The following is a 576,716-nucleotide window of genomic DNA, read 5'->3' as shown; positions in this document are numbered from 1 at the left end:
CAGATTGTGTCAAAGCAACTTTCCAATATCAAAATAGGAAAATAGTGTAAAATGTAAAATGACAAGATTAAACACTCAATTTTCAGTTAAAGGCATTTCATTATTGAATTCAATGATGTCATCGTCCAGCTCAGTTCAGTTTAAATGGTATCTGTGCAATCGAGTCGACGATATTGCTGGAAATTAAGTGTCCTCAACTAAGCAAGCCAGAGGTGACAGTGGCAAGGAACCAAAACTCCCATCGGTGACAGAATGGAGAAAAAAACCTTGGGAGAAACCCGTCTCAGTTGGAGGGACAGTTCTCCTCTGGCCAGACGAACCAGCAGTTCAATTCCAACTGCAGCAAAGTCAGATTGTGTAAAGGACTCATTTGGTTCCCGTGGTCTTGTCCCGATGGCTGTCTAGGTGACCAGGTCCTCAATGGGGATCCGTCTCTGGGGCTCATCTAGGTGTCCTGATCTCCCGCTGACGTTGAGGTCATCTCCAGTTGCTGATCCACCATCTGATCTGGATACGGACTGGATCGGGTGTCTACGGTGATCTCGGAATAAGAAAGAAACAGACTAATATTAGCATAGATGCCATTTTTCTTACAATGTAACAAGCACATTGGGTGTTATGGGAAGTGTTCCCGGTTCTGGCTGACCTAATTAATGCAGCCTAACAATCCTTTAACGGATTTGAATATTCGAAACGTATTACTGTATTATGTGTAAGCCAGGTTAAAGAGATGGGTCTTTAATCTCGATTTAAACTGACAGAATGTGTCTGCCTCCCGAACAGTGTTAAGTACATTGTAAATAGGAAAAGGTTCTGCCGCCCGCAGTTGATTTTGATATTCTCGGTATTATCAAATGGCCAGAGTTTTGAGAACGTAGTGGACGTGGAGGACTATAATGCGATAAGAGCTCACTCAAGTACTGAGGAGCTAAACCATTCAGGGCTTTATAAGTAATTAACAAGATTTTAAAATCTATACGATGTTTAATAGGGAGCCAGTGCAGTGTTGACAGAACCGGGCTAATGTGGTCATACTTCCTGGTTCTAGTAAGAACTCTAGCTGCTGCATTTTGGACCATCTGGAATTTGTTTAAGCATGCAGAACAACCGCCCAATAAAGCATTACAATAACAATGCTTAATATATGCACACATATGAGAGCAGGTCATTTGTAACTCTAATGAGAGCAGTCTCAGTACTATGAAACGGTCTAAATCCTGACTGGAAATCCTCATAGATACCATTTTTCTCTAAGAAGGAATAGAATTGTGAGGATACTACCTTTTCTAGTATCTTTGACAGAAAAGGGAGATTCAAGATCGGTCTGTAATTAACTTGATCTTTGGGGTCAAGTTGTGGTTTTTTAATGAGAGGCTTAAGGTTTTGGGAACATATCTTAATGACAATGACAAATTAATAATAGCCAAAAGAGAATCTATGACTTCTGGAAGCACCTCTTTTATTAGTTTAGATGGAATAGGGTCTAACATAGACGTTGTTTGTTTAGATGATTTAACAAGTTTATACAATTCTTCCTCTCCTATAGTAGAGAATGAGTGGAATTGTTCCTCAGGAGATCTATAGTGCACTATCTGTCGAAGTTATTTACCCATAACTGGCCCTGAATTGGGCCAGTTATGGCCCATGTGTGGCTCTGGTCTGAAATCCAAACCTGGTCCACACTAGGACCGTAATTCATTGCAGTATGTGGGCCAAGCAAAAGCTGATTGTGTGGGCCAGAGCTGGGCCAGAGAAAAATTGCTATGTGGGCCGGAGCTGGGCCAGAGAAAAATTGCTATGTGGGATCTGAGGTCCTGTATGACCATACCTGTATGACCATAGCTGGACCAGATGGGTTCCACATGTCAGCCTCAACAAAACCATAACCAAGCCACTTGATACACACCCCTCCCAGATGAATAGTCACAACAACGACAATATTCTGAACAAATATTTAATCATGTTTAATCAGCAAACCAAGTTGAATGAATCTCACACCTAACATACAGCATTATGGTCAGTTCACACTTTCACAAAAACTATAAAAAACTATTAAAAAAAAAAAAAACATGCTTATTTGTTTTGCTTGGTCAGTGTGTTCAACCTGTTGGAGTATGGCAGTGTGAATTGGCTTTTAGGTGCTTTGGAATACAAAACAAAAAACAGTAAAAGAAATATATATTTGTTTAATGTTCACGCAATTAACACAAAATTCTTAAATAAGGTAGTTTCTCTATTTTTGCAACATTCAAGTGTTCATGTTCCTGAATAATATCTGCATAAACCCAAGTCTGAAGAGAACACATAATATCTAGTAGACAGCAATCCTTGCGAGTGAGAAGTCTGGATCTTGAACTGACTTCTGTCCAGGTTATCCGTCTTCACGAACTGCCCTGAAATACAATTCAAACAAACAATGTAGTGTGAGGCTCTTACGTTCAAAATTCTGCTGGACTGAAATTTAGTCTTTGGTGAACAGTCTTCAAGAGTGCAAATAATATTTTAAGTATCTTTCAGGCTCGCGTGAGGTTTCTACAAGCAACAAAGTCTGCTTGAACAAAAACTTCACTACATTTAAAGTTTAGAAAATAATATACATATAGAACGTTACAGTTTGAAGTGAGGTGTGTTCACAGTACTCTGGTTCCGTCTTACCGTTATTCATTTTAATTTCAAATAACTTTTTTATTATCATCTGTGTCTTTTTTGAATTATGATTGACCCCTCTGTAGGTTGTTGTGTATGAAGTGTCCTCAGAGCAGAGTTAAACAAGATGGCCTTGTAGGACATACAGGAATATTTGATATTTATTAGATTTTTTTGAGGTTTTACTTACTAGTCAGACGGTTCATGGCGCTTTGGAGATGTTCTTTGACAGGAGATCCGCTCCGCTCCAACTCTGCAGCACAGCCATCAGCATGGAAGAATAGGAACAATATTGTCACATTGCCAACAAAATTTAGTATACAGTGTCAGGATTATTAGAAATAAACAAACTACAGCAGAGGTCAAATGCAATAATAATAATATATAAAACATGCAAAAAATCTTAAGAGAACAGAATTCATATTTTTAGGTTTTACAGATGCATGATGATATAGTTGAAATATATTGTGAAAAATTCATATAAAGTTATTTAATAAGATTTCTCAGATCACCTGTGTTTCCTGCATCTCTGTCAGCAGTTCCCATTACAAAATTTCTTGTAACGTCCCCTGTTTTAGGTTTTTTTTTTTTCTGATGCTCCTGAAATCACAGTAAAATTGATCAATATTTGTTTGCAATGAAAGTTCAAAACGTGTTTGAAATAGTTTCAGCCCATTAGTTCATGTAAGTGACGTCATCGATTGACCCCACAGTGCAGACTTTTAGGTTAAATTAATTAGCTTATAGTGACTTCCATTTATCTATTGACAAAGTATCAGCAAAACATTTACAAAACTATCAAAACCGCTCATCTACACATAAAAGGTGCTTAAAAGCTCAAACGTTCATTAATAAGAGCTCAATCTATAAGTTAGCTTACCTCTAATTGTTAGCCTCTATAGAGTCTGGGAATGTGTCGTCACAGCAGCAATGCATTCTGGAAATTTAGGTCACGGGAGCTACAGCAGAGACTGAGTGGTAATGAATGTAGACGTTTTATATTATTTAATGTTTATATTATTCTACTTAAGATCGCGTTGCAGTGGTTAAGGCTTACTGTATCATCAATTGCCATATCCCTTTGCACGGCCGGTGTGAAAAACGTGCTTTCTCCGCGTTATAATGCCGAAAAAGCAGAGGTTTTACCTGCAGACATTGATGATAAGGGCTATGGCAATTGATCATTCCAACGCAATCTAAGTTGAATCATAAACATTAAATGTGTCTACATTCACTACGGAACTCAGATGAAAATTAAACAAACTCGATATGGTAAACATCTAAAATAAAATGTGGCTTTATAATTCATCTCTGTAGATTTAATATATTATAGATACAGTGATTTGCATTAAACTGTAAGCCCTCACACCACAAATAGAAGGAAATCATATATGGAAATGTTATTTGTGGCAGCTCGTTAATACCCGGCCACTTTTTGTACAGATTAAGTTTCGTTCATTCATTTAATCTCTCTCATCATTGTTCGGCATCGCTAGTAGGAATCTTCAACTTGGTTTGGTCAAGTCAATGTATTTATTTGCATAGCATCCACAATACACATCGTTTCAAAGCAGCTTCAAGTTCTGTTACCTCTATAATGGCTTAACTCTTAACACTGAGCAGTTTTACCGAGCTATATTACGATATAACAATGATCCGCTGTTTGATATCTAGCTATAGTGTATTCTCCCCTTACAAAATTAGCCATGGTTTTGCTACTCTAACCATAGTTTATCCATGGTATTTAATAAGATTGTAGTTATACGAATGGTAATACATACACCAAAAACACGGTCGCTACACGTTTACTATAGTAAAACCATGGTTAATTTTCGTAAGTGTTTTAGCAGTTAGCATATATCAGTACCACTGTAGTGAAGGAGACTGATTAGTAATGAATATTTGCAGCCTCTCAAACAAACAATAGAGCGATTTTTTTTTTTTTTTTTATTTAAAGAGATTTACATATTAGTCCGTTTTATTCTAAGCGTATGTAAGATGTTTTTCAAAAAATATTAATGTAAAACAGTTGGCTTTTTCTGTGGTGATTTGCATTTGTTTACGCTGTGTGCTCCTGAGCGTGACCTAAAACATGGCGGAATCCGACGCGGCGTGACGTAGGTTCCCATGCTCTATAACTAGTTAACGGTTGTGATGCTAACGGTCTTTTAGAAGACACTAAACCACTCCTGTAAAGTAAAGATTCAACAGAAACGTGTCAATTACATGTAAGAAAGTGTCAGGAACGGTTGTATGTATTATTTGTGTAACTTTAGGGACTAAACTTACCTGAAAGCAGTGAAAACAGCAGAGAGACAGCCTCTCGCTACTTGTCAGCTGAGTGAGTTGATGCCCTGTTACCATGGTAACCTCCTCCGCTCCAGTTTAAATGCGATTTGAATGCTCAACATGCGCGCCCATTGGACCTATCCACACGAACGCGGTTATTTTCAAAACCGCAGCTTTTTCTATGCAGGTTGGCCGTTCGGTTTGTCATCAAGCAAACGCTGCACCAGGTCACTGAAACCGAACATTTTGAAAACTCCTGCCAGGGTGAAGATTTTCAAAAACTCGGACAGCAAAACTTTTTTTGGCTTGTGACGTCAGAGCCTGCGCTGTTATCTCCACCTACTGGAACCTTTTTCAGGCTTCTGATTGGCCAACATGGCCTAAAACACATCAAAGTTACGCATTTACATAAATAGTACATAAATGTCAATAACCCGGTACCACCTCTGCCAAACCTGGGCCATGTTTGGCCCACATGCTGTATGCCAATGCCGGATGAATGGCAGGTGAATATATTATATATACATATACATATATATATATAAAACAACAGGATGTACTATTCTATAATATACTATATAATATCATATATCATATGAGGCATGAATATAATTTTGCATATATGTAAACACATAATTAAACAACATGAGCTTTATGTTATGTATTTTAAAAATATATTTTAAAAATATATTTAACAGTGTTTCATATGTGTGCATATATTAACTTTCTGTATGGGAAAACTATATTTGACATCTGGGCCAAATACTACATTTGACATCTGGCCCATGTCTTGTGTGGCGTCTTAAACCCGGTACCATCTCTGCCAAACCCGGGACATGTTTGGCCCACATGCTGTATGCCAGTACCGGATGAATGCCAGCTGTGCCAGATGCATGCCAAATCTGGGCCAAATTTGTTTGCTGACTGGGCTGTTTAACTGATGCTAAGGCCAACAAGAGAGCAGTCTTGAGCGACATGAGCTGCAGGTCAGCCGTTTGAAGGGGCTCAAAAGGAGGGCCCGTAGGACTATAGATAAGTCCCATGTCGGCACAGTTCTAGGACGAGGCAGGTTCAATCTCCGATTTCCCCTTAGAGACTTAACATCCAAGTCACTTTTGCTGATTGACTGGCCAGCTACAAGAAAATAATTCATCCCTGATCTCCCTGATAATTCATCCCTGATCCCTGACCCCTTTAAGTTCAACCACCGCCAGGTTGGCCATGGCCTTGCCAATAGCCTGCGCTGTCGCCTTGGTAGTGCACAAGGCCAGTCCTGGCACTGTGCGCAGCTCCTTGAAAGTGTTGGGATCTCGGCCAGACTCGCCTAAGTCACGCAGAAGTTTGGCCTGAAATACTTGGAGAACCACCATCATATGCAGTACTGAGCTGGCCTGGCCAGCCACTGCATAAGCCCTGTTCACAAGGGCGGAAGTAATCCTGCAGGGCTTGGAAGGATGCGCTGTAGCCTTGAGTGCACAGGCCGGTGTTGGGCAAAGATGAACCCAAGCCTCTCGCAACCAACGAGTTACATTATCAAATCAAACACCAGTATCAGAGTAAACAGGAGTTTACCCATAGTGTCAAGCGACACAAAGGGAGAGACACAGAGGGAGAAACATTGCTGGCTGTTGTGTGATGGCAATTTAACCTATTACACAAACAAATGTGTGCAGTGATCTACAAATGCACAGGATGCAATTCTCAGATGAATGTTTTGTTTGTGACATAAAAAGATACTTGTGAATGTTTTTATTTGCAAATCTCACTTTATTTTTTGTGAATGTAATTAATGTTTGTGAAACTCTAAGATTTATTTTTGGATCTCATTCTATTTATTTGTCAATATGTTTATTTTTTATTAATCTCTTTAGATTTATTTGTGGATCATAATCTATCCATTTGGAATTATACAACAATTCTACACATTCATGTATTAGTTTATATTTCAAAACTACATTTTGGTGTCAGTAAATGTAAATTCTGGTGTATCTGGTGTATTTGGATTCTTATTTTTTCTCCAATATTCCACTGTAGTGCAAATTGTGTATTTGTGTCTTCAAGCATATTTTGGAAAGTATGTTGTACACGCAGGTCGCACATGCACATTTAAATCTCTTGCAGTAATTAGTTTATCCGCAAGGTGGCAACCCTGCTGTGGGAGTATCAATTCACAAGGTAGCCAAAGAAAAACTGCATAAACAGAACGAACAGGAACGTGGGTTAGCTACAGCGACAATGGACGAGAGATTGTGCGAAGAGGTTAGAAAATACCCTCATTTGTACAGCTGTAGCATGAAAGAATACAAAGATATTTATATGGGTTTTAACTCGTGGCAAGAGATTGTGCACAATGTCCCTGATCTCCCTGATAATTCATCCCTGATCCCTGACACCTTTAAGTTCAACCACCGCCAGGTTGGCCATGGCCTTGCCGATAGCCTGCGCTGTCGCCTTGGTAGTGCACAGGGCCAGTCCTGGCACAATGCTCCAAGGACTCATAAACAGCTACAAAACTTGCATCATCTTGAGAACAACACCTTCCAGCCACTAGAGTTAAGCCAATATAAACAGATGAAACTGCTTGTGGAAAAAAATTTTTTGGTTTGATTATTTGTATACATAGGCACTGGGCAAATGCAGGCTATTTTTATTTATTATAAATCTTTGCTTATGTTATCACTGTAATAATTCCCCACATGGTCTTGAATTATGAACTAGTAAATGAATACAAGTTTATGTAAACATAAGAATGAATTATTTTCTCGTCAGAAATTATATCGTCCGCTGAATCAAGCCATGCATCGCATGGAATTCTTCTTCTGAGGTAAATGTAACGTTTATTCCTAAACCTTATTCTTTGGATGATAGCATGCGCTATGCGTGGGTGTGACTACATTACAATGAGCTCAGGTGGTTTCATATGAATTACATAAACATAAAATAACTGTTTCATTCAAAATTAGACATGTCAAGCATTCTATAGACATGTCTCTTGTCTATGAGGCAAGCATTTGCTGAGTTTTGCTTCATTTTTGTGAACCGAAACTCCAAAAAAAAAAAAAAAAGTGCAGTAGTTTACTTGTTGCATTCTGTACTTGATGTATAGCTTCAATTGCTGTTGTTTGTAATAGCGAATGAAATCTTGTTACCTGTGAGGTTTTTCTTAAATAGGCCTAGAATAAAATGAACAGCTAAAATCATAACATTTTTTTTTCTATGTCATTTTAGACCACATTCAGTAGGCTAAAAGTCAAATGATGTTTTACTGGTTATGTATAAGGTTATTTCTGTTTTGTCAATAACATGCAGTAGCCTTGAAAATATAGAAAATATGCTTTATTTTATTATTATTATTATTATTATTATTATTAATCTTGTAAGCGCCACTAGCAGCCTACACGATAAAGCCACAGGATTCTTGTGAGTAAGCTTGGCTTGTCTGCTGCTTCCCTTCTACTGAAAATAAACTGAGCTCGCAGTTGTCGGGTACACGGTGTAGTACGGAACATGGACGAAAGGGGCATTTCAGGGCAGCTCACACATTTGAAACAAATATTAAAGCACAATCTAATTTTTTACCCATGAAAAAAAAAAGATCTAGTTCAGTTTTTGTTCAAATGACCAGAAGGTACATGGACCTGTGAGTAAGAGTAATATCCTATCAAAAGAAAATAAAGAGTTAAACTCTTTACATTTCTCATCTCATTACATTTATTAATTTACTTTAGTACAGCAGATAGCTATACAAAACTACTTCATTACATTATAAACTAAATAAATTATTAATATGAGGGTAAATCAAGCGTAACGTTAGTTCTGGCAGGTCACCTTAGTCAAGCTCGCATCAGCTGACTCTCAACTGATCCCCATCTACCTATAGGAATATGATACCTATCTAAGCATCCATATATAAGGTCCTTCAATATTATCAGCAGTTTTCGCATTGCTCAATAGCTAATTACCCTCATCCATCCCCAACTCCTCATCTGTCAATCAGGATTCAGCCTTCTGATTCTCCTTTGAATCAGACTAATTCTAAATTGTATACATAAAATTACTGAACTTTAACGACATCTGCAATACATTTGTTGGTTCTGTTTACCCTGGGGGGCTATCGCTGCTCTCCCTGCTCTCATCCATGCTAGGCTGCATGGATGTGCAGGGAGTTCTTGCCCAGAACAGAACCATACCGCCAATCCAAACTGTATGCTAATTGTCAATCATCTTTGACGATAGTGGTTCTGACAGAAATAGAGTGTAATGCCTTAAATAACATTACACAGTCAAAATTGGCACCTTAACATGGTCAAACGGTGCGTGTTGACATGGTCAAATTTCACGTGTTCCATTTAAAGTGTTTTGGCCCAGTCTGCCTTCCATAGGCATTTGTTCCTGTCCGCGTTCCATACTTTGTTGACACATTGGTTTCTCATAATTAGTCATGAGACTGTGTGTTCTTATACTATCAGAAGACACTTCGCTTAATTATTCACCACAGCATGTGTTGTGTTCCAATGACAGACACTTCAGACCAGGGGTCACCAAACTTGATCCTGGAGAGCTGGTGAGGAATTTAGCTCTAATTTGCTTCAACACACCTACCTGGAAGTTTCAAGTATACCTAGTAGGCTAAGACCTTGATTAGATGCTTCAGTTGTGTTTAATTAGGGTTAGAGCTAAACTCTGCAGGACACCGGCCCTTCGGGGACCAAGTCTGTTGACCCCTGCTTCAGACTGTGAGATTGCGTACAATTAAGTGAGACGCGCACGTTTATTGATCGAAGGTGAACTTTTGTTTTTGCTTTGTAAGAGTTTTCCACAAACACAATTCATTCACTTAATGAGTGTAATCTGTTTTTACAGCTGCTTGATGCAACCCATCAAAAGGCTTATTTAAATATGCCTTAAAAATTATTAAAGGTCCAACAACGTGTTCATATATTTTCGATGAAGAGTGCAAATGCAAATGGCTGTGTATTTATTTGTGTTTTTATCTCAAAGGGAACAAAAAGAAACCAACTGTGTGTTGTCAGTCTCCCCTTTTCCTCCTCCTCTCCGCAACACACCACGTCCACTTTTGTAGCGTTTTTCAAAACTGTGGTGAGAGCTAACCATGCTGAAACAGAAGGTTTCCTGACCCTTTAAGGGGTAGTTCACCCGAAAATGAAAATTCTGTCATTAATCACACAAATAAAACTAAAATAACGACTTTATTCAACTTATTCTTCTCCACTTCACCCCAGGACCATTTTGGAGCGCATCACAACGTGATATACGCATACTTTCCTCTGCACATAAACAAGGTACAGTGCATGCATGTTCTACGTCAGCAGCACCACACGCAAAAATTGTTGAATAAAGTCATTATTTTTGTTTTCTTTGCGCACAAAAAGTATTTTCGTAGCTTCATAAAATTACGATTTCCTTACTATGTTTCTGTATCTTGACCATGGTAGTACCCTTGCTGTCTATGGAGGGTCAGAGAGGTCTCAGATTTCATCAAAAATATGCTAATTTGTTTTTCTGAAGATGAACAAAGGTCTTACTGGTTTAGAATGACATAAGGGTGAGTAATTAATTACAGAATTTTCAGTTTTGGGTGAACTATCCCTTTAACCCCCATTTGCGCCCTGGGCACCAAAAATGGCTCCCCGCTGTTCCGTGTGAGTGTGAGTATTTTTATAATACTTGGCCTTCACATTACTTCACATTTCTTTTCTTTTTTTAATAACTCTGTAAGTAACTTGTAATTTTATGTTTCAACCACAAATAGCTAGAAAAATGCATCCCAATAACTTAAAATGAATGAATTTACACTGCATTCTATTAAAAATAATCCATATGTAACTGAGAAATTTACTAATAAGAGGGGAAATATACTTTACTACAATTTGGGTAGGCTATCTTGCTTCATATATTTTAGGGATAAATGAAGGAGAGTGAGCCGTCAGATGTGATCTCATCTACAACCAAATTTCATATTTGTTTCCAGGTTTTCCACCAATATCAGAACAGAATCTAAATGCCACTTAAAATCTAACAACACTCTCTTCCAGTGTCTTTTCTTGTGAATGAAATGTTGTCATTTAATGAGTGTGTAGTTTTAAACTGTACTTTGTCTCCATCTGCTGGTCAGTTTTGAAATTTCAAACTGTTGTTCCAAATGTTTTCCTGACATTGTGTGCCGTCTATCGTCTGTATCCATTGTCGGTAATGACAAATGCATAGATTTGCAAACTATGTCTGTCTGTCTTTCTTTCTCTTTCTTTTTCTTTTTACAACTCCACATGAAATCAAGTACTAGCTCAGATTGCACAATACTGCACAAAGCCCGCCCAGCTCAAGCAGCTTCTTAAATTGCACCTAACTTCCTTAAAGTGAAAGTAGACTTTCTCCAACTCTTCAGTCTCAGCAAGCTGTAAGTACACTTCTGTTGATTCATGAACTCAACTTGCTCGAACAGCTTGGGCATGCTAATTGTAATGTGGCATGATTGTGAAATAAATTTGGTTTTATTAATTATTGAAACTGGTTTATAAATTTGTTTTTTTATATTTAAAGCAGAAATGAATGCATTCTTTAAAAAGTACAATTTTATCTCAGTTCAAATATTCTTATCCTGAGTAGCCTCTATCTGGGCACTTTCTCCTCAATACTTATATTTTGGTGTTTGACATTTGAAAGTACTGAATCAAAATCGACACAAATCACTGACTGCAAAGACAAAGGCCCCTTTGTCTTGCTCAATAGTGATACAAGTTTAACTTCATTCCCTATTCCTTAGAAACAGTTGGGAACTAAACCATGCTGCTTTTGTGTGAATAGCCAACCACCTGAGCAAAAAAAAAAAAAAAAAAAAAAAAGTCATCATAAATACATCCTGAACAACTGCATATTAATAGATAAAATATAATGCTATTTTAGCTGAAGAACACAAGCATTTCCTGTACATTTTTAAAGTGCCCCATGATGGATTTTTGAAGATTAACTTTCATGCAGTGTGTAACACAATGAAAACATCCTGCAAAGTTTTAAATCTTAAAGTGCACCTTGTATAAAGTTACTGCCTGCGTCCCAATGTGCATACTATCCATCCTAAATTCTATGTGAAATTAGTAATTTTCAATACTATTTAGGGTAGTTAGGGTAGTATGCACATTGTGACGCAGGGACAGTCTCTCGAAACAAAGAGTCGACGAGTCGTTTTTAAAAACGAATCCAAGCCGTTTCATGCTGATGTCAACATGAAACATTAGCATATTGCCCGCCCACTTGTTGGTCTTTTCGCATTGGTCTGAATGAAAGTGCAAATTCATTCTTTGCCACTAGGTGCTGCTTTTGTAGCGGCAAAAATACCGGTTTTCCCGGTAACACTGTACACAAAACAGCACTGAGCTCACAAACACTGCTTTACAGGCATGATGAAATGTAAGTGAGACCAATCACTGCAAAATAGCATCACGCAAAGGAGGGGTTTGGAAAAATTAATAGTTGAGCGAATCGTTTGGGAGTCCTTGAGCAAGTAAGGTAAAAATAAATGCATATTGACAATAACTGGACCCTATTTTAATGATCTAAGCGCATGGTCTAAAGCGCACTGTGCAAGTGCACTCAGGGGCGTGTCAAAATCCACTTTTGCTAGTTTAACGACGGGAAAACGGTCGGCACGCCCAGGCGCATGGTCTAAACGGGTCCCTATTCTCTTAATAGGCTTGTTTGAGATGCGCCTCGCCTTGCCTGAAATGTAGGCGAGACTAGGTGGCTGCAGTGAGTGAGGGAAGGAGTGAAATAAGCGCAGTCAAGACATACAGTTCTGCCCTCTCGAAGTGGAACAGATACGAGATCAAAGGCAGATATTGCATTATTCTCACTCATATGCTGTGCTGCTGATAAACATGATATAATTTCAGTTCTGTTGCTTTTATATGAACACAAATATGATGAACAAGACACTCAAAGTGCTTGCTATTTAATTCCATAGGAAAGGTGTATTTATCATCCATTTTTATTTGAATTCAAACGTATTTTAGATTTTTATAGAAAATATGACAACAATCACACCTCACGCAGAGATGGCACTGTCAGTGTTTGGGAATATTCATGCACAATTTAAATACATAATAGCATGAAATCACATTAAAAAAAATACAACATTTTAGAAGAGAACGCAGCATCACGGTTGTCTGAACCGATGAGCATTAAGCTGCGTCGTCAGTCAGTCGTTTCCCATCATGCTTTTGATCAGCGCAGTTGGTGGAGAGCAACTGCGCGCTACTGCTCAATCCGACACAGCCGCCTCGCCGCTGCGAGAGTTTTTTGGCACACGTCAGCATGACATCAGAGCAAGGCGGACGTAACTCGGACACTTTTCTAAACGGCATGCTTCTCGCGGTGATCACACAGCAAAAATATGTTGGGAGATTTGTCACCATGGGTGTTAAAATGAACACTTTCCGGGTGAACATACAGGTCCATCTTTGCTAGTGTTAAAACAACACTGACGAAAGTGTTTATTATACGAACACTGTGTTAGTGTTTAATTTTAATCACTAAGGGTGGTAAGAAATTATTACTCACAAGTATACACATTTAACACTTTATGGTGATTAATCCTACACACCCAGTGTATTTATTTAATGTTGATTTAATGTAAATACTTATTTTAAAATGGTAATGCAGATTAAAACATATACCTACACTGCAAATTTTAAAGAGTGAATTTAACTCCCTCAACTGGTGAACACTGCACCAATGTTCAGGTAAAAATATAAAAAAATAAACCCACAAAACAATACACTTTTACAATTATTAATTTTTAATTGAAACATTGTAAATCTTTTTCCCTGAGAAAAATGTTTTCACATTCAATGTTTTCAATGCATGTAAAGAACATGTTCTTACAACAATTAAAACATCATAATGTCAAAGCAAATCAGTGCAAAGGCACAAAATACATATTCTTATTTGGTCCATATGTACACTTAATGTCACGAGGTTTATAATGCTTACATTTATCAGCTTAAACAACAGCATCCCATTCATTAGCATCCAGGCAGAATGCATGTTAATGCTAACTGAACAAAGTCTGTGCTAATGGTGTTTGGACCTTCTTGTAAAGAGTAGTTTTCAGCAAGACGAGATGTGTTTCTCCGCAGTTTTCAGCCAAGCAAGATACTCAACTCCCACTTGCAGCACCACAAAAGTGCTCCTGTAAAATAAGAGAAAAAACAAAAAGGATTATTTCACATCCATTTATCAGGTGAAATGTCAGGGACAAGTATCACTTACAATATAAGAATAGTTAACCCAAAACTGAACATTCTGTCATCATTTATTTATACTCATGTGCTTCCACACCTGTAGGACCTTCTGTCTTCTGAGGAACACAAAAAAATAGATATTTTGAATAATCAACAAAATAAACTGTCATACATGGCATCTGTGGAAAGGCATGAGTATAAGTAAACATTTACTGTTCACTTATGGTTGGACGACTACTCCTACCAAAATGATTGCACATAAATGGGACAGTACATAAATAAATTACAATACAAGCATACCAAAAACTTACATTTGATGCATTTTTTATGAAACATTTTTAGAAGGAGATCAGACTCTTTATTATTATTGTTTAATAATAATAAAAATTAAGCATGACAATCAATCTTAAAATATGCAATTGTGGCTTACCCATGTCTCTGGTATGTGTCCTAACAAAGCTCTTCTCATTCCACTTAATGTATTGGTGTCTTCATACTCTTCAAGCACATCATCTCCTTTCGATTTTTCTGTTAAACCAGCATGAACCATCTGTAACAATATTAAAGGAACAGTTAACTTAAAATTGTAATTCCAAACCTATAGGATTCACATTTGCTGAACACAAAACACGTTCATGCTTTAAAAAAAAAAAAAGATAATAAAGTGTCTAAAGTAGTTTATGCGACTCATGTGCCATATTTCAAGACTTGTGAGGGCACAAAATCACTTTGAATGACGAACAATTTAACTCACTCAGTGTTTTCCTTGAGAAGACCGACTTCCCTGTCCGCTCCGCATCTGCAGTGAAAGAAAATGTCTCTCTGAGAAAGGTTTATAGCACACAACACATAAATATCGCTATTAATCAATATGTGATGTAATAAAATACAAATTTTAAATGAGGTAAAACACTTACTACTTATGTTTCCCCTGTTAAAAGTGGCTTCCGCGTCAGTGCATAGCCATTCAAATGCATCTGTGAGAAACGTTTAGGCTCGTTTAGGCGCGCACAGCATACAAATATCGTCATAAAGTAATGTTATTTTATAAAATACAAAATGTAAATGAGGTTAAACACTTACGTTCCGTGTTTTCCATGATAAAACCAATTTCCTGAGGAAAAGTTTAGGAGTGCACATCACACAAATATCGCTATAAATCAATATGATGTTGTGAAATACATATAACGTTAAATGAGATAAAACACTTAACTTTCGGCGTGTCCCTTTTAAAAAGAAACGTCCTCATCTGGTCCGCCTCGCGAGTGGAAGAAATGTCTTTAAAAAAAAAAATTTAGGCGCACACACCTCATAAATATCGCTATAAAACGATATGATATTTACAATACACATATTGTGATTAAGATTAAACACTTAATTTCGCTGTTTTCCGTCCTCATACGCTCCGCATCGCGAGTCTAAGAAAATGGCGTCTGTGAAAAATATTCCAGATGGGTTAAGTGCGCACATGAGCAAATGTCCCGGATGTGACTAATAATACTCAACAGAGTGTTATAAGAGTTTCTCTGCATATTTACACTGGCCAGAGAGCGCTGTTTACACTAGCTAGTGTTAATCCCCTAAAGTTCAACACCACAACTTTAACACTTTACTCTAAAAATCCTTAACACTAGGATTTCAACACTGGAGATTTTGCTGTGCACCGATGATCGGTTCTGCGCAGATTTTGGCCGTTTCTCAAACGAAAGGCTGCATTCGGAGGTCGCATTTGTAGGCTGCATACGTCATAAAGAAGATCTTATTTTAGAATATTAACAGATAAATTTGACCAGTATTCTTAGTTAAGTGTATATTGTTGAAATATGCTTATGACTCGCGAATATAATGCTCAGTTAACTGAAATAAACCAGGATTGATGACGTATACAGACTGCAAATGCGACCTCTGGAGGATGCAGCCTTCCGTTTGAGAAACAGCCTTTGCTCATCTCAAACAAGCCTAATGAGTAATGGGTGTTTTTTGGGCATAACGTGCAATTAACCAAGTATACCAAGTAGCAAAGTTCGGACTTGCGTCCTCGGTAGTTCGGACTTTGCAAGTTCGACTCGAGAGTGCAGACTCCCGAGGACGGGAGGACACAAGTCCTGTAATTCTGCAAATGGAACAGCAGCATACTTGATAACGTCAGTCAGCTCGCCTAAGTTATCTACACTGTATTAAGATACGCGGTCAAAGACCGCTGCCTCTTTTTGTTTTCATGTAATCATATTAATAGTCGCAAAAATATAGTTCAGGGAACGCATATTATTGCACATTATTACGCATTTTGAGAAACGGTCAGTCTCATCTCCCATTCCCTTTAAGAGCAAGTTGCGCTCGCGCCATGGCAGATTCGCTATTTAAACGGTGGAATTTTAAGGCACACAGACTGAACGCGTCTCCAGAGAGCAAACGGATATGCTCATGCGCGAACAAAGAGGTAGGCTAAAGCCTCGTTTATACTCACGCCTGGCTCCGCTTTGCGGAGGTCGCGCTCACCCAAAGCGAACTTCTGCTAACACCGCCATGACGTCATATTTGGCACGCGCACCCAAGCGAACTTGCGGACGCGTCCAGTATAAACCAGGCTTAATTCTGATACACTCAATGACTATCCATTATGACATGTATTATAAATATGTACATTTTTATATTTATGTAGCCTACACAGTAATATTCTTTTACACTGTAATCCTTTAACCGTTTAATAATTTGGCATGTTTGTGTGCTGCTGCGCGTCCCTGTGTGTAACTGTGCGTTCACACCGCCGCCGGCGAGAGCTCAAAATTCGCTCTGGCCGCCCTGCCAACGACGCTGTAGAAAGATCCGTTGACGCTCTGACGATCGAACGTTTGGTCTTGTATTTAAAGGAGCCGAAAAGGAAACAAGCATGTTGATCTTGTGCAGACTGACCAAAAGTAGGCTATAAGTTAACCTCATGAAATATTTTAATTGTGAAAGTAAGAAATTGATTGATGGAAAGAACTTATAGTTACATGTTTGCTAAAGAAATAAACCAAGCCATTTGTGTGGTGTGTTTGTGTTCGTGGTTAAGTGCTAGTCTAAATGCAGTTGGTCAAATCGGTGTTGTTTTGAGCAAATGAATTGCATTCCCGCTGAAAAACAAGCGCTCTAGCGTGAAAATGCTTAGGAACTAATGTGGTCGGAACCAAAGTTTACAGGACTGCATTCTCTGGACTCCTCTCAAGCGGAGGACTTCTACATTCCGATTGGTTGCCACCCAACCGCGTCATAGGTCATTACCATAAAGTTGACCTGACTTCAAGGGTGCGTCCGAAATCGCATACTTCCCTACTATATAGTATGCGAAAAACAGTATGCGAGGCGAGTAGTATGTCCGAATTCATAGTATTTGAAAAATAGTAGGCGAGAAGTATCCGGATGACCTACTACTTCCTTCCGAATTCTGTAGTAGGCATACGATGGACACTCTACTATCCCATGAGGCCGCGGGAGAGGCAGCGTCATATTCGAAAAATGGCGGAAAGCCGCGATGCGGCTGTCTTCAAGTGTAAAGGGAAAAACATTGTTGTTCATTGTGGTTAACTTGTACTTGTTTAACATCATCCAAGTAAACGGCTGACTTGTTGAGGGTTTAACAAACAGATTAAACTATTGTGTGAATTGTGTGTAAAAAGATCTCTAATCATTAATCATCAGATGGAGTTATGTTAACCTCATGGTAGTACATCAGCTTGTTAACGCTGCTTTCTTTAAATAGGCGGTTCGTTAAGCGTTAAGAATTTAAAACATTAACGATGTTTGCACAGTGAAGTGGGCTCTTTAAATTTTCGCGCTGTTGTGAAGACGCATGACACCATCAACATGGCGGATGTAGTACGTCCGAATTCCATTCATACTACCCTCATTCATACTATATAGAACGTACTTTTTTAACGGTCGAGTAGTACGTTCGAATTCAAATGTAGTACCTACACAAGTAGTATGCGATTTCGGACGCAGCCCAACTCTCCTCGACGATCTCACCTTCCAAGACGCGCCGCGCCGCTCTCGCCGGAGCTCGCCGCCGGCTCACATTGAAAATGAATGACTTCCGGCCACTTTGACGCTCTCGCCGGTGGAGGTGTGAACGCATAATAAGCAAAGTGAACGCGCGTTGTGGACCCGCCCAGAGGCGCATTTTCTACTAAGGCACTCTTTAAATAACAAAAGAATATTGTGCCATTGACTTTAGACCAGGTTTGAGTTGGTCTATGGCGCAGTCTATTTTCAGTTCCTCAAAATAGCAACACACCAACGATGCGCCTGAACTCGTTTTCAGACCAGACCATGGGCGAAAATGCATTTACTATTTAAACAATATGATAGGGCCCAAAGTGTTTTTTATTTTGTTTTTTTTTTGGACCTTGCATGCATGTCAAGCTCTTGTTGGGGACTCCCAAAACCAAAATAGGAACCTTTCATTACCCATAATAGGGGCACTTTAAAAGCATGCAGTAAACTGCATGTAACTGATTGCAGATTCCAGATTTCTAGATTAAAATTAAAAAGAGAGATAAAATAGGGAAGTTCTTAGTATATTGCCTTTTCTCAGCAAAACAAATATTAATAGCTGTGATTTTATTTTATTTTTTCCCAGAATGTGTTGCATCTTGTGAAAACACAAAATGACAGCTATTGAAGTCCAGGGAAACCCACAGACATCGAGACCTTGCAGATCAGTGGGTCTCTTTCACAATATCAAGGTAAGATTCCAAATATAACCCCTAATTATATTAATAGAAATATGACTTCTTGAATGAAAGTGTCCAGTGACACAACTTTCTCCACATTAGGAAAAGGCTAAATCAGGCCAAAATATATGATAAACAATTTAATATGCAATAAATGATTTAATATTGCAACAGAGAGAGAGAGAGAGAGAGGTGATAACTGCATGTAATGTTTTGTAATTAAACATTTGTAATGATGAAACTGCAATTTAGTACATTTATAATATTGGTTTTAAATATAATTGAAAAAACACACTACAGTTAAAATTACAATCAAATTAATTGCTTTACATGTGCCTTAGCATGTTAACGTGATTTAGTATTATAATCAACTAATAAAAACAGTGTACTTTGCTAAAACATGACAAAAGATTAATAAAACGTGATTCAAAAAGTTCTTGAAGGTACAACTTTTAAAAGCGTGCTTTTTAAAAGCATTCTTAAAGGGTTACTCCACCCCAAAATGAAAGTTGTGTCATTAATCACTTACCCCCATGCCATTCCAAACCCATAAAAGCTTCGTAGTATTGAAAATCTTCAGAACACAATTTAAGATATTTTGGATGAAAACCGGGAGGCTTGTGACTGTCCCATTAACTGCCAAACAATTTTCACTTTCAAGGCCCAGAAAAGTATGAAAGACGTTGTCAGAATAGTCCATCTGCCATCAGTGGTTCAACCGTAACATTATGAAGCTAAGAATACTTTTTGTATGCAAAAAACAAATAACGAATTTATTCAATTTGTCTCCTCTGCGTCAGCGTAGCACCATTTTGGAGAATATCCGCTGGACGCAAGCTGCGTACGCTGTTCTGTGTCAGCCACACCTCACAGAACAGCCTCCCGGTTTTCTTCCAAAATATCTTAAATTGTGTTCCGAAGACAAACAAAGCTTTTACAGGTTTGGAACGACATGGGTGTAAGTGATTAATGACACAACTTTCATTTTGGGGTGGAGTAACCCTTTAAGTGTGTTAGAAAACAGAGTCATGAAAGTGTATTAAATACTTTCTTTTTTTACTTTAAGATTTGAAGAAAACTGCAAACATTCAAAACAATTAAGCACACTTTTCCACAAGGGTATTGGCGAACCAACATTTGGGGTATTGGGGGTCTGTGCCTGCAGTTTGACATGATTTCAACAGGTCATAGAGTTTATGGAGTCTTTAAAAATGAACATCAACACTGTAAGAAACTTATCTAAGCATTTGTCTAATAGTTAAATTTAGCAATAGAAGCTTCTTTTAAGAACCTGTTATTGTTGAAATACATCTTTATTTTTGAGAGGTGTAACTAAGTTTAATAAGGTTAGGGAATTTGTCTCCACAGATTGGGCCTGATGATTTCCTGCATAATTGTAATTTCCTTGTATTCACTGCACATCCTTATATTGTTACGTCCCAGATGTAAGGGTCCAGGGTAAGGGAGTAACAGGAAAGTAAACAAAATTGGTTGGGGTGAGCGAGTACCAGTCCCCTGCCAGGCGCAACAGACACGTTAAATTCCAAAAACCAAGTGTTTTATTTACAGAATTTCCAAATGACAAAGTAAAATAGGAAGCAAAATAGACTTCAGGTGGAGGAAAGGCCAAGACAACAAACAAAAGGACCCTAGGACTAGTTAGGGCAGGGGTCACCAAGTTCGGTCCTGGAGGGCCAGTATCCTGCAGAGTTTAGCGCCAACCCTAATTAAACATCTGAAGCAGCTAATCAAGGTCTTACTAGGTATACTTGAAACTTCCATGCAGGTGTGTTGAGGCAAGTTGGAGCTAAACTCTGCAGGACACCGGCCCTCCAGGATCAAGTTTGATGACCCCTGAGTTAGGGAGTAAAGCAGTCTAAACTGACAAAAAAGAAAATTAACAACAGAAATGTACACTAACTCCCTAACTAAGCCAAAACAAGAGAAAAAGATTCACAGAAATAAAATGGCACCCACCTCCCTACAGCTTCCAACATAGAGAGACACGTAGCGCAGCAACAACACTACTTACATATTCGGATGGCTGCAATAAGCCGTAACTTGAGTAAGTTACACAGTATCACTCTCTGCCAAAACAACACAAGGCAGGCAAGCGGTACAGCACTCTGGAAGTCACACTTCAATGTGGTAGGCATGTTGAACAGCTTTTGAGCTTGCAGCCTCTTGCACAGTAACGAGCAGCAGGTGCGAGCGATCACCTTCATGTCCTCTGCACCTGGTTGAGCAGCAGTAACACACTGAGAGACACAGGAGAGAGAGAGAAAGATAGCACACAGCAGCACGTAGAAACCAACAATACTATATAAATAAAAACAGAACGTAACATATATATATATATATATATAATATTTATGCTCTGAAATGGCTGTACAACCAAAGAACTTGACTTTGCTAGGACACAACTTGGCTTGGCCTGAACATTTAAAACCAATTACCAGATTAATATTTTCCTACTTAATGGTTGTTGTTGTTGTTTTTCCCCATGCAATGTGTTGTACATTTTAGCAAGTGTTTGTGTGTGTGTGTGTTTCAGTTTTTTGTACTGTGTCACGGGATGCTACAGCTTGCTCAGCTCCTGGTGTCTGGCTATCTGAAAGGCTCCATAACCACCATTGAGAAAAGATATGGATTTTCAAGTCAGAAATCAGGACTGCTGGCAGCCTTTAATGAGGCAAGGATAATATGCTAACTTTACATGAATGGCGATGACGGGATGTCATGAATCGCCTGAAGAAAAAACACATTAGTTTTCGCCAGTTGTTAGCAACTGGTTAGCAATTATTTCATTATTAATGTACAAGTTGAGAAACAAAGTCTAAATATGAAATTGATACTGCATCAACAAGGACAACTTTTTGACTGTTATATCTGATCATGCATGTAAGTCTTTTGTTGTTAAACAAAGGTGGGGAACACAATTCTCATTGTGTTTGTCAGTTTCTTTGGGAGCCGTGTGCATCGACCGAGATGTATTGGAATCGGAGCGATGATCGCAAGTGTGGGGGTGTTCCTTATAGCCCTACCTCACTTCATTAGCGAGAAGTACGATTATACAGACTTCAATAGCAGTGAGTGAGGATTGTTTTTTTTTTGTTTTGTTTGTTTGTTTGTTTTTTTAAGTGCCTAACAACTGAAATAACCAATATGTATTTGTTGCACAGACACCAAAGACAACAGTTCGGGTCTTTGCAAATCACTGAACATCTTCCTTGAGAAAGAATCTAAGCAGACATGTGATCAAGAAAAGACTGATTCTCACCTTGGAGTGTATCCAGTACTTCTACTGGGTCAGTTACTGCTGGGCATTGGTGGTGTCCCCATACAACCTTTTGGGATTTCCTACATAGATGATTATGCGGAAAAGAGGAATTCTCCCTTCTACCTAGGTTTGAATGAGTAATGTTTGATCATTGATTTCCATATAGAGTGGTTAAATTCTTATAATACAGTGGATAATTCAAGAAATAATCAACCTTAATCTTTTTCTATAGGCATACTTTTCGCGATTACTGTAATTGGGCCGGCATTTGGCTACATGATGTCTTCTGCGCTGCTTCGTTTCTATGTTGACGTTGATAAGATGTCTTCGGGTAAGTCTGATATGCCATGTCTGCTCCTTCATAAATGGAAAGTAAATGTATACACTTTACTGACCTTAAACAACATTAGAGTCTAATGTAAATATTTTAGCAACTGTACTAATCATGTTTAGACAAGTGCATTTTGACAAGCTAAACTGAATTTAAAAAGAAGTGTTTACCTCAAGATTCAACATGCTTGGTGCATCAAACACAAACAGGAACTTTTAGTAAGTTTGGCTTTATGTCTATCATATGTAAGAGATGTTTTATGAATGAGCTGTTATACTTTTCAGATAATTTAGGTATGAAAAATGATGACCCCAGATGGGTTGGAGCTTGGTGGTTAGGATTCCTGATGGCTGCCACCCTCCTTCTCCTGACTTCTTTGCCATACCTGTTTTTTCCAAGGAAGATGTCTAGAGAGGTACATCACAAATCTCATTTGTGGCCTTTTTGATTTTGAAAATTAATTAGTAAATTTTGATTAATCAGTCATGGAGAGTTTGGAAAATAATAATTAGGCATTGCTCCTGAAGTACGCTTGGGTCTCACAGAACATGTTTAAAAAAAAAACTAAAACCACGGAAGGAAACATGAGTCCCAGAGGAGCATGTCTCAGCCTGTTCTTCTCCCTCTTGCTCAACTAGATTAAATAACAGGTTAACCTTGCATGAAGTTTGCGTCCATACATGTTCTTGTACTAAATGTTTGTGTTCTGTAAATGTGAATCGGATATTTGAAGATGCTTAATCTCATATTTAAAAATGTGGGTATAAAAATATGATGTGTAAATCTTACCTTGTACAGATTTGGAACAAACAGGGTAAGATTGTTTGCTGGTGTAAGCTGCTGTTATTGACGCTAATGACAAACAGTTTGCAATACCTCATATTTCAGAGATTTTTGCACTTTGATTTTGAGCATAATATGGTTGTTCAACAATAAATTAAATTAAAGATTTCAATCTCTTCAGGAAATCGTAGAGGCCCCTGTTGAGCCATCCACAGAAAAAATGATGGAGGACAAGCCCAAATCTGAAACAAAGGAAGAGGTGTCTCTCACTGAGTTCCTAAAAAGTGTGTTTGCCATTTTACCCATCAGCGATTTGATTAATCTCAAATTAAAGAATAGCTGACCAAAAAAGAACATTGGAAATGTACCCACCCTCAGGCCATCCAAGATGTAGATGAGTTGTTTCTTCATCTGAATTTGGAGAAATTTAACATCACTTGCTTACCAATTGGTCCTCTCCAGTGACTGTGTGCCATCAGAATTCAAACAATTGATTAAAACATCACAGTAATCCACATGACTCTAGTCCATCAAGTGAACAGATCAGAACAGAAGTAAACCGTGATTGATCTGTGCTTATTTCTCTCCTGATTCAGACAGGATGACTTTTACACTGGAAGTTTTATTTTACACTGGCAATGTAATGGATTTTAAGACAAGAAATGTGTCCAAGTTTAGGTGGAGTTAACTAAAAATAAATTGCCGCCGCTGGTATTTGTATAATTGCACGTGCTGTCAGTATTGTTTAAGCAGCCAGTCCACAGGTAACGAAACAGCACAAACAAAATCTCATTGCATTCAGCATCTGGTCAAACTGGATTATGGGTGGTTAGGTAGAAAAATGCAGGCTTATGACCTACTTTAGAATCTGATGGCATTACTGTATTTTTTACGCCATACTACACTGACATTATAATGAAACTACCACATCCAAATTCAAAAGAATCCCCTCTTGTAATCATAATGTTGCTTATGCTAAATTTAGAAACTTAATGCTGTGCAATTTGACCTACTTAGTCAGAACCAGATGCCTGATTAAATGCCAAAATAATGACTCAATCTCTTCGTTTTTCTGAACTACAAACTCATAATTCAAATGTTCTGTTCCTGTAACAGTTAGATTTCATGAACTTAGCACATTTTTCCATAATGGGTGGGCTGCACACAACAGGAAATATTAATCCATAAATCACATAAATGTATAAACATATTTGGTTGTTGATGTTTAATGTAAAAGTTCCTGGATCTATAGATCCTTATATCCATTAATCTATTTATTAATCTTCAAAAAATATAACATTCTCATCCTTCTTGAAAGTTCTTTTTGTGGTATAATGTACAAATGTTCTTAGGATTTTTTCATATTGTTTGGTGTCTTTTATCTTTCCTCAGGTTTCCCCAAAATTGTAATGAGGACTCTGAGGAACCCAATTTATTTGTTGGTAGTGTTGGCTCAAGTGAATCTTGCTGCCATGGTTGCGGGACTTGCCACTTTTATGGGCAAATTCATTGAGAGGCAGTTTGCACAGACTGCCTCCTTTTCTAATTTGATGATGGGTGAGTTATTGAAGGAAATCAACTATGCCTTTCTTGAGGTTATTATTCAAGAAGAAAACCTTTCGCTCCACCAAAACCATAACAATATGTGCAGTATGTTTGTGGCCAGTGAAATCATATCTTATTGTTCAAAGGTACAAATTACTCATTCAAAACTTTTACAGCTGCTAATCCAAACACAATACAATATGTCACTATAACAAATTAATGTCTAATTGTTACATCTATCATTATTTCTTGTTCAATGGGATTAATAAAGGAATGTAGTGCAGGGGTTTTCAACCCTGACAATCCCAGGGACCCACCCAAACCTGAAGCATTAAACACACACACACACACACACTTACAAAGTACATTAAACATAAATTACATTACATTAAACAGTAACAAATATTAGTACCTCTAAAATAATTAATGTACCACATTTATATATATTTTTAGAATATATATATATATATATATATATATATATATATATTTATATATACATAATAAATATACACTGTATACACACATATTATGTAAGCAAAACATTGGATGCGATTAATCGCGTTTAATTGTTTGACAGCACTAATTTATATATATATATATATATATATATATATATATATATACAAAGAAAATCCTACACAACTTTTATACATCTTTGTTTTGTCTGTCTGTCTATATGTTCACAGGTGGCTTAAATATTCCTTCAGCCATGTTAGGTATAATGGCTGGAGGGGTTATACTACGCAAGTTGGGTCTGACTGTCAGGTCTTCAGCGGCAATGTGTACGGTGGCAGTTTTTGTTAGCATTATGTTTGCAATTCCACTTCTCTTCATTGGCTGCCCCACACAAAGTGTTTCTGGTATCAACTATAATGTGTGAGTTGTGTTTGGTGTTTAAATGCTTTAAATATTGTGTATTTTCTATGCTGATTAACACATATTTGGCCCCCCAAAAAAATGAATCTGACCACAAAACCTGTAGGAAAGAGAAACCATAAGTGAGTTCTATGCCTACATCAGCATTTATTTTATATGATTTTACTGTATATTACAAATTGCCTATTTCTGTTTTTGCTAATGTAGGAAATGTACAAAAAAATCTGAGACAAAAGGGATATACAAACGTAATAGAAGTCTAGCTAAGAATTAAGAGTTAATACATGAATTCTCCAGAACTATTGAGCAATAAAATGTTCCTCTTAAAGGGTAGAGTGGGTGAAAACGCCCCCTACTATTTTTCCCAAAATCACCACAAGATAAAATCAAGATAGATTTTTATTGTAACTATGGACTACGTTGGCAAGAGTGATTGTAGAAGTTTTCACCATGAAGCTTACACTGGTGATGTACGTGGTGAGAAAATGGATTTCACAGCAAATTATCTTATTTTCAACAGTAAAAAAAAAAAAAAAAAAAAAAGCGTTTTAAAGCTTGTTGTTTAGTAAAACACAGTTATATATGATATGAGAACAGTAGGGAGTATGTGTTATTTAAGAAAAATATAATTATATTCTCAGAATGACCTAATTTTTGTCTCAAACATAGTCAATGGGGTAAAACGCCCCCAGAGGGTAATGGGATATTACTGTAGTTATTCTGTTCTGAACATCAAATCCTTTGTTTTTCCATCAAATGTATTCTAACTAGTTGGTTGAATAAAAATATTTGGATTTTATATTTAAAAATTACCTCAAGTTAGCATCAGGTAGCTAATTAGCTAGCCAGTTAGCATCAGCTAACAAAGGCCCCCTTTGGTACTAATGTAATTTTTGTTAAAAATCTAATAACTTGAAAACTCCGGACATTTTTCATACTTGGTTTATAATTTATGCCATTGTCACTAAAACTATGATAACTTTTTCGGGCACATTTAGCTTTGTTAGGGGAAAAAATGACATTATCCTTAAAGGGGGCATTTCCCGCACTCTACCTTCCTAAAAACAAATATATATTTTCTGTTTACATACAGGTATGAATAAAAAGATAAGAGTTGATTAGGGGTTGCCAAAATTTAAGTGATTCAACCTATAATTACAGTTACAACTTACAAAAGAATATCAACAGTGTCTTGTTCTGTGTAAACCCTCTGACAGCTGTTTTCCATTACAAAGTTTTGGATGTGGACCACATTTTAAATTGCAGGCTGAAATGTGTACTTTCATTTTCTCCTACATTCCTCAAGGATTTTAGACCAGTAGTTTATCTTTTTAATTCTCTTAATATGCAAAGGATACTATTCTTCAAATGCTTAATATACTGCCGCAAGGCACCCTGTTATTCCCATGAGCCTTTGCCTTTATTTTGTTTACTTTTGTTCCCAGATCTTCTCAGCAGTGTAGCAATGCATGTTCCTGTTCTGATGAAGCATTCAACCCTGTGTGTGGCTCAGATGGAGTGGAGTTCCGCTCTCCCTGTCATGCAGGATGTAAGACAGTAATGCCCAATGAAGAGAAAGTTTGGGTAAGCTATCTTTAACTTCCATTACTGGAACTGCATGGTACTTTGTTGGCGCAAATAAGGAGGCCGATACTGGGAGTTTTGTAAGAACAGTGCTTGGCTTGAAATAACTGAAATCATTTTATGTGAATGATTAAGAAAAAGTAATTAATTCCTGAACTCAGTGGATGATTATTAGGACAGTTCACCCAAAATAAAGAACATTCTGTCATTCATGTCTTTTCATGTCATTCTAAACCTGTATGACATTTTTTCTTCTATGGAGTACAAAAGAAGATATTTTGAGAAATGCCTCAGCATTCAGCATTTAACATCACATACAGGACATTAAAAGTCAGTTGGGTGCAATGTTGTTTTGGACCCCACTGACTTTAACTGCATTTGTGTCCCACAGAAGAAAGTAAGTCATAGAAGTTTAGTGTGACATGAGGGTGAGTAAGTGATGATGACCACTGAATTCCCCTTATCCCTTAGAGTTTAGAAATGTATAGGGAAAAATCAGAACATCATTACTTGTTATCACAGATGCAATGAATCAAAGAGGCTTGTGGAAGAGAAAATAATACATGCCACTAACAGGACGACCATATATATATCATTATGAGAGTGAATGACAACCAGAATAAGAGGGTTAAGGATAAAGAGGAACTATTTAAATGTTTGAAATATTCAAAAAGAGTGATGTAATAAATTTAGAAGTGAATATATAATATATGGGTGATTCTTAGACTATGGGCACTTTTATGTTCTTTGGTCATATTTTTAAAAATACATATAATTTTGGACAAATTGCTCTTTCTTTGTCAAACTAACAATAAAAGCACCTTAAAAACTTTTTACTACCTTTCTATTATGATTTTTTTCATACTTTTCAGCCTCCTTATAGGTGTCAAAATCACTGTTTTCTCCTTGTCGCACACCCAGACTTTTAAACTTCAACAATGAAAATACAGTTTAAAAATATTACTTATCTGGTAACTCTTAATGTACCTGAATTAAGCACTAGTAAAATAATTAAAATGCATTATAGTATAATATAAAAAGCTAAAAATTGTAAGTTAAATAAGAGTATTTTGCATACATGAAATGCTAAGTATTAATTCAAAGCTAATCAGTGACGCTATCTTCCATTTCTTTTCACATAAAAAAACTACAGAAATATCATTTCCACCACAGTCATTTCCACCACACTGCCTCTGTGGTGGAAATGACATTTATGGTTACAAAGTACAATTGATATGTTTAATGACTCTGTGAATTGAGTTTAATGAGTGTGATGAGTTTAATACTTTTTCTAATAAATATCTCTGCTGTTTCTCTAAATTCACGTTAATGCATTGTCCTTTCCACAACACCCTGTCATTTCCATCACCACACATTTAAAAAAACGTTCTCATCACACATTAAAAATGTATCCACAATTTATGAGATCATGCTGTACTTAATATACAAATTCAAGTTATTTATTTTCTAATAAGCTCAAACCAATATTAAATTTCAGAGTGTGACAGGTGTACAGTTCAGCATTTGGTCCTTAGGGCAGTTAATTTTATCTCATTGACAAATGTATAATTATTGTACATTGTGGAAAAACTGGTAAAACTAGTTACAAAAATGATCTTAGACAATTCTTGAGTGGCATAAGTTATTCTGTGTTTAAATAACAGCTGTATATTGAGATGTGGTGGAAATTAAATTTGTTCATTGCAGGTCGGAAAAATGTAAAATATTAACAGTTTCTCTTGTAATCTGAGTGTGTCCTCTTACAGACCTTACAACTAGACAAATTATTTAAACTTATGAGACTGTTACATGACTTTTAAAAGTGTTTTTTTATTTTTATTTTTTTTTTTCAACTTCACAAGGCTAAAAGTACCCCTAGTTGAAGAAACGCCCATATATATGCCATCTAGGGAATTTCACCTTGAGAAATGGGTTAATGGTGGTTTAAACAAACACACTCCCAGACCTACAAACACTTACAAATGTAGACGAGTTCAAACAACCAATAGCTCAAAGTACCAAGACCATTATTTGTTTTAAGTGCATACCAACTGATGTTGGAAGTGAAAGTAGAGCACGTCAGCAGACTGCTGTGACTGCAGCGATAAGACACAGATACATTACTATATAAATATAACACAGGGGGAAAGTAACTCAGTCTCAGCCTTCCAAAACAGATTGGCAACCTTTAGATACACAGTAACAGCCTCTGCCCTCTGGGAGAACAAATCAGTGAAAAGAAAATGGTAGCAGTCAGGAAATAGGACAGTATTTATGTAGAAATATGTGTCTAAGGTCTTACAGCTCTGTTTGCATGTCATAATGGAATGTTCATTTGACCTATTTAAGGTGTTTAGCTTTTGGAAAGTACATAGAAAAATTATTTTTATACAGAGAAAATCTGCTAATTTTTTTATTTGTGTGTGGTTGTATGCATATTTTGCTTTTGCTTACGTTCAAAAAGTTTCATGACCTACTTTGTCCACATAAAAAGAAAAAGCCTGAACAACTTCCTACATGCCTTATCCTTTTAATTGCTTTCAAAACAATCAAACGTCTCTTCCTGAGCGGTATGCTACTTATCTTCCAGGCATGGATATTAGCTATATAGAAATGGCATGAGACAAAACAGTGTTATTGGATTTATAGGTTTCTTAGAAGCTGTTTAAAATCTCTATCTCTGGTATGTAGCACAAACAAGCAGATAGTGATAAAAAATTAAAAAAATGCAGTGGCTGCATGTTTATTATTTTTTGACTTTACTACCTAACTCTGGAACAGATTTTATCAATATTGACATTTTTAATTCATACAAGCTTTTTTTTTTATTTCCTTGCAAATACGAGAATAACAACAGTATTTGAAATAGTGCTAAATATAATTATTCTGAAAGTGTCCTCAAAACTATTAAATTTAACTTTCAGTACCTAACATCACCCTAAATCTCCCACAGAACTACACAGATTGTGATTGTGTGGCATCAATTGGCTCTCCAGGCTCTGCGTTTCCAGGACCATGTGGAAATAAGTGTAGTAATCGGCTCATTCCCTTCATGATCCTGTCCTCCATTACATGCTTTGTGGCTTCACTTTCCCACACTACATCTTTTATGATGATCCTCAGGTATTCCCTATATTTTCAATTCCCTTCATTTTATGTAAATATGATCTGTTGAAAGTGACCATCTAATGTTACCTCTTTATGTTTTATAAATATCTGACAGTTACATATTTGTATGTATATTTATCTTACGTTTATTATGTTTTGTATTAATACTCTGTATATAACTCAATTAAGTATTGAGTTATGGTTTAAGAATGTGTTTTTGGGGTAATGAGTGATTATGTAATTTCATAATTTTGGTCAAGTGAAGAGAAAATCAAATGAAAAATACATTTATGAGAAGAAAAATGGAATGTTGCTTCTTTAAAAACTAATGGCAGTGAACGTCGTGGCATGATTTGTCTAAAAGGAAGAGTGTCAAGGTGAACTTGCTTAGCAGGTTGCAGCTTGTTGTAGTGCAACACTTGCATAGTTGCTACATACAGCATAATAAAATGTATTTATTTTAGAATGCTAATAGCATGTTTTACTTCATTAATTTTAGTGCAAAAGTTATAGTTATGCATGATTTTTTTTTTTTTTTTTCATGAAATCAAAATGGCAATTTACATGTTTCTTTTCTGAAACGTGTCAGTTTCCAAAATATAGAATCCTTAAAATTAAAATAGCATTGCGAGCACTAAATCAATGCTCTGTTTGACCTTGCTTTCACCCACTTTGTCTTTTAAAGCCAGATATGTTGCTCATCTGTCATGCTATGCCCTTCAGCTATAGTGTGTCATAGTATCATTATACCATAGTCAAAAACCTGCCTGTGCAGGCCCTGTCAACGTCACAAAAAACTGCCATCAGCGTAATAACAGACCACAAGCACTTACTTTCAGAAAAAGCCTCAAAGGATATTTTTATTTATTTTTTATTTAACCAGGAAGTCTCATTGAGATTTAAAACCTATTTTACAAGAGAGACCTGGCCAAGGTAGCAGCCATACAGTAAGACAATATTAAAATGCAACAAGTACACATTGCAACAATATTTAAACATATCCTCTCAACAAAAACAATCTCAAGCTTCCAATACCACTCTCTTTATGATGCCTTTAAATTCACCAATAGAGTTTTAGATCTTTTTGCAAATTATTCCATGCCCAGGGTGCATAACATGAAAAAGTAGTTTTCCCCAGTTCTGTACAAACTCGAGGTATGTTAAATAGCAAACACTTGGAAGAGTGTAGCTGGTAATTGCCAGAACAAAGACAAAGAAGAGTACAGAGATAAGCTGGAAGTTTACCTAACATTGCTTTATAGATAAAAATGTACCAGTGCTGTTTTCTACGTATAGCTAATGATGTCCAACCCACCATCTCATATAAAATGCAACGATGAGTACGGGATTTTGCATTTGTAATAAAACGTAGTGAAGCATGGTATACCGAATCAAGGCTTGTTAAGATAGAAGAGGCCGCATGCATATATAATATTTGCCATAATCAAGCACAGTTAGGAAGGTAGCTTCTACAAGTTTCTTTTTGGCATTAAAAGTAAAATTTGATTGATTTCTAAAATAAAAGCCAAGCTTCAGTTTTAGCTTCCTGATTAGATTAGCAATATGTACATTGAATAAAATCTTATCATCAGATGTAAAAATACTAAGATTATCAAGTACTTGTGCCTGAGCTTTTAAGTTCACAGAAAACAAAGTTTATGGTTTTCTCAAAACTAATTTTAAACTAACCAGACCATCTTCCAATGATTGAAATGCAATTTGAAGCTCTTTCCCCGCCTGTGTTATAGATGGAGCAAGTGTATAAATAATCGTATCATCAGCATAAGTGTTTTTTTGCTTGAATGTCCTTACCCAAATAATTTATATTAATAGAAAACAAAATAGGTCGATAGTTGTTCATGTCTGAGGGATCACCACCTTTTAAATAATGGGAGAAAATAAGCAGCTTTCCCAATTTTAGGTAAAGAATTCAATGAAAGACTGGCTCAACAATAACATCCAACTGGCTCAGCAATAACATCCACTGCCACCTTTTAAAAGATAAGGGTCTAAGTTATCTGGGCCTACAGATGTTTTGTTATCAATGCCTTTCAATGCTTTACAGATTTGATTTACTGAAACGGGTTTAAAAACAAAAACATCCAGATTTCCAGTCGCTGGTATAATCACAGAACATGGGACAATTGTATTTGCATTTAAACTGTCAAATACAGACCCAGCATGTGTAAAGTGTTTATTTAATTGGTTGATCATGGTAACTTTATTTTATCTAGGTTAAGCTGAATATATTCTGGAAGGCTAGAGGCTACATAGGGCTTTTCACACTGCGCTTAACCCCGGGTTATCGTCGTTCTAAACACCGCTTTTAACCCCGGGTTTCACACCTGTAATTTGAAAGCGGTGTTAGCACCGAATTTTACTCGGGGTTATGAAACCCTGCACCGGAGCAGGGTTAGCACCGCATTTGTGGTGTTAAATTGCGGTGCTAAGTTTGTTCAGTGTGAAACGTAGCGGTGTTTGCTTGTTGCTGCTGGACGCTTGGCAACAGACAGCCAATCAGAAATTGAGCAGCGAGGCTCATGTTACGTCAGTAACAGGAAACGCGCATCGTGTAAACTGCAGCCAGTAAGAAGATAATATCAAAAGACGGAAAGCTTGTGAACTGGAGTGAATAGGATACTGTATTATTATTACGCTACTGTACAAGTAAACAATAACATTAGTCTCTCCACACAGGAATTAAAAGAAATATTCACATACTTTGCTCCTTGTTTTCTTTCTTTTGTACTTTTGTCTTTGTTTTCTTGCCTTTGTGCGTCATGAGGCCATTCACATGTCGCGCCTAAAAACGCATTTAAAACGCCGCTTTCTCCTTCTTTCCAAAGCGCTGTAGCTTGCGCTCCCATGGCGTCTGCCGTTGCTAAGCAACCATGACCCACGCTCTTCATGGAGACGCAGAAGTTTCAGCAAAGGATAAATGGATTTCCAGCACTAAATCGCTTGCAGTAGCTCTGCTACTAAATTTATTTCAAAATGGCTATCCCTGCCTATAACAGCTGACCAGCTGTTCCTCAATCTTCACTGATCTAAAGACATAAGTGGCGACGTTTTTAATAACTGGCAAGACGCGGGAAAAGCTGTGTAAACAGGTTGCCTGCTGTTCGTCCAATCAGTGACACCGCAAATATGCAAATAAGAACGTTAATCGGGGTTTAGGAATGTACAGTGTGAAACATCTGTTAATGAATACCCAGGGTTAACAGTTAACCCCAGGCATAGTATGAGCAGTGAAAACAGATTACAGATAACCCAGGAATCCACTTATCCAGGGTTTAGGATGACCCAGGGTTAACAATTTCAAGTTTGAAAAGCCCTGTGAGTCCCTGACATAGATTTAATTAATTTCCAAAATTTTGAAGGGTTATTTAAATTCTGTGACTGACTTTAAATAAAACTCTGATTTAGACTTCCTAATCATCAATGTGCATTTTTAATGTTTTAAATGTAGACCAATCAGCAGGGGTGTTTGAAAATCTAGCTTGTGCCCATGATTTATTTCTTAAATGAATTAATTCTGAAAGACTTATCTGAAAACCAGGGATTATCCCTACCACTGATCCTGAACTTCTTAATGGGAACATGTTTATTAAAGATGGACTGAAAAATTGATTGAAAATATTCCCATGCCAGTTCAACATCCTGTATTAGAGTTACTCTTCTAAGATCACTGTGGCATAAATCATGCAAAAAAGCTTGCTCCTCAAAATTTTTAAAATATATTTTAAAAAATAAAGCAGGGTTTTACCTTAGGGATTTTTGTATCCCGCACACAAGCAATTACACAATGATCACTGATATCATTACAGAATATGCCAGTTGAAGTAAATTTATGAGCAGCATGTTATGATTAGATCCAGTAAGGTAGATTTATGTTGCACTTTAGGATTTAGCCTTGTTGGTGCATTAATGAGTTGCGTAAGGCTTAAGGAGTCACACAATTCTTTAAAACAATCTGAGGTCCCAGAGAGCCAGTCCCAATTTAAATCACCCATAAGGATGAACTCAGAAGAGTCATTTAACTCATGTAAAATATCTGAAAAAGCTTTGAGAGCATCCCTTGTGGCAGATGGCGGTCTATAACAGCCAACCACAGTAATATTAGAGACTTTCGAAACACCCACTTTGATGGCCAAATCATCAAACTGTTTAGCTCTAGTAATTGACAAAGTTACAAAGCTAACAAATTTAGATTTAACATAGATGGCCACCCCACCTCCTTTGCCCACCCGATCAGTTATGTAGACTTTATAGCCATCAATATAAATTAAATCATCAGTGATCGATTTCTTAAGCCAGGTTTCAGAAAGAACAATTATATCAGCGTTTGTCTTATTTACCCAAATCTTAATTGTATCCAGTTTAGGAACCAAACTTCTAACATTTAAATGTATAAACCCAAGGCCTGTTCTACTTTTAAAATCTGAGGGAGTGAGTAAGCACTGCATGGATGTAATAGGCCCAGGATTTAGCTGAACATTTCCAGATAACATCAATAAGAGCATTATCATACATCGTAATTTTAGGTTAACAGGAAATGATTTATCTTGACCCCCATCAACGGCAAACTGAGAAAAAGAGTCATCTGTGCCGATAAAATAGTCATTTAACATCATAAGATTCTAAAGATACAAAATCTTGTTTACATATACTTGAAAGTAAAAAGTTTTCAGTTTATGAGGCAGGTTGATTGACTGATGATATAGCTCTAGAATTTTCGTTGGTGAAGTCGAGAGTTGTCCGAAGTGTAGCAAATACAACCCGGGTTCACTCTCCTTATTATGTCCATTTAATTAATTTAATCCCTGGTTGCAAAAAATAAGCAACAGGAATATATATAAAAAAACACATGATGCCAACGTATATACTGATGTGTTAAAAGTTGTATAAATCAAGTAGCCAGATGGATTTCAGACTGAACAATTGAAAAAGGAGAGATCTATAGACCCCGAACAAACTCAGTCACACTGCTACAGCCACGGTCCACAGCTTTAACAATAAATATGCCACTGGGCCTGGAAAAACCCAGCAGCAGAATTGAAACCTTTAATTCAAAGAATTTAACAGCCATACACCAGTAGCGTAGATGGATTCCTGATAGTCCTAAACCTCAGCAAATCAGAATCAAAAATATATGGTGGCAATCCAATAACAACTAATAAAATCTACTAAATGTTTATCATCAAAATATCCTGGGATGATTGTTCTTAAAGTCCTCTCCTTCAAGCCTCAACCAAAGGTCTAACAGCTCTGATAGTCCATGTGGTATTCGGCCAGAAAAAATTCAACAAGATCAAATCCTTAATTCAGATTTAAAATAATGTAATCCACTGCAAGTGTAAGTCTTCCCCCAAATAACAGAGTACTGGCAACCTCTGAACCACTTGGAGGATCCATAAAGTAATACTTTGTTCTTTTTAGGAGTTATACTCCAGCAGGTGGATTCAGGGCAGGCCAAGGCCTTTGCAGACCAAAGTCAGAGTTCTGTGGCAATCTAATAACATCCAATCACATACAAAAATCCCAGATTGAAGTGGTGATATTTTTCTTGAAAGAACCACTCACTCAGACTTAAATGAGATACTTTATCCTTTTTAGGAGATGTACACCAGCAGGTAGATTCCAAGCAAGTCAAAGTCAAAATCAGAGTTATACTCCAGCAGGTGGATTCAGGCCACTCATTCAGACTTAAATGAGATAAAAAAAATCTTATATAAAAACAAACTCAGACCTCATGCACTGACACTCAAACAATAAACTGCCTCGGCTGCCATCTTGGATTATTGTCTTATATGTTAAAGAAGACTTCGTTCAAAGTGCTCATACTCTGATATTCCTGAAATGTCAAACAATGCTGTAAAATGATGTATGATTTGTTGGCTTTTGTTCAGGACTGTGACTCCAGAAGACAAATCTTTTGCCTTGGGAATTCAGTTCATGCTGTTTCGAGTGCTCGGTAAGCAAAAGAAGCTGATCATGCAGAACGGACACGTCATATTTTACCAGAAACATGTTACAACCAAAACCTGGTATGAGGGCACTGAGTTAGTGAACAAAACAAAAGCAAGAATATCAAAGCATGATAATAACAATTTCAGGCAGTAGTAGTGAGAGCCTTAGTACATCAGTTCACACGCACGCTAAGCCATGGTGCTCATGTGCTTAAAACCAGTTTCAATCTGGTCTGCACTATCTACTATGTCTAATCTATTAAAGTGGCAAAATCTCAAAAAATAAAATAGTGATGGTGAAATTAAAGTGTTTCAACATTTTTATGGGCATATTCAGACCTGCCCTGTTTAGCTTAGTGTTATCTGTCTTTGTTTGTATAACAAGTTTTCCCAGTATTGTGAAAGTTGCAGTGATATCTTTAAAAAATGTAATAACTCACCATCATAACAGATATCATATCATTAACAGGGAAAGGTGTGTTAAGACAATATTTGAGCTTTTCAGTTATGGGTCTCGTAGTCTTTTTGTGGTGTTTTATGTAACTCATGAATGTGTGTGTATGGTATTGATCAACACAATGGCGGGTTATATCATTTGTGCTGAGTCTGGTTATGTTTTGTGAATAGATATATTAACAAGGATCTTTCATTCTCTGATAGCATTCCTTCCAGCTCCAGTGCTGTATGGCCGTGCCATTGATACCGCATGCATTCTGTGGGGAAAGAAATGCAATAAGACAACATCATGTAGCTACTACGATTTAGACCTTTTCAGACACAGGTAAAATTCTAAATTACTCTGCAATGAAAAGTAGTGTGCCTTATATTGTATGTATTACTATGGATTTAAAAAAAAAATTAAATAAAAGAATAATAATAATACCATGCCTAAAAAAAAATTGCTGGTCTTAATTGGTTTATACTGGTCTTGTTGGCCTCCAATCTAGCCAAAGTTGGAAAAGTGTCTCCCTGTCTGCCCAAAGAAAGCCCCCCAAAATCCACTAAAACAGACAAGCTGGATTTAAACTGTTTTTTTCAGCAGGGTAAACTTATATTTGTTTTTTTTTTTTTTTGGTTCACAGATTCCTGGGACTCCAGATATTCTTTATATTCGGTGGTTTCGTCTGTTTTTTCCTGTCTTTTATGGTGCTTAAAAGAACAAATTCAATGCAGGAACAGAATGAGAAAATGAGCAATCAGACCAAAAGTGAAAGTTTCCAAGAAATGAAAGATGCCAAACAGATGTTGAATACACAAAACTGCAATACACAAAAGATCCTTAGAGAATAAAGACAGAAGTGAATAGAATGATGGGAATGTCTTTTTGTGGGAAGTTTAGTAAGGCTTAAGAAACCTGGAGTTTCTCAGCTTACTTTAAGTGCAACTACTCAAATAGGCCAAGTTTGACACAGGGTGAAACCATACTGTGAACACACTCATTTCTACAAACAGTTGACAACAGCCAGACATACTAATGCAAGGAAATAACGTCCACTTTAAAATACATGCTATTGTTTATGTATTATCTCTGCCAGTAAGCCTGAAATAATTTCTTTACTTCTCCTTGGAGTTTATATATTTTGTCTGTGAGCACTCAGTTGTTCTTTACACATTTTATATGCTAAAAATATGAAAATGCGAGTAGCGTTATTTGAACTCACTATTTAGTTTAGACAAGGAGCCAAGTATGTTGATATAAACAGACCTTCTGTCATGGTGTGATGTGTTTATGACAAGTTTGTTAGTAATTTTGTAGTGCACACTAACACATTTTGGTTGTGTTGATGTAACGTGTTAGATCTGTTTACATTTCATGATGTAAGAAAGATCTATTCATATTGGTGCATCTGTAGCTTTTTGTATGAATTTTATTGTACTATGGTACATTTACGAATAACCAGTCACGTGAATATATGTGGCATATACCTTCACATAAATATACTGTACATGTGTTTAATCAACTAAGATTTTATATCACTTTTATATGTTCTACTACATCTACATTTATCTATGTTTTGTTGAAACAAAAATAAAAAATGTCATATTTCATAAATGGCTTGTTTAATGTGTTTTGATTAAACTAAAATGCTGTGTACAATGCCCTATGTACTTACACGCCAAATAATCACATGTAAAATGATCCAAATATTACAGTTTCTGTTTCTAATCCCATAATTATATTTGAAGGGCACTGATTTTAAATAAAAATACTAATCAAATAGCTCTTTGAGAGAGCCTGCATTTTAAAGATGGAGAAAACTTTTAAAAGATGCATGCCTCAATGCCGGAAGTTTATTACCCCAGAGGACACACATCTCAGAATAGAGCACACTCAGTCTGCTCTTGAGGGAACTGGCTGTGCTCACTGTGACGCATTTAAGGGGGACAGAAGCCAGGCAACTGCAGCATGTGGTTTAGATCTAGCTGCCGCCGAGGTTGCTTAGGGACTCCAAATGTTGGCCTCGCAGGTAGAGCTTGCTGAGGAGCTTGAGATGGGCCTAGCCTATTACCCAGCCTTGCTCATTAGCTTTTTTTGTTCTCAGGCCAGATCAGGAAGTACTCTTAGCTGCCTCTTCTGATCTGCCTGTTGTTGGCCCACTCTATAAATAAGGAGAGAGATGTGATGGGAGTTGTGGTGGATATAAGCAGTTCCTCTCAGTTTGTAGAAGTTCTTGTGGCTAATTTTACACAATAATTACAAAATTGGTCTCACTTTTAAAAAGGTTTCTATTTAATTAAAAATTAGCCTTATTAAATGAACTATTATTTAAGTTTTATTTTAAATATTTTCTTTTTTTTTTTTTTTTCTTCCGGGGCCTGAAATAGAGGAATTTTGGTCAATTTTGATAATTAAACAATATGCTGAATGTGTTTTTGTGCTGGCACCTTAGCTGGTTTAGGTCTGTCATTAATTAATAAATATGACAATAAAACCACCAGTAGGTGGCAGCAAGTCCCTGTTTTAATAAATGACTTACTAAATCATTCATAACAAATGATTCTTTCAAAACGGCTGATTCAATAGAAACGAAAGAAGTAAGACCACTGAATGGACCGTTGAATCACTGGCTCACTCGATTCTTTCAAAAACTGATTAATTCATGGCTGTGTCCGAAACCGCTCCCACTATGTCGGGTGTCAGCCATTTTGTAGTGCTGTCCGAATTCTGAGTGAACGACTTCATTCCCTACATTCGTTCACTACTTTTTACCCACAATGCATTCTGATTTCGAGTGTACAACCGATGTACACTCGCTGAAGCACTATTTCCCGCAATCCAATGCGGAGAACCTACGAGCTGTTAGAGAGAGCGGGAGCGAGCGAGTTTGAATGAGAGACGCCGTTTAATTGACAAAAATGATGATAATTTGGTGGATTTTTCAAAATGTTCGTTGGTAGTGTATTCATTCTGATGTCAAATTAACGGTCGTCTGAGGGCGCTCTACGGCCATTGTCATCTTATTTGAGTGCGCTGCTCGGGAGAGTTTCAAGATACTACAAAAAATACATAAAATTATTAACATATGCTAATGTGAGTTTATTTTTGTTGACAATATTTTAATAGTATTTAATGATTAATATAAGCATTACAAAACAAACTAGATTAAAAAGTTCGTCGAAACAAACTTTAGGTTGGCTTGAGAAAGCCTAGCCTGAATGTTTAAAGCAGTTGTGAAAGCTTGAAGTTTAAAGGTTTTCAGTTTGAAATAGGCTAGTTAAGTATTCATTTACTGGTGTTTAAAAGGTAAAAACCAGAAAAAGGTTGATAGCATGATTAGCATGTTACTAGCATGTTGCTAGCATGACTAGCAAGTGACTAGCATGTCGCTAGCATGTTTCTAACTTGATTAGCATGTCACTAGCATTTTGCTAGCATGACTAGCCAGTGACTAGCATTGTCGCTAGCATATTTTTCACATGATTAGCATGTTACTAGCATGTTGCTAGCATGACTAGCAAGTGACTCGCATGTCGCTAGCATGTTTTTAAAATAATTAGCATGCTACTAGCATGACTACCAAGTGACTAGCATGTCGCTAGCATGTTTCTAACATGATTAGCATGCTACTAGCATGTTGCTAGCACGACTAGCAAGTGACTAGCATGTTTCTAACATGATTAGCATGTTACTAGCATGTTGCTAACATGATTAGCAAGTGACTAGCATCTTGTTAACATGACTAGCATGTCGCTAGCATGTTTCTAACATGATTAGCATGCTACTAGCACTGTACGATTATCGTACGCCCGATCGCTTATAAAAGATATAGCACACCATTCCTCAATAAGCCGCACGATTTGACGCCTCTTTCATGGGTCTGTGACAAACGGTGCAGGAGGAATAGCGAACCGTAGTTTTGTCCAGAAGAAGAATAAGAAGAAGAAGAAGAAGAAGTATGCAAGATAACAATAGTGATGCCAAGCCTTTGGCAAGCACCACTAACTAGAATGTACATTTTCTGAAGAAAATGTGAGTGGTACTTGCCGGGACAAAACTCGGCGCTGGGCAGATGCTACAGTGTTCTGCGCGATTGTAGAGAGCCAACTCCCATGTCTGTATGATGTTGTGGAGCTGAGATATGGCTTCTTTATGTTGCTATACGGTTGCTAGGGTTCTCTATGTGGTTGCTAGGGTGTAGCTGTACAGTCACCATAGTGATATTTACAGACTGGTTTTTCAGCCCAAACAAAAGAGGCCACCCCCATATCTACACCACTTTCTGGTCCTGAGAAATTGCTTATTCATGTGTTTGTTCAGTTGCTAAGGTACTCTAAATGGTTGCTATGGTGTGCTATACAGTTTATGGGATGATATTTAAAGACAATTTGACAGTCTGAATCAACAGAGCCCAACCCTATGTTTCTACAATGTTTTGGTGCTGAAAAATTGTTTGTTAATATCCTTTTATGGTTGCTAGGGTGCTGTAAGTGGTTGCTAGGGCATAGCTATGAAGTTGTCATGTCAGTACTTATTGGCTGCTTGATAGGCTGAGTCAAATGAGCCCTCCCCCAAGTCTCTGTGACCTCCTGATCCAAAGATATAATCTCACTAATTGTATGCCAATGTTAAGTCTATGGGACTTTTTCGCTCAAATTTTTTCGTCCACCAGACAAACATCATACACTCAATTACTTATAAAAGAATTAGCACACCTCTCCTCAATGTGTCGCATGATTTCACATCTCATTCATGGGTCTACGACAAACGGTGCAGCAGGAGTAGCGCGCCGAAGTTTTGTCTGGGCGAATAGTAATAACAATACTAGAATGTACATTTCCTGAAGAAAATGTGAGTGGTGCTTGCCGTGGCAAAACTCGGCACTAGGTTGTCAATATAGCCTTCAGCATGATCGTAGAGAGCCAACTCCCATGTCTGTATGATGTTGTGGAGCTGAGATATGGCTTCTTTATGTTGCTATATGGTTGCTAGGGTGCTCTATATGGTTGCTATGGTGTGGCTATACAGTTTATGGCATGATATTTAAAGACTATTTGACAGTCTGAATCAACAGAGCCCTACCCAATGTTTCTACAATGTTTTGGTGCTGAAAAATAGTTTGTTAATGTCCTTTTACGGTTGCTAGGGTGCTGTAAGTGGTTGCTAGGGCATAGCTTTGAAGTTCTTATGTCAGTACTTATTGGCTGCTTGATAGGCCGAGTCAAAAGAGCCCTCCCCTAAGTCTCTGTGACCTCCTGATTCAAAGATATAATCTCACTAATTTTGTGCCAATGTTAAGTCTATGGGACTTTTCTGTCCAATTTTTTTCATCCACCAGACGAACATCGTACACTCAATTACTTATAAAAGATATAGCACACCTCTATAACTGGGTAGTTACTATCGTGTTGTTAAGCCGTTGGTAGATGTCACACATCATTACTATGTAGTTTTATAGAGTTATTCGTAAGTTCTTAGCCAGATTTAACACTTAGCTAATCACTATTAGCCTGTAGCTATTCACTGCTAGCATGTGTAGCATGCATGAGGAAAGTCCTGTTTGCGATCACGAGTCAAAAGAGCAAAACCTGCATGTTTCTATGACACTTTTATCCAAAGATATCCTTTTTGATCTGTTTTCAATGGAGGTCTATGGGGTGGTTGCTAGGGTGCTGTAAGTGGTTGCTGGGGTGTGGCTATGAAGGTCATAGGACATTACTTATTGGTTACTTAAAAGAGGAGTCAATTGAGTGTGTGTGAGTGACAGAGAGAGAGAGAGAAGGGGCTCTAAGGGCCTGCGTGTGTGTGTGTGTGAGAAAGTGACAGTTGAGAATCAAATTCACGAACATTCCGCCAATGTAAGTCAATGGGACTTTTTTGCCCGCTTTTTCGTCCGCTGTGCAAACATCGTAGGTCCGATCGCTTAGAAAAGATATAGCCCACATCTCCTCAATGAGCTGGTCGATTTGACACCTCATTCATGGGTCTGTGACAAACGGTGCAGGAGGAGTAGCAAATCAAAGTTTTTGTCCAGACGAAGAATAAGAAGAAGAAGAAGCAGAACTAGAATGTACATTTCCTGAAGAAAATGTGAGTGGTGCTTGCAGTGGCAAACTCGCACTGGGCTGTCAAAATAGCCTTCAGCATGATCGTAGAGAGCCAACTCCCATGTCTGTATGATGTTGCGGAGCTGAGATATGGCTTCTTTATGTTGCTATATGATTGCTATGGTGTGGCTATACAGTTTATGGCATGATATTTAAAGACTATTTGACCGTCTGAATCAACAGAGCCCTACCCAATGTTTCTACAATGTTTTGGTGCTGAAAAATAGTTTGATAATGTCCTTTTACGGTTGCTAGGGTGCTGTAAGTGGTTGCTAGGGCATAGCTTTGAAGTTCTTATGTCAGTACTTATTGGCTGCTTGATAGACAGAGTCAAAAGAGCCCTCCCCCAAGTCTCTGTGACCTCCTGATCAAAAGATATAATCTTACTAATTTTGTGCCAATGTTAAGTCTATGGGACTTTTCTGTCCAATTTTTTCATCCACCAGACGAACATCGACACTCAATTACTTATAAAAGATATAGCACACCTCTATAACTGGGTAGTTACTATCGTGTTGTTAAGCCGTTGGTAGATGTCACACATCATTACTATGTAGTTTTATAGAGTTATTCGTAAGTTCTTAGCCAGATTTAACACTTAGCTAATCACTATTAGCCTGTAGCTATTCACTGCTAGCATGTGTAGCATGCATGAGGAAAGTCCTGTTTGCGATCACGAGTCAAAAGAGCAAAACCTGCATGTTTCTATGACACTTTTATCCAAAGATATCCTTTTTGATCTGTTTTCAATGGAGGTCTATGGGGTGGTTGCTAGGGTGCTGTAAGTGGTTGCTGGGGTGTGGCTATGAAGGTCATAGGACATTACTTATTGGTTACTTAAAAGAGGAGTCAATTGAGTGTGTGTGAGTGACAGAGAGAGAGAGAGAAGGGGCTCTAAGGGCCTGCGTGTGTGTGTGTGTGAGAAAGTGACAGTTGAGAATCAAATTCACGAACATTCCGCCAATGTAAGTCAATGGGACTTTTTTGCCCGCTTTTTCGTCCGCTGTGCAAACATCGTAGGTCCGATCGCTTAGAAAAGATATAGCCCACATCTCCTCAATGAGCTGGTCGATTTGACACCTCATTCATGGGTCTGTGACAAACGGTGCAGGAGGAGTAGCAAATCAAAGTTTTTGTCCAGACGAAGAATAAGAAGAAGAAGAAGCAGAACTAGAATGTACATTTCCTGAAGAAAATGTGAGTGGTGCTTGCAGTGGCAAAACTCGGCACTGGGCTGTCAATATAGCCTTCAGCATGATCGTAGAGAGCCAACTCCCATGTCTGTATGATGTTGTGGAGCTGAGATATGGCTTCTTTATGTTGCTATATGGTTGCTAGGGTGCTCTATATGGTTGCTATGGTGTGGCTATACAGTTTATGGCATGATATTTAAAGACTATTTGACAGTCTGCATCAACAGAGCCCTACCCCATGTTTCTACAATGTTTTGGTGCTGAAAAGTTGTTTATTAATGTCCTTTTACGGTTGCTAGGGTGCTGTAAGTGGTTGCTAGGGCATAGCTTTGAAATTCTTATGTCAGTACTTATTGGCTGCTTGATAGGCTGAGTCAAAAGAGCCCTCCCTCAAGTATCTATGACTTCCTGATCAAAAGATATAATCTTACTAATTTTGTGCCAATGTTAAGTCTATGGGATTCCCCCTCAATTTTTCGCATGGTGTACGATCATCGTACGCCTGATCGCTTAGAAAAGATATAGCACACCTCTCTTCAATGAGCCGGTCGATTTGACACCTCATTCATGGGTCTATGACAAACGGTGCAGGAGGAGTAGAGCGTCGAAATTTTGTCCGGGCGAATAGTAATAACAATACTAGAATGTACATTTCCTGAAGAAAATGTGAGTGGTGCTTGCAGTGGCAAAACTCGGCGCTGGGCAGATAGTACAGTGATCTGCGTGATTGTAGAGAGCCAACTCCCATGTCTGTATGATGTTGTGGAGCTGAGATATGGCTTCTTTCCGTTGCTATACGGTTGCTAGAGTTCTCTATGTGGTTGCTAGCGTGTAGCTTCACAGTTGCCATGGTGATACTTACAGACTGGTTTGAGGCCACCCCCATATCTATACCACTTTCTGGTGCTGAGAAATTGCTTATTCATGAGTTTGTTCAGTTGCTAAGGTACTCTGAATGGTTGCTATGGTGTGACTATACAATTTATGGCATGATATTTAAAGACTATTTGACAGTCTGAATCCACTGAGCCCAACGCCATGTTTCTACAATGTTTTGGTGCTGGAAAATTGTTTGTTAATGTCCTTTTACGGTTGCTAGGGTGCTGTAAGTGGTTGCTAGGGCATAGGTATGAAGTTGTCATGTCAGTACTTATTGGCTGCTTGATAGGCCGAGTCAAAAGAGCCCTCCCCCAAAGTCTCTGTGACCTCCTGATCCAAAGATATAATCTCACTAATTTTGTGCCAATGTTAAGTCTATGGGACTTTTTTGCCCAATTTTTTTCATCCATCAGACGAACATCGTACACTCAATTACTTATAAAAGATATAGCACACCTCTATAACTGGGAGGTTACTAAGCGTATTGCTAAGCGGTTGGTAGTTGTCACACATCATTACTATGTAGATTTATAGAGTTATTCGTATGTTCTTAGTCTGATTTAACACTTAGCTAATCACTATTAGCATGTAGCTATTCACTGCTAGCATGTGTAGCATGCATGAGGGAAGTCCTGTTTGCGATCACGAGTCAAAAGAGCAAAACCTGCATGTTTATATGACACTTTTATCCAAAGATATCCCTTTTGATCTGTTTTCAATGGAGGTCTATGGGGTGGTTGCTAGGGTGCTGTAAGTGGTTGCTAGGGTGTGGCTATGAAGGTCATAGGTCATTACTTATTGGTTACTTAAAAGAGGAGTCAAATGAGTGTGTGTGAGTTACAGAGAGAGAGAGAGAGAAGGGACTCTAAGGGCCTGCGTGTGTGTGTGTGTGAGAAAGTGACAGTTGAGATTCAAATTCACGAACATTCCGCCAATGTAAGTCAATGGGACTTTTTTGCCCACTTTTTCGTCCGCTGTGCAAACATCGTAGGTCCGATCGCTTAGAAAAGATATAGCCCACATCTCCTCAATGAGCCGGTCGATTTGACACCTCATTCATGGGTCTGTGACAAACGGTGCAGGAGGAGTAGCGAACCGAAGTTTTGTCCAGAAGAAGAATAAGAAGAAGAAGCAGAATAATAATAATAAGTATGCAAGAGAACAATAGTGATGCCTTGCCTTTGGCAAGCACCACTAATAATAAGTATGCAAGATAACAATAGTGATGCCTTGCCTTTGGCAAGCACCACTAATAAGCAGAAGAATAATAAGTATGCAAGATAACAATAGTGATGCCTTGCCTTTGGCAAGCACAACTAACTAGAATGTACATTTCCTGAAGAAAATGTGAGTGGTGCTTGCCGTGGCAAAACTCGCCACTCGGTTGCTATGTGGTTGCTAAGGTACCCGGGGTGGTTGCTAGGGTGTTGCTATGCGGTTGCTAGGGTACTCAGGGTGGTTGCTAGGGTGTTGCTATGCGGTTGCTAGGGTACCCAGGATGGTTGCTAGGGCCGTTTCTATGGTACCCAGGGTGGTTGCTAAGGTAAATGGGGTGGTTACTAGGGTGTTGCTATGCAGTTGCTATGGTACTTGGGGTGGTTGCTAGGGTACCTGGGGTGGTTGCTATGGTGTTGCCAGGCAGTTACTAGTTGTCACAGATCGTTACTATGGAGTTTTATAGAGTTCTTAGTTTGAATTAGCACTTAGCTAATCACTATTAGCATGTAGCTATTCACTGCTAGGATGTGTAGCATGTTTGGAAGTCCTATTTGTTAGCATGAGTCAAAATAACCAACTCCGAAGTCATGAAGTCATTTCCTGAAGAAAATGTGAGTGGTGCTTGCTGTGGCAAAACTCAGCACTCGGTTGCTAGGTCGGCATTGAGTGTTTTCCACGGCACTGCTAGGCAGTTGCTAGGGCACTCAGGGTGGTTGCTAGGTTGTTGCTATGCGGTTGCTAGGGTACTCAGGGTGGTTGCTAGGATGTTACTATGTGGTTGCTAGGGTACTTGGGGTGGTTGCTAGGGTGTTGCTATGCAGTTGCTAGGGTACTCAGGGTGGTTGCTAAGGTACCCAGGATGGTTGCTAAGGTAAATGGGGTGGTTGCTAGGGTGTTGCTATGCAGTTGCTGTGGTACTTGAGGTGCTTGCTAGGGTGTTGCTAGGCAGTTACTAGTTGTCACAGATCGTTACTATGGAGTTTTATAGAGTTCTTAGTTTGAATTAGCACTTAGCTAATCACTATTAGCATGTAGCTATTCACTGCTAGCATATGTACCATGTTTGGAAGTCCTATTTGTTAGCATGAGTCAAAATAACCAACTCCGAAGTCTATACGACATTCTGATGCAAAGATATAGGACTTGATAAATGGTTGCTAGGGTACTCTGTTTGGTTGTTAGGAAGTGGCTTGGCAGCTGCCATTGATAATACTCCAAAGGCTGTTTGCCAGTATGAATAATATAAACCAACCCCAATGTCTCTATGACATTCAGATTTGAAGATATGGCTGTTTGGGTTGCTAGGGTACTCGATATTGGTTGCTAGGGAGTGGCTAGGAAGTGTCTATGGTGATTCATGATTGGCTGTTTGCTGCCCCGAGTCAAACGAGCCCACCCCTATGTCTCTATGACATTCAGATTTAAAGATATGCCTGTTTGGGTTTGGGTTGCTAGGGAGTGGCTAGGAAGTGTCTATGGTGATTCATGATTGGCTGTTTGCTGCCCCGAGTCAAATGAGTCCACCCCCATGTCTCTATGACACTGTGATCTGAAGATATCCATCTGGGCTTTTATAATGGCAGTCTATGGGATCAGTTGCTAGGGTGCTCTAAATGGTTGCTAGGGCGTGGCTTGATAGCTTCATAGTGATCCTGACAGTCTGATTGGTTGTAAAATGAGCCCACCCCCATGTCTCTATGATATTGTGATGCAGAGTTATGTTCAATGCAAAATTCCTATGTAAATTACCATAGTAGGACAAATGTGTGCTGTTTCATGGGCTGCCCCTCACCATAGTATGTTAATGGAGCAATTTTGGGGCGCTCTTGTGCCCCAGGGGTACAACTTATACCCCATTGCGGGGTATGTTCTCGCACAGCTTGATAGCCTCTCTAAATGTGGTGATTCATATGTTTCTACGAAATTCTCGCTCTGAGCTACGACTCTTCAAAGTTGGCCGCAGTGTAAAGTCTATGGGATTTTTCGGCTGATTTTTCGCCCACTGTACGATTATCGTACGCCAGATCGCTTATAAAAGATATAGCACACCATTCCTCAATAAGCCGCACGATTTGACGCCTCATTCATGGGTCTGTGACAAACGGTGCAGGAGGAGTAGCGAACCGAAGTTTTGTCCAGAAGAAGAAGAAGAAGAAGAAGAAGTATTCAAGATAACAATAGTGATGCCTTGCCTTTGGCAAGCACCACTAATAATAATAATAATAAGCTTAAGTAGCAGATCAGTAGGTTGGCTCTCTCAAGCCAACCTAATTAATAATATACCATCAATGAAACCACAAAGCTGATTACAATGAAATCATTTTAAGTGTTATTGCTATTAATATTATTTTCTAAAATGAGGGTTGTTATACAGATCACGTTCCGGTAGAATCCCCCTCGGTCGGTCAGCTATTAAAATTGTTCAGTTTTGTATGTAATGGCAAATTTTCAAAATTTAATTTCGTTTTTTTATTAAGTTCATTTAGAAAAATGTTTGGAGCATTTTTTTGTTCGTTAAATAAGTTTATTTTTTTCTTAAAGTAACGACCAAGCATATTGCAGCGTAATGCGTGCATTTGAAGCAGAACTCTCCCACCCAGCAAAAACTTGTTGAAAAGACGTCGAAAAGACGACAATGCCAGATGTCGAAACAATGTTAAAATCTGGTTGAAAAGTGAAAGGTGAAAAGACGTCTTTTTCGGGTCGTCGAAAAGACGTCTATAAAAAGACGTCCAAATTACTTCTAAATGTGGTTGTAAAGTTAAAGTTGAAAAGACGTATTTTCAGGCCTAATTGACCTTTTCGCTTCCGGCTTCGCTACTGTTCGGACGCTCCTGCTTATTGCTCTGTGCTTCGCTCCCTGTTTATGTACTTTTATGTACTTTTCTCTAAGATTTTAACTAAGAGAAACAGCATATCAGCGCAGTGCTCAAACAACACAGTTTTTAGAAAAAGAAGACTCTTTGCGTCCCACTGCCACCAGTTTACATTCCAGAGACGGGAAAACACAGCTGCCTACATTCAAACAGATGGGAAAGAAAATGCCTCTTGTGGAATCTACTTGCTGCACGAACTGCCACAGACTTCTACAAAGGATTGCGGTTCTTGAAACAAAGTTACTTGCTGGACCTCCAAAACAGGTGGAACACACAGCAGATCGTCATCACGGACCCCCTCAGCATACAGACGGTGAGTCCTGTGAATCTAGTGAATCTCAACAGTTTATACAAAGTGTAGAGGAACAAGCTGATCGACAGACTAATCGATGGCACAAACAGGGAGCGAGACCCAAAGGCACTCGAGACATCAGATTGTCACGAATATCTCGTATTGCTGCCGTAGCATCCTCTACCCCAGATACGGCTATGACAAGACTTGTAAACACTGCCATTCTACAACCCCCTATACATCTTGAGAACAGATTTGAAGCATTAATGAATGTGGGTAAGGAATCCCCAAATGTGACTAACCATGGATCGAATCAGCCAGCAGCTAACATCGCTACTAACAGACGCTTGAGGTCGAGCAGACAGCGGCACTCAGCTCAGAGCGCAGCCGAGCCCAGGACTCTGATAGTGGGTGACTCTATTATCAGAAACATCAGTAGCAGGACTACAACTACATGCTGCTTTCCTCAAGCAACCGTCTCTGATGTGAACAAGGAACTTCGGAACATTCTAATGAAGCACAAGACTGCAAATCGAATCATCATCCATGTGGGGAAGAACGATATTCGGAAAGAGCAGTCAGAACTGCTTAAGAAGGATTTCAGTGAACTCTTTGAAACACTTCAAAGACTTGAAGTTCAGTCGTTCATCAGTGGACCACTCCCAGCAAGGGGAACTAACATGTTTTCACGGCTGCTTGGGCTGAATACATGGCTACAAAGAACCTGCAGTACAAAAGGAGTCAACTTCATCGACAACTTCAATATTTTCTGGGGGCATAGACAATTGTTTAACCTTTTCAGTGGTGAGTTTAAAATATTCTAGCGGTCCCCCCAGAGTGAGTTTTTTTAAGGCGACCGTTATTTTAGAACGTTTGCCATTACTGTTTCCATGGTGACGCGTCATGATTGTCACGTGACACACCGCGGCCACAATAACACTATGACAGATGGATCGCTTTTATTTCGTTTTTCCTTTTTTATTTAATATGTTCACAAACTTGCTTACCATGTCATGGACAATCTGATATTCTGATTCACAAATATGCACAAATGAGTGTGTTTTGTCGTTTAAACACCTTTATAAATTATCTTGATCGCGATCTGTAATGTGATATGGGCGCCGCCATGTTTGTTCGCGCCGCAGTTCAGAGAGTCCTGTCAGTCTGATTTACAGCACGTGAATTCATCAATTTCTCCCGAAATACATGCAAGTAAGTGGCTGGTGAACTGGGTGAAGAATAGAGTGAACTTTATTGTTACTTACACTATGTGTATCTGATATGAATAAAACAAATCGGCAAATTAAATTTGAATGGATTGTTATTGTATTTTACAAGCTCTAAATGTATTGTTTTACTAGTACTTATGTGTATTTGAATGTCTGAAACCTAAAATATGCAGTATGCTGTTAAGAACACTGCATAGTTGTGATAATATGACAATCGCAGTGCACATCTCTCTCTGACTCAGCGCCAGTGAACGCGCGAAACCACAGTTTGAATTTGGCAGTTATGCGACGTCACCGAACGTTCTAAATCCCATATGTGGGACTGTACTCCCAGGGGCACGGAAATAAAAATCCCATATGTGGGACCGTACCGCTCAAAAGGTTAAACTGGATGGCTTCCACCCAAACAAACTTGGTGCGAGAGTGCTAAAAGACAATATCTATTTCTCCCTCCGTCATCCTTCAGTGGTGTCTGAATCCACTCGGCCTCAATGGCACACACACACCTGGACAGAGTATGAGTGACCACAGGACTTCAAATCAGCCTCAGAGTCATCATGTGGTTGACACATCCCACAAGGACACCGATAACACCACGCAGCCAAAACAAGCTTTCCTCATGGAAACTAACCCGGCTGAGCCCTGCCCAATGAGCTCATCACAGACAGACTGTGACGTACTACAACAGCTCCAAGACTCAGCACCCAAGGACAACTATCTGGAAAACAGCCAGGGAAGCCAGGACAACATTTCACAGCCACCGGGCCCCACAATCTCCTCCGGTGAGAGCTCTCCGACCGCTGCCATGCTTATTCTGAAAAAAGACATGCTTATTCTGAAAAAAATAGACTCGGCGCCGAAACCAGCGCTGCTCATGCGACGCTCCTGCTTGACGCTCACGCACTGCTGCTGCTGCCGGTGTGAATGCACTCATTTGTTAACATGGGCGCCGAAAAAAATACGCGCTGCTCACGCGCCGCTCACGCTTGCGGTGTGAAACGGGCGTAAGGCCTTCTCAGGCCGTACGGCTGTTCCATCTAATCTGCACCCTATAATGTGTCAATCTGAGATTGCTGTAGAAACAAAATGTAATTCCATCAAGTTAGCATTTTTAAACATTCACTCACTAAAAAATAAATCATTTCTGATCAATGATTTAATAACCACAAACAACCTGGATTTTATGTTTCTAAATGAAACTTGGCTTGAAGACAGCTGCAGTGCAACAGTCCTCAATGAAACAGCCCCTCCTAACTTTAATTTTACAAGTGTCTGCAGGACTGTTAGGAGAGGTGGAGGTGTAGCTGCTCTATTTAAAGATGTTTATCAATGCAAGCAAGTGTCATTTGGTCAGTATTTGTCCTTTGAATACCTAGGTATTGTGCTGAAAGGTGCTCCACGCATTCTGTTTATCATTATTTACAGGCCTCCAAAATACTCTCCAGCCTTTGTTGAAGAGTTCACAGAACTTCCTCATAGTTTGACTGTTTTACTATTGCAGGGGATTTTAATATTCACATAGATAATGCAGAAATCAAAACTGCAAAAGAAATTATAACTGTTTTAAACACTTTTGATCTGACCCAGCATGTGCATGGACCCACACACAATCGTGGACACACTCTAGATTTACTCATCAGTAGAGGTCTAAACATTTCATCCATTGTTATTAAGGATGTAGCACTATCTGATCACTTCTGTATTTTCTTTGATATATTGATCTCTGTTACCACTGAATCTAGATCTGTCTCTGTCAGAAAGAGATGCATTAATGAGAACACTAGTGCACTATTTATGAAGCTATATCTTTAACACCAAGCATTTCTGCAGACTCTGTTGATCTTCTCCTGGATTCTTTTAACTCAAAAGTTAAGAATGTTATTGATGATATTGCTCCGACAAGGGTCTGCAAGAAGAATGGCAGACAAAAATCACCATGGAGAAAATCAACAGTAGTTCAGAGTATGAAAAGACTGAGCGAATGTGAGCGGAAGACAAAACTTGAAATTCACTATAGCAAATATAAAGACAGCCTTCATGCTTTCAATGTGGAACTAGCCACAGCTAGACAGACCTTCTTCTCAAACCTTATAAACAGTAACTTAAACAACTCTCGCACTCTTTTTGCTACTGTGGAGAGACTGACAAACCCCCCAAGTCAAATTCCTAGTGAAATGCTCTCCGACAACAAATGCAATGAGTTTGCTTCCTTCTTTTCTGAGAAGATCAATAATATCAGAAAGGAGATTGGCACATCTTCTAGTTATGCAGAGGTCACACAGATTCGACCGCAATTTCAAAAAGAAGTGACTATGTCTGTTTTTGAAGCAATTGATAGCAAAATTTTGAAAGAAATAGTACAGCACCTTACATCGTCAACATGCTATCTTGACACACTTCCCACATCTTTTTTCAAAAGTGTGCTTAACTGTTTAGAAGCAGATCTCTTAGAAGTGGTGAACGCTTCACTTCTTTCTGGGACTTTTCCAAACTCCCTGAAAACTGCAGTTGTTAAGCCCCTTCTGAAAAAGCGCAATCTTGATAACACAATGTTGAACAACTATAGACCAATATCAAATCTTCCTTTCATAGGTAAGATTATTGAAAAGGTGGTTTTTAATCAGCTGAACAACTACTTAAACTCAAATGGATACCTGGACAATTTTCAATCTGGTTTCCGAGCACATCATAGCACAGAGACCGCGCTTATTAAGATAATAAATGATATTCGCTTCAATTCTGATTCAGGCAAAATATCAGTGCTGGTACTACTAGATCGTAGTGCTGCGTTTGACACTGTTGATCATAACATACTTCTAGAGAGACTGGAAAACTGGGTCAGGCTTTCTGGGATGGTACTCAAATGGTTCAGGTCATACTTAGAAGGGAGAGGTCATTATGTGAGTATAGGAGAGCATAAGTCTAAGTGGACGTCCATGACATGCGGAGTCCCACAAGGCTAAATTCTTGCACCACTCTTGTTTAGCCTGTATATGCTCCCACTAAGTCAAATAATGAGAAAGAACCAAATTGCCTATCACAGCTATGCTGATGATACCCAGATTTACCTAGCCTTATCTCCAAATGACTACAACCCCATTGACTCCCTCTGCCAATGCATCGATGAAATAAACTGTTGGATGTGCCAGAACTTTCTTCAGTTAAACAAAGGAGAAAACTGAAGTCATTGCATTTGGAAACACAGATGAAGTTCTCAAGGTGAATGCATACCTTGACTCTAGGGGTCAATCAACTAAAAACCAAGTCAAAAATCTTGGGGTGTTTCTGGAGACAGACCTTAGTTTTAGTAGTCATGTCAAAGCAGTAACTAAATCAGCATACTATCATCTCAAAAACATTGCAAGAATTAGATGTTTTGTTTCCAGTCAAGACTTGTTGAAACTTGTTCATGCCTTTATCACCAGCAGGGTGGATTATTGTAATGGTCTCCTCACCGGCCTTCCAAAGAAGACCATTAGACAGCTGCAGCTCATCCAGAATGCTGCTGCCAGGATTCTGACTAGAACCAGAAAATCTGAGCATATCACACCAGTCCTCAGGTCCTTACACTGGCTTCCAGTTACATTTAGGATTGATTTTAAAGTACTTTTACTCGTTTATAAATCACTCAATGGCATAGGACCTAAATACATTGCAGATATGCTCACTGAATATAAACCTAACAGACCACTCAGATCATTAGGATCGAGTCAGTTAGAAATACCAAGGGTTCACACAAAACAAGGGGAGTCCGCTTTTAGCTATTATGCCGCTCACAGTTGGAACCAGCTTCCAGAAGAGATCAGATGTGCCAAAACATCAGCCATATTTAAATCCAGACTCAAAACTCATCTGTTTAGCTGTGCATTTGTTGAATGAGCACTGCGCTACGTCCAAACTGATTGCACTATGTATAATCATTTTCTATTCTTAAATGTTTTAAATTCTTTTTAAATCAATTTTTAAATCACTTTGTTTTTATTGTTGTGATTATTATTATTTTTAATTTCTTGTTTTTTAATGACTATTTCACTTCCTTTTATGTAAAGCACTTTGAATTACCACTGTGTATGAAATGTGCTGTATAAATAAACTTGCCTTGCCTTGCCTTGCCTATGCACGGTTACTTCCGCGTTTTAGATAAGCCAGCTCGGGCATTTCCGGTCAACTGTCAGTTCAGTGAAGATGTCATTCTACACCCGCTGCCTTCAGGATTTACCAGAAGTAAATATAAATGATGTACACCGGTTTATTCAGGCAAACTCGAAGTCTTCGTCCAGCAAACGGGAAAGAGGATTTAAGTTGTACATATCCAGTTATATTCATGAATATGAAGGTAAGTACCATTATGATGCCGTTTAAGAGATAGTGTTGCTAGCTAGCTAATGTTAGCCTAAACAATTATGATAGTGTTAGTTGTCAGTATTCAAATATAACGTACGTGTCTAGGTACTATGGGATTACCAGGCTCGGCATATACAATTATATTTTGTTGTTATAACATGAAATTGAATGTTATTGCTGCTATCCTTATTTATGATGTTGCAATTATTTTCTTTCTCAGTTTCTGACAAGAATGAGGCAGGAGAGGTTTCAGTAAGGGCAAGATGCTTCAGGTCGATGCGGAAAATTGAGAGACCACATAACTTAAGTGTAGGGGAATAAGATCAGGTTCAAAGTAATAAGGTTTACAGTGTTTACTCTCTGGGAATTTTTTTAATACAGATAGTAGGGCTCCAGACTGCAACCGTTTTTCTGCCGGAGCAACTAAATTTGTGTGCGGTATATATATACTTTGTGGTAAACACTTATTAAAATAAAATTTAAAAAAGACATCAAATTAACACTATAACCAGTAGATGGCTTCAGAGGCGCACTTATTGGCGTTTTAGTCACTCATTTCAACTTTATTGCTTTATATTTTGAGATTATAAATTCACTATTATAAAATATCAAATCAAGAAATAAAATTTTGTCAAAGTTTTGCACATTTTTGTGTATGAAGAAAGAAAAGTGCCTTAAAAATGCAAATACAAGTAAATGTTGCATGGATTACTGTCAAATGTGTATTACCAATAAATAAACAGGTTTTATTATGTATAATATCATTAGTAATTGCACTCATTATTGCAAATCAATAGTAATTTTTCGATTAAATTATCTTTATTTTTAATATCCTCAAACACCACCGCGCTACCAAATCATCTTCTGGTGCCACCATCTGTAGTTCTTAGTGGTGCTGGTGCCTCTACTTTCAAATGTTAGTCTGGAGTCCTGAGATAGTGACTGTAATAGTCAGACTACGGTTGCTGTCAGACCAGTAAAACTCTGGACCACTGTACCAACTGCACTCTGTTTTTACACAAAGTATTTACACAGAAATTTATTACAAAGGCCTGCTATATAGGCCAATTAAAATTCTCAGAGAGTGGAATTAGTCTCTAATTAAGTTGCCAACATTTAGCCCAAGGAAGGTTCAAACACTAGCTATAGTGTAAACCAACATAATTCAACTAATGATTATTTAATCCAGTAATACCAGTAACTATGGTTGCCTGAATTCTAAAACCCATATAAAACTTCAATTGATGTCTATTTTGTGTACAGGTTGTTCTCAAACACGCAAACCCTGTCGAGCTGTTGGCCTATCAGTGCTCATGTGTGGCAGGGCTTGCTCTATGTAATCATATTGCAGCATTGCTCTACCAAACAGCACATTACAGCCAACAGGGAGCAACAGCTGTCCCCCCTACCCACAGCTGTACAGGATCTGAGCAGCAATGGCACAAACCCAGGACTCAGGTGATGTTGGTCAACACTATCTATCACAATTTATACATTGTTATTATACACATTATAATGTCATCCTACATCTTCTTTGTGATGTAAGTTTTTTTTCTTGTTCTCGTTTCAACTGACATCAACTTCCAATAAAACAGAGAGAGCAGCATCTTTTTTAATGAGAATATGTAATCATTGGGCTAAATTAAACTAAACATAGCACAAAGTAAATAAGTTCTTATGCAATATTTGTTCACAGGGCTTTAAGCCTGGTCCAACAAATGAAATGGTGGTATTGTCAGCTAGGCCCAAGGAGAGAAGATTGGCAGAAGGCATCAGGTAAGGTTTAGGGATGGGAAGTGGTTTTACTACATGTACATGTATTAAAAATATTTATTTAAAATGTAAAATAGTACTTTTAAAAAAAAAATGGTTTAATTATTGTTATCTGCACGTTACAAGAACCTTTTATTAACACTGTGTATATGTTGTTATATGTATGTTTTCAGGAGCAACCTGTATAAAGCTGCCTGTAACATGACCTGTGGCCTTCCAGACATGTCAGTTCTGCAGCTGAATGATATTTATGAAGGCATGTCAAGAGAAACGGCTCCTTTAATAATGACCATGGGGATTTCAGGGGATTTTCCTTTGGTGGACAGTGCCTTTGGAAAAGTACAAGAAGGGAGTGTACTCTCCTATCAACTTCCAGCATGGAGCCCACCAAAGACCTGTCCACATACCACCGCACCACCACGACTACCCTTACCCCTTGATGGCTACCGTCTGGGTGCCTCGGAGTGCTGCTTTGTGTTGACTCACCATCAGCAGCTGCACATGGCTTCTCTAGAAACAACAGAGGTCATGGCACACCAAATTGAGATTGGCACAAGAAAACAAAGCACAATGACTGAATGGCATTCATTGAGAAAGCCACGAGTTACTTCTTCTAGATTCAGGTAACTGTAAACTATAATGTAGCACATTTTCTCATTTAAATACTCATTTGTCATGTCATTTAAATTTAAATATTAAAATAGTTGTTTTTATGTGCATCAATTTATTTATATAGAAGTTTGCCACCTGAGAGGGCAGTCCTCGGTAGCGAGCCTAGCAGTGAGAATTCTGCGGTCAGGCTATCAGTCTGCAGAAATGAAGAGGGGCCTTCAGATGGAGCCCAAAGCTATTGAAGAGTACTGCTGCATTAAGGAGGTAAATCACTACCCTTGTGGTTTTATCATCCACCCTGACGCACCATGGCTTGGCTCATCACCAGATGGGTTAGTGTATGACTCTAAAGCTGATCCTGTCTTTGGACTGGTGGAAGTGAAATGCCCAAATGTGAGAAGCTATGTGGACAGTGCCTACCTTAGTGGAGTGCTACAGCTCAAACAGTCTCATTCTTACTACTGGCAGGTGCAGGGCCAACTACTCATTTCCGGGTTGAAATGGTGTGATTTTGTTGTGTATACTGAAGACGACATGTTCATGCAAAAAATATACAGAGATGAGGGAGTCATTAAAACAATCAAGGAAAAGGTTGATTGCCAGCATCTAAAGTGAGAAAGAAAACAATAACCAAAATGTACATGTAAAAATAATAATAATAATAATAATAAAACAATGGTTGTCCAAAATGTAAAGTATACACTTGAGTTTTCCCTACTAGGGCATTAGGGCATTTCCGCCTCAGGGCACAAAAGTGGGAACTGATTTACAGCATGAGAACAATTTTCTAGAATTTTCAGCACAGTTATTTGTCACTTCCTATACAGGGCTCCAGATTGGTTTTTCTGCTGGTGCAACAAAATTTTGTGAGCGATCGCACTGGCACTGATCGCACAACCACCACATTGCTCCACCTCATAAGCGCTGCTATTTCTGCAGTGAAGCAGTGTTGATTTTGTGACACTGTTACTGCACAGCGCTGCGAGATCCAGTGAGAAGCACTTGAATTCGCAACAGAATGAGTAAGGTTGCCGTGAGCTCTAGTGAGAAGCATTCAAATTCTGCACAGAAATCTGTTATAAAACAGGTCAAACAGCGCTGACATACAACCAGAAGTAGTAACGCTAACTATAACCATGGTGTTGTGACAGAAATAGTTGAATTTCATTACATTACACATTTCAGGGTTTGTACAACCTTTTGAGAGAGAAATTCAAGCACTTTTAAGCATTTTACACAACTGTTATAGGTTGTGGTAAACAAACACTTTTGTAAAATTAAAAAAGGGGCATCAAATTACCACTATAACCAGTAGATGGCAGTAGAGGAACACTTATAGGCTTATTAGTCATTAATTTCTACTTTTTACTTTATATTTTGAAATTATAATATCACCATTATAAAATTTTCAATCATCAAGAAATCATATTTTGTAAAAGGTTTGCTCTTTTTAGTGTATGAAGAAAGAAATGTCACAAAGTGCCTTAAAAAACAAACTTTGTGACTGAAAACTCTGTGACAGAATCACACAAAAGGAAAGAGAGCTCCTTTTATTATCACTTAAGTTGTTGGTCAGTTCCGTATAATACTACAGAAGAATAATGGTACGCTTTATAAGAGTAGAATATGTTAATTTTCTATATAAAACTTACATTTTGCACTTTACTGTTGTTAATTAAAGTAAATTTTGTGCTTCCCAACTGAAGCTCAGTGCTTTACTGTCAAATGTGCATTACCAAGAAATAAATGTGTAATATTACTTGTAACTACAGTTATTAATGCAAAACAATAATAATTTTATGATTTAATCTTTATTTTGAATACCCCCACACACCACCCCCCAGCGCTAATATAGTGAGCATCGATGCTTCCTGGTTTTCAAACATTTTTTAGCGAGAAAACATTTCAGTGCACTGTAAAAAATTGTGATTGAGACAGCCCTTAACCACACACAACCAGCCCTTAGTCCACACTTGATCACATTCACCTGTTTGTGACTTTGTGAAATTTTGCAGAAGAGTGATGATATCTCAGATCATTATCTAGTCTCCTGTATATTCCATATAGCTAAAGCTGTAAAGCCAACTTCTTGTTACAAATATGGTAGAACCATTACCTCTACCACAAAAGACTGCTTTATAAATAATCTTCCTGACTTATCTCAGTTCCTCAGCATATCCAATAGCTCAGAACAACTTGATGATGTAACAGGAACTATGGACTCTCTCTTTTCTAGCACTTTAGATGCGGTTGCTCCTTTACGCTTAAGGAAGATTAAGGACAAGAGCCCAACACCGTGGTATAATGAGCACACTCGCACCCTAAAGAGAGCAGCCCGGAAAATGGAGCGCAGCTGGAGGAAAACTAAATTAGAGGTATTTCGTTTAGATGGCGGGAAAGTACCCTATCCTACAGAAAAGCATTAAAAACTGCTAGATCTGATTACTTTTCGTCTCTTCTAGAAGAAAACAAACATAACCCCCGGTATTTATTCAATACAGTAACTAAATTAACGAAAAATCAAGCATCAACAGGTGTTGGCATTTCCCAAGAGCATAGCAGTAATGACTTTATGAACTACTTCACTTCCAAGATCGATACTATCAGAGATAAAATTGTATCCCTGCAGCCGTCAGCTACAGTATCGCATCAGATAGCGCACTATAGACCCCCTGAGGAACAATTCCACTCATTCTCTACTGTGGGAGAGGAAGAATTGTATAAACTTGTTAAATCATCTAAACCAACAACATGTATGTTAGACCCGATTCCATCTAAACTACTAAAAGAGCTGGTTCCAGAAGTCATAGATCCTCTTTTGGCTATTATTAATTCATCATTGTCATTAGGATATGTCCCCAAAACCTTCAAATTGGCTGTTATTAAGCCTCTCATTAAAAAACCACAACTTGACCCCAAAGATCTAGTTAATTACAGACCGATCTCAAATCTCCCTTTTCTGTCAAAGATACTAGAAAAGGTAGTATCCTCACAATTATATTTGTGCAAAAGGACATGCTTAATTTCAATTTATTTTATTATAATAGTTCTATCGCAATCAGTTTATTCTAGTTACTGCGTCAGCTGAGTAGGCGTGGTTAGAGAGAGTCTCGCGAGTTCAGAGAGATTGAGAGATCAGATGCAGCGGCAGAGAGAAGACGATAACTTGCAATTGTTGTCAGAAATGATAAAAATGAGGTTGACTTGACGCCTTCGCGTTGGGGATGGGACATAAGTATACAGATTGTACACTGACTGAAGTTTTCCACGCGGATGGTCGGCTGATGCTGTGATTTGCTTCGGAGTTCGTTGGTATTACCCGTTGGGTTTTTTTCCGTGTGCGTCATTGACGATTGTAAGTGTTGTTTATTTGTTATTCATCTTAATATTGTGATCTGATATGTTATCAGATGTCTTGACACATTTCTTCAATTATGAAAGAAATGCTGCAACATTTTCGTGTATCTTTGTTTACTTTCTCTCACGTGTTTAGTCATGTGAAGCTATAATGACTCGGTACCTGTTACACCGATCGCATTAGAAACTAATTGCACTTTATCTATTTACTCTAGAACCACACACATCTCACGAATTATACAAGAATTGTCAGCACATCACACATCCAGTACATCACTACACAGACGAGGACATATCTACGGACATCCGCCTGTTCAAGTCTCCGTGTGAAGATTACACCGAGTCCTAACATCTGTCTGCACCTATCCCTCCTTTCAAGTAGACTTTTCCCTGGAACTATTGGGACTTATCAGAACTAAGAACTATCTCATTGCAAGATCTAAGTATCTCTGTATCTTTGAATCCTTTCTCTGTATATTATTTCTTTATATTGATTGCTTATTGTTTGCGCAGGCCTACGCAGTTTGTATTTTAATCAATACGGATGTGAATTTATATATGGGCATTTTTCAAGTGTGAGTAATCATTACATTTTCTGTTTGGCGAACAATACATTGAGTGAATTCTAATTCAAAGGCTCTGGCTCTTTACTCCTCTCTTGGTCCCTGGACATTAATTGGGTATCCGGCCTTCTAAGGTGATTTAGTACCGTAACAGCAACCAACGCATTCATACAGTCTCTAATACATTTATGGTCCTTCGAGCCGGATCACTATAACCACCTTAGCTATGACGTCCAGTCCTAGAGAGGAGGTGTTAAAGCCAGAGAATGTTCGTCACAGAGAACAACTAGACAGCCATTGCATTTGCATGACTACGAAGTTGGTTATCCGCAGAAACAGCTCACGTTCGAAGATGAACAGTATGATATGCTTGCTTGTATTCGTGAAATGAGGGAGGAAAATAGGAAAATGAGACAAGATATGCAACGCCTCTCGGATATAATTGCTAATTCTCCAGTGTTAGCTTCTCAGTCTTCAGTATCTGTGCAGCAGCCTTTGGATGAAGGAGCTAGGGTGTCATCTACACCAAAGTCAACTAGTATGCAGTTGTCATTTCAGGATGATGGAAATCCTAGCCAAGCAGAACATACTCCTTTGGTGCCACCTAGAGATGAATCTCTCCTTGCAGTCCGTGGCTGTAAACAAGATCTCATTGAGGAACTGACAGACAGTCTAAGGAGAGTAAGCAAGTGGAGCGGTAGTCAGCCTGGTTCAGGTACGTCAACTCCTTCGTATACCTCCCCCCATGATAGCAAGAATGACTCGCAGCAAGTTCTTGGCTATGATACTAATGTTCCTTCACGGACACGTGATTCGTCTGATCTTCGTCATCGTCATACAGATGACACTTCTTTGTTGCGGCCCAGTGTGTCATCTCGTGATGTTTCTTATCGACCATCAAATAATCCTTACTATCGCCGCTCAAGCGATAGAGTGCATTCCTTACAGGAAGATGCTATGATTGATCGTTCTCCAGGTGATTGGAGACAAGAGTGCAGTCGAGATAATAGACAGTTTTATTCATATGATCGTTCTTACCATTCATTGGGTCATTCTGAGAGTCCACGCCCTTTGCCTCCTCCACCGATGCAATATCGAGGGCCGGCTCCTACAATCCCAGATTTCAGTCGAGATGATCCCCGAGAATTCGCTCGGCTTAAGCTTGCATTGGACAATGTTCTTCCTGATGATGCTTCAGAGTCATTTAAGTTCCAAATACTTTTGGATCATCTTAAATTGGAAGATGCTTTGCTTGTCGCTGACTCCTATAGTCACAGTCGTACTCCATTCAGTGACACAATGAGAGCCCTCACTGATATGTATGGGCAGCCACACCAGTTGGCATTACAAAGGATTACGAACCTTATGGACGGTCCCAATATCAGGAGTGGGGATGTGAAGTCTTTTAAGGGATTCGCCCTTCGTGTCCGAGCACTGGTTGGGATGTTGAATCAATTAGGTAGCCCAGGCTGGACTGAGCTGAAGTGTGGCTCACATGTTTCTCGCCTCTTAGCTAAGTTGCCACATGACCTAAGAGCTAATTTTAAGAGATTTGTTAACCCTCTTCAGACTCCTATCCCAACACTGTTGGACTTCTCAGACTGGTTGGAGTATGAGGTTCACGTGCAGGTAGAAGGAACCCAGTATGGCACCTATCCGGATCATGAGAGAAACAGTGCTCGCAAAGACAAGCGAACTGGCTTTGTGCCCCGAAAACTGACTACTGTTCTTCATGGTGGAGAACAGAAAGTAGGAGCAGTGGAGAATCCAAAGGCTGGACAAGCAGATTCAGACAGACCACAGGAGAAGCCTAAGAAGTATTGTCCGTTCTGTGACACAGTTCAGCACTACATGAATCAGTGCTCCAACTTCAAACTCTTAACTAAGGAGCAGATAGAAAGTTGGATCAGGACAGGCAACAGATGTTGGCGCTGTGGACGGGGGCATTCATCATCCAAATGCACATTGAAGGCAAAGTGCAAAAGATGTGAGAGAAGGCATCTCGATGTTCTCCATGATGTTAATTCCAGCACCGATATACAGAGTAGAGGCAACATCAAGATGTCAGAGAAACCCATCACCATGGTTAGTCCCGCCTCTCAGACGTTATATTTGGATCGGCCCACGAGTAGCAAGCAAGTGCTGCTTAAGTTGAGTCGAGTCATTCTTCAGAATGGTGACAAGTCACTAGAAACCTATGCTGTGCTAGACGACGGATCTGAGCGAACTATCTTGCTGAATGAAGCCGCTCAACGTCTGGGCCTGCAAGGCGAAATGGAGGATCTCGCTCTTCGTACAGTAAGACAAGATGTGCACACCATTCATGGAAGATCTGTATCTTTCTCGATCGCTCCTGTTTCATACCCTGACCGATCATACCAGATTAAGGGTGCATTCACAGCTAAAGAGCTAAATCTGGTTCAGCATACTTATCCTATCTCTGACTTGCAAAGGAGATACCGCCATCTTCAAGATTTACCGTTGCATGATGTCAACAAAGCACAGCCCTTGGTGCTTATTGGATCAGACTATCCGCACTTGATCACGCCTGTGGAGCCAGTCAGATTGGGGCCCCCTGGAGGACCAGCCGCTGTTCACACAAGGCTTGGATGGACATTACAGGGTCCATCAAGGCTTCTTAAGCCTTACTTGCAACCTCAAGAGTGCCTCTTTATTTCTTGTGTTTCTCCTGAGGCTGAGCTGTTTGGACATGTCGAAAAGCTTTGGCAACTGGATACTCTTCCTTATCGATCTGAGAAGTTAGTCATTCGATCTCGACAAGATGCAGAGGCGATTCGCAAACTAGAGGAGAAGACCGTGAGGATTGATGTAGATGGTGTAAAACGGTACGCCACGCCCCTACTCTGGAAGGAGTCTCTTCCTCCCTTGAATGCCCCCAAAGCAGCAGTCATGGCCCTGTTAGGGGCCGTTCACATATCGCGTCTTTTGCGCGCTCAAGTTCGTTATTTCAAATGTAGACGCGCGGTATGCGCGCTCATAATGGAAGCGACGCGGTCGCGACGCGCAGCGCCTGTGATGCGACGCGCTCATTTTTCCAGGCGCGTCCGCGCGCGCATCGAGATAAAACACTCTCAACTTTTCAGAATGCCGCAGCGCACCGCTGGTCATGTGACAAGAACCAACCAATCAGCTTCCTCACCTTTGCCGTTAATTTGAAACCTCAACAGAAAAATGGAGGAGCAGCTACACCCAAACAATGCGGCGTTTTTACTTTTCTTCAGAATAAATCTTGTAACAGAGTTACAGCAAGGGTTTTTCGGTGGTGGAAATCCATTGCTGAAATTTCCTTGTTGTAACGGAGAGTGCAGCTGATGGTTGCTTAGCACGACAGACGCCTCCGGAGTGCAACCGCCAGAGCGCTTTGGAAAAAAGGAGAAAGCGGCGCGCCTAGCGTTTTCCACGCGTTTTTAGGCGCGATATGTGAATGGCCCCTTATGCAGCACTGAACGGAAACTAGCTGGAGATCCTAAGAGAGCTATGTCTTATGAGTCAGAGATTCAGAAACTGCTGCATGCAGGTTATGTCACTGCCTTGACATCTGAAGAGTGTGATTCGAGTTCCAGATCATGGTACATACCACATCATATGGTCCACCACAACAACAAGGACCGTATTGTGTTCAATTGCTCTTTCGAGTATCAGGGTCAGTCCCTTAATGAGCACCTTTTGCCAGGCCCTACCTTAGGCTCAAGCCTATTGGGAGTTCTCCTCCGCTTTCGAGAATATCCCGTGGCCTTTTGCAGTGACGTGAAGGGCATGTTTCATCAAGTCCGTCTGCTTGATGAAGACAAGCCCTTCCTCCGATTTCTGTGGCGCCATGGCAAGATCACTGAACAAGCAGTAGCATACCAGTGGGAAGTTTTACCATTTGGTACTACTTGTAGCCCCTGTTGTGCTACTTACGCCCTGCAGACACATGCGCAAAGAAATCTCGAGGCTACCGATGAAGTGCGTCGAACGGTTGAGCGGAGCTTCTATGTAGACAATTGTCTGAAGAGTGTCCCAACTGAAGCTCAAGCTAGCAAACTGGCAAAAAGGCTGCAATGTTGTCTTATGGAGGGCGGATTTGAGCTGAGGCAGTGGGCCAGTAACATCACTGAGGTTATTCACCACTTTCCTGAAGAGTTAAAGTCTAACAGTGGTGAGATTTGGCTCACCCCAGAAATGACCAACCCTCAGGAGAATGCCCTTGGATTAATATGGCAATGTAGATCTGACACCTTGGTGTACAAACCATACCAGAGGGAGGAAGGTGACGTTACTATGCGAAAGATCTATCGCACTTTAGCCAAGCTTTACGATCCCCTTGGGTATCTCATTCCGTATACCACAAGAGCAAAGATCATTGTCCAGTTGTTATGGGACAAAAGACGAGAATGGGATGACCCCAGTCTACCCGAGAATCTGCTAGCCAGTTGGCATCAATGGGAGAGCGAACTCCCAAAATTGTCGCAGATCTGTCTGCCAAGAAGCTACGGTTCCAACCTGCAGTACCCGGTCAAGAGTCGAAGTGTTCATGTGTTTTGTGACGCTTCTGAAAGAGCTTACGGTTCGGTAGCGTACCTGTGTTCTGAAGGTGATCAGGGCACTGTTCAAGTAGCCTTCGTGGCTGCAAGGTCGAGAGTTGCTCTGAAGAAACAGATCTCCATTCCTCGTTTGGAGCTCTGTGCTGCGTTGACAGGAGCCCAGCTAGGAGACGTCTTGAAAAAACAACTGACTGTAGACATCCGTCAATTTGTGTACTGGTCCGACTCGACCACCGTTCTTGCTTGGCTGAATTCTGATTCTTGCAGATACAAAGTGTTTGTAGGAGTCAGAGTCACGGAAATTCAGGAATTGTCTGACCCTGGATCTTGGCGTTATATTGATTCGGCAGCCAATCCTGCCGATGATATCATGCGTGGGTTATCATTGGCTCATCTAGCTGAAGACATGCGATGGAAACAAGGTCCAGCCTTCTTGATGCAATCTAATTGCTGTTGGCCTAAGGCACCAGAAGGTCAAGTTCTTAAAGAAGTTCATGAAGAACTTAAGAAATCCACATTTTGCGGATCATTAAGTGCTACTGAAGATGTTGTTCCTGACGCCCTTCAATTCAGTAGTTATTGCGAATTTCAAGAGGCTACAGCGCGATCCCTTTCTAGGGCAGCCGATAGCACAGATTCACCTAGTGCGGATGATTTTGAGAAAGCGGAGTTGTCTATCCTGAGACAATGTCAGAAGCAGGACTTTCCTGAGGAATTTGCTTTGCTCAAGGGAGGGAAAGACATTTCTGCTCACAGCCGACTCATTAAGCTTGCTCCAGAGTATGACAGAGAATTGGATTTGATTAGAGTGGGAGGACGACTTCGTAGGTGCGAGAACTTGAGTGATGATGTCCTACACCCTATAGTTCTTTCTCCAACCAATCCAGTAGTGAAGCTCTTAATTAAGCATTATGATGCCCAACTACATCATCCAGGAGCTGGAAGAGTGTACGCCGAGCTGAGGCGTAAGTTCTGGATTTTACGCGGAAGAGAAGCGATAAAGAAGCATCAGCGTAACTGTCTCGACTGTACAAAGTGGAGAGGCAAACCGACGATTCCAAAGATGTCAGACCTACCTCCATCGAACCTGCGGTTATTCAAACCCCCCTTTTATTCTACGGGAGTAGATTGTTTTGGACCTCTGTCGGTAAAGGTGGGCCGCCGCACGGAGAAGAGATGGGGTATTGTATATAAATGCCTCACCACTCGAGCTGTACATCTTGACTTGTTGGATCACATGGATGGAGATTCATTCCTGCTGTCTCTTAGACGGTTCATTGCTCGGAGAGGGAAACCCTACGAGCTCCTTTCCGATCAAGGAACAAATTTCAAAGGTGGAAGCAAAGAGCTAGAGGACACCTTCTATCAGCTTCAGCCCAGCCTTAGAGAGCAGCTAGCAAAGGAACAAATCAGATTTCGGTTTAATCCTCCCAGTGCGCCTCATTTTGGCGGATCTTGGGAAAGAGAGGTGAGATCCGTGAAGACCGCCTTACGTACCACCTTAGGCGCTCAAACTGTTACTGAGGAGGTATTAAGAACCATTTTGATCGAAGTTGAGAACATGCTTAATTCTCGACCTCTGGGTTACGTCTCAAGTGACGTGGCGGACCCAGATCCTGTAACGCCAAATTCCTTGTTGATGGGGCGGCCTGACTCAACTTTGCCTCCGGTTGTCTATCCAGATACTGAGCTACTCAGTAGAAAACGATGGAGACATAGTCAGGTTCTAAGCGATCATTTTTGGAAACATTTTGTCCGTGATTTCTTGCCCACTTTACAGTCACGGCAGAAATGGTACCGTGAAAAAGAGAACATTACAATCGGTACTGTTGTACTCATTGTTGATGAGCAGCTTCCGAGAGCACTCTGGAAAGTAGGCACTGTTTCTTCTGTCATCCCCAGTTCAGATGGAAGAGTCAGAACAGCAATGGTCAAAGTGAGAGATCATACAGTCTCTAATACAATATTCCTTCCTAGAGAAAAATGATATCTGTGAGGAATTCCAGTCAGGATTTAGATCGTATCATAGTACTGAGACTGCTCTCATTAGAGTTACAAATTACCTGCTTCTATCATCTGATCGTGGTTGTATCTCTTTATTAGTTCTACTGGATCTTAGCGCTGCGTTCGACACTATCGACCACAACATTCTTTTGAATAGACTAGAAAACTTTGTTGGCATTAGTGGAAGTGCCTTAGCATGGTTCAAATCGTACTTATCTGACCGCCATCAGTTCGTAGCATTGAATGAAGAGGTATCATATCGATCACAAGTGCAGTATGGAGTACCTCAAGGCTCAGTATTAGGGCCGTTACTTTTCACGCTCTATATGTTACCCTTGGGAGCTATTATCAGGAGACATGGTGTTAGCTTTCACTGTTATGCTGATGATACTCAGCTCTATATTTCTTCGCGGCCCGGTGAAACACACCAAATTGAGAAACTAACGGAATGCATAGTCGATATAAAAAACTGGATGACGAGTAATTTTTTACTGCTAAATTCTGAAAAAACAGAGGTGTTAATTATCGGACCTAAAAACCCCACATGTAACCTAGAACATTGTCTAACACTTGACGGCTGCTCTGTCAATTCTTCTTCATCAGTCAGGAACCTAGGTGTGCTGTTCGATAGCAATCTGTCATTTGAAAGCCATGTTTCTAGCATCTGTAAAACTGCATTTTTTCATCTCAAAAGCATATCTAAATTGCGACCAATGCTCTCAACGTCAAATGCAGAAATGTTAATTCATGCGTTTATGACCTCAAGGTTAGACTATTGTAATGCTTTATTGGGTGGTTGTTCTGCACGCTTGATCAACAAACTACAGTTAGTCCAAAATGCAGCAGCTAGAGTCCTTACTAGAACCAGGAAATATGACCATATTAGCCCGGTTCTGTCAACACTGCACCGGCTCCCTATCAAGCATCGGATAGATTTTAAAATCTTGTTAATTACTTATAAAGCCCTGAATGGTTTAGCTCCTCAGTACTTGAGCAAGCTCTTATCGCATTATAGTCCTCCACGTCCGCTGCGTTCTCAAAACTCCGGCCGTTTGATAATACCTAGAATATCAAAATCGACTGCGGGCGGCAGATCCTATTCCTATTTAGCACCCAAACTCTGGAACAGTCTACCTAACACTGTTCGGGAGGCAGACACACTCTGTCAGTTTAAATCTAGATTAAAGACCCATCTCTTTAGCCTGGCTTACACATAACACATTAATACGCTTCTATTATTCAAATCCGTTAAAGGATTGTTAGGCTGCATTAATTAGATCAACCGGAACCGGGAACACTCCCCATAACACACGATGTACTCGTTACATCGTAAGTTGAATGGCATCTAAGCTAATATTTGTCTGTTTCTTTCCTAGTCTGTTTCTCAGTCCGTATCCAGTCAGATGGTGGATCAGCACCAAGAGATGATGTCTACAGCCCTGATCGTCAGCGGAGACCCCAGATGACCCCCAGAGATATATCCCCAGATATATCAACCAAAAATAACAAAATAACTAAAATATAATAAAATACCTAACTACATAATACTACTATTGTTAGAAATTGCAACAAAATTAAAATAGAAATATAAACTTTTGAACTGCGGGTTTCGTCTGGTCAGAGGAGAACTGGCCCCCCCGACTGAGCCTGGTTTCTCCCAAGGTTTTTTTTTTTCTCCATTCTGTCTCAGAGGGAGTTTTGGTTCCTTGCCGCTGTCGCCTCTGGCTTGCTCAGTTGGGGACACTTAATTTTTAGCGATTATCGCCGATTTGATTGCACAGATACTATTTAAACTAAACTGAGCTAGACAATGACATCTCTGAATTCAATAATGAAATGCCTTTAACTGAAAATTGAGTGTTTAATCTTATCATTATTTATTACTGACACTCTATCCTCCAATTTGATACTGTTAAGTGCTTTGACACAATCTGTATTGTAAAAGCGCTATATAAATAAAGGTGACTTGACTTGACTTTATAGTTAGTAAAACTGAAGACCTTGATTAAGCCTAAAGTATACTTCACTTTTTATACGTACGCGAGGGACAGCGTACTGTATGCACACCACCCAATTTTTGTTCAGTGTTCTGGAAGGGAGGGTCCAGGTAAGGGGCGGAGTCCGGTGGCCGCACGCGTTCCCGCTCGGGTCCGGGGAGCGAGGGGCGGCGGCTTCATTCTAGCGGCGGCTCTTTCTCTTCTTCCGCGGAGTCCGGCGGGACTTGTAAGGCCCAGCATCCTGGCCCGACGACCGTCCACGAGTGCGGCTTCTTCCGGACCGCGGGTTCGGCGGGTCACGTCTCCGGTGGCGTGGAAGTCCCTCGACGCTCCCTTCCTGGACCCACGAGGACACGAGCGTGCATGCACGGGGGAAGAGACCGGTCTCTCGAGGAGAGGCGCGCTTGGCATTTAAACAGCGGCGGTGATGAGGCTTCATTCAGTTCAGCTGTGCCTCATCACATGCCGCCATCCCTCGCTGTTTCCACGCCCCTCCTCTCTCATACACCCACTCCCGTCGGGAGCCTGGTGAAGGTCGGCGAATAAGGGACGGGGTGGTGATGACCATAAGGGGGAGGGCAACCGACTCGTCACATTCCCCCCCCAAACGACATCCCCGTCATCAGGCCGCTGCCCACGCAGGAGTGCTACCTTCCTCAACCAGGCTCCATCGGTCGGAGTGGGCGGGGCAGGGATTCCTCTCCGGGCAATCCTCCCTCTCACACCGCGCAGGAACAGGGACATAGAAACCGGGTATTAGTCCACAGCCTCCACCAACCACAGGGTAAAATGACAACTGAAGAAACGTCACTTACCCCTTTGGTGGCTGGGAGGCCGTCTCCGTCGTTCCTCCGTCCCATTATGGTTTTCCACGAACTTCTGCGGGCGAGAGGGGATGACGTCTTCAGGTGTTGCCCAACTGTGCTGTCTAGGCTCCGCCTTGCCCGCATTCTCCACCACTGTGACGGGAGGAGCCAACGACAGACACAGTGGGTGTGGCGTCAGGCCTCGGAGAGGCTTTTATTAAACAAAAACAATAAAATAAAGTGTCCAAGGTGAAAAAGTGTCCAAAAGAAATGATGACCATAAGGGGGAGGGCAACCGACTCGTCACGCTTTGTATGTATTGAAGATATTTTGCAGTAATCAGTTTTAGGTTACGCGTTCGACTGTATGCATACACTAGCGTACGCGTACAAAAACTAAGTATACTTTGGGATTTAGTTTGTTCTGGTGCACTGCACTAGGTTGGATCAAAACTCATGTTCTGAACATGACAATTCAGAGAGGCAGGATGACTGCTAGATTGATGACTAACAACACTGGTGTCCAGTCCTGGGCATGGTTTCTGGTGATCCTTGATCAGCTGCTCAGGTCTGCTTAATTGGGGTTGGAGCTAAACTCTGAAAAGAGAAAGAAGACAACCAATATTATGATGTTAAAAAGTTAAACAAAGTTAAAGTTAAAAAATTTGATTCATAAATATGCACAACATCTGAAAATGCACAAAGATGAGAAGAAAGCAATGTGTTTAATGAGAACTTTAAACCCACTGAAAAATAAGAAGCAATATTAAGTCACAGATGCATTTTTATTTATTCTTATTATTAATCTTGAAATAAGTTACAATTACCTTGTGGTTTATCAATGATTTTCAGTCTATGAAACAGAAAAGATTTATCAATTATGGATGGCATCATACATACATCATATGTAACGATATTTAATAAGAGTTCTAACACCATGTCTACACCGGACGGCACAACAAAATACAATAGAACCTATTATAATCAGTGATGCTGTCTACACTGGATGCGGCACAGCACGACACAACAAATCCCCGATAGTAAACTGATGCCTCGTTCTATTTATGACGTACTGACACAAAGTTCAAATGATTTTCAACGGTCGCCTTGTCGCGTCCAGTGTAGACACGTGTGAGAGTGTGTAGCTTGGGTATAGAGAATGGGAATCTACGTCATTGTGCATTGCATTCTGGGTATACAATACAAATCACCAGAGGAAAAAATGACTATTTACGTTAATATTTTTAAGAGCTTCTTGCACTTTATTAGAATAAATGGACTAATATTCAAATCCTTTGTGTTGTTAAAGTTTGTTGTCAGTTTTTTTTATGTTTTTGAAATATGTCTCTTATGTTCACCAAGAAAACTGCATTTATTTGATCATAAATAAAAACAGTAATGTTGTGAAATATTATTATTTAAAATAACTGTTTTCTATGTGAATATATTGTAAAATGTAATTTATTCTTGTTTTTGCAAAGCATGATTTCTGAAGGATCATGTGACACTGAAGACTGGCGTAATGATGCTGAAAATGATCACTTTCTAAAACATTGAAATAGAAAATAGGCTAGTTATTAAAAAATGGTAATTTCACAATATTACTATTTTACTGTATTTTAATCAAATAAATGCAGCAGTGGTGGTGAGCATAAAATATTTATTTCAAATACATGACAAATCTGACCCTTAAACATTTGAATGGTAGTGCATGTTTGAGGTATTACTTACTAGTGATATGGCTCATAATGTCTAGAGATGTTCTTCAACAGGAGATCCGCTCCAAATCTTGTGCACGGCCATCAGCACGGAAGAATCTAGGAACAAACAATCTGTCACAGAGCCAACAATATTTATCATACAATGCCAGGTTTATTATAAATAAACTATAGCAGAAGTGAAATTAAGAAAAGAATCATTTGCAGAATATACAATAATAATAATAACATAATTTACATTTTTAGGTTTACTTATTTAGTAATGCTCAGTGTGTGTGGACATCAAAATAACTAACAAGCAAACAAGTAAATTTTGCAAAAGAAACTTACAGATGCATGGTGATATAGGCAAAATATGTTGTGAAAGATGCATATTAAAGTTTAATTAGCAGATCACCTGTGATTTCAACCTGATCTCACAGAATTCCATGTAATGTTCACAGACTTAATTAACCCCGAATCTGTGGTGGCATCACGGAATCGCCGAAAATTCCGTGATGGGCTCACAGAAGGCATCAGCCGTGGTCCATGCACGGATTCACTGGTTCAACACCAGCGCTGCATCGGACCACGTAAAAAGAGTGACTCCGATGCAGTTATACTTTCACTGGAGTACCTGACCCCACCCCTACCCTAAACCTACCCAGTTCTGAACAATAATGACGATAAATGTCCCAGTATCGCGTCGGCATATTGATGCTAAGGGTTTCCGTGCGTGGAGCACGGCTGATGCCTGTCACTGACTTACATTGGTATCACTTCTGTGAGCCCATCACGGAATTTTTTCTGTGAGCCCATCACGGAATTTTCGGCGATTCCGTGATGCCACCACAGATTCGGAGGTTAATTAAATCCGTGAACATTACACGGAATTCTGTGAGATCACGTTGGTGATTTCATTACCTGTCAGCAGCTCCCTTCAGAAATTTTAAAATCAGGAACTTCTGTGTCATGGAGGGTTTTTTCTGCCACTTCTGAAATCCCAGAACAAGTGGTATCAGTATGTGTTTATCATGAAAGATCAAAACCTGTTTTAAGTTTCAGCCCATTTTCACGCTCCATGTAAGTGACGTATCCGATTAACTGTATTAGCTTACTTCCATTCATCCGTTGACAAATTGCCAGCAAAACCTTCATATACATATATGAAAAAGATAATACGTATAAATGTTGAAATTAACATTAATGTCACGAACTCGGCCTCTGTGGCCCTCCCTGAACACCACCGGAGGGCACCATCACCAGAGTATTAGTTCTGAACTGCATCTCCCACAATGTCTTGTACCTGAGACTGATTGCTGCACAGGTGTTTCCCATCTCTGTGCCCTTTATAAGCTGCTGATCAGTGCTCACTCATTGTGAAGTCTTGTTTTGCCCTGGCTAACACTTCTGAGCGTATCGCTTGTCTTTTGTGATCTCCTGTTTATGACCTTGGACTGTTTACCTGACTCTGTGATTCTCTGCCACCTGCCCTTGTGATCTGATCTCTGGACTATTAGTTTCTTCTCCTGTCTGCCGCCTGCCTCGACTTAAGCCTGCTGCAAATGGATCCCCATGCTTCAGACCCGTCATTACAATTAAGATAAATGCTGCAGAAATATTGTTCATTCTTAGTTCAAGTTAACTACACTAGTTAACTAATGTTAACTACTGAACCTTATTGTGAAGTGTTACCATTTATATAAATGTATCTGTATACAATAAAGCCAAATTGGTTTGGAACAGTTGTTGAATAAACAACTGAACTATTATGCCTGTCTATCTGCTTGACTGACAGTTTTATTGATCACTGAGAGAGCATTGACTTTGTATGATGTTGGTTCAATAGAATTTTATTTATTATTATTTGTTTTTTTTAAAATAGCTTGGATGTAGTAAACTACTTTTGCCATGTTGCTGTAGATTAGCTCGCTACATTCCCCAGGGCTGTAGCTTTAGTGTAGTGAAGCTTCATTTAAAGAAGAGTAACTGTTAGCTTAGCTCACTACATTTTCCAAGTAGCTTGCCCAACACTGGTGATTTGTGTGCTGTAGCAGTGATGTTTTCTTTCCTACACTATATTGCCAAAAGTATTGGGTCACCCCCTTCTAATGAACAGGTTTGACCACTTTAGTAATTTCCATGAGTACAAATCTTAATGTTTAAGCATACAATGATGTTCTAGGGAATTGTGTGCTTCTAATTTTAAAGCAACAGTTGGGACAGGACCCCATGAATTATGTTTCCATCTTTGTTGCCACAGTTTTGGAAGTGCCTTTTTCTGTTCTAAAGAAGGGGGTGTCCCAATACGTTTGTCCATATAGTGTATGTATCACAATACAAACATAGGTGGGCAGTTAGATGTTACACTATCGCATTCCCTCCCTTCACGGGTATCTCCTCCTAGTTTAGGATGAAGTGCTAGAAGAACTTTTATGCCTAGCCTGGGCTGTATAGTGAAAATTAAGTGGCTACAGCAGACCGTCCCACTTTCTCATCAGTTGCCCCGTATATTATGAGGAGAAGTTGATGCCAATGTGCTTCGCTCATGTTTCTGTAAAATTAAGAAGCACAAGTTTGAGGTGGTGAATGTGTTATCCTCCTTACCACCTTGCAATATTTGTAACAGCGCTGGGAGGAGTTGAGATATCTCAAGTTGCTTGTGTACCGCTCTTTTTCCTGCCGCTATTCTTAGTATGAGAGATTCCCACATGTCTGCCTTCATTGATACAATTTGTATCTGTTGCTGCGTCTTTCAGTTTCCTAACTTATGCCCAGGGGTCACGGTCCTGGAGGACTGGTGTCCTGCAGAGTTTAGCTCCAACTTGCCTCAACACACCTGCCTGTAAGTTTCAAGTATACCTAGCAAGACCTTGATTAGCTGGTTCCAAGTGTGTTTGATCAGGGATGTAGCTAAACTTGGACCAAGTTTGGTAACCCCTGCTCATGCCTATTACATGGGCTGAAATAGAGGAAGAGTAACGCACCTTGGGTGGACATTGTCACCAATAGTGCCCCACTCACTGTCTAGCGCTCCAGTTTTATAGCGGGAGGTAATTGTGCGTTTATGCCCCCTCAGTAGAAATATGACACTAAAACGTTAGGCAAACATCAACTGATGAGGGCAGCTTCGTAGGGGTAGTTGAGAGAGTTTATGGAGCTGTGGACCCATAACTCCTAAGTGTGTGGTCATTGGTACACTGTATGGCAGTTTTTTTGCCTACAATCTGGCTTGCTTGGTGGCGCAACACAGTGAGCAGGCATTGAATGAATGGTAGGTATTAACATTCCAATAGTGTCAACAATGACATTTAAGTTCCACTTTGAAGGGTGTCTGCGGTTACGTATGTAACCTTGGTTCCCTGAGAAGAGACTCAAGATGCTGCTTTGCCTTGTCTTACTTGTCATGCCTTACTTTAGACAATCTGAAGCTGATGACATATTGTTTGGGTGCTCATTCGTAGAACATGCTGGTGCGCCAATGACGTCATGTGACTGTCACCTGAATTGGCATGTAGCATACATGCTTCAGACATTGATTACAGAAGCGCTCCCATAGCGTCAACAATGACACAGTGTGTCATTCCCCTTCTCAGGGAACCAAGGTTACATATGTAACTGCAGACATTCTCATGTTAGTTCTGGTCATAGAATTTGTGTGGCTCAGTGGCACGTGCTAATAAAGTCCCACAGTACTGGGACATTTCACCATTTTTAGATATCTCTCCTCTCAGACTGTGTGTAAGTGGTTGGATTTTTCAACGAATCATTTAAACCATGTACTAAACCGATTCGTTCAAACACCCTGAATCATTACATCCATAAATTAAACGCCACTACTCAGAGATTTTGACGGTTGAAAGAAACGCAAAGCACCTAAATATTGCTTCTGCAGTTTAATGATAACTTGTACTCCAAATCAAGTTCAAGTTCAAGTTGAGCTTTATTGTAATTCTGCTACATGCGGGGGCATACAGTGGAACGAAATGTCATGCCTCACAAGACCACGGTGCTACATAAATACAGGCATACAGCAATGAAGTAAAACAATATAAACCTATACACAACTATCCTACTGATAGATTTTGACTATAAATATACTATACATAAAAAATGTTTTACCTATACATAAACTAAAAAATACAAACTATACAAACTATATGAGTGCTTCAGATAAATACTGTACATGTGCGAAGAGAAACATTGTGAGTCAGCAGCTGGCTGGGGAACAGTGCAGGATGATTTGTAGTGCATGAGCATGTAAACATACATATATTACTGAGTCTTTTTGTGGAAAATGTATACACACAGCAGTGTGTGTGAAAAGTGACTAGTGCGCATAGAGGAGGAGAGTGTGCTACTACAGGTGGTTTGTACAGGCCCACTCACCTGTGTGTAGCACACTTCGATTGCACAAAAAAAAAAAAAGTTCCATAAGTTTCAGATGGTCCATGTTTCAGGAGGTAGGAGGTTTGTATGGGGGTTCAGAGAGGGGCGGGGTGATTTGAGTTCAGGGCTCTCACAGCCTGGGGGAAAAAGCTGTTGAGCAGTCTGGCAGAGCGGGATCTGATGCTCCGGTACCGTCTTCCTGATGGTAGAAGCTGGAAGAGACTGTGGGAGGGGTGTGTGGTGTCCTTCACGATACTATTGGCTTTGCTGGAGCATCGTGTAAGGAAAATGTCCAGGATGGAGGGGAGAGGGGCACCGATGATCTTTGCAGCTGTGTTCACTGTCCGCTGGAGGGTCTTGCGGTCTGCTGCAGTACAGTTCCCGTACCAGACAGTGATGCAGCTGGTCAGCACACTCTCAATGGTGCCCCTGTAGAAAGTGGTGAGGATGGGTGGAGGGAGACTTGCTCTTTTCAGCTGGCGGAGGAAGTGTAGGCGCTGTTGTGCCTTCTTGGAGAGTGACATGGTGTTGGTGGTCCAGGTGAGATCCTCTGTGATGTGCACCCCCAGGAATTTAGTGCTGCTGACTCTCTCCACAGTCGAGCTGTCGATGGTCAGTGAGGGGTGATCACCGGAGTTTCTTCTGAAGTCCATCACAACCTCCTTTGTCTTATTCACATTGAGGGACAGGTTGTTAGTGCCACACCATTTTGCCAGCTGTGCCACTTCCTCTCTGTAGTGTGTTTCATCGTTGTTGCTGATGAGACCTACCACTGTTGTGTCATCAGCGAACTTGATGATGTGGTTGGAGCTGGACTTGGCAGTGCAGTCGTGGCTCAGCAGCGTGAAGAGCAGCGGGCTGAGCACACAGCCTTGTGGGGCACCTGTGCTCAGTGTGGTAGTGCTCGAGGTGTTGTGGCCGACACGGACTGACTGAGGTCTTCCGGTTATAAAGTCCAGAATCCAATTACAGAGGGAGTTGTTAAGGCCCAGCAGGTTTAGTTTATTTATGAGCTGTTGTGGGATTATTGTGTTGAATGCTGAGCTGAAGTCAATGAACAGCATTCTAACATAAGAGTCTTTGTTTTCTAGGTGGGTAAGAGCTAGGTGGAGGGTGGAGGAAATTGCATCGAGCGGTTTGGACGGTATGCAAACTGGAGCAGATCGAGTGTGTTGGGTAGGCTGGTTTTGATGTTGTGCATGACTAACCTCTCAAAGCACTTCATCATGATTGGAGTCAGTGCTATGGGACGGTAGTCATTTAGACAGGACACAGGACACAAATCTATGGTATTTTGGTGGAAACAATTTTATATATATATATATATATATATATATATATATATATATATATACAGTGAGGAAAATAAGTATTTGAACACCCTGCTATTTTGCAAGTTCTCCCACTTAGAAATCATGGAGGGTCTGAAATTGTCATCGTAGGTGCATGTCCACTGTGAGAGACATAATCTAAAAAAATCCAGAAATCACAATGTATGATTTTTTAACTATTTATTTGTATGATACAGCTGCAAATAAGTATTTGAACACCTGAGAAAATCAATGTTAATATTTGGTACAGTAGCCTTTGTTTGCAATTACAGAGGTCAAACGTTTCCTGTAGTTTTTCACCAGGTTTGCACACACTGCAGGAGGGATTTTGGCCCACTCCTCCACACAGATCTTCTCTAGATCAGTCAGGTTTCTGGCCTGTCACTGAGAAACACAGAGTTTGAGCTCCCTCCAAAGATTCTCTATTGGGTTTAGGTCTGGAGACTGGCTAGGCCACACCAGAACCTTGATATGCTTCTTACAGAGCCACTCCTTGGTTATCCAGGCTGTGTGCTTCGGGTCATTGTCATGTTGGAAGACCCAGCCTCGACCCATCTTCAATGCTCTAACTGAGGGAAGGAGGTTGTTCCCCAAAATCTTGCAATACATGGCCCCAGTCATCCTCTCCTTAATACAGTGTAGTCGCCCTGTCCCATGTGCAGAAAAACACCCCCAAAGCATGATGCTACCACCCCCATGCTTCACAGTAGGGATGGTGTTCTTGGGATGGTACTCATCATTCTTCTTCCTCCAAACACGTTTAGTGGAATTATGACCAAAAAGTTCTATTTTGGTCTCATCTGACCACATGACTTTCTCCCATGACTCCTCTGGATCATCCAAATGGTCATTGGCAAACTTAAGTCGGGCCTGGACATGTGCTGGTTTAAGCAGGGGAACCTTCCGTGCCATGCATGATTTCAAACCATGACGTCTTAGTGTATTACCAACAGTAACCTTGGAAACGGTGGTCCCAGCTCTTTTCAGGTCATTGACCAGCTCCTCCCGTGTAGTTCTGGGCTGATTTCTCACCTTTCTTAGGATCATTGAGACCCCACGAGGTGAGATCTTGAATGGAGCCCCAGTCCGAAGGAGATTGACAGTCATGTTTAGCTTCTTCCATTTTCTAATGATTGCTCCAACAGTGGACCTTTTTTCACCAAGCCGCTTGGCAATTTCTCCGTAGCCCTTTCCAGCCTTGTGGAGGTGTACAATTTTGTCTCTAGTGTCTTTGGACAGCTCTTTGGTCTTGGCCATGTTAGTAGTTGGATTCTTACTGATTGTATGGGGTGGAGAGGTGTCTTTATGCAGCTAACGACCTCAAACAGGTGCATCTAATTTAGGATAATAAATGGAGTGGAGGTGGACATTTTAAAGGCAGACTAACAGGTCTTTGAGGGTCAGAATTCTAGCTGATAGACAGGTGTTCAAATACTTATTTGCAGCTGTATCATACAAATAAATAGTTAAAAAATCATACATTGTGATTTCTGGATTTTTTTATTTTTAGATTATGTCTCTCACAGTGGACATGCACCTACGATGACAATTTCAGACCCCTCCATGATTTCTAAGTGGGAGAACTTGCAAAATAGCAGGGTGTTCAAATACTTATTTTCCTCACTGTATATATATATTATGGATGTGCATCTCGATAACTGAGGCCGATGCGATACCCATCTCGATGCATAGCCAACGATACGATACATTGAAGATATATATGAAGCAGCTAGTGATGCGATGCAATACGATTTACCCCTATTACGATGCAGTGTGAACTGATTTCGATTCAATTCAACACAATGCAATTCGATGCAATATGATGCAATGGAAAAAAATATGATCGCTTTTATTTCTTTGGTTCAGACAGACAGAAAATCATAAATTAACTTATGTGTCTTCTGACTTCTAACGCCTCGAGGCCTGTTTCATAAAACAAGTTTACCAAATAGGCCAGGCTTATTTCAGTTAGTCTGACTCACTGTCAAATGATTTGGTTCCATTAAGCAAATTTAACAAAGATCAACCTCAGTCACTGTGCACTGTAAAAAATGTCAAGCGGTTTCAATAGGTGCGTTTACATGGAGCATTGTAATCGATTTAAAAGTCCAATGCGAATGAAAATGCTCCATATAAACACCTCAATCGGAATAAAAATGCCCAAACCGAATGAAATTGTAATCGGTTTGAGAGGGGTGGGATAAACCTTTCTATAAACCGAACAAAATTAAAATCCTGCCATGTAAACACTTTAAACCGATTACTTTGCGTCTACGTCATCACGTACAAGAAATCGTGTATTTGTTCCATTTAAGTACAGTACAACTTTGTAGTATCAGAGTACAATTAATCTCAGCTGCATTACAGAGGGACATATGATTTCTATGATCGCGTTCTGGCCATATGACTGAGCGCTCGAATGAACGCAATGGATTCAAATATTAACCGTTTATTCTAAGCAAGTGCAAACAGATATTAAAAATATTAACGTAAATATGGGCGTTTTTTCCTCTGGTGACTTGTTTTTGTTGTCACTGTAGGCTATTAGCATATCCTAAAATCGAAAGCACAGGCACATGTAAACACCATATCGGATTAGATAACGTCTCATGTAAACAGTTCATCGAATCTTTCAATCGGAATGATTTTAATCGGAATGACAAAAAAGTGTACATGTAAACGCACCTAATGTCACAGATCGGCCAGGCTCATCCACCACCCAATCACAGCGCACACCGTCACCTGAGTATTAACTGCACTCACCTGTTTGGAATCATCACTCTCATCGGGACTCCTTCATAAGCACACACCTCAGTGTCCGGTCTCGTTTCTACGAAGTGGACTCACTCTTATGCCTTTCAAGAGCTATTCAGATATACTTACCTTGTGTACTTACCCTTTTGTGTCTCCTCCAGTGTGTGTCTCTGCTCCTCGCTCCAACGTCTGTTCCAGGTGCATTATCGTTGTGGATCTTGTCACTACTCATAATCAGAGGTGTGTGCTATCTCCAGTCTCCATTCCACGATCTTCTGCGAAACAAGGTTATACTCCCCATCAATCCATGAACTGTTCCACTGCCCTTGATACTCACCTGCCATTACCATCTGCCTCAGTTGCTGTAAATAAAGTTACATGTGTATCTTCTAATCCTCTGTCTAAGTCTTCTTCCGTAACAGAAGACCAGACCATTAAAGGATTCAGCAACATGAGTGCATCTGATCCGTTCCAGGAGATCGTGGATGCTCTCAAATGGAATATCACTCCCACACCAGTTCCACCACCACCACCTGTGCTACCAGACATCAACACCGCCATTCCTTCTTCTCCGACCATCATTACCAGTCCCATAGCCAAACCAGAACCCTTCTCTGGCTCCGCGGAGCTCGGCTGCAACGGGTTTTTGCTTCAATGCTCGCTTGCTTTGGAAATGCAACCGCATCTGCATCCAACGGAAAAAAACAAGATTGCATTCCTGATTTCCCTGCTGATGGGGCAAGCGCTCCAGTGGGCCGAGACCATCTGGTCACAAGCTGGTACTATAACCCTCTCTTTTGATCATTTTGTTGCCCATTTCCAAGAAGTCTTTGGCAGACCAGCAGGCGACACCTCTGTCAGCGAACAACTCTACCATCTCCTCTTCCCATTAATGATTATGCTCTTAAATTCAGAACCCTCGCATCGGCCAGCAGCTGGAATGAGCACTCGCTCCTCACCACCTACTGGTAGGGATTAGAGCCGAGAGTGCAGCTTCAGCTCGCTGCCTATGACGACTCCTATGGTCTGGAACGTTTTAAACAGCTGTCCATCCGTATGCAATCTTGTATCGAAGAACATCAACTGTCATCTCTCACTCCACTCCTTCGCCGACCAGACGCCATCAGCCCTCCAGAACCAGGTCATGAACCCATGCAGGTGGATAGTGCTCGACTCTCTTCATCTGAATGGCAGAGATGGCTGACCCAGGGCTTATGTTTGTACTGTGGAGCTGGTGGGCATGTGATCGACGCATGCCCAATTCGTCCACCAAGACCCGTGGTGAGTGTCATTAAACCAGCAATAATCAATATGCACCCCCTCACCTCTATTGTGAAGCTTACTGCCTCCGGTATCTCCCTTTCAGTACACACCCTCCTTGACTCCGGGTCAGCCGGGTACTTCCTCTCCGGGAATCTCTGCCGCCAGTTCAAACTCCCGACTACTACCACCAAAACCACCTACCAGGTCCAATCGGTAACCGGTAGACCACTCAGCCGAAAACATGTAAGCCACAGTGTTGGACCTCTTCACTTACAAGTGGGACAGTTACACAAGGAAACTCTGCATCTCCTGGTTCTGGAGGATTCCACCGCTGATGTGATCTTAGGGCGCCCAATGGTTTGTGCAACACGATCCCATCATCTCCTGGAAAACTGGTGAGGTCCTGAAGTGGGGCAGTACCCGTTTCCCTGACTGTTTCCCTCACACTCCCCAGCCATCATCTGTCAACACTGTCAACTCCACTTCCATCGAGAAACAGTCAGTTGATATTCCCACCTGTTACGCCCCCTTCAGTGACGTCTTCTGCCCGAAGAAAGCCTCCCAGTTACCTCCGCACCGGCCATGGGACTGTGCCATAGATCTGCTTCCGGGTGAGCCAGTGCCCCATGGTAAGATTTACCCACTATCACTCCCAGAACAGAAGGCCATGGAGGAGTACATTGAGGAGGCTTTACATCAAGGCTATATCCGCCCTTCTACGTCCCCTGCTGCTTCAAGCTTCTTCTTCATGGCCAAGAAGGATGGAGGTTTGAGGCCTTGTATAGATTACCGGACGCTGAACAAATTAACAGTCAAATTCCATTATCCACTTCCCCTCGTCCCAGCGGCATTGGAACATCTCCGCGGAGCCACAGTCTTCTCCAAGTTAGACCTCCGCAGCGCATACAACCTCATCCAGATACGTGAGAGGAACGAGTGGAAGACTGCCTTCATTACCCCTACTGGTCACTATGAGTACCTCGTTATGCCGTATGGATTAGTAAACGCCCCCTCCGTATTCCAGGATTTCATGCACGAGGTTCTCTGGGAGTATCTACATCGGTTCGTTCTCGTCTACATCGATGACATCCTTATCTACTCCTGGAGCATGGCCGAACATCACCACCACGTTGCGGAGGTCCTGCAACGCCTGAGAGAATTCCACCTGTTCCTCAAAGCTGAAAAATGCTCCTTCCATCAGTCCTCAGTGCAGTTCCTTGGCTACATCATAGACCACAGTGGTATCCAGATGGACGAGGGGAAGGTAGAGGCCATCAGGAATTGGCCTGTTCCAACTACCATCAAGCAACTTTTTCCTGGGATTCTCGAACTTTTATAGAAGATTCATCCACAACTACAGCTCCATAACCAGTCCACTCACAAGTCTGCTGAGAGACAAGCCCAAATCTCTGTCCTGGTCACCAGCAGCCACTGAAGCTTTTAAAGCCCTCAAAAAAGCCTTCACATGTGCACTGCTCCTCATCCATCCAGACTCCATCAAGCCCTTCATTGTAGAGTGACTGGGGTAGGAGCGGTGCTTTCTCAGCTGCAAGGGACTCCAGCCAAACTCCATCCATGTGCCTTCTTCTCTCGCAAACTCAGTCCAGCGGAAAGAAATTACAACATCGGCAACAGGGAACTCCTGCCTATTAAACTAGCCCTAGAGGAGTGGAGGCATTGGTTGGAGGGTGCACAACATTCATTCATTGTTCTGACCACAAAAATCTACAATATCTGCGAGACACCAAAAGACTTAATTCTCGACAGGCTCAATGGGCACTCTTTTTCACCAGATTCAATTTTACCATCTCCTATCGTCCAGGTCCCAAAAATGTTAAAGCAGATGCTCTCTCTCGCCTTCATACTCCTGAGGAAGTCAGTGAGGAACCTGAACCCATCATCTCCAAGAAAATCTTCGTAAGCCCCGTCCAATGGACCTCCAGTCCAGTTACCTCTGCCAATGCTTCCACAGCCACTCCGCCGAGCTGTTCACAGGGGTTGCAGTATGTCACCAGAACACAACACACTCCCCTGATTCACTCCGTTCACACTTCTTTGGGCACTGGCCACCCAGGGGCCAACAGCACCCTCTCGTTGCTAAAGGATCGCTTATTTCATTATTGAATTCAGAGATGTCATTGTCTAGCTCAGTTTAGTTTAAATAGTATCTGTGCAATCAAATTGGCGATAATATCTAGAAAATTAAGTGTCCCCAACTGAGCAAGCCAGAGGCAACAGCGGCAAGGAACCAAAACTCCCTCTGTGGTAGAATGGAGAAAAAAAAAACTTGGGAGAAACCCGGCTCAGTCGGGGGGCCAGTTCTCCTCTGGCCAGACGAAACCCGCAGTTCAAAAGTTTATATTTCTATTTTTTATTTTGTTGCAATTTCTAACAATAATAGTATTATGCACTTAGGTATTTTATTATATTTTTAGTTATTTTGTTATATTTATAGTTGTATTGTATTTTAATCAAGGTTTTCACTGGGGATATGTCTCTGGGGCTTATCTGGGTGTCCTGGTCTCCGCTGACGATCAGGGCTGTAGACATCATCTCTTGGTGCTGATCCACCATCTGATCAGATATGGACTGAGAAACAGAATAGGAAAGAAACAGACAAATATTAGTGTAGATGCCATTCTACTTACGATGTAACGAGGCTAAAGAGATGGGTCTTTAATCTAGATTTAAACTGACAGAGTGTGTCTGCCTCCCGAACAGTGTTGGGTAGATTGTTCCAGAGTTTGGGTGCTAAATAGGAAAAGGATCTGCTGCCCACAGTCGATTTTGATATTCTAGGTATTATCAAACGGCCAGAGTTTTGAGAACGCAGTGGATGTGAAGGACTATCGTATGATAAGAGCTCGCTCAAGTACCGAGGAGCGAAGCCATTCAGGGCTTTATAAGTAATTAACAAGATTTTAAAATCTAGCCGATGTTTGATAGGGAGCCAGTGTAGTGTTGACTACATGAGTGCTAATATGGCCATATTTCCTGGTTCTAGTAAGGACTCTAGCTGCTGCATTTTGGACCATCTGTAGTTTGTTGATCAAGCGTGCACAACAACCACCCAATAAAGCATTACAATTGTCTAACCTTGAGGTCATAAACGCATGAATTAACATTTCTGCATTTGACGTTGAGAGCATAGGTCGCAATTTAGATATGTTTTTGAGATGAAAAAACACAGTTTTACAGAAACATGGCTTTCAAATGAAAGATTGCTATCAAACAGCACACCTAGGTTCCTGACTGATGAAGAAGAATTGACAGAGCAGCCATCAAGTGTTAGATAATGTTCTAGGTTATTACATGTGGGGTTTTTACGTCCGATAATTAACACCTCTGTTTTTTCAGAATTTAGCAGTAAAAAATTACTCGTCATCCAGTTTTTTATATCGACTATGCATTCCGTCAGTTTCTCAATTTGGTGTGTTTCACCGGGCAGCGAAGAAATATAGAGCTGAGTATCATCAGCATAACAGTGAAAGCTAACACCATGTCTCCTGATAATATCTCCCAAGGGTAACATGTAAAGCGTGAAAAGTAACGGCCCTAATACTGAGCCTTGAGGTACTCCATACTGCACTTGTGATCGATATGATACCTCTTCATTCACTGCTACGAACTGATGGCGGTCAGATAAGTACGATGTGAACCATGCTAAGGCACTTCCACTAATGCCAACAAAGTTTTCTAGTCTATTCAAAAGAATGTTGTGGTCGATAGTGTCGAACGCAGCGCTAAGATCCAGTAGAACTAATAAAGAGATACAACCACGATCAGATGATAGAAGCAGGTAATTTGTAACTCTAATGAGAGCAGTCTCAGTACTATGATCCGGTCTAAATCCTGACTGGAATTCCTCCCAGATACCATTTTTCTCTAAGAAGGAATATAATTGTGAGGATACTACCTTTTCTAGTATCTTTGACAGAAAAGGGAGATTTGAGATCGGTCTGTAATTAACTAGATCTTTGGGGTCAAGTTGTGGTTTTTTAATGAGAGGCTTAATAACAGCCAATTTGAAGGTTTTGGGGACATATCCTAATGACAATGATTAATTAATAATAGCCAAAAGAGGGTCTATGACTTCGGGAAGCAGCTCTTTTAGTAGTTTAGATGGGATAGGGTCTAACATACATGTTGTTGGTTTAGATGATTTAACAAGTTTATACAATTCTTCCTCTCCTACAGTAGAGAATGAATGGAATTGTTCCTCAGGGGATCTATAGTGCGCTATCTGATGCGATACTGTAGCTGACGGCTGCAAGGATACAATTTTATCTCTGATAGTATCGATCTTGGAAGTACAGTAGTTCATAAAGTCATTACTGCTATGCTCTTGGGAAATGCCAACACCTGTTGATGCTTTATTTTTCGTTAATTTAGTCACTGTATTGAATAAATACCGAAGGTTATGTTTGTTTTCTTCTAGAAGAGACGAAAAGTAATCAGATCTAGCAGTTTTTACTTTCCCGCCAAGCTAAACGAAATACCTCTAGTTTAGTTTTTCTCCAGCTGCGCTCCATTTTCCGGGCTGCTCTCTTTAGGGCACGAGTGTGCTCATTATACCACGGTGTTGGACTCTTATCCTTAATCTTCTTTAAGCGTAAAGGAGCAACTGTATCTAAAGTGCTAGAAAAGAGAGAGTCCATAGTTCCTGTTACATCATCAAGTTGTTCTGAGCTATTGGATATGCTGAGGAACTGAGAAGTCAGGAAGATTATTTATAAAGCAGTCTTTTGTGGTAGAGGTAATGGTTCTACCACATTTGTAACAAGGAGTTGGCTTTACAGCTTTAGCTATATGGAATATACAGGAGACTAAATAATGATCTGAGATATCATCGCTCTGCTGCCAAATTTCAATGCCACTGACATCAATTCCATGTGACAGTATTAAATCTAGAGTATGATTTTGACAATGAGTAGGTCCTGACACGTGTTGTTTAACACCAATAGAGTTTAGAATGTCTATAAATGCTGATCCAAACGAATCTTTTCATTATCAACATGGATATTAAAATCACCAACGATTAGGACTTTATCTGCAGTCAGCACTAACTCCGATAGAAAATCAGAAAATTCTTTAATAAAGTCTGTATGGTGCCCTGGTGGCCTGTATACAGTAGCCAGTACAAACATCACAGGGGATTTATCATTAATACTTGTTTCTTTGGATAACGTTATATGAAGCACCATTACTTCGAACGAATTATACTTGAAACCCGACCTCTGAGAGATATTGAAAATATTGCTATAAATTGTAGCAACACCTCCCCCTTTACCTTTTGGACGCGGTTCATGTTTGTAACAGCAATCTTGGGGTGTAGACTCGTTTAAAGTAATGTAATCATCTGGTTTTAGCCAGGTTTCTGTCAAACAAAGCACATATAGTTTATGGTCAGTGAACATATCATTTACAAAAAGTGCTTTTGAAGAAAGGGATCTAATATTCAATAAGCCAAGCTTTATCATGTGTGTATCTGTATTATATCGTTTTTTTATTTGTTGAACATCAATTAAATTGTTACTATTACTTTGGTTTGGATGTTTTCTGTATTTTCTAGTTCGGGGAACAGACACAGTAAAAAGTTTCTATGTGCTGAGAGTTAACTGAATTCTGTGACATGAGGCAGCTAGCAGACGGTCGGTTTAGCCAGTCTGTCTGCTTCCTGACCTGGGCTCCAGTTAGTCAAGTACGAACTCTAAGACTATGTGCCATATTTCTAGAGAGAAGAGCGGCACCACCCCAGGAGGGATGAACACAATCTCTTTTCAACAGGTCAGGTCTGCCCCAAAAATTCTTCCAATTGTCTATAAAGCCTATGTTATTTTGCAGGCACCACTTAGACATCCAGCCATTGAGTGACGACAGTCTGCTATGAATCTCATCGCCACGGTAAGCAGGAAGCGGACCAGAGCATATTACAGTGTCTGACATCGTACTTGCAAGTTCACACACCTCTTTAACATTATTTTTAGTGATCTCCGACTGGCGAAGTAGAACATCATTAGCGCCGACCTGGATAACAATCTTACTGAATTTACGTTTAGCATTAGTCAGCACTTTTAAATTTGCCAAGATGTCAGGCGCTCTGGCTCCTGGTAAACAATGGACTATGGTGGCTGGTGTCTCTATTTTCACGCCCGCATAACAGAATCACCAATAACTAGAGCACTTTCATCAGGTTTCTCAGTGGGTGCTTCACTGAGTGGGAAGAACCTGTTTGATGTTCTGATCGGAACGGAAGAGTGGTGTTTTGACCCTCGACTAGCCCGCCTCACAGTCACCCAGTTGCCCTGCTGCACGGGCTCAACCGAAACCGAACAATGTACAGGACTCCCTGAGCTAGTGGCATCCAAAGCAGTATCTACAACCCTCACATTCTTACTATCCTCAACTAAAGTTTGGATGCGTGTCTCTAGTTCTAAAACCTTCTCTGTCAGCCTAACTATTTCCCTGCATTTATCACATGTGAATCCCTCGCTGCTGACAGAGACAGATAAACTGTACATGTGGCAAACAGTGCAAACAACAATAGCAGGAGAAGAAGCCATTACTCACCGTGATTGATGAATGATACCAACTTAACTTACCACTTACCACTGTTGTTTGTTGAGCTCATGAAAAACGGAGCGAGAAAAAAAAGAAAACAATAATAGGCGCGAATAGAAACGAAAATGGGTTTTAAAAGCGAACGATCAAATTAGATTAGTTTGAAAGATAACACCAGAAATATGGTGGGAAGTTATTTATTATCACTTTAGACAAAAGGGAGTGAAAGTAAAGTAGAGATTCAATAAAAAGCGAAGGTACACGGAGCTACAATCACAAACCTCTCAGCAGCACAACAGACTGAAGCAATCGATCAGAGAGCAACAGGAGTCAACAGCAACCCAAATACTGGTGGCCTAATATTGCTAGGGATGTGAGAAGGTTCGTCCAAGGCTGTTCCTACTGTGCCATCACCAAGAGTCCGCGCCACCTACCATCTGGCAAACTCCTTCCGCTGCCCATTCCCAACCGCCCCTGGTCACACCTAGGAGTTGACTTCATCACAGATCTGACTTCCTCGGATGGTAACACTTGTGTTCTAGTAGTCATTGATTGATTCTCTAAGTCCTGCCGACTTTTCCTCCTCAAGGGTCTGCCCACAGCTATGGAAACCGCTGAAATCATGTTTAACAACATCTTCAGATATTACGGGATTCCAGAAGACATTGTTTCAGACCGTGGCCCACAGTTTATCGCCAGAGTACATTTTCTCACTCCTAGGTGTGATCATAAGCCTCTTGTCGGGATACCATCATCAGTCTAACGGGCAGACGGAGAGGAAGATTCAGGAAATCGGACGTTTCCTGCGAACCTTCTGCCATGGCCACCAGAACTCTTGGAACCAGTTCCTAGGCTAGGCCGAGTACGCACAGAACTCGCCGACCATCCACTGGACTGGATTACCAGCCTCCTCTATTTCCCTGGTCAGGGGAACCATCTGATGACCCATCTGTCGATTACTGGTTCCGAGAGGGTCTGGGACACAGCCCATCATCAGCTTCAGCGGGCTGTGCGCAGTACCAAGACGACCTTCGCAGGGCGGAAACTCCATCATACCAACCTGGTCAGAAGGTCTGGCTGTCCAACCGGGACATCAGGATGCGCCTGCCCTGCAAGAAGCTCAGTCCCAGATACGTTGGTCCCTTTACCATCACCAAGCAAATCAATCCAGTCACGTATCAACTTCAGCTTCCCTCACAGTACAAGATTCACTCTTCCTTCCATGTCTCACTACTCAAACCTTATCATCCTCCCGTTTCTGTTTCTGTTTCCACAGAGCCTGGCCCGACAGAGGAACCCCCCTCTCCCGTTAATCCAGGAGGATTAATCCATCTATACAGTCAACGCGATTTTGAACTCCCGGCACCGTGATGGTCTCTTGGAATATCTTGTGGACTGGGAAGGCTATGGGCCAGAAGAACGGTCATGGGTCCCCAGAGATGACATCCTAGATCCCACTGTAGTGGACATCACATTCCAGGGCCCAGTTTATGGCGGGGCCCCTCTCTGACCACAATAGTGGACAAAGGTTTGCTACATTTTGATTGGATCTTGGTGGACTAACATAAGCAAACTGTCCAACGCCATCAGATAAAGATGCCAGGACAACAGCCAGACACCTCTTAGAGGGCAAGAAGAAGACCTTTGGTAAAAAGCCCGGGAAGGACAGGACTTCTCATTGGTCAAATGCAGTTTCTGCCCTTCACCCACCAACAGACTGATTCCTAAGGTTTTGGCCTGTGACTGCCATAAAAATTCCTTAGGACCTCTGGATGCAGCAGCAGTGGATGAAACAAAGAGAGATCACAAAGTTCCATCCAAATCCATTCATAACTATGTTCTCAAACCTTAAACTGATGCAAACTACAACACACACATCCTACTTATTCAGAGAAATAAGTATTCTTAGTGACAGCGACGTGTAGTGCAACACAAACTCAGCTGTTGATGGACAAATGAATGCATGCATGACGGTTCAATCTTCTTCCATCGTGTTTGGACTTAATGTGTTCGTAACATTGCCAAAGGTATTCTGGTTGTGGTTTGGTAAGTGAATGATGCATTGGTAAAACTTTTGTGACACTTTTCTAACTTTGTGTTTGGACTATGCAAATAAGTTCCACAGGAGGAAAGAAGGGTGGGCCACACCGTGTCCCCCCACTCTGATGGAAACAGCCAATCACAGCATGGAAATGGAGAAGCGCCAAATTGCAATCTCCTCCTCATCGAAAAGAGATAAAGGTACCTTCCCAAAAGACACTCCTTGTTCTGAGTCTGAGTCCTGTTACCAGGAAGACAGCAACGGATCAACCAGATCTGAGTCTCCGGCCTGCAAGGGTGAGAGACTAACAGATCAACCAAGTTCTGAGTCTCTAGCCCAAAGAGGCAGAAGACACACAGACATCTGTAACAAGGTTAAGCTCCAGCGAGCCAACCTTCACCCCAAGGTACCTTGGCTTGCGTGTTCCAGGCTAAGGACCTTCTGCACCTACTCCAGGGCCACATCTGCGTGTTCCAGATTCTAGGACCCTTTGGTGCTCCAGGAGATCAGCATCCTCCAGTACTTCGTGTTCAAGGCTGTTGAAATGGATTCCTGCTCCTTTCCCCACTGCATTGTTACCAGCTCAACCAGTGGATGAAGTCACCGCCACCGGACTGCTCACTCGGCCACAGAGAACATAACTATCACTTATCCAAACCTCTTCCAGAGACCTTGGCATTGTTGTATATTATCAGTATATGATTTTTCTCATTTACATTAGATATTATATAGCCGATTGCAGTTTATAGCAAATCTTTCATGTATTTGTTTGATGCATAATAAGGTTCTTCACCTTATTTCTTTCAGAGTAGCAACAGTTTATCTTTCCAGATAACGTAGCTCTGACATTGCAACACCCAACATAATCACTTGCATTTTATGCATCTTATGCACTTTATTCCTATTTAATTTATGGTATTTGTTTAGTAGTTGTTGATTACTCCTGTCTATTTTTTGTTAATAAATTATATTTTATTACACTTGTGTCTTCCTTGTGTTGATGATACAGAAAGAGGTTCTACAAGTTAGAGATCCCACCAATCTTTCTTATGTGATGTATTCATAACCACACCTTAAGTGACACGTGATCCAAATATCATAACGTCATTGGTGACGCGAGTATCCATCACTACACCATTTCGCCTCCCTAGGTTGGTGAAAGCAAAAATTACTACATTTAATTGGCGTCCCTGGGTGGGCTAACTTAGATTGAAATGAGCCTTCTGTTTTATCAACACAAGTCAATACACTAAAAGATATCAATAAAAGTAACTTTAGCAGGAAACTAAGTCTTTCACTGAGTCAGAAGCCAATTGCATAGCGACAGTGGTTCCTTCTTAGCCTGATTGATAGTTTCCCTGCTCAACTCTCTGGTACTATTTATGAATAGAATTGGTTGCAAAGTGTATAGAATTGTGATTTTATTGCGGCATAGAGCTTGCAAATATTTTGTCCAAAAAAGTTGTAATTGTTGATTATAACTAATTGCTACCAGAAATATAGCATAGGGTTTCCACCTTGTAAGTCTATCATAGCGTTCTAGAATTTTTATGTGAACCTGACAAATTATAGACGAGTGCTAGAATTCACACCTCTTGTCTGTGTGTGACATTCATTGTCTTAGTAGTTCAGAGCTTATCACATTTGTGGTAAACTTTAAGAGCTAACTTATACAAGTGGTGTATTTACTTATATATATACACACAAGTATATATATCAAATAAAGATGGCTGATGTGACCACTGAAGCAGTGAGCCAGGCCTTAAAGGGCGCTTCACTTATAAAGCTTCTGTCCAGTCTAGCACTAAACTGGCCTATCCATCCAAACCAGGCCATAGACAAATTATCCCTTGCCCATGACCAGGACAAAGATAGGGATTTAAAGTTTCAGGAACTCAAAAACGAGTTGACTGATTTGCGTAAGGACAATTTGAAGTTAAGGGCTAAAATATGCAGATTGTCTTCAGATACTAAATGCTTACAGTCCGTCGCTGACAGTCAGAAAGCAGAGCTGAAAAAGCTTAAAACTGACATGGCCACTCTGCAAACCGAGTTGACCCATTCACAGAATGATATGTCAGTACAGACAGAAAGATTAAGTGCAGTAAGTACTAATCTGAATGAGAACAAAGCTGAGTTAAGGTCAGCTAGGCTTGAAATTTCTGAGCTGAAAAGGCAACAAGAAATAGAACACAAGACTTGTGATCTTCTTAAGAAACAGCCTTCTAACTCAAGTGTTGGCCAAATCCAGCATAGGGAACCATTGAGTAGAGTACGAGCTGAGGCTACAGCTAGAACATCTGTGTTGGTTGACAAAGATGGCATTACAGAACAGAGATGGGAAGAAATAGGAAAAAAAGATGAGTGTATTGGAGAAATGCAGGCAAGTCCCCCATAAGCAACCTGAACCACAGAGGGTGCACACCCACTCCACTGGTTCAGCTGTAAGGGACCCCCTGGTGAATAATCTTTCACAGGGACAGTGTTACCAGAAAAATGGTAATTTTACAGCCTCTACCGTCCTTAGCATGAGTGCTGGCTTCACTCATTCCTATAATGCAGCCTCCTACTCCACCATAGGTAGAAAGACTAGCTGCTCCTTACCTGAATCTCCTAGCTCCCAGCCATCTAGAGACAGCCGCCTGCATATTATTAGAGAATTAGCACGTGACATAGATGTGTTTAACCCCGTGACTTCTGATAACAACATAGAATTGTATTTGAAGGATGTAAATGCATCCTTGACATACTTTCCTGAGGCTAGTATGGCTGACAAAGTCTTTCTTCTGAGAAAGACCACCACACAAACCGTCCATGGTTTCATAGATAGACAGAGCCCAGCCATCGCTAATAATTATGACAAATTGTGTAAAGCCCTTCTGTCAGAGTACACTCTGTATCAGAACCCATCTGCCTCTCATCTCTCAGCTTTCCGAATTAAGCAAGGTCGCTATGAATCTCCCAGAGAGTACTATGAGCGCTTAAGGAAAATGTATTTTGCTGGTAGAGATGCCCCTAGTGCAGAGGAGGATGTCATGTTTAAGAGTTTTTTTTGTGAGTAATCTATACCCCACTGTTAGGAAACCACTCATACTTCTGGTAGATGTTGACCGTATGTCTGCAGGAGAACTGAGGCAGCTTGCAGTGCGAGCATGGGACAGTGAGAGGATAGGCACAAACAGGAATGACAGCGTGCCAGATACATCTGTGCTTGAATCTGAAAATGACAGTAAGACTCCCTTTCAAAGGGAAGTGTCAGAACTTCCCCAGAACAGGTTTGTCCATCCCAGCAATCTACAGCAGAGCACCCAGAGCCCTAGGTTCTCAGATTACAGGGGACATAACAGTCCCAGGCATACCCCCAGAAAGGAGAGCAGGCAGTGGGAAGACAGAAAGCAAAGACAGAAGAAGGGTAGAGATGCCTATGTGAATGGCCATAAACATTGTAGTCATTTCAGAAGTAGGACTGGAAAGTAGGAACTGAAAGTAAGGAAGCTGAGAACTTAGCAGAGATCCTGCACCTACTTCTTAAAGCCCTCAAAAACCTCAAGTCAGCGGAGAACACCTCCAATGACAGAGACCTAGTCTTCTCAGCATAACCAGGTTGGAGCCCCTCCACCTAACATCTGAGGTGGACAAGAGACATGGGGAAAGGGGGGTACCCCATAACTGAACAGGGTCTAAAAGTGTCAGCAGACACCTAGCCCTTGTATCACATCAGACATCACCTTCAACCAAAGAAGGGTTATTTACTTTCCACTTCAGTTTGGTGTTCCAGTTTAGACTTTCCAGTCACTGTTTATAACCTACAAGGTTATGATTTTGCATGCCCATGACAATCCCTTTGGATGTTAGGAAAGGGGGGTCAAGCCCCATATGATAGTACTGACCAACTAGTTTACTTGCCACACTGGCTTTCTGCAGGGTTTAGTCAGTCAAATTTAAGACTTTTTAAGACCTTTTTATGACCATTATGATTGAAATTTATGACCTACACGAATTACGAAAAATAACTTAAAATTCCTTTCAAAAGTCTTTTTTTTATTGACTTTAATTGAAGGTAACGAGTTTTATTATTTAAAGGTTCCATTTTCTTAAGGGTAACAAACTGAAGGCTCCCTTTTCTTAAGTATCAAGAACACAGGAACAACACTTAACAATTGTAAATTGTAACATTGTAAAGTAACAATTATTTTATGGCATTACTTTCCAAAGTCAGTCAGTCAGTCAGTCAGTGTCTGTCTCCATTTTTCTCAGTTCGTCCCCTTTAACGGTGATCTCCTCCTCAACCTTTTTCAGCTCAGCCAATTTTTCCTTGCTTGCCCGCCTGAGGGCGTTTCACTTTGAAAGGAGCTGGGCCATCTTTGACCCCGATTTGCCCTCCGCTTCCTCTGCCAGCATGTCGGCCTCTCTGGCAAGACAGGTGGAAACCTCTCGAACAGTGGTTTTCTTTCTCTTAAGGTCGGTCAAATACTCCTCTGCCAGCTTTCTTTTCTGTGTCCGTGCTTCACTCTCCTTCCTTGCACGCTGCTGATCAAGGAAAATGCGGTACCTCGACCTGGCTGCACCCACCGATACCAGCAGTTCTTTTGTGAGGGGAACTTTGGTCACCCCACCGTGCAAATGTACATAATCACACACAAGTCTATGTGCAACCATTGTCTCTTCCTGCATATTGTCAGTCTCAACCTCCTTGTTCACAGAGAACCCCCTTTCAACTGAAGCTTGCCCATGAGAAAGGAGGAGCAGCTTCTGGCAAAATGCCCAAGCCACTGGATAGGCACGGCTTAACCAGCCGCACAAGAAGGTGTCCAGCCGTTTTACCATTGGCTGGAAGGAGAGAAACTCATTCCTACACTCAAGAGTCAGGAGAGCCTCAAACTGTTGTAGAATGACATCCCCTAAAAAAACAAAACATGTTACAAAGGGTATATTGATCCACTTTAACCTCTATAAAGACTACAATAACATTTGGTTATGATGGTTTAAATTCAGGGTTTTCCCTAAGATTTCAGAGGGCATAGAAACTCCACTAAACTCAGATAAATACAATTTTAAACTCATGACCAGAAAATGAGTTAATCTGCAACACCTGCATGACCGCTCATCCAGTTTGTTTTGTTGATTACTGTTGTCAGGATACCTTTCCATTTGAGACTAAGCTACCATCTGATTTTTCTCAAATGTGTTACACTTATTAGGTTTATGTGCTTCCTAAAAACACTTGGGTGATGCACCTAAACTTTATATTGTAAACACGGAAAACCCTATGTAAAATAATCCTAAATCATGAGCCACTGCACACAGAACAGGTGCAGGACCATTACAAGAGGAAATGACAAAAGCTAGAGATCCACGCTAAAAAAATGCCCTGATGGGAAAAAAAGAGAAAAGGTATATAAATGGAGCAAATGTCTGCAAGATGGCAGTTATGTATAATGCTGTAAACACAGTCTAATAAACACTTAGAGTGTAATTCAGCGTGGTACTCTAACTTTGGTCAAAGCCCCTTCCACAACTACTCCTACCAGCAGATACACCTCCTGCCAGCTGCTTGGCCTGTAGAAAGGTCTGCACCAGACATTTAATTTGTTCCTTGCACCTGTCTGGGTCTCTGAACATGTTAGAGGGGCCAGACAGGCCATCTGCCTAACAGTGGCGTATTTAAGTGGGCTCTTCTCCTGCACTTTTCTGACTATATTAGTCAGCCCCTGCATGCAGTCCCTTCTAAACCCAAGGACCTTGAGATCTGATATTTTAGTGTCATGAAGAGGGATGTACAATAAAAACACAAGTAAGTAGAATGTACAACACAATGATTCCTGCTTCTTGTATCCTGACCACAATTTCTAAAATTACTTCAACAACAAAATTGACCACAATACTTTCAGGGCTTTCTCTGCACCAAGGCCGATGTCAATTTTCTGTGGGAGGAGCAAGTTCTTCTTCTCCAAGTCCAGCTTGGTGAGCTGTAGTTTTGTAATGTCCTGCAGGACTTCTTGCTTCACAAACCACCTCAGTACACTCTGTCAGAAGAAAATTCCAGATGAAAAATGTAAGTGCCCTACATCCATATTTTTCATGCAGTAATGTCACAGTTTTAACAAGTGTAGGAGCCTATTTTTGTTCAGATTCAGTAATCAATGTTATCTTATGCGGTGCATTTCAGTGTTTGGATTGTTTGCATTTGTGAATTTACTTTATTCATATATGCCATTTTGATAATTATTCTGTATTTTACATTGAAATATGTACTATGTCAAAATTGTGTACTGGCTCTTTAAGAATAGCATCAGTTAAGTCTGGCAGCAGCAGAGTCACACAGTTTTTTTACCGCATCCGTGATATTTTGAGATTTAGGATTATATTTGTTTATTTTATTTTATTTGTTTGTTTTATCTCTGAGCCAGGATTAAAGCAATATATTGAATCAGAGAACGGATTACGTGGATTGCTTTATTGGTCACGGAGCAAGTAAAACAGAAACCAAAACTAAGATGTGCACTCACAACAAGGTTGAAGAATTTCATCCATTAAACACAGTGTACATAATACATCATACTCATACACATATCTAATACATCATAGTAGCTGAGGAGCCAGACAAGCACACAAGTTATTTTTAAATTACCTTCATCAACTCAGCCAAGTCTTTGGCAAGGAATGACATCACTGGCTCATCCGTCTGGCTCAAAGGTACGGGCAATGGTCGTGAAAAAATACAACTTTGCCAAGATCAGGGGATCCTTTTGAGCGGCCTCTATTGTATCATACGAGCTTGTACCAGGGTTTGGCAGCTCCTTTCTTTTCACCGCATCCACATACAGCTGAAGTGAAGGCCAGACCTCCAGAGCTCTCTCTACCACAGGCAGGTTCTCCAACCATCAATGGCCACAGAATGATTGCGGGAACACTGATGACTTTGTGACTGTCACATAGTCTTCCCTCCTCGCTGGAATGTTATTGAAGAGTCTGTGCATTGATCTTAACAGCTTTTCCACCTGCCACATGGAGAAACCTGCCTTGAACGCGTTGTGCAGAGTATGAAGCCCACAGCTCCCCACGGACACCAGCTGAGCACCCCCATACATTTAATTTAAGTCGGATTGGAGAAGCTCAAAGAACTTAAAATTTACATTGTAACAATAAAAAGATGAGGATAAATAAATATACCACTTAAGTACAGGTGCTGGTCATATAATTAGAAGTACAGGTGCTGGTCATATAATTAGAATATCATCAAAAAGTTGATTTATTTCACTAATTCCATTCAAAAAGTGAAACTTGTATATTATATTCATTCATTACACACAGACTGATATATTTCAAATGTTTATTTCTTTTAATTTTGATGATTAGAGCTTACAGCTCATGAAAGTCAAAAATCAGTATCTCAAAATATTAGAATATTACTTAAGACCAATACAAAGAAAGGATTTTTAGAAATCTTGGTCAACTGAAAAGTATGAAAATGAAAAGTATGAGCATGTACAGCACTCAATACTTAGTTGGGACTCCTTTTGCCTGAATTACTGCAGCAATGCGGCGTGGCATGGAGTCGATCAGTCTGTGGCACTGCTCAGGTGTTATGAGAGCCCAGGTTGCTCTGATAGTGGCCTTCAGCTCATCTGCATTGTTGGGTCTGGTGTCTCTCATCTTCCTTTTGACAATACCCCATAGATTCTCTATGGGGTTCAGGTCAGGCGAGTTTGCTGGCCAATCAAGCACAGTAACACTATGGTCATTGAACCAGCTTTTGGTACCTTTGGCAGTGTGGGCAGGTGCCAAGTCCTGCTGGAAAATGAAATCAGCATCTCCATAAAGTTTGTCAACAGAAGGAAGCATGAAGTGCTCTAAAATTTCCTGGTAGATGGCTGCGTTGACTGTGGACATCAGAAAACACAGTGGACCAACACCAGCAGATGACATGGCAGCCCAAATCATCACTGACTGTGGAAACTTCACACTGGACTTCAATCAACATGGATTCTATGCCTCTCCACTCTTCCTTCAGACTCTGGGACCTTGATTTCCAAATGAAATGTAAAATTTACTTTCATCTGAAAAGAGGACTTTGGACCACTGAGAAACAGTCCAGTTCTTTTTCTCCACAGCCCAGTTAAGATGCTTCTGATGTTGTCTCTGGTTCAGAAGTGGCTTGGTAGCCCTTTTCCTGAAGACGTCTGAGCGTGGTGACTCTTGATGCACTGACTCCAGCTTCAGTTCTCTCCTTGTGAAGCTCTCCCAAGAATCGGCTTTGCTTGACTGTATTCTCAAGCTTGCGGTCATCCCTGTTGCTTGTGCACCTTTTCCTACCCAAATTCTTCCTTCCAGTCAACTTGCTTTGATACAGCACTCTGTAAACAGCCACACCTTTCAGTAATGACCTTCTGTGACTTGCCCTCTTTGTGGAGGGTGTCAATGTCCGTCTTCTGGATCATTGCCAAGTCAGCAGTCTTCCCCATTATTGTGGTTTCAAAGAACAAGAGATACCCAGAATTTATACTGTAGGATGGTCATTTATTCAAACTCAAATGTAAATATTCTAATATTTTGAGATACTGATTTTTCACTTTCATGAGCTGTAAGCTCTAATCATCAAAATTAAAAGAAATAAACATTTGAAATATATCAGTCTGTGTGTAATGAATGAATATAATTTACAAGTTTCACTTTTTGAATGGAATTAGTGAAATAAATCAACTTTTTGATGATATTCTAATTATATGACCAACACCTGTATATCCATGTAGGCTGTTTCTGAAAATACACCCACACCATGCAGTTGATAAAACAAATTAAACGATTTAGATTACATTGGGATAGTTCTTTTTCTATTTTCTCAAAACAGTATGGCTAGAGTGGGGCAGAGTAGAGACCATTACATGATATCGCGGTTTCCCTACTCTCCAAATTGATTTGAATGAATGGATCAAACACATGTTTTAGGCTATTCATAGTCGTAGGTTTGCAGATGAAATTATTTCAAATATTACATGCAGCATTAGAAATCGTATTTGTTTAAAGATTAAACTTGAATTACTTACTTTAAAGTGCTTTAGCAAATCCTGGGCTGTGGAATGGCCAATGAAGTGCGATCCCAGGTACCGGGAATGCACCTTGTCGTCATCCCAGAACCGAACGTGTATGTCCAGCTGTTTCTTCTTGCTTGTGTGATTTAAGCTTTCATCAAACATGAGAACGTAAGGCCCCGAGACCTTGGAGATGAGGTTTTTTTTAATATATTCTGCCAAGCCAAACCGGGTGATGTATGAGGTCTTATCTTTCCCGCACGTAAATGTCTTGGCTATGTCAGTGTCTGGGAACATTGCTCGGAAAAGTTCGGCAATATCTTCGTTCCCCTTGTACGACTGGTGTTTGGTCACGGTATTCAACACCCACAGGACCTCCGCTTTCAGTGTGGAGGTTGATCCGAAACCACTGTGTGTGGCACTGGATGCGAGACAAATGGAATCCCGCGCTGTACTTGGACCGGGTAACGTTAGTGACGGAGCCGAACAAAACTGACTGATCGTCTGCACCCGCTGCGGACCTTTTACAGCAACTTTATGCTTTTCTGACTTTGCATGCGACTGTAAGGATTTTATGCCTAAACTAGACAGCTCCAATGCCTTCTTACACAGTGTGCAATAGGCTTGATGCCGATTGTTTGCGACGGGCTTGAGCCAACTACTAAACGCACCGTCTTCGAGCCATAGCCCATTAAATGTACACGTTCCCATTGTGATAGACCGGGAGATTTCAGTTAAACTAAGCAGTGACTCAACGAAATACAGTAATAAGCTGAGAGATGAGCTGAGGAGACAGTACCTCTTGCGAACATAGACTGTAGGCCTAGGCTACATTAGAACATTGGCAGTGAAGCTTGGGAGTTGGGAGTTGGGAGTTCGCGCGGGTTTCTGTGAAAGTCCTTCCGACAAGTCTGTTTGCTGCACTGCCACATGGGCCTTGTAGTTCTGGAACGCTGTGATACCCTATGTGTGATACCACCCAGATTCCTCAGACAGAACTACAACAGGAGAAACGAATGAATGCCGCCACCAGCGCATTTTCAGGGGGGAAAAAAGCGATGGTAGAACCAATGAATGAACAAGCATATCAATTTAAGACGTGGCTAAATGTAATTTATGACCATGTATGGAAAATCCGGACGTTTTTATGACTTTTTATGGCCTAAAATTCTTATTATTAAATTTAAGACGTTTTAGGACTTTTTATGACTCTGCGGAAACCCTGGCCACATTAAGTAGAACATTGCAGATCACGGTTAGGGTTGTTCTAATTTGTTGTTGTCAGTTCTAGCTATCCAATCTCCCTTAAACTCATCCTTCCAAAAAGAGGAATTGTTTGATTGGACCTGTGAGGCAGCCTCTAGAGGCAGCTGCAGACTTTGACAGAACACTCAAATGTACAACCTCCACTGCTGGTCAATATACAGTCCCTTGAACTACACCACAGTGCAGTCAAGATAATGGATGTCATACAACATGACCACTCTCATTAATTGGTCGGTATATTAATGCAATATTTACTTATGATTTAAGTGAGCTTTGCTCCTGATAATTAGACAATAGAAACAATCTTGTCATATGTGGTACCAAGTGAACCAGTTTTGGATTCTGTAATCCGGCATTGCAAGGAACTATGTAAACATTGCAGGTGCACATAGCCTACAGCTTGAATAGTGCCATACCAAATTATGTCAATCCAGACATTTAAGAAATTGGTTTCCTGCTAAATCTGCTCAAACATTTTTAATGTTTACTCTTACCTTGATACTCTCTTTAGAGATCTAAAAATTGTTTAGAAATTATTCTAACGACCCTTACATTTAGTTAATTTAGCTCTATATAGAACATATTGAGCCAAATTGTACTTTTAATGCCAATGGTCAGAAGGAGGATGTGAGGTGTGTGTGTGTGTGTGTGTGTGTGTGTTTTTTGTTCCTGCTGTTCCTTTTAGTGCATCGCCCAGATCAACGACTTCAGGTCCTCGATCAAGCCGATCAGGGGGGATGTAGTGGACAGCACATTCCAGGGCCCAGTTTATGGCGGGGCCCCTCTCTGACCACAATAGTGGACAAAGGTTTGCTACATTTTGATTCGATCTTGGTGGACTAACATAAGCAAACTGTCCAACGCCATCAGATAAAGATGCCAGGACAACAGCCAGACACCTCTTAGAGGGCAAGAAGAAGACCTTTGGTAAAAAGGCCGAGAAGGACAGGACTTCTCATTGGTCAAATGCAGTTTCTGCCCTTCACCCACCAACAGACTGATTCCTAAGGTTTTTGGCCTGTGACTGCCATAACAATTCCTTAGGACCTCTGGATGCAGCAGCAGTGGATGAAACAAAGAGAGATCACAAAGTTCCATCCAAATCCATTCATAACTATGTTCTCAAATCAGTCAATTACATCAGGAAGCCTTTCACTCCACTCATCCAGATCGTCCTGGACCTCGAGGGAGAGGTAGACCACTACGATGTCAAGGTCCTCGGCCCTTTAGGAGCGGGCCATGGAGGAGGTGGTACTGTCACAGATCGGCCAGGCTCATCCACCACCCAATCACAGTGCACACGGTCACCTGAGTATTAACTAGGGATGCAATGATACCATTTTTTCAGAACCGATCCGATCCCAAAAATTCTGAGTATCTGCCGATACCGATCCAATCCGATACCAGCGCAGTTTTTTTTTAAATCGGTATAGAATTTCTATGCTTCTCTTTGTTGAGCTGATCGTCACTCTTTTGTGTGTTAAACACAATCTACTACATATAGATAACTTAATTTTAATGAAAAATAACAAATGAAAAAATATATAATCATAATCTACAACATAAATACTATTATACACTAGGTTAGTGGATAATTCCGCAGCAAAAGATACTCTAGAAAAATCCTGGGTGCACAATAATTTTATAAAACCTAGTGAAACATTTTTATTTACAAATAAAAGTGGACAAGTGTAGGACTAAATCTGGTAAAATGGTACACATTGCTCTTTGTTTTGTTGTAAAATACATTCATGAAAAAACAAACAAATGCATTTATATATAAATATATACTATAATATTAAAAGACATTTATTTTAAATCTATATCACAGTAATGAAGGCAGCAACATATGATAGATAGGACAGAACAAGAAAGACTATTAATAATCCTTCATTTTGCGCAAAAGTATTATAAAACGAAAGGCTCCAATACAGAGCGGCACAAAGCGCTTATGCGCATCCCGAGCGCAGAATGATGCACTTGAAGCGACACAGAGTCACAACGCGCAGGGTTTTCCACTGGGTACGGTACCTGGTACCTGGTACTTTTTTTAGTACCACCTCGGCCGAGGTTTCAAGCAAACCGTACCGTTACCAAAACGTGACGTGTAAACTCAGCAGATCACTGATTGGCCAGAGAAAATCGTCACTGCCTGCTTCATTGATCTTGCAGCACGAGACGCAACAGACCCGCTAGATTTAAATCAGCACAGCCAGCAAAGGATTGAACGCAACTGTTTCGAATGAGCGTACCTGTCTTTTAACAACCAAAAAATGGCTGTTTCGTTGTCAGTTGAGGAAGTACAGACTGTCCTCTCGTTGATAGCAGAGGAGCGGATCCAACGAGAGCTTGGAGCGACGCGGAATGAAAAAGTTTTTGAGAAGTCATGGCAGTAGAGGCGGTGCAATTATATCAACACGTGAATAATCTTACCCACTCTAAAGCGGTACTAAACTGCAGTGGAAATGCAAACCGAGCCGAACTGAGCCGTGCCGTGCCATTCTGAACCGTACCGAGCCGAGTCGTACCACGCAGTGGAAAAGCACCATAATATTAGCGTAGATGCCACTGAGAACAATAAAGCATATTATAATTGTAGTAAAAACTCTAAACATTTACACATATTACCTAAAAAAACAATATGTTTAACAATATGAAAACAATAAACTCCTAGTCTTGAAAGTGCACACAGTATGTAGTTGCAGTGGAGTGGTCTGTTTGGTGACTTGAAAGAACTGTCTGGGTTGAATCTGAAATCTTGCAATGACAAAGCACCAATGAACCTTTTGGCCACACCCTGAAAGAAAAGTACATTTTAAGTTCAAATAAATGAAATGATACCTTTTAAATCCTTTACAATGTATCACTATTACACTAGACCCCGCCCCCCCACAATGTAAAGCGCTTTGAGTGCCTAGAAAAACGCTATATAAATGTAAGGAATTATTATTATTACTATTAATTAATTAAATTTGTGATGAAACAGAAGTTTCAACCTTTTTTTTTTTTTGGCACAAATCCATTCCACAATCCATTGCACAACAGGGAGCATTGATGCTGACTGGATTTGTAATGGAACATGTACATTTCATATTATAGGCTAACTTACCTTAAATAGCATAAAAATAATATCAAAATATAACAGTCCTGTATAGGGTTGTGTGATTTGGGGAAAATATCTAATTGCGATTTTTTTGAACAGATATTGTGATTGCGATTTGATTCGCGATTTTAAATTTTGCAAAGTCCAGCTTCAGCTCAATATTAGGCCCTTTCGCACCGCAGGAACCTTTTCATAGTACCCGAACTAATTGTGGAACTACCCACTTTTTGGCGTGTCCGCACCGCGGGAACTAGGAACTGTTTTAGTTCCCGGAACTCCGTTTGAGGAACTAAATTAGCTCCTACTTCAGAGTAGGGTCTAAAACAGTTCCATAGGAACTATCGTAAGTGTACGCTGATTGGCTAAACGCGTACGGAAACACCCTCACCCGCCATGATTTAAAACGCTGTGTAAACACATACTGTGTAAACATCGCATCAACTTATATTTCGCAAGAATGGAGAACAGCGATAGATGGACAGACGCTGAAGTGCAGGCACTTTTGAACATTTTCAACTTCTTTCCGATCTTTCAGTCGCTTGACGTATAAGTTACGTCGACATTCCATGTCCATTATTGTGAACCCCACAAGACACAACAAAAACACAGCTCCGACCACAGCGTCCTCCATCCTCCTGTTGTTAACGTTATTCTTCTTTGTTTTCGTTGTTGAACGCCACAAGACAAATGACGCCGCTGTCGACCGCTTACGCCACTTCTTAGTACCCACTGTCGGTGTGAATGCAACCCTTTAAATGGTACTGGGAAATAGTTCGCGCAAAATAGTCCCAGTACTTTAGTACTGTACTTTTAGTTCTGGAACTAAAGCGGTGGGAAAGGGGCTATTGTCAGTAGTGTGCAGCACAGTATGGGTATTGTTCGTTGATGAAAAAAAACAATAGAAACCATCACAGAAATCCTTATGGTTTCCATTAAAACCATTACAAAACTCCTTTTTGTAGTGTGTTGTCACGGATCAGTCAGGCCCTTCACTCCACCAATCACAGCGTTCCACCTCACCAGAGTTCTGATCACGCACACCTGCACCTGATCACTGCCTCATCAACACCCACTACAAAAGATCCTCACGCACTCACTTCACTATCCGATCTCGTTTCTCAACGTGGACTCTGACACCGCTGTATCCTACGACCAAAGACTATATCCTTCCAAGAGAGTATACTTACCTTGTTTGCCTTACCTCCTGTATTTCTTCCTCCTTGTGTCATCCTCTCCTCCTAGAGTCCCTGTCATCGGAGTGTGTGTGTGTCACCGTGGATTCCCCCGTCTCGTCTCTCAGAAACGCTGTGGAAAAGAGAGAGTTATCATCCTCTCATCACCACTCCATGAACTACTCACTTCAAGATTATCTACTCACCTCTCCACTCTATTATCTCCACCAGTGTGCTTCACCTGTTAAATAAACCACTTAATATTCACCACTTACCTTTGTGTCCGAGTCTATCCATAACATGTGTTTTGGGCATTATTGCAATAGGAATTACTGTTGTTCTATTGGTTCCCATCTGCCAGATTACATCACACCAATAGAATCCATCAAATGCCAGTAGACACCATTATATTAAAACCAATACAATTCCCATTATAACCCTTTATAATTATAACCCATTACATTTTCTATTGTGTTTTGGGAGGGGTTCTATTGTTTTTTCAGCAGGGAAGATTATAATGGTATTACTACTTTTACAGAATTTACTTAATTACTGAATTTCACCAGAAAGATTTGTTTATTTTGTGTAAATAAAGAACTGTATTACTTTAGTCAATTATTCAAGTATTACATAGGTTACATAGCTGATTTATTCATTTTTAAGTATTTGAGATTTTAAGAACAAGTGGAAAATGTGCTGAATGTTTAATTTCATCCAAGTGAAATTAGCAAAGCAGTTAGACTGAATTTACATTTGTTTCAAACGCGGAGCCAGGCACGAGTTGACACAGGTTGCGCATGTGCGTCAAGCCTCGTCCATACTGCCAGTTGCGCTCATAGAGACTTGCGGTGCGGAGCCGGGCGCGAGACCACGAGTATAAACGAGCATTATGAAACAGGCTGCGTGTGTGCGGCAAGTGTAAACGGCTCGTCCGTGAGACGCGGGATACGCGCAGTGTGGGGCAGAGAGGAGCTAGTATGAGAAGCATTCAGAGACACAGGCTGTGTGTGCGGTCTTCTGAATTGGGAATAGAGAACATGCATTATAAACTTATTTCAAATTAGAATCTGTTGGGTAGATAAAATGTGTAAGATAATGTTTATGTAAGTACAGAATAAAATATGCATTTTCTTATTTGTTTTTATTAGTAATAAAAACAAATAAGAAAATGTAGGTATATTTTATTCTCCAGTACTAAAAGCAGAACCGATAAGGGAGCTCTTTAGCGTTGTGGCACAGCTCTTGCAAATTAACCTTTTTTGTTCGGTGTCTGTCATTTCGAAGCCGAAGTAATCTCATATTACATAAAATTTTCTTTAGTATTACTTTGCCTGACAATTGATCTGACCTTATACATGCCATAATCCCACTGGCGCCCGCTTTCCTTTCCTTTCCTTTCCTTTCCTTTTTTTTTTTTTTTTTTTTTTGCAATTGCTTTTGCATTTGCTTTTTTTTTTAATGCATTTGCTTTTGATCTGGAACAGAGAATATCACGTCCACATCGCAGGCTTTGCGATTAGTAAAATCGCAACATCTCAAATCGCGATTGCGGTTCGATTTTGATTAATCGCACAGCCCTAGTCCTGCTTGTTGTTGATAAATACCAATGGTGACGTTTTACAAATTGATTGATCAATTGTCCCAATGGTTTACTGAGCCACGGTCTTTCCCAACCTGATCTCACAGAATTCAGTGTAATGACCACGGACTCTTAACCCCCGATTCTGTGCTGGTATCATGGAATCGCCGAAAATTCCGTGATGGGCTCACAGAAGTGATATCAATGTAAGTCAGTGACAGGCATCAGCCGTGAACCATGCACGGATCCATTACATGGAATTATGTGAGACCAGGTTGCAAATTATATATTGGATAATAACATTGCCATTATTGCATATATGTTGGGGTGTGATTTTTCAATGTAAACAGTCAAAACAGTTTTATTTATATTACATTATTTACACATTTATGTAACCCAACCCCTGCCCCTAAACCTACCATTTGTAAATAAAACACAAGATATAACAGACAGACACAACTACCGTCATAATTTATTCAAAAAGTAATATTATTCCAAGTCTTCCGAGGCAAAACGATTGATTTGTGAGAGGAATAGATGCGATCGCCGTCTCCGTCCGCTATGTGCTGTCTCTGTGCGTAAATTCAAAAAAAGCCACCAGAAGAAGCTTTCCCAGATAGCAAAATTTGTCTGGCCCACCTCTGGGCCACAACCTTGCTTAGCTTCTGGCCCAGTTCTGGCTGGGTCCCCGGCCCAAAACTGGCATACACACTGAAAACCGACTCAAACAATTTCCTCTGGCCCAGATGCGGCCCACGCCCTGTAGAGTGACTTCTATTATTTTATGTGGCCCAGGTCTGGCCCAGACACTTTAAGCCAGATCTGGCTGAGATTCGGCTTGGTCCCCGGGCCAAATGTGGCCCAGAAACTGCTAAATGTAATTCAGCAGTGAAACACAAATACAACCATTTAAAAACATTAAAAAGGCTTTAATTATAAAATCACCAAATACTTTCATATAAATATATATGAACAAATGCACTACAGTATAAACATTCACACTTTTTAAACCACAAAAGTAACAAGTAAATTATATTTACTGTATATATATATATATATATATATATATATATATATATATATATGAAGAGTTCATTTGCAGAAACAGATAACTTCGTTTTTAACAATTTTTAAAAATCATGTTTTTTCATTGTGCATTCCAATTAATCTCAATCAAACTGCATTCAGGTTATTTTGATTAGGTAAAGAATAACTAATAAATACTAGCTAACTAACACAAAAACAATAAAAACATAACAAAAAACATGATTTTTAAAAATATTTAAAAACGGAGTTATCCGTTTTTGCAAATAAACTCTTCATATATAAAACATTGTGTGTCATAATTCAGTTCAGTTCTGATCAAATGGTGTCAGTGCAGTCAAGTCAATAATATTGCTGAATATTAGGTGTCTTCAACCAAGCAAGACAAAAGCCAACAGTGACAAGGAACCCAAACCCAAACAAGACCCGACTCAGTCAGGAAACCAGTTCTCGTCTGGCCAAACGAATGAACGTGGTGTGATTATTTCAGGCTACATCACAAGTCAGATTGTGGATTGATATCATTCAGAATATTTCATCCAACTTCTTCTGCCTGAAGAAATATCACGCCAGCAGGTGAAGCTGGTAAAAAGGGTCTGTGCAGAGGGCTTTTCTGGTTCTCGAAGTCTTTGCTGAGGATCTGTGCTGGGGCCATCAATGAGGTCTTCACGGGGATCTGTCATCTAGCTGGCATGGTCTCCGCTGACAGTCAGGGATGTGTTGTGGTCGTTCCTGGGTGCAGGTCCACCATCTGGTCTGGATACCGACTGGATCAGCTGATTACTGTAACCTAGGGATAAGGGGTGAGACAGTATATAAGCAACTAATATAAGCATTGATGTCATTCTTCTTACAAATTAACAAGTACATTAGATATTATAGGAAGTGTTGCCAAGTGTTGCTGCTTACCCTAATTTGTGCAGTCACTAGCAATCACTCGTTAAATAGACGAATCGAATGAATTCTAGCAAACAAAATAGAATTTAACTCATTAAAATTTAATTACCTAACATTATCGTGCACTGGATACAGCTCATCGGTTTTTCATATTAAAAAATTACATATTGTTTTCCTAAAGAGACCGCGCCTGACAGTTAGGCCTAACGTTACTCATCAACACTCAATATATGCGGGACCGAACGGTTTTTCTGACGCTATGTTATCATCGCAAACCTAACAGAAACCATCTAAAAACTATACTCTTCATGGCATTTAAACATCAAACAACACTAGATTGATCAATAAATAAATGAAATAACTTAACTTACCTTTTTGCAGCTGAAGTATTACTCTTGAGAACTGTGCCCGCCGAAATCTCCTCAGGATTAACCGCCAAATCTCTCTCTCAGCGGCTGAGTTCCTTCATTCTAGCAGCGGCCCGCCGGAGACAAAACCAACTCGGGCCGAAGGTAAATTCACGCAACTACACCGAGTGCGGAACTGCCGCATGTACAACAGCTTTCAACCGAGATCGGCCCAGAGAGAAAAAGCCGTCTGTCGACCAAGTCGGCGCGGGCCCATTATCTTCTCACCGATGTCGTGACTGAGCCGACAGTGCCGCATTTCAGCCAGAATCGGCCCGAGTGTGCTTGCTATCTGGGTTACGTCAGCTTTAGTTGTGAAATACCATTGGCTCTTGCGTGTCTCGTGATCGATTGCGTCATGTTGTTGTGACAGGCTATTGGCTCTTTTATGTCTCGTGACCGATTGCGTCATGCTAGGCCCGGGAGTCTCTTTTTGAATGAGTTGTGAGCGCGTTAACGGATCGGGATCATTTTCAGCGATTAAAACCTTGTGTTTTACTCTCTTCTTAGCATAAAGACTTTGTATGGCTTCAGAAGACTTGGAATGCAACACGACTTGTTTGTAATGCTTTTATACTGCTCGTTTATGGACAGTTTTTGCAATAAATACCCGTGACTGCACTTATATTTGCCTGTGTGTGTTTTATTCAGAAGTGGGTAGGTTTAGGGTAGGGGTGGGGTCAGGTACTCCAGTGAAAGTATAAATTTATATACAAATATAACTGCATCGGAGTGGTCCGATGCAGCGCTGGTGTAACCAGTGAATCCGTGCGTGGACCACGGCTGATGCCTGTCACTGACTTACATTGATATCACTTCTGTGAGCCCATCACGGAATTTTCGGCGATTCCACAGATTCGGGGGTTAAGAGTCCGTGATCATTACACGGAATTCTGTGAGATCAGGTTGGTCTTTCCCAGTGCACGAACTTGTGCACGATCTAGTGATTCACTACCTAGGGAACTGATTGAGATGCTTTGAACGGCCTTGTGAAACGATTCAGTTGTTAATTTTCATTCGGAAAGACGAACTTCTCTCCCGAAGCGCCATTTCAGAGACCAGAAACGCTGTGTAAAGTTAATCTGCCCAGTTTGAAAATGTTCGTCACATTTAATGTCGTCTTTTTACTTCACGGAACAACTGCAAAAGTTTACACACGCAAAAACCCATTCAACACGCCCATGTTAACTTCAAATGAGCGTATTACTGTAGTTTACATTAAGTTACACGTTTCCTAAGATTTCGGTTAATGTCTTATTATAAAAGAGAGAAAGACCACGCCAACTCTTCATATCTTTTCACGGCATGTGTACGTTTGTGTGTAAATATATACGTTTTAAATAAAACATTTATACCTTTTTAATATGTTTTGATAAATTCAGTCTAACGTTAAGTAACGTTACAAATATTCATTCAGTGCCATTTGACTTACCTGACGCCTGAACTTGACATACACTTAAATATCCACTTTTCTTCGGATATACAACTCATAAAACACTTTCTAAATGTCCACTCAAAAAAATTCATATGATGCATGATTATCTCGTTACATTTAGTCTAAAAAAAAAAAAATTTATTTAGTGGCTCTTACCTGACACGTGAACTTGGCGGCGCTGTTTCTCAGTCACTGGCTTGTGCATGTGCGGAATGCTCCCAGTGTTGGCTGATTTGTTTTTATTAGTTTAGTCAACATTTAGCATTCTGAATGTTAACTGGATTTGAAAAGAACCATTCATTTAATGTTTTTATTAATGACTTAATATAATATGTCTTCTCAACTAAGCCCAAGCAATAAAATTAGTTCAACTTAAATATGTTTGCCCTTCCAACATTTTGTTAATTGGATTTTTTACAGTGTGGCAACTTATGCTGGAAAGCTAACCTGCATGGTCCAGGGCAGGCAAACTGTCAGGCTAAGCTGAGCTCCTCTAACACTGACCAATAGGAACACAATGATATTACCACTGACTCTCTCACGTTCTATCATAGCCATCCATCCTTTCTCTCTGGTTTTATGACAGCTGTACCTTTTATAGTTAGAACAGATAGCATTAGAACTTTACAATCTAACATTGCTCTTTAAAGCATTAAAATCACTAAACTAAAAGTTAAAATCACTAAATTAAAACTACATTTTAACTGTGTTACGTCTCTGATGTAAATTTAGACTAGGGTTTTAAAGAGGTAACATTAATTTGACATATAAAAGAAATAAGCCAGGGGAATAAGTGGCAATGGAACACATGACACAAATTACACCTCAAGAAAAGGTTTATTGTTCCCAAGAAATTAGTTATTAAACAAACAAGACAAAGGATAAGATGGAAATTTAAAGCGGCGCTTAAATCATAAAATAAAAATAATGAATGAATCCCACGTACTAACTAATTCCCAGATCCCCTAAACTATTAAAATAAAGATAAGGGGAAAAGAAAATCTTCAACGCAAAAGCGTCATAAACTACACTAAATATACAAAGCAAAACATACAGAAAAAGCGCACACTAATAAACTAATGTGTCTAATACATCAAAATTCTCTACGTGCAGGTATGTAGGTCACGTGACTTACTATACTCTTCCACTCCTTCCTTGTCTTCCAAACCAGCGGCAAGCTGACAAAGACTAGCCATTAACAAAATTAGGTTGTGACAAAAAGGTTAACATGATTGTTACCAGAACAATAAAAGAGCTCTAACTGCGCCACCCAAAGAGAGTTAAAACCAAAGGCGCAACACACACACACACATCGCGCGGGTGCACACACCAGCCACAACCCAAAACATCACACACACCCCTCTCTACTCGCTGACGTTCTCCTTTTAAACCTCTCGAACGAGAGCGTGATTGGCAAGGGAAACATGTCGTCATAGTTGACTAATGATGAATGACAACAAGGATAGCCAATAGAATCCAAGGAAGGCGGTACCTCGGAGCATAAGTGTAAGAATAGAAAAGACAAAAGAAATAACAAAACATATACAACACAGAAGGTCGCAGACCGTAACACTCCCCCACTTAAATTAAAGTTTATATTCTAGAAAGTGCGTCCGCGAACACATTATCAACCCCCTTTTTATGTCTAACCTCAATATTATAACTCTGGAGCAATAAAGACCACCGAGTCAATCTCTGAAAAAAATTTTGATTGTACATTTTAGACAAAAACACTAACAGACTACGATCCGAGTACACAACAACTGGAAGTATGCTAGAACCGACATAAACTTCAAAATGTTGCAGAGCAAGTATTAAAGCTAGAGTTTCTTACTCGATCGTAGAATAGTTTAACTGGTTTTTGTTAAACTTCTGTGAAAAAATAACTCACTGGATGAGCTATCCCTTGTTCATCTTCCTGCAAAAGAACTGCTCCAGCACCAACATTACTAGCATCCACTTCAAGCTGAAAAGGAACGTTCATAGTTAGGAGCTTGGAGAACAGGGGAATTACACAAAAGCGCTTTCACACTTTCAAACGCAAACTGAGACTCAGCATTCCACCCAAAAGATTTCGAAGGGTTTAACAAAGAAGTGAGAGGACTAACCACAGATGAAAAATTCCTACAAAAACTTCGATAATACCCAACCATTCCTAAAAATCTTCGAAGTTCTCGTCGAGTATTAGGAACAGGGAAATCTAAAATAGTCGTCACTTTAGCCTCAACTGGACGAACTTGACCATGCCCTACCTCTTTACCAAGATAAGTTACTGTCGCTTGACCAAATTCACACTTGGCTAAATTAAGTGTTAACAAGGCTTTTGCCAAACGCTCAAATACCATACGAAGTGACTTCATGTGTTCACTCCAGTCTTTGGAATAAACCACCAAATCATCCAAATAGGCACTACAGTTTGGAACATCAGTTAAAATCATATTAACAAGCCTCTGAAACGTGGCCGGTGCGTTTTGGAGTCCGAAAGCCATCGCAGTATACTGCAGAAATGAGTCGGGAGTAACGAAAGCTGCGATTTCAGAAGCTTTAGAAGTAAGCGGGACCTGCCAATAACCTTTTAGCATGTCTAACTTGCTTACAAACTGTGTAAAACCAACATTATCAACACAATCCTCCATTCGAGGAAGTGGATAACTGTCAGGCACAGTAACTGCATTTACTTTCCTAAAATTAGTGCAAAATCTAAAAGATCCATCCGGTTTTGGAACTAAAATACATGGTGAGCTCCAAGGACGACAAATTGGTTTTGCGAGACCGTTTTTCCAACAAATAGTTAACCTCCTGACACATTACCAAACGCTTCATAGGATTAAACCTGTATGCATGTTGTTTGATTGGTCGAGCATCTTTAACATCAATGTCATGGTGCAAAACATTTGTCAATGTCAGCACATCCTTGAACCAGCATCCAAACTCTGAAATAAGCTGAATAAGATCATTTTTTTGATGTTCATTCACATTTTTAAATTGTGAGCTAAGATCTTTTAAAATTTCAGAGTTCATTAATCTCACAGTAGCTTGAGGAACATTCTGAAAAATTACTCCATCATCCTCAGAATTTAGATCAGTTACAGGTATCATCTCTGTTACTGCTGCAACTGAGATAACCGAAGATTTGACAGCCTTAACAGCGTTCATCTCAGATGCTACTCTAGCATGATAAAGTTTCAACATGTTCACATGACAGATACGCGTCTTACGTTTTCTGTCAGGAGTACCGATCACATAATTTGTTTAGTTAATTTTTCTCTTTCACCTCATAAGGACCAAAGAAACGAACAGAAAGTGAAGATCCTGGAACTGGTAAAAATACGAGAACAGAGTCTCCAGGCATAAAAGAGCGCGTAACAGCCTTTCTGTCAAAGTTACATTTCATTCCTTGTTGTGCATTAACCAGAGAATCTTTAGCTAACGAACAAGCTTTATTCAAGCATTCTCTGAATTTTGTCACGTAGTCTAATACATTTGTTTCTGTACTGATATCATTTTCTAAAATTTTGTCTTTCAGAACCTTCAAAGGACCACGTACCTGATGTCCAAATACCAATTCAGCACTGAAGACACTTTAATTTTTAATAAAAAAAACATTACAAATCTTACTGTTTAAATAATTTCACTGGTAGTGTATGTATTGTCACCATGTTTGCTTTGTCTTTGTCCGTTCATTGTGTTGCTCACGTCTGTTTTGTATTTTCTCATGCAGTTTCTGCTGTCTCCTGTTTTCCTGGGTTCCAGTTTCCTGCCACTGTTTTGGATATTGCACCCATGATGTCTTGACTCTTCTGTTGTTTATTTGTTCCTAATAAACTGTTTAACTGCACTCGCAAGTGAATCTAAAGTTATTTTATGTGATAGTTATATGTATACACATTTCTTTTTTCCTCACATTCTTTCTTGTAACTCTCCTCTCTCAGTCACACACCTGACTCAATGTCTCATTATGGAGCTCATTATGCGGGCCTTTGTCTTCTCAGGTGTGAGTCACGCCCTCTCGCATAGAGCCTTTCCACTCAAAAAGTGACTTAGAAAATTTAAATCAATATATTGTTTTCTCTGAATGAGTGAGTTAGATTATTTTCAGATCATTTTGAAGCAAATATTCTAGGCTACAAGATCCAGTTCTCAAAAGTCTTGTGAACAAATGTTTTGTATGTGTTTTGTGGCCTTATTTCAGTTACTTTAAATGTTCAGTTTTTTTCTAACCACACATAAATGTTGTTTTCTCAAAAACACAATCACGTACATACATGCTGCTCACATATTATTGTAGCCCAGTTTGTGCTGAATACAGTGTTTTTAGACTTTAGCCATTAAAATGTTTATAAGCAACTGAAAAAAGCACAAATGTCAGGGCATGTCAAAACTTCTCCGGGGCCCCAAAAGACCGTCAGACCCCAGAGGGTTAAATTCCTTCCTAGAGAAAAATTATATCTGTGAGGAATTCCAGTCAGGATTTAGATCGTATAATAGTACTGAGACTGCTCTCATTAGAGTTACAAATGACCTGCTTCTATCATCTGATCGTGGTTGTATCTCTTTATTAGTTCTACTGGATCTTAGCGCTGCGTTCGACACTATCGACCACAACATTCTTTTGAATAGACTACAAAACTTTGTTGGCATTAGTGGAAGCGCCTTAGCATGGTTCAAATCATACTTATCTGACCGCCATCAGTTCGTAGTAGTGAATGAAGAGGTATCATATCGATCACAAGTGCAGTATGGAGTACCTCAAGGCTCAGTACTAGGGCCGTTATTTTTCACGCTTTACATGTTACCCTTGGGAGATATTATCAGGAGACATGGTGTTAGCTTTCACTGTTATGCTGATGATACTCAGCTCTATATTTCTTTGCGGCCTGGTGAAACACACCAAATTGAGAAACTAATGGAATGCATAGTCGATATAAAAAACTGGATGACGAGTAATTTTTTACTGCTAAATTCTGAAAAAACAGAGGTGTTAATTATCGAACCTAAAAACCCCACATGTAATAACCTAGAACATTATCTAACACTTGATGGCTGCTCTGTCAATTCTTCTTCATCAGTCAAGAACCTAGGTGTGCTGTTTGATAGCAATCTTTCATTTGAAAGCCATGTTTCTAGCATCTGTAAAACTGCATTTTTTAATCTCAAAAGCATATCTAAATTGCGACCTATGCTCTCAACGTCAAATGCAGAAATGTTAATTCATGCGTTTATGACCTCAAGGTTAGACTATTGTAATGCTTTATTGGGTGGTTGTTCTGCACGCTTGATCAACAAACTACAGTTGGTCCAAAATGCAGCAGCTAGAGTCCTTACTAGAACCAGGAAATATGACCATATTAGCCCGGTTCTGTCAACACTGCACTGGCTCCCTATCAAACATCGGATAGATTTTAAAATCTTGTTAATTACTTATAAAGCCCTGAATGATTTAGCTCCTCAGTACTTGAGCGAGCTCTTATCACGTTATAGTCCTCCACGTCCGCTGCGTTCTCAAAACTCTGGCCGTTTGATAATACCTAGAATATCAAAATCGACTGCGGGCGGCAGATCCTATTCCTATTTAGCACCCAAACTCTGGAACAATCTACCTAACACTGTTCGGGAGGCAGACACACTCTGTCAGTTTAAATCTAGATTAAAGACCCATCTCTTTAGCCTGTCTTACACATAACACACTAATACGCTTCTATTATTCAAATCCGTTAAAGGATTGTTAGGCTGCATTAATTAGATCAACCGGAACCGGGAACACTCCCCATAACACACGATGTACTCGTTACATCGTAAGTAGAATGGCATCTACGCTAATATTTTTCTGTTTCTTTCCTATTCTGTTTCTCAGTCCGTATCCGATCAGATGGTGGATCAGCACCAAGAGATGATGTCTAGAGCCCTGATCGTCAGCAGGAGACCAGGACACCCAGATGAGCCCCAGAGACATATCCCCAGTGAAGACCTCGATTAAAATACAATAAAACTAAAAATATAATAAAATACCTAACTACATAATACTACTATTGTTAGAAATTGCAACAAAATTAAAATAAAAATATAAACTTTTGAACTGCGGGTTTCGTCTGGCCAGAGGAGAACTGGCCCCCCAACTGAGCCTGGTTTCTCCAAAGGTTTTTTTTTTTTCTCCATTCTGTCACAGAGGGAGTTTTGGTTCCTTGCCGCTGTCGCCTCTGGCTTGCTCAGTTGGGGACACTTAATTTCTAGCGATTATCGCCAGTTTGATTGCACAGATACTATTTAAACTAAACTGAGCTAGACAATGACATCTCTGAATTCAATAATGAAATGCCTTTAACTGAAAATTGAGTGTTTAATCTTATCATTATACATTACTGACACTCTATCCTCCAATTTGATACTGTTAAGTGCTTTGACAATCTGTATTGTTAAAAGTGCTATGTAAATAAAGGTGACTTGACTTGACTTGACTTGACTACACATATGGGATCCCGGCAGGGTCTCTCATATGGGCACTAGCCTCACATCAGATGTCAAGAATTCATTGGCTGAAAGGCCTGGCGCCGGACGCTCCGCCACGTCCGGACGCCGGAGTGCTCGAGGACTCGACAGGGTTAGCCTGGTTAAGGAACTCTCTGGAGAATTAGGCGTAAGAACGCCACAAGCCGACTCTGAGCCGGGCCTCTCAGTGCCACTACCCGTTTGAGGTGAGAACACAGGAGGAAACCGGTTCGACACATAGGCTATTAAACCTAGCGAACGTGTTAGGAGTCGCCCAACCCGCAGCTCTACAGATATCTGCTAGCGAGGCACCACGAGCCAGCGCCCAGGACGATGCGACACCCCTAGTGGAGTGAGCACGCAACCTGAGCGGGCAGGGCACACCTTGTGCTTCATAGGCCAAGGTGATGGCATCCACTATCCAGTGGGCCATCCTCTGCTTGGAGACAGCCTTCCCCTTCCGCTGTCCTCCGTAACAGACAAAGAGCTGTTCTGAGGTCCTGAAGCTCTGAGTTCTATCCACGTACTGTCGCAGTGCGCGTACAGGACAGAGCAAAGCTAGGGCTGGGTCTGCCTCCTCCAGGGGCAGCACTTGCAGGTTCACTACCTGGTCCCTGAAGAGAGTGGTAGGAACCTTGGGCACATAGTCGGGCCGGGGCCTCAGTGTTGCACTGGAGTCAGCCGGCCCAAACTCAAGGCATGGTTCGTCAACCGAAAATGCCTGCAGGTCCCCCACCCTCTTGATCGAGGCCAACGCAGTCAGGAGTAGGGTTTTCATAGAGAGAAACTTCAACTCAACCGACTGCAAAGGCTTGAAGGGGGCAGTTTGTAGGGCTCTTAGCACCAATCCCAAATCCCAAGAGGGTAGGGAGGGAGGCCTAGGAGGGTTTAACCTCCTGGCCCCCCTAAGAAACCTGACAACCAGATCGTGCTTCCCCACTGACCTCCCCTCTACGGGGTCGTGGTGAGCGGAAATAGCAGCAACATAAACCTTAAGGGTGGAGGGGGACAGCCTACGCTCCAACCCTTGTTGCAAAAAGGAAAGCACAGCTCTGATCGAACATCTCTGGGGGTCCTCACGGTGAGAGGAACACCATTCGACGAACAGGTTCCACTTCAGCGCATAGGCCCGTCTTGTGGACGGTGCTCGTGCTGAAGCGATAGTGAGACCTGGGGCAGATCACCTAGAACCTCCGCGTCCCGTCCAGGGACCACACATGGAGTTTCCACAAGTCTGGACGCTGGTGCCAGAGGGTGCCCCGTCTCTGAGAAAGCATCTGCGGCCAGGGAGGGGCTGTCGCGAGGAACATGAGTTCCGGGAACCAGGTCCTGTTGGGCCAATATGGAGCCACTAACAAGACCTGCTCCTCGTCCTCCCTGATCTTGCACAGTGTTTGTGCTAGCAGGCTCACTGGGGGGAACGCATATTTGCGCAGGCCCTGGGGCCAGCTGTGTGGCAGTGCATCCGTGCCGAGCGTTGCCTCGGACAGGGAGTAGAACCACTGGCAGTGGGTGGTTCCTGGAGATGCAAACAGGTCTACCTGAGCAGCTCCGAACCGACTCCAAATCAGCTGGACCGCCTGGGGATGGAGTCTCCACTCCACAGGGAGTGCCGCTCGAGACAGCTCGTCGGCCGCCTGATTGAACACTCCTGGGATGTGGATGGCACGAAAGGAGGCAATTGATATGCCAACGCAGTTGGGGACCCGTCCACACCCCTGACACTGCGTGCCCGTTGTACGTGGCTCCCCAGCCGGTGGCCGAGGCATCCGTGAATACCACAGCATGCCTGGATACCTGCTCCAGGGGCACTCCTGCCCGAAGGAACGAGGGATCTGTCCACGGGCTGAAGGTTTTGCGGCAGGCCGGTGTAATCTGAACCCAGTGAGTACCGCGTCTCCATGCCCACCTCGGAGCCAGTGCTGAAGCGGTCTCATATGGAGCAGACCGAGCGGAACTATCGCTGCAGCTGCTGCCATATGCCCCAGGAGCCTCTGAAAGAGTTTCAGTGGGACTGCCGTTCTGCCTGATAAAGTCTTGAGGCAGTTCAGTCTGGTTGACCGAATCCAACTCCATGCCGAGAAAAGAGATCCTCTGCGTTGGCACGAGTTTGCTCTTTTCCCAGTTGACCCGAAGACGCAACTGGCTGAGGTGCCTGAGCACCAGGTCCCTGTGTGCGCACAACTGCTCTTGAGACTGTGCAAGTATGAGCCAGTCGTCGAGGTAGTTGAGGATGCGCACACCCCGTTCTCTCAGGGGAACAAGGGCCGCCTCTGTGACTTTGGTGAAGACGCGAGGCAAAAGGGACAGCCTGAAGGGCAGGACCTTGTACTGATATGCCCGACCCTCGAACGTGAATCGCAGAAATCGCCTGTGTCGTGGGAGAATCGAGACATGAAAGTACGCGCCCTTCAGGTCGATCGCTGCAAACCAATGCGTTTTTGCGTCAACATTTTGAACGGCATCTTGTGAAGTGCACGGTTCAAAACTCGCAGATTCAAGATCGGTCATAACCCACCGCTTTTCTTGGGCACAATGAAGTAAGGGCTGTAAAGCCCCGACCTCATATCAGCTGGAGGGACTGGCTCTATCGCGTCCTTCGCCAGCAGGACTGCAATTTCCGCACGCAAGACAGGGGCATCGACGGCCTTGACTGAAGTGAACCGGAAGCCCCTGAACTTTGGGGGGACGCCGGGCAAACTGAATCGCGTAGCCAAGTCTGATGGTCCGCAGGAGCCACCGAGACGGACTGGGGAGCGCTAGCCAGGCTCCGAGAGACCGTACCAGTGGGACCAACGGGGCCACTGACGTACCCGTGGTGGGGCAGCGAGGTGGAACACAGGGACCCGGCCCGGAGCCTGTGACGGCCTGGCCTGTGACGGCGGGGTGCGGGGTCTGGGTGTGCAGGCTTGAGGCTTGTGACAGCCCGGCGTGTGACGACTTGAAGCGGGGACTACCAACCTTACCTGGTTCCACGAATGGGCAGGAGGGGTGTTCTTGGGCAACCTACTGCTGCCTGCTGGCGAGAGAGGAGGAGGGAAGTGATCCCGTGATGCACGGTTCACCATTCTCCTCCTCTTGAGACCCAGAGATTGAGGAAACCGCTCTTTTATTGATGTTTTGGGTACCGCTGGCTGCGGTTTTGTTTTGGAACAAAAACAAAACGAAACAAAAGATTCTCCACCCGGCCCTCCTCCGGGGGAGGGAGTAGTGCAGTCACCATCTCCCGACGAGCAGTCTCCTCCATCCCTGGGTCGCCCGTCTCAGGGCCTCTTGCACTTGCGCTTGCCGCCTGGACGGGCTGGGCGTCCTGCCTGCGACCGGCTCCACGACGCTGCCTGGTGGAAGGCTGAAGGGGGTGCCCACGGCGACGAGCAGGCTGAGGGGCTGCAGCCGGAGTGGAAGCAGCAGGTTTCCTCCAGCGCATAATGTGTTCGATTGCCTCAGTCTGCTTCTGGGCTGCCGAGAACTGCTGGGCAAAGCTCTCGACAGTGTCGCCGAAAAGGCTGGTCTGCGACACGGGAGCATTTTAGGAACTGTACCTTCTCCTGCTCCTTCATGTCAGCAAGACACAGCCAGAGATGGCGCTCCTGGACCACTAGCGTGGACATTACACGACCCAGAGACTGTGCAGTCACCTTCGTCGCTCGAAGCGCGAGGTCCGTCGCATCACGCAACTCATGTAGAACCGCCAGGTTGTGACCACCCTCGTGCAGGTCTTTCAGGGCTTTGGTGGAGGATTCCACACAAGCCCGACATTCTCGGCGGCCCGGGAAAGCATAGCCGTCATCTCTGGGTCTGGCTCGGACAACGCTACCACACCCGAAGGGGGCAACGCAGCCGGGTCGTCATTTCCGGAGAGAAAGGGCTCGCCCTCCGATGCAGCGATCGACATCTGGTCGTCAGAGGGGGCACCGAAGGAAACGCGTGGTGCACTCTGTCCAGCAGAGGGCCCAGCGCACTCCTTCGGCAGCTCCACCGGCTGCAGAGTGCTTGAGGGGTGAGTAACTCCTCTTGGGGAAGCCCTCACTGTCACCCTCAGATCACCTCCTGGGTGAGTTTGGGTGACTCCACCGGATACAGCGCAGCCCCGGGAACGAACGCTGGATCGTGGCAGAGGCAGAGGGACTCCGCCATGTTTGACATAGCGGAGTCTATTATGCAACTCCGAGATGGTCATGTCCCCACAAGAAGAACATGAGCCATCCACGAAAGCTTCCTCAGCATGCTGAATGCCCAGACATGTGAGGCAGCGATCGTGACCGTCCTGAGGCGCCAGGAAACGACCTCACCCAGAAACGCACGGGTGTTAAGACATCTTTAAAAAGACGCAATCACCCATGTTACTCTTTTAGAGAAATTGCTCTTTCAGAGAAATGCTCTTTAGTGTTGAAGCACGCAGGGGAGCTGGCCACCGCACACTCCTAGTGTGGCTGTCAGCAGAAGACGAACTTTCTCTCCCGCCCGACGTGACCACCGCTGCTGCACCGTAACGCAAGTGACTCACTTGCAGAACACTCTCTGTGGAAGGGGAGAGCAGTAGCTTCACCACTACCGCTCGGCTCCGAAGCGAAAGGATGAATTAATGCGGTGCACCTGCTGCCTCTTATACTCACGCTGTGATCAGCGGCAGATGGATACAATGATCGCATGCCAATGTCCATTGGCTCGTTTACTTACACTCAAAGTGGATTGGTCTCTCTGGCGAGATCCCAATTCGTTGGTCATCCGACGTGACTCGGAGTGACCGACTGAAAGGGAACACAACGTCTCAAATGCATTAAATAGCACAAATATATTCGCTGTTTGCCATGGTGGATCGATTTGATCCATGATCGACATTAAGGGCTGCTTAAGAATAAGCGTCCACAAATTAGTTAGATTGTGTGAACTTACATTGTTGTTTATGGAACCGCTTTAGCCCTGATTGATTTGTTAGGTTATTTCTAGTCAGGTTTTGGACTAATGCTGACTTCACGTGCTATCGGAAATTTCCTATTTTCTACTTATGAAGACGTGATTACGAGCTTGTCATATTCAAGTGCTTCAATGTCAGAAAGAATAAAATGTAACATCCCATTTATACATGCAGTTTGCTGACAATTCTGGAATTTCGGTGAAATCCATGCTTATTTCACGGCTCATAAAACATACAATATGCTTTGAATGATCATTCATATTAGCCTATAAATACACTACTTTAGCGACAAGACAAAGGAATGTAGTTGTTGTGGTGAGAACAGCATTGACTGCAGCAATGGTTGTCCCTCCACCATGTTTAAAGTTTATTCAATTCAGTTCAATTCAATTCAAGTTCATTTGTATAGCGCTTTTTATGATACAAATCATTGCAAAGCAGCTTTACAGGAAATTAAGCTTCTACAATATATTTATATATTGTAGAAACTTAATATCTTAGTTTATGACGATTAGGAAACTTGTATTTATAATTCCGATAGCACGTGAAGGCAGCATTAATCCCCACTTTTCCTCAGGTCTCCGTAGTGTTGTTGTGATACGTCATATTCACGCGCAGCGGTGATGAGAGAACGCGCTTGAGAAACAGTTTCGAGAGGAGAACTCAATCTAGATATAAAATATTGTTCACAGATTATTGGTCACTTTCGAAACAATAAAAGTGTAGCGAATCCACTAGTAATTATATATAAATAAATATGTTAGAAACGATGCATCGCAATACAAATGCCAACTTGTATCCGATGCACACTTCTTTAAATGAATCGGTGAATCTTCCCATCCTTAATATATACAGTGGCGGGAAAAATTATTTGATCCCCTGCTGATTTTGTACGTTTGCCCACTGACAAAGAAATGATCAGTCTATAATTTTAATGGTAGGTTTATTTTAACTCAAATGAGACTCATTAAAATGCAAATCAATTTATAACTTTTTAGAAATGCATTTTTCTGGATTTTTTTGTTGTTATTCTGTCTATCACTGTTCAAATATAAATATATACAGTGGGGCAAAAAAGTATTTAGTCAGCCACCAATTGTGCAAGTTCTCCTACTTAAAAAGATGAGAGAGGCCTGTAATTTTCATCATAGGTATACCTCAACTATGAGAGACAAAATGAGAAAAAAAAATCCAGAAAATCACATTGTAGGATTTTTAAAGAATTAATTGGTAAATTCCTCTGTAAAATAAGTATTTGGTCACCTACAAACAAGCAAGATTTCTGGCTCTCACAGACCTGTAACTTCTTCTTTAAGAGGCTCCTCTGTCCTCCACTCGTTACCTGTATCAATGGCATCTGTTTGAACTCGTTATCAGTATAAAAGACACCTGTCAACAACCTCAAACAGTCCAACTCCAAACTTCACCATGGCCAAGACCAAAGAGCTGTCAAAGGACACCAGAAACAAAATTGTAGACCTGCACCAGGCTGGGAAGACTGAATCTGCAATAGGTAAGCAGCTTGGTGTGAAGAAATCAACCGTGTGAGCAATTATTAGAAAATGGAAGACATACAAGACCACTGATAATCTCCCTCGATCTGGGGCTCCACGCAAGATCTCACCCGTGGGGTCAAAATGATCACAAGAACTGTGAGCAAAAATCCCAGAACCACACGGGGGGACCTAGTGAATGACCTGCAGAGAGCTGGGATCAAAGTAACAAAGGCTACCATCAGTAACACACTGCGGGGACTCACAGGGACTCAAATCCTGCAGTGCCAGACGTGTCTCCCTGCACTGTAAAAAATTGCTGTAAATTTACAGCGTAAATTTACAGTACTGAACTGTTTTCTAAAATTACCGTGTCTTACCGTAAATGCACACGTGATCGGTGGGGGAGGGGGAACCAAAGGCTAGCTTGGTATAAGTGATTGACGCTGACACATCAAGGAACGTTAGTTTCAGTGAAAGTTTATGCATGGATTTAATCTCAAGTTGAGCTCCTTCCCAGATAGCAAGCACACTCGGGCCGATTCTGGCTGAAATGCGGCACTGTCGGCTCAGTCCCGGCATCGGTGAGAAGATAATGAGCCAGAGCCGCGCCGACTCTACAAAACACTTCTGGCTGACAGACGGCTTTTTCTCGGATGAAAACTGTTGTATGTGCGGCAGGTCCACACTCGGTGTAGTTGTGTGTATCTACCTTCGGCGGCGGCCGCTGCTGGAATGAAGGAGCTCAGCCGCCTGAGAGAGAGATTTGGCGGTTAATCCTGAGGAGATTTCAGCGGGCACAGTTCTCAAGAGGAATACTTCAGCTGCAAAAAGTAAGTTATTTAATGTTTAATCCCGTGTTGTTTAATGTTTTAAATGCCACTAAGAGTATTTAGATGGTTTCCGTTAGGAGGTTTGCGAGTATAACATAACGTCAGAAGAATCATTCGGTCCAGGAGGTATTGAGTGTTGATGAGTAACGTTAGGCCTAACTGTCAGGCGGTCTCTTTAGAAAAACTATGTAATTTTTTAATATAAAAAACCGATGAGCTGTATCCAGTGCACGATAATGTCAGCTAATTAAATTTTAATGAGTTAAATTATATTTTGTTTGCTAGAATTCATTCGATTCGTCTTTTTCAACGAGTGATATATTGAATCACATAAAGATCTATACGAGTGACTCTGTCTGATTCGATTCACTTAACCATTCAAATGAGTCGTTTGTTTGTGAATCAAACTGAGCACGCTGTTGTAGCATTACACCTGGTAAGATAATTCAAAATGTGCAATCTGAATTTAATAATAATATTTATTTTGTGGTAACACTGCCGTGTGGGAAGTTCTGACAGAGAAAAACATTATAGATACGTAAGAGGGAGCCGTAAAATGTAAGTGCATTCATTATCTTTTGTTCTTGAATGGAGGCCTAATCTGTCTGCTGCACTTGAGCAGGTTCAGGTTTTAGAGTGAATTAAAACTTTTGAAGCGTATATATGCCGTATGATAAGATTTAAAATCATACTTATTTTACTGTGGTGGGGATTATTATGAGCATACAAACTTAAAAGTTTAATCTGAACACTATATAAATGTAATTATTATTATTTATTTTTTTTACAGAAATTCTGAGCTGCTGCATGAACCTATGCATGAACATTCATCAAACATATGAGGTGCATATTAATGGTCTTAATGATTGTAAAAAACTGTAATGCTTAAGATTTAATAATTACCTTACAATATATATTTATACATATATTTCAAGGCTGCAATTTGGAAAAACTTTCAGGCTAATGCTGCTGAAATGGAGTTCAAGGGGACTATGAAGAGGTGGTTCCAGCTGATCAAAAGGGTGGACTTCAGGAGGCAGACACACTCTGAGTTTAAAAGACCAATCTCTTTAACCTTCCATACACATGACACACCATCACATTTCTATAATTCAAATCCCTTAAAGGATCTCTATGCTGCACCAATTAGTGTAAGCAGCAACACTTCCCATAATATCTAATGTACTTGTTAATTTGAAAGAAGAATGACATCAATGCTTATTTTAGTCGCTTACATACTTCTCACCCTTATCCCTAGGTTACAGTAATCAGCTGATCCAGTCGGTATCCAGACCAGACGGTGGACCTGCACCCAGGAACAACCACAACACATCCCTGACTGTCAGCGGAGACCATGTCAGCTAGATGACAGATCCTCTGTGAAGACCTCATTGATGGCCCCAGCACAGATCCTCAGCAAAGACTACGAGAACCAGACAAGCCCTCTGCACAGACCCTTTTTACCAGCTTCACTTGCTGGCGTGATGTTTCTTCAAGCAGAAGAAGTTGGATGAAATATTCTGAATGATATCAATCCACAATCTGACTTTTGATGCAGCCTGGAATGGTTCATTCGTTTGGCCAGAGGAGAACTGGTTTCCTGACTGAGCCTGGTCTTGTTTGGCTTCCTTGTCACTGTTGCCTTTTGTCTTGTAAATTTATTAATTGTTTTGAATGAAAAGGTAAAACGTGTCCTGTCCCAGGCTGAGAACATAGAGATGGCACACCTGCTTGTCAAGATTCTAATGTCTCACTTACAGGAACATGAAGATGGACTGGTTTTACATGCAGACGTAAGTATTTAATTTTCTTCTTTCCACTTCACTAAATTATATTATGTATTCTTATTTGTGTATTGTGTGTTCTCTACAGGTTGCTGCATCTGATGCTGAGAAGACATGCCAGTACTTGTTTGATGGGTTAGTGTGTCATTACATGTGATGAAGTAGAAACATTTAGGCCTACTAAAGGTTGAGATATAAAATTGTTAACATTGCTATGGTATACAATTGTTAAAATGGAACTTTCTTGACGGTAGTTCTTTGAAATGAGTTGTGAAAAAATGTGTTCATTGTTATTGTTTTTATTTTTATTTATTGTTTTATTTTAGGTATGGCAGAGCCGCCAAATGCTGTACGGTGTGTCCAGTCAACATTTTTGATTGCAGTTGCAACAGTGTTTTCTGTTTACTACATCTTCAACCTGCAGTATCAAGAGGAGGCTTGTTGCACGTTAGAATTTCTTCAACAGTAAGTGTTTTCCTTTTTGCTTATGTTTTTTTCACTCTCTTAGAATCTATGGTAACCCTTTATACTACGTATACAGTAAAAAAATAAATAAAAAAAGTAAATAATTTGCAAACTAGTTAACTCCTAGCCTTTCTCCTGTGTTCTCCTTGAGTTCATCGTCTGAAACACTGTGGTATTATTCACATACCAGACACTGGGAGAAAATAGGAGAAAGGCGTGTAGATCCACAATAAACCCAAACAAGGAGACAGCATCTATATAGATAGTTTGCAAATGATTTATAAGTGCTTTGTTGCTGTATACTTATTATAAAGTGTTACCAAAATTAATCTAAATTCTAAACCAAATTAATTAATCAGAATTTTGAAAAATGTTTATTGTATACTTTGGTCATTTTTAATGCAACTGTCCTTAGACGCTTCATTGGAATAAACCCAGAAAAAGGCTCAAAGACCTGCAGAAGCAAGGTAGTCTCCAAGAAGATGGGCAAGGTGGTGAATAAGAAATCTGCTACAGTCAATCCAAAGGTTGCCTCTCTACTAAAAAATCTCATGAATTTCGAATGGGATTTCATCTAGGCAAGTGAAGTTGCACATACATTTTCATTAAATACAGTTCTTAATACAACATATTTTAAACACGTATACAATATTTCTTACATTTAAACTTGTTTAATAAGCATTTTAGAAGTAAAAAAAATTAACATTTAAAAGTAATCAGTCAGAAAAGACTGATGCAACTCGTTTAGGTGACTGACATCGTATCCCTGTAGTTTGCTTTGCATAAAATAAAATAATTTACAGCAAAGAAACGGTTTTATAGATAAAATATACACAAACCTACAGTATATTTGTCCAAATAAATGCAAGTCGTCGGCGGCACTGAGAACTAATCTGAAGAGGATGCAGTCCGCGCTCATTACAACCCCTCTGTTGTTGGGACTGTCTGGTCCCAGGAGCTGCGTTACACAAAAACTACTCAAACGCACACAAAAAAGATTTTATAATAATAATGATTTTATTAAAACTATGATTTTTATTTTTTTTAATTTTTTTTTTACATGCACACTATAAAAACAACTGATGCAAGCTGTTAATCAGTTAAGTTGGTCCACTAATGTTGCTCGAATGCTCCGTTACCTCTCCCTTTTCTAATCACTTGCCGGAACCAGTCATCCCTCTTTGTTCCGGGACCTCGCAATTTACAAATTATGCACTGCTCATACTAGTGGTGTGGAAGAAATGGTTGTTATTTTAGTCGAAGTGTAAAAGCTCAATTTAAAAGGTAAAATAATACAAAATCATCAGTCGATTAACAATATTGATATCGACTAATTATCAGCGTAGATGCAGTCAATTATATCAACCAATTGTGACAGGCCTATTTACAATAAATCTTGAACTGATAAGAAATTATACATTTAGCAATTAAAAAGAGAAAAGAAGCATTTTCTACTTCTATGAATAATTAAAAATTTTATGTGAGTGCTCTGCACTGAAAAAAAAAAAGTAAAATTTACTTAATAAAATCCTCGTAACAATTTGCACAAGTAGATTATGTAAATTTTACTGCTCTAGTATAAAGTACAACTCACCTGTCATGTTCTTTTGACATTCTTTTGATGTTATTTTAACTAACAAAGGAATTTTTTCAATGTTTATGTTTCAGACTACACCCGTCCCTGGCTACACTTGGTGGAGTTGGTGACAGTTTTATGTTTCTGAAACGTTCTTGGACTGTTCCGGCAAATCCTTGACAGGTTTTGACTTTTATTACACCAAAATAAGATTGTTGTTCAGAAGTTGTTTGCCATTTCTGAAAGGCTGTTTTTAGGGGAACGTACACCCCAAGCCCATGCCCATGCCATACTCGTAGCACACAGATACACCTTAAAAGGCAGCTTGTTTTGTGGTAATATAGTCAACTTAAATCAGTTTAAATATGTCTACAGACTTCTGCAGGGTTCTTTTTGCACATTGTCTGTTTTGTAATGCTATTGTTCATTTTTCTTCTATTCCTCTCATCTTTCTCTAACATACACAGAGACTGATTCTTCCATTGGACTGCAAATTGATTCTTCCATTTTGATTGCGTTTTTGGGAAAGCATTTGAATTATTGCTTGGGCACGTAAATAAATACTGTGCTATAAGAAATATCCTCTTGGTCTTCTCTTTTCTGTGTATTTGCTGCCACTTTTTGTATAAATTAAATTACAATGCCAGTTCGTAAATTTACAGATATTTATAATAAAGTTAATGATTGACAAAATTGCCAGTTCTACTGTTTTATTAAAGAAAAAAAAACTATCTAGAATAAAATAATGAAACTGTAAAATTACAGAACACTGCTGGAAACCCTGCTGCCAGCATTTTACCGTTAAATTACAAAAAAGCTGTAATTCAGAATACGGTAATGAAACTGTAAAATTACGGTACACTGCTGGAAACCCTGCTGCCAGTATTTTACCGTTAATTTACAAGAAAATTTTTTACAGTGTGCTTAAGCCAGTACATGTCCGGGCCCGTCTGAAGTTTGCTAGAGAGCATTTGGATGATCATATGGTCAGATGAAACCAAAATAGAACTTTTTGGTAAAAACTCAACTTGTCGTGTTTGGAGGAGAAAGAATGCTGAGTTGCATCCAAAGAACACCATACCTACTGTGAAGCATGAGGGTGGTAACATCATGCTTTGGGGCTGTTTTTCTGCAAAGGGACCAGGACGACTGATCCGTGTAAACGAAAGAATGAATGGGGCCATGTATCGTGAGATTTTGAGTGAAAACCTCCTTCCATCAGCAAGGGCATTGAAGATGAAACGTGGCTGGGTCTTTCAGCATGACAATGATCCCAAACACACCGCCCGGCCAACAAAGGAGTGGCTTCGTAAGAAGCATTTCAAGGTCCTGAAGTGGCCTAGCCAGTCTCCAGATCTCAACCCCATCGAAAATCTTTGGAGGGAGTTGAAAGTCCGTGTTGCCCAGCGACAGCCCCAAAACATTACTGCTCTAGAGGAGATCTGCATGGAGGAATGGGCCAAAATACCAGCAACAGTGTGTGAAAACCTTGTGAAGACTTACAGAAAACGTTTGACCTCTGTCATTGCCAACAAAGGGTATATAACAAAGTATTGAGATGAAATTTTGTTATTGACCAAATACTTATTTTCCACCATAATTTGCAAATAAATTCTTTAAAAATCCTACAATGTGATTTTCTAGATTTTTTTTTTCTCATTTTGTCTCTCATATTTGAGGTATACCTATGATGAAAATTACAGGCCTCTCTCATCTTTTTAAGTGGGAGAACTTGCACAATTGGTGGCTGACTAAATACTTTTTTGCCCCACTGTATCTCAAGCATTACATATTACATAGAATATAAGTAAGCAATATGAAAATAATGACCTCTAAAAATTACCCAGTAAAATTCATTCAAAATTGTAACAAAAATGAGTTTTTTTTTTTTTTTTTTTACTTTGCCTGTAGGGTTAAATTGTGCAACGTACCACGGTTGGCTTGTTTAACCAAGCCCTTGCTAGGCTTGTTTAAACAAATGTCCTGTTTACACAGTTTTGAGGTTGAAATCTAACTTCATTGGGTTGTTTTTACCATAGTCTCTCCTTCTGTCTTTATGGAAGCAGCGATAAATTGTTATTCGGCTTCTGTTGCGCTAAATCACTGCAACATTCCATAACTGTACTCCTCCTCACTGGGATGAGGGCCAGGACAGCAAGGGCACAAGAAGAAATGGATTCACTTTCACAGCTGCTGACTTATGTTGAACTATTTCTGAACAAAAACTGGTATTCAGACACTTGGAAAGATGAGGAGAACGAAGGATGGTACATAATGACTTCCTGTGATCATTCCAAGCACAGACTTTTTTATCTTAATGTCATCTGCTGATGAAGCACCCATTTATGGCTGTCAGTGGTGCAGATACTTGTATGACTAAAATAGGTAAAAACATAGTGATTAAGATAACAGACAACAGGTTAGACATGAAATTTCTTTTGAGATCTTCCCTGAAATGCATGTTTGGAATTCATGCTTTTATCTGTCTGCCTAAAACGGTCTGGTATCCCTTCAAAATTCATCTAAGCCATCCCACACACATAGATAGATAGATAGATAAATGACAAACAAGTCTATTTTAATAAATATAATCTAATTGTGACTTTGTAGTACTAGCTTGCCTATTTCCTTGATGTTTAGCAATGTGTGTAATTTTTCCCATGTTAAAATTCATATCCACCCAAAAATGAAAATGTGCTGAAAATGTACTCACCCCCATGTCCATCTAAGATGTACGTGAGTTTGTTTCTTTATTGGAGCAGATTTGGGGACATTTAGCATTGCATCACTTGCTCACCAATGGATCCTCTGAAGTGAATGGGTGCAATCAGAATGAGAGTTCTAACAGCTGATAGAGGAAGTGTCACAATAATCCACGACACGACTCCATGAATTAAAGTCTTGTGAAGTGAAAAGCTCTGTGTTAATAAACAAATCCATCATTAATGCTTTTAAATATAAACTGTTCACTTCTGGCCAAAATACCAGTCTATAATCCATAATAACTGTTACTCCAGCAATCAAAAAATCCATCCCGTTTTCCACTCGCATCAAAATAAACCAACATTTTATTTAGAAATAGTTTTGGACCGTTTTTGCTTGTAAATGGATTAGAGGACAAGACTCGTGTTATGGATTATTGTGATGTTTTTATCAGCTGTTTGGATTCTCATTCTGATGGCACCTATTCACGGCAGATGATCCTTTGGTGAGCAAAGGATGTAATGTGAAAATTCCCTAAATCTGTTCCAATGAAAAACAAACTCATCTACATCACATCTAAATATTTAGCACATTTTTTAGCAAAACTATTCCTTTAATATGCAGAGGCAAATGTAAAACATTTCTCCGTTCGTTTGAGTCAAGAGGTTATGGTTTGGCTGGTTAGTTATATGTCCCAATTTACCCCTACTGGACCCAAAACGTTTTCTTCAGACAGACCTCCTTGGGTTGAACATCCTGACTAACCAAACATAGCGTCGCAACATTGTGATTTTAGGGTGGGTTTGTTTAATCAATGAAAGATAGGGTAGTGTTCAGAAACCACTTTGAAAACAGTAATTGGGTCAATTTATTTTGGGAATGCTAGTGCTGCCCATATTTATGATGTACAAAAACACTGAAGCTATACCAAGATTTCTTGTTTATTCATCTTTAGGTGGGTTTTACTATTACTTTCATTCTGGATTTATACTTTAAATGGAAAAATTCAATACTAATATTAACCAATTTGTATCAATATCAATAGTATGTCAGCTACCTTTTACCCAGAAAATAATGCAGCACTGGGGAACTGCAGACAGATTAAAGAGAAGAGTGAAAGCGCACTGATTTTCCTAGAAATTTCATTTCTCTTATTTTTCATTTCAAAAAGCCCCTGTAAATTTACCAAGAACAAGAGTCAGTTTGTCATTTTTCCATGTTTTTATCACTGATGACGTACATAACAATGGACTTATGCTAAAAGCTTTGGCGTAATTTAGCTCTGATCACTTCCTTATATGTTAAGTATGTATTTTTGTTGTTGTTTTTTTAATGTTCTCCAATCCCAGGTTAATACCTAATCTATATTTACAAGCCATTCACAGGTTGTTAACATCCCTTCTGAATAAAGGGATCACTATTGTGAATCACTATTGAATCACTATTGTTCACATGCATTTTTTTTTTCCCCTGAAACAAAGTAATTCAGATAAGCTGTCTGCCTGTCTGTTTGGCTGATTTTTATTTCCATCCTGTTGTGCAAGAGTTCACGAGGAGTCGCCTGTGTTTCCTGTAAAGGGGGGGGAAAAAAAGCAAAACATTTCCTTCTAACAGAGGCATATCAGGCATCTCAGGGATCTGAACAAACATTTGGGTATAAAGAGAGTCAAAAGAAATGTGTGACAAGCACAATGTGACTCTTCTCATGTGTTATATTTTTCATTAACATCTTGAAAATATTTATGGGCTGTTCGAATGTAATGCATGTGAATAAATCTTTGCTGATTTCTAACAGATATATTAAATGTTTTAACACAATGTAATAGTATTTCACAAGATTCTTTTTGTCCAAAAATATTGCCTTCGACCCTCTTTTTCACATTTCCACATGTTCAAATGTGGCATGTTCCCAATACAGTTGCAAGCTGTGCGCAGTTTAAGTTGAAAACCTTACTGTTTAAATACTGGTCACCATGTACCTTTCATTATATTATAAATTACACCAATATGGTATATTTCATGTATTATTATTGTGTATTACATTGTTTGTGTCTGTATTTTTCTGTAAACTGATACAAACACACACACACACACATTTGTTTCTGTGAATTGTGGGGACTTTCCATAGACTTCTATTACTTTCATACTGACCAAACAATATTTTTATCCCCTTAATCCTACGCTTTCAGTTAAACATCACTTACTATTTATATATATATATATATATATATATATATATATATATATATATACATATATATATATATATACATATACATATATATATACACACATACATACATATATACACACACACACACACACACATATATACATATATATATATATACATGTATGTGTATATATATATATATATATATATATATATATATATATATGTTTATATATAAAGTATATATACTTGTATATATATTTATTTTTTATTTTTTCCCCACAATGTCAAAAATGGTCCCCACAATGTAGCATAAGCAAGTAAACACACACGCAAACATACTGGTTTCCTTTTTTTTTTTTTTTATTCTTCCTTGTGGGGACATTCCATAGGCGTAATTGTTTTTATACTGCACTAACTGCATTTTCTATCCCCTTACCCCTTACCCTCCCTACACCTAAACCCACCCCTTACAGAAAACTTTCTTCTATTTTAGATTTTCAAAACACCTCACTCCGTGTGAATTATAAGCTGTTTTCCTCATGGGGACCAAAAAATGTCCCCACAAGGTCAGAATATCCAGGTATTAGTATACTCATAATGTAGGAAGTAGCAGTACACACACACAGAGAGACACTATTATATTATATTATGTTATGTTATGTTATGTTATATTATATTTATTATATTATTTTTGTGGTGAATCATCAGTAACAATTATTTGTATTTATTTGATTACTTGGTTTGGATGATATATGACCACCTATCTCATGGCGCCATCCAATGGTTGTCAAGGGCATAACAGACATTTCTCTAATATCCCACACATACTTTAGCCACATGTAGTTATCGCTGCAGCCCGGAGACTTGCAAGTGGGAGGAACTTACGCCAAGAACAGCAAGTGGGAGGAGCTTATGCCGCAAGTAGGCTGGATTTCATCGTAGTTTAAAATGATATAAATATAACGCATTTTCATAGTAGTTTCAACTGAAATTCTTAGTTTTGTCATTATTGTGTGTATCCAATACCATTCACTCTCAACACTGAAATCATGTCTTATTCTTAGTTTTGTCATTATTGTGTGTATCCAATACCATTCACTCTCAACATTGAAATCATGCCTTATTCTTAGTTTTGTCATTATTGTTTGTATCCAATATCATTCACTCTCATAAATTGAACATTGAAATCATGTCTTTACACCTTTTGCCATGCTTCGTGATGGTGTCATTTTAAATCCTTTAACTGTAGTAATTTAAGCATATTTCTGGATATTACATTTTACTTCTAAAATTCTTCTACAGTAGCCTACCAAGGAACATTAAAGTGAGATGCAATTGCACTTAGGAGGTAAATGTGTAATACATAAAGAAAATGTTGAGTACTATTAAGAAAATGTAGTTACCATTTGCCTGCACTGCATATTTTTTTTAATCAAATTACAGCAAATGACAGACTAAGGTTCTTCAGAACATGTTACACAAATCAATGTATTAATGTGAAATCTCAGGGTGGGTAAATGATTTTATTTCTGATGAATCAAATTATGTACAATCATTCATTCAGCACAATAGACTTGCATGCAGTGGACACTGCAAAATCCCGGATGCATTGCTTCCGAGTAAATTCCACGGAGCTCGCCTTGCTTGCCCTTCCTAACATAACCTGGTGGTACACAAGAAGCACAATGAGCATTAGTGTTAACCCAAATTTAAAACATTCTCCCCATGCCATCCAATATGCATGACTTTATTCTCTTGTTGAACATGTACAAACATTTCAAGAATAATTTCTCAGCTCTGTAGGTCTATGCTATGCAAGTAAATGGTGTCCAGAAATTTTAAGGGACGACATTAGGCCAAGTAAATTAGACTTTATTACTATTTTTAAATGAAGTATTTCTTTTAAAAACCACTAGACAAAACGCTAGTTTATTCACCATTATTTTACACAAGACTGATTATTGATTATCATTAGTATTAAATATATATATATATATATATATATATATATTTTTTTTTTTTTTTTTTTTTTTTTATTTAAACCATGTTTTAATTATATTACATTGTGGATTAGGAGGTTAGGACTAATACTTTCGAAAATGTACCTTATTCTTTAGAAAATGACACTGTAAAAGTGAACAGTTGGATCAACAACAAAAAACAAAACAAAAACAAACTTCAATTGGTATTTTTTTTTTTTTGTTTCAACTTAATTCATTACCTTTATTTTTAATAAATTAAGTTGAAAAAAAAAATAATGTCAGTTTGTCTGTTGGGGAACCATCAAAATAAAGTGTTAGCATATATTTAGCAGACACACTACTAATACTCCAACGACTGCTAGTTGACATGCAGTTGCAGAGTTACTTAACAACAGCTGTCTAAAGGGTACCATCAAAATAATCAAACTGATATTAAAATAAAAATAGTTCAAAGCAATCTGATCTGATATATGATCTTATTGCAGTTTGAGAGAAAAATAATTATTACTATTATTATTACTATACTTAAGTGGTCATTGATGGCTTTAAGTAAAGTAGCATAAGAAAGGTGGCAAGATATTATAATACATTATAACTATGAGAAATATAATCCATTGTAACTTAAGTGGATGCAATGTGTTCACTGTGTGTTATAAATCATCATACTCTTAAAAGCTATAAACACTAATAAGTAAATATTATAATACATTAAAACTGTTCTCATGAATATTGAGAAGATGATATAACATATTATAAGGTTTTTTATAATGCATTATGCATTCATTATAATGCCTTAAAATACCCTTATAATGTATTATAAATATGGGCTTCATAGAAAGTGTTACAACATTTCAATGCCATGTAATTACATTACCTCCTTATATGGTCTTCTGTATCCATAACCTGGAGAGCAAATTAGTTGTTTGTAGGCAAAAAAAAGATATTGTCAGGCACATTACAGATTGTAAGCTGTGTGTGGTACTAAGAAAACGTTGTACAAAGCCACCAAGAAAATGCACTTTTCACAGCTTGTAATACTTTTTACAAAACAAAACAAACAAAAAATTGTATATCACGCTTACCTCTTCCACTCATCTATCGTGCCGCCGCTGAAAGCCGTCTTCTTCGTTTTTTTTTTGTTTTTTTTTGACGGATTGCAAAAAATTCGCCCACTACCGCCACCAGGAGCGTGAACCGATACTACAACCCACATGACATGAAACAAACCAATCAAAATCTTCTGTTGGTTTGTACAGCCCACTTGCGGCTTAAGTCCCACCCACTTGCGGGCTGGCCCACCCATTTGCAGCTGGCTCCGACCTCCGTTTATACCCATCTCTACTTTAGAGCTATGTCTGTTATGCCCTTGACAACCATTGGATGGCGTCTGTATGGACATATGGATATGTATGTATTCTCATATATAGACTCAGAAATTGCTAGTAAATTTACGGTTTTTCTCAATCGATTAGAAACTTTTCTCCAATGCAATGTACTTGTTCTCAAAACAATTAGCACAGCCATCCAAACACAAAATTATCTTAACCAAACAGTTCAACTTCACTGCAAAATGAAGCACTGCAATTTTTTCTAGTAATGCATTTATTACAGTTTTTTACAGAGGCTAGGACACATTTCTCAATACTTAGGTCACTTTTGCAAAACTCTTCACACAGTGAGCACAACAGAAGTCTATGTGGGCTAAACTGAGGATCAATTATCATTGCTTTGGCACAAAATGCATTCAATGACTACATCTCTCAAATTTCATGAATTCTTTTCTCACTCAGACACAACAACTGCCAAAACTCTTTGTACGTACAGGCCAATTTGCACATGCTTACATACTGTTTTCAAAACTGTTAAACTTATGTTCAAAACAATAACTATTATGTACAAAACTGAATAAGACAGCAATTTGCTACATTCCTACAGTAATATTTTAATGAAATATATTTTAAATCTTAAAATTAAATGCTATAAAAACAATTGGACAATTGGACCAGCCACACCTGATTCTCATTGTAGATGAACATCTACACAGGTGTTACTCTTTCAATTTCATTACAAAAGGAGACAACTTCTGAATAGTTTTGTATTGTGATGTAAACATGGACCCAGCCAGAAATAGAGAAGAGGCTGAAAGAGGAAGAAGAGTGGCTGGGAGGGGGCGAGGAATACGTATGCGTGGTGGAAGGAGAATAAGAGGAAGATCAAGGGCTGTAGTCTCAGATGAGATCAGAGCTACTGTAGTAAATCATGGTCTCTCAATGAGAGAGGCTGGTCAGAGAGTGCAGCCAAATCTGCAACGCTCTACAGTGGCATCTATTGTTAGAGTTTTCCGGCAAACCAACAGGTAACTTGTATTCTGCATTTGACTGAGTTGCACATTACAGAAGTAAATAAACGTGTGTGTGTAATTGTTTTTGCATTTCTGCTTAGGACTCAACGGTTACCTCACACAGGTGGGAGAGGGAGGATGCTCACTGATGTGCAGGAAACTGCCATTGCTGATATGGTCATCAGAAACAATGGGATAAAACTCACTGAGATTCGAGACAGAGTCTTGGCAGACAATGTAACTTTTGCAAATATTCACAGTGTAAGCATAACAACAATTTCTAGAGTCCTGAAAAAACATCAGGTCAGGATGAAACAGTTGTACACTGTGCCTTTTGAGAGGAACTCTGAACATGTCAAGCAACTCAGGAACCAGTATGTCCAGGTAAGATCACAATAAAATACAGAACTGTTTTTCAATAAAACCAAACACACAGAAGATTCTTTCCTAGGTGTATTGCCCTAGATGACATGAGATGTGATGTGGATGAGAACCTGTGGCCAAATGGAGAAGACCGAGTAGATTAGCGTTACTATTTTATCTGTATCAGTGGATGGTGTGTATACAAATTGTTGTATTTTGAAATTACTAAATTACTTATAAAATAAATAAACTACATAAAATATTGACGAATTCTGCATCATGTCTGATTCATTCCAGTAACATATATTGCAGTGAATTATAAACAGAGATGTGTCCTTGTTTTACACAAGAAAACATTGTATAATGCTACATGTTGTTAGTGTTTTTTAGGTCATTGTTTTGTGGGTGACAAAGTGTGTTTGTCGGCTGTCAACCTTTGCTAGTGTTCTGGAAGAATGAGTTGATTTGAGACCTGAATAAAGTGTTTTGGTAGTTGTAGTGCATTTTGAATGTGAAATGAACTGCTTTGCCAAGCTGAAAGTTGGTTAGGAGAACTGTGTGAAGAGTTTTGCAAAAGTGACCTAAGTATTGAGAAATGTGTCCTAGCGTCTGTAAAAAACTGTAAAGGTAAATATTAACATCAAATCTATAAGTGTGTTCTCTGTTGATTACAAAAAACATTCAGCTGTGCACAAATATGTTAATGGCAATACATATTTATTACAATTCTTCAACAGGGAGGTTTGTTTTATATATATTGTGTATATCTAAACTAAAATAAAAATTATCTTTCATAAAAATAAAAAAAAAAAAAACTAATTGCCCCTTTAAACTTAAAATCTGTTTGTGACACCTTTAGCAGCAAGAACTGCAAACAAACCTTTCTGATAACTACAGATCAGTCTTTTACAGCACAGGATATATATATTTTTAGCTGTGGAAATGCTAGTGTTCTAATAATTTTGGCCACCACTGTATATACACGTGTGTGTGTGTGTGTGTGTGTGTGTGTGTGTGTGTGTTTACATGCTGTGTACATTAATTATCCTGAATTATTGATCTTGCCTTTCATTTACCTCTGGAAGAGAATTGCATTGCATTTTATCTACACTAAATATTTGCTGTGCTTGCATCATAGGGGAAAAAAATGTAAGAAGGTAGAATCCATGCTTGACAAGCTCCTGTCTCGACATCTCATACCATGTCACCCTGTAGCCCAAGACTGGTCACCCACTGAAGCTAAGCAGGGTTGAGCCTCATCAGTACCTGGATGGGAGACCTCCTGAGAAAACTAGATTGCTGCTGGAAGAGGTGCTAGTGAGGCCAGCAGGGGGTGCTCACCCTGTGGTCTGTGTGAGTCCTAGCGCCCCAGTATAGTGATGGGGACACTATACTTTCAAAAAGCATCGTCCTTTGGATGAGATGTTAAACCGAGGTCCTGACTCTCTGTGGTCATTACCAAACCCAGGATGTCTTTTGAAAAGAGTGAAGGTGTGACCTTGGCATCCTGGCCAAATTTGCCCATTGACCTTTGACCATCATGGCCTCCTAATCATCTCCATCTGCTGATTGGCTTCATTACTCTGTCTCCTCTCCACCAATAAGCTGGTGTGTGCTGGGTGTTCTGGTGCACTATGGCTGCTGTCGCATCATCCAGGTGGATGCTGCACACTGGTGGTGGATGAAGAGATACCCCCTCACAATGTAAAGTGCTGTTTAGAAAAGCGCTATATAAATGTAATGAATTATTATTATCTCCACAGGCGTTTTCCTTTGTGGCTGGTGGTGTTGTTCTGGACCACCATGTCAGCAATACTCCTGTTCCATTCAAAATAAACTTGATTGTCCACCTGAACGATCTCAAACCTAAATTCTGAAAATTTTTTACATTTACAGTAAATAACAGAAGCTGTCCCCAGAGGACTAAAGGAGGACACCCCCTGCCCCAACTTCTCTAAAGGAGAGGCCAAGGTTTTTTTTTTTTTTTTTCACATGGTCAATTAGGGTAATTCTGATTTCATTTGAAATTCATCTTACAGTTTCTCCTCTTGCTCTTTCCAATACACCAGTGCCCTCCTCTCTACTTATCTCTTCTCCCTTTCCATCTCCTATCCTCTTTTTTTCACATCTTCCTCTCTGCTCATCTCTTTCTACCTGTGCCACTCTCTCATTACACCCCTTTCTCTATCCACTCACCACCTTATAGACTTACACCTCTTTCTTTACCCCTTTACCCCAGTTTGATTTATTTATTACATTTGTATTTATGTTATAATAATAATTATTATTATTACTATTATTTCAGTTTTTCTCATTTGCTAAGACACACTCAGTGAAACCGGGATCTACTTGATCTTCATCATCACATTCTTAGCACAGCAGAAGTCTTCTCTTTCAAATGCCTTAAAACTTTTTTATTTGTTTCACACATTTTTCACACCCTTTGTCAAAACAGTCACCACAGATCTCATTCAAAGACCCCAAACTCTATTGGATTCACTGTGTTGAACAAAAGGAAAACATCTATTCACAGCTGATAGAAAGTACTTGCATAATTATGAATCTACTATGCACCTGTGTGAAACTTGTTTGCACAACTCTTCAATCAGCAATCAATCCTCATCCCTCTACAAAAGATTCCACCTCTGTCCTGCTATTTACAAGTATGGATCAAAGAGGCCAAAGGCATGGAAGGAGAGTAAAAAGACCATGACAGGGGCCAGAGAAAGAGAAGTTTGCATACAGGGTGGAGGAGTTGCATTACTGTAAAAGGAGAAAATACAGGTCAAGTTTCAAATGAAATTCAGTAAACAATTATTGACCATGTCATCAATCATAGTTTGTCCTTTAGAGAGGCTGGACAAAGGGTCCAACCCATTCTGAGTCGGAGCACTGTGGCATCTATTGCCAGGCATATTTAAAAATGACAACAGGTAAGTCACAATGTTACTGTATACCACTGTGTATTTCAGCTTTACTGTATTGCCCTGTTGGCAGAACAAACTGTGTCTACAGTAATGCAGATGTTTCATCAGTCCCGTTTATGTGTTTGTCATAATGTTAATTTTGATATGCTTTATTATTGTTATCGCAGTGCATTGCTATACCATACAGTTACATGCAACTGGAATGATTTGCCCTATGATTTTTTTTTTTTTTTTTTTTTTTAGAAAATAATGTTCTTGAAGCTGAAGGCAGCACATCACAAATTAATTTATGTGGAAAGTGAGGAGACGTGAGAGGAACATTTATTGGGCAGAGGGTCACTGTTGCAGTGCCAGGTCAGAGAGGCACCAATATCAACATGTATGCTGCCATCTCCATTGATGGTGTCCTTTGCCACATACAAACTATCAGTTCAATACAAAATGCCTCATCACATTTTTTGATGCACTAAATGAAAGACTGGTTTCACCTAAAGAGAGAGGTCTGTTGATGTATTTGCCATGCAAGGAGGTAGTTCCATTGGTGCAACACTGCAAGGGAAAACATCCAATGTGAAGTTCTGAGTATTTCAACTCTTTATATTGTTTTTTTAGATATTCCTACCCATAAGTCTCCTTTGTTTTTGTTTTTGTTTTGTTTTTGTTTTTTTTTTTTGTTTGTTTTTAAACTATATTCAACACTTCTGAGTTTGAACAGTGTAATTTCATATTGATAGCTGTGTTTTATATTTTGTTGTCCATTGTGTAATGATTGATTGAAAGAATAAATTAATTTGACCACAAGTTGTGGTGTTTGATGGAAGTATTATATGTTATATGCTTATTATATGCTTATGTTGATTGTTTTTAATGTTTTGTGAGTGTTGCAGCATTTTGCAAACAAAATGAGTCATTTTGGCCATTGAGCTTCAGTTTCACCCAGTGTTAACTGTTTTGAAAATGTGATTCCTGAGTGGACAAATGTTTTTAAGAAATTGAGAACAACTGTATTTTGCATATTTCTTCTTGCTCTTTGTATACTTTCCTTTTTATTATTACTCTAAACCAATTGTGATAAATGTGTAAACGATTAGGAAAACTGTTTGTGATTAGTGTAAAACCTTTTTTCAGATATTTTAAAGTATTTTTGGTTGGTTGTATTAACTATTGTCAAACATTAGAGAGTTTTGTGCACATTGTTTTGAGAAAATAATTTTTATGATTTGTAATTTGTATGAAATTAATGAAAATGTACAATCTGTTTAGGATAATTAGAAAGTGTTCAGATTACTGTGTTAACTGATTTGAGAACGGTGACCTGGTGTTTGGAAAAACTAACAAATAATTGCGAAGAAATGGCTAGTAACAGTGAATATATACAGGTGCTGGTCATATAATTAGAATATCATCAAAAAGTTGATTTTACTAATTCCATTCAAAAAGTGAAACTTGTATATTATATTCATTCATTACACACAGACTGATATATTTCAAATGTTTATTTCTTTTAATTTTGATGATTAGAGCTTACAGCTCATGAAAGTCAAAAATCAGTATCTCAAAATATTAGAATATTTACATTTGAGTTTGAATAAATGACCATCCCTACAGTATAAATTCTGGGTATCTCTTGTTCTTTGAATCCACAATAATGGGGAAAACTGCTGACTTGGTAATGATCCAGAAGACGAACATTGACACCCTCCACAAAGAGGGTAAATCACAGAAGGTCATTACTGAAAGGTGTGGCTGTTTACAGAGTGCTGTATCAAAGCATATTAGATGCAAAGTTGACTGGAAGGAAGAATTTGGGTAGGAAAAGGTGCACAAGCAACAGGGATGACCGCAAGCTTGAGAATACAGTCAAGCAAAGCCGATTCAAACACTTGGGAGAGCTTCACAAGGAGAGAACTGAAGCTGGAGTCAGTGCATCAAGAGTCACCACGCTCAGACGTCTTCAGGAAAAGGGCTACCAAGCCACTTCTGAACCAGAGACAACGTCAGAAGCATCTTACCTGGGCTGTGGAGAAAAAGAACTGGACTGTTGCTCAGTGGTCCAAAGTCCTCTTTTCAGATGAAAGTAAATTTTACATTTCATTTGGAAATCAAGGTCCCAAAGTCTGAAGGAAGAGTGGAGAGGCACAGAATCCATGTTGCTTGAAGTCCAGTGTGAAGTTTCCACAGTCAGTGATGATTTGGGCTGCCATGTCATCTGCTGGTGTTGGTCCACTGTGTTTTCTGATGTCCACAGTCAACGCAGCCATCTACCAGGATATTTTAGAGCACTTCATGCTTCCTTCTGTTGACAAGCTTTATGGAGATGCTGATTTCATTTTCCAGCAGGACTTGGAACCTGCCCACACTGCCAAAGGTACCAAAAGCTGGTTCAATGACCATAGTGTTACTGTGCTTGACTGGCCAGCAAACTCGCCTGACCTGAACCCCATAGAGAATATGTGGGGTATTGTCAAGAGGAAGATGAGAGACACCAGACCCAACAATGCAGATGAGCTGAAGGCCACTATCAGAGCAACCTGGGCTCTCATAACACCTGAGCAGTGCCACAGACTGATCGACTCCATGCCACTCCACATTGCTGCAGTAATTCAGGCAAAAGGAGCCCCAACTAAGTATTGAGTGCTGTACATGCTCATACTTTTCATTTTCATACTTTTCAGTTGGCCAAGATTTCTAAAAATCCTTTCTTTGTATTGGTCTTAAGTAATATTCTAATATTTTGAGATACTGATTTTTGACTTTCATGAGCTGTAAGCTCTAATCATCAAAATTAAAAGAAATAAACATTTGAAATATATCAGTCTGTGTGTAATGAATGAATATAATATACAAGTTTCACTTTTTGAATGGAATTAGTGAAATAAATCAACTTTTTGATGATATTCTAATTATATGACCAGCACCTGTATATAAGTGGTGCAACAGATCACAATACTCACGGTTCGGATCATATTACAGATTTTGAGTCACGGATCGGATCATATTTTTGGATCAGCAAAAAACAAACAAACAACAAAAAAAGTTAGTTTTTTATTAATTACTGAAATCTTACTTTAAGTACTTCTATACCACAGAAAAACTACTAGCTGAACTAATAAAGTCAGTAATAAAACAAGAACAATTACACAAATTACAAGCGTAGATGAATACAACATAAAGTTACTAATAAAGTCAGTAACACTAGTATTCAGGTGCAGAAATGTAGTAATTAATTGTAAAATAACACAGTAGTGCTCTTCACTGCAGGTATTTATAGGCTGCTGTCTCTTTAAGACCAAATACACGTACCTAATACAGACACACATCCGGTTCCCATTTCGATACTTCATTCGTACTGCGTCACTAGACGATATGGGGAAAAACTCCTTTTTCTCAGAGGACTGAAGACTTTTTCAATCACGCAGAGTAACTGCACGGCCATTGGTTCGTGCAGTGATTAAAAAAATGAACCAATGGTTCGGCAGGCTATGGCGGTGAAGCCCGCCAAAATGGGCGGGGCCATCTGGCTATATAAGCGGGCATTTCGCCATAGGAAATCAGATCAATTCTCCTACAGCGACGACAATCTTCCTTTCACTGACCTCAGGACTTGAAGACGCTCCCTGCGGATAGAAGCTGCCTTTTCCTCTGTGCCCTCTCGCTGTTTCTGGAGGCTGACAAGGTCCCCTTCCTCGACTCCCCGGTCTCCCCTACGGGGCTGTTTGGACCTGCCATCGAGGGGTTTGCAGAGCAATTCACCATGGCTCAGAAGTCGTCCCAGGACATGCGACACTTCTTGCCGTAACGCTCCAGCTCTGCAACGGCCACTAGTCGCCCCAAGTTTACTCCAGCGCTGCAGCCAGCTAAAGCTGCGCCATCGCCCGCTCTGCCTGCTCAAAAGCCTGAGCCCCGACAGCACTCCCGCTCGGCCAGGCGCTATCCGTTTCCAAAGCGGGTAACCGCACTACTCAAAAAACCTACATTAAACACTTCTCTTATAGAAAACTATAGACCTGTCTCTCTCCTTCCATTCATAGCGAAAACACTTGAACGTGTTGTCTTCAACCAGGTCTCATTGTTTCTTTCACAGAACAACAAACTGGACGCTAAACAGTCAGGTTTCAGGAGTGGACATTCAACTGAGACTGCGCTTCTCTCGGTCACTGAAGCCCTGCGAATTGCAAAAGCCCATTCCAAATCATCAGTCCTCATTCTGCTGGATCTATCTGCAGCGTTTGACACTGTCAATCATCAGATACTCCTCTCCACTCTCTCATCACTGGGCATCGCTGGAATTCCACTTCGCTGGTTTGAATCCTATCTCACTGGTAGGTCTTTCAGGGTGGCCTGGGGAGGGGAGGTATCCAAAGCATATACACTGGTCACTGGGGTTCCTCAGGGATCGGTTCTTGGACCCCTCCTCTTCTCCACATACACTACATCACTGGGTCCCATCATACAGGCACATGGATTCTCCTACCACTGCTATGCTGATGACACACAGCTCTATCTGTCCTTTCAACCAGATGATCCAACGGTAGCTGCAAGGATCTCAGGTTGCCTAATCTCTCAGGCGAAGAGAACGATTTGGCACCCCCAGCCAGAGCTGTTGGCCTTACGCCTCTGGTCTCTCGAGAGTGTCCTAAATACTATCTCACAGGCTAGAGCCCCGTCTACAAGACGCCTCTATGCTTAAGTGGTCGGTTTTCTCGGCCTGGTGTGCAACCCACGGAGAGGACCCAATAACATGTGACATATCTGTGATATTGTCCTACTTACAAGAGCTGTTGGACAAGGGCCGCTCCCCTTCCACGCTCAAAATCTATGTGGCAACTATAGCAGCTTCTCACGCTCCTATAGCCAGACAGTCAGTGGGCCGGAACAACCTAGTTGTCCATTTCCTGAGGGGATCTAGGAGGCTCCGTCCATCCCAGCCTCTCACGGTTCCTACATGGGTTCTGCCCATGGTCCTGAGAGCCCTCAAAGGCTCCCCCTTTGAGCCACTACAGTCAGCGAACTCAAAAACACTGTCACTGAAAACTGTGACTGCTGCTGGCACTAGCATCGGTTAAGCGAGTAGGTGACTTGCAGGCTCTCTCTATAAGCCTTGAGACTTACAGGCCCTCTTAAGGACATACCCATGTCTTGGCTTTAGGACAACAGGCAGGTCTTGAGTTTGGGCCTAATGACTCCAAAGTCGTCCTAAAGCCAAGACACGGGTATGTCCCTAAGATGCTTTACACTCCGTTTAGAGCCCAGGTTATTACTCTCTCTGCACTTCCTCCTTCTGAGGAGGACCAGGAGTTTAACCTTCTCTGCCCAGTCAGGGCATTGAAAATTTACATCGAGTGTTCCGCCCCCTTTAGGCAGTCGGAACAACTCTTTTATGCTTTGGCGGCCGCACCAAAGGGTCCCCGGTCACAAAGCAGAGGATCTCTCGATGGTTAGTTGATGCTATCACACTAGCATACTCCTCCCTGGGCCTTCAGTGCCCCATTGGAGTGAGAACCCATTCCACTCGAGGCGTGGCCTCTTCCTGTGCATGGTCTAGTGGTGTGTCCATAGCAGACATCTGTGCGGCGGCCGGCTGGGCCTCGCTGTCCACCTTTTACCAGGTTCTATAACTTGGCTGTTCCGGCCTTGCAGGCCCAGATTTTATCTGCTTAAGTGACACACGCCTGTCTAAGGCGGTGTAATTCTTCAGGAACGCTCTTGGCCTATTACTAGTGTTGAGGCTGTACATATGACCGTTGGAACGATTATCTGAAGGCTGGGCTGACCTCAATGAGTTCAGCACTCCTGCCTCCTGCAGGGCTCACCCTGCGCATAATTGGTCCCTCTGAGCATTTATTGCTCAAGGCCAGCACCGCTGATGAGCCATTGGTTCGTTTTTTAATCACCGCACGAACCAATGGCCGTGCAGTTACACTGCGTGACTGAAAAAGTCTTCATTCCTCTGAGAAAAAGGATTTTTTCCCAATAGCGTCGATGCAGTACTCGTACCCGTATCTCAGGGAACCGAGGTTACGTAAGTAACCGAGTATGTTTCTTTCTCAGATGTTTCAGTTCACTTAAGACTTGACCGACTGTGTTTACCAGAATACTTGCCAAAATGGGTATTTAAACATAAGTTTGTGTGTATGTTTCCGTTCAAAGAGAAGTGAAAGAGGAATCAATCTGTGTGAATCACACAGTCTGAATTGCGCCTCTCTCATGTGCTCGCTTCGGGTGCGTGTGGCAGCGGTAAAAAAAAAAAAACAGGGCGCGTGTTCTCTTTGCTTGAATGGTTTAAAATTGTTTGAATGGGTAAATTGGCAAGACAAAACACGTGCAAATGATAAACTTTCACTCCATGATGGTTAAACTTAACAGTTAACCCACGAATCACATGTGTGCCGAGCCGTGGGGTCTGGTCCGTACGGATCACGGATCATCTACAATCTGTTGCACCCCTAATATATATATATATATATATATATATGTGTGTGTGTGTGTGTGTGTGTTACTGTTACTTGCCATTTAATTTTTTTGCAATTATCTGTGAAATTTACTAGCAATTTCTGAGTCAAAATTGTTTCAAAATGAATGCAACATGAACTTTTTTCAGTGTTTATGTGCAGTGTTCGGGGTACGCAATGACCGGGATTGGGAACGTTAAAATGCATTTAGACAGGCTTGCTTACTTTTTCAAATGACACACCTCTAGAGGATGCACCATCACACACAGGGTGCATATGTTTTATTATTATTATTATTATTACTATTATTATTTAAAATAATGCATAAATTGACATTGGGCAGTAGACCCCGAGAGCAAACCATTTATAAGCTTAAGGAAAAGACTGTTGAAAAGAGATGAAGGAATAGGTAAAGATGAAAGAGAAAATGCCCTGAAGTGTGCTCCAAACTAGTCAAAGTGGATAAAAGTAAGTTGTAGCTTTCATTGTAAATTACAAGTTTGGGCAGTTTAGTTGAATGTTTCTTTAGAACAAAATGAAGCTCATTGTTCCCACCATTCCACAAAACCTGAAATAGATTGTCCAGGGTGCTCTGGGAAAAGATCTTTTCCTTTCCAGAACAAACATTGCAGTGTCTGCACACACTTTTATCCCGGGAGATCCTTCAAGTTTTGCTCCAAAGCAGGAAAGAATGTACAAAGGAACGAATCAATGTAATTTTACATTCATTTCGAATAATAGGACAACTGCGTCTCCTTTAGGTTTGAGTTAAGTATTTTTTATATGGAGACATTTTATTATTGCCCTTTGTTTTAGAAACAATATTAGTGATCATTGTTTGAAATGTCCTCAATAGATTTATTTTTTATCTATGTACTGTATGCTATTATATTTAATTTTCAACTTAAAAATAAAGCAGACTTATAAAGTATCATTATCATTATATGTATATCATTATATGTATATCATTGCTCTTTTGTTGATTTTGATTGCTTCTATTCTATCCTCATTTGTAAGTCGCTTTGGATAAAAGCGTCTGCTAAATGACTAAATATAAATGTAAATGTAAATAAAGTAGAAACCTTAAACAGAACACCAAAGAAGGTATCTGGTAATTTTGTTGTATATTTTTTTGAATGGCAGTTCAATAAGTTCCCGTTCCAGTCTTTTCAATTCAAATTCCAATTCAACATCTTTTGGGTGTGAAGCCAAAGGAACATAGATTATCTGTATTAAAGGTTGTATTGCCATCATTGGCCACAATGAAACTACAAGGAGTGAGAGTCAACCGTGTCACTAAAGTTTATTGGCCTTGCCTACAGTGGTTTAAATGCTCACTTAAACAAAGAAGCTGAACTTAGAGCCTGTTTATTTACAATCAAACCACCAGGTAATAAGAAAGTGTTTGCATATTCTCCTTTCTTTAATTTCTTTAATAATCATAACAAAATAAGTATTTTGAGACCTGAAATTAAAATTAAGATACAATGTAAAAACAAAATATGTAATTCTAAATATGCTATACATATATGCTATATGTTAATACACATTAAATACCTGTGCATTTTAGTTATCCAAGCATTTGATAAACAAATATCAGGGAACAAGAAGATATTGATTGAAATTTTTTTTTTTTTTGTACTTTATTTTAATCAGCATAATATAACAATTCAGTATATTTATGGCTGGTATTAAATGTACATATGGGAATATCAACTGAATTTAATTTGAGTATAATTTCATCATTGCTGAGGGACTGTTAATTAAAGTCATATGACAAATGTATCATACACTCAAAGGAAGTGTTATACAAAAAGATGGTGGCCATTACAATATGCTTTTGAGAGGCATACTCCATAATTTCAGAATCGTTATAGCAGCTGTTAATACCTGAGGGATTTTTTGCATGTGAAACGTTAGTCAGAGCTAACGACTAAGTTATTATCCATCAATACTAATGTAGATTGTATGGCTAAGATCCAGAACATTACACTAATCTATCCATAAAAATATCCCTAATAAAAGCACAAGTGGACCATATCATCAAAAGTATAGCTTGACTTTGAATGTGTGCATATACCAATGTTTGAGTTTGTATTGCGTAAGTATGTTGAATGTCAATGGGCTGTGACCATTTTGCTCCAAATGGCCATTTAAGTCAAGATATGTCAAATATTTATTTTCTGTTAATAGACTTGGGCTTAAAATGAGCTTGTATATAAGTTGCTGGTCTCTCGTTTGTTTGTATTTGTTAGTGTAAGTGTGTCTGTCTCATACCCTTCCTATGTCACGTGGGTTCAGCACTTTCCCAATGAAGAGAAGTGCACCTGATGGCTCATCTCTGACTAGAAAGAGGAAAGGCCGGTCTACGCGGTATGTTAGAGCCAGCGACTGGCTGTTGACAGTGGGGGTGGTGCTGGCATACTCTGCGCCCTCTGGAGCTGTTTCCATGACAACCTTATGATGGACAGCATTTAACTTAACTGGCTGATTGGTAATTTTGACAAGTTCCGTCTCTGCCAACCATTCAGACAGGCCTGACAAAGGAGAACAAATAAGGGAGACAGTGACAAATTATATAATACAGTAATAAAGTGATAAACTAGCAAAAAATGTGGAATGGTGGTTTTGTCTTACCAAGGTCAGAGAGGGAGGGCAGCAGGTCTTTGCTGTAACTGAGTTTGATAACAGGAAGTGTAAGCAGCACCTGTACTGCATGGAGGGTATTGGAAAGGTCCTGGACAAATTCAGCTGTAAGTGCTTCCTCTATTAGAGTTAGATTCCGTGTCACCTCATCGGGTAAGAAGAAATACATGCTTATTCCGTCCTCCATAGGAACCTGGGCTATCTGTATCAGATAAACAGAGATAATGAGCAAATACCAAATTAAATGCACTCAGTAATATTTTTTCACTTAACAAGACAGTAAGTGATAATTATTGTGATGCTTTTATCAGCTGTTTGAATTTCGACAGCACCCATTCAATGCAGAGAATCATTGATTGGTGATCAAGTAATGTAATGCTAAATTTCTCCAAATCTGTTCCGTTGAAGTAACAAACTCATCTACATCTTAAATGAGTAATATTTTCAGCAATTATTTTGTTTGTTTTTTGTTTTGGGGTGAACTATTACTTTAAAAATGTGATATAAAATATGTTTGATTCTACTTGGAGTGTGTCGCCTCAAGGAGGCTGCCATGTTGAGATCACATGACTTGCAGAATCCCATATGTTGGATGACTTTAAATCCAAGCCTTCTTTATGAAAGTTTTGAATGAGAAACAAACCAAATTTTAAGTTGTTATCACCTAAAATACTGCCTTCAAACAGACACACTGTCATTTTCACATTTCCATGTTAAAATGTGGCATGTTCACAATACAATTGTGTAAAGTTTGTGCAATTGTATGGAAAGTGTGAAAACCTTAATGTATTGGTACTGTCCACCCTCTGTTCATATTGTCAACTTCTTTGTTTGTATAGTGCACGCACATTAAAAGAGAAGGAGAAGGAACTGCACACTTAATATAATAATTGTACATGCATAAAACAACAGGTATTGGTACCGTGCAGCCAAGGTCAGGGTCAATACCCATTTTTACTGGGTAATTCTCCTGCTCCATCATGGGAATAAGAGCTGGGGATTCTCCATCCCTCTGGAAGTTCTCCATCTTATTAACTTTGCTGAACCTAGTTATCCATTTACCTGCAAAAATAATAAATACAAATCACTCACTCAGCCTGGTGAAAAACATAAATCTCCACAAAAGTTTGTCAAGATTATATTTCAGTAAAATATTTCAAAAGTCACAAATTTAGCTCAAAATCGCAAATATACTTATCAGGCTGGACAAGCTAATGTGTTCATGCTCCCATTCATTTTGCATCTCATTCCCCTCTGTTAAAGTGCATACTGCATAAGAGATATTAAAGAACAAGAGAATCAATCAGAGTCCATTTACCTTTTAAGAAGGCTGCTCCCACAGGCAACACAGCTGTGTTACGAGAAAGCGAAGTAACGACTTGTTCTACTTTTCCACCAGTTTGCTGTTTAAACCAATCATTAACAGTCTTAAGGTCCCGGGCTCCACCCGCAAGAGTTTGAGGGCGTACCCCATATTGCTTCTCTACACTGTTGAGGTATTCCAGCCTGAGACGAAGTTCTGAAACACACAGAGATAAATGAAAACATGTACAGCTCTTCTCTCTCTTGAAAACATGCACAACCGCACCCTTTTGGAAAAACACTAACTCCTAGCCAAAAGGATGCGATCTGCTGACTTGAAGCCCTTGGCAGATGCTCTGAGTGAGGATAGAAGGTCTCTCAGCGTGTCATGGAGCTGACTGTCTTGCAGGGTGTGGTAGCGGAGGGCCCTGTAAATCTGTTTCTCAGCCCGTTCAGATGCCCCTATGACAAATGGCAAAAAACAAATTTGAGATTAATGATCTCAAGCTAAAATCACAGATGACTGCTGTAAGAAAAGCATGTGGTATTCCATAGTGAAGCAAAGCCCCACCCATTGAAAGCTGTGTAAAGGCTGCTGAGATACTCATGGGGACAGGAAGACGCTGGCCTTGGGATCACGTGCTGCCAGCTGACGGAACAGGTTGAAGCCAAAATCAGAGGCTGCGGCAGCCAACTTGGTGCGTGGAGTAGTAAAAAGGTCAACCGCCTCTTCCTCACCTTCAGCCTCTGCTGTATCTGTCTGTAGCAGAAGTGGACCATTATAGCCAGTGGAATTACAGTGAAGAGAATGTATCTGAGGACTCATGAAGACCTTACCAACTGAGCATGTGAGAGGGACAGAAGACTCCATAAACCAAACAGCACGACTACCTTCCTCATCCTGATAAATACAAAGTTAAAAGCTCAACATCTGTGATGAAGACCACCTGTACCCCTTGTTTTGTTAATACTACTACAAGTACCCAAGAAAATCCCATTTTAGAGTGTTGATTATAATTTTTTTTTTTTTTTTAAATAAATAAAATAAAGGCTACGGTAACCCGTGACACCAAACTCTTCATAATTAAATTCACTTTTTTACACCTTGGTAGCAATACATAAAAATATTGGGATTAGATAAGTTGATAAATGTCACATAATTATATATAAAAATATAAATAAATAACAGATCACTCTGAACCTCAATGTACTAAAAGTTTTTAGTACATTTTATATAAAATTTAAACATTAACTTTCCCCAATCTAAAGACTGGTCATATATACTACATGTATACATATAATCTACATGATCTTCAAACATTTGCAATAAAAACAGAAAATATAAGTTAAATCCCTAGCCTTTACATAACACTTGACACAGTTAACTTCAGGCAGAGGTTCAAGAAATGTTCCTGCAGCAGTTTCCATCGTGGTCTAAAATTTTCCCATGTTTCTTCAGCACATCTGGTTGCCATTAAACTTTCTTGCTGAGTTTTTGTCCATCAATGGAAAAAAAAAAAATACTCCTAACTCTAATATTTTCACATCCATCTAAATGGCTCCCTCACTGTATCTGCCACGCAGTTAAAGAGTTGAGCGTGACTCAATGTCCACTGCATATGTCTGAGCTCAACTTGATTCACATTCCACATCTACAATCTGAAAAAAAGACACATTTGTGAAACTTTTCATACAGTATCAAATAATTATTAGGAGGGAAGAAAAAACCTTTAAGAGGAAAAATATATAAATGATATAGCAGTTATTTTATATTCGTTGCATTCATCGTTCTTATCGCGAAAAACAAACGAGATCTTGTTTGTTTACTTAGACAATATGCTGAAGAAACAAACACCCAGAGCAGTGTTAAAGAAGAGAAGAAACTGGACAGCTTAAAAAAAACGTATACACTTAACCATTTACATTAAAGAATTAAGGGATTACAAAACTTTGATATTGATTTTAAAAGGGTCTGACCTGTTTTCTACTTTACTGTCGTCTCGTGCAGACTCTCGGCTCACAGCTGTCTCCGCCAACTGTGCTCGAGCAGATGCATCAGCAGTGTTTTAGTGAAGAATCCCACCCTTTTCTGACGCTAGAAGGTGGTCTGTAACTTCTGAGGAGATAGTGGTGAGAGCTTTGATTCATCTCAGTGACTCAAAGTCCGTTCACCAATCGTTCGGATTCGTTGCTGATTTTTTCAGCTCGTGACAACGAAACATATTCAGTGTTAGTGCATGAAAGTAAACGAGAACGAATACAGGCTATTAGTTCAGAAATAGCCTACCTATTCACGAACGGAAACTGTTTTGGATAAAATATAGCCTATATTTAAATGTCAGAGAGCATTAGTTTGTAACGCCGTCCATATGCTGCTCTTTAAAGGCATGAGGGCGGGGGAGGTCTCATTTAGTCTTAGTTTAGTCTTCTTCTTTTTTTTTTTCTTCTTTTTTTTTAGCATTTTATTTGTTACCATGGAAGACCGTTTCCGCCACTGAATAATAATAATAATAAAAAAAAAAGGTTATTGCGACTTTTTATCTCACAATTCTGACTTTTTTCACAGAATTGAAAGATATACTCGCAATTGCGTATTATAAAGTCTGAATTGCGAGATATAAAGTCAGGATTTTGACTCTTTTTTTTCTCTCAGAATTACGAGTCTGTCACGAAATTATGAGAAACAAAAGTCAGAATTGTGAGATAAAAAGTCGCAATTACCTTTTTATTTTTTATTCAGTGGCGGAAACGGGCTTCCATAGTTAGGTTACACCTTTTAGCATAAAGAAATGATGAGAAACATACTTTACTACTCGACCAAATAAAGAACAATAATATAGTTTATTTGTAGAATACAAAGTAGCCTAAATGTGTGAAATTATTTATTTAATTTTCGCTATGTAGATTAATCTTCACGATTTTAACGTATCTCTGTGAGCAATTTTATATCTGCATGTTTAATAACTGGGTTGTATTACTTTCATTAAGTTTTGAATGGTCCAAAGTGGTGCATGTCCATATTTATTACACAGAATACTTGATTCTGATTAGACAGTTGTGGTAAATATGTTTAAATAAATACTAACCTTCTTCAGCATTATGACACTATAAAATAATTTCTACTCAAATAAATTTTTCATGTCCATATATTTATTTATTTGGCAAGTAGCTGTGTAATACCTGAGAAAATGTATAGTCGGTCAATTATTATTGCAAAATTATTTTGCAATAGTAACCAACTGACTGGACATTATCCGTTACATAAACTTTAGTCAGGTTAGATGCCATTGAACAGCCTCATTCATGTCAAACTAAATATGACATCCATCAATGGGAGGCCATGAACATCAAAATACTGCATTTTAATTGGGCAAAATATGTACTGTAATATGGACGGATCCATCTTCTCCTTTTAGTTCCCATCCTCCATCTCCTGATGTCTGAGGAACTGCTGAGGAACTGTTTCCTTCCACATATTCAACATGTAACTTAGCATGTTTTCCATATGTGGACTATCATTCAGTGTCCCATCATTCTGGGACACTTTGCTTGGCTTCATGATGCTTTCAGTTTCAGTTTTTGGATCATCGCTTTGTTCCGTTGTCGCTCCAGGGTTGGGGTTGGTGATCATACCCAGAAAGAGAGGCATGTAAGAGGCATCATCCACCAGTGCGAAGATGAATGGCATGTTGACTGCAAAAGTAGGAACGGTGCGCACAAGAGTAACAGAGGTTGCGGCTGAAGCCTCGGCCCCCTCCTCACTCAGCTCCATGCTTGAGGCATGTTGTACGCCTGAAACCACTAACGGGCCTGGTGCAATTCTGGAAAAATCAGGCCCAGTAAACAGCAAGCCCAGACCTAAATGAAAGAGATGAGAATGTGTGACAGTTCTGTTTTACTGAATTATTAACTCTCACTTCACAACAGTATTGATCGACTTCATGTGGACCAAAGGACATCCCCTTATAAGGGCAGATTTCATCACATGATGGGATTCACAGCCAAAAGTCAATTTAGAACATGTAGATATAAACTTTTTTTTTATTTTTTATCTTACCCATGCTTGTGAGTGCTTGTCGCAGATCCTGCTTGTACTGTAATTTGAATTTAGGTAGTTTAACATGCATGGACTTCTCACTTTGAAAATGTTCATACATGTCCGATATGTTGAGCTTGGCAGCCGCGTTTGACAGATTTCCATGTGCGGGCACAGGCATTACCACCAGAAGACTCATATTTCCTTGAAAAGGGAATCTTGCAACCTAAGGGCAGTTTGGAAGAACATCAAACCGAAGCAAAATTCTCTATCTACTGGCTTTGGGGTAAATGTAAAATTATGATTAATTACACTACAAAACAGCTAGATTACCTGAGTGCCATCTTTTCTATCTACAAACATGCTGAGTGGATATTTGGATCCCATCATCATGTCCACTTTTACAGAGGTTTTTTTGTCAATGTAGAAAATATCCTTTACAGTGAACTTGGAATCAAATCGGGATTGCCACTCACCTAAGAAGGGACATGTTTATTTGCTTATTTACATTTCCACTTACTTCTTTTTAATTTATGGGGTCAGCGAATAATAAAAGTATCCACTATATACAAAAGGAAAAATATTAATTAAAACATCTGTCAAGTTCTTGGAAATTGTTTTACATGATCTTTTAAAAAAGTAAAATTTGAACGACTGTAACATATTGTATGGTGTAACTATCTTTATTTTCAAATTAAAAAAAAATATTTTAAAATGTAATGTAATTTTTAAATTTAATTTTTTTAATAATAAGTAATTAATAAGTATAGTTTTCACAAATATAGTAAAGTATTCATTCAAACACATAGAATTTTGGGAGTAATAATAACAGTAAATAATAATAATTTAAAACTACTTAATAAGGTTTTCTTTTCAAGAATTTCTGAAGGTTAGGGTGATTCTAAGGGCCATGATCAGAGCGAGGGCCCGACGCAAAGACCCCTTCCCCTCAGCGATTATACTGAGGGGGGCACGAGTCTGTATGCTGTTCAGGAATTTGTGGGGCCCAGAAACCAAAGTGGCACCCCTGGTATGAGGACATTTTTACATCCTCCAAAAATTATTTTAAAAAATTATTCTAAAAGTAAAACCATCAAGGTAAAAAATTATATATTTTCCTTAAACTTTGAATACATGTGAGTGCAGACATCTTACTCATTATTTTCAAATAAATGTTTTATAATATGTTATTTTTAAAAGTAAAAAGTGTGACTTATCTTAAGTTATTACAGCTGAAATGCAGACCAACCTTTAAAATGAATGGCGTTTATCAGCATTAGAACAAAATTTGGTGGAAGACTGGACATAAAGTTGGTTATGTGACCTTTGGTGGCTTCCTCCACCCAACGATTGACTTCCTCAATGGAGGTCAGATGTGCAGGTTCGGATTTGTACAGGTTCAAAGCTCTGTCTACAAAGTCCTGGTTCACCCTAACATCTTCACAGAGACAAAAGCAACAACAAAAAAATATACAAAAAAACACATGTAATGACAACAAATGACAACAAAAATAACATTTAATGCAAGTCAACAAATGGTTTGTCCTGAACCTCAAGCTTAAAAGGATCTTCCAGTTACATCAGGTTTACCATGATCAAACAAAACACCATCAGTTCCTTACTTGGTATGAGGTAGAGACGAGATGCCATCCTGACAGCCTTAGCAGTTAGTTGTTCTTGTAGACAGCTTAAGGTTTCATGAAAATTGGGTAGCTCTTTTGCCTGAAGGACTTCCAACAACTTGTCTTCTGTCTTGTTCTTTGCACCTAATGATTTAAAATGAAAGTACACATATGTAAAAACATAACAGCTGTAAATTCACACTTCTATAGTTAATCACAGAATGCTCACCCAAAGCGAGCTCAGCAAGCGCAAGAGAAACACTGAGAGGTGATATGATTATGTTTGGTTGCTCAGACCCAGGCTGTAGTTTTTCTAAAAGCGACAATCCCAGTTTAGCCACTGCACCACCAACTGCTCGCTGAGCTTCCAGGCTTAAGACATCATTGCAATTCACTTTGCCATCATCTGTTTCATTAGAAGCCTGAAATGAGAGTGGCAGAAAATATCATGAAAAGACTGTGCAATTTTTAGAAATAAGTTTTTTGAAACAAACAATGTGGATGTCCAAGATTTGGAGAAAAAAAAAAAAAAGTAATATCTCATAGGTTCTTACCAACAGTCCAAACCTAAAGAAACATAGTGTTATAAGCACTATAAGACAGTGCTTCATGTTCTTACTGTCAGCCTGGAACACACAAAACAGATCATTTATATTTTATTTATAATAATAATAATAATTTATATTATATTTATATTTATATTATAGCTTCATATATATATATAGGGTATAACGGGGCTAAAGGCGCCTTTGATATTATTTTCATCTAAACCACTAGATGGCACAAAAACATGGCTTAGCACTTTCCAAAACGTCCGCTTTTCAAGATGCATGTGTATATCTGTCTGATCCTTGACACGATCGCGCGCAGCAACTCAAGGTTTATTCTGTGCTTACTTGATCTAATATTTTATGCTTTTTAAAATGTTGTAGATTTAAGTATCAAATGAGAATCACTCAAATTAATGCATAGATTTTGAGACAAAGGTAGTCTTTATGATTTTCAGTTTTGTTTAAGATAATTAAAGCAACAGTTTTTAAATAACGAAAGAATATGTAAAAGTATGGTATTTGGGGTAAAAAGCGCCCCTGCTGTTGGGGCTAAAGGCCCACAGTAATTAACATGATAATTAATAGAAGGCTGACTTTTCCATTTTTTGACATGACATGGTTAGATTCAGATGGTAAATATCATATATTATGGTTTTTTAAAGTTAATATTGTGTTATTTTAGGCACAATGTTGTCTGTTTTGTTCAGTTTTGCCAACGAAAATATAAAGACAAAGTAGAACTGTTCGCCTCCGAACAACACACACATTTCTTAATGCATGTTTTGAACGAATTGGGTGAGCCATTTGGCGCGTTGAACCATTGGCCAGAGGCGCGTTGGATTTGAAGCGGCGCACAGATTGATCGGTGTATGACATCAAAGTACCGCGAGTACGATTCAAAAACATAAGGAGCCATCTGCTCTCTACTGTATAGCTCTTGCAGTACTTTGCTGTCACACACCGATCGGTCTGATGGTGATAATCCGCTTCAAGTGGAACAAGCCTAATGATTCAATGGACCATTCATAAAGAACCATTTACTTCACTCCTGAATGAATCAGCCATTTGAAGGAATCAAATTAATGAACAAATGACTGAATGACTTAATCATTAAGACATTTAACACCACCTACTGGCAGTTTTAGTTTATTATTTAGAGCATCATTTCATTAAATAAATAATTTCATATTTCTATAGTAATAATAATGAAATTAATTATTAAATTAAGAAAGAACCTTGGGAAAGATTGTGTTTCAGAGGAGAACTGAGCCTGGTTTCTCCCAAGGTTTTTTCTCCATTCTGTCACCGATGGAGTTTTGGTTCCTCGCCGCAGTCGCCTTTGGCTTGCTTATTTGGGGACACTTAATTTCCAGCGATATCGTCGACTTGATAGCACATATACTAAATAAGCTGAACTGAGCTGGACAATGACATCATTGAAATCAATAATGAAATGCCTTTAACTGAAAATTGAATCTTGTAATTTTACGTTATTGACGCACTATTTTCCTATTTCGATATTGTAAAGTTGCTTTGACACAATCTGTATTGTTAAAAGCGCTATATAAATAAAGGTGACTTGACTTGATTTGACTTGACTTAATTATTAAAGGTTCACCTTTAATAATTAGTTCACCCACCCAACAATGACAATTTTGTCCAAAAGAGTATATGTAATAAATCGTATCAAACAAAATAATGTCTCTTTGATGCTTTACACAACAATAACTTAAAATGTTCAAATTATCTTTTGGGAGTAATTTCTCAGCCAATCTGAATGTGTGATTAATTTATGATTAATTAGATTAATTAATCGCCACATCATGTAATTAATTAGATTTTAAAAATTTAATCGCTTACCAGCCCTAATATATATATATATATATATATATATATATATATATATACTAGTGCAGTCAAATGATTAATCACGATTAATCGCATCCAAAATTTAAGTTTTTGTTTACATAATATATGTGTGCGTACTGTGTATATTTATTATGTATATATGAATACACACACATGCATGTATATACTTTGAAAATATTTACATGTATTTACATACATATATTTATATTCATATAATTTATGTTATTTATAAATATATTGAATATATAAACATAACATATTTTTCATAAATTTTCACATTATTTTGAATGTGATTAATCACGATTAATCGCTTGACAGCAATAATATATACTTATTTAATTATTGTTTTAACCAGGTAATGTTCCATGTTATTATACAATATGTCTTTAGAACATCATTGTGTGTGATTTCAGCTTGAGGGACAGCCAAATATGTACAAAGGTACATATCTTACCCCCTACAATGTAAAGTAACCCACAAAATACTGTAAAATAAACTGTAATATATATATATATATATATATATATATATAATCTTTGTCAATGTTAATTAATAATGTACGTTAGTTCACTGTGCTTTTACTAATGTGAAAAATACAAGAATACAACTTTTACTTATTTTTAAATGTATTAGTAAATACTAAAATTAAGGCTAATAAATAATGGCATTGTTATTAGTTAATTATTGCTCAGCAGTTAATGTTAACTAATGTAGGTTTATTTGTTTTGTTTTTGACAACAATATTGTGCATCCAGTAATGTCTTGTATATTTACAGATTAACTGTACAAAGTTGGCATTTAGGTTTATTTTGCTGCTTTTGTTTTAGATGCCAACATTTGCTACTAGTGTAATGTCTTATGGCAGATTGTGTTTACTTTTTTGACAAACCATAAAAGTTATATTCATATAAAAGAATATTAATATAAAAAAATACTATTTTCAATTTTCTTCCAAAACTCAGAACTAAAGTGTCAATCTTTATGTTTAATTTTGTCAGATTGTTTTTTTTTGTTTGTTTTATTTTATTTTTTTTACATATGTCAGCACAATCATCATACTGTTACAATTTTAATTTTAAAGGTTTTAAGTATCGAGTAACTTCTTTTTAATTCTGAAAGAAAAAATAAATCAATTTAAGTTAATTTGGTCAAATTTGTTATGCAAAAACAAACATTTTTCCATCTCACATTTCCCTGTTGACTGTCCCATTTTATGTCATGCATACCTGTATTCCAGATGATTTATGAATATGCCACATATCACTAATGCTAAATTTAGGCAGTTAATTGACAACAAAAAAAACTATACAAACTTACCTAACCAAAACTTTGACAATAAAGAGGTGATAAATACAGGGAGAGTGAATGATGTAGATCCAGAACAGATGACTAGAGTAGAATGCTCTCAGACACTGTGCTGTTGGTTAATGTTTCATCATCCATTGACTTGTGTCACCATTTAGTTGTAAATATTAATATATGTGATCCTGGGTCAAGAAGCCCAACGAATCGTCACCAAAATGTTATTTAGGTTATGGTAAACATCAAAAACTTTAATAAATGTGAAAAAGAAAGTACAAACAATAATTCAGTTGTTTGTTGTTCCAAGGACATAAACAATATTAAAATGAATCATATGTTCATGTACATGAAAAAGCATTAACAGACAAAATGAAGTATTGCACTGAATTACCTTGTATATACTCTGACCATGAACAATAAACAAACAAACAAAAACTATTTAATTATCAAAATTATATAAATAGACTATTTGACTATCTAACTTTGATGAACTTTGGTGTAATTCTACATATGTAATACTGTGAAGAGACAAACCATTTATTGCCAAGTTTCTAGGATGTTATTATATCCTGCTATAACAATTGTACTACTAGAATATATCATGATTGAAAGTAGTTTCAAAAGCCTTAAATGGACTTTATTTGTCCAGTGTACTCTTTACTGTTCCAGCTCTCCACCTACGCAAAACCTTGAATCCTTACTCCCGCCCCATTAGATTTAATGGTCACCATACTAATTCAAAACGAGGCCTTAACCTGCAAAAAAAATCAGTCATGGTTAGTAAATTATTCTTAACTTTTATCAAGGGATACAATTAATATGATCTTGACATTTTCACCAATTATTTTTTTTTTTTTTGCTTTTTCTTTCATGTATACATGAAGAGTTCTGCTGCAAACGCCTAAGTGCTGTCTGAAATTTTCTTCTAAAATGAGCATTTTTATCAGGTTCCTATATTTACTGTATGTTCAGTTATGTTATGTTATGTTCATTTCACTTTTCTCACACGTTGCCATTAGAGTAAAATTGCTGAATCTAAACATATAGGAGCCTGATAAAAATGCACATTTTAGATGTATATATATATATATATATATATATATATATATATAAACCATTTTAAACATATAGGCCTAATATCATACTGTACCTAACTAAATAAATAAGAGAATATACTGGGCTAGCCTCTCTTATTGTGATATTTGATGCTGTCTTTATGTGATGTGAAATGAACATTGTTGTCAACAACAGGTCACTTTCAAAGCCCACCAATCAACAGTAGCGTTGTAACTAATGTAACTAATGCCCAATAATACCAATAGCAGTAATGCTCAATAGCTGCGTGATTTTGGCTAGATGCTTTAGAATAGTAAAATATCACTGAAAATGTTATTCTCTGTGTTTGACTCTAGGGGGAGCCACAGCTAAATAAATAGATACTTGAAGACATGGGAACGCGTGTTCAGAAGATAGGCTGCTTCTGTCTGCATACGGGGCTTTCGAGGTACAGATATGCTTTGTCAGTTATAGCTACTGTGGAAAGTGTTCTGTCATCCTTCTCCAAAAAATCTATTTGTCTGTTACATATAGGTTATATGTGTAAAACCTTCAAACTCTAGACTCATCTTCTAGTTTAAAAAATACACTTTCATAGCTCTGAATTGTGAACAACTAATTCCCTTTTTAAACACTTTTTTCTTTTGCTGCAGTTGATACAAAATGCTGATATTTTACATCTCACATTATGCATTTGACAGATGCTTTCATCCAAAGAGACGTTCTTTGCAAGATATAGCCTACATTTTATTAGTTTATGCAACTACTATAAATATGTTGTAAAAATATATTAACATTTTACAAAAAGGTCTCATTAGTCAGTGTTAGTTAATGCTTAAACTAACATTTTAATAATAAGCAATATATTTGTTACACTATGTATTAAACTTCTGACAAGAAAAATGAGCAAACAAACTGTGCAAATGAGCAAAAAAACATGGGCAACAGGCAACACTAACCCAAAAGAGACTTGTGTTTCTTTGACATTACATTGTACTTTGTATTTTATTTTATTTTTTAATTGTCCTTTAAATATTTTACGATTTCATGCTGTAAAACTATAAAACAAAATGAAGATGTCCTTGTTTTTTCCTTGTATGCATTTGTGACCAGTGGGAAAGAAATCAAAGCTGGCCAAAGTCAAGTTTAATCACTTCAACTTTTTTTATTACACAGTTTGATTGTATCACAAATAAAAGAATCCTTTTATGACTGTTGTATTCAATTTTTACTTTTATTTTTTTACTGTTTTTACAGCCTAGCAGCAGCAAAAAGTTCACCTGTAAAACAAAACCATGGGTTCATCAGGACTTAGCATAACTCAGTGATGACTTAAGGAAATCTCATCCTCACCCTCACACAGAGAACTATTGTCAGTCTCTCAGCAGGTCTGTGAGTCTGGCTCCCTGCTGGTTCTGTGTGGAGTTTCAGCAAAGGCAGCAATGTGTATCCACTGTTTATCTCTCTGTCATTCAACTCCATTGCTTTCTAAGACCCTTGTGAGAACTATTAATCAGGAATTTAGGGGTTTGTGAACAGTAAAGGAGATGTCAAGATAGAAGAAGTGCTTAAACATTTTGCTGCCACGAACAGATACTACAGGGGTCCACTGAGAAGACAGAACTTATTCTCATCATGACATTTCTGTTAATGTCCATGTTCTTAACAAAAGTTATTATAAAGTATTATCAAGAAAACCCACAAAAAAAAAATGTAGGCCCTGGGTTGACTGAAAGTCTAACTGAGGGTGTCCACAGGTCGGTAAAAGCTGAAAATCCCTGGATTAGAGGATACATGAGGTCTCTAAAAAGGTTAATAAGTCTTTTTGAAGTTAAGGTTGGCAAAGGATCCGAAGAAAATGATTTATTGTAATGCCGACAAATGTTTAGATCTATGAACTCTGTTGGATCAGTGTTTTCCAAAGTAAATCAAAACAAAATATTAGGGAAAAATAAAGAAATAAAAATAACATAAAATAAAAATATTTTACATTAAAGTATATATACATATCAACATTGTTTTAAACAACATTTCAATAGCTATTAAAGTTGGAAAAATAGAATAGAATAGAAGTTGTGCCTTAAGAGGTAACCATTGCAACAGACTGCTGAACCATTTTCGTTAACATGCATGGACAAAAGATAAGTATTATTTTAAATGTTATTATTTATTTACATACTGCAAGTAAATGAGCAAAACAGATTTTACTTAGACATTCTCTTAAAACTTTGACCCTCATGAAAGTCGTTGAATCATTTAGTTCCTTTATATAAATGTAATATATTTTTAAATTAGTTATTAGGACGAACCAAGATCGGGGTATTCTATAAATTGTTAGTCAGTGGCCTACTATGAAACAATCTAGACCTACATAGGTTATGTTATTGCATTTCCAAAAAGCAAATACATTAAAGTGATAAGTTAGTTATGCTAACACATCTTTGGTGATGAAATTCACAAGTTAATATTTAATAACTGAAAATGGCAAGGTACAAATCTTTCAAGCGCTTAATTGTGCGCTCCAATGTGTGCGGCGCTGAGTGTGTGTGTGTGTGTGTGTGTGTGTGTGTGTGTGTGAGAGAGAGAGAGAGAGACAGAGAGAGAGACAGAGAAAGAGCCCAAGCACTGTCCACATATCAGAACATACGAGTTATGCACAGTTTCCCCCCGTTTTGGACTTTTCTTTAAGTTATCATAAGCCGAAAATGATGGTTTCACATATACTGAAATGTGTATGGTGGATGAAAAATGGACTGATTCTCTTTTGCACCCCGCTTCTTCTCCTTCCTTTGCCACTTGTCATTGGAACAAAAGTAAGTCTAATTTTACGATGCATGTAAAATGTTTTAAATAGGCAATAATTGTGATTAACTGAAAAGCTTAAGCTCCATAAATACTTTTTACGAGTGTTAAGTCGTTCCCACAGGCCAGTGAGTCATTTGACACAGTCAAGTGGTTCTAAAACGAGTCAAAGAGAGTCGAGAAAGGCTCAGAGTTTAACTTTTTACGCATCTTTCGAGGTTCTTTCAGACAGATTTCTCTGTATCTTGGAGAGCAAGCATGGGTACGAGACCATGCATTGGGGCGACACATTCCTTCACCACAAACACACAATGCCCTATTTTTGTTTTAACCCTTTGTTGACATTTTTTTTCGTGGTACCAAATAAATATAAAACCAAAGATCGTCTATAATTTTATAGAAACAATATAATCGACCAACCTGCTTCAGTTGTTTATTAAAAATTGTATGTTTTGTACAAAATCACGAAAAAATAAATAAATAACCTGGCTGCAGGTGCCGGTCATAGAAAGTAGAGCGTTGTACATCATATAGCCGCTAGCAATGTTACATAATTACAATCAAGATAACAATGTGTGATGTGTTAAGATTTTATATGGCATTATTTTGACACAAATGTTTGAATGTCATCAGATATTTTTTGCTGTTGTGATAACGAAAGGAACTTTGCACTTATGCTTGTCTTAAGTCAGAGGATAGCATCCAAGTACATCCAACAATAATACATAAAACAAAACATGCCTACAGTTACACATTACAATTTTAAGTTGCTAAGATGGAAGTTTAACAGTGTTTAGATAAGGTCCCGATTCTGTGGTGGGTTTTTTTTCTTCTCCATACCAAGGATTCCCAAATATAATGATTCCATTGTGAGGGACCTTCTCCTTAAAATATAAATACAGACAGCTGTACATGATATTATAAACACATAGTGTCAAATCCAGCAAATTTAGGTGTTTACAGTTTTCTCTGAACTTTTCCATGGACCCGTTTGTAAACCCCTGTGTTATTTCTTATAGGAATTGGACATATTTTGAGTTAACTGTGTAAAATGTACACTTTATAATAACTTACCATGCCACAGAGTTTGGCAAAATTCACAAATGAAGAATTTGGTCTCTTTCCATTAACAAATTAACACACCACACAAAAATTTGAATCGAAATAAAGAATTTACTGGATTTTTAATTCTAAGAAATGGAATTCACAGATATATAATTCTGGGAAATGAAATGTTCTTCATGTTCTCAGTTGTGGTTCAGAAAATGTTATTTATTTTATGTATGCATGTATGTAATGACCCCAAACTTTTAAATGGTAATGTAGGCTACATATGACACACTCTTGTCTTTCATCTGCAGGAGGCTGCATGTGCGTATGTTGTTGCACTTATGGCAGTGTACTGGTGTACCGAAGTGCTTCCACTGGCTGTCACTGCTCTCCTGCCAGCTGTACTCTTTCCTCTCTTCAGAATCATGGAGTCCAAAGATGTAGGTTTTAAGTCCTATACAAACCCAAGTCATCCTATTAGTATATCTGACATTACTTCCGTCAATGTCTCCTGCTTTAAAACATGTTCATGGCATGTTGTGTTATTCTCAGTCTTTTCTTTTTAACTATACACCACTCAATTCAATTTTATGCATTCATTATGTGTGTAACTTAAACTTTGTATCTCAAATATCTGATGTTTGTATGACAGGTGTGTATGCAGTACCTGAAGGACACCAACATGCTGTTTCTGGGTGGACTGATGGTGGCTGTAGCTGTTGAGCACTGGAACCTACACAAGAGAATTGCACTCCGAGTGTTGCTCATTGTAGGCGTACGACCTGCTCTGTAAGCATTTAACATCTACTGGAGATCTTCTCATTGTTAACAGCAGTATCAGTAAGACCTCTTCTGCCTTTCTGCAGACTGATGTTGGGCTTCATGGGTGTAACAGCCTTCCTCTCCATGTGGATCAGTAACACGGCTACGACAGCCATGATGGTGCCCATCGTTCAAGCTGTGCTCGAGCAGCTCAACAACAAAGCAGAACAAGAGCAGGCCTCCACTCCAGAGATTGATGAGAAAAACACTGAGAAACAAACTGACACGCAGGGTGAGAAAAAGGGTCTGATGGAGGATACCTTTAGTTGAGTGAACAGGAATAGTCTTAAAGGGATAATTCACCCCAAAATTAAAATTCTGTCATTAATTACTCCACCTTCATGTCATTACAAACCCATAAGATATTCCTTCATCTTTGGAACACAAATTAAGATATTTCTGATTAAATCTGAGCACTCCCTGCATAGACAGCAACGCAACTGCAATGTTCCCAGTCCCAGAAATGTAGCAAGGACATCGGTAAAACAGTCCATGTGACATTAGTGGCTAAACTTCAATTTTGCAAAGCTACGAGAATACTTTTTGTCTGCAAAAATAAAACAAAAATAACATAATTTATTCAATATTTCTTCTCCCCGAGTTACCATCTTCCGCGAGTTTGAGAAGTACCATGATGAATGTGTGCGTTTTCCCCAGAATGTCATTAACATAATCAGCGTTTGTATGTTTAGCATGTGCGCGCTTTCTCCTGAACGTAAACAACGCTGATTACGTTAGGTACGGTAATGTTACGATAGTGTTGTTTTTGTTAAAATCATTTTTATGTTTTTATATTTATGTTATTTTTGTAAAATTATTTTTATGGTTTTATATTTGGTTGACAATAATAACTTGATTTTAGTACAACATTTACTTTTAATATTTATTTCTATTTTATTTCCATTTTGTCATTTTTACTCTCATTGTGAAAGTTTAGGTTAGTTGTTCATGGTCTAAGTTGGTTTCGTTTTTATTTTTACTATGTTAGGTTTGTATTTTACGGTATTATTATTGGTTATATCAATTCATTGGTATCATTTAAAAATATTTAAAACTATGGTTTAAGGCTGTCTAATGTCATTTTCTTGTTTTATGCAGGCTGGTTGTAAGGTTTCAAGTTTTATAATATGCCATGCATGTACCAAAACTATATAACTATATAACACTTCTAATGGAAAGTAAAACAATTTCTGTTTTATTGTACACAGTGGCTTTGAATGGCCACAGCTTCTCAATGGAATTTGACATGGAAGAGCATTCTCGAGATGCAGAGGAAAGATTAAAGATGTGTAAAGGCCTGACGTTAAGCGTGTGCTATGCAGCTAGCATTGGTGGGACAGCCACGCTCACAGGCACTGGACCAAACCTTGTTCTTATGGGACAGATGAACCAGTAGGTATCTTACATTACAGTTTTTCTCCTAAGCATGAGAGAAATGTACTGTATTGTACAAGAATGTACCTTTTGCTTACTTTTGTATTAGCATGTTAAATCAACATTTTTTTCCCTACAGACTGTTCCCAGACAACCCTGACATCATAAACTTTGCATCATGGTTTGGGTTTGCCTTCCCCAACATGATCATCATGCTCACACTGGCCTGGCTGTGGCTACAGATTGTGTTCCTGGGTGTAAAGTGAGAGTTCTTTCCTAATGAATCAAGCTCATCTGCATCATATACGCCTATACCACCATATAATATACATTTAATATGTAACTTAAGCTTCAGAAAGACATGTGGCTGTGGGACGGTGAAGACAGAGAAGGAGATTGCTGCCTATAATGTAATCAAAGAGGAGCACAGGAGACTTGGTCCCATGACCTTTGGGGAGCTGAGTGTCCTTGCCCTCTTCGTCCTCCTGGTGGTGCTTTGGTTCACTCGTGATCCAGGCTTTGTGGATGGCTGGGCGACACGCTTTTTCAATGCTGAAAAAGAGTAAGGATGAAAACACCAACATTAATAAGACAGAGAATCAGTTTTAGAGGTGTTTAAGTCACTAATACATTTGCTTATACTGAGTATGTTGTACTACGAACATTAATGATACTGTTCCTCAAATCATGTGGTTTGATGAGAAAAGGTGCGTTATTACTTTTTTTCACCTAAAATGGTTAAAAAACACCAGAATGTTCTTATTGTAAACAGTAAGAACACCTCAGCAGCTGCATAGCAATTCCCTGCCAATCATTCACAACACTGTGTACCTTTAAAAACAAATCTGTGAAATTTACGATAAATAAACAACATCTGTGGCTGCCAGAAATTTAGCAACATTTTAGGTTTTACATAATGAACACAGTGTAAAAAAAATAAAAAATATAAAAAAGTATATTTCATTAACTAATAATGTTAATATAACAACCTCCTGAAGTACTAAAATCTGTGTTGTATTTTGTTTAGAATGTAATATTGTAATGAGCCAAATGTAGAATGAAAGCTCATCACAAATAGCTTTTCCACAAGCTGAAGGAAAAACTAATATAAGGTGCACAGTGTCATGCACACAAATACAAATCACCTTAAGAAACATGACACTAAAATAATGCAATAAACATCAATTTAATGACATAATATTTAATATAAATCCCTGCACTTTGTGAATGTAATTTTATTTTTATTTTTTTCATTGTAAATTATAAGATTTGTTCTTTTTCACTTCTAATAAATAAATAAATTAATCAATTAATTAAACAGTACATTTAACAGTATTTTGCTGTAAACTTACTTTAAATGTTCTGTTTTGTTAAACATAACATTCTCATTTTGTTTTGCAAAGTAGCATCATTTTAAAACGTGGCTTGATTTGTATCAAACCCTACTTATTGCTGGCTGTAATAAAAGACAATTATATTTTATGCAAAATGTCACTGCGAAATGAAATATCAGATGTCCTCTGATACCGTTTTAGGATAAACAAACTCCAAATATTTTCTATTTTTATCCTCAAACACTTTACAAAAACATGACAAAATAGACATAATGTTGCCTCTAAAATGCCTCTAAAATTGAACAAAGTAATAGAAATTTCAAATATCGATGTAACGTACAGCTTGAACCATTGCTTAACACAAACAAAGTGTTCTCCTGTTATCAGTCATGGCGTGTTCGTATTTGTAGGTCAAATGTCCAGCAAAAATGTGAATGGAGTTTCCCCACATTGCAAACAGCATTTGTGTACATTTCCTGATGCTGGTCACATGCAAAGAGATTGAGGATTTAAAACTGTGAAAACACTGAGATTCACTCTGGGTGAAAGGTTTAAACCAAAAGAGAACAGAAAGCACAAATACACTCTTAAAGTTCATGAGTGAATATGTTTGATAATTATTATATTACTGTGAAGAATCTCTTTTTCTATATCATAACAGCAATGCAAGCCTATTTTTCACAAGAGCTAGAGACCTAAAACACAACCTTAGGTAAAAACAAATCACCTGTTGTTGTGGTCTTTAACCCTTTCCTCATTCAACCTCATGGCTCACCTCTGTGCAGGTTTGTGACAGATGCCACAGTGGCGGTGTTTGTAGCTGCCCTGCTCTTTGTTTTCCCCTCTAAACCACCACGATTGTGCCACTGGAGAACACAGGGCTCTGACAGAGGTCAGTGAAGCACTTACCTAGCTGATGTCTTGTTAAATGACTAGATATTGAAAAACAATCAACAGACATCTTTAGTGTATCTATATATATATATATATATATATATATATATATATATATATATATATATATAGATAGATAGATAGATAGATAGATAGATAATAATAGCTAATAAATAAATGCAATAAATATGACTGTGGTCTATAGTGCCCCAGCAGGAAAGTGGCCATACTCCAACTTTGCTGACATGGAAGGTGACACAGCAGAAGATGCCATGGAGCATTATCCTCCTGCTAGGGGGAGGCTTTGCCCTGGCTAAGGGCAGTGAGGTACAACAAATGTTTTTTTTTTTTTTTTTTTGTGTATTTGTTTGAGTCAAGTCAAGCCAGGGCGCATTTATTAGTATAGCGCTTTACATAATACACATCGTGACAAAGCAGCTTTTAAAGAAAGTCATATTGTTATGTCTATAATGCCATATTGCTTGCAACCTTTAGGGCTGGACAATATGACAGTTGCCGATGATAAAAGTGATCTGGATTCTCAGATCTAGCTATATTGTAGGTTAAAGGCAATTAAAGTTTTAATTTAAATTTTAATTATGTGATCATTTATTAAGCCCGTTATGGATCGTTCAAGTTTTGTTTACTTAGACTTTCAGTGGAGAGACAGAAACATCTCAGGTTTCAATAAAAATATCTTAATTTGTGTTTCGAAGATTAGCCCTCTTATGGTATCTTATGGTTTCTCAGGTTTCATTAGAAGTGTTATCACAGGTAAAAATTCAAAATCAGTTTGATGCCAGAGCACACATCTACTGTAAATGTAAGAGAGAGAGAGAGAAAGAGAGATTTACATAATTGTCAATTTTGTTCTAAGCAAGAGAGTACAATTCGCGAAAAACATTAATGAAGATACGACCGATACTTATATCATGCTAAATATTTTGGTTTAAAATGACATGTATCATGGTGAAGATTTAGTCATATCACCCACCTCTAAACAGTTTAATGAGGGAGCTGCTAAAAAGACAACACATAATTCGTTAAGTGGAGGACATGAAAAAGACTAAAGATATCCTTCAGTTCTTTATTAAAGACCATACAAAAGTTCAGCTTCAATCGTCATACATTCTGTTTTTGTTGGGTCAATTCTCAGGTCTCAGGGCTGTCAAAATGGCTTGGACATCAGATGTCACCTCTTCAAAGTATTCCTCCCTGGGCAATTGCCATTGTCGTGTGTCTGATGATAGCTACCTTCACTGAATGCACCAGCAATGTTGCCACAGCAACATTATTTCTGCCCATACTCGCATCTATGGTATGTATACTTCTAATATTTACCATGACTTGCATGCCCCTTGTACACTGTCACAGGAAGATGCACAAGACACAGTCAATAAAATGGGGCGGGGGGGCGGGGAAACTGCAGGAATTTATGGAAATGCCTGACAAAGATCTTTGGCCCCTATATTGTGTTATATAATAGAGTTTTGCCGTTTATGTTCAGTTTGCATAACTTTTTCACATTTTTAAGCCACAAAAATGATGATTTTTTTCAGTGATTAAGAACCGACATTCATTCCAAAATGTCAGAGACCACTAGTGATTTTTTAAATACATATTATATAATCAGAAGAATAATAGAGTTTGAATTTATTCCTCATTTCTTTTCCACAAAAATATTAGGCAGAAGAACTCAACACTGATAATAATACAAAATGTGTCTTGCTGCAAATCAGCACATTAGAATGATTTCTGAAGGATCATGTGACACTGAAAACTGGAGTATTTGGCAGCTAAAATTTCCGCTTTGCCATCACAGGAATAAATTACACTTGCATAAATTAGATAAAATAATAAATAAAACAGTAAATTCAAAAATATTTCACAGTATTATTGTTTAACAGTATTGTTCATAAAGTAAATACAGTCTTTGTGAGAATAAGAGTCTTTCAAAAATTTCAAAAACATGGAAAAATCTTACAGACCCCAAACTTTCGACATTTATTCATTAAATGTCATAATGTTTTAAAATTTTCTTTTTTTTTCTTTCTTTCTTTTGTTTGTTTTTTCTTTTTTTAAGTTTAAGATATATTTTGAATCCCATATTACAATGTGGTCTCAGGCTTTTGGACATCACTGTAAATTTGTGTGACACCTTCATTTTAGTGTCCAGTATATGTGAATTACTGATTCGGTTATTTTATCAACGATTGGTTTCATGTTGTTTCAGCAATAGTGAGACAAATTCTCACTGATTTCACTTTACATTCACATTGATTTTTAAAAGGAATGAAAGATTTATTATTTTATCTGACATCAGTATTATACTAGACACATACAGACAAGTTGTGTAATTGTGAAAAGGTTTTTCACACATTTATTTATAAACACAACTTCTTCCTCCATTAATCTCTCACTGGGTTTCACCTTTCTTGCTGTGCAGTTGGCACATCCTGCCCTCTTCTCATGAATTAGCCTATGTAAGGGAGCCTGTGAATGGAGGGATTTGTAGGGAGCTAAAGCTGAAGTGGCTCATATGGGAGAACCATGGAGAGTCTGTTGTCTGGTTGAGGGAGGAAGAATGAGAAAGAACAGGCATTGGGGGAAGGGGCTTTTAACTTCACTCGCTAATTCACCCTTTGCTGGAGGCAGATAGGCAGACACTGTTGTATGTGCCAGCCAGTGATGTCCATTCCTCCCTCTGTTACCTGTAACACAATTGAGCTTTGAGAACTTTGTGTCAGCTTTGAGTCAGATCACTGTAGAAAGTAGAAAGTTTTAAAGATGGTCTGAAAATGTAAAAAAAAAAAAAAAAGAATATTTTCTGAATATATTACTCTGAATATTTACTTACCCTCAAGCCCTCCAAGATTTAGATGAGTTCTTCATCAGAACAGATTTGGTGAAATTTAGCATTACATCAGTTGCTCACCAATAAATCCTCTGCAGTGAATGGGTGCCGTCAGAATGCCAAACAGCTGATAAAACCATCACAATAATCCACAAGTAATCAACAAGACACCAATCTAACAATAAACATTTTGTCGAGTGAAAATCTGTGTCAATCAGGACATTTTTAACTAGCTTCTCCACTGAAAAAGTTGTGTTGATTATTGTGAGGCTTTTATCAGCTGTTTGGACTCTTATTCTGTCGGCATCCATTCAGTACAGAGGATCCATTGGTGGGCAAGTGATGCAATGTTAATTTTTTTCAAATCTTTTCCAGTTAAGAAAGAAACTCATCAAAAAAAAAAAAAAAAAAAAAAACTTTAAATTCACTTCAATATATAGTATGTTTCAATAAAAGAAGCTGATTTAACAGTATATTGTTTTGTTTTATTAGTCCCAGTCTATAGGTGTCAATCCTCTGTATGTTATGATCCCCTGCACCCTCAGTGCATCTTTTGCCTTCATGCTACCTGTGGCCACCCCTCCGAATGCCATAGTCTTCTCGTATGGATACCTGAAAGTATCTGACATGGTGAGTGTTAATAAATAGTCTTAAAAAATATGAACAGTCACCCTATTGGGAATTTTTAAATCCAAAATGCAAAGTGAAATGTATTGACATAGATTTAGATGGACTATAAAACTATAAAAACGGATCTCATTAAAAATTTGAAGAATATTATTTATATGTAGACCTTGAAATGATAAAAGCACCGACTTATTTACTTTCATAAAGTTGGTTATCCAAATGATCATTTTTATCTGCAGGCCAGGACAGGGATTGTCATGAATATCATCGGCATCCTCTCCATTACCTTGGCCATAAACAGCTGGGGCAGGGCTATCTTCAGTTTAGACACCTTTCCCAGCTGGGCAAACACTACAGAAGTGTGAGAGGCTGAATCCCACCATCAATCTGCTGTCAAACTGCACCATTCAGCACTATTCTCACCATGTTTCCAACCGAGGAAGCCAGACAGGGTCAGAGCCAGTGGCTGGTTTCACTGGAGATGATAGTGTGTCATCACTTGTACTGCGATTGTGCAGTTCAGTTGTTGTTTATTGATGTAAATTTGTAAAACAGTTCATAAAAATGCTATAATAAAAGCAGATTTAGAGGAATATAAGTGTAAAGCCAAAAGGCTAAAATCATAAAGATACCATGCAGATTTTTAAGCACAAATATGCATATACCTCTAAACAGTGAACAACTGTGTACACCTTTGAGAGGCAGGGCAGTTTTAACAGAATAGCATAATCATGTACAGTTCAAGATTAATTAAAACTCTTACTAATGCAATGTACAATTAAGCTATGTAAATTAAAATAATGTATTTTGTTCCTATTCCTACTAATAAATACACTCTGTTTGTTCTTTCACCTGTAGCATGTAGCCAATAATGAATCAGTACACTTTTGTGTGTGTGTGTGTGTGTGTGTGTGTGTGTGTGCCTGTTTTTCTATTGAGGTGGGGACTTAAACCTGAATACACACAGACTCATGGGGACTCGTGTCACGGTGAGAAGCTAAATTGAGGTCCCCATGGGTAAACAAGCTAATAAATCACACAGAATGAAGTTTTTTGAAAATCTAAAAATGCAGAAAGTTTCCTGTAAGGGGTAGGTTTAGGTGTAGGGTTTGTGTAGGGCAACAGAATATACGATCTGTACAGTAGAAAAAGCATTACGCCTATAGAGAGTCCCCACAAGGATAGCAAACCAGACGTGTGTGTGTGTGTGTGTGTGTGTGTGTGTGTGTACACTATGTAAAGGACAGTTTTGAAAGAATATTGTTTTCCGACATTGCACACATCTGAACAAATTAAAACATTGTAGGTGAAGACTAGACAAAATGTGCATTTACAGATAAATTGAAATATTTAGATGTTTAGCGTGTAGAAGATAGGCTAGAAATGTTTCACAGTGGAAAAGGAAACATACTTTCTGTTATTTTATTATTCTGTTCATTTCTAAAAGGACTGAAAGCTTCTGTTACTCTTTTTATTTTATTGAAAAAAAGGTGTAATTTATGTAAAAATATTAAATCTAATATTCTATAGCCTATACAAATAAGGGACATTAAAAATAAACTTAATTAAATGTAATCACATTGAATAAATTGTAATAAAAAACAATAACTAAAAAGATACTACAGCAAATATTGATGTCCAGATAAGGCCTACTGAAATGATAAAATGCATATAATGCATTTGCATTTAATAAATGTGCTAAAATGAGATTTAGTGACTTCCATGGTCAAGAGGAAACATTAAAGGTTGGGGAATGTCTTACCCTACGTTTCCCGTGCAGCTAATTACAAACATGCTTACTGATAAATACAGTAGTGAGTGCACAGATATGACACAACGACGGAAAGTGATAATGTCGTAAAACACTTTTACTACACCAGCACTGGTTTTCCGGTAAATATGGCGGCTCCGTAGATCGCTTCAAACAAAAAGAAATATGTTGTCTCAGTAATCTTGTACGTACATTTAACTATCAAACATTTTCCAGCTGATACAATATCGTTTTCTCTCTCGTCATCTGCAATGGCTGGTGTTATGGAGACAGGTTTGTAATTTGTTGATAGTGACTGTAAACGTGTTATTTTCCTAATATTCGCCCGCAAACACAACGATAAGACAGTTGTTTTGGTAAACGAATACGGTTTTGATTTGATCGTGTGAGGCAATAAAACGTAAACATATTACTGTTTGTATTATGTTAAATATAATTTACATTATGAAGAATTAAATTAATAAGTGGGCTTGTCCCGAAATATATTACATTTCGTTCAAGCGATGTTATTTTAAATAAAAAGCATTGTTAACCCTCAAAATTCATAATTTCACAGAGGAGCAGGCAAGACATCGTTTCCAGCTTGAGTTGGAGTTTGTTCAGTGCCTAGCGAACCCAAACTACCTGAACTGTAAGAGCAAAAATGACATTGTTTTTTTTATTATTATTTGCTTATTTAAAATACTTGGTTACAGTAATCCAGAAATGGAAATAATTCAGGCATTTCACTTATTAGTTTACCTCTAGCAGTTTGAATAACTAAATTTATATTAACATGTTATTTCTATCGTTAAATTTAGAAGATTGGTCTTGTGTGTTTTCACGTGTGTTGTGGATTTAAATCTCTTAAAATTATTCTGTTTTTCATCCTGCAGTTTTGGCTCAAAGAGGTTACCTGAGAGAGAAGCCTTTTGTCAATTACTTGAAGTATCTACTTTACTGGAAAGAACCAGAATATGCTAAATTCCTGAAGTAAGTTCATGTTTTACTTTTTTTTTTTTTTTTAATCTTAATTACATATTATTTTGTAAACTCATGTCATGTGAAAATTGATAAAGAATGACCATTTATTTATTATATATTCTTATATGCTAGACCTCAGCTGACTAAAGATGTCCAGACATTCCTCAATAAATAAATTTTCCTCTTACAGTGATTGTCATATTACACTTCTGTACAACGTAGTCTAAATCTTTTATTTCCTTAGATATCCTCATTGTCTGCACATGTTAGAGCTATTGCAGTATGAGCATTTCCGAAAGGAGCTGGTGAATGCGCAGTGTGCCAAGTTCATAGACGAACAGCAGATCCTGCACTGGCAGCATTACTCCCGGAAGCGGACACGCTTGCAGCAAGCGCTCGTGGAGCAGCAGCAGCAACAGCAGCCACAGGCTCCATCCCATGGCAACACCACATCCAAATGAAGCAGTCAACATGCTCCTGATGGGAATTATTCTTTCACAAAAGCTTTTTTTTTTTTCTTTTTGTAAAAAGTCGTCTTCAAATGGGCTTTTTCCAAATTTTAAATAGGACTTGGACTTTTAGACTGCTCTCTGTAGGCCCATAAAGTTGTGTGTGTTTATGAACAACCGGAGAGAAAGGTAAAAGAGCTTCTAAGAAGGTAAGAGGACAGTGATTAGATTGCTGTCTTACAGTTGGTTTTGCATTGTAAAAGAAATCACACTTATGAACTGAAATGTATTTAAATTCTGCATCAAACTTTGTTTCTTTTTTACCAGCTCCACATGTTATATGCTTTATCATTTGTCATATATATATATATATATATATATATATGATATTTGTATTATGTTTCTGTGTGCATTTTGGACAAAAATGGAAACCCAAATAAAGAAAAATAAGGCAATTTTTAAAGCCAATAATTCTATTGCATTACTTTGTCCTAAAATAAATCAATCAATTTGAATCTACATATGATGAAAACATTTAAATATGGGGGATAAGCACATTTGTTCTCACTGTCTGAACAATTTTTACACTGTGGAATCAAAGAAAATGAGGAAGCTGACTCTGCTGCAAAAGAAGCGTTATGGGCAGACTTCGAAATTTGTGGAGTACCTCCTATGGATTTAAAACCAATAATTTGTTCCTATGTTAATAACAAATGACAAACAGAGTGGGATCTATATATAATGAATAAACTCCCTGAAATTAGACCCAATGTTCGAAAAATAAATTCTATAACTTTTCCAATCGATGGGACCAGATTGTTTATACCTGCTGTAGAATAGGTCATTCCAGGATGACACATTAGTTTTTAAAACTAGAAGATCCTCCAAACATGTTGCCTCTGCCAAAACCCTTTATCCATGAAGCGTGTTTTATTACATTGTGCTGGTTTTAACTCTGTGAGAAAACTTTTTAGCTCTTTTGAAGAGTTAAGCCAAATAAAGTTTTAGAGTTTGTAGCAAAAATAAACTGTAAAAACATGACATAATTCAGCCTTTTTGGCATGAAAATAGCCACAGAAGCTGGCATGGCGTTAAACACAAACAAACAATCTTAACATTTTTATGGTTTAGAGTTTGTTTAAATTATTTTTTCTGCATGTAGGTAATTATAAATTTAATTTTTTTTTTTTTTTCCTGTGAGAAAAAGATTTGCCAATAACAAATTTAAGTTTGTTTATAGGTGTGTAAAAGTGTCTTTTACACCCTTAAAGGAATATATATATATATATATATATATATATATATATGTCACGTCACTATATACATGACACTAATATTATATATAATAAATTAAATTTTATATAATATTAGTGACATGTATATAGTGACACACACACACACACACACACATATATATATATATATATATATATATATATATATATATATATACTGTATGTATATACAGTATATATAAATAAAATCATTGCAGGGGATCAATTGGTTAGCAAGTGATGTAATGCTAAATTTCTCCAAATCTTTTCCAGTGAAGAAACAAATTCCTCAACATGTTTGATGGCCTGAGGGTAAGTAAATTTACAGAAAACTTTCATTTTTGGGTGAACTATTCCTTTAAGATAATCTGATATAACCTCTGAACCCTGAACTCCTCAGCATTTTAAACACTGTTCATATGAACATCAGAAATATTCAAAGTTCTGTGCAGGATTATGTTAAATGTTCACAAGCTCCTCACATTCTTTTGTGTAACCAACACAGCAGGGCTTTTACAAACTTGAAAGAGGTGAAAGTAAGCCCTCCAGTGGTTGCTGAGGTAAAGCACAGAAATCATGCTGAATATATTCTTATTCAGGGACCTGCAGTCAGTGGCAGTACAGTTTTGCAGTTTTGGAAGAATAATTTCACTATATTGTGACCTGACGTTATGTATAAGTGTATAACCTATGTATAACCTTTTCTTATGTATAAGTGCATAATCTCTAGATGTATTCCTAGAGAAAGTCATCCTAGAAAAAACGTCCTGCCATTAAATGTATCTTATCTGCACCACAAGGTTTTCAGAATTCAAATGTTATGACCAACTCACACAGCTATCAGCACCACATGATGACCTGCTCTGAGCACAGAGGAAACTTTCAGTGTTAGGCGGGTGTTATTTGGGATGATGTTGGTGTCCCTTTAATGAAACCTGACCTGCACATGCACTGACTGCTGTTTATATACTAACTTTGTGTACTACAACAGGAAGAAGCTTTAGCCAGACAGATTTGAAAGTGTTTCTTTTGAAAAGACTCCCTGTGGCAGACCTTTTAAGGTATGTATTTTAATTTAATATATATGTAGATATATTTGTTTTATGGTCAACCAAGTAAAAACTTTGTTGTCACAGGGGGCTGGCTTCAGATATGGAAATGGACAGTATTAACACAGAAACCCAGATAAATGCATACCCAAAACAGGAAATAAGCCATGTTGCTCAGTCAAATTCACAGAGTGTTTGTGATGAATGTCGAAGAAAACTCAGAAGTTTGTTACCGGTAAATTATAAAGAAGAAATTTTAGAGCTTCTAAAACTGGCTGGACCAGTGGTAAGTGTGAATATTACGTTGACAAAAGTGTCAAAAGTAAATTAGATATAGCATTGAATTGTTATTGATTTTTTTAAGTATAACAATTTAATTCAGTTAATTTATTAATTCTGTTTTCATTAATATGTTTCAATTAATATATTTTCAAATTAATGTATTGTGCCATGTTCAGTTAATTCATGTCACTTAAGATCCAGTGTAGAGTCAAATTAAGGCCTTATAATGAATTTTAACTGACAGTGAAAATGTATTGTAACTGTTATACAGTAAATGTTCTCCTCTTCGTGCAGTTTATATCTCAGCTGATGATCTTTCTGGTCAGCTTTATCAGCACTGTGTTCTGTGGACACTTGGGGAAAACTGAACTGGCCAGTGTGGCTCTGGCTATTGCTGTGAGTTCACAAAATAACTTCATTATGGCAACCATTAAAACTCTCATTGCATTTGTAAATACCGGTACATCCTTTTTGCTCACAGGTTATTAATGTGTCTGGCATCTCCATCGGTTCTGGATTGGCATCTGCATGCGATACACTCATCTCTCAGGTAATGTCTCTCTTCAGTAATGTGAGTGTCATTTGTACTATAATGATTTCATCTGAATTGAATTGTGTCCTCCAGACGTTTGGCAGTAATAATCTGAAGCGGGTGGGTGTAATACTGCAGAGAGGGATTCTCATCCTCCTGTTGGCCTGTTTCCCCTGCTGGGCGCTGCTCATCAACACAGAGCCCATCCTGCTGGCTGTCCGACAGAGTCCCAGTGTGGCCAGGTCTGACACTTTCAACATTTACTGGATGTTATGCATTAACTAATGTTCCTGTTTAGCAAAACGGTGGTATTAAATTATGCAAGTATTTCATCTTGTTTAAACAAGATTCTTTAACTGTGTGTGTTTTTTCTTTCAACAGTCTGTCACAACTCTATGTAAAAATATTCATGCCTGCTCTGCCTGTAAGTGACACATTAAACTTTTTTGCACACTATCATTTACACTGCCATTAACATTAAACATTCACAAACATTAAAGGAACAGTTCACCAAAAAAATAGTAAATGTAAAGTAATCGTCTACTCAAAGCTCATGCTGCTCCAAACTTATATGATTTCCAGTGAATAACTCTTTAAATTTCACTCAGAGTTCCTCACACAAAGCTTGACTTTGACTTTACAAAGACTTTGCAAGAATACTTCACACGGGTCACATTAACGGCTTTTGTTGTATAGTTTTGTGGTTCTTTTTAGCCTTTTTGGAGCTTGACAGTTGCCTGAGTATTTTGTGTTTTGGGGAAAATATCTCCTTTACCTTTTGGAATGACATGAGAATGAGTAAACAATGAGATATTTAGTTATGTTTTCCTGCCAATTTCCAGCAATAAGTTTCTTATTTTTATTTTTTTCTTCTTATTATTTTTTTTAAACATACAGGCTGCCTTTATGTATCAGCTGCAGGGCTTGTATCTTCAAAATCAGGTAACCTCCATTTTTTTGGAGTTTTTACATTTGTGTATTTGGCGACGCTTTTATTCAAAGTGACTTACATTGCATTTAAGCATTAAAGTAATAAATTTAATGAGTTTATGCTTTACTTGGTAATGAAACTTATGACTTTGGCGTTGCTAGATCTATGCTTTGCTGTTTGAGTACTGTTATACTGTATATTGCTGTGATCCTGATGGCCGTTTTTTCTTTGTTTGTTTAGGGTATTATTTGGCCTCAGATCATCACAGGAGCAGCAGGAAATGTCCTCAATGCTTTAATAAACTACATCTTCCTTCATCTTCTTGATTTTGGTGTGGCGTAAGAAGCTGTCTGGATTCTGTATATTCTATATTTAGAGACTATGTTTTCTTCATTATTTGAATGATAACCTGATGTGTTCACAGAGGATCTGCTGCTGCAAATGCAATTTCCCAGTATTCCTTGGCAGTGATTCTTTATTTGTTCATCCGTTGTATGGGCCTGCATAAAGCCACCTGGGGTGGTGAGTTTCTCCTGTGCATTTCTGCAGAGATCTGTTTCCTAGTTCTGTATCTTGGAAAAAAGTTTGACAGCACAGCAGTTTGTATTTAGTACTTTTAATGCACATTCTACAAGACTAGTTTCCTCATATTCACACGGGTGTCATTAATAAACTATGTACGCTGTTTTGACCAGTGAATAATTGGTTTAAATTCTGTTTGTTGTTAATTAGTCTGTTATTTCAATGTGTGTTATTTTTCTTCCATGTGTTCTGCTGATATTGCCTCAAACACACACCATTAGGCTGGTCTCGTGACTGTTTGCATGAATGGGGTGCCTTCATTTGCTTGGCTTTTCCCAGCATGCTCATGCTTTGTGCGGAGTGGTGGACATACGAGATTGGTGGATTCCTTGCAGGTTTGTAAACTTTCTGTGTATTTATTTCATTGTATTTTTATTTATTTATTTTTTTAAATATTTGACACATTTGATAAATATTGGTGTATTTTACTCCCCACTTTTATTGCAGGACTCATCAGTGAAGGCGAGCTCGGGGCTCAGTCTGTCGTCTATGAACTGGCCAGCATTATGTACATGGTACTGCCAGTGTTACATGGTCTGACCTGATTTTGCTTAATAGCATGTGTTCCTGACTGGATCAACCTCTTTTATTGGTCCCAGAAACAAACCCAACACTAACTTCAAAATCCGAAACAATTCCTTAAACAAAAAGCATGTACCACAGTTTCCACAAAAAAATAAAAATAAATAAACGGCATGACTGTGTTCAACTCTGATAATAATAATGCTCAATGTTTCTTGATCAGCAAATCAGCATATTAGATTTTTTAAAGTATCATGTGACACTGAAGACTGGAGCTAATGGCTGCTGAAAATTCAGCTTTGCCATCACAGGAATTTTTTAAAATATATTTTCATAGAAAACATTGCCAAAAAGTAGCCCAGTTTGCCATTGGTTACCAAGTCATTGTTTCCTCCTTGTCATTCAGTTTCCACTGGGATTTGCAGTGGCAGCCGGTGTGAGGGTGGGAAATGCACTTGGAGCTGGAAACACAGAACAAGCCAAGCTGTCTGCCAAACTGTCTTTAGTCTGTGGACGTAAGTGGTCATTTCAACAGCTTTAAATGATGCTGAATAGGTATAATTATTTGGAAATCTGCCGATATATCAGTGCAATATCACATAGAACATGTTTCATCAATTATTGTTGAAATGAAACAAAGTATTAATTTATTTATTTATTTTTTCCGATTTGGTAATATTTTCTATGGAAGCCCGTTTCTGCCACAAAAAAAGGTTATTGCGACTTCTTATCTCACAATTCCGACTTTTTTTCTCATAATTGCATGATACAAACTCGCAATTCTGCCTTTTTTTCTCAGAATTCTCGCAATTGCGAGTTAAAAAGTCATAATTCTGAGATATAAACTCGCAATTGCGAGACAAAGTCGCAATTCTGAGAAATAAAGTCAGAACTGCGAGATATAAACACAATTCTGAGAACATATCAGTCTTTTTTTCCCCCTAAAAACTGGACTTTAACTCGCAATTGCGAGTTTATATCTCGCAATTCTGACTTTTTTTCTCAGAATTGTGAGATATAAACTGGCAATTGCGAGAAAAAAAGTCAGAATTGCGAGTTTATATCTCACAATTCTGTGAAAAAAAAGTAATGAGTCGCAATAACCTTTTTTTTTTTTTTTTATTCAGTGGCGGAAACGGGCTTCCATTATTATCACTAGCAACATTTTCATTACATTTTCAGAACTCAGTACTAATATCACAACAAATCATCAAAAGTGCACTTTTTTTTTTCAAACATTTCATATTTTCAATTGCCTTAGTACAGTACACACAATCACAAATTATCCTTTTCACACAAAATAAGTGTTTCATAAATGTTTCATTCACAGTAACTACAGTATCTCACAAAAGTGAGTACACCCCTCACATTTCAGCAAACATTTTAGTATATCTTCTCAAGGGACAATACAATAGAAATGAAACTTATATATATATATATATATATATATATATATATATTATAGTCAATGTGCAACTTGTATAGCAGTACAAATTTACTGTCCTCTAAAAATAACTCAACATATAGCCATTATTGTCTAAATAACTGGCAACAAAAATGAGTACACCCTAAGGAACATGTCAAAACTGTGTCCAAAGTGTCAATATTTTGTTGGGGCACCATTGTTATCTAGCACTGCCTTAATCCTCCTGGGCATGGAATTCACCAGAGCTGCACAGGTTGTTGCTGGGATCCTCTTTCACTCCTCCATAATGACATCACAGAACTGCTGGATGTTAGACACATGGCGCTTCTCCACCTTCCACTTGAGGATGCTCAATAGGGTTCAGGTCTGGAGACATACTTGGCCACTCCATCACCTTCAGCTTCAGCTTCATCAGCAAGGCAGTTGTCATCTTGGCGGTGTGTTTGGAGTTGTTATTATGTTGGAAAACTGCCGTTCGGTCCAGTTTCTGAAAGGTGGGCATCATGCTCTGCTTCAGAATGTCACAGTACATGTTGGAATGCATGTTTCCCTCAATGAACCGCAGCTCCCCAGTACCAGCAGCACTCATGCAGCCCCAGACCATGATGCTACCAGGGAAGCCAGGACAACATTTCACAGCCACCGGAAACACCAGAGCCAGAGCCCGTCTCACCAGACACACTATCCCTCTCTCCAGAATCTCCACTTCTAAGCTTCTCACAGAAAATGGAGGAACTGGTGTATGCTGGGACCAAACTCTCCCACTCTTTGCTGCAAGCCCCCAGATACCAACTAAAAAACGGCAGGCCCCACAACCACCAAAGACTGCAGGCCCAGCTCTCCCTCCTCCTCCTGTGAGAGCTCTCCGACCGCTGCCACAACGCCAGGGCCCAAACCCTGCTCCATCGGCTGTAGGTGAACCAAAAACAACTGATAACAGCTCTCAGTGATATGTGTTGGGTCCCCGCTATATTAGCAGCAACATTCATAAATGTTCACAGAACAAGCGGGAACCCAGTGTGCCTGTAGCCTTCTATATTTCTTTTTTATCACGTGATAGAAAGTCTAAGGCCTTGTCAAGCCGTACGGCTGACCCATCTAATCTGCGGCCTATAATGCGTCAATCTAAGATTGCTGTGGAGACAAAATGTAATTCCATCAAGTTAGCATTTTTAAACATTCGCTCACTAAAAAATAAATCATTTCTGATCAATGATTTAATAACCACAAACAACCTGGATTTTATGTTTCTAAATGAAACATGGCTTGAAGACAGCTGCAGTGCAACAGTCCTCAATGAAACAGCCCCTCCTAACTTTAATTTTACAAGTGTCTGCAGGACTGTTAGGAGAGGTGGAGGTGTAGCTGCTCTATTTAAAGATGTTTATCAATGCAAGCAAGTGTCATTTGGTCAGTATTTGTCTTTTGAATACCTAGGTATTGTGCTGAAAGGTGCTCCACGCATTCTGTTTATCATTATTTACAGGCCTCCAAAATACTCTCCAGCCTTTGTTGAAGAGTTCACAGAACTGTTATCAATGATTTCCTCAGAGTTTGACTGTTTTACTATTGCAGGGGATTTTAATATTCACATAGATAATGCAGAAATCAAAACTGCAAAATAAATTATAACTGTTTTAAACACTTTTGACCTGATCCAGCATGTGCATGGACCCTCGCACAATCGTGGACACACTCTAGATTTACTCATCAGTAGAGGTCTAAACATTTCATCCATTGTTATTAAGGATGTAGCACTATCTGATCACTTCTTTATTTTCTTTGATATATTGATCTCTGTTACCACTGAATCTAGATCTGTCTCTGTCAGAAAGAGATGCATTAATGAGAACACTAGTGCGCTATTTATGAAGGCTATATCTTTAATACCAAGCATTTCTGCAGACTCTGTTGATCTTCTCCTGGATTCATTTAACTCAAAAGTTAAGAATGTTATTGATGATATTGCTCTGGCAAGGGTCTGCAAGAAGAATGGCAGACAAAAATCACCATGGAGAAAATCAACAGCAGTTCAGAGTATGAAAAGACAATGCAGAAAAGCTGAGCGGATGTGGCGGAAGACAGACCTTCTTCTCAAACCTTATAAACAGTAACATAAACAACTCTCGCACTCTTTTTGCTACTGTGGAGAGACTGACAAACCCCCCAAATTCCCAGTGAAATGCTCTCCGACAGTAAATGCAATGAGTTTGCTACCGTCATTTCTGAGAAGATCAATAATATCAGAAAGGAGATTGGCATATCTAGTTTTGCAGAGGTCACACAGATTCGACCGCAATTTCAAAAAGAAGTAACTATGTCTGTTTTTGAAGCAATTGATAGCAAAATTTTGAGATAAATAGTACAGCACCTTACATCGTCAACATGCTATCTTGACACACTTCCCACATCTTTTTTAGAAGCAGATCTCTTAGAAGTGGTGAATGCCTCACTTCTTTCTGGGACTTTTCCAAACTCCCTGAAAACTGCAGGGAGTTTTGCCCCTTCTGAAAAAGCGCAATCTTGATAACACCATGTTGAACCACTATAGACCAATATCAAATCTTCCTTTCATAGGTAAGATTATTGAAAAAGTCATTTTTAATCAGCTGAACAACTACTTAAACTCAAATGGATACCTGGACAATTTTCAATCTGGTTTCCGAGAACATCATAGCACAGAGACCGCGCTTATTAAGATAATAAATGATATTCGCTTCAATTCTGATTCTGGCAAAATATCAGTGCTGGTACTACTAGATCTTAGTGCTGCGTTTGACACTGTTGATCATAACATACTTCTAGAGAGACTGGAAAACTGGGTCGGGCTTTCTGGGATGGTACTCAAATGATTCAGGTCATACTTAGAAGGTAGAGGTTATTATGTGAGTATAGGAGAGCATAAGTCTAAGTGGACGTCCATGACATGCGGAGTCCCACAAGGCTCAATTCTTGCACAGCTCTTGTTTAGCCTGTATATGCTCCCACTAAGTCAAATAATGAGAAAGAACCAAATTGCCTATCTCAGCTATGCTGATGATACCCAGATTTACCTAGCCTTATCTCCAAATGACTATAGCCCCATTGACTCCCTCTGCCAATGCATTGAAGAAATAAACTGTTGGATGTGCCAGAACTTTCTTCAGTTAAACAAGGAGTAAACTGAAGTCATTGCATTTGGAAACAAAGATGAAGTTCTCAAGGTGAATGCATACCTTGAGTCTAGGGGTCAATCAACTAAAAACCAATTCAAAAATCTTGGGGTGTTTCTGGAGACAGACCTTAGTTTTAGTAGTCATGTCAAAGCAGTAACTAAATCAGCATACTATCATCTCAAAAACATTGCAAGAATTAGATGTTTTGTTTCCAGTCAAGACTTGGAGAAACTTGTTCATGCCTTTATCACCAGCAGGGTGGATTATTGTAATGGTCTCCTCACCGGCCTTCCAAAGAAGACCATTAGACAGCTGCAGCTCATCCAGAACGCTGCTGCCAGGATTCTGACTAGAACCAGAAAATTTGAGCATATCACACCAGTCCTCAGGTCCTTACACTGGCTTCCAGTTACATTTAGGATTGATTTTAAAGTACTTTTACTCGTTTATAAATCTCTCAATGGCCTAGGACCTAAATACATTGGAGATATGCTCACTGAATATAAACCTAACAGACCACTCAGATCATTAGGATCGAGTCAGTTAGAAATACCAAGGGTTTACACAAAACAAGGGGAGTCCGCTTTTAGCTATTATGCCACCCGCAGTTGGAACCAGCTTCCAGAAGAGATCATATGTGCTAAAACATTAGCCACTTTTAAATCCAGACTCAAAACTCATCTGTTTAGCTGTGCATTTGTTGAATGAGCACTGCGCTACGTCTGAACTGATTGCACTATGTATAATCATTTTCTATTCTTAAATGTTTAAAAAAAAAAAAAATCAATTTTTAAATCACTTTTTTATTGTTGTGATTATGATTTTTTTTAATTCCTTGTTATTATTATTATTTTTAATGACTGTTTCACTTCCTTTTATGTAAAGCACTTTGAATTACCACTGTGTATGAAATGTGCTATATAAATAAACTTGCCTTGCCTTGCCTAATTCATGCTCTTGGACAGATTGTCCTCAGCAAACTGTTTGCAGGCTTTCTTGTGAGCCAGCTTCAGAAGAGGCTTCCTTCTGGGATGACGGCCATGCAAACTTACTTGTTGCAGTGTGCGGAGTATGGTCTGAGCACTGACAAGCTGACCTTCCGCTTCTGCAACCTCTAAAGCGATGCTGGCAGCACTCATGCATCTGTTTTTGAAGCCAGTTTCTGCACCTAAAGTACAACACGAGGTCTCAACTTCTTTGATCGACCCTTGTTAGGCCTGTCTGAGTGGAACCCGTCTTGGAAAACCTCTTTATGCCACTGTACTGTAACTCAGTTTCAGGGTGTTACCGAACTTTTAGGCTATCTTTGTGGAGAGCAGCAATTCTGATTCTCAAATCCTCAGAGAGTTCTTTGCCATGAGGTGCCATGTTGAAAATCCAGTGGTCAGTATGAGAGAACTGTACTCAAAGCACCAAACTGGTTTAACCAAAATGTTTAACTGCTCTAATACAAGGTAAACAAATTTGTATGGTCCTGTCAAGCAGACAAAAACATGAACATGATAAATAGGACATGTGGCTTGGTTAAATGACGTATAGCTGTTATCACTGAGGGTGTATTCACTTTTGTAGCCAGTTATTTAGACAATATTGGCTATAATTTGATTTATTTTTAGAGGACAGTAAATTTGTACTGCTATACAAGCTACACATTGACTACTCTAAAATATATCTAAGTTTCATTTCTATAGTATTGTCCCTTGAGAAGATATACTAAAATGGTTGCTGAAATCTGAGGGGTGTACTCATTTTTGTGAGATACATACCTTTCATAAAGCTCTTACTATCAAACTTTTCATTTGCATGTCTTCTCATTCAATACATTTGTCTATTATTTAATCTAACTCATCTTAATGGTTAATCAGTGAACCATTTGGTGCATCTATAGAAGGGGGTCGGTTTAGGAGTAGGATTAGTGTATGAGGGATAGAATGTAGTTTGTACAGTATAAAACCCACTACTCTTATAGAATGTCACCATAATGATAGAAGTGTGTGTGTGAGCATGCGTACTTGGGAACAAATTATGGTTAAGTATACACACACACACACACACACACACACACAGGACATTTACTGCTTTTAGTGCTTTGACACAATCTGTATTGTTAAAAGCGCTATACAAATAAAGGTGACTTGACTTGACTGCATTGACAGTAAACTCTGTTCTAGCACAAAACCTTATGGCTATGTCATACCTTCATCACTCCTTTTGATACCGTAACATACTAGATAAATACTTTTACAAACATTATGGATTTTATGTAAGTTGTGTGAGTTTTATGTTGGTGTATTTTCTAACATGACAATTATTTCTGAATTACTGTAATTTGTAAAAAAAAATTAATTAATTAATTAAAAAAGACTCTTGATTGAAAATGTATAATTGTAATGAATTAGAATTGCATGATATCAGTTTTGAAAAGAATGACAAACAATTTTACAAGTGTGATCAGTTTAGATTTTTATACTAAGAGTTTTGAAAGTATACATGTGAAAATAGTACAAAGTGAATAAAAAACTGTAATATTATTGCAATGTTATATACAGTGATGTTTTACAGTCATTTTCTTTCAATACGTGATTCATTTCTCTTCTACTCTAGTACTTGTGTCCTGTGTGATTGCAACCATAATTGGAGCTACTAACAATGTTATTGGATACATCTTTAGCACAGATGAGTAAGTTACCAGAATTACTGTTAAACAGTACATCGTAGTCCACATGGTGATCTTATTATCTAACAGGGTTTTTTTTGTTGTTATTGTAAACATATGACAATGTTGAAATTATGTTGTATACAGTTTCTGTTGATTGTGTGGCTGGTTTTTCATTAAATGATGCAGAAGAGCTTTATGAGCTCTATAACTCTCTGTCTTGCAGGGAAATTGTCCTCAGAGTATCAGAGGTCATGGTCATGTATGGCTTTGTTCATCTATTTGATGCCACTTCTGTAAGTTTATTAATGTTCTTTAAACAAAGTTTGTACTCTTGAAAATAGTCCTATCATCTTTTAAGTATTTTTTTGTTTGTTTGTTTTGTGATTGTAGGCTATTGCAGGTGGCATTGTCAGAGGTGCTGGAAAGCAACTGCTTGGTGCTCTTTGTAACATTGTGGGATATTATTTTGTGGGATTTCCAATTGGAGTGTCCCTGATGTTTGCTCTCAACATGGGCATAATTGGTAATGAAGTAGATTGCTACATTAAAGCTACTTCATAATTTTGAAATATTGGAAATAGGAAGCTGTAATTTAAAAAAATAATTTATGTTTAAACTTATGCTATGATTTTCTTTCAAACGTGGAATACCAAAAGAGACATTTATTTATTTTAATTTGAATGCCTTTCCATACTCTAGTACTCTCTTAAAAATAAGGGTTAAAAGGTGGTGTTTTTTCAGCGATGTCATGGAAGAATTATTTGCATTCCCCAAAGAACCTTTCAGTGAACAGTTCCTAAAATAATAATTTTTTCTTAGCGTGAAGAACAGTTTAATAATCTGAAGAAACTTTTTCTCTATAGAAGCTTTTGTGCTATGGAAAGATTCTATGGATGTTAAAGCTTCTTCATTGAACCATAGATGCCACTAAAGAACCATTATTTTTAAGAGTGTAGATAACAGGTTTCTTTATGTTCTGATGCAATTTGTAGTGATACAGCTATTTAACGCTGTACACTATTGCTCTATATAAGTATTGTAACTAAGCCAATAAACAACATTGCCATGCTGAATACCTTTTTATTGTTAGGTCTGTGGATTGGGTTTTTTGCCTGTGTTTTCCTGCAGTCTTTGTTCTTCATCATCCTCATTTGCAAATTGGACTGGAAAAAAGTGACACAAGAGGTGAGACATTTTACTTCATCCACATCTAGTCTATTTGGATAGATGATGACTGCAGTCTTTATCTTATTTTCAGGCTTTAATCAGAGCAGGTGTACAAGTCCCTGAGACCAAAGTTGAATCTTACGCTATAGAAAATAAGGGCTATACAGAAGGTAGTTTGTTATATGATGACCTCAGTGGTCAAGAAAAAATGTCTTTCATCATGGACTTTGTCTGTTGACTGATTATGTTGTCTTTTGTTCATCCTTGAACAGAAGTACCACAGCAGTCCCAGCACACTGAAGAAGGCCAGACAGATGCGAACACAGACCTCGAAGGGCTCAGTAAAAGAGAAGGAGGAATAACAAATGCTGTTGCACTGGTCACAGTTGGCACAGTTTTGACCACCAAACAGCTGGTTGTCCGTCGAGGACTTGCGTTTTTCTTCATGCTGCTTATACTAGCTGGAGGGATTGTGTTAAATGGGGTGCTCACTGGATTTCTCAGAGTATAGTAAGTTCAGGGATTTGTAGGTATTGAAAATGTAAAAAAAGAAAAAAAAGAAAAAGCAAATGTAATAGTATTTGATGCAGATGTGTTTTCTTCTCCCATTCTGTGGTTTTAAAACATTGCAGGGGGGAAAAAAGAAAAAAATTATCTTTACAACTACAGAGATTCTGTTAGTTAAGACTTATGTGTTAAAACATACATATACATACATGTGTGTGTGTATATATATATATATATATATATTCATTTTTAATATTTTGTTGAGAATCCTTTGCAGGCAATGACTGCAATAAATCTGGAACTCATGGACATCACCAGAGACTGGGTTTCCTCCTTTGTGATGCATTGCCAGGCCTTTACTGCAGCTGACTTCAGCTGCTGTTTGTTTGTGGGTCTTTCTGCCTTTAGTTTTGTCTTCAGCAAGTAAAATGCATGCTCAATCGGGTTGTGATCAGGAGATTGACTCTGCCATTGCAAAATATTCCACTTTTTTACCTTCAAAAGCTCCTGGGTTGCTTTTGCTTTATGTTTTGGGTCAGCGTCCATTTGTACTATGAAGCATCGTCCAATCAACTTCCTGCTCCATTTGGCTGAATCTGGGCAGAGAGTATATCCATATACACTTCAGAAATAGTCTGGCTGCTTCTGTCTTCTGTCACATCATCAGTAAACACCAGTAACCCAGTGCCACTGGAAGCCATGCATGCTCATTCCATCACACTGCTCCACCATGTTTCACAGATGATGTTGTATGCTTTGGATCATGAGCTGTTCCAAGGGCCTTCTCCATATTTTTTTTTTTTCTTCCCGTCATTCTGGTACAGGTTGATCTTAATTTCAGCCGTCCAAAGAATGTTTTCCAGAAGTTGTCTGGCAACTTTTTAGATGTTTTTTGGCACCTAACCTGGCCTTGTTTGCACCTTGTGGTGAACCCTCTGTATTTGCTCTCGTGGAGTCTTCTCTTGATTGTAGACTTTGACTGTGACACGCCTACCTCCTGGAGAGTGTTCTTCACTTGGCTGGATGTTGTCAGAGGGTTTTTCTTTACCATGGAGAGGATCCTCCACCACTGGCTTTTTTTATGTTTCTGAGCTCACCAATGCATTCTTTTTTTCTCAGTATGTACCAAACTGTTGATTTGGCCACTCCGAATGTTCCTGCTATCTCTCTGATGGATTTGTTTTTGAAGCATTTTTGAGTATTTGAACCCTTTCCAACCATGACTGTATGATTTTGAGATCCATCTTTTCATACTGAGGACAACTGATGGGCTCATATGCAACTATTACAGAAGGTTAAAATGCTCACTGATGCTCCAGAAGGAAAAACCATGCATTAAGAGCCAGGGGTGAAAACTTTTTGAATTTGATGATCAGGGTAAATTTAACTTATTTTGTCACCTGGGGAGCATCTAACTATCTTCTGTAGCCTCTGAAGGTCAGTACTAAATGAAAAAAAAAAAAAAAAAAAAAGATGATGATGATATTTAGGCAAAATAAGAAAAATGTACACATCTCCATTCTGTTCAAAAGTTTCCACCACAACTAGGGCTGCAACAAACGATTATTTTGATAATCGATTAATCTAACGACTATTAGAACGATTAATCGACTAATCGTCGATTATTTCACTGATTAATCAATAGACTTTGATTGATTATTCAGCTTTTGCAATTAGTTAAAATATTAAGTTATACATATTCTAACATAAAGGTCAATTCAGCTTTAGAAAAAGCATATTATGTAATTACAATTATTATACAATTAATTGGTAACACTTTACAATAAGGTTCATTGGTTAACATTAGTTAACATGAACTAAGAATGAACAATACTTCTACAGCATTTATTAATATTGGTTAATGTTAATTTCAGCATTTACTAATGCATTTATAAAAATCACAAGTTGTGTTTTTTAACATTGGTAAATGCACTGTGAACTAACATGAACAAACAATGAATAATTATGAATAATAATTATTATTTTATTAACCAACATTAGCAAAGATTAATACATGAATTTAACAAATGTATTGTTCATTCATGTTAATTAATACATTACAATAAGGTATCATTTGTTAACATTAGTTAAAGTGTTACCAATTCATTATACAAATAGATGTATTTGGCACACAAAACGAGACACTCTTTCACCATTTAATTAGCTACATGGAAAAGTAACACACCATTCTGCCTAACATCTCCTTTTGTAAGTGATAAGAATCAAAATAAAGGTAAGTGATGAGATGCTTTGGATAAACTATTTTATTCAAAACATGTCTTAAAATAGCCTACCGTATAGGGTTATGATAATGATTTCTGTAAAACAAACTATCACTTTAATTAAATATTTTTTCCCCACTAATAAAAACATTTTATCATTAGCTAGCTCCACACTGGAGAGCTGATTTTTTTCAGAAAATCAAGTTGTAATTCTAACCGAAAGCGACACTGACTCTGGGTTTTCATGTTTAATACCGTAAAGCTGCTTGATTTAAGGCTACCTATTGCATAAAGTACTATATAAATAAACATGATGTTAACGGACTTTACCTGAGTACTGAACTGCAGAGCTAATGCAAACATCCACATCGTTGTAATCAGATGCATTTTTAACTGCTGCTGTCACACTGCTGTCAGTTTTTGTTGTTTTAATTTTGTTACTGAGAGGAAAGCGCGCAATATATATTTACATGTTCATCCAAACACTGCTCAGGTTCGGGTGTGTCGTCTTCTCTTTAATTGCATCCAGGAGATCTGAATTACAGTCTTGCGCTACAGCGTCACACTGGTCAAACCGCAGTATTGCAGGCTCTTACATTAGGTCATGTGAGATCAAACGATTACTCGACAACAAAAATATTTGTCGACAATTTTTTATTGTCGACGTTGTCGATAATGTCGACTAATCGTTCCAGCCCTAGTTGGATCTCAAAATTATACAGTCATTGTTGGAAAGGGTTCAAATACTCAAAAATGCTGGAAAACCAAAGAATTTATGGGACCTGAAGGATTTTTCTGAAGAACAGCAGGCCACAGCCATATCACCCTGCAGCCCAAGACCGGTTGCCCATGGAAGCTAAGCAAGGCTGAGCCTGGTCAGTACCTGGATGGGAGACCTCCTGGGAAAACTAGGTTGCTGTTGGGAGAGGTGTTAGTGAGGCCAGCAGGGGGTGCTCACCCTGCAGTCTGTGTGGGTCCTAACAGCCCAGTATAGTGACGGGGACACTATACTGTAAAAAAGCACCGTCTTTCGGATGAGACGTTAAAACCGAGGTCCTGACTCTCTGTGGTCATTAAAAATCCCATGACACTCATCGTAAAGAGTAGGGGTGTAACCCCGGTGTCCTGGCCAAATTCCCTCCACTGGCCCTTGTCAATCATGGCTTCCCAATAATCCCCATCCACTTGATTGGCTCTATGACACTCTCTCCTCTCCACCTGTAGCTGGTGTGTGGTGAGCGCACTGGCGCCGTTGTCCTGTGGCTGCCGTCGCATCATCCAAGTGGATGCTGCACACTGGTGGTGGTTGAGGAGAGACCCCCCACATGATTGTAAAGCGCTTTGGGTGTATTGCAATACACAATAAAGCGCTATATAAATGCCTCATTCATTCATTCAGTTTAACTGTTCAGGACAAACAAGGGACTCATGAACAACTATCACTAAACAAAAAAACACAGCTGTGGATCATTCAGATAAGAACGTATTAAGAATCAAGGGGATGTAAACTTTTGAACGGGGCCATTTTTATAAATTCAAATATTTTTTCTTGTGGACTATACAGTATGTAAACATTTTATGTGAAATATCTTATTCAGGTCAGTACTAAATAAACAATAACATGCATTGTTAATATAACAATAACATATAACAACATGATTCCTCTTATTTTTGTAAAATGATTAACATTTTGCAGATTCTGAAAGGGGGGTGTAAGCTTTTGACCTCAACTGTATTACTCAACTGTATTACTGTATTACTTCCTTGTTAACAATGTAGCTGTTTGATTGTACACTTAGCCAACTCCTGACCCTAAACAGACAGGCTGGTAACCCTCATGAAATATTTAACCTTTATTTCAATATATTCTATATACATATATCTCCTCTTTTGGAATAGAATTGGCTAGATGGCACAGTCCTGAAACTGCTGCCTCTGATTGTGCAAGAACATACTATTGAAATAATCACTAGATTTGCCCCATTAAATGGCATGTTTGAATAAAATAAATTGTGATTGATCGTTTTACATGTGAGTCTTTACATCACTTAATGTTTCTAAAGTTTTAGGGGGATTTATGGCATTTTTAAAATGTATTTGCCTCAATTTCTCAAAATTGTATACATGTTTATATAAAATAATATTTTATGTAAAAGTAGCCTAATTTTAACTACATTTCTCAGTTTCATTCATGGCGATAACATAAACAATTTTCCACAGTTTAGTAGAAGATTGCTGCCATCTACTGGAAAACAAATAATTTTAAAACTAAAACAACATGAAATTTAAACTAAAGCCATTTATGCATCCTCTCACTACTTTTTCATGTATATTTCTATATAGACATTAGTATTATAACAACGACAGCTAAAACACACTTTGTCAAATTTTAGGCTTAGTTTTTGCAATTATGCCACATTATTAGGTCAAATCTTAACTTGGTGTTATGTGTTATATGTGTGTATTTGTTTGTGATTGTTGATTGTGTCATGATGTCATTCCTTCTTTGCTTTGTGTGTTCTGTGTGGTAGCTGATTTTGTTTGACAAAAAACAGGAAAGTAATTTGTGTCTGTGAGAGCATGTGCACCACTGTTACGGGGCTGACGAGACGTGAGACGTGTGGATCCATGTGCAAGCTTTTATTGAAGAGAGACGTGGTCATAACAGGCAGGGTCAAACAATGGCAGACAGGTATATCAGAGGTAATGCAAAGACTAGTCCAAAACGGGCGTGGGTCATACGACAGTGAACAGTCACAAAGGGGGCTTGACAAGAGAGGTAATCCAAACGTAAGCGAAGGTCCAGGCAGGGGTAAACACAATCCGACTGAGGCAAGGCAAGGCAAGCCTAGGGATGGCTGACGCGAAGCTGACGTTTCGACACGGTGTCGAGATCCCGAAGCGCAGATGTTTCGAAACACTGCTCCGAAGCGTGATTCGAAACACCCATGTCACGTGACTAAGGCGATTCGAAACACCCATCAGGGCGTGTCACAAGTGTTTCGAGACTTGGCATACCTGCCGAATCTGCATTTGATTGACAGGGTCGGTAACAAATCACACAATCGCACATCTGTCTCAACCTAACTCCCACAAAGTAGAAAAGTTAACGCATCTTCACTTCGTGGGTTGGAGAAATTATATGTAAAAAAAGAAGTAGGCTAAGTCCATCAACAGCAGAACAATTAATATTTTTAAATAAAAATCTTTATATGTAAAAAAAGTGGCTTGATGTACTTTATTGTATATTTTTCATTACCAAAATAACACTCACTTATTCACAAAGAGTTCATTCAGACGTCAGACTGATGTTTCATCACATTACAAGAACAGAACAATAAAAACACACATTTTAATTGTTTTTTATAATTTTGCCAAGATGACTGCGTCACCCAGGATTCGAACCCAAGGTGACAACATTCCAGTCGAGCACACTATAGATAGCAAACTGACATAGAATCAACGTCGATTTTTGGTTGTAACGGTCAGCATCGATCGTCAATCAAATTTCGATGTTGAATCAACGTTCATTATTTGGTCGGTACATCAGAACGTTATTACGTCGAAAATGAAACATCGATTCAACGTCGAAACCACGTTGGCTTATCAACCGACTGCCGACGCATCTGATCGAAATCATAACGTCTGATACAGGTTGAAAATTGGTCAGAGGAATCGGAGATCTGCGCCTGCACTCTCACAGAGTGGAACAGGCCTGTAACTGTACCCGGGTAACTAAAATTTATTTTTATTCATTATTCCGTCTCTCTAAATATTAGCGGAAGATTAAAGTTTTAAACAATGAATGACAAAACATTTTAACTCGAGCTTTGTCGAATGTTTTGTTATTTTTTTCTGCAGTCATTTTTTACACCGCTGGCAGGCTATACCCTATAAGTTATAAAAATGAATTTATTTTTCCTAATTTTCCTTCATTACACCTCTTGCTTGGTTTATTTCATATAATTGCACGTTAAAAATAATTTACTTTGTTATGCAGACGCAAAACGTGAAACTGCAGTTTTATTCGCAGCTCTAGGCTATTTATAGCATTTACATAAATATTTGTAAGATATAATCAGCATATTTTCTTAACCTGTTTTGTATCTTAATTATTTAATCCATGAATTAAAACAAGTTTTTATAACGACATAATCAACTAATGATAAATTTGTAGCGGCATCGGTCCATTATCATTTTTAAACTCAAATAGCTTCAGTTTTAAGTTATAACTGCATCCGTCTCATGTGTAGACTGGTGAATTATGTTAATAAGCCTATAAATGTGTTCTAGTAGGCCTACTGGCCCATATTCAGATGTTTGTGCGGAGTGGAATGCAGGACGGGGCGGCCGCGAGATCACTTTCATTTTTTTTTTTTTTTCTAATGAAACAACATCAGTTCGAAACTCATAATAGGCCCAACTCATATTAATACATAATTAAAATTACTACTTTTTTCCCGACACATTCACAATCATTTGGCGACTTTTTCCTGTGCTTTGTGGCAAACTTTATGCATGTGCTTGAGCGCGGAATTAAGGCTCACTGTGGATTATAAACTTTGGATAAACATGCGATTAGGCCTAGTTGTCTTAAATGAACGACTAGTTGGGGGCAGCTCTATTAAATAGCTACCCGTCTCCGCTCTTAGAACTGTCAAGTCCGTAACGGAGAGATCACGTTGACTAGGCTTCATTGATTTTCCCTCTGAAACACACACACACACACACAAAAAAAAAAAAAAAAATGTATGAAGAGACAACTTTTATACATCTGGAAGATATTGCTGCTTATGGCTTGTGCATTGTAAATCGTACAAAATAGCCTGTTATCTCCCCAAAAACTCCTATATTTAGATCAAATAAAACACGTTTATAGACTGATTCTTTTTTGAAGTCTGGACTCTATTTTCGGAAATTTAAAAAATATAAAGAGATGGTTCAACACAGGTCTAATGAATAGCCTATTTATATGAGAATTTATGTTTTGACTGCGAATGTCACGTCAATAACGCTGGAATTGCTCTAATGTGATACTGGTCTTTGAAATACAGGTACTTGCTTTTTTTGTCCAAAGTTGTGATGCACGTTTTTGAAACACTGCCAAAAAAAAAAGAAAAAAGCACAATTTTAAAACTGTTTTTGTGAACGTTCATAAAATATTGTGCTTCACATTTTCATTCATTTACTGTTTATTTTTTTGTTATTTATTTATTATAAAGAATAGTTAGGTGTATTAATCTGGCCCTCTTAACCGCCCAAGTTTCTCTTGGACCCTTACGGAAATTAATTGCCCACCCCTGGTCTACATGCAAGCAGGCTTTCTAATAAAATAAGGTGGTTGAGTGTTCATCAAAAAATAAATATAAAAGTGCTGCTTTATCCGACAATAACGTTCATAGAACTACATTTAAATAAATTAAATGTATAGATTTAAGTTATTTATTTATGTAATGTTCTAATTTTATATGATTATTTATGTAAATTCTGCGTGACTGTGACGTGTTTTAATGCGTGCGTGCTGAACGTTCGAGCCGCGTTCAAACACTGGAGCGGAGGGAGTTGCCATGGAAACGGAGAGGCAACACAACGACTTGCAAGCAGGAAGCTCCGTTTCTCGCTGCTGTTTTTACTGTTTTCGGTAAGTTTAGTCCCTAAAATCTCACAGATATTAAATACAGCTATTCCTGACACCTCTCTTGCTTGTATTTGACTCGTTTCTGGTGAAATTAGTTCATAGAAATGGTTTAGTGTCTTCGAACAAGTCCGTTAGCATCTTAGCCGTTTTCAGAGGACTTAACGTTAACATTAGGCTAACTCCGTAGACTGAGCTCTTTTTGAATGTTTGGGATTTTATTTACATCTTTATGTGTAGATGAGAGGTTTCGACAGTTCTGTAAAAGTTTTGCTGGTAATTTTTCAGTGGGTGATTGGAAATGGGCTCATTTATTTAACCTAAACACATAGCCTACACTGTACCGTTAATCGTTGAGGTCACTTACATCAGCGGGGCAATTAACTGAATCTAGTTCAAACGTATTTTGATCTGTCATGGTAAACAAATATTGATAAAAAAAACTGTTCTGTGATTTCAGAAGAAAAACAAAAGCACGGCAAGATGGGATGGCTCCAAGATTTCACAATTTCTGAAGGGAACCGCAGACGGAGAAGTAAGGAACACAAGTGAACAGGTGAAGCTTCTTAAAATTGTAAGAGGGCTTTGACATCCACAAGTAAGAAGTATGAGCAATATTAAATAAGTAACGTTAAACCTAGAAGCAAATTATGTTATGTTAAAAGAATGTTTTCTGTATATTCTTCTTTCTCTTTTCTACATTTCACCTGCTCTAGCTTGGTTCCTTGTAATAAACCTGGCTGGCATTGTATACTAAATATTGTTGGCTCTGTGACAAATCGCTTCTTATGTTCCTACATTCTTCCATGTTGATGGCCTGCACCCCAGACTCAGAGCGGACCTCCTGTCGGACAACATCTCCCAGGCACAATGAACAATATGGTTGGTAAGTTAAAGGGATAGTTCACCCAAAAATGAAAATTCTGTCATCATTTACTCACCCTCAAGTAGTTCCAAACCTGTGTGAATGTCTTTGTTCTGCTGAACACAAAGGAAGATATTCTGAAGAATGTGGGAAACAGAGCAGTTCTGGGGCACCATTGACTTCCATAGTATTTTTGTTCTTACTATGCAAGTCAATGGTGCCCCAGAACAGCCTGTTTACAAACTTTCTTTCTCAAACATGCACTAATGTTCAAAATTCAGTAAAATACTTTGTTTTTGAAAAGAAGTCTGTTATGCTCACCAAGCCTGAATTTATAAAAAAATTCAGATAAAAACAGTAGTATTACAATTTAAAATATCTGTTATCTGTGTGAATATATTGTAAAATGTAATTTATTCCTGTGATCAAAGCTGAATTTTCAGCATCATTACTCCAGTCTTCAGAGTCACATGATCCTTTAGAAATCATTCTAATATGCTGATTTGCTGCTCAAGAAACATTTCTGATTATTATCAATCTTGAAAATAGTTGTGCTGCACAATATTTTTGTGTGGTTTTTTTTTCAGGATTCTTAGATGAATAGAAATTTCAAAAGAACAGCATTAGTTGAAACAGAAAATTTTACACTCATTTTTTATTAATTTAATGCATCCTTGCTGAATAAAATTAAGAATTTCCTTTAAAAAAAATCCTGATAAAAATAAACAAAAAAACAAACTTTACACTGTTAAAACATTCACACAAAAATACAACTCAGCACAGGTTACATTCATATTTGGGTCATTCTACAGAAACATCGACTTTTGGTATGGCAAGATGTCTTAAAATTTATTTCTTTTTTTAACATTTAAACTTAGACCACATTATTAGATTACCTTTTTACATTATGAATACACATAAATGACAGCTTAATGATTTTTTAAATATTTTTGTAAATATTTATTTAAAGACCACATGTAAAAAAAAAAAAAAAAAAAAATGTCACTGGTGTTACCTTCTTTGTCAATTTTAGAGGTTTTTATGAAATTATTTCTCGATTTATTTCAGCACATGTAGTCAGTTACAGAAAAACAATGATAATGCAACAAATAAGGAGATTATGTTTTATTTATTTTAATCAGGTTTGTTAAAAGTGTGATTGAATGATGTTAGTACATTTGCACAACCATGTATTTGTTATAACAATGAAAATATTTTTTAGGGAAAAAAACAGTTATAAACAAGTAATGATGCAATCCTTTAAATCTTAACTCTTGAGTGAAGCAGAATTCAATGGATGTAAAATTATTATCGTGCCACGTGACACATTTTATGTAATGTGACAGAAAAAAAAAACATGGTAACACCAGTGACACAATGAATCACCAGTGACATACATTACACCAAAGATACTTATTCTTCAACTATAATTAATAGATGAGACTAAATTGTTACATTTGGCAATTAGTGAAAGCAGTTAGTAAAAGAACATAAACATAAACTGATCTTCACTGGTGTAACCCATAAAGAAGGTGACACCAGGACAGTAACACCAGTGACAGTTTTGAAGAAAAATGCATTTTGCAAAATGTCTGCTGCAAGATATCAAACCACATGTTGTCAATCATGCTATACTCATTAAGTAGTTTAATCCATTTGTATTCTCAAAATAAAGCACTTTCCCTCTGTACATGGCTGTGGAGACGAGCAGCTTTGTGGTGCTTGGAATTCTTTATAATTAATTAAAAACAAATATTGCTACATTGATGGCTCAAGAAGGTTTAATTGATCAAATAACATATTGTTTCAATTTAAAATATATAAAACAAGTTGTAACCCTAAAGTCTTTTTCAAGTGTTATATTTCTGTAAAGGCTAGGGACAGAAAAATGGACATTTCTATAGAATGACCCATTTATCAGAAATGCTTCTTTGGTAAAATCAGCATAATAGAATGATTTCTGAAAGATCATGTGACACTGAAGACTGGAGTAATGATGCTGAAAATTCAGCTTTGATCACAGCAATCAATTACATTTTAACATTCACACAAAACATCTCATAACCGTGCAATTCAGTTATATTTGATTAAATAAATTATCTTTTGTCTGAAATAATATGAACAGCAGCTATTCTAATCTTTCTCCTTTTGCTTTCCTGTTTATATTTGGGGATGTCCATCCCAAGGTTACTAGAGATTACACCAGTTCCAGTTTGGATCCAGCCTCGCGTGTGAAGACTTCAGAAGACGCAAGCACTCACAAAGACTTCAGAGGATGGCAACTAGATGAACATACAAAGCTGCCAAATAATCCTTATATTGTAATCATTGCCCTAAAAGGTAAGTTTGCAGATTCTCAACCAGATTTGTATTGTTACAGTGATGGCAATAAATGTAAATGAACAAGGTTTACCTGTTCTCTGAATTACTTGTATAGAGATTTCACCATTTGTGACCTGTGCTGGCAAAATGAGCAAATTTTCAAATAATTGTCACTTTTTCATTTTTTTGAAGTACATTCTCCAATAAAAGACCTTCAAAATGATATATGAGTTGTTAGAATCGGACAAAAAATGACTGCGCTACACCCGTTTGAAGTCGATAAAGTCAGCAAAGACCATTTTGAGAAAAACTGATTTAAAGTTTTCTGAAGGTTCCAAAGCAAAATCACCAACATTAATTCTTTCCTCCCAATTCTTTTCTTAATAATCATTACTAGATTAATAATCACAATATAGCAATTTTTTATTTTATCTTTGTTGTTGTTAATATGAACCAATGCAAAAAATAAATAAATAAAAATAATAATAATTATATATATATATATATATATATATATATATATATATATATATATATATATATATATATATATATCAGGAAAGAAACAAGTAATGTATTACTTTTTCATTTTACATCTAAACAAAAGCATTCAAGTAAGTAAAACAAATAATCAAATGTAAAAATCACTTTAGTGTGTTCATTATGAATGAATCGATTACAAAAGCAGTTCAATCAAGAGCAGCGAGTGATTCCCTCTTTTCTTTTATTATTAGATTAGAATTGAGACAGACGGCCTATATATTAGACCTACTGTACTGCACGGATATAATGTCACACATCTGATGTTTTTACCCAACATTTGCCCAAACGTTCACTTAAGACATAACAGATTATTTTTGCATGAATACTTAAATACTGTAATTCCGTGTATGTGTGTATATTTATCGGGATCGCACACCGTCAGAAGCGCCGTTATGCGCTCGCTTCGGATGACAGTCAGCACGAGATGCGAGTGGAGAAAAGGTACTCCTCTCAGAAAACATGCAAATAAAGATATATTTAGATGTTTAAATAATATTTAGAGCATTGGGATCGCTAGAAGAGGGCTTAATGAACTCATTTTTGTGAAAAACTCAAATTCGACCAAAATCAACATCTTTCACTTCTTTTGCCTGTATCTTGAAATTAGCTCGTGTGCATTCTGACTCATTTTGCCAGCATAGGTCACATTTATTTGTAAGCAAAACTCTGCCAGATAATGCAAAATGTTAGGAGGTGATTGTATGTCTCATTTATTTTTCCTGTGTACTATAACTTCTGAACAAGAACTAATACTTCTTTGACTTGTTTGAGAAGATTTAGATGGAGGGTTTAGCTGTGTTTCTCCCTTTTCTCTATTCTATTCTATTCATTTTTTATATACTAATTATTAATCAGTTTGGAAATCTTTTCACCACGTTTACTAAGGAGCACTTTGGGACTGAGTATGTATTTATGATGCAAATGTATAATTAGCAATGCTAATTATTTAGCGAAGTTATTAATGAGATCATTTAAAAAGTAATACAGTGACTTCATTAAATGATCCACTATGAAAAAACAATATACAACATCAATGTACTTTTAGGGAGGAACTTGTCAACAAATCTACCTCACAGTGCATCAATGAAAGCAGTTTGAAAATTACAGACGGGTGTGTTGGATCAGGGTTAGATCTGAATTCTGCAAGTGGGTAGATCTCCAGGAACAGGATTGGGCAGACCTGTTATATTGGTTATGTATGATGGATTTTGAACTGTACTGTTTTTATTGCAGGTTTTCTGGATTCCCAGTTGAAGACATCAGTACATCAGATGTTGGCCTGGACAGCTATATCTACAGTACACCACACTGACCTCTCTGCTTTTGCATAGATGGCTGACTACTATCATAGTAGTATTATGTTCTAAGGCAGGGATACTCAAGTTCAGAGGCCAAGCGGGCCGCATTTAAACTACATATTGCTATAATATAATATAAACCACAAATTACAATTTGCATCATCAGACTTAAGACAATATTTGCAGATTTACTGATTTAGAAATACAGTTTATTACTTATCTAAGTCTTGCTTGTCCTTGTCCTATTTAAAATAAGACTGAGCATGAAATAAATATAAATATATATATATTTTTTTTTAAAGAGTAAAAATCTGGAACAAAAAATTGGATTAAAAGTTTGTTTTGCTATATTGAACAGAGTAGCCTATTGAACAAACTCAAAATGCTAAAACTAAAAACATTCTTGAGCAAACATAGTTCACAAAGTACTTTAGGAAGAAGTATTATTTTTCATATTTATATTTTTTAAATAGATTTCACTATTCTCCCACCATGATTCTGAAAAATGTAATTTACTAGAGTTTCTAGAAAAAAAATTGCTGCTGTCTATTTATAGAATACAATATTCAACGAACTGATAAAGTGAAACAAATGATTCATAACTCGTAACTTCATGACTTGCTCATGAAGACTTCACTTGTTTCATTCCTGAATGAATCAATGTTTTTTGAACGAATCTCAGTTTAAGTAACTTGTCTCCACCTGCTGGCGTTATGTTGTAATTGATACAATCTTTATTAGAATAATTCACCTTTTTGAAAGTGAAGATGCTTCAATTTTGATCGCTTCTGTATAACGATACAAAAGACTTTGTAAAGATGTTTCACATAAGTAAACTGCTCTCTCTGGATCAGCGCGAACGCAGATTTGAACGTTACATTGTGATTTAAGGCTTTAATAGACATGAATCCTGTCATTTATGAACAAGATTGCGTGGGTGATTGGATCTGTTCGCGATTTATTTAAATATCCAACAGTATACGACAATAAACATACGACGTGATGGTTTAACTGTGTTCTTCAAGCCATCTTTGGTATTTTCATAATAAAGTATATTTATAGTCCAATGATAATTGACATTGCCTTTACTGTATAGTAGGGGTGGGAGAAAAAAATCGATTCTCCGATGCATCGCAATTCTCTCTTCAGCGATTCTGAATCGATTCAGAATATTTCAAAATCGATTCTGAGCTTGTTTATTTTTTTTATATTTTTATATAGCACGTGTGCGCGCTAGAGATGCGGCGGGCTTCATTGCACAGAATTTGCGCTGTGAGACAGACTTTCACGTGCGCTTTGTGTTTGTTTGTCCTGAAGCTCGATTGCGGCTGCGGTTAAATGCACTTGCATTTTCGAATATTTTTATACGAAATTGATGTACACACAGTCAGTTATGTTTTCAGAGCAGGACAAAACATCTGCTATATCGAAATAGATCTGTGCATTAACTAGCAGTCATTAGAGTATTAGTAGTATGTCTGCTAAATATATGCTAACACTTTCTTTTGATGATTCCCCAACAGACAAACTGACTATAAGTAACTTTGCAAGTACGTCAACATTCTACCGACCCTAACCTTAACCTAAACCTACTAATACTCTAATGAGAGTTAGTTGACATGTAGTTGCAAAGTTGCTTATAGTCAATAGACTAAGGGGACCATCAAAATAAAATGTAACCTAACAAATAAACACTGCATTTTTTTTTCAGTTGAAATGATTAATTAGCTCACATTAAAATTAATATTAGCCTCACAGGAAACACTCAAATAACACTCCACACCTAACCACTTACAAGATGTACTGTAGTAAGATACTATGTAGATCTTAAATAATGTCAAGATATATAGTCCATTATAAATGTAAAAGTAGATTTAATATGGTGTTCATTGTGTTATAAATAATCATTAATCTTAAAAGTTATAACCACAAATGCATAAGCATTATAATGTATTGTTATTATGATTATTTATAAGACGATATAAGGCCGTGTTCACACTTGGCGTCTTTTTTGACTAGAAAAAGTTGACGAGAGCGCTTTTTTAATGAAAAAAAAAGCTGGCAGCGTCTGTTACAAATAGCAGCCTAGAGTGTCTTTTGTTTCCATAGCAACAGCTGCAAAGGTAGCAGCTTTTACTACTGTGATTGTATAGGTTACATTTAATTTATAAAAAAATCAAACTGCCTAATATTTTGAGCGCAACCTGTAATAAAAATACATTAATCTTCAGCATGACGCAGGCCACAAAATTAATGCAGACGGGCCACCTGTTGAGTACCCCTGTCTAAGGTATTATAGCAAAACTGAGCACCTGTGACAGTGGAATGTGTAGGTGTAAAGAATAGTCACACGTGCGTATTACAGGTAGTAAATTTACAGTCACAGAGAAAAGTGTTTTTTTTTTTTTTTTAGGAGTTCCAAATGTTTTTTTTACTCTTTCTCTCTAACAAACACAACACAACAGTTACATCATTTCAAATTCAGAGATTCAAATCATATTCTACAAATCACAAATTAAGAAACTTATGTGAATGTGGGGCAAAACACATTCACACACCCGAATCAAAAATGTGAAGTCATGAACAAATTTTGCACATTTGCATATATACAGTCATAGTCAGAACTATTGGCACCCTTGGTAAATATAAACAAAAGTCTGTAAAAATAAATCTGCATTGTCAATCCTTTTTAATAAAAGATCAAAAAGTGGGTGGGGGGAAGCTCATTAGGAGTAATCTTTTTTTTTCTCTAATACACATTGGCCGCAGTTAATGGCACCCTTTTATTCAGAACTTTTTGCAATCTCCTTTTGCCACAATAACAGCTCTGAGTCTCTCCTATAATGCCCGGTGAGTTTGGAGCTCACCTGACAAGAGATCTTTGGAGAGTCTTTGGCCACTCAAACCATCCTCCTCACCTTGCATATAGACAATATAGACACACATCCTCTTCCAGGCAGATCTGTGTCATTTTAAACAGTACAGATTTATTTTTACAGACTTCTTCGATCATATTAACTAAGGGTGCCAATAATTCTGACCACGACTGTAAAGTAGAACTTTTATGTGAGATCTCACATGACATATCAGAATGTGAGATTCCACTTGCACACTTGATTAGAATTTGAAATTCGATCAAACTGAATAGAATTGAACTGAATAGAATAGAATAGGTAAGTGATAGCATTAATTGGTCAGGTGTTGATGAAAAAGATGTGTCTTTAGACGTTTTTTGAAAATGGCTAAAGACTCAAAGCTAAAGCTGCTTGAATTGAGATGGGCAGGTCATTGCAACATGAACTTATCTACAAATACCACAGTTAAATTCTGGAAAAATGAAATATAGCCCTGCATAAATCTGGTATAACAGCCTGTGAATTTCGTAATTTGTGATTTGTAGAATAGGATTTATGCACCTGCAGTGAAGATTGAGAAGGTTTTGTTGGTTTGAGAGAGAAAGAAACAAAATACAAGTTTGCAATTCCTAAAACATTTTCTTGATGACTTTACTGAAATATTCTCTACACATACAAATTCCACGGTCGCAGGTGCTCAGTTTTGCTACAATAATTCTAGACACAATAGACATGTACTGTATGCAAATATAAAAAAGGGACATAAACAACTGAATATTCAGGGATGCAAACTTATCACCTTTAAGTGAAAATTGTAATTTTGAATCTAAAATAGATCATTTGCGTGATTTGTGTAGATCCAAAGAGTTTTTAAAAGTGTGAGTAGTAAGTAGTAAAAGTAGTATTGACTCATTTTAGATACCTGCTGAAATTGACTTCTTTCAAATGCTCCTGTGTGTATATTTGTGGTTTGGAATTAGTAAAATGTGCTTAGAAAAAAAAATATATAATCCGAATATTGACTGGCTATCGACTATAATGCACGCTCTGTATAATCCATTCACAAGTGGAATAGTGACAACCGTATTTACCTAATTACAGGAGTCATTCTGCGAGTCACTTCTTAAACTGCTATGATTAAGATAGACTTAATAGACTAGCAAAAGCAAAATTTAGCAGCTTCAACATTTAGATAAAAACTTAAAGCACTTTTTTCACGTCGTTTTTTGTTTAAAATAGACCTATATGATGTGACAGAAATCGTCCACTAATGAAGATTAGAAATTTACATTTTACATAAAATGTAATTTTATATGAAAATATACAAAATATAATATTTTTGATGCAAATAATTAAAAAAGTACCCCCCAAATGCTGCACAACTTTAAAGAAACTGTAATTATGGAGTGATATTACATGTATAAAAAGCAATTAAAAATTTACTTTGTGTATGACTGATATTACAATTGTGGGTTAGGTATAAAATAACATGATTTTTTTTATTATTAGGGTCCAAGCCAGAATGGCGAGGGCCCTATTGTTTCCTTCAGGATTATTATTTTTTTTATTTTATTTTTTCGACTATCCGGGCATTTTTGGGGGCCTTAACATGCTCAAAAACTCTTGAAAATTTGCACACACGTTGGAATCTGCGGTCATTAGGACGCCGCAGAGGCTGGGACCCGGGCGTGGCACGGGGCTCTACGTCGCCCCCTGGAACACAGTCTGAAAACTTGATGTGTAGCTCACACATACTTGCACGTATTCATATGAAACTCGGTACACATATAGATCTCATTGAGCCGAACAATTTTCACCCTCTATGTCATAGGCTCCGCCCAACAGGAAGTCGGCTATTTAGGGCTGTTTGAAAAGCACATGCTCTGGAATTTGAAATACTCCTCTGAGGACTTCCATACGATTGCCACCAAACTCAGTGAACATGATTTCAAGACATTGGGGATGCTAAATTGAGGAGGGATTTTTGATATCTCGAACGGTTTGCCCGTGGCGAGGTGATGAATTATGGTGAAAAATGAGAGACAGGAAATGTCTAATAACATCCACATACATTGTCTGATTTTGATCAAACGTCAAGGGTTTGTTCGTTGTACGATGCCGATCGAATAGATGTGACTATTATGAGATAAAGTTATAGCGCCACCAACTGGCAGCAGGAAATGTGTCAATTTCAAAATGCTTTGAATTCAGCATCTTATTTTTACCCGATTTGCTTCAAACTTCATCAGAATAATGACAAAACACGGCCGATGTAAAACTGTGAAGGGAATATTGATATCTAAAATATTGTTGCCATGGTAATATGTCAAAGTTGAATATTTTTTTTTGGTTATTTTGAGGCAGATAACATGCTTAGAATTCCATGAAACTCAATACACATATTCGTATTAATGATAGTTAGACACCGGAAAAAGCTCATAAATGGGCGTGGAAGAGGCACTCTATAGCGCCACCTTTTGTCAAAAGTTTGGGGGTTAGTTTTAGCTACAGACGCCAAACTCGGTACATAAATTGTTCTTATTAAGCCGGACAACTTTCTAATTTACAGTCATTAGCTACGACCAACAGGAAGTCGGCTATTTTATTTGAATGTTTGTTTTTAAGAAAACAGGCTGTAAACAAATTCATACTCCTCCAAGCAGAAACAAGTAGTTCACACCAAACTTTGTCAACATGATGCCAATATACTGAAGATTTTAAATTGCGGACGGATTTAGGATATCTCGAACGGTGTGGTAATGGTGATTTATTAAAGTAACAGTAAAACAAATAGCAGTAATTTTCTTATATCTTTAAAGTGCAGTTTCCAAACACTTCAAAACTTTTTACATAAATATAACAAATCATTCTGAGGAAACATGCTTAGTTTAAAAATGTATCATGCTCAGGGCCACAAAACAATTAAAACTATCACTGAAATTGGTTTAAAGGTGAAGAGTGTAATACCAAGGATGACCACCAGATGGAGGCATGACCTTATTTTTCATGAGCTGCCTGTCTTTGTATCAGAATGAAAAAGAATGCATAGAATCGGCTGAAATGCTCTGTATTCTCAGTATCTTTACACACACACACACACACACACATATATATATATATATATATATATATATATATATATAATTTTTTTTTAATAGTTATAGAATATTAAAAGTATTTGTAACAATTTACATTAAGGTCTCTTTGGTTAACATAAGTTATTACATTAATTAACATGAACTAAAAAGGAACAATATAATTTAAAATCATTTATTAATATTATTTAATGTTAGTTAATACCAAGAGTGTAATACCAAGGATGACCACCAGATGGAGGCATAGCATTAAATTTCAAGAGCTGCCTGTATGTCTATCAGAATGAAAAGTAATGCATAGAATCAGCTGATATGTTCTGTACTGTCAATTTTATTTTACATATATAATTTTTTTTTAATAGTTATAGAATATTAAAAGTATTTGTAACAATTTACATTAAGGTCTCTTTGGTTAACAAGTTATTACATTAATTAACATGAACTATAAAGGAACAATATATTTTAAAATCATTTATTAATAAATTTTTAACTTAACATTAATTAACATTAATAAATGTTATATAATTATTGTTCATGTTAACTAGTATAGTTCAATAAAATAGTTTTTAACATTAGTTAATTCAAAACTAACAAACTAAGTATGAACAACATATCTTTTACTATATTTTTGTGTTAGTAAAAAATTATTTGTTAGTTCATGGTACAGTAACTGATGTACATTAACAAGAAATTAATGTTAATGTTAATAACTGAAACCTTATTGAAAGTGTTACCCAAATGTTATATATAGTTGCGTGTATGTGTGTGTGTGTGTGTCTTTCACAGTCTTGATAGTTTGGATTAACCCTTTCATTGCTGTATCCCTCAAATCCAAACTGCCAGAGGTTTACTGTAATGCATGTGCCCGCTGGACACAGTTTTCCTGATGCCACCGGGGTGGCGGTTGCGCTGACGGCTTGGGCCCGCCATTGCTGCTTGCAGCTATATTTTTTATTTGTAACTTGACACTATTTAAATTTGCCTATAATTTACTTATACCTCTTTGTGTTTATTTGATTGTAAATGCAAATGTTATATGGTTTGTGCTAATCATGTATTTGTAACTGTTTACAAGCTGTATTGTATAAATAATAAAGAAATTATGACTGAATGTGATGTGTTTAGTATATTATTAATAAATTATTACATAATACAGGCTAATTTATCTATGAAGTATGTGAGATTTCTAAAAGGAGCAGAAAACGTTTATTGTATAACGTCGGTTTACCAACTGAAATCAACATCGTTTCAACGTTAGTGAAGCAAACCAATTAGATCGATTCTATGTTGAATACCTGTTGATTCTATGACGTCGGTTCAACCAACCGAAAATCAACGTCGATTCAACGTTAGGTAAGTCAACCAATTGCGTCGATTTTCCGTTAGATTTGAATGGAGCGCCTGACGTCGGATCAACATTACCCCGATGAGCAAACTGATGCCGGATCGACGTCGGAGATCAACGTCTTTTCGACGCCACGAGAAACGTCGATTCTACGTTGATTCGATGTCAGTTTGCTATCTAACCACTCCCCCAAATCACTTGGTGGATCAATTAACACAACATACGTTATAAATCGTCAGTTCGTTTAATTGTTTCTTTGTCGACGCTGTTTCAGAGCAATACTTGAAAATGACCACTAGGTGTCACCGTAGAGACGGGTGTCGAAATGTTTCGAAGCCTCGACACATTTGCTTCGACTGCTTCAGTGTTTCACGAAGCCTCGCTTTGCCCACGGCTAGGCTAGGCTAGGCTAGGCTAGGTTAGGAAAACTAACAGGGCTCTGTAGGGCAGCGATAATGCATACAATACTCGGCCATGAGGCAGAGAAAGTCCATGGCTTAAATAGAGAGTGTAATTGGTTACAGCTGTGTGCATGTGATCAGGTGAGCGTGTGATTGGTGAGATGGCTGATGGGAAACGCAGTCCATTGTGATATGTGGTGTGAAAGTCAATGTGGTGAGCGAGTGACCTCTGGTGGTGAATGAACGGAAGTGCAGACCAGATTCGTGACAACCACATTGTAAAAGGTGCATCATGTTCCTGTTTCTATCCCATGTACTTTTCCCTGCCCTTGTGTCTTATCAATTTTCACTATTAATTAAACTGCAAAAATAAAAAAAATAAAATAAATAATGAATCAGGATATCATCAATCCATTTATTTGCTTCTTAACTTAATTATTGACTTATTTCATTAAGTTTTACCTTGTCAGTGAAGTCCCAGACACTGGCCAAGTAACAATATGTAACAGTTTTAATTCCCATACACAGTATGATCTCCTTTATTTAATATTTGACCAGATTGTAGTTTACAGTGTGACTCTTTAAGATGATTTGAAGATGATTCAACTGAGTGAAAGAGTTTCTGATGAGTCATAAGAGATCAGGTTGTTTTATATGCATGCACTTCTTCTTCTTCTTCTTCTTTTCTGTAAACTGCTGTCTCAACATAGTAGATTAAAGTAAATTTATAGTTAAAATAAATCATATTTTTGTGATATGGTGTACACTATTCACAGGAATTTTCTAGATAAAGCTTCTTCTACATAGAGAGGGTTGACATCACATGATCAGCCGTGTCATTCAAGTATAGTATATAATGCAGTTTGTTAATTGTAATTGTTATTCTCTCACACACCTTGGTCTCATAACTGTCTATAGGAGTGGGTTCATTCATTTGCCTGGCCTTTTAGCTAGCTTACTCACGCTTTGTCAAGTCAAGTTAAGTCACCTTTATTTATATAGCGCTTTTAAAAATACAGATTGTGTCAAAGCACTTAACAGTATCAAATTAGAGGATAGAGTGTCAGTAATGTATAATGATAAGATTAAACACTCAATTTTCAATTTTCAGTTAAAGGCATTTCATTATTGAATTCAGAGATGTCATTGTCTAGCTCAGTTTAGTTTAAATAGTATCTGTGCAATCAAATCGGCGATAATCGCTAGAAATTAAGTGTCCCCAACTGAGCAAGCCAGAGGCGACAGCGGCAAGGAACCAAAACTCCCTCTGTGACAGAATGGAGAAAAAAAAACCTTGGGAGAAACCAGGCTCAGTCGGGGGGGGCCAGTTCTCCTCTGACCAGACGAAACCAGCAGTTCAAAGGTTTATATTTCTATTTTAATTTTGTTGCAATTTCTAACAGGAAACACAGCTTTGTGTTGGGTCATTTATTTAATTGAATTATAGTCATGCATATGATTATTATTATTATTGTTGTTGCTATTATTATTATTTAATTGTATCAACTAGGCAGTATATTACATATATGGTAATACCAATTTTTTTTTCACCTAGATGCCCGTTTTCATGACCTTTAACATGAAAAATGAACATCTACACTGGTTTCAGTATCTTTACAAACATAAACAACACAAGCTGTGTGCTGGACATTGGGTCAAGATATTAGCATATAAACTGAATTGAAACCCTGAAGGTACAGAATATGTCTGTTGGTCTTCATTCTGCCAAGACTTATTATTTTATGATGTTTAATGTTTTTTTGGAGAATTGCATTCCATCAGTAAATAATATTTTGTTATCTTATACTCTGCATGGCCTGTGAAGGAGCCACATGGGCTGGTTACATTGTAACTAAAACTAAATTGTTAAAATGAATAAAATATCATAAATTAATCAGATAAGTGGATTAATAAACATTAAGACGTACTTAGTACACATATTATACACTTACATTTTTATGGAAGGCCGTCGGGGCCAAAAGTCTTCAAACGGAATGCGTGAAATTTAACCGTGTCTACACGCACAATTTGTCCGCATTAACGCGGCAAATTTAAACGCGTTTCTTTTGTACGTATAGACACGCACATTTTGGCCGTGTTAAGGCGTCGATTTTTGCTGCGTTTATTTGGTGCGTGTAAAGACGCACGGTGAGCGTGATTTCACCAAGTACAACATGTTCCTGGATCAACATCCTTGTTGATCCTGGAACGTCATTCCAATCAACCAATCAGAATTGAGGGATAACTTTTCAGGAAATATAAGTTTTAGGCTTATGATCAGGGTTAGGTGCTTCGACACGCTTGTTAATCAGCTATCATTTCTCACTTATTTTAGGAATAAATTATGGGTAGGGTTAGGTTTAGGGGTAGAGATTGGGTTAAGTCAACAAAAGATGTTGATCCAGGAACATGTCTTACTTGGCAAAATCACGGCGACCAAAGACGCACAGTTTGACTGCATTAAGCCTCGTTTATACTCGCGCCTGGCTCCACTTCGCGAGCCTCCGCTGACTGAAAAAAATTAATAAAATTAAGACGTCAGTGAGACGTTCAGTGAGACGAGTGCATGTTACAGTGTAATAATAAAGAACCTATCTGAACGCCATACACACGTGACTTACGTGACATCTACGTGACGTCTACGCCTTGTCTGCGCCTCGTCTGCGTCTTAAATTCAATGGATTAAATAGGGGGGGGAAAAATAATAATTAAGACGTCAGTGAGACGTTCAGTGAGACGAGTGTATGTTACAGCGTAATAATAAAGAACCTATCTGAACGCCATACACACGTGACTTACGTGACATCTACGTGACGTCTACGCCTTGTCTGCGCCTCGTCTGCGTCTTAAATTCAATGGATTAAATAGGGGGGGAAAAAATAATAATTAAGACGTCAGTGAGACGTTCAGTGAGACGAGTGTATGTTACAGCGTAATAATAAAGAACCTATCTGAACGCCATACAGTTGCTCTCCACCGACTGCGCTGATCAAAAGCATGATGGGAAACGCCTGACTGACGACACAGCTTAATGCTCATGGCTAAGACAACCGTGATGCTGCATTCTCTTCTAAAATGTTTTATTTTTTTTAATCTGATTTCATGCTATTGTGTATTTAAATTGTGCATGAATATTCCCAAACACTATAGTGAGATCTCTGTGTGAGATATGTGATTGTTGTCATATTTTCTATAAAAATCTAAAATACATGTTTGAATTAAAATAGAAATGGAGGATAAATACGCCTTTAGTATGGAATTAAATAGCAAGCACTTTGAGTGTCTTGTTCATCATATTTATATTCATATAAAAGCAACAGAACTGAAATTATATCATGTTTATCAGCAGCACAGCATATGAGTGAGAATAAGGCGATATCTGCCTTTGATCTCGTTTGATCTCGTTCTACTTCCAGAGGGCAGAACTGTCCGTCTTGACTGCGCTTATTTCACTCCTCCCCTCACTGCAGCCGCCTACTCTTGCCTACATTTCAGGCAAGGCGAGGCGCATCTCAAACAAGCCTCTTGTGGGTGGGACTAATAGAAACGGACGAATCATCATTTTGACAAGCGGGATATATGCACCTATAGGAAGGAACTAAGAAACGACCTGTAATTGACCATGAAAACAAGCGTTTAATATTGTTAATAAATAAAGTTACAGTGAAATAAGACGTTTATTAGTATCATTTAATAAATTACATCCATTTGTAAAATTACAAACTTCTCATTGGGTGGGCCACAGATGATAGTGGGTGGGCCCGGGCCCACTCAGGCCCACCCATAGCTACGCGACTGATCACCGGTGATCGGTTCTGCGCAGATTTTGCTCATTTCAAACAAGCCTATTGTGAAAACGTTTGTTTATCCCACCAGAGAAACCTGTGGGCGTAAATAAGCAGCCACAAGCTGCTCCTGTTAATTGAAGGTTGAATAAATTACATAGGCTACAGTTAACTTCGGACAAACCTAAATTATAATTATCCCATTATAATAATCCGATTGTAATAATAATAATAATAATAATAATAATAAATGCTGTTTGCACTACAGAATACATAACCTATTATTGTGTAAAAATAAAAGTCTGTTTTTTTACCTTTTTGTTCTTTTTTTTATAATTCATTTTATTTTCCAGAATTTTTAAAATACAATTCTCTCTCTCTCTCTCTCTCTCTCTCTCTCTCTCTCTAATTGTTGGCTAGTGTACTGTATGCATCAGAGGTGCTAGAAAGCAACTCATTGGTGCTCTGTGTAACATGCTGTGGTATATTTTGTGGGATTCCCAATAACAGTGTCCCTGTTGTTTGCTCTCAACATAGCATTCTTGGTAAGAAAATGGAAAATGGCTTGTGTAAGGTTTTGAAATAAGCAGTGTATTAAAAGCTGAATCTCATATCATGTTGTTATTCTGGTTTGTAAATTGTTGTTATTAAAAAAACAAAAAGCTGAATCTCAGTATATATATATATAACGATTTAAGTTCCACAGTCTCTATTGCCTCTATTGAAATTGTTTAAATGTTGGTGCTCCTTTAATGAAACCTGACCCGAGCATGCAGTGACTTCTGTTTATGTAATAACCTCGTGGAGTTCAGCAGGCAGGGCTAAACTTACTACCACTTTTTGAGATCCACTCAGATGTCTCCCTGCGATGGACCTTTAGCACAATATCTTTCATGCAGATGTTGTCCTGTATTGTAACCAAATATAAGCTGCTTTGCGTCACTTAAAGACTTTAGAAATAACGAAAATGGACAGTATTAATACAGTAACCCAGATAAATTGGGACGCAAAACGGGAGAAAAGTGATGATGATCAGTCAACATCAAGTTCACAGGTTGTTTGTGGAGGATGTCGAAAGAAACTCCGGAGTTTGTTACCAGTGAATTATAAAGAAGAAATTGTAGCGCTGCTAAAACTGGCTGGACCAGTGGTAAGTGTGAAAAGTGTACAGATTTTAAAGGCTCTGTAAACTTTGCTTGCAGGCAATCAACTAACCAGATATCGAGCTGATTTTAATTCAGTGTTGATTGAAAAACGTTTAGTAAAGTTCAAAACTGTAATTTCTTTGAATGGAAAATTAACCTTGACAATAAAACAAAATATCTGTCTATCTATATATCTGTCTATCTGTCTGTCTGTCTGTTTATAGATACATCATTATAAACATTTTCTTAGACTTGTTTATAAAACAAATTATTTAAAAAAAGCTGGAGGTTGCACCTAATTGAATAGTAAGTTTAGCAGAATAATGTAAAATTATTATCAAAGATTTAGTCAGAAGTGGCTGAAATCAGTTTTGTCTCAAGAATAGGGGACATGACAAATCAAACATACAATATTGTAGCTCTAACACTGAAAAAGGTGACTATGTCAGTTGTTATCATATCCTCAAAATGTTTCCTCTCTACGTGCAGTTTATATCTCAGCTGATGATCTTTCTGATCAGCTTTATCAGCACTGTGTTCTGTGGACACTTGGGGAAAACTGAATTGGCCAGTGTGTCTCTGGCTATTGCTGTGAGTTCACAAATGACTACATTATAGTGGCATTCATTAAAATGCTCATTACATTTGTAATACATCCTTTTTGCTCACAGGTTATTAATGTGACTGGCATCTCCATTGGCTCTGGATTGGCATCTGCATGCGATACACTCATCTCTCAGGTCTGAAAGTGAATGTTCAGTAATGTGAGTGTCATTTGTACTATAATGATTTCATCTGAATTGAATTGTGTCCTCCAGACATTTGGCAGTAATAATCTGAAGCGGGTGGGTGTAATACTGCAGAGAGGGATTCTCATCCTCCTGTTGGCCTGTTTCCCCTGCTGGGCGCTGCTCATCAACACAGAGCCCATCCTGTTGGCTGTCCGACAGAGTCCCAGTGTGGCCAGGTCTGACACTTTCAGCATTTACTGGATGTTATGCATTAACTAATGTTCCTGTTTAGCAAAACGTAACTGCATCTGCTGAAAAAAACACTAGTTGTCAGGATATTTTAATGGAAGTAAATTACACAAGTATTGTGAAATAAGTTGGTTTAAACATAATGTCATATATTATTTGGGCATGTGACAGTCACACGGACCTACAGTTAGTGTCAGTGAAGCTTATTTAACTTTGATTATTTTCTCTCTCTCAACAGTCTGTCACAACTCTATGTAAAAATATTTATGCCTGCTCTGCCTGTGAGTGACACATTACACATTTTAAATGTTTTCACTATAACTGTGATTGATTAATAAATACAAAACTTCCACTATATGTTCCACTATATGACTTTTAAAAACTATTTTCAGGCTGCCTTTATGTATCAGCTGCAAGGACGGTATCTTCAAAATCAGGTAAACCCAGGCAATGTTTTTCCATTGTTATTTTGTGTTTAGTGTTCATACACTAAAAAGTGGTAACCAGCAATTGTTACCTTAAATAGCTATTTATACCTGATTTAAGCAATAAAACTTGGTAATTTTAATGTTATCATTTTTCCAGTATGATGGTCTGTTTTTCTTTGTTTAGGGTATTATTTGGCCTCAGGTCATCACAGGAGCTGCAGGAAACATCCTCAATGCTTTAATAAACTACATCTTCCTTCATCTGCTTGATCTTGGTGTGCCGTAAGAAGCTGTCTGGATTCTGTTTATCCTGTTTCCAGGGATCTTAGTTTGTTTTCATTTATTTCTAAAGAACCCAGGCTTAAAAGTAATAATGAGGTATAAAAGTATAAAAAGAAGTATAAAAAATAACTTATTGTTTTGTTTTGTTTTTTTCTCTCTCATTTTTTCTGACTCACAGAGGATCTGCTGCTGCAAACACTATTTCCCAGTATTCCTTAGCTGTGTTTCTCTATGTATATATCCGCTGGAAGGGCCTGCATAAAGCCACATGGGATGGTGACTGTTTTATTTGGGTTTCAAGAGAGTGTATGGTTTATTTATAGGACACAAAAGATTTGCTCTGTTTTATAGTGCAATATAACTTTCAAAACTTAAAAGAGTCAAGGAATGTGTCTGGTAAATGTATTTTCACCACATGCCTTTTCAATACAAGCTAGTTTTGAAATGTTTAAATGTTACTGTAGTTAATCTTTATTATTATTATTATTATTATTATTATTATTATTATTATTTATTTTTATTATTCCATGAATTACACACCTTTTAAAAATTGTTTTAACATTAAATAAATATTTCAAAGGTGATTACATCACTTGCAGGAGAAATATGTAACAGTTTTATGTCTTGGTGCAAAGTATGTTGTTTTCTTTTTTAATATTTGACCAGAAAGTAGTTCACTATGTGACTTTTTAAGATGGTGTGGTGGAGAGTTCACTGAAATGTTTCTGATGAGTCATGTCTCACCAGGTTCATTTTATAACATATTGCCTTCATAGGTGAAATGAACTATTGCCTCAGTGTTGAAACGTCATATCTTTTTTTGCTAATCTTCATCTGTTATTATTGAATAAATAAATCTGGTATTTGATTTATTGTTAATTAGTCTGATATATAAATGTGTTAAATATGTGTATTTTTCCCATGTATCCTAGGCTGGTCTCTTGACTGTCTGCAGGAATGGGGTGCCTTCATTCGCTTGGCTTTTCCCAGCATGCTCATGCTATGTGTGGAGTGGTGGACATATGAGATTGGTGGATTCCTAGCAGGTTTGCAATATGTCATTGTTTTTATGTAATTAAATTTGGTTTGAGTCATGAATATATTTGTGATCTTGATGTATTTTATTGTTGTAGGGCTCATCAGTGAGACTGAGCTGGGAGCCCACTCTGTTGTGTATCAGCTGGCCACTATTGCATATATGGTAGGTGTACCAATGTTGGCTTAACCTGTAACAAAAACAAAACTGTATACTTGCACTGATTTCAGGGGTCTTCTCAGATCCAACAGCTCCAGCTTTTTACTGGTCAATGGGTCAAGATATTAGCATTATGTTCTCATAAAAGATAAACTGAAATTGGAACCTGTTGACAGAACTGTGGAACTAAGAAGTGCCCCATTTCTGTTATTCCACATTCAATATTTACATTACTTAAAGTATCATTTCTCATTAGCAAATATTATTTTGTTATCCTCTGCATGGGTGGTGAAAACAGATACATGGGTTGGTGACAGCAACCAGATCATACAGTGTAACTAAATACACTAACTATTTCTTTTTTCTAAAACAACTCACTGTAATATATATCAAATTGAACAAATGATCAAAGTATTAGATCCTGACAGCTGTAATCTTGCATATTTGTATGAAGAGCATGCACAGGAATGCAGCTCCGTACCCTGTATAATATAAGAGTTAAAGAGTTTTGTGTGAGGTTTAACTTAAAGTCTATAACAGTTGCCAAGCAACCCCAGACTTAACCCATTCTTTAATTGAGATTATTAAATCTAGCCCCATAAATAACTGAAAATATTGTGCATGTACAGTTTGTAAAGTTTTAATAATAAATACAACAAAAAAGTGACAAAAATCATTGCTGTTGAAATAGAGGATAGTAGAAGAATCATTTCAAAAAGAAAAACAAGTTACAGCAGCAACAAGTTCTGGTTCTAAACATCTGTGATGAATTATATTTTAATTCCTTTGTTTAAAGTACACAGATTAGCTTGAACATAGGATTTTTTCTTTTGTTATTCAGTTTCTTATTATTCTCACCTTTCAGTTTCCACTGGGATTTGCAGTGGCAGCCAGTGTGAGGGTGGGAAATGCACTCGGAGCTGGAAACACAGAACAAGCCAAGTTGTCTGCCAAAGTATCTTTAGCATGTGGACGTATGTGATATGTTCATCAACAGCTTTGTCATAACTGATGCTTAAGATGTCTAAATATTTCAAAGAAAGATTGCATAATTAAACATTAAATTATTTACGTATATAGTTATTGGTTTATGGTTACTGGTTTTGGTTTACCTTCATGGTGTGCTTTATTTTAGTGCTTGTTTCTTGTGTGGTTGCAACCTTCATTGGAAGTACAAAAAATATTATTGGATACATCTTTACCACAGAAGAGTAAGTGTTTCCAGAAATCTACTGTTCAGATTTCATTACACTAAAAAGCAATATAACATTTTACATTGGATATTGAGTATATTCCAAGAATTGTACATAGAGGTGCTGGTCATATAATTAGAATATCATCAAAAAGTTGATTTATTTCACTAATTCCATTCAAAAAGTGAAACTTGTATATTATATTCATTCATTACACACAGTCTGATATATTTCAATAGTTTATTTCTTTTAATTTTGATGATTATAACTGACAACTAAGGAAAATCCCAAATTCAGTATCTCAGAAAATTTGAATATTACTTAAGACCAATACAAAGAAAGGATTTTTAGAAATCTTGGCCAACTGAAAAGCATGAACATGAAAAGTATGAGCATGTACAGCACTCAATACTTAGTTGGGGCTCCTTTTGCCTGAATTAAGTCAAGTCAAGTCAAGTCACCTTTATTTATATAGCGCTTTTACAATACAGATTGTGTCAAAGCACTTAACAGTATCAAATTGGAGGATAGTGTCAGTAATGTATAATGATAAGATTAAACACTCAATTTTCAGTTAAAGGCATTTCATTATTGAATTCAGAGATGTCATTGTCTAGCTCAGTTTAGTTTAAATAGTATCTGTGCAATCAAATCGGCGATAATCGCTAGAAATTAAGTGTCCCCAATTACTGCAGCAATGCGGCGTGGCATGGAGTCGATCAGTCTGTGGCACTGCTCAGGTGTTATGAGAGCCCAGGTTGCTCTGATAATGGCCTTCAGCTCTTCTGCATTGTTGGGTCTGGAATATTGCATTTTCCTCTTCACAATACCCCATTGATTTTCTATGGGGTTAAGGTCAGGCGAGTTTGCTGGCCAATTAAGAACAGGGATACCATGGTCCTTAAACCAGATACGGGTTGCTTTGGCACTGTGTGCAGGTGCCAAGTCCTGTTGGAAAATGAAATCTGCATCTCCATAAAGTTGGTCAGCAGCAGGAAGCATGAAGTGCTCTAAAACTTCCTGGTAGATGGCTGTGTTGACTGTGGACTTCAGAAAACACAGTGAACCAACACCAGCAGATGACATGGCAGCCCAAACCATCACTGACTGTGGAAACTTCACACTGGACTTCAAGCAACATGGATTCTGTGCCTCTCCACTCTTCCTCCAGACTCTGGGACCTTGATTTCCAAATGAAATGCAAAATTTAATTCATCTGAAAAGAGGACTTTGAACCACTGAGCAACAGTCCGGTTCTTTTCTCCACAGCCCAGGTAAGACGCTTCTGACGTTGTCTCTGGTTCAGAAATGGCTTGGTAGCCCTTTTTCTGAAGACGTCTGAGCGTGGTGACTCTTGATGCACTGACTCCAGCTTCAGTCCACTCCTTGTGAAGCTCTCCCAAGCATTTGAATCAGCTTTGCTTGACTGTATTCTCAAGCTTGCAGTCATCCCTGTTGCTTGTGCACCTTTTCCTACCCAAATTCTTCCTTCCAGTCAACTTTGCATTTAATATGCTTTGATACAGCACACCTTTCAGTAATGACCCTCTGTGACTTACCCTCTTTGTTGAGGGCGTCAATGTTCGTTTTCTGGATCATTGCCAAGTCAGCAGTCTTCTCCATTAATGTGGTTTCAAAGAACAAGAGATACCCGGAATTTATACTGTAGGGATTGTCATTAATTGAAACTCAAATGTAAATATTCTAATTTTCTGAGATACTGAATTTGGGATTTTCCTTAGTTGTCAGTTATAATCATCAAAATTAAAAGAAATAAACATTTGAAATATATCAGTCTGTGTGTAATGAATGAATATAATATACAAGTTTCACTTTTTGAATGGAATTAGTGAAATAAATCAACTTTTTGATGATATTCTAATTATATGACCAGCAATTGTACAATTGTACCAAGACGGTACACTTCTATTAATATGAAAAGGAGAAACTGCAACATGCAGTATGTCAGCTTGTGTAAAGAAGTCCCATCTTCTGAATAAATATTAATTTTTGGAATCGTATTGGGAGCATGTAATTGTGGCCATTAAAGCATTCAACAATTAATAACTGATCTGTGTACTAAACTGTCTCTCTCTACAGGGACATAGTGCTCAGAGTATCAGAGATCATGATCATATATGGCTTCTTTCATCTATTTGATGCCATTGCAGTAAGATTTAATTTGTCCAATATTTTATATTTTATTTGTAACTAAATTTTGCACTAGAAAAAAAAGTCTTGTTTTCCAGCATATCTGAACATCTGTAAATATGCATTTACTTTGTGAATCAAAATTGCATAAAATATTAAAACTCTAGACATTATTCGTAAAATTTAGTTTATTACATCACTAGTACATTGCTTTTTCTTGTTTCATAAAAGTGTGTGGTTATATTCTGATGTCTGTAATTTGCTTTCAATCTTTATTTCTGGTATTCACTTCAGATATTGTCAATGTCTTATATATATATATTTTTTTTCTATCTTTAGGGCATTACTGGTGGCATTGTCAGAGGTGCTGGAAAGCAGCTGCTCGGTGCTCTTTGTAATATTGTGGGATATTATTTTGTGGGATTCCCAACTGGAGTGTCTCTGATGTTTGCTCTCAGCATGGGCATAATCGGTAGGTGTCTTTCAAACACATTCAAACCTGGGAAGCCACATGATAACAGTGTGGTGATAAGTTTAATGTGGTGAAATAGAAACATTCTCAGTGGATTTGCTTAAATACACTTGAACAACCTCTGTGTAATCAAAATACTTTTTCATCCCTCTGGTGCTTCTCAGTTACTTTCGACCAAAAAAAAAAAAAAAAACCTTTGAATTTTGAATGTGTGCCTGGGCTACCACACTGAATGGCTTGACTCTTCTAGTCTAGAAATGTCGTTAACAAACCGATATCACGTTGCAGGCTGATAGAGGTGAGAAAACCCAGCAACCAACCGAGCAAGTATCAAAATGTTAATTTTTAATTTTTAATTTTTTTTTAATTGTCACTGACAACCCTTTATCCTCTTACTTGAATAAGTGAAAAGACACAAGGAGCGATAAATGAATGACAGGAGCATAATGAAACATCGCCCTTGGAAATAACACATTATTGGAGTATGGAGATATTTTTGTTGCATTATTCCAAATAAATAGATTATGATCTACATAAAGAGATTAACAAAAGTAAACATATTCACAAATAAATTGAATGAGATCCACAAATAAATCTTAGGCTGATGATACACTGGGCAACTTTTTGAGCAATGTTGCCGTCAATGGGCAACCAGGTGAGACACAGGGCCCACGAGCCACGACTGATCTAAATATCCAAATAGAAATTTGTTATCCATTCTCAATGGGAAAGTGCCCAAGCAACGTTGCTCAAAAAAAGTTGCCCCATGTATCATCAGCCTTAGAGCTTTACAAACATGAATTAAACTCACAAATAAATACAATGAGATTTGCTTGTAAAAAACATATTCACAAATCTAACAAGTCCACAAATGCGTGGACTCTACCCACCGTCTACCCAAGCCAATCAGATAACAGCCACACTTCGCTGACCAGTCGTAGCACGTTCTTGCTATAGCCAGTAATGTTTTGCTTTACAAACGATGCTAGAAATGTTTCAAAATCCACAAATGCGTGCAGCGATCCACAAATGCACAGGACACGACTCACAAATGAATTCCAGGCAAAGTTGTGTTTGTGACATGAAATTATATTTGTGAATGTGTTTTAAATATCATTTTATTTATTTGTGAATTTAATTCATGTTTGTGAAACTTTAAGATTTATTTGTAAATATGTTTATTTCTTATTAATCTCTTTACATTTATTTGTGAATCATGATCTATTTATTTGGAATAATGCAACAAAAATGTGTCCATATTGGAGGTTATGCAGCCAAATATGATGCACCCCAGTTGATAGTGTATACAAGCAATGCTTATTTCATTTTAACCTGTTCTCATAAATGTAGCAGAGTCGGCGCAGAGAACAATTACATATTATAGAGCACTTGCTGCTGCAACAACACAATTGTTTAAATGCTGCTGTCTAAAGGCTTAGTAATTTGCTCCTGCATCGAATACAAGACTGTTAAACATGCTCATAAGCAGACCACACAATATGCACAGTGATATGGAGTAAAAGAGCATTAAATTATCTTAGATCTTGATTTTAGATGCTTTCTGAAAGCGCACTGCAAACTGCTATAGCCAACACTGGCCAAGTATTTAAATGTTGAGCAGCAAGCTCATTGGCTGCTGATGCAACAGAAACCAATTAGCAGCACAGAGTAGATAACAATGTGATTAGTAGCAGATTGAATTAAGCACCTATCAGTCTGTGCCATCTAGAGTTTCATTCAGAACTTTGTATTTCTACTTTTTTGGAGTACAATGATGCAGAAAAAATACAGCAATGAAGGGGTTAAATTCTAAAACATGATGAGTGCAAAATATACAACAAATATTATTGCATTATTTTATTGAAATCCCCTTAAAATACAAATATTAATTAAAAATAATATTGAACTAAAATATAGTACATTCATTTAAAGCTGCAGTCCGTAACTTTTTTTGGTTAAAACTGATCTGAAATCAATATTTGAGCAAGTACATAACCAGCCAGTGTTCAAAACTATCGCCTTACTTTTGCTCAATTCACAACTGTTATCTTATAATAATGTTTTCTAATTTGAGTGGTATGGATAGGTTTTTGCGGGAAATTCGAGCATGGCACTGTGTCATTATGTCACGTCTGTAAACATAAAGAAGTTGTCCCGGCTACTAGGCTATCGCATGTGTGGATCCTGCAGGTGGCGGATCGTTTAGCCTTTTCTCACAGCAGCTAGAAAAATTAAATTTATAATTTTGATGGCGGATTGTAATCCAGAAAGGATTATGTGTTTATGAAACACGTGAATGAAATTAAATTATATTCCAGTTTTAAATGTGCTTCTGATTACAGAGATTACACAAGATTTGTATTTTAAAGAAAACCAGTTTGATGGGATTTGCTTTTTGGGTTAAAAGAATTTCTTAATAAGAAATTTGAATGGCATGACAATTAGGTTAGACTGTACAGAAATTGAAATCTACACGCTACACACTATACTCATAGTCACGCAATGCTGATGTTGTTAACGTTAATAATTTGAGAATAAAGTATAACAATAATAATAATTTTCACGGTTTGATGTGATATGAGCTAACCGATCTTTAGATTAAATCACCATTGGTAGCACGATTTATGGTAATGTTTTTTTCCTCAGTTGGTCAGAACAAATGTGGCAGACTTGTTAATTACTTGTTCAGATGGCAATATATGGTGAAAATTCTTATTTGGGTCATATATTCCAAGACGTAGGCTAGAATCTGTGATTGCGAAGTACATTAAATATCCACACCGGTGTGGTGACTGATAACCACACACACTCCTCAAAACATTAGATTCACCTGTGCTGGAGCCATGCCGCTGCACAGCCCAAGCAAGGAAGATAATTCCGCAAGCAGCTGCAATTCCAGGTTTTCAAACAGAGATGGCGACAAAGAAGCAAAACTTACAGACTGCAGCTTTAATTGAAAAAAGTTTCACTCAAGGTGTTTGGTCACTTTTAACTGCCTAGGAGTACAAGTGTGACTCATAAGTTAGGAGCATTAGAGGTTTAAACTCAGTTACCATGCTGAATGCATCCATCAATATTTTCTTGTCTCTTCTCTCAATCGTTAGGTCTATGGATTGGGTTTTTTGGATGTGTTTTCCTACAGTCTTTGTTTTTTATCATCTTAATTTGCAAACTGGACTGGAAAAAAGCGACTCAAGAGGTGGGTCTATTTTATTAATCCACATCTATATTCTGTTTTGATAGATAATGACTTAAGCCTTTATATTTTCATTTTCAGGCCTTGATCAGAGCAGGTGTACAAGCCCCTAAGACTAAAGATGAATCTTATGCTATGGAAAATAAGGGCTGCACAGAAGGTACTTTCTGTCTGTGGTGTATGAAAAATGAACAAAATGGACTTTCTCTGTTGACTGATAATATTGTCCTTTGTCTTGTCCTTGTACAGAAGTACCACAGGAATCCCAGCACGCTGAAGAAGACCAAACATATGCAAACACAGACGTAGAAGGGCTCAGTGAAGGAGGAGGAATAACAGACGCTGGCACAAAGATCACAGTTGGTGCGGTTTTGACCACCAAACAGCTCGTTATCCGTCGAGGACTTGCAGTTTTCTTCATGCTGCTTGTACTAGCTGGAGGGATTGTGTTAAATGAGGTGCTCACTGGATTTCTCAGATGAAAATAATAAATACAGAGCTTTGTCTGCAATCCAATTTTATTTTATTTTTTTAGAAAATCCACCTAAGCAAAGTTTAAAGTATTTGAGGTAGATGATTAGGTTTTATTTATTTTTCTATTTATTTTTTAATTCCAAGCAGCCTTTTTGCGATCTCTGATATTATATGTGTTAATTGTGTCATGGACTTGCACTGTGAAAGTAAAACATTTCTGGAAGTAATGTTTTTTCACGATAAGCTGTAATGGTTACTTGACATGCATTTTTAAATTATTGTCAGTATTGGGTTTGTTTGTCGAGCACATTTCCACTTAAGACCATTTTTACCCAGGAAAAAAACCCTGTGAATGTATAGTTCTTTTACTAAAATATTCATATACTTGTCAAAGATTTTAGGACATCTAAGGGACCTTATTTCAGATATGCAGATTCTCTTGGAGAAAATTAGGTTACACTTTAAGGTGTCCTTGTTACAGTATAATTATACATTTAAAAACTGTACTTATATGGTTAGGGATAGGATTAGGGTTTGGCTTAGGGGTACATACATGTAATTATGCATACTTAATTGTTATTATAATAGTAAGTACGTGTAATATGTGTAACAAGGACACCTTAAAATAAAGGGTTACTGAAAAACCAACTTGAACCCACGGAGAAGTTTGCATGGGGAAATCTTTTGCTTTTACACAAAATTTAAATTTGCACGGATTCCTGTTGACATGACTAGATTTTGCCTGTGAAAATTTGCAGAACAATGGTAAATGTGACAGCACTTTTAGCCTGTGTTTAGTTAGATTGCATGGTGTTGACCAGCACTGAAATGAAACTATGATCCTTGTGTTATTGTCTTGATTTAAACACTTTAATGCAATAAAATAAATCTTCTCAACTTAATCTTCTTATAAACTGAAGAATCACACACAAAGTGTGTGCCGTTTGATGCTGTAACTGACTTTTGAAGGTGTAAAATGAGAACTATAGGCATTCATGCAAGTGTTATATGTTGAAAGTGTCCAATTAGGGGCATATGCATTGTTTGGTCACAGTTGGAGAGGTCTTGACCACCGAAGAGATGGATGTCTGTCGAACACTTGCAGCTTTCCTACTAATGCTTGTAGTAGGGATTAAATGAGCACATTCATTTCTTAGATGAGCATAATAATTGACAGTTAATTCTTGTCAAAACATTTTTTCTTTTTTTTTCACACCAAATATGTTAGGATGTCTAATTATACCTTATGTTGTTTTAGACTATTTGAAAATGCATACAAAGAGCATGATCTTATCAAATAATTTTTGGATAGCTGATGTACTTAAAGGGGTAGTTCACCCAAAATTGTGTAATTTACTCACTGTCAAGTTGTACCAAACCTGTATGAGTGTCTTCTGTTAAACACAAAGGACGATATTCTGACAAATGTTGGAACAGTACTTGAAGGTGAGTAAGTGATTTTCATTTTTTCAGAATTTTCATTTTTGGGGTGAACTATCCCTTTGAAAAATGTGACCAGAAAAAAAAAAAAATAGTATGATCAGGCAGCAGTTTCTCTTCAGCAAACACTTTTTCAATAAATGCGTTGACCTAAACACAACTCTTAAATTGGCTTGACTTGTAAGTGAATGATTCACAACAAAGGCAGATCTGCAGGAAATATGTCTAGAGAACAGAATGTTTGAAAATACCTAACCTGTGCACAGTACAATATATAACCACTTTTGAATGTAGACAGATGTTCAGCCAGATGGTGCAATTACATTATCTACCAGCTAGGTCTGACGAGCTGAATAAAGCCATTGCTTAAGGCCACTTAGTCTGTCATCAGTGGATTAGACTTGCTTGTTAAGGGATAACCACTAAATGCCCTCTCACTTTTCCACATTCTTATCACACCCTTTACTGTCAGAAATGAAGACTTACATAATGAATTAGACTTTAATCTACAGTATTTATCCATTTACTTAATTGTTTACTTATTTTATTTGGTTTTAACCAAATAAAAACCGTATCAGCTTAGTCCCAGACACTGGCTCAGGAGTAATATGTAACTGTTTTTATTATCTGACTAAATAGTAGTTTATTGTGTGGTACTTTAACCCTCTGGTGCTCCTTATTTGGGAGTCACATTTTAATCTACAGTATCTATCCATTTACTTAATTGTTTACTTATTTTATTTGGTTTTAACCAAAAAAAAAAAAAAAACGTATCAGCTTAGTCCCAGACACTGGCTCAGGAGTAATATGTAACTGTTTTTATTATCTGACTAAATGTGTTCACATTCCAAATGCCATAAAAGTCACGAAGTTTCAGACTATTCCGATGAAGCTGTGATTTTTAAAAATTCAAAACAGAAAACCGAAGAGCACCAGAGGGTTAAATGATTTGAAAATGATTCCGATGAGTCAGATTTGATATGCATACACAGATATTTGTTTTAAAATCTGTAGATGCACTCAGCCATTTCATTTGTGCGAGAAAGAAAGAAAGAAAGAATAACACAATGGTAATTGAACAATTACGCTAGTTCAATAACACAAATGCCTGTTTGCCTGTTAATGCATCAAGATATTAGAGGGCTAGGCCTACTTTCAATAAAACTTGATCTGAGCACACAGGGACTTTTGTTTATGTAATAACCTCATGGAGTTCAGCAGGCAGGGCTGAACTTACTACCAAACAGTTTTTTGAGATCCACCGAGATGTCTCCCTGCAATGGACCTTTAGCACAATACCTTTCATGCAGATGTTGTCCTGTATTGTGACTAAATATAAGCTTTGTGGGAATTAAACACTTCAGAAATAACAAAAATGGACAGTATTAACACAGTAACTCAGATAAATGAGGATTCAAAACAGGAGAAAAATGATGATCATCAGTCAACATCAAGTTCAAAGGTTGTTTGTGGAGTGTGTCGAAAGAAACTCTGGAGTTTGTTACCGGTGAATTATAAAGAAGAAATTGTACAGCAGGTGAAATTGGCTGGACCAGTGGTAAGTGTGATTATAGATTTAGTAAGGCTCTATGGTGTTAAACTTTGATTACATCCAATCAACTAACCACATATTGAGACGAGTTTTCTTTCACTGTTGGCTGACAATGACATTATTTACAAATCTTTGTTTTGTAAAGTATGGGGTTTCTAATTTTGAATGTAACTATTTAAATCAAACATTGACACTGAAATAAACTAAATAGCATAAGTTGTGGTCTGACATGAAATTGAATGTTCATTTGATAAATAGTACCTTAAATACCTCCAAAGTCACAAATTAAAAACTAAATGAATTTATAATAAATATTTAATTGTAATGATATAAGCACATTTTTAGTAGTCTATTTTATTTTAAGAACATAACATGATCAGTTTTCAAGAATAACATAAGTTTATTTCTCAAAAAGTGGAAGTGTCTGTTATTGAATACTGGAAATGTTTCCTCTCTTCATGCAGTTTATATCTCAGCTGATGATCTTTCTGATCAGCTTCATCAGCACTGTGTTCTGTGGACACTTGGGGAAAACTGAACTGGCTGGTGTGGCTCTGGCTATTGCTGTGAGTTCAAACAAACAAACTTCATTATAGTGGCATTTATTAAAACTCTCATTACATTTATGAATATGTCCTTTTTGCTCACAGGTTATTAATGTGACCGGCATCTCCGTCGGTTCTGGACTGGCGTCTGCTTGTGATACACTCATTTCTCAGGTCTGATAGTGAATGTACTATCTATGAGTATGAATATGGGTAAATATGAGTGTCATTTGTGTGTCATCTGAATTGAATTGTGTCCTCCAGACGTTTGGCAGTAATAATCTGAAGCGGGTGGGTGTGATACTGCAGAGAGGGATTCTCATCCTCCTGTTGGCCTGTTTCCCCTGCTGGGCGCTGCTCATCAACACAGAGCCCATCCTGCTGGCTGTCCGACAGCGTCCCAGTGTGGCCAGGTCTGATAAATTCAACACTCTCAAGATAAACTTCAGACCAAAGTTCCTTACATTTACCTTTTATCCAAACTGACATTTATATGTACACTGTGTGCAGAATTATTAGGCAAGTTGATATTCTGGTCATATTTTTTTTCCAAGAACATTTTACCAATTCCAAACCACATCAATCTTAATAACTACTATTGATTTTGTATTTAATAATTTATAAGTGATATATAATTGTCCATGAAGGCTGATAGTCAGAAACGTCTTATTTCAGGTGTGCAGAATTATTAGGCAGGTTTTCCTTTACAGATAAAATGAGCCAAAAAAGAGATTGAACTCAAGAATAAAAGTTAAAAAAATTATTAAATGCCCATGAGAAGGATGCAATACTAATGCAATAATAGAATTAGCAAAGTTAAGGCATGACCATTGGGCAGCGAAATTCTCATTGGGTCAGCAAGGTCAGAAAAAACAGGTGGAGAGGAAAAGACACGTTAACTGCAAAAGAATTAAGAATTAAGGTGAAGAATTAAGTGAGAAACCATCAGGAACCATTTGACCAGAATATGACCAGAATATCAACTTGCCTAATAATTCTGCACACAGTGTATATACAGTATACGTGTATGTGATATTGTGTATGCGACCTTCAATGTTTTATTTATTAATTTTTTAAAATTTTCAGCATGCTTAATTTTTAAAATTCAGCTTTGCCATCACAGGAAAGTATTACATTTTTAAATATATATAAATATAAAACAGTTATTTTAAATTGTAATAATATTTCAAAATATTACTATATTTACTGTATTTTTCATCAAATAAATGCAGCCTAGGTTAGCATAAGAGATGTCCTTCAAAACATAAAAAAAAAAAACCTTTAGCAAAACTTACCTGAATCTGGGTAAACAATAGTCATCATATTTGTGATGTGAATAGTAAATCATTGCAGTGCAACTTCTTTCTTTCTTCTTCTATTGCTTGTCCTTGTTTGTTCATGTAGCCTAGTTCATGATGCTGATAGTCTGCTTTTCTTTGTTTGTTTAGGGTATTATTTGGCCTCAGGTCATCACAGGAGTAGCAGGAAATGTCCTCAATGGTTTAATAAACTACATCTTCCTTCATCTGCTTGATCTTGGTGTTGCGTAAGCATTTTGATTATATCTTATTTAGGGTCTTGGTGCTTTATTCAGTGTGAGGGTCCAAGGAGGGTCCTTGGTCTAGGGTCCTTTATTCAGTGTGAGGGATTAGAGAAAAGTGAAAACCTCTTTTATTTATTTAAACCTCAGTTAGATTATACGGTTATTTACAAAGTCAAAATGATTAATTTGACTTTCTTATTAACTATCAGCGGATCTGCTGCTGCAAACACCATTTCCCAGTATTCCTTGGCTGTGTTTCTCTTTTTTTATATTCAATGGAAGGGCCTTCATAAAAACACATGGGACGGTGAGTATCTATCTATCTATCTATCTATCTATCTACTGTATCTATCTATCTATCTATCTATCTATCTATCTATCTATCTATCTATCTATCTATCTATCTATCTGTCTATCTATCTATCTGTCTTTCTATCTATCTATCTATCTATCTATCTATCTATCTATCTATCTATCTATCTATCTATCTATCTATCTATCTATCTATCTATCTATCTATCTGTCTGTCTGTCTGTCTGTCTGTCTGTCTGTCTGCCTGTCTGTCTGTCTGTCTGTCTGTCTGTCTGTCTGTCTGTCTATCTGTCTGTCTGTCTGTCTGTCTGTCTGTCTGTCTATTTATGACTTGCAGTAAAAGAAGAATATGTAGCATGTCCAGGTGCAAAGTATGTTGTTTCCTTTTTCAATATTTAACCAGAAAATAGTTCACTATGTTACTCGTTATTGAAATATTTCTGATGAGTCGTGTGATATCAGTTGCCGATAAGCATGCTGATAGCTTCAGATATCATTGATAAATATTGTCTTTCCCCAATCACCTGCTCAACACTTGGCAATATAGTAAACTAATGGAACTAATTGTTGTCTATCAATTATAGTGCCATCTATAGACAATTCGGTCACACTTTAGTTCGGGGACCAATCCTCTCAACTAACTATTAACTATTCATTTTGCCTCAAAAAAACTCCTCAGAAAAAACCTAATTATGCCTCAAAACAAATAGTTTGATAGTACCTTTATTGGAACAGACAGTTGTTTTGGTATGGTGTGGGATTAAGGGATCTAAAATATTAATATGTGCTTTAATAACTACTAATACACAGCTAATATGCATGCTAATAAGCAACTAATAATTAATAGTGAGAATTGGTCCCTAAACTAAGTGTTGCAGACACTTCTGTTGGTCTCCATCTGTTGCATCTCTTTCTGTGTCACATTAGGGTGGTCTTGTGATTGTCTGCAAGAATGGGGTCCATTTAGTAGCTTGGCTTTTCCCAGCATGCTCATGCTGTGTGTGCAGTGGTGGGCATATGAGATTGGTGGATTCCTGGCAGGTTTGAAAACTATCTGTGTTTTTATGCAATTAAATTTAGTTTGTTTCATGACTACATTATAGTTGTTCATTGTAGGAATTATCAGTGAGGCTGAGCTGGGAGCCCAGTCTGTTGTGTATCAGCTGGCTACTATTGCATTCATGGTATGTTTTTCAAATGTTTCTTTGTTTTTAGAAAAATGTACACCTATACTGGTTTCAGGGTGTTCTCAGAAAAGACAGCACCAGTTGTATTCTGGTCAATATGTCAAGATATTAGTATTACATTTATATAAACGATAACTGAAACTGGAACCCATTGACAGAACTGTGAAACTAAGACATGCACAGTTTTGTTATTTCACATTCACTCCTTTTAGATATTTAGAGTACTGTGTTCCATTAGCAATAGTATTCTGTTATCTTCTGCCTGGGTGGTAAAACAGACACATCAGTTGGTGACAGCAATAAATCGTATTTTGTGTATTGAATTTTTGCACACTGGGCAATGTTTAAATGTTTTATCAAAATCACCAGAAGTGAAAAGCATAAAACATCAATTGCTTATGGGAAATTTTTCATTGTAAGAAACGGGGTTGTGTGAGGTCAAACATCTGTAACAGTTGCTGCCACCGCCACGGCCTTAATCTATCATATCATTGAGAAATTTAGTCCAAAGTGCATGTAAAATTAGTAATTCTTTCTTTTAAGTAAAAAGGTGATAAAAATCATGTTTTGCGTTGAAATAAAGGGAAGTCGACCATATCAAAAGAAAAAAACATTTCAGCAACAAGTTATAAATATATAAAATATATAATATAAATATATAAATTATATTTGAATCACTTGGAAGAAGTTTTTTTTTTAATTGTCATTTATATATTTATTATTCTCACTTTTCAGTTTCCAATGGGATTTGTAGTTGCAGCCACTGTGAGGGTGGGAAATGCACTTGGAGCTGGAAACCCAGAACAAGCCAAACTGTCTGCCAAAGTGTCTTTAGTCTGTGGACGTATGTGAACAACTAAACTAAAAACTTTTATGCAGCATGATTACTTTTTCAAAACAGGATTAGAATGTATGTTACCTTGGTGACGCAACAGTTGTCGACAGCATGATACTGTATGTAAACAATGGAGAAAGCTGTACGGAGAAGGAGCATATCCACCTTTTTACTTCAATCCCATTATGGGAGTAACTTTGTTATATTGTAAACAATCAGTGAAATATTCAATGTATGAATAAGCATTTTCAGAAACTGGGTGCAATGAGGTAACATTATTCTACTCAACCTTCAACCATTAAACATTAAAAGGAAATCACTTTAATAAATCACTTTTAACATAAAATCATAAAATCCTAATCTGACTGATTAGGATTATTTTTAGGATAACTTTATGACTTGAAATTATCTGTTTTATTCTTTTTGAGTGGAACATTCCCTAACCGGAGGTGTCTGCCATAATTTAAAACAACTGCTTTATAATAGACATAAAACATTGTTTAAAATGCAGAAGGCTTGGAAAAAGGCGGATATAAAGGTAAATATTCTCTTAGCTATAGGCCTACATTTACTGACTTAGTTTTATATGAGTCATGTATGTTATTGTTACGACCCTTTTAAGATTGTCTAGGGGTAAAATGAGTAACATTGGCAAATCTGTAGAATGACAGATGCAGCAAGAGACAATGCAAGGACACAAACTGCCAACGAAAGTGATTTATTGTACAATTCACTGGGTTGTAGACAATTATGTCCTCACTTCACTAGAGATCCACAAGCATGGTTGACCACTGTTAAGGCTGAGAATTCCAGTAATGGTTTGTAACCCTTCTGAGCAATTAGAAACTTTCTTTTACTGTGCTTGGAATGGTTTGAAACCATGGTGGAAAAGTGGCTGAGAAGTCTGACCGTAATCACACCGAACCGTGCTCAAGTGGAAATAGACCGTTCCTCACATTTCCAGAAATTAGTGCACATGAGTCAAACTTTAGTCCTGAAGAGCCACTGTCCTGCAGAGTGTAGCTCCAAACAGCTCCAAAAGACCTGCCTGGAAGTTTCTAGTGACCCTGAACACCTTGATTAGCTGGTTCAGGTGTGTTTAACTAAGGTTGGAGCTAAACTCTTATGGTTTCTCTGGTATTGTTTTCTAGTACTTGCTTCTTGTATAGTCGCTGCCTTTATTGGAAGTACCAGTGATATTATCGGATACGTCTTTACCACTGAAGAGTAAGTAGAATAAGAAATAATGTAGCGTACTGTTAAGATTTTAACATAACATTTTACATGTACAGTATTCTATCTCTCTCTCTCTCTCTCTCTCTCTCAAAGGGAAATAGTGCTCAGAGTATCAGAGGTCATGGTCATGTACAGCTTCTTCCATATATTTGATGCCATTGCGGTAGGCATGTGATTTTTCTTTGTTTTGACCAAATTGTTATCTGTCTGTTTGTTTATTCTTGAGAGAGAATTATATTTTTAAAATCAAAATCAAATCCTATTTTCAATAGCTCTTCTGTCTTTTCTTAAGTGGCTTTCCTGTACATTACAACAACAACAAAAAAGAAAGAAAAAAAAAGGAATAAATACACAATCATCTGTAAAATAGTATACTTTGAGTAACAAAAAATGCATAAATATGCAGAATGCATCCTAAACTACATTTAGTGTCTTATTTTGTTCTTCAGTCTTACCCAAAATGTTTTTTTTTTTTTTTTTTTAAATAATCCAAACAAAATTTTATGTTTTAATAACAGAAAAAAAAATAAGAGAGCATAAATGTATTTCAATTTCAGTTTCCTTCTATTTGTATTTTTTATTTAAGATATTCACTTAAGATATTGAGAATGTCTGATAACATCCTGTTGATAGGTTTGTTTTTCTGTCTGTAGGGCATTACAGGTGGAATTGTCAGGGGTGCTGGAAAGCAGCTGCTTGGTGCTCTTTGTAACATTGTAGGATATTATTTTGTGGGATTTCCAGTTGGAGTGTCTTTGATGTTTGCTCTCAGCTTGGGCATAATTGGTAAATGACTTGAAAGTGTTGAACTATTAATCTCAGGTGCCACACTGAACGCCTCCATGAATTTCCTTTTGTTCTCTCTTGCTAGGTTTGTGGACTGGATTCTTTGTGTGTGCCTTCACACAATCTTTGTTCTTCTTCACCCTCATTTGCAAACTGGACTGGAAAAAAGCCACACACGAGGTGGGTCTTTTTCTTTATCCACATCTGTATAGTTTATTTTGATATGATAATTTCAGTTTTATTTCCTTATTTTCAGGCCTTGATCAGAGCAGGTGTACAAGCCCCTCAGACCAAAGATGAATCTTATGCTATGGAAAATAAGGGCTGCACAGAAGGTACTTTCTGTCTACGGTATATGATGACTTTAATGATGAACACAAAATGTTTCTTTCATCATGGACTTTCCCCTATGTTGACTGATTATTCTACAGAAGTACCACAGGAGTCCCAGCACAAAGAAGCAGGCCAGACAGATGCAAACACAGACCTTGAAGGGCTCGGTGAAGGAGAAGGAGGAGGAATAACAGTTGCTGGCACAAAGGTCACAGTTGGCACAGTCTTGACCACAAAACAGCTGGTTGTTCGTCGAGGCCTTGCTGTCTTCTTTATGCTGCTTATATTAGCTGGAGGGATTGTGTTAAATGAGGTGCTCATTGGAATTCTCAGATGATGTAAGGGATGTGAAAGGACACACTCACACATGGGATTTTTTTTTTCAGCTTTGATTTATCTTTTTGATAGAAAAACGGGTACAAATCAGGTTGGCTGAAGGAGACAATATACTGCAGATTGTAACTAGAAAAATTGAAGTTACACTTTCACTCGACTCATATTAATTATCAGAATTTTTAAGACAGACACAATGACCACATGGGAATTCAATACATTTAAAATGACCTCAACAACCGTGTTAAAGTGTTAAATACATTATACTCATGTTCAAAATACGTCAATTCAATCAATTGCGACGAAAATATTCACATAAAACATTATTTCCACAATTAATACGTTACGGTGCCCGGTAGGGGCCGTCTTCGGTTCACTTAGTTTTGTCGTGGCCACGAGATATTAATTTGTGGGAACGTCATATTATGTCGTGGCAACGAGATCATTTTGTTGAGGTAAGGACATCCTTATGTCTTGGCCTCGAGATGCTATTTTGAGGGAACGACGTATTTTTCTCTTGGCCACGAGTTTAATGTGTAAACAAACCTATGTGACCATAGCAACCCGGGATTATCAGGGATTCATTCATATTTTATTTTGAATTAAGAAATAATTATATTAATTATTATAGAAATTATTAGGCTAGGCCTACATAATTATTATATTGACCATAGGCTACCGGACTATAGGCACGCGATGTAAACAGCATTCAAATTAAGTTTATCATGAATAGGCTAAATTAAAGTATGCTACATAAAATGAAATAGACCTACAAGAAAACATTTTTATCCATCCCACAGTCTTGTGTGTCCATTAACTGATCGTCTTTTTCCGTAATATTTGTATATTATTATTATTAGCTATTATTATTATCATCATCATTATTATTATTAGCCTATTATTATATTTTTATATTTGTTTTTTCCCTTCATTTCGATCCTTTACATAACGTTCTGACTAGTTCTGTAAATAAGCCTACTGTAAATGCTCGACATAAAGCGTTGATTATGCTGACTGGAATTTATAGCCTATTGGAAATGCAGTTTAAAGGTTGAATTTAACATATATTTCTTTTTTTCCCCTGCGAATTAATAATGATTAATATTATAGCCTACTGCCGTGTTTCGTTGAGGAATTAATCATTCACGTATTTTAATTTGCAAATGAAAACAACACGCTCATTTATCATCACATACTGGCATAAATAGCCTACAATCATAAAGTATTGGCATAATTGTCAGGCGTTTACAGTATTTGCAAAATATATGGTAGCAAATTGAAAGGGGAAATAATAAAATATTATATTTATATGAAATAAATATAAAAATAAATATATAATAATAATAATAATATACAAATATTAAATGAAATGTTTAATGTTAATAAAAATATCTGCTAAAACAACAACAAAAAAACAAAACAAAAAAAAAACAATAGAAGCCTAGTAGAAACCATCACAGAAATTCCAATGGTTTCCATTAAAATACCATTATAAACCATTAGATTTTTTTCCAGCAAAACCATTACAAAATTCCATTTTGTAGTGTGTTTTGGGTTTTTTTCCAATAGGATTTAACATCCCACCAATAGAATCCATCATACCAGTAGACACCATTATATTTTCCATTAAAACCAACACAATTCCCATTATAACCATTACATTTTCTATTGTGTTTTGGGCAGGGTTCTATTGTTTTTTTCAGCAGGGGTTTTATCCATCTCTGACTGGGCCGGATTATCCATAGACGGGATTGGGCGAGTGCCCTGGGGCACCAGCCAATAGGGGGGCACCAAGTGATTACGATAATGACAAGACCTTTAAAATATTTTTTCATGTTTTGTATATATTATTTTGCTGGAAGAGATACAGATGCATAGAAAATGAACAGTTAATGATACAATATACAGAGAGAATATCAAATATATGCACGCATATAAAGAATTGCGATTGGGTCAGGTCACAGTGTATTTGCCCCCTCCCCCCCAGTCAGAGTCGAGCATATTTATTCTCAAATGGATAGGCAGCATCAATTTGGCGGTTGTGCGAAACGTACATTTTTTTTTTTTTTTTTAAAAGAGAGAAAATATCACGACACACTGCCAGGGCTATACAGCGCGACTGAAAAGTAGCTACTGTGTGCGACGATCAAAAAATATTTAGGAGCACCTGTATGACTAACCCGATCAGCACAGGCTATTTGTGTTTTCGCTGAGAGGAGCTTCAAAGATTTCTACTTGCGTGTTTGTGCAGCGTTGAGTAATGTATCGCAGACATGATTCCTTGAATGCAATGTTAATCAGAATCCACCCACTGCTCAAAATACTTTTGTTCATTGCTGAGTTATGCAAGCTCACAAATCCTCCCATTATAACATACAAAGTGTAGACGCTGTAAATAAGAGATTCGTTGTGCAGTGTAGAGCGCTTCATTGATTATAATGGAGTTTCGTGAGATTGCGATGAACTGAAGTGAGTAACAGCTTTTAAATATTATTAAAGGAGTTTGTAAATGTGATATTAAATTAATACAACAGCTCAATAAACAATAAGTTATGTAAAGTGATGTACATTGTATGACTTTTAACAATATTGCCTGATTTTGCTCTATTTAGTCAAGGAACCGCTGAGCCTCTGTGCATCATTCAAACACAGCGGTGTTTCATTTATGAATGAACCTGCGTTTTTAAATCAGTCTAGTGAGTCAGTGATTCAATTACCTACTCATAAAGACAGTCACTTGCTTCATTCCTGAATGAATCACCTGTTCAAACGAATCAGTTGAATGAATGATTCAGTGAAAAAAATCAGTGACTTGCCGCCATCTACTGGCAGTTTTATTTTTATGTTTAAAGTGTCCTTTCGGTTATTTAAATCATTTCAATCAAACAATAGTTCTATATTCAAAATTTTATATTTAAAACTGTTACGAGTCCTGGGCCTGCTCTTCTGTCTGATTGCCACAAGAGGTCGCCCTGCCATCATATTGACTTTCACACCACACATCACAATGGACTCCAATTCCCATCATCCATTACTGATCACAGCTGTCACCAGTCACTCATTGCACTAATCACACGCACACCTGATCCTACACACACACTGATCACATGCCTTATTTTAACCCTGGACTTTCCTTCCGTCAGTGCCGAGTATTGTATGCATTTATCGCTGCCCTACAGAGCCCAGTTAGTTTCCCTAGTCTTGCCTTGCCTTGCCTCGCCTCGCCTTGCCTTTGTCGGATTGTGTTTTCCCCTGCCTGGACTATTGCTTACGTTTTGGACTACCTCTCCTGTCTAGCCCCTTTGATGCTGTTCGCCGATCGTCGACCCACGCTTGTCTCGGTTTACTCTTTGTCTCGCCCATGTTATACCTGTTTGCCACTGTTTGACCCTGCCTGTTATGACCACGTCTCTTGTCAATAAAAGTCTGCATATGGATCCGCACGTCTCATGTCTTCAAATGTGGTCACCCTAGGGCACTACCCTGTGTTAATCCGGGCCTGATCTCTGATAATCCCGGGTTGCTATGGTCACGTAGGTGTGTTTATTACGCATTAAACTCGTGGCTACGAGAAAAATATGTCGTTCCCTCAACATAGCATTTCGAGGCCACGACATAAGGATGCCCTTACCTCAACAAAATGACCTCGTGGCCACGACATAATATCACGTTCCCACGACTTATTATCACGTTCCACGACTTAATATCTCGTGGCCATGACAAAACTAAGTGAACAAAGATGGCCCCTCCCGGGCGTTAGAGCGTGCAAAATCGTACATACCCACAACAGTGACACTCAAATCTACCGCGGTACTGAAAGAGAAGAGGGACAAAATACTACATCTGCAATACCATTAACAGCCACCATTAAATGTTCTTTTTGACCCTGTTACATGAGCACAATTAATGTTACTTCATCCTTCTGCCAAAATATCCATATTATTTTATTATAGTGTGTTATGCTACATGGAGTCCTTGAGTTACGACAATAAGAAAACGATTTCTAGCTTCCTAGCTAAACTACAGTAATTATAGTGCTTTATATTATGCTTACTAAAACAAATTACCAGGCAAATATCCACCAATTAGCAGGGGTCACCAAACTTGATCCTGGAGGGCCTGTGTCCTGCAGAGTTTATGTCCTCGTTTGTCACAAAAACGCATGTGTGTGTGTGTGCGCACATTTTTGTAACAAATGAGGACATAAATCTGTATAATGACAAGGGTATGACATAGGTATTACAAGGAGAAGGTGACTTTTCAGGATGTTACCCCATGTCCCCGCTTTTCAAAACACTTTAAAATAGCACAGTTTTCTGTAAGGGGTAGGGTTAGGTGTAGGGTTGGTGTAGGGCAATAGCACATACAGTTTGTACAGTATAAAAACTATTACGCCTATGGGATGTCCCCACTTTTCACAAAAACAAATGTGTGTGTGTGTGTGTGTGTGTATATTATTCAACCACTGGAGCTATTTTTCTCCATGTTTGGATATGACGTGACAAGCATGCATATTTTTTTGCACTCTGTCTTATTAAAATTTTTAATAATAAAAAAAATAAAAAAATAAAAAGGTTTCAGTAGTATATAATATTATGCTTTACTTCGTTATGATAAATACATTTACAAGGAAAACTACAACCTTATAAATGGCTTCATATAACCAGATATATAAAAATAATGCATAAAATTTTAATTTGGTTTGCTAAGAAGTGAAATATGCTGCACATAAGTGCTACTCAGTAGTCTCACTCAGCTGTATTTTGACCTACGCAGCTGGGTTTGGAGTGTGTACCAAATTTGTAGAAGTCCATAGTACTGCATAATGTACGTTGAGAGAAATACTCTTTTGTAAGCCTCCAACTGTTATTTGTGGTTGGATGGAAAAGCTGGCAGAGATGCATTTTTTTCTCTCTTAAATAACACTGACAAATATAATTTTGGTGGTATTGGCTGATTGACCCACTCGTGGTCCCAAATTTATTGAAATGAGACCTTGTTAAGATGGATCAAGTTAGAGTTAGCTCAACGTGGTGTTGAGGGATATGTTAGAAGTGGAAAAATTTCTTGAATCCATTGTTAGATTGCTTTGATGAGGACTTAAAGGCTCTGGAAGAGGACAAGCTATGTGCACAGCGACTCCAGCTATCAGGATCAGGACAGTGGTCAACAGCGTAAGTCCCCGTCTGAGCACAAGCTGGTTCGTAGAGAGCAAGGCTTTAGGTTGGGTTTCTCCATATTCACTCACCATCACTAGTTTACTCTGCTCTTGGGTGCTAACTTGGACATAGCCAGCCACTTCAGGTCTATTACTTGTTAGCTGGGACTAAAGAAGCAAAGCATAATGTAATTATTGAAGCTATCATCACCAGGATTTGAGAATAGTTTCAATTTCAGGACACACGTGATTGACTTGGTGATTGGCAGGGGTTCCCAAACTTTTTCATCAGCCGAATCCCTTAGAAGTAAAATATTTAATTGAAGTACCCAGAATTTAAATTAAAGAAACAGTTCACCCAAAAATAAAAAATTGCTAAAAATGTACTCACCCTCAGGCCAGAAGGTGTAGAGCAGTTTTCATCGGAACAGATTTGGAGAAATGTAGTGATGTGTTCACCAATGGATCCTCTTTAATGAATGAGTGCTATCAAAATTCAAACAGCTGATAAAAACCTCACAATAATCCACAAGTAATCCACATGACTGCTGCAAGTTTGTAAGAAACAAAACCATCATGAAGGTATTTTAACTTTAAACCATTGCTTCTGGCAAAAATGTGAAAATAACGCTTCCTTGAGTAAAAAAGTCCATCCCATGTTGTCCTCTCACATCAAAATCCACTAAAATATTTGTTTAGAACTGTTTTCACTTGTAAATGTTGCTTGATCTGTGGATATTTGTCTCCTGATTCAGACGAGACTTTTCATAAGCTTTTCACTGGAGAAAGCAATTTTATGGATAGGACTCACGTTTAAGCTAGATGTAGCAATTTGAAGTTAAAAATGTCTTGATGGATTTGTTTATTTCAAACACAGCTTTTCATCTCACAAGACGTTAACTTTAAGACTAATGGAGTCATGTTGTGAATTTTTGTGATTAATCAACTGTTTTCACTCTCATTCTGACGGCACCCATTCACTGCAGAGGATCTATTAGTGAGCAAGTGATGTAATGCTTAATTTCTCCAAAATCTATTTTGATGAAGAAACAAACTCGTCTACCTCTTGGATAGCCTGAGGGTGAGGACATTTTCAGCAAATTTTCATTTTTGTGTGAACTATTGTTTAAATATTTTTGTAATTTGCTCGAACATGCAAGTAAATAGATATAAAGTTTCAACTCTAATTACAAAAATGAAGACAGCAATACATTACTGCTGTAAATTACAACTGTACTGGAAAATATAAATGAATATTTGTTAATTATAATAATTTTGCTTTACAATTCTAATATTTATGTCTTAAATTCTTCACTTTCAATCGTCCAAACCCTGAAACTTTAAACATTCAAAATCCTCAAGCTTTTATTTTGGTAGAAAACTGTTGAAATGCTGTAAACCCACAAAAATTGTAAATTATGTGAATGTATAAATAAATTGAATATAGTGCATGTTATGTTCCCAAATTGATGAGATCGCTGGACTTACTATGGACCCGAGAAGCTCTTAGACATTGAATTCATTGGATCACAAGCTGCTCATGTGAACACAGTGTTGCTTCGCTTTGAAACATGTAGCATCATTTAATCAAATCTCAGATTTTATTTGATAAATTTTGTAATATCATTTATATAATTAATTATTATAATTTCATCAAATCATGAAACCTCTGCAGTTCCTCCAAAAACCCCAGTTTGGGAAACCCTGGATGCTGGGATTACTGCAGCACTTACTTTGTTTCCAGTTATGTCTTCCCAAGGTTCAGGGATATTTGCTGAAGCTCCAGTATCAGGTGTTTGCTCATCGTTGTCCTGCCCTTCAGAAACCAGCGTATCAAGGACTGACTGTCCAATCGATGGTGCCTTTTGAACACACACTACCTTTGCATGTTTGCCTGCACGTTTCTGAGCCTAAGGAAGGCATAAGTCAACATTATCGACAGTCTTTCACAATGGTAGCTTGGCCTGACCATGCAGGTTTGATTTGTTATGTCTTACCCGCTCTGTTACTTTCTTCCAGTTGAGCTTGAAGATGAGAGTGGTGAAGAAACAGGTCTGAATAATGACACAAATCAAGAGGCCAAGCCACAGACCTGAATGAGTGGGAAATGAAAATGGGACGTGTTTCAAGATTAGAACAGGTCATGGGCAGCAAACTCTATCTGAATTGTATTACATGGCTGGTTTGGAGGAGAAAAGATGCTATATGACCAGAGACCTGAATCACTAACAATAACATAAAGTCTTGATGTGTTTAGGTTGTGTATTGAAATTTGTTTTGTACAAAAACATACATATTGCCTATTTTATAGTTTTGATGACTTTAGTAGTAGTGGTAGTATAACATTTGGTTTACTGAATTTGTTAGATTAGTCTTTTGTTAGTGTGGATTGGTGTTTAGAAGTTTGGGGTTGGTAAGATGTTTTAATGTTTTTGAAAAATGTCTCTTTTGTAATACTGTGAAATATTATTACAGTTTAAAATATTTTGTTTCTATTCTAATGCATTTTAAAATGTTATTTATTTATTTGATGGCAAAGCTGAAATTTCATCAGTCATTATTCCAGTTTTCCATGTCACATAATCCTTCAGAAATCATGATTTGATGCTCAAAAAGATTTCTTATTAGTATCTTTGAAATCTATTAATCTATTAATGTTGAAAACAGATATATATATATATATATATATATATATACATATATTTTATCCACAAAATATTTATTTATTCATTTAGTTACTATTTATTATTTTTAGAATTATTCGATTAATTGAGACATCTTTTGAAAAATTATACAGTCTTTACTGTTACTTTTGATCAATTTAATGCATCTTTACTGAATAAAAGTATTAACTTTAGTTCGGTTTGGAGATTGAAAAGATTTATAACTAAATTGCAGGGCAAAACTGGGATGCCACATATCTGAATGGAATTAAAGATCTGGGTTGGCTTGACATTCTTTTTTTCTTTCTTTTTTTCACTTATTTTGGAATAAAACAACTGAATCTCTGATAAGTTAGGATAATAGGAATGAAGAGATTTAGAGCTGGTACCAAGTATCCTGAGCTGAGCCAGAAACATCAGTGATATTCCTACTGGTAACCCAATGCAGTAGTAACAGATCAAGTTGGACAGTGCTGCTATCTTCTGCTTCCCAGCACCCAGAAGAATCCCTGAACACACACACTAAAACACAAGACAAAATGGTCTGTTGTAGAGAAATGCACTATAGAAACTTCAGAGTAATCAGTGAATTACATAATTTCACAAAACCAGGTTTCATGACATCACAAGAAATCCCTAGTAAAAGCATTTTAACTGATAACGTCTTGTGACATTATCACTCATAGATACTGTAATGATGAAAGACAGAAGATAACATAATGCCAGTTACAGTATTTGACATTCAGCTCAATATTATCAAATAATATATATCAAATAATATCTGTATTATAGGTTGATTAATTTGTGTTGCCTTGCTTTGAATGCATACAAATTATAAAACAATTCAAACTTACCACGAGAGCATCAAAAAACTGCAGGAAAACGTACAGGGTGAGAATTTCCGAGACAATTTTCACTATGCTCCTGTTAGATTAAATCAAGAAGTAAGAACTGCAAAACAACAAAAGAAAAGCTTCACTCTCATTGCTATAATTAGCAGTGATTTATTTTTTCTCCTGATTCTTTTATTTATCTTACGAAGAAAATGATCATGATATCACTTCATCTACAATAATCTTAGTTTTATCATAACCCAATAATTTGTGTATGTTATGAGAGAAACAAACATACTCATCAGAAGTGAAGATGTATCCCACTACTGACTTCGAGGAACCAATCACGATTCCCTGCATAACAGCCAAAACTCCTGCAATGCAGTAAAGGTTTAAATGATCTTTCCTTCTTGATACTTACTGTAAGTTATATACTAATCACTAAACTTGATTGTTAGCACTGGGTATTTCTATATTCTACTGACCTGAGATCAAGAGAGTCACTTTACTAGTGATCAGGGCCCTGTTAGTGTCTCCAGCTCCCAGTGCATTTCCCACACGCACACAAGCGGCTGCATGCACACCTAATGGAAACTAAACATAAAATCTTGTTATTAAAACAAGCAAATATTCACACTAATTTAATTTAACAAATATAATTTAACAGCATCATTTGTTTGTAAAGCATCTGTTGCTGACTATTTTTGAAGGTTACCACATTAGACCGATAATGATAATAGCGATAATAATCGCTAAATGATGTAGCGATAAATGTTTGGTAATTGTTTTGGAGCATTACAAGAAACTGAAGTGGATCTTTGAACCCTAACAATAACAAAAGGTTTGTTCATGTCAGACTTGCAGGAAAAGATTTGTTAGAGACTTCTGCCTCAGCTGGCAGAAGCTTAGACATTGAGTCCTTAAAAAGATCTCAAATCACCTCCCGCTTTTTCTTCAGTATTGATAATTAAGGGTCTTTCACATCAAGGATGATAACTATAATAATAATAATAATGAAGTTTCTTTCTAATTCTATGAGAATAGGTTAGTCCACACCACAACTAATACTAATGACAGGAACATTATATTACTGGAATCACTTTCAGAACGATTTTTAATACTTTTTGTTTCAATATATTTGCCATTTGACAGTAATAACAAACCCTGCTAGCAATGGCAGATTAAACCAATTTAATAAGTGTTTTGTGAGTGTAACGTTAAATAACACTCTTACCATGTAAGTAATTGTCCCCACCTCCAGCAACACATGTTGAGCGGCAAGATCCACCTCCCCCAGCATTCCTGCCAATCATCAGGGGGAAAAAACGTATGTTATTTAATGTGTTGGCTGTCTCTGATTTTTGTCTGATTGTGGCATTGCACATCTCAGATGTAGTTAGGCAATTTATGAAATTATTTGTAAGACATAAAACATTGTGTACTTCCCCCAAAAAAAAAAACAAAAAAAAAAGATTAACGAAAAACTGACTGTCAGGTATTTAACGTGATTGCAGAAGGACTTTGGTTGAAGACCAATAGGAATATTTTTTTTTTCCAGATCAAAATGGCACCTACTCATTCAGTTTAACCCTATAAACCCTACTGTATTATATTTGATATGGAAATATCTAAAGCCTCAAATTGTTCAAAACCTGTTACAGTCTTCTACACAGTCTTCAGTCATCTGATTGATTGTTTACACTTTTTGTTAACACGTTTTAGTTTAATTGTAAAAATGCCCACCTTCAGGTTGTGGTAAACATGTCTTTTAGCTGAGAATCCTTACGTATTTTAATAAGTAAATGTAAGAATAGCATTCATGTTGTTAGAAATGTTTCAGAATGAACACTTACTGGATTGAAACAACTTAGGTTTACTTGATTATAGTTAAAAAGATCTCATTGATTTACATTACATTAAAATTTCATTTAACTTTTTGGTCATATAAATATCAGCAATTGCACCCAATGGCATACTTTTGATAATTTTGAGTCTCCGAATAACTCTTGAGGTGTTTTTTTCCACTGTGAGTAAGATCTATGTATTCTCCCATATCATACATTGGCCATAAAAGCCTGATGTATCAAAATATGACACTTGACTAAATCAATCAATCAATCAAATAATCAATCAATATTGTATCCATTTCATTTCAAATAATATATTTTTTTCTGACTATTACGGTTAATCAGAAATACAAGACAACACAGATGTGTGAACCTCCCTTCACACATCTACACACCTGCAAGGAAACCTCCGATCTCATAGACCCACCACTCAAAACAGAGCATGAGAGTGCTGGGAATAGCCAGTTTCATGTAAGAGCCCCACTCCTGCAGTGCTGCAGTAGACCAGCCTGTAGGGGGCGACAAAGACAAACACACACATTCTTTTAATCACACCAGTCATGTTCATACAGTATACATATCTCTTGTCATTATTGATTGACTAGCTATGTAGAATAATTGTTTGTTATCTATGTGTTTTTTCATGTTTTCCTATTCACAGTGGTCACTGTGAACCGATTTGGACATTTTGCAAAACAGCCTCACAAATAAAAAAGTATTTTCTTTCACTGGAAAAATGCCAATTGTTGTCCATAACGAGTAGGAATTCATAGTGATAGATTAAATTATTGACAGTCTCTCTGCTGTTTGCTGCTATTAAGTCTTCCGAGGACTGGGAGTCGATCCCAAGCAAAATTGATTGTTTGATTCTGAGGCACTGCTAACTGTGAGTCCTATGGACCTGTGGAGAAGATTTCACTCAGGCAAATCGACTTTACTGAAGGCCATGACATCTCTGGGCATAATATGATTCAGACTGTGTCTATTATCAGCTAGGGGTGGGCTTTTTATTATTATTATTATTTATTTATTTATTTATTTTTTTATATCACAATTCACCATTGACAGATTCTTTTGGTGACTATTTTTGTAGGTTACATCATCACACCAGTAGGTGGTGACTAATGTGTGGTAATTTACAAAAAAAAATTCTTGAGAGTCACTTATGACAGACAACTTGCAGTTTTACATATCAAAAAGACTGAGAAAAGAACCTTCAAAGCCGCATTGAATTTCCTCCATAGGGTAAAAGTTCAGAAGTGCCTAGACTCTGGTGTTGGTCCATCTTTAATGGTTTTCCATATTCCTGGTTTTAGTTTGTGGAGTAAGTAAACTGTGTGTTTACACAGCTTTTTAAAAATGGCAGATTCCAGTGTTTCAAATGGCATGCCTTCAGCCAATCAACATAAACTTACCCCACTGGTCTTTCCCATTGTGCTGGGGTAGACCCTATTCTGAAACAGGAGATAATTAAAATCATTCTCAGGTCCTGCAGGGTTATAGATCCAATATTATATGTTTCAATATTTATAGGAACTACGAAAATGTTCCTCTGGTGCAAAAGGCTATTATGATCAACAAGAATTGAAAGCGAAGTTAAAAGCGCATCAAGATTGATAACTATAACCATAAACTTTAAAAATTGGTCTAAGCAGAAGAAGGATTTTGTTGGAATCGCTTTCAGAATCTTTTTTTTTCCAGCTGATAAATGATAAAAACACAACAGCAAATCAGAATCAAATTTAAAGAGCACAAGCATGGACTCTAATATAGCTTTCATTATAATTATGTTTATAGCTATTGTTAGTTAACTATAAAGATGACTATAACACACAATGCTGCTTTGTTTAATATAAGTACACACTGCAGTTTTGTCTTTAATGTCTTTAAATGCGCAAGTTCAAAGCAGCATTGATTCTGATTGGCTGTCAATGTTTTTTTATTATTATTATTATTATTTTTATTGTTCATCAGCTGAGCTGGTAAACAATAATAATAATATAATAAAATAAATTAAATTGAAATTGATTCCAACAATATCATTCCTCTGTACCGGTATTGTTATAATTGTGGTGAGGATTCTGGTGTTCTTTTAAATGAGTTTAAAAAGTATATCTTATTGTTATCGTTATAGCTTGTATTGTATATCATTATCGGCCTTTAGTCTGGAATCAGCTTCAATTCCAGTATCAGCACTACTGTAGGTCTTATTTTACCATTTTATCCAAATATATCAGATGAGGCATCACTGTCTGCACTCCCATTGCTGCTCATCTGAATACACTGGAGCTCCTCTAACTTTCCTGCATTGGTAACATCTCTCTAACTCACAGCCATTAAAAGTTAATCACTTTGTCGCTGTTGGATGTGAACACCCCTTTAGGGTATAATAATTATAGTTGGCTTAATGTAAAAATTGTCAGTGACTCCATAATGACAAAAGCAAACATGAGTGTCTTTGTGTGTGCAGCTTTCCATATATTCCTCACCACCCCATGTGTTCATATGCAGCTTTTTCCAGCGTATATAAGCAAACAGCAAGAGGCAGATGGAGATCTGTGCAATACTGTTAGCTGCAGCAGAGCCCCTGCAGAGACACAAGCACCTGCTTATACTAAAGATAATTTATTTCCTGGCTTATGGCCATCACTAATCCATAAAAAATAAAAATAAAATCAAAGTTTATTATTATTATTTATTTTAGTGTATGTATTGCTGTCTAGTATTGATAAAATTAACAGTAATCATACATACATCACTCCCAGTTTCATTGAGTGAAGAAGGATGTAGTTTGTTGCTACATTTAAAACGTTGGCAGCAACTGCTGTGTACATCTGTGGCAGGATGATGCCCTGAAACATGACAATACATTATTTGTTGAGTTTACATGTCTTTTGCTGTCTTTTGTCCAGTGCAACATCTTGAGCTTACTGAGAAGTTGTACCTGGTTTTGCAGATAAGACACCTGAAGATGGTGCAGAAACATAGCCTAGGAAATTGAAGGATGGACAGTAAAAGACATCAGTACTCTACTGTCAGCAGTAGGGAAACTTGTGACAGTCAATAGCTGGGTTTCCATCACCCTGTTTTAATGCACATTTTGAAGTATCACATGAGAAACGAGTGATGGAAACGCCAAATTTCGAATAAAAATCACTAAATTCGCAAAAAAGCTTTTACGCTCGCTTGAGGTGGTTTTTGACTTGTGCGAAAAATGGTTAATGTAAATAATGGGAGATGGAAATGCATTTTGCGAATAAATTCCTCCAAGCGCATCAAAAAAGTCATGTGACTGCGCTATGAGACGGAATAACTTGACTAGTAGCGCACTGATCTCGTTCACATCATCTGAAATGTTGTTATGGTCGTTCTGAAATGCCTGAGCAAAGTCTGTCATCAAAGTATTTCTGTATAAACCTCTTACACGACTGTGTTCCCAAACAGCAGCATTCACCTCCGAAAGCAATGACAGCATTTATTGTGTTTCGTCTGCTCGCTGTGAGGTGCAAGTAATTTTTCATAGGCCATATGAAAATTATTATATTCAGTAGCTTATCTTAGTTTTCTATAGGCTATTTAGTCCCAGTTTACCAGGAAGTGACGATTTTGTTCTCTTTGACTCGTTGGATGGAAACGGTGCTTGTTCGCAAATGTTTTATGCGATATTCCAATTTTGCGCATAAGTTAAATTCGCAACTTTGGATGGAAACCCGGCTACTGTGTAGTTAGGCTGTTTAAATTTACGTCTCGAACATTCTAAATAAATTAATTGAAACATTTTGGTCAGTAAGCAAAAAATTGTCCTGAAGAGTACGACGGCGTTTTAGTGCCATGTTAAAAAAATAAGAAAAATCTAAAATTACGAGATTAAAGTCGTAATATTTCAAGAATAAAGTCGAAATACTATGAGAATAAAGTCGAAATGTTTCAAGAATAAAGTCAAAATACTACGAGAATAAAGTCAAAATATTACGAGAATAAAGTCAAAATGTTTCGAGATTAAAGTCAAAATGTTTTAAGAATAAAGTCGAAATGTTTTAAGAATAAAGTCGAAATTTTTCGAGAATAAAGATTATAGTTATAATATTTTGAGATAGGCTATATCCTTTTGCTCATGCAAATGGCCCGGATTGGAGATATTCCAAATCTCAGTTTTCAAAATCTGTCAGTTTTATAGCGAAATACATACAATATGTAGGCTATATTGCAATAATGTGTTTGTCAAGCGGCATGTGAGTCAGTCATCTTTCCGATTACAATAACGAACAACGAGACATTATTTTCATTATAAATTAGGCTAAACTGTTTTTTTTTTCATGCCTTATGATGTTCCTTCACTTTTATATCTTGCTATAAACTTGAAATAAAGAGCAAAAACACATTTATAACTTGTATTTCATTATAAAACTATGAAAGCTGAGCTGTGTGTAAAAGCAACAAAGCACAAAATTGTTGCGATTACTGGTTGGCTGGTGTGCTACAAATAATGAATGGAAGACGTTAAATATTATATCCTCATTTACAGTATACCATGAATAAAACAGTTTGTGAATAGTCACTTAACGTTTACAGCAAACAGCAACAAATTTGAGTCCACTTCAACCTTTAGAATGTTTTATTGCTGTTTAATTAAATAGGCTATGTGAGAAATTAAGGTTTGGACGGCACAGACGTTTTTGCGGAGTAGGTGGTGGAATTTTCACAATAATTTAATGAATTGAACATAAATACAGCGATCTGTCAAGCCACATTAAAGAGCTTGAAAATAACATTATTGTAAGACACATAATTTGAGTTTCGCTATAAAATTGATTTTGAAAGCCGAGACTTTTGTTTTATATTAAAAGCACTAAAAGCACAAAGCTTGGGTGGCTGGCGCACTACAAACAACGAATGCAATGGACAATGCATTTCGACTTTATTCTCGTAGTATTTCGACTTTATTCTCGTAGTATTTCGACTTTATTCTTGAAACATTTAGACTTTATTCTCTAAACATTTCGACTTTATTCTCGTAGTATTTCGACTTTATTCTCGAAACATTTCGACTTTATTCTCGAAATAATACGACTTTAATCTCGTAATCTTAGATTTTTTTTTTTTTTTTTTTTAACGTGGCACTAAAACGCCGTCGTAGAAGAGTGAGCAGCACAAGTGTAGGAAACATTTGAAATTATACTCTAGAAAACTAGGCCAAGACAGAGATGAAAGCACAACCACTTAATGTTTTTGTAAAAACATGTTGTTATACTTACAGGAACAGCAGGAAGGAAAGCCATAACATACAGCTGTGCAATCCTGAAAAAGGAGCATAACAGTCTTTGAACAGTGTGATACCCAAAAAACAGGATAATTGACACTCTCCATAAATAGGATAGAATTACTTTTTTTAAGCATTAAAGGCACAAATCAAATTGGTTTTGCGAGACCAATTAGATATCCCTTGTGGGAAAAAATGTAACTTCATTATTACAATCATGAACTTAAATGTGCTTTATTTTCTAACATGAAATTAATTTGGATGCATCCCTACACCTAGGTCACACTTCTCTTTTTTAAACACAAATCATTTAATCTCATTTCAAATCATGGTGTCATCTCTGGCTCAACATTAAAAATAAATAAATAAATAAAAATTATGGAGTGCAACTTTAGGATGTAAAATGTGTATGTTAAAAAATAAGCAAGAAAATCCTTGGTTATCTCATTTAATTGAAGTGAAGCAAAAACTGATGACCCAGCTGTAGGTGCGGGAAAGGTTTGTCTTTTATTTTGAAATTGTCATTTCCTGTTTGTTACATCACTTGGGCTTAGGTGCATATGTACCTGTTCGTTTTCTGGTGTGTTAGGAGGGAAGGGGGTGAGTAGCTGCAGCGCTCACTTTCTGTTGACCGTTTTGTTTCGTTTGTCTAATTTTCTTTTTTGTTTATTTTACGTTTTATGCTTTACTGTCATCATTGGAAATAAAACCTCCCTTTTTTGCATTAAAACGCGTCACGGATTCATTCCACTACTCAGCCTCTCAGCGGATATTGATCGCCGCTAAACTTAGTCAACAGAAAAGGCTATCGTGGATCATTGGAAAGGATTGCTTTTCTTCCTCCTGCTGAACAAGATAAACAGAATGAATGGTTTTATTCGGTGTGCCAGCACAATGACGGGTTTGTGGAAGATGTTGAACGATGGTTGAATGAGACTAAGAACCCGAGTCAAACAGTTCAAACAACAGATTCAAATTCTTCTCAAAGCAATGTAAATCTTTGCTCTCCACTCTCTGTTATTCCTGATCCAAGACCAATGGATGATCTTGTGGAACCTCAGTTGAGTTGTGCTTCTAACATTCTGTCTTCTGCTGAAGCAGTTTCATCATCTCAAAATATGCATCTTTCAAGTGAATATCAGAACCTTGAGGCAAACTATAATGATGTGGAGAATCGAATACAACCAACAGACAGTGTTTCTAATGTGAGTAGGAAATCATCGAAAACGTCATCTAGAATTACAGCAACTACTCACGGATCTCATTCAAGTCGATCTTCTGTTGCATCTGCTCGCCTTAAGATTGAGGCTGAAATGGCAGCCTTACAGGCACATCAAAGAATGCTACAGCAGAAACATGCATTACAGAAAGAGGAGGATCTGAGGAGAAGAAAGGAACAAATGGAGCTTGACACTAAAATTGCTGTATCAATGGCCAAGATGAAAGTATATAGCGACGTCAGATCGGAAACAAGTGAAATCACTAATCCTCCTCAAACCAATGCCCCACAGATAATGAATATTAGAACCAAATCTCTTAATCCTAATGTGGAATCATTTTTACCTTCAAGGTCATATGCAGTGTCACAACATCCTCCTGCATTTCCTATACAGACTCAAGTAGCAGCAGAGAATTCAAAGCATTTTCCAGCTTGGACAGTTCAGCAGCAGCAACAGATTGTTCGATCAAAATCAAGGCCAACTCATTCTGCACTACCACCTAGTATCAGTCATGATGGTAGACAAGAGCGTGGATTGCAATTGCAAGATGCACATGGATCATGTTTGCAGGATGACTTAGACAAAGGAAATATTCTTAAGCTTATTGACAAGCAAAATGAGATTGCAGCTCTACTGGTCCAACAGAACAACTTGTCTTCCCTTCCACCAAGGGAAGTTTCATTCTTTGATGGAGATCCATTGAGATACCACGATTTTATGCGCACTTTTGAAGAGGTGGTGGAAAAGAAATCAAGTGGCTAAGCAGATTGCTTGTATTTCCTGGAGCAGTATACCAGAGGGCAACCTAAGGAGCTTGTTAGGAGCTGTCAGCATATGATTCCTTCACAAGGGTACATAAGGGCTAAGGATTTGCTCAAGGAGCACTTCGGTAATGAAGTAAGGATGGCTTCAGCATATATGGAGATGGCTCTCTCATGGATATTTGTTTGGAGATTTGTTTTGGTTGTTTATGTACAGGGCATATCAGCCGTGATTGTAAGCAGAGAAGCATATGTAAGATATGCCAACTCAAACATCCAAGTCTTCCTCATATTCTTTCGCAAGAGAGAAAAGGCAGTCAGTATGGTAAAGATAAAGAATTTAAGCCAACAGTGGGCAGTGCTTTGGTCTCAGTTCAATCTAGTGGTCTTACTGGGGCTGGTAGAGATAATTGTGCATTGTCTATTGTTCCTGTATGTGTGAAAGCAAAGAAAGGTAGTAAGGTTGTGACAAATTATGCTTTCCTGGATTCTGGGAGCTCGGCATCTTTCTGCACTGAGAGTTTGATGACCAAGCTCAATCTTCCTCCAAAGAAAGTTAATATTCTAATGAGAACCATGAATCAGGACAAATCCATCAGCTGTTATGTTCTGAATGATTTGGAGGTGTCAGGTTTGAATCAAGAGCATTTCTGTTCTTTACCAGAGGTATACACACAGAAGACCATGCCTGTGGACAAATCTAACATTGCTACACAAGATGATCTTGCTTGTTGGCCTCATTTAAGCCACATATGTTTGCCGTCAATTGATGCTGGTATAGAACTGTTGATTGGAGCTAATGTGCCAGAGGCATTGGAGCCATGGCAGATCATGCGTAGTCAAAATAATGGTCCATATGCTATGAAGACCATGTTTGGATGGGCAGTTAATGGACCGATTAAGCGACTGGAAGGGTATGTTGTTGAAAATCATCCTCACATGACTGTTAATAGGATCACTGTTATGAAGCTGAATGAGTTGTGGGAGCAACAGTTCAAGGCTGACTTTCCTGAATGTGTTCAAGAGGAACAAATGGGAATGTCTAAGGAAGATCACCAATTCATGGATTTTGTGTCACATTCTGCAAAACTTATCAATGGGCATTATCACATTGGTCTTCCACTTAGAAATGAAAAGGTAGCCAAATAATAGAGCAATTGTGGAACAACGCGCTCGGAGTCTTCAAAGAAAGTTTAGAAAAAATCCTTCTTTTCATGCAGATTATACCACCTTTATGGAAAATGTCATCTCAAAAGGCCATGCTGAAAAAGTTCCCATAGCAGAACTGGAAAGATTTGATGGACGCTTATGGTATATACCTCACCATGGGGTGTATCATCCTAAGAAGCAAAAGATCAGAGTTGTGTTTGATTGTGGAGCATCATACCAGGGAACATCATTAAATGGGCATCTTCTGCAAGGTCCAGATTTAACTAGTCCTCTGATGAGTGTTCTGGTACGATTCAGAATGGAATATGTGGCCGTAATGGCTGACATAGATTCAATGTTCCACCGAGTCAAGGTGCATCCTGACGATTGTGATCTTTTGAGGTTTCTTTGGTGGCCAGGAGGAGACATTGATTGTAGTCTGGAAGAGCACAGAATGTTAGTTCATTTATTTGGAGCAACGTCATCTCCAAGTTGCTCTAGTTATGCACTGAGAAAGTGTGTACAAGACCATAAGGATCTGTATGATGCCATGACTGTAGATGTTGTCTACAATAACTTCTATGTAGACGATTGTCTTGTATCTGTACCTACAGATTCAGATGCTATGCTATTGTATCAAAGGCTCACTGAAATGTGTAGCAGAGGTGGATTTCGTTTAACGAAATGGATAAGTAACAGCCGCATTGTGTTGAATGCCATACCTGAGGAAGACAGAGATAAGAAAGTAAAGAATTTGGACTTGGAGCATGACACCTTACCTTTGGAAAGAGCATTGGGAGTGCTGTGGTGTGCGGAGTCTGATGTCTTCAAGTTCAAGGTGACCATCAAGGATAGACCCCTTACTAGAAGAGGAATTCTTTCTGTCATTAGTTCTATCTACGATCCTCTTGGGTTTCTGTCTCCTGTAATTCTACGAGCTAAAATGATCCTTCAAGATCTGTGTAGAGAAAGTATTGGATGGGACAGCATTATTCCTGTAGTGTATGCTCAGCAATGGACAAGTTGGCTGGAGGAACTCCATGAATTGGAGAAGTTTGAGGTCCGAAGGTGTTTGAAGCCTGAACGTTTTGGAGAAGTTACATCTGCTCAAATGCATCATTTTTCGGATGCCAGTGAAAGAGGTTATGGCATTGTATCCTACTTACTTTTGAAGAATGATCAAAAATTGGCCCATTCCTTTCTTCTAATGAGCAAAGCAAGAGTGACACCTATAAGATCTATCACTATCCCTCGTCTGGAGCTCACAGCTGCCACACTTGCTAGTCATATGGACAAGTTGTGGAAGAAGGAGTTGAAGATGCAATTCGAGGATTCTGTTTTTTGGACAGACAGCACCTCTGTGCTTAAGTACATTCGAAATGAGACTTTGCGATTCAAATGCTTTGTCGCAAACAGAGTTGCTGAAATTCGAAAGGCTTCTGAAATTACACAGTGGAGGTATGTGAATTCATCTGGTAATCCAGCTGATCTAACATCCAGAGGTATTAGGGTGGATTCATTCTTGAAAAATCAGATATGGATCTCTGGTCCTTCATTTCTTGTTTGGCCAAAAGGGGAGTGGCCAATAGATCCTACCGATGTAAGTGTAATGACTTCTGGTGACCCAGAAGTAAAAGAGAGTGTTCTGGTGAATACTGTACAAGTTCATCAAGAGTATGATTTTATGTCATTCTTTAATCATTACTCTTCTTGGATGCATCTAAAAAAAGGTATGGCTTGGATCCTTCGACTGAGAAACATTCTAATTGATCTCAGCAAGGAAAGGAAAAAACTGATGGCTGCATATTCTGACATGGACAAGTTGCAACAAGGCAAAAATTCAGATTTCCATGAGCTGGAAAAGGCTGAATTAGAAATTATTCGTCTTTGACAGAAGAAGAGATATGTTGAAGAACTGGTTAGTCTACAAAAGGATGGAGTGGTAAAACGGAGTAGTCAACTTTGTAGACTTAACCCAGTACTTCAATCAGATATCATCAGAGTTGGTGGACGTCAATGATGCCTGAAGAAGTTAAACATCCAGTAATACTGGCCAAGGATTTACACATTTCAGATCTAATTCTGCGTCAAATTCATCATGACATTGGACATTGTGGGCGTAATTTTATGTTGGCCAAACTACGTCAGAGATACTGGATTCCTGGTGCTAGCTCAACCATAAGAAGAATCTTGTCCAAGTGTGTAGTATGTAGACGTCTGCATGGAACTGCAGGTAATCAGCAGTTGGCTGATTTACCGCAAGACCGAGTTACACCTGACAAACCACCGTTCACACATGTTGGAGTGGATTGTTTTTGCCCATTTGAAGTAAAACGGGGAAGAAGCGTTGTAAAACGTTATGGAGTAATCTTCACGTGCTTGAACATAAGGCTGCTCACCTAGAAATAGCAACTTCACTTGATACGGACTCATTTATCCATGCATTAAGGCGCTTTATTGCATGTCGAGGACAAGTAGTCGAGATGCGTTCAGACAATGGCACTAATTTTGTTGGAGGCCAGCGTGAACTACAAGATTCATTGAAAACCTGGAATCAGAATCAGATCAACTCGTTTCTGCTTCAGAAGGGAATTAAACGGACCTTTAATCCTCCTACTGGTTCCCACTTTGGTGGAATTTGGGAACGACTTATAAGGTCAGTAAGAAAGATTCTGAGTTCTATCCTTCGAGAACAAAGTTTTGATGAAGAGGGTCTTTATACACTCTTTTGTGAAGTTGAATCGATCCTTAATAATCGTCCTATATCCAGAGCATCTATGGATATTAATGATTTGGAAGCCCTTACTCCTAACCATCTCCTCCTATTGAAAACGCAGCCATCTTTACCACCTGGATTGTTTAGGAAGGATGATTTGTATTCACGACGAAGGTGGCGACAAGTTCAATACATGGCGGATTTATTTTGGAAGAGATGGATTGGGGAGTATCTCCCTCAACTTCAAGAACGCCAGAAGTGGCTGGTTAAGAAACGCAACTTTCAAATGGGAGACGTTGTGCTCAGAGTGGATAATGCTGCTCCAAGGAGTTCATGGATTATGGGCAAAGTTACTCAGATCATGCAAGATAAGAGAGGATTGACACGTCAAGTAAAAATCAAGACCAAGAACACCTGCCTGAACAGGCCCATCACTAAGATTTGCCTTCTTCTTGAAGCAGAGGACCTTTAAAACTGACTGACTAACTGACAGATTTTCGAGAGCTCTCAAATGACTTACTGATGACTGACTAGACTGTTGGATTGACACTGACTTGTTGACTCTTTAACTGATTACGGACACTGTTCATACATTGAAGAACTGAACGTTTGGACACACACACACACACACACACACACACACACTCATTTATTTGTAAAAATAGAATTCATTGATTTGCATGTATACTTGTATTGTGTGAATTTTATTACTGTCAGTAGTGTAATAATCAGGGGCTGGATTGTAGGTGCGGGAAAGGTTTGTCTTTTATTTTGAAATTTTCATTTCCTTTTTGTTACGTCACTTGGGCTTAGGTGCATATGTACCTGTTAGTTTTCTGGTGTGTTAGGAAGGAAGGGGGTGAGTAGCTGGAGCGCTCACTTTCTGTTGACCGTTTTGTTTCATTTGTCTAATTTTCATTTTTGTTTATTTTACGTTTTATGCTTTACTGTCATCATTGGAAATAAAACCTCCCTTTTTTGCATTAAAACGCGTCACGGATTCATTCCACTACTCAGCCTCTCAGCGGATATTGATCGCCGCTAAACCAGCTAATACTGCATTCCTCAATTATATAAACTTACAGGTCATATGCTGACCTATGTAGGTCATAGACCAATTTATTTTAAACTATCTGGACTCATTTCCACAGACCTAGAGAAATAAAAAGAAAAGGTTACACATTGTTACACTGGTAACAATGACCATACTAAAAGTTCTGATTTAATAATCTAGTCCTGGATCAGTCTGACCTGGCCACCTCTGGCTCTTGCTTCAGGGAGAGTAGTATTGACTCAGCGTTGATGAGTATGGCCCAGCATGGCAGGCAGAAGAGTAAGAGGATGAGAATGCTTCTCTGGAGAATCTCCCCCACACGCTTAAGGTTCTTACTGCCAAATGTCTGGACATCAACAACAGATAATTAGTTCATAATATAGATTAACTTAATACCAAAACATTTACTTCAGATCATCCAAGAAGTAGATGAGTGTTTTTTCATCAAAACAGATTTGAAGAAATTTAGCATTACATCATTTTCTCACAAATGGATCATCTGCCATGGTCAGAATAGGTCAGAGTGGGTGCCGTCAGAATAACAATTGATAAAACACAAGTCCAGACAATCGTCTTGTGAATTTACAATTCCAGTCATTAAGGCATTTTAACTTAAAACGTCTGGCCAATATATGTGTACATGATACATAATAATGCTTCCCCCAGTGAGACAGTCCATCCCTGCTGTTTTGTTACATCAAAATCCACCTACAAATTTGTTTGGAACTGTTTTCACTTGTAAACAGTGCTTGATCTGTGCATTTTTCTCACCTGAGGGTGAGCACATTTTTAGCAGATTTACATTTTTGGGTAAACTTTTCTTTTAATATTATACATTTTTAATACCAAACATTTAATATTCAAAATATGGTCTACAGAAAGAAATATATTGCTATTCTTTATTTTTTACTTAAAAAGTTGCAAACTATTAATACTATGGTACTCCATTGTACTGTATATGGGAAATAGGGTCATGATAATTGTTAAACCAGCCTGGGGTGCGTTTCCCAAAAGCATCGTTAGCCAACCATGGTCGCAAGTTCCGTCGTTACCAGCATAGTTCAACGATTCGGTGTTTCCCGAAACCATAGTTCAAACGAACGTTCGCAATCAGCGTCAAAAACTTACGTGGTTGGAACTGTAGCTCTCGACCTGTGGTTAGAAGCATAGTTGTTTATAAGATATATGGGCTTAAATAAATATACTCTTGGGCACAACAAGCAAGCTAACCTGCAATACTATCTGTATCTTCCATTCTATCTAAATATAAAATGCATTTTAATTGTGTATTTTTGTAAGTGCCGTTTTTGAAAAGTGTGCATGTGCATAAATGCCTAAGGGAACCCCGGAGTGTGACAAGAGGGAACTCGCGATGAATCAAACATCAAATACAGCAAAATGACAGGGAACAAAAAATAGTAAATTAGTCAGTAGGTGCCATGTTCAATACAGCAGCATCTTAGAGAGCTCTAATCAGTTAAATAACAGAAGTTATTCCTCCAACACATGCGTGTGACGTCATTAACAATGGTCCTATGTTGTTGAACTAATGTGGTTCAAACGACGGAGATGCGACCGTGTTCGGGAAACAGTCGTGACTAGCTAGTTCGTTTCCAAAACAATGCATCGTACTATGGTGGTTAATCAGCGAGTTACAACGTTGTTCGGGAAACGCACCCCTGGTCTCATGTTCATACGTAGGTATGTAACATTTACAAACACAAAACGTACATTTTTGTACGTTATTGATGCTAAAACGTACAATTTAGACGTATTTCAACGTTTAAAACGTACAAATCGATACGTATTTTTAGCTAAAAAACGTAAAAATATTTACGTATCTTTTATATCAAGATATTCGAATCAATGCATTTTTATCACTTTTAGACACCTTAACCTACCCCCAAACCTAAACCTACCCATTTTACAGCGAATATGCATTTTTATAATTTTATTAATAAGCAATTTAGATTTTAGACCCCTTAACCTACCCATTTTATAGCAAATATAAAAGGATATAAAACGCAATTGACGGAAACATGCAGGAAAATAACGGTCGCTGGACTTGCTGCTCTGGATGGAGATGAAGATCGTCGAATAAAGGCTTGGATTTGGGTCTGTTCCTCGCAGTCGTATGGATTCTGAAGATCTGGATTACAGCGCACGAATAAAATCGTTTCATTTCGTAATTATGTTGCGGTTTTGGTGTTTTTTGTATAGTTCTGTTGTCAGTCACAGCATGTCGGAGAAAAGGTCTTTTGTGACCCATGGCAAAGTACATGACAAATAAAGGTTAAACGATTTCAAATGTTATTTATTTTAAGGTTTAAAGTGAAGTCTTGTTTAACATTATGTAGGCCTATTGGAAACGAGCTGGCAGCAGAAATCACACAACAAAACGAAATGTTATCATTTTGTATTAAGTAAACGAGTAAACTATTTAATGATGCAATTGAAAACAAGGTAATTGATATGACAACTAAAAACAACTAATAATAAAATTAATGCCGCGATTTCAATATTCATAAGGATTTATTTTTTAGATGTCAATACGTCAGTTTTGTACGTTTAGATGCTGAAAATACGTAAGTATTGTACGTTTTAGTGACTGTAAAAACGTAAGTAAATGTATGTTTTATAGAACCACATTTTACGTAAAATACATACGAATTATCATGAGATCACGTTGGTTAAACAGTGGTATGTAATTAATGATATTACATCAGATACCATAACAAACCCATGCAACAGTACCACAATAGTATTAAGTCACATATTGGCTAAGATATTTTGCATGTTGGTTGAGATTTTAATAGTGGGAGATAATAAATGCTCAAAAAAATAAACAAATTAAAAAATAAGTCATTTGTTTGATCTCTCACTGCCTGCCAATGATAGAAATACAACCACGTAAAAACAGTTTTGAGGGTATTTTACAAACACAACAATGGGATATTGAGCTTGTCTGTTGGCAGGGCAACTCATATTATTATTTTAACCCTTGTGCGCTCCTTATTTGGGAGTCACACTCATGGTCTTCACAGTCAGAAGTGACCGGACACCTGAAATGTAATTTTTTTTTCTTCAGTAAAATCAATCTAATATATTTTTGTTCAATAATATTTTTTCTTTTGTATTTTGAGAGAATTTTATGGTACTAATTAATATTTATGCAATAATTATGATAAATTTTCCCCATTGAAAATAGTAAAAAAAGAAATTGTAATTTTTTTAAATAAATACATTTTTGCAGTATTTCAGATGAAAATAGACACTAGGCCTTTAAAATCTAATTTTTTATTGCAGATTAGCACCTCCTGGTGTGAGCAAAGAAAGAAAAAACATGTAATTTCATGGTGTAACCACTAGTTGCCTGTATAGGACTCTATAGAGAGTCTTGTGAATTCCCTAGTTGTTTTTAGACATAATTGTTTACTTTTATTAGGTTGTGGATATAAATGTATATTTAGGCATTCTCAAAGACTACTTTTTGTCAAGGTTTATATATTTTTTGCATTATTATTATTATTATATAGGTTATTATATAGGTTTTTACATTATTATTACTACAGTCAACCCTGAACACAAAGCATTTTGTTACACAAAACATTAAAAAACTATAAAAATGTAACAAAAATAAAGAGGAATGCTTTATCAGAGCCTAATCCTTCAGGGTCTGATCTGATTTCAACCTCTTATTTCACTCTTCTAACTCATTTTGGCTATATGGTTATAGCCATACCAATTCATTTGAGTGTGTATAATTGTGTATGTGTCTGTGTGTTTGTGAGTGAGTGAGTGAGTGTGTGTGTGTGAGTGGATGTATCTGTTTTACACTCTTGATGTTTTAGAGTATAACCCATTCCTTGTTGTCCACTTTTTAACTGCATTGTAGCTGAATTATTGATTTTATTTTACATAGTTGCTGTGTTACAGGCACACCAGTTCATTGGGGTGTGTGTGTGTGTACGTGTGTGTGTGTGTGTGTGTGTGCGTGTGTGCGTGTGTATGAGTGGATGTGTTGATTTTGCACTCTAGATGTTTTAGAGTTTCACCCCTTCATTGCTGTGCAATGTTTTTCTGCATTGTTGGGGATTTGTAGATTGTACACACAAAAATGTTCTGTATTTTTTTATTTTTTCCCGTTTCCCATTCATTTCCTATGGTCAGTTATTTTTACGGTCAAGACCATGAGTGTGACTATTTTTTTTTTTTACGACCACTTAACTTTTTCGAATCATGCCCTCAATGTTTTTGTGTGTCCACATACCAAGTGCCATAAAAGTCACTGAGTTTCGTACCATTCTGGTGAAGCTACGATTTTTAAAAATTCAAAATGTAAAATTCTCCGGTCAAAAATGACCGAAGACTGCACAAAGGTTTTAACCATGTTTAAGTCATCATCAGTTATGACTACCTGAGAGACGAGTGTGTCACATGCGAGGGCCAGACCGCATCCTGTGGCTGTTGTGGTCACATTAACAGTCTGAGGGAGACAAATGATGATTTAGCAGTGCAATTACCAAACACTTATCTCTCACTGCTTCCTTCTTGGAGATATAGATATTTGATTTTCAATTGGATCAACTCCAAAGCACTCCTTGAAATAGGAAATAGTCTTGGTGTCCGAAAAACAGATATGACAAGATACTGAGGCTTTAGATTTTTTCAGTGAAATGTATGAGGGTCATTAGCATCAGAATTAGCATTGTTCCTTTTAACAATGACAATAAAAAACTATTCTGTTATTCTGTTCTATTATTTGAAAGTACTGCCCCATTGGCAATCTTTTATACCTCTCAAGGTACAGTTTTTGCACATATTTTTTTTTTCTGACAGCTCTGAATTACCGCAGAAGCCAAGGCATATCCAGCCAATTCAGCATTTCCTAGGTGACCGCAGAATATCGTGATGACGAATGGCAGTAGGAAGTTTAGGATCCTGGAGATGAGCTGTGGAAGATGAAAATTCAGACATCGACAGGGAACATGAGCATACAAAAAAAACACACACACACACACACACACACACACACAGATCACAGATCGTTCACAGATCATGTAAGAATCCTACAATATACTATTTGAACTCCAGATTATGTCCATCAAAACAAATATTAGTTTTGATATGAAAAAATACAAAAAATAAATGTCATATATATGGAAAAATAATTCCACTTTTAAAATAAATACAAAAAATGAATCTATGTATTGTATATGTGTGGGTATATGTTTTATATATGGGCATTTTTTTAATTGGTTAATTTTATTTATTTATTTTTGGAGTACACAGACACCTAACTAAGATGATATAGAAGGATTACAAAAATTCTTTATCTAGAATTAATAACCGAAAGGGAGGGACAGACCACAGGAATTCAGTTTGACAGTCAGATAAGCACTCTTCACAACTATAAAACAGGAGCCATCATTTACATTCACATCAATTATAAAATAACTATACTAACTCCAGCACTAACTTAAGTTACAGGCATAGGTCAAAACCAAACATGCAACCCAGAACCAGTCTCAGCTGGCAAAGCTTTTGTATTTACAGTTTAAAGTGAGTTGCAGCACTTGGAGCACATGAGAGAGACATGGAACAAAGAGAGGACTCACCAGGGGCCCGGACAGGCGCAGGACGTGGTAGAGCTCCTCTCTGTAGGCCAGGGGAACCCAGCGACGCAAACAGCTGCAGCGGAAGAGTTTAGAACTAGGTGCTGTTGCCTCGGTGATTTGTTCATGGCTTGCCAGGGGCCTGCAGGTCTCAGGCATCCCAGCTTTATCCATTCAGCCGTTGAGTGCAAGAAAATAAGAGAAAAGGATGAAGAGAGAGCGGGACAGAGAAAATAATAGGAGCAATATAGGAATGAGACCCTCTCTGCAGCAGTGATTTTTCCAAAAATGTTGTTATCAGTCCATGGAGGCAGAAACAATCAAATCAAATAGTGCTGAGACACCGATTAAGTAACCTGCTGCCTTTAGACACAGAGGGAGTCCAAGAGAGGCAGGTCACAAGCAAGCTCTTTATAATTCCCTGTATGGAGTACAGCAGCTCTGAGGGGGGCTGTAAGGGGCGGGTTAGCCTTTCATACTTCTTAAACGCAGCGGTAATCTTATCAGGAATGCCTGTGTAAATAACAGATTGTAAATAACATGCTAGAGCATTGCTTTCTAAGTTGTCAATTTTCTTAATGCAGCATAATGAGCAGGAAAAGCTTTACTTTGGGACAGATGATCCCTAAAGAGGCCTTTAACCTGTAAATTTGGAGTTAAGTAAAGTATATACTTGCTAAACCACGTCTAGACTGTTTAGGTTTGCATCCCACAAGGATAATGTGTGTTAGAAAGTGTTTGTTTAGCTCCTGTGCAAAGAGAATAATGTTTTAATGTTTGGCAAACTGACCCAAATCATTCAGACCACCTAAATATCACTATTTGTAATATACTGGCACATTACCTCTTGGTAGCTTGCCATGGATCTCCAGCACGAGCAGTCATGGTTGACATATCAAACGCAACCTTTGGTCATTAACTTGCCCATTCGGTTAAACAGTAATGCTTAACCTCTGTCAACTTAAGTCTTGCACAACCTGTGCTGATTATTCACTAAACTAGACTTTTTGTAACTAGTCAAAAAAGTGTGTTCAAATATTATTACAACTACATTTTTGTTGCTGAACAAAGAACAAACATAATGTAATAAGATGTAATATTAATAATAAAAACTGCTTTAAGTATTTTTGAAAAAAGAAATAAAGACAGAAATGTTAAATTATTGTAACTTATAATATTCTGCATTGTTAGGATCTAACGTAAAAAAATGTTTTCAAAAAGTCTTTATTTGTGAGTTTTAAGTCATGTAATGTACAGAATGTGTGTACATCTCTATGGGTAGTAAATTAAAAGAACCTTTAGCCTTTCCTGTGCAAGTTATCCATGTCTTATCCGATATGCAGTGAGAAATGCTGAAGACTGAAAGGTGGAATGAGAGGGTAATAGAAGGAATGAAAGTTACTAACATGCAATAAAACAGTTTATCTTCTCTTACACATGCACGCCACATACAGTATGCACAAATGCATACATACAGTACATTGTGTATTGTATGAACATTGACATGAATACACTCACATTTTTAAGCAAAAACTGTCAACTATGTGTTTATGGATGTGTAATAACGTCTCTTCAGACAAGTTTCTCATTCATCAACCTTTGAGGTTGTTTCATTAACTGTATTCTACAGTGCATATTGCCACTGTTCAAACATAAATACAGTTTTATATGTTATGACAAAAAGACAAAGGTTCATGACAGCAATGACTCTTATGATGTTACTGTTATGATGTTTCTGTTCTGTTTCAGCCATAATCAATAAAAAATTAACAAATGCAGAGGGATTGAGGAATATACTGAAAGTGTGACAATCAGAAAGTTAAATTTAAAACTGACTTGAAGAGTTTAAAACACAAACAAACAAACAAACAAACAAACAAACATGTTCACTTAAAGAGTAAAGGAATTATTAAAGATCCTGCACTATTTCTAGGTCACTAATCAAACAAGTAAATTATTGACACTTATCATGTGACTCTTTGTACAGAGGGACATAAATAATATAGACTTATATTGTGTATAATCAAGTGCACTTGATCTTAGTATTATTTCTGTGTTTATATGTGTGTGTGTGTGTGTGTGTGTGTGTGTGTGTGTGTGAGAGAGAGAGAGAGAGAGAGAGAGAAAGAGAGATGAGTGAGAGAGAGAAAGAGAGAGAAAGAGAGATGAGTGAGAGAGAGAAAGAGAAAGAGAGAGAAATTGAGAGAGAGAGAGAGAGAGTGATACATCAGTCAAAATTACATATTTTGGTGCCTGTAGGCTTAATCAAATAAACTGAAGGCAAAAACCTTTGTTTAAAATTAAAATTATTGTCTGAATCTGTATATCTGTACATTTTAGCTACAATTTTAATTTGACCATTAACATCATTAGCTTACAGTGGTCAAACTAGGCCCCCTGGTGGATAATAATCCGTACCCGCCCATTGTTATATTATGTAAACCACATAATACATCTTTTGTTTTCAAATTGGGGCAAAATGTGTAACCTACAACATGCACTAGAAAAAAGAATTGTTATATAATTTCGTAACAGCTGTTAACAACCAGATGGTTGAAACTGAATTAATAGTTATGCCATTATATACAGTACAGAATGTTACTTAAGATAATAGTATTTTATCAGATTTGTATTACTGTATCATTATTTGCTGTACATGTCCATAATATCATTACGCTGTGTCATTCACTCAGCACAGACATCACATAACCACTAAAGGAATGTATGATTCATTTTGGGTTGGGACATATATTTTTATATTTAATGCTTTTGGCATTGACATTCATTATAGAACATTAAATTTCTCTTATCACAAATGTTTTATGGCTGTGAGACTATATCTTTATAGGATTTCTCTCTTTTCATCCTTCCCATTCCTTCTGGGGAGATTGAGATGACACTTAAAAGCCATTCAGCCTATTTTTGCACAACACTAAAAGGTCTGTGACCGTGAGGGGAGGTGATTTCAATTCCTGTTGTGCTGTAAAGTGCTATAAAGCGACATAATATAAAGCATTGGTGTGAAGACACAAGCCTCTCCAGACTTCACGCAACCTTTGGATTTGGCATTTTCCAGAGAACTGTCGCACAAAACTTTGGTAAGTAAATGGTTCTCAAAAGGGGCTCTTAATTTCTGAGAACACAATTAAGAATGCATATATTCTCTTAATAAAATCAAATGATTCAAGGACTTTGCAACTGGCAAAAATTATTAAAAACATAGTGTACACTGAAATGTTTTTTAATATATATATATATATATATATATATATATATATATATATATATATATATATATATATATATATATATATATATACACACAGTGAAATTCAATTGGATTCAGTGTTGTTTAAGATTATTTGAGTTTAAGATTATTTTCTTAAATATTTCTGGCAAAATATTAATTCAGTTGAAGAAAATTTCCATAAATCATTCCATAAATCAGACTTCTCATACATTTTTCCAGACTTTTTTAGATGTCTTTTTGTCATTCAGGATATCTGGCAGACGCACAAAGATGAAAGTATCGGTTAGTGTTTCTCTGCTCCTGCTGTGCTTTGTCTGTCATGTAAAAGGTAATGTATTACTACGTGTTTTCAAAGCCTGATGCTTCCAAGGAGATCCAAATACTGCTTGTTCTAACATTTCACCAAAATTCTTCAGTATCAAAACAGAAAGAGTGTTTTAACCTGTAGAGTATTAACCTGAGTATTATTACAGGACATATACAGGGTATTAACATGTACTGCAAAAGTTTTAGTTTGTTATGCCTGAATGAATTGCTCAATAGTTAATTCTCTATAAACAGCAGTCACCGTTGAGTCATGTCCACTGGCCACCGGGAACTTGCTTCGGACAGAGGTTGAGAAAACTGTTACTCTGACTTGTATGACTGATAAAGGTATCGACCCATCCAACCAAAATGAATTGCAGTGGTTCCGCAATGGTGCCCGGGTGAACCTGGCAGAAGAAAACCGCTGGTCCCGGAGTAGTCTTTGTGTACAGCCTGTCACTAAAGAGGACAACGGAGCTGTCTTTATCTGTCAGCTGAAGGGTGATGCAAGTGTGAACAGCTCCATCGAGTTTGACGTCCAGTGTAAGTTTAATGTTTAGAATACTTGGGGGAATATAAGTAAACAAAAACATTTTGAAGGGTCAACTGGCAGGTTTGGGTTCCATTTCATTTCCGTTCGGCAGATTCAGCATTAACTCCACAAGGAATCTATTTTCATTAAATGTACACTGTTAACCAAGTTAAGGAATCCAAGGTTATATCCATTTTTACAACTTCATTGCAATGACAATGGGCCTCCAAACCCTAAACAGTCTTACAGTTTAAACAATAAAAATGCTTTAAATGAGATATTGATGTAAGTGTTTTAAACTGACTGTAAAAATTTAAATGGGCCTTGGATTGGAATCTGGAATATTCCTCAAAAATAAACTGGAATAGAACTGAGCCAAACTCTTGTGATGAATATGCTGCTGCAATGTGCAGCTGGTGAAAAAATGTTGGTTTTTCACTTTGGATGTTGGCAAAACAAAATAGTAAGCAAAATTGTCAGGGACTGTTTTATTTTAAGCTTTGAATGCCATTATATTACAGATCCCCCAGACCTTAATGACACTAAGGAAGTATTTGTTGAAGAAACAAGTGATGTTGTTCTGTCCTGTGATGTCCGTGCCAACCCACCTGTAACTGTGGTTTGGAAAAAGGATGGTGAAGTTCTGGATTTGACCTCTGGCAGTTACAAAACAACCAATAATGGCATTACCGCTCAGTTGTCAATCACAAAAGCTAAGCGCAATGTACATCAAGGAACGTACATCTGCGAAGTAAATTCATCTGTCTATGGAATTATGGGCAGGACCTTTAATGTTACGGTTGAAGGTTTGTTGTCCTGTTTTATCCATATTTGAACTTTGGCTTTTTGTACTCTGTTTTATTTTTATAATTTATGTTCAATTATGTTCAATTTTTGAATTTTTGAAAGGTATATTTAATTTTCTTCTCTCTTAGATAAAGTGCTAAGGTTCCCTGTAGGACCCACAATTGCTGGAGTGGTGGTGGTTTTATGCACAATTGTATTCGCACTCATTTCTAGGAGGAATAAAATTATTAAGGTAAGTCAGCTTTATTTATGATTATCATCATGATAAAAATAAAGACAATGGACATGTTTAAAATAAAAGCAGTTTATATAACAGACTGTTTTTAGCCTAAAACTATTGGAAACAATTATAAAGGCTTTGTCTTTTTGCTGTCCTATAGTGCATTAAATCAAATTGAACGTCTCGACATGGAATTGGAATTCTCAAGAATTCAAACCACAGCTAATTGAGATGTTGAGCATGGAGAGGGTCAGACTGGAACGAAAATAACCATTACTGAACTGGCAAATAACACCACTATTAAATATAAATTAGTAATTCAAATACAAACATCTACTTTCATTCCTGCTTAGTCCCTTTGTTTTGTTATTGTTAAATTAGAATGTGAAAAGATGTCTGTTAAACAACCCATTACACTTGTGATTTTCCTTAGATGATTTTATTGTGTGTTTCTTCTCAGATTCCAATGTTATTGAGCAATTGCACTAAAAAAGACATTATACTTTGTCTCTGAGCCAGCAAAGACACTCCTAGATTGATGGCTGTGTTTGTTAGAGACACAGTAAAATAATCTCATTAAAGTGAATTGCAGGATGTTTTACATTCTCAAGGGCAAGATTTTTATTGTATAAATTGGCCTGTTAAATGTACCTAGAAGTCATTAACCTTTAACCATCCACTCAGATCATAAGTAATATGTGGTTGTAATCATAAAGAAATGTTCCATTCTATTCTAATAAGTTTAGGTAGGCTATTTTCACTGTTTGCTTTGTACATTGTATGTCAAGTTAAATGCTGAGACAAATAAAAATTAAATTATATTTCAGATTTGTTGGATACACCTAATTTGAGTTTTTCAGTTGGCTAGATCAGTGGTTCCCAACCCTGGTCTTGGAGGCACTCTAAAACTGTATATTTTGCATGTCTCCTTAATCAAACACACCTGATTCAGGTCATCAGCTCATTAGTAGAGACTCCAAGACCTGAAATTGGTGTGTCAGAGAAAGGAGACATGCAAAATGTGCAGTGTTGGGCAGGGGCGTAAATTTCATCTAACGATTGGGGGGGACAATAAACATAAAATTTCTCAAGAGCAGTTTTTGAAGGGGACACAAATAATACAACTAAAATTGTGCTTGTAAGGATATGTATATACAGAGGAAAGCTACTACTATTAGTGTAGCATGGAGACTAAGGCGTTATTTTAATGACAAATGTCGAGAGCACATTATTTTAGTGCAATAGCAAAAGCTGTATAATGCCCGTGCGCAGGGGCGTCCACAAAAATCAGCTTTGTCACCCTGGTTGCCACCCCAAACCAGAGTAATGGGATCGAGTGCAGTGAGAGCGGAGCAAAAATCATGGAGCCGCGCAGGCACGTGCAGAGGGGGGTGCGGTGGGTGCTTGAGCACCTGCCCCTTTTCCACTTGATGCCCAAAGTGCCCTTATGTCAAGGCAATTTTTTTTTTTTTTTTTTTAATTAAACGCCCTTTTGTGAAGGCCTGCCCAATCTAACTGTTAGTAAAATTAATTAATAATAATTTAGCAGTAAATAAATTTATCCACATGATGACCTTTCACCTGATGATCTCATCCGGGACGATCCCTCACATTCAGACACCTTTAGTAATGACAGGCAGACCAAGATGGCAGCCTGAGCAGACGCAGTGTTGAATGCTTGCACCAACTTTCTTTATAGATGTTGCTAATAAGCTGTATGTAGCTATCTCGGTCTTACATTTGGTTACTACGATTTGTTGAATTATTGACGGTTGCTTTTTGCTTCACCATAGTTCATAAACGAAGACATTCAGCTCACTCTGAAGCTACAAATGCTAGCGCTGGTGCATGCTCAATCGTTAGTGTTAGCTGTGGGCATTACTATGTTGCTTCTATGAGCGAGGAGGATTCATTTAGCCTGGCCGAAGAGGAGTTTCCAGCTCTCCCTGTTAACGTTACCCCAAGCAAGTCACCAGCTGCTAAGAAAAAGGCCAGTGACAAACAATGCAAATGTTGATGTCTCGTCTCAGTTAGACAACATAACGCAGCTGATCAACTGCCGCTCGGACACAATAGAGCAAAAGATCTCTGACTTGAATGAAAAAGTGGATGCTGTGACATCTGAGTTGAAGTCCGTGGCAGCAAAGGTGATGTGCCTAGCCCTAGAGCAACGCTTGGATCAAGTTGAACAACCAATTAGCCAGATGCAAAGAAGAATGGATGATCTAGAAACCTACATGAGACGGCGCAACCTGAAGCTCATAAGTATTCCGGAGGTGGCTGATGAAAACAGGGGTTAAAGCGAAAAAAAATCCTGAGCCTGAACTTTTTTCCAGGGGCGGGGGAAGAGGGCAGCGCATGCAAAGCATGCAATGACTGTTGCAGCTTAAACATTTGAAAGCATACTATGGCAAAGTTATTGCTTTCCTTATTGAAACTGATTTTTTTTTTTTTTCATGGTTGACCTGAAGAATGAAAGCTATATCATACATTTGGAAAATTATGAGCTATATCACCGCTTATCAACAGGGGTGTGACAATATACTTAGATCACGACATGAGACAAAATACAGATAATCGGTTCACTAGAACGAGACAATTTGAATGCTATTTTTAAGAAATTTTCAATGACAAAATATTTCTTTTAATTACAAAAAGTAAAAATACAGTTTTATTTTGAAATATTTTAACTAATCTATGGCTGTAACTAATGATTCTTTTGGTAATCAACTAATCTGATTATTTTGACAATTGAGTAATCTGATATTTTTATTAACACAAACAGACCTAAGTGAAAACCAGAAAACCAGTATGATTACTTATATATAAAGTAACGATGAGGCAATAATAATTGGCTCAAATAAGATATCAAAACCAAGTAATTACATGGTTTTATTGAACAACACAATTAAAATAGGCTACATAATGTAATATGCCTATACAAATGAACATAACCAATTTAAGTAAAATTATAACAAATAGCTGCAGAGGGCACCAATGCAATTTACAGCGTGATTAAACAATGTTTTAATCCAATAAATTTTTATATTTGGCCACATGCAGAAACTTTTATTTTGAAATCGCAATGTACATGGCATTTAGACATAGGTTGAGGTATTCTCCTGTGTTGGCAAAGGTTTATAAATGATTTACGTTACAAATCTAGTGAGATAATGCACATTGTTTTCCCAGATGAACTTTTAAGCAATTCTCACAGCATATACAGAGGAAGAGTTCAGCCCCTTTCACACATAGTCTTTACTCGTAAATTACCAGAAAAATTACCATTAAGAGATCATATGTGAACAGGATTTCAAAAAGCTCGGTAAATTTGTTCTGGCAATCATATCGTTCTTATGGAGATGACATGATTAAGCCCAATTTATACTTCACGAGTTCACACTTACATATAATAAACTGAGTAAAGGTTTATGCGTATTTGGCGTGCTGTCCAGGGAGAGGGCTCCGAGCTCGGTACTTGCCCCCGTGCCCAGGGTCCTCCCCCTGCATGGGGAGAGGGGTCCGAGCTCTGCATTTAGCCCGGACCCAGAGCGTTCCCCCATGCTGGGGTAGGAATGGCTGAAGGTGAGGAGTCGGGGTGGTGGAGGGATGCTGAAAGACTAGAACTGATGGAGGTAAGACTGCTTTGATTATTTATAGGGGTTCTCTCTCGAGCTGATTGGATAGATGGTGTGATTGCTGATGATGAAGTGGCTGCGTTAATTATCTGCGCGTGCTCCTCCCGAAACTTGTTAATAAAACATCACTTTACGAGTTCACACTTACATATAATAAACTGAGTAAAGGTTTATGCGTATTTGGCGTGCTGTCCAGGAGAGGGCTCGAGCTCGGTACTTACCCCGAGCCCAGGGTACTCCCCTGTACGGGAGAGGGTCCGAGCTCTGCATTTAGCCCGGACCCAGAGCGTTCCCCCCAAAGATGCAATAAGCACGGGACAGCAGCCAAAGAGGTGTGTTGATACCCCCCAAAATCGGCAGAGCTTAATGTTGGTGGGGTGCTGGACGTCGCTTGGAGTAACGGCACTGCTGTGGCCTTTAGAGAAGAGAGTTTAGCTACTGCGGGAGCGGACACTGCTGCGGCATCTGAAAAACAAAGGAAAGTGGCTTCTACGGAAGCGGGCACTGCTGCAACATCTGAAAAGAGAATGTGGCTTCTATTGAGACGGGCACTGCTACGGCGTCTGAAAGAGAATGTGGCTTCTGCGGAAGCGGGCACTGCTGCAACATCTGAAAAGAGAATGTGGCTTCTGCGGAAGCGGGCACTGCTGCAACAACTGAAAAGAGAATGTGGCTTCTGCGGAAGCGGGCACTGCTGCGGCAGTAGGGATACAGGCTCCTGCGGGAGCAGGCACTGCTGCGGCAGTGGAAAAATAGAGATGAGTGGGCAGTAGAGATACAGGCTCCTGCGGGAGTGAGAACTTCCGTGGAATCTGAAAAGAGAATGTGGCTTCTATTGAGACGGCACTGCTACGGCATCTGAAAGAGAATGTAGCTTCTGCGGAAGCGGGCACTGCAGCGGCAGTATGAAATGAGCAGGGCACTGTTACGGCCTCTGGAAAGAGAAGGAGGCTTCTGTGGAAATGGTCACTACTGCAGGAGCCGACACTGCTGAGGCATCTGAAAAGAGAAGGAGGCTTCTGAGGGAGCAGTCACTGCTGCGGCAGCGGAGGAATATAGAAAAGGCTCCTGCGGGAGCAATCACTGCTACGGCATCTGAAAAGAGGAGGAGGCTTCTGAGGGAGCGTGCTCTGCTACGGCAGTAGGGAAATACAGATGCAAGCTCCTGCGGGAGCAGTTACTGCTACAGTACCTGAAAAGAGAAGGAGGCTTCGGAGGAAGTGGTCACTGCTACGGCATCTGAAAAGAGGAGGCTTCTGTGGAAATGGTCACTACTGCAGGAGCCGTCACTGCTGAGGCATCTGAAAAGAGGAGGCTTCTGTGGAAGTGGTCATGGCTACAGTATCTGGAAAGAGGAGGCTTCTGTGGGAGCGGTCACTGCTACAGCAGTAGGGAAATACAGATGCAAGCTCCTGCGGGAGCAGTTATCGCTACGGTACCTGAAAAGAGGAGGAGGCTTCTGTGGGAGTGGTCACTGCTACGGCATCTGAAGAGAGAAGGCTTCTGCGGAATCGAGTACTGCTGCGGCAGTGGAGAAAAATCAGATAAGTCTCTTGCGGGAGCGGGGTGTTGCTGGGTTGGTTGAAGTGGAGATGAGCCGCTATGAGTGGATTTGGTGGTGTTAGAGAGGATGGCTATGGCGGGTCCGAGGGTCGAGTGAACAGGGATGGACTGGCGTTGAAGGGGTCTGCTGATGAGGGTTCGGTCAGCTTCTTTGATATGGATGGGTCTTCACCGCTAGCGGAGACAGCCTCACTCTAGCGTCTGCTATGGAAGCTGGAGGTCACTGAAAAGGAAAAGGGTTTATTAGTGGTGGCAGGAAAAGACTAAGATATGTGGGCCTGTGTTGCCAGCAGAGGCGTCCACACACTTGCTTCGGCTGCTGTGGCTCATTCATGGGAAGGGAGTGGAGTTTGTTACATCCTGAAGAGCCTGTGGTCTGTACCACTAGCGGAGGCAGCCTCACGCTAGCGTCTGCTATAGGAGCTGGAGGCAACTGAAAAGGAAAGGGGTTAGGAGTAAAGCCGCGGTCACACTAGACTTTGATCATGCAAAATTGTTTTGCATGCTGCAACGGTCGTGATATGGCGTCTTTTCTTTAAAAACCTAAATTCAACATGTAAGAAATTGTAATACATCTAAAATGTAAAAACATGCAATCTACTCCACTTTCCTGCAGCGCTGCAGTTTTAAATTCATGTTCTTTCTGAATTAAAAGGAGGTCATGCTGTTATGTATCAATCTGCAGTCTCTCGGTGTCACGTGATGCGAATTCGCAGGGCAGAGTTCACCAAGCTTGAACTTTGGAACGCAGCGAAGTGTGAAAACTTTTCGCACGGGCTTGCGTTCCGGTCTGACGCATTCGTGTGAATGGAAGTCAATGGAGCGAAAAGAGCAGTGTGACCGCCCCTTAACAGGAGGAAAAGACAAAAAGACATGTGAGGGCCTGTGTTGCAAGCGGAGACAGCTTTGCGCTTGCTTCAGCTGCTGTAGCTGTGTGACACAGGGGTTTGTGGCATTCGGAGAGAAAAGCTGTAAAGCCTGTGCAGCCTGCACTGCTAGCAGAGGCGGCCTCGTGTTGGTACCTGCTACAGGATCTGGAGGCTGCTGAAAAGGAAAGGGTTAGGGGAAGTAGAAGGAAAGTTTGAGATGGGTCTGCAAGCGAAGGCAGCCACATGCTTGCTTCTGCAGCTGTCAGCTACGGAAAAAGGGGGAGTGGTTTGTAACTTTGGCGGGACATGCTGAAATGTCCGGGTAGTCTGCAGCATTGGCAACTTAGCAATTGTGTTGCTGGATTTAACAATTTCTCAGACTACCCTAGCAACTTGTTTTCAAAGCAACTAGCAACAAATGTAGCCATTTTAAGAATTATTGGAACCCTTAAAAGTGATAAAAATGGTAAAAGGCATGCGTTTTTCTCTTAACCCCACAAAAGGAAAACGTATTGAAACAGCTAGCCAGCTAAGCGGCACATCGGCTGGTAATGTTAGACACTGAGGGAGGTGCCTAGCATATGCACTTGATATGAATTAAGTTGCAGGTTGCACTTGTTCAATGATTGATTAATTTTTTCATTTGTACTTATGATTGTTCATTACTGTTGGTCCACTGAGATTAATTTTGTTTTCTGGTTAAGATCAACAGTGGAAGAGAAGTTTCACTGTTGATTATCTGACTTATCCATTTATCAAAATGGAATGAGTGAATTAAGTACGGGTAAAATGCTGGTGAAAATAAGAGCAAATTCAGTGTGTATTCTAGGCACTTGCGTCATGATTACGTAATGACATTAACATCCGATGATGTCGCGACGTCATTTAACAACGAAACAACAAATGACATATCCTTTAGCGATTTTTACCTTGAACATTGTTTGGCAAGACTGGTGGCCTGTGCCGCTAGCGGAGGCAGCCTCGCGCTTGCGTCTAGAAACAGAAGTTAGGGGCCCAGCTGCATGCGGCGCTGCGGCCGGAAGAGCCGCGGTGAAGGCTGAGCTGAAGCGGGAAGCGAGTGAGGCTTTGCTGCGGTAAGAAGTGGGTGCGGCCCAGGCTCGTTGAAGGCCTGCTTCTGCAACCCGACGCTCGCGGAGAGCCGGGTTTTGTGCGGTACAATGATGGTGTCAAGCGAGACGAGTTCGGGGCTTGCTCAATCTATTGGTCGCCTTGGCGGCTGGAGTGGATTTAGGAGTGAGGTTGGCTGATTTGCGGGGTGACGAATAGATCGTACAATGATCGTGATGATTTTGGCTCACATTTAACAGAAACCCACCAATATCACCCTGCAGCCCAAGACTGGTTGCCCACTGAAGCGAAGCAGGGTTGAGCCTGGTCAGTACCTGGATGGGAGACCTCCTGGGAAAACTAGGTTGCTGTTGGAAGAGGTGTTAGTGAGACCAGCAGGGGGTGCTCACCCTGTGGTCTGTGTGGGTCCTAATGCCCCAGTATAGTGACGGGGACACTATACTGGCAAAAAGCACCATCTTTCGGATGAGACGTTAAACCGAGGTCCTGTGGTCATTAAAAATCCCATGGCACTTCTTGTAAAAAGTAGGGGTGTAACCCCGGGGTCCTGGCCAGATTCCCTCCACTGGCCCTTATCAATCATGGCCTCCTAATAATCCCCATCCACTTGATTGGTTCTATCTGTCGCTCCTCTCCACCTGTAGCTGGTGTGTGGTGAGCGCACTGGCGCCGTTGTCCTGTGGCTGCCGTCGCATCATCCAAGTGGATGCTGCACACTGGTGGTGGTTGAGGAGAGACTCCCCCTACATGATTGTAAAGTGCTTTGGGTGTACAGCAATACACAATACAGCGCTATATAAATGCATCATTCATTCAATTCACTATCTCAACAAATTAGAATATGGTGACATGCCAATCAGCTAATCAACTCAAAACACCTGCAAAGGTTTCCTGAGCCTTCAAAATGGTCTCTCAGTTTGGTTCACTAGGCTACACAATCATGGGGAAGACTGCTGATCTGACAGTTGTCCAGAAGACGATCATTGACACCCTTCACAAGGAGGGTAAGCCACAAACATTCATTGCCAAAGAAGCTGGCTGTTCGCAGAGTGCTGTATCCAAGCATGTTAACAGAAAGTTGAGTGGAAGGAAAAAAGTGTGGACGAAAAAGATGCACAACCAACCGAGAGAACCGCAGCTTTATGAGGATTGTCAAGAAAAATTGATTCAAGAATTTGGGTGAACTTCACAAGGAATGGACTGAGGCTGGGGTCAAGGAGTCAAGAGCCACCACACACAGACGTGTCAAGGAATTTGGCTACAGTTGTCGTATTGGCCTCTTGTTAAGCCACTCCTGAACCACACATGTCAGAGGCGTCTTACCTGGGCTAAGGAGAAGAAGAACTGGACTGTTTCCCAGTGGTCCAAAGTCCTCTTTTCAGATGAGAGCAAGTTTTGTATTTAATTTGGAAACCAAGGTCCTGGAGTCTGGAGGAAGGCTGGAGAAGCTCATAGCCCAAGTTGCTTGAAGTCCAGTGTTAAGTTTCCACAGTCTGTGATGATTTGGGGTGCAATGTCATCTGCTGGTGTTGGTCCATTGTCTTTTGAAAACCAAAGTCACTGCACCCGTTTACCAAGAAATTTTGGAGCACTTCATGCTTCCTTCTGCTGACCAGCTTTTTAAAGATGCTGATTTCATTTTCCAGCAGGATTTGGCACCTGCCCACACTGCAAAAAGCACCAAAAGTTGGTTAAATGACCATGGTATTGGTGTGCTTGACTGGCCAGCAAACTCACCAGACCTATATTGTCAAGAGGAAAATGAGAAACAAGAGACTAAAAAATGCAGATGAGCTGAAGGCCACTGTCAAAGAAACCTGGGCTTCCATATCACCTCAGCAGTGCCACAAAGTGATCACCTCCATGCCATGCCGAATTGAGGCAGTAATTAAAGCAAAAGGAGCCCCTACCAAGTATTGAGTACATAAAATGAACATACTTTCCAGAAGGCCAACAATTCACTAAAAATGTTTTTTTTTTTTAAATTGGTCTTATGAAGTATTCTAATTTGTTGAGATAGTGAATTGGTGGGTTTTTGTTAAATGTGAGCCAAAATCACCACAATTAAAAGAACCAAAGACTTAAACTACTTCGGTCAGTGTGAATTGAATTTATTTAATACACAAGTTTCACAATTTGAGTTGAATTACTGAAATAAATTAACTTTTCCATGACATTCTAATTTATTGAGATGCATCTGTAGGCTTTCGATAACAAAACATGTCTTTAAAAATTTAAATCAATATATTGTTTTCTGTGAATGAGTAAGCAGAATGATTTTCACATAATTTTGAAGTAAATATTCTAACCTACAAGACTGATTACTCAAAAGTCTTATTCAGTTATATTTCATTATATATCATTATAAAGTCTTATTACTATTTAGTGTGGGTTTTATGGCCTTATTTCAGCAACATTTTTTCCCCCAAAACTTACTAACCACGCATAATATTTTTTTTCTAAAAAATGCAAACATGTACATCCATCTTAGTCACATATTATTGTAGCACAGTTTGTGCTGAATACAAAAAAAATACATGTTGGTCAATAGTATGTTTTAAGTAGCTGAAATAAGCACAAATATCAGGGCATATCAGGGCATGTCAAAACATCTCAAGGGTCCTAAATTTTCCTCAGACCCCAGAGGGTTAAATTTTGCTGAGCTCTGCTGACCCCGCCCCTCTGAGCCTGAGGGACTGTTTACTTTAGCCGCATTCATATGAAACTTGCTAATTAGCACATTAGTAGGAAAGGCGATTTGCAAAGATTCATTTAAAAAACCTTGTACTCACTTCTTCTGTAGGTGAAGCTGGATCACCTATGATTCGCGCGAACATAGACGCATTTAGGTAGATCGAGGGCGCATTCGGTCCGTGTACGTTGCGTTCATTCTTTTTTTGATTAAATATTGAAAATAGAAACATGAGAACACGGCACCATTTTCATTTTTCGTTTTGTCAAAAAAATGAAAAAACAAGAAATCGCCTTGATTTGCCGTTTTTACATTCAGGGGTAGAAAATGGATAAACAGCTCGAATGTTCGATTTTCACGTGTGGGAGGGAATGAAACGCCCCATTTCACTGATTGGTCAAGCAAAAATGAAGCGGTGCCGTCATCATGTCGTCTTCAGTACTGTGTAACAGAAGACGAGTCCTCCGCTGTTAAAGTGTTTATTGCAACTCCTGCATGTCATCTCTCTCTCATCAAACAACCAGACTAACAAATGAACGGGGTTTACTTCTGTGTAGGCATAAACTCTATATGGCAATTATTAGGTGCTTATTGCAGAAATATGTATGTAGCTCGGATCTGCAGCTACATTACCCTTTTAGTCTATTTCTTTGGCGCACCGCACATTTTATTTAGCTGTCCAGTTATCAAAATCTGCGTGGCAAGGCTGCGTGACGCACTGGACAACACTGGACGAATGCATTTACTTTATAGTGAAGCGCAGAGCAGTATTGATTTTAGTATATCCAGCAGTCATAACTTTTATTTTAGACAGTACAGTTTCATTAATAATGAGTATAAATTGATTTAATTTTAGACACAAAACAGTCTGTTTTATTTGACTTAAAACACAGGCGTTTCGTTCTTGAATGAATCCGAGTCTTTGAATGAATCATTTGAGTGAGTGGTTCAATGACCCATTTGCTTTGCTCCTGAAAAAAAAATCAGCATTTTGAAGGAATCGGTTGAATTAATGACTCTATGACTCATTCATCAACACAATGACTTGCCGCCACCTACTGGCGATCTAACCTTCATAATTCAAGTAGCCTATCCAGTTGTTTCATTTTGTCACTCATTTCATATTTCTGTAGGCTACTCAAAATGTTTTTGTTTAAAACAATCTCATTCCATAATGAAATTGTTGTGTTAATGCATTTACTACTGTCTGAGCAGCACTAATTCTGTAAATACATTAACTTAAGATGCAGCTTCTGTGCCACAGTGCAAAGACGGCTTTGCCTGGTACTGATTTAATTGGTAACACCTATATTGTCATATTTTTCAAATATTGACTAAATTCAGGAATTTAATATTAAAGGTGACAGACATATTTTATAAAGTTAGAAAAATGCCCTTTTCTATAAAAATAGCATGCATTATACATGTGTAACATGTCGTCAGATAATGACAGTATCATATAAACTTCTCAATGAAAAAAAAACTCACGCTAAAATCAATACTGGTCTGCACTTCACTATAATGTAAATGTTCACTATAATGTAAATGTCACGCAGCTTTGCCACACAGATTTTGATAACTGGACAGCTAAATAAAATGGGCTGTGAGCCAAAGAAATAGACTAAAAGGGTAACGTGGCGGCAGATCTGAGATACATACATATTTCTGCAATAAGCACCTAATATTTGCCATAGAGAATCTATGCCTACACAGGAGTAAAGCCCTTGTCTAGGCGCTGCCCCAGTATGGTTTGTGTCAAGCCACTTGTTAGTCTGGTTGTTTGATGAGAGGGAGATGAACGCAGGAGTTGTCAATAAATGCTTTTATTCTGTTGCACAAAACTGAAGACGACATGATGACGGCACCGCTTCATTTTTGCTTGACCAATCAGTGAAATGGGGCGTTTCATTCCCTCCCACACGTGGAAATCGAACATTCGAGCTGTTTATCCATTTTCAACCCCTGAATGTAAAAACGGCAAATCAAGACGATTTCTTGTTTTTTCATTTTTTTTTTTGAAAAACGAAAAACGAAAATGGTGCCGTTTTCTCATGTTTCTATTTTCTATTTTAAATCAAAAAACGAATGAACGCAACGTACACGGACCGCATTCCCTTCAGAACTAAATGTATTCCTCTTCAGCCGCTCAGATGACGGGAGTAAATGACTACTGCTATGTTCATTATTACATCCAACAACAAAACACCTCAATCGCTTAGGAGTCATTCTTGTCTACATCTGCTCCAGCGGTGAAACAACTGATGACAGCTCACTCAGGTGAGCTCACCAATCTGATGTGATACTGTAGCTGATGGCTGTATGGTTGCAATTTTATCTCTGATAGTATCAATCTTGGAAGTAAAATAGTTCATAAAATCATTATTACTAATGTGCTGTTGGGAAATGTGTCTATTGTTTGTTTGTTTTTCAGCAGGTGTTTTATTGTTTTTATTTTTATTCGATATATCCCCAAAATATATAATGAAATATTCTCAAATATGTGTTAGTAAATGCATTTTGCACCTTAATAGATTATGTTAGTTGATCTATAATAGGCGATGGGCAAAGTAGCCTAATACTGATATGGGTGATATGGATATCAGATATGGGTGTCATGCCATAAAATACTTTTAATACTACTGACTTTGTATTTACTACTGTGAATTTAATAAAAACACTGTAAGTTACTAATTAGCCTATAACACTTTCATTGAACAAAAAGAGAGCAAAGAACGTTTACATTATCAAATAACATTTTCACTTCAGTCCAGTGAGTTCAAGCACTCTCAAAAACTGCCATAATAATGTCTAAAGCTGTTTACACTGTGAAATTAATATCTTACTTACATTTGTACATTTTCACTTTGTTGTTTCTGATGAGAGAATTAGTCAGAGAATTCAGTCAGCCAGCACATGCGGTGATGAAACAGCGTGTTTCAGCGATGACTCATCTGAACGCCTCTGATTGGTCCTTGCATTCATAAGCTCAACAGAATCCTATGTGATTGGTTATAATGCGCAGCGCTTTAAAAATGTGTGTTTCTCTGGCCCCGGACCACAAAACCAGTCATAAGGGTAAATTTTTCAAAATTGAGATTTATAAATCATCTGAAAGCTGAATAAATATTTGTTCGTTTGGAACTACTGGCTTTCCATTGATGTATGGTTTGTTAGGATAGGGCAATATTTGGTTGAGATACAACTATTTGAAAATCTGGAATCTGAGAGTGCAAAAAAGTCAAAATATTGAGAAAATTGCCTTTAAAGTTGTCCAAATTAAGTTCTTAGCAATGCATATTACTAATCAAAAAATAAGTTTTTATATATTTACAGTAGGAAATTTACAAAATATCTTCATGGAACATGATCTTTACTTAAGGTCCTTATGATTTTTGGCATAAAAGAAAGATCAATCATTTTGACCCATACAATGTATTTTTGGCCATTGCTACAAATATACCCCAGCGACTTAAGACTGGTTTTGTGGTCCAGAATGGGAGAGAAGAGTGGCATCTTTGTCACTATTTTCACCTCGATTGACAAAGTTTTCTATTAGGGTTAGTGCTAGGGAATAAATTGTGACCCGTGCTGGCAAAATGAGTCGAAATGAGCATTTTTCAAAAATGAGTTGCATATTTTCCTCCTATTCTTTTCTTAATAATAATTACTGTATTATTAATCACAATATAGCTATTGTTTTATTTTATCTTTGTTACTAAAAATAAGAACAAAGATGCAAATAAACAGTAGTTTAATCAAGAGCAGCGAGTGGTTCCGTCTTTTCTTTTAAAGTGCCCCTATTATGCCATTTTTAAGGTTGCAAATATTGTCTTATGAGTCTCCTAATATAACAGGTTTACATGCATGCAAGGTCAAAAAACACTTTAGTTCCCTTTCATAGGTTCACTTCAATGCTGCGATGATGTCATCGCTTTGGGAACACCCACGGTGTGACGAATGTCTGAAGCCCTTATTCCATCACGCCAATTTCATTGGCCAAATAACGCTTAGCACCGCCCCCACGCATACTATGCTATATCAGCGTGCCGCACGCTATTTCATCAGATTTCAATTCATTCAGGAAGCGAATCATCTGTCGCCCGTTGGAAAGCTTTTTCGTCGTGTTCTCAGCTATTTCTTCGGAAAACTAGAGCAGTTTACTCCTCTCAGCGTACACAATGAGCCATAGGAAATGCGTCGAGCCGTGTGACAGGTTCATCACAGCAGGAGACACTCATGACAGGTGCGTGCTTTACTTGGGCCGTAGCGTTGCTGCTCTTAGCGGCCTGTCTGATTGTCAACACTGTGATAGCCTGCAGCTAAAAGTATTGCACTTGAGGCTCGCAGCCTTTTCGAAAAACCTTGTGTCTAACCCCCGCCAATCAGTTTCTGCGGTTGCCGAGGCGCCGCACGAGACGATCGCTTGGGGTGACACTTGCGAGCCAGAGCACATGGAGAGTGAGATGACGGAGTATTCTCCTTTCCTTGCGCTCTCTCCTGGTCATGTTCAAGAGCTCGAAGAGCGTTATGTAGAGCCGGTGGTTTTCGTCAATGACGATTTGCAGCCTACCCTGGAGGCCCGCACCGTGGTTTCCTTCGGTTGTGGGCCGTATGATGATGATGTGTTGTCCACCGCGGCCTCTGATTCAAAGAATTTTATCGCTGATTCGTGCAGTTCTCTCCCTCCGAGCGGACAGGAGAAACGCAATTCCCCGTCTTACAGCGAGCTGTTAGAAGTTGTGACACGAGCGTTGGACAAATTAGGATTAGATTGGGACTGTGAGCCGACACAAAACCAGTCCCAATCTAAATTGGATGACTGGTTTCTTACTAGTCACACCCCATCCCAGCCCCGCAGGCCTCTTCCCTTCTTTCAGGACCTCCATCAAGAGGTTTCGAGGTCTTGGAAGCAACCTTTTTCGGCGCGTATCTCAGCTGCCGCTGATTTCGCCACTGTTTCTAAAATGGCGGAACACAGTTACGGTACGATGCCGACCATCGAAGAGACTCTCGCGACCCATCTCACACCTAATTTGGCTCCTTCCTGGAAATCACGTCCCTTTTTACTGTCCAAGCCATGCAGGATTACCTCCAACTTAGTCGGGAAATCGTACACGGCCGCTGGGCAGGCTGCGGCCACGCTGCACTCTATGGGCGTGCTCCAAGCCTATCAGGCAGAGCTTCTCAAGGAGTTGGATGAAGGGGAAGGCCTCACTCATGAGGCTGTTAAGGAGCTAAGGAGAGCTACAGATTTGGCACTTAGAGCTACCAAACATACAGCTCGAGCAGTGGGTAGGCCCATGGCAGGTATGGTGTCAGTTGAGCGCCACCTTTGGCTCACTCTCACTGCCATCAAAGAAAAGGACAAAACATTTCTCCTGGACGCTCCCATTTCAAAGGATGGCCTATTTGGGGATTCGGTCACCACCGTGGTGGAAAAGTTTCGATCAGTGAAGCAGCAGTCTGCTGCTTTTCGCCAGCTCATCCCGCGTAGGCCTAGGGAGACAGAGCGTCAACCACCTGTATTCCGTTCACGCTCATCTTCTCTACATCGTCATCGGGAGGTTCAGCGTGGTGAACCATCGCCTATGGCACCCCTTCAGAAGGATTGGGGTCCTAGGTCTCGCCCACCGGTTCGCCCGCGCCAACACAAACGGATAGACCTGAGTTCGGCGGCCATGGCCTCTCGTTCTCAGGCTCCTAGTAGTAGTTCCTGATTCTTTCACTCGACTTCGGAGGCCAGGCCCTCCTTTGGAGAGTTTGGTCAGACTGCACAAGCGTATCCGCCTCTCTCACTGTGGCCTCCCGGCTCAGATCTTATCTGTCCTGCCACTGGCTGCGCCTTGGGCGGTTTTAGGTCGAGCCCTTACGTCGAGCACTTCCTCAGGCACTCTGTTTTCCCAGCCTTCAGAGTTCGAGAAAAAGCCCAAGGGTCATGCAAGCATGGCCTGTGTATGATGGCCTTCAAGGCCCCCACTCTTGGGGTGGTGGGTCGGCCCGACAGGGTTTTGGACGTGGTCCTGTTATAGGGGATCCCGCCACTCAGTCGATTCGGGTCCATATGCAGGAAACTCAGGTGAACTTCTTAAGTACAGCAGCCCCGCTCACGCAACCTGTTCTCACGGACGCCAACGGCTCTCCGCAGTCAGATGTCTCAACACCTGTAGTTCAACCGTCGCCAAACATAGGGCGACTAAAGCCTCTAGCAGACTTTTGGGCCGCGTGGACACGCTTGCCCGATGTCTCGCAATGGGTACTACGCACCATTTGACACAACTACACCATACAGTTTTGGAAAGGGCCACCCCCTTTCAGCAAGGTTCTTCCCACGGCAGTATGTCCTGGGCAGGCCATGGTGTTACACCAGGAAACCGTATCACTCCTAGAGAAAGGGGCTATAGAAGAATTACCCCCCACTCAGATAGAGTCAAAAGAGTATCCTGCTACCATGTCAGCGTACAACCTTTCTGGGGGTAGTCATGGATTCTCGCACGATGCGGGCACGTTTTGTCTCCCACACGTGTGCAGTCATTACAGTCATGTCTGAATCAGTTCAAAAGGGGACGTCTAGTCCATGTAGGCTTGTGTCTCAGACTGCTGGGCCTGATGGCGGCAGTGTCCCCTGTAGTTCAGCTGGGCCTGCTCCACATTTCAGTGATGGACCAAGAGCCAGAACATTTCACCTCATTGTCACCTGCTTCGCAGAATTACGGTGAGACACAGAGGCTTTTGTGATCTAAATCCTTGGAAAAGATCCCAGTTCCTTCAGGAAGGAGTCCTGCTAGGGACGTGTTCTCGTCACAAAACTATCACGACGGACGCCCTGACGGGCTGGGGGGCGGTCCACTCAGGACTTCCAGTCCATGGCGTTTGGACAGACAAACTTCGGAGCTGGCACATAAATCGTTTGGAACTACTGGCAGTCTTCCTGTCTCTCAGACAGTTCCTAGCTCAGTTGAAAGGCTGTCATGTACTAGTCGGAACGGACAACATGTCTGTAGTTTCTTACCTGAATCATCAAGGAGGATTACATTCTCGCCCCCTGTACAGGCTGGCGAGGAGTGTTCTTCTGTGGGCTCAAACCAAATTCCTGTCGATCAGAGCAGTTCATGTCCCAGGTCACCTGAACTCAGGAGCGGACTTGCTCTTGAGACAGAGCCTGGAGGACGGGGAATGGAGATTACACCCTCAGGTGGTGAATCTCATATGGCAGAGGTTCAGCCGAGCAAAAGTGGATCTGTTCGCTTCCAGCACGACTACACACTGCCCGCTCTGGTTTTCCCTGTCTCCCCCGTCTCCTCTAGGTCTAGATGCTCTGGCCCACAGATGGCCCAGAACCAGCCTGTATGCTTTTCCCCCTGTCTGGCTGCTCCCAGTACAAGTTGTTCTGCTCAGAGTACAAGTCAAGTCAGGTCACCTTTATTTATATAGCGCTTTTAACAATACAGATGGTGTCAAAGCACTTAACAGTATCAAATTGGAGGATAGAGTGCCAGTAATGTATAATGATAAGATTAAACACTCAATTTTCAGTTAAAAGCACTTCATTATTGAATTCAGAGATGTCATTGTCTAGCTCAATTTAGTTTAAATAGTATCTGTGCAATCAAATCGGCGATAATCGCTAGAAAATTAAGTGTCCCCAACTGAGCAAGCCAGAGGCGACAGCGGCAAGGAACCAAAACTCCTTCTGTGACAGAATGGAGAAAAAAACCCTGGGAGAAACCAGGCTCAGTCAGGGGGCCAGTTCTCCTCTGGCCAGACGAAACCCGCAGTTCGAAAGTTTATATTTCTATTTTTTATTTTGTTGCAATTTCTAACAATAATAGTATTATGTAGTCAGGTATTTTATTATATTTTTAGTTATTTTGTTATATTTTTAGTTTTATTATATTGTAATCGAGGTCTTCGCTGGGAATATGTCTCTGGGGCTCATCTGGGTGTCCTGGTCTCCGCTGACGATCAGGGCTGTAGACATCTCTTGGTGCTGATCCACCATCTGATCGGATAAGGACTGAGAAACAGAATAGGAAAAAAACAGACAAATATTAGCGTAGATGCCATTCTACTTACGATGTAACGAGTACATCGTGTGTTATGGGGAGTGTTCCCGGTTTCGGTTGATCTAATTAATGCAGCCTAACAATCCTTTAACGGATTTGAATAATAGAAGCGTATTAGTGTGTTATGTGTAAGCCAGGCTAAAGAGATGGGTCTTTAATCTAGATTTAAACTGACAGAGTGTGTCTGCCTCCCGAACAGTGTTAGGTAGATTGTTCCAGAATTTGGGTGCTAAATAGGAAAACGATCTGCCGCCCGCAGTCGATTTTGAGATTCTAGGTATTATTAAACAGCCAGAGTTTTGAGAACGCAGTGGACGTGGAGGACTATAGTGTGATAAGAGCTCGCTCAAGTACTGAGGAGCGAAGCCATTCAGGGCTTTATAAGTAATTAACAACATTTTAAAATCTATCCGATGTTTGATAGGGAGCCAGTGCAGTGTTGACAGAACCGGGCTAATATGGTCATATTTCCTGGTTCTAGTAAGGACTCTAGCTGCTGCATTTTGGACCATCTGTAGTTTGTTGATCAAGCGTGCACAACAACCACCCAATAAAGCATTACAATAGTCTAACCTTGAGGTCATAAACGCATGAATTAACATTTCTGCATTGGACGTTGAGAGCATAGGTCGCAATTTAGATATGTTTTTGAGATGAAAAAACGCAGTTTTACAGATGCTAGAAACATGGCTTTCAAATGAAAGATTGCTATCAAACAGCACACCTAGGTTCCTGACTGATGCAGAAGAATTGACAGAGCAGCCATCAAGTGTTAGATAATGTTCTAGGTTATTACATGTGGGGTTTTTAGGTCCGATAATTAACACCTGTTTTTTCAGAATTTAGCAGTAAAAAATTACTCATCATCCAGTTTTTTATATTGACTATGCATTCCGTTAGTTTCTCAATTTGGTGTGTTTCACCGGGCCGCGAATAAATATATAGCTGAGTATCATCAGCATAACAGTGAAAGCGAACACCATGTCTCCTGATAATATCTCCCAAGGGTAACATGTAAAGTGTGAAAAGTAACGGACCTAATACTGAGCCTTGAGGTACTCCATACTGCACTTGTGATCGATATGATACCTCTTCATTCACTGCTACGAACTGATGGCGGTCAGATAAGTACGATTTGAACAAGGCTAAGGCACTTCCACTAATGCCAACAAAGTTTTCTAGTCTATTCAAAAGAATGTTGTAGTCGATAGTGTCGAACGCAGCGCTAAGATCCAGTAGAACTAATAAAGAGATACAACCACGATCAGATGATAGAAGCAGGTCATTTGTAACTCTAATGAGAGCAGTCTCAGTACTATGATACGATCTAAATCCTGACTGGAATTCCTCACTGATATAATTTTTCTCTAAGAAGGAATATAATTGTGAGGATACTACCTTTTCTAGTATCTTTGACAGAAAAGGGAGATTTGAGATCTTTGGGGTCAAGTTGTGGTTTTTAATGAGAGGCTTAATAACAGCCAATTTGAAGGTTTTGGGGACATATCCTAATGACAATGATGAATTAATAATAGTCAAAAGATGATCTATGACTTCTGGAAGCAGCTCTTTTAGTAGTTTAGATGGAATCGGGTCTAACATACATGTTGTTGGTTTAGATGATTTAACAAGTTTATACAATTCTTCCTCTCCTACAGTAGAGAATGAATGGAATTGTTCTTCAGGGGATCTATAGTGCGCTATCTGATGTGATACTGTAGCTGACGGCTGCAAGGATACAATTTTATCTCTGATAGTATCGATCTTGGAAGTAAAGTAGTTCATAAAGTCATTACTGCTATGCTCTTGGGAAATGCCAACACCTGTTGATGCTTTATTTTTCGTTAATTTAGTCACTGTATTGAATAAATACCGAGGGTTATGTTTGTTTTCTTCTAGAAGAGACAAAAAGTAATCAGATCTAGCAGTTTTTAATGCTTTTCTGTAGGATAGGGTACTTTCACGCCAAGCTAAACGAAATACCTCTAGTTTAGTTTTCCTCCAGCTGCGCTCCGTTTTCCGGGCTGCTCTCTTTAGGGCGCGAGTGTGCTCATTATACCACGGTGTTGGACTCTTATCCTTAATCATCGTTAAGCGTAAAGGAGCAACCGTATCTAAAGTGCTAGAGAGGAGAGAGTCCATACTTCCTGTTACATCAAGTTGTTCTGAGCTATTGGATATGCTGAGGAACTGAGATAAGTCAGGAAGATTATTCATAAAGCAGTCTTTTGTGGTAGAGGTAATGGTTCTACCATATTTGTAACAAGGGGTTGGCTTTACAGCTTTAGCTATATGGAATATACAGGAGACTAAATAATGATCTGAGATATCATCGCTCTGCTGCCAAATTTCAATGCCACTGATATCAATTCCATGTGACAGTATTAAATCTAGAGTATGATTTCGACAATGAGTAGGTCCTGACAATTGTTGTTTAACACCAATAGAGTTTAGAATGTCTATAAATGCTGATCCCAACAAATCTTTTTCATTATCAACATGGATATTAAAATCACCAACAATTAGGACTTTATCTGCAGTCAGTACTAACTCCGATAGAAAATCAGAAAATTCTTTAATAAAGTCTGTATGGTGCCCTGGTGGCCTGTATACAGTAGCCAGTACAAACATCACAGGGGATTTATCATTAATAATTGTTTCTCTAGATAATGTTATATGAAGCACCATTACTAATCACCAAAGGAGTTATACTTGGTTTTAGCCAGGTCAAACAGAGCACATCTAGGTTATGATCAGTGATCATATTTACAAAATGGATAACGTTATATGAAGCACCATTACTTTGAACGAATTATACTTGAAACCCGACCTCTGAGAGATACTGAAAATATTGCTATAAATTGTAGCAACACTTCCCCCTTTACCTTTTGGACGCGGTTCATGTTTATAACAGCAATCTTGGGGTGTAGACTCGTTTAAAGTAATGTAATCATCTGGTTTTAGCCAGGTTTCTGTCAAACAAAGCACATCTAGTTCATGGTCAGTGAACATATCATTTACAAAAAGTGCTTTTGAAGAAAGGGATCTAATATTCAATAAGCCAAGCTTTATCATGTGTTTATCTGTATTATATCGTTTTTTTATTTGTTGAACATCAATTAAATTGTTACTAATACTTTGGTTTGGATGTTTTCTGTATTTTCTAGTTCGGGGAACAGACACAGTCTCTATAGTGTCATATCTAGGTGAAAAAGTTTCTAAGTACAATCAGACAGAGTGGAGCACCTGCTATTAGTGGCCCCGTGGTGGCCCACACAGTCTTGGTTTTCGAACCTGGTCAGTTTGTGGATAGGCCCTCCTTGGAAGGTTCCCCTCAGACACGATCTGTTGACACAAGCTCGGGGCACGATTCGGCATCCTCGGCCAGAATTATGTAAGTTATGGGTGTGGCCCCTGAGCGGAATGCGTTAATGTGTTCCGGCCTCTCGGCTGAGACTACCGACACCATTATTAACTCTAGAGCTCCCTCCACAAGATGCTTATATGCTTTCAAGTGGAGACTCTTTGCCTCATGGTGTAGGCAACATATTCTGGACCCAGTTCATTGCCCCATAGGTTCAGTGCTGGAGTTTCTTCAGAGTCATTTTTCTTTAGGGAGTGACCCCCGCTACTCTCAAAGTGTATGTAGCAGCCATATCTGCGGGACATGCACTCGTAGGAGGTGTTTTATTGGGTCGTCATCCTTTGGTCTCACGTTTTATGCGGGGTTCGAGACGGCTTAGGCCTTTCCGCCCGACACGAGTTCCTTCCTGGGATCTATCGATCGTTTTGGCACTTTAATGTTTGATTAACATTGAGACTTCTATAGTAGGACCTACTGTAATGCATGGATATAATATAATGTTACACATCAGATTTTTCCCCAACCATTCACTAAACGTTCATGCCAGACAGATTTTGTTTGTGTGAATCTCGCCAAAACATATTTTGCAGTAATGTAGTTTTCATCAGCATGGGTTTGAAAATCATATTTCACTGGTTTGGCTGGAATTTTTTTTACAGTCTATGGATTCAACCAATTCATTCAAACGACTGATTTGTTCAGGAACAAAGCATTTGACTGAGTTAATGAGTTGAATCACTGAATCATTTTTATCATCCGATTCGTTCAAAAAGCTGATTCATTCAATAAACACCATCCATTGCTCTGAGATGCAAAACAGTGCTGTGATCTTTGTCTGGAACTATTTTCGTTGGCAAAATGAGCAAAACAATTATGCTTTACTGAACTTGTATAAAATGATTATTAAATGTGTTATGCTTATATCTGCAGAAAAACGGTGCTCTTTGTGTGATATAGATCAAGTTAACTAGCCTATATTAAATTATATAAATATAAAAAGCATAGAGAAGCATTTTTGCCGTCTACAATAAGACTGCCTGGAATGTTGAATTTTAATAGACTAAGTCAACTTGCGTGCACTGTGTGTGATTTAGTGATATAGCCTACTTGATAATGTCATATCGCACATTATTACAACAACATTACCATATTATCGCAGAAGATATATTGTATATTGCACACCCCAGACTCGACTTGAGTGGAAAATGAATCATCGGTTGTGTGAGCACTTACTAGCACATGAGCAAAGGTGTTTTTAGGAGACTGACTTGCAAGCGCCAGATCACTGATTCGTCAAACCTGCTTTCCTGCAATCCGTGTTCTTCAGACTTCTGACTATTTTTCAGTAACGAATATGCTTTGGGGAAATGTATCGGAGTAAAAGTATACATTTTAATTAAGAAATGTAGTGGAGTAAAAGTAAAAGTTGGCTGAAATATAAAAACTCAAGTAAAGTACAGATACTCCCAAAAAAATACTGTAAACGAAGTATTATTACTTCGTTACAATACACCACTGCTTGTCTTCAGGATCATTAGAAAATCACAGGTAACGTTAGGTGAGTTTGATCAGGGTTGGAGCTAAACTCTGCAGCGCATTGCCCCTCAAGGGCAAGATTTGAGGAACCCTTATTTAGAACGTCAAAAATAAATCAATCACAGCAGTTTTGGGAATATTTTGGGCATATTTAACATTTTAGAGGACTCCTAGTTAGTGTATTAATAATAAGCTTTGTTTTTTCTGGAATTAACAGTTAAAATCGGGCTCTATGAAAAGAGCTTATCAGAACAATGCAAGTTTAGCGTTCCAAAACAAAGAACCGCGCGTTATGTCACATTTCGAATGCGACGCAACGGCACGTTCGGCCAATCAGTGGGGGGAAACGGGACACAGTGGGCGAGTCTCTCTTCCTCAGGGAGCGGTCCACCAAATTCAAACAGCCACAAGAAACAAAGCAAAGGATAGTCCGATTTCATCAGACTCCGCGGTGTGGAAAAACAACGGTAAGTTTCAATTTTAAATTCGATGAAATGTAACAGTAAATGTAATTTCACGTTGTAGATCTTTTTATGAATTCTTTATTGCACGGTTTTGCGTTAAGGAGTTAACGTAACTTTTCAGATGATCATTGTGCTGTGCTCTAAACTCTGCTCAGCGTAAACCTATTGGAGTAATGTTTAGTTTCATTTTATTTCTTTTCGTTTTTCTTTTACAAATGTAAAGATTTTCGGATGTTTGAGTTTGTTTATCATTTCAAACTGAGGGGAAGCACTTCACAAACACTGCAGGGTTGCCACAGTCATGGAAAAACCTTAAGTGAAAATTCTAACATTTTTAACAGAAAAATGTTTATAGTAAAAACTTGTATAGATTGAAAAAGTATGTTCGATTTAACAGAAAATTACACGAAACCTTACTGTAAATCCTGCGGAAATTAACTGGTATAAATACAAATTAAAGACATATACTTTTTACAGTTCAGTATTTGTAATTTTTTTTTTTTTTTTTTTTTGCAAACAGGCCATTTTCGTCTCTCTAAGATCTTATTATGACGTCCACGATTGTGAGCGGGGTCTGGAGGTCACATGCAGTCCTCGATGAGTCAGAACCTGACAGCTCGCCCGAAGCGGCACAGCAGTTTAAGAAGATGCGCTCCTCCAGCTCGCTGAACTCAGTGAGAATGTCTCTGCGCAAGCGACTGCCCTTGAAACCAGTGCAATCCAACATGAACATCTCTGAGACCGCCACATGGGAGTCACTACAGATGAACCAAAAGACTAGTGCTGTCCACAAAATGACCCGCAGTGCCAAAAACTCCATTGGAAGCGTCTATCAGGTGTGCTTTGTTTTCTTTGAATCTATGAATACAGATTATTCATGTAAGACAGGTGTTTAAAAATATATATTTTTATCTTCTAATCAGAGGTTTCAAAGGAGCAGACAGTCACGTCAGGAGTGTCTAGTCATGACACCTGGTAGAACATCAGATGGTGAGGAATGTGATTGCATTGGGACGTCACAAACCCCAAAACGATATGCTTCTCTTACTACCATCACCCCCAGGCGAACTCCAAGGTCAACCAACAAGCGGACTCCTCGAAGGGCCTGTACCCCAGAAGCTATCGACTCTGCCGTTAGGACTGTGAAGACCACGGGCACCAGGAGGCAGCTGGTGCGAATGGCTGCACTCAGAAGCCCTTTTGCATCACCCAACACAATGAGTAGCAGGAGGTGAGACTGCTCAGCTGCACTTAGACATCACATTTTTGCTTGTTAAACTTTTTTTTTTTCTTTTTTCATTTCCCTATGACATAATTTGATGACAACGTTTTTGTTCTTAGTAGTGACATATTTCTTTGTGACAGGAAGTTTGGTTTGGACATGTAGAAGGGATCAACCTTTTTTTTTTTTTTCACTCGTGATTTGCTACTTGCAGGCGGTATATTAGGGAAAAGGACTTTCACATTCTAGAGAACATTTGATTGGGTGAAACTGTGTAGTGAAGGATGAGTCATCAATGTCTTTTGTCATCTATTTTTTTTCCCCAGAAAAGAATGACTATGTTCAGAAAGACATACCATATTACTTAAACTGTTACTGCAATATTGTATACTGTGCACAATATTCAAATTTCTGCATGCGAGAAATACCCAGATGATGGACTGTATTTGCCAAAATATGCAGTATAACCACAACGCACTATGTAGAATACTGGATCCCACAATTCTTTAAAAAATAATAATAAATAAATTATGATTATATTAGACAGCCAAATTTTTAGACATTTACACCAGATAGAATAAAAATAAAGGTTTTTATGAAAGATTCAGTGTTATTTTAGTATCATTGAGATACTATTATAGTTTTTATTAATATTTTTATTTTATTTTAGTTTTTTTCATGCATCAACTAAGTTAACTAGTTGAAATAAAAACCTATTGTACATATTTTATTTCAGTTAACATTTATTTTAAGTAATGAAAATGTTTTTATGGTTTAAGTTTTTATTTTGGGTAATTATAATAACTCCAAACTGGATATTATCAAAGACTATAGAATAAATCTTAAAGAGACTTTGATATTATCAAACACTCACTTAATGAATAAATATTTGACTAACAGAATTGTAATATTGCTGCCTATATCCTTCCCTATACTGTGTAGTATTCAGTATAAGTAGTATGCTTGTATTTCATTCCAAACATATCTCATGACTGTAGATTTTAAATTATCCGTCTTTTTGAAGTACATTAGCATATAGATAACCTTAATACCACAAAACATTAGGGATGAGAAGTGCTGCAGATATGAACACAACACATGGTATCACATAATGGTCCTCTCTATCCTGTGACAGGCAGTTTGATGAGGATCTGGATTGTGTATCCAAAGGCCTCCGGAGGCTGAAGCGTCTCTCTCAAGCCTTTGATGATGCGATTGGGAAAGATGATCGGTGAGTACAACAGAAGTCCAATTCAATTCTCATTCTGTAAAGAAAGAAAATAATTACCCCACTGTTTGTTTTAATCTTTACATTTTATTAGCTTTATTTCTGTCATTTCGTGAGATGGGGTGAAATGTTGTGCTCACTCAGGCATAATATGGTTATATGGTTTTAGCTCCTGCTCTGCTCCGGCATTTGGCCGTTTTCTGTTTGGGAGTGTGGGCCTTTTTTTCTTCTTTTTTTTTTTCCCTCCCCTGCCAACGGATGACTATACAGCAGCTACTCTGTACTGAACCCTCCTTAAAAAGCCTTCATGTTGCACTTCTTAAAATTGAATAAGTTGTCCTTTACTGCAGTTAAAGGAGTGCTTTTGGGAATTGTTGTATAAATGAAAATACTGGAAGAACTGATCACCACCCAACTGGTCTCGATAGGGCAGCAATTTGATTTAATTGTTTAATTCTAAGGATTCTGTTTTTAAAGACACTGGTTTTGAAGCCGTTTTGTTCTCTAAGATGAGATGGTTTTATTATGCTGTGTTACTGTTAATATCTTCTAGCCTTTCCTCCTTATCTGAGGGACCCCGTTCCCACCCCCCTTTGAATTCCACACATAACTTTCCTCCCGCCAAGATTTTCAAATGGCTCAAAACTCTCATTCCTTGGTGGGAAGCCACTCTTAATCAATCCAGCTTAATAGGACAAGAGGATTTTAAGGCTGATTGAAATCCATTGTATTGCAGTCAGCAACTACAATTTAAAAAATAAAATAAAGCTTTTAGGCATATCGACAAAAAGTCAATTTATAATTTTTCTCCTATTCTGAAAACGACAGATTCAGGGAGTGTCTTATGGAGTAAAGCCAAGGTAAATGTTTTTAAGTATCTTTCTGAAGTGTTTTCTTAAATTTATAATTGTGTGCAAAATGCAATATTTATTCCATTTTGTGACTGTTTGTCCAAGCTAGTAAATGTACTGTAGCTCACTGGATCTGATGCAGTCAGTGCCACACTAAAGCTTATTTGTTTTGCATGTTTTAGTTATTAACCAACACCAAATACTTAAGGAGCTTTACTTTCTAATATCAAGAACTAAAACAATTTACAATTTACAATGGCTGCTGCTTATTTGACTATTTTCTCCATTTTTCTGTTTACAATTATTTTACTTCTATATTGTGGTTTGGTTTTTCCTGTATAACACAAAAGGTATTATTGTTCAAATGTCGAAGCTGCTCTTTTCCATATAATGTTAAAATGTATGCTGATCACTGCACATTTGCTTGTTATATATACCACCAAGTCTGGCCTGTCTTGCACTTATGTAAAGAACTGTTCATAAGTTGTTGTTGTTGTTGCTGTTGTTTTTCTTTAGTCATGGTGTCGTATAAGATACTATTTCCCTTCCTCCATGTCCGATCAGAAAGTTATCATGATATCTTGTCCTAGCTAATCAGAAAAAAGCTTTTTGTATCCAGTTAGCAGTAAGTTGATAGGCTAAAGCCCAAAATATGTTTTGTTTTTTACATGTATGCTAGGGTATACTGTATGCGTATAGTATATGTGATGTAAATTTTTGATTAATACTTTATTAATTCCAAAGGAAGAAGTATGTTTGATAAGCGGGTATGAAATTCTGTGAAAAAGATTGCTTTAAGGCAGCAATAAATGAACACGTACAGTTATCCGCTGTAATTACAACAGTGATACATTTATGAGCGTGAATTGCACTCGCAAAAGTGTGCTCCAAAGTTGCAAAATTACACACAACTAGGTGTTTTTTTTTTTTTTTAAAGCTCAAAGTATACTTCTTACCCTAGCTTATGCATAAACTATGCTATACGTACAGTGTGCATGACACAAATTTCATAATCAGCACAGTACACATGAAATTTTGAAATTGTTTTGCACTAATTAGTTTGTCCACAAGGTGGGAACACTGACCCAGGTCGTTTCACAGGCCCTGTCCCAAATTGCTCACTTCATGTGCACTTGTGGTCTCGCAGTCTTATAATGGCAGCCACGTGTGCATGTCCATTAAGTCCATAAGACTGTAGGGAGTCCCAATTGTTTTTTGTTTTTGTCTTTAAAGAGATAGTTTACCCAAAAATGCAAATCCTGTCATTTCTAATGTTGGTAAGCAAACAGTTGACAGTAGACTTTTTTTTTTTTTTTTCTTCCCATACTATGGAAGTCAATGTTACCGACAACTACTGGTTATCAACATTTTTAAAATATCTTCTGTTGTGCTCAACAGAAGAAAGAAACCCATACAGGTTTGGAACAACTTGATGGTGCGTAAGGCTGAATCCCATTTCTACCCCTTACCCCTACACTTATCCCTACGAGATCGTGCAACTCACACATCCAGGAGCAAAGAAACTTGCTCGGGCAGCCTTAAAGCAATTTTTCACAGAATTTCATACCCACTTATCAAACATACTCCTTCCTTTGAAATTAATAAAGTATCAATCAAAAGTGGTGGGCAGTCGTGGCCTAATGGATAGAGAGTCGGACTTGTAACCCGAAGGTCACGGGTTCGAGTCTCAGGTCCAGCGGGGATTGTAGGTGGGGGGTGAATAACCAGCCGTTTCGCCACAGGATCATCAGGTTACTTCGACTGAAGCGACGACTGAGTCGTGCAGCTACCTAGCACGGCAAAGTACACAGTACTCGTTCCGTATCTCAGGGAACAAAGGTTACGACAGTAACTTATCAAACATAAGTCGATACTCCACTCGTACTGCGTCTTGATAAAGACGCATATGGGAACTCAATTCAATCACGCCGTGCTATGGTAGAGGAACGACTACGTAATATACCTCCTTAAGCACTCAATGCCCATAGGGAAGCATAATAGTAAACTCCAAGGCTAAAACGGGCTAAACTCATAGAGGTTACGCCCGGCCTGGGTGATCGTTCCAGATGACTCTTACATATTTGGTACTCCCAGGACCGAAGCATGCAAGCAACCAACCAGAGAGCTTGAGTGTATGCGGGCAAGGACTCTCTGTTAGTATTGTTCCCATACGCAAGTATGCCCATTTAAGCAGAGAAGTTATGAAACCTGGCAATGTGGACGGCGAAGCCCAGCAGTCCGTCGCACAAATCTCTGTAATAGACACACCGCTAGGCTCGTACTTCGATGGGGCATTGTAGGCCCAAGGAAGAGTACGCTAGCGTAACGGCATCCACTATCCATCTCTGCTTTTGCTTCGTAACCGGAAGCCCTCTGGTGCAGTTACAGAAGCTAGCAAAGAGTTGTTCCGACCTCCTAAAAGGGCGGATTGCTCAAAGTAGATTCTCAAGGCTCTGACTGGGCAGAGCAAGGATAAATCCCGGTTCTCATCAGAGGGAGGAAGCGCGGAGACCGTGATGACTTGAGCTCTGAATGGAGTGGAAAGCACTTGGGCAATTAACCCTGCCTTGGTTTCAGTGTCGTTAGGCCCAAATTCCAGGCAGGCAGGGCTAGTGGAGAGCACCTGCAGGTCTCCTACTCGCTTGACCGACGCTAGTGCTAAGAGCAGAGCAGTCTTTAGCGACAGTGACCGAAGGGTAGTGGACTGTAGCGGCTCAAAGGGAGGGCCCTTCAGGGCTCTCAAAACCATGGGCAAGTCCCATGTAGGGACTGTGAGGGGCCGAGGCGGATTCAGCCTCTTGGCACCCCTCAAGAAGCGGACAACAGAAGTGTTCCTACCCAACGATTGACCTGCTATAGGGGCGTGTGAGGCCGCTATAGCTGCTACGTAAACCTTGAGTGTGGACGGGGAACGTCCCTTATCCAGCAATTCTTGCAGGAAAGACAGAACCACCAATAAGTCAGAGGTAGAAGGGTTTTCACCACGGTCTAGACACCACGTGGAGGACACGGACCATTTAAGGGCATAGAGGAGTTTTGTAGACTGTGCTCTAGCCTCAGAAATGGTATTCAGCACGCTCTCTGAGAAGCTTGCGGGCTCCCGTCGAGCGGCCAAAATGTGCAGGGCCCAGAGATTGGCCAAGCGTGCCAAATTGTCCCATTCGCTTGAGAGAGGAGGTCCCGTCTCAGAGGAATGGGCCACGGGCTGCTATGAGCAGCTGAGTCTCTGACAACCAAGGTTGATTTTTCCACAGGGGGGCCACCAAGAGAATCCTGTGTCCCCAATCCTTGATTCGCCTGATAACCTGCAGAATCAGGGCGATTGGGGGGAACGCATAAAGGAGGAGGTTAGGCCGTTCGAGGGCCAACGCATCCTTGACCTTCGAATAATAAGTCAGGCAGTGAGAGTTGTCTCCCGAGGTGAAGAGGTCTACCTCGGCCTCGCCAAAAGATCTCCGTCGTGACAACCTTTCTTCTGCAAATCATTCCCATGGCCACGTCGCTTCCCTTCCAGTGAGGGTCTTCCTAGGGGGCTAGGGCTGTTATACAGGCCTGGCTCACCCTGATACGCAGACGTCCGTGACGCCACGCATGTGATGGAACTTGTGGTTTCAGCCAGCGCTGGAGAGGTCGCATGCGAAGCAGACCAAACTGTAGCACTGACGATGCTACAGCCATGAGGCCTAACATCTTTTGAAACGCCTTGAGAGGGCGGGTGGGACTGATCTCGAAGGAGGTCGCGAGTTCTCGCATGGCCAGAGCATGATCTGGTGCGACTATGGCTCCCATTTGAGTTGAGTCAAGAACTGTACCCAGGAACGATATTCGCTGGCTGGAAAACAGTGTGCTCTTGGCGAATTTGACCCTGAGTCCCAGGCGCTCTAGGTGGCTGAGGACGAGGGTTCTGTGCGATAATAGCTCCACCTCTGACTGGGCCAGAACGAGGCAGTCGTTGAGGTAGTTGAAAATGCGGATTCCCGTCTATCTTAGAGGGGAAGAGCCGCATCCATGCACTTCGTAAAAGTGTGCGGGGCCAGAAACAGTCCAAGGGAAGGACCGTGTACTGATAAGCCACTCTCTCAAAGGCGAAAGGAAGGACGAGGAAGTAACGGCTGTTGAAGCCTGACTCACTCTGGGCTGGAGGGACCGTTCTACGGCGCCCCTTGCCAGCAAAGTCATCACCTCGGAGCGCAGGACACGTGCCTTTTCGCTCTGAACAGAGATGGGAACCACGCCGCTGAAGTGCGGGGGTCTTTACGCGAATTGCAGTGAGCAACCTCGTTTTATTATCCCCATAACCCAGTCTGACACTCCAGGGATAGCCTGGCAGGCCTTGGCCCGTGTGGCTAGGGTTAATCTTTTCGAGCGTCAGGCCATCTGGCCGGGACCTGAAGCTTGCGATAAGAGGGAGAGGAATGCGCTCTCACTTGAAAATGTTTGTGTTTTATTTTAATGTTATTTGTTTTATTATGTTCATCGTGACAGCCCTTTCTTTTGATCTGCCTAAAAAGATCAAACCGCTCATTAGAAGAGGGGTATTGATTATCATTGTGTGTGAATACACCGACAGATCCAAAGTGCTGCGCGCATCCTCTCAGATCTGCTCGTAGCGGCCGAGGGGAGGGACCGCCTTCATTGAAGGCGGCGAGCCATGAGCGAATCAGAGCGAGGCACAAACTCTCGCTCTGACAGATCAAAGAGCTGAAAGGAGAGTGAAATGCAGGGCTGCGCCGGCATAAATTCACTCAAGCTTGATCGCTCAAACCCTCAAGCTTGGGGTTTCTTCTCCGAGATAATTGGGAGGGGAGAAACACTAGAGCAGGGGAGGCTGGGCTACCCTCATTGAAGTGGGACTGCCAGCGCAGCAGGGATAGACTGACGCTTCCATAATGAAAGTAGCGCTGGCAGATCAAAGAGCTGCAAGAGGCGCTAATCCTTAATGTAAACACACTGGCAGATCAAAGCGCTGTATGCAGAGTGAAACACGCGTGGGCTATGCCGGCGTGAAAAATCACTCAAGCCTGAACGCCTAGCCCAGCGATTGTACCGTATCTTTCTCCGAGGTGACTGGGAGAAGAGAAACGTGAGAGGCGGGGCCGCCCAGCGCAGCATTCTATGATCCGCGCGGAAGGATTGGGCCACTCCATGTAATGAGGGGCACTAATCCTCACGTGTTAACACACACGCTGGCAGATCAAAGTGAGCACGCGGGAAATGGTGGCGTGTAGATCACTCAAGCCTGATCGCTCAGCCTCGCGAGCTCGCCGTTCCTGTCTCCGAGGTGACTGGGAGAAGAGAAACGTGAGAGCGGGGGAGGCGGGGCCTGCTACATAAAGGACCACGAGCGAATCAGGACAGAGTCCGCTGAAAGCAGGCTGCCTGTGTGAGTGCAGCTTCAGCGACGCACATACAGAGCTTTCCACTCCGAACCGCCAAAGAGGATAGAGCCGCTCAAAGAATGAGGAGCTCTAATTCTCACGTGTGAACACCGGCAGATCAAAGGGCTGCGAGAGCTCCGTGGCTCTGATGTTTCATTCTCCGAGCTTTGCTGAGAGAGGAGAAACGGGAGAGTGGAGCTGCCTTCATAGAAGGCGGTCAGCGAGCGGGGAAGAGCGAGACTCATACTCTGTGAGCGCGCAGTCTCTGTGTGGGCGTGACTCAGACAGGCTCACTGCTCTTCTGTGTGAGCCACACTCGCAGGGGCGGCATTTGCAACAATGCCGAGAAATTTGCTCTTTTTAGAGCACTCACCGGATAGCGGCAGTGAACAGGACCGGAACTGCTGCGATGCTGGAGCGCGAGGAAGGCGGCGGCTCAGCCAAGGAGATTTGAGGTCGCTAGGTCCAGCTACGAGGCGTGTCAATGGCGAGTAGGCTTCTGGGATCAGTGGAGACGAAGTCGTCGTCGCTGAAGGAGAAGAAATCTGAGGATCAAGGCCGCTTATATGGGCAGATGGCTCCGCCCATTCTGGCGGGCTTCGTCGCCATAGGCTCGTGCAACTCCGCTGCCGACCCATTGGTTTGTCTTTTGTACACTGCACAAACCAATAGTCATGCAGTTTCACTGCGTAATTCAATAAGGCTTCAGTTCAGGAGAAAAAAAGCTTTTCCCATATGCGTCTTTATCAAGACGCAGTACGAGTGGAGTATCAACAGGGAACGGAGTTCCTTTTGGAATTCTTCAGCTTTTAAGAACTGCCGGGATCTCCGGTAGTAGGCGGAGCTAATACGCAAACGACAATCTCATTGGCTGGCGCTCACCTATTATCGTCCCTGGTTTGATTTCAGCAAATCAGTTCAAGCGAACGCAGACAACATGATTAATATTCATGAATCCAGCAGCTCGTTAATCCTTAGTGCATTTTATGTTCTTAGTAGAATTCATAGTATGATTATTATCTTATCAGTATTATTGATAGTTTTCCCCCCATATTTTGCAGAAACACTGAATGACCAAAAAAGCACCACCACCAGTTCCGTTAAAATTACTGTATTCATACATGGTTACCAAGTTTTAATTCTAATTGCTAAAGTTATATCATTAAATAATACTCGATTATCATAATAATTATCATAGACTGACTGATGTTAAGAGTGTACTTTTAGATATTTAAATAGATGTGCCATTTTAATTTTTCATCTATCTATCCTATCTATCTATATATATATATATATAAATATAAATATAATACAGCATATGGTCAAGCACACCATAAAATAATTGTATCAATTCATACAGGTATCGGATCAGTACTCGGTATCGGGAACGGAAAAAGGGTATCGGAACATCTCTATCGGCCACTGTACTATATGTATGTGACATAAAAATCTTGAATCCAAGGGTGTTTGCGAGTATACTCTTTGTGGCTGCTATCAAACCACAATGCACACTTCTGGCAAGTCCATAATGAGGCAAGCTATGCATCAGACTTAAACCGGGCTGTCAAAGTATAGTGAGACCAGCAGGTTGTGCTCACCCTGTGGTCTGTGTGGGTCCTAGCGCCCCAGTATAGTGATGGGGACACTATACTGTAAAAAGCACCGTCCTTCAGATGAGATGTTAAACCGAGGTCCTGACTTTCTGTGGTCATTAAAAATCCCAGGATGTCTTTCGAAAAGAGTAGAGGTGTGACCTCGGTATCCTGGCTAAATTCGCCCATTGGCCTCTGACCATTATGGCCTCCTAACAATCCCCATATCTGCTGATTGGCTTCATCACTCTGTGTCGTCTCCACCAATAAGCTGGTGTGTGGTGGGCGTTCTGGCGCACTATGGCTGCCGTCGCATCATCCAGGTGGATGCTGCACACTGGTGGTGGATGAGGAGACCCCCCCCTCACAATGTAAAAAGCGCTTTGAGTGCCTAGAAAAGCGCTATATAAATGTAAAGAATTATTATTATTATTATTATTATTATTATAAAGTGGCATTGTGTCATGAAGATGTGGACTCAGAGGAAGACTGCAAGGGTTTAGGGTTCCGTTTGGGACAGGGTTAGCACACAGCCACAGTGGGGAAAAGAAATGGAGGGGACAGAACAAGACCAACAACAAACTACTGAAGACTACAACGGAACGCAGCATTGACGAGTGCTTGTGTAAGGAGATTAAGAGATGTATGCAATTCCAGTTTAATAGAGTACAGAGACATTTTATGTCAACAAGTCCAGAGAGAAATAGAGCAGACATGAAATGAACACTGTAAAAAATGCAACTGCACATTTTCCAGTTTGCGAAACCTTTTGAGTCTCAAATACTAAAAAATGCTATTTTCTTAAAACTACATAAAAACCCTTGTCAGACCAACAAATAACCCCAAATGTTGTCCCAACTAGTCAAAAAGGTGTCTGAATAAAGAATTTCATATTGTTGAAATTAAGGTTTTGTGAGTTCCCAGCATGCATTGCAGCATGAATAAATTATGCAGCTACTGTTATAGGATTATTGTTTGCTGACTTAATTTAAACTTTTGTTGTTGTTGTGTTTTTGTCATTATTGTTAGTTATTTGTTGTACTGGGATGTAAAGCGCTCATCTTTTTAACATTTGTTGGTTGTCACCGTTCTTGAGGTTAGTGTGTCTAGTTTTGAGGCCTAGAGAATGTTCAGCCACTCATATCCTTTTCTTGGGTATCTTAGTCTTGTAAGTTGTTTTACAAGCAAAGACAATGTTGTCTACATATGAGACTGTTATCATTAAGGTTTATCATTCGTAAAAATAATGACATTAATTGTTTCAGTTGCTGTGACAATTTTCTGTTAGCAAAATTAGACAATCAGCATTGCATGAACAAACAAATTTACATTGGCTAAACAAAGTATCTTTACTGATAAGAACTAAAATACTATTGTTGAGAGAACTCAAAAGTCTTACTGCATCAAATTGCCTTGTTTTTTTTATTTTGTATGTTTACTCTATTCATTTTTTACAGTGTAGATAAAAGTTTCTAGTATCTAACTTTCTAAAACTTTTCTCTGTATTCGCATGACAACTTTGGACTTAAAGGATAGTTCACCCAAAAATGAAAATTTTGTCATTACTCAAATCACAAATTAAGATATTTTTGATGAAATCCGAGAGCGTCCTGACCCTCCATAGATAGCTATGTAACTGAAACGTTCCCAGGCCCAGAAAGATAATAAGGGCATCGTTAAAATAGTCCATGTGACATCAGTGGTTCAACCTTAATTTTACGAAGCTACGAGTATATGTTTTGTGCAAAAAGAAAACAAAATTATGACTTTATTAAACAATTCTTATCCTCCGCGTCACCATCTTCCGCTATTCATGCAAGTATTTTGGGTGAACTATCCCTTTTAAAAGATGTTGGCATAAAGACAAGGAATTGTTTCATTTGACCATCTTTATTTTTGGTTATCATGTGAATGTGTAAAATTAAAATATTCAAATTTAAGTTAATTTGTGTAAGCATTTGTTTGCTTATGGTTTCTAATTAGGCACCAAATAGCTAGAGTACACTTAAAAATTGAATGGGGAATAGGATATACAAACACACCTTCATCTTGTACCTTACTCTATAAATAACCATTGATGGTGATGTGACTGCAGGGTCCAGGCCTTGGAGCACTACAAAGCGGTCATGAACATCGGCTATAGCTCCACCAAGAGTAACATTTCCAGAGGACTGAACAGGGCTTCCATCCGAAAACAGACCCAGCGCATCCAGCAGACCGTCAGCAGCTGGACTGATGTGGCCATGTCAAACATCCGTAAAACTTCTTAAAAGAGGCACCTGTTTTCATTATGCAACTAAACGTGTGTGGTCTTGCGTTTCTCAGTATATGCCAGAAGAGGCCTTATCCAGTATTTTGAATGGACTCTTTTCCTATCTGTCTGTATCTTTTAAGTGTTTAAATTAAAGGGCAACTGAATATACTGTATCACTATTTGGGAATAGTTTGCATTTACAGCTGCTAATTATCAGATGTATGTGCATGATTTTAGTTAATGCACATTCATGGCTCAGTGTGCTTGCCGTAATGAAGCATTTAGCAATTCTGCTGTGAAAAACCACCAAAAGATGTGAATACCAAATGTAAGCATATTTGAAATACATATGTGGAGAGGTCAAGGAATTGGAAAAAAAGCTGAATGTTATTCATCAAAGAAAAGATGAACAATATTCAATTTTTTTGTGTGGATTTTTTCTTTTTCTTTTTTTTTTTTACAAAAGAAAAATATATCCATCCAACACTAAACTAACATAGATACTGACTGTGGGAGATGTTACTAATGTTATGTTTGCTAACTGTCTAACCTATTTAGTTGAAGTTTATTAACAGTATTTTACTACTTTGGTACTTTACTGAGTTTACTGTAAAACGTTAGTATTTGTGTAAAGGGAGAATAAAATGCAAAGTATGACATTTTCACAAATTCACCAAGCAAATATTAAGACACTATAATCATTGATTGTACTTACAATATAATGATCTATATGTGAACATTACCAAAGGAGAATAAGAGAATTCAAATGTGGGTGAAACATACTCAAAAGCATGTAAAAGTTTTGTAGACAATTTCTAAGTTGAAATTATGTTTACATGTATTGCTTTGCATTATGCATGTGATTTGTTTAGAAAAGGACAAAAAAAAAAAAACAGTTGTTAGCTTTTTTATACTTAATAAAAATTGAATATTTGATACATTTAAATGATTCATTACTTTTCACCATAATAACCAATAAATAATTTTAAAGGGTTACTTCACCCAAAAATGAAAATTCTGTCATTAATTACTCACCCTCATGTCGTTCCAAACTCGTAAGACCTTAGTTCATCTTCGGAACACAAATCAAGAGATTTTTGATTAAATCTGAGAGCTGTCAGACCCTCCATAGACAGCAACACAAATGCAATGTTCCCAGGTCCAGAAACGTAGCATGGACTATTTTACCGATGTCCTTGTGACATCAGGGGCCATTTTGGAGATTATCTACTGAATGTAAACAGTGATGCTGTACTGTGATACAGCTGACACAGAACAGCATACGCTGTTTACGTTCAGTGGATATTCTCCAAAATGGCGCCAGGGTGACGCAGAGATAAATTGTTGAATATAATTTTTTTATTTTTTTTATTTTGCACACAAAGTGTTCTCGTAGCTTCGCAAAATTACGGTTGAACCCCTGATGTCACATGGATTATTTTACTGATCTCCTTGCTATGTTTCTGGACTTTGATTGTGTAAGGATCATTGCTGTCTATAGGAGGGTCAGAGAGCTCTCAGATTCCATCAAAAATATCTTAAATTGTGTTCCGAAGATGAATGTAAGATGAAGTCTTATGCGTTTGGAACAACATGAGGGTAAGTAATTAATGACAGAATTTTCAAATTTGGGTGAACTATCCCTTTTATGACAGAATTTTAATTTTTGGATTAACTATCCCTTTAAGTATTTTTGAGTGAGATTTTTTTCTGTATCTCATGCTTTTTTTGTTTTTTTAATTGACTCTAAAATGCATTAAAATAACAGTGATACAATTTGCTTTTAAAAATGCAGTCTGCCTCAGCAATGACCCATCATAAAAACGCTGCTTTACGTGTCTGTTTTAAGGATGGCAAATGTTTGAAACTCCAGAGGGAGCGGCTATAAAACCACATTCAAGATTTCAGCTCATTCAACAATTTTATCAAAAATATTTTAATAGGTTTTGCCATCTTACTGTGTTGAAGGGAAGTTCAGGCAGCATTCTAGAGTGAAACGCTCATTCTGTGGTTGCATATAATTGTTTACATAGGCTCAATCAATATAAGTGAAACCGTCAATGTTAAGGTACAGCCATATTAATCATTGTACTGCAAATTTTTGTGGACAAAATCTAGTTATTTTAATAGGAATCAAGGGGATGAGGTTTTCAAATTGGCTTCAGTTGGTCATGCAAATTCAACATTTTGACCAACAGAAATCTTTTTGTTTTTCGTGGCATTAAATCCTTAAATCAAGATATCGTTACATGAGATGCAAAACAAATACATTAAGTCTTGTTTGAACAAAATTAAGTAATTTTATGCTTAAAACAAGAACAAATACTTAAAAATTGTTTTTCATTTGAATTAAATTGTTTATTTAAGACTTTTAGCATATTAATTCTTATTTTATTCAAACTTAATTTTGATCAGTTTGCCATAAAACAAGACTTATGTTATTTTTGTAAATTCTTGTATATTTATCTTGATTTAAGAATCTTTAGACGTGTGACCCTGGACCACAAAACCAGTCATAAGTATCACGGGTATATTTGTATTGGTGTCACATTTGTCCTGGAAAACGTGACAAAATACTGAGGGTAACCACCCAACAATAGTATAGTTTTATAACATCTAATATCACTAAGAAAAACATGTATACAATTATATACAGTTTTTGTGCAATACAGTCATATTCACAGAACAGATTCTTTCTGAAAATGCCACAGATGTCAAACCACAGCAGGACATGTTTAAAGACTGTCAGCACATAATCTGTTAGCACATACGACACCGTAGATGAACACTAGAGCTATAGTATTTACATAATGAATGGGTATGCAGCAACATTTTGACAAAAAAGAATCTGGGTTCAGCAAAACATGAGTCCAAAAAACGATATATATTATAATGGCAGTTGGAATGTTCCTGGTGATGTCCATTCTTCATCTAAGCTTCTTTTACCTTACAGCTAATTAAAATCAGCGAGAAAACAAAGGGTCTTCTGAGAAATGTGTGGGTCACCAAAAAATCGTAAAGAACACAAAGCCTCAGATTGGAGGACTGCTATAAATAGATGCAGTTCAGGTGCTCATGTCCATGGTTACCTTCACAAAATACCATTACAGGAGTCTGTAGAAACCTTTGCCACACATGAAATAAAAGTAAATAAAAGATAACCCTGACACTACATTCTATGACTGCTCTCTGTCATACTTCTGTCCTTGTCTCAATTATGACATCTATAAGAGTCACAGGGTGTTGTTAACGTGTTCAGTGTCCAGTCTTTAATGTTGCTGGTCTCAGACCAGGGTGATTGTTTGTTTTGGAGGTAAGTTACAAATCCTTGTGGCTCATCCAGTCTTGTCTACCATGGAGCCCATCTATTGAGTCTACAGATCATATGAACAAAAGGTCTTCTGGTTTGAGATGAGATCTTGATGTGTTTGAAAATGTACTTCTTCTGCATGTGCTGTGGATGGAGAAAAAATATGAAATTAGTATAGGAGGTTTGAGAGATTTACAAGATGGTCTTTCAGCCTTACCAGCTCTAGTCAATGCCCTAACTGTTGAACCCACTTAACTATATAACACATAGTAGCAATTTCAAATATTAATATGGAATTCAATTCGAATTTAGAATACACATTTGAAGCATCTATATTCAATCTCATTAATTTAATCTGAATGTATAACAAGTCAGATATAAATAAAGTGTGTTCCCTGTAGATACGCCACTTCGTACTGCGTCTTGTCTAAAGACGCTAAGGGAAAAGCCTTTTTTCCTTCTGACTGAAGCCTTTTTCAATCACGCAGTGAAACTGCACGGCCATTGGTTCGTGCAGTGTGTTAAAAACCAACCAATGGCTCGGCAGCGGAGCTGCACGTGCCTATGGCGACGAAGCCCGCCAGAATGGACAGAGTCATCTGGCTATATAAGCGGCCGTTTCGCCATAGGAACACAGATTTCTTCTCCTTCAGCGACGGCGACGATTTCGTCTCTCACTGATCCAGGAAGCCTGCTCGCCGTTGAAACGCCTTGCAGTTGGAACCAGCGACCTCTGCTCAGGTGAATCCGCCGCCTTCTCAGCACCATCAGCACTGCAGCAGTTCCGTTCCTGCTCCCCTGTAGCCATCCGGCAAAGCTCACGCATTTTCTAAAAGAAGCAAACGGCGTTGTTGTAAATGCTGCGCCGTTACTGCCGTTCGTGCAGGTCCCCCCTGCAAGCCGATGACAGCCACAGCGAGTGCGTTTCCTGTTTGGGTAAATCCCATGCAGATGCCACGCTCGCTGGCTCTGATTGTTCTCACTGCGAGAACATTAGTCTCGCCTCTCCGCTCTCGCGGATAGCTTTCTTTTCAGAGAGCGACCCTGCCCCTCGCGCCCTCCCATTTTCTTCCTCGCATGGACCTGTGAGGAAAAAACAGCGGGGCAGAGGATCTCAGCGCACAGGCAAAAGCCGCCCACCTGTCTAAGCCATGCAGGACCACTGCAGCGCTCGCTGGACGCTCCTACGCTTCGGCTGGACAGGTGGCTTCAGGGCTCCACTCTATGGCGGTCCTCCAGGTCTTTCAGGCCAAACTCCTCTCTTCCATGGACGAGTCTGAGCCTGATCCTGCGACTCTCAGGGAGCTGAGAAGTGCTACTGGCACTGCACGCCACCAAGGCGATCGGAAGATCCATGGCCAGCCTAGTGGTGCTTGAGCGCCACCTGTGGCTCACGCTGACGGAGATCAAGGATGCAGACAAGGTTCCCTTCCTTGATGCCAGAGAAGCCTGCCACCCCCGCCAAGACGCAGCAGACGCAAGGGCGCTCCCGTTCAGCCAGACGTCACCCCTTTCCTAAGCGCCAGGGCCCCCGACCTAGGATAGCGTTGGACCCAGCGCCTCCGGCGTCTTCCTGTTCTGCAGATCAGAAGTTCCACCACGGCCGGACCACCCCCCAAACAGCCTCTCTGGAGCCACTTATCACCCTGTTCAGCACCAGGTGCGGAGGGAGAATATAGGGCCCGTATAAGGGCCCAAGCAACCGCCGGCTGTTATAGTGGGAAAAATAAAACACAAACATTCTCAGAGAGCAAACTTCCTCTTCCATGTCTCACGAGCCCCCTGCCCCCGCGCAGCCGGCCACTCGAGTTTATCCAACCCCTCGCCACGCGGGCCGAGGCCTGGCAGGCCAGTGTCAGAGTGGGTTATGGGGATAATAAATGGAGGTTATTCACTCCAATTCGCTCGAAGACCCCCGCGCTTCAGTGGCGTGGTCTCCACCTCAGTGCAAAGTGACAACGCCCACGTTCTACGCTCAGAGGTGATGATTCTGCTAGAAAAAGGAGCAATAGAAAGAGTCCAGCCCAGAGCGTCCCCAAAAAGGATGGCGGCCTCCGGCCCATCCTCGATCTCAGATGCCTAAATTGTGCCCTCATAAAGAGGTCGTTCAGGCTGATCACACTGAAACAGATTCTCTTGCAGATTCGGCCAGGGGACTGGTTCTTTAGTTGCGCCAGAATGTGCCTTGGCCATGTGAGAACTCGCGACCTCCTGCGAGATCGGTGCCACTCGCCCTCTCAAGACTTTTCAAAGGATGCTGGGCCTCATGGCCGCAGCGTTGCGCCAGCGCTACAGTTGGGTCTGCTTCGCATGCGACCTCTTCAGCGCTGGCTGAAACCACAAGTTCCATCACATTCGTGGCGTCACGGACGCCTGTGTATCAGGGTAACAGCCCTAGCCCCATGGAAAGACCCTCGCTGGATGGGAAAGGGCGTGGCCATGGGAATGGTTTGCAGGAGAAAGGTTGTCACGACAGATGCCTCCAACACAGGTTGGGGGGCGCTGTGCGAGGGCAAACCGACTTTCGGCCATTGGTCGAAAGCGGAGAAAAGGCTTCACATCAACTGCTTGGAAATGCTAGCAGTATGTCAAGCCTGCCAGTTCTTCCTGCCAGACCTTAAGGGACACCACGTGCTAATCCGCTCGGACAGCATGTCTGTGGTGTCCTACATAAATCAGCAAGGAGGCCTCTCCTCGAGGCGCCTTTGCCTACCGGCAGAACGCCTTCTAGAATGGGCTCAACCCCATCTGCACTCGCTGAAAGCAGCGCACATACCGGGCAAATTGAACCAGGGAGCGGACAAGTTATCTCGGAGCAATGTTTCCTCAGAGGAGTGGACACTCCATCCGCAGATGGTTCAGAGAATTTGGGAGATCTTAGGCAGGGCCGAGGTAGACCTCTTCGCCTCAGGAGACAACTCTCACTGCCTGACTTATTATTTGAAGGTCGAGGATGCGTTGGCCCACGAATGGCCCAACCTCCTTTATGCGTTCCCCCCAATCACCCTGATTCCACAGGTTATCAGGCAAATCAAGGAGCGGGGACACATGGTCCTCTTGGTGGCCCCCCTGTGGAAGAATCAACCTTGGTTGTCAGAGCTGACTCAGCTGCTCATAGCAGCCCCGTGGTCCATTCCTCTGAGACGGGACCTCCTGTCTCATGCGAACGGGACAATTTGGCACTCTCGGCCTGATCTGTGGGCCCTGCACCTTTGGCTGCTCGACGGGAGCCCGCAAGCTTCTCCGAGAGCGTGCTGAATACCATTTCTGAGGCTAGAGCACCGTCTACGAGGTCGAGTATCAACAGGGAACATACTTGGTTACTGTCATAAATGGTCTGTGTTCTCCACGTGGTGCCGAGACCGTGGTGAAAACCAATCTACCTCTGACTTATCGGTGGTTCTGTCCTTCCTGCAAGAATTGCTGGATAAGGGACATTCCCCGTCCACACTCGAGGTCTACATAGCAGCTATAGCAGCCTCACACGCCCCTATAGCAGGCCAATCGTTGGGCAGGAACACTTCGGTTGTCCGCTTCTTGAGGGGTGCCAAGAGGCTGAGTCTGCCTTGGTCCCTTACAGTCCCTACATGGGACTTGCCCACGGTGTTGAGAGCCCTGAAGGGCCCTCCCTTTGAGCCGCTACAGTCCACTACCCTTCGGTCACTGTCGCTAAAGACTGCTCTGTAGGAGAGTAGCGAGTAGAAGATCTGCAGGCACTCTCCATTAGCCCTGCCTGCTTAGAATTCGGGCCTAACGACTCCAAGGTCGTCCTGAAACCAAGGCAGGGTTATGTGCCCAAAGTGCTTTCCACTCCATTCAGAGCTCAGGTCATCACGCTCTCCGCGCTTCTTCCCTCTGATGAGGACCGAGAGTTATCCTTGCTCTGCCCTTTAGGAGGTCGGAACAACTCTTTGTTAGCTTCGGTAACCGTGCCAGAGGGCATCCGGTTACGAAGCAGAGGCTCTCCAGATGGATAGTGGATGCTTTTACGCTAGCGTACTCGTCCTTGGGCCTATAATGCCCCATCGGAGTACGAGCCCATTCCACAAGATACATCGCCTCATCGTGGGCGTGGTCTAGCGATGTGTCTATTACAGAGATCTGTGCGGCAGCTGGCTGGGCCTCGCCGTCCACATTTGCTAGGTTTTATAACCTGGACCTACCGGCCTTATAGGCCAGGGTCCTCTCTGCTTAATGGCACTTTCTATGCATGGGAACTGTTCTGACGTAGAACCCTTGACTGCTCAAGCTCAAGCTCTCTGATTGGTTACTTGTATATTTCGGCCCAAGGTGATGAAATGCAAGAAGTTCTGGAACGATTATCCAGGCCGGGCGTGACCTCTTTGAGTTTAGCCCGCTTTACCCTTGGAGTCATTGTAATGCTTCCCTTGAGCATTGAATGTTTGAGGATGTATAAATTGAGTCGTTCCTCTACCAGCACGGCGTGATTGAACTGTGTTCCCGTAGCGTCTTTAGACAAGACGCAGTACGAAGTCGAGTATCAACAGGGAACATACTTGGTTACTGTCATAACCTCGGTTACCTGAGATACGGAACGAGTACTGCGTACTTGCCGTGCTGGTTAGCTGCACAACTCAGTCGTCACTTTAGTCGAAGAAACTTGAGTTCCTATGGCGAAACGGTCGCTTATATAGCCAGATGACTCCGCCCATTCTGGCAGGTTCGTTGCTATAGGCTCGTGCTGCTCCGCTACCGAGCCATTGGTTCGTTTTTAACACACTGCACAAACCAATGGCCGTGCAGTTTCACTGCGTGATTGAAAAAGGCTTCAGTCAGAAGGAAAAAAGGCTTTTCCCTTAGCGTCTTTAGACAAGACGCAGAAGTCGTTCCGTATCTCAGGGAACCGAGGTTACGACAATAACAGAGTACGTTTATATCTATAGAATCTGCAGATGCTATTTCCAAAGAAAGTAAGTCTTACATCCCCAGAACCATAGCATTAAAACCTGTAACCTGTGTAATTCAAAGAAGAGTATTAATTTAATTTGTAATAACAAAAAGACACAGAGAAACTAAAATATTTAAGCCTAAATGTATGTTTTATGTATTTGCACAGCATATAAAACTTCTATCCATTTTGACTACAAAGTTTTAATATAAACAAACTAATAAACTTAATGTGATGCATATTTGTCAATCATACATAAATGAAATGGGTAAAAAATAAATAAATACAAATTCTGCACTCCAAAAAATTGCATCTATTTTAATAATGATTTTCAAATTGCATTTATTCAGATTGCTCAGAATCATAAAAAATCTGTAACGTGGCTGACGAGATGTGAGACGTGAGGATCCAAGTGCAAGCTTTTATTTAAAGGCATGGTCATATATACAGGCAGGGTCAAAACAATAGCAAACAGGTATGGCAGGGACAAGACAAAGAGTAATCCTAGGACAAGCGAAGGTCGACGATGGGCTAACAGTATCCAAAAGGGCAAGGCAGAGAGATAATCCAGGTACACGGGCTATAATCAAGGCAAGGGAATAAACAGAGTCCGAACAGTGAGACAGGGGTAAATACTGGGAACACAGAAGGTCGACGATGGGCGAACAGTATCCAAAAGGGCAAGGCAGAGAGATAATCCAGGTACACGGGCTATAATCAAGGCAAGGGAATAAACAGAGTCCGAACAGTGAGACAGGGGTAAATACTGGGAACACAGACTAGAAAACAACAAACGTTCCGTAAAGCAGCTAACACTAGGGGAGTGAAAAACGCAGGACAATACAGGAACTGAACAGAAACACAGAATGGCACGGAAAGGGTTAATCCAGGAAACAGGCTAGAATAAAACACAGGGAAACAGGCAAGACTAAGAAAACTACATGGGCTCCGTAGAGTAGCTATCGCTAGGAGAGGGATACGTGCATACAATACTCGGCAGTGAGGGAGAGAAAGTCCATGGCTTAAGTAGTGTGTGTGATTGGTGATAGCTGTGTGATCAGTGCCTTCAGCTGTGTATGTGCAATCAGTGTAATCAGTGCAATGGATGATGGGTAATGTAGTCCGTGGGTGCCGTGCAACAGTCGTGTAGTGCAACAGTCAATGTGGTGAGCGAGTGACCTCTGGTGGTGGGTGAACGGAAGTTCATAGGCCGGATTCGTGACAAAATCGGTTGTTGTTGCAAAAACAATTTATTGATATATGAACATTGATAAAATATGGTTGGCTGTGGAACACGCAATATTAATTTAGTTAAAATGTATGAGATTGAATTAATATTGATTAAATAGAACAAAAGTGGTCAGTACAGTAATATTATTGTAACTTTTTTTTTTTTAATTTAGCTCAGAAAAAGTGAACTGCTATACTTAAAAAATTATATTGTAGAAACAATTTTCATTCAAATTGCTAGTAAATCTCACAGTTAATTACTAAAAAAACGGCAAGTAACACAATTTTAAAAATAAATAAAAAAAACAACAACATTTTTTACAGTGTAAGTCCTAATACCTTAATGAGAAGGGATGAGAGGACAGAACAGAGAGCGAACATGACCCCATTTAGAGCAGCAATAAATTAATATTGGCACATAACTTGAATAGTTTTGTATTGTAAATAGTCTATTATGACCCATAATTAATAGAGTAAAAATGTATTTACTTTCTTTACCCCTGTGTTATTTAGGGCCATCCACAAGGGATTCAGAGCGTCTAGTAGGGCCACTGCTCAGATCACTGGATTTGAGCACTTCTCACAATTACTTGCTCCAATAGACTGTGAAAGAGAAACAACTCAAACCTCAGCCAAGAGGAACAGAATCTCAAAGTGTCCATCAGTGTTTATAGAAACCAATTAAGCCCCTCCCTAAAAGTTCAAGACAAAAGCTCTATTCGGACAGGACTAGTTTTACAGGGGGTCGTTAGAGAAATGTGTGTTTCACAGACGTACTTGGTGATTTTAATCCCGTCCGAATCTGCCATGTCTGTGTTTTTCTCACACAACCTCTGTAATAATTCCAGAGCAAATTACCTACTGTTTTTCAGCAAACTCAGTGATCCTCTGAGAAAACTAATCCCACCCGAATGCGATGTCTGTGATTGCTGGTGAGATTTTTTTTCACAACGCGTTTCCTTGTGTGTTTTGGCCAACGTGAATTACCGTAGACGCTCTTACCGTGCTCATGTTTGATATATTTGTCTCCCGGCAAGGAAAAAAATAAGTAAATAAATTAAAAACAATAATAAAATCAAGAGTCAGATCACGTAAACCATTCAGACTGGCTATTGTAATATCTGCGTCAGGTAAAATTACTCGCGTTCATTTCTGCACTCAATTACATAATGTTTTAATTACATATGCACCTTTATGAAAATTAAACACGGGTTTACTACAAATAAATAACTGAAGTAAAACTAAAGCAACCACACATTAACATGGTTTTGCTATACTAGCCATATAGTTTCACCATGGTATTTTTAGTAAAACTGTTATACTAATGGTAATCAATCCGAATGACACGCAATGCACGCATACAGAGCGCGTGACCTCTGAAACGCCCAGATGTACAAAACAGACCCTCCCACCTCTGTAATAAACACAGAGATGTTAGTCCCGTCCGAATTGGTACATGAAAATCGCAGACGTCAGGTGATAAGAATCGAAACTCAAACGTAGTTTAGAAAACTAGTCCCATCCGAATAGGGCTAAAGCCAACATTCGCCCTTTACCAAATCACAGCTGGCAATAAGACAGCTGTTCCCCAGGCCTCTGGGCTGTCGCGTATAGACACATGGACTCTTTCAGCCTGTGACAGTGAGTGGGGACCTGAGCGATCCAGAGCAACTCAAGTGCGTCACAGCAACCCAGATGGAAGCCAGTGGTCTTCTGTGAGCCAATGGGTTATTCTGGCTCTTAAGTGTTGCAATACAATCGAGGGCCTATTTCCAAATGACAATCTGCTGACATAACTGCACTACAGGAGTATTTGTCAGCATACATCAAATATTACTGTGAATCTCTGCAGGTTTGTCGAATGAATGGAGCTCTATATTGGAGCACTTTCAAATCAATTACAAAACAGGTGTCTCCATGACAACAACCGAGAAACATCTACAATGAAAATGTCAGCATACTGTCAATGCTAAACCATGTAGGGCATAAAGATGAGTTGTGCATAGTTGGTATTTAAAATCAGTGACCAAAAAATGAGGATTTACAATAACTCATGAAATAATAATGGATAGATGACTTCTGAAATGTAATGTGGTACTGTGGTAGCTATTAGGCAACAACGTGATATTATTGTACAAAGGAAAAACAAAGTAAAATACCAGTTCTGCAACTACTAGTAGTTGTAGGTAATCCCTGTTACAAGCTAACATTTTAAAGCAATGTTAACTAGTGACTACCTTATGTAATTTGGTACCGATCACAAACTAAAACTAAACTAAAATTGTCATCAGTAACAAAAATATTTTGCATTTTAGTGTTAATGTAATCTTCATTTTCTCATGAGACCCAACCAATTAATTGTCATGTATTAAATATTATAACCATGCAGATATTCTGTTCCCCCAAGGTGGATGGCATTAAAATTGACCACATTTTCTGAGTCTTTATAGTGTCTATGATGATAAAGTTGTAGCCTCCATCTCAAGTGTCGCACACTTATTTGGAAGTGCTCCATCACTGACAGACAGAATTATTTCAACATGATTGAGTCCCTGATCAAAGTAGAAGTGAATTCTCTCAGCCATGATGCAGAGGTATACTATATACTGCACATCAAACAGCTTTTGTTACACTCAAGCTAGAAAAAGAGAGAGAGAGAAAGTATGTCAAGATCTTGAGAAAGCAGCATTTATGTTGTAATCATGACAAAACAAGACAAAAAAAAAAAAAATGCATGGCCATACTTCCCTACCTTTGGATTCATTTTAATCTAACTTTTATTTATTTGGCAGAACATGGAAGAATAATCGTTATTTTTATTTATTTATTTTTTACAAAAAATACGTTCCTAAGTAGTTAAGGTTGCACTTTAATTTTGGGACCAATTCTCACTATTAACCGATTAACTATGACTTTTGTCTCAACACTCTCAGAAATAAAGGTACAAAAGCTGTCACTGGGGCGGTACCTTTTCAAAAGGTACATGTTTTTACCTAAAGGGTCCATTTTGGTACTTTAAAGGTACATATTAGTACTTAAAGTGTACATATTTGAACCTAAAAGGTACCACCCCAGTGACAGCTTTTGTACCTTTATTCTGAGAGTGAATAGACTTCTAATTTGCTGCTTATTAATAGTTATTAAGGTAGTTGTTAAATTTAGATGGGGTAAGGGATCTAAATCGTGGTCATGCAGAATAAATGTTCAATGTTCAATTTATTTATAAAGCACATTTAATACAACTTAATTGACCAAAGTGCTGTACATAAAACATAAACCTAAACATAAACATCTAAAAAATTGACAAATCTAAGCTCTGCATTTAGTATTGCATAGGCTAAGTACATAAATACAACAAAAAACATATAACCTTAAAACAACCTGATCAGCTAACAGTTAAAAGCACGGGAGAAAAGATGAGTTTTTAACAAAGATTTAAATTCAGACACTGTCGAAGCAGTTTTGATGGATAGATAGAGGCAGAGCGTTTCATAATTTGGGACCAGCAACAGAGAAGGCTCTATCTTCCCTACATTTAAGTCTTGTTCTGGGAACCCACAACATATGTGTAGTCTGAGATCTCAGTGACTTAACAGGATTATAAACAGTAAGCAACCCTGAGAGATATTGAGGAGTAAAACGATTCACAGCTTTGTACACAAAAAGCAGAATTTTAAAGTCAATACGAAACTGCAGTGGTAACCAGTGCAACGAACGTAAGATAGGTGTAATGTGTATCCATTTGCGACTGCCCGTGAGCAAACGGGCAGCTGCATTTTGAACCACCTGAAGTCGATGTATAGATGAGACTGGCAAACCATAATAAAGCGAGTTACAATAGTCGAGTCGCGAAGAGATGAAAGCATGTGTTACAGTCTCAAAACTCTTCCTGCTCAGGAAGGGTTTAACCTTCGCTAATCTACGAAGATGGTAAAAGCCGGAGCTCACAGTAGCATTAATTTGTTTATCTAGCCTTAGTTCGCAGTCAAGTATAAATCCCAAATTTTTTGCGTCATGGACTTGATATGGGGTAAGAGAGCCCAAGTCGATTTTGCTCAAGTCAGTTTTGCCATTTGATCCAAACAAAACAACTTGTGTTTTATCATTATTTAGATGTAGAAAGTTATTTGTAAGCCACGTTTTCAGTTCTAAGAGACAAGCAGTTAAATGATTTACAGCAGAATTATCATCATCACGCTTTAGTGGTATATAGAGCTGGGTATCATCAGCGTAACAATGATACGATACACCATATCTCCTAAATATAGATCCCATGGGTAACATATACAGTGAAAACAATATCGGTGCCAGGATTGATCCCTGGGGTACACCACATAGAATGAGCTACAGAAGAAGAGTGCTTGCCAATGTTGACTGAAAATTTTCTTTTGGACAGAAAAGATCGAAACCAGTTAAGTACAGTGCCTCTAATACCTATACAATGTTCCAATCTAGACAGCAAGATACCGTGGTCAACAAAATCAAATGCTGAACTAAGGTCTAAAAGCACTAATGCCATAATGTTGCCTGCGTCAGTTGTAAGTAAAATATCATTAAAAACCTTCAAAAGGGCAGACTCTGTACTGTGCAAACTTTTAAAACCAGACTGGAAAACATCAGAGATACCACTAATACTCAAATGGTTTTGCAATTGCAAAAATACAGTTTTTTCTAAAATCTTTGATAGAAACGGGAGATTGGAAATTGGTCTAAAATTTGAGTAGACCGCAGGGTCAAGTGAAGGCTTCTTACGAATAGGTAATACAGACGCTAATTTAAAACAATCAGGTACAACCCCTGTTAGAAGACAACTGTTTATGATAGTCACTAAATCTGAACCAATATGTAACCAAGATGGAACTACATCGTGAGGGGAAAAAGTGGATTTTAACTTTAAAGTAATTTCTCTGCATGTCTGTACAGAGACTAATTCGAATTCACTCCACTGAATATTGGATAAAACAGGATCTACGACGGGGCTTACCATAGTAGCTAACTGAACCTTAACGCTATTTACTTTATCTACAAAATACCTGAGGAAATTTTCACATAATAAAGGAGAAAGCTCTGGAAATGTAAGCACTGGGGGATTTAACACAGAATCAATAGTTGAGAATAGTGTTTTCGAACAATGAGAATTTTTGACAATAATTTCTGACAAATATGTTACTTTGGCTGCCTTAGCCGCCTTTTGAAATGTGCTCCTTGAGTCCTCAACATTTCATAGGACACTTGAAGCCTGTCTTTCTTCCACCTACGTTCACATTGACGACATTGCTGTCTGAGCACCCGAATATCACTATTTATCCATGGCTGTGATTTAGGCTTTAGCTTAATAAGCTTGCGTGGTGCAATAAGGTCTAAAATATTAGAACACCTGTTATTAAAAAAATTCACCTGATCCTCAACATTTGTGTTAGAAATACCCAAATCTAAAATAAGAGGTTGATAAGCCTCCAAATACATAGCAGAGAAATCATCACTGGACTGTTCAGTTATGACACGCGACCAGCGCTCATGAGTTGGTACAGTACATGGAAGAGAAGGCAACAGAGCTGTGAACAATACAGGTATATGATCAGAAAAAGGGGCATTACATGTCTCGATATTAGTGACAGACAGACCATAGGTCAAAACCAGGTCTAATGTATGACCACGGCAGTGAGTGGGCCCCTTCACCCATTGCACAAAGTTCAAAGAGGACATAAGATTTAAAAAATCCTTAGCTAGGGCATTAGCAGCACAGCAGACATGAATATTAAAATCACCCAACAATAAAATATAATCATATTTAGTCAGAAATTCACCCAAAAAATCAGCAAATTCATCAATAAATTTGTTATTGATTACTGGTGGTCGATAAATTAAAATAATCAAAACAGGTCTAGAAGAGTCCAAATGGATTAACTGTGCCTCAAAACTAGTAAAACTGGATGTCGATAACAGTTTACATTGCAGCGTATTTTTAAAAATCGTCACCAATCCTCCTCCACACCCAGTTAGACGGGGAGTATTAAAAAATTCATAACCGGGAGGCATTAATTCAGAAAAAGGAGTTAAGTCACCTTGTTTTATCCAAGACTCCGTCACGAAGAAAAAGTCCAACACGTTACTGCTAATGAAGTCGTTGCAAATAAAGGTTTTATTGACTAGAGAACGGGCATTGGCAAGAGCCATCCTGAGCTGGGGAAGTTCTTGCTAAAATAAATAAAATATTGCTTGAATAAAGCATTAATATGTGTGTTATAAGTACTTAAAAACAACCAATACGCTAGTAATATGCATGCTAATAAGCAACAACTTAGTGAGAATTGGTCCAAAGTGTTACTGTAGTTAACTAGTAATTTTGTCACTAGTGTGTTTGCATTGTATGCCTGTAAATTGTAATTTAGTGTGATATTCCTAACTAGTTAACTAGCAACTGGTAATAGTCAAAGTTAACTATAACTATTAGTTCACAATTTAATGAAAATGTGCTTAATAAGAGAAGTTAACTATTATTATACTTAAGTACATTAATATGATGTGTTGTTTCTTAATTGTTTATGTAACTGATATATAATTCATATCATCCAGATTTTCTGTCTAATGTAGTGAAAATCTAACTACTTATAAATGTATTAAAGAGCTATTAATACATATTTAATTATACATGATTGTCACGAATCCAATCTATGGACTTCCGTTCACTCACCACTAGAGGTCACTCGCTCACTACATTGTCTCTCACAACATCCATCACACTGGACTCCAATTCCCATCACCCATTGCACTGACGACACACACAGCTGATTGCACTAATCACACCCACACCTGATCCCACAGGCACACTGATTACATGCCATATATATACCCTGGACTTTCTTTCCCTCACGGCCGAGTATTGTATACACATATCCCTCTCCTAGCGATAGCTACTCTACAGAGCCCTTGTTAGTATCCTAGTCTTACATTGCCTGTTTTAGTTTTCTAGCCCATGTTTCCTGGATTAACCCTTTCTGTGCCATTCCGTGTTTCTGTTAAGTTCCTGTATTGTCCTGCGTTTTTCACTCCCCTAGTGTTAGCTGCTTTACGGAACGTTTGTTGTTTTCTAGTCTGTGTTCCCAGTATTTACCCGTCTCACTGTTCGGACTCTGTTTATTCCCTTTCCTGGATTATAGCCCGTGTACCTGGATTATCTCTCTGCCTTGCCTTTTTAGATACTGTTCGCCAATCGTCGACCTTCGCTTGTCCTAGGTTTACTCTTTGTCTTGTCCCTGTTATACCTGTTTGCCATTGTTTCGACCCTGCCTGTAAATATGACCATGTCTTTAAATAAAAGCTTGCACTTGGATCTGCACATCTCACGTCTCGTCAGCCATGTTACAATGAGTAAACTAGTTAAGCTGGTAAAGTTTAATTAATTACTGTTATTAATTTTGTCACATGCAATAACCCTGTGCTAACTGGACAAAAAGTACTCAACTATTAACTTAAATACCAACTAGTGTGCATTTGGCTCTGTCTTTAAATAGTCAGTTTGCTGTTCCTAACTAGTTAACTAACAAATTAGTCACCTGTCAACAAATAACTACTATTTAACAACTATGTTGAAAATGTACTTTGTTGGTAAGAGAAGTTAATTAGTAGTAGTAGAAGTAGTTGCAGTATTTAACTAGTATTTTTCTTGATTAGAACATTAATATGACTTAACTAGTTATGTAATCCATTACTGATGGTGTAATCCATTACTGATGGTATAGCCCATTCACTGTCGGTGATAAAATTATGTGTTTAATGAGCAATTACTGTAATAAACAAAGGACATTGTTCCTTGACGTACCTTTTCTCCACAACTCATGGAGTTCCTTTACAGTACAACATCCTGTATTCTCCCCTCCTCTTCCTCCTCTTCCTCCTCTTCATCTTGATCATCGGTCTGGATGCGAATCTCTGGTCCGTCTTTATGAGATTCAGGCTGGCTCTGAGCACGCTCCGGTTTGGGGGTGGAGACAGATGATGAAGGCGGTGATGGCTGCTGAACTGACATGGCTCGACGCAGCAGCGGAGTGCGCTTGCAGGATAGGAAGTCCGGGGATGGAGATAGGAAGTCTGTTTTGGAAGAAAGGCCAAAAGATCCCTGACGAAGCACCATTCGGGTTTTTTTGGAGCGTGAACCATGTTCAAACTCAAGAGTGGAGAGGTGAGCTGCATAGCCTTCACTAAGAAACTAAGTCAGATGAAATAGGAAAAAAGGAGGGAAAATTGTGCATGAAAAGATAAGAGTACTGTTAAGTAATCTAGTAGACTAAGAGGAAAACACCTTAAGCTGGTAAACTAAAATGACTGTTGCATGAAAGCCCTTAAGCTAAAAAAAAAAAAAAAAATCCCTTAGTTATAAGGTTAAGGGTACCCTTAATGAAACTTGGGTTGCTAGAAAAAACCTAAGGTCAACATAAGGAACTTTAAAGTCCACGTGAACCGGAAGTTGCTGCCGTTGCTATGAGTGAGAGACAGAGAGGAGCGCAAAAATAAAACCACACACTCTATTCAATATTACGGTAATAAATTTCAGTGTAGTGACGTATTTCCATCTGAAACGGAATATTGAATAGAGTGTGTGGTTTTATTTTTGCACTCTTCCTGTCTGTATCTCACTCATAACGGTTGGAAGGGCGTGTTTAAGGATATTCTGCCCAAGCCGTCAAACTGACGTCATCAGAGAAGGAATGCTATTTCAGAGCGGAAGCTAATGTTCAGATTTTGATTAAAGATTACCAAAACAAACAATTTTTTCAGCGGATTAACTTGCATGGATTAATTGTTCACATCAAGACTAGCAATGTGCACTAATAAAGTAAATAAAGTCAATTTTGATTTCATGCTGACTTTAAGGCTGTCATTAAGTATCCCCCCTTAATTATTTAAGTGTTCCCTTAAGTGTTGCTACAAAGTACTTCCCTGTTGACAGCTGGTTTGAGCTTAGTTGGTCATGAGCTGGTCCTGAGCAGGAGCTAGTTGCTTAGGACCAGCACATGACCAATTTAAACCAGCTTATGACCAGCTGAAACCATCTACCATGCTTCAAAAGATACCAAAAATGCTATTTTTTTATTTTTTATTTTGTTTTTACAGGGTTAGTAACCATTTCACCTTAATAAATTTAAGGAACCAAAACAGCTCCCTTAAGTAATCTTAAACTCAAATGTGACAGCTGATTTTATGTTAACTAAAGAGGAGGAAGTACCAATGTGTTTTTTTAATGTTCAGAATAATCCCTTATTCGATCAACGAATGATGTGTCATTATTTAGAGAGAGTATATCTTTTTTTTGTGTTCTGTGTTCTTGGTATTGTCCATAATCAGAGGCGGACAAAGTACACAACTTCCTTACTTGAGTGAAAGTACAAATACCACTGGTCAAATACTACTCCACTACAAGTGAAAGTTGTAAAGAAAGATTTTTACTTAAGTAAAAATATGTTTTTTAGTATGTTTTTAAAAGTACTTAAGTATCAAAAGTAAAAAGTAAATGCATTGTTTTATTGTCGCATTGTTGTATACTTACAAGCTAATCAGTGTATTCAGCAGGTTGCATTAGTGGCATAAGGTATTGTATTATCTTTGGAATTAAGAGCTTTTATGTTAGCAAACCTATAGAAATGGAACAACTGAATGAAGATAATCATCTTTATTTTTTTATTTAACACTCCTACAACTACATTGAACATATTTTAATACTTGTTTAAAAGTTACAAAGTTCTTTTTCAAAGAGATATTGAAGTCTATGATATGGTTGATTTTAGGAAAACAAAGCAAACATTGAAAAGAAAAACCTTTAGTCTTTTCAGAAAACAGGATCATACTCTCTCAGTATGGCCACGGGTGTGAAGGTTGCACCAAATAACCATCTTTTTGATTTTTGCCATCAACTGATCATTGTTCATAAAATGCTCAGAAATCAGTGAACTTCACAACATGTGGCTAGGGTTGGGTATTGTTTGAATTTTATCCATTCAGATTCTGATTCTGCTTATTGATTTCAATTCTTATTGATTCCCAGTTTAGATTCCAAAGTTTTCATTTAGCCAACTTTTGATCATTTGTTTGCAAAAAATAAAATAAAATAAAATAAAATAAAATAAAATAATAATAATATTATTATTATTATTATTTTATTTTATTTTTTGCAAACAAATGATCAAAAAGTTGGCTAAATGAAAACTTTGGAATCTAAACTGGGAATCAATAAGAATTGAAATCAATAAGCAAAATCAGAATCTGAATGGATAAAATAAAATAAAATAATAATAATAATATATATACAGGTGCTGGTCATATAATTAGAATATCATCAAAAAGTTCATTTATTTCACTAATTCCATTCAAAAAGTGAAACTTGTATATTATATTCATTCATTACACACAGACTGATATTTCAAATGTTTATTTCTTTTAATTTTGAAGATTATAACTGACAACTAAGGAAAATCCCAAATTCAGTATCTCAGAAAATTAGAATATTACTTAAGACCAATACAAAAGAAAGGATTTTTAGAAATCTTGGCCAACTGAAAAGTATGAGCATGTACAGCACTCAATACTTAGTTGGGGCTCCTTTTGCCTGAATTACTGCAGCAATGCGGCGTGGCATGGAGTCGATCAGTCTGTGGCACTGCTCAGGTGTTATGAGATCCCAGGTTGCTCTGATAGTGGCCTTCAGCATTGTTGGGTCTGGCATATCGCATCTTCCTCTTCACAATACCCCATAGATTTTCTATGGGGTTAAGGTCAGGCGAGTTTGCTGGCCAATTAAGAACAGGGATACCATGGTCCTTAAACCAGATACTGGTTGCTTTGGCACTGTGTGCAGGTGCCAAATCCTGTTGGAAAATGAAATCTGCATCTCCATAAAGTTGGTCAGCAGCAGGAAGCATGAAGTGCTCTAAAACTTCCTGGTATACGGCTGCGTTGACCTTGGACCTCAGAAAACACAGTGGACCAACACCAGCAGATGACATGACACCCCAAACCATCACTGACTGTGGAAACTTTACACTGGACCTCAAGCAACGTGGATTGTGTGCCTCTCCTCTCTTCCTCCAGACTCTGGGACCCTGATTTCCAAAGGAAATGCAACATTTACTTTTATCAGAGAACATAACTTTGGACCACTCAGCAGCAGTCCAGTCCTTTTTGTCTTTAGCCCAGGCGAGACGCTTCTGACGCTGTCTGTTGTTCAAGAGTGGCTTGACACAAGGAATGCGGCAGCTGAAACCCATGTCTTGCATACATCTGTGCGTAGTGGTTCTTGAAGCACTGACTCCAGCTGCAGTCCACTCTTTGTGAATCTCCACCACATTTTTGAATGGGTTTTGTTTCACAATCCTCTCCAGGGTGCGGTTATCCCTATTGCTTGTACACTTTTTTCTACCACATCTTTTCCTTCCCTTTGCCTCTCTATTAATGTGCTTGGACACAGAGTTCTGTGAACAGCCAGCCTCTTTTGCAATGACCTTTTGTGTCTTGCCCTCCTTGTGCAACGTGTCAATGGTCATCTTTTGGACAACTGTCAAGTCAGCAGTCTTCCCCATGATTGTGTAGCCTACAGAACTAGACTGAGAGACCATTTAAAAGCCTTTGCGGGTGTTTTGAGTTAATTAGCTGATTAGAGTGTGGCACCAGGTGTCTTCAATATTGAACCTTTTCACAATATTCTAATTTTCTGAGATACTGAATTTGGGATTTTCCTTAGTTGTCAGTTATAATCATCAAAATTAAAAGAAATAAACATTTGAAATATATCAGTCTGTGTGTAATGAATGAATATAATATACAAGTTTCACTTTTTGAATGGAATTAGTGAAATAAATCAACTTTTTGATGATATTCTAATTATATGACCAGCACCTGTATATATATATATATATATATATATGTATGTATGTATTTATGTGCAGTGTTTTGACAATAAAATAATGTTCAGATTTATATACTTCCCTGACCAGTTTTTAGCAGCAATTTACCAGTAGGCCTAAGTTTATATATATACAGTATATACAGTAAAGTGAGGGCAGCGATTTTTGACAGATATATTAACCATTTGTATTGCCATAGTTTAAATCAAACTATAGTTAATATAATGAAACTATGGTAAATTTGTGGTTACTGAAGTTTTACTACAAATAGCATATGGTTACTATAGTGAGATAATAGTAAATTTGTGGATACTGTGATTTTACTGCAAATACCATAGTTATGGTTACTATAGTAAAAACATGGTTAATTTTCCAAAGGGCTTTAATGAGTTAACACGTGCCTTTTTAGAGCGCTTTTAGCTGTGCAGTAGCGCAGACGTTTACATTAGTTTAACTGGGAAGATCCTGAGGTTGCCAGATTTGCGTAAAAACATCAACCAAATGTCTGCAGGCTTAGAAATACTGTAATATTTGGCAACACAGGAAGGTCCTGGCAGATCGCAGGCCGGATTTTCGTAGAAAAAAAAGGGTTCAGTGAATCTGAAAATGCACATACTGTAAAAACTGCTACATATAACGACTTTCTACTTGAGGACCTTGATATGAATGTAGTTGAGTAAAAAGTACGATATTTGCCTTTCAAATGTAGTGAAGTTAAAGTCGCAAGTTTCCAGAAAAAATAATACTCAAGTAAAGTACAGATACTCAGAAAGTGTACTTAAGTACAATACTCAAGTAAATTTACTTCGTTACTGTCCACCTCTGTCCATAATGTAAATATTTTACTACAACTGTAGTTGTAGCAAAGGTTAAGTTTGTGGTTGGTTATGTTCTGTTTATTGTGAGATGTAGTAACTATAGCAACGGTGCAATATTGCAATATTTTGCCAGAAACTACAGTGAAATGCTTAGTACAAACACTTAGATAAGGGTTACAGTTAAGACTGGGGGCAGTCGTGGCCTAATGGATAGAGAGTTGGACTTAACCCAAAGGTTGTTGGTTCGAGTCTCAGTGGCTGCAGGGAATGGCTGCCCACTGCTCCAGGTGTGTGTTCACGGTGTGTGTGTTTGTGTGTGTGTTCACTACTCACTGCTGTGTGTGTGCACTTGGATGGGTGAAATGCAGAGCACAAATTCCAAGTATGGGACACTTCAGGGATACCCCTAAGTCAAATTACTCAAGAGCTTTCATGCAAACAGAGCTTTACCTGGCACTGATGCTGATGTTTCTTGGATGGCCTGCCCACAATGTATATCTGATTGGGTGCCAGTCCCAATGTGCTGTACACAGACATGTCCTTCATAGAGCCATACGCTGCACTGATCTTAATGTGACACTGTGGAAAAACAAATTTATTCAGCATGTTTTTCCATCCCAATGGACAATTGAGGCATGCAAAAATAGCAAGCTGTTTTAAATAAAGATGATTTTATTTGTTTTTAAATAAATCTAAATAAAATATTATGAGGCTAATCATTGCTAAAAACCTACAAAATTTTCTTGTAATGTAACATATTATAATGTATAATGTAAATGTCCTGCTGTGTTGTGTACACGCCATCGGCAGACCTCTTTTACTAGACTCTTCAGAAAAATGGTTTTCTGACGCAAGGGGTCATGGACTAGTCCTTCTGAGAAGAAGACCATGCCCTGAGGGAAGTTGTGCTGAGAGAGCCAAGACACCACCCTCTGCTTCTGCATGTCAGGACGGCCAGTAATGTAGATGATCAGATACCCAAGATCCTGCCAGTGTCTACAGAATAATCAAATCACAGTTATACAGGGGCTAACGACATCTATGAATAGTGTACAAAATAGGGCCTTAAACTTGATCTGTGAAAGGAGTCTTACCCTTCAGAAATTGTTTCTCTCATCAAATAAAATATAGCCCTGCCCCCAAATTTAGCAAACTTATCTAATACAGTACAGAGGTGCCATCACATTAGCAAAATTTTGTGTGAAGGAATTGTCAACAGTCAATAGGACTATTGTCACTAATGATGTATGAAGCACAGCTCACAGTCACTTTCAAGCTAAACAGCTTTCTATTTGTAAACTTGGCATAACCTACTTGAACCCATTTTGAAATCTGGGGATTGGGGAAATGTTTCACTCCTACACAAGAAATTTTCCATCACGTGGATTCCCATAGAAATGACTATGTTTCACACATGAAAAACAGTAAACCACACTCATCAGTCACACATTTACCTGACCACATCCACAGCTCCAGGGCGAACTTTGGGATCACTGCCCATAAGGGAAACACTGGCAGCAAAGGAGCCATCAATACTAAACACCACACACTCCATTCCCCGTGGCAACACTGTGAGGAATGCCTCTGCACTTGTCTGATCACCTCTGTAAGGACAAATAGGGAAATGCATCCAACTCAGGTTAGAAATTCCTCCATTCTTTAAATATTAAAAAAAACCACACACACAGTCTATAGATAGATATTACAGTTATTTACTGTTTTGTGATGAGAATGTGAATACTTACTTGACCACCATTTTGATGGGGTAGACACCCACCCCGATTCTTTTATTATCAGGTATGATGTAGGACACCCGTCCGCTGCTGCTGGTCACCACAGTGTCATACAGCACCCAACGACCAGAGGCAGGCTGTGTCTTTAAAAACACATCCACCTGACAAACAGGATATTTAAAAATATATACCAGATCATAATTTTAGGTTCAATGAAACCGTTTTGTGCTGTCTATCCATCAGAGTGGTAATGCTAACAGTTGTGTTTAGTTTTGTAGCATTGGTCATGACAACAATACAGTTATGACAATGACCACTTACCTTCTCTCCCGTTAGGGTCACCATGTCAAGAGGGCCATACATAAACCGCCCCACCAGTGTCTGCGGGCCATCTTCTGTCACGATCACATCATGAACTCTGTGATTCGCCGTTACATTCTGATAATGAATAATAATAATAAGACAGACCTCCAAATCAAAGGAATGCTAATAAAAACTATTAAAATCTATTTTAACGGGATTATTATGGTTAACTAAAACTAAAAACACACACAAACAAAACATAAAATAAACATTAACTGAAGTATTTTTTAAAAAAAACGTATTTTATTCAACTAGCTGCCAAGACGACATTTCTTATTTTGATTTAATTAAAACTAAAACTGAAATAAAAAGTCATATGAGCTAGACAATGACAATCACGGGATTCATGACCTTTAACTGAAAATTGAGTGTTTAATCTTATCATTATACATTACTGACACTCTATCCTCCAATGTGATACTGTTAAGTGCTTTGACACAATCTGTATTGTTAAAAGCGCTATATAAATAAAGGTGACTTGACTTGACTATAAATGATATAGACATAAAAATTACAAAAACACAACAAAATTGTCAAAACTTTAAATAAAATAAAAACAGAAAATATAAAAATAAATACGAATCAAAATATTAATAAAAACTATAATAGTATCTCAATCGTACTAAAATAACACTGATATATGAAGTGTTATCTGTCTTCTTCATTAAAGGATTGACATCAGAAAATTGTTAATGGTTCTCCAGCACAGTGATGCATTTGGGAATACATATATTGTGAGACGTAGTAGGTTAAGAGGGGACAGTTGTGTTGTACGTTACAGTCTTTCTAATAGGGAATGTGGAAATATCTGACAAGTTCTCAAAGGATGTTCATGTTGACAGTATAAGATGCATTAGAAAGAGTTCTTTACACACAAAGTAAGTAAACATCAAAAAACCACAAGCTACACTGGCAAACTAAATATTGCAGTTGATGAGCTTCAACATGATAAAACATTAATTTGCATCAGTTATGTAAAAACTCCTACAGTTTGAGCCAAGGGAGTTTAAAATGAGCTCTTACAGTTCGACTGACACTAACAGGAATTTCATCTGTACACTTTTATTCATATCACCCCTTAGAATGTATATCGCATACACTACTGTTCAAAAGTTTGATGTCAGTAAGAGTTTACTATAAGATTTTGTTTTTTTAAATGCATTCTTTCTGAGTAAAGATATTCATTTAAGATCAAAAATGGCAGTGAATACATATTATTATATTATATTACAAAGGATTTCAAATAAATGATGTCCTTTGGACCTTTCTATTCATCAAATAATCCTGACGGGGAAATAGGTTTTACGGTTTCCTCAAAATATTAAGCACCACAACTAATTCAGCATTGACAAGCAGAAATATTTCTCATATTTGTGAAATATGAGCAGCAAATCCGCATAGGCTACTTTAATAATTTTGAAAGATCTTGTGGGACTGAAGACAGGAGTAATGGCTGCTGAAAATTCAGCTTTGCCATCACAGGACCACATTTTAAAATCTATAAAAATAAAAAAAGTTATTTTAAATTGTAAAAATATTTTTAAAAATATTACTGTTTTTACCATATTTGTGATCAAATAAATGCAGCATTGGTGAGCATAAAAGACTTCTTTAAAAATATATATATAATAATAATAATATATATATATATATATATATATATATATATATATATATTTATATATATATTTCAGACACCAAACAGTAATTTCAAACATGGTGCTCGGCAAGGGCTTTATTTTTTCAAACATGCAGACTGGACATAAAACATTTATAATAATAATAATGATAATATATTATATTGTTATTATTATTATTATTAATTGCTTTTAAAAAGTTTTTTTTTTTTTTTTTTTACATATATTTCCCATTAAATGAGATGTGTGTTATAAAAATATTCACACTGTACAACATTGTTTTATCTTAACTAATTACAGGTAAGTTCTTGTGATACTCACCCGTAGTTTGACATGTGTCCGTCTGCGAAGCCACTTCTCGCGGGGGCTGGATGGAGAGATGGGAATAGCATCCGAACAATTGCCTTCCCCAGCCTTCAGACAGTCGCATCGCATTACCTGACAAAGTGGCAGAAAAATTGATACTGTAAGTTCCCAGTTTTATAAATTCAAGGTTTAGTCTGAATTAATCCCAAATCTGAGGTAAATGCTATGGTAAAAACGTTTCTATTTTTTTATTTTATTTATTTTTTTCTTCTTTTCTCATTGAATATAACATTTTCATTCAAAAATGTCTTCTTTTTTTGTCAAATTAAAATATTTATTTCCAGATTTAAATGAAAGCATGTCCACAGACACCACTGTAAATTTTATTATAAAATGTGTTTTATGTAGTATGCTCATGAGAGCTTTTTTTTTTGTATTTAATGTTATGTATTTAGTCTGTCTTTCTGCTCCTTTCTACTACATATTTCTCAATAATGTGTTGTAAAATCTGCTCCCGTGAGTCTGTGTCCTCTCTGGCATGACATTAGCCAACATTTGCTGAACACATTAGACAAAGAGCCACAGTTCTTCTTATCTTTTGACCGGATCAATGCACTTCTACTTTTCTATATATAGTCACTGGATGACGCATTTCAGCATTATTACATAGTCTGTGCTGTATTGTTTGTATTAATTTACTGATCCAGTTCAAATCTGAGGAAGCCCCGGAGCCTTCAATACTAATTTAGTCAACAAAAAGAGAAAGAGACAATTATGCCAATGTTTTCCCATTCATAAGGATGCAGTTAGCTACTAACAATACAATTCTTGAAAACAACTGACTATAGTTGACTGTAGAAACCAGGAATTTCATTCAGTTCTGATTACCATCTGTGTTATTGTCTGATCTGAAGCAAGTTAAAGGGGTCATATGATGCAATTTCAAGTTTTCCTTGGTCTTTGGAGTGTTACAAGCTCTTCATGCATATATAAGATCCGTAAAGTTGCAAAGACTAAAGTCTCAAACCCAAAGAGATATTCTTTGGGTTTCTCCAGACGGGAAACTGGAAACAGGAGGACACACCGATGGAGACGAGACTGGAGGTAAGTATAGATTCAGGTTAGTATCAGGTAATTCGTAGGAAAGGCCTGGAATGAGTCCACTTCGCATAACCAAGACCGGACGTCTGGCTGTGGTGAGGTGTGAGCTTATATGGTGCGTGGTGATGAGGTGCCAATTATGTACAGGTGCGTTCCATTAATACTCAGGTGAGGGTGTGCGTTGTGATTGGCTGGCGTGGGAGCCAGACCGATCTGTGACAGTAAGTAGAATAGGCTGATTAAATTTGTCTTTATTTTAATGTGATAAATTATATTTCTATCACTGACAAAACTAGTTTGTAAGATGGTAGTGTAAGTTTAAGCACGTTTAGTTTCAAAAAGTTTAATAGTAAATAAGACACAGTGAGACAATATTTAAATAAAATAATAATAATGAAAATAAATATTTATTTTCAACAACTGAAGGAGTGCTGAATGCTGCACGCACACGCAGCATTGTCAAGGTAACACACCTTGACAAAAGAAAACACTCTGCCCTTCGAAGGGAGCAGGTCATAGGAATGCTCACTTCCGTTTGGAATTCACCCATGGTGTAACATTTCCCTCACACGCTTGAGGTATTCATCATCATCAAGGCCTTTCTCAGAGCAAGCGTCGATCTAAACGGTGTCTAACATGCTTCTCTTTCTGTGCAAAAGCTGATGTAAAGCTTGGCATGAGTCGTGCCCTTTGTCAGCGCAGACCGCCAAGCTGCCCGATCTTCCGCAAGGTGATGCTATCGGTCAGGGTTGATGTTAAAGACATTCATGTCCCGCTTGATGACATCCTTAACAGCTAGGTGTTCAACAGCTAGCTCCCATGGAAGATGGACTTTGGGAGACGTTCATCTGGCATACAGCGCACATGGCCGATCCATCTGAGACGTCTCCTCTGGATCGTGGTGTACATGTCACTGCTGTTAGTGAGCTTCAGTACGGTGGTGTTCGGGACCCGATCCTGCCATGACAGGGCAAGGATCTGTCGTAGACAACGGAAGTGAAAAACATTAAGCTTGTGCTCCTCCCGCCAGTATTTAGGCCACGTTTCGCTTCCATATAGCAGAACGGAGAGCACACGGGATTCATATACGAGCACCTTTACTTTGAGAGAAAGGTGGCTGTTGTTCCAGACGCGAGACTGAAGTCGCCCAAAGGTTGTTGAGGCACGACCGATCCAAGTATTCAGTTCAGCATCAAGGCTGTTGTTTGCTGTCAGGGTTGAGCCGAGATAGACAAATTTCTCGACAACCGACAACTCTGCCGTTGATGGTGATGTGAGGGGGAGCAGGAACGTTCTGAGCCATCACCACTGTCTTACTGAGGCTTATGGTGAGTCCGAACTCTGTGCAGGCAGCGGCAAAAGAATTGCACATCTCCACGAAGGCAGCGTTGTTTGCGTAGAGCAACTCGAATGCATTTGTTCTGCCAACAGCCTCGAAACAAGCAGTGAAGCCGCCTGACCAACACTGCCCCGTCACATTTCAGCAGCTCCGCTGGAATTCCATCGCTGCCCAGTGAGTTGTTATTCTTCATAGCTGCAATCGCACGCTCGATTTTCATTGTTGAGATCTCCGCATTAAAGAAAGGTAGTTGTGGTACAGCAGCAGAAACAGCGTTCAAATCGGCGTCCACAGGAGTACCATACAGCAAGATGTAATGCTCAACCCATCTACCAAGCTGGCCTGGGAGGTTGTTGACGATGGTGCCATCAGTGGCTCGCAAAGGTGCTGTTTTTTTCACTGTAGGACCCAGTGCCTCATTGATGCCGCTGTACATGCCGCGTATGTCCCCAGTACTTGCACACCATTCTACCTTCTCACTAAGGTCCTGCCAGTACTGCTCCGTAGGCCTGGCGTGTGAGACGCTTAACCATTCCTGGCCTTACGATAGTGAGCGATGGTGGAACCGTTTCTATCTTGGAGAACACTGAGACAGGCAGCACGCTTGTCAGCAAGGGCCAGGAGCAGAGTAGAAGAGCTTGCAAGGAACCACTGGTGTCAAAAGTATTCACATTCATTACTCAGGTAGAAGTATAGATACTAGGGTTTAAAAAGACTTCTGTAGAAGTTGAAGGATCAACTCAAGCTTTTTACTCAAGTAAAAGTGTAAAAGTACTGGTTTCAAAACTACTTAAAGTATAAAAGTAAAAGTAATGTAAGGAAAAAAATGCCATTAAGGACAAATGCTTAGGCCGCGCCACAGGGGCCTATTGTGCACTACCCCACCTCCTCAAAAAATCATTTTTCTAAAGGCCATAATGACTATAATGTTATATTAAAATGTTAATGTTGAAAAATTTGGGTTGCACTAGGCTACCTGTTTCAGCCGCATATATGCCCATTAAAAATGAACGCATTTTAGTACAATGCAAATACATTAAAGAACCATATATGTGTACTACTGAGCATTAACGTGTTTCATGGAGCAGAAGATATGATGACTAGTTGCCTATAAGTATTGTAATGGTGCAAAAAGTCAAACTTCAGAGGCATGTCATCAATAACCTTTATTGGAATGTAAATGTACACCCAAGCTTAGCTGCAGGAATCTGTGAGGGCAACGGACAAGAAAATTGGTGTACCCAGGGCAGGCTTAGTAACAATTACTCTTGTATGGTTGTCTATATACAATAAACATTAGTGCTGTCAAAATTAATGATTAATCCAAGTGATTAATAAAAAAATAAAAATAATAATTCAATCCTAATACCTTCCTGGTTTGTACTATGCTCAATTCTATAGCTAATGGCAACAATGTCACATTTAACTAGAAGATGTAACAAACACTTTGGACTCAATGCTGTATGTACAACAACAGGGTAATCTACATCAGTTACATTTCGCTCAAGTTCTCTTCTTGAGTCTCTGCCACGGACATCTTCGTACTTGGCTACATATGTCTGCTATGTCCAGTGTTGGGGGTAACGAGTTACAAAGTTAGTGTAGCCTACTTATCACAACATTGTCAATCGCAAACGCTAATTTATTCAAACGTCTCTCTACCGAAACTACTTACTGTAGCTTAATTTGCGGAGGATGAAGAGAAAGCACCCGTTTGATAAATGAGCCAGTAGTGGAGAAATAATAACTTTTAAGAAATAATCTTTTTTGAGTAACGACCCCAACATTGGCTATGTCCTTGCTGGAGTGTGATGTGATTTGTGTCATGTGCAGGTGCGATGGATCGCGTACAAACCAATAGGGTGTCGGAATGGTATATGTTTATACTTCTCATCCAACCACAATCAAATTCACTCTATCCGGATGGCGCGATTTATCTGGATAGGTTTTTTTTTTTTTTTTTTTGAACAATGTCAAGCTGGAATGAAAACAAGCCGAAATGAAATACGAGTAACGGGGCTATTTTTAAAATGTAAGGAGTAGAAAGTACAGATAATTGCGTGAAAATGTAAGGAGTAGAAGTAAAACGTCGGCTGAAAAATAATTACTCCAGTAAAGTATAGATACCCAAAATTTCTACTTAAGTAAGGTAACAAAGTATTTGTACTTCGTTACTTGACACCTCTGCAAGGAACCAATCCAGCTGTTTCCTTCTACAAAGGCCGAAGACCTCAGATGCAGCCTCCGTCATGGAACCTCTTAGCTTGGCCCAGGTGTTTTCAGGAGTGTCGTCAACTCTGAAGTGAAGGCCCTCCATATGCGCACAGAATCTTGCCACGTATTAATGTTTCCGCATCAGCTCAGTGTTTTGCTTTGGAGTGGCACTGTGAATCTTCTTTGGGGTGAGTTTTAGAGTGCAGCGGACAAGGGCATGGTCGGTGTATACTCCTGTACCTCTTGACAGCGTTGAGACCGGCCTCCAGGCAGTGACATCGTCCCCGGCCGGGACGGAATGAATGACCTCGCTATAAAAGGCGTCCATGTCCTCAGGAGTCACGTCAAGAGTGGGTGCATAGGCAGAGAGGAGAGTGAGAAAGCCAGCTGAGTGTGACATCCGCAGGGACATTAGACGTGGAGAGCAAGCAGTTGGTTGAGAGACGGTGGACAGCAGGGTGTTTCGCACAGCAAAGACGACTCCATGAATTGGATGATGGTCGTCTGGATAACCACACCAGAAAATGGTGTAGTTCCTCTCGCGCACCGAACCACTACCCAACAGCCAAGTCTCGCTTATAGCAGCAATATCCACTCTGAGGCAAGATAGTTCGCAGTCAATGACGGCTGATTTCCAAGGAGCACTGTTGAGGTCGGAGTGCACTCCAAGACTTCTGATGTTCCAGCCCACCAATGTCAAAGAAGAAGAAGAGTCAGTCGCAGAATGTCGACCTGACCTCGCCTGCCGTGTCCTGCTGAGCAACGACAGCCCTAGAGTGCAAGGGCTCCCGATTTGCCAATCGCTGAATATGTATATGACTTTCCATGCATGCTATAGCACCGTGTGCCGGGGCAGAGTGCAGAAGACGGATGTTTGCCCAGGACAACCGCCTTCCTCTGGGTCCTGCACCACTAAATCCGACGGAGTGCAAAGTACGACAGTCAAGAGCAACGCAGGATCGCCCCGCAGTAGCCTACTAACTTGGCCTAATACTCGGTGACCGTTGTCCCGCTAAGGATCATCCGCCCACAGAGGAAGCTGTGGTAGACCAACTAGGAAACGTTCCAATGCTCTACAACAGCTGCCAACTCCTGCTGCCGAGTTGACATCTACTATTTGACCCATAGTTGGGAGGCATAGAGGGGTACTGTCACTTGCCCATGGTGAGCCCCTACGACTCGTGGTAGGGCGGGGTCGTCTTACTCTCCCGTACAGGTCCGTTAGACCTGCCCACTGCCCACGAGGTATTCAGCCAATCACAATACACTGGATAGCTGGCCAATCAGAGCACACCACGCTTTTCAGAACGAAGAGCTTTGTAAAAATCAACGCAATTCAAAGGCGGGGCAGAGAGGAGTAACAATATTGTACAGTATTTGGAAAATACACAAAATAATGTTATTTTTCAGCATTGTCATATGACCCTTTTAAGGGAAGTAACGGCTGAACTTTAGACTTTTTAGTACTATTGTCATGCTAGAGGGAAAGGCAGCAATCATGAGTGAATAAAAAAGCAAATCAACCACTTTTCCAGAAGTTATGCAAATAATTGGGGAAATCTGGAGACAACACAAAGTTTATCATGATATTCATGAGAACTCCAGCTTGTAGGTTCTGGCAGTAAGACCTTGAAGTCAGCCTGAAATAAAAATTACTATAGAATCTCTTTCTTAAAATGGACTGCAAGTTTTCATTCAGATCCATCCATCAACAACCGATGGATTCAACCAAGACCCTGCCCTATAATTATTTGGGTCTTCGAAATTAAGATTTATACATCATCTGAAAGTAAATAAGCTTTACATTGATGAATGGTTTGTTGGGATAGGACAATATTTGGCTGAGATACAACTGTTTGAAAATCTGGAATCTGAGGGTGTAAAAACATCAAAATATTAAGAAAATCGCCTTTAAAATTGTCCAAATAAAGTTCTTAGCAATGCATTTTAATAATCAAAATTAAGTTTTGATATATTTACAGTAGGACATTTACAAAAATATCTTCATGGAACATGATCTTTACTTAATGTCCTAATGATTTTCGGCATGAAAGAAAAATCAATAATTTTGACCCATACAATGTATGTTTGGCTATTGCTACAAATATACCCCAGCGATTTAAGACTGGTTTTGTGGTCCAGGGTCACATATGCTACTTCTGTTAAATTGCAACTTTGAACTTTGATGTTATCTTAAAGGGATAATCATCTAAAATATGGAAATTCTGTCATCATTTACTTAACCCCATGTTATTCAATGCCTGAATTTTTATTTATTTATTTTTTCCTATGGAACATAAAATATGGTATACTGAAGAATAAGCAACACTGGAGTCCTTTTACTTCCATTAAAATATTTTCTTTCATGTTCCAAAAAAAAATTAAAAAAAGTCATTTACAATTAAAAAGTTTTTGTAAAACATGATTAGAATTATGATAGAATTTTTAACTTTTAAAGTTTAGTACATTTGATAATTGACAGGTGAGTGGGCATTCCTTTAACCCTGTCCCAGATACATGAGGATTAATTACAGTTTACACTACATATGCGATGTGGTCTGAATGTGGTTTACACCTAGTGCCGTTCACTTCAGATCACTCGAGATGGATGTTAATATATGGTGTAAACAGGGCTTTTTTCCTCAAGTTGTGGTATTACATGTTATGCAACCTTTGTAGTAGAGCAGAGAACTGTACTTACCTGTCTAAGAATAAAAGCCACAGCGTCCGTGGACTCCCAATATGATGCGTGGAAAAGGTGAGGCAGTGCTATAGTGGGAAATGTAGTGAGCACATCTGGACAGAACAGCACATAATCTAACCGCTTCAACCCCCACCACCTGCTACATACTGAGTGAGAAAGAAAAGAGAGGATTTATGGTATGCATGCCTAAACCACACTTATAGATAGCCTATTTTTCCATATCCATCAAAGCGTCTGACTTCCATGTGGAAATGAATAAAATATATGAACAGCCTGAAAGCACCTGATTCAAGGACATGTTGTGGTCTTGAGACTCACTGTGTGAGATGCTAACAGGCTCAGTGCCAGAGTGGGCAGGGCCAAGTGGAACAAATCGATCGCTGCCCCTGTGTGACACACTTCCTCCACAGCACTGCTCTGGGGGTCCATCTACAGAAACACTGCTGTCTGAGAAATGACTGAGCACGGTGTCCACTTTGAGGAAAAATAAATAAAACACAACAGTTCCAATTTATTGACTCTAAGAATGTCTTGTGACATAACCATCAAGTGAAAAGTAATAACATATTTTCCACACAACTTGAATACATACATATGTATATATATAGTGAGATGTGGTTAAGTTTATAACAGGTTTGGTGGTAGGGTTAGGTTTTGGTTAGGTTTAAAGGTGGGTTAAGGGGTAGAGATTGGGTCCACATTGTGATTATAGATGTAACTACAGAAATTAATTACATAAGCAATTACAGGAAAGTATTTTCTAAATATAAGTTACAATGTTAAAACATGTATGTACACAATGTGCACTGTAACAAATTATTAATTTAAATTGAAGTACAGAGTAGTTGAAGACACTTAATATAAAGACAAGTGGGTTGAAAATTTCTAACCTGAACTAAACTTTGTCATTAAAAAGGCCAATTATGAAATATTAAAGAAACGTATTAACCTTTAGACACAGTCATGAGGGTCCAAAATAAAGTCAGATGAAGATGCTGATGCTTGATGACTCCAGACCTGGACAATCTCATAAAGGTGATCCGCAGGACACTCCGATGTAGCAGCTCAGTGTTTTACATTTATGTCAGGAAAAGGACCATTTACATCCAAATGTAATTTAAAGCTGCAGTCCGTAACTTTTTTTGGTTAAAAATGATCAGAAATCAATATTCGAACAAGTACATAACCAGCCAGTGTTCAAAACTATCGCCTTACTTTAGCCTGATTCACAACGGTCAGCTTATAATATTGTTTTCTCATTTGAGTGGTACGGGTAGGTTTTCGCGGGAAATTCGAGCATGGCACTGCGTCACTACGTCACACCAGTAAACATAAAGTAGTTGTCCCGGCTACTAGGCTATCGGATGTGAGGATCCTGCAGATGGCGGACCATTTCATAGCCTTTTCTCACAGCAGCTAGAATAATTAAATGTATCATTTTGATGGCGGATTGTGATCCAGATGTGTTTATGAAACACATGTAAATGAAATTAAATGATATTCCAGTTTTAAATGTGCTTCTGATTACAGATAGCCTGGGATTACACAAGACTTGTATTTTAAAGAAAACATGTTCGAAGGGAGCATAGTTTGCTTTTTGGGTTAAAATATTTTTTTAATATGAAATTAGAATGGCATGACAATTAGATTAGACTGTACAGAAATTGAAATCTACACAATACACACTACTCATAGTCACGCAATGCTGATGTTGTTAACATTAATAATCTGAGAATAAAGTATAACAATAATAATAATTTGCAGGGTTTAATGTGATATGAGCTAACGTTCTTTAGATTAAATCACCATTGGTAGCACGATTTATGGTAATGTTTTTTTCCTCAGTTGGTCAGAACAAACTTGGCAGACTTGTTACTTACTTGTTCAGATGGCAATATATGGTGAAAATTCTTATTTGGGTCATATATTCTAAGACATAGGCTAGAATCTGTGAGTGTGAAGTACAGTAAACATCCACACCGGTGCGGTGACTGACTGCCACACATTCACCTCAAAACATTAGATTAATCCGCGCTGAAGCCGTGCCGACTCACAACCCCACGCACAAAACATATGGACTGCAGCTTTAGTGTACACGTAACAAAACCTAGAAATAGTTCTGCTTAATCAGCCATTTTCTGTGAGAATTAATGTTACTAAATATGTTTGTGTGCCTACTTTTGTGCATTTAACTTGTGCATTTTTGTGTAGTTTAACTTGAATCATGTCCAAAAGATATCTGTTTTAAAGCAGTGGGTAAATTACTCATAGATTTGCTTAAAGTCTACTTTGCGATTTTGTTGTTTATAGTGTGTATGTTTATAGTGTATTATATTCGGCGTGATTATTGCTAGCGCAGCAAAAATAGACAGCGCAGCCTTTTGCGTGCAATGTATCTGGTTGCCATGACAACCTCACAGGCTTGCTGCTGCAGTGCTAGGGCCCGTTCTTCTTATGTCGCTAACTCAGTTAGCTGGATTTGATTGTTGCCGATTTCACTTGATCTTGGATCATTTGGCTCTTCGAAGATCATCCTGGACTTGCAGTCATAGCAACAGGTCCGTAAACTTAAACCTGCCCAGAAGCAGGTTTATTTCATGTAAACAGGATTAGATTGCTTCTTTTTAAGCAGAATTGATTCTTAAAATCTGCCCCAACCACTACTACTTTATTAGAAGAGTATCCTACTGATCCAGGCACAATAGTTTAAAATAATAATAATTAAAAAATTATTTTGAAAATAATACAATAATGTTGTATATTCTATAATACTATAGACACAGCCAGTTTTACTCATTGAAATATTTATTCATGATAAAATAATTACTTTATAATTGTATTGGAGTCTTACACACATGCTATACAGTTAATCTGAGCTGTGCATTAATTTGAGTGGTTACAGCTATTATGAGAGTGGCTTGATGGAGTGCAGGAGATGCAGATAACTTGATCTTGACCCTTAAGAAACTTTAATTAATGCTGTCACGTAAAAATTCAAGGATACAATTAAATGAATTGCTAATTACAACACTGAAATAAAAATGTAAAGCCTGTACAAATACTAGAAATCGTGAATATAAATAATTGGGAATCATGTATAAATAAAAAAAAAATTAAAAAAAAATTAAAAACAGTATAACATTTATGTAGCTTTGTTCGCTTGGCTGTTTCCTTATAAAAGTCCAGAAATTTGTCAAGTTTTTCGTCAGGTGTCTTTTTTAATTATATGATGTCATTACATTGCTGTCTTGCCGCCAGCCAGTCGCTGCATTGCTGATCGTGGTTTCGTGTATCGTTACATAGATTGTTACCTCTTTTAAACCAACCCATGAATGTGCAATTATCTCAGATAACTCAATACAGCCATACTAATCATTAACAACAGGTGTGTTCAAAGAACCGAATTAGCCAGATCCTGATTAGCACGATGATATCATCTTGGATGTGTCATGTGATCTCGGATGTAATAAGTGACATACGAAGAACCTGCTCTATAGACCCTTTTTCTGTTAGTAAAGATTGTGACGTTTTTCTGTGGGCGGAGCTTAGGTGGAGGCAGAAACATTCCCCTGACCGCTTCACTAACGCTAGCTATGAAGTTTGTTAGCTTGTTTGTTAGTTTTTTGTTTTTTTTAACAATGACTGGAGAAAATCTGATTTTACCTGCACATGTAAGGTCACTCACTGTCCGGGGCCGCGATTGTTATTTGAAAAAGTTTACTTTAACAGACGAAACCAGATCAGCAGACCTGTACACGCTCACTCAAAGCTTGGACGATCTGACAGGATTCCCTTCGGTTGAGTGACTCACATCTAAAGTGTATAGACAGTAAAGACAAACTCACCGTGTCTACCATATCCAGTCATGATGATGTATACATTTCAATTTCAGCAGGCAACTATTTTTACAGCTACATTATTATTCCAGCCACAATTAATCACAACAATGTATATACAATTACAAATGATTAAACATAAATTGTCAGTTTGTTTTACACACATGCACTCAGACATTATTTCAAACACGACATAGTCGTGAGATGTATAAGAAATGTTTAGAGCCACCCATAACAACAAAAGACAATACTTTCTTGAACCTTTTCTTATAAATGTGCGGTGCAAACGCAAGCATTTTTGACAATCATTTCTGTCCAGTCCGCTCGTTTTATCGCGTTTAACCACAGCTGTCGTCGGTTTTTTGTCTGGCACTGGCAGCAGGTATGCAATAAAATTGGCAAATATTTTATATGCAAATTTCTAATTTGAGGCTGTATTACGTTGATTCTGGCACTCAACATCAAAACAAGATTATATTTTATGTAGCCGAATCTGTGCTGGTTTGAATTGGCCGCCTCCAGTCTTCCCTTTGATTTGCCTCCAGCTAGCACTGTGGCGTAATTGTGAGATCGGCCCTAAAATGGTCTATGTAATCATAATAAAACCGCTTAAAAGATACACGGAGTGTGAATTTGAAAACTCCGCTTCGCGTCGTGCCTAACAATGCCTTTCAGCCATGATTTATTCATGATACAGCATGGCCTCTCATACCTTATTGCTTACGTATATGTATATATACATGTATATGCAGTGCCGCCCACTAATATTGGCACCCTTTGTAAATATGAGCAAAGGCAGCTGTGAAAATAAATCTGCATCATTTATCTTTTTGATCTTTCATTCAAAAAATTCACAAATTCTAAACTTTCATTGAAGTAAAACAGTTGAAAGTGAGGGGAAACTCACATTATGAAATAAATGTTTTTCTCCAATGCATGTTGGCTACCATTATTGGCACCTCTAGAAATTCTTATGAGTAAAATATCTCTGAAGTATATTCCCATTCATATTCACAATTTTGAGCAATATAAATAGGAGGGAAAACAAAGCCCAAATTCCCTTAATCATCCATCACAATGAGAAAAACAAAAGAATATATTTCGTTAACACTTTATTTTGATGGTCCCTTTTGAACATTCTGGTGACACTAAGTAATGTTGCAACTCAACATGATCTCACAGAATTCCGTGTAATGTTCACAGACTTAATTAACCTCCGAATCTGTGGTGGCATCACGGAATCGCCGAAAATTCCGTGATGGGCTCACAGAAGTGATACCAATGTAAGTCAGTGACGGGCATCAGCCGTGCTCCACACACGGAAACCCTTAGCATCAATATGCCGATGCGATACTGGGAAATTTATCGTTATCATTATTGTTCAGAACTGGGTAGGTTTAGGGTAGGGGTGGGGTCAGGTACTCCAGTGAAAGTATAACTGCATCGGAGTCACTCTTTTTACGTGGTCCGATGCAGCGCTGGTGTTGAACCAGTGAATCCGTGCATGGACCACGACTGATGCCTTCTGTGAGCCCAGCACAGAATTTTCGGCGATTCCGTGATGCCACCACAGATTCGGGGTTAATTAAGTCCGTGAACATTACACGGAATTCTGTGAGATCAGGTTGTGCAACTACATGTCAACAAACTCTCATTAGATTATTAGTAGACTGTCTGCTTCATATCTACTAACTCCTTATTGTGTTGGTCTCCCAACAGATATTCTACTGACTATAACTAACTTTGCAAGAACGTGTCAACTTAATCTAACCCTAACCCTACCAGTCAACTAATACACTACTAACACTCTAATGAGAGTTAGTAGAAATGTAGGTGCAACATTACTTATAGTCAATAGAATGTGTTAAAGGGACCATCAAAATAAAGTGAAACCTATATTTCTGATGTGCAGCAAAAGATAATTGAGCTTCACAAATTAGTGAAGTAGCTTTAAGAAAAGAGCTAGAGCAGTGAAAATTCCCATTTCCACCATCAGAGCAAAGGACGTGTGTCTATATCGTCCTAATGCACGGTGAGGAGGAGAGTTTGAGTGGCCAAAGACTCTCCAAGGATCATAGATGGTGAATTGCAGAGATTAGTTGAGTCTTGTGGTCAGAAAGCCTAAAAAAACAAAAACAAACAGCTCCTACATCACCACATGTTGTTCAAATGGGTTTCAAGAAAAAAACTCCTGGCTCATCCAAAAACAAACTCCAGCATATTCAGTTGTCAGACACGACTGGAACTTCAAATGGCACTGGCTTCTATGGTGAGATGAAACATAAAAAAAAGCTTTCTGGCAGCAAACCCACCAAGATAACTTTGGTGCAAACAGGGATAAAAAGTACCCCATGCTCATGGTTAAATATACTGCTGGATCTTTAATGTTGTGGGCCTATTTCTCTGCTGGAGGTCCTGGGCATCTTGTTCAGATGCATGGCATCATGGATTGTATCAAATGCCAACAGATAAAAAATCTAAACCTGACTGCCTCTGTAAGAAATCTTATAATGGACCATGTTTGTATCTTCCATCAAGACAATAATCCAAAACAAACATCAAAACAAAAATGTGTCTCTGTGCACAAAATGAAGCTTCTGCCATGACTGTCTTAGTTCCCTGACCTGAAAATGAGTGGGGTGAACTGAAGATGGACCAACATGGAGCTGGTATTCTGAAAGATCTGGAGAGATGCTGGACAAAGGAATGGTCTCCGATCTCTTGTCAGGTGTTCTCCAAAGTCATCAGGCATTATAGGAGAAAACTTAGAACTATTATCTCGGGAAAAGGACGTTGCAATAATTGGGTGACAAGAATTGTGGCTAATGTGAACTAGAGAAAAACATTTATTTCATAATGTTAGTTTCCCCCCCACTTTCCATTTTTTTTTTACTTGAAAGGTTAGAATTTCGTAACTACTTTTTTGAATGAAGATCAAAATGATAAACAATGCAGATTGATTTTCATAGCCACCTTTGCTCATATTTACCAAGGGTATATATATATATATATATATAAAATTGAGAAATATTATTTTTTTTATGATTATTATTTTTTATAATTGAGAAATAATAAACCAGTAAAAAGTCCACTGCCGATCAAAAGTTTGGGATCAGTAAGACCTTATGCTTATCAATGCTGTATTTCTTTGATCAAAAATACAGAAAAACAGTAATATTGTGAAATATTATTGCAATTTCCAATATTGGTTTGCTATTTTAATATACTTTAAATTTAAAAAAATTTGTGACGCAGCACTGAATTTTCATCAGCCATTACTCCAGTCTTCAGTGTCACATGATCCTTCAGAAATCATTCTTATATGCTGATTTATTATCAGTTGTGCTGCTTAATGTTTGGAACCTGCGATACTTTTATCTTTGATTCTTTGATGAATAAAAAGTTAAAAAGAACAGCATTTATTAAAAATAGAAGTCTTTTCTAACAATATAAATCTTTACTATCTTAACACATCCTTGCTGAATAAAATTATTAATTTTTTAAAAAGAAAGAACTTACAGACCCCAAACCTTTGAATAGTAGTGTATATTGTAACACAAAATTTCTATTTTGAATAAACACTGTTCTTTTGAACTTTTTATTTATCAAAGGATGATGAAAAAATTATCACAGGTCCCAAAAATATTAAACAGCACAAATTTTTCCGACGCTGATTATAAATCAGCATATCAGAATGATTTCTGAAGGATCATGTGACACTGAAGACTGGAGTAATGATACTGAAAATTCAGATTTGCTTCACAGGAATAAATTACATTTTAAAGTACATTAAAAACAGAAAACTGTCATTTTAAGTTACAGTAATATTTCACAACGTTACATTTCTTCTGTATTTTTGATCAAATAGATACAACCTTGGGGGGATCACGTGACGCTTTCATGAGCCAAGATACACATTAGCTGAGCTCCGCATATGTAGCCCGTCTTTTACTGTTGTTCGACTTTTTTTCTTACATTTGGGGTAGTTTTTTCGTTTGCCGTTTGTCTGTAGATGTCACTTAGTCGGAAACTCGCTTATCTTTCACCATCATCATCGCCAATTAAGAAGAAAACTAAATCAGCCGCAGCAGGCCGAGCGGACATGGAGGACAACATGGCGATCACTATAAAGCGATTTGAGGACACTTTGAAACTGAATTAGCAGCAACGCGCACCGAAGTTGGCTCTCACATGACTACAATTCAGAATATGTGCTCTAAAGTTGACTTTTTAATTGGGGAACAGAGAGAGCAGAAACAAGTGATCAACGAACACACTAGGCGTCTGGATGCCCCCGAGCAACAAGTGACTGATCTACAAGACTGCAGCAGACGCAGTAATCTCCGGCTGCTAGGACTACCTGAAGGGGCTGAGAAAGATGACCCAATTGGCTTTTTGAAACGGTCACTGCCGATCTGGATCCCATCACTTGTGGGCAAAGATATCGAGATCGAACGTGCGCATCGAGTGTACTCCAGAGCTTCAACTGATCACTCCAAACTGTTATGCTACTACGACAGGAATTTGATTCTAAATGAAGCAAGCCACGGTCTTGTAAAAGCAAATGACGGTGCGATGTTGAGCTTCTTCCCCGACTTCTCTCCTGCGACGGCAAAGAAGCAGAGCTCCTTCAGTACAATACAGAAGGAATTGAAAGAGGCAGGTCTGCAGACCTTTCTTCAGTATCCAGCTATGCTGAAGATCGTCATGAAACACGGCGAGACCAAACTAATGCACTCACCGGACAAATCGCGTCAGTTCCTAAGCTCGATTCCCAGTCCTCATTCTCCTAGGATGGACGTGGCATAAGAGTTTGATAATACGAGTGACAAATCATATTCATGGATTGACTACATTATTGCTTCTTCTTCCTTGACCTCAATGCTACTTGAAATCGACATCTTTCCCCTTTCTCTTTCAGACCATAGCAGTAATTTTTTGAAGCTTTCAATTACCCCAGATGACGCTTTAATTCTCATTTATTAAAAGATGAGTTTTTTTGTGATCAATTCAGTAGTAAACTACGTGAATTTATTGACATCAATAAAGGCTCGGTAGATGACCTTGAATACTGAAGATGACCTTGATATTGTGACAGGCGACAAAGGGCTTCATAAGGAATTTTTTCAATATCATTTGCTTCCTTTTGCCAGAAAATTCACCGTAAGAAAATCTCTGACTTGGAATCCAATCTCAGGTCATTAGAACTGGCAAACCAACAAACTTTTTCTGATCATACGGCAGCTAAAATTGAAACTGTTAGGAAATAACTTAATTTATTATATAGAGAGAGAGCCGAATTTCTTATTCAAAGATCCAGACAAAACTATTATTTTCAAGGTAGCAAACCTAGCCATTTACTGGCTCTAAGACTGCATAATAGTGAAAAATGTGCTAATATTACAGTGGTGAAATCTCAAACCAGTGAGGTTCTGACTGACCAGAAGAGCATAAATGACACTTTTCATTCCTGCTGTTGTGATCTATATAGTTCCAACTCTAAATGTGAACCCACATCGTTTTTTTTTTATCTACTCTTAATCTTCCACATCTGTCAGAATCAGACTCTGAGTCTTTAGCTAGGCCTTTATCACTTATTGAATTAGAATCATCGATTAAAGTTATGAGCAAGGGGAAATCCCCAGGCCTAGATGGCATACCAGTTGAGTTCTACTTGACCTTCTGGTCCGATTTGGGGCCACTTATGTTAGATATGATGCAATATTCGATTGATCAAGGATCCTTTCCACAAAATATGAACATGGCCATTATATCTCTCCTATTAAAAAAAGATAAAGACTCTCCTTTATGTTCTAGTTACCACCCACTTTCTCTAATTGGTACAGATGTTAAAATTTATGCAAAGGTTTCAGCCTGCCGCCTAGAAGGCTTTATGACTAAACTTGTCAATCATGATCAAACAGGGTTTATTAAATCTCGTTCTGCTTCAGATAATCTGTGAAGACTACTTCACATAATCTCTTCATTTGAACAATTGATTTCTCCCGCTGCTATACTCTCTTTAGATGCAATGAAAGCATTCGACCATTTGAAGTGGAACTATTTGTGGGCAGTGCTAGATCACATAGGTTTTAGCTCTAAATTTATAAATATGATTAAAATCCTCTATGCTAATCCCTCAGCCACCATTCTTACTGGCCAGATGAATTCACAATCATTTCCAACTGGAAGAGGCACCTGCCAGGGTTGTCTTCTTTCACCTTTACTGTTTGCTTTATCTCTAGAACCTCTTGCTCAAGCTGTACGTCAGTCAGAACTTATACTTCCTATATCCCTTAAGAACACTTCACATCACATATCTTTATTTGCAGATGACATATTGCTATTTTTAGATAATCCAGTTCTATCAGTCCCCCACGTTTTAAATTTATTTAATCAATTTAGTAATCTATCAGGGTACAAAATTAATTGTACAAAGTCATATCTGCTCTCAATTTTTGTGTTTTTGTGTTTTTGTGTCAGCATTTTCTGGTTTTATTCCTGTGGTGCATTCTTTCACATACTTAGATATAGATATCTATCCGTCCTTGCAAGATATTGTCTCAAAAAAGTTTCTGTTGTTAAAATGAACATCCTTCCTCGTGTTAATTTCTATTTCTCTATGATTCCTCTACCCCCACCTGCTGGCTATTGGAAAAAACTCAAATCAGTAATCTCTCAATATATTTGGAATGGTAAACGCCCCCGAATTAAATGATATACTTTACAGCGTAACAGATCGGATGGTGGCTGGTTCTTCCAAATTTCTAATTATACGCTGACTCCTTTACTCTTCGTGCACTGTTAGCCTGGTTTAAACCAAATGTGTCAACCTCATGGTGGGCTATTGAAGAACCTCTTGTTTCTCCACACAATATAGAACATTTTTTGAACAGGTTTTTGCTGGTGTCTCACTTAGACAATGTCAAGTCAAGTCAAGTCACTTTTATTTATATAGCGCTTTTAGCAATACAGATTGTGTCAAAGCACTTAACAGTATCAAATTGGAGGATAGAGTGTCAGTAATGTATAATGATAAGATTAAACACTCAATTTTCAGTTAAAGGCATTTAATTATTGAATTCAGAGATGTCATTGTCTAGCTCAGTTTAGTTTAAATAGTCTCTGTGCAATCAAATCTACGATAATTGCTAGAAATGAATTAAGTGTCCCCAACTGAGCTAGCCAGAGGCGACAGTGGCAAGGAACCAAAACTCCCTCTGTGACAGAATGGAGAAAAAAAAAACCTTGGGAGAAACCAGGCTCAGTCGGGGGGCCAGTTCTCCTCTGACCAGACGAAACCTGCAGTTCAATTCCAACCGCAGCCATGTCAGATTGTGTAAAGGGCTTAATAGGTCATTCACCTTTGTTCCATAATAATAATTTTTTATCAGGTAAAAACCCATTTTACTGTCCACAATGGATTAAATGTAAAGTAAATTCCTTTGGTGACATTTATGATGACAAAGGCCTGAAATCAATTCAAGATATTAAGGCTCTTTTTAATCTGCCAGGAACCTCCTTTTTCATGTATCTTCGTATTAGGTCAGCGTTTCGTGCATATGGAGTTCCCTGGGATGCACAATTGCCTGTACATCCCTTGAGAAAAGTAATTCTCCCCACTGATAATTCTGTTATTTCTGCTTCAGTTATTTACTCTTTTCTCCTCAAACAATCATACAAATCATTATCCATAACAACTATCTGGTCTAAGCATCTTTTAAAAAAAACAAATCATCAGATGATCCATTGGAAATTACTTCATAGACTCTATCTGTCCCCTTTAAAACGCTGCAAAGAAAATGTTAGTCAGTCGCTGGGTTCCTCCCCATTCAATGCCCAGACGTGTATGGGGCTTATCTTTGCTTGACATTGTTTCTATGGAACTATCTACAGCTTGTATTCATAGAGCAAAGACAAAAAATTTGAAGACCTGGAATGCTATTATTGAATCTTTTGTTTCTTCTTTTTGATGTATAATTTATTTTGAATTCGTGTATATTTTTTATTTATCTTGTGATTCGGTATTGCGCTTTGTACTTTTCTCAACTGCAGTGTCTTGTTTTTCTCTGCACATTGTGGGTCTGCCTGGTGGGTGGTTGGGTATGGCTGCAGTCTGGATTTGTGTGTTATACAGAAAACATCCAAACCAAAGTAATAGTAACAATTTAATTGATGTTCAACAAATAAAAAAACGATATAATACAGATAAACACATGATAAAGCTTGGCTTATTGAATGTTAGATCCCTTTCTTCAAAAGCACTTTTTGTAAATGATATGTTCACTGACCATAAACTAGATGTGCTTTGTCTGACAGAAACCTGGCTAAAACAAGATGATTACATTACTTTAAACGAGTCTACACCCCAAGATTACTGTTACAAACATGAACCGCGTCCAAAAGGTAAAGGGGGAGGTGTTGCTACAATTTATAGAAATATTTTCAGTATCTCTCAGAGGTCGGGTTTCAAGTATAATTCGTTCAAGTAATGGTGCTTCATATAACGTTATCCAAAGAAACAAGTGTTAATGATAAATCCCTGTGATGTTTGTACTGGCTACTGTATACAGGCCACCAGGGCACCATACAGACTTTATTAAAGAATTTTCTGATCTTCTATCGGAGTTAGTACTGACTGCAGATAAAGTCCTAATCGTTGGTGATTTTAATATCCATGTTGATAATGAAAGAGATTCGTTGGGATCAGCATTTATAGACATTCTAAACTCAATTGGTGTTAAACAACACGTGTCAGGACCTACTCATTGTCGAAATCATACTCTAGATTTAATACTGTCACATGGAATTGATGTCAGTGGCGTTGAAATTTTACAGCAGAGCGATGATATCTCAGATCATTATCTAGTCTCCTGTATATTACATATAGCTAAAGCTGTAAAGCCAACTTCTTGTTACAAATATGGTAGAACCATCACTTCTACCACAAAATACTGCTTTATAAATAATCTTCCTGACTTATCTCAGTTCCTCAGTATATCCAATAGCTCAGAACAACTTGATGATGTAACAGGAACTATGGACTCTCTTTTCTAACACTCTAGATGCGGTTGCTCCTTTACGCTTAAGGAAGATTAAGGATAAGAGTCCAACACCGTGGTATAATGAGCACACCAGCGCCTAAAGAGAGCAGCCCGGAAAATGGAGCGCAGCTGGAGGAAAACTAAATTAGAGGTATTTTGTTTAGCTTGGCGGAAAGTACCCTATCCTACAGAAAAGCATTAAAACTGCTAGATCTGATTACTTTTGTCTCTTCTAGAAGAAAACAAACATAACCCTCGGTATTTATTCAATACAGTAACTAAATTAACGAAAAATCAAGCATCAACAGGTGTTGGCATTTCCCAAGAGCATAGCAGTAATGACTTTATGAACTACTTCACTTCCAAGATCGATACTATCAGAGATAAAATTGTATCCTTGCAGCCGTCAGCTACAGTATCGCATCAGATAGCGCACTATAGATCCCCTGAGGAACAATTTCATTCATTCTCTACTGTGGGAGAGGAAGAATTGTATAAACTTGTTAAATCATCTAAACCAACAACATGTATGTTAGACCCGATTCCATCTAAACTACTAAAAGAGCTGCTTCCAGAAGTCATAGATCCTCTTTTGGCTATTATTAATTCATCATTGTCATTAGGATATGTCCCCAAAACCTTCAAATTGGCTGTTATTAAGCCTCTCATTAAAAAACCACAACTTGACCCCAAAGATCTAGTTAATTACAGACCGATCTCAAATCTCCCTTTTCTGTCAAAGATACTAGAAAAGGTAGTATCCTCACAATTATATTCCTTCCTAGAGAAAATGATATCTGTGAGGAATTCCAGTCAGGATTTAGATCGTATCATAGTACTGAGACTGCTCTCATTAGAGTTACAAATGACCTGCTTCTATCATCTGATCGTGGTTGTATCTCTTTATTAGTTCTACTGGATCTTAGCGCTGCGTTCGACACTATCGACCACAACATTCTTTTGAATAGACTAGAAAACTTTGTTGGCATTAGTGGAAGTGCCTTAGCATGGTTCAAATCGTACTTATCTGACCGCCATCAGTTCGTAGCAGTGAATGAAGAGGTATCATATCGATCACAAGTGCAGTATGGAGTACCTCAAGGCTCAGCACTAGGGCCGTTACTTTTCACGCTTTATATGTTACCCTTGGGAGATATTATCAGGAGACATGGTGTTAGCTTTCACTGTTATGCTGATGATACTCAGCTCTATATTTCTTCGCGCCCGGTGAAACACACCAAATTGAGAAACTAACGGAATGCATAGTCGATATAAAAACTGGATGACGAATAATTTTTACTGCTAAATTCTGAAAAACAGAGGTGTTAATTATCGGACCTAAAACCCCACATGTAATAACCTAGAACATTATCTAACACTTGACGGCTGCTCTGTCAATTCTTCTTCATCAGTCAGGAACCTAGGTGTGTTGTTCGATAGCAATCTGTCATTTGAAAGCCATGTTTCTAGCATCTGTAAAACTGCATTTTTTCATCTCAAAAGCATATCTAAATTGCGACCAATGCTCTCAACGTCAAATGCAGAAATGTTAATTCATGCGTTTATGACCTCAAGGTTAGACTATTGTAATGCTTTATTAGGTGGTTGTTCTGCACGCTTGATCAACAAACTACAGTTAGTCCAAAATGCAGCAGCTAGAGTCCTTACTAGAACCAGGAAATATGACCATATTAGCCCGGTTCTGTCAACACTGCACTGGCTCCCTATCAAGCATCGTATAGATTTTAAAATCTTGTTAATTACTTATAAAGCCCTGAATGGTTTAGCTCCTCAGTACTTGAGCGAGCTCTTATCGCATTATAGTCCTCCACGTCCGCTGCGTTCTCAAAACTCCGGCCGTTTGATAATACCTAGAATATCAAAATCGACTGTGGGTGGCAGATCCTTTTCCTATTTAGCACCCAAACTCTGGAACAGTCTACCTAACACTGTTCGGGAGGCAGACACACTCTGTCAGTTTAAATCTAGATTAAAGACCCATCTCTTTAGCCTGGCTTACACATAACACATTAATACGCTTCTATTATTCAAATCCGTTAAAGGATTGTTAGGCTGCATTAATTAGATCAACCGGAACCGGGAACACTCCCCATAACACACGATGTACTCGTTACATCGTAAGTTGAATGGCATCTACGCTAATATTTGTCTGTTTCTTTCCTATTCTGTTTCTCAGTCCGTATCCGATCAGATGGTGGATCAGCACCAAGAGATGATGTCTACAGCCCTGATCGTCAGCGGAGACCAGGACACCCAGATGACCCCAGAGATATATCCCCAGATATATCAACCAAAAATAACAAAATAACTAAAATATAATAAAATACCTAACTACATAATACTACTATTGTTAGAAATTGCAACAAAATTAAAATAGAAATATAAACTTTTGAACTGCGGGTTTCGTCTGGTCAGAGGAGAACTGGCCCCGACTGAGCCTGGTTTCTCCCAAGGTTTTTCTCCATTCTGTCACAGAGGGAGTTTTGGTTCCTTGCCGCTGTCGCCTCTGGCTTGCTCAGTTGGGGACACTTAATTTCTAGCGATTATCGCCGATTTGATTGCACAGATACTATTTAAACTAAACTGAACTAGACAATGACATCTCTGAATTCAATAATGAAATGCCTTTAACTGAAAATTGAGTGTTTAATCTTATCATTATACATTACTGACACTCTATCCTCCAATTTGATACTGTTAAGTGCTTTGACACAATCTGTATTGTAAAAGCGCTATATAAATAAAGGTGACTTGACTTGACTTGTTATATTTTGTGTTGTACTGAAATGACTGCTTAATAAAAAAATAATTGTTAACAAAAAAAAAATAGATACTTGAAATAGAAATAGAACCTTGATGAGCATAAGAAACTTCTTTAAAAAACATTAAAAATCTTACCGATCCCAAACTTTTGAACGGCAGCGTTACATTTCAAGCTTTTTTTCTTCATTATGGTATATTAGTTGTATCAGTTTATTTTAATTTATTTTTAATTCATTCATTTTTTTCATTTTTTATTTATTAAAAAATTTCAAACTGAAATTAAATTCAGAAATTAATCATGATAGAAGTGAATTCAAGTCATTGTATGTAGGAAATGTCGGTAGTTCAGATGGAGTTTTTATGATATGTTTTGTTTGTTGACAGTTAATTAAGATATCTGAGCATATTGGTCACCTTAATGTTAAAAAACATAAAACTTACTCCAAATTATGAATCAGTGTTTATAAAGTTATTCTTCTGCAAGCAATTTAAACGTCCTTGAAGAAACCTAAATAGGTCTTTATAAGGCAATGTTGCATTTTTAGGGAGATTAAATGTAAAATAATGGTGTGAAAGGAATTAATTTGATTCTTCCTAAACCCAGCTGCTCAGTGAGTGTTTTCTCTCTCCTGGCATTCAGCAACTACTATGCATTAAACCCTGTGCTCAGCTGGCTGTGACCTCAGCTTGGCTGCATAATAGCACTAATTTGAGCCATTTTCTGACACAGAATGATGCTGACTTACAGTATACTACAGAATACTAATGATCTTAAAGAGCTCTGGTTGAGCATAACATGAACAAAAGCAAAGTCACAGGTTTGATTCTAGATCATTGTTAAAAATGTATGCCTTGGGGGCATTGCAAGTTGCTTTGGATAAAGAGGTCTGGATGAAGTGTAAACTGATCAATGTGCCTCCATGCTGTTTATGAAATGGCTAAAATGGGCATAACATGTTATAACAAGTCTGAAGTCAGTGTACCAATAAATGTGTTTCAGAATTTCAGAACCTTTCAAAAGAAAACTGCAAATAAACACAAACCATGAAATAAATATAAATATAAACACAGACTATAAATTAACTAATTGAATTCAGAGATAATCTTGGATTTCACCAAAGGTTTGATAAGCATTGACACAATGGTTTTGGAATTAACCCTTTCACTGGTGAGTTTAAAATATTCTAGCTGTCCCCCAAGAGTGAGTTTTTTTAAGGTGACCGCTATTTTAGAACGTTTCCCCTTACTGTTTCCATGGCAACGCGCCATGCTTGTCACGTGACACACCGTGGACACAATGACACTGTATGACCGATGGATCACTTTTATTTTGTTTTTCCTTTTTTATTTAATATATTCACAAACTTGCTTACCATGTCATGAACAATCTGATATTCTGATTCACAAATATGTGTAAATGAGTGTGTTTTGTCATTTAAAAACCTTTATGAATGATCTCGATCATGATCTGTAACGTGAGATGGGCGCCGCCATGTTTGTTCGCACCGCAGTTCAGAGAGTCCTGTCAGTTGGATTTACAGCACGTGAATTCATCAATTTCTCCCGAAATACATGTAAGTAAGTGCCTGGTGAAGAATAGAGTGATCTTTATAGTTACTTACACAAGTTGCTCCCAACCACGTTCCTGGAGGCCCCCCAACACTGCACATTTTGCATCTCTCCTTTGTCTGACATTTCAGGTCTTGGAGTCTCTACTAATGAGCTGATGATCTGAATCAGGTATGTTTGATTAAGGAGACATGGAAAACATGCAGTGTTGGGGGGCCTCCAGGATCGTGGTTGGGAACCACTGACTTACACTAAGTGTATCTGATATGAGTAAAACACACTGGCAAATTAAATATGAATGGATTGTTATTGTTGCTTCCATAGACATCTGTGTGTGTTTTACAAGCTCTAAATGTATTGTTTTAATAGTACTTATGTGTATTTAAATATCTGAAACCTAAAATATGCATTATGTGGTTAAGAACACTGCATAGTTGTGATAATATGACAAGAGCAGTGCACGTCTCTCTCTGGCTCAGTGCCAGCCAACACGCGAGACCACAGTTTGAATTTGGCAGTTATGTGACGTCACCGAACGTTCTAAATCCCATATGTGGGACTATACTCCCAGGGGCACGGAAATAAAATTCCCATATGTGGGACCGTACTGCTCAAAAGGTTAAATGATCTAGCTGTTTACAATTAAAAATTATGGGAACGCCCATGTGAGACAACATTCTGAAGCATGTGTGGAATCAATCCAATAGAGAAGCGAGACATCTCGAGCGGGGTGACCTGAGCAACCAGGAACTCCGGCAGCTCATAGTCTGCTTGGTTGCCAGAATCCTTCTTAGGCGGACCGAAGCAGCTGATCCGCCTTGTGCCACAGGCAGGTCTGTGACACAAGCGTCCAGTGCTCGCACTGGACAGAGCAGATTGCACTTTTGGCCTGCTTCCTGGAAGGGAGGAGGACAGAAGGCCTTCAGTACTATGGGGCACATTGGTGCACTGTACTGACCTCAGCCTCTGGGTGCCACATAGGAAACGAGCAATGGATGGGTGTCTCCCCAATGACTGACCACTCAGAAGGGCATGGTAAGCAGCTAAGGCCGCCACATATACTTTCAGAGTGAAGAACAGCTGAACACCCTCCAAAGTAGCTCCACCACCTCGGGGTGGGGTCTCCACTCCCCGGGCCTCAGCCCCTGTCTCAACAGGATGCTCCCTGATACAGGTGCCCAGGCAAGTAACTGCTCTGAGTGAAAGGGAGTTTTCCCTTGAGCCCGCCTCAGGTCTGGAAGGGAGTGTTCCAGTCCTCGAAACATGGTCGGCATCTCCAGGCAGTTCCTGAGCCATGTGAGATGGTGGCCTTCTTGCAGACCCTGGGCCACTCATGACTGCTCCCAAGCCCATGAGGGAAGCATCAGTTGTTAGCGTTACGCGACGACAAGGAGCCCCCCACGTCGGGCCTTGAGACAGGAACCAAGGTTTCCTCCACATGTATAAGGCACATAAGCATCACCGTATGACCTTGATCATGCGAAGCGGGTTTCCCCTTGGGGAAGACCCCTTGGTCCTGAGCCACCACTGCAAAGGTCTCATGTACAGCGGGCCAAATGGTATCACGTTGGATGCAGCTGCTGTCAGACCTAACAGTCTCTGAAACTGTTTGACAGTGAGTGACTGGTCTTCTCTCACTCTCTTCACGGCTGCGAGATCGATACGATATGAGCAGGAGACAGATGTGCCTGCCTTGTTGAATTCCATACCACGCCCGGATAAGTGGTTCTCTGTGGTGGAGAAAGCACACTTTTCCTGGCGTGTAGACTTAACCCCAGCTCTTTCATAAGGGTGAGGGTGTTAGGAGAATTAGGTCAACCGGAATCGGGAACACTTCCCATAACACCCGATGTACTTGTTACATCGTAAGAACAATGGCATCTATGCTAATATTAGTCTGTTTCTTTTTTATTCTGAGATCACCGTAGCCACCCGATCCAGTCCGTAACCAGATCAGATTGTCACTGCAGTCACCCGGATCCAGTCCAGATGGTGGATCAGCACCTAGAGATGACCTCCACAGCTCTGAACGTCAGCGGAGATCAGGACACCTTGATGAGCCCCAGAGACAGATCCCCAGTGAAGACCTCGTCACCTAGACGGCCATTGAGACGAGACCTCGGGAACCTGATGAGTCCTTTACACAATCTGACTTTGCTGCAGTTGGAATTGAATTGCTGGTTCATCTGGCCAGAGGAGAACTGGCCCCCCGACTGAGCCTGGTTTCTCCCAAGGTTTTTTTTCTCCATTCTGTCACTGATGGAGTTTTGATTCCTTGCCGCTGTCACCGAAGCATACCAGTATCGAGTTCTCCCTTTGGTCTTTCATTCTCACCCTGCACTTTCACCAAGTGTGTGGATGCTGCTCTGGCATCTTGGACTCCAGGGCATCCACACACTCAACCACATCAATGATTGGTTGATTTTAGCTCAGTCGGAGCAGTTGGTGGCTCGGCATCGAGATGTCGTCCTCACCCTTATGAAAAGTCACGCCAGAAAAAGTGTGCTTTCTCCACCACAGAGAACCACTTATCCGGGTGTGGTATGGAATTCAACAAGGCAGGCACAGCTGTCTCCTGCTCATATCGTATCGATCTCACAGCCGTGAAGAGAGTGAGAGAAGACCAGTCACTCACTGTCAAACAGTTTCAGAGACTGTTAGGTCTGACAGCAGCTGCATCCATTTGGTGATCCGTGATACCATTTGGCCAGCTGTACATAAGACCTTTGCAGTGGTGGTCTACTTCTTGTTCCATTACCAGAGCCTGCTCGGGGCCCACTAGTTTCGAGGCTGGCTTCTGGTGTGGCTAGAGGAGTCACTTCAGTTCCCTGAAGAGGATGACCAGCAGGGAACGACCAGCCTGACTGCTCTAGCGCCCTCATTTGAGGGGACGAGTATTCCTGTGCCGTACCGTTGCCAGGCGGCAGCTGGGAGTTCGCTCGGTGGAGCCCACTGAGCCCTGGAGCACCAATGGTGGCAGGGGTGTCAGCAGGGCTGAGGACACCAGCCCCTCAGGACTGGCATCTATTGTAGCTAAAGAATTTAACTCAGTGTCCTGAACCAGATGACTGGCAGGAAGCAACCGATATATCTACTCTAGCGCCCTCAACCTGAGGGGGCGAGCACTCCCGTGCTGTACCATTGCCGGGCAGCAGCTGGGAATTTCGTTCGTTGGAGCCCACTGAGCCCTGAAGCACCGGGGGTGGCAGGCAGGAGTATCAGAGTGGCTCCCTGAGGGCACTGAGGAGGATCGAGCACCATATACTGAGGTGTGTAACTCTCCTCCCCAGAGGGGGCTGCCCTCAGGGTCCTGACGATGGTAATGTCTGGACCGCAAGGCCGAGACCTTCCTCAACAAAATGACAATCCAAATATTGTTTTCCTCCAGCTGCGCTCCATTTTCTGGGCTGCTCTCTTTAGGGTGCGAGTGTGCTCATTATACCACGGTGTTGAACTCTTTTCCTTAATCTTCCTTAAGCGTAAAGGAGTAACCGAATCAAAAGTGCTAAAAAAGAGAGAGTCCATAGTTTCTGTTACATCATCAATTTTTTCTGTGCTGTTGGATATGCTGAGGAATTGAGATAAATCAGGAAGATTATTTACAAAACAGTCTTTTGTGGTAGAAGTGATGGTTCTACCATACTTGTAGCAAGGAGTAGAATTTACAGTTTTAGGTATATGGAGTTTACAGAAGACTATATAATGATCTGAGATATCATCACTGTGCTGCAGAATTTCAATACCATTAACATCAATTCCATGTGACAATATTAAATCTAAAGTATGATTTCGACAATGAGTAGGTCCTGAGACATGTTGTCTAACCCCATTAGAGTTCAGAATGTCTATGAATGCTGATCCTAATGCATCTTTTTCATTATCAACGTGGATATTAAAATCACCAACGATTAAGATTTTATCTGCAGCCAGCACTATCTCTGATAGAAAATCTGCAAATTCTTTAATAAAGTCTGTATGGTGCCCTGGTGGCCTGTATACAGTAGCCAGTACAAACATCACAGGGGATTTATCATTAACACTTGTTTCTCTAGATAATGTTATATGATGCACCATCACTTCAAAAGAGTTATACTTAAAGCCTGCCCTCTGAGAAATACTGAGAATATTGCTGTAAATTTTAGCAACGCCCCCCCCATTTTCATTTTTATAACAGTGATCTTGGGGGGTAGAATCGTTTAAAATAATGTATTCATCTGGTTTTAGCCAGGTTTCTGTCAAACAGAGCACATCTAGGTTATGATCAGTGATCATATCATATACAAAAAGCGCTTTCATAGAAAGGGACCTGATATTCAGTAAGTCAAGCTTTATCATTTGTTTCTCTGTATTATAGAACTTTTTAATTTGTTGAACGTCAATTAAATTGTTACTCTTAAATTGGTTTGGACGTTTTTTGTATTTTCTAGTTCGGAGAACCAGCACAGTCTCTATAGTGTGATATCTAGGTGAAAGAGTCTATATGTGCTGAAAATTAGCCAGGTCGGTTTAGCCAGTCTGTCTGCTTCCTGACCAGGGCCCCAGTTAGTCAAGTACGAACATGGTGGCTAAGTTCATGCAACTGGCCTGGTGGGAAGCCTCGGAGCCTTCAGGGACGATGCTGACAACAGGGAGAGATAGCTCGCAAGTGTCTGCTCCACCGCTGGCATTGCCCCATATCCCTTCTCACTCAACCCCACAATGTTATTTATTTATTTTTAGAAAGCAGGGCTGAAGAGTCAAGATGATTATGGTTTATCCCACAATTCTCGACACCTCGATCAGGAAAAAGTGGAAGGCTGTCATCTCATGCACAGGAAGCACTCGTCTAATTTACTCTTGGGACGACCGTCCTGCTTCTCGGCTGGCCAGTCAATGTTTAAATTGGCTACAGCACAAGTTACAACCTCCACTAACTCTTCATATGCGAGGGACTGTGGTGGTGAGTCCACGGTCCACAGTCTCCTTGATATTGGCACTCATCACATCAACCTCCTCAGAGGAAGATAGGTGAAGTGTCTAGCTCTCTCTCCGGGGGGTAGAAATCGCAGCGTGTGCTTCTGAGCCCTGAGAGGGAGCTGAGAATCTCGCGGGTGAGGACCGAGATAAGGACAAACCTGTCTCGGATCCCTCCACTAAATCCACTCGCGATCCCCATGACAACAGTCCTAGGCAACAGCGGGACAGTGGGATCGCGAGCCTGACCGCTGTCATCAAAACAGCCAGGCGGGAGTGGAGCACACGAAGCGAGAGCAGCTCACAGTTATGACAATCAGCTCCCTCGAGAGCTGATCGTGCATGCACAGCTCCCAAACAAACAACACTCAGATCATGTGCATCCCCACCCACAAGATAATGTGGGCAGGGAGGAACACAACATCTAATGTTGTTTGCTCGTCACAGATTTGATTTAGACTTGCTCATTGTTTCTCACTTTCTATACAGAGTGTAACTGACTGACTGAGTGCTTTTGCAAGAGACACACATACACACACCACAGAGCAGAAGCTAACATGTGCGTTTGATGGGTGCACTTTTATGTTTCCTGGTAGTAATGGGTGGTTCTTGAACGATTCATTTATTTTGAACGAACCTTTAATGTGACTCGGGAAGAACAAGTCGTCTCGGGGAGTGATTCGTTCAGTCACGCATGCGCAACATCCTATAGGTTCTGCACTGAATTAGTTCACCTTTTTCAATTCTTCGTGTTTGAGTCGTTCGTTCATCACATGACAGCCCCATACACATAACCTATGCAGTCAGAGCCGGAAAGAGAATTGATTAGTTCATCTCCCGAGTCTTCGGGTTTGAGTCATTCGTTCATCACGTGACAGCCTCATAAGCTAAACATATGCAGTCAGAGCTGGGAAGAGAATTGATTAGTTCATCTCCCGAGTCTTCGGGTTTGAGTCGTTCGTTCATCACATGACAGCCCCATAAGCTAAACCTATGCACTCAGAGGGAAAAAGACTTAATAATAATAATAATAACCAACTCTTTAGTTTATTACCTTTGTTACCACATTCAGTGTTATGGAAAAGAACCATCATGACAGAAATTTTATAAACTGTAAGAAATAAAAAGCTACAATTTGAGACCAGAAACGCATCACATAACTGTAAGAGTAGATAATAATAATAATAACAACTATGCAGCCGTTTGTAAGGAAGGTTGTAAATTAACTAATTTCTCTATCCAATGCTCTTTCTGGCTTTGACTGCATAGGTTTAATTTATGAGGCTGTCACGAGATGAATGAACAGCCTCTTGTCTCTTGTCAGATAAGAGGTGAGGTGAGCTAATCATAGACTAAAGACCCAGGTAAACAATGAATTATTTTATTATTATTTTTCTGTTTCTTATACCATTATAGTTTTGTATTGTTTGTAGTGTGATCAACGTTTGCCTAAGTAGTAGATGTGTTAGGGAAGCAGCACGTAACATTTTAATTATATTTTGCTAAAATGAACGAAATGACTCGAAAAAAGATTTGTTCATTTTGCTGAACGAGACTCAAAGGTCCAAGTCAGTAAAATGATCCAAACTTCCCATCACTACTTCCTGATTGCTCACGTCACACCGCTCGTGAAGTCTCGCTTCTCTATTGGATTGATTCCACATGTGCTTCAGAACGTGGTCTCGCAAGGGCATTTCTAAAGCGTTTTTTTGATGCAGCTCGAGTTGAAGGGGAACCTAGTGACATTACTTTTTTGGGTGAAAAAAAAAAAATGGTTGTAAAAAACAGTTCATATAGTGTTCATAGTCTTCAACTTAGTGTTCAAAAATAATTATTTTACTAATTCAACACAAAAAAAATCATGTAAACTTTTGCCTTCATTTTGTAAGTAAATGTAGGATACTTAAAATCTGTCAATATAACAATTACTTTGCAGAGTAAAAAAATATTTCACCAAAAAGGGAAATTTTGTCTAAAATGTTCTCACCCTCATGCCATCCAACTTGTAATAGAGTTTGTTTCTTAAAGGTGGGGTATGCATTTTTTCAAAAATGCTTTAGAAAACAAGTCAGGGGCGAGTACCAAAACAAACTTATAGCCAATCAGCAGTAAGGGGCGTGTCTACTCATGATGCAGAGGAGAGAGCGCTCATCAGTGTACATGACAGACATTAGCCGAGCGATGACAGAAAAATAGAGATGGCGATAAAAAGCTAAAGAGGAAAACATCTGCAGAACAAAAGTCGGCTTACACTGTGTCTACACCAGATGAGACAGTTGTCCTGACAAAGCGACCGTTGAAAATCATTTGACATTTGTGTCAATACGTCATAAGTAGAAAGCGGAAGCAGTTTACTGTCGGGGATTTGTCGTGTCTCTTGCATCTGGTGTAGACACAGTGTTACGATAAGGCAAGAAGTAGGACCTGTGCAAATATCTGATCAGCTTTCCAGCACTGGAGAGAACTCAAGGAGCGGAAAGGCCTGCGATCGAGTGCCGAGGTTGCTTTTATTTCTTCTCGATAGGTGAGTAACATTGGTTTTGCTTTGTTTCACAGAATGTCAACATTGGCTACCAGAAATCGCTTACCCCACCTTTAACTGGTACAGATCTTAACTGTAAAGACTGGTACACTGGTGCTGAATGGGTGCTGTCAAAATGAAACCTGATAAAAAAAAAAATTACAATAATCCACAAATAATTTGCTAGTTCATCAATTAATGTCTTGTGAAAAACTTCTGTGTTTGTCAGAAACAATTTTTATCATCAAGGCGTTTTAACTTTAAACACTTCTGGCTAAAATATGAGTCCATAATAACGCTTCTTCCAGTAAAAAGTCCATCCCCTGTCGTCCGACATATTTGTTTAAAATGGTTTTGGTACTGTTTTCACTTGTAAAGGATGCATTATTGTGCATATTTCTTTCCTGATAAGATGTGACAACTTTTTCACTGGATAAAGCAATATTATGGAGGAATGCCAAGTTTTGTCATGAAACTCTAGATGGTACAGGTTGATGGTTTGTTAATGCAAACTGATGATATTCATGACGTTAAACTACTTGGCTCAAGCTGATCTGCCAAAACGACAGGTTGTGGCCAAACCCGACCACCGATTTGCACATGTAGTGTAAATAACGAGAGAGACAAATGCAGGTCTATGCAGAAATCAAACGATAAAAATGGGTCCGAAGACAAGACACGGTATAGTGCCAAGTTGTGTCTTTACATTACCTTCCTTCTGATCCCAACATTAGAAAAGAGTGGATGAACTTTATTTTTAATGAAGTTCTAGACCAGTGGTTTTCAAACCCTGGGTCGCGACCCTCGGGTGGGTCGTGACACTTAAAAATGGGTCGCCAGGATGATTTAAGGAAAACATATGTAACCAAGTAGACTCAGGAAAGAAGCAACTAAATAACATAAACAACAAAACGAAAGTAACCGGCAGCCGCCTCAGGTCAGAATCAAATGTGTATTTGTGTTTGCGCTCTGTTTTTGCAGCGTTGTACATTGTAGCAAATCAGAGACATATCTGTTGATTTCTATAACGCAATGGCCAATCAGAGGAGTTTTAGTGAGTCAGAATCCACTCACCGGTCAGAACGCGAGTGTTCTTGTTCAGCCCAGAGTTCTGGAAGCTCGTGATGCGAATCCTCTGATTATAATGAACAAAGTGTAGGTGATGTAAGTAAGAGATTAATTGTGCTGTGTTGACAGATTGATTATAGCGGAATTAGAGATCACGATAAAGGAAGCGCATTTTGCACGCTTTCTTTGCTGTATATAGCCTATTCTCCATTCAGAATTTGAATAAAAGTTTCGTTTTTCATGCTGCTAAGAGGACCAATGTGTCGTACTTGCAACGAACATTCGGAAGTGACCTCCGCATATGACATTGTGATAATCATAAATAGACTGGACAAAATATGATATGTCAGAATAGATGTGCATGAAGGCAAGCACCCTCACTAATTTCAGAAGCACCGACAGTGATTTGATTTTGGAACAGAGCATCCTTCCGGCATATATATATATATATATATATATATATATATATATATGGGTCACGACAATTTAAAAAGAAAAAAAATAGGGTCGCTCTGAAAAAAGTTTGAAAACCACTGATGTAGGCTGTCAAACATACACAACTGTTAGTCAGTCATAGCAGTGGGTATTTTCTTCCAAGTCTACAATCCGCCACGCCTATTCAAACAGAGTGTTCCGATGAGGGGGGACAAAACTGGACAGAAAATAGCCTATTACTTTAAAATTATGTTTTTTAATGTAAAAGCCTTCATAACATTATGAGGGCAATAAACAAAAAGGCAGTTCATGATGCCTTTATTACTCAAAGCACTGTTTTGGTATATGTATTGGCAGTATCAAGTTCCTGTACTTGCTTTGCAGCAGCAGCAATAATCTACAACAACAGCAATAACCAACAGCAGCAGCAATTCAGCAGCAGCAGCATAGCAGATCTGTTCCGCCAAGACCAAATACATTAACACTGTTATATCCATTACCATGCTAAAACCTTCAGAGAGTTGTCATGATAGAACTTGTATTTTAGCCACAAACAACAGTTTGAAGTTAAAAACATCCTAATAGTGGATATGTTCATTACAAACATGCTGCTTTTAGCTTTACAAGATGACTGAACTGTAGTTGTGTAGATTACTTGTGGATTATTATGATGTTTTATTAGCTGTTTGGACTCATCACCCATTCAAGTGTCCATTGGTAAGCAAATTATGCTAAATGCTAAATTCCACCAAATCTGTTCCAATGAAGAAACAAACTCATCTAAATTCTCAGCAAATTACAAATTTTAGGTGAATTCCTTTATGTTAAATTAAATATATGCACATTGTTCACTTTATTTACATGGTTAAAACAAATATTTACAGCACAATTTACTTGATTTACTGGGTCATTTTTTTTACACATTAATTCAGTGATGCCTGTTGGGAAACTTAAAAGTTCTTACCCATGAGATTGGAGCGCCCATCACCCAGAGGGTACCGCTGGTAACGGGGAACGGGAAAGGGGGGCAGTTGTGTGAGAATTGGATGCAGTAAAGGTTCCAGACGTGAGGCAGAAGGGTCCGATGGGTAGAACAGATTAAAAATCTGAGAACAAGCTGGCTGGAGCTGAGCCACTAAAAGAGATGAAAGAGAGAACAGAGTAACCATTTATCAGAAAATTATTAAAACATGACAATAAAATAAATCACTATAAATCACATTTTTTTTATTTTGGTAAAAATGTAACATTTCTTTAACAATGAACCATTTGAGTGTGTGCGTGTGATTTGTACCATCAACGGCAGGTAAAACAGTTCTCCTCATCGCTAGCACCAGCCCCAGTGGGCATCCCAGCAGAAAGCAATCTGACACTTCAAACTCAAAGCAGCCTGGATTGAGAGCCTGCCTGGAGCCACACTGGTCATCCTGCAACAGACTATGAGACAGCGGGCATGAAAAGTGGGTTATCTTCATTTATTATTAACTCTTTATTAATGATTAATCACAATTAATGCTTTAATTTTATGCTGATGTCATCAAAGAGGCCCTCTGCACTCCCATGAGAGGTCTGTTCTTTATCCTTGATATATTCCATAGCAATCATCCAATTCAGAACAATTTCTTAAGCATAGAGTCTTTATACTTTATAGGCTTAAAAATCCAAACCAATACATTTGTGTCTTATCAGTTAACAATCAGCGTATTTCATACTTTTTTTTCTTCCAACTGTTGCACTTCCCCCGTCCCACTTTAATAAAACATAAATCCGCACTTTTTTCAGGCAAGTGTGTTCACGTAGAGGGCCAGTGGGAATAAATTTAGATTTAAATTCAAAGAGACAAGATAGTCTATGATAGACCTGATATTTTATTAATATCCAAAATGAGGCAATGTGAACTTTATGGAGCGCTAAACACTCATGCAGAGTATGTTTCATTCATACTCGAAGCCGGAGGGCACTCTTTTGCACAGAAAATCCAAAACGGACTCATAGACCTAATATGAGTCTATGTTATATATAATAATATCCCACTATAGCTGTAGCTAAGCTGAAAAAAGCAGAAATGTTTTGACTGATGAAACGTGAAGACAATAAACACACAATTGTGGCTATGTGGCTTATGTGTGTGTTTTCAAGTCATCGGGTAATAAATAAATAAATTGTACGAATAATGCAGTGATAACTGACATATTTATTACAGTATAGAAACTATATATATATTGTGACGGGAGGAGCCAACGACAGACACAGTGGGTGTGGCGTCAGGCCTCGGAGAGACTTTTATTAAACAAAATTGATAAAATAAAGTGTCCAGGGGAAGAAGTGTCCAACAAAATGGGGGGATCTGGTGTCCTCGTTGTGCTGCGGGGCTCGTGAAGGAGGGCAGTGTTCAGAAGGGGAAGGGTCCAGGGGTCCGGTGGCCGCACGCGCTCCCGCTCTGATCCGGTTACGAGGGGCGGCGGCTTCTTTTGAGCGGCGGCTCTTCCTCTTCTTCCTCGGCCTTTGGCGGGACTTGAACGGCCCGGCATCCTGGCCCGACGGCCGTAATACGGGTGCGGCTTTCTCCCGGACCGCGGGTTCTGCAGCTCACATCTCCTGTGGCGCGACGTCCCTCTACGCACCCTTCCTGGACCCACAAGGACACCAGCGTGCATGCACGGGGGAAGAGACCGGTCTCTCGAGGAGAGGCGCGCTCGGCATTTAACGGCGGCAGTGATGAGGCTTCATTCAGTCCAGCTGTGCCTCATCACACGCCGCCAGCCCACGTTGATCCCACGCCCCTCCTCTCATCCACCCACTCCAGTCGGGAGCCTGGTGAAGGGCGGCGAATAAGGGACGGGGTGGTGATGATGATCAGGGGGAGGGCCACCGATCCGTCACATTATATATATATATATATATAAAAATTCTGCCTTATTCGGTGATAAAAAATGAAATAGGAAATATTATAGAAAAATTATAGAATACAATTTATTGGTTATTGCCCAGCAGTGTATTTGACAGTGTTGTAGGATCTCCTTTGTGAACGGACACACAAAATAACTGCAGAACAGCACATTCCTTAGAAGGAGTTAATGAGTCTTCTACCAGCCATCTGCGGTCCTAGAACTAGTTAATGATCAACCTCACGCGATTGTTTGGACCAGTTCCTGTCAGGCTTCCTCTCGGTATCTACTGAAAAGGGATGATAATGACTCAGTCAGAACTCAAACAGGAAAAACAAAGATCTTTTTTATCAAGAACTGAAAGGGTCCTTTTGCAACCCAAGAAGCCTTGTGATCGCAATGTATGGATCATGAATTGCTGTATCTATCCAACAGGAAATGGTGATTAAATTAACTGACTGCCCTCAGGCCTGCAAACACGGGATCTGTAGCATGACTGTCTCATGACTCCTGCGTGTTTGGTTTCATATGAATGGTCACGATAATTGCAACAATTCGGTGTGAATTGTATGTCGAATTTCAGCATCATACGAATGATGATAATACTTTTATAAGAAGTTATTAAAACTCCAGAGATGTTCCCCACATGGGAGATCACAGATTAAATTAACTTTTGTGTCCAAAGAGAAACGGTAGTGGGTGGGGCTCCGCCCTGCAGGGACAATTCGATTGGATCAATCACCGTGGGATGGACAAAGTTCAGCCCGCTTTAAGAACCAGGGACACACAGCCCTCCCTCGCTCGCGGCTTGCTCTTTCTCTCTCTCTCTCTCTCTCTCTCTCGCTCTCTCTCTGTGTGTGTGCGCATGTGCGAGCGTGGTGGGAAGAGTGGAGCGTGTTGGTTAGAGGGGACGAGAAAAACTGTTCTTTTTTCCTTTTTCCCCTTCTTTTTGTCCAGTTTTTTCTTTTTTGTTGTCATTGTTGTTGTTGCTTATCTTGAAATAACTTTTCATTTTCTTTTAGCCGCACGCGGCTTCTGTCGCGTGACGGCATGGCGTCTGATCCTGTACACGTAAACCCTCATCTGTCGATGCGAAATGGGTGCAGGTGTGTGCCTGAGCCCGGCATTAGTGTAGAGGAGGTACTTGTGGTGGTGGGAGAATTGGTTGGTTTTGAGAACATTCTTTCAGCATCACGAATGAATAAGGCTACTGTAGTGTTTTTGAAAACGGAACAGTTAGTGAATCAGTTGACGGAGAGCGGAATTTGGATTAAAGAAATGTTTGTGCCGGTGACTCCTTTAGTGGCTCCGACTACTAAAGTAACAATATCCAACGTGCCACCTTTCATATCAAATGACGCTATTACTAAAGAGCTGACACGATTTGGAAAAATTGCAAGTCCAGTAAGAATGATCCCATTAGGATGTAAAAACGCAGCATTGAAACACGTTCTTTCTTTTAGACGGCAAGTTTTGATGTTTCTCACTTCACCTGAGCGTACATTAGAGATCTCATTCCGCGTTAGTCATGGAGAAAATTCTTATATGCTGTTTGCAAGTACCGAAAATCTTAAATGCTTTGAATGTGGAAATTTGGGCCACAAACGCTTTTCTTGCCCGCAAAAAAATGTGGATAATGAACAACGGGTGACTGTCGAGTCAACGGGAATGGATCATTTAAAGACAACAATAATACTGACACTGTGGAAATGATAAAGATACTACAAAAAGTGACAGAGAAGCGAAGGTCTTCTGTGGGAGTCGCTGAGCAGCATAATGAGGTAAGTGAAAGCGATGATGGTGATGGTGATGTCGAGGGTAGAGAGAAAGCTGGATGTAGTTCTGCTGTTATTGGACATTCAAGTAATGAAACTGAAGATGTTGAGAATGTGACTCAGATAGATGCACAAGCAATAGAGGAAGGATCAGTAGATGAGTTGGATAGAATGTCTCAATATACTGATGATAGCATGAAAGATGATGAACAATGGTCTGAAGGAGCAGAGAGGTTAAAAGAGATGAAAGAAGATTTGTATACTGTAGCACAAATCAATGGTTTTCTTGATGAAACGAAGGGAAAAAGTTGAAGTGAGTGATTTTTTCCGGATTTGGACAAGTTTATAGAATCTGTCATGTGGGCAAGGAGACATAGTAATCATGAAGAATTATCACAGCAGAAGCGTTTTAGACTAAAGAAACACATTACTGTAATCAGACAAAAAGGTACGACTGGAAAAACTGGGTTAAAGAGGGGGAAAAAAAACTAACTAGTCACTATGGCTAATCTGTTTTTTTACTTGTCTGTTTTCTTTTCTATCTCTTTTTTTCCTATGGAGAGGTTACGGGTGGGATCCCTGAATGTTAATGGGATGAGGGATAGGAGGAAGGCAGAAACAATTATAGAATTTATTAGGTTGAAAAATTTAAATGTAACTTTCTTGCAAGAGACTCATAGTGATGTGAATAATGAGATTGATTGGCGAATGTGGTGTGGTGATGAGTGTATTCTTTCTCATGGGACTAATTTGAGTGCTGGAGTTGCTATTGTTTTCTCTCCAACTGCCAAAGTTAAAATCGTTTCTAAACAAGAACTTGAACCCGGACGATTATTGGCAGTTGGAGTTGAATTGAATGGCCTTTTGGTCGTTTTTGTTAATATTTATGCACCAAATAGTGGTTTTGATAGGATAAATGTTTTTAAAAAATTGGAGCATTTCTTAAAACAAAAACAATTAGAAGATTTGATTATTTTAGGAGGGGACTGGAACTGTACTCTTGATCCTTCTTTGGACAGGAATGGAGAGGAACCAAATTTCAATTCACCTGCTGTTTTAGCTAATATTTTAGAGTCTTTTGAATTTAGGGATATTTGGAGAGAAAATAATGTTTTGGTAAAACAATTTACTTGGGTAAAGGTGAATGAGGGAAGAGTTTCAGCTGCACGTTTAGATAGATTGTACGTATCAAATAGCATGAAAGGCAGAGTTATACATACAGCTATTATCCCCACACATTTTTCTGATCATAAGCTTATTACTGTTGATTGCACATTGATATCTAGAAGTAATAGGAGTTCTTATTGGCATTTTAATGTAAAGTTACTGCAAGACAAAAGTTTTTGTGAATCTTTTAAACATTTTTGGGAAACATGGAAAAGTGAAAAAAACAGGTATGAAAATGTTATTCTTTGGTGGGAAATTGGTAAAACACACATAAGAGAATTTTGTCAACAATATAAGCATTATTCAACTTTGTGTTTGAAACAGACTGTGGAGTGTCTTGAAAAAGAAATTCTAATTATTGAAGAAAATATGATGAGAGAACCTTCTGTTAATTTAAAAGTCTGGTCTGATAAGAAATCAAAGTTGAGTTCTTTTTTAAATGAAAAAGTAAAAGGTGCTCTTGTGAGAAGTAGGTTTTTATCAGTAAAAGACATGGATGGTCCTACTTTTTTTTTAACTTGGAGCACAAAAGTGTACAAGGAAAAAGATGTATAGTTTGAAGAATAGTCATGGTTGTGACACAAGTGATCCCATAGAAATGCGTAGATTGATAGTGGATTTTTATTCGAAGTTATTTTCGACTGAGAACACAGATGAGAGGAGCCAAAATGAACTCTTGAAGAATCTTCTTCATTTAACCATTGAGGACAAACAAACTTTGGACTCTGCAATTACCTTTGGTGAATTAAGTGCTGCAGTTTCAGGACTTGCTTCAGGTCGTACTCCAGGTATAGATGGACTGCCTGGCGAGTTCTATAAGCACTTTTGGACCTTAATTGGAACTGATCTCTATGAAGTTCTACAAGAAGTTTTTTGTGTAGGTTTGCTTCCTAAAAGCTGTCAAAGAGCTGTTTTAACTTTACTTCCGAAGAAAGGTGATCTTACTTTATTAAAAAATTGGAGACCTGTTGCTATTCTTTGTTCCGAATATAAACTAATAGCAAAGTGTTTGGCTAGTAGGTTAAATAAAGTGTTGCACACAATTATACACAAAGATCAATCCTATTGTATAAAAGAAAGATGTATTAGTGATAATTTGCATTTAGTACGTGATGTTATTGATTTTGCCTTTAAAAATAACATTGATATGGGACTTCTATCTTTAGATCAGGAAAAGGCTTTTGATCGAGTTGATCATCAGTTTCTTTTTAAAGTTTTAAAGGCTTTTGGGTTTGGAGATAATTTTGTTGCAATGATAAAATTGTTGTACAATGATGCCACATGCATGGTAAAAATGGCTGGTGGACTGAGTGTTCCTATTAAAGTACAGAGGGGCATAAGACAGGGATGCCCTCTCTCAGGTCAGCTTTATAGTTTGGCTATTGAACCTCTCCTTTGTAAACTGAGAGAGAAGTTAATGGGGTTACAGATAAATGCTTTAAATTGTAATGACTGTGTAAAAGTCTCGGCATATGCTGATGATATCACTGTTATTTTAAGAACTGAAAACGATGTTCAAGTTATTATAGATATTTTGAAGAGCTATGGGAAAGCTTCAACTGCCAAAGTAAATTGGGACAAAAGTGATGCCCTATGGTGTGGTTTAGTTTCTAGTAGTCCGAGACTCCCAGGTAGATTACAGTGGGGTTTTTCTGGGCTAAAGTATCTGGGGGTATTCTTAGGAAAAGAAGAATTTAAGAGGCTCAATTGGGAGGGTTTGGTGGACAAGGTGCGTGCTCGGTTGTCTCGCTGGCATTGGCTGCTCCCCCAGCTATCGTACAGGGGAAGGGTTCTAGTCTGCAACAATCTGGTAGCCTCATCTTTGTGGCATAAAATGACTGTCTTAGAACCTCCTAAGGAACTGGTGGAAAATGTTCAAAAGCATCTAGTGAATTTTTTCTGGTCTGGTCAACATTGGCTAAAAGCATCTGTGTTATATCTGCCCAGACAAGAAGGAGGTCATGGATTGGTGGACATTAATAGCAGAATAAAAGCTTTTCGACTACAGACAGCAAAAAGGCTACTTTATGGAAAAGATGTAAGCTGGGCTGGAGTAGCTTGTTCCCTTCTAAGAAAGGCGGGCGGCATGGGGCTAGACCGGCACCTTTTCTTGATGGGCACTGAAAGTGTTGATTTATCTGGACTGACACCTTTTTATCGTTCAATGTTGAAAGCTTGGGAAATTTTAAGTAAGTCAAGAAACCTTAAAGATGTGCAAGGCCCTTGGATGAGAGAAGAACCTCTGTTGCATAATCCCATTGTGGACTTGGACATTTTAAAGTCAGCGTCAATGAGGATTGCTTTAAGGAATGCTGGAATTACAAAGATTGGACATTTAATAACAAAAAATGAATGGATGTCTGCTGAGATGCTGGCCGCAAAGCTGGGTGTGAGGTCAATTCGTTTGACGAGAGACTGTTGAATGATCTCCTTGAATGTTTACCTATGGATTTTAAAAATGGGTTGGAAGCAAATGAAGAAATGGATGTCTTTTTCCCCGAGCTAAAAATTGTGCCTGCTTTTGATGCTTTTGAAGAGAGGGAAGGTTGTTTGCTCAACTTCAGAACTCCTGAACTGGAACTTTTTAGTGAAACTGGGAAAAAAGCACTGTATATTACATGTGTCAAAGTCTCACATTTGAACTCTCTAAAGGGATTAAAAGAAACTAAATGGCAGGAGGTTTTTGGGTCGGAGACTTCCCCTAAAGGTAGCTGGAGGACCTACAAGCCTCCCATTGAGAAAAGGTCTGGAGACCTTCAGTGGAGAATTGTGCATGGTTTAATAGCTACAAACAGATACAGAGCACACCTTGATCCACAAGTAGGGGAGGAGTGTCCTTTTTGTGGGCAAATAGAAACTGTTTTTCATTTATTTCTTTACTGTGGTAGGCTTGAAGCTTTGCTATTTCAATTAGAAGAATGGTGTAGGATTTTAGGAGAGAATTTTTCACCTGTACTTTTTATTTATGGTCCTAAGTATAACAAAAACAAAAAGCAAAACCATGTGATGCTTAACTTTTTGTTTGGGCAGGCAAAAATGGCAATCTGGCTTTCACGTAAAGATAAATTAAATGGCATGGGGTCAACTAATGAAGTATCAATTTTAAAGGGTTTAATAAAATCAAGGTTAAAGGTGGAATATGCTTATTATCAACTGGTTAAAGATATTGAGACATTTAATTATACTTGGGGGGTGAACAAGTGTCTGTGTGAAATTGATACTGATGGTTTTTTGCAAATTTATGTTTGAGTTTTTTTTTTGTTGTTTGTTTGTGTTTTTTTTTTTTTTTTTTTGCCTGGTTTTAAGCTTTGGGGTTGTTTATTATGTAATTATATGTAATTTTGTTTATATGTAAATTTTAAGGAAAAGTGTAATTAAAGATTTGTTTAAAGTCAAAAGTCTCTCTCTCTCTCTCTCTCTCTCTCTCTCTCTCTCTCTTGAACTTTGGCTTCTTAGCCTCATTGATTGCGCTCCAAAGCACTCACAGCCTTAACATCAGGCAGTGACCTCCAGAACCACAAACACTTCATTTGAAACTTCGGGACTGCCAGAAACTTCCAAAGTTTAGTCTTCACGAACAGACTCTCATCGAAAAAGCTGAACACGTCACTCTCAAGGAACCAGGCAACAGCCAACCACCGGAGGGATTCCCTCCGTGACGTCGCACAACAACCGCATCCGCAGCCAATCAGAAGCGCCATGGTTGCCTCAGCCAGGAAGGAGAAACCAGCCGAAAGATCAGCTGTCAAATCAATCACAGGTAGCAAGCAAAATCTCTATATCTTGCTGGGAACTGGTCGAATTAATCTAAAGCCTTAACAATAAGCTAGAAGTTCTCTGCTTTTGTGATCTTACTCAGGTTATGTGTGTGTGTGTGTGTGTGTGTGTGGGTGTGTGTTTTAGTTTAGTTTACTGTACCTTAGAATAGCAAATAAACATCTGTGCCATTTATAAAGAATCCTTGTCTTGTGTCATGTGTTTTGAAGTCAAACTTTGCCCAGATCACGCTACGTTTGCTCAAAATTAACCTATACCAATTTTTATATTATTGTCGTTGGCCACAAAGTAATATAAACAGAATTGTTAAGATATACTGATTTTAACGCTCGCTGGACGAACCGTTGATAATGTATAAACTATGAATTTTGAATTAGGGTCAATTTAATCAAATCAATATCGATTCTTTAAGAATCGATTCTCCAAAAGAGCTAAATCCTAATAGTCCTTACACAGTGTATTTTTCTTAGTCAATTAAAAATAAGGGATAGATAAATAGATTCAATCATTCTGGCTCATTCTTTTTTAATTTTGTAACTTAAAAATGAATATGCTTGTGTATTTTAAGGAAGTGTTTCTATAAAAATGTAACCAAGAGTTTTGGCACCAGTCTTGAAATATTGATATTATTACAATGATTTCTGTGGTTTTATCAAATCAGATGGAATGTTTTAAAGTAAGGTAAACCAATTAAATCCATTAACAAAATTACAGAATTCATCAAATACATTTCTAATACTTGCTCATGTTTGTGCAGTTTTTACTTCACAATACAGCTCTGGAAAAAATTAAGGACCAGTGCTAGACTACCTCAAAAGTAATTGAGATCCAAAAATAACTACTGACCATGTCAAGAGTCGAAAAGAAAAGTTTCAAGTGAGGAAAAGAAGGGTTCAGTTCTGGCTTTACTGGCAGAGGAATACATTAAGCGTCAGGTTGCTTCCATCCTTAAAATTTCAAAGACAGCAGTTTATAAGAACAAGGTTAAGCTGCAGATATTGGGGACAAATCTACTGACTGGCAGAGGGCAAAAACAGCTCTCCACTAACAAGGATGGCTGCCAACTCATTTGAATGTCACTCAACAACCGTAGGATGACATCCAGTTGCCTACAAAAAGAATGGCAAACTGCAACTGGGGTGAATTGCACAGCAAGAACAGTTCAAAATGTCTCAAGGTTACATATGTAACCATGGTTCCCCGAAGGGAATGAGAAGCTGCGTCAAATGCTTTGGGAATGCCCTGGCGAGACCATGTTCTGAAGCATGTGTGAAATCAATCCAATAGAGAAGCAAGACCTCACGAGCAGGGTGACGTGAGCAACCAGGAAGCTTAAAGGCACATCCAGCAAGTGCACATGTTAGCTTTTACGGAAGCGAGCGCTTGCAGGGAGTATGGCAAGGAGATGCAGCATCTTGTTCCCTTCGGGGAACCATGGTTACATATGTAACTTGAGACGTTCCCCTTCAGGAACTCGAGCTGTGTCGAACGCTTTGGGAACGAGAATACCCACTGCGCCATACAAGCAAGTCCCCTGTCTGGTGTGTATCTGGCGAGCACATCAGGACGAGACAACTTGGGACCCAGGGGTAGATGTCAGGTCCAGACTGTAGAAACAGGTGAATGTGTGCGGAGAGGACCAGCCTGCCACAGCACAGACATCTTAAAGGGTCATGCCCACTGATAAGGCCTTGGAGGCCGCCATACCCCTAGTCGAGTGCGCTCTGACCCCTATAGGTGACTGAAGGCCAGAGGACTCATAGGCCAGTGTGATGGTCTCAACCACCCATCGACTCAGGGTTTGCTTAGTCGCTGGAACCCCTTTCTTAGGTGGACCAAAGCAAACGAATAACTGATCTGCCTTATGCTACTGGGCAGTTCTGTGAAAGCACTGCTCTGCTCGCACTGAACAGAACAGATTGAGTCTTTCCTGGCCTGCTTCCTGGAAGGGAGGAGGACAAAAGCCTTGCAGTACAATGGGACCCGGCGCGGAAGTGGGCACTTTAGGGACATACCTGGGTTTCGGGTAAAGAAATGTCCTAGCCATGCCCGGGGCGAGCTACACAATACAGCAAGTGCCTGAAGGTCCCCTATTCTCTTCAGTGAGGATATAGCGAGTAAGAATATCGTCTTAAGCATGTGGAGCTTATCAGAGATATCTTCAATTGGTTCGAAGGGAGCTTTGCACAGAGCCTCCAGAACCACTGCCAGGTCCCATGAGAGTACTGGCCTCAGCCTCCTGGTGCCACGGAGGAAAAGTGTAACTAGCGGGTGTCTTCCCACTGACTGACCACCCTTAAGGGTGTGGTAAGCAGCTATGGGTGCCACGTAAACCTTCAGAATGGAGGGAGATAACCCTGCGGAGAATCGCTCCTGCAGAAACTCCAGAACTGAACCAACTGGGCAGTTGACTGGGTCTTGCAGTCGCTGTCCACACCAAAGAGTGAAAAGTTTCCACTTCAAGGCATACAGTTTCCTCGTGGCGGGAGCTCTGGACTGGAGTATGGTCTCAACAACCTCAGTTGAGAGACCGGATGCTATGAGCTGTGCCCCCTCAGGGGCCACGGCCACAACTTCCATAACTCCGGGGCGGGGGTGAAGGATGGTGCCCCCCCACCTGAGAGAGGAGGTCCCTCCTGATCGGAATCTCGAGGAGGGACACAAGGTCCGAGAACCATACTTGGGCCGGCCAAAACGGGGCTACTAGCAGAAGACGGACCCCGTCCTGGCGAACTCTCTCCAGAACTACCGGGAGCAGAGCGATCGGGGGAAATGCGTGCAGACGAAGCCTCGGCCACGTCTGTACCATGGCATCCAGCCCAAGCAGAGCTGGATGCGTGAGGGAGAATCAGAGCGGACAGTGTGTTGTTTCCTGCGACGCGAATAGATCCACTTCTGCCTAGCCAAACTGGTCCACCACTGTGCCTGCATTGTTGTCGAATCCCAAACCACGCCCAGATAACTGGTTCTCTGTGGTGGAGAAAGCACACTTTTCTTGCCGTTTAGCCATAACCCCAGCTCTTTCATATGGGCGAGGACGACATCTCGATGCCGGGCCGCCATCTGCTCTAACTGAGCTAATATCAATCAATCGTCTATATAATTCAGTATGCGGATGCCCTGTAGTCGCAACGAAGCCAAGGCAGCATCCACACACTTCGTGAAAGTGCGGGTTGAGAGTTACAGGCCGAACGGAAGAACCCGATACTGGTATGCTTCGCCCTTCGCTTTTTCCTCAGGAACTTCCTGTGTTGAGGAAGGATGGATACATGGAAGTGTGCGTCCTTGAGATCTATCGTGACAAACCAGTCCTCGGACCTGATTTGAGACACAATCTGTTTGATAGTAAGCATCTTGAACTGAAATCGTTTGATAGCACGGTTCAGTAGACACAGATCTATGATCGGACGCAACCCCCCATCCTTCTTCGGGACAATGAAGTAACGGGTGTAGAACCCTGATTCTCTTGAGAATCTATAGCCTATAGCCTCCTTCCTCAAGAGAGTTTCTACTTCTTGTCCTGCTCGGGGCCCACTAATGTAGGAATAACCCCATTGAACTGCGGTGGATGAGAACCGAGCTGAATTCTGTAACATCTCTCTACAGTGTGCAGGACCCATTGTGAGACATTTGGCAGAAGTTTCCATGCTGTGAGAAAGTCTACTTAGGGAACCAGTCTCTCAAGACTGGCCTCTGGTGTCACTAGAGGAGCCACTTCGGTGCCCTGAAGCGGATGACTGGCAGGGAATGACCGACCTGACTGCTCTAGCGCCCTCAACTGAGGGGACGAGCTTTCCCGTGCCGTACCGTCACCAGGCGGCAGCTGGGAAATTCGCTCATCTGAGCCCTGAAACACCGGGGGTGGCAGGGGTAATATATATATAATACAGATAAACAAATGATAAAGCTTGGCATATTGAATGTTAGATCTCTTTCTACAAAAGCACTGATAAATGATATGATCACTGACCATAAACTGGATGTGCTTTGTTTGACAGAAACCTAGCTAAAACCAGATGATTACATTACTTTAAATGAGTCTACCCCCCAAGATTACTGTTACAAACATGAGCCGTCCAAAAGGTAAAGGGGGAGATGTTGCTACAATTTATAGAAATATTTTTAGTATTTCTCGGATGCGTGAGGGAGAATCAGAGCGGACAGTGTGTCGTTTCCTGCGACGCGAATAGATCCACTTCTGCCTAGCCAAACTGGTCCACCACTGTGCCTGGATTGTTGTCGAATCCCAAACCACGCCCAGATATCTGGTTCTCTGTGGTGGAGAAAGCACACTTTTCTTGCCGTTTAGCCATAACCCCAGCTCTTTCATATGGGCGAGGACGACATCTCGATGCCGGGCCGCCATCTGCTCTAACTGAGCTAATATCAATCAATTGTCTATATAATTCAGTATGCGGATGCCCTGTAGTCGCAACGGAGCCAAGGCAGCATCCACACACTTCGTGAAAGTGCGGGGTGAGAGTGACAGGCCGAACGGAAGAACCCGATACTGGTATGCTTCGCCCCCAAAATCAAACCTCAGGAACTTCCTGTGTTGAGGAAGGATGGATACATGGAATATGTGCTTTGTTTGACAGAAACCTAGCTAAAACCAGATGATTACATTACTTTAAATGAGTCTACCCCCCAAGATTACTGTTGCAAACATGAGCCGTGTCCAAAAGGTAAAGGGGGAGATGTTGCTACAATTTATAGAAATATTTTTAGTATTTCTCAGAGGTCGGGTTTCAAGTATAATTTGTTTGAAGTAATGTTGCTTCATATAACGTTATCCAAAGAAACAAGTGTTAATGATAAATCCCCTGTGATGTTTGTACTGGCTACAGTATACATGGCACCATACAGGCTTTATTAAAGAATTTGCTGATTTTCTATCTGAGTTAGTGCTGGCTGCAAATAAAGTCCTAATTGTTGGTTATTTTAATATCCATGTTGATAATGAAAAAGATTTGTTGGGATCAGCATTTATAGACATTCTAAACTCTATTGGTGTTAAACAACACGTGTCAGGACCTACTCATTTTCGAAATCATACACTAGATTTAATACTGTTGCATGGAATTCAGTGGCATTGAAATTTTGCAGCGGAGCTATGATATCTCAGATCATTATCTAGTTTTGTATATATTCCATATAGCTAAAGCTGTAACGCCAACTCCTTTTTACAAATATGGTAGAACCATCACCTCGACCAGACAGATATCAAAAACTGGATGACTAGCAATTTCTTACTACTAAATTCGGAAAAAAAAAACTGTTAATTATTGGACCAAAAACTTTTGCTTGTAATAACCTAGATCACTGTATAATACTTGATGGCTGCTCTGTAAATTCTTTGTCATCAGTTAGGAACCTAGGCATACTTTCTGATAGCAATCTTTCCTTTGAAAAACATGTTTCTAGCATTTGTAAAACTGCATTTTTCCATCTTAAAAATATATCTAAATTACGACCTATGCTCTCAATGTCAAATGCAGAAATATTAATTCATGCATTCATGACCTCAAGGCTAGATTATTGTAATGCTTTATTGGGTGGTTGCTCTGCGCATTTAATAAACAAACTCCAGCTAGAGTTCTTACTAGAACCAGGAAGTATGACCATATTAGCCCAGTTCTGTCAACACTGCACTGGCTCCCTACACTCTCAGAAATAAAGGTACAAAAGCTGTCACTGGGGCTGTACCTTTCCAAAAGGTACACTTTTGTACCTATTAGGTTCAAATATGTACACTTTAAGTACTAATATGTACCTGTAAGGTACCAAAACTGACCCTTTAGGTACAAACATGTACCTTTTGAAAAGGTACCGCCCCAGTGACAGCTTTTGTACATTTATTTCTGAAAGTGTATTAAACATTGTATACATTTTAAGATCTTGCTAATTACCTATAAGGCCCTGAATAGTTTGGCACCTCAGTATTTTAGTGAGCTCTTGTCCCACTATAGCCCTTCACATCTGCTGCGATCTCAAAACTCTGGCCATTTGATAATACGTAGAATATCAAAATCAACTGCGGGTGGGAGATCGTTTTCTTATTTAGCGCCCAAACTCTGGAACAATCTACCTAACACTGTTCGGGAAGCAGACACACTCTGTCAGTTTAAATCTATGATATTTCCCCCTGTAAGAATTACAGAACCTCAGACACTTTGAACTTCTGAGATGGACAACACCAACACGGTGTATTAACATAAAGACATCTGTCTCCACATCCCACTGAGAGAAAATGCAGGAAAACGCCTCTCTCACATATGCATCAGTGCATTTCCAACCCCTTCCTTCCCCTCACCCATCCTTCCCTTCCCTCAACTCACTCAGAATGGTCAATAGTGGAATATAATGTTCTACATTAATGCAAGTGATATTAACAGTCATGTTTGGTATCATTTGACTTGTCTCAGGGCAACTGGTACAATGGTCTTATTCTTATAAGAAGTAAACTAAAATGTAATACAGATCCTAAGAGTTTAGAGAGATTTTGCATACTGTAGAGGGCAGGTCAGTTTCAAGTGGTTTCCATGCAAAATTACCTTTTGTCCCAAAAGGTGTTAACTCGTCAATGCAAATTCCAATCGTTAGCTCCTGTCTCCATCTCGGGGGATGTTGGTCTTGGTCTGGGGTACTTAAGGAAGTGTTGCAAAAGGATCAGGGCGATCTGTAGCCAGAAGCCCGTAGTGTGGTGTGTCTCGATACTTCACACTATGTATTTCTATAAAGTCAGGTATGCATCTTTTACTCGTAGATTTATCTTTGAGAATTCGATGTTTTGTATTGATATGATTTGATATCTCTGAATTGGCTATGCAATTGACATAATACATATTTACCTGACTGATAATAAATTGTTACATTTGATCTTATTCTGTTTTACTCTGTAATTATTGACTCTAGTAGAATACGTTGTATCCTTGTTAGAGACATGAGCACCTGAATGAACGAGTAAATATAAAGTAAAGAGTCACCAGAATAATCAAATATCAGATGAATACTAATTAGAAATAGACAAACAACCAATTTGCATTTCAACCTAAATTCGAGGTTATAATAAAATGGAGTCAGATTAGATATTAAAATGGAGTCAGATTTGAAGTTAACCTAGACTGAATAACTTTGCGCGCTGAAAAGGCCGAACACGCAGGAAACCTTCACCCACGATTGGATACCGTCCTTGGACCAAATTCGTGGACCTTACACCCCCATTTTAAATTCTTATTATCCAATGAAAGGTTGTTACGTGGGTGTGTGGTTGTGGCATCGGCAAAGGCAAACATAAACGAATGATGAAAGGACAAATAGCTTCAACTCACTTTTCCCTTTAATCAACGTAAATCACGGACAAACATACAGGGAGAACTGAGGACATTTATAGGAGGGAGAACAAGAAGAGCAAACAAGGTAATTAAACTCAGGTGGGGACAATCACAGAATTAACAAGAAACGGAAACTAACCAAATAAGGAAAACGGGGATTCAGACAGGCAGACATGTAACAGTATCTCCCCCTCCCGGTAGGCGCGTCCCGCGCCGTAACAGTACCAATGGGGGGGGGGGGGCCCTGGATGCCGGTGCAGGACGGAGGTACCGGATACTGAGGAGGCATCCAGGGCGGATCAGGGGACTCCGGCGGCCATGGCGGGTCAGGAGATTTGGAAGGCCAAGGCGGGTCAGGAGATTTGGAAGGCCAAGGCGGGTCAGGAGGCTTGGGAGGCCAAGGAGGAGCAGGGAGCTCGGGCGCCCATGGAGGATCCAGGAGCTTGGGCGCCCAAGACGGAGCAGGACACGAGGGGAATAGACCCCCAAAAAATGTTAAGGCTGAAATTAGGGGCTTTCAATGTTTGTTTGGACTCTTAGGGGCGCTCGGACAGCGCGGACTCTTGGGGGCGCCTTCTTGGCGCAGGCACAGGGGGGCGCTCTTGAAGCGCAGACTTTTGAATGCGCTCGAGCTGCGCGGAACTAGGGAGGCGCCTTCTTGGCGCAGGCACAGGTTGGCGCTCTTGAAGCGTGGACTCTTGAAGGCGCTCGGGCGGCGCGGAACTAGGGAGGCGCTTTCTTGGCGCAGGCACAGGGTGGCGCTCTTGAAGCGCGGACTCTTGAATGTGCTCGGGCGGCGCAGAACTAGGGAGGCGCCTTCTTGGCGCAGGTACATGGTGGCGCTCTTGAAGCGTGGACTCTTGAAGGCGCTCGGGCGGCACGGAACTAGGGAGGCGCTTTCTTGGCGCAGGCACAGGGTGGCGCTCTTGAAGCGCGGACTCTTGAATGCGCTTGGGCGGCGCGGAGCTGAACGGAACCAGCGGAGGCGAAGGTGAGCTGGACGGGGCCAGCGGAGGCGAAGGTGAGCTGGACGGGACCAGCGGAGGCACAGGTGAGCTGGACAGGACCAGCGGGCTTGCCATACTTTCAGGCGGGCTTGCCGCACTCACTGTTGGCGGGATGGCCGCACTCTCTGTCGGCGGGTTAGCTGCGGTGGGAATTCGTGGATCGCAGATGGTGCCTGGTGAGGAAGAGTCGGGGATGATGGTTGGCGTGGGGGAGCCGCAGCAGGCACGCTAGTTCCGGCTCGGGCCCGGACCACGGGAGGTCCACGGGATGGTGGAAAGTGGCCCCGAGCCGGAACATTCCGATGATGGTGGAGTCCGGTAACGTCGCTGCCGCGGCGAGTTCGCAGAACTCACACGCGAACTTATAAAAGGGGAGATTTAGGAAGGTTAGGGCAGCGACTGTTTCCACGAAGTCCATCTCTGTTACGGTCCGTGATTCTGTTACGTGGGTGTGTGGTTGTGGCATCGGCAAAGGCAAACATAAACGAATGATGAGAGGACAAATAGCTTCAACTCACTTTTCCCTTTAATCAACGTAAATCACGGACAAACATACAGGGAGAACTGAGGACATTTATAGGAGGGAGAACAAGAAGAGCAAACAAGGTAATAAAACTCAGGTGGGGACAATCACAGATAATTAACAAGAAACGTAAACTAACCAAATAAGGAAAACGGGGATTCAGACAGGCAGACATGTAACAAAGGTAAGATTTTTGTGAATTTTTTTAAATAAAAGATCAAACGGATTAACAATGCAGATTCATTTTCACAGCCGCCTTTGATCGTATTTACCAAGGGTGCCGATATTTTTGGCCATGACTGTATAATATATATATATATATTATATTGTTTATATATGTAATTTCTAGTTTTTCATATTAGATCTTAGAAATGCACCTGCCATGTGCTCCAGGGCATGGCACAAATTAACATATTTGTTCCAACTAAATTAGTGAAAAGATTTAAAGTACATCTATGTTTATCATAGACCTATGATGGGAATGGGTTGCACAATGACACATGTCAGTGAAGGAATGGGCAAACCCATATCTCACCTGCTGATAAAAACGTCACGCTGACCACTGGCCACGTCTGCATCACACGAGTCACTTTGCTTACGTATGAGTGGATGGCAGACTCCAGACAGTGCATCACATGGGATTGACACATCAATGTTGCTCTTACTCAGGCGCTTGCTGGCTCGGAGAGTGGGGCTCAGAGAGCTCACCACACCTGGCTTTTCCTGGGGAAAAAAAACACTGTATCCAAAATCAGTTGTACAGCCAGAAGTGTATGTTCCTCATTATCAAATTTTCATAGCTGTGGGTGTCACCTTGCTTCCTTATTATTATTTTTTTCCCCCTTTAGGTTAAAGTTCCCACCATCGAATCTGTTTTCATATTCACAAACGGCCTCTAGAAACACTATACTGCCAAACACAAAGTTATGTTAAATTGTAAATGAAATACAGTACATTGCAACAGCAGTATAAATCCCATAAATTTTCACGAAATTGAAACCCCTAGACCTTTCAAGATGAATCTACCATGAACTCTGTGGTCCTTAAGTGAGGATATATGCTTCTATAGATGCCACAAATTATGTGTGATTTCAATGTAAATTCTTAAAAAAGTGTGTTTAATAACCAAATTCCCATAACTGTTTATAACTACATTACCCATAATCAGATAACCCATACCCATATATATACATATTTTCTGTTAACTGACAGTTCAAAGACTTTCAAAATATTCATTTTGTACCATTGTTTCTGTCTTCATATTTCCTCTGTTTATTTCCTGTTCTCTTGGTTTCCTTGGTTCTGGTATATGCTGTGTATTTGTAATAAATTGCATCTGGGAGTTACTCTTTTGGTTTATCTTGTTGTTTCATTTAAAAAAATAACCTACAATTAGATCATCAATTTCACTCCTTTCACCCCAGCACACCCCATTTTTTGTCTTTTTTTTTTTTTTTGCTCCCAATTGTTTTCTCCTAATTCATTTCTTCCATCTGTCTCCAAGGCTGCTGTAAAAGTAACTGGGTAATGTGTTGGGGTTCTGGGATATTAACTCTTCAACAATGCACCTCAAGCAACATAGACACGTGTAACAAAGTGACTCATTGACCCCTAAACTGGGTTGTCTGCCTCTCTTCCACTGTTGCTGAGGCATCTGCTCATCAGCTGATGTGCCATGTGGTGTTCCTTTATCACACTCTGACACTGCACAGGTGACTGAGCTTTTATTAAACCATCAGCACCAAGAAGCACAGATAGACATGGTCACACACTGGGTAAAAATTTAACTCTGGACAGAAGAAAAATAATATGGGTTGAAATAACATGAAGACAGACAAATTTTCAGAAACAAATCCTTAAAGACAGGGAGACTAGAATGGGGGGGGGGGGAAATCCCTATGACATTTAGACATGAAAACGGATAAAAAGCTTTGAAGGACAGAGATGTGATGGATTCACTCAAGCAGACATGGATTTATGTCAGATAAGGACAGAATGACAGTCAGCTCTAAACGGAATTGAAAGGCAGGGGTTCAGGGTGGTTTTGTGTGTGTGTATGTTCATCTGCACCTTTAGACTCTCTGTACTGTTGTTCGTGCTGCCACCCTCAGGGCTTCTGTGTTGCTTGTCGCCACTGAAACACAAGGCGTCAAAACAAAGAACCCCACCAACACAATCTGCCACCAGGCACACCTGAAACAAGCACACAGCACAATATAAGCAGCAGAGAGACAACCTATATTCCCATTTAATCATTATACTTCTAAAACATTTAAACAATGTTTGTGATGTTTTCTACATTTCCTATTTTAAGAAAAACTTAAATATATTTTAAAGGAATAATCCACACAAAAATTTAAATTTGCTGAAAATTTTCTCATTATCAGGCTATCAAAGATGTACCAAATTCCCTTGTAGTTAAGGTCTGTGCTGATGCACAAACGCAAGATTTGGCCGCCATTTTGCCAACGAGGTTGAGTGGAGATGCTTTAGCTTACTGGCTCTCCCTGTCTCCTGACATACAACAGAACTATGAACTGTGTTGCTGCATTAAATTAAGTTTTTGGGAGGAAACAATTTTTGCTGCATTTTCAAACTTTTGGGAGTGCCTGACCACATATGCCCAAAGAATTTGCTGAAAATGTACTCATCATCAAGCTAACAAAGAGTTTATTTCTTAGTCAGAACAGATTCACAAAAATTTTGCTTTGCATCATTTGCTCACCAATGAATCCATCGATAGGGCGTTTTAACTATAAGCCATTGCTTCTGGCCAAAATATGAGTCCATATTCCATAATAGTGTAACCTTATGTTGAATTCATTATTTAATTTCACTTTTTGTCAATTCATGGTTTAGAAAGATATTTTGTGTGCCTGCCCCTTTACGGCAGAGCGTGCTTGGGAATAGCAGAAAAAATGCAAAAGAGACTGGAGCATTAGCAGCGGAAAATAAAGGTTACAGACTGGCAACAGTTTATAGAAGTTTCTCTGCTAAAGCATTCAACTAAGACAGCGCATTTTTTATTGCACTCTGAAGCATTCTGGTGAGTGCACAGTAACCAGTCGTCAGGTTTAATTGAAGTGAATGACTTTACCACTCGCTTCGTTACATGTTAAACAGCAACTACTTAGCAAAAATGTCTACCAATTCTCGCATGCTTCCCGCATGTGCTTCATCCCCTAATGAGAGTGACGATGACAAATCTGCACCTACAGCGGAACGCAGAGAGCATGCGACTTCTGCAAATCGCACTACAAGATTGCTGCACTTTAAAGTCAATCTTCCACATGTTTTCATGGAGATGGTAGGGTTTCAGACATTTTTTCTTTATGGAAAGCCCATTTAGAGCTTGCAGTTAAGGCCTGTGCTGATGCACAAATGCAAGATTTGGCCGCCATTTTGTCTACGAGGTTGAGTGGTGATGCTTTAACGTACTGGCTCTCCCTGTCTGCAGCTGAGATCACAAGACTGGTTTTGGAAGCATTTCCAAATTATGGTGAGTCTGTAATTGTCATGGAAAGATTTAGATGGTTCGTAGCTGGTCTTGACCCTGTTCTCCAAGCAAAATGTCATGAACATGGTGCTATTAGCCTAGAGCAGTGGTTCCCAACCTTTTTTTTCATAGGCCCTCCCTACATACACATATGGTAATCATATATACAGGTGCTGGTCATATAATTAGAATATCATCAAAAAGTTGATTTATTTCACTAATTCCATTCAAAAAGTGAAACTTGTATATTATATTCATTCATTACACACAGACTGATATATTTCAAATGTTTATTTCTTTTAATTTTGATGATTAGAGCTTACAGCTCATGAAAGTCAAAAATCAGTATCTCAAAATATTAGAATATTTACATTTTAGTTTGAATAAATGACCCTCCCCCTACAGTATAAATTCTGGGTATCTATTGTTCTTTGAAACCACAATAATGGGGAAGACTGCTGACTTGGCAATGATCCAGAAGACACATTGACACCCTCCACAAAGAGGGTAAGTCACAGAAGGTCATTACTGAAAGGTGTGGCTGTTTACAGAGTGCTGTATCAAAACATATTGAATGCAAAGTTGACTGGAAGGAAGAATTTGGGTAGGAAAAGGTGCACAAGCAACAGGGATGACCGCAAGCTTGAGAATACAGTCAAGCAAAGCCGATTCAAACACTTGTGAGAGCTTGACAAGGAGAGAACTGAAGCTGGAGTCAGTGCATCAAGAGTCACCACGCTAAGACATCTTCAGGAAAAGGGCTACCAAGCCACTTCTGAACCAGAGACAACGTCAGAAGCATCTTACCTGGGCTGTGGAGAAAAAGAACTGGACTGTTGCTCAGTGGTCCAAAGTCCTCTTTTCAGATGAAAGTAAATTTTACATTTCATTTGGAAATCAAGGTCCCAGAGTCTGAAGGAAGAGTGGAGAGGCACATAATCCATGTTGCTTGAAGTCCAGTGTGAAGTTTCCACAGTCAGTGATGATTTGGGCTGCCATGTCATCTGCTGGTGTTGGTCCACTGTGTTTTCTGATGTCCACAGTCAACGCAGCCATCTACCAGGAAATTTTAGAGCACTTCATGCTTCCTTCTGTTGACAAGCTTTATGGAGATGCTGATTTCATTTTCCAGCAGGACTTGGCACCTGCCCACACTGCCAAAGGTACCAAAAGCTGGTTCAATGACCATAGTGTTACTGTGCTTGATTGGCCAGCAAACTCGCTTGACCTGAACCCCATAGAGAATCTATGGGGTATTGTCAAGAGGAAGATGAGAGACACCAGACCCAACAATGCAGATGAGCTGAAGGCCACTATCAGAGCAACCTGGGCTCTCATAACACCTGAGCAGTGCCACAGACTGATCGACTCCATGCCACGCCGCATTGCTGCAGTAATTCAGGCAAAAGGAGCCCCAACTAAGTATTGAGTGCTGTACATGCTCATACTTTTCATTTTCATACTTTTCAGTTGGCCAAGATTTCTAAAAATCCTTTCTTTGTATTGGTCTTAAGTAATATTCTAATATTTTGAGATACTGATTTTTGACTTTCATGAGCTGTAAGCTCTAATCATCAAAATTAAAAGAAATAAACATTTGAAATATATCAGTCTGTGTGTAATGAATGAATATAATATACAAGTTTCACTTTTTGAATGGAATTAGTGAAATAAATCAACTTTTTGATGATATTCTAATTATATAACCAGCACCTGTATATGCAATAATAATTTTTTTTTTTTTTTTGTCTCTTAGAAATGTACATTTGACATTGAGTTGACAGTAGTAGGATAGTTTGAGTTAGGATGCAAATGTAAATTTGTTCATTATCAAAATCAGTAAAAATTGCAACAACCTCCTTTTTTATTTGGTGAAATTAAATTTTATTTGGTGACTGTCTGAGTTTTATTAATTACATTCCATTACTCCTTTAATACATGTATACATTAATATAATACATTTGATATAAATACCCCACATTTCTGCCACAATACCATGGTGCAGTTAATGTTACTACAGTAAATCCATAGTAAACGATGGCGATTTGTAGATTGAAAAGCCTTCTGACTGGCGTTGCACAAAGTGCTTTTCTGCTGTTTGTCAGCGCTGTTTTATCTGATGTGAAGGCTCTCAGGATGGAAATGAGTCAACTGAAGAGGCAACACGCTTCCTCCAGACAGAGAGACTACTCACCTGAATGCGGTAGAGACAAGCATTGTTACTCTTTACTCTCATCTCCTTGAGGATACCCATTATCACATGCATCTTCTCCACATCTTCAAGATGAGCTTTACTCCATCTACCGAGACAGTGAAAGACGTCGAGGCTAAGGAGATTGTCACATGAGCCCATCTCCACATCATCAAGATCACCACATCAGCGCTTCTCCACATCATCGAGATGATTATGTTAGCCCACCTCAACGTCATCTAGATCGTCACATCAGCCCACCTCCACCTCATTGTGTTCATCACGTTAGCCCACCTCAACCTCATTGAGATCGTCACGCCAGCCTGTCTCCACATTATGCTGCTCAACATGTCAGCCTTACTTCTCTTCGTCGCAACCAATGTGTCAGCTCAACCTCAACTCACCATGATCGTTATGGCCATCCAACCACTAATCATCAATTGCATCATGCTTTCCATCATCAGGATTGTCATACGAAAGAATGGCCCTCCAACAAGTTCACTGGCGAGAGAAATGGCCTACTATCTTCTATCGACCATCTACCCTAGTCTGGTGATCATCATGTCAGTTTCGTCGATGAACCTGGGAAATGGCTAGTAGCAGATACTGTGGGCCAGGTATCTGCTAAGCCTATCCAGAAATCCTTTCTCTTGGCAAAATCAGTGACTGATGACTATCTTGACGCTCTGGGTATGTTGCCTATTACTATTAGGCTAGGTGAGGAAGTGTTCTCAGATGATGTTCAGATCATTTGGGTGGGATTTTCTTAGCAAACATCATGCTGCAATTGGCCTTAGAGAGAATCATTTAAAATTGTGGAACTGGACTGTTCCTCTCTTGCATTCGCAGGAAATAGTCCTTCTTAGGGGTAGTGCTGTGACTTTAGAGCCCATTCTTTTCTTTTCTTTTTTTTTTTTTGCCTTTATTTAACCAGGAGAGAACCTCACTGAGATTAAAAATCTCTTTTCCAGGAGTGTCCTGGCCAAGATAGGCGGCCCAGTTATACAAATACATGTACGACAAAGAACAATACATCACAACAATAAAATATTACGGCATTAGAAGCATTTGCAAATCATTAAATCATTTTCTATTGCACGCAAAAGTGTTTTTAATTTACAAGGAGACACCAACTGATTTAGCCGCAGTTTCATTTGAAGAGAATTCCAGTCTGACGGTGCAGCATATTCAAATGCAATTTTACCTAAATTAGTTCGTGCTGAAGGTACATGAAGATTGTAAAAAGATTGGGAACGCAATGAATAATTAACAACTACTTTTTGGTGAATCAAACAACAGAGATAGGATGGCAAAAAACCCAGAATAGCTTTGTAAATCAGTATATACCAATGCATTTTCCTTCGAACAGCAAGTGAAGACCAGGCAACTCTATTATAAAGTATACAATGATGTGTAGAAAATTTACAATCCGTAATAAATCTTAAAGCACCATGATATACAGCTTCCAAAGAGGCAAGAAGATAAGAAGAGGCATGCTGATACACCATATCCCCATAGTCAAGAATCAGTAAAAAACTTCCAGACCAACCTGATCTCACAGAATTCCGTGTAATGTTCACGGACTTAATTAACCCCGAATCTGTGGTGGCATCACGGAATCGCCGAAAATTCCGTGATGGGCTCACAGAAGGCATCAGCCGTGGTCCATGCACGGATTCACTGGTTCAACACCAGCGCTGCATCGGACCACGTAAAAAGAGTGACTCCGATGCAGTTATACTTTCACTGGAGTACCTGACCCCACCCCTACCCTAAACCTACCCAGTTCTGAACAATAATGATGATGATAAGTTTCCCAGTATCGCGTCGGCATATTGATGCTAAGGGTTTCCGTGCGTGGAGCACGGCTGATGCCTGTCACTGACTTACATTGGTATCACTTCTGTGAGCCCATCACAGATTTTTTTCTGTGAGCCCATCACGGAATTTTCGGCGATTCCGTGATGCCACCACAGATTCAGAGGTTAATTAAGTCCGTGAACATTACACGGAATTCTGTGAGATCATGTTGTCCAGACACAAGCCTCTTCCTTGCATTAAATGAAAAGCAAGACTTATTTCTGAAATAAAATTCTAGCCGCTTCTTCAACTTTAATCGCAAATAATTGATATATGTATTAAAACGCAGTGTATCGTCAATTATGATGCCCATGTACTTATACTCTGACACTAATGCGATCAGTTTCCCTTGCAAAGTTCGGAGAACGACAGGACTATCCAAAGAATTTCTAGAGTTTGATAACCACATAAATTTTGTTTTCTCAACATTTAAGACCAACTTTAAAGTAAAAAACCTTGCTTGAATAATATCAAACACTGATTGTAAGTCACCCAAAGCTTGTTGTTTTGTAGGAGCAGAGCAATAAATGACAGTGTCGTCTGCCTAAAAGTGGAACCTTGCATTATCAATGTTAACGTCTAAACAATTTATATATATATATAATAAATAAAAATGGCCCCAATACAGATCCTTGGGGGACTCCCATACCCACTTCCAATAAGTCTGATTTAATACCTTCCACTTGCACACATTGAGTTCTTCCCTTTAAATAAGTATTAAACCATGAGACTACATTGTCTGATAGACCAACACTTCTGAGCCTGTCTAACAAAATATTGTGGTTCACTGTATCAAATGCTTTTGCCTTTCTGATCATAACAGTACATTTGTTATGAAACTGTTTAAAATACAATCAATCAGGATTTAAGTTGGTTTGTCTGGCCTTAGCCCATGCAGCATCCCGCTCATGAATAAGGTCAGACAGTGCAGCTGAAAACCACGGATTATCCTGGCACTTAACTCTAAATTTTTTTAAAGGAGCATGCTTATTAATAATCAGAATGAAATTATCATAAAAATATTTCCAAGTACTTTCAATATCTGGGATTAACGTAATTTTTTCCCAATCAAATTGAGCAAGGTCTAATAAAAAACCTTGTATATTAAAGTATTTCATACAGCGTTTGGTAATAATTCGTGGTTTCTGCTTAGACATTTTTATATCTCTTGCTACTGCAACAACACAATGATCACTAATATCATTTGCAAATACGGAAGCTAGAGAATATTTATGAGGGGCATTTGTGTGTCATGATCCTCTCTGGAGCCAGGGAAACGAGGGATATAACCAAAACTGAAACTTTATTATAAACTCAGGAACACAGGAGACATGGGACATCCAAAAAGACAATTAACAGGGAAATGCAGGGCTTATAAACAGAACGAAATCAAACGAGGAGAACTGTAACAGGTGGGGAACAAATCAAACATGGCTGGAGACTAAAGAACTCATAATGACAGGAACAGGAACAAACCAAATATGGGCACGAGAGGAGGGGAAACACAAGACACAGGAGGATAGGACTGACATTGTGAGAACAAGATCTAATAATGTGGATCTGGAATCTGGAAACTTCAAGTTAGGTCTTGTTGGTGAATCTACCAATTGAAAAAGATTATAAGTATCACAAAATGCTTTGAAACCATCAGATCAATTTAAATTAAAATCACCCATTAATATCAATTCTTTATAATTCAAGGAGGCCAAAGAATTCGTCAAAGAGGTCAAAGTATTACTAGTAGCCGATGGAGGTCTATAAAAACCTACTATAGTGAGTTGACATGTCTTTGACACAGACAGATTAAGAGCTAATAATTCATGCTGTTTAGCTATCGATTCTGAAAGTAGCATGGTAGTCTCAAAGCATTCTTTAACGTAAATTACGACCCCCCTTTTGGTCTATCAGCTCTAAAAACATTATAACCGGTGATGCTGATCTCTTTGTCTAAAATAGTTTTGTTGAGCCAAGATTCTGATATTATTATAACATTTGTATTTCTTGCCCAGATATTAACCATATCCAATTTAGGTAACAAACTACGAATGTTAACATGAATAAAACCCAAGCCTGACCTAGATTTTAGTTCAGTTGGAGTAGAAAAAGTTGGAGCATATCTATTATATGGACCTGGATTTGGCAGTACATTTCCAGATATTAATAGCATAAGAAATATAAAGCTCTTACGTCTAGCAGATTTACTTACTACATCATTTCGGACCCACATGGAGAGAATAATTAATACAGTAGTTCTCTTCCTTAGTTAGCGCACACCTTATAAAATCTACATTTATAAAAATCAAAAGATACAACTTAAAACAATATTGTTTGAATGGAACAACGTCTGTAGACAGTCCGCTGCGTATCCAACTGTCGACATGTGCAGATGATAAATTGCACATTAAGGATGAATCGTAAACAGACCTACTGTCTCTGATGTGAACTTGGTTAGGCAACCAGATGAGTAGACCTGCTAAGAGCGTGCATGCAGTTATTAGGCGCCACATTATCCTCCAAAGTCCCCAGATGTAGAATTCGGATAAGGCCGTAGAACGAAGCAGTAGCTACGTGCCAAGAATCCTCCGGGGTTCTCTCACACGACCGTCTGTAGTCAACTCTTCAAACTTAAGTCGCCGAACCAATGAAAACACCCCAACAGCTAGGCAACAGCAAACGAGCCCTTACCAAGGGGCTCGAACCAAGAGCTGTAAAAGGTGCAATGCCGCCGTCACCGATGCTCAATCCGTGGACACCTGCAACAAACACGGATCTCGGGTCAAAGAGGTGCGATGCCGCCGTTACTGATACTCAATCCGTGGACACCTGCAACAAACTCAGATCTCAGGTCAAAGAGGTACGATGCCGCCGTCACTGATGCTCAATCCGTGAACACCTGCAGCAAACACGGATCTCTCCTGACCACGTAGGCTGTTCTCCCTTTAGCCCAGACTTAGATCCAGTGCTTGAGTGCGGTGCAACAGAATAGCCGTTACAAAGTCCGTATTCCAGACAAACAAAGTCAAAATGTTAAAAGACCAGCTCCAATCCCAAAGCAGTGAACTACTATCAGGCAGATTCAACGCGGTTCACAAACGCATCCACGCTGAGTAACCAGGTATCACGTTAAAGTGATTTTAGCGTTGAGAATCAAGTTAATCAAGTTAAAGTGATCAATAAACTTCCAAAACTGAACTTTAAAATAACAGTCCATTTAGAAGAAGATAAATAAAATGAAACAACAGTGCACAAACACCAACAGACTAACGAACCGCCATCTTGGATCTCTGATTCTGGTCCCTGACAGGTCACAGATGAACATTTTGGCAAAAATTCAGTCCAGCATTGATGAAAAAAGTTCACATGCAATTATCTTGGAATCTTAGACCCTGAAATTCAGTCAGTACCTGGTCTTTTTGTGGAGCTCTGTAAAAGCAGGTGTGACTTGTGTTCGAGCCATGAATCTGACAAATGAGGATTGCCATATTTCCTATGGCACAAAGTCCTTAGTCACTCAACCAGGTGAAGAATACACAATGGTGGAACTCACAGTAGCTCAGATACAAACTCAAATTGAGCCCTGTCCAAAATCCAAAGTAGTCCTCAGTCAGTCTGCACTGGGCAGAGAAGAACAGAGTCAGCTAGAGACTCTGATTTCCAAGTACTCAGATGTTTTCAGTGCAGATGATTATGACTATGGTCGTACTGATTTGGTCAAGCATACCATCCATACTTGGGATGCACAGCCTATTAGGCAGAGTGCAGATGATTATGACTATGGTCGTACCGATTTGATCAAGCAAACCATCTGTACTTGTGATTCACAGCCCATTAGGCAGAGGGCTTATAGAATATCATTACACATTCGAGCTGAAATAGACAGGCAAGTTCAGCAGCTCCTTTCCCATGATGCAATTGAGGAAAGTTGTAGTCCCTGGGCTTTACTGCACAGGGAAGGTAAGCAGCATAGTAATGATGATTCCTTGTTGTGGCGTCCTAGCTCACCTGTAATTGAAACAAAAGCAGTGCAGTGTGTAATTTCCAGCAATACCACGGCTGAAAAAATCTGCTTTTCTTGAACTGATCTTTGAAGTGCCACTGGTTTGTGGAGTTCTTCCTGACATGAGTCTGACAACTGACAGTTGAATTTGGCTGAATTACAAGCTCAGCAAAAGGCTGACTTTTGTCTTAGTACTGTCATGGACTGCAAAGAGAATGGTATTCAAAGACCCCCGTTAAGCAGACGGAAACATTCCCCTACCACACTGAGGAAACTCTGGCATGAATTGCCCAAATTATCAGTCCTAGAGGGTATATTGTGTCACAGAGTGAAATCATAGCCCACCTGGTTACCAAGTAGTCTTGCCTGAGGTACTCATTCTAACAGTTTGTAAGTGTTTTCATGGTCATCTAAGTGCCGAGCGTACTTTATTGAGAGCCAAAAAAATATGCTATTGGCCTTATATGTCCCTCGATATCCAGAAATTCTTTGCTGAATGTGTATCCTGTCAGTCCTGTGCTTCTAACACGCCCTGAAAGGGCCCCGTTACAGTCAATTCAAGCAGAAAGACCAATCCAAAGAATTGTCGCTGACATCACTGAGCTACCTGTTTCTTCACTTGGGAATAGGTATGTTTTAGTTGTGATTAATTATTTTACCCGTTTTGTCAATTTGTACCCTCTGAAAGATCAGCGTGCAACAACTGTAGCACGGTGCATTTTTGAGGATTACATTAACCCTTTAAAACCGGCTGTGTCGGCGCCGACACATCAGACCAAGCTGTATTCATGTTACCATAACTCTTCTACCGTTTGCACTATCAAAATAATTCAAATTGCTCCTGATAGCAGACAACATGCGCTTTTCGCCAATATATGGCTTATTACGGTAATTTCTTGCGCTCCGTCAACAAATGACGGCAGATTTCCGGGAGAGCGGGAAGGGAGAATTTGAATGGAGAGATAGGGAGCGCGGAGTTTGTTATTGCATAAAATAATAAACAAAATGAACAAAAACATGGTCAAGGAGGAGTAAACAGCATAAGAGTCGATTAGGATGATTTTTGATGAGACTTTGGGAGCAGGCTGAGTGAGACTTTTTCACATGTGGTGTGTGCGAAAAAATGACACCTTGCACTTGAAAATAGCACATTCTGTTAGAATTTTACAGTCAAATAAACAAAATGTGTGAAAATGACCTATTTTACCCTTAGGTCTTAAAGGGTTAAGCAGCACGGGGTCCCTGAGATCTGTGCAGTCAACTGGGCATTGAGAAAACCCGTACCTCTCCCTACTACGCCCAGTGCGATGGTATGGTTGAAAGACTGAATCAAACTTTGAAAGACCAACTCGCGAAGTACATTTGTGAAAGTGGGGGTGAATGAGATAAATATCTCCCTCATGTGGAACTGGCCTATAACTCCAGTGTTCATTCCAGTACTGGGTTTTCTCCTTTCTTTTTGCTCATGGCAGAGAACCAATATCGTTCTGAACTGTAGTCCTGCTGTCACTTCCTGTACGCCAAGCACCCCTGCAGACTATGCACGTGATGTGACCACACGTTTGTCCTATGCTTTCAAAGATGCTGCTGTGCAGTCCACTGCAGCTAAACTTAATCAGAAACGACAGTATGACAATAAGGCATATTTCCACCCACATAAGCCAGGTGACTTTGTATTTTTGGATGACCCAGCTCAAAAGCAGAATAAACTGGCTCCTAAATGGAAAGGGCCATACAAAATTCTGAGGAGAATGAACAAAGATGACAGCCCTGGTGTAACTTTTGAAATTACAGATCCAAGAAATCCACAGTCAAGAAGGTGGGTGGTTCATCACAATCGCCTAAAACCTTACAAGGATCTTTCGATGGATTTGCCTGGCAGTTCCCCTCCGGGCTCTGAGCCTCCTGTGGTTAGTAGTGCTAAGGCCCTGTAGGATATCAGAGCGAATCAGACAATTTAAGATTCGATCAGAACATCGAAACATGAGGAGTCAGGAATTCCACAAAAGGGATAACAAGACAACAGGATGTCATAAATCAGATCCCTAGCGCCAGCCTGTCTGAAGCAAAGCTAACCAACCACCTCTTTCACAGAACAGCTTACAACATTAACACAAAGGGGCTGTTTACACCTGGTCACTTCATACATTTTGTCTGAGCGGATAGCTATCCGATCGTGAAAAGACCAGGTGTAAATGCTCTCTGAAACGCATTCGAGACAGATATAAATCCGATCGCTCAAACCACTTCAGGAAGTGGTCTGGGCCGCATTCCAGACGAAACTGTGACAAGTGTCAGACAAGTGTAAATGCATCTGGTTGCTGAAACCACATATGTAAATTTTACTCCTCCCAAAATGTTAAAATAATAAATGTGTGAGAGTGTGTTAAAGGCTATATGACATTATAGTCAGATATGACTACACTAATGCAACACTCATCACCACGGACGAGCAGCTGAGCATCTCTTCAGCAAGCCGAGGCTTAAACTGCAGCGAATGAAACTGAAAGTAAGACGCAGACGCTCAACACACAATCATCTTCATTAAAAATAGTAAGACAAACTTATCTTTCCAGTGCTGATGCCGCGCGCTGTCCTATTGCAGTCTTTGAACTTGAAATGAGCTGATAATTAATAAAATGCAGCACTTATCTTTTGATCTCGTTAACATAAACTTTGTTAAATTTAAATATAGCACGGGAATTGAAGATCGGATTTATATCTGTTTTGCGACCACACATTTATGTGGCCAAGTGTAAATGGAAACGTTTTAACAAATCAGATAGATATCCGATCAGCGAAAACGCATGAAATGACCAGGTGTAAACAGGCCCAAAAAGAACACCTATTGATAATCCCAACTCAGGAAGGAGATTGTCAAATTTGGGGCAAGTAACCAAGATTGATGGTCAAAGACACAGCACATCATGGCCATCATATGAGGAAAATCCTTAGTAGAGACTTTGTTGGGTGGGTTCCCCCCACCCAGGACAAGAACCAGACTGAAATTCCTTCTAAACCCTTTTTGTCCTTTGTTCCTTAGAAAACATTCTCATGTCCACAGAATGGCACAGAAACTGCCTTTTCCATATGCACCTAAAATCATATTAAAAGGACTTATGAGCAACTAATCATTTCTATGCATAACTCCATATTATGTATGTAACCCACACATTTAACTATCATGTTCTAATCACTCATTGTGTATGTCTTTTTAATAACTATTGAATAGCTTAAGGGTTCATATTCATGTTTGGTATGTATTAGTGTGAAAATTCTAGCTTGAAACGTTTCTTCCAATCAATACTGTGTCAAATGTATCATATTCTGGTTATAGAAATCATGTCCAAAATTATACTCTGCAAGAGCGGGAAAGTTCGGACCATATGACTGACCAGATAAGATGTTGATTTATTTATTGGGAGGAGAAACAGAGCAACACCCCAAGCTAAGACAGTATCTAATTGGTCAAGACACCATTTGGGATGTGTCCAAAAGCCGAGTTTAAAATCTCAGGACACCATCAAACAATGCTTTTAGCTTCTAGCTTTTTGCCTTGTCGGCTTTTTAGCCATGCTTTTTGTCATCACTTTTTGTGTTCTTTGAGCGTTGTTCCAGCGTGCTTCGGCCCGCACACCAGCTGCTACTTAACCATGATGAGAAGAAAACCCTCGTTACATCCTTTATTTCTTTTACTTTAGTTTCTTTTCTTTCCCGTTTTGAGTTTCGTGTTCTGAGTTAAGTTTGCCAACGCCGTGTCTCCGAGTCCGACCTCGAGCACCCGTCTAAAACTTCAACCAGCGCACAACTCTGCAACTTCAGCCAAGAGCCAACGCCCAAGACTTCACTACTAACGACCACTGAACTTTCAGCAAATCAGCAACCCTTTCTGCAAAGACTACAACAAAAAGGAATCCCTTAACACAAAGGCAACGCAAGTAACCTCCAGATTCTAGCTGAACTGGTGCATTTAATATAAATTTTAGCCTCATTGAGAAACTTAATGCAAGGGTTAATTAAATGATTGATGGTTGTGTTCAGGTCTATATGCAATTGCACATACTGCTATAAACTTGGGATTTCACATTTTCATCCTCTTAAACTCATCCTTTCCTCACTTTCTCTCTTTCTGCAACTTGTGTGAATGTGTGAATGCATGTGTTCATGTGTTAGATTAGTTTACATGTCTTAGATTTATCCAATAAAGTCTTATTTATAATGAAAAGAGAAGTATCTTGTGTTTTGTGCTTACGAGTTAATGTCTTAAAATGCCGATCTTGTTACTGTGCTATTTAATAGTGTTTTCACTATATTTTGGATTTTAAGATCCAGTGCAGAGTTGATGTTATACGGCTCGTTCAGTGAATTGCTAGCTGACTCAGTGATCAGCAGTAAAACAGTGATTCTGTCCAATTTCCCTATAAAATCATAAATGATTCCCTTTGAGCTAAACTGACCTGTTTCCCTTACAGCCCCTTCTTCAGTTCCCCTCACTGCGTTGTCAGGTGCTTTACCCTTTCGACCTTCTACACCACTGTACGTACCTAACCAAACTAAAAAACAGACTACTACTAATGCAAGGGCTGAATGTTCAAATCCAACTGCTTTGTTGTCTGAACCTGACATTGTGCCACATCTCAGTGGTCCCCCCTGGGCCCTCAAAGGCCCCGGACAGGGCCATATTGCCTTCAGCGGATGCACCTCAACTAACACGTAGTGGACGCATTGTTAAAAACATGAAAAGTTTAAAGATTTAGTTTGTTGATGAGTTATGTACATATTGGTTGTCTTTGCATGGTGCTTTTACTGTACAGTATAATGCACATGAGTTTTCAAACAGTGTTGTGTTTTAAGAGTCTGATGCAGTCGTGGCCTAATGGTTAAAGAGTTGGACTTGTAACCCAAAGATTGCGGGTTCGAGTCTGGTCCGGCAGGAATTGTCGGTGGGGGGAGTGAATAACCAGCGCTTTCTTCCATCCTCAATACCACGACTGAAGTGAGACCCTTGAGCAAGGCACCGAGCAACCAAATGCTCCCCGCAGCAATATGGCTGCCCACTGCTCTGGATATGTGTTCACTACTGTGTGTGCACTTGGATGGGTTAAATGCAAAGCACAAATTCCGAGTATGGGTCACAATACTTGGCCACATGTCACTTCACTTCATTATATGAACAATGTGTTCTAAGAGGTAATTTGGTATATAGCAATATTATGCACAAATTTTGATGCAATACTGCATTTATGCAATGTTCTGTCACATTAGTTGTGTCACAGATCAGCCAGTCTGTGACACAATCCATCACAGCGATCTCAATCACCTGAATATTAATTCAGAGCACCTGCACCTCATTGACATCACATCTCCCCATCACTACTTAAGCACACACCCCACTCCAGTCAACTGTCCGATCTCGTCAATACGAAGTGGACTCTCTTTACCCTTCACCTACTACTTACCTTTAACTAACCTGTTTGTGTACTTACCTCCAGTTATCTCCACAACTGTCTCCCTGGATCCCCATCATCCACTTTACTCCGTGGATCACCCACTCTCTCCTCCTCCGGCAATCTGGGGTGTGTGCTTCTCCTCAGCATCCACGAGTTCCTGGCAAGATACAAGCCACATCAGTTTACCCTTCTCCATAACTGCCAGTATACCACGACTCCACTCACCTCCAGTAACTCCTTACCCTCTGCTGAATCCAATAAATATCACGTTGTTTTCTACTCCTCTGTGTCCAGTCTGCTTCCATAACAAGTTGTTGTTGCTACGTGAATGAGTTGAAGTTATTCAGTATTATTTTGAGAAACGAGGAAGACTGTAACCTTATGTTGAATTCATTGTTTTATTTCACTTTTTGTCAATTCATGGTTTATAAGAAGAAAAAATAAAGAATAGGAAATATTGATGAATCTATTCAGTAAGATTTTCATGTATTTTCATATGGCTTATGTCTATGCAAAGTTTTATATATGTTAGTTAGAAAGATATTTCATGCACCTGCCCCTTTAAGGCAGAGCACACTTGGGAAAAGAAAAAGAGAAGCTCAAGCGAGTGGTGGAGCATGTTCGGCTGTTCATGCTGTTATGCGATGCTTCATAATAAAAGAAGTGTGAATTATTACCCTGGTATGTTGTATTTATGTTATCCATGTGGAAGAGACTGGAGCATTCGCAGCAGAAAATAAGGGTTACAATAGCACTTCCTCCAGTGAAAAAGTCCATCCCCTGTTATCCTCTCACATCAAAATACACCGACAGACTTAAAACCGTTTTGGATTGTTTTTGCTTGTAAACTGTACTTAATGGTGCCTTTTTTTTTTTCCTGATTCAGACAGCTTTTTCACTAAAGAATATTATGAATAGAGGATATTTTGCCAGAAGCAATGTTTGAAGTTAAAAACATCTTAATGATGGATTTATTACAAACAAACAGCTTTTCACTTCACAAGATGTTAATTGATGGACTGGTGTCATGTGGATTACTTTTGGATTATTGTGATGTTTTTATCAGCTGTTTTCAGACTCTCATTCTGACATCACCCATTCAGCGCAGATGATCCATTGGTGAGAAAGTAATGTAATGCTAAATTTCTTCAAATCTCTTCGGATGAAAAAAACCAAACTCTATCTACATCTTGCATGGCCTGAAGGTGAGTAAATTTTCAACAAATTATCTTTTTTGGGTGAACCATTCCTTTCATTGCATGCTGAAGCTTAATTTTTAAGACCAGTTTAGCTGAATTCTTGACTTTATTCTTTATTCTTGACTCCTGCAACACGTCATCAGGCTGGTGATGTCATTCTGAAGGTAAAACTGATACATATGTTTGTCTTCATTGATAAACCTATAATTATTTTTATGTTAAGGCAGATAACATAAATAGCTAATATTAAAATTCTATACTATCGAGACTAAATAAATGTAAAACGCTTTAATAGATTGTTTTAAATGCTACAAGTGAATTTAGGTTTGTAACATTATAATGTGCAGTGTGAAAATTAGATATTAATTTTAAGATCATTTAACAGTGTTATTAAATTTGCAATGTTATCCACCAGTAACCAATGTTTACCTGTCCTGTGAAGCCCACACCTTCTGCTGACTGAAGAAAGTTTTGGTAAACTTGATTGGCCTGAGCAATGACCGCTGCTACAGCATTCTGGTAACGAGGGGTGGCAATGGCCAGGATGGGAAGGGAAGCCAGTGGCAAGTGATCCACACTGCTGGACACGCAGGTTTCATCATAGCTGTATGGATTCAAACTACAAGAAGACAAAATGAGATAATCCACAGAATGATGTTTGAATATCTAACCTCCTAGTCCTCTGCTTTTTTACAGTATTTAAAGTTCCAATTTTCTGCATTGTGTCACTAGAATGTCCCCTAGCACCCGTTTTTTTTTTTTCTTTTCTTTTTTTCTTATCTAGGTTCTATGCTCTTGTTGTTTTTGAGTTCCTGTTTCCTGTCATGTCAATTTTGCTCACTTGCCCCATGTGATGATGCAATAATGGATGGTGTTATGTAATTATTGCTGGAGAGCATCTGACTAACGTGTTTGTCTAGCAGCTTTCTCAGACTCTATTATTCAATGCAATTTTATGGCTGTGCAGTACAAGTTTAGTCTACCAAAAAGAAGCAGATCATAAAAGCAATATATTCGCAAATCAGTTGGACATTCTGTTCATGCTGTATGTGTTTGATTTACTAAAAAGAACCGACCAATTAGAGTAATTTGTTCAGGAATTGGTTTGACTACACTGGTCATGCTGATTCAATAAAAAGAACCAGCTCATGAACATCGTATACTGTATGAGTTTGATTCAATAAAAAGAACCAGCTCATATCTGTAAAATGCAATAATACTGTTAGCACTAGATAACACTTCATACTGTAACTTAGACCTGACTAAAGCCAATTTTGATAGAAGTTTTGTTAAATGTAATTGAAAAAATCATTTGTTGGTCATCATTCCTCTGCAGATGCCATTTAGTTTGATATTTTGTTATCTAATGCAATGTAATTCATACCTTTCAGAAGAGATTTAGGTGTTTACTTTATTTGGGGCCATAGACCTGATGTTGTTCTCTGTCGTTATCCACCTTTTTCTTGACGTAAAAATGGGCACGGCCATTTGTAAATTCTATGGGTCTAGCTTCCAGTCTCATCCGCATCCAGCTATTTTTAGCTGTACAAAACAATTCGTTTTGCTGCTTGATATTGAAAATGAGTGTCTTACCATATTATTTTAATGTATTATCTTAATCATGAACACACTGGTTTGTAGTGCAAAAAGTTTTACCATTTACTGCATGTTGTTATTCTCCTCGTTATTTACCTATAGCGGCTAATGAACCGGAAGTCTCACCCATAGGCTTACTTCCGTGTTGAAGAAAAAGGTGGATACTGTACGTACATCTGTCTGTATTTGTCTGATATTAATGTCATGAATTATATGTTGATACTCTTATTACTCTTTGTTGTTTGATATGCAGATTGATTTAGATGTATTATTAGCTAAATGTGCTTTAAGACACAGTTCAGAGGTGGAGATCTGGTCATCCCTTAGGAAATAGGAGTCTCTGTATCAGAAAGAACTGAATGTCTAATTAGCATACTAAAGCTCCTCTGTCTTTAATCAGGCCAGTTTCCTGTCACAGAATGTGGTAGGGTTTGATTAATAGCGCAGCACTCTGCCATGGAGTTGTTAAAACACTTTTAATGTTTTCTTAAGTCTGTATCATCAACAGCAACAGTTATTTCTGAGACAGTGTTGGAAGTTTCAGTCAGACACAGAATGATTGCTAAACTGGTGACTCCTTCAAAACAGATGAACAAAGTAATTAAATTAAGGTAAGAAAATAACCTGAAAAAAAGTTGGATGTCTTGAGCATGCTAATCAAGTCCTTTTTATGGCTTGTGCAATGAAGGCTTAGGCTCTGTATATCTGATAACCAAAATCATTATAATGCTTGTCTGGATGTTCCCCTCAGCTCAGAAATGGAAAACCAGCAAGAGGCTACAAAGAAAATGTCCAAATGTCATCATGTAAAATTCATTGTGCTTTGACAGGATATGTGGCCTTGTGTGCTCCTGCACTAGTGTTCTGACAGAGGCACAGGATTGTGGCACATTTCGACCTCTCTGTATGATGTTTTATAAGAAGCGCTAGGCATAACCTTTTATGCCTCATTTAATGGAAGTAAATTGTGGTTCTCTGGGAACAACCGAATGCTTAAAATTTTCCATTATGGTTCCAAAGTGCTACTACGTTGTTTAAATCTTGAAAAAGCATTTGCATTCTCAAGTTTCTCTGAGATAAAATGTTCATGCTGCCAGCTTAGCATGACTTCAAAGAGCAGATCAGTAGGTTCATTTAACTGTCAGTTAGAGCTAAGAATATAATTTGAGAATTGAAATGATGAAGTGAAAGCTTTTGATTCTGGAATCATGGCATCTCACACAGTCAATAAAGGGTAATAAGCTTCTATTGGGATTGGCACCTTAAGGAATTTAACAATTACATTTCCATTAACAATTCTATGTAGTAGTTTTGCATACAAAAAAAAAAAAATGGAGGGGGTGGGGGTGAATGTTACTCTTTATCTTTTTACAAGCTGTCATATCAACAACCATTTAATAACTGTACTGATTTAAATTATTAGTCTCAAGTATAACATGTTGTAACCTATGTGTGTTTGATTCAATAAAGAGAACCATTCTTTGCTTGGGAATTGGCTCAAGAGAGTCATAGTAAATGAGTTAGATTACACTGGTCGAGCTGTCGAGCCAATTTTTATTTACTTTGATTAACTTTTGATTAATAAAGAAATGACACATTAGAGAAATTTGTTTGGGAATCGTTTGGACTCCAGTGGTCATGATGTATGCTTTTGATTTATCACTTATGGATTACACTGGTCATGCTGTGTGAGACTGATTTGGAATTGGATGAACTACACTGGTTGCAATGTATGAATTAAAAACAGTATGTACTAAAAAAATGGACTAATATCGACTAATAATATAAGCAGCTCATTGTGGCGATTGGCGAGTGGAGCGGGGTCAAGTGCCGTGGGAACGGAGCGAGGCCGGTGGAGTTAATGATAATGAGCGCCACCTGCGCCACTCACCGGTCTCGAGTCCCACGGAGGAGCTCCGGAAGGATAAAACTTCTGGACTTTTATTTGTGGTTTGTGTGCGGCAGTCGTCCGCGAGGGGCTGCCGCTTGATTTTCAGTTTTGTGTTTATTTTATTATTAAAGTGTTTAAATGTTCGCCGGTTCCCGCCTCTGATCTACGAACTGTGTTACACTCATTTAAAAAGCACTGATATGAATGGAGTCTTCTCTGGAGTGTACTGTAGATGATTTTTAAACAATTTTCAAAAGTACTGTACATTTCTTTAGTGGTAAAACTTTTAATTTAATAAATAATTACTAAGCGTACCTTTAAATTGTAAGGTGAAAGCTTGTAATTCTTAAGTCAGGACACTGAGAACCCATACAAGGCTAATCTTTAAATGAAGTTCCAAACGTATAGTTCGAGAGGAGCCTAAACATTCAGTCCTGTCAATCATCATTACGAGTGTATATAAGCAGCAGTCATTGTGCCGTCCCAGCAACAATTCTTCCATCATCCCTCCACCTCCCTTTCTCCTCCTCTATTTCTTTCATTCCTCCTTCACATCATACAATTATAGGGGGGTTCTAACTTAGAGCTCAAGCCGAGCCTCAGGTTCAAGCCTTCCTCGAGGACAGCAAGCCAAGTTTGTTTACCATTATCTAACAGGACTGAATGGGCAGGCAAACTCGTGAACCAAAAAAAGAGTTACCCTGCTAGCAAGAATGATTTAGCATTCATTTCATCATCAAAAAGGAATAGCATATTTGATCTTTGCATTGTTATTTCTACACCTTACTTTGAGACCAAAGAGAAGGCATCAGCACACACGGGCGGGCAGGGCACCAGTCTGACCAGCATGCTGTCTGCTGCTGCTTGGAAGTGCGCCCGCGCCACACGCTCCAACACGGACGCCAGAGTGGCAGCGTCACCTGCCTTTCCTGCAGGGTCGCCACCTCCAGAATCCAAGATATGACCTCCATGAATCACCAAGATGAGCAATTGTGTCCTGCACTTCCTCTGCAGGAGGGAGAAAGAGATGGAATTAGTACAAACTGAGAGAATAATTCAATGTGATTAGAAGTGGGATAATGAGGACTAACCTCCATGTCTTCCAATCCATCCACACTGCTCTGTGGTGCACATCGGGGGTGCCGCAGCCTGTACAGGCTCTCTAGTGGTCAGTGAGAGACAGATAGAAATAGTGAGTAGTTGAACAGACTTTATGCTTCTCTGCAGTGAAGCAACAGTTTCTACCTCAAACCATCTGTCTTATTGATGACTGATGGGACAGTTGTATTCTCTAAGAAGAACCTTTGTTCTCTTTTCCTCAAACCAGTATGGAATTATTTTTAAAAAACTCAGGATAACACTTTATTTCGATAGTCCACTTTAGACATTCTACTAACAGTAAGTAACTTTGCAACTACATGTCAACTAGTAGTCAGTAGAGTATTAGTAGACTGTCTGCTTAATATCTTCTAACACTTTATTTTGATGGGTCCACAAAATACAACATATGAGAAACTTTGCAAGTATATGTCAACTTATTCTACTAACCCTAAAGCTACCCTACTGAGAGTTAGTAGACATGTAGTTGCAAATCAATGAGAATTAGATGACATGTAGCTGACACGTAGTTACAAAGTTACTTATACAGTAGCTAGTAGAATGTCTAAAGTGGACTATCAAAATAAAGTGTAACCAAATTCAGTTACTACCATATTGTTGAGGCAATTTGGCTAAGTCTTCTTCATTACTGCATTCTCTCACTCTTTAAGGGCTTTTCACACTTGAAATAATTAACCCCATAATTATAAATAATTAAATGCAGGGTTATCTTGCTTCATGCTGCTTATAATTTAGCCAGGGTTAACTATAAATCCTGGATATTCAAAAGACGACATTTACACTGTACATTCCTAAACTGGGTAAACATTCTTATTTGCAGTGTCACCATCATTGATTGGATGCAACATGTTTACATAGGCTCTAGCATGGCGCATCCTCATATTATATATTGTATATTATATTATATATCCTCATATTATATATTATATCCTCATCCCAAAGAGGCACAAAATCACTTTCACAGACTTTTAAATTAAATGTTCCCTCCTGGTGGAATGACCTGCCCAACTCAATCTGAGCAATCCCGAGTCCCATCTTCAAGAATCGGATAAAAACACATCTCTTTCATCTTTATTTGACCCTCTAACTCTCTATTCTAATTCTATTTGTATTTAAAAAAAAAAAAAAATAAAAACTTGTCCCTTTTAGACTTGCACTCTATTTACTAACTGCTTGTTTTCTTAAAAAATAAAAAATAAAAAAAAAAATAAAAAAAACTAACACTAGCTTTTCTAATCTTTTTGTATTCTATGTTTTCTTTTTATTTATTATACAATTAACAAAAGCACAAAAGGCCTCTAACACAAGCTTGCTCTATTTTTCTATTCTATCTGTTTTCTTTTTATTTATTATATAATTTTAAAAAAGAAGAAAAAAAACCTTGCTACGTGTACTGCGTTAAGCTAACTGAGACTTGTTATAGCACTTGCATATCATTGCTCTTTTGTTGATTTTGATTGCTTCCATTGTCCTCATTTGTAAGTCTCTTTGGATAAAAGCATCTGCTAAATTACTAAATGTAAATGTAAAATGTAAATATATTGCCAACTGAAATATAAACTTTTACAGGATTAACTTTTCGGACTATAAAGTTGAAAGAATGAAATGGACTCTTCTTGATTCCAATTTCGCTTGTTTCCTCTCACCGTTTGATTTTCCTCTTAAAATGGTGAAAAGACTGTTTATATAATGTTTCCATAACTCTCCAAAGCCTGTGAATGTGAGGCACACAATTGGTTGTCGGTTGCTAAGTATTTAAGCATAACATTGTATCACACTGTGAACCGTTTCACAAACCCAGGTAAAAAGGGGTGCAAATTCTGCTTATATAAATTAAAAGTGAAACGCGCCTTTTCTCGGGGTTAAAAGCAGGGTTTAGAATGATGATAAGCTGGTGTTAAGTTCTGGTGTATAATGATCTTATCATTATACATTACTGACACTCTATCCTCCAATTTGATACTGTTAAGTGCTTTGACACAATCTGTATTGTTAAAAGCGCTATATAAATAACGGTGAATTGAATTGACTTGACTTGACTTAAGCGCAGTGTCAAAAGCCCCCTTATTTACATGTAAAATGGTAACATGGGAGCCCAGATTTCTTTGACAGTGGCCTTCAGCTCATCTGCATTTTTTGGTCTCTTGTCTCTCATTTTCCTCTTGACAATAGCCCATAGATTCTCTATGGGGTTCAGGTCTGGTGAGTTTGCTGGCCAGTCAAGCACACCAACACCATGGTCATTTAATCAACTTTTGGTACTTTTGGCAGTGTGGGCAGGTGCCAAATCCTGCTGGAAAATGAAATCAGCATCTTTAAAAAGCTGGTCAGCAGAAGGAAGCATGAAGTGCTCTTGGTAAACGGGTGCAGTGACTTTGGTTTTCAAAAAACACAATGGACCAACACCAGCAGATGAGATTGCACCCCAAACCATCACAGACTGTGGAAACTTAACACTGGACTTCAAGCAGCTTGGGCTATGAGCTTCTCCACCCTTCCTCCAGACTCTAGGACCTTGGTTTCCAAATGAAATACAAAACTTGCTCTCATCTGAAAAGAGGACTTTGGACCACTGGGCAACAGTCCAGTTCTTCTTCTCCTTAGCCCAGGTAAGACACCTCTGACGTTGTCTGTGGTTCAGGAGTGGCTTAACAAGAGGAATACGACAACTGTAGCCAAATTCCTTGACATGTCTGTGTGTGGTGGCTTTTGATGCCTTGACCCCAGCCTCAGTCCATTCCTTGTGAAGTTCACCCAAATTCTTGAATCGATTTTGCTTGACAATCCTCATAAGGCTGCGGTTCTCTCGGTTGGTTGTGCATCTTTTTCTTCCACACTTTTTCCATCCACTCAACTTTCTGTTAACATGCTTGGATACAGCACTCTGTGAACAGCCAGCTTCTTTGACAATGAATGTTTGTGGCTTACCCTCCTTGTGAAGGGTGTCAATGATTGTCTTCTGGACAACTGTCAGATCAGCAGTCTTCCCCATGATTGTGTAGCCTAGTGAACCAAACTGAGAGACCATTTTGAAGGCTCAGGAAAACTTTGCAGGTGTTTTGAGTGGATTAGCTGATTGGCATGTCAATTGTGATTATTTTGGCTCACATTTAACAAAAACCCACCAATTCACTATCTCAACAAATTAGAATATTCTAATTTGTTGAGATAGTGAATTGGTGGGTTTTTGTTAAATGTGAGCCAAAATCATCACAATTAAAAGAACCAAAGACTTAAACTACTTCAGTCTGTGTGCACTGTATTTATTTCATACACGATTTATTGAGATGCACCTGTACATTTTTGCTTATCTATTTATGAAGTGTTGGGTATGTACTGTATGTGGGGTAATTATTTACTTTAATTATTGTCACTTACATCTCAGGCGAGACATGTCATAGATTCGTAGTCATGGGTGGCATGAAATAAGAATGATGATGTGCTAACATACTGAAATAAGAGGATTACATATATTTTACAAAACTGAATTATTATTATTATTATTTATTTTTTCAATTTTGCCTATATTTAGATAGTGCAGAGAGAAGATATGAAGCAAAGTGGGAGAGACAGGGGGACAGGATCAGGATAGGACCACGAGGTTGAGATTTGAATTCATATCACCCAAAGAGAAATACTTTTAAATAATTTCAGTTAATTAGATGGACAGCGACGATAATGTGGAAACAATATTTCTTTTTTCTTTTTTTTTTAAAAGTACCTGTGGCGAGTGGGGCGGGGCCGAGAGCCGTGGGAACGGAGCGAGGCCGGTGGAGTTGATGATAATGAGCGACACCTGCGCCACTCGCCGGTCTCGAGTCCCACGGAGGAGCTCCGGAAGGATAAAAGGAGGAGTGACGACAGTGGAAGACGAGAGAGGACCAGGCCTGGACTTTTATTTTGTATTTTATGTGCGGCAGTCGTCCGTGAGGGGCTGCCGCTTTACTTTTATGTTTGTTTATTTTATTAAAACTTTGTTTAAATGTTCGCCGGTTCCCGCCTCCTTCTTCCCGATCAACGAACTGTGTTACAGTACCTTTCTTATCAAATATCAGTAATATATAATACAAATATTAATATAAAAAATGAATAATTTATGTAACAAAAATACACACAAAAAAACAATGTTATATTACATATTTGTACAAAATGTTATTGCAAAACTGCAATAAAAATAATGTCTCAAAAACACTACAATTTGCAGTGAGGACTCTCTCAATGTGGATGGTTAGCATGGTCCCATTATTCCTTGCTAGTAAATGATATAACAGCATTCTGCTGGCAAAAGGCATCTTTCTCCATTGCCAGTCATTCAGAATTAACTCTGTATTTTGATTAATTAAATTTGTTTTGATTTTCACTGAAAATCAGCACTGCAAATGCATAAAGCTCTGCCAATTCTGTCTGGGCAGGTTCATAATAATGTTAGTCTTGCCAAATTACTAAATTTACTACTTTCAATGCCTGAAAGAGGCTTTTCATCATCCTCATGAAGGCGGTTTTCCCCTAGATTAACTTATCTGAAAAATGTCCCTTTTGAGGACAATATTTAATTTGAACCAGTGCAGAAAAAGGCTTTTTATAGTTTAGAGGGTTTTTTTGTTTAGTTTTTTTTACTTGAAAATCTGAATGTAATTCAAAACAACAATTCAACAATTAACATTATCAAATCTTGCTCTGATTTAAATTAGAGGTTACATTTACAGGGTGGGTAGTTGTTTGCTGTTTCTGCATAGCTCTTTCTTTTGCTTGCAAACAAGCTGTGCCTGTGAAATCTTTCCCTAAACTCCCATTCCTTCAGTTCACTGACTAACACCGCGAAAAAGTCATGTCAGTTTACCAGGGCTTTTTTATTTGGACGTAGTACACATATTTATGTAATATTACACTATTAAAAGGACTGTCAAAGTTCATAATGTTCACTCGGTGGACATATAGTTATGTTTGTCCATATATATTTGGACACAGGCACAATTTATATTATTACCATTATTTCTACATCAATTAAGCAGGTAAAAGGTCTGGAGTTGATTCTAAGTGTTCCATTTGCATTTGGAATCTGTTGTTGTGAACCCACATTATGCGGTCAAAGGAGCTCTCCATGCAGGTGAAACAGACAATTGTTAGGCTTCAAAAACAAAACAAATCCATCAGAGACAGAGAGAGAGAGAGAGAGATAGCAGGAACATTCGAAGTGGCCAAATTAACAGTTTGGTACATTCTGAGAAAAAAAGGAACGCCCTGGTGAGCTCAGCAACATAAAAAGGCCTGGATGTCCACGGAGGACAACAGTGGTGGATGATCAGAGAATCCTCTCCATGGTAAAGAAAAACTCTTTCACAACATCCAGCCAAGTAAAGAACACTCTCCAGGAGGTAGGCATGTCACTGTGAAAGTCTACAATTAAGAGAAGACTTCACGAGAGCAAATACAGAGGGTTCACCACAAGGTGCAAACAAGACCTGATTAGACTTAGCCAAAAAACATTTTAAAAAAAGCCAGACCACTTCTGCAAAGCATTCTTTGGACAGCTGACATTTAGATCAACCTATACCAGAATGACAGGAAGAAAAAAGTATGGAGAAGGCTTGGAAAAAAGCATACAACATCATCTGTGAACCACGGTGGAGCCAGTGTGATGGCATGAGCATGCATGGCTTTCAGTCGTGGCACTGGGTTACTGGTGATGACGTGACAGAAGACAGAAGCAGCAGGATGAATTCTGAAGTCTACAGGGATATACTGTCTGCCCAGATTCAGCCAAATGCAGCAAAGTTGATTGGACGGTGCTTCATAGTACAAATGGACAATGACCCCAAAAATACAGCAAAAGCAATCCACGAGTTTTTGAAGGTAAAAAAAGTGGATTATTCTGCAATGGCCAAGTCAATCTCCTGATCTCAACCCGACTGAGCATGCATTTCACTTGTTGAAGACAAAACTAAAGGCAGAAAGACCCACAAACAAACAAACAACAACTGAAGTCAGCTGCAGTAAAGGCCCGGAAAAGCACACAAAGGAGGAAACCCAGCCTCTGGTGATGTCCATAAGTTCCAGACTTTCATTGTCATTGCCTGCAAAGGATTCTCAACAAATTATTAAAAATAAACATTTTATTTATGATTATATTTATTTGTCCAATTACATTTGAGACCCTGAAAATGGGGGGACTGTGTATAAGCTTTTTATGTTATATTTTTGTTCAAAACTTAAAGTCTGCACTTCAATTTCATCTTGATTGTTTCATTTTAATACTATTCTGGTGGCATACAGAGCCAAAAATATGACAATTGTGTCAGTGTCCAAATATATATGTACCTAACTGGTTTTGTATTTCTAGTCATGAAGCTCTTCTATTAAAATTGGAAAAGACCAAAACTTCCATAACTATTTACTAAAACTGGACAACAATTATATAACATAATATGCTTTTTAATCTTATCTCACACCATTTATTTATTTATTTTTTTCTGATTTGTTTTTTTTTATACAAAGGACTCACTCATAAACTTGTCGCCACATATACGCCAGTAAGTATGTAACCTGCAGAAATTCTCAATGCAAACGCTCCACCAATACATGGGTCAATATCACCATAGAGTGCCTTTCAACCTTCACAATACTCAAAAATTTTGGTTTTAATTTCCCATTCGCTTTATGTCATATCAAGTCAAGTCACCTTTATTTATATAGCGCTTTTAACAATACAGATTGTGTCAAAGCAGCTTTACAGTATCAAATAGGAAAATAGTGTGTCGGTAATGCAATAGGGCAATTGTAAACACTCAATTTTCAGTTAAATGCAGTTCCTCATTGAATTCAGTGATGTCATCATCCAGCTCAGTTCAGTTCTAATAGTATTTGTGCAATCATGTCGACGATATCGCTGGAAATTATAGGTGTCCCCAACTAAGAAAGCCAGAGGCGACAGCGGCAAGGAACCAAAACTCCATCGGTGACAGAATGGAGAAAAAAAACCTTGGGAGAAACCAGGGTCAGTCGGGGGGCCAGTTCTCCTCTGGCCAGATGAACCAGCAGTGCTGAGGACTCATCTGGTTCCCGATGGCCGTCTAGGAGACTAGGTCTTCACTGGGGCTCATCTAGTTGTCCTGATCTCCGTTGACATTCAGGGCTGTAGAGGTCATCTCTAGGTGCTGATCCACCATCTGGGCTGGATAAGGACAGGATCCGGGTGGCTGCAGTGACCATCTGATCTGGATACAGACTGGATCTGGTGGCTATGGTGACCTCGGAATAAGAAAGAAGCAGACTAATATTAGTGTAGATGCCATTCTTCTTACGATGTAACAAGTACATTGTGTGTTATGGGAAGTGTTCCCGGTTCCAGTTGACCTAATTAATGTAGCCTAACAATCCTTTAACAGATTTGAATAATAGAAATGTGTTAGTGTGTTATGTGTAATATCATATATCATAAATAGTAGACACTCAATTACTATAGAAACATATTAGCTGAGCTCCCACACATTTGTTTAGATAATTATGGGCCATTATTTGAAGCATAAACCATAAGATATGTCCACCCTGTCATGGACATATATATTATTGTTAAATACGTTTTCATTGCAAAATTTAGATGCAAATTATATTTTCTGAAAGGTAGGATGTCCCTTTCCTAAACAGGGTTATTAAAAAATATATATAATAATAATAAATAATATAATTACATCCTCAATCATATTGACACCCTCATTCATTTTAGATTTTAGCAATATAAACTACAAATGAATGCTATGTTCACCCTGTCATGTATCATGTATGTGCTATGTATGTATCATGAGTCTAAGTGGATGACAGGGTGGACATTATGAGATTCAATTAGCATATTAGCTTACAACAAACTGTGACTAGCTAAATATTTAGTCTGGTTGTTGAAGAGAATTTGGTATATTTAAACTTGCATATTTTGAAAATACTGTATTCAAATAACTTCTGGCATATTTTATGCCCACAGGGCGGACATGTTAAGCTTTGGCAATGCAAGTAAGCAAACTCATACGAAGAAAATCTGTCAATTGAAAAGTCACCAACTGTTGGTAGCCATGTCACCCTGTAGCCCAAGACTGGTTACTCACTGAAGCTAAGCAGGTTTGAGCCTGGTCAGTACCTGGATGGGAGACCTCCTGGAAAAACTAGGTTGCTGCTGGAAGAGGTGCTAGTGAGGCCAGCAGGGGGTGCTCACCCTGTGGTCTGTGTTGGCCCTAGCGCCCCAGTATAGTGATGGGGACACTATACTGTAAAAAGCACTGTCCTTCGGATGAGATGTTAAACCGAGGTCCTGACTCTCTGTGGTCATTAAAAATCCCAGGATGTCATTTGAAAAGAGTAGAGGTGTGACCTTGGCATCCTGGCCAAATTTGCCCATTGGCCTCTGACCATCATGGCCTCCTAACAATCCCCATATCTGCTGATTGGCTTCATCACTGTGCCTCCTCTCCACCAATAAGGTGGTGTGTGGCTGCCGTCGCATCATCCAGGTGGATGCTACACACTGGTGGTGGTGGTGGATGAGGAGACACCCCCCCCCCCAATGTAGCGCTTCTAGAAAAGCGCTATATAAATGTAAGGAATTATTATTATTAACTTGCTCACCGCTGAAGAGACAAAAAATCTGTAATAAATCTAGAGAGCCAAGTAATGCTTTTGTTATGAATATAAAAACTTAGCCTAATATAACACACCCTTTCATAGTCATTTTTATGTTAAGTTATCATGGCAAATGAGTTATGTACAGGACACCAAAAGGCACCCTACAGTGATATTGGCCCGTATAACAGGACATATATCTCAGCAAAACATAAATGCACACAATCTACATTATATAGACAATTTAATATTAACATTTAAGAGTCATAGTAACTCTCAAATTAAAAATTCTAGTTTGTAAAGTTTTATCTGCCTACTTGTGTGGTACATACATCATAAATTAATCAATGTTAATTTGTAAAATTAATTATAATTACATTTATTATAGCTCTGGAGGACACTGTTTAACTCTGTAGGAGATTATTTCACATTTCTGATTTTGCCTTTTACCAAACGTGATAGCCAGATGAAGTCTATTAATGAAAATTACCTTACTTAATAAGAACGGCATTGGAGAAACACTGTGAAAAAAAATATCTAAATTGAGACCTATGCTCTCAAAGTCAAATGCAGAAATGTTAATTCATGCATTTATGACCTCAAGGTTAGATTATTGTAATGCTTTATTGGGTGGTTGTTCTGCACGCTTAATAAACAAACTCCAGATGGTCCCAAATGCAGCAGCTAGAGTTCTTACTAGAACCAGGAAGTATGACCACATTAGCCCGGTTCTGTCAACACTGCACTGGCTCCCTATTAAACATTGTATAGATTTTAAAATCTTGTTAATTACTTATATAGCCCTGAATGGTTTAGCTCCTCAGTACTTGAGCGAGCTCTTATTGCATTATAGTCCTCCACGTCCACTATGTTCTCAAAACTCTGGCCATTTGATAATACCTAGAATATCAAAATCAACTGCGGGCGGCAGAACCTTTTCCTATTTAGCGCCAAAACTCTGGAACAATCTACCTAACACTGTTCGGGAGGCAGACACACGCTGCCAGTTTAAATCTAGATTAAAGGCCCATCTCTTTAACCTGGTTTACACATAATACAGTAATATGCTTCTAATATTCAAATCTGTTAAAGGATTGTTAGGCTGCATTAATTAGGTCAACCAGAACCCGGGAACACTTCCCATAACACCTGATGTACTTGTACTTGTTAAGAATGGCATCTACGCTAATATTAGTCTGTTTCTTTCTTATTCCAAGATCACCGTAGCCTCCCGATCCAGTCTGTATCCAGATCAGATTGTCACTGCAGTCACCCGGATCCAGTCCGTATCCAGATCAGATGGTGGATCAGCACCTAGAGATGACCTCTACAGCCCTGAACGTCAGCGGAGATCAGGGCACCTAGATGAGCCCCAGAGACAGATCCCCAGTTAGGACCTTGTCACCTAGACAGCCATCGGGACAAGACCATGGGAACCAAATGAGTCCTTTACACAATCTGACTTTGCTGCAGTTGGAATTGAACTGCTGGTTCCTCTGGCCAGAGGAGAACTGGCCCCCCGACTCAGCCTGGTTTCTCCTAAGGTTTTTTTCTCCATTCTGTCACCGATGGAGTTTTGGTTCCTTGCTGCTGTCGCCTCTGGCTAGCTTAGTTGGGGACACTTAATTTACAGCAATATCATCAACTTGATAGCACAGATACTATTTAAACTGAACTGAGCTGGACGATGACATCATTGAATTCAATAATGAAATGCCTTTAACTGAAAATTGAGTCTTTAATCTTGTCATTTTACATTATTGACACTATTTTCCTATTTTGATATTGGAAAGTTGCTTTGACACAATCTGTATTGTTAAAAGCGCTATATAAATAAAGGTGACTTGACTTGACTTGATCACAGTCAATAGCATTCCCTAACACAACAGCCAATCAAACACACACAAACACATTCAGTAAGCATAATGAAGATGTCAGATATTTTCCATCAGAACACACAGAAGGTTATTTCTGGGTATTGTCAGTGCTGCTTGATCTATTTATAGTGGCAAGTACACAAAACGAAGATTTGCAACTCGTCTGTATGTATGTGTCATGGGCACAACACACAGTGTTGGGGAGTAACTAGTTACATTTAACGGAATTACGTAATTTAATTACAAAATAAATGTAATTGTAATTACAGTTCCCTATCTGTCGGTCACTACGAGTTATGTCGTGACGACATAGGGGATTTACTTGGGAGCCCCAATCATCTCTGATTTAAGAGAAAACGCCAATGAATATTGGCTAGTGGATTTTGCATACCTGCGCCACTCCCCGTGCACACGGGTATAAATAGGCGGCAGGTGCATCCACTCATTAGCTTTTTGCTTCGGAGCCGAGTGGATGAGAAGAGTGCTGATCTCCACAAAAGCCTTCATCTTTATTTTGTTCCTGGTTGGCGTCATGGTGCAGTCAGCGGAGTCCCTACCAGCAGCGATTCCCCTGGGCACTTCAACTAAGAGAGCAAATTCTAAAAGAGCAAATCACGAACGGTCGCGTCTTTTTCAAGATGTCGTTCTGTTCGTGTATTCTTGGTTGCGGTCGTTACCTGTCTGCGGATGACGGACACGATCGTTGTCTTCGGTGTCTGGGTCTCCAGCACACCGAAGCTGTGTTCGTGGATGACTCATGCGCCTGTCGTGGGCGCATGAGCATGACATCACTGCGATCTCGCCTTTCTTTTCTGAAAAGATTGGCACCCTCTGCCGCCACCCGTCCCGATCTCTCTAGCTCGAGTAGAGGATCGCCGGCTGGCGCTCTGGGAGATCTGAGGGTTACAGTAAGAGCTTCTCCGCCGGGTACGTCCCCATGGACCTCTTACTCCTCACGCAGCGAATGTCCCGTCCGGCTCCCGGGTGATTTCGCTGGTTCGTCCCACGGGGCGCCCAGCATTTCATTCGGTGCGCCGCCCGAAGATACGATGTCGATCGCAGCATCGGGGGATGGGCTTACGTCCTCTGAGGATGACGGTGCGTCGGAGCTGCCCCCTTCGGGTGTGGTCGCCGCCGTTGCACCAGACCCAGAGTTGACGGCCATGCTTGCCCGGGCAGCCGAGAGCATCGGGCTGGAGGTCAACAGACCGCCCAGTCCCGAGCCCTCGCGGCTGGACGATTGGTTTCTCGGGCGGCGCGGCTCACAACCGCGCCTCTACTCCGGTTCCTTTTTTCCCGGAGGTGCATGAGGAGCTGACGAAGTCGTGGATGGCCCCTTTTACGGCCAGAAGCCGCTCGTCCGTCTCCTCCGTCCTTACTACCCTCGACGGCGGGGCTGCCAGGGGGTCCGCGGGCATTCCCCAGGTGGAGAGGCGGTCGCGGTGCACTTGTGCCCGCGAACGCCGCCACTTGGAGGAATCGTCCGCGTCTCCCGTCCAAAGCCTGTAAGCTGGCGGCCGCACTCGCGCCAAAGCTTATAGTGCGGCGGGCCAGGCAGCCTCTGCCCTGCATGCCATGGCTATCCTGCAGGTTCACCAAGCCAAGGCACTCAAACAAATGCACGAGGGTAGTACCGACCGGGGTTGATGCAGGAGCTGCGACGGCGACTGACTTCGCTCACGAGCGACGAAAGTCACAGCGGTCCTCGGAAGGCGATGTCCGCCATGGTGGTCCAAGAACGCCATCTCTGGCTCAACCTGGCAGAGATGAAGGATGTCGACAAAGCACGCTTTCGATGCCCCCATCTCCCAGTCTGGGCTGTTCGGCGACACTGTCGAGGGCTTTGCCCAGCAATTCTCGGCAGTGCAGAAGCAGACAGAGGCAATCCAGCACATCCTGCCCCGGCGTGACGCACCGTCAATCGCTGCCCCCGGGGCCAGGCCTCCGTCTGCTCGTCGCCGTGGGCGCCCTCCTGCGTCCTCCAGAGCCGCTCCGCCCCGTGCTGAATCGGCACCTAGGCCGGCGCGTCGAACCTCTCGCAGGAGTGCGGCGTCCCCCGCGTCCCAGCCGGCCCCCAAGTCACGGAAGTCGACGAGGCGGCCCTGACGCGGGCAACCCGGAGATGTTGGAGTTTGCTCTTTCCCAGGAGACGACGAGGATAGCGTCGCTCCTTCCCCCGGAGGAGGGCCGGGTGGAGAATCCTGTGTTTCATTTTGTTTCTGTTCCGCCGCTGGCCCAAGGGCCGGCGGCACCCACAAAATCACAGAAAGAGCAAATTCCTTCCCCTCTGGGTTTTCAGGTCCACGGGCCGACAGTGTGCGACGCATTGCCTCCTCACTCTCGCCCGCGACCCATCTTGCCAGCGGCCAAGAGAGTGCGGTTCGGGGACGCAGTGCCTCCCCACGCGCCTCTATAAAGTGCATTATAAAGTGCGTCCAGCCCCAGGATTGGTTTGCAGCGATCGACCTGAAGGACGCTTACTTTCATGTTTCGATCCTTCCGCGACACAGACCGTTCCTACGGTTTGCGTTCGAGGGTCGGGCATGGCAGTACAGGGTCCTCCCCTTCGGGCTGTCCCTATCTCCCCGTGTCTTCACGAAGGTCGTAGAGGGCGCCCTTGCCCCGCTAAGGGAAGTGGGCGTCAGGATCCTCAATTATCTCGACGATTGGCTCATTCTGGCCCAGTCGCGAGAACAATTGTGCGATCACAGGGACAGGGTGCTCCGGCACCTCAGCCAGTTGGGGCTTAGGGTCAACTGGGAAAAGAGCAAGCTCTCCCCTGTGCAGAGAATCTCTTTTCTTGGTGTGGAGTTAGACTCGGTGAGTATGACGGCGCGCCTCTCGGAGGATCGCGCCCAGTCGGTGCTGAACTGCCTGAGTTCCTTCAGAGGCAGGACTGTGGTTCCTCTGAAACAGTTTCAGAGGCTCCTGGGGCATATGGCATCCGCAGCCGCAGTGAGACCACTTCAGCACTGGTTGCACTCCCGAGTCCCGAGGTGGGCATGGCGTCGCGGAACACTTCGTGTGAACATCACACAGGAGTGTCGCCGCTCCTTCAGCCCCTGGACGGACCTTGCCTTTCTACGGGCCGGGGTGCCCCTAGAACAAGTGTCCCGGCATGTCGTTGTCACGATGGATGCCTCCAGTACGGGTTGGGGCGCTACATGCAACGGGCAGGCAGCCTCGGGGCCCTGGACAGGGCCTCGACTGCTTTGGCACATCAACTGCCTAGAGCTGTTGACAGTGCATCTAGCTTTGCGGCAGTTCCGGCCACTGCTGCTCGGCAAGCACGTGTTGGTCCGTACGGACAACACTGCGACTGTTTCGTACATCAACCGGTTGGGAGGTGTACGATCACGTCGCATGTCTCAGCTCGCCCGCCATCTCCTCCTCTGGAGTCAGACGCGGCTCAAGTCGCTGCGTGCTGTCCATATTCCGGGGGAGCTCAATCGTGCGGCCGACGCGCTCTCACGACAGCTCACGTTCCCCGGAGAGTGGCGACTCCATCCCGAGACAGTCCGGCTGATCTGGAGTCGATTCGGGGAAGCTCAGGTAGACCTGTTTGCTTCCCGCAAGTCCTCCCACTGCCAGCTGTATTACTCCCTGACCGAGGGCCCCCTCGGCACGGATGCACTGGCACACAGCTGGCCTCGGGCTCTGCGCAAGTATGCGTTTCCCCCAGTGAGCCTGCTCGCACAGACACTGTGCAAGGTCAGGGAAGACAAGGAGCAGGTCCTGCTGGTCGCGCCTGCACTGGCCCACCCGGACCTGGTTTCCCGAACTCATACTCCTTGCGACAGCTCTTCCTGGCGCATCCCTCTGAGGAAGGACCTCCTTTCTCAGGGCTTGGCACCATATGGCACCCGCGTCCAGATCTGTGGAACCTCCACGTGTGGCTCCTGGACGGGACGCGGCAGACTTGAGCGGTCTCCCACGGACTGTGGTAGAGACCATCACTCAGGCTAGAGCTCCTTCAACAAGGCAAGCCTATGCACTGAAGTGGAGTCTGTTCGCGAACTGGTGTTCTTCTCGCCGAAGACCCCGAAGATGCACGATTGAGTAGTGCTTTCTTTCCTGCAAGAAAGGTTGGAGCGTGAGGCTGTCACCCTCCACCTTGAAGGTGTATGTGGCTGCTATTGCGGCCCATCACGATGCAGTGGACGGCCGGTCCCTGGGAAAGCACGATCTCATCGTGAGGTTCCTGAGGGGTGCCAGGAGGTTGAACCCTCCTAGGCCACCCCTGATGCCCCCTGGGATCTCTATTGTCCTGGCTGGGCTTCAGAGGGGTCCCTTTGAGCCGCTGGACTCAGTTGAGCTTAAGTTCCTGTCTGCTAAGACAGCGCTCCTGACCGCTCACTTCCATCAAGAGGGTCGGGGACCTCCAAGCATTTTCGTGAGCGAAGAGTGCCTTGTTTTCGGGCCGGTCTACTCTCACGTTGTCCTGAGACCCCGGCCTGGATACGTGCCTAAGGTTCCCACCACGCCCTTCCGCGATCAGGTGGTGAACCTGCAAGCCCTGCCCTCGGAGGAGGCAGATCCAGCCTTGGCGTTGCTGTGTCCCGTAAGAGCGTTGCGCATATACGTGGACCGCACCCAGAGCTTTAGAAGCTCTGAGCAGCTCTTTGTCTGCCACGGAGGTCAGCAGAAAGGGAAGGCTGTCTCCAAGCAGAGGTTGGCCCACTGGATAGTGGATGCCATCGCCTTGGCGTACCAATCCCAAGGTGAGCCGTGCCCCCTAGGGGTGAGGGCTCACTCCACACGGAGTGTTGCCTCCTCCTATGCGTTGGCGCACGGCGCCTCTCTGGCAGACATCTGTAGAGCTGCGGGCTGGGCGACACCGAACACCTTCGCAAGATTTTACAATCTCCGCGTCGAGCCAGTTTCTTCCCGTGTGTTGGGTAACAGGTAAGTGGCGGAAAGAGCTGGCCGGTGTCACGATTGCTGCGCCATTCCCCCTCACCCGGGGATACGAGCGCCGTTTTCCTCCTCCAGTTCAGTTCCCCGGACGGCGAACCCTGGTGGAGTTCCTCCAGCACCCCCGGCAGTCAGACTGGGCGGAGCAGTCTGACGCCAGGCCCAGTATTTGTGTTAGCTCGCCCGGGTCTCAGGTCAGCCCCTGTACTGGGCTAGGTGTCCGTATGGCTTGATTCCCTTCGGGTAATCCCATATGTGTATTCTACCACGGTAAGGTTTCCCTCACGGTAAACCCGTGTCTTCCCTTTGACAGAGCCTTCTGTCAGGCCCTGCTGGCAGCTCTCCTCCCTACCCCTAGGTAGGATCTGCCCCAGGGTCCAGTCGTATGTAGTACTGCCCCAGGCCTGGGTCAGTCCATATCAGTGTCTCCACATGTTACCTCCCTTCGGGCAGGATGTGGCCTCCGTAGCGCCCTTCTCTGGAAGGCTCGCTTCCCTGTCGTTACTGCCAAGCTGTAACAACAAATAGGAAAGACTTGAAGCTATCTTTCATTGAAGGTCAAATCCTTCCGACTTCTGTGGGAAAAGGAACAGCGGCTTGGCTATCTCCAGCAGCGATGTACTCAGTGGTTCCCGCGGGCACCAAGGTTAGCAATTTGCGCTGGGGCGATGGGAAGGTTGCGACCTTCGCATGGCATTTGTCTGTCACGCACTCGCTTGTCAGCATCTGCATGCCACAAGGTTGTGACGGGGTTCAGGTTGTGGCGCCCATAAGACCCCTATGTCGTCACGACATAACTCGTAGTGACCGACAGATAGGGAACGCCTCGGTTACGTGACGTAACCCTCGCTCCCCTGATGGAGGGAACGGAGACGTTATGTCCCCATGCCACATCTTGAACCATCGCTGGTTGCCAGGGACTCGTTCTCGGCTCCTCAGCGTAAAACCTAATGAGTGGATGCACCTGCCGCCTATTTATACCCGTGTGCACGGGGAGTGGCGCAGGTATGCAAAATCCACTAGCCAATATTCATTGGCGTTTTCTCTTAAATCAGAGATGATTGGGGCTCCCAAGTAAATCCCCTATGTCGTCACGACATAACGTCTCCGTTCCCTCCATCAGGGAACGAGGGTTACGTACGTAACCGAGACGTTACTGAGTTACAGTTACTAATGTGTAATTAAATTACAGTTACTTTTGAAAATTTTAATGATTACAAAGGGGGTTACATCTGAATATTTTCACACGCCCATACAGATTTAATTGACTTCTTTCATAAATTGCATTGATTGCTCTAAAATGAGACACCAATCTTTCAGGAGTTTAGGACAGAATAGGACACATGCTTATTCTATAACTGTTTAATTTCCTATTTGAGTTTATGCATATGCTTTATTTTTTAAGATTAATTGTTTCTTCCAAGGCATTGTTTGATGCCAGTGTTTCTTGTCATAACTATGCAAACATTTGATTTCAAAACCAGTATCATAGCTATTAAACTATTTCTTATGATTTTAAATCTGTATTTAACCTCAGAATGATCTCAAAGTAAATAAGAGGTGTTAAGTCTGATTTTGTGGTGGCTGTGCTTTAGATAAAATTATTACACGGGTCTGATTCTGATTGGTCAGTCATTACATTCCAAGCTATGTTATTCCCTGATAACGTACTCGGTTACTTTCGTAACCTCAGTTCCCTGAGATATGGGAACGAGTACTTCGTCGAAAGACGCTTGTATGGGAAAAACTCCTTTTTTCCTCTTCAACTGAAGCCTTTTCAATCACGCAGTGAAACTGCACGTTCATTGGTTCGTGCAGAGCTATAAAATTAGATTTCTTCGAATGAAGCGACTGAGCTCATAGCACGGCCAGGAACGCAGTACTCGTTCCCATATCTCAGGGAACCGAGGTTACGAAAGTAACCGAGTACGTTCCCTGTCGTTATTTCACTCGTACTGCATCGTAAGACGCTTGTATGGGAACCAGTACAATCACACCGTGCTATGATGGGGAACGACTCACAACCAAGACTCCTATGGGAGTAAGACCCAGGGGAGTCAATAGAATACACCAAGCACAAGGAGGAGTATGCTAGGGCGATAGCATCCACTAACTACCTGGAAATTATTTGCTTCATAACAGGGCGGCCTTTAGCGCGGTTACCAAAGCTAACAAAAAGCTGCTCTGGTCACCTGAATGAGGCAGAACACTCAATGTATACCCTAATGGCCCTGACGGGGCAGAGCAGGTACAATTCCTGGTCATCTGTCGAAGGGAAAAGCGCGGAAAGTGCTATGACCTGAGCTCTGAACGGAGTGGAGAGCACCTTAGGTATATAACCCAGCCTTGGTTTCAGGACAACCTTGGAGTTGTTAGGCCCGAATTCCAGGCAAGCAGGGTTGATGGAAAGGGCCTACTCGCTTAACCGATGCCAGTGCAGTAGCAGCAGGGCGGTTTTAAACGAGAGTGATCTGAGTCCCACAGATTGCATTGGTTCAAATGGGGGGCCTTTCAAGGCCCTTAGTACAGTTGGTAAGTCCCAAGGTGGAACTGTACGAGGACACGGGGGGTTAAGTCTCCTGGCGCCTCGTATAAACTGGACCACCGCACTATTTCTGCCCACCGATCGGCCAGCAATAGGGGCATGAAAAGCCACTATGGCTGAAGCGAAAACCTTGATGGTGGATGGAGAACGCTGCTTATCCAGCATCTCCTGCAGGAATGAGAGAACCACTGATACCTCAGAGGTGACCGGATCTAAGTCGCGGTCTTGACACCAAGCCGAGAAAATGGACCATTTCAGAGCATAGAGGCGTCTGGTAGACGGGGCTCTAGCTTCCGCCATAGTGTTTAAGACACGCTCTGGGAGGACCAAAGCCTCCCATTGAGCGGCCACACATGCAGGGCCCATAACTCGGTTATAAGCGATTGGAGGGAACACATAGAGCGGAAGGCTGGGCCACTCGTGGGCCAGGGCATCCCTGCTCCTCGTGAAAAAGATTGGGCAAAGAGAGTTGTCTTCGGAGGTGAAGAGGTCTAACTCGAGCTCTGCCAAAGACTGCCCAGATTTTCTGAACCACGAGCGGGTGGTGCGTCCACTCCTCTGATGAGACGTTATTCCTTGACAACATGTCCGCTCCTTGGTTCAATCTGCCCGGCACTTGCGTCGCCTACAGTGAGCGCAGACTGGTTTGAGCCCAAACAAGAAGGTCTTTCGCCAGCGTGTAGAGGCGCTTTGAGACGAGGCTGCCCTTGTGATTTATGTCTGACACCACCTGCTGTTTGAGCGTATTAGCACATGGTGTCCCCTTATGTCCGGCAGGAAGAAGTGACAGGCACAGCACACTGCTAGCATCTCTAGGCAGTTGATGTACAGACCTGATTCCTCCTCGGACCAAAGGCCGAAGGCCGGTTTACCCTCGCACAGAGCTCCCCAACCCATGTTAGAAGCGTCTGTCGTGACAACCTTCCTTCTGTGCGCCATGTCCAGAATCACACCTCGCTTCAACTAGAGGGGGTCCCTCCAACGGTTCAGGGCTGATACACAGGCCCGATTCACCATTATGCGATGGCGACCGTGACGCCAAGCCACAGATGGAACCCTCTGCTTCAGCTAGAACTGGATGGGCCGCATGTAAAGCAGGCCCAATTGAAGCACTGGCAAAGCTGCTGCCATAAGGCCCAGCATTTTCTGGAAAGCCTTGGGCGGGTGGACAGTCCCTTCCTTGAAGGAGGCCGCACGGCGTTGAATTGTCATGGCTCGTTCTGCTGAGAAAGTTGCTGTCATCTGCACTGAGTCGTTCCCCAGGAACAACACTCGTTGGCTGGGTGACAGAACGCTCTTGGCAAGGTTGACCCTGAGCCCCAGACAATCTAGGTGGCTGAGGATGAGGGTCTTGTGCGATGTTGAAACCGCCTCCGACTGGGCCAGAATGAGCCAGTCGTCGAGGTAGTTGAGTATGCGGATTCCCATCTGTCGCAGAGGGGAGAGAGACGCATCCATACATCGCGTAAAGGTGCGGGGAGCCAGGGACAGACCAAACGGGAGGACCTTGTATTGATATGCCACCCCCTCGAATGTGAATCTCAAGAATCGTCTCTGATGGGGGGCTACCTGGATGTGACCCTGCACGTATTTGCGAGAGAATCTGTTTCAATGTGATCATCCTGAACGACCTTTTTACCAGGGCGCGATTCAGGAGTCTGAGATCTAGAATAGGTGAACCTGAAGCCGCTTGTCCAGCTGCAGAGTAGGCGTGTCCAGCAAGTGTAGACGTGGCTCTGCACGGCTTGGACGGATAGTTTGCCCTCACCTTCCATCCGATCGCCGTGGGCGGGGCAGAGATGCTCGGCCACGGACTCATCCAGAGGGGGCAGGTGCTCGTATCCCTTCTCTTCGGAGCCGTCAACGGAGGTGAGGGCGGAGGAAGCAGAAGGTCTGATGCGAGACGAGTAAGGGGTGCGCCACAATTTAGTGAGCTCGTCGTGGACTTCCGGGAAGAAGGGGGACGAGCGTTGGCGGGGGGGGCTTGCTGGCGCCCCGGGAGAAACCACTCGTCCAGCCTGCTGCGAGAGGGCTCCTGAGGCGGAGACCACTCGTGCCTGAGCTCACCGACAGCCTTTTTCATGATACGGACGAGCTCCATTCTGGGTCTGGCGCTGCGAGAGGAAGAAGGCGGTAAGAGGGCGGGGTCAGACATCGAGCCCGAAAACTCCTCCGCATCAGACGCTGCCAGGGAAAGGCTGTCCATCTCATCGTCGCTCGCACCGAACTAGATCATGTCGCTCGCAGCCGCAGAGGGACGCTGATCGGGTTGGGTGAAGAGGACAGGCGGATCCTCTCTCTGTGGTGATGGCGAGGCACGCGGGCACTGAGCTGACGTGAGCTCGCTCGTCTCCGGCCGCTCAACTCCTCTGCCCCGCTGTTTCTTCCTCACAGATCCCTGGGAGGAAGAAAACAGGAGGGCGTGAGGGGCGGAGTCGCTCTCTGAAAAGAAAGCGATCCGAGAGCGCAGAGAGGCAAGACTGAAACACTCGCAGTGCAAGCAGTCAATCCCGCTGAGCGCAGCGTCCGCATGGGATTTCCCCAAGCATGACACGCACTCAGCGTGACCGTCATCAGCGTGCAGGGGAGCCCTGCACGTCTTACAATGACGGCGCGGCATTTGAAACAACGCCGAATTTGCTCTTTTTGTGAGGCTCTTTTAGATATTCGCCGGATGGCGGCAGGGGATAGACCGGGAATGCAAGCAGAGCTGCAGGAGGTCCAATCCAGCTGCTGAGGCGTTTCTACAGCGAAGTCGGAGTCAGCAAAGAGTCAGCGAGGAAGAATCTTCGTCGCTGAAGAGAAGAAATCTGAGATGGGCTGCTCAGCCATAGGCTCGCTCATCGCCGCCGCCGAGCCATTGGTTCGTTTTTATAGCTCTGCACGAACCAATGGACTTGCAGTTTCACTGTGTGATTGAAAAGGCTTCAGCTGAAGAGGAAAAAATTAGTACGAGTGAAATATCGTCATGGAACAACTGGTAAAAGCTAATAACACAGACTCATCCGGGTAACTTAAGTTGGTGCTATACGCTTGCTAGGAACTGTTTTTTTTTGTTTTGTTTAGTTTTTTGGGTGGAAGCTTTGCATTTGGTTAGCTAATAAAATATTAAAACTCAATTCAATATTAAGTGTGCAATTTCTTAATTCTGTCATTCTGGTATTGTGTACTCGCTCTCTCTTTTCATACAAACGCAGCTGCTGCCATTTTGTTTTGTACACTGTAATGGATTATAAGATAACTAACAAACTAGTACTGTAAGTACTAGTACTTAATTATTTATGTTGTGTAATAAAAATAGTATGACTGCACCGTATCCCTTAAATGTCCGTCTAGTTTGAACTTGCCACTTGCTAGCAACCGCTTTCTTCATGGAAGCTTTGCGTTCAAATATTTCAACTCAGGTCAGTGTTTTTTGTCTAATCATTTACTTTTGTGGCAAGCAGCCATGTAATAAGTGGGATAATGTACATCAAGCCAGTTATCGCAAAATAAAAATGTACATTATCCCTTACTTAATTGAATGAAATCTTAATTCAAGTGATGAATGATTTTGACTGTAATTAGTGTTGAGCACTACTGTAAGGTTAACCCTGCCTGCTTTAAATGTTTCAAAATGATTAACAGTTGAAAATGTTAGAAATTTAGAAAAGTAATCAAAAAGTAATCAAATGTAATACGTTACATAACTTTAATAAAGTAATTGAAAAGTTACACTACTTATTACATTTTAAACAGGGTAACTTGTAATCTGTAACCTATTACATTTCCAACGTAACCTTCCCAACACTGACAACACAAAGGGGGATGCCAAATTCATTGATTTTTATTGTCTTGTTTTTTAAATGTCCTACAAAGCCCAAATGTACATTAATAGACCTTAGTCAATGTAGTGTTATATTTAATTTTTGACAGGAATGAAAACTAGGATAGAAGTACAGTGCATTAAATGGATTGTACTGTTGTTTAACAACATACAGATTGTTCCACTGTTGAAATGTTCAATATGCAAAAACTGTTGTAAGTTGTGAGATAAAAGTTGTGAGTTGTGAAAATGACATGATATAGGACCCTTTATACAATGCAAGCCATTTTAAAGACTGTAAATGTTTCCCTCACAGCTGCGTTTTCACTTGTGATAAATTAATATAACACCTAACCTGACCAAGGACCATAATAATAACAGGAGTTAAAAAAGACAAACATTCTCTTTATACGTTTTATTCTGATGTTGTTTGCAAGATATAAAGCTACATTCATTTTTATAAGAATATGTGAGCGAACGCTCAGTTTCTGAGTCAAGTTGTGCTAACTGGCCTTTTCCTCCTGCAGCGTGGCTGTCAGACCAGGGGGAAGACTCGTCATGAAGTCCTAAGAGTATGTTAAATTGGTAGGTATACGTTAAAATACATGTATACAGTTTTATTCATCATCATGTAGGTATTATTGTAATTTTACTTGCTCACTTTCCCAGTAAACTACTATTTTCCTCCCACAGCGGCAGTAGCAGACCAAAGACTCGTGAAGATGAAAAGTCATTCGAGTACGTTAAATAGGCAGAGGAGAGGAGAGTAATTACTCATGCTTTAAATCATTTTATATTTTTTGCATTCACTATCCCATGTTATGTGTAGTGCCTAGAGGTGTTCCCTCAACGCAGTCAACTTATGAGACAGTTTATAGTTACATTTACTTAAGCTTGTTTCTTTTCTTTTTTTTGTTGCTTACTTTGTAAACTGAAACAATTACAACCAATAAATAAATTCTGAAACAACATGCTTGCAACTACTAATTTAATGTAAATATTGTCAGTGCACTGAACTTGTGTTCTTTATTTACATGTAATAATAATAATAATATTAACAACAACAAAAACAATACAATAACATACTGGTTTATGCAACATTTTAGCCAAATAATCAACATAATTAGTATTTGTGTAAACCAATTTATTGGTTAAAACTTACTAACACAGCAACATAACACAGCAATATAGGTCAGTGCTATATTATCACATCACTGGGTTAGCTTCTGGGTGATTTTTAACACATTTTTTAAATGGGCATTTTTCTAACTGGCTTAAGTAATATAACTCTTTTCGCATTCCAGTATTTGAGTCCTACTATATTAAATTTTGTAAATAAATATATTACTTGTTTTTGGGATTTACAGGAATTTAATGGCAAAAACACATAGGCTATCCATCAATCCTCCTCACGAGGCAAATTGTTAATGCACAGAGCTTACTGTAACCACGTCAACTTCTAACATTAATGGATTATTTTTTGGTGATAACAGGCAAAACTTCAGACAACACGGCGCAGACGTCACGTAGCTTCTCACGCAGCTTCTCAGGCGAGAAGGGGGGCGACGAAAGTGTCGCGCTTCTTATCACACCTCATTGGTCACGGCTTCTGCTCACGGCAAGGTATGCGATGATCGACATGACTGATTGCTTAGTTAGCCAAGTAAATGCATAAATCACACCTCATAGCCGAACTCCATACTCTTCCATTGCACGCACAAAGGTGCCGGCGTGCCCTGTATCATTTCGTATCAAAGCGCAAAATAAACTACGTGCATGCAATGTTGTGGTCAGTTAAGTCATGATGTTACCAAAAAGGCGATTAAAGCTGCGCGTGGTTGCGTGCATGTAATATATTTTTTATGAGTCATGTCTCTGAAATGGTTTTCAAAACTTTCCTGGAGCAGCCCAGCACTGTCTCCCTCATCTAACACCTGATTCTACTCGTCAGCTCATTAATAGAGACTTTATGCCCTGAAGTGTGTCAGAAATGGTAAAAAGAGTTGAGAGAAAATATGATGCATGTCAGATCCACGTCACGTTCAGCAGCAGCAGCTCTTAAAAAAATAACAGCCAAAATAACCTAATAACCAGATGCTGTGATGTCTATTAATCAAAGGACAAAGAAAAAATTACTTTTATAGCTTTAAGGATTCATCTATATTTAATTTAGTATTTAGTGTTTGATAACTTCAATTTCAATTTATGTATATTTCTGCTGAAGGGCACAGGTAAATATTACATTTATTATAATGGGTTTATGTGAAGATTAAGTTCACTTAAATTAGAAGTTATTTTTTTTAAAGTCTAATAAATGTTAAAATAGATATAAAATTTTATAGAGAAATCAGTATTGGTATCAGTGATACTGGCCTTCAGTCATAAAAAAAAAGATGCCATTAAACAAATATTAAAAAATATACTGTATGTTGTTTGTACATTAATTTGAAGATTGAATGTGAAATTGCAAAACATAAATTATTGGCAATCTTAAAAGGTTTTGGCATTTCCAATTAATGTAGGCCAGTTACATTCTTATTTTTATTAGGCCAATTATTATGAAGTTACTTTTTTAATTATTAAATTAATAGTACAATTAATTTGCCCCGCAATAATTAACGCATAACTGACGCACTGCTAGGATAAGATTAGGCTATATTTACTCCTCAATTAAAAGGTTTTTAAAAAAGGTCTTTTAAAACAGGCCTATTAGGCTATAGGTGTAAAATATATAGCCGGACACAGAGGTGAGTGATGAAAAGAGAGTTTATTGAACAGGTAGTAGTAAACGCAGATTGATCTTGAGACTTAAGGTGAGAGGGTGAGATCCGAGGTGAACACCGATGATATGCGAGAATGAGAGCGATGAAACTGAATTCCACAGACTTGCGGGGAGGACGAGACGAGGGAATCCACAGGATGCACACGGAACTTGGAGACAGACGATCTGGGAGGAGAGGAGGACACAAGGAGCAGAGACAGGAGGTAAGGCATAAACGGTAAGTAACTTTTGAAAGGAGAATACTCAGCGAGTAGGTCTTGGAAGTGGAGTCCACGTAGTGTTTACATATGAGATCGGACCCCGAGTGAACAGTGGCGTGTGCTTTTATCCTGTGGCTAAGTGGTTGTGGTGATTAGGAGCAGGTGCAGGTGATTAGGACTCCGGTGAGGGTGCTCAGTGAAGACGTGGTGAGGAATGCCAGACAGATCCGTGACAGTACCTCCCCCTCCCGGAAAGCGCGTCCCACGCCGTAACAATACCACTGGGGAGGGGGGGCGGGCGCCCTGGAAGCCGGAGCAGGACAGGGAATAAAGGGGAGGCATCCAGGGCGGAACAGAAGACTCTGGGAGGCCATGGCGGGTCAGGGAGCTTGGGAGGCCATGGCAGATCCGTGGACTTGGGTGGCCATGGTGGAGCAGGGAGCTTGGGAGGCCATGGCGGATCCGGGGACTCGGGCGGCCATGGCGGAGCAGGGAGCTTGGGAGGCCATGGCGGAGCCGGTGGCTCGGGAGGTTCGGGGAGCCATGGCGGAGCAGGGAGCTTGGGAGGCCTTGACAGATCCGTGAACTCGGGCGGCCTCGACCTTCCAAGAGGCCATGAATGAGGAGCCATTGGGACCTTCAGTCTTTGGAAGGACCCTGGTGGGCGTTCTGGAGACGCGGACCCTGGTGGGCGTTCTGGAGACGCGGACCCTGGTGGGCGTTCTGGAGACGCGGACTCTTGGGGGCGCTCGAGCAGCGCGGAGCTGGACGGAACCAGCAGAGACTCTTGGGGGCGCTCTGGAAGCACGGACACTTGGGGGCGCTCGGGAAGCACGGAGCTGGACGGAACCAGCAGAGATTCTTGGGGTTGCTCTGGAAGCGCGAACACTTGGGGGCGCTTGGGAAGCGCGGACACTTGGGGGATCACCGAGTGGCATTACCATTTTGACGTCCTCTTCTAGCCCAACTCGGAAACCTTCCATTAAAGTGAGGTCGCTGCAGATGGCTTGGTTTCAATAAATTCTTCCACATATTCCTCAATACTTCTGCCGTTCTGAAAAACAAACACAGTACTACCTCCAGAAACATTGTCCTCCTTCCTGGGGCACACGTTAATGGAGGCCAACTCCAGTTTCATCATCGGTAAGCGGTCCGATCTTCTGTAACATATATAGCTGGACACAGAGGTGAGTGATGAAAAGAGAGTTTATTTAACAGGTAGTAGTAAACGCAGATTGATCTTGAGACTTAAGGTGAGAGGGTGAGATCCGAGGTGATATGTGAGAATGAGAGTGATGAAACTGAATTCCACAGACTTGCAGGGAGGACGAGATGAGAGAATCCACAGGATGCACACAGAACTTGGAGACAGACGATCTGGGAGGAGAGGAGGACACAAGGAGCAGAGACAGGAGGTAAGGCATAAACGGTAAGTAACTTTTGAAAGGAAAATACTCAGCGAGTAGGTCTTGGAAGTTGAGTCCACGTAGTGATTACATACGAGATCGGACCCTGAGTGAACAGTGGAGTGTGCTTTTATCCTGTGGCTAAGTGGTTGTGGTGATTAGGAGCAGGTGCAGGTAATTAGGACTCCGGTGAGGGTGCTCAGTGAAGACGTGGTGAGGAATGCCAGACGGATCTGTGACAATAGGCTACCTACAATGAATTATAGTCCTATAATTAAAATATTAACACTGCAGTCATCAATAAAAATCAATGAAATAAGCTTTTATTTCAAGCACAGACTTTCAAAAACAACCTGTTTAACACGAAATACGTTTCTTTTCTTTTTTTTTTCTTTTTTTTCAGTATGTATGGGCCACAAGAGAAATATAAAGGAAATAAAGGAAAACAGGCTATACCGTTATCAGCATGTTGAAGTAGATTCGTCTCTCTCGGTGTCAGATACTGAAAGCTCCGTCATTCCGTTTTTACTTTCACTTTCTGCTTATGAATTGACTGAGATTAAGACGTTCACCGGCATAAATCTTGCTGCAAGGTTTGTTGCAAACGCGTGCTAGTGTGATATCCATTGGCTCACTTCATGGTTTAAAACAGAAATATTTCCAACATTGCGACGTAACCAATTGCCCCGCCCTCCATATCAAAAACCTACCGAACCGTGACATCACTATAGTATCGAACCGTTACACCCAGGGCCGCTGCTGGCCAAATGGGTGCCCTAAGCAGAATTGTATTGTTGTGCCCCCTCTGTCAAATATTATGGAAGTAAAAAAAAAAAAGCATATAGGGATCAAAATAGAACTTTAATAAAATATAAAAGTAAATAAATAAATAAATTGTAACTAAATTACATTATTTACAAATTACAGTTGTAGCTCTAGACAGTTTCCTACAGCTATGATTTACAGTAGTCTGATTGAGTTTATAGTCTCAAGCATTCAAAAATCCCCAAAAGAAAATTAAGCAGTTTTACTACGATAAAACCATTGTAAATGTTTTTAAGGGTTGTGATGTCCACATGTTTTTGTTGAAGAAATTATAGAGGCTGTAGCATTTCTATCGCAAAAAGGTGGCCAAAAATTAAATATTAAGTGGATATTTGAATTAGCCTATGTCAATATTAAACAAGGACTTGATCGTCCTGTAAGTGTAACAGCAGCAATTACCAGGCCTTTAGCGCCCTTTACAGGCATTTGTAATAACATGTAATGTACATAAATTGTTTATTTTGTATTACATTATGTATTTTAACAGTGTTATTCAATGAAACCATATAATTATTAATTAACCAATCATTATTGCCTCAAAGGCTGATGTTGGCTTAGGTCTGTTTTTATAACCACAAAAAATATATATATTATTCTAGTACTTCTTTATAAACTATTATTTGAAGTAACAAAACCATGGTTAATTTGTGGTTACCATGGTTACAAGAACCATGATTTTTGGTTTTATTCGTAGGGAAACTCAGAGAGAATACTAGATGCGTTGTTGGTGCTTAAATTATTACCGACATTAAAACGTGTTATTAACGTCAGCCCAAAAAGTTTCACAGGATTATGAATGTAGCCTACCTGAAAGTGATGCACGGGCTTCATCTTTTTTCTTTTTATTTTCCCGGCGCCAGATTGCTGATGTTCACGGGTATAGTTGTCCATAAATTATGATCATTTGCATTCCGCGGCAAACATGAGGTGCGAGCGGATGCGGGAATGACGCGTCACGTGTGCTTAGCCTGCTGCCTACTGTGTTCACTGTAAAATGCATTTTTTTATAATGAGATATACAGTATATATATATATATATATATACTGTATATGTTTATATTTATATTTTTATTCATGTATATGTTCATTTTAATATTAATATAGAACGAAAGTTTTTTTTTTTTTTGAGCAACTGGGATGGTGCCCCCCTGGGAGATGGTGCCCTACGCAAACTGCATACTCAAAATCGCCTTTAAAGTTGTTCAAATTAAAGGGTTACTCCACCCCAAAATGAAAATTGTGTCATTAATCACTTATCCCCATGTCCTTCTAAACCCGTAAAAGCTTTGTTCGTCTTGAACACAATTTAAGATATTTTAGATGAAAACGCATCACCGTAGCGCCATTTTGGAGATTTTCCACTGACGCAAACTGCGACGCTCTTCTGTATCAGCCGTAACACAAGGATACGTTTTCTATGTGTATTTACGCTTTGATTTGAATGAAAATAGTGAATCCTTGTGTTACGGCTGATACAGAAGAGCGTACGCAGTTTGCGTCCAGTGGAAAATCTCCAAAATGGCGCTACGGTGACGCGGAGAGACAGAGAGGAGACAATTTGTTGAAAAAAAAGTCATTATTTTTATTTTCTTTACAAAAACTATTCTCGTTGCATCATAAAATTCAGATTGAACCACTGATGACAGATGGACTATCCTGGCGATGCTTTTCATACTTTTCTGGACCTCGACAGTGGTAATTACTTGGCAGTCAATGGGACAGTAACAAACCTCCCGGTTTTCATCTAAAATATCTTAAATTGTGTTCCGAAGATGAACGAAGCTTTTACGGGTTTGGAACGACATGGGATTAAGTGATTAATGACAAAATTTTCATTTTGGGGTAGAGTAACCCTTTAAGTTCTTAGCAATGCTTATTACTAATCAAAAATGAAGTTTTGATATATTTACGGTAGGAAATTTACAAAATATCTTCATGGAACATTTCCTTAATATCCTAATGATTTTTGGCATAAAAGAAAAATCGATAATTTTGACCCATCGAATGTACTTTGGCCATTGCTACAAATATACCTGTGCTACTTATGACTGGTTTTGTGGTCCAGGGTCACATATATACTTTTCTTAATTACAAATTTACAAATTGGGCCATGCTTAAATCTTAGAGAGTAAATAAATAAATTAATTAATTAATAAAATGTTTAGTTTAGTGGTGGGACTTATCCCTGCTCTCTTTAAATCTGAAATATGTTCCAGATTTATTAACTGTGAAATGAAAACGGATAATTGTTTGCAGTAATCCTCTCTCTCACTCTGTTTCACTCGTTTCTCTTTCACCATCTCTTTATAATCTGTGACCTTACCATCATGAAATCCAAAATAACCAAATCCACATGATATTAATTTTCTATGCTCCTCTAAGCCATCTATAAATTCTGCCAAAAATAACAGACCTGTGGCGGGGGAAAAAATGTACAGAGATCTTCCTCCTCAAGTAGGAATGCAGATGAATCTCTCTCAGATTATGAAACAAGTTTTCTCTAAACATACTTCTCAGCTAAACTAAAGCAAACACAGCTGATGATGGACCCATCTTTTGTCGCCGAGAAACCCTGATAGGTCGCTTGATCATGCTGCCATGTTTATGCGGTCTTATTGCTCTTTCAGTAGAACTGTTTCACAGTCTGATGAAACACATTTTTCTTAAATGAGTGTCAAAAAGTGAGCTGCCTATTTCTCCTCATTTAAAAGTAGCTGTCATGCAGCATTACAGAAACTCTAAATCTCTCGTGCAGTATTAGAGAGTCTCTCTAAAGGGAGTTAAATGTGTGAGAGAGTTATATGGTGTCACTGCGTGTCCTGTGGTATTAATATGGCTTAGAGAAGCAAAACAGTGATTACGCTGCATCTGTAGCATTAGTCACCATTGATTCTCCCTTCACTGAACTTCCCCACTTTAAGTTAGACAGCAAACAAACTGTATGCCATGGAAACTGCTGTTTGGGGTAAAGTAAACTAATTAGGGAGGAGAAGCATTGACATTATGTTAAGCTTTCACATTATACAGATGAAGTTTATTGAAATGAATGTGGCGTAAAATCACATCAAGCTACTCCTTGAGTGATATTGACTTGAATTTAGTTCTGTGGTAAATTCAGCTTTACTTTGTCGATTAAAGTGTTTATAATACCTTACAGGATCCATAATTTATTCATGATACAAAAACAAATGTAGAGGAGATCTTCTCAGGAGTCCCTGGTGCTTTTACCTCTGGAGTGCTCCAGGTGTCCCAGTGTTTCAATCTGCTCCACCAGGTCATTAGAGTTCCACTGGCTCATTTCCAGAAGTAACGCTGTCTTCCCTTCCATAACATCTGTGGATCAGCAGGACATGAGAAGCATTTTATTAAACAAATTCAAAGTATAATATATCATAATATATCATAATCTAATATCTAAAAGATAACAGAGTATTAAGGTTGATGTAATCTGTTGAAATTATAAAACTTTTACATTTTATTAACTGATATAATATAATATAATATAATATAATATAATATAATATAATATAATATAATATAATATAATATAATATAATAATAATTATTATATAATAAAAAAAAAAAAAAAAACGTCCCATATTCTGCACACAGCCCTGTGGTTTGCATAATTTTTATTTGAAAAATCATGTTGGGAATACAAGTGGATAATCTCATTCCATTTGTCCAATTTTTACACAAATTATAGTGTTAATTATGTTTGTTGTCGTTATTGTTTGTTGTTTGTTATTCAAACACACAGACTTCACTATAGGTATATAAAATACCAAACTTTTGTTAAAATCATCCACTATAAAAATAGTGGCTTCTTTTATTAAATAAGGACTATTTCTAGGCCATGATTTTATAAAGTGCCCTCAAAACCAAGGTAAGAGAAAAAATGCTCTTAGGGAATCATTTAAAAGAGGTAAGGTACGGTACAAAACACAGAGACAAAAGAAAGAAGAAAAAAAAGAAAAAAAAACCTCAGCCAAAAATAGACCACTGAGATAGTGGAAAGCAGGCAGGGGAGAAGGAGAGACTGTGGAATAAGATGATAAGAATCTAATGAAGATGGATCACTCTCTCCGTGTTTTACTCCGGTTGTAAATTAGTCAGTTTTTGAGGATGAACTCTGTCTCCTCTCCAATAATTTAAAGTCTATAAACTTTATTTTGCTCATATCAGTCAGCCATTAGTCTGAAGCTAAAGGCCATGGGGTCATTCTCTTACCATCTGTGACTACAGCATTAGCCAATTTCATAACCAAATAGAGGATTATTCATGTTCAAATTAATATTACATTTTGCTCCCAAGGCACCAGATATGACGAAAAAGAGGAATATTGGAAGTCTATGGAATAAGGATGTAACAATTGTAATGACTTTAAGCTCTTATTTCAGCTTTTCGGGAATCGATTGTTAAAGATTCGATATTGATTTGATTAAACTGATATTAATTCAAAACTTATAATTTATACATTATTAACGGTTCGCCAGCGAACATTAACATCAGTATATCTTAACAATTTTGATACTTAATATTATGCCCTTGGCCAAAGGTCACAATAACTGTTAATAATAGCTTCTTAGGCTGAGCTGTAACACAAGATCTTGGCAAATGTTTAGACTTACGAGACAAGGATTCTTTATCATGCCCCGCATGGTTCCTTTTCCATGCATGCATTACCTTAATGTTCTGCCTGTCACAAGAGAAACTGTTCTGTAAGAATTTCTCGATACTTCTATAAAGTATGGCAACAAGCTCACGGTATATAACATAAACTTCATCAACGAGAAGTTGTTCTCATTCATCTTCTCATTCATCAACGAGTTCTTGCTAATAAAACAAGCTTTCATACCATACTAAACACTGGTGATCTTGCTTAAAAGGGAAAAGTTATATAGCAAAAATTTAAAATATAATAGATTCCAATAACACAACAAGCTTATAAAAGACATAAAATACAAAATTAGTATATATTGTCTGTTGAATATATCGCTTTAATAGCAGCAGTAATTACTGATTGTCCTTTTAGCAGAAAGTCAGAAAAGTTTGTGCGTTTCTTTATCTGAAAGAGACACACAGTGTGAATTGGAAGTGCAGAAGAGACAGCGCCTGTGTCCTCTGGAATGCAGAGGGAGGGAAAAGAGGAGATGTCCTGAGGTCAGAAAGTCATTTCTGTGAAGATCTGCTGAGTGTCTATGTCAATGTATATCTGTCTCCTAATTGATTAAATCATCAATGTATGCGTTAAATGGTCACGGGATCCAGGAGAGTCTGTCGCTGGCCTATCTCCAAATAAGAAGTTCCTTTCTTCTGTGTTATCAGATTTTTTATTTATGCTAGAGCTAGTCAGAGACAACACTGAATTTCTGTCTGAGTGCAGATGCAGGGAGTCCTTCCTTTCTCAAATCTATCATTGCCTTTATGGGTCTCATGAGAAGATAGCAGAGCAGGAGAGGAAACCAGCTGAGACAATTGGGTGCTATGTTGATCATTTATTAATTTTTTTTATGACCACAGATGGCTGAGAGAAGACTTCTTAACTTCTTCTAAGGAATGTGCTGTTCTGCAGTTATTTTGTGTGTTGTTCAAAGGAGATCCTACACATCCCCCTTTTGCTCGGTGATGTTCCCGGTGCGAACATCGGTGGGCACTGGAACAAGAAGCAGAGAGAGAGAGAGAACTGGCACACACAAGACACAAACAACATCTCCATCGCTGACTGAATCCTGGTGCAGGACTTAGGTAATTTGGGAATGGTCAGGTTAGAAACTTGAGACAACGTAGGAGTGCATTGTTTAGGATTATTTGTAATTGGTTCGCTTTGATTGGTTTAATTGTCAGGGGTTCGACGAGGCGGTATAGGCATGATCTCAGTCAGGTTGGTTGAGTTCTCAGGTTCGGGTTCTTGGTCAGTTTTATCACATCGGAAAATGCGCAGGACGTCAGACTTGCATTTGTTGAAAGACTTTTGGACGGCGTTCACTCGCTTGTGTAGGAGGAAGGTCAGTGTCAAAGTCACAACATATCCTACAATAATAGAGATGCAAAGCGCTGTGTCAGTGGCAGACCAAGACCAAATGATTGGCGCGCCAGTGGGCGGAAGGCGAGCAATAGCTTCTAAAGCTGTATCCACAGGGGTCAAATCAATAAGTTGCGTTCCTTCCTCCTTGATCCTTTCTTCCAATTCTGGATCGAGGACGAACGAATGCTGTTTGAAGAAGGGTGAGATTTCGAGTTCAGCCTGATACTCGTCATCGTTAAGGTAGTACATTGCTAAATTGTCAATATGGAGGATCGAGCCCTTAGGGACAGTGATCCATAGAGTTTGGTTGGGCAGGGTAATGCGCATGGCAGTGTCGTGCTGATCGTAGGTGAGGGTAGCTGTACGTGCTGGGGTGTTGACTAGCCATCGGTTTCTGATGATTTCGGCTTGTGTTACCTCAACTTGAGACCATGGTGTAGCTTCGGCAGGGCAGCTAGTGTCGGGCCTAATGGATTCTAAGCCGCAGTTGCCCTCGGTATTATCGCGGACGAAAGGTTTACTCCGGCAAAGGTAATGAATGTCCTTAGTGAGCGTACACATTTTTAGTTTTGGGGCCAGATACAACTGCTCGTTGTTATGGTGATACGCAATGACTTCAGGAGTGCTTCAGTGACAGCGCTACCCAGGGAAAAGGCGAGATGGGTTTGGATGGGACTAGCAGGGCCTGCAGTGGCCGAAATTAGGATGTTTTGGACAAGGCTAAGAGGTATCAAGTAGTGTGGAATCGATCGAGGAGCTTACTTCCCATAGCATGTCGGTCATGAGGGTAGTTAGGAGTTGTGTTTGAGCTAAATCGTTTTGCACGACCGAAAATAGTTTATTGATGGATTTTATAGTTTGGTTTTGAAGGGTGCTATGGGTATTTAGAATTGTGATGGTGCCGTTCAGAGATTTCCCGAAGGTCTGTAAGGGCATGGCTCTGAATAAGAGCTGTTGTCGTATCTCAGGCATTTCAGCCTGGATTTCACCCACATGCTGCCTAATGGTGGCCAGATTAACAGCATTAGCGGTGTTCATGCCAATGTTAAACAGAGTTCCTACAGCCACAGAAGCCCCCAGCAGGGCGCCCAAAAATCGTTTGGACAGTTGGATGCCGGTTGTACCCGCTTAATTCAGCCTGGGTTACAGTCATTTCTGCAATTGGTGCAGCATCTGCCTGGGCGTGGGCGAGGACTTCTCGAGTCCAACGGGCTCCAGTCTAATTGGTTTGGGCAGCTGAGAGGGTGTAGTGAGCTCTGAAAACATCACGGAGATCGAGTCGGACGTACACCTTTCGGGTGTAGGTTTTGCAGTTCGTTATCAGTAACCCCGGTTGTTCACAGAGTACTATCCCTGATGCTGGTCCTGACGATGCAACTTCTGGCTGAGGCACAGAGAAATCATGCAGAGAAACAAGGCTGCGAGTCTGAACATCTCCCTGGTAACAGAACAGAAAGGAGGAGCAATTAGCTGTGAAGATCATGGTTTGACGGGTCACCTCGATCGGTTGACAACGGCTTTTCACAATAATTTACGACAATTTTAGTGAAGGGAGTCAATCTCAATTTCGGAACCTGGATTAAGGGAGTTCCCTGCTGAGGGGACTAGAGGGAAAAGGAAATTGTAGTGAGAGGGGGAAACGGAAAAACACAAAGAGAGACACAAGGAAAGACACAAAGAGACACAAGGACACCGAATGAGGTGAGGCAGCAAACAAGTGTCACATGTGGAATAACTCCTCTCTACTAGAGGTTGGTCCTAGCATTGCGGTGGAGGAGAGTGTGTAAGTATGTGTTTAAGCAAGGTCGCTATATGCTTTCCTAGAACAACAGAAATGATGTTAGTGTGGTGTAGAGCATGGGATTGTCGGTCTGTGTCAGTGGGTTTGATCTTCCCCCTTTTCCTGTCAGATGGAGCCCTGGTGCCTCTTTATATGGTTTCGATGGACCCATCGAAGGACTGGCTCGTTGCGCCCTTGCCTGATTTTGATTCGGTAGGCGTCAGGTGAGAGCTTTTCTACAATCTCATGGGGTCCCGTCCAGTGAGGTAGGAATTTCTTTGACAGGTGATGGGGAGCATTCTGCCTTGGTTGGGCGAAGCTGTAGTACCACACTTTGTCTCCGACACTGAGCTCATGGTGAGAGGCCTTTTGGTCATAGTAGGTTTTACGACCTTCCACGCTTCTTTGGAGTTGCTGTTGCGCAAAGGCGAAAGTCGTTCTCAGGTGTGTTCCTCGGTCAGAGTTGACCCTTAAAGGCAGTCCGAATCTTGAGAAGATGTGGTTCATTAACAGGCAGGCTGTTGTTTCTGCTGTATCATTGGGAGCTGGGAGACACTCTATCCACTTTGTGAATTCGCAAACCACGGTGAGGAAGTATTTGTTACCCCGTGTTGACCGTCGCAGGGGTCCTACCCAGTCTATTTGGAGGTCCGACCATGGGAAGGTATTTCCTTTCCTTTGCAGTGGTGCTCGGTGGTTTGGATTTGCCAGTTGGAACTGGCAACACACCAGGCATCCTTTAACGTATTTTGCTACATCTTGCTGCATGCCAGGCCAGTATGCTACTTGTTTGAGTGTTTCATAGGTGGCCTTGGCACCATGGTGTCCCGCGCATGGTGCATCGTGGGTGTGTGTCAGCATCATCCCCCTTTGGCCCTGAGGGACTACGAGCTTTGGCGCAGTGAGGGGCTCATGGACATATGTGAGAACACCGTCTTTCAGATGCAGCATGTGCTTGATGGAGTTGAGTGTGCGGAGCTCGGAGGAAGTGGCTAGGTCGGAGTTGGGAATGGGATTATGTAAAGATGTGAGCTGCCATAGTTCGCAATGTCAGATCCGCAGCTTGGAGGGTGAGGAGATCGTCAACAGTGAACTTAAGTGATAGGGCAATGTGGGAGGAGACGGGGTATGCGCGCCACTGGCGTGCTGTCGGCGGGTTACAAGGTTGCCTCTGGCTCTGGCATCAGGGCATGCTTTGTTCAGGAAGATGTTGAATTCTGCTGGTGAGTTGGCATAGCAGAAGGGGCACCATGTGAAGGTGTACTGTCGATTGCCAAAGGTGAATGCCAGCTTGTATTGGTCATCGGGGTGGACAGAGATTGTCCAGAAGCCGGAGGCGACGTCCAGTGTGGAAAGGATCGTCGAGCCTTTGATTTTTGGAATTTCTTGGTCCAACTGGATCATAGGTCATGGTAACAAGGGTACTTGCTGGTTCAATTTGTGATAGTCGATAGTGGGCCGCCATTTGCCGTTGGGTTTTAGGACTGGCCATATTGGGGCAGAGTATGTGATGTTACAGGGTCAGATGACCCCCTTTTCCAGCATGGAGTCAACAATTTCTTGCACTGGCTCATATGACACTATTGGAATCTTGTACTGCCGCAAAAATGTGCGTGGCGCATTTGGGTTTGTCGGGATGTGCACCGTGTGGATGTTGGTCAGGCCACAATCCAGGGAATCCTTTGCGAAGGAGTCAAGTCACCTTTATTTATATAGCGCTTTTAACAATACAGATTGTGTCAAAGCACTTAACAGTATCAAATTGGAGGATAGAGTAATGTATAATGATAAGAATAAACTAAATTTTCAGTTAATGGCATTTCATTATTGAATTCAGAGATGTCATTGTCAATCACAGTTTAGTTTAAAATCAAATAGACGATAATCGCTAGAAATTAAGGTGTCCCCAACTGAGCAAGCCAGAGGCGACAGCGGCAAGGAACCAAAACTTCCTCTTTGAGAGAATGGAGAACCCAGGCTCAGTCGGGGGGCCAGTCCTTGTACTTGTGCACTTCATTGTGGAGGGCATCCGCCTCACTCAGGATCTGTTGAATTTGTGCATTGTACCCCCGTGTAGGGTTCCTCCGCAGCAGTCATTTGAAGGGCTTTGGGCCCCGAGGGTCACCTGTGTAGGTAATTCTGTCACAGGGTGTGTTGAGACAGCGTAGACAGCGAGGTGAGTGTCATCTGTTAGTTCTGAACGGCAGACGCTTTCTCTGGACACCGGCAGAATGGAAGTGATGGCAATGATTTCATGGGGTTTTGTGAATGTTACGGTGTTGTCGTCTGACATTAGCTGGGCTGGTATGTGGCCTATGGCAGGTACCGTTAGTTCAAAGTCGTGGAACGCCTGGTTGATGAGCCATCCCAGGTGACTGGCTTTGGGAACGTAGATGTCTTTGGCCGTACAGTTGTTGAACAACACATACACAGCATGAGATGACACTTCAATGAGATGTGTGGCTTCCAAGGTCAGTCCTAGTTTTAGGCAGGTCCTGGAAGGTTGGAAGAAGCCTAGCACGTTGAGGCGGACGCTGACACTCTTGCTGTAGGCAGGTATCATGACTTCTTGCTCAGTGATCATTGCGCATGCGTTTGGCATGGTTTGACCAGATTGAAGGTTCTTGAGGTTGACTGAAGTTGTCAGACAGGGGAGCCCATATGATGTAGTTCACGGTATCAATGCAAGCATTGAGCCAGACCATGGTATCCGCTCCAATATAGATGTCATGGGGCAGGTCAGGGACAACGAGGAAGTAGTGACTCTGATGTCTGTTGTTCCATCGTATGTCCACAGCGCAGATGATCTTGGAGGTGGCCATGGTTGTCGACCAGGGACTGAGAAAGCAGCTCTTTCCCAATGAGGAGTGGATACGTGTTAAGTGGTGAGACGTATACTGGGTGGACGAGGTCCATCGATCCCACCGTTAGGTGAATTGGGGCCACATGTTTCAGTTGTAGGCCCGTGTGGGAATATGCTTGGAAGTTCAGTTCACACCTTTGGAGTTTGAGGGTTCTGTTAGTCCTCTTCGTTCTCTCTTGGATTTCCTCGAGGAGTTCGGTAGACATTAGAGTAATGTCGGCTCCCGTATCGAGAAGGGTTTCGACTCTGATGTGTCGTTCAATGATGATGGAGAGGTAAAACTTTCTTGCTATACCTTTCTTAATGATATCGCTTAGGAGTTGAGGGACTGGAGTTTGGGAGGAAACCGTTAGGATGTCAGGACTTTGTGTCCATCTGAAGTTAGGGTGGTTGCAGTTCTCTGAGAGTGAAGTGAGGGAGTACTGTTTTCTGTGGCTGGTTGGGTCAGCTGGTCGCTGCCTTCTCATCCGGCTGCTAGTCAGGCTGAATCTGGTTTCTCTGTCTTTTCCCACTTCTGATCCTCCTCCTTTCGTTGGAAGAATTCTTTCATCATCATTTTCATCAGCTCTTGTGAGTCAAAACACGGTGGTGTCTTTTGTTCTTGGGTGGATTCAGTTTGAGCTCGGTCAGCTTGGAATCTTTCGTCGGTCATACCTCTGTTTAGGTCGGCTACCAGCGTGGGAGTCTCGTTCTTTGTTGGATGAGGGTGCATTCCACTCTCAGGGTGGCGGCTTGGCGCTGTCTTGGCGTTGGGTGCCCTCTAGAGCCAGCCCTTGACTTTGAGTGTTGAAGTCTGAAGGAGTGGATGCCGAGCTGCCATATCCTTCATATTGATATTAATTATATTATTACATTATTTCTTGTTTGACTATTAATCAAGTTATGGCAAGAGTGAAATGTGTAACCTTATGTGCGCTTATGAGATATTAAAGAATCCTGCTTTATGCTGTACTTCTATTCTCTAAGATGATGACTTCACAGTGTGTGTGTAACGAACCATACTGATAGAATTCTAGCTAGGGCTAGGCGGCCTTGAAGTTCTGATAAGTGCTCTGTGTGTATGTATGTGTGCTGGTAGCTCTCTCCTCTGTGTGCCATCCTGACCAAAAATAGGTGTCCGGAAGACACCTATCTTGTATGATCCCTGATCGCTGACATCTGCCCAATCTGACGGAGATATGTTTGAAGCGTTTACGTCCATATGTGGAGATTGTCTAAGTTAATCTAGGTTTTAGAACCTATCAGAATTTTGATGACTTATGCATTGACGCAATTAGCAACCTCTGTTAGGGTATAATTGCTGGTGTTTTTTAATTGTACGCAGAGCGGCCTACGAACTCGATTTGAAGCTGGAATTCTGGAGTTTCATCACGCAGAAGTCAAGTGCTGTTGGTAAGATCGCCGCCTCAATCTCTTGCTGCTATAATCTGTTTTGGTTTTCAGCTGTGCTAGAATTATGGCTGAAAAATTAGGTAATTTGCTCCACCCTGATAGAAATAATGAAACGGAAGAGAGCAAATGCTGTAAACAGCTTGGCTCTGAAGCTCTGACCTTTAAAATATTCTCTGAATTCATTGAAAGAATATCTGAGTTGGCTGTAGTAGGCTTGAGGAGGTTCATGACGTCCTTGTCTTGTCTCCAGGGCAGCCACTAATCCTTGTTTGGACTCAGGGTCAGCGAACTCCTTAATGAGGGCTTCTCGGAGCAGTTGATAGTCAGTCTTTGTGTGAACAGGCTGCCGGTCCAGGAAGCTGCGCACTTCAGAGCTGGATGTTGTTCGGAGCAAATAGAGTCTATCTTTGTCAGTGATGTCAGGTCGCATTTCCAGATGGAAATCGATATCTTGGAGATAAGCTTCAACATCCTGGCAATTTGGCACACTTGGGGTGAATTTGCCAATGTTCCTGGCGAGCTTGTCGAGGTCTTTTAGGTCCAACCCGTGCGACGATCTGCAGCTGGCTGCAGCAGGTTCTTTTGGCTTTGTCGTGAGGTAAAGTTCTTCGGAGGGAGCTGGTGAATGTTTCAGCACTGCCCCCTCCCCCTTTTGCTCACGTGTCAGTCCAGGAACAGGTGACCCGGTCCTGCTTGGCAGGGGTGAGGTCAGTGCCCGTCGTGTCCTCGACGGCTCACGACGCAATTCGTATGCGTGCTTGAGTTCCTCACTGAAACTATCGGATTCCTCTTTGAGGTAGTCGAGCTGTCGTGTTAGGCGGCCGATCTCATTTCTTGACTCATCCAGGTGAGTTTCATGGGCTTTAATTCTGCTGTCCTTGTCTCTGAAGTCAGTCTTTGCCTTTTCCAATAGTTGTTCTGCATACTGTAGCTTGTCAGAACGATCAGCATGGTCTGCCTTGATTTGTCCCATTTCTCGTGTAGTAGCTGCTAGGGTCTCTTTTAGCCTGTTGATCTCCTCCTCGGCGCCTTGTTCGACCTCATCAGGCCCTTCCTGTCATTCCTGAGCTTTCAGTTCTAGCTGCTCGATGCGTCGTTGTGCGCGTGTCAGCTCCTGCTGGAGGTGTGCAGCGTGCCTGTCGCTCAACTTGAGGGTGGCGATGAGTGTGTGACTTAAGGAGTCGGTGATCTTGGCTAATTCTTTGTGACTGTAGCTTTGACTTGGGTCTTGTCCCATGAGACTTGTTATGTTGTCATCCAGCTGGTCCTGTGTCTGATGTTTTAGTGTTTCAGCAGCCTTAGGGAGCAGGCTGTCTGTCGCAGCACTTAGCCATGTTTCCAGATCCTCCCAGTGGCTGACATGTTCTGTTGTGCGAGACATGTTCTGGTGGGGTGAGGGAGATCTCGAACCGAATCTGACACAGACCTTCAAAAGGAAACAAAACAAAACAAAGCAAAGCAAAACAGGGGTGTAAATGTGCAATATAAATTTTGTGCTAATGTTGAGTGTGTAAAGCAGGTGAGTGTGGTTCTCTGCGACTGTGATCCTCTGGTGGGCGTGCTTCTAATTTTTAGCCTCTGTGGGGAAAATTATTGAGCACACACACAGGTAGCACAGCTAGAGAACAGCGAAAGAAAAGAACAACACCAACAGAGCAAAGAACAAGGTAATAATTGGATGCTTCCACTTTTTCTGTAAGAGAAAGTTTTTTGTTTTTTTTCTAGGAAGAAGGTTAGGCTAATGCTAAGGTGAGGGAGAGGGACAAGAACAAAATATCCCTTTCGGGTGGCAGATTTTCCTCTTTTTTGTTAAGTTTGACTTAACTTGAAGGATGCGTCTAGTCAGAGGATTGTAAATGGGTTGTTTTTTTTTTTTTGTTTAGTTTGGGTTTAGTTTTGTTTAATTTTGTTGTAATAGGACTGTGATTGCTATTAAAATCTCATCCGGGGTGAGGGAAACAATAGCAATGACAGTACTGGTCCCTTAATGGCAAGATTGACACCACAACGCTGGTTAGAGTGTCCTTTGTGCGTTCTTAAAATTTTGCCGACGCCTACCTTCTCGTTGACCTGCTTTAGCCTCGGCTGGGTAGGGTTTCACAAGAGAGTGGAAGGTAAATGGAAGACAATTTTGAACGACGTCTCAAGTTTCACAGATACCTGTTCAATTGCTAAAGTTCTCTGCTTATGCTCCTCCTGCAGGCAAAATCCCAGCAAACAGTAGCAGTAGTCAAATTAGAAGATAGCAGCATGGAGAAAAGAGAAGAAAGGGGAGAGTGAGGGTTTGCTCCTAATGTTAGGACTAGTAACAAGGGTGGCAGCATGGTGGCGCTGTTGAGTCGATACACTTAAGGGGTTGGTTTTGTAGTTTTAAAGGATAAAACGCAACCTGACTGAAGTATTGAGATAACCCTAATTTTCCTTTTGGGGTTTTGCTAATTGGAAGGTTAAGTTCTTATACCCTAGGTTTGGTGAATAATTAAATTGGTCCAGCGGAGTCCCGTGGCAGGGCCCACCGTGGAGGCAATGTCACTTCACCAACCAAGCACCAGGGGGCGCACTGTCTTTTCACAGGTTTAAGCAGAGGAAACCTATCACATTTTAGCTGAATTAATTATATAACTGAATGAGAGAGAATAAGACCTAACAGGTAGAAACAAAACTTAATTACAACTGAAATTAGAATTTCAAATTGGAAACGATAGTTAATGATTATGATTGTATGATGTCATCATTAAAATTGATAAGAGCAATTGAGTTAATCAATAAGTATCACTGCAGAAGGGAAGCCCAAACCCTAATTAACCACTGCTGAAATTAAAACTTCAAAGCAATAATGATAATTAATGATCAAAACCCAATGATGTTTGTCATTAAAATTATAAGAGCAATTACCATTACATTAATCCGTAAGTATCTCGAAGCAGGGTAACAGACGAAATTAAAATTTCAGAGCATTATTGGCAGTTATGGATTAAAATCTTAATGATGTTTGTCATTCAAATTATAGGAGCGCTTATAATTAAATTGATCAGCAAATATCATTGCAATATGGCAACAGGAACTGTAATTAATTATTAAATTAAATTTAAATTTCAAATTTGTAATTAATTATGAAATTGAATTACGAATTCCAAGTACCTAAGAATAGCAAATTATCTACTGATGTCATTAAAATCATAAGAGCAGTTATAATTGAATTAATCACCGTATTATCAAAGTAATGAGGCCGAGGCCCAGAATTCATTTCTAATAAAAACCAACAGTTTATTAAACTAATACCTGCTAAAAGGGGAAAGACCCATCTTAGACAAATGCTATTAAAGCCACCTGTGGGATCGCTAGCCACTCTGATGATTAGTTACAATCGCACAGCCAGGTTTATTAAGATTGCATTTGTCAAAGTCCTTTTAAATGGGAGGAGAGGGAGAGATAAGACAGGAGAAAATTGAATAAGGGTGAAAGAGAAAGAAATGCAGTAGCAAGTCTCAGTGTGAGTCGAAGTTCAGATGTAAGTAGGGATGGCTCGATACCATAATTTTGGCTTCGGTACGATACCAGAATGTAATACCTCGGTATCGATACTAAATCGATACCATAGGTGACAAATATCCAGCCTCAAAAGATAAGTGAATTGAAAACTATTTTATTAAAATAATAATAAAAACAGATTAATATCTTAATAACTTTGTATCAAACTGTAACAAAAAACCTACAGGGAACATAGGTTACATTTTGATGTTGGAGAAAAAATATATATATAACTGAAGTACTAATATGAAAATATATTCAAATCTTCTTATTTTTTCAGTTCAAACACAGTGCAAACAAAATGTCTCAAAATGTAACAAAAACCTACCGGGAATATAGGTTACATTTTGACTGAGTTAGAAGGGGGAAAAAATACAATGCAATTAATGCAACAAATGTTGCCTTATTGTAAAGTGTTATTCTCATAGTCAAAGTAATATTCAAAATCACGTTATTATTTCTATCTCTCTCTCAAGCCAAAGAAAAAGCATTAAATATAAATCTCTCTTGCTTAATTCAAATTCAATTAATATTTGATTGTATGAAATGCAAGTGCATTTATATTATTCTAGCGTGTCACACATGCACATTTGAGCTTACTGTATCACATCTGTATGTGCGTTGATCAGTTGTAAAATAAAAGTTAAAATTAAATGTGAATTTATGAATGATGCACTCACCTGTCGATCTCTTAATTCTCTGAAAAGATCAGAATGAGCAAGCGACAAATGCTTAAAAATTTTTGATGTGTTGCCTCCTGTGGCAACACATGATTTATAGCAACGCTTGCATACAGGTACAGTAAGGTCAGTTCGTTCACCTTTGTCATCTGTTTTGAATGCAAAGTACCATATTGACCCGAATATAAGATGACCCTGATTATAAGACGACCCCCCCCCTTTTTCCAGATGTACCTTTTGGAAAAAGGCTTTTTGAAAACCATATCTTGTTTTTTTTTCCCCTCTGCAAAACACATTTTTTCTTAAATTATTTTTCATATTGCATATTTTTCCTATTTTAATTTTTGTTTTGAAAGTATGGTAAATACTGGTAAAATGTACCAACAATGAAACTGAAAAATATACACTTTTTGATATACCATAAAAATAACAGGTAGCCCATCTGAATTATATAACATTTAGGCTATCCATCTCATAGTAGCCTACCAAAATTTTATAAACAATAGAAGTGAAATCTTATTGTAGTCTTCAAATCTGGGTACTGTCTTATAAAATCACTTACAGAGGAATTTTGTTCCCATCAGGCTAACACGACAGTCACGACTCATGCTGCTGTAAGCTTTTCTTTTTGTTTTGTTTTCACTCACTCTTGTTTTCTTTACAACACACATTACATTACATATTTCATGGCAATTTTCACGTTTTTTTCAGATGTATTTCCAAGAAAAAAACATTGTCTTATATTCAGGTCAATATGGTAATGCGATATTTCTTCTACTGTTCTCTTTATTTATTAATATCGGGTGCATTGATAGAGTTTCATGTGTTTGATCCATCACGTTGGTTCTGTTGTCACATTTACCGGTTGCGCAGCTATTTGGGAAGCACTGCCACCTACAGGTGCGCTTTGCAACAGCAGCAAATGAAATACCGAATTGAGCAAAATTATGATATCGTACCGTTTGAAACATAATATATACCGGTATTTTTATATCCCTAGATGTAAGTTTAGATACACAAGCTTAGATCACTTCAACATTTCAAAACACTGCACACACTGCATTTCAAAACCCACAAAATGCTACGTGCTAATTGCTAGCCCTCAATGCTAATAGCTCTGCATAGGCTTCAATGCAAACTCATTAGCTTCAGTTAGCTTAGCTCATGCTAGACTATTTGTTTACAACAGCTCAAAATGGCGCTGGGGACTGAGCCTGCGCACTGAGATGAGTATGGCTGTCACTATGGTGACGCACACACAGCATGTCAGTTTAGACACAGTTACAGGTAGACACAAGGTCGGCGCCTTTCACACTGCACGATCAAAAGCAACTATTTAGATTCTTATCTTTCTTATAGCGCTGACAATGTCAACTCGTTTAGAATGAGGTAAATGCAGATTCACTGCAATTAATAAAACCACGGTGTGAGATCTAGGCAGATCTCATCACTTTGTCAGTCTGACAGACAAACACAGTGGATTTTCATCACACAATTTTCATTGATCAAGATCTAGATTCAATTCTCCCATAACACGTTAGGACACGCTCCCTGAGCACCGCGTCTGACGTTCACTAGTTTTAGTGAATTAGAGAAGTATCAGTTAGCTAATCTAATATTCTCAAACCAGGGAGATAGCATAGTTTAATCAGAAGTGGGACGCGCACTTAGCAAATTAAACTATGAAGGTCTTATAGAGAGACAACAAGGAACACGCTTGCTACTCTCCTGCACAATTTTGTCTCAACAGACAATTAATCATTTACTGCAGTTCATTTCTTTCTTTCTTTTTAAACAACCACTAGTTGCACATTCATTCATTCAAAACGCTAGCATGCTATAATAGTACAATAACACCAAACTCTGCTTCTCCGTTTCTTATCTATTTCCTCCGGTTAAAAATAGAAGAGATACACAAATTGACATGTTATTAATTTTCAAGTCCACTTTGCCAGATTTTTATCCTCCACCATTCTATGTAATGACTTTAAGCTCTTATTTCAGCTTTTGGGGAATCGATTGTTAAAGATTCGATATTAATTTGATTAAATTGATATTAATTCAAAACTTATAATTTATACATTATTAACGGTTCGTCCAGCGAACGTTAACATCAGTATATCTTAAGAATTTTGATACTTAGGCCCGGTTTCACACACAGGGCTTAGACTAAGCCAGGATTAGGCTACAGTTCAATTAGGACATATAAGTAATTTTTATAAACATGCTTAGAAAAAAACATTACTGGGGTGCATCTTGTCACAGTGCAAACAGCAGGGAAGAACGAGGAACACGGAGACGAGGATAAACTTCAAAATAATAGTCTTTAATGATGACATCAGGGCAAGACAAGGCAAGGATGACACAGACAGGAACACCGGGGAATAACGAGTTGACCAGACCAAATCTAACTAAACAAGCAGGAACTAAATACACATGATAATTACTGATAAATAGACACACCTGAACTGAATAAACTAATAATCACACTTAACAAGAACATGACCAAATAAGGAAATAAGAGGCAGGAACACATGACACACGCAACAGAGGACTGACATAACTCCCCCCTCCCGAAGGTGCGATCCACACCGTAAGAGGAGGGGGGCTGGGCACTCTGGAGGCACCTCAGGACAGACATGGACAGGAATACAGGACGGGGACCTCCAGAGAGGAACAGACAGACGGAGGCCATGGCAGGGCTGGGAGCTATAGAACAGACAGACGGTTTCATGGCGGAGCTGGGAGCTCAGGCGGCCATGGCGGAGCAGGAAGCTCAGGCGGCCATGGAGGAGCAGGGAGCTCAGGCGCCCATGGCGGTGCAGTGAGTTCAGGAGGCCATGGCGGAGCTGGGAGCTCAGGAGGCCATGGCGGTGCAGGGAGCTCAGGAGGCCATGGCGGTGCAGGGAGCTCAGGAGGCCATGGCGGTGCAGGGAGCTCAGGAGGCCATGGCAGGTGGTCTTCGTGGCTGTGGCCACATTCCTCGGTCCGCCCACCCCACCCAGAGCTCTACTACCCCACCACCCCCCCCAAAAATAAAATTTCCTTGGGGAATCTAGGGGGTATCAGGAGCCCTCCAGGGCTTAACGAACAGGACAGGACAGTACACTGGGGCCAAACACACTGGACAGGACAGTACAGGATAGCCCTCCAGGGCTAAACAGACAGGAACAGGACAGGAACAGGACAGGCCAGACACACGGAACAGGACAGCCCACAGGAACAGGAAGCCCTCCTGGGCTAGCTCAGAAGCTGAGGCTTCTTCTGGGCATGACAAGGAGTCAGGGGCCCTCACAGGGTCCCTCAGCAACCGCCTCCACTTCCACGACAGGAGGGGCCCTCAACAAGTCTCCATTGACAAGACAAGACTGGGTTGGATTAAAATGTTCCTGTGGGCACAACAAGACTAAAAACGGCACTCCTGGCCGTGACGTGTGGACTGGATCCACGGGGACCCTGCACTGGACTGGAGTCAGCAGCGGCCGGCGGGCTGAATAAACTAATAATTTATTATGAGCCGCGGACGGCGGCAGCGCTTTTCCCGCGAACGGCAGGCTGAAGAGACTCGCTCCACTCGCGGCGGCAGCGCTTTTCCCGTGAACGATGGGCTGAAGAGACTCGCTCCACTCGCGGTGATCCCGCCGAACTCCACTTGCTGTGGGCTACGGCGGGATGACGAGCGGTGACTTCCATGCCGCGGGGCCGACAGACAGGAACAAAACAAAACATGGTGAAGGGGCGCCGCTTACTGTTTTCGGTCTGGTCTTCTGTTACGGTGCACACAGCAGGGAAGAACAAGGAACACGGAGATGAGGATAAACTTCAAAATAATAGTCTTTAATGACGACATCAGGGCAAGACAAGGCAACGTTGACACAGACAGGAACACCGGGGAATAACGAGTTGACCATACCAAATCTAACTAAACAGGCAGGAACTAAATACACATGATAATTACTGATAAATAGACACACCTGAACTGAATAAACTAATAATCGCACTTAATAAGGACAGGAACATGACCAAATAAGGAAACAAGAGGCGGGAACACATGACACACACGACAGAGGACTGACACATCTAGAGACAAAACAAAGGCACTGATATATTTTAAGATCAGTTAGTACAAGTTTATTTAAATTGAAACAGCTCAGACTTACATTTTAGTGCAGGACTAGGCTTAAGCCTTGTCTGTGAAACCGGGGGTTAATATTATGCTCTTGGCCAAAGGTCACAATAACTGTTAATAATAGCTTCTTAGGCTGATCTGTAACGCAAGATCTTGACAAATGTTTAGACTTGAAAATTACACAACACGAGACAAGGATTCTTTATCAATGAAACAAAAGTTCATTTGCTAACTGCTAGTCTACAATACATGAACTAAACCCTTTGAAAACACATACAGTGAGGAAAATAAGTATTTGAACACCCTGCTATTTTGCAAGTTCTCCCACTTAGAAATCATGGAGGGGTCTGAAATTGTCATCGTAGGTGCATGTCCACTGTGAGAGACATAATCTAAAAAAAAAAAATCCAGAAATCACAATGTATGATTTTTTTAACTATTTATTTGTATGATACAGCTGCAAATAAGTATTTGAACACCTGTCTATCAGCTAGAATTCTGACCCTCAAAGACCTGTTAGTCTGCCTTTAAAATGTCCACCTCCACTCCATTTATTATCCTAAATTAGATGCACCTGTTTGAGGTTGTTAGCTGCATAAAGACACCTGTCCACCCCATACAATCAGTAAGAATCCAACTACTAACATGGCCAAGACCAAAGAGCTGTCCAAAGACACTAGAGACAAAATTGTACACCTCCACAAGGCTGGAAAGGGCTACGGGGAAATTGCCAAGCAGCTTGGTGAAAAAAGGTCCACTGTTGGAGCAATCATTAGAAAATGGAAGAAGCTAAACATGACTGTCAATCTCCCTCGGACTGGGGCTCCATGCAAGATCTCACCTCGTGGGGTCTCAATGATCCTAAGAAAGGTGAGAAATCAGCCCAGAACTACACGGGAGGAGCTGGTCAATGACCTGAAAAGAGCTGGGACCACCGTTTCCAAGGTTACTGTTGGTAATACACTAAGACCTCATGGTTTGAAATCATGCATGGCACGGAAGGTTCCCCTGCTTAAACCAGCACATGTCCAGCCCGACTTACGTTTGCCAATGACCATTTGGATGATCCAGAGGAGTCATGGGAGAAAGTCATGTGGTCAGATGAGACCAAAATATAATTTTTTGGTCATAATTCAACTAAACGTGTTTGGAGGAAGAAGAATGATGAGTACCATCCCAAGAACACCATCCCTACTGTGAAGCATGGGGGTGGTAGCATCATGCTTTGGGGGTGTTTTTCTGCACATGGGACAGGGCGACTGCACTGTATTAAGGAGAGGATGACCGGGGCCATGTATTGCGAGATTTTGGGGAACAACCTCCTTCCCTCAGTTAGAGCATTGAAGATGGGTCGAGGCTGGGTCTTCCAACATGACAATGACCAAGCACACAGCCAGGATAACCAAGGAGTGGCTCTGTAAGAAGCATATCAAGGTTCTGGCGTGGCCTAGCCAGTCTCCAGACCTAAACCCAATAGAGAATATTTGAGGGAGCTCAAACTCCGTGTTTCTCAGCGACAGGCCAGAAACCTGACTGATCTAGAGAAGATCTGTGTGGAGGAGGGCCAAAATCCTCCTGCAGTGTGTGCAAACCTGGTGAAAAACTACAGGAAACGTTTGACCTCTGTAATTGCAAACAAAGGCTACTGTACCAAATATTAACATTGATTTTCTCAGGTGTTCAAATACTTATTTGCAGCTGTATCATACAAATAAATAGCTAAAAAATCATACATTGTGATTTCTGGATTTTTTTTTTTAGATTATGTCTCTCACAGTGGACATGCACCTACGATGACAATTTCAGACCCCTCCATGATTTCTAAGTGGGAGAACTTGCAAAATAGCAGGGTGTTCAAATACTTATTTTCCTCACTGTACACACACACACACATACATTCAGAAAATGACTTATTCAGTCTGAAGAAAGTTTTAAATCTAGCACTCTTTGCAAGTTTGCAAGGAAGATCACAAGCAGAGATTTGGCTTTCTTTGACTGCCTACAGATCAATTCACCAGTTTCCAGCAAAATTGAGATTTGTTTGTTTACTTGTATTCAAGTTGAGTGGACAGCTGGCTTATTTCCTGGATGGAAAGTAATTTCTCGATACTTTACTTTATTGTTTATTTTTACAGGGACAATGTTCAATTAAAAGTAATTGCACCAGAGTTAGCTAATAGCTAATTTACATCTGCTGTCCCTGGGCAGGTAAACAAATAAAATAACATACAATGCTACATATACACCACATAGAACATCACAATACATATATCCAAAAATGTAAAATTAATAAAAACAGTATATGAAAAAACACAGAACTTACAACACAATCATTAGTGGTTACAGATTTGTTCAGATAGTAGCCAGCGCTTAAGATTAGTTTTAAAAACTGTGAAACTGTCAATGCTACGGATGTTTGTACTCTAGGTAAGGAATTCCATAACCTCACTACTCTAACCGAAAACGCTGTTTGACCAAAGGCGGTTTTTCTATACTGCGGTACTAAATCTCCCCTAGCAGATGCTCTTTTCCTACCGGCACTGCCGTTATGGGCCAGGCATCCCCTAAGAGGAGGGGGAGCAAGATTATGAATAATTTTGTATATCAGGCATACATCACTGTAAAATACAAAATTATCAAAATTTAACAAATTAAAGTTTTTGAAAATGGTACAATAATGATAGTCCCTTGGTTTTTTGTCTGATGTTTTTAAAATTATTTAGATTAAATTTAACACTATTTATAACCCTTCTTGTTTTTTAAAAGACAGGTTTTGGTCAATTATTATTCCTAAATATTTGACGTGTCACACATTTAATTGCTTCACCATTAAATACAATATCTGGATTCACAGAATTATGTTTTCGTGCAGTGAAATACATGCAAACTGTCTTACTTACATTAAGAGACAGACAAGACTTATTTAACCAATCCAAGACTTCCCCCAGTGCAGATGTCAGTTTGCTTGCAACAAGTTCTTTAGTTCTTGCATGAACAAAAAGCACAGTATCATCTGCATACATTAGAACATTAACACCTGGACATACTTGAGGGAGATCATTAATATAAATACTAAATAAAATGGGTCCTAAAATAGATCCTTGAGGGACACCTGTAGGACATGTAGCAAAAGAAGAACACTTATCGACCACTCTTGTACATTGTTTCCTCTTAGTCAGATATGATTTCATGCAGGTCAAGGCAGTAGCAGATAAATTAAAATTCTGAAGTTTAGAAATTAAACAGTCATGATTAACAGTGTCGAATGCCTTTGCAAGATCTAAAAACACAGCACCAACAACACCACCTTTATCAAGTTGACTTCTAATTTGTTCAACAAAAAAACAATTAGCCGTTTCTGTAGAATGGTTCTTTCAAAACCCAAATTGCATTGGATGTAAATTCACTTCACTTTTATTTAAATGAGAAACTAATTGGTCACAAACTACCCTTTATACAATTTTCGATGCTATTGGAAGGATACTTATGGGTCTATAATTTGATGGGAAAGTCCTATCACCTGCTTTAAAAATAGGTATCACTACTGTCGCCTTCCAACAAGATGGAAAATAGGAGTTTGTTATTGACAATTTATCAGATGTGTTAAAGGTTTGCAAAAAATTGATTTATAAGTTATAAAAAATTGTGCTACGATATCATAAACATCTTTAGACCTAGATCCTTTTAAATTATCAAATATTTTCATTACAATAGATTCTGAAACATTTTCACTTGTGAAGACAGTAGTTTCATTGTTTATAGTTTCTAATACGCCTAATCTAGCATCAAATTTCCTGGCCAGACACTGTACAGAATTAAAAAAGAATTAATTAAAAATTTTAGCTATTTGTTCTTTATCTTCTATTAATTTGACCTTTATAGCCCAATTATGAACTGCTTTATTCTCCTTCTTTGTAATTTTATCAATATTTTTCCAAATTGATCTACTATTTCCTTTAATGTCATCAATTAATTTAATAAAATAATCAGCTTTAGCTTGCCTTAATTCTTTTACTACTTTATTTCGCAGATCCTGGAATTTTCTCTTATCATGTGGTAATTTAGATTTAAGGGCAACCTTTAATGCCAAGTCTCTCTGTTTCATTAACTTCCAGAGATGTTCATTTATCCACGGCAAATGTATTTTATTCGAATAAGAGACATTTTTACAAAATTCATTTTTAGTCTTATTAACTCTATCCATCATAGTATTAAACACTTTCTCTATATCCCCAGACTGTAGAACATCATTCCAGTCCAGGTGCTTTAATTTCTCCTCAAATTGACCGACTAGGGATTTTGGTATAATATTAAAAAAGCTTTTACCTTCTTGTTTATATAAAAATCGTTGTTTTGTCAACTTTCTTACAATTAAGGTCAAATTGTGGTCTGAGATACTGGTTACCAAATTATAACATTTTGTGATTCTTTCAGGTTTATTACTAAAAATTAAATCTATCTGAGTTTGTGTCGATTTAGTAACCCTAGTTGGACCAAGGATCATTTGTGTAAGATTATACTGATCTGATATACTTTTGAGTTGACATCTCTTAGCTTTTTCCATCCAGTTTATATTAAAATCACCTAAAACGATTAATTCAGTTTTTCGAACCGATTTCCCTTAATACGGATTTCAATTTGTCATAAAATATTTTTGTAGAATTAGGGGGTCTGTATAATTCAACCACAGTAAAAGACATTTGGGGAGATAAAACAATAGAAACAATAATACTTTCTAAGTCTTGCGTGGAATTAAGATGAACTTCTACACATTTAAAATGATTACGAACATACAAAAGAACTCCTCCTCCTCTACCTAATTTTCTATCGTTTCTAAAAACTTCCTTTTAGTCATCATTCTACTCAAGTGTTCTTTATGTATACAGCCATTCAGGTTAAGAATAGTGATGCGAAATCGAATCCAAGTCAGTCGGTTAGGTTGAAGGAAGATGCAAATTTATTTTAAAGTTTCAGAAATAATAACTGTCAAACATAACTCGAAAATGAAACATGAATTTTAATAATCATATGCAAAACAGCATATGGACCTGTTAGTACATTTGATGCGAAATCGAATCCAAGTCAGATGGTTAGGTTGAAGGAAGATGCAAATTTATTTTAAAGTTTCAGAAATAATAACTGTCAAACATAACTCGAAAATGAAACATGACTTTTAATAATCATATGCAAAACAGCATATGCACATGTTAGTACATTTTAGTACAAGTCACTCATAATTCAAACCGTACATATTTAAAACCATTCAAAAAGATAATAATTAAACTTGAGTTAGCAATAAGTATTAATAAGGAATAATTTCCTTTTGAAAAGACTACAAATATTCTAAAAAGAGATAAAATCTTCCTTAAAAGGTAAATCAATCTGTAATGAATAAAACCCGTCATTAAGTTTTAAAGGTGCACCCAAAGTATTGAAGAGTAAAACCTGAAGTTTCAAAGAGGAGAGAAGAGGAGAGAAGGAGAGCTTCTCTATAGTAGGGGTGCAGCACATCTTTTATACCCTTTACAAGATCTAAATATAAGAGCTCAACAATTAACATAAAGCTACAGTTTGCCACGCATCAAAGAACATAAATCTATCAAATCTCAAAGTCCAGTTGCTGCTCAACCCGAATATATTGGTACTTTCACATCCTCTCTCTAGAGACCAAAAACAAACTTCCTTTTTCTGCTATACACTAGACGTTCAAGGACAGTCAAAAATATCAACTTGGCTTTGGCTGCAAATACAAGCTAAAAAGAGCATACAGAATCTCTGCAAAAGTCATCTCACAGCACATAGTTTCCTGCAAAAGCCATTTCATAGAGCCAAAACCTCCAGACTTTGGACAATCAACAATTATGTCTGATTACATTTTGATTATATGTAAAGGTAAATATGAAATATATATATAATCTGACTACTTCAGTTATCCCAAAACAACAAGTTATGCACATAAGCATATAAAAATCATACACATAAGCATAAACCATATTTGTATACGTCATTTTTCTCTATCCAAGACACCAAATAGTATTTTGCAGAGTTGCAGTTGAACTTACAGATCGGTTGTCGCTTCCTTTATGTATTTCGGTAGCGTTTACAAACTCATGCGTAGCTGGCCAAAATGGACTTACAAATCGGTTGTCACTTCCTTGATGTAATTCGGTGGTGTTTACAAACTCAGGTGTATCTGGCAAAAGTGGCTTTCGTTCAACTTTGCAAACTGGTCCCGGATTTAAATGAACGTCACATGCCAGTAAGATCGTAACTTGCAGGTAGCCGGTTAGCCTGTAGTACGGGTTTGGAGATTTTATCACAGAGCGTGGCCGGGCAGCAGTTGGTATATTAGCCCTTCCATTGTTCAGGATATTTGAATATACAGCTTGATGACTCCACTGAGCGAAGACAGCAAGGTCTGCCCACTCAACACCATCAACTCGGCCCAACCAGCAGCAACGGAGCGAAACCAGCAGGAGAGCAAAGATGTAAATAATCATGCCACCTCCATGCGCCATGTTTCCACTAAATTGCCTTAATCCAATTCCAGTTCTCAGTTTGAAGTTTGATTTGCAACAAAAACCATTCTTATTGAAATTAGTCTTGTACTTGTATTTGGTTTTGACCGAGCAAACTCCTGCAGCACCTGCCATAATGCGCGTCCGCTTGTGACAGCTCGTGTGTCCTCTGGAATGCAGAGGGAGGGAAACAAGGAGATGCCCTGAGGTCAGAAAGTAATTTCTGTGGAGATCTGCTGAGCGTCTATGTCAATGTATATCTGTCTCCTAATTGATTAAATCATCAATTCATGGGTCTGTCGCTGGCCTATCTCCAAATAAGAAGTTCCTTTCTTCTGTGTAATCAGATTTTTTTATTTATGCTAGAGCTAGTCAGAGACAACACTGAAGTTCTGCTGCTTAAATGAGTCCAGATGCAGGGAGTCCTTCCCTTCTCAAATCTATCATTGTCTTTATGGGTCTCATGAGAAGATAGCAGAGCAGGACAGGAAGCCAGCCAAGACAATTGGGCGCTACGTTGATCATTTATTAATTTTACGACCACAGATGGCTGAGAGAAGACTTCTTAACTTCTTCTAAGGAATGTGCTGTTCTGCAGTTATTTTATGTGTTGTTCAAAGGAGATCCTACACAATTCACTCAACCTGTGATGTGATGTGATGTGATGTGATGTGATGTGATGTGATGTGATGTGATGCGATTCACGATACTAATTTCACAATTCTGATTTCAGGATACAATTTTCTCACTATTTTTTAACAAAATTAGATTTAAGACAAATTAAAACTGAAAAGGTGTCCTTATATTATTTCTCAGACAAAATGCTGCACATTTATTTGTGACACTGAAACATGTAAAATAACAAAACTAAATTGAAAATTTAAAACAAATGAATAACACAAATAAAATAAATCTCTTCATATAAACAAAACTAAGGCTTTGTCTGTGCTCTTTCCATTTAAAATTAGAGGCAACCACTGTATTTTAATCAGGATCCAAACAAAGACGCTGTGTACATGCAGCATGAGCAGTTTTTAATCTAAATTGGATTGTATAATTAGAACGCAAATGCACTCTCTGACAGCAGGTGGCACTTATGGAACATCAGTGATACATTTTTTCCTTGGTTATCGCTGTAAACAAAGCAGTGCCACGCTTATGAACACTACATTAATATGCATTATACAGAGGCAAGATGAAAAGAAAATACCATCTAAACTTTTCTAAAGACAGTCAGTTCCCTTCTGAGATACATTCGTATAAACTCGCACACCCCCAACCGTATTGCTTATTGCATTTAACATCTCAACTGATTTGAATCTTCACATATTTGTATCGATTTTCAACTGGCTCGGGGTGCATCACTACAATGAAATGGAATTAGTAACTGCAATGTGGAGCAGTACGGCCATGCTGATGTTCACTAGGGCTGCAATTCAATTCAGTTTATTTTTAAAGCACATTTAAATACAACACAATGTCGTTCCAAAGTGCTGTACAGAATCAAAAGATAAATAATACCACAAATCCACAAAACAACAATCAAAGAATAGAAGAGGAGGGGGGGCGTTTAAAAAGTTTTACACTAGTCTCCAACAGTTAAATTGTTAATAACTTTTGATAATTAGTTGTCACAATGTTAAAATACACTAAAGCAATACAACTGATATTAAAGGGTTCATCCATTTTCCAAAAGTTGATATGATTCTTTAGGGTCTTAATGAAAAGTCTATAACATACTTGGTTAAAATTTCTCAATGGTAGTGTAAAACAACACCCTTTTTACCCTGTTAAAAACAGCTCTTTTCAGAGCAAGCTGTTTTCTTGCATGCTGCTTTAAATGCAAATGAGCTCTGCTCACCCCGCCCCTCTTTTCCGAGCCACTCTGTGATGGCCTATGAAGTGGCCACACAGTAAAATGGTACCTGACATGCACCCGCACACATGTATACGTTTTCCCTTTTGGTTGTGTACATGTTAATTTGATTTGCTTATTAGTATTTGATTTAACATTTGTTACAGATCACGTTATTTACATTTCATAATAATGACAGACAGTTTTGGTTTATCTTTACGGTTTTATTTTCAATTTGCATTCATTTTCTACCAGAGATGACTAGTCTGGGTGCACACTTTCTAGTTATTGATGGTATACTTTGTTAACACTTATTTCTTTTGAGTTTAAGTTACCTATGAGCGGACAGCGGAGGTTGGGCGCTGTCCGGGTGCTGCGCTGTCTTCAGGTGGTGGTCCGTGCTCATAAAAGACCAGCCGCCGTCATTTTGTTCCGCTGGATCAATCCATCCTGTAAACTAGCTGGGGGGTGTAGGATTATTTGTTTATTTACCTATTGTTGTTTATTATAATTATTTGTGTGTATTAATTTGCTGTTTATGATCCATTTCTTTATTTAAGTCAATTATTTGATGTTGTTTAGTGATGTTTGTAGTATTCACTGTGTGTGTGTGTGTGTGTGTGTGTGTGTAATGGACTAGTCCTTTGTGTATAAAAGTTCCCTCCGTGTGTCGCTTGAGAGGTCACGTTTTTCTTCGTCTGTGTATTTGGTTACCTTTTGATTATTAAGTTTGGTTCTGTTCAGTTGACCATTTTTATGGGCCCAGACCGGTCTTTATTTTTCTTTATTTCCATTTAGTTTCTAAGTGATTTAATTAGTGACTTTGTTTGTATTTAATAAATTTTTTCGTCCTGCGTTTCTTGCCTTTGACTGCTCGGTCCCTCACACGCTCTCTGAGAGACGGTAAACTTATCTTTATTTTTCTTTATTTCCATTTAGTTTCTAAGTGATTTAATTAGTGACTTTGTTTGTATTTAATAAATTTTTTCGTCCTGCGTTTCTTGCCTTTGACTGCTTGGTCCCTCACACGCTCTCTGAGAGACGGTAAACTTTAGCCGCATTCATCATGAAACTTGCTAACTAGCACGTTATTAGGAAAGGCGATTTGCAAAGATTCATAAAAAAAAACATTTACTCACTTCTTCTGTAGGTGAAGCTGGATCACGAATAATTCGCGTGAGCATAGCACATTTAGGTAGATTGGGGGGTGCATTCCCTTTAAAAACACAAGTAATCCACTGTGTTTTCAGCGGCTCAGATGTCAGGAGTAAATGACGACTGCTATGTTCATTATTACATCCAACAACAAAACACCTCAATTGCTTAGGAGCCATTCTTGTCTACATCTGCTCCAGCATCAAAACAATGGCAGACTGATGACAGCTTACTCAGGGCGGGTCTAATGTAAGACACTAGTCCAGTCTGTGCTGAAACGCTAGTGTCAATCAACTATCGTGGGAAGGCCTGGGTCTGTGTGACGTCACACAGACAAGAAGCTAAGAACGGCTTGATTTTAGAAAGGGGAAATTATTTTAGTAGATTAAAAAAAAAACACTGGGTAGAATTGTATCATTATAGGGTGGTTGTGTACACACACTGCCAACAAACATGTTCAAACAACATGTAAAAGTGCATTTCACATTCGATGGCCCCTTTAAGTTTGATATTCAATTTAAATAACATTTAATATCAATATTTAAGACAAAATTTGGCAGTTAATTCCTTTTTTCTGCCAATGAAAATATTACCGCAGGGGGAAAAAAATAAAAATCAAGGTTTGTTTGCCGCCAAGCAACGCAAAGACTGGAATAGAGTAAAGCGAAGTGATTCCAACAGTGAAGCATCCTAGTGCTGTTGACCTGTTAGAAGCTATTCAGCCAATCAAATTTAAGGACCAGAATGAAGTATTGTATGTTGAATGTATTGTTTCCATTCAATGTTTGATGTAGTACTGATGAGGAGAGACTGAGCTGTAATGCTGTAAAGCTTTGGGAAGAGGCACGGGTGTTGGTGTCAGGAAGTGTTGATAGTCCAGAGGTGACTATCTGACTTGTTTGCAGATGGTGAGTGAGATTGTGACCAGGGGGCTGATTGTGTGTTTGAGTGTGTGGAAAAGACCATTTCAAAGAACACTAGCCTGCTTTTGTTAGATACAATGCTCACACGGCTGAGTGTGTAAAGTATGTGTCAAATAATTGTGCCTACATGCATTGTGAAGTTAGTTCCATTCAAAAACATACAATCAGACACAACAACAGACAGTTGCTCATTTATTAAGACTAAAAAGCATTACAATGTCTACAAAACAAGCCTTTGTATGTTAAAACTATTTTCATATTGAACAATACTGCTGATTGCTGAAGGGTTTGTGAGTTCCTAGCATGCATTACAGCATGAATAAATTATATGGTGTCTGCTACAAGAATATATTTTTGTCTTTTTTTTTTACTTTATTTTATGTCTTTACAAAAGAAAATGCTATGCTCAAGATGCTATGTTGAGGGAAGAACATCCATTTCTCGTGGCCACGACTTCTTATGTTGAGGGAACGACTTACAGTAGGCTGCGTCCGAAAGCCTGACTTGCTGCCCTATCAGGCAATGACTTTGTAGGCAGCATTTTTGCATGAAGGCATCTCATGAAATTGATTTCGGACAGGCTTCTGAGGCAGTGTAACAGTTTAATGATCTACAACAGAATGGAATGAGTTTTGGTGATAACTAAAATATTTAATTACTATAATACTGATTTCTAGCTAGAAATAACATCAAAAGTGCAAAATGTCAGTCAGAAATGTACATTTACACACAAAATAACCACCATACGCAACTTTTAGACGTCATCTTTATTTTTTTTTAGCTCAACCATCACGGAATGGAATGGACAGCACTGTGGGATATCAAAGGCAGTGAAGGATACATCTATGCTGCCTTCGAAATGTCTCCGGAAACTGGAAGTAAAACAGAATTTGGATTCGAGCATACCTTGATGTCTTCCTGCCTTGAAATGCTGCCTCCGAAGGCCGCATTTTAGAGCTTTTGGATGCAGCCATATTTTTCTTGTGGCCACAAGTTTAATGTGTAAACAAACCTGCGTGACCATAGCAACCTGAGATGACTACAAATTTTTATATAATGACTATAAACATTTTTATATAATACATTTTAAATAATACATTTTTATCCATCCCACAGTTTTAATAATAATAATAATAATAATACTATACACAATATTACGGAAAAAGACTATCAGTAAATGGACTTACAAGACTGTGGGATGGATAAAAATATTTTCTTATAGGCCTATTTTATTTTATGTAGCCTAATTTATGCAACATTTATTCATGATAAACTTCATTTGAAAAACCCTAGCCATCCTCTCAATTCATGCGTTATCCTTCTCTCTTCAGGTCGCAGAGACAGACAGTTACCACAGTGTCACAATGTACCCTCGGCCATTAGAGTGTTAAACTCACAGAAATCGCGAAGTGTGTAATTCAAAAATTATATTGTTTTGTTGCTGCTGCTACTACCTCCAGGTAAGGGGTGCTGATATATATTTGGTGTAGGATGTATAATAATATAATAATTTAATAATGTAATAATTTCTATAATAATGAATATAATTATTTCTTAATTCAAAATAAAATGTTAATAAATCCATGTCTAATAATTCCAGGTTGCTATGGTCACACAGGTTTGCTTACCTATTAAACTCGTGGCCACAAGAAAAATATGTTGTTCCCTCAACATAAGAAGTTGTGGCTTTGAGAAATGGATGTTGTTCTCTCAACATAGGACTTCGGATGTGTCAGACCTATGGACATGTTTTGTTGTGTTTTCTCCCTCATGTGTTCTGTGACCTAGTTTTCCCATATGTGTCTGATTAGGTTCAGTCAGTAAACCTGTGTCTTCATTAGTTGATCCTCCTTACCTGTCTGTCCCTCATTAGCACCCCTACTTTAGTTCCAGTCTGTCCTGTGTCCCCCTGTCCGGTATACTACGTCCATACATGTGCATCCTGCCTGTCCGTCCGTCCTGTGTTTGCCCTATTGTGGATAATTAAAGACTATTTGCATTGTTCATCGCCTTCTTCAAGCGTTTAATTTCACCGTAGCTGTAACACTATGTTGTTACCTTGACAAAATGACCTCATGGCCACGACATATCACGTTCCCACAAGTTAATAAAATGTTCCCACAAATTAATATTTCGTTGCCATGACATATCACAATCTCACGAGTTAATATGTCGTGGCCATAACAAAACTAAGTGAACCGAACATGTCCCCTTCCCAGTCACTGTACATTATAGACAAATAGTCATTAAAAAAGAATCTTCAAACATCCCAGTTACCTAGAGTTGTTGAATTCAAAAATAATTGTGTTGCCTTGAATTTAGTTTAATTAATTTAGTGTAAACTGAACTTCAAAAAGAACCAGAAACTCGTGTAATTTGTGCACACAACTTTTATTAACTTAACGCTAACACACATAACTAATCTAAACAAACAAACGAATAAACATAGACTCACGCATAGATACAAAGGGGAGCCAAAGTGGATGAATGAAGCCATTAGAGAAACCAGAGAATGCACTTATGGAAAGAGTCAGTTAATCACCTGAGTAAAACCATCAGCGCCGTTTATAATGGGGTCTATAGCTTATACTAAACCTCTGTTTCGTTTAGTCAAATGTATGATACTTGCATTGCCTTGGTCGTTGATGAGTGTCCGGATGCTGTCTTGGATGAAAGTCTGGATGGTTTCAAGTTTTTGGACTTGAGATCGCGTTCTTCCGGGTTGAAGAGTGATGAATTCCAAAGATGTCCTGACTCGATGGTGATTGGGAGTTTCTTCCCAGGTAGAAAGTGGAAAAGAGCTAAGAAAGAGATCTGCTGAGATCCGAGGATCTTTTGTTGAATGGAAAGTCAAGGCCGCAAGGCCTGGCGCAAAAACTTAAGGGTTGCTGAGGAGCTCACATCCTCCTCATCCTCTTAGGATCTGAAAAAACCCTGCAGACTGGCAGGCGGGTCACTGATGTGAGAGCTTTATCTGCTATAGAGGTCACTCCTTTCGGGTGTCAAAGAGCCAATGGTGTCTTGAACATTAGGAGGGAAAGTTTACGACTCTTTGTCTCTGAACATGGTAATTTGCATATATCATTTGCCTGGGGTTAATGCAAAAACTACTAAAGATTCTTAGGACACTAATATGTTGCATAGGTATCAACATGTAATATACACTGTCATTTAGATCGGTGATTTTCAATCCTGTTTCTCGGGACCCACTGCTCTGCACATTTTGCATGTCTCCCTTATCTGACACACTCATCTGAGTTCATGGAGCTCTTTCCTAATGAGCTGATGATCTGAATCAAGTGTGTAAATTAGGGAGACATGCAAAATGTGCAGAGCTGTGAGTCCCCAGGAACAAGTTTGAAAACTACTGATTTAGATCATCCGAAGACGAATTAATAGAAACCAAACATGGTATCGTGGGTTTATATTAACTAGTGATCGGTCATAAGCATGCATAAAACAGTATACAATACACAAAACCATATACAAGGAGGTAGTAATCATACACAAAGACATGGGGATATGCATGATAGGAAAGTCATAGAAACATTTGTCTATGAATTAATGAAAGAAGTCATTTCCTATAGCAGTATGTGTCGATTTTAGAGAGAATTGAGTACGGAGGAAGATTCTCTCTACATACTTTTAGGTCGTAAAGTTTATCTGATCTGGCTGAAGCTGGCTGCACACTAGACGATTTTCAAATCTTAACCGATTTTAAAACCATGGGAGACCACAGACATGAAGACAGTTCAACCGATTTTTAGCCTTATAATCCTCTGAACTCACACACTAGACAATTCAACCAGACCGTCAGACCGTACACTTGATGACTGTGGGAACGATTTCACAGTGACACGTGATCTCACGAAGACTCGCGAAATCAAACATGACTAGAGAAAAAAAAAACAAATAGAGGACAATCGATGTTGTCAGCTGGCTCTCCTGCCAGGTTTCAGCTATAGAAGCACGCAACATCCGGTAGGTGACGCTTGCTCGCTCTCATTGGCTATCGCGGGTATCACGTCAGAGGCAGCCCAATGAAGAGTCGAAGATTTGAGTTTGGCGACGCTCCTTCTCGATCGGAAGCAGATAAATAATCGTAATGACACCACACAATAGAGGATTTTTGGACAAAAAAATCGCTTGCGATAAGCCGCGAATCGGGCCACACCCCCGATTGTTCGGGAGTGCAAATCGGGCTTAAAATCTTCTAGTGTGCAGCCAGCCTGAGGTGTCCTGACCAGGAGATCCTTCACAGACATATAGGCACCGAGTCTGGTGTTGGGTGAGGGGTCTGTAATTGTTTGTTAATCTAATGAATAATTGATTTGTTAAATCTAATGAACAAATGTGTGTCTGATTGGTCCAAATGCTACATCATGAAGTCAGTAATTCAGCAAATAACTACTTAGACTTTGTTCTGTTTCTCACACAATTGTGTACAATTCACATGGACCACTTTTATGATTATTTTGCATATGTTTTCAAGCTGATAGCTTTAGTCCAAATTCATTATAAGCAACCAGTACAGTCTTCAAATCATTTACATTTATTCATTTAGCAGATGCTTTTATCCAAAGTGACTTACAACTGACAAACATCTTTTATGTTGACTCACTGTAAAGATCAAAAACATCATCTTTAATGTTCCTCAGAAGAAATAAGGTCATACAGGTTTGGAAAAACAAGACAGAGAGTAAACGATGACAGAATATTCCTTTGTGAATAGATGAATCCTTTAACATTGCTATCAAGCACTATAATCACTTTTCGTCAGCAAATTGGGCTCAAATCATGATCATACAAAGATGCAACTTGATTACTGACCAGGGAGCGGAGGCTAATTATCATGCGATATCATCCTTATTTAACTTAATACCTGCTGGCAGCATACAGCACAGTCTGACAGGTGTTGCTGAAATAAATGGGCAGAGCTTCAAGGGCTGTGTGCCCCGTAGGAGCCCATCTAGATAACAGTATGATGCAGACAAATGGGTGGGCCCTGCTTTTCAGTCTTGTACTGATGGGTTCATTAAATATTTGGGCCAACATCCACATTAGCACCAGGATGCTGTAGAATGTAAATTCAAAAGCAGAAACAGTACCATACACGTCTAAACTTTTACTTTATACAGATGTAAAAAAAAAATTATTATTCTGCTGCTCTCAAGACAATATTACATGCATTAAACATTAAAGCTGCTACCCTGTACGTGACCTTGTCATGTATTGTTTCTATTCACTATTTTCAACTTACTAAGACCAAAACGAATGTGGAGTGCAATGTTTGCGAGACCCCAAAGGCTTCATATCCACGCACATTTTGCATGAGCTACCATTTTGAACTCTCACAATGATTCTGCAGAGATTACAGCCATGATCACTCGTAGGTACTTTACCACCAACAGCAATCTAGCTTAATGTGTGCGAGATAAGATGCCGGTGCGAATGAAACACTGGAGCACCTTTAGTGCACTTCCAGATAAATTACTCTTGGGATTAACAAAAGAACCATTTGTTCATAAAAACTCACACAAACACTACTTGAGAGCGGTCGATGCTTGAAAAATACCACTGGGCAATTTGTACCTCATGAATAACTGAACTGAACCAATTATAATCCTGCTGGTTGCTACCCAAGAGACACAACAAATGACATCAACATATGCAAGCGAGTCATTAATAAGCTACATTACTATTTTGGTTCACTCTGTGTGAATAATTTTTAAAGAAACTGAGGCAATAGCTCTGTTTTTTACAAATGTAAATCTGAGCCTGAATTACATGCTCACATTTTGGCATAATTACAACTGATTTTAATGTTTTTCAAATGTTTATCCTTGAGGACCATAACACCCATGTGTGCACGTTGTTTGTGATATATTACTTTAGCCTTTTCCTTAACCAGTGTTGTGACTGGCTGTCAAGCCAAAGAAAGATGGCTATTTTTGCTGGTCTGAAAACAAGGTGTGTTTAAAATAGCACGTTGCTATTTTGAGGGACTGAAAATAGACTGCGCCATAGACCAACTCAAACCGGGTCCAAAGTCAATGGCGCAATATTTTTTTGTTATTTAAAGAGCGTGTTAGTAGAAAATGCGCCTCTGGGCAGATCCACAACGCGCGTTCACTTTGCTTATTACTCACAGGTACGCAGCAGCACACAAACATGTCAAATATTAAAAATTACAGGATTATGGTGTAAAATAATATTATTGTGTAGGCTACATAAATATAAAAATGTCATACATGTCATAATGGATAGTCATTGCGTGTATCTGAATTAGCCTACTTATTTACTCGCGCATGAGCAGATCCCGTTTGCTCTCTGGAGACGCGTTCAGTCTGTGCGCCTTAAAATCCGAATCCGCCATGGCGCGAGAGCAATTGCTCTTCAAGGGAATGGGAGATAAGACTCTGATTGATTTATTGCACATTACGCCCAAAAAACACCCATTACTCATTAAAAGAATAGGGACAACCCGTTTAGACCATGCACCTGGTTGCGCGACCGTTTTCCTGTCGATAAACTAGCAAAAGTGGATTCGGACACACCCTGAGTGCACTTGTGCCGTGCACTTTAGACCATGCGCTTAGATCATTAAAATAGGGCCCTTTAAGTGTCTTTCAAGTGAGTTTTTAAAATTCAATTCCTAGAAAGACCAGAGCTTTCCACTATTAAACAACAATCAGGAACAAGATCATCTCTTACCCCGGGCATCAAAAAACTCGTCGTCAGAGCTTTCAACAGATTCCTGGGCGATGTTCTGGAGTCTCCAGTGGGAGGCGCTATGTTTTCGTGAGGGCACTAAAAAAACAAAAAGAGCAAAATTGGGCACAAATCACAAAAACTGACAGTTTAACCATAGAATACAACATAGTACAGGAGCCTGGAGCCTTTTATCTTAGTCCAGACCAGCATTAAATAGTTTTTTTTTTTTTCCTGTTTAATTAAAATTTTATGTAAAAAAGGGTGTGGTAGTGCTGTTTTTGTCTATCTATCTATAGAGAGAGAGAGTACAACAGGGCTAAAGGCAGCCCGGGGTAAAAGGCGCCTTTGATATTATTTTCCTGTAAACCACTAGTTTGGCAGAAAAACTTGGCGTAGCACTTTCCAAACCATCCACTTTTCAAGACGCATATGCAAATGTGGCTGATCCTTGATGTGATCGTGGGCAGCAGCACAAAGTTGATTCTGTGCTTGCTTGATCTAATATTTAGATCAATGTTGTAAATTTAAGTCGCAAATGAGAATCGCTAAAATTATTGAATATATTTTGAGACAAAGGTCTTCTTAATGATTTACAGTTTTTAAATAACGAAAGAATTTGTAATAGTATTGTATTTGTTGTAAAAAGCACCCCTTCTGTTGGGGCTAAAGGCACAGTAATTAATATGATAATTAATAGAAGGCTGACTTTTCCATTTGTTGACATGACATGGTTAGATTCAGATGGTAAATATCTTATATTATGTTGGGTGTCCATCTCAGAGATAATTGCCATGTTTAGAATGAAACCATCATATTTAAAAACATGATATTAATCATATAATAAAAATCATTTGTTGTTACTACTGCAAATCTATATTAAATTATTATGGGATCTCCATGATTTCAGAATCTTTACTTTTTAAAATTATTTTGTTTCTGTAATTTTAAATATTAATTTAAAATTATTTTATTTATCATAAGCTAAAGTGATTGTTTTCAACAAGTATTAACTTTATTATCATTATTTAAAAAAACGAAATAAAACAAACAAACAAACAAAAAACATTATTGTAGCTAATGTATTTGTATCAATACGGTGTGCCTTTTACCCCATACTGGTGAGAATTTTACCCCGTGTGTAGAATAGAAGGCCCCCATTGCCACATTCATACATTTACAAAATTTTTAAACAAAATAAACAATTTGTATGATTTATTTTCTCACAAAATCTGTTGCTCCATGAATGCTCAATACAAGCGTATATATTTTTTCTGCAATCATTCATTTGGGTGCAGTGAAAAGCACATTTCTTTCTTAGGGTGTGCCTTTAGCCCTGTTGTACCCTATATATACACAGTGAGGAAAATAAGTATTTGAACACCCTGCTATTTTGCAAGTTCTCCCACTTAGAAATCATGGAGGGGTCTGAAATTGTCATCGTAGGTGCATGTCCACTGTGAGAGACATAATCTAAAAAAAAAAATCCAGAAATCACAATGTATGATTTTTTAACTATTTATTTGTATGATACAGCTGCAAATAAGTATTTGAACACATGTCTATCAACTAGAATTCTGATCCTCAAAGACCTGTTAGTCTGCCTTTAAAATGTCCACCTCCACTCCATTTATTATCCTAAATTAGATGCACCTGTTTGAGGTCGTTAGCTGCATAAAGACACCTGTCCACCCCATACAATCAGTAAGAATCCAACTACTAACATGGCCAAGACCAAAGAGCTGTCCAAAGACACTAGAGACAAAATTGTACACCTCCACAAGGCTGGAAAGGGCTACAGGAAATTTCCAAGCAGCTTGGTGAAAAAGGTCCACTGTTGGAGCAATCATTAGAAAATGGAAGAAGCTAAACATGACTGTCAATCTCCCTCGGACTGGGGCTCCATGCAAGATCTCACCTCGTGGGGTCTCAATGATCCTAAGAAAGGTGAGAAATCAGCCCAGAACTACACGGGAGGAGCTGGTCAATGACCTGAAAAGAGCTGGGACCACCGTTTCCAAGGTTACTGTTGGTAATACACTAAGACGTCATGGTTTGAAATCATGCATGGCACGGAAGGTTCCCCTGCTTAAACCAGCACATGTCCAGGCCCGACTTAAGTTTGCCAGTGACCATTTGGATGATCCAGAGGAGTCATGGGAGAAAGTCATGTGGTCAGATGAGACCAAAATATAACTTTTTGGTCATAATTCCACTAAACGTGTTTGGAGGAAGAAGAATGATGAGTACCATCCCAAGAACACCATCCCTACTGTGAAGCATGGGGGTGGTAGCATCATGCTTCGGGGGTGTTTTTCTGCACATGGGACAGGGCGACTGCACTGTATTAAGGAGAGGATGACCGGGGCCATGTATTGCGAGATTTTGGGGAACAACCTCCTTCCCTTCAGCATTGAAGATGGGTCGAGGCTGGGTCTTCCAACATGACAATGACCCGAAGCACACAGCCAGGATAACCAAGGAGTGGCTCTGTAAGAAGCATATCAAGGTTCTGGCGTGGCCTAGCCAGTCTCCAGACCTAAACCCAATAGAGAATCTTTGGAGGGAGCTCAAACTCTGTGTTTCTCAGCGACAGGCCAGAAACCTGACTGATCTAGAGAAGATCTGTGTGGAGGAGTGGGCCAAAATCCCTCCTGCAGTGTGTGCAAACCTGGTGAAAAACAAAGGCTGCTGTACCAAATATTAACATTGATTTTCTCAGGTGTTCAAATACTTATTTGCAGCTGTATCATACAAATAAATAGTTAAAAAAATCATACATTGTGATTTCTGGATTTTTTTTTTTAGATTATGTCTCTCACAGTGGACATGCACCTACGATGACAATTTCAGACCCCTCCATGATTTCTAAGTGGGAGAACTTGCAAAATAGCAGGGTGTTCAAATACTTATTTTCCTCACTGTATATATACACACACACAGGTGCTGGTCATGTAATTAGAATATTATCAAAAAGTTGATTTATTTCACTAATTCCATTCAAAAAGTGAAACTTGACACAGACTGATATATTTCAAATGTTTATTTCTTTTAATTTTGATGATTATAACTGACAACTAAGGAAAATCCCAAATTCAGTATCTCAGAAAATTAGAATATTACTTAAGACCAATACAAAGAAAGGATTTTTAGAAATCTTGGCCAACTGAAAAGTATGAACATGAAAAGTATGAGCATGTACAGCACTTAATACTTAGTTGGGGCTCCTTTTGCCTGAATTACTGCAGCAATGCAGCATGGCATGGAGTCGATCAGTCTGTGGCACTGCTCAGGTGTTATGAGAGCCCAGGTTGCTCTGATAGTGGCCTTCAGCTCTTCTGCATTGTTGGGTCTGGAATATCGCATCTTCCTCTTCACAATACCCCATAGATTTTCTATGGGGTTAAGGTCAGGCGAGTTTGCTGGCCAATTAAGAACAGGGATACCATGGTCCTTAAACCAGATACTGGTTGCTTTGGCACTGTGCGCAGGTGCCAAGTCCTGTTGGAAAATGAAATCTGCATCTCCATAAAGTTGGTCAGCAGCAGGAAGCATGAAGTGCTCTAAAACTTTCTGGTATACGGCTGCGTTGACCTTGGACCTCAGAAAACACAGTGGACCAACACCAGCAGATGACATGGCACCCCAAACCTTCACTGACTGTGGAAAGTTTACACTGGACCTCAAGCAACGTGGATTGTGTGCCTTTCCTCTCTTCCTCCGGACTCTGGGACCCTGATTTCCAAAGGAAATGCAAAATTTACTTTCATCAGAGAACATAACTTTGGACCACTCAGCAGCAGTCCAGTCCTTTTTGTCTTTAGCCCAGGCGAGACGCTTCTGACGCTGTCTGTTGTTCAAGAGTGGCTTGACACAAGGAATGCGGCAGCTGAAACCCATGTCTTGCATACGTCTGTGCGTAGTGGTTCTTGAAGCACTGACTCCAGCTGCAGTCCACTCTTTGTGAATCTCCCCCACATTTTTGAATGGCTTTTGTTTCACAATCCTCTCCAGGGTGCGGTTATCCCTATTGCTTGTACACTTTTCTACCACATATTTTCCTTCCCTTTGCCTCTCTATTAATGTGCTTGGACACAGAGCTCTGTGAACAGCCAGCCTCTTTTGCAATGACCTTTTGTGTCTTGCCCTGCTTGTGCAACATGTCAATGGTCGTCTTTTGGACAACTGTCAAGTCAGCAGTCTTCCCCATGATTGTGTAGCCTACAGAACTAGACTGAGAGACCATTTAAAGGCCTTTGCAGGTGTTTTGAGTTAATTAGCTGATTAGAGTGTGGCACCAGGTGTCTTCAATATTGAACCTTTTCACAATATTCAAATTTTCTGAGATACTGAATTTGGGATTTTCCTTAGTTGTCAGTTATAATCATCAAAATTAAAAGAAATAAACATTTGAAATATATCACTCTGTATGTAATGAATGAATATAATATACAAGTTTCACTTTTTGAATGGAATTAGTGAAATAAATCAACTTTTTGATGATATTCTAATTATATGACCAACACCTGTATATATATATATATATATATATATATATATATGTATATATACAGAGAATTCTCCTGTAATGCATGTGTGTCTGCTGTTGGACATTATTAATGGACAAATGAAATAAACTACTAACAGTGTGAAAAGTGCGTTTTAATGGTTTATGTTCTAAATGTCCACTGGGCCAAAAGCTTCCACAGTTAAAAGAACATCCATTTATAGCCATATATTATTTCAGTATATTATTAAGATATTTCTAAAGATCCCACCCTGTTAAAACAGTTTCTAAAATCTGTTGCACAATGGCAATAAACATTGTCTTTTAATTGTGTTTTCTGTCACTTAAGAGGGGCTATAAAGACCTCAGAAAACATTGGTGCATAGCCTGAAAAATAATATTCTCTTTGCTAAAGTTTCCCATTGTAGCAGATACAGTACATCTCCCTCAGGGAGCACCACTTTAAAGCTGAGTGTGGCAAATTAAAAAAGGAATAGCATGCCTACCCTGCTGCTAGAGTTGCAAATAGTGAGGATTTTGCTGAGCTCTGATAAGACTGCAAAGAACTTGCATTCTTCCTGACTGCTTTGTAGATTTGTCACATTTTTCTCTCTTCACAACTCAATCTGGTTGTCTCTGTTCGAGACATTAGCAGTGCTGTGAGGTGAGAAGAGAAGAGACTTGCACTCCCTGTCCAAAAAAATCGCTTAAATAATGTAAATGTGAGACATACATTAGACCAAAGTTGTGATCCCTGTGCTCTAACTACGATTTTGAGTTCCATGAAGTGCTAAGCAAATAAACATTTATATATACTAACTTTCTCTACTGTCTTACATTTCAAATGCAACAAGTGCAAGAAAACGAACAAAAAAGTGGGTCATGCTTACTTTTCCATATGTTACTTAAAGGGATAGTTGACCCACAAAAAGAAAATTCTCTAGCCATGTACTGACCATCATGTTGTTCCTAAATGACTTTCTTTCATCTGTGGAACACAAAAGAAGAGAGTTTCAAGAACGTTTTAACTGTTTTTATCTAAAAAATAAAAGACAAGTGAAGTCCAAAACAACACTGAACCCCATTAACTTTCATTGTATGGTCAAAAACACCCTTTTTTTTCTTTTTATATCATCTTTTGTGTTCCAGAGTAGAAAGAAAGTCATACATGTTTGGAACGACATGAAGTTAAGTCAATGGTGGTGTGATGCTCTTTAGTTTTCACCTCACTTTCCTCCAGCTATGTCTTTCTGTCCCTTCAAATATTGACCCATCCACTCTGAATTCCACCTTCTCATCAATGCTTGATGTGGCTCTCTGACCTGTATTGTCAAAGCCATCCTGTCACATTTCTTCCAGCCCTTGACTTTCTGACATCCTCTACTGTGACAGAACAAAACTACAAAAGGTAAAAACCAATTCACCCAAAGTGCTACATACTTTGCTGTGATCTTTCCCTGACAATTGAAAACATTTGGGCTTCAACCCTTTCAACATCTTCAGTCTGTTTTACACCTTTTCATTCCATCTCTATTCTGCTCCACCATCTACACTTAACAATGAATATTATATGACCCACTTTAAAAACAAAGTGGCCATATGTAGCTCATTCTCATTCAGGACTGACACAGCCCACCACCATAGTCTCATTAACAACTTCAACTGCTGGCCTCAATTGAAATGGTGTGCAATGACAAAATGCTCCAGCTCGTGCACAACTATGTGCTCTCTTAATTCCCTCACATATTAGTAATGTTGCTTTAGATCATAAATCACACACTATGGTAAAAGCATTTTGAGGTCATAAATAGTATTGCTCAAAGAACTGCGCAAACATACCTGTAAGTAATTATTAATGAACAATTTTCTCCTATAATCAAAATTTGTGAACAGGAATACAATTTGTGGGTTTTTGTTGCCTCTAGTGTTTATTTCAACTAATGCACAAATGTGGGTAGAAACAATGAGACAGTCATTTCCATCAGCATCTTTTCCATCACAGAATGCTATATTAAACATAATTAGCCCTTGTATCAAGATAATAAGTAATCAAATTCATTGCATGGATTTGCCTAATAGACAAAATAAAAACACTGAAAACGATCAGAGGTGTAAAGAGTACCTGAAAACCATACTTGAGTAAAAGTACAGATAGGCTACCTTACAGAGAAAATTAAAACTCCACTACACGTTACAAGTCACCAGTTCTAAAACAACTCGAATAAAAGTCTAAGAGTATCTGATTTTAACAGTACTTCAGTATTTTACTTATACTAATTGTTAGTGATGTGACATTTGAACCGAGGTATTGGAGCTTGTGTCGAGAATAAATGGACGTGCCAGATGAAGCCTCGATTCAAAACTTGTGTTGTTAACATAGAAATCACGTGACCAATGACAAACTAGTTTGTTTTGAGTAAGTTTTAATTCAGACTTATTCAGTTACATTTTAGATACCCAGTCAAACAAGTAATATGAATAATGCAAATTATTTCAGGAAAATTAAATGTTCGTCATATCACATGCAATTCATATGTGCTACATTACTCTTCTATTGCATCATATTTATATTCGTACTGTATTAAATTGCACAGTTTAATGGGTAAATTAATTTATCAAAGACATAAATTCAACAAACACGCACAATGTTAGGCTTTTTTCTGTGTACGTAACATCAATCGATCAATCTACGGAATGTGTGGTAGATGGTTTGTCTTAAGCTGGCAACCGATTTTTAGCCTTATAATCCTCTGAACGAACACACTAGATTTTTAGACCAGACCGCAAGACCACACACTTGAAGATTGTAGGAACGATTTCACAGTGACACGAGATCTCACTGACACTCGCGAGATCAAAAGTGAGAGAAGAAAAACAAATAGAGCACAATCAACGTTGTCAGCTGGCGCGCATTCTGTTTCACAGTGAAAAACAAAGTATAGAAAAGAATATGGGTGATATTCTCTGGTTTCATGTCATGTTTGCGGCTGCCAAGTTTCAGCTATAGAAGCACGCAACATCCAGTAGGTGACGTTTGCTCGCTTTTCATTGGCTATAAAGGAGGCAGTATCACGTCAGAGGCAGCCCAATCAAGAGTCATAAATATCAAACATGTTTGATATTTACAATTTCAGTTCGGCGACGCTCCGTCTTGATCGGGTACAGATAAAAGATCGTAATGACACCACAAAATAGAGGATTTTTGGATAATGGCAACAAACGCGAATCGAGCCACACCCCCTGATCGTTCGGGGGTGCAAATCGGGCTTTAAATCGGCCTTAAAATCATCTAGTGTGCGGCCAGCTTTACTGAGCGTCTTAGGCTGGGTACACACTAAAAGATTTTTAAAATCTTATAAGATCTTCAAAATGTGAGAGACCACAAACATGAGGACAAAAAAAATCCTAGATTTAACCGGTTTTATAACACAAAACACAAAATTTCTATTTTGAATTAACACTGTTCTTTTTTACTTTTTATTTCTCAAAGAATCCTGAAAAATATCACAGGTCCCAAAAAATATTAAGCAGCACAACTTTTTCCAACATTGATTATAAATTAGCATATTATAATGATTTCTGAAGGATCATGTGACACTGAAAATTCAGCTTTGCTTCACAAGAATAAATTATATTTTAAAGTAGGCCTATATTAAAATAGAAAACTTTTATTTTAAATTGCAATAATATTTCACAATATTCTTTTGTTAAATAATATTCAGTATTTTTTTTATCAAATAGAAACATCCTTCATGAGCCTAAGAAACTTTAAAAAAATGTACTGATCCCAAACTTTTGAACGGCAGTGTATTGTACAGTAAAATGTTTTCTCAGATAACCTAAAATATACATTATTTAGTTGCATCAAGGGTCAAATCAAATATAAATAGCACATTAAAGTTAAAAGTTACACACTTTTTTTGTGCGCGCGCTGTACAGGTCTGGTATAAAGAATGTTTTTGCTCAGGTGGCCGAAATGTCCGCCCAATAGAGAAAAGTTTTGCTCAGCAAGAAAAAAAAATTAGAGGGAACATTGCTTGTGGTGTGTACCCAGCATAACACAGGCTTGTGGCTGCTATATTTTTTTATTAACCACCAGATGGTGCTGTTTTCGGCACACGAAGCTTTGAATCTTTTCCCGAAACAGTCAGAGGAAAGCCTCAGTGCTTCACTAGGCTTCATTTGTCCATCACTACTAAATATAAGCTCAAAGATGCACTTGTCAAAGAGACATGCAAGTGAAAAACTGTAACGTTGTGGAGAAGCTGGGGAAAACAGGCAGAGGCAAGGATCTATGTACAGGTAATGGGAAAAACTAGAACAAAAATTAAGCCAAAAACCAAAGGAAACAAAGATCAGAATGACAGGCAAACAGACAACCATTACATTCAACAACTCACAAGGAACTAAAGAAACACTAGGGCTAGACACAGGGGGCAAGCTTAACAAGATAACAAGACACACATGGGGAGACTAATCAAGGACAACCAACAAACATACAGACTACAAACACCACAGAAGACAGGAAGTGGCATAAAAGTCCAAGACGTGCGGATCCATTTTAATGAGCAGAGACGTGGTCATAACAGGCAGGGTCGAATAGTGGCAAACAGGTAAAACATGGGCGAGACAGAGTAAACAAAGACAAGCGTGGGTCAACAGTATCAAAAGGGCTTGACAAGAGAGGTAATCCAAAACGTAAGCGAGAGTCCAGGCAGGGAAAAACACAATCCGAAAAAGGCAAGACTAGGGAAACTAACAAGGCTCTGTAGGGCAGCGATAATGCATACAATACTCGGCAGTGAGGGAGAGAAAGTCCATGGCTTAAGTAGGGTGTGTGATCAGTGCAATCAGCAGTGTGATCAGTGCAATGGATGATGGGAAATTGAGTCCAGTGTGATGTGTGCTGTGAGAGTCAATGTGGTGAGCGAGTGACCTCTGGTGGTGAGTGAACGGAAGTTCATAGACCGGATTCGTGACACAATCATTATATTAAGAAAAATATATTTGTATATTAAATACATTTATATATAATATAAATTATATAAATATATACATGCAAATACATGTAAATATTTTCAAAACGTATACTGTATGAATGTGTATTTATATATACATAATAAATATACACAGTACTCACACATATGTAAACAAAAACTTTTATTTTGAATGTGATTAATCATGATTAATCATTTGACAGCTCTATATAAAAGACATAAAACAAAATGGAGTGAAGTAGAGTAAAAGTTGCTAATATCTTTGATACTCAGTAAAACTACAAAGTATCCGAAAAGATACTCAAGTACAGTAATAAATTACATTTACTCAAATACTTTACACCTCTGAAAACAATGTAGTAATTGTTACAGTGAAACACATAAGCAATGTTTTGCTCACCCAGTTTTTTATATTATATAATTTTGAACGATGAACAAAAACAAAGATCGTATTGTATTAACACCAACTGACAGTTCACAACAAAAGTCACAATAAAAGGATTCCATATGTAGTGTATTCTGTGGCTTGTATATTGTATATAATCGAGAAGCCGATTAGTCGCCAGAAGATACGGACGGCAGCACGTAAGTGTTGCAATACTTGTTAGTAGATCTGTTGTTTAAATTATTTACTTGCTGCAAGGAAGGAATACTTAGTTTCCTACCTATTTCTATTCTGCATTTTCGTTGAGGTTTCTATTTTTGATTGCACTTACTGGTAATTATAATAATTTGCACCTCGGCTAAGGAGCAGCCTGCGTCATTTGCATTGCTCCTTGTGCAAAGTGTTAGTTTCGTCTTGAGTTATTTGCACTAGGCTATTGGCTGGGCTAATCAGAAGCCGGCCACAGCGACTGTTACGGTATTTAAACTACTTGGTCACTGTTATAACTTGGGAGAAGCCGATTAGTCACCAGAAGAGACGGACAGCAGCACGTAAGTGTTGCAATACTTGTTCGTAGATCTGTTGTTTAAATTATTTACTTGCTGCTGAAGAAGATTTTAATTGTTAAGAATCTGAATTAATCAAACATAATCCGAGTGAATCTTGCCATTAATGTATCTATTGAATCTCCCATTATATTCTAAGGCCTCTGTGTCGGGAATGTCTACGTGGCAAAATGTTCAGACACAGAGACACTTCTGTAAGAAATGAGGAGGGGGCTTTTTTCCCCCTAACCATAAAGTCTAGATGGACTTCTCTCCTCAGGGACAGATAGAATTACATACGCAAGTGAAGTGTAGAATTGTATACATAAGAGGGTGATTTAATGTATAGGAACCCGCCTCAAAATCATGTATAAATACCAGAGCAAAGACACAGTCTGGAAGCCTTTCTGCAGAGAGAGCTTCGGTTTTATTCCTGTTGAATAAAATCTATTCTTCTGGTATCAAAACTCCAAGTCTGCGTTTCATTCTTTGAGCTGCGGCGGACGACACTACACTGCTAGGAAGGAATACTTAGTTTCCTACCTATTTCTATTCTGCATTTTCGTTGAGGTTTCTATTTTTGATTGCACTTACTGGTAATTATAATAATTTGCACCTCGGCTAAGAAGGAGCCTGTGTCATTTGCATTGCTCCTTGTGCGAAGTGTTAGTTTCGTCTTGAGCTATTTGCACTAGGCTATTGGCTGGGCTAATCAGAAGCCGTCCACAGCTCGCATTCGTTCCTCCCTAACCAAAATTTAACGTCAGAATCAGCTCAATCGGTGATTATTGTAAAATGCTGTCTTTACTGCTGCTACATTGCGGGACATGTTTGATAATAAAACGTTGAAAGCACAATCAGCGCGAGAGACGCTGTTCCCCAGGATGAAATGTGTGCGCGCGCCGCGCCGCGCTCCAAAACGGACAAGCAGATTACACTTTGAGCTTCAGGCGCATCCAAACGATCAAATGCACACAAAATGTCAAAATGGCCAGCTACGAGAGTATTCACTTACACACAGTTTATGTCTTAAGTGGACGAGATCAGTTGGGAGAAAATCCGATGTGTGTCAATATTTTGTCTTAAAGTGACAGACTGGTGCTTGGGCCATCAATGTTAAATAACAAAATGCAAAGAGAAAATCACCCACAGCTCTTAATCTGAATAACGTTATAGCTTTAATAAGCATTAATCTATCAATACATACAGTGAAAATTATGCAGTGATATTTTACATTTGAATTTTTTTGTTTTACGTTTGATTACTTTTAGATTTCTTTTGTAGCTATTACTTACCTGAACATTAATGTTAGTAGACCTTCATGGAAAAATGAAAGCACTGTTTATTTCATTTCAGTTAATTTGTATATTTGTTTTATTGTATTTGTTGGTTTGTTTTACTTTGTTTCTTTGTTCATGTTCTTACTGTATCTTATGTATATAAAACACTAAAAATGCCTGCACACTGGTGCATTTACAAATTGATGTTTTATATTAATTTAATTAAATATTTATTTTACATTTCAGAATATAAAGCAATGTTAATCCAGCTCCTAATCTGTCTCATTCATATATATATATATATATATAAAAACAAAAAGTACCGATAAGAATACAGTTAAAGTACCGGATCGATAAGCAGTATCAGTAAGAGTAGTAATACCGTTAATACCTTAACGATACCCATCCCTACTGACGAGTGTGAAGACTGACGACTTTTTCCTGCGTGACTTTAACCAAGCAACGAAACCGACCAACACACTTAAGTATCATTTCTATCTTCCCTCACACACTTTCCTTTCCTATCCTCTTTCCTTCTACCTCTATCATGTGTTTCCAAACCATTCTGGTTTTCTCTCAAACACGCTCTAACATCACACGCAGACGGCAACATAATCCTGCTAACCTGCACCCTCTCTCTACATCATCTACTGCACCTCTTTCTTTCTCTGTGGGTCTCTGGAATTGTCAGTCAGCTGTCAACAAAGTAGACTTAATTTCTGCTTTTTCTTTACAATCCACACTCAGCATCTTGGGCTTGACTGAGACCTGGATTCGTCCAGAAGACTCAGCAACCCCAGCTGCTCTCTAGCCAGAAGCCCCGACTCTCCATGGATTATCATTCCCTCATGAAGGAGGGGTAGAGGCAGCGTCAGCAGAGGAAGCAGAAGCGAGGCTGCAGGGCTGGTGCCCTTGCCAGGCTAAGGAAGCAGTCACACAAGCCACTGCTTCCGAGCATTTTTCTTATGAATGCAAGATCCCTCGCTAATAAAATGGATGAACTGAGACTACTGGTGGCTACGAACAACATTGTGAAGAACAGCCGTGTTCTGCTCTTCACAGAAACCTGGCTGAATTCATCCATTCCGGACACGGCTATCGAGCTAGAAGGCCGCACTGTATACCGGCACGACAGAACCACAGACTCCGGTAAAGAACAGAGGAGGGGGTTTATGCATTTACTTAAACAATAAATGGGTTACTAATACCAAGATAATAAGCAGTCACTGCTCCCCGGATCTAGAGTATGTGACTGTTAAATGCAGGCCCATATATCTAGCCAGAGAACATACTGTCATCATGTTAACAGCTGTGTATACACCAGATGCTAACGCTAGCTCGGCCCTCGGATATTTACATGACACTATTAGCAACCAGCAGAGCATGTATCCTGAGGCTGTTCAAATCATTGCAGGGGACTTTAACCAAGCTAATCTGAGGGCAGTGCTCCCTAAACTCCACTAGCACTTTAAGTGTGCCACCAGGGAAGCAAATACACTGGACAAGGTCTATTCTAACATTAGGATGGGATTTAGGGCCAAACCACTACCACATCTGGGCCTGTCAGGCCATATGTCCATGCATTTAATTCCAGCATATACACCCCTGAGGAAAAGAGCTCCTACCATAACCAAAATTGTAAAAACCTGGCCTGAAGGTGCTTCCCAACAGCTGCAGGACTGCTTTGAGTCAACAGACTGGGAGGTTTTTGAACACCAGAACCTGGAGCAGTACACAGCAGCGGTCCTGGGATACATCAAGCACTGCACAGACACTGTCACTGTGGACAAATACATCCGAGTCTATCCCAACACAAAGCCCTGGATGACAAAAAATGTGCTGCGCCTGCTCAGGGAAAGGGACACAGCCTTCAGGTCTGGCGATCGGGCGCTATATAGTGCTGCCAGAGCTGACCTGAAGAGAGGGATCAGAGAGGCCAAGGCTGCCCTGAGGAGGAGGATCGAGGACTGCTTCCAGAGTAACAATCCCAGGCAGGTGCGGCAGGGGGTCCAGCAGGAGCTGAACCACTTCTTCGCCCGTTTTGAGGTGGAGCCAACGGGAACCGCCAAAACACATCCACCAGCCCACAGCAGCCACATCCTCATGGTAAAGGAGCACGAGGTGAGGCGCACGATGAGGGCCGTGAACCTGAGGAAAGCTACGGGTCCTGATGGTGTTTCGGGACAGGTGCTGAGGGACTGTGCGGGCCAGCTGGCAGGGGTCTTCACCAAGATCTTTAACCAGTCCCTCTCTCAGGCTGTCGTTCCATCCTGCCTGAAGACCTCTACAATCATCCCAAACCCGAAGAAGAACACCATCAGCTGTCTGAATGACTACCGTCCAGTTGCACTCACACCTACCATTACGAAGTGCTTTGAGAAGCTGGTCCGGACCTACATAGTCTCAACTAGAGGTCAACCGATAGTGGATTTTACCGATACCGATAGCTAGGTTGGACCACACTGGCCAATACCGATTAATCAACCGATAGTTTTTAAAATGGATACTGAACGAAAACTAAAATAGAGCTTTACTATTTTTAAAAAGCAGTAACAGTATTGAACCATACTTTGTAAATGAATAAAAATTTTGTATTAATATTTGTATTTGTGTCTGCCGTTGCTAAGCAACCATGACCCGCGCTCTTCATGAAGACGCAGAAGTTTCAGCAAAGGATAAATGGATTTCTAGCACTAAATCGCTTGCAGTAGCTCTGCTACTAAATTTATTTAAAAATGGCTATCCCTGCCTGTACAGCTGATCAGCTGTTCCTCAATCTTCAACGCGCAGTGTCACATGCCAAAACAAACAACATGTGCTGTCAGTGATTTCCGCCTCTAGAGGCCGCTCTCGTACTGTATAATGACAGCAGACCATTCTCAGCCACTCCTGCAACAGACGCAACACAGAAAACTATCGGCATGGATTTTTGCCGATAACCAATAGTTCCGCAAATCAACTATCGGTGATGATTAATCGGCAAAACCGATGAGTCGGTCGACCTCTAATCTCAACCCTCCCACCCAGCTTCGATCCTTATCAGTTCGCCTACAGAGCCAATAGGTCCACGGAGGACGCCATCGCCACAGTTCTCTACTCGGGTCTATGTCACCTGGAGCAGCAGGGGAGCTACGCGCGGCTGCTCTTTGTGGACTTTAGCTCGGTATTTAACATATCCTCCCCGACAGACTGGTGACCAAACTGTTAGACCTAGGAATATCTCACTCCATCTGCCTGTGGATTAAGGACTTTCTGTCCGATCGTCCACAGAAGATGAAGGTAGGCAGCCACTTCTCCTCATGCCTCAGCTTCAGCACCAGCTCTCCCCAGGGCTGTGTGCTGAGTCCCCTTCTTTACACCCTCTACACCCGTGACTGCACCCCCACCTACTCCAGAAACACCTTCATCAAGTTTGCTGATGATACCACCGTGGTGGGGCTCATCTCTGGGGGAGATGAGTCCGCATACCGGGACGAGGTGGAACAGTTGTCAGTGTGGTGTATAGAAAACAACCTGGCCCTGAACATTACCAAGACCAAGAAACTGATTATTAACTGCAGGAGAAAGAAAATGGACATTCAGCCCCTGTTCATCAATGGGGACTGTGTGGAGAGGACCTCCAACTTCTGATTCCTGGGCGTTCACCTTGATGGTGGAGCACCAACACCACCGCTACCATCAAGAAGGCACATCAGAGACTGTACTTTCTGAGAATTCTTAGGAAAAATCAACTTACACAGAAACTGTTGGTGTCCTTCTAAAGCTGCTCCATAGAGAGCATCCTCACATACTGCATCTGTGTGTGGTTTTCCAGCTGCACAGTCGCAGAAAGGAAGGTGCTCCAGAGGGTCGTCAACACGGCCCAAAAGATTATCGGTCGCCCCCTCCCCTCCCTGGAAGACCGGTATAGTTACCACTGTCTCAGGAAGGCACATAATATTCTCAGAGACCCATCTCACCCCGGACAAACTCACTTTGAACTGCTGCCCTCAGGCAGACGTTACAGATTAATGAAAACTCTGACTAACAGACTAAAAAACTGTTTCTACCCCAGAGCCATAACTGTACTGAACACAACAAAGATTTAAAAACTTAGTAATTATCTACTGTACACTTACTGTGCAATAAGATTTTTTTTTTCTCACCTTAAAGGTTTGCTTTTCTTCAATTTCGTTATACTTGTACAATGACAATAAATTGTCATTCATTCATTCATTCCATTTACATTACACTTTGCTACCCGTGTGCCACCAACTCCTTTACCGGTTACTTTTAGACGAAACCTATGCTCCCTTTCTCCCTCCCATCTTTCCTCTGTAGTATCCTCCTCTCTTCCCTCACCTACCCATTTCTCATCTCTGGATGTGAATACAGCTACTGACACTGTATGCTCTACTTTAACCTCTTGTCTAGACGACATTTGTCCTCTCTCCTCCAGGCCAGACTCCAGTGTGCACTGCTTCAGTAGACTGCCACAGTCTGTACTAGTATGTACTAGACCAGAACTGGTTCTGGTTGCTTAGATCAGGGGTTTTCAAACTAGTAAAAAAGGTCAGAGAAAAAACTTAAATAAATAAATATAACAATACATTTAATATTTTAATTTGTTTAATGAATTATTTAACAAATGTGACTTTAATGCCATTTTACTCTGTAAAAAAGATAAATAATAATAATAATAATAATATAATAAACCCATGAAATTAATAAATTATTAAAATTATACATAATTAGAAATATATATAATTATTAATTAATAAAAATAGAAGAAAAAAATAGTAGCTGTGGTTGCCAGAACTTTACCATAAACACATGGTAGCATCCTTTTTGTGTTTCATGAGACTGAACTTAAATTTACTGTAAAAGACTGTATATCTCATTAACTGATACAATGCTAATATTCCATATGAAGTAATAAAAAACACATCGTGAATTATAATATTGTACATGATGAGCTATTCATGATGAGCAATTAACAATTAGCCTTTCCACATGATGATATATATACAGTACATATACATATACATACACACACACACATATACATACAGTAGTGGCCAGAATTATTGGCACCCTTGGTAAATATGATCAAAGAAGGCTGTGAAGATTAATCTGCATTGTTATTCCTTTTGATCTTTTATTTTAAAAATTCACAAAAATCTAACCTTTCATTGGATAATAAGAATTTAAAATGGGGGAAATATCATTATGAAATAAATGTTTTTCTCAAATAAACACAATTATTGGTACCCCTAGAAATTCTTATGAGTAAAATATCTCTGAAGTATATTCCCATTCATATTCACAATTTTGAGCACTCCAGGGTGATTATGAACATGAAGTTATCCAGCCATGGCTTCCTGTTTCACAGAAATATAAATAGGAGGGAAAACAAAGCCCAAATTCCCTTAATCATCCATCACAATGAGAAAAACCAAAGAATATATTTCTGATGTGCAGCAAAAGATAATTGAGCTTCACAAATTAGTGAAGTGGCTTTAAGAAAAGAGCTAGAGCAGTGAAAATTCCCATTTCCATCATCAGGGCAATAATTAAGAATTTCCAATCAACATAAAATGTTACGAAACTGCCTGGAAGAGGACGTGTGTCTATATCGTCCTAATGCATGGTGAGGAGGAGAGTTTGACTGGCTAAAGACTCTCCAAAGACCACAGCTGGAGAATTGCAGAAAATAGTTGAGTCTCGGGGTCAGAAAACCTTTTAAAAAAATTGTCAAACAGCACCTACATCACCACATGTTGTTTGGGAGGGTTTCAAGAAAAATTATACTAGCTCATCCAAAAACAAACTCCAGCATATTCAGTTATCAGACACGACTGGAACTTCAAATGGGACTGGCTTCTATGGTCAGATGAAACTAAAAAATGAGCTTTTTAGCAGCAAACACTCAAGATGGGTTTGGTGAACACAGGGATAAAAAGTACCCCATGTGTACAATAAAATATACTGCTGTATTTTTGATGTTGTGGGCCTAGATTTCTGCTGGAGGTCCTGGACATCTTGTTTAGACACATGGCATCATGGATTCTATCAAATACCAACAGATAAAAAAATCAATAAGTGACTAACTCTGTTAGAAATCTTATAATGGGCCATGTTTGGATCTTCCAACTGTAAAATAATCCAAACACAAACCTCAAAAACAACACAAAAATGGGTCACTGAGCACAAAACCAAGCTTCTGCTATGGCCATTCCAGTCCTCTGACCTGAACCCTATAGAAAATGAGTGGGGTGAACTGAAGAGAAGAACATGGAGCTGGGAGTCTAAAGGGTCTGGAGTGATTCTGGATGAAGGGATGGTCTCTGATCTCTTGTCAGGTGTTCTGTAACCTCATCAGGCATTATAGGAGAACATAGAGCTGTTAAACTGGCAAATGGAGGTTTCAAAAAGTATTGGATAAAAGGGTATCGTTAATTGTGGCCAGTGTGTATTAGAGAAAAACATTTATTTCATAATGATATCCCCCATTTTAAATTCTTATTATCCAATTAGATTATCCAGTTAGATTTGTGATTTTTCCATGTGCAAGCTTTTGTTTAAAGGCATGGTCATAAATACAGGAAGGGTTGAGCAATGGCAAACAGGTATGGCAGGGACAAGACAAAGAGTAATCCTAGGACAAGCGTGGGTCGGCGGAGACAGGACTTGTTTTGCAACGAAGAGCTGTGACGTGCTGTGACTCTGGACGAACAGCTGAGAAGTGCTGTGGCTTTGGGAGATCAGCCGTGACTTGACTCATGAAGATCAGCCGCGACTTGGCTTGACTCGTGAAGATCAGCAGTAGCTTGACTGGATTCACAAAGATCAACTATAACTTGACTTAGCTCTTTAAGATCAACTGTGACCGGACTTGGCTCTTTCACATCAACTGTGACTTGATTTGGCTCATGACTGGCAGCAATGACATGACAGGGTGTTGTTGTGGCCACCATTTTGTGAACGGGATCTGCTGTTGCCGCCATTTTGTGAGCGTGCTCTAACGTAGCTGCTATCTTGGTCATAAATGCAGTGTCGCGTTCTTCCTCCGCAACACCCACAGTAAACAAAGAGCCCACAGTTAATAAAGCATAATCCATAAACTGAGCTAGTGATGAACGCAGACCCTCGTGTCTAAACTCAGATTGCAGTGGTTGATCAATGCCATCACAAATAAACTGTATTAACAAACAGTCCGGTAGATCAGAGTAGTTAGCAATGGCTAAAAATTTGCGGATATAATTCTCCAGTGATCGCGAGCCTTGTTTAAGGGCTAACAAAATTCTTGCCTTGTCCATACCTGGCCAATGTTCCTCAGAAAAGCTGCTGGGTCCTCGTGTGGCCGAGTATTCTGTAACGGGGCTGACGAGACGCGAGACGTGCAGATCCATGTGCAAGCTTTTATTTAAAGGCATGGTCATAAATACAGGCAGGGTCGAGCAATGGCAAACAGGTATGGCAGGGACAAGACAAAGAGTAATCGTGGGTCGACGATCGGCAGAGGTGGGGGACACTGACTCGAGACACAAATTTAAGGACTTGTGACTTGCTTGACTAAATAAAGAAAATGACTCGACTTGACTTGGACTTGAGATCCAGTGACTTGAGACTTGACTTGACTTGACCTTCATGACTCGGCAGGACTTGACTTTATAACAACACTAATTATTATTATAAATCATTAGGACAAAATTTGGTAAACAAAACGCAAGCCACTGAACCAGCGGCAGAAGTGATCCGAGTCTGCGCAGCTGACACTGCAGGAGCACAGGAACACAGCGCGCCAAATACATGGAGCAAGAGAATCTCGCAATGTTTGGATTAACACTTCATAACTGTATGCATTTGCAAAGCCAGGATGTCACCACTTCATAAAGGCAATGTATGTAAGCTTGTTCATTAGTTGAAAACAGCATTGGTCTTAAATTCAATTTAGGCCTGTCATTAAATTAAAGTGATTATAAATTATTAATCTCGTGTTTATGTAACCCTGTTGAAATATATTCATTAGTATAAGATACAAGTTTGAATAAATAATTTCATAGTTTAATAAATATAATTGAAGGTTCAAAAGTTAAGATTCGTTGACCAGCAAGGAAGTTATAATTTCGCTAAAAGAGAAATGCATATATTGGGTAATGTATTGGGTTTACTGAATACAGCATTTAAAGGGTTAGTTCGCCCATTTAAGACATGAAGTTGTATGCAATCCTTACCAGCACTATAGTGCATACACACTGACCCACCCTTTAGTCACCTCCCTGGTCAGAGTTCTGGCCGCTTGAAGTTTTCAAGATAGTACTCCCGGTTAGTTTCGGGGCCTCAAAACTGTGCGCTTACGTGAAAAATTATTTGCGTTTCAAAGCTTGATTAATTTACATCACAAAAACACGCCTGACAAAATTCATACTTCAGTTTTAATCGGCACTATTTTCTTTCCATTTCTATCAATCCGCGCTGCTGTCAACGCCAACAGTGCGCACGTTCAGATCAGCTGTTCCATAGTGTTTACACAATCGAATGACAACGACATAAAAAGTAGAAAATGAACAATGGTGCGAACTTGTAAATTCCCAGGCTGTGACCACAAGAATGTGCCGGGATCACCGTTCAGATTCCATCGCTTTCCAGTTTCGGATATAGCTACAAGACAGCTTTGGCTGGTTGCCATCGGCTACTCTGCGGGAGCTAAAATATCGAGAATCAAGGATTTCCGTGTGCAGTGCTCACTTCAGCGAAGACGATTACATCCCCAACCAAGGAGGAAAAAGAAAAAATGATTTTAAAGAGTTTTGCTGTACCAGTACCACGGGTAAGCTCTATTTACTAACTTTATGATCCAATGTCTAAACTGTACGGTAAACAAGCTGAAAATTACTTTCATCATCATCTGTTCTGTCTGACATTGTGCTAAAATTGGTTTCGTCATCAGAAGTTTCGTAGTCAGACATGTTGTCAGCGAGTCGCGCTATCAACAGCTGATCTGAACGCGCGCACTGTTGACGCTGACAGCAGCGCCGGATTGATAGAAATGGAAAGAAAATAGTGCCGATTAAAACTGAGGTATGAATTTTGTCAGGCGTGTTTTTGTGATGTAAATTATTCAAGCTTTGAAACGCAAATACTTTTTCACGTAAAACGCACAGTTTTGAGGCCCCGAAACTAACCGAGTACTATCTTGAAAAACTTCCAGCGGCCAGAACTCTGACATGGGAGGTGACTAAAGGGTGGGTCAGTGTGTATGCACTATAGTGCTGGTAAGGATTGCATACAACTTCATGTCTTAAATGGGCGAACTAACCCTTTAATGTGAATAGTGCACGAGTTTTTCTGAAAGTGTTCAACAAGGACTCTTATATGAAACGTTAAAAGTGATAATTCTGTCTGTGTGAGTGGCCAACTCCGCACACGAAGACTAAGATAAGTTTAATTTAGCCGCTGATTTAGTGGTTAGTGTTTTTGCATGGACTTTGCTAACAAGCTAGCGGCCAGTGACCTCGATTAGTAAGCCTGTGTGAACTGTGAGATCGACCCTGACGGAGCCGGCTAGCGTTACCGTCCGAGTGGTGGACTTTGCCCTGATCGTCTATGGCGTTCGGATAGGTTCTTTATTATTACGCTGTAACAGGGTATATGCAGGAATCCTGAAGTTAATTTCAATACCTTTTTAAGACTTTTTGAAGACCTTCTCAAAATATTTTAAGACCTCATCGCACTTCAAGTTCTAATCAGCAACAAACCTTTAACTTAATAAACAGTTGTGGTTTGCAAATAAATCTATAGAGCACAACCATACAACAGAACTCAGAAAGGCTCGGAAGAAACAAAGCGCAAAAGAATAAATTGAAGCAATGGCAAGGTTTATTAAAATATACATTAACAAAGAGCAACAGTGAATCATATACTGATTCAAACTCCTGACATGTGCCTGACAAGTTCAGCTGTCGTGTTACTGTTAGGTAGTGGTGTCGCTGTTGGAGCACAAAAACTGGCGATGGACAGCTGCGACTGCTCTCTGCAGCCAACGGCGGCCTTGTGGCTAGCACCGTGCATGTGGGACTTGACAGCGTTGATGCCCATCGAGGCTACGCTAATCTTCTTTTTACAATATGTACAGTAAGCCTCGCGGTTGTTTTCAGCGACAGGCTTCAGCCATTGTTTAAACTCATCCTTCTCCAACCAGGAGTCCGCAAATTTACATTTCCCCATTTCGGAGTCTGTTTCGCGACGTGTGGAGGGCGACACATCAACACATCACCTAACCGCGCATTTCGCAAAATACGTGACGTCATCCGTAAACGGCGCACACGCCACAGCACGCCTTCGTTTTTAATAGTTATGGGGAGGAAAATAAATATATTCATGCATACTTTTTGGAGTCAAACTCTTTTGACAAAGCTTGAACAGAATTTAATACCTCATAAAATCGGGATTAAGACTTTTTAATACCTTTTAAGGGCCTTAATTTTCCCAAAATGGATTTATCAACTTTTAATACTTTTTAAGACCCCGCGGACACCCTGTGTAACATGCACTCGTCTCACTGACGTCTTAATTTTTTATTTTTTTTTCCTATTTAATCCATTGAATTTAAGACGCAGACGAGGCGTAGACGTCACGTAGATGTCACGTAAGTCACGTGTGGCAGTGAAGTGTTGAGCCAGACGTCACGCGTGATTCACGTGTGGCTGTGAAGTTATTTTTTATTTTTTTCGCTAACACGTACCATAACACGCTGCTCACACGGCTCAGTGCAGTGTGTGAACGAATGCACAATTTACTTGCTCTTCATTCACTCCTCTCAATGAACGTGACATCTGCGCCTGACTTGTAACGTGACGTCTGCGTCTGACCTTTTTTTTTTCTTCAGTTTTTAGTGCATCTGTTTCCCCGGCTAACTTGTACAATATACATTAATCGTGTGCATATAAATATATTAATATAATAATAATAATTTAGACATATTTTTAGACATTTATTTTTATTACACTATTTGTGAAAGTATAAAGTGCAAGTGATCTATTCTGTAAGGCAAGAGTACAGTCATTCCCTGCATTAAAGAGACATTTGATGTATAAATGTATTTGTCGGCTGGATGACTCGCATAATAATATTATAATGTTGTTGTCATCTAGGCTTACTAATGTGCGATATCAGTCCTCTATGAGGACATATTGGTATAACTGTCTTTTTTAATGTGTATTGTTTTGGGTTGTATTGTGTGTTTCTTGCTAATGGACCTTGAGTCTGGAAATAAAGTTGAAATAAATATAACGGTAACATAAAACGTCTATAACATATAAATAACATATGTCTCCGAAAGGAATCCTTTAGTGAAGTTTGTGTTGCTTATAGGTATTCATGTCGTTTTTTTTTTTCGTTTTTAAGAAACATTAGAAATAATGTTAAATTGATACAATTTCTATATTTTTAATAATAATCTGCCAGGATTTTGTCAATCAATCCTTTAAAAATATCACAGAAAAACTTTAAGGAGCACAATTGTTTCCGTTGACAGTATACATTGAAGGATCATGTGACACAGAAGACTAGAGTAATGATGCTTTGCATCACAGAAATAAGTATATTAAAATAGAAAACCATTATTTTAAATGGTAATAATATTTCACAATAACCAGACCCCGCCCCTTCAATTAATAAATAGCCTAAATAAATAAAATCTTATATAAATATGATTCACCTATTTCTAAGGTAAAAGCTTATTTTACGATGATCAGTGAATTATGTTTACCAAACAAGCAAAGAAGAATTAAATATAGGGGTGTGCGATATAGACAAAAATGATATGTCGGATTTTATCCATAACGATAATCAGACTATATGTGAATGCACACGACACAAATAAAAGTAGACCGTTCCGAATGATGTATTACTCTTACCTTTATAAGCAAAAAGTATGGCATATTTTAAGCTGTTTCTACTGTAAGAAAAAAAAAGCAAGTGATCCTGCTGGTGCCTCCATGTCCTGCAGAGCGGCTTCAGCTTCCACTCTCCGCACAAACTGTTGATATGCGTCGAACAGCGCACATATAGGTTAAACATTTAAACAAGTAACATTGTGATATGCTTGAACTGTTTTATAGATTTTATTTTAGACTAGTCGTGATTACTTTAGAAGGCTAAATTGATCAAACATAGGCTTTTATCATCTTACTGTCAGCCGCTGGCCGCTTTGTCGTTAATGTAAAAAATAAATAAATAAAAAACCTTACCTTTAACGAACAAAAAATTCTCCAAACGTTTTTCTAAACATAATTATTTTTTCATTACTTACAAAACTGAACTGTTTTAATAACAGCTGTATAAGCTGTTTTGGGAGAAGGGGAAATATAGAGGCTAATATAGATCTCTTCTATAGTAAGTGTGTATTAAAAAACTAATTTATAAAGAATTTAAACGTATAGCTACAGGAGGTTATCAGTGCTATTTTCTGAGAGATGTTGAACCCTCAGTAGGAGATAAATATTTTACCTTTTATCATACAGTTGCTCCAAAGGTTAAGGAGACACATTACAGAATTATGTTTAGGATTTACCCTGTTAGTGATTTTATACAGAAAACATTTAAATTTTAAGTGGACCCATGTGTTTTTTTTTTATTATTATTCTTTTTCTGAAACACTTGATCACACTGATCATCTATTTTTTTTACTGAGATGTTACTTCTAAATTCTGGTTTGATATTCATAGTTGGTTATCAGTAAAAATGTAAACAATTCCTCCATTTGTTTTGCAGGATATATTTTCTTTAATGTGATTTAAATTCTCTTTTTTAAATGTTGTCAACTTTGTTTTATTTTTGGATAAAATATCATATTCATACATGCAAATGGTAAAAAAAAAAAAAAAATTGAGCCGTCCTTTGTTTCAGAGCTTTAAGTACTTAAAAAATAAAATAAACAAAGTCTGAAACTCTTTGCCACTCCAAAATATTTATTATTTTAATGTATCTTTATTTGATGTCTTTTTGTACAATGGCATACAGAAATGTTAATATCATTTGTACAAATTAGTATTTACAATTTGGAATAAGCTATACCATACATAAGAAAGGTAAATAGCACTTATAGCTAACTATTCAAAATTGAGGAGGAGTAAAACAATAAAAGAGAATGAATATGAATAATAAAGCATGAATAAGTGTATGGAAAGTGCTGGAAACCCTTGCAGCAGACGCAGACATCACTTTCAGGCAGAATAACTTTGATGTGGCAGACGTAAACGTCACGCAGGCGTCACGTTCAAGCAGACGAACTGTAATGTGGCAGACGCAGACGTCACGTTCGACAGACGCAGACGTCACGTTCAGTGAGACGAGTGCATGTAACAGCGTAATATTAATGGACCCGGCCGAACGCCATAATCGTCAACCATGTGACTCTTCTCTTCGACTTTCTTCTCTTCCTCGTGAATCCTCTCATCCTGTCATCTGCTGCGGACGCCTTTGATCCTGTGCGTGTGAGGTTATATTCACATTGAGTAAAGGTACCATTTTTTTTTTTTTTTTGGCCTATGTGGTGAAGCAGCCATTTGGTTTAAGGCTACAACGTACCCAAGCTACATTCAGGCCTGCATCATTTGAACATTTGAAGGGTATTTCAAATTGAGCTTTTGCCGGCTATTTTATTTTCTTGGGCCCTTGAGTTTTAAATGTGAATTTGAATGCATTTGTGATTTTACAAGTGATATTGACAAGACACATTTATTTACTGGCCTATTTTTCCAAGTAAATCTGTTATATTTTTTTATACAACAGTTGCGGTTACTGACTCTTTTGATATTTTAAGTTAATTAAGAAAAATAGTATTTTGTTTGGTTTAAATGTGAAAGCGTGTATAGGATAAAAGTAATTCCAAGACATTTAATTTCCCGTGAAAGTTAAAACAGTACTGCTGAAATAGTGATTTAAAGGGGTAAGCTTATTAATAAGTTTAAAAATAAGTTAGCTTAGTAGGCACACACACACCAGTTAAACACTGATAAGTTTATTAGTGAAACCTCACTTATTTGATTGGACAGATATTTAAAGAACTCAGGATAGCCACCTCTCATTATAGTTTAACACACTAGAGAGGCGCTACATTTATAATTAACGACGTCAAACTTAAATTTCGCTGGCGTTTGCCCCTCAAAACAGTGCTTTAGTGTCGAGTATCCCTCTTTGTAAATCAATAGGCAATATGGAATTGTACCACGGAAACCACAGTGTTTTATCGATTAGTGATATTTCTCTTGAACCCAAAATCAAAGATATGTTGTCAAAATGGCCCTAGTGTGAGTTTTTATATTTATAACATACGATATTTAGTAATATTTTCAGCGCGGCTGCCAACAGTTACGCGCGTCTCTAAGCAACACACTAAATACTGAACGAATCCAGGGATTTGAACGAATCGGTTGAGTGAATCAGTGGCCCATTCTTGCTTGTTCATGAACGAATCAACTGTTTTGAATGAATCGGTTCAGTGAACACTTCTGTGATAAAGCTGTGATTTGCCACCACTTACTGGCGGCATTAATGTCATAGAGTTGGTCTATCAGTTAATTTCATATTTCTATATTCAATTTTTTTAATTAATTATTTTTCCTACAGAACAAACAGAAAACAAAAACGAAAACAAAACAAAAAGCTTAAGCAGACCTTAAATGCACAGCTGTCAAATATGAGAGACATATTTTTATCTTGTATTTTTATCTATATTTTCTCAATTACAGACTTATCGGTATACAAAGTAGTATTTTGCCTATTTTCAAAATGTTATATTTAAAACATTATTATTTAAAATGTATAATTAAAAAAGTAAATTTCTGAGGAAAAACGAATAAGGTCGTGTGGCAAAAATATATTTGTTCCTGTTTGATACTGTGACTTGACTTGACCCTTATCAGGACTCGACTTGACTTGCTTGAGGTGAGCCACTGACTTGACTTGCTTGATTTGTTTGTACTGTGACTTGAGACTTGCTTGAGACTTGACGGTAGGGACTTGGGACTTGCTTGAGACTTGAACATGTGTGACTTGCCCCCACCTCTGACGATCGGTGAACAGTAACCAACAGGGCAAGGCAAAGAGAGTTAATCCGGGTACACAGCAATAATCCAGGCAGGGGAATAAACAGAGTCCGAATGGTGAGACAGGGGTAACTACAGGGAACACAGACTATAAAACAACAAATGTTCTGTATAGCAGCTAAAACTTGGGGAGTGATAAACGCAGGACAATACAGGAACTAAACAGAAACACGGAATGGCAAGGTAACGCAGCTAGGGCTTGAAGAGAGCTAAGTGCAGATCAATACTCGGCAAAGAGGAAGAGGAAGTCCATGGTTGTGTAGGGTGAGTGATTAGTGCAATCAGCTGTGTGTGCGTGTGTGTCGTCAGTGCAATGGATGATGGGTAATGTAGTCCGTGGGTGCCATGCAACAGTAGTGTAGTGCAAGAGTCAATGTGGTGAGCGAGTGACCTCTGGTGGTGGGTGAACGGAAGTTCATAGGCCAGATTTGTGACAGTTGGACGGACAAGGTGAAGTCCCAAAAGTCATTCATGAAAAAATGGAGCGGAGTCAAACCTATCTCAGTACCCAACAAATACAACAGTTCCTGTGAGAGCTGAGACCAAAAAGGTGAGAGAGAGGGGCACTCCCAAAAAAACAATGCGAAAACGTGCCTAAAGATTCTTGCGAACAGAGATTACACTTAGGAGATGATGACAGATTCATATTAAAAAAAAAAAAGCATGAGAGTGTGATTCCTTTGGTCCAGATCTATCTAGGACATCACAGAATTCGTATCTGCACCCAATACAATTTCAAAATCCGATTTCAAGAGATAGGTTGACAAAACAGAGATATAGTAGGGTCAGGAGTACAAGGGGCATAAACTGAAAGAAATACAATATACCAATTCTCCACTCGTTTTTATGTGTTATTCTACCAACCTTTATCTAAAATAGTAATATTTAAAGTCTTCCGCACCAATATTAGGACACCCTTGGTTTTAATATCCGAAAATGAGTGAGATACCACTTCAAAAAACGTATTATTACACCTGTGTATATCCTCCTCTTTCAAATGGGATTCTTGAACTAACACTATATCAATCTTTCTTCTTCGCAAAAAAAATCCAGAAAACCTGTACGTCTGTGAGGGCCATTTAGGCCATTAATATTACAACTCAGAATATTAAGGTCAGTCATAGAATCGTGTTCGTGCTCCTATGTGCAAAAAATCCAACAAATTAATGCATTGAAAACACAGATGGACAAAAATAAAGTTTACAGAGTTTCAATGACAATTGCAAAGAACATGCCTGCTTCCCAATGTGCACACTGTCCATGCTAAATTCTATCTGATATTAGTCTTTTTTAATACTATTTAGGGCAGATAGGGTGCATAGTATGCACATTGGGACGCAGGGCATGTTTCCTCAAATCCAGCACTGGAGGGCCATTGTATGGAGTGAATTTTGTGCCAATATTCATCAAACAAATCCAGTGTTTTGCAAATAAACGCAATCTGCTTTGCAAAGAGAAACTCACCTTTCAAACAAACGCAAAGTGATTTGCAAATACAAAACTCTGAGAGAAAATGCAGAGGTATGGACAAATATATGTATTGTGTGTTACTGTGAGACTCCTTTGCCTTTTTATGAGGAAACATGGCTTGATTTTCTCACAAATGCATGTTGGCAGATTTTCTCACACGCGTGGGCAGATTTTCTCTCACGTGCAATTGAGCAACTTTCTTTTCCAAAACCAGCAGATGGCGCTGTCGGTCAATTTACGCTAGTCTCCCGAGACCCGAAACACCTCTTTACCTTTTCAGACCAATATGAGTGGGGAACAGGTGAGTTTCTGTCTTACTATCTCTATAATTAACCATTTAGATGTTTTCAAAAAGCGACCCTACTACAGTGTCAGTGAAATTCACAACAAGTGCTGTAAAACTGTTAACATGATTGATTAGTTCAAAAATCAGGAGTGACATGGCTAAACATTTAACTACGCAGTCTTTCCCTATAAAAACTGATCCATTCTCCATACCTCTTATCCTCTGTTGGATCGCATGATATAGAATATTTAAATGCATATTCAGCAGTAAAATTAACTAATATTACCAACAGTAACATCTATAAAAGGTTAACATTAGTGCTGTCTGCCATTCAATTAAAAAAAAAAAAGAAAATTCTGTAATTAATTTAAAAAATGTGACTAAACGCATATTAATATATTTGTGTTGTCATATTTTCACACTGAACTTCCAAATGAATATAGAAACAACAAAGATGGTATATTTTAAATGTGTTTAATGGCATTTTTTTACTAGCCTATTGTTAATGAAGAAGTATCATTGATACAAATAACGTTACTGTTGTCTCTATTAAATCCATTTTTCCCTTTAATTTTAGCCATTTAATATTACAGTATAATTGAAATGTTATATTATTTTTAATGAAAAATATAATTTTATAAGTGAACTTAAAACAATCTTCACATAAACTATAAATTGTATGCATAAGCTATATTAATTATTCTTTATTCAAGCTACAAAAGTTAATCCGCAAGCAGAGCAGTCAAGTGATTTCTCTTTTTCTTTAGTTCTTTGATTTACATCAATCACAGACTGCAGCAGGTTTCACTTTAAAAGAAACGCTGTTTCTTTAATAAAACCTGATGCACATGACGCGGGTGTGACACACATTCGATTTTCTCCCAACTCTTTACGGTCATTTAGGAATTTATAAGTGATTTAAGACTGTTTATGAGGTAACTCGCCAAAACCACATATTTTTACATCATTGTGTGTGGTTTTGTTCATTGAAGCGCTGGTGCGCTTGTCTGAAGCGGCTCAGTTTATGAGTACAGCCAAATGCGCAGATTTAAAGGGGTCATATAATGGTACATGCACTTTTACAAGTTGATTGTACTGAAATGTGTGTTAGCAGTGCCTGTACACAACCATCATAAAATGATAAAAATCCATCCAGTGTTTTTTTTTTAATCTCCTTATTTGTTTTACCCTGTCTCAAATCAAGCCACACGGTCGGACGCCCCTCCCACGATGGTTGATTGACAGCAGTGTTTCAACACAGACCGCCCTTGCTCGTGAGCGAGCTGTCAATCATAGTCCGCGTCATTGTTGATATACGCTGGAGCTGTCTATGAGCAGAATGGCGTCTAAGCGATTGTGGTGTTCTGTTCTCGGTGCAATAATGAACACAGCAGTCATTTTGATGTTCCTAAGTCCGAACCGCTGAAGACACAGTGGCTGAGTTTTGCTTTTGAAGGAATATTCCCCACGAGCAACGTCAATGTTTTCATGTTTGCGAATCATTTTTCACCAGACTGCTTTATAAATGAAGGTCAGTATAAAGCTGGTTTTGCTAAGAAGCTGCTCCTGAAAAAGAATCGGTACCAACTATTCGTGTTCCTGCTGAACCTCCAGAAGAAGTGAGTGTAACGTTTAATTAACCTTTATATTAATCTTTATATTAATCTTTGCAAATCGCTAGCACGCTTCACGATGTATGTAGATAACGTTACGCATCACCGACAAGCCTACATTTACCGAATTTATTTTTCATGACCATTAGCTGTAACATCAATCTGTCAATGAACTAACGTATCAGTAAACACATAGCGTTCAGTATCTCACTACTCTACCTGACAGTACACACAAAAATAGATAAAAGAGACATTACGTTAACCAACCATTCAGAAACGTCCCGTTCGAGCCTTAATTGTCGAACTTCTTCGGGGCCGTCATCCTGTTCCGGGTCCGACTCGGGTTCGAATTGATACGGTTGCACTGCCATTCTTCAAAATATACCCTCAACTGTTGTCAAGGCAACACTCCACGTGTGTTGTGTCAAAAACGCCCCACAGAACAGAGGGGCGGGGCGAGCAAAGCTCATTAGCATTTAAAAACACACGCACTAAAACGGTGTGCTGAAAACAGAGCTGTTTTTGAGCAGGTAAAATGAGTGTTTTCTTACAATACTAATGAGAATTTTTAATTAAAGTATATTACAAACTTTAAATTTAGACCCTAAAGAATCATATTAGCTTGTACAAAAATGGCATTATATGACCCCTTTAAGCCTCGTTTATACTCGCGCCTGGCTCCGCTTCGCGAGCCTCCGCTGACTGCGCGCGCACCTCCCCAAACGGACGAGGCGTTTATACTTGACGCGTTCGCCGTTGAGATATTCTTTGAAACGACAGGGGGCGCACAAACGAAATCGTCCTTTAAATCCACAGGAAGTAGAAGAGAAGTAGGAATTTTACCGGAATTACGTCAGATCATTCAAGATGGACTATTGTTTGTTGATTTAATAAAATTTTACATCAAACTTTTTGTTCACTCTTTCATTTCTGTGCATAATGCAGAAACATTTCTACATATTGCAGTATAGCCAACGGTATGTGGGTTATTCGACAGTGTTGGAATTTACAGGATGTCTTATTTCTTATTCTAACATTTCAAATTAGACCACATTATTAGAGTACTAGTTAGACAAAAATATTGCCACGTTGAGGCTCAAGTAGGTGTAACTGTTCAAATACCAGATTAATGTTATAATGTATATAAGTTGAAACCTATAGTGTTTTGCAAATGTAACACTTCTATAAAGGTTAGGGACTGCAAAATGTACTTTGCCATAGATCAACCCATGTGATGTCTTTGTTATGTTATATAAAATGAGAAGATATAACAGTTCAAAAGAGCAATGTTGATAAATATTGTTTTATTCTGAATACAATATATTACAGACACATTGTTTTGTGGTGCATAGAATACTTTGCTATAGTTACAGTGCTACAGGCATATTTGAATAATTATTTTAAAACTATTATAAAAATTACAAAGAAAATATAAGCTGTTCATGTTGACTGCGGCGCCGCGCGAACTGTTCGCCGAGTCTCAAAAATGTCGTGCACACCGCCACGCCGAAATGAGGTCGCGCTCACCCAAAGCGAACTTCCGCTAACACCGCGATGACGTCATATTTGGTGCGCGCACCCAAGCGAACTTGCGGACGCGTCGAGTATAAACCAGGCTTTAGTCTTCCACATTGATTGGTCTGACTCGTGACTCCCAACAAATCAGATGCGCGGTGGGCGGAGACTGCTCTAGGCCACAGAGTGGTGAGTTCTGACAGGCTGCATCAGAGCCAAATAGCGCGTTTCAAAATTAAATTAATTTTATCGGCACATCGGTTTTGAAAATGACCGATGCCGATAATCATAAAATGCTTAATATTGGCGCCGATAATCGGTCGACCCCTATATATATATATATAAAATATACGCACATATATGCACACAATTTAATTTATATATATATATATATATATATATATATATATATATATATATATATATATATATATATAAATAAAATATACGCACATATATGCACACAATTTCATTTATATATATATATATATATATTTATATATATATATATATATATATATATATATATATATATATATATATATATATATAAAATATACGCATATATGCACACAATTTCATTTAGACAAATACAAAATGGGAGTTGTATGAATGTCAGTTTGTTTTTCATGATAAATTCTAAACGTTGGCTATTCATTTTTCTTCCAAAAACGTTATATTTTAAAACTAGATTTAAAAGTTTGTAGACAAACTTTAATTTGGCTTGAAAAATCCTAGCCAGAAAGTTTTAAAAGCTTGCAGTCTGAAGGTTAAAATGTCTGAAGTAGTTTGAAATTTAAAATAGTTTTAAAGATTAAAGTTTGAATGTTTTTAAGGCAAAACAGTCTATCAGAAAAAAAAACCCAGATAGACTATGTGGATAGTAGTTCAACACTATGCTGCCATTTCTGCCTTTTAGAAACATTAAACCCTTCCTACAGGCTGTTAGATGTAGCTTGATGAAGATGAGAGGCTCATTGAGAAACATTCATTAAAGTGGCGGTGGTGGAATTTCTGAAGGGGCATCTGATGATGAGTAACTTTCTGTGCTCCCACCTGAAGCAGAAGTGCTAATTTATTATTATATGATTTGTCTTATGAGTTTCGTACGAGTTTCAAAAGTTTCCAGTCCTTTTAGCATTATATACATTGTATAGCATACATTTAATTTAATTAAACATGGTAAGGACTTGAGATCATATACAATATCCAACTATAAGCGCTGAATTTACTCTTTAACAGTGGTGGACGAAGTACACAAAATGGGCTGCTCGATTATGACAAAAATCATAATCACGATTATTTTGGTCACTATTGTAATCACGATTATTTAACATGATTATTAGTGGGCCATATAACCAAAAGAAAAATGTAATGCAAATCTAAAGTATTCAGTTAACAGCTATAGAAATTGAATAATCAAATGTAAAATAAAACAGCATAGTGTTCACTGTAAGAATTAAACTTCCTTTGTTTCTAATTAAAGCTACAAAAGACCTTCTGTGAAGAGCAGTGAGTGATTTTCTCTTTGCCTTTTGTCGTTTGATTAATATTAAGCACACAGACAGAACAGAGAAATCCAATTTACTGTTACACGCGTATTTTCAGTCTCATCTGTTTACATTAATTTATTACATAACCGACGAGGATAATAATTACATGAATAATCACTAAGTGCCACATTTTTGCGTGTATTTGACCATTTAGGCGCATAAGTTCATGACTTTACATGTCTGCGTATGTGCTCAGAGATTGAGCAGAGCACGGACATCCTCCTGAGGAACAGTGCAAGTTCTCTTTCGCGCTTTTAAGGGGTGAGAACCAGAAAGGCGTAAGTGACATTTCACCAACTTTACAGGAGAGCCAAAACAAAAATTTTACCATAGATTGATCAGATTTTGTGTACTGATTTCAATTGTTTATAATAAAAATTTGTACACTCATGGATGACAGTACTTTTGCCAGTAGAAAGAGCTCATTAAGAGCTTTCATTTGATATACATACAGTGGGTACGGAAAGTATTCAGACCCCCTTAAATTTTTCACTCTTTGTTATATTGCAGCCATTTGCTAAAATCATTTAAGTTCATTTTTTTTCCTCATTAATGTACACACAGCACCCCATATTGACAGAAAAACACAGAATTGTTGACATTTTTGCAGATTTATTAAAAAAGAAAAACTGAAATATCACATGGTCCTAAGTATTCAGACCCTTTGCTCAGTATTTAGTAGAAGCACCCTTTTGATCTAATACAGCCATGAGTCTTTTTGGGAAAGATGCAACAAGTTTTGGATGGAAAACGTTGGTGGACGGCCATTTTTAGGTCTCTCCAGAGATGCTCAATTGGGTTTAAGTCAGGGCTCTGGCTGGGCCATTCAAGAACAGTCACGGAGTTGTTGTGAAGCCACTCCTTCCTTATTTTAGCTGTGTGCTTAGGGTCATTGTCTTGTTGAAAGGTAAACCTTCGGCCCAGTCTGAGGTCCTGAGCACTCTGGAGAAGGTTTTCGTCCAGGATATCCCTGTACTTGGCCGCATTCATCTTTCCCTCGATTGCAACCAGTCGTCCTGTCCCTGCAGCTGAAAAACACCCCCTCAGCATGATGCTGCCACCACCATGCTTCACTGTTGGGACTGTATTGGACAGGTGATGAGCAGTGCCTGGTTTTCTCCACACATACCGCTTAGAATTAAGGCCAAAAAGTTCTATCTTGGTCTCATCAGACCAGAGAATCTTATTTCTCACCATCTTGGAGTCCTCCATGCAGGCTTTCATGTGTCTTGCACTGAGGAGAGGCTTCCGTCGGGCCACTCTGCCATAAAGCCCCGACTGGTGGAGGGCTGCAGTGATGGTTGACTTTCTACAACTTTCTCCCATCTCCTGACTTGCATCTCTGGAGCTCAGCCACAGTGATCTTTGGGTTCTTCTTTACCTCTCTCACCAAGGCTCTTCTCCCCCGATAGCTCAGTTTGGCCGGACGGCCAGCTCTAGGAAGGGTTCTGGTCGTCCCAAACGTCTTCCATTTAAGGATTATGGAGGCCACTGTGCTCTTAGGAACCTTAAGTGCAGCAGAAATTGTTTTTGTAACCTTGGCCAGATCTGTGCCTTGCCACAATTCTGTCTCTGAGCTCTTCAGGCAGTTCCTTTGACCTCACGATTTTCATTTGCTCTGACATGCACTGTGAGCTGTAAGGTCTTATATAGACAGGTGTGTGGCTTTCCTAATCAAGTCCAATCAGTATAATCAAACACAGCTGGACTCAAATGAAGGTGTAGAACCATCTCAAGGATGATCAGAAGAAATGGACAGCACCTGAGTTAAATATATGAGTGTCACAGCAAAGGGTCTGAATACTTAGGACCATGTGATATTTCAGTTTTTCTTTTTTAATAAATGTGCAAAAATGTCAACAATTCTGTGTTTTTCTGTCAATATGGGGTGCTGTGTGTACATTAATGAGGGAAAAAATGAACTTAAATGATTTTAGCAAATGGCTGCAATATAACAAAGAGTGAAAAATTTAAGGGGGTCTGAATACTTTCCGTACCCACTGTATATCCATTTCACCAAAAATGTCACTTACGCCCTTCTGGTTCTCACCCCTCGAATCTAATCAACTTTAATAATTCAAGCACGTCCCATTTTGCAAAAGTCACGTAACATGATTTTACTGATCGATTTGCATGTGAAAATGAGCTTTTATGGAGGAGTGAAAGCACACTGCTGGAAAGTGGGCGGAATGGGGCGCAATAATGATTTTATCTCGATTATTGTATTTTCATAATTGCTGGAGGCCGAAATCAAAACTGAATTTCGATTAATTGCACAGCCCTAACACAAATCAAGCATTTGAGTAAAAGTACAGATACCCTAATAAAATTTTACTCCAGTAAAAGTATTAAGTAGTTCAGTTTTACTTGAGTAAAAGTAAAGTATTTGATTTTTTAATGTACTTAATAATTCAAAGTAAAAAGTGCTGATCGATGAATGTTTATTCTGTAATTTTAACTTATATAGGCTGCTTATATTTAATATAAAAGTATTTAAAAATGAAGAAAAACAAAATGTGTGTTGACAAACACAAATATACTGTCACATAGGGCATGTATAAAATTTCAAGAAGAAATCTATGCAAACATACTAGTATGAAACTTATTTGAAACTGCTTCAGCAGCAGGAAAGATGCATGGGCATTAATTTGCATTATTTTAATGTTATGTTTAATTTTTACCTAAAACCTAACCTGTTGAGACGGTGATACACAAATGTAGACATGTCCACTCCACCTTCAAGCATTTCATACAGTGGGCTTGCCCATTTACATCAGATTTAGTTCACAGACAACTGACAGTCCTGGGCCTAAATATAATTTTCATTTACAATAATGAATCCTAAAATTCACTTGTGCACTCAAGCTCTGAGGATCTACTGTTTTTGACTCATTTTGAGTTGTTAACTGGAAACTTGCTCTGACCGGATCATTTGAATCAGTGAATTGTTTTCAATGAAAGGAGCTGCAATCCAATCAATCTAATTCACAAAAGAATTGTTCAGTATGATTTGCAAATGGATTTAACAGGTTCATTGAAAGAATCATCTCGTTCGCGAATCTGGACACCGCTAATGTGTCTTGGAGTGGGTGACAATTTCTCCAGTTCAAATAACAAGGAACAACATGTTTTAAAAAAATATAGTGGAGTAAAAGGTAAATGGGGAAGAAGCACACCTTAAGAACAATGTACATATACTGATAAACTGTAACACATTCACAGATGAGTTTAACTTGTAGAAGATCATTATGCATCATCCAACACACGGTTATGGGAATCAAATGGAAACAATTAACAGTTTAGTTGTAATGGAAAATGTCGTTCCAAACCTGTAAGACCTTCGTTCATCTTTGGAACACAAATTAAGATATTTTTGATGAATTCCAAGAGCTCTTTGACCCTCCCATAGTCAGCAAGGATCTTAACATGATCAAGGCTCAGAAATGTAGCAAGGACATTGTTAAAATAATCCATGTGACATCAGTGGTTCAACCATAATTTTACAAAGCTACAAGAACACTTTTTGTGCACAAAGAAAACAAAAAGAATTTATTCAACAATTTCGTCTCCTCCACATCACCCTATAGCGCCATTTTGGAGAGTATCACATACATATGCAACATATGCAGATACGTTGTTTACACTTTGATCTGAACGTAATTTTTATAAGGGTTTCGTAAGGGTTTCTTATGCAAATTCAGTACAAACATATCATCTATGATTTATCAGAATATAAAAAAAAAAAATTGTAAAATATAGCTGCAAGCAGCGATGGCGGGCCCAAGCCGTCAGTGCAACCGCCACGCCGATGGCATCAGGAAAACTGTGCTTTTACATTTATGAATATATAACTGTGCATTTACATTTATGAATATATATTTACATTTATGTGTGTGTGTGTGTGTATATGTGTGTGTAAAATAATACTGACAGTACAGAACATTTCAGCTGATTCTATGCATTATTTTTCATTCTGATACACAGACAGGCAGATCTGGCAGCTCAGACAAGTCTTGAAAATTAAGGTCATGCCTCCATCTGGTGGTCATCCTTGGTATTACACTCTTGGTATTAACTAACATTAAATAAGGTTAATAAATTATTTTAAAATATATTGTTCCTTTTTAGTTCATGTTAATTAATGTAATAACTTATGTTAACCAGAGACCTTAATGTAAATTGTTACCAATACTTTTTATATTCTATAACTATTAAAAAATAAGTAAATAAAAAAAAAACAATACATACATATATGTGTGTGTGTATATATATATATATATATATATATATATATATATATGTGTGTGTGTATATATATATGTGTGTGTGTATGTATATATATATATGTGTGTGTGTGTTTGTGTGTGTAAAAGAATATTGACAGAAAAATTTCAGCTGATTCTATGCATTATTTTTCATTCTGATAGAAAGACAGGCAGATCTGGCAGCTCAGACAAGTCTTGAAAAATAAGGTCATGCCTCCATCTGGTGGTCATCCTTGGTATTACACTCTTCACCTTTATGTTAACCAAAGAGACATTAATGTAAACTGTTACCAATACTTTTTATATTCTACAACTATTTAAAAAGTATCTAATAATATATATATATATATATATAAATATATATATAAATTATGTGTATATATATATATATATATACATATATACATATATATGTGTGTGTGTGTGTGTATGTAAAAGAATATTGACAGAACAGAACGTTTCAGCTGATTCTTTGCATTATTTTTCATTCTGATAGAAAGACAGGCAGAACTGCCAGCTCAGACAACTCATGAAAAATAAGGTCATGCCTTCATCTGGTGGTCATCCTTGGTATTACACTCTTCACCTTTAAACCAATTTCAGTGATAGTTTTAATTGTTTTGTGGCCCCTGAGCATGATACATTTTTGAAACTAAGCATGTTTCCTCAGAATGACTTGTAATATTTATGTAAAAAGTTTTGAAGTGTTTGGAAACTGCACTTTAAAGATATAAGAAAATTACTGCTATTTGTTTTACTGTTACTTTAATAAATCACCATTACCACACCGTTCGAGATATCCTAAATCCGTCCGCAATTTAAAATCTTCAGTATATTGGCATCATGTTGACAAAATTTGGTGTGAACTACTTGTTTCTGCTTGGAGGAGTATGAATTTGTTTACAGCCTGTTTTCTTAAAAAACAAACATTCAAATAAAAATAGCCGACTTCCTGTTGGTCGTAGCTAATGACTGTAAATTAGAAAGTTGTCCGGCTTAATAAGAACAATTTATGTACCGAGTTTGGCGTCTGTAGCTAAAACTAACCCCCAAACTTTTGACAAAAGGTGGCGCTATAGAGTGCCTCTTCCACGCCCATTTATGAGCTTTTTCCGGTGTCTAACTATCATTAATACGAATATGTGTATTGAGTTTCATGGAATTCTAAGCATGTTATCTGCCTCAAAATAACCAAAACAAAATATTCAACTTTGACATATTAGCATGGCAACAATATTTTAGATATCAATATTCCCTTCACAGTTTTACATCGGCCGTGTTTTGTCATTATTCTGATGAAGTTTGAAGCAAATCGGGTAAAAATAAGATGCTGAATTCAAAGCATTTTGAATTTGACACATTTCCTGCTGCCAGTTGCTGGCGCTATAACTTTATCTCATAATAGTCACATCTATTCGATCGGCATCGTACAACGAACAAACCCTTGACGTTTTATCAAAATCAGACAATGTATGTGGATGTTATTAGACATATCGTTTCTCTCATTTTTCGCCATAATTCATCGCCTCGCCACGGGCAAACCGTTCGAGATATCAAAAATCCCTCCACAATTTAGCATCCCCAATGTCTTGAGATCATGTTCAACGAGTTTGGTAGCAATCGTATGGAAGTCCTCAGAGGAGTATTTCAAATTCCAGAGCATGCGCTTTTCAAACAGCCCTAAATAGCCGACTTCCTGTTGGGCGGAGCCTATGACATGTAGCGCAAAAGTTGTTCGGCTCAATGAGATCTATGTGTACCGAGTTTCATATTAATACGTGCAGGTATGTGTGAGCTAGACATCATGTTTTCAGACTGTGTTCTAGGGGTCGCTGTAGAGCCCCTGTGCCACGCCCGGGTCCCAGCCTCTGCGGCGTCCTAATGACCGCAGATTCCAACGTGTGTGCAAATTTTCAAGAGTTTTTGAGCACGTTAAGGCCCCCAAAAACCCCCGGATAGTCTAAAAAAAATAAAATAAAAAATAAATAATAATAATATTAATCCTGAAGGAAACAAGAGGGCCCTCGCCATTCTGGCTTGGACCCTAATTAAGTTCAGCATGTAGACTACAGCATGTCACTTAAACTGTGCGACAAAACCCTTAAATATAAAGCTCTGTTGTAGCTACAAGTTTGTTTTTTGAGCTTTTTCATGGATTTCATGGCAGCTCTTTGAAAGGAATTAATTAAAACAGTGCACATGAATGAATCTGTGATTAACAATAACATTATTTGAAATTAAATTTCATTAGAAAATCAATTTGGTCTGTTTATTTTGTAGAAAGCTACATTTGTGACTAGTGCTGGCAAAATGAGTCACAATGAGCAAATATTCAAAAATGAGTTATTTTTACATTCTCCGTTAAAAGACCTTCAAAATTGATCTATGATTTGTTGGAATCGGACAAAAAAAAAAAATGCTCCACCCGTTTGAAGTTGATGGAGTCAAAGTAAATTTAGAGAAAAACTGATTTAAAGTTTTCTGAAGGTTCCAAAGGAGAATCACCAAGTACATTACATCTTTTCCTCACTTCTTTTCTTAATAATCATTACTAGATTAATAGTCACAATATAGCTATTTTTAATTTATAGACAGAAACAAGTGTATAGTCTATTTCTTTTTTCATTTTACATCTAAATACAAGCATTCTAGTAAGAAAAACAAATAGTAAAATGTAAAAATCACTTACTGTAAGTGTGTTCATTACAAATAAATTGACTGTTAAAACCACAAAAGCAGTTCAAATCAAGAGCAGAGAGTGATTACCTCTATTCTATTATCATTTGATTAATATTAATGCGACAGCCTATATTAAGACAGCGTAATGCACTGATCTAATATAATGTTACAAATCTGTTTTGCCCCAACAGTTCCCCAAGACTTCTATTATGATATAACAGATTATGTTTGCATGAATACTTCAATATATTTAACCTAATGTAAATCTGTGTATGTGTGTATCTGATCGTGCCTTGGCAGAAGCCATGCGAAAAGAGAGCGGAGAAAAGGTACTCGTCTCATAAAATGTACAAATAAAGATACTTTTAGATGTTTATTTACTATTTGGAGCACTGGGATTGCCAGACAAGGGCTTAATGAACTCATTTTTGTGAAAACCTCAAATTCAACCAAAATCGACATTTTTCACTTAATTTTTTTGCCTGTAGCTCAAAATTAGCCTGTGCGCATTCTGAATCGTTTTGCCAGCACGGGTCACATTTTGTGATTGCTTCATATCATTAAGCCCACTAATGAATCCCCTCTAGATGGATACCTGTGTTCAGAAAAGCAGATGGTATCACACCTGGTGGGGGTATCTTACTACTTTTTAAATGAGGCTTGTAATGGGTGAGCAAGACCTCTGCACCTCATGAAATATTCCGCCATACATATATTCAATAAAGTAACACTTCTTTGACTCTCAATCTGAGGCCTGTGATGGCCATATTTGAACCTTCGTCTTTATCTGTCCTCCCTAGTGCTGTTCTGCTTTTTTTGTAGTCCTTCAACCCTCCTGATTCACGTTTCCTGATTCAAATCTCTTTTCTCAAGGACTGTCAGGTGTTCCTGCAGCTTAGGACTTTTATATACTTGAGGAAAACATTATCAGGTACCCTTAGACTGTGTAGCACAATCAGAGCAAAAAAACAAAAACAAAAACCAGCACACAAATACTAGACAGAAAATGGCAAAGTAACAGAAGACAACAGCATATTTGGTAAAACATCCTAGGCATGTTGATGTTATATTAATGTGTGTTGGGGGGGCGGGGGCTCACTAATAGACTCATCGTGCCTGTTTTAATTACCAAACATTGTTTAATTTCTCCAGTGTTAATAAGAGACACCTATTACTGAATGTTTTTTGTTCCTACTTTTTCCTCAGTTGAGGTGATGGTTGCCTTAGAGATATAAAACGGTTTATTAAATTATGTGGCAACATTAGCGCTTGTTAACAAATCATAATATTCTATTAAAATTAAAGTATTATAAAAAAAGAAGCATCATGCCAAATGCAAATCAAGACAAAAATAAATAAATTCATATTCTGAACAGTGGCTTGGACTGTGTTTGAAGTTACTGCAATAACAAAGTGACAGCATTTTTGTGTAATACTGCGGTTCAATACAAAAAATAGACATTAAAATGAGTAATGTGAGTACATAGTTTAATGACTCATTCATCATAACTGTTTTGTTCCTGAATGAATCAGCATTTTTGAACAATTGATTGAATGAGTCAAATGACTCATCTTAAACAGTCACTTGTCTGTCTGGAACACACAAATACAATAGGGTAATACAAAAAGATGAAAAGTCTAAGCTGGACTGGTATAACATCACTCGTTACGACATTAACTGTTATAGATATTTTTATACTGCAAGGCTGTCACATTTTTGTAACCAATTCTACTACTACCTACTATACAACAACATTTTGAGCACATCTTAAGCACAAAGTGAGCCACTGACTAGGGATGTGCGCTATGACTAATTTGACTGTCGTTTAAACGGAAGTTTTGTATCCGACTAGTCTAAAAGTTAGAAACCCCCAAAAAATGGCAAAAGAGAAAAAAAACTGTGCAGGTATAACAGTCTACACTTTAAATACTTAATCTTTGCATCACACTGTCAAATCCCTCAATGAAATCTGGTAAAAATAGGTCAGGATTATGCCGTATGCTTGCCTCACGTTATCATCATTTAATTTTAGGCGGTCGTTAAACAGAAAATAAGGAAGAGCATACACTCAACATAAACTCAGTGCATAGCTTATTTATTCAGATCAGCTGGAGCAATTCAGAAATGGAAAATCAATCAATAGACTGACAAAATTCTTCATTTTCATATAACGTTAGCCAACATGTTAAAACAAGTCAAAAACAATAGGAAAGTTTATCAAGGAATAGCATTAAAACGGCTTTTAAAAATGTACTTCATGTTGGCTATATTGTCTAAAAACAAAACAATGCTCGTTTTACTTACTCAGACCATGTGCATTTGTTCAGTGACTTTAACATGTTAACGTGGTCTGGCGAAAGACGGGACTAGAGGCGATTCTGCACTTGAAAAAAACGCGCTCGGCAGGAACTGAAGTTACAGGCACGCAGAGAGATAACCACAAGCAAGCAGACAGTTTCGAAAAGAGCCTGGAAATCCTGCACCACCACCGAAGTGGGTCTTAGAGGAATAGACGGCGCGGATGGGATCGCGGACCGTAGAGGCGGGTTGTAGTATATGACATGACTGACATTTGCTAGCTTTGGCTAACATCCAAGCTAATGCATACTTGCCTGTATTGAATATGATTACGCATCGCTCCAGTAGAGTTATTGTAAGCCAATTTGACATTACACAGTTTACACAAAACTTTTCCGTTTCCTTCTAATTCAAAATAATCCCACACCTTGCGTGGTCATTTTGAGCTTGCTGCAACTGACATGAAGAAAAGGCATGCGAGGTCTGAGGTAAAAATGTAGATACGCTTTTAAAAATATTTATATATTTAAATATTTTGATATTTATTATTTTTCAAAAGTTTTATTTTAGCTTGTTCTTAAAATGTTTTAAATGTAACGTTAAAATTATGGTAATTTTTTTCTCTCATGTAATCGACTATTGATTCCAGTGTCGACTAGCGGGAGCTGTACCGTTTAGTCGACTAGTCGACTAGACCCGCACATCCCTACCACTGACAAGACACCCCTGGTCTACAAAGGTCTAAAAAAAAACTGCATTACCACAACTTACAATCAACAAGATTCATTGCTTTCCAAAAAGCTTATTCATTTTCATCTAAGAGGAACTCTCATCATCTTGTCAAGAGCCCACGTTTCACCTTGTAAGCAGCTTTCATTAAGTTACTGGATTCCTATTTAAGTTCTAACACCTGTTCCTTCAAAGTAACAGGCACTTCCAACTATGCTGACTCCATATACTCCTGCCAATTATTTATTCATTTATTTACTTACTGTCTCTCAAGCATCTTTTGCTGTTCATACTACAGGAGTTCCTCAGGGCTCACTGTTGAGGCCCTTTACTTTTTTCCCTTGATGTTCAATACTTTTATTTCTCTCACAGCTTCTAACCCAGACAGAATTCTTTTTGAATCCATTTGAAAACATGACAAAAAACAAACAAAACAAACAAAAATTCAAGCTATTTGGCTTAAAGCAAAATTGTAATAATAGAGAGATGAAGAATACATGAACCAGAAAGGATGAATTGAGAAGACAACCATTTTATCTCTGCAGCGTTTGACCTCTGAGTCTTCGACTATATCCGTCACATTCTTTCTTGTATTCTAGCTTTCTGTTTTACACCACCACTGTTGTTTTCAGTGTTATTTATTTTTTTCAGTTGTGTCCTTGCTTTTATGTCTACCTGCTGTCTGCCACATGCAGTCATGACAATGGATCAGTCTCAGATCAGACAGATAGAAATCCAGATGCGCTGCTTGTGTGGAACCTGTAGTGGAATGGGCAGAGGTGACTAATTCTACATCACTATATCAGTAACACTCAGCTCTGCTGGCACTTGGAGAAACCAGCTGCCACTGAGGGATTCTCATAAACTGATGCCCTAAGGCTTCCACTAAGAAAAAAGAACTGTAATCCCACAAAAAAGACCTTTCACAGTCCATGCAGTGTACAGAATTGTGTGAGCTAAGGCTCTAATTGAAGAGAAGCCATATCTGGCAACACACTCTCAGGAGAAAACCTCAATCTAGCAATTTTTTCCCTGCATCACCAAGTGGCCATTCACACATAAAGTGTTTTTGCTTTCCACTGCACTGTTTTCCATAGCTAGACAGACATTTTGAGAGTTGCTCTCAGGTCTCATGTCTTTAGCAGCATTTTACTAATGATATAGCATGCTAAATGCAGTGCTGAAGTTCAACTTTAAAAACACATATCTAGACCTTGCAGTGGTATTTTATTTCACTGTCATGTGTCTTGCAATTTTAAACACAAAAATGCATCCTGTGTAAGCACAATCCATAATGTCACTCTCTTGTGCAATTGGCTATTGAACTTTTTTTTAAAAAATTTTGTTGAGTATTTTAAATTTAAAAGACTTGGAATATACCGTAGTGAATGAGTGAATCATATGAATTACTTTTATGGTGTTTTCATTTTTAACCCTCTGTGGTCTGAGTTAGGGTTATAAAAATCCAATTTTTTATAGGGTTATTAAAAAAATGCAACAAAACGCGCCGGCGCTTTTGTTGACCCCAGAGGGTTAAAACGGATTAAATGTGATTGTGAAAGTGAAAGTGAAGTGACATACGGCCAAGTATGGTGACCCATACTCGGAATTTGTGCTCTGCATTTAACCCATCCAACGTGCACACACACAGCAGTGAACACACACACACTGTGAACACACACCCGGAGCAGTGGGCAGCCATTCATGCTGCGGCGCCCGGGGAGCAGTTGGGGGTTCGGTGCCTTGCTCAAGGGCACCTCAGTCGTGGTATTGAGGGTGGAGAGAGCGCAGGACATTCACTCCCCCCACCTACAATTCCTGCCGGCCCGAGACTCGAACTCGCAACCTTTGGATTACGAGTCCGACTCTATAGGCCACGACTTCCCCCAGATGTTGTACATCTGATGCATGTGTTAACGTTTTCATTTTTGTTATGGAGAGGTTATATATTTATGGAAGCCCGTTCCCGCCACTTTGACAAAAAATATAATTCTGTAAGTCATAATAATGAGATACTTTCTCATAATTATGTGTTAGTTTCTCATTATATTGAGAACTTTTTCATAATTATGAGTTAATATATTGTAATATTCAGGGGGAAATCTCATACATAATGAGAAACTTTCTCGAAATAATGATACATTTTCTCATAATGACTTAACATCATGTAATAACGAAAAACTTTCTCGAAATAATGAGAAACTTTCTCATAATAATGACTTAACGGCCACATTCACACAGCAGCAGAATACGGTTGTCAGTCCTGTATTTGAGTCCTTAATACGGTTACGTTCACTCACAGTTCGGTTATTTACGGGTGTGACAACCGCATTCTGTAACCGAACTCATGCCTGTAAATTTTCAGGACTCACAACCGCATTCTCGGAACACACGCGCTGTGTGAACGGAACAGGACTGGACTAGTTGTCCGTCACGTCATACAATACGAGAGAGCCGTTCTGCCGCACAAACGTGCATCTACCATGTGTTTCGTGTTTTCATGTGTTATTGGTAACTTACAGTGACGGAGAAATGAGCTGCGTGTCATCTGAAATTTTTAGATCCCGTCAATTTTCCTCCGGAGCCGCTTCCGTCAGTTCCGTGCGATTCAAATGCTCCGCTCTCAACCCAAATTTAAAAGCTGCCATTAGTTAATGAAGATTTGACGGATGAACTCGCGGCTCAATTGGACTCTTGTCCTGTCAGAAAGTGATAAGACTACCAGTTTTATGGCCGGCGCCATCTTTGATTTTACTGTGGTCACTGGTTGGTGAGGAATACGGGCTTGACTCCCGTTGCACGTTCATATAGACAGTATCCCAAACACAACTGTAAGCTGCTGTGTGAACGGGACATTTCGAGACTCACACCTGTAAAGAAAATGCTGTTGTCAATCCCAAAAACTGACTGTGTGAACGTAGCCGTAACATTCTCGAAACAAAATAATGACTTATTTTCTCGAAATAATGAGAAACCTTCTCGAAATATTGAGAAAATTTCTCGAGATAATGACTTAATCCATGCAACGCAAAGTGACGGCACAATAGCGACTGTTGGACAAAGCAATGCAGGAACACAGCAAATATTTGTTTTGTAATCTTATCTGTCATTAAATAACGATTTCAGATAAATTATCTGTATAGTCTTTAGTTAATTTGTAGCACTTACCAACAAGTTACTCTGCCAGACAATGATAGTTCATGGCTTCAAACAGATATAGAGGAATATATTCTAACAAACGTCACACGCATTTTATGAAGAAATGAAAGTCATTACACATAAACTTGATTAATAGATGTTCATTTCGATGATTTGTTAGTTTTATTAGCTGTCACTTTCATGCATCACATGCATAGGCCCAGTTTATACAGTAGTCCAATCTCATTTTGCTAGCACAATGCACTGCATAGCTGTTCGTTACCATGGCAACCGTTTGGTCTTCAGCGTCTTGCAGGACACGTGAAAGTGAAAATGCTTAATGTGGCATAAAGTACAATGACAAATTCAGGATACAATATCATTAATCATACATACAGGCAAGCATAAGAGCCCAGACGCAACACCCAAATTTGCATGCAAAAAAAAATAATAACACGTTATAGAAAATGCATAAGTGTTGCTATTTTACGTTGTTGCATTCATATTTTGAGTCCACCTGAATGCCTGTATACAGTATTCATGATCATTAAGTTGTGTACTGAATTTGGTTCAATCTGTCTTTGTACTTCAAGCCACGTTAAGCATTTTTCACGTTAAGCGTTTGTCCTGCAAGAAGCTGGACGCTGAAGACCAAGCCGTGGTAACAAACAACAACACTTTGTGCTTTTGAAATGAGATGGCTTACTGAACATTGTATGCATGTGATGCATGAAAGGGACAGCTAATAAAACTAATAAATTATCGAAATAAACATATATTAATTTAGTTTATATGTGAAATGGCTTTCATTTCTTCATAAAAATGGGTTTCTTAACTGAAATATTAGTCTGGAATGTTTGAAGCCATGAACTATCTGGCATAGTAACTTGGTATGTGCTACAAATTAACAAGACTACATGCAGATAATTTATCTGAAATCGTTATTTAATGGCAGATACATTTTAGATTACAGAACAAAGCAATGTTTGCGTTCCTGCATGGCTTTGGCCAACAGATATCGCTAGCGTGCCGTCACTCTTGCGTTGGGCATGCGTAACTTTTTTGTAATTATAGTGTACCTATTCAGTACCGCCGTGTAGGTATAGGAGAATAATATGCAAAGTTTTGGGAATAAAGGGGTAATAACCTGTAAAATTAGGGGTTCAAGCACGTAGTGCTGAAATCCTATTGTAATTGTTAAAATTTTTATTCTTCTTCCCTAAAACTGATCTTGCAGCCCAAACCGTAAGGCCTAGAGAGCTGAAACTTGGTCAGATCGTAGAAGTCTTGACCGCTACTCCAATCGGCCAAAAAGGGGCACTACAGCGCCAAAAAACGAAATTTTCAGACAATTTTGGCCCTAGCTCGTACACTGTTTGTCATAGACTCAAAAACTTTACATCGTTGTAATCCTTGGGTCAGCACGAACAAAAGACTAAAGAGACGACAAAATTGCTCTATGACATATGGTTTTTCCGCAAAATTTAGTTATATCTAAAACCTACTTTTGCAAACTAGTCCTAGGTTTTTTGCCTGATTGGAACCAAACCAGTGCAGAAATATTCTGTGGAGGCTGAATATCAAAAGTTATCAAAAAAAAAAAAAACAGTTGAAGTTTCGAGTTTTCATGTTAATTTTAGCCAATTGCTAAATTTAGTTATAACTCTTGAACGAATGAGATATTTTCACCAAACTCGGTACACATTTGTATGAGCTCAATCTTTGGTCAAATAAAAAAAAAATTGCACAGCTTTGCCACTTAGTGTTGCTATAAGACGGGAAAAAAACTAAAAATGGCTATAACTACGCAACCGTTAGTCCAATCAACTTGAAAATTGGCATGCAGTGTCTTTGTCCAGTGTGCCACAAGGGACTATGAGGACATTTGCGTATCTCAAAAAACATGACTGCCATTGGCCAATGAAATTTGAGCACCTATTAGATAGGGCTGGGTACCGAACTCGGTACTTTTAAGGGTACCGACCGAATTGCGTCGGTACTACCGATTACCGATTCACATTAAATCATTCGGTACTTGAGAAAGCATTTGGGCACATACGAGAGAGAGAGAGAGAGAGACTGTGACATGATGTCACCCCTGCAACTCTTTAAAACACAACACACAGGGCAAACCGAAATGTTCTGAAGTGTGCTTGCATTTCTAGGGTCGTATGGTTTCCGCGAAAACGCAGACAGGATGGCAGAGTCCATTCTTAAAAACGGAATTTACTCTATAGCACGGAATGCCACGGAATTCATAAATTTTTGGATGAATAAAAGAAGGTCTGTCATGTAATTCGAATCGCGATATGAACTGGTGTATGTGGATATTAAAATGCAAAAAAGACGGTTTAAATTTGAATCCTGCATGTTCCGTTAGCCTCAGTATGTATGAATGGCGGAGACCTGGTTTTGTTTACTACACAAATACTGAAGCACATGTGAACTCGCAGTGATTTTCGGCCTCTGCATCTCACTACGTGATGACATGAACACATGAACTTACAGCCTGTGAGAGTCACTTCATGAGAATTTTACCATTTCATTTGAGAAAACTAGCATCATATCATACTGTATACACACAGAAACTTCACGGCAACCTGTCAAAATAAAAGTGTGGTTTAACATGTAACAGAAATATATTACTCTTGTATTACTTTTGGACAGTATAATTGTGCATCTTTATATATTCCATTTACTGTCAAATTTAAATAAAACAATTAAATGATAAAAATAATTACAACCACATTAACCACTTAATTGTAGAAAAAATAACATTTTAATTAAAACTTTTTTAAAGGAATATTCACACAACCTCTGTTCAATAAACCTCTGTTTATTTGCCAAAAAATAAAAGGGTTTCATTTTCATTTGATTAAAAATAAATAAAAGTCTCATGCCTTCATTTGATTATCAAAAAAAAAATAAAACAAGAATTTCTGGAAGAAAAAAAAATAAATAAATTGTAGGGCTCTATTGTTCAAAATGTTGAAATTGAGAGTTTTAGACTTATTTTTCACTGAAATAAATGTTTTTGTTATTACACAGAGTAAAGTACCGAAAAAAAGGTACCGTTGGGTACCAGTATCGTACCAGTTAAAATGTGAACGGGACACAACCCTACTATTAGACAAGGTTAACAGAAGCTGATCGGAAAGAAACTTGGTGGACACGTTCGACTCATGGCCCTAAAATTTTTAAAGCAATCGGCCACTAGTTGGCGCTAACAAGTTTTATGCCTCAGTAATCTCGTGGTGTTTCACACATCCACAGAATATGCAGACCATTTGATAGATCTCATTTTGCGCAACTTTCCACAAGAACCATTGTTGTCAGTCAAATCTTTCATAAAATATTCACAATTATGTTAAAAACCTACTTTTGTTAACTAGTCCTAGGTTTTCCACTCGATCGGAACTAAACCAGTACAGAAATGTTCTCTGGACAGTGAATATCATTAATTATCAAAAAAAAAAAGTTGAACTTTTGACTCACGGTCGCAAAGGGGCGAGGCCATTTTTACTAAAATGGCTATAACTCCTGAACGGAATGAGATATCTTCACCAAACTTGGTACACTTGTGTCTGAGCTCAATCTTTGGTCAAATAAAAAAAAACTTGGTGGCGCTGTAAGACAGAAAAAAAAAAAAAAAAATGGCTATAACTACGCAACCATTAGTCCAATCGATTTGAAAATTGGTATGCAGTGTCTTTGTCCAATGTAACACAAGGGTCTATGAGGACATTCGCATATCTCAAAAAACATGGCCTCCATCGGCCAATGAAGTTTGAGCACCTATTGGACAAGGTTAACAGAGGCTGATCAGAACGAAACTTGGTGGACATGTTTGACTCATGGCCCTATAGGTCTGTAAGAATTTTGATGCTAGTTGACGACGCTAACGAGTTTTATGCCTCAGTAATTGCGTGGTATTTCACACATCCACAGAATATGAATATTGTTTGATAGATATCCTCATTTTGCGCAACTTTGCCTCAAGAACCATTGTTGTCAGTCAAATCGTTCATGAAATATTCACAATTATATTAAAAACCTACTTTTGCGAACTAGTCCTAGGTTTTTTTATCAATCTTGATCAAACCACTGTAGCACAATTCTCTGGACTCTCTAGATCAATAATTATCAAAAAAATGTTGAATTTTGTCCTTTAGTTGGCTATAACGGTGTCATTTAAAAAGGGGCGTGGTCAAATAAACCCAAAAGCCTATAAAACCTAAACGAAAACTCAAAACTTTACAAAACTTGGTGAAAACGTGTCAGAGGACTCGTGATAAGCATGCAAAGTTTTATGGAGATCGGACCATAGGTGGCACTATATCAGTTAAAAAGGGCTCATAAACACTATTTCTATAGAAAATTACCTCAAATTGTAGAACATGTTCATATATTCACACAAACACTAGATCTTCATATCATATGATAGATCTCATTCTGAACAACTTTGCCTCTAGGACCACTGCGGTCAATCCAACTGTTCTTTAAACATTTAATATTATTTTTAAAAAACTAGGTTTTTAACTCAAAATCAATAAAACCACTGCAGTACAATTCTCTGGACTCTCTAGATCAACAGTTATCAAAAAAAAAAAATGTTGAAGAATGGCATTTGGACAGTTATAACATGGTCATATAAAAATGTGGTCCTTATATAGCAGGGGTCACCAAACTTGTTCCTGGAGGGCCGAGTGTGGTGACCCCTGTTCTATAGTGTACCTAAGTGCCTATAAATCTTAAAAGAAAACTCCAAACATCACAAAACTATGTTAACTCATGCATTATAAGATTCTAAACAATCATGCAAAATTTTATGGAGATTGGACAGAAACTGACACTGTAATAGTTATGAAGGTTAAAAACAGTGCATGTCTATGCTGTATTCCCTGAAAGTGCAAATACAACCACTAGATGACAACAAAGGATCACTCATTGGCTCATTCTATCCCTTGCATAGTTCTTTTCTCAGGTTTTATTAGGTACTGACATTCAAATAGTTTAAAATCATTATTACATTTAGTCAAAGTTTACCACTTCATTTAAACAGACATATCAGTTTTGACAATTATGCCACATTATGATTAAATTTAAACCTGAAAAATATTATAAACAGGACAGTTCCAGTAAGCATTTTATTACCTGTAAGTTATTTCAAATACCTCTATCTACAACATAATCTGTGTCTGTGTGGGTGAGCATGCTTAGCGTCTATTAAGAAAAAGAGTGTGTCTTAAGTAATATAGTTCAACCTTTTCATTACTCTGTGTGTGTCATCATATTCTCCATCATGGATGTGTTCTGGTGTCAGTTATACATTTCACGTTGGCGGAGACCCCTGACAGAACAGATGCCATGAAGGCCTTTAAGTGCTTGAACCCTGGTAATCGTTGCTTGCAGCTACAGTATATTTACAAATTATTTCTACTGTAAGTATTTTGAAACTAAGGGGTACCTATTCTAATATTACGTGGTATGTATGACCTAACAGCAATTTTATATTTGCAAAAGATTTAACAAAAACATACACTGTGTTCTTTTTTTATAGTGAAAGTGAAAGTATGTGTGTTATATGTCTATGTATGTGTATATGTGTTATAGCCTACACATATAAAACACGCTGGGTTATTGTTTCAATCCAAACGCTCGGTTGAGACTGTTAGGTTAGGAAGCTGACTCGATTTGACCCAATTTGGGTTGACATCAGTAATAAGTAACCCGAAGGTCCTGGGTTAGGAATCTGGAGGACGTGAAAGAGAGCATGCAGCAAGTCTCGTGAGTTCAAACGTGAACGGTTCTGTGTGCGACGTGTGCAGTGCTGAAGATGTAAACGTGTGGAAAATAGGAGAAAACTAATCGAAGCGCAGACGAGGGACAACTTTGAAACCGTCTGGAGTGTGTTCCTTTAAAACTGGACCAGTGAATGTAGTGAGCGTGAATTGGAAATAGCTGGAATGGCGCTTGAGACGATCGAGTCAGTGTTTGCGGTGCTCATGACAGGAATGTGTGTCGAAGAAACCTAATTGAAGCGAAGAGAAGATTTTTGGAACTGACTGGAATTTGTTCTTTTAAAACTGGAGGGTTTTGTCCGAGTATGTTCTCACAGCATTGAGCGGCGACTGATGAGCGGTGAAACCAAGAATTGCGAACTAGCCAAAGTGGTGCTTGAGGATGTGGATCAAAACGGTAAAATCAAAGACTGTAAAATCCTGTCAGATCGTTATAATACACAATTTAATCTCGACTTTCAGTGTTTATTACTGTGTGTTTGGCGTGATGGTTTGGCCATAATAGTTTAACTTCGTCAGTGGGTGAAAAACATGAACAACTTGAAAAAAATCTTAAATTTGTTCTTAAACAAGCTTTTCAAAAGAATTTGGTTTAACTGTATGAGCTGTATAAGTATGGAGTTGCTTTGCTTTTTTCTGAACTGGTATTATAAATGTTTATCTTTTATCTGCCTGTGTTGTTAGTGTTGTCATATTGTGAGTGATTTTAATTTAAAAACCCATTTTGAGTTCATTTAACCCAGCAGTAGGCCTATAGTAAATTTCAAACAATATTTGAATTAAATAAAACAGCCCACCATGTTTATTGATATATTACCTGATATATAATATATATATTTAACCTGCTGTATAAACAATTGTTTCAGAGCAATTTGTTGTAGCCACTTACCCTGTAACTACATGGAATAAGGGGGGAACAAGCACCGCTTTAAATTACAGCCCGCAAATGTTGTATCTACACTAACTACATGGAACAAGGGAGGAACAAGTTGGACAAACACAGAACAAGTGTATATTTGCACAGTAATTACAGAGAAAAATATTACACTAGTTTTAATTTAATTGTTTGATAGGCAAATTAAACCCTTTACTTTTTTCATTTTTGCTATAAAAACATCAGAAATACAAATGTTATATCATGTAGTTTTTCAGCGAATAGCTTGTTTTAAGCTGCTTTGTATTATGCAAAGTTATTTGGTGATAGTGGTATTGTGAAGTTGCTGGTGTTAAGTTGTTGAGATCGACGAATAAGCTTTCATAAGGTAAGTAGACTCATGAATTATAAATCATAGCAGAAACTCTAACTCATTTCACTAGATGTCCAGTTTTGTTGTTCAGTAATCTCCATCATGTATCTTTTAATAATAGAATGGTTTAAAAATACATAGGCCTATAATAAAATACCAATATAAAATTATAAAAAGTATATCGTCTTTCTAAATCACTGCCAAACATAAGATTGTTGTTTAGCCCATACATACCACGTAATATTAGAACAGGTACCCCTTAGTTTCAAAATATTTACAGTATAAATGATTTGTAATTTTACAGGTTGTTACCCCTTTATTCCCCAAACGTCGCATATTATTCCCCTATACCTACACGGAGGAACGCTATTGTTATGGGGCTGATGAGACATGAGACGTGCGGATCCTTCTGCAGACTTTTATTGAGCAGAGACGTGGTCATAACAGGCAGGGTCAAACAATGGCAAACAGGTATAACATGGGCGAGACAAAGAGTAAACTAAGACAAGCGTGGGTCGATGATCGGCGAACAGTATCCAAAGGGGCGAGACATTAGAGGTAGTCCAAAACGTCAGCGATAATCCAGGCAGGGGAAAACACAATCCAACAAAGGCAAGGCAAGACTAGGAAAACTAACGGGGCTCTGTAGGGCAGCGATAATGCATACAATACTCGGCAGTGACGGAAGGAAAGTCCAGGGTAGAAATAGAGTGTGTGATTAGTGAGAGCTGTGTGTGCAATCAGTGCAATTGTAATATGTGACAGCTGTGTGATCTGTGTGATGGATGATGGTGAGTGAGTGAGTGACCTCTGGTGGTGAGTGAATGGAAGTACAGACCAGATTCGTGACAGCTATAATTACAAAAAAGTTACCCTGTAACTTAATATTACTTACGCAGTTCTTTGCAGGTTGCTTATACGGTTGTTACCCCCTTATTACCCAAACGTAACACATTGTTCCCTTATACCTACACGTACATTCTTTATAGGTACACTATAATTACAGAAACGTACAACGTAAATTCAGTATACTTAAGTACTTCTTTGCGGATTGTAATCTAAAGCGTTACCAAACTTTCTCATTATTATGACTTAAAGAAATCATATTTTTCTATCAACTGTGGCAGAAATGGGCTTCCATACAAATATGATGCAGGGCAACAACTCCATAAATGCAGTTATGTCCTAAAATTCAAGATATTGGTGCAAAAAATGCCCCTGTATGTTTTATATCATATGATATCACACGAGCAGTAAGAGCAGTATTACATGGGTGCTGGTTTTGTCCTGAATATCACGAGTTTAAATGTGATTTTATAGGTACAACAGTTCAGTAAATAAGAAGTTGATATTGTGTTATATTTTAAGCACAATATTGTGTTTTTGCTGAATTTAGCAGAGAATATATTACCTTTAAAGCCATAGTCAAGTCAAGTCACCTTTATTTATATAGCGCTTTTAACAATACAGATTGTGTCAAAGCACTTAACAGTATCAAATTGGTGGATAGAGTGTAATGTATAATGATAAGATTAAACATTTAATTTTCAGTTAAAGGCATTTCATTATTGAATTCAGAGATGTCATTGTCTATCTCAGTTTAGTTTAAATAGTATCTGTGCAATCAAATCGACGATAATCGCTAGAAATTAAGTGTCCCCAACTGAGCAAGCCTGAGCAAAACCTTGGGAGAAACCAGGCTCAGTCGGGGGCCAGTTCTCTCTGGCCAGACGAAACCCGTAGTTCAATTCCAACCGCAGCCATGTCAGATTGTGTAAAGGGCTTATTTGATTCCCGTGGTCTTGTCCCGATGGAGCATTTTAATTTATAATTTAATGTATTTGTTATATTTGTGTTTTATTCATTATTTGAAGTTTTTCATTTATATGATTTATTCATTTGCTATAATTGTAATGTATAGTTTAATGCATTTATTGTTTCGGTCTACAAACCCGATTCCAAAAAAGTTGGGACACTGTACAAATTGTGAATAAAAAAGGAATGCAATAATTTACAAATCTCATAAACTTATATTTTATTCACAATAGAATATAGATAACATATCAAATGTTGAAAGTGAGACATTTTGAAATGTCATGCCAAATATTGGCTCATTTTGGATTTCATGAGAGCTACACATTCCAAAAAAGATGGGACAGGTAGCAATAAGAGGCTGGAAATGTTAAATGTACATATAAGGAACAGCTGGAGGACCAATTTGCAACTTATTAGGTCAATTGGCAACATGATTGGGTATAAAAAGAGCCTCTCAGAGTGGCAGTGTCTCTCAGAAGTCAAGATGGGAAGAGGATCACCAATTCCCCCATGTCAGGGTTCTGTCATAAATTTCCAGGAGACAATCATCGAGTTTTCAAAATCTCCATTTTTATTCACTGCCCCATATTCTGCCCCCAATGGTGCAGAAAAAATGGGAACTCACTCATACACAGAATAACGAACAAATGAACTATCAGTACAACTGAGCTCTGGGCCTTAGATGTTTCTCCAGGGATCCCTCACCAGAACTGCCCCGGCCATCGAAAATTGAACCCCTTTTAACAAATCAGACCAAACCATTTTATAATTACAGGGGGTCTCACAGGATCTTAATTCACAAATTTAGTACATCATAAACAAAATTAATGTAATATATACAAATAAACTTTATACACTTATGAAATTACATTCAACAAAGCAATAACAGAAATAAACTAAAACACAAAAATAGACTTTATACATAACATCCAAACAAACCCCAAACCCAAACGGTTCCCCAAACTACATTTCCCATAATTCCTAACAAAAAATATAAAGGACATCAGGAAATGCAGCGCTCGTTTGATACCAGGCCTTTGCTCCATGCTGCAGTCATGGATCCCGGCTGAACCACGGGTGAGATAAACAATTCAAATAATTAAATAAATTTAAACCCATTTCTGTGTAGTTGTGATTTTTTTCCATCACTAGCGTGCACTCTAGTAAGGAACTGGGTCGCTCTTAGTTCTTTTAATACTAGCATAAAGAGTCAACCTACACCTCTAACACAAAATATTTTGGGTAAATAAAAGAAAAACTAAAGTAAATACACCAATTTATAAACAAGCAGACAAACAATAAAAATAAACCAATTGAAATAAAATATGTACCAAGTGTGGCCTTAGCCATCACATTTTCCCCCACCTATACATTCTCGCAGGGTGAGCGAGAAAGAAAATCGGCTGCTATATTTTCGGCCACCGGACGATGCTTCACTGTGAAGCGGAAGGGTTGTATAGACAAAAACCATCGTGTCAAACGAGAATTTGTGTCCTTCATTCTATTTAACCATTTCAGGGCTTTATGATCCGTTTCAATAACGAAATCTCGACCGAGCAAATAATATTTCAATGAATCAAGAGCCCATTTCATAGCCAAACATTCTTTCTCCACTACCGAATACCTAGTCTCTCGGGGAAATAATTTCCGGCTCAAATACACTACAGGATGTCTACCTCCATTTTCTTCCTGCATCAGGACCGCTCCTAATCCCAATTCAGACGCATCGGTTTGAAGTACAAATGATTTTTCAAAATCAGGACTACGCAAAATAGGTTTATCGCTCAGCAACCCTTTTAATTCAAGGAATGCTTTTTCCGCGGATACTGTCCACTGCACTTTATTGGGATTCATCTTTTTAATTAAATCCGTTAACAGTGCCGCGATGGTCGAAAAATGGGGAATAAACTTCCGATAATGAGCGAAGTTGTTTCTTGGTGGCTGGAAGTGAACAAGATTTAATAGCCTTTACTTTTTGAACTTGCGGCTTAATTATTCCATTTCCCAAAACATACCCCAAATACTCCGTCTCTGTTTTAACTAGGGAACATTTTACGGGGTTAATAGTTAGACCAGCATCTTTAATTCATTGAAAAACTACTTGAAGATGTTGAAGATGATTTTCCCACGAAGTGCTAAATATCACAACATCGTCTAAGTAAGCCGCCGCAAATTCTCCTACCCCATCCAATACAGTATCCATCAATCTTTGAAAAGTCGGGGGTGCTCCGTGCAACCCAAACGGTAAAACCCGAAAATGCATTAGCCCCCTTGGTGTCCGGAAAGCAGTTAACTCTCGCGACTCCAAATCCAGAGGCACCTGCCAGTATTTGACAGAATTTGAGCTTGCCGTTCTACAGAAAGATGGTTAAGATCAACGGGCGGCGACTGTTGACTACTAGGTAAATATTGTTCTTCTACCTCTTCCTCATCCTCAACCAGCCTAATTAAATTAACAACCGCACTCTCACTCTGTGGATACCATTTCTTCAACAGATTAATGTGCAACACTCGATGTGAACGTACCTGTCCTGGAGTCGCAATCTCATAGGTAGTTGTTCCTATCTTTTTAGTTACTTCAAACGGCCCTTGCCATTTACCCAGAAGTTTATTTTCAGATGTTGGAATCATCACAAGAACTTTCTGACCCACCTCAAAAGATCGCGACTGTGTCTTCCTGTCATACCACGTCTTTTGTTTTTTCTGCATTTCTCTCAAATGTGCAGAAGCAAATTCATTCATTTGTTGCAACTTTTGTCTCATGGCTAACACATAATCGATTACATTTATTTTGGTTGATGTCCCCGAATTCCCCTCCCACAGTTCTCTCACAAGGGACAATGGTCCCTGCACTTCATGACCATACATCAACTGGAAAGGCGAAAACCCGGTTGACGCCTGCAGAACTTCCCTATAAGCAAACATGAGGTATGGTAACCACTGATCCCAGTCGGTCCCCACCTCATTCACGAACTTGCGAAGCATTTGCACTAGAGTCTGATTAAACCTCTCTACGAGCCCGTCCGTTTCAGGATGATAGGGAGTTGTTTTTAACCCTTTTATTCCCATCAGCTGATACACCTGTTGCAGGAGTTGTGAAATTTGTTCCTCTATCGGTCAGTATTTCTTTTGGAATACCTACTCTTGAGAAGAATTGGACCAGACAGGAAGCGATGGCTTTAGCTTTAATATTTTTTAACGGAAACACTTCTGGAAATCGCGTCGCATAATCACAAATGACCAACATATACTTATAGCCGGTCTTACTTCATTCCAGAGGGCCTAAAATGTCCATTCCCAACCGCTGGAAAGGAACATCAATGACGGGCAAAGGAATTAAGGGTACTTTGCGAGGTTTGCGAATTTCGCTGTATTGGCATTCCGGGCAAGCTTTACAAAACTCAGCGATGTCTTTAGACATACCCAACCAGTAAAAGTGCTTACTAATTCTAGAATGGGTCTTCCGCCTCCCCAAATGTCCTGCCCACGGAATGGAATGCCCCAACGTCATCACTGTATTTCGTACACTAACGGGTAATACCACTTGTAATTTATCCCCGGTTTTACGATACAGCAAGTCATTCATTACACAAAAAGATCTCCCCTGAAACATGATTACATTCGACCCTCTTCCCGCTGCCTCTACCACCTGGAAATACAATTTTGAAGTTTCCGCATCTTCTTTCTGCCGCTGCCTCAAATTTTCAGGAATTGGAACCTGATCAGCGTTCAACAGTTTCTCAGGTTCTGTTAGTCCTCTAACTTGCACTATGGTTTCTTTAAATTTTTCCTGTCTTCTTTCCCTCCTAGACTTCTTCATTTTACTCTGATTCACAGACAATTCAGAATCAAAAAAAGGCAAAGACAACAAGGAGTTTTCCTCTTCCTCACATTCATTCTGTTTGCTTTGAGACCGTGTCAGAACTACGTTACAGATATCCTGAGGAGGTAGCAGATCCATTAGAGCAGGGAAATCATGACCTAAAATCACGGGAAATGGTAAATTCTGTACAAGTCCTACCTTCATCAAATAGGTTTGGCCCGCTATACCCATATACACATCAGTAACAGAATACTGCCGCTCCTCACCGTGAACACATCTCACTATTACTGGAGCATCCCTACTAGCATATAATTCGGGTACCAGCTCTGATTCTACTAGGGTTTGCGTGCAACCTGTATCTATTAAGGCAGTGACTTTTTTCCCATTCAACTCAACAGTTCTTATCACATGCTTTGGCACAGAAAGATTTGCAGGTTCAGGTACAGTCTCTCGAGGCACGTAACACACATTAGTAAGTGTCTTTGTCAACTGCGGACACATTGGCTTTTTATGACCTAATTGACCACATTTATAGCACTTAATAGTCTCGGAAACAGAGACCCTGAAGTTCTCAATTAGTTTTTCACTTGCCTCGTTTGTAGACCTACTTCCTTGAGATGCCGAAATCGGTCGTCGAGAAGATCTATCTCGTGCCGTCTTCCAGCGAGAGAGGCTCCAGGGCTCCGCTCTACGTCGTGCTGCCACGAAAACATCAGCTAGCTGTGCCGCCTCCTCAGCAGTAGACGGGCCGTGTTCTTTGATCCACGTTTGCAATTCTGGATTAAGCATCCGCAAGAACTGTTCAAGGATAATTAGCTCTCCGATCTCCCGGCTCGTTCTCTCTGCCGGTCTCACCCATTTCTGATACAAGTCTTTCAATCGAACATATAGCTCTTTAGGGGTCTCCTCCTCCTGCACCTCCATAGCGCGAAATCTCTGTCGGTACGTCTCATGGTTAATGGAATACTTCTTCAAGATAGCCTCTTTTACTTGCGCATAATCCATTGCATCTGCAACATCCATGGCTACATATGCACTGCGCACCTTGCCAGTCAGCAACGGGATGAGTCTAATGGCCCAGTCTCCCCTCGGCCATCGGCAAACCTCAGCAATCCGTTCAAACGTGGTTAAATAATGTTCGATATCATCCGACTCACACAGTTGTTGCATCCGTGGTTCCGGCTGTGCATACCCATGGCTCATATTACGGGAGCCAATAGAAGCTCTTGGCAATTCATCTGGCTCAGCAGCTCCCTGGTCTCGCAAATCCTCCAACGAAGTTCGCTGGCTGACCTCGCCTTGAAGTAAACGGAACTGATGCTGAAGGGATTTCCATCTCGTCTCTTGTCGAGCTGCCTCTTGTACTTGACGTGCATCTCTCTCTTGCTGATCGCGCATCAACCGTTGAAGCATCCCTTTAAGTTCCAGCAAGTCACCCTCCGACTCTTCATCAGACATAGGCCCCAATGCCCCTGTCGCATCCTCCATCAGCATTTCTCCCTCAACGGGCACGATCTCGACGTCAGCGGGAACAACAGCGCGCACTACCTTCTTGGGCGCCATTCCTTCAGCACTAGACTCCCTATAAGCGACCTCCTTCTAGACAGAATCCCACCGCTGCCACCATCTTGTCAGGGTTCTGTCATAAATTTCCAGGAGACGATCATCGAGTTTTCAAAATCTCCATTTTTATTCACTGCCCCCAATGGTGCAGAAAAAATGGGAACTCACTCATACACAGAATAACGAACGAATGAACTATCAGTACAACTGAGCTCTGGGCCTTAGATGTTTCTCCAGGGATCCCTCACCAGAACTGCCCCGGCCATCGAAAATTGAACCCCTTTTAACAAATCAGACCAAACCATTTTATAATTACAGGGGGTCTCACAGGATCTTAATTCACAAATTTAGTACATCATAAACAAAATTAATGTAATATATACAAATAAACTTTATACACTTATGAAATTACATTCAACAAAACAATAACAGAAATAAACTAAAACACAAAAATAGACTTTATACATAACATCCAAACAAACCCAAACGGTTCCCCAAACTACATTTCCCATAATTCCTAACAAAAAATATAAAGGACATCAGGAAATGCCGCGCTCGTTTGATACCAGGCCTTTGCTCCATGCTGCAGTCATGGATCCCGGCTGAACCACGGGTGAGATAAACAATTCAAATAATTAAATAAATTTAAACCCATTTCTGTGTAGTTGTGATTTTATTCCATCACTAGCGTGCACTCTAGTAAGGAACTGGGTCGCTCTTAGTTCTTTTAATACTAGCATAAAGAGTCAACCTACACCTCTAACACAAAATATTTGGGGTAAATAAAAAAAAACTAAAGTAAATACACCAATTTATAAACAAGCAGACAAACAATAAAAATAAACCAATTGAAATAAAATATGTACCAAGTGTGGCCTTAGCCATCACACCCCAATTGCGGCGAAAAAGTGTAGCAATATCAGAAAGGAGTTTCTCAGAGAAAAATTGCGTAAGGGTCAAGGACGGAAAACCATACTGGATGCCCGTGATCTTCGGGCCCTTAGACGGCACTGCATTACATACAGGAATGCTACTGTAATGGAAATCACAACATGGGCTCAGGAATACTCCCAGAAAACATTGTCGGTGAACACAATCCACCATGCCATTCGCCGTTGCCAGCTAAAACTCTATAGGTCAAAAGAAGCCATATCTAAACATGATCCAGAAGCGCAGGTGTTTTCTCTGGGCCAAGGCTCATTTAAAATGGACTGTGGCAAAGTAGAAAACTGTTCTGTGGTCAGACGAATCAAAATTTGAAGTTCTTTTTGGAAAACTGGGACGCCATGTCATCCGGACTAAAGAGGACAAGGACAACCCAAGTTGTTATCAGCGCTCAGTTCAGAAGCCTGCATCTCTGATGGTATGGGGTTGCATGAGTGCGTGTGGCATGGGCAGCTTACACATCTGGAAAGGCACCATCAATGCTGAAAGGTATATCCAAGTTCTAGAACAACATATGCTCCCATCCAGACGTCGTCTCTTTCAGGGAAAACCTTGCATTTTCCAACATGACAATGCCAGACCACATACTGCATCAATTATAACATCATGGCTGCGTAGAAGAAGGATCCGGGTACTGAAATGGCCAGCCTGCAGTCCAGATCTTTCACCCATAGAAAACATTTGGCGCATCATAAAGAGGAAGATGCGACAAAGAAGACCTAAGATAGTTGAGCAACTAGAAGCCTGTATTAGACAAGAATGGGACAACATTCCTATTCCTAAACTTGAGCAACTTGTCTCCTCAGTCCCCAGACGTTTGCAGACTGTTATAAAAAGAAGAGGGGATGCCACACAGTGGTAAACACGGCCTTGTCCCAACTTTTTTGAGATGTGTTGATGCCATGAAATTTAAAATCAACTTATTTTTCCCTTAAAATGATACATTTTCTCAGTTTAAACATTTGATATGTCATCTATGTTGTATTCTGAATAAAATATTGAAATTTGAAACTTCCACATCATTGCATTCTGTTTTTATTCACAATTTGTACAGTGTCCCAACTTTTTTGGAATCGGGTTTGTATTTTTATAATATATATTTGTTTGTTTATTGTTTTTTTAATACTATTTATTATTTTAGAATGTATTTATTCATTTTTTCATATTTGCATATGTTTTAATTAAAATTTTAAAATGTTTAAATGTATTATATTTCTATTTTTATATTGTTATAATAGTATTATGTAGTTAGATATAGCAGAATTGTTGTGCGTCTCCGAGCAACACAGCAGTGTTTAGTTTCTGAATGAATCTGCGTTTTAAACGAATCGTGTGAACCAATGATTCAAAGGCCCATTCATAAAGAGAGCCATTTACATCATTCCTAAATGAGACGTTTGAACGAATCGAATGAATGAATGAATGACAAGACATTTACCGCTACCGGTTGGCAGATTTAGTTTAGTTATTTAGAGTATAATTTCAAACAAACAAACAAATAAAATATTAAAGGGATAGGCCTAGTTCAAAAAAAAAAAAGTTTTAATTCTGCCATGATTTATTCACCCTCATGTCATTTCAAACCTTTCTTTTGTGGAACATAAAAGAAGGTATTTTGAAGACTGTTGGTAACAAAGCTGTTTGGTTACCAATGACTTTCATTGTATCAACAAAAAAATATTATGTTTCTCAAATGATCTTCTTTCATAGTCCATAGTTTATGTTAGGCAATTGTAGCTTAAATGTTTATGTGTAGGCTAATAAATTTTATGTTGAATCAAATACATTTTGTCTTTCTAAGTCTAGCCTACAAACTTTTTTCATTTAACACAAAATAGCTTTCAATAATCTTTTGTGAGTATTTTCACAGTCAAATTTATTTTGCGATTAATTAGATTAATTAATCGACATAATTAGATTCAAAATTTTATTCAACTGACAGCCCTAATATATATACTGAACAAAATTATAAACGCAACACTTGTTTTTGCCCCCATTTTTCATGAGCTGAACTCAAAGATCTTAGACTTTTTCGATGTACACAAAAGGCCTATTTCTCTCAAATATTGTTCACAAATCTGTCTAAATCTGTGTTAGTGAGCACTTCTTTGCCGAGACAGTCCTTCTACCTCACAGGTGTGGCATATCAAGATACTGATTAGACAGCATGATTATTGCACAGGTGTGCCTTAGCCTGGCCACAATAAAAGGCCACTCTAAAATGTGCAGTTTTACTGTATTGGGGGTCCAGGGGGTCCCGAAAACCAGTCAGTATCTGGTGTGACCACTAGGGGTGTGACGAGATCTCGTGTTACGAGATCTCGCGAGATTAAAACGCGACGAGATTTCTCGTCGAGGTGAAAAGTTGTCTCGTAAATTGTGATGTCAGCATGATGGAGCTTGAGGGTGAAATTAGTATTGAAGATCCCCCTGCCACTTTTAAATCATTTGTGTGGCAACTAGTGTTGTCAAAAGACCCGGTACTTCGGTACCAAGTCGGTACTAAAAAAGTGAAAACGTCACGGTACCAGGTTTTTGGCACCGGTGGTACCGAGTACCCGTCAACCCGGTTCTTGACGCCAGACGTGCCCGATGATTTCCGCGATGCAGAAAACGCGGACGGAATCTCGGAATCCAGTTATAAAACGGAATTTACAGTTTAGCACGGAATGTCACGGAGTTTGTCAAAGTTTGGATGAATTAATCAAAAGTAGGTCATTGCACTTAAATCAAATCGCGACGTGGACTAGTATCTGTAAATATTAAGCTGCAAAAGTCGATTCAAATATGAATCCCGCATGTTCTGCGAGTCTCTGTGTGAGTGAATGAATGGCAGAGACGCGCGGTTTTTTCTTTTTTTTACTACATACACTGAAGCGCGCCTGATGCTCGCGGTGATTCATCATCTGCCATCTCAATGAGGACATAAATACATAAACAACATCTACAGAACTGCTCTGAGAGTCCCTCATGAGCATTTTACCGTTCATTGAGTAAAACCAGCGTCATATCATATAGCTACACAGAAATGCAAAGGTATTCACGGCAACCCGTCAAAATAAAAGTTCATCTTAAAGACATTGTGCCAGAAATATAATTTTACATATATATAATTTTTTTTATTTTTTTTTTTTTTATCTTTTTAAAGAAGTCACAATATTTCTTCCATAGTTTAATTTTAATAGTAAATCCTTTATTTACCAAAACAATACAATGTGTTTAAATTTAATTAATTAAAAGACAAATTAAATTTGGGTGAAACTTGTTTAATGTTTTTCATACTTTTATTACTTATGGAAAAACTTGAAACACAATTTAAATAAAGTATAAAGAATGGCATTGATTTTTGTACATTTTATTTTTGTTTGACTTTATAAAAATAGTGTGTTTTTAATTAGCATGTGGTACGAAATTGGTACCGAGAACCGTGGATTTTGACTGGTATCGGTACCGAATACTGAAATTTTGGTACCGTGACAACACTAGTGGCAACATTTTGGTTTTCCAGTGGAAATAAGAAACGGCGACAGAGTGACAGATAAGACGAACACAATATGTAAACATTGTAAGAAAACAATGCCGTACACATGCTAACACGAGCACTATGCAAAGACACATACAGAACTACCACAGCTCTCTACTAAAACCAGCCGCACCTGTGACGAAAAATTAAAAGGGCAAACAACTCTAAATGCCTTTGCATCTCTTCCACCGTCATGTGAAATCGTAAAGGGGAGAAGCCAGTCGGTAGAGTTTATAGCAAAACATTTTGCAGTGTTTGCATGTTCTTTACTGCATAGAATTCATTAAAATACAAGTAAAATAACATTAATTACAAGTTGGTTTCAAAATGCACCTAAATTGTTTTGCATTTTGTGATTTTCATTTGAATAAAATACTATTTTCCATTCATATATTTCATCATTGAGGATTTCTTAAAAATAGTGTAAAAATCTCGTCTCGTTCTCGTGAACCCAATCTCGTGTCTCGTCTCGTCTCGTGGAGTAAGCGTCTCGTCACACCCCTAGTGACCACCATTTGCCTCACGCAGTGCAACACATCTCCTTCGCATAGAGTTGATCAGGTTGTTGATTGTGGCCTGTGGAATGTTGGTCCACTCCTCTTCAATGACTGTGTGAAGTTGCTGGATATTGGCAGGAACTGGAACAAGCTGTCGTATACGCCGATCCAGAGCATCCCAAACATGCTGAATGGGTGACATGTCCGGTGAGTATGCTGGCCATGCAAGAACTGGGATGTTTTCAGCTTCTAGGAATTGTGTACAGATCCTTGCAACATGGGGCCATGCATTATCATGCTGCTACATGAGGTGATGGTCGTGGATGAATGGCACAACAATGGGCCTCTCATCACGGTATCATTCAAAATGCCATCAATAAAATGCACCTGTGTTCGTTGTCCATAATATACACCTGCCCATACCATAACCCCTCCGCCACCATGGGCCACTCGATCTACAACATTGACTTGACATCAGCAAACCGCTCACCCACACGACACCATACACGCTGTCTGCCATCTGCCCTGTACAGTGAAAACCGGGATTCATCCGTGAAGAGAACACCGCTCCAAAGTGCCAGACGCCATCGAATGTGAGCATTTGCCCACTCAAGTCGGTTACGACGACAAACTGCATTCAGGTTGAGACCCCGATGAGGACGACGAGCATACAGATGAGCTTCCCTGAGGTTTCTGACAGTTTGTGCAGAAATTCTTTTGTTATGCAAACCGATTCTTGCAGCAGCTGTCCGGCTGGCTGGTCTCAGACGATCTTGGAAGTGAAGATTCTGGATGTGGAGGTCCTGGGCTGGTGTGGTTACACGTGGTCTGCGGTTGTGAGGCCGGTTGGATGTACTGCCAAATTCTCTGAAACGCCTTTGGAGACGGCTTATGGTAGAGAAATGAACATTCAATTCACGGGCAACAGCTCTGGTGGACATTCCTGCAGTCAGCATGCCAATTGCATGCTCCCTCAAAACTTGCGACATCTGTGGCATTGTACTGTGTGATAAAACTGGACATTTTAGAGTGGCCTTTTATTGTGGCCAGCCTAAGGCACATCTGTGCATCAAATCAGCATCTTGATATGCCACACCTGTGAGGTGGATGGATTATCTCGGCAAAGGAGAAGTGCTCACTAACACAGATTTAGACAGATTTGTCAACAATATTTGAGAGAAATAGGCCTTTTGTGTACATAGAAAAAGTCTTAGATCTTTGAGTTCAGCTCATGAAAAATGGGGGCAAAAACAAGTGTTGCGTTTATAATTTTGTTCAGTGTGTATATGAATGCATGATAATGCATATATATATATATATATATATATATATATAGTGGGGCAAAAAAGTATTTAGTCAGCCACCAATTGTGCAAGTTCTCCCACTTAAAAAGATGAGAGAGGCCTGTAATTTTCATCATAGGTATACCTCAACTATGAGAGACAAAACGAGAAAAACAAAAATCCAGAAAATCACATTGTAGGATTTTTAAAGAATTAATTGGTAAATTCCTCTGTAAAATAAGTATTTGGTCACCTACAAACAAGCAAGATTTCTGGCTCTCACAGACCTGTAACTTCTTTAAGAGGCTCCTCTGTCCTGCACTCGTTACCTGTATTAATGGCATCTGTTTGAACTTGTTATCAGTATAAAAGACAGCTGTCCACAACCTCAAACAGTCCGACGTTGATGGTTGGCTTGATGCTCTTGACGCCTGACTGCATGAAGTAGGTGAGTATGCGCACGATCCCAAACCTCTTCGCTGTTTTGCAACCACTCTGTCACTGAGGGAAGGTCTGTGTTAGAGGTCTGCGCGGGACTGTTTTTTAAGTCCCGCTCCCGCGAGGTTATATCCGGCACCCGCCCGCTCCCGCGATATATTAACTCTTTGTTCACCCGCTGTCCGCTTTGAATAATTTTCTTCCCGACCCGACCGTTCCCGCTAAATTTAGATCTCGTTTCCAGAATGACACATTTAAATTTCCTCTACTGAAAGAAAGACAGATAGGCTAACAAATAAAAGTGTAGTCTGCACAAAATTGTATTTATTTTATTCGTTGTCAAGAGTCTTTTATTGACAGCAAAATGTTAAACGAATTTTGTGTCTTAAGACACAAAATTCTTTTAATATTTTGCCAGGGCTGGATTGGGACAAAAAAAAATCGGCCCTGGCGGCCCACCACCATATATATATATATATATATATATATAATGATATACACACTACCATTCAAAAGTTTTTGAACAGTAAGATTTTTCATTTTTTCTGTCATTATTAAGTCTCTTCTGCTAACCAAGTCTGCATTTATTTGATCCAAAATACTGCAAAAACAGTAATATTGTGAAATGTTTACTATTTAAAATAACTGTTTTCTATTTGATGAATAGAAAGTTCAGAAGAACAGCATTTATCTGAAATAGAAATCTTTTGTAACATTATAAATGTCTTTATCATAATTTGATCAATTTAAAGCATCCTTGCTAAATAAAAGTATTAATTTCCATAATTTCTTTCCCAAAAAACAAAAGAAGAATTATACTGACTCCAATCTTTTGAATGGTGTATTGTATAATGTTACAAAAGCTTTTTTATTTCAGATAAATGCTGATCTTTGGATCTTTCTATTCATCAAAGAATCCATTAATAATAATAATAATTTCTTGAGCAGCAAATCAGCATATTAGAATGATTTCTGAAGGACCATGTGCCACTGAAGACTGGAGTAATGATGCTGAAAATACAGCTTTGATCAGAGGAATAAATTACAGTTTAAAATATATTCAAATAGAAAGCAGTTATTTTAAATAGTAAAAATATTTCACAATATTACTGCTTTTGCTGTATTTTGGATAAAATAAATGCAGGCTTGGTGAGCAGAAGAGAATTCTTTAAAAAAAAAACATTCAAAATCTTATAGTTCAATAACTTTTGACTAGTAGTGTAGATATGTATCATTGCATCTAGTTGTTTTGGATAATAAAAAAACGTCAGGTCTGACAATATCGTGTCTTTTCGAATTTAAATCTAGATTTATTCACATTGGCCCATGGAAACGTCTATGAACACACTTGACATGACTTGGCCAAAAAATCGCGGTGGACGAATTTACGTTTTATTAAAAGTGTTTGCATATTTTGCACTAATGGCGCGTGCACACAGGATAGACGCCTGACTCCGTTGCGAGTCCCGATCAAGCACTTTACCGATTCAACTGCTCTCCTCCTCCTCCTGATGGCTCTTTACGCCGCATCACTCACCGCAGAGCAAGCCTGTTCTTGATAAAGCTGCTGTGAAAACGTGGGAAAAGCCGACGAGGAAGAAGTTGGAATGAAGCGTTCTTTATATAGGCGGAGCAAAACACTTCATGGCTCCGTCTATAGCGCATTGTGATTTGGTGGTTTACGCTGTCAATACAGGAGACAAACCAATGGGCCACTGGCTGCTCGTAGTCCCTGCGTGATGGTCCTTGGCAAAAAAATAAATAAAATTCTGTCGGCCCCTTCAGTGCGTCAGCCCACCCGATTACCAGTCCAGCCTTGCATTTTGCTGCCAACACAGTAGGGGAAAAAAAGTGTCACAGAGAAAATAAAAATGTACAAAAATTGTATTCCTTATTTTTATTCGTCTTGTCAGGATACAATTAGTTTAACCTTTACAACACAATAGGAAGTGTCGCAGAGAAAAAAAAATGTAGGTTGTACAAAAATGGCCTATTATAATTTTATTCGTCTTGTCAAAATACTGAATTCGTTTAACATCTTGCTGTAAACACAGTAACTAGCCTAGGAAAAGTGTCGCGGAAGAAAAATAAATAATTAAATAAATTCGACATCTGTCATTTAAAATTATAGGCTAAGCAAAATATAAACAAAACCGAGTTGAGCGTTCTTCAAGGGCAGCGCATCCACACTTTGATCCATCTTTATTCTGCTCTGTCACTCATCGACAACCCGCCTGTTCTGTCTGCGGGCCGTATATTCACTGGTAGGCTAGCCTGCTCTTAGCATCGTTATGCGTATGCTGCGCACAGACACTCGCAAATAAAACGAAGCACTGGTTCATGCGTGCAGCGCGTGCATGACAGTGGCGTACAGGCTTGAATAAAGCGCAGATATGTTGTTCTGAAAAGACGTCGGGAACGGGATATTGTTAGACCGCCCGCTCCCGTTCAAATTGCACCAGAGTTACCGACCGCAACCGCAACCGCGTTTTATTCGGGAATTTAATCCCGCGTTGCAAGAAATCTGGTCGGGTCCCGCGGGAATGCAGACCTCTAGTCCGTGGGCTCACCAGACCAGGGGAATAATGGTGGTTGAAACCCCAGAACACATTTGAAGGGGGTCATGCCTGTGGCAGGTTTCATAAGTGAGTTCTGTGCATATTCAGCCCAAAATAAGTACCTGCTCCACTCTGTTGGCTGTTGTTGACAATATAAACGAAAGAATCGTATTACTTCCTGATTCAGACGTTCTGTCTGCCCGTTGGATTGGAGATGATACCTGGATGATAGGCTAATATTCACGTTGAGATGTTTAAAGAAAGCAGTCCACACCCTAGAAGTGAACTGTGGTCCCCGGTCCTTAATATCCTTGGGCAGGCCGTAGAAACGAAACACGTGATTATAGAGCAGTTCGGCAGTCTCAAGAGACGTGGGGAGCTTGGGCAGAGGGATCAGATGGCAGGTCTTTGAGAATCGGTCGACAATGGTGAGTATGGTGGTGTTACCTTGTGAGGCAGGTCAGTGATGAAGTCGATGGCGATGTGGGACCAAGGTCGGTGTGGTGTTAGTAATGGGGTTAATAGACCAGCGGGTAATTGTCTGAGGGACTTAGAGGTGTTGCAGTTAATGCAGTTTTGAACAAACTTGGTTGCGTCGGTCAACAGAGTAGGCCACCAGAACCAGTTTCTGAGAAGATGTGATGTGATGTGTCATGGCCGTGATTCCAGGGTGACCAGAGCTGGGCGTTGTGTGTATTTGAGTGAGGAGTCATTGACCAAGAGGCTCAGGGACATAAGTGAGATCGACTGGACATTCACCAGGAGGTGGTCTTTGGAGATTCAACTGTTCAATCTCAGTCATGATATCCCACTGCACTGGAGCTACAAGGAGGTTCTCAGGGATAATGTTATCGTGAATCGATGTCGGAGTTGTCTCCTCTGTCTGGCGAGAGAGAGCATCAGCTTTAGTGTTCTTAGAGCCTGGTCGGTAGGTTACAGTGAAGTGAAATCTCATGAAGAACAATGCCCACCTGGCCTGACGGGGATTTAAACGTTTGGCGGAGCGGAGGTACTCAAGATTCTTGTGGTCAGTGAGAATAATGAACGGGTGAGTTGCCCCCTCCAGCCAGTGTCGCCACTCCTCTAGTGCCAGCTTCATGGCTAGAAGTTTGCGGTTTCCTACATCATAGTTACGTTCGGCGGCTGTCAGTTTGCGGGAGAAGAATGCACAGGGCAACATTTTGGCTGGATTACCATGACGTTGTGACAATATAGCGCCTACCCCTGTGTTGGAGGCGTCCACTTCCACAATGAATTGCTGTTCGGGGTCTGGGTGTCGCAGAATGGGAGCTGATGTGAATCGTGTTCTCAGCTTGTCAAAAGCTTGACGTGACTCAGTGGACCAACTTAGATGGGTTGTGTTCCGTTTGGTCATGGTGGTTAAGGGAGCAGCAATGGCAATGAAATTCCTGATGAAACGCCTGTAGAAGTTCGCAAATCCCAGGAAACGCTGCAATTCCTTGACTGTCTGTGGTAATGGCCAATCCAAGACCTCTTTAACCTTCCTATCATCTATGGTCACCCCCTCCTGACTGATCACATATACCAGAAAAGAAGTGCTGGTTTGATGGAACTCACATTTTTCAGCTTTGGCATAGAGTTGGTAACTGGATGAGATGTTTCAACAATGATCTTACATGACGAACATGTTCTTCCAAGGTGTCAGAGTAGATAAGGATATCATCGATGTATACGATCACCCATTTATCCAGCATATCTCGAAAGATATCGTTCATGAAAGATTGAAACACAGACGGACTGTTGGCTAGGCCGAAGGGCATAACCAAGTACTCAGTGCCCACTGGTGGTAGAGAATGCAGTCTTCCATTCGTCACCCTCACAATGCAAATCAGGTTGTAGGCATTGCGCAGATCTAACTTAGTATAGTAAGTGGCCCGGCGAAGCTGTTCTAGGGCGGCTGGAACTAGGGGCAGTGGGTATCGAAACTTGACAGTGATATCATTAAGTCAGCGATAATCGATGCATGGCCGCAAACCTCCATCTTTCTTTTTCACAAAGAAGAAACCAGCTGATGAAGGTGAAGTTGAGGGTCTGATGAATCCCTTGACTAATTCCTCTTCGATGTAGCGTTTCATGGCTTTGGATTCGGGCTGTGACAGGGGGAAAATCCTTCCCTTGGGAGGCGTGGTGCCGGGCATGAGATCTATGGCACAATCGACTGAACGGTGTGCGGGAAGCTGAGAGGCTTTCTTCTTGCTGAAGGCTTAGACGAGATCAGTGTACTCAGGAGGCAAGTTTACGGTGTCAGGAACTGGGACAGAGGAGATAGACGCGTTACTGTGAATTCGGGAGATTTTAGATAAACAGCGATCTTGACAGGTGACATCCCATTGAGTGATCTGTCCTTCTCTCCAAGAGATGTGGGGATTATGGGTGCGCAGCCAGGGTAGACCAAGGATGAGTGAGTGATTGGGTGAGTGGATGACATAAAATTGGATGGTCTATGAATGCAGGGTTCTGATGTGTAGTTTGACTTCTTCGGTAAGTCAGAGCACTTTTCCCTCTCCGAGGGGACGGCCGTCTAGCGCCTCCACTGCCAAGGGGAGGTTACAGGGAGTTAGTCTCAGTTTGCATTGTGAAGCAAATTCATATGAGATAAAATTTCCGGCTGCCCCTGAATCTAGTAACGCAGTGGTAGTTATCACTTTATCCTGAATGATTAGCTGAACAGGCAACTTAAAACTGGCTGTAGAGGTTATATATTTGGCTTGAACACTCACCGATTGAGAGCTAGGCGAAGGGCGAATCGGGCAGGAAGTTTTCATATGTCCTGATTGGCCGCAATAGAGGCACAGATGATTCTGCATGTGCCGTTCGCATTCTTCAGGAGTAAGATGGGTGAACCCCAGCTGCATGGGTTCGCTAGCGGTGGTGGTTTCATGGGGATAACGGGGCGTGACCCGAGTTGAGCGTCGTGAGCGGATTAAATTGTCGATTTGAATAGCGAGGTCAATGAACTCACTCAGGCTTCTCCCTTCATCTCGGCAGGCCAGCTCGGACTGTAATTCTGAAGTCAATCCTCTTCGAAACATGAGTTTTAGGGTGTCTTCAACCCAGGTGGTTTGAGCTGCAAGAGTGCGGAAAGAGAGAGCGTACTCAGCAGCTCATCTTTTCCCCTGAGAAAGGGTTAACAGTTGCTCGCCGGCATTCCCTTTTTCGGTGGGGTGTTCGAACACCTCGCAAAACTGCCAGAGGAAAGCTTCAAAGGTGGGAAATATGGACCCGTCCGTTCCCCAGACTGCCGTTGCCCACTCCAATGCTCGCCCCGTGAGTAATGAACAGACAAAAGCTATGAGACTTGATTTCGTGGGATATAGCGAAGGTTGTTGGCCAATGAAGAGTGAGCATTGTAGTTGAAACCCCTTGCATTTGGTCAGGGTTCCATCAAAGTTTTCTGGGAAAGCGAGTCGAGGACTAACCTGGGAATTAGCAACAGGTGGAGGGTTGCTCTGTACCGGTAGCTGATTGGCAGTGGCTGGGGTTGGTGACAAACTGAGGCCCTGCAGTGCCTGGACAAGCTCCTCGGTGAGTGTTGTAAGTCGACCCAACTGATGTTGATGTAACGTCAACTGCGAGACTTGGGCAGACAATTCAGTGGACAGTTGCATGAGAGCTGCTGGATCGTTGCTTGGCGAAGTCTTCTGTTGTGAAGCATCAGACTCAGCGGGATCCATTTTACAGCTTTATTGAGAATAGTCAAACAGGCAGAGTAAACACCAGCAAACAGGGCAAAGGAGACAAGACTGAGACGGAGTCGAGGGTCAGGCAGGGAGTCGAGGCAGGCAGCTAGAAACAGAGTTCAGTGAAACAATCTGAGTCAGGGCAGGCAGAGAACAATCAGAGACGGGATAATAGTCACGATCAAAGGTAATAAAACAAACACGAGTAACAACGTTCAGAGATGACAGCCGGGGCAAATCAATACTTCGCAAGGAAAGGTGTGTGTGAGTGGCTTTTATGTGTGTGTGTGTGTGTGTGTGTGTGTGTGTGTAAATGAGGTGCAGGTGTGGAGTGCAATCAGTCCCAGATACGAGGCAAGATGGGAATACTAATATTCGGGAGACTGTTCCCTCTGGTGGTGCGGAGGAGGTGGTACGGGAGCCTCCTCTGTAACACATTGTATCATAAAATATACTGATGACCATAGAAGGCCACATGATGAATAAAACTGTACATATACACAAACACTGCAAAATGCAAAACACTTCAAAGCAGTTAACTTATCACTTTTTTTTACAATCAATTATTCTATTAGGGATGGGCACTATACCGGTATTAACGTGACTGTTTTTATTATGTTGTGCCATGATATGGATTTTGCTATACCGTGGATACCGTTACACATTCATGGATTTCATTGGATGGATGGACAGACAAAGATTTTTTTCCCCCGTGGTCGTTACTGCGTCATCAGAGAGAGAAAGCTTGATCAGACATAATTCAGAACCGGATAGTTTTTGCTCCAAACACACGATCGGCTCTTCGGAACTGCACACAGACTGGATTACAATAATTTCCCAAAATGTACATTGCTGTGTGTGCACACTTTGGATGGGTGAAATGCAGAGCACAAATTCCGAGTATGGGTCACCATACTTGGCCGTATGTCACTTCACTTTCACATACATACATATATATCTTATTTACTCATAAGAATTTCTTGGGGTGCCAATAATTGTGTCCAATGTGTATTTGAGAAAAAACACTTCATAATGATTTTAAATTCTTATTATCCAATGAAAGGTTCGATTTTTGTGATTTTTTTTTTTTTTTTTAAATAAAAGATCAAAAGGATCAACAATGCAGATAAATTTTCACAGCCTCCTTTGATCACATTTACCAAGGGTGCCGATATTTTTGGCCGTGTGTGAGATATATATATATATATATATATATATATATATATATATATATATACATATACATACATATATATATATATATATATATATATATATATATATATATATATATATATATACACAGCCAAAAATATCGGCATATATATATATATTAGGGGTGCGATTAATCAAAAATTCTAGCTCGTTAATATTTTTTTAACGCAAATTAATCGTTTAATAAGGTTTGACCCCAACTTTCCGTCATCGCAGCGTGGAAGGTTATCTATTGGCGCTTTTCCACTGCGTGGTACGACTCGGCACGGCTCAATTCGGCTCGGTTTGTGTTTCCACTGCAGTTTAGTACCGCTTTAGAGTGGGCAGGATTATTCATGTGTCGTTAGTCGCGCCGCGCGTCTACTTCAGTAGCCGCACTGCCGTGACTGCTGAATTTTTAAAATTCGTGTCGCTCCATCAAGCGGGCTATTTTGAAAATACAGTCGCGGGAAAAAATTACAGAGCCGTGGGTTGCGGTTATTTGGGCTACTTTAATAATGTACCGCGGCTGCCCAAAGTGTAAATTGACAAATAACAATTAAAATAGATCCTTTTACTAATCATACTTGGAATGTATCCGTGGCAACTTAAGAACGGAGAGGCGGTTGTAGCATCACAAACAACGTGAGTTTCAGCCAGAGCAGCAGAAATAAACATGACAACAGCCACTATTGGCTCGATGATGGTTTGAAGTGAGTTCTGAGTAAAAGTGTACTATTAATCTCATAAATTGTCTTATGAAGGATGATGCTAATATTAGCTCTAATGCACCTGCAGAACAGGTCCAATTCTTTATAATGCATTTTGTCATAATACTTCACGAAAGGGCGGAAGAAATGTTTTGTTGTATTCATTTAGAAATACTTTTGATAATAAGGGATTGAAGCCATGTGGCTTGGTAAATTATTGCCAGTATAAAGGCTGATAATGCCTGAATAAAAACAAAAGAATAATAAGGATTATGTCTCATACCTGGCGGAAGTGTGAAAGGTTCTGTTTCCTTAAACTAGTTTGTCATGCATTTCTTTTTCAACACATTTACAGGTAAATCCTAGTATTTTCCTTCAAACCTTCAAATTGGCTGTTATTAAGCCTCTCATTAAAAAAACCACAACTTGACCCCAAAGATCTAGTTAATTACAGACCGATCTCAAATCTCCCTTTTCTGTCAAAGATACTAGAAAAGGTAGTATCCTCACAATTATATTCCTTCTTAGAGAAAAATGATATCTGTGAGGAATTCCAGTCAGGATTTAGATCGTATCATAGTACTGTGACTGCTCTCATTAGAGTTACAAATGACCTGCTTCTATCATCTGATCGTGGTTGTATCTCTTTATTAGTTCTACTGGATCTTAGCGCTGCGTTCGACACTATCGACCACAACATTCTTTTGAATAGACTACAAAACTTTGTTGGCATTAGTGGAAGTGCCTTAGCATGGTTCAAATCGTACTTATCTGACCGCCATCAGTTCGTAGCAGTGAATGAAGATGTATCATATCGATCAAAAGTGCAGTATGGAGTACCTCAAGGCTCAGTACTAGGGCCGTTACTTTTCACGCTTTACATGTTACCCTTGGGAGATATTATCAGGAGACATGGTGTTAGCTTTCACTGTTATGCTGATGATACTCAGCTCTGTATTTCTTCGCGGCCCGGTGAAACACACCAAATTGAGAAACTAACAGAATGCATAGTCGATATAAAAAACTGGATGACGAGTAATTTTTTACTGCTAAATTCTGAAAAACAGAGGTGTTAATTATCGGACCTAAAAACCCCACATGTAATAACTTGGAACATTATCTAACACTTGACAGCTGCTCTGTCAATTCTTCTTCATCAGTCAGGAACCTAGGTGTGCTGTTTGATAGCAATCTTTCATTTGAAAGCCATGTTTCTAGCATCTGTAAAACTGCATTTTTTCATCTCAAAAGCATATCTAAATTGCGACCAATGCTCTCAACGTCAAATGCAGAAATATTAATTCATGCGTTTATGACCTCAAGGTTAGAATATTGTAATGCTTTATTGGGTGGTTGTTCTGCACGCTTGATCAACAAACTACAGTTAGTCCAAAATGCAGCAGCTAGAGTCCTTACTAGAACCAGGAAATATGACCATATTAGCCCGGTTCTGTCAACACTGCACTGGCTCCCTATCAAACATCGGATAGATTTTAATATCTTGTTAATTACTTATAAAGCCCTGAATGGTTTAGCTCCTCAGTACTTGAGCGAGCTCTTATCACATTATAGTCCTCCACGTCCAATGCGTTCTCAAAATTCTGGCCATTTGATAATACCTAGAATATCAAAATCGACTGCGGGCGACAGATCTTATTCCTATTTAGCACCCAAACTCTGGAACAATCTACCTAACACTGTTCGGGAGGCAGACACACTCTGTCAGTTTAAATCTAGATTAAAGACCCATCTCTTTAGCCTGGCTTACACATAACACATTAATACACTTCTATTATTCAAATCCGTTAAAGGATTGTTAGGCTGTATTAATTAGATCAACCGGAACTGGGAACACTGCCCATAACACACGGTGTACTCGTTACATCGTAAGTAGAATGGCATCTACGCTAATATTTGTCTGTTTCTTTCCTATTCTGTTTCTCCGTCCGTATTCGGTCAGATGGTGGATCAGCACCAAGAGATGATGTCTACAGCCCTGATCGTCAGCGGAGACCAGGACACCCAGATGACCCCCAGAGACATATCCCCAGTGAAAACCTTGATTGAATACAATAAAAATAAAAAAATAAGAAAATAACTAAAATATAATAAAATACCTAACTACATAATACTACTATTGTTAGAAATTGCAACAAAATTAAAATAGAAATATAAACTTTTGAACTGCGGGTTTCGTCTGGTCAGAGGAGAACTGGCCCCCCGACTGAGCCTGGTTTCTCCCAAGGTTTTTTTTTCTCCATTCTGTCACAGAGGGAGTTTTGGTTCCTTGCCGCTGTCGCCTCTGGCTTGCTCAGTTGGGGACACTTAATTTCTAGCGATTATCGCCGATTTGATTGCACAAATATTATTTAAACTAAACTGAGCTAGACAATGACATCTCTGAATTCAATAATGAAATGCCTTTATCTGAAAATTGAAAATTGAGTATTTAAACTTATTATACATTACTGACACTCTATCCTCTAATTTGATACTGTTAAGTGCTTTGACACAATCTGTATTGTTAAAAGCGCTATATAAATGAAGGTGACTTGACTTTTAAATTTGCGATTAGTCATGATAAATCACAGTCCGTGACTGTGATTAACGCGATTCTTTTTTTTTAATCGATTGACAGCACTAATATTATTTATATATATATATATATATATATTTTTTTTTTTACAATTAGTTCCCTGTAAAACTACATACATAGTTACAAATCAGACGAATAGAATATGATATGGTCATACACATTATTGGGCAACTAATATTTTTATTTCTATGAGCCTAATTTCTGCACTTTTAAAGTATTTAGGCTATTTATTTATTTATTTTTTGCTGTATAATTTTTACATTCGTTTTCCAGTAAAATGATGTACAATACCTCGATATGCCACCATTGTCTATTTTGGAAAAAGAAGTGACAAGAAATTGTTTTAGTAAAGGTTTAATTTCGTCATTATATAACATGCTGGTGTCAGGATCAAAGGACTCTTCAAACAGTAAATTGGAAGCTTGGAGATCGGATCTTAAGGACGATATTCAGATGGAGGACTGGATGGAAGCATGCAAGGAAGCTCAATCACTAACAATGAACACACGAATGAAACTGCTACAATATAAATGGCTGATGAGGATTTATATAACTCCAGTTGTATTGCATAAATAATGAAAATATCCCAGATACTTGCTTAAGATGCAGCAACTTTAAAGGAACGCTACATCATTGTATATGGGAGTGTGAAGAAGTTAGGAATTTTTGGAAAGAAGTGTAAGGAATGATAGGATATAAATGAAATAAAAAGATTAAAGGTGACAGTGGTATGTTAACATCAAGGATTTTTCAAAATGTTTTTAAAATGTGGTGGAGTTGGAAATATGTTGATAGAAGACTAAAATAAAAATAAATAAAAAAGAGGTGATATTGTATATTAATGTAAAATACTGAGAAGGTTTTTATTTTTTTATGTGTATGTTTTCTCTGTTACATGGAAATTTATATGTACATGTGTACTGTTAAAATGCAATAAAAAAAGAAAAAAAGAATTATGTACAATTATTGTTATTAGATTATTACATTTTATTACAGTCCGTACATGTTATTTAAAAGCTTTTATAATATTTAGGCTGCAATACTGTGATGTTAGGCATGAATACAGAGTAAATAAAATTAAAAACATGCCATTTTACGCCTTACTGTCATTAGAGACCGAACCGTAACTACATACACCCAAGATAAACGAACATTTCAGTGGATTATCTTAAGTAACTTTTGAAAAGCATTATTTGGTATTTCTCCAGTTGATGCTATTAACCTAGACAGTGGGTGTGAGCAGATTCACCGGAAACATGCACGTACTATCAAAATACTGTGATGGTTAAAAAAACAACAACTACTATATTAGTGATTTGTAGGCTATTTAGAAACAAATTAATGTCATCCGAAAGATTAAATAAGAATGCATAAATCATATGTGTAACAGGCTATTTACAATGCGTGATCACTTAATGTTTGCTCTTTTTCAAAAGATCTCATAAATGCCTTGCTGTGTCAGCGAGTTAATGAATGCGTGCTGGCATATTGATGACCGTCTGAGATGACATGCATTTCAGTAATTTCCTATCCGCGTCGCGGAGGCATTCACACGAGATGATGGATGAATGAGTCGGACTTACCTCGCGTCTCTTTTGCCATCCTGTCCGTATGTTAGTGTCTGCGGTAGTTTCAATTCAACTGCCCTTTCTCAAACCGACTGTCTACGCATATTTTTGGAGACCACCTGCCTGCTCGCACAGGTGACCTAGCATTAGTTACCAGCTACGCCGAACAGATGCATTTAAGTGCAGTCCACTGTTCTAATATCTGGACACTCATATTAGTCGCCGATGTCAGAATTAAATCTCCAGAATCGCGCCAAAAGTGATACGGCTGAGAACTACTATGACGCATCAGTCAGAAAGTAGCCTATCCTGTCACACGAACGCATCTCTGACGAGCGTACACGAGCCTCAGCACTATGACGAGCATCATAAATGATGCTGGGAGGTATCTGCTGCATATGTGGGTGAATGATCACTGTGCATGTTATCATTAACACAGGGTCAGCTGTCCTCACGGATGCATGCTCATGACAGTTCATTATGATTTAGTCAAAGGCTTCATAAGTTCCCTAAAAACATCTCACGAAACCCCCAGCGCCACATGCCAGCTGTGTGAAACCTAATTAGACTAACTGGAACATCAGAAAACACATAGGCACATAATTGTTAAAATAATCTAACATACAGTGTGCATATTATGCAATCATTTTGAACAGGGTCAAATATTTAAAAATAATTTCGCCTTTTAAAGCAATCCTGAATGTCTGCTATATTAGTAAAAGCAAACAAAGTAGGCTAAAATTGTGGATGGTCTAATTTCTAAATTTAATTTGCCACTAGCGAGTTTACCTCAACGTCATTTATCTTGTTGTTATTCAAAACGCTAACTTATGTAGATTATCTATAATAAATGTACAGTTTATCAATGTAACGTCCGAAATTCACGGAACTCGTGAGCAGCGAGCTGTTGCTATGGTTACTTAATCTGTGTCAGAAGTAAATACGCTGAGTAAATTGTAATCTAACATTTATCATTGCTCCAAGTACATATGTTAAAAATATATATATTTGAAATTATGTGAACCATGTTCATGTTCTTATATTTGTATGAATGATATTCTGTCATGAGACTAATTTAAATTTTTGCATATGCTTAATGTTTTGAATAAAGTCATGCAAGTTTGAAACAACTATATGAGTAAATTATTACTCTTTCCCTTTGAAGTCTGCTAACATTTTAAATATTTAATATTCTTAATTATGTTCCTATGTTTGAGAAGACATAATGTAGCTCTTTTAACACTATTTTCCAGCACAGATTAACACTGGCACAACAAGAGAAAATACAATAAAAATAAACTCCATGGCAACGGTACTTCCACAATTGCCTCTCTAGTGTGAAATACTGACATAAATAGGTCAGTTTTGTTGTTTGGGGGAATACACAGCAATCTGTAATGTACTTGGTCAAACAAGACAAATCTAAATTAACCCTAGCCAACCTACTGTAGAAATATGAATAATAATTTATGCTTGAGTTCCCAAACTCATCAAATATTGGTCAAGAGAGCAGCAGTTACACCTGTCTGCATGGGTAAGCATCATGGACAGAGATTTCTAAAACTGATGTAAAGGGTGAAGAGGTTAAAGAAAGTTCGGTAGCACTTTATTTTACAGTACGTGTACTTCCCTGGTACATACATGGTAAATATCTTGTACCTACAGGCAAATGAGTGGCTAAACTGCTCTCCACAACAGTGCTTACAAAGTTTGAAGAACTGGTAATTCCTGTGTAATGTTTATGTAAAATGGTGCACTTTATTTTACAGTCCTATTTCCATATACTTACTATGCAAGTACTGGTGTATGTACCTATTAGTTAATGTACAGTTTAAGTTATGCAGTGTTTAAGTTATGCGGTATTCAAGTTGGGGGGCACAAACATGGACCAAGGTACTTATTTAGTAATTGATGGTAGGTGCCATTGCAGTTAACTTGCCTTATCTTTAACGACACTGATTCTCTTAACTAATTGGTCCAAAAGGGATTTTTGATGACATACATTCCTAATAATTATGTGTAGAGACAGATTTTATTTTGTAATTATACAGTAGCTACCAGACTCATATTTGCACTTGCAACTCCTGATTGTCATGTGTCAAAATCCCTATTTAAAAGGACTGTGCCTGCTAAGTATAAACACTATGCAGTGCTGCACAGTTACTGCCGTGTTCCCAACCAACTTCCAAAGTTCCAAACTGCAATGGTACCTACCATCAATTACTCAGTAAGTACCTTGGTCCATATTTATACCCCCCAACTTGAGTACCACATAACATATTCTGTACATTAACTAACAGATACATACACCAGTACTTGTATAGTAAGTATATGGAAATAGGACTGTAAAATAAAGTGCACCATTTTACATAAACATTACACAGTAATTACCAGTTCTTCAAACTTTGTAAGCACTGTTGTGGAAAGCAATTTAGCATTAACAGTCCTACACAAGCAATTGAAAAACAAACCTCTTTTTTTTTTTTTTTAATGTACGGTTAGGACTTACCAAGCGTACTGTATATACAAAGTACAGTATGTGTCTTGTTACCACATAATAGCACATTTTTCCGTAGGTGCTACACATCTCATTATTATGTACAGTAATGTGTCTTATTAGTTACCATATACGGATACTGTAAGGACGTGCCTGTTTGTACCCACTTGTCCGTAAGTACTACATATTTACCATGTATATACATTAGTAAGTACAGTAAAGTATCTAATTAGTTACCATGTACGGGCACTACCTATAAGTGACCATTATTAACCACACTTCTCTATATGTACAAACTAATTACCATGCTTGTACGACTGTGAAGTACAGCTGTGCTTATTTGTTACCATGTACGTACACTTCAGGCAAATACCTTGTTGCCACTCATTTGCCTGTAGGTACAATATATTTACCATGTATGTACCAGGGAAGTACACGTACTGTAAAATAAAGTGCTACTGAAAGTTCTACCTGAATATCTGTTTTGAACTCACAGCTACAGTTTCAATTGGTGAGTAGCTACAGGGCCCTAATCTTTTAATCCCATGTAAAGTGTGACACTTCATTGTGTCCCTTGAAAGTCATGTGGAACAAGAACAATTGCATCACTGCATGTGTGACTATTGTATTGTATGGTTATCAATGAGCAATAAAAGGAAAAACTGGGTTGCAGAATGGATTATCACTTCTTGCTCTGCTGTTAGAGTTATTTCTAGTGGGTAATTTTTTCATGCTGCTATGGTAAAAGTGGGAATCTGGGCCATCTTTCCACCTGTTCAACAGCCAATGTGAATGGATGGGTTTGGTTGAATGAGGCTATACACACACACACACATTATATATATTATATTTATATTGTGTGTGTGTGTGTGTGTGTGTAACCTCTTTCAACCAAACCCACCCATTCAATTTGGCTGTTGAACAGCCAATTTTTTATTTAAAAGAAAATATGCATTATTATTAATTCCCATAAATATGCATCATAACAAATGCGGACATTTTAGAAATTATATTAAAAGTTTATCTACTTCCTACAATTTTCAAGAAACTACTGGGTATGTTAATGATGTCGATACTATGAAATATGATACTTCACCATTGGTTGTAAATTGAATCCTGATTCTTGCCTTCCTCCCACACATCCATGTGAGAAAAGAGAGAAGTTGAGGAAGACAATTGTGTTGCCTAATCCTCGATGGAAAAGACACTCAAGAATGATATATTCTTTATATGCCAGTGCTTCTAAAAGCAGGGCTACTGTAGTCTAAGTATTGTGAGCTTGAGGCTGCCTTGTAGATGTTACAACAGTGGAGTTGTTTTCTCTGTCTCTCAACATGCACTTTTTTTGGCCCAGAGAATATGCATAATCAATTAGATGACCCCATTCCTTGTGGCAACAAGAATTTTGACACCCATAACACATAAACCCATGATAAACACTGCTGAATTATTTGTAAAGGAAGTGTTGTTTAGAACTTGAGCTTCAGTGTTTATATTGGCCTCATGTATATCATGTACTTTTAAAAACTGAAAACCTCTGACTCAAACTGATGTTATAATAATAAATTATTAATATTTGACATACAAAAATAATATTTTATACAGGTGCATCTCAATGAATTAGAATGTTGTGAAAAAGTTCATTTTTTCTTGTAAGTTATTTCAAAAAGTGAAACTTTCATATATTTTAGATTCACTGCATGTAATGTAAAACATTTCAAAAGTTTTTTTGTTTTGTTTTAATTTTGATGATTAGAGCTTACAGCTCATGAAAGTCAAAAATCAGTATCTCAGAATATTAGAATATTTACATTTGAGTTTCAATTAATGACCATCCCTACAGTATAAATTCCGGGTATCTCTTGTTTTTTGAAACCACAATAATGGAGAAGACTGCTGACTTGGCAATGATCCAGAAGACGAAAATTGACGCCCTCCACAAAGAGGGTAAGTTACAGAGGGTCATTACTGAAAGGTGTAGCTGTTTACAGAGTGCTGTATCAAAGCATATTAAATTCAAAGTTGAATGGAAGGAAGAATTTGGGTAGGAAAAGGTGCACAAGCAACAGGGATGACTGCAAGCTTCAGAATACTGTCAAGCAAAGCTGATTCAAACACTTGTGAGAGCTTCACAAGGAGTGGACTGAAGCTGGAGTCAGTGCATCAAGAGTCACCACGCTCAGACGTCTTCAGGAAAAGGGCTACCAAGCCACTTCTGAACCAGAGATGACATCAGAAGCGTCTTACCTGGGCTGTGGAGAAAAAGAACTGACTTGCTCAGTGGTCCAAAGTCCTCTTTTCAGATGAAAGTAAATTTTGCATTTCATTTGGAAATCAAGGTCCCAGAGTCTGGAGGAAGAGTGGAGAGGCACAGAATCCATGTTGCTTGAAGTCCAGTGTGAAGTTTCCACAGTCTGTGATGATTTGGGCTGCCATGTCATCTGCTGGTATTGGTCAACTGTGTTTTCTGAAGTCCACAGTCAACGCAGCCATCTACCAGGAAATTTTAGAGCACTTCATGCTTCCTTCTGCTGACAAGCTTTATGGAGATGCTGATTTCATTTTCCAGCAGGACTTGGCACTTGCCCACACTGCCAAAAGCACCAAAAGCTGGTTCAATAACCATGGTGTTACTGTGCTTGATTGGCCAGCAAACTCACCTGACCTGAACCCCATAGAGAATCAATGGGTTATTGTCAAGAGGAAGATGAGAGACACCAGACCCAACAATGCAGATGACCTGAAGGCCCTATCAAAGCAACCTGGGCTTCCATACCACCTCAGCAGCAGTGGCGGTTTTAGGCATGGGCGAACGGGGCAGCCGCCCGGGGCGGAATTTTTTCATGACACGTGGGGGGCGGCACAAGCACTTGGGGAAAAAAAAAATCATCTGCGCCGCTAAGCGGTTTTCTATTATCTATCATATTATCTATCATATAACTGTGCGGGGAATTGGCAAATTGGCGCCCCTGCTTGTTGAGAAGGTACCAAGCACAGAAGCTGTGTGAGAAGTGGAAAGGGAGGGGGTGCGGCTGGGGACAGTTCACCTCTCCCAAATTAGTGGGACAAGTGGGCTAAAGTCAGTCACACCCAGGGGCGCGGGAAGTGGGGGTGCTTAGGGTGCTGCAGCACCCCCTGTTTTGTTTATGTGGGCAACTGTTTAATTGTTGGGAATATAAAAAAAAAAAAACGGAGCGTCTATTTAAGTGCAAATAGCTATGTTGCTGGCAGAGGCTATTTACATTAACTCCACCCACAAATGTATGATTGGGATAGTCAAATATGCAAAAGACGGTTGCTAGGTGTCAGATTCAGTGGTGCAGATGGTAAAGTTTGCGTTACACTTTTTCTCCCTTTTAAAATTTCAAATCACATCAGAAAAGCATTTATTTTTTAATAAAAATGAAGGAAATAATCAAAAAGTTGAACAAAGTATCGGGTAGGGTTAGGATAGGTGTAGAGAGGGCTTTTGTCCCAATAAGGTGGCATCCATTTAATAATTAGAAATAAAATTAAAAAATTACACTCAAGTTATTGTATACTATTTTATAATGTATTACAATGCAGAAGTGCAGATAATTACCACTATTTTTGCAATAAGTAATGTTTTTCTCTAATAATGTTTTTCGCCGTGTTTTTATTTTATTTTAACATAGAATAAATAGAATCTAAAGCTATTTGCACTGTGTAAATAACATATCACTAAAGAATACTGCTATTTTCACTTTGTGGTTTAGTCTTGACTTCTGGTCGTGAGTGACAGTGTTGGGGGATGGGAAATCTGTTGATTGTCAAGTGCCAAATAAACACAGAGTGTTTATTATGTATATAGAGTATATTTATTTAAGTTCTGATAACTTATACTGTTTTGTGCAGAATTGTGTTTTTCATGTTGAAGGATTTGTGCAATTGAGAAATATAAGCTTGTCTTACACTTACATTGTTATAGTAAAACTGAAGTTTGTGCAAAATTTTTTATCAAAAAAACCTACAATTTTTTTTTCTCGGATGGGGGGGGAGGCGCTCAGAGGGGGTCTCGCCCGGGGAGTAATTCAATGTAGAACCGCCACTGCCTCCATGCCACGCCGAATCAGTGTTAATTTCGTCGACGAAGACGAAAAATATTCGTCAACAAAGCTTTTTTCTGTGACTAAGACAAGACCTTGACGAGCTAAAATTAATACCTGATGATAAAAACTATGACGACATTTATGCCGCCTCTTCATTAACAAGACGAGACGGTACTAAAATGTTATTTGAGGACTACGGGACATTCAAAATACATCCTATAGGCTAAGTTAACTGTATTGTCTTTCAAAATGTGTGTCTCTGTCATTGGATTGCAATCAGATGAGGGGCGTTTGTATATCTAGTCTCAGCCGCAGCGGAAAGATAGGCTATCAAAACGCGAACTAGCGATCTGAAACAATAGTCTCAGCCATGGGCGTCGCTAGGCCATTTTTAGGGGGGCTTTAGCACCCCTAAATTTCTGCTCAGCCCCCCTAAAAATCTTGCGATTCTTCCCCTTTAAATTTCACATGAAAACGGGAGCAGACTTCGGCTCCTCCCCATCTTTCTGCGCGTTCTTCAATCCACAGACTGCGGTGGCGCAGAGGAGAGGACAAGGTGTGTGTTTATCGATAGATTGTTATAATATCTACATCTATGCAGTTCTTTGTCATAAATACAGTTTACAAACAGTCATGGGAGAGCAATCGGTTTCCAATCTACTGTAAAGTTTTCGCTGCATTCACCACTCATCACACCACAGCTGTTTCCTTCAGCGAAAGCCCTTAACACATGACTTTATAAAACGATCACGTTATTGCTATTTTCATTTGAAAATTTTGCTTTCAATAGAACATAATATTACAGTGCATGTGGCATTAACTACCATACAGTTATGCATAGAAATGATTAAAGACAGTGACCGACAGCACTCAGTCAGTGCACTCATTTTAATTGCATATCAGAGTGATTGACAGAGATTGAAACATTGTGTGTGTGTGTGTGTTTTGTATTAATTTTAAAAAAATAATTTTTATTGTTTGAATTGAATTTATGTAGAACGTTTCTACAATTTTTTGTACAAATTTTCAATCAATTTTTTTGTAAATATTTATTTATTTTTTATCATTATACCCTCATTGGGGGCTGCCCCCCTAAAATGAAAATCCTAGAATCGTCCCTGGTCTCAGCACCCGAAGGGATAGGGTGACCAGACGTCCCGTTTTTCCCGAGAGTCACAGTTCGTTGTCGATTAACTTAAAGTTAGTGACGGCGGGATAGGCGGAATCGCGCTGATAGAAGCGCTCTCTCTCGCGCACGCTCCACTTCTTCAGTTCTCATACAGCGCGCGATCAGTTCTCGGTGCTCAAATACACACACAGCAGTTCAAATGTATATTGTGTAAAGTATCTCACGTAAATACAGTCAGTTATGGCTTAAGTGAGCATAAACAGGTGGGTGAAAACTGAATGTGTGTCAGTATTACATGCATGCCTTCTGTCTTAAAGGGACAGCATTCCTATCCGTGTCATAAACGTTAACCAACAAAAGATGTTAAATAAATGTATAATTAAGTAAAGCTACTGTATCTGAAAAATGAGTTTAATTTGTATCTCTACCAAAAAATTAATTTATTCCAGTTTTTCCAAATTCAATCCTTGATTCAAATTTATCATACGTTTAATTGATTTGGTCTAAAGAGAGAAGAATTTATGCCTATTTTTGTTTGAATACTACATATAAAATAGCTACCAAAATAAATGTTGTTAACGGCACTTTGACTAAAAGTAATGACTAAAAGTTGACAAAAATACAATGAATTTTCGTCGACTAAAACTAGACTAAAACTATGAAAGACTCAAATGACTAAAATGTGACTAAGACTATTAAGCATTTTCGTCTCAAGATAAAGACTAAGACTAAATCAAAAATGCCTGCCAAAATTAACACTGCGCCGAATTGAGGCAGTAATTAAAGCAAAAGGAGCCCCTACCAAGTATTGAGTACATATACAGTAAATAAACATACTTTCCAGAAGGCCAACAATTCACTAAAAATGTTTTTTTTATTGGTCTTATAAAGTATTCTAATTTGTTGAAATAGTGAATTGGTGGGTTTGTGTTAAATGTGAGCCAAAATCATCACAATTAAAAGAATCAAAGACTTAAACTACTTCAGTCTGTGTGCATTGAATTCATTTAATACACGAGTTTCACAATTTGAGTTGAATTACTGAAATAAATTAAGTTTTCCACGACATTCTAATTTACTGAGATGCACCTGTGTGTATGTGTACATACTGTATATATAAATAAATAAACAAACAAACAAACATTTAGATTGTGGGCAATTTAATACACAAATCATCTCGTGTCTCAGAAGGTGTTGTACCTCTCTCTATTGCTATAGTCTTTGGAAGTAGAAGCCTGCAGCCTCCACACAGTGTCTTTCCATTAGCTTCATTTTCACACCATGTTTGTTTCTCCATATCAATGCCAATTCAGATAAATATTGCATATCAACAGTGCAAGCAGCAGAGCCTACTCAGGTAGGCTGTGGCATTTCAACAATGCTAAATTAGTACAAAGGGGCCAGTAGTGTGCCAAGTACATATCCCCCACACCATTACACAACCACCACCAGCCTAAACTGTTGATAAAAGACAGGATGGCTCCATGCTTTTATGTTGTTTTTGACAACTTCTGACACTACCATCCAAATCACAGCAGAAATTGAGACACATCAGAGAAGGCAACCTTTTTCCAGTCTTCTATTGTCCAATTTTGAGTTTGTGCAAATTGTAGTCTATGTTTCCTGTTGTTAAGGTGACAGGAGTGGCACCTGGTATGGTCTTCTGATGCTGGTTCGACCTGTGTTCAGAGATGCTCTTCTGCATACTTCGGTTGTAATGACTGGTTATTTGAGCTACTGTTACTGCCAACTCAATGGGTATTTTCTCTTTCTCTGACCATTCTCTGTAAACCCTAAAGATGGATGTGTGTGAAAAGCCCAGTAGATCAGTAGTTTCTGGAAATACTCAGACTAGCCTGTCTGACACCAACAACCATGCCAAATTCAAAGTCACTTAAATCACTTTTCTTTCCTATTCTGATCCTGGGTTTGGACTTCAGCAGATCGCCTTGACCATGTCGACATGTCTAAATGCATTGAGTTTCTGCCATGTTCATGCCATCAGTTTCTGGCTGATTAGATCTGCGTCTCTGCAATCCTACTGCAGGAAACTCTTTTAGAAATAACACACCTGTTTTGCCTAAAAGTCCCTAAATGGTTCCAATCAGTCCCTTTGGTCCTCACTAAAAGGATGTGCTGACTGATGCAAGTTCTAAAAAAGGGAAACAAGTCTCAGTTGAGTTGAGCTTTCGGGACAAAGCAAAACATCATTGCAGGTGAAAAGTGAGTAATTAAGAAAGATGAATAAGGAGGAGATAAGAGATAAAACCATTATCAATATCAGTTCCTTAAGGGAGAAGGTAAAAGGTCCCTGAGGATCCTGTTAGACGAATAAGGCATGTATGTAAATTAGCATGTATGTAGGTACAATTAAATCACAGTCCACTGAGAGAATTGCCACAATGATGACATCAAAAGTTTCACTGCTCTCTCACTTTCTCTCTTGCTCTGTTACTATTTATAGACTCTCATCAGCAATGGCTGGAAGGTAGTGTGGCTGCATCTCTCCCAGTATTTTCTCTCCATGGCCACATCTGAATAGTCTGTCACAATGTCCATTTCTGTTCCTCACATTTTCTGTTACCTTGAAATTCAATTTTCAGAGGTTGAATAGCTGTCAGATGGCGTGGGCTGATGTGCTAGTTAATGTGGGCTAGTCGAACTATATCTTTAGGCAATCATAACATGATTTAAAAGAATATTACAATAAACCAAGTTTTTCATTTTTAATTTTGACAGCTCCCTCTGGTCAAAAACTAAAATGATATAATTTCAACCTCTGGTGTGTGAAATTCATTTTGTTAAATTAGTTTGTAAAACTGTTTCTAATGCTCTCAGGAATACTTGATTTTGATTGGTCAATTATGTAATTTCAAAAGGAATCCACACATGGGACTTTTGCATTAGGGTGAAAGGTTTTCACATGCAGATTTCACAACGGGTTCAACTTTATTATGAAGATTCACCATGATGACCAACAGAAAGCTGCTTGGTTTGAAAGTGACTTGTGTATGAAGCACAGCTCACACATCGTTACACTACTGACATTGGACTGTTCTTGCTTGCGAAAATTCAAAATTCTGCTAATGTGAAATCAGCACTATTCTCATGTTTCTCATTTGCCAATGCAAACTCTTGTTTCATTACAAGCACAACTAGGGGTATCTTGCATCTAAGTTATCGACTGCAGTGAAAACTACATTTCTTAGTGAATTTCAACATTAAAAATGAACAATTTATTTGCAGTGTTCATGTGCGGTCACATCAGCAAAATTTAGGCCATATGTTGCAGGGAAAAAAAAGAAGTGTTGTCAATAACGTAGCAATAACGGAAACCTTAAGATAACATACGGATGGAATTAAAAATTACCAAAGAAATAAATAAATGATTGTATTTTAGCCCTTAATAATAATAATAATAATAACAACAACAACAACATTAAATTCAAAAGTGTTGAATAGTGAAATTATGAAACTTTAATATGCGTTTAATGGTATTGTGACTCAATTTTTAGTAGTCATACACTATAGTCTAGAAATAACATCAAGTACCATACATAAGTTAATACTGTAGAGCTGAAACTGGCAGTCCAACAGAGCTTAAATTACATGATCAATTTCTCTATTGATCCCTGTGCCTGGGTTCCATTGTTGATTGAGGTCATTCACATGTAATATGTTCCAGCTCTTACTATCCTGCCATATTTTATGGAAAATGAAAGTGGAAAAGCATGTGTAATAGACAGAATGGGACTATGTATGCATTTATGGATTGATCAGCCACAATTACAGCTTAGATGACACATAATTAGCTTGTAATGAATTCCTCTTTCCTTCCTAATCAACAGCTGGGCTCTCATTCCATACTCTTCATCAAGCTGCAGGGATCATCACATTCTAATACAATTATCAGCCAGCTTGAACAAAAACATGCAAAGCACTGTCATATCGAGACACAAAAATCAATATTTGTATGCAGAATAGTGATTCACAGTTTATTCTAAATACACACCACGATTCATTCAAACTCAAAAATGCAATACTATTGCGCCCTCTAGTGGTTGTATTCTGAACCTACTTAGAGAGGCCTAAATTATTTCACACCTTTGTAAAGACACAGACTAGTCTTTTAAATTTTAATAATCTGTAGTCTTACGACTTTAAAATTTCATGTAAGATTAGGACTGATATTATAAAAAAAAAAAAAAAGAAATTCAATCATAAAATACAATTCCATAAGATGTCATGAGATTACATTGCTTAGCAGGCACCTAAATAATGCAACATTAGCAGAAGCCTTGCATCTGCTGTTTGGAGAAGCACTGGGAAAGGACTTACAGAAGGAGCTGGTTAAAATGCAGCATGTCTGCATACACAATACATGAAAACATAGAGCGTGCTAAAGCCAAACTTATCAGGGAGTTTGCAGAATGTGAACATATAGAGGCTTTCTGAGATTTTGAAGCATATAAGATTTGAGAACAGAATGCAGCTCAGTTAAACATCTTGCTGAGGAAGAATGCCTCATTCTTCCTCAGCAAGTGGATTTTGGTTATTTTTTTAATTTTACTTGTCAAAAATTTAAAAACATGATCTTAAAATGTCTTAATGAAATGCAAGGATGCATTTATTTATTCAAAAATAGAGTAAAAACAGTAATATTGTGATTATTATTACAATTTGAAATAACTGTTTGATCTGAATACATTTTAAAATGTAATTTATTCCGGTGATGGCAAAGCTGAATTTTCAGCATCATTACTCCAGTCTTCACTGGCACATGATCCTTCAGAAATCATTCTAATATGCTGATTTTCATCGGTGCTCAATTATTAATTATTGGTTCCCTTTCAGTTGGTCACGTTTGACGTCATATTGGGATCTTGCCTGAGAGCCCCATCACCTTTGAGTGTAAAATAAACGAGCCAATGTACACTGGCTTGCGAGTTTTGCATCTGGCACTCCACCCGGGTATAAATGCAGCTTACAGGATGCTTTCATGGATAAGTCATGTCCCCACTGTGGGAAGATGACCATCTCTGTGCTTTGGTTGAGACTCCCAATACTGGAAAAGAGGTACTAATACATAGTTTTCAACAATTCTTCTCCTACGCATGCTGATGCATGTCTGTGTTGACGTAAGCAGCAGCGCCATGTGAATGCGTTGTTTACACGAAGCGGAAGTGTGCACATGCGTCGTGATACTCTCCAAAATGGAGGCGTGACACAGACTGGATGAGGAGGAGAAGAATTGTTGAATAAAGTCGTTATTTTTTGTTTTCATTTTTGGGTGAACTATCCCTTTAGTCAAGTCAAGTCAAGTCACCTTTATTTATATAGCGCTTTTAACAATACAGATTGTGTCAAAGCACTTAACAGTATCAAATTAGAGGATAGAGTGTCAGTAATGTCTAATGATAAGATTAAACACTCAATTTTCAATTTTCAGTTAAAGGCATTTCATTATTGAATTCAGAGATGTCATTGTCTAGCTCAGTTTAGTTTAAACAGTATCTGTGCAATCAAATCGCGCGATAATTGCTAGAAATTAAGTGTCCCCAACTGAGCAAGCCAGAGGCAACAGCGGCAAGGAACCAAAACTCCCTCTGTGACAGAATGGAGAAAAAAAAAACCTTGGGAGAAACCAGGCTCAGTCGGGGGGCCAGTTCTCCTCTGACCAGACGAAACCCGCAGTTCAAAAGTTTATATTTCTATTTTAATTTTGTTGTGATTTCTAACAATAGTAGTATTATGTAGTTAGGTATTTTATTATATTTTAGTTATTTTTTTAAATTTTATTGTATTCAATCAAGGTTTTCACTGGGGATATGTCTCTGGGGGTCATCTGGGTGTCCTGGTCTCCGCTGATGATCAGGGCTGTAGACATCTCTTGGTGCTGATCCACCATCTGATTGGATACGGACTGAGAAACAGAATAGGAAAGAAACAGACAAATATTAGCGTAGATGCCATTCTACTTACGATGTAACGAGTACATCGTGTGTTATGGGGAGTGTTCCCGGTTTCGGTTGATCTAATTAATGCAGCCTAACAATCCTTTAACGGATTTGAATAATAGAAGCGTATTAATGTGTTATGTGTAAGCCAGGCTAAAGAGATGGGTCTTTAATCTAGATTTAAACTGACAGAGTGTGTCTGCCTCCCGAACAGTGTTAGGTAGATTGTTCCAGAGTTTGGGTGCTAAATAGGAATAGGATCTGCCGCCCGCAGTCGATTTTGATATTCTAGGTATTATCAAACGGCCAGAGTTTTCAGAACGCATTGGACGTGGAGGACTATAATGTGATAAGAGCTCGCTCAAGTACTGAGGAGCTAAACCATTCAGGGCTTTATAAGTAATTAACAAGATTTTAAAATCTATCCGATGTTTGATAGGCAGCCAGTGCAGTGTTGACAGAACCGGGCTAATATGGTCATATTTCCTGGTTCTAGTAAGGACTCTAGCTGCTGCATTTTGGACTAACTGTAGTTTGTTGATCAAGCGTGCAGAACAACCACCCAATAAAGCATTACAATAGTCTAACCTTGAGGTCATAAACGCATGAATTAACATTTCTGCATTTGACGTTGAGAGCATTGGTCGCAATTTAGATCTGCATTTTTTCATCTCAAAAGCATTTTTACAGATGCTAGAAACATGGCTTTCAAATGAAAGATTGCTATCAAACAGCACACCTAGGTTCCTGACTGATGAAGAAGAATTGACAGAGCAGCCGTCAAGTGTTAGATAATGTTCCAAGTTATTACATGTGAGGTTTTTAGGTCCGATAATTAACACCTCTGTTTTTTCAGAATTTAGCAGTAAAAAATTACTCGTCATCCAGTTTTTTATATCGACTATGCATTCCGTTAGTTTCTCAATTTGATGTGTTTCACCGGGCCGCGAAGAAATATAGAGCTGTGTATCATCAGCATAACAGTGAAAGCTAACACCATGTCTCCTGATAATATCTCCCAAGGGTAACATATAAAGCGTGAAAAGTAACGGCCCTAGTACTGAGCCTTGAGGTACTCCATACTGCACTTGTGATCGATATGATACCTCTTCATTCACTGCTACGAACTGATGGCGGTCAGATAAGTACGATTTGAACCATGCTAAGGCACTTCCACTAATGCCAACAAAGTTTTCTAGTCTATTCAAAAGAATGTTGTGGTCGATAGTGTCGAACGCAGCGCTAAGATCCAGTAGAACTAATAAAGAGATACAACCACGATCAGATGATAGAAGCAGGTCATTTGTAACTCTAATGAGAGCAGTCTCAGTACTATGATACGATCTAAATCCTGACTGGAATTCCTCACAGATATCATTTTCTCTAAGAAGGAATATAATTGTGAGGATACTACCTTTTCTAGTATCTTTGACAGAAAAGGGAGATTTGAGATCGGTCTGTAATTAACTAGATCTTTGGGGTCAAGTTGTGGTTTTTTAATGAGAGGCTTAATAACAGCCAATTTGAAGGTTTTGGGGACATATCCTAATGACAATGATGAATTAATAATAGCCAAAAGAGGATCTATGACTTCTGGAAGCAGCTCTTTTAGTAGTTTAGATGGAATCGGGTCTAACATACATGTTGTTGGTTTAGATGATTTAACAAGTTTATACAATTCTTCCTCTCCCACAGTAGAGAATGAATGGAATTGTTCCTCAGGGGATCTATAGTGCACTATCTGATGCGATACTGTAGCTGACGGCTGCAAGGATACAATTTTATCTCTGATAGTATCGATCTTGGAAGTGAAGTAGTTCATAAAGTCATTACTGCTATGCTCTTGGGAAATGCCAACACCTGTTGATGCTTGATTTTTCGTTAATTTAGTTACTGTATTGAATAAATACCGAGGGTTATGTTTGTTTTCTTCTAGAAGAAACGAAAAGTAATCAGATCTAGCAGTTTTTAATGCTTTTCTGTAGGATAGGGTACTTTCCCTAAAACGAAATACCTCTAATTTAGTTTTCCTCCAGCTGCGCTCCATTTTCCGGGCTGCTCTCTTTAGGGTGTGAGTGTGCTCATTATACCGCGGTGTTGGACTCTTATCCTTAATCTTCCTTAAGCGTAAAGGAGCAACCGCATCTAAAGTGCTAGAAAAGAGAGAGTCCATAGTTTCAGTTACATCATCAAGTTGTTCTGAGCTATTGGATATGCTGAGGAACTGAGATAAATCAGGAAGATTATTTATAAAGCAGTCTTTTGTGGTAGAGGTAATGGTTCTACCATATTTGTAACAAGGAGTTGGCTTTACAGCTTTAGCTATATGGAATATACTGGAGACTAGATAATGATCTGAGATATCGCTCTGCTGCAAAATTTCAATGCCACTGACATCAATTCCATGTGACAGTATTAAATCTAGAGTATGATTTCGACAATGAGTAGGTCCTGACACGTATTGTTTAACACCAATAGAGTTTAGAATGTCTATAAATGCTGATCCCAACAAATCTCTTTCATTATCAACATGGATATTAAAATCACCAACGATTAGGGCTTTATCTGCAGTCAGCACTAACTCCGATAGAAGATCAAAAAATTCTTTAATAAAGTCTGTATGGTGCCCTGGTGGCCTGTATACAGTAGCCAGTACAAACATCACAGGGGATTTATCATTAACACTTGTTTCTTTGGATAACGTTATATGAAGCACCATTACTTCGAACGAATTATACTTGAAACCCGACCTCTGAGAGATACTGAAAATATTGCTATAAATTGTAGCAACACCTCCCCCTTTACCTTTTGGACGCGGTTCATGTTTGTAACAGTAATCTTGGGGTGTAGACTCGTTTAAAGTAATGTAATAATCTTGTTTTAGCCAGGTTTCTGTCAGACAAAGCACATCTAGTTTATGGTCAGTGAACATATCATTTACAAAAAGTGCTTTTGAAGAAAGGGATCTAATATTCAATAAGCCAAGCTTTATCATTTGTTTATCTGTATTATATCTGTTTTTTATTTGTTGAACATCAATTAAATTGTTACTATTACTTTGGTTTGGATTTGTTTTCTGTATTTTCTAGTTCGGGGAACAGACACAGTCTCTATAGAGTGATATCTAGGTGAAGGAGTCTCTATGTGCTGAGAGTTAACTGACTTCTGTGATGTGAGGCGGCTAGCAGACGGTCGGTCTGCAAAAATTCTTCCAATTGTCTATAAAGCCTATGTTATTTTGCGGGCACCACTTAGACATCCAGCCATTGAGTGACGACAGTCTGCTATGAATCTCATCACCCCGGTAAGCAGGGAGGGGACCAGAGCATATTACAGTGTCTGACATCGTACTTGCAAGTTCACACACCTCTTTAACATTATTTTTAGTGATCTCCGACTGGCGAAGTCGAACATCATTAGCGCCGACGTGGATAACAATCTTACTGGATTTATGTTTAGCATTAGTCAGCACTTTTAAATTTGCCAAGATGTCAGGCGCTCTGGCTCCTGGTAAACAATGGACTATGGTGGCTGGTGTCTCTATTTTCACGTTCCGTACAATAGAATCGCCAATAACTAGAGCACTTTCATCAGGTTTCTCAGTGGGTGCTCCACTCTTCCGTTCCGATTAAAACATCAAACAGGTTCTCCCCACTCAGTGGAGTGGGGAGAACCTGTTTGATGTTTTAATCGGAACGGAAGAGTGGTGTTTTGACCCGCGACTATGCCGCCTCACAGTCACCCAGTTGCCCTGCTGCACGGGCTCAACCGGAACCGAACAATGTACAGGACTCCCTGAGCTAGTCGCATCCAAAGCAGTATCTACAGCCCTCACATTCTTACTATCCTCAACTAAAGTTTGGATGCGTGTCTCTAGTTCTAAAACCTTCACTGTCAGCCTAACTATTTCCCTGCATTTATCACATGTGAATCCCTCGCTGCTGACAGAGACAGATAAACTATACATGTAGCAAACAGTGCAAACAACAATAGCAGGAGAAGAAGCCATTACTCACCGTGATTGATGAATGATACCAACTTAACTTACCACTTACCACTGTTGTTTGATGAGCTCGTAAAAAAAAAAAAAAGAGCGAGGAAAAAATGTAAAAAATAAATAAAAAATAATAATAGGCACGAATAGAAATGCAAATGGAACCGCGAGTGACAAGCTAACGGGCTAACAAGCTGCACTCACGGTTTTCAAAGGCGAACGATCAAATTAGTTAGATTAGTTTGAAAGATAACACCAGAAATATGGTGGGAATTAAGTTATATATTATCACTTTAGACAAAAGGGAGTGAAAGTAAGGTAGAGATTCAATAAAAAGCGAAGGTACACGGAGCTACAAACACAAACCTCTCAGCAGCACAACAGACTGAAGCAATCGAACTCAGAGCAAAGCAATCGAGCAAGTTCATACTTTAATGGTAGTAAAAAGTATGTCCCGCTGTTTGTTCCCCAGTACAATCAGTAATGTGGATTTCGAAAACTACAGTATATGGATGGGTCAATCCATGAAGGTGATCTAGACACACAAATGACTTCAGAAGAGGAAAGCCCAGTACCGGAGACAGCAAGGACTGAAAGTGAAGAAGTTCTAGAATGGCCCCAGAGACCCAGAAAAAAAAAAAAGAAGAGACAAATCAAAAAGTCAGAACTCACAAATTAATGAAAAGCTTATGGACTTTTTAGTAACACTAACAGTGCCACCAAAACAACATGATGAAATCTTTTCCTTCTAAGTTTAGCACATCAAATGAGATCTCTGGGAAAAAGACAACAAACCAGAGCCAAAATAGAGATGCTACATATCCTGGATGACCTGGATGCACAAAGTCAGGCACATCATGGGCCAGGTGTGCTTAGTTACTACACAAGACACCTACTGTTTGGTAGCTGGAATGCTTAAAATATTATGGCACCCTAAGCTTCCTCAACATATCTTGTGCCATATTACACCATCTTACCCCTCAGATTTTCCTCTCTTCAGAAGTGTTTGCTTCTCGCGGTTTTTCTCGTGATATTTTGGTTTTGGATTTCTTTTCCACTTCAGTGACCGCATCAGTGGAAGCGGTGAGTGGAATGGACTTTCATCGGTGCCAGCCTCTGTGCTCTCGTTTCATTGCGATTGACGACCAGCACGGTAAGTGCGTCAGATGTATGGGCCTGGCCCACGCACGAGACGCTATCTTTGGCATTTCAAACTGCAAGTGCTGCGAGAATAAGTCTTAAACCTTGAATAAGTCTTAAGTCTTAAACCTTGCGCACTAGACTCGCGGTTTTTGATTGCGAATCCACCATTCTCTCCTGTCCGCGCTGCTCCAGAGGCCGCCTCCCTCCACAAAGCCGCGGCATGGAGTTCGAATCCAGAGCTCGAGGCTATGGAGAGTGAGCAGTTTCCACTTTCTCTCCCTCCATTGCCCAAGCGTCACTGTGTGGAATCTCCAGTTGAGTTTTCTCGTAGCTATCCATGGCCATCCTTCAGGCCTACCAAGCGGAGGTACCAAAGGAGATGGACGAGGGGGGCTGTGTGACCCCTGAAGCTGTTACAGAACTTCGTAGGGCTACCGACCTGGCCATTCGTGCTACTAAGCACACATCATGGGCGGTTGGACGCAGTATGGCAGGTTTGGAGGTGACTGAGAACCACCTGTGGCTGAATCTTACGGAGATCAGATAAGGTTTTCCTTCTCGACGCCCCAGTCTCCAGCTCTGGCTTATTCGGTGACGTGGTTAACGCTATCGTCGATAAGTCGGCTGCATTTAAGCAGTTCAAGCCATGGCGTGCGCATGAGCTAGTCACTGCATCGTCCTCCAGGGAGCGCCCAGCCCCCAGAAAGGAGCCCGTTGGCAGAGTGAGCGACCCGGCGCATCCCCCACCATACACGGTCTGGGGAGCCCACAGTCGTTCTGCTACTCACAAGCGGGTAGATTTGAAGCGCCCGAACAAGCCCCCCGCGGCGGCTTCTTTGGATCGCTCCTGATATGCGTATCAGGAAGAGGAGGGCTACCCCCGCCTCGTTGGATTATGACAGACCACTAAAGCGTATCTGTCCATCCCAGAGACGCTCTCCTCCCTCCATCCTTGCCGCTAGATGAGTCTCGAGGAGCGCAGGCCACTTCCCCTCTGTTCCCCGATTGTTGAAGGTAGGAGACACTTCAGGTTTTCTCCCCTCAGGGTTGCTGCATGCACTGTTCGCATGGTAAGGGACACCCAGCGCCTTCCCCTTGCGTTAGCTTATACTGGCCTTGCCTTTACGGCCTCATCAGGTCACACCTCCACACACGAGGACGCTTTGAGCTTTCCTCTGCTTCGGTCGGACGCATGTCCCTCCGTTCAGGAGGATGTTCAGAGCAGGGACCCCATGTTGGCATCCCCCTTGAACTGTTCAACTCCACTATCTCTGTCGGCCTTCCTCCATGCCTGGAGTGTCGCCCTGGGTTCTTCATACGATCCAGTTCGGCTACACACTCCAATTTGCTCAGCTTACCAATACAAGGTTCTTCCCTTCGGGCTAGCTCTGGCCCCAAGGACGTTCACGAAGTGTGTGGATGCTACTCTGGCCCCACTGAGGCTCCAGAGGATCTGAATTCTCAACTACCTGGACAACTGGCTTGTTCTAGCCAGTTCCAGGGAGCAGGTGATTCATCACAGGGACTCTCTCCTTCTCGCTCACTCCAGCCCAGCATACCACATTTTTGGGGATCTGTCTGGACTCGAACTCGATGCAGGCTCGTCTGGCTCCTGCTCGGGTCGAAAGCATCAAGTCGTGTTCGACCCGCTTCAGGCTAGGACGTCATGTGTCAGTGGGCCTATGTCGCAGGCTCCTAGGCCTCATGGCAGCGGCTTCCCCGGTTCTTCCCTTGGGGCTGGCTCCATATGAGACCGTTTCTCTGGTGGATGAAGTCCCTGGGTATTAGTCCCTCCTGGACGTCTCTTCGCTTACTAAGTGTGTCAGGCGGCAGTCTCCGTGCCCTCTCAGTGTGGTGGGACCCCGATTTTCTCCAGAAAGGAGTGAAAATGGGAGTAGTCTGCCGTCGCTAGATGATTACGACGGATACTTCCCTCTCAGGATGGGGTGCGGTCTAGAGGGCAGGCCGGCTTGCAGTGTCTGGACGGGCAAGTTCCTCGCCTGGCACATAAACAGCTCTCATTCACTTTCTTCCGTTCCTGGTCCCATGTGTAGCAAATCAGCTCAAAAGGTAAATGTATATAAATAATTACAATTAATTACAATTATTCATATCGGCTGACAGTAATAACTGTAGCATAATTAAATTGCCATCAACAGTGTAAGTTCATATCAACTCTAAGAAAGGATATTTTCGTGGCCACAGTAAATACTTTCCTAAGTATTAATGCATTAGAGCATGTAGTAAGGATCAAAAATCGTAAAGGGACATTAATTTGCAAGGCAGAACCAGAAACTCATGTAATTTGTGCACACAACTTTTATTAACTAAATGCTAATGCACATAACTAATCTAAAGCAAACAAACATACATGCACTCGCGCGTATATACAAAAGGGGAGCTAAAGTGGATGAATGAAGCCATTACAGAAAACAGAATGCCGTTATGGAAAGAGTCAGTTAACCACCTGGGTAAAACCATCAGCAACCTCTGTTTAGTTTAGTTAGATGTACAATACTTGCACTTCCTTGGTCGTTGGCGAATGCAGACTCGGATGAAAAGTCCTAATGGTTTCAAGGTTTTGGACTCGTGATCACATTCTTCCGGGTTTAAGAGCGATTAATTCCAAAAGATGTTATTCTGGCTCTGTGGTGATTGGGAGTTCTTTCCCAGGTAGAAAGTGAAAAAGAGCTAAGAAAGAGATCATCTGAGGTCCGAGGACCTTTGGTTGAATGGAAAGTCAAGGCTGCAAGGCCTGGCACAAAAACTTAAGGGTCCAGAAGCGTTCTAGCTCACATCCTCATCTTCTCAGTATCCGATAACCGCAGACTGGGATATGTTGGAGCCCACCAGGCACGCCCGTACCGGCTTAGACTCTCCACACGGGCAGCAATCCGGAGATTTAGCAGAAGAGCTTTTGCAGAAGAGAAGAGGCGGAACTGTGCATGAGCCCTTTAAAGTCTGAGAAGAGTCAAGCCTCTCAGGATGGGCTTGACCAATGAGAAAGGCTGAATTTCCAAGTGGGAGTTTGCAAATACTGGGTGGGGGTTTATTTTTATGACCCTTTGTCTGAGAGCATGGTAATTTGCAAGGGGTTGGATTGGAAGTTGATATAGAAACTATTTAAGATTCTTAGGACACTAATATGTTGCATAGGTATCACATAATATTCACTCTCAATTAGATCATCCGAGGACGAATTGATAGAGACCAAACATGGTATGAGTGAGTTGATCTTAACTAGTGATCTATCGTAAGCATGCATAAGACAATATACAATACACAAGAACATATACAAGAGCAGTAATAATATACACAATGTCCTGAAGATGTGTGTTCATTCAAAGAAAGCTTTTTCTATTAATTAATTAGAGAAGAGTACATTTTTATGGCATAATGTCTTTCCTATAGGAAAAAGGTAATGAGAGTTGCTCTGCTTGCATTCCTTTGAGCAATAAAACTAGTGTTATCTGATGGGTTGCCATGGAACCAGAGGCCTGTTCTGCCTTTCTTAGGTGTTAGATGCATTTCGGGGGAAGGGTCCACAGACCCTCATAGTTGGCCCTTTGGTTGGTTGAGGGGGCATAAGAGATAATTTGTTAAATAACAAATAGTTGTGTGTCTGATTGGTCCAAACGCTACACATGTCATCATCAGGACGGACAATATGGCGGTGGCTCATCACAGGGATGATGTCGTCGCCAGGGAGGCTCCTGGACAGACATGCGCGCCAACTTCTCCTTTGGGTACAGGACAAATTTTTGTCCCTGAGAGCGGTCCATGTCCCAGGGGTCCTGAACCTAGCGGCAGACGTTGTCAGACAAACCAGACAAACTCAAGTCAGGGGAATGGATACTGAACCGCCGGACGGTGGTTCATATTTGGGAGCTATTCGGCGTGGCAGAGGTGGACCTCTTTGCGTCTTGGGAGTCGACCCAATGTCTCCTTTGGTTCTCCCTCTCTCACACTACCTCTCTGGGAATAGACACGCTAGCGCACCCCTGGCCGGACATGAAACTATACGCTTTCCCTCTGGTCAAGCTCATCCCAGCGATCTTGCACAGAGTGAAGACGTGCGGAGTCCGCCTTCTCCTAGTAGCCCCGTTCTGTCCTTCCCAGGCGTGGTTCTCGGAGTTGGTCTCTCCTCTGGAAGGTGACCCGTGGGAGATTCCAATCAGGAAAGACCTGTTGTGTCAGCTCCAGGGCAGAATTTGGCACCCACGCCCAGAGATCTGGAAGTTGTGGGTATGGCTGATCAGAGGTTGCCCATAGTCTTTGATCTCTCGGATGGAGACCAATAACCCTCTGAGGTCGACGAACGCGGATATGCGTTTTGTGGCATCATCTCCTGATAATGCCGAAATGAAATGAAATTATACTTTCAGTTTTGTACGTATAGATAAGAGCAATACATCAATCGAATCTGTAAAGGGTCTACTTTTATTTGTATACACTCATAATAACAACAAAACTTTGTGATTTTATAAAATAAAGAAAACAAACAGGGTGCGCTCTCAGTCTTCTCCGTCTCCGCGAACTGCTTTTAGAAACGCGTCACTAAAATAAACTCAGCAAATACTCAACACACAGACATGGGAGTTATATCTATAGAAAGCTTGAAATGTCTACTTTTAAATCTACTTTAAGTCAGTCATATCGAAAACAAATATTCTGTGATAAAGTAATCCATATGAAACCAACATGATGTTCAGTCTTTCCCGTCCAACTCATCTCTGATGCAATCCCTCCCCCTCTCGCCGTTTATATGTAAATATCCACGTGAGACGCGTGCACATGTAAACGCCCAACGCAAATAAAGAGTGAGGAGATCGTTCATCGTTCTACTGTTCGTTTCTGGAAGACGACGCGCTGAGTAAAGGCATGTTTTCCCTCAAAAGAAGAACAAGATTTCATCCAGTAGAGGAGATCAATCTGATGAGTAAGTAATGTTTATTTTTTGCATTAGTTAACATGTTATTGTGACAAACTTGAACACATTTACTAGTTGGGTTGTTCCCGAACTACAAAATGATGAATGCTACGCATTTAAGAATGTTTAGACCATGTTTATTTTATTAATACTCTGTTCACAAACAGATTTTAATAGTGTGCTAAACAATAATAAGTAGTTTCTCAGATATATAATATCCTTTTCTATAGTACAAAGTACATCCTTTTATAGTACAAAGCATACATGAGTCTATGGCTACAGAATCATATCGAAGGCTGCTATAAAATTATACATGATAGGCTATATTGACTACAAAATCATAGTTGGGTTTTTCCCAAACTGTAATTGCTGACTATAATGTTTGAAATTGAGTAAAACATTTTGAATGTGATAGGCAATTCATTGTATTTAAATTTCTTACGGCGCGATGATGTTTTCATGCTCTATATAAAACAATAGTAATAAGTATACTGATATTCTATGGTAAAACAAGCTCCTTGACTACTGATTGTTTTTTTTTTTCTCTTCTTGAATCCATGGAAAGAAGCAGAAACACTTAACACACTTACTTGTTTCACTTGTTGGACAGAATCTGTTGCAGGAATGACTCAAAGTCTGATTACATCTCTGTGGTTAGATCAGTGCACATAATGTGTCTTTGACCATTATGTATGTTTTGATTATACTGTGTTGTAAATAAAATACAAATAATTAAAAAAAAAACACTTTTTCAATCTCCTCACATCAAAGATGGAAACGAGTCTGCGACTTGGACTGGAGTTGCACTTAAGTCGCATAAATACATAAAACCCATAAAACTTGGGACTTGACTTGGACTCGTGAACAGCTGACTCGAGACTTGACTTGGATTCAAGACTCGTGAGACTCGTAAAAAACGCAAGTCATTTGGTATAGGAGTTTGTATGAATGTACAGGTGCATCTCAAATTAGAATGTCGTGGAAAAGTTATTTCAGTAATTCAACTCAAATTGTGAAACTCGTGTATTAAATAAATTCAATGTACATAGACTGAAGTAGTTTAAGTCTTTGGTTCTTTTAATTGTGATGATTTTGGCTCACATTTAACAAAAACCCACCAATTCACTATCTCAACTAATTAGAATACTTAAGACCAATAAAAAAACATTTTTAGTGAATTGTTGGCCTTCTGGAAAGTACGTACATTTACTGTATATGTACTCAATACTTGGTAAAGCCCCTCCTTTTGCTTTAATTACTGCCTCAATTCGGCGTGGCATGGAGGTGATCAGTTTGTGGCACTGCTGAGGTGGTATGGAAGCCCAGGTTTCTTTGACAGTGGCCTTCAAGCTCATCTGTATTTTTTTGGTCTCTTGTTTCTCATTTTCCTCTTGACAATACTGGGGTTCAGGTCTGGTGAGTTTGCTGGCCAGCCAAGCACACCAACACCATGGTCATTTAACCAACTTTTGGTGCTTTTGGCAGTGTGGGCAGGTGCCAAATCCTGCTGGAAAATGAAATCAGCATCTTTAAAAAGCTGGTTAGCAGAAGCAAGCATGAAGTGCTCCAAAATTTCTTGGTAAACGGGTGCAGTGACTTTGGTTTTCAAAAAACACAATGGACCAACACCAGCAGATGACATTGCACCCCAAATTATCACAGACTGTGGAAACTTAACACTGGACTTCAAGCAACTTGGGCTATGAGCTTCTCCACCTTTCCTCCAGACTCTAGGACCTTGGTTTCCAAATGAAATACAAAACTTGCTCTCATCTGAAAAGAGGACTTTGGACCACTGGGCAACAGTCCAGTTCTTCTCCTTAGCCCAGGTAAGACGCCTCTGACGTTGTCTATGGTTCAGGAGTGGCTTAACAAGAGGAATACGACAACTGTAGCCAAATTCCTTGACACGTCAGTGTGTGGTGGCTCTTGATGCCTTGACCCCAGCCTCAGTCCATTCCTTGTGAAGTTCACCCAAATTCTTGAATCGATTTTGCTTGACAATCATCATAAGGCTGTGCATCTTTTTCTTCCACACTTTTTCCTTCCACTCAACTTTCTGTTAACATGCTTGGATACAGCACTCTGTGAACAACCAGCTTCTTTGGCAATGAATGTTTGTGGCTTACCCT

The 576,716-nt window shown here is 39.3% G+C and overlaps 14 protein-coding genes and 4 long non-coding RNA genes across 28 annotated transcripts; 10 read left to right on the top strand and 8 right to left on the bottom strand.

Moving 5' to 3' along the window:
- Positions 1–11,301: 11,301 nt before the first annotated feature.
- On the top strand, positions 11,302–38,442 carry slco2b1 (solute carrier organic anion transporter family, member 2B1). The gene is made up of 15 exons (XM_058758216.1): positions 11,302–11,353; positions 18,817–18,922; positions 21,465–21,602; positions 21,837–21,999; positions 22,093–22,317; positions 22,423–22,521; positions 22,806–22,936; positions 23,486–23,588; positions 24,697–24,861; positions 25,539–25,728; positions 27,174–27,312; positions 30,266–30,435; positions 36,330–36,394; positions 37,050–37,170; positions 37,472–38,442. Exons 2-15 carry the CDS (start codon positions 18,845–18,847, stop codon positions 37,677–37,679), a joined length of 1,995 nt encoding a protein of 664 aa, XP_058614199.1. The 5' UTR covers positions 11,302–11,353; positions 18,817–18,844; the 3' UTR covers positions 37,680–38,442.
- On the bottom strand, positions 11,364–16,185 carry LOC131528823 (uncharacterized). Of its 2 annotated transcripts, XR_009267939.1 has the most exons (4): positions 15,570–16,185; positions 15,279–15,473; positions 15,113–15,172; positions 11,364–15,017 (listed from the first exon to the last, which is right to left on the bottom strand). It is a non-coding gene; the product is annotated as an uncharacterized LOC131528823 (long non-coding RNA). The 2 variants fall into 2 exon arrangements; XR_009267938.1 differs by having other exon boundaries at positions 15,279–16,185.
- Positions 38,443–56,666: 18,224 nt separating the features above from the next.
- LOC131528414 (uncharacterized) lies at positions 56,667–57,605 on the top strand. Its single transcript, XM_058757493.1, has 3 exons — positions 56,667–56,742; positions 56,913–57,362; positions 57,476–57,605. The coding sequence occupies exons 1-3, from the start codon at positions 56,690–56,692 to the stop codon at positions 57,591–57,593; spliced, it is 621 nt and encodes a 206-aa protein (XP_058613476.1). The 5' UTR covers positions 56,667–56,689; the 3' UTR covers positions 57,594–57,605.
- Positions 57,606–69,918: 12,313 nt separating this feature from the next.
- Positions 69,919–72,425, bottom strand: LOC131529388 (uncharacterized). The gene is made up of 3 exons (XR_009268080.1): positions 72,356–72,425; positions 71,452–71,477; positions 69,919–71,221 (listed from the first exon to the last, which is right to left on the bottom strand). It is a non-coding gene; the product is annotated as an uncharacterized LOC131529388 (long non-coding RNA).
- Positions 72,426–134,538: 62,113 nt separating this feature from the next.
- LOC131529225 (uncharacterized) lies at positions 134,539–136,176 on the bottom strand. Its single transcript, XR_009268027.1, has 3 exons — positions 136,094–136,176; positions 135,886–135,914; positions 134,539–134,692 (listed from the first exon to the last, which is right to left on the bottom strand). It is a non-coding gene; the product is annotated as an uncharacterized LOC131529225 (long non-coding RNA).
- A 12,544-nt stretch (positions 136,177–148,720) lies between these two features.
- Positions 148,721–153,596, bottom strand: serpinf1 (serpin peptidase inhibitor, clade F (alpha-2 antiplasmin, pigment epithelium derived factor), member 1). The gene is given in 8 exon segments (XM_058759265.1): positions 148,721–149,631; positions 149,732–149,942; positions 150,663–150,802; positions 151,059–151,259; positions 151,349–151,504; positions 151,614–151,655; positions 151,658–151,802; positions 151,880–153,596. Coding segments are annotated over 8 exon segments (1,224 nt in total). The 5' UTR covers positions 151,943–153,596; the 3' UTR covers positions 148,721–149,365.
- A 586-nt stretch (positions 153,597–154,182) lies between these two features.
- Positions 154,183–160,576, bottom strand: serpinf2a (serpin peptidase inhibitor, clade F (alpha-2 antiplasmin, pigment epithelium derived factor), member 2a). Its single transcript, XM_058759264.1, has 8 exons — positions 160,438–160,576; positions 157,255–157,326; positions 156,930–157,122; positions 156,701–156,844; positions 156,328–156,516; positions 155,412–155,554; positions 155,100–155,304; positions 154,183–154,900 (listed from the first exon to the last, which is right to left on the bottom strand). The coding sequence occupies exons 2-8, from the start codon at positions 157,309–157,311 to the stop codon at positions 154,455–154,457; spliced, it is 1,377 nt and encodes a 458-aa protein (XP_058615247.1). The 5' UTR covers positions 157,312–157,326; positions 160,438–160,576; the 3' UTR covers positions 154,183–154,454.
- Positions 160,577–164,050: 3,474 nt separating this feature from the next.
- slc13a5a (solute carrier family 13 member 5a) lies at positions 164,051–174,086 on the top strand. Its single transcript, XM_058758918.1, has 12 exons — positions 164,051–164,291; positions 165,642–165,770; positions 165,983–166,119; positions 166,197–166,384; positions 167,361–167,544; positions 167,666–167,788; positions 167,876–168,088; positions 169,646–169,752; positions 169,960–170,081; positions 170,911–171,072; positions 173,101–173,238; positions 173,475–174,086. Exons 1-12 carry the CDS (start codon positions 164,184–164,186, stop codon positions 173,598–173,600), a joined length of 1,737 nt encoding a protein of 578 aa, XP_058614901.1. The 5' UTR covers positions 164,051–164,183; the 3' UTR covers positions 173,601–174,086.
- Positions 174,087–175,077: 991 nt separating this feature from the next.
- Positions 175,078–176,888, top strand: med31 (mediator complex subunit 31). Its single transcript, XM_058758919.1, has 4 exons — positions 175,078–175,279; positions 175,563–175,637; positions 175,882–175,978; positions 176,214–176,888. The coding sequence occupies exons 1-4, from the start codon at positions 175,258–175,260 to the stop codon at positions 176,428–176,430; spliced, it is 411 nt and encodes a 136-aa protein (XP_058614902.1). The 5' UTR covers positions 175,078–175,257; the 3' UTR covers positions 176,431–176,888.
- A 1,748-nt stretch (positions 176,889–178,636) lies between these two features.
- Positions 178,637–194,748, top strand: LOC131528635 (multidrug and toxin extrusion protein 1-like). 3 transcript variants are annotated; one of them, XM_058757922.1, is made up of 18 exons: positions 178,637–178,753; positions 178,829–179,027; positions 179,318–179,419; positions 179,505–179,573; positions 179,649–179,797; positions 179,937–179,979; positions 180,453–180,497; positions 180,727–180,824; positions 180,911–181,008; positions 181,290–181,403; positions 181,516–181,583; positions 181,997–182,105; positions 188,776–188,851; positions 189,054–189,123; positions 189,221–189,353; positions 189,921–190,015; positions 190,089–190,167; positions 190,270–194,748. In XM_058757922.1, the coding sequence occupies exons 2-18, from the start codon at positions 178,845–178,847 to the stop codon at positions 190,506–190,508; spliced, it is 1,770 nt and encodes a 589-aa protein (XP_058613905.1). In that variant the 5' UTR covers positions 178,637–178,753; positions 178,829–178,844; the 3' UTR covers positions 190,509–194,748. The 3 variants fall into 3 exon arrangements, with proteins under 3 accessions (XP_058613905.1, XP_058613907.1, XP_058613906.1); XM_058757924.1 differs by lacking the exon at positions 190,089–190,167 and having other exon boundaries at positions 190,270–190,479; XM_058757923.1 differs by lacking the exon at positions 178,829–179,027 and having other exon boundaries at positions 178,641–178,753.
- Positions 194,749–198,294: 3,546 nt separating this feature from the next.
- Positions 198,295–208,830, top strand: LOC131528637 (uncharacterized). The gene is made up of 5 exons (XR_009267906.1): positions 198,295–198,367; positions 198,822–198,917; positions 199,190–199,247; positions 201,413–201,566; positions 203,325–208,830. It is a non-coding gene; the product is annotated as an uncharacterized LOC131528637 (long non-coding RNA).
- Positions 208,831–215,692: 6,862 nt separating this feature from the next.
- On the top strand, positions 215,693–227,288 carry LOC131528636 (multidrug and toxin extrusion protein 1). The gene is made up of 17 exons (XM_058757925.1): positions 215,693–216,020; positions 216,505–216,606; positions 216,687–216,755; positions 216,834–216,982; positions 217,234–217,276; positions 217,388–217,432; positions 217,608–217,705; positions 217,884–217,981; positions 218,638–218,751; positions 218,839–218,906; positions 219,766–219,874; positions 220,036–220,111; positions 222,194–222,263; positions 222,584–222,716; positions 225,821–225,915; positions 225,994–226,072; positions 226,162–227,288. Exons 1-17 carry the CDS (start codon positions 215,838–215,840, stop codon positions 226,392–226,394), a joined length of 1,764 nt encoding a protein of 587 aa, XP_058613908.1. The 5' UTR covers positions 215,693–215,837; the 3' UTR covers positions 226,395–227,288.
- Positions 227,289–229,047: 1,759 nt separating this feature from the next.
- Positions 229,048–238,010, top strand: LOC131529106 (multidrug and toxin extrusion protein 1-like). The gene is made up of 15 exons (XM_058758632.1): positions 229,048–229,384; positions 229,843–229,944; positions 230,029–230,097; positions 230,188–230,331; positions 231,372–231,469; positions 231,676–231,773; positions 232,706–232,819; positions 232,895–232,962; positions 233,701–233,809; positions 234,952–235,027; positions 235,130–235,199; positions 235,690–235,822; positions 235,908–236,002; positions 236,079–236,157; positions 236,254–238,010. Exons 1-15 carry the CDS (start codon positions 229,202–229,204, stop codon positions 236,490–236,492), a joined length of 1,677 nt encoding a protein of 558 aa, XP_058614615.1. The 5' UTR covers positions 229,048–229,201; the 3' UTR covers positions 236,493–238,010.
- Positions 238,011–238,149: 139 nt separating this feature from the next.
- Positions 238,150–280,014, bottom strand: slc47a1 (solute carrier family 47 member 1). Of its 4 annotated transcripts, none has more exons than XM_058757775.1 (18): positions 279,831–280,014; positions 264,768–264,928; positions 264,000–264,101; positions 263,567–263,635; positions 259,347–259,495; positions 252,245–252,287; positions 249,934–249,978; positions 249,744–249,841; positions 249,479–249,576; positions 247,385–247,498; positions 246,377–246,444; positions 245,628–245,736; positions 245,441–245,516; positions 245,164–245,233; positions 244,699–244,831; positions 243,644–243,738; positions 243,380–243,556; positions 238,150–241,814 (listed from the first exon to the last, which is right to left on the bottom strand). In XM_058757775.1, exons 2-18 carry the CDS (start codon positions 264,921–264,923, stop codon positions 241,509–241,511), a joined length of 1,908 nt encoding a protein of 635 aa, XP_058613758.1. In that variant the 5' UTR covers positions 264,924–264,928; positions 279,831–280,014; the 3' UTR covers positions 238,150–241,508. The 4 variants fall into 4 exon arrangements, with proteins under 4 accessions (XP_058613758.1, XP_058613757.1, XP_058613760.1 ...); XM_058757777.1 differs by lacking the exon at positions 279,831–280,014 and adding an exon at positions 242,038–242,132 and having other exon boundaries at positions 241,672–241,946; positions 264,768–265,616; XM_058757774.1 differs by lacking the exon at positions 279,831–280,014 and having other exon boundaries at positions 264,768–265,609.
- Positions 267,679–270,705, top strand: tmigd1 (transmembrane and immunoglobulin domain containing 1). 2 transcript variants are annotated; one of them, XM_058757779.1, is made up of 6 exons: positions 267,679–267,862; positions 268,263–268,342; positions 268,669–268,863; positions 269,374–269,658; positions 269,788–269,891; positions 270,040–270,705. In XM_058757779.1, the coding sequence occupies exons 2-6, from the start codon at positions 268,285–268,287 to the stop codon at positions 270,055–270,057; spliced, it is 660 nt and encodes a 219-aa protein (XP_058613762.1). In that variant the 5' UTR covers positions 267,679–267,862; positions 268,263–268,284; the 3' UTR covers positions 270,058–270,705. The 2 variants fall into 2 exon arrangements, with proteins under 2 accessions (XP_058613762.1, XP_058613761.1); XM_058757778.1 differs by having other exon boundaries at positions 267,681–267,862; positions 268,576–268,863.
- Positions 280,015–292,187: 12,173 nt separating the features above from the next.
- On the top strand, positions 292,188–306,632 carry LOC131528648 (uncharacterized). 2 transcript variants are annotated; one of them, XM_058757941.1, is made up of 6 exons: positions 292,188–293,160; positions 293,678–293,993; positions 294,081–294,388; positions 295,515–295,610; positions 296,436–296,467; positions 305,524–305,662. In XM_058757941.1, exons 2-5 carry the CDS (start codon positions 293,706–293,708, stop codon positions 296,458–296,460), a joined length of 717 nt encoding a protein of 238 aa, XP_058613924.1. In that variant the 5' UTR covers positions 292,188–293,160; positions 293,678–293,705; the 3' UTR covers positions 296,461–296,467; positions 305,524–305,662. The 2 variants fall into 2 exon arrangements, with proteins under 2 accessions (XP_058613924.1, XP_058613923.1); XM_058757940.1 differs by lacking the exon at positions 296,436–296,467 and having other exon boundaries at positions 292,267–293,160; positions 305,524–306,632.
- A 1,652-nt stretch (positions 306,633–308,284) lies between these two features.
- Positions 308,285–551,083, bottom strand: plrdgb (PITP-less RdgB-like protein). 3 transcript variants are annotated; one of them, XM_058757938.1, is made up of 20 exons: positions 550,880–551,083; positions 471,253–471,348; positions 436,913–437,017; positions 406,696–406,766; positions 406,392–406,612; positions 402,547–402,736; positions 385,995–386,117; positions 384,460–384,647; positions 366,748–366,890; positions 366,418–366,588; positions 339,562–339,717; positions 339,241–339,389; positions 331,901–332,017; positions 329,901–330,017; positions 329,592–329,740; positions 329,301–329,450; positions 328,659–328,842; positions 328,297–328,425; positions 322,954–323,340; positions 308,285–309,136 (listed from the first exon to the last, which is right to left on the bottom strand). In XM_058757938.1, the coding sequence occupies exons 1-19, from the start codon at positions 550,896–550,898 to the stop codon at positions 322,981–322,983; spliced, it is 2,838 nt and encodes a 945-aa protein (XP_058613921.1). In that variant the 5' UTR covers positions 550,899–551,083; the 3' UTR covers positions 308,285–309,136; positions 322,954–322,980. The 3 variants fall into 3 exon arrangements, with proteins under 3 accessions (XP_058613921.1, XP_058613920.1, XP_058613922.1); XM_058757937.1 differs by lacking the exon at positions 550,880–551,083 and adding an exon at positions 516,985–517,354; XM_058757939.1 differs by lacking the exons at positions 471,253–471,348; positions 550,880–551,083 and adding an exon at positions 460,150–460,526.
- On the bottom strand, positions 431,251–433,655 carry LOC131528649 (uncharacterized protein DKFZp434B061-like). Its single transcript, XM_058757942.1, has 2 exons — positions 433,316–433,655; positions 431,251–433,109 (listed from the first exon to the last, which is right to left on the bottom strand). Exon 2 carries the CDS (start codon positions 432,434–432,436, stop codon positions 431,834–431,836), a length of 603 nt encoding a protein of 200 aa, XP_058613925.1. The 5' UTR covers positions 432,437–433,109; positions 433,316–433,655; the 3' UTR covers positions 431,251–431,833.
- Positions 551,084–576,716: the final 25,633 nt, after the last annotated feature.

The sequence above is a fragment of the Onychostoma macrolepis genome, chromosome 21 (genome assembly GCF_012432095.1).
Source record: "Onychostoma macrolepis isolate SWU-2019 chromosome 21, ASM1243209v1, whole genome shotgun sequence".
Classification (NCBI taxonomy): domain Eukaryota; kingdom Metazoa; phylum Chordata; class Actinopteri; order Cypriniformes; family Cyprinidae; genus Onychostoma; species Onychostoma macrolepis.
The sequence above is the reverse complement of the archived record's forward strand: the minus strand, read 5'-3'. Positions and strand labels throughout refer to the sequence as shown.

Coding starts and splice junctions, on each gene's coding strand:
- LOC131528635 (XM_058757922.1), top strand. CDS start 178,845: ATGGAAATGGACAGTATTAACACAGAAACCCAGATAAATGCATACCCA. Junction 179,574..179,648: donor GCGATACACTCATCTCTCAG/GTAATGTCTCTC, acceptor TGTGTCCTCCAG/ACGTTTGGCAGTAATAATCT. Junction 190,016..190,088: donor GGAAAAAAGTGACACAAGAG/GTGAGACATTTT, acceptor TCTTATTTTCAG/GCTTTAATCAGAGCAGGTGT.
- slc13a5a (XM_058758918.1), top strand. CDS start 164,184: ATGATGGTTTCACATATACTGAAATGTGTATGGTGGATGAAAAATGGA. Junction 165,771..165,982: donor GAATCATGGAGTCCAAAGAT/GTAGGTTTTAAG, acceptor TTTGTATGACAG/GTGTGTATGCAGTACCTGAA. Junction 166,120..166,196: donor GTAGGCGTACGACCTGCTCT/GTAAGCATTTAA, acceptor GCCTTTCTGCAG/ACTGATGTTGGGCTTCATGG.
- LOC131528636 (XM_058757925.1), top strand. CDS start 215,838: ATGGACAGTATTAATACAGTAACCCAGATAAATTGGGACGCAAAACGG. Junction 216,021..216,504: donor TAAAACTGGCTGGACCAGTG/GTAAGTGTGAAA, acceptor CTCTACGTGCAG/TTTATATCTCAGCTGATGAT. Junction 216,756..216,833: donor GCGATACACTCATCTCTCAG/GTCTGAAAGTGA, acceptor TGTGTCCTCCAG/ACATTTGGCAGTAATAATCT.
- LOC131529106 (XM_058758632.1), top strand. CDS start 229,202: ATGGACAGTATTAACACAGTAACTCAGATAAATGAGGATTCAAAACAG. Junction 230,098..230,187: donor GTGATACACTCATTTCTCAG/GTCTGATAGTGA, acceptor TGTGTCCTCCAG/ACGTTTGGCAGTAATAATCT. Junction 231,774..232,705: donor TCATAAAAACACATGGGACG/GTGAGTATCTAT, acceptor GTGTCACATTAG/GGTGGTCTTGTGATTGTCTG.
- LOC131528649 (XM_058757942.1), bottom strand. CDS start 432,436: ATGGAAGGTTTCCGAGTTGGGCTAGAAGAGGACGTCAAAATGGTAATG.
- slco2b1 (XM_058758216.1), top strand. CDS start 18,845: ATGACAGCTATTGAAGTCCAGGGAAACCCACAGACATCGAGACCTTGC. Junction 30,436..36,329: donor TCTTTTATGATGATCCTCAG/GTATTCCCTATA, acceptor GCTTTTGTTCAG/GACTGTGACTCCAGAAGACA. Junction 36,395..37,049: donor CATGCTGTTTCGAGTGCTCG/GTAAGCAAAAGA, acceptor ATTCTCTGATAG/CATTCCTTCCAGCTCCAGTG.
- LOC131528414 (XM_058757493.1), top strand. CDS start 56,690: ATGGTGGTATTGTCAGCTAGGCCCAAGGAGAGAAGATTGGCAGAAGGC. Junction 56,743..56,912: donor AGATTGGCAGAAGGCATCAG/GTAAGGTTTAGG, acceptor GTATGTTTTCAG/GAGCAACCTGTATAAAGCTG. Junction 57,363..57,475: donor GTTACTTCTTCTAGATTCAG/GTAACTGTAAAC, acceptor TTATTTATATAG/AAGTTTGCCACCTGAGAGGG.
- serpinf2a (XM_058759264.1), bottom strand. CDS start 157,311: ATGAAGCACTGTCTTATAGTGCTTATAACACTATGTTTCTTTAGGTTT. Junction 155,555..156,327: donor AAACGCCATTCATTTTAAAG/GTTGGTCTGCAT, acceptor GTCCCTTCTTAG/GTGAGTGGCAATCCCGATTT. Junction 154,901..155,099: donor ACAAGCACTCACAAGCATGG/GTAAGATAAAAA, acceptor TCTTTCATTTAG/GTCTGGGCTTGCTGTTTACT.
- plrdgb (XM_058757937.1), bottom strand. CDS start 517,012: ATGACACGCAGCTCATTTCTCCGTCACT. Junction 437,018..471,252: donor CGAGTTTTTTGATGCCCGGG/GTAAGAGATGAT, acceptor GCTGATCCACAG/ATGTTATGGAAGGGAAGACA. Junction 406,613..406,695: donor ATGGATTGGAAGACATGGAG/GTTAGTCCTCAT, acceptor TCCCTCCTGCAG/AGGAAGTGCAGGACACAATT.
- tmigd1 (XM_058757778.1), top strand. CDS start 268,285: ATGAAAGTATCGGTTAGTGTTTCTCTGCTCCTGCTGTGCTTTGTCTGT. Junction 268,343..268,575: donor CTTTGTCTGTCATGTAAAAG/GTAATGTATTAC, acceptor CTCTATAAACAG/CAGTCACCGTTGAGTCATGT. Junction 269,659..269,787: donor CTTTAATGTTACGGTTGAAG/GTTTGTTGTCCT, acceptor CTTCTCTCTTAG/ATAAAGTGCTAAGGTTCCCT.
- med31 (XM_058758919.1), top strand. CDS start 175,258: ATGGCTGGTGTTATGGAGACAG. Junction 175,280..175,562: donor GGCTGGTGTTATGGAGACAG/GTTTGTAATTTG, acceptor ATAATTTCACAG/AGGAGCAGGCAAGACATCGT. Junction 175,638..175,881: donor GAACCCAAACTACCTGAACT/GTAAGAGCAAAA, acceptor TTCATCCTGCAG/TTTTGGCTCAAAGAGGTTAC.
- slc47a1 (XM_058757774.1), bottom strand. CDS start 264,938: ATGGATAAAGCTGGGATGCCTGAGACCTGCAGGCCCCTGGCAAGCCAT. Junction 247,499..249,478: donor GCATATGAACACATGGGGTG/GTGAGGAATATA, acceptor CGCCCCCTACAG/GCTGGTCTACTGCAGCACTG. Junction 245,234..245,440: donor TACATCTTCACTTCTGATGA/GTATGTTTGTTT, acceptor TTAATCTAACAG/GAGCATAGTGAAAATTGTCT.
- LOC131528648 (XM_058757940.1), top strand. CDS start 293,706: ATGACGTCCACGATTGTGAGCGGGGTCTGGAGGTCACATGCAGTCCTC. Junction 294,389..295,514: donor AACACAATGAGTAGCAGGAG/GTGAGACTGCTC, acceptor ATCCTGTGACAG/GCAGTTTGATGAGGATCTGG. Junction 295,611..305,523: donor GCGATTGGGAAAGATGATCG/GTGAGTACAACA, acceptor ATGTGACTGCAG/GGTCCAGGCCTTGGAGCACT.